The sequence below is a fragment of the Panulirus ornatus genome, chromosome 9, assembly GCF_036320965.1.
Source record: "Panulirus ornatus isolate Po-2019 chromosome 9, ASM3632096v1, whole genome shotgun sequence".
Taxonomy (NCBI): Eukaryota; Metazoa; Arthropoda; class Malacostraca; order Decapoda; family Palinuridae; genus Panulirus; species Panulirus ornatus.
This window is the reverse complement of record NC_092232.1, coordinates 30562043-31079011: the sequence shown is the minus strand read 5'-3', so window position 1 is coordinate 31079011 and position 516969 is coordinate 30562043. Positions and strand designations below refer to the sequence as shown.

The 516969-nt window shown below is 41.3% G+C and overlaps 2 protein-coding genes across 15 annotated transcripts in view; both read right to left on the bottom strand.

Annotated features, from left to right (window-relative positions):
* Positions 1-50833: 50833 nt before the first annotated feature.
* snama (something that sticks like glue) lies at positions 50834-352116 on the bottom strand. Of its 8 annotated transcripts, none has more exons than XM_071664963.1 (19): positions 351169-352116; positions 302253-302419; positions 270730-270820; positions 252193-252247; positions 182620-182667; positions 164593-164681; positions 162388-162496; positions 152930-153045; positions 138593-138732; positions 129807-129936; positions 128322-129166; positions 128117-128180; positions 125416-125544; positions 99154-99225; positions 90350-90451; positions 81661-81903; positions 70525-70605; positions 70120-70233; positions 50834-54389 (listed from the first exon to the last, which is right to left on the bottom strand). In XM_071664963.1, exons 2-19 carry the CDS (start codon positions 302416-302418, stop codon positions 51155-51157), a joined length of 5829 nt encoding a protein of 1942 aa, XP_071521064.1. In that variant the 5' UTR covers position 302419; positions 351169-352116; the 3' UTR covers positions 50834-51154. The 8 variants fall into 8 exon arrangements, with proteins under 8 accessions (XP_071521064.1, XP_071521060.1, XP_071521065.1 ...); XM_071664959.1 differs by having other exon boundaries at positions 99154-99228; positions 351831-351970; XM_071664964.1 differs by having other exon boundaries at positions 81661-81876; positions 99154-99228; positions 351831-351970.
* Positions 352117-367029: 14913 nt separating this feature from the next.
* The window catches only part of LOC139750309 (coiled-coil domain-containing protein 39-like), a 512953-nt gene continuing 363013 nt past the window's right edge, over positions 367030-516969 (bottom strand). For 4 of the 7 annotated variants that reach the window (XM_071664954.1, XM_071664953.1, XM_071664952.1 and 1 more), the window contains 17 exons: positions 511967-512186; positions 511488-511793; positions 502409-502630; positions 499922-500113; positions 499319-499534; positions 491532-491747; positions 483432-483599; positions 454453-454559; positions 440361-440508; positions 440012-440151; positions 429929-430001; positions 414442-414601; positions 412209-412315; positions 408322-408507; positions 391167-391342; positions 374652-374899; positions 367030-367458 (listed from right to left, as the gene is read on the bottom strand). In XM_071664954.1, the coding sequence (XP_071521055.1) occupies positions 367382-367458; positions 374652-374899; positions 391167-391342; positions 408322-408507; positions 412209-412315; positions 414442-414601; positions 429929-430001; positions 440012-440151; positions 440361-440508; positions 454453-454559; positions 483432-483599; positions 491532-491747; positions 499319-499534; positions 499922-500113; positions 502409-502630; positions 511488-511793; positions 511967-512173 (2949 nt within the window). In that variant the 5' untranslated portion in view covers positions 512174-512186 and the 3' untranslated portion in view covers positions 367030-367381. Of the gene's footprint in view, positions 367459-374651; positions 374900-391166; positions 391343-408321; positions 408508-412208; positions 412316-414441; positions 414602-429928; positions 430002-440011; positions 440152-440360; positions 440509-454452; positions 454560-483431; positions 483600-491531; positions 491748-499318; positions 499535-499921; positions 500114-502408; positions 502631-511487; positions 511794-511966; positions 512187-514223; positions 514452-516969 lie in introns of those variants that run through there. The other 3 variants (XM_071664955.1, XM_071664957.1, XM_071664956.1) reach the window with 3 other exon arrangements.

Here is a 516969-nt window from a genome sequence, read left to right as displayed (position 1 = left end):
ACCAGATAATACCTAGTGATGAGAGTAGGACATCAGCCAGGTAATATCTGGTGATAAGAGTGGGACATCAACCAGATAATACCTGGTGATAAGAGTAGGACCTCGGCCAGGTAATATCTGGTGATAAGAGTGGGACATCAGCCAGGTAATATCTGGTTATAAGAGTAGGACATCGGCCAGATAACACCTGGTGATAAGAGTGGGACATCAACCAGATAATACCTGGTGATAAGAGTGGGACATCAGCCAGGTAATATCTGGTTATAAGAGTGGGACATCAACCAGGTAATACCTGGTGATAAGAGTAGGACATCAGCCAGATAATACCTGGTGATAAGAGTGGGACATCAACCAGATAATACCTGGTGATAAGAGTGGGACATCAGCCAGGTAAGATCTGGTTATAAGAGTGGGACATCAACCAGGTAATATCTGGTTATAAGAGTAGGGACATCGCCAGGTAAACACCTGGTGATAAGAGTGGGACATCAACCAGATAATACCTGGTGATAAGAGTTGGACATCAGACCAGGTAACACCTGATGATAAGAGTAGGGACATCAACCAGGTAATACTTGGTGATAAGAGTGGGACATCAAGCCAGGATAATACTCTGGTGATAAGAGTGGGACATCAACCAGATAATACCTGGTGATAAGAGTGGGACATCAACCAGATAATACCTGGTGATAAGAGTGGGACATCAAGCCAGATAATACCTGGTGATAAGAGTGGGACATCAGCCAGGTAATACGTGGTGATAAGAGTAGGACATCAGATAATACCTGGTGGTAAGAGTAGGACATCAGCCAGATAATACCTGGTGATAAGAGTGGGACATCAACCAGATAATACCTGGTGATAAGAGTGGGACATCAGCCTGGTAATATCTGGTGATAAGAGTAGGACATCAACCAGGTAATTACTGGTGATAAGAGTGGGACATCAGCCTGGTAATATCTGGTGATAAGAGTAGGACATCAGCCAGGTAATATCTGGTGATAAGAGTGGGACATCAGCCAGGTAATATCTGGTGATAAGAGTGGGACATCAACCAGATAATACCTGGTGATAAGAGTGGGACATCAGCCAGGTAATATCTGGTGATAAGAGTGGGACATCAACCAGATAATACCTGGTGATAAGAGTGGGACATCAACCAGATAATACCTGGTGATAAGAGTGGGACATCAGCCAGGTAATATCTGGTGATAAGAGTAGGACATCAAACAGATAATGCCTGGTGATAAGAGTAGGACATCAACCGGATAATACCTGGTGATAAGAGTGGGACATCAGCCAGGTAATATCTGGTGATAAGAGTAGGACATCAGCCAGGTAATACCTGGTGATAAGAGTGGGACATCAACCAGATAATACCTGGAGATAAGAGTAGGACATCAGCCAGGTAATATCTGGTGATAAGAGTAGGACATCAACCAGATAATACCTGGTGATAAGAGTAGGACATCAGCCAGGTAATACCTGGTGATAAGAGTGGTACATCAACCAGATAATACCTGGTGATAAGAGTGGGACATCATCCAGGTAATACCTGGTGATAAGAGTGGGACATCAGCCAGATAATACCTGGTGATAAGAGTGGGACATCAGCCAGGTAATACCTGGTGATAAGAGTGGGACATCAGCCAGGTAATACCTGGTGATAAGAGTAGGACATCAACCAGATAATACCTGGTGATAAGAGTGGGACATCAGCCAGATAATACCTGGTGATAAGAGTGGGACATCAGCCAGGTAATACCTGGAGATGAGAGTAGGATATCAGCCAGGTAATACCTGGTGATAAGAGTAGGACATCAGCCAGATAATACCTGGTGATAAGAGTGGTACATCAACCAGGTAATACCTGGTGATAAGAGTGGGACATCATCCAGGTAATACCTGGTGATAAGAGTGGGACATCAGCCAGGTAATATCTGGTGATAAGAGTAGGACATCAACCAGGTAATACCTGGTGATAAGAGTGGGACATCAACCAGATAATACTTGGTGATAAGAGTAGGACATCCAGGTAATACCTGGTGATAAGAGTGGGACATCAGCCAGATAATGCCTGGTGATAGGAGTGGGACATCAACCACGTAATACCTGGTGATAAGAGTGGGATATCAACCAGATAATACCTGGTGATAAGAGTGGGACATCATCCAGGTAATACCTGGTGCTAAGAGTGGGACATCAGCCAGATAATACCTGGTGATAAGAGTGGGACATCAACCAGGTAATACCTGGTGATAAGAGTGGGACATCAACCAGATAATACCTGGTGATAAGAGTGGGACATCATCCAGGTAATACCTGGTGATAAGAGTGGGACATCAGCCAGATAATACCTGGTGATAAGAGTGGGACATCATCCAGGTAATACCTGGTGATAAGAGTGGGACATCAGCCAGGTAATATCTGGTGATAAGAGTAGGACATCAACCAGGTAATACCTGGTGATAAGAGTGGGACATCAGCCAGATAATACCTGGTGATAAGAGTGGGACATCAACCAGGTAATACCTGGTGATAAGAGTAGGACATCAACCAGGTAATACTTGGTGATAAGAGTGGGACATCAACCAGGTAATACCTGGTGATAAGAGTGGGACATCAACCAGGTAATACATGGTGATAAGAGTAGGACATCAACCAGGAAATACCTGGTGATAAGAGTGGGACATCAACCAGATAATACCTGGTGATAAGAGTAGGACATCAACCAGATAATACCTGGTGGTAAGAGTAGGACATCAACCAGGTAATACCTGGTGATAAGAGTGGGACATCAACCAGATAATGCCTGGTGATAAGAGTAGGACATCAACCAGGTAATACCTGATGATAAGAGTGGGACATCAGCCAGGTAATACCTGGTGATAAGAATGGGACATCAACCAGGTAATACCTGGTGATAAGAGTGGGACATCAATCAGGTAATACCTGGTGATAAGAGTGGGATATCAACCAGATAATACCTGGTGATAAGAGTGGGACATCATCCAGGTAATACCTGGTGCTAAGAGTGGGACATCAGCCAGATAATACCTGGTGATAAGAGTGGGACATCAACCAGGTAATACCTGGTGATAAGAGTGGGACATCAACCAGATAATACCTGGTGATAAGAGTGGGACATCATCCAGGTAATACCTGGTGATAAGAGTGGGACATCAGCCAGATAATACCTGGTGATAAGAGTGGGACATCATCCAGGTAATACCTGGTGATAAGAGTGGGACATCAGCCAGGTAATATCTGGTGATAAGAGTAGGACATCAACCAGGTAATACCTGGTGATAAGAGTGGGACATCAGCCAGATAATACCTGGTGATAAGAGTGGGACATCAACCAGGTAATACCTGATGATAAGAGTAGGACATCAACCAGGTAATACTTGGTGATAAGAGTGGGACATCAACCAGGTAATACCTGGTGATAAGAGTGGGACATCAACCAGGTAATACATGGTGATAAGAGTAGGACATCAACCAGGTAATACCTGGTGATAAGAGTGGGACATCAACCAGATAATACCTGTTGATAAGAGTAGGACATCAACCAGATAATACCTGGTGGTAAGAGTAGGACATCAACCAGGTAATACCTGGTGATAAGAGTGGGACATCAACCAGATAATGCCTGGTGATAAGAGTAGGACATCAGCCAGATAATACCTGGTGATAAGAGTGGGACATCATCCAGGTAATGCCTGGTGATAAGAGTGGGACATCAGCCAGGTGATATCTGGTGATAAGAGTAGGACATCAACCAGGTAATACCTGGTGATAAGAGTGGGACATCAGCCAGATTATACCTGGTGATAAGAGTGGGACATCAACCAGGTAATACCTGGTGATAAGAGTAGGACATCAACCAGGTAATACCTGGTGATAAGAGTAGGACATCAACCAGATAATACCTGGTGGTAAGAGTAGGACATCAACCAGGTAATACCTGGTGATAAGAGTGGGACATCAACCAGATAATGCCTGGTGATAAGAGTAGGACATCAACCAGGTAATACCTGATGATAAGAGTGGGACATCAGCCAGGTAATACCTGGTGATAAGAATGGGACATCAACCAGGTAATACCTGGTGATAAGAGTGGGACATCAATCAGGTAATACCTGGTGATAAGAGTGGGACATCAACCAGGTAATACCTGGTGATAAGAGTGGGACATCAGCCAGGTAATACCTGGTGATAAGAGTGGGACATCAACCAGGTAATACCTGGTGATAAGAGTGGGACATCAACCAGGTAATACCTGGTGATAAGAGTGGGACATCAACCAGGTAATACCTGGTGATAAGAGTGGGACATCAACCAGGTAATACCTGGTGATAAGAGTGGGACATCAACCAGGTAATACCTGGTGATAAGAGTGGGACATCAACCAGGTAATACCTGGTGATAAGAGTAGGACATCAACCAGGTAATACCTGGTGATAAGAGTGGGACATCAACCAGATAATACCTGGTGATAAGAGTAGGACATCAACCAGATAATACCTGGTGGTAAGAGTAGGACATCAACCAGGTAATACCTGGTGATAAGAGTGGGACATCAACCAGATAATGCCTGGTGATAAGAGTAGGACATCAACCAGGTAATACCTGGTGATAAGAGTGGGACATCAACCAGATAATACCTGGTGATAAGAGTGGGACATCAACCAGGTAATACCTGGTGATAAGAGTGGGACATCAACCAGGTAATACCTGGTGATAAGAGTGGGACATCAACCAGGTAATACCTGGTGATAAGAGTGGGACATCAACCAGGTAATACCTGGTGATAAGAGTAGGACATCAACCAGATAATACCTGGTGATAAGAGTGGGACATCAACCAGGTAATACCTGGTGATAAGAGTGGGACATCAACCAGATAATACCTGGTGATAAGAGTGGGACATCATCCAGGTAATACCTGGTGATAAGAGTGGGACATCAGCCAGATAATACCTGGTGATAAGAGTGGGACATCATCCAGGTAATACCTGGTGATAAGAGTGGGACATCAGCCAGGTAATATCTGGTGATAAGAGTAGGACATCAACCAGGTAATACCTGGTGATAAGAGTGGGACATCAGCCAGATAATACCTGGTGATAAGAGTGGGACATCAACCAGGTAATACCTGATGATAAGAGTAGGACATCAACCAGGTAATATTTGGTGATAAGAGTGGGACATCAACCAGGTAATACCTGGTGATAAGAGTGGGACATCAACCAGGTAATACATGGTGATAAGAGTAGGACATCAACCAGGTAATACCTGGTGATAATTATGAGTGGGACATCAACCAGATAATACCTGGTGATAAGAGTAGGACATCAACCAGATAATACCTGGTGGTAAGAGTAGGACATCAACCAGGTAATACCTGGTGATAAGAGTGGGACATCAACCAGATAATGCCTGGTGATAAGAGTAGGACATCAACCAGGTAATACCTGGTGATAAGAGTGGGACATCAGCCAGGTAATACCTGGTGATAAGAGTGGGACATCAACCAGGTAATACCTGGTGATAAGAGTGGGACATCAACCAGGTAATACCTGGTGATAAAAGTGGGACATCAACCAGGTAATACCTGGTGATAAGAGTAGGACATCAACCAGGTAATACCTGGTGATAAGAGTAGGACATCAACCAGGTAATACCTTGTGATAAGAGTAGGACATCAGCTAGGTAATACCTGGTGATAAGAGTAGGACATCAACCAGGTAATACCTGGTGATAAGAGTAGGACAATAACTAGGTAATACCTGGTGATAAGAGTGGGACATCAACCAGGTAATACCTGGTGATAAGAGTAGGACATCAGCCAGGTAATACCTGGTGATAAGAGTAGGACATCAACCAGGTAATACCTGGTGATAAGAGTGGGACATCAACCAGGTAATACCTGGTGATAAGAGTAGGACATCAACTAGGTAATACCTGGTGATAAGAGTAGGACATCAACCAGGTAATACCTGGTGATAAGAGTAGGACATCAGCCAGGTAATACCTGGTGATAAGAGTAGGACATCAACCAGATAATACCTGGTGATAAGAGTAGGACATCAGCCAGGTAATATCTGGTGATAAGAGTAGGACATCAACCAGGTAATACCTGGTGATAAGAGTAGGACATCAGCCAGGTAATACCTGGTGATAAGAGTAGGACATCAACCAGGTAATACCTGGTGATAAGAGTAGGACATCAGCCAGGTAATACCTGGTGATAAGAGTAGGACATCAACCAGGTAATACCTGGTGATAAGAGTAGGACATCAACCAGGTAATACCTGGTGATAAGAGTGGGACATCAGCCAGGTAATACCTGGTGATAAGAGTAGGACATCAACCAGGTAATACCTGGTGATAAGAGTAGGACATCAACCAGGTAATACCTGGTGATAAGAGTAGGACATCAACCAGGTAATACCTGGTGATAAGAGTAGGACATCAACCAGGTAATACCTGGTGATAAGAGTAGGACATCAACCAGGTAATACCTGGTGATAAGAGTAGGACATCAACCAGGTAATACCTGGTGATAAGAGTAGGACATCAACCAGGTAATACCTGGTGATAAGAGTAGGACATCAACCAGGTAATACCTGGTGATAAGAGTAGGACATCAACCAGGTAATACCTGGTGATAAGAGTAGGACATCAACCAGGTAATACCTGGTGATAAGAGTAGGACATCAACCAGGTAATACCTGGTGATAAGAGTAGGACATCAACCAGGTAATACCTGGTGATAAGAGTAGGACATCAACCAGGTAATACCTGGTGATAAGAGTAGGACATCAACCAGGTAATACCTGGTGACATCAGACCAGGTAATAACTGGTGATAAGAGTAGGACATCAAGCCAGGTAATACCTGGTGATAAGAGTAGGACATCAACCAGGTAATACCTGGTGATAAGAGTAGGACATCAACCAGGTAATACCTGGTGATAAGAGTGGACATCAGCCAGGTAATACCTGGTGATAAGAGTAGGACATCAGCAGGTAATACCTGGTGATAAGAGTAGGACATCAGCCAGGTAATACCTGGTGATAAGAGTAGGACATCAGCCAGGTAATACCTGGTGATAAGAGTAGGACATCAGCCAGGTAATACCTGGTGATAAGAGTGGGACATCAACCAGGTAATACCTGGTGATAAGAGTAGGACATCAACCAGGTAATACCTGGTGATAAGAGTAGGGACATCAACAGATAATACCTGGTGATAAGAGTAGGACATCAGCCAGGTAATACCTGGTGATAAGAGTTAGGGACATCAGCAGGTAATACTGGTGATAAGAGTAGGACATCAACCAGATAATACCTGGTGATAAGAGTAGGACATCAACCAGATAATCCTCGGTGATAAGAAGTAGGGACATCAGCCAGGTAATACCTGGTGATAAGAGTAGGACATCAGCCAGGTAATACCTGGTGATAAGAGTGGGACATCAACCAGATAATACCTGGTGATAAGAGTAGGACATCAACCAGGTAATACCTGGTGATAAGAGTGGGACATCAACCAGATAATACCTGGTGATAAGAGTGGGACATCAACCAGATAATGCCTGGTGATAAGAGTAGGACATCAGGCAGGTAATACCTGGTGATAAGAGTAGGACATATCTCAATAAAATCTTGGGGCCATCAGGAATCAGCGTGAACATAACACCGAGACTTGTTATACCTGGGTGTAAGTGTAGCCTCATACAGACCTCTCTGGCTATGTTAGAGGTGTAAGTGTAGCCTCATACAGACCACTCTGGCTGTGTTAGAGGTGTAGGTGTGGCCTCATACAGACCACTCTGGCTATGTTAGAGGTGTAGGTGTGGCCTCATACAGACCACTCTGGCTATGTTAGAGGTGTAGGTGTAGCCTCATGCAGACCACTCTGGCTGTGTTAGAGGTGTAGGTGTAGCCTCATGCAGACCACTATGGCTATGTTAGAGGTGTAGGTGTGGCCTCATACAGACCACTCTGGCTGTGTTAGAGGTGTAGGTGTAGCCTCATACAGACCACTCTGGCTATGTTAGAGGTGTAGGTGTGGCCTCATGCAGACCACTATGGCTATGTTAGAGGTGTAGGTGTGGCCTCATACAGACCACTCTGGCTATGTTAGAGGTGTAGGTGTAGCCTCATGCAGACCACTCTGGCTGTGTTAGAGGTGTAGGTGTAGCCTCATGCAGACCACTATGGCTATGTTAGAGGTGTAGGTGTGGCCTCATACAGACCACTCTGGCTATGTTAGAGGTGTAGGTGTGGCCTCATACAGACCACTCTGGCTATGTTAGAGGTGTAGGTGTGGCCTCATGCAGACCACTATGGCTATGTTAGAGGTGTAGGTGTGGCCTCATACAGACCACTCTGGCTATGTTAGAGGTGTAGGTGTAGCCTCATGCAGACCACTCTGGCTGTGTTAGAGGTGTAGGTGTAGCCTCATGCAGACCACTCTGGCTGTGTTAGAGGTGTAGGTGTGGCCTCATGCAGACCACTCTGGCTGTGTTAGAGGTGTAGGTGTGGCCTCATGCAGACCACTCTGGCTATGTTAGAGGTGTAGGTGTCGCCTCATACAGACCACTCTGGCTATGTTAGAGGTGTAGGTGTGGCCTCATACAGACCACTCTGGCTATGTTAGAGGTGTAGGTGTGGCCTCATACAGACCACTCTGGCTATGTTAGAGGTGTAGGTGTGGCCTCATACAGACCACTCTGGCTATGTTAGAGGTGTAGGTGTGGCCTCATACAGACCACTCTCGCTGTGTTAGAGGCGTGGGTGTGGCCTCATACAGACCACTCCGGCTATGTTAGAGGTGTAGGTGTCGCCTCATACCGGCCACTCTGGCTACGTTAGAGGTGTAGGTGTGGCCTCATGCAGACCACTCTGGCTAAGTTAGAGGTGTAGGTGTAGCCTCATGCAGACCACTCTGGCTATGTTAGAGGTGTAGGCGTGGCCTCATACAGACCACTCTGGCTATGTTAGAGGTGTAGGTGTGGCCTCATACAGACCACTCTGGCTATGTTAGAGGTGTAGGTGTGGCCTCATACAGACCACTCTCGCTGTGTTAGAGGCGTAGGGTGTGGCCTCATACAGACCACTCGGCTATGTTAGAGGTGTAGGTGTCGCCTCATACCGACCACTCTATCAAGACCCTACGACCCTCTGTGTATGTTATACGGTGTAAGGTGTAGGCCTCATACAGACCTCTCTGGCTATGTTAGAGGTGTAAGTGTGGCCTCAAACCGACCACTCTTGCTGTGTTAGAGGTATAGGTGTAGCTTCATGCAGACCACTCTGGCTATGTGAGAGGTGTAGGTGTGGCCTCATTCAGGCCACACTGGATATGTTAGAGGTGTAGGTATGGCTTCATACAGACCACTCTGGCTATTTTAGGGATGTAGGTGTTGTCTCATACAGACCACTCTGGCTATGTCAGAGGCGTAGGTGTGCCTCCATACAGACCACTCTGGCTATGTTAGAGGTGTAGGCGTGGTTTCACACAGACCACTCTGCCGACCTCTCTGGCTATGTTAGCGGTGTGGGTGTGGTTTCATATAGACCACTCTGGCTATCTTAGAGGTGTAGGTGTAGCCTCATACAGACCCCTCTGGCTATGTTAGCGGTGTGGGTGTGGTTTCATTTAGACCTCTGTATCCAAGTGATGTTATAGAGTCTTTCAGGTGTCCAAGGGATGCTACCGGGCCCTTCCGGTGTCCAAGGGATGCTACCGGGCCCTTCTAGTGTCCCACTGTCGTTACCGGACCCTTCTGGTGTCCCACGGATGTTACCGGATCCTTCTGGTGTCCCAGGGATGCTACCGGGCCCTTCTGGTGTCCCACTGATGTTACCGGACCCTTCTGGTGTCCCATGGATGCTACCGGGCCCTTCTGGTGTCCCACGGATGTTACCGGACCCTTCTGGTGTCCCATGGATGCTACCGGGCCCTTCTGGTGTCCCAGGGATGCTACCGGGCCCTTCTGGTGTCCCAGGGATGCTACCGGGCCCTTCTGGTGTCCCAGGGATGCTACCGGGCCCTTCTGGTGTCCCAGGGATGCTACCGGGCCCTTCTGGTGTCCCAGGGATGTTACCGGGCCCTTCTGGTGTCCCAGGGATGCTACCGGGCCCTTCTGGTGTCCCAGGGATGCTACCGGGCCCTTCTGGTCTCCCAGTGATGTTACCGGACCATTCTGGTGTCCCAGTGATGTTACCGGACCATTCTGGTGTCCCAGTGATGGTAATGGACCCTTTTGATGTCCTAGTGATCCTACCGGATCTTTGTGGTGGTGACCCAGCGACACTGCTAGACCCTTTTGTGTGTATATATATATATATATATATATATATATATATATATATATATATATATATATATATATATATATATATATATATATATATTAGATATACAGATAGATAGATATATAGATAGATAGATAGAGATATATGTACAGAGCATCAGATTGGGGAAGAGCAGTGTGGTTTCAGAAGTGGTAGAGGATATGTGGATCAGGTGTTTGCTTTGAAGAATGTATGTGAGAAATACTTAGAAAAGCAAATGGATTTGTATGTAGCATTTATGGATCTGGAGAAGGCATATGATAGAGTTGATAGAGATGCTTTGTGGCAGGTATAAGAATATATGGTGTGGGAGGCAAGTTGTTAGAAGCAGTGAAAAGTTTTTATCGAGGATGTAAGGCATGTGTACGTGTAGGAAGAGAGGAAAGTGATTGGTTCTCAGTGAATGTAGGTTTGCGGCAGGGGTGAGTGATGTCTCCATGGCTGTTTAATTTGTTTATGGATGGGGTTGTTAGGGAGGTGAATGCAAGAGTTTTGGAAACAGGGGCAAGTATGCAGTCTGTTGTGGATGAGATGGTTTGGGAAGTGAGTCAGTTGTTGTTTGCTGATGATACAGCGCTGGTGGCTGATTCGGGTGAGAAACTGCACAAGTTGGTGGCTGACTTTGGTAAGTGTGTGAAACAAGAAAGCTGAGAGTAAATGTGAATAAGAGCAAAGTTATTAAGTTTGATAGGGATGAGGGACATGTCAATTGGGAGGTAAGTTTGAATGGAGAAAAACTGGAGGGAGTGAAATGTTTTGAATATCTGGGAGTAGATTTGGCAACGGATGGAACCATGGAAACGGAAGTGAGTCACAGGATGGGGGAGGGAGCGTTGAAAATAGTGGTTCCAATAATGTTATATGGTTGTGAGGCATGGGCTATAGATAGGGTTGTGCGGAGGAGGGTAGATGTGTTGGAAATGAGATGTTTGAGGACAATATGTGGTTTGAGGTGGTTTGATCGAGTAAGTAATGAAAGGGTAAGAGAGATGTGTGGTAATAAAAAGAGTGTGGTTGAGAGAGCAGAAGAGGGTATATTGAAATGGTTTGGTCACATGGAGAGAATGAGTGAGGAAAAATTGACAAAGAGGATATTTGTATCAGAGGTGGAGGGAACGAGGAGAAGTGGGAGACCAAATTAGAGGTGGAAGGATGGAGTGAAAAAAAATTCTGAGCGATCGGGACCTGAACATACAGGAGGGTGAAAGGTGTGCAAGGAATAGAGTGAATTGGAACAATGTGGTATACCGGGGTCGACGTGCTGTCAGTGGATTGAAACAGGGCATGTGAAGCGTTTGGAAAAGTTTTGTGGGGCCTGGATGTGGAAAGGGAGCTGTGGTTTCGGTGCATTACACATGACAGCTAGAGACTGAGTGTGAACGAATGTGGCCTTTGTTGTCCTTTCCCAGCGCTACCTCGCGGGGGAGGGGAATGCTTTGTCATGTGTGGTGGGGTGGCGACGGGAACAAATAAAGGCAACAAGTACGAATTATGTGCATTTGTATATATTCATATGTCTGTGTATGTATATATATATATATATATATATATATATATATATATATATATATATATATATATATATATATATATGTATACGTTGAAATATATAGGTATGTATATGTGCGTGTGTGGACGTGTATGTATATACATGTGTATGTGGGTGGGTTGGGCCATTCTTCCTTCTGTTTCCTTGCGCTACCTCGCTAACGCGGGAGACAGCGACAAAGTATAATAGAAAAAATTATATATATATATATATATATATATATATATATATATATATATATATATATATATATATATATCCCTGGGGATAGGGGAGAAAGAATACTTCCCACGTATTCCCTGCGTGTCGTAGAAGGCGACTAAAAGGGAAGGGAGCGGGGGGCTGGAAATCCTCTCCTCTCAATTTTTTTTTTTTTTTTTTTTTTCCAAAAGAAGGAACAGAGAAGGGGGCCAGGTGAGGATATTCCCTCAATGGCCCAGTTCTCTGTTCTTAACGCTACCTCGCTAACGCGGGAAATGGCGAATAGTTTGAAAAAAAAAAAAAAATATATATATATATATATATATATATATATATATATATATATATATATATATATATATATATAATATTCCTACGAGTCCACGGGGAAATAAAATAAGTTCCCAAGTGCACTTTCTTGTAATGATTACATCATCAGGGGAGATACAAGAAAGAAATATGACAGTTGATATACAACGAAGAGACGTAGCTAGGACGCCATTTGGTAAACAAGTGAATGTCCGGATGTAGGTCGGGTGCGTTCAAGTTAGGCAAAAAGCGTATCACAAACCTGTTTTGTAGAAAAGAAAGGGAACAGTTTACAAATTTATCAACAATGAAGCTATCCAATTTGTATAGACCTTCACTATTATTGTTGTTCCAATTCTTTGTGTATTCAATAATAGAAGCTTCAATAATATTTTTCGTGGTATAGGAGTTAGAGTTGATAACTGAGATGGCATTACTCCAGTCAGTAGAATGATCATAATTTTTAACATGATTAAACAAGGCATTTGATTCTTGTCCTCTTCTTATACTATATTTATGTTGCTTAAGTCTAACAGAAAGATCCTTACCAGTTTATCCAACATAAAACTTAACACAAAATCTACATGGCACTTTATAGATGTGTCCTGCAGAACTTTCTGGCGAGTTCCTGATTCTGCAGGATTATGCTACTGGACCAATCTGGTGTCTTAGTGATGCTAATGGACCATTCTGTTGTCCTAGTTATGCTGGTGAGGGGATGGGGCAGGAATGCAATGGTGAGGGGGTGGTAGAGGGAGATGATGGTGAAATTATGAGGCAGGGAGATAAGGGTGAGGGTTGGAGTAGGGAGAGAGGGAGCACATCCAAACCTGCCTGAGTAAAAAGTTAGAGGTCAGAGTGAGGGAGGCACGTGTGGGCCTGAGGGCTATGACGGTAAACAACAGACCGGCAACCATGGACCACACCCAGGATACCTGGCTTGTCATCCCATCTCTCTCTCTCTCTCTCTCTCTCTCTCTCTCTCTCTCTCTCTCTCTCTCTCTCTCTCTCTCTCTCTCTCTCTCTCTCTCTCTCTCTCTCAACCACACTCATGTTAATTTACCCCGCAACAACTTAACAGAAGCTAAAGCTAAAACAACAAATGAGTTTGCTCATATCTTTCTTTGTACTGTAGTGAGGCAGAATGAGATCAGAAACATGGAAATGAAAACCATCAATATTCCAGAACGGAGGATCCCTACTGGGACAACCCAAGTTCCCAAGAAATTGGGATGAGATCAATGTTGCTTGGTTAGGTTAGGTTAGGTTCTTGGTGTATGTCTAGCTCAAGGTGGGGTGTTTGAGGCCTGACAGGAAGTCTATATAATACCATTATATAGGGGCAAGGGTCATGAATGTGAGGGAACGCATTATATAGATATGTTGCTCGAGTATACTTAGTAATTTGTATGGAAGGGTAGCGATTGAGAGGATGAAGTCATGTACAGAGTATTAGATTGGGGAGGAACAACATGACTTCAGGAATGCAGATCAGGTGTGGACTTTGAACACTCTGGTTGGGAAATACATAGAAAAGGGAAAAAAAGTCTCTATGTTAAGATAGGAGGGGATGCTTTGTAGAAGATGCTACGATTATATGGTGTGGGAGGAAAGCAGCCACAAGCAGTGAGTTTTTATGGAGACAGTTAGGCGTGTGTACGGGTATACGAAGGAAGGAAGACGAGTGGCTACAAGTGAAAGTAGATCTGAGATATAGGTGTGTGATGTCACCATGCCTGTTTGATATGTTTATGGATGAGGTGGTGAGGGAGGTAAATGTGAGGTCTTGGCGAGCGGGGCGGGTCTAAAGTAAGCGAGTGGTGGAGGGCCTGGGAGGTGAATCAATCGTTGCTTAGAGTTGAAACGGACTTTGTTGTAAACGGAGAAACTGCAGAAGCTGGTGTCTGAGTTTGGGAGAGAGTTTGAACAAATGAAATTGAGAAACATTGTGTATATAAGTAAGGTTATGAGGTAGGGTAGACACAGGTTGGTCTGAGTGCGCTTTTGAATAGTGAAAACACTGAGAACATAGAAAGTCTTAGATACCTTGAAGTGGACACGACAGCAAATGGAATTGTGGTAACTGAAATGAATCATAGGGTGGATGAGGGGGGGGGATATAGATCCTGGGTGCATTGAGGAGTGTTTGAAAAAGAGAAGTCTTTCTCCGTGAGGGCAATTATGGGTTTGTTCGACGGACAAGTAGTTGTAACGATGCTGTATAGGTGCCAGTCGTGAACCCTAAAGTAAAAAGGAACAGACGCGGGTGGACGTACTGGAAAAATGGTGTGATATGAGTATGAATGTCAGCTGAACGAAGTGTGGTGAGATATTTTGGAGTGAAGATAGACAAAGAGGATATATTTGTTATAAGAGGATGGAACATGGGGAGGGGTAACCTAAAAATTACATATAAGATGAACCAACCAAGTTAGAGAGTCCTGGAGCAATGTGATATACGGGGGACGACGTGCTCTCACTAGGCTGACACACAATGTATGAGGTAATCACAGGAAATTACGAAATGGTCTTTGAGGCTTGGTTGAAAACCTTGCTTTTATTCACATCTATTGTCACACCCACCCACCCACCCACACACACACACACACACACATTGTCACCGTCAACCTCTGTCTCACCGGCCCTCAGGTCACTTCTTCAGTGGTTATCTCTGACCATTACAGATGGATGTACGGCCCACTGCTGCAGGCTTGGTCCATCCCCGCCAGGGTGGGTGGCTCTCCATAGTATCGGGAGTGAGAGACCCACATTACTGAGAGCAGACCATCTTTACCTGGGCGTCAGACGAGGTTCTCCAAGCAGCAGCCCACACTACCCTACCAACATCGGTAAGCTCTAGACTCGATCATTACACATGTTGATCAGCGATCATTACAGATGTTGACCAGCGATCATTACACATGTTGATCAGCGATCATTACAGATGTTGACCAGCGATCATTACACATGTTGACCAGCGATCATTACACATGTTGACCAGCGATCATTACACATGTTGACCAGCGATCATTAGATGTGGTCGGGGAGTGAGGTACACACCTCAGTGTGTGGTCGGGGAGTGAGGTACACACCTCAGTGTGTGGTCGGGGAGTAAGATACACACCTCAGTGTGTGGTCGGGTGGTGAGTTACACTCCTCAGTGTGTGGTCGGGGAATGAGGTACACACCGGGTCGGATCATTACACATGTTGATCAGCGATCATTACAGATGTTGACCAGCGATCATTACACATGTTGACCAGCGATCATTACACATGTTGACCAGCGATCATTACACATGTTGACCAGCGATCATTAGATGTGGTCGGGGAGTGAGGTACACACCTCAGTGTGTGGTCGGGGAGTGAGGTACACACCTCAGTGTGTGGTCGGGGAGTAAGATACACACCTCAGTGTGTGGTCGGGTGGTGAGTTACACTCCTCAGTGTGTGGTCGGGGAATGAGGTACACACCTCAGTGTGTGGTCGGGGAGTGTGGTACACACCTCAGTGTGTGGTCGGGGAGTGTGGTACACACCTCAGTGTGTGGTCGGGGAGTGAGGTACACACCTCAGTGTGTGGTCGGGGAGTGAGGTACACACCCAAGTGTGTGGTCGGGGAGTGAGGTACACACCTCAGTGTGTGGTCGGGGAGTGAGGTACACACCTCAGTGTGTGGTCGGGGAGTGAGGTACACACCTCAGTGTGTGGTCGGGGAGTGAGGTACACACCTCAGTGTGTGGTCGGGGAGTGAGGTACACACCTCAGTGTGTGGTCGGGGAGTGAGGTACACACCTCAGTGTGTGGTCGGGGAGTGAGGTACACACCTCAGTGTGTGGTCGGGGAGTGAGGTACACACCTCAGTGTGTGGTCGGGGAGTGAGGTACACACCTCAGTGTGTGGTCGGGGAGTGAGGTACACACCTCAGTGTGTGGTCGGGGGAGTGAGGTACACACCTCAGTGTGTGGTCGGGGGAGTGAGGTACACACCTCAGTGTGTGGTCGGGGAGTGAGGTACACACCTCAGTGTGTGGTCGGGGAGTGAGGTACACACCTCAGTGTGTGGTCGGGGAGTGAGGTACACACCTCAGTGTGTGGTCGGGGAGTGAGGTACACACCTCAGTGTGTGGTCGGGAGGAGTGAGGTACACACCTCAGTGTGTGGTCGGGGAGTGAGGTACACACCTCAGTGTGTGGTCGGGGAGTGAGGTACACACCTCAGTGTGTGGTCGGGGAGGAGTGAGGTACACACCTCAGTGTGTGGTCGGGGAGTGAGGTACACACCTCAGTGTGTGGTCGGGGAGTGAGGTACACACCTCAGTGTGTGGTCGGGGAGTGAGGTACACACCTCAGTGTGTGGTCGGGGAGTGAGGTACACACCTCAGTGTGTGGTCGGGGAGTGAGGTACACACCTCAGTGTGTGGTCGGGGAGTGAGGTACACACCTCAGTGTGTGGTCGGGGAGTGAGGTACACACCTCAGTGTGTGGTCGGGGAGTGAGGTACACACCTCAGTGTGTGGTCGGGGAGTGAGGTACACACCTCAGTGTGTGGTCGGGGAGTGAGGTACACACCTCAGTGTGTGGTCGGGGAGTGAGGTACACACCTCAGTGTGTGGTCGGGGAGTGAGGTACACACCTCAGTGTGTGGTCGGGGAGTGAGGTACACACCTCAGTGTGTGGTCGGGGAGTGAGGTACACACCTCAGTGTGTGGTCGGGGAGTGTGGTACACACCTCAGTGTGTGGTCGGGGAGTGAGGTACACACCTCAGTGTGTGGTCGGGGAGTGAGGTACACACCTCAGTGTGTGGTCGGGGAGTGAGGTATACTCCTCAGTGTGTGGTCGGGGAGGAGTGAGGTACACAGCTCAGTGTGTGGTGTTGAGTGAGGTACACACCTCAGTGTGTGGTCGGGGAGGAGTGAGGTACACACCTCAGTGTGTGGTGGGAGTGAGGTACACACCTCAGTGTGTGGTCGGGGAGGAGTGAGGTACACACCTCAGTGTGTGGTCGGGGAGGAGTGAGGTACACACCTCAGTGTGTGGTGTGGAGTGAGGTACACACCTCAGTGTGTGGTGGAGTGAGGTACACAGCTCAGTGTGTGGTGTGGAGTGAGGTACACACCTCAGTGTGTGGTCGGGGAGGAGTGAGGTACACACCTCAGTGTGTGGTCGGGGAGTGAGGTACACACCTCAGTGTGTGGTGGAGTGAGGTACACACCTCAGTGTGTGGTGGAGTGAGGTACACACCTCAGTGTGTGGTGGAGTGAGGTACACAGCTCAGTGTGTGGTGTGGAGTGAGGTACACACCTCAGTGTGTGGTGGGAGTGAGGTACACACCTCAGTGTGTGGTGTGGAGTGAGGTACACACCTCAGTGTGTGGTCGGGGAGGTGAGGTACACACCTCATTGTGTGGCCGGGGAGTGAGGTACACACCTCAGTGTGTGGTGGAGTGAGGTACACACCTCAGTGTGTGGTGTGGAGTGAGGTACACACCTCAGTGTGTGGTCGGGGAGTGAGGTACACACCTCAGTGTGTGGTCGGGGAGTGAGGTACACACCTCAGTGTGTGGTCGGGGAGTGAGGTACACACCTCAGTGTGTGGTCGGGGAGTGAGGTACACACCTCAGTGTGTGGTCCGGGAGTGAGGTACACACCTCAGTGTGTGGTCGGGGAGTGTGGTACACACCTCAGTGTGTGGTCGGGGAGTGAGGTACACACCTCAGTGTGTGGTCGGGGAGTGAGGTACACACCTCAGTGTGTGGTCGGGGAGGGAGGTACACACCTCAGTGTGTGGTCGGGGAGGAGTGAGGTACACACCTCAGTGTGTGGTCGGGGAGTGAGGTACACACCTCAGTGTGTGGTCGGGGAGTGAGGTACACACCTCAGTGTGTGGTCGGGGAGTGAGGTACACACCTCAGTGTGTGGTCGGGGAGTGAGGTACACACCTCAGTATGTGGTCGGGGAGTGAGGTACACACCTCAGTGTGTGGTCGGGGAGGTGTGAGGTACACACCTCAGTGTGTGGTCGGGGAGTGAGGTACACAGTGTGTGGTGGGTGTGGGAGGAGTGAGGTACGAGGTCCCACGTGGATGATGAGGTGAAGCAGTGCCACTCACGTGTCATCGTGTGAAGATTCCACACTTGTACCAGGAAGTGGAGGGCCACACCCTGGCCCAGGTGAACCATCTCTCTCTCTCTCTCTCTCTCTCTCTCTCTCTCTCTCTCTCTCTCTCTCTCTCTCTCTCTCTCTCTCTCTCTCTCTCTCTCTCTCTCTCTCTCTCTTACACACACACACACACACACACACACACACGCAGCTGTTGCATCATCATGAACAACACATGTTCTCAGAAATGTGAGGGTTTTTACCATACGAGAAAACCATCGCGTGTGTGTGTGTGTGTGTGTGTGTGTGTGTGTGTGTGTGTCCCCGGGTTGACCTGCCTGGTGTGGCCACCTGTGTGTCAGGAACCTCACACTGACCTGCAACCCACGACCACTGACCTGACCTCACTGCCCCTCACCCCTACACACACACTACCATCGTACCTGACCAGCCACCTGCTCATGACGGGGCCGCCCCTCGGGGCAAAGGGGCAGCCCCGCCACCAACAGCTCCTGCTGCTGCTGGTCCTGCTGCTGCTCGTCTGCTGGATTCCTGTGTAGCAGAACGACAAGTGTGTGAGGCGCCCGCCTCACGACACGTGCACTAATTTGCATACACCAGTTACGTAACGACGTGGCAGGTCAGCCCCACAGAGGTCATCACACCCCCCCCCCTCCCGGCTGTGATCATGTCCCCACGCATCTCCTCCTCCCCCACCATCTCCTCCTCCCCCTCCAAACTGGTCAAATGGACGACCTTCGAGCACGAGGGTACGACCTTTGAGCATGAGGGTACGACCTTTGAGCACCAGGATACGACCTTTGAGCACGAGGCTACGACCTTCGAGCACGAGGGTACGACCTTTGAGCACGAGGCTACGACCTTTGAGCACGAGGGTACGACCTTGAGCACGAGGGTACGACTTTTGAGCACGAGGCTACGACCTCCGAGCACGAGGGTACGACCTTTGAGCACGAGGCTACGACCTTTGAGCACGAGGGTACGACCTTAGAGCACGAGGCTACGACCTTTGAGCACGAGGGTACGACCTTTGAGCACGAGGGTACGACTTTTGAGCACGAGGCTACGAACTCCGAGCACGAGGGTACGACCTTTGAGCACGAGGCTACGACCTTTGAGCACGAGGGTACGACCTTTAAGCACGAGGCTACGACCTTTGCGCACGAGGGTACGACCTTAGAGCACGAGGGTACGACTTTTGAGCACGAGGGTACGACCTTTCAGCACGAGGGTACGACTTTTGAGCACGAAGGTACGACCTTTGAGCACGAGGGTACGACCTTTGAGCACGAGGCTACGACCTTTGAGCACGAGGGTACGACCTTTGAGCACGAGGCTACGACCTTTGAGCACGAGGGTACGACCTTAGAGCACGAGGCTACGACCTTTGAGCACGAGGGTACGACCTTTGAGCACGAGGGTACGACTTTTGAGCACGAGGGTACGACCTTTGAGCACGAGGGTACGACTTTTGAGCACGAAGGTACGACCTTTGAGCACGAGGGTACGACCTTTGAGCACGAGGGTACGACCTTTGAGCACGAGGGTACGACCTTTGAGCACGAGGCTACGACCTTTGAGCACGAGGCTACGATCTTAGAGCACGAGGCTACGACCTTTGAGCACGAGGCTACGACCTTTGAGCACGAGGGTACGACTTTTGAGCACGAGGGTACGACATTTGAGCACGAGGGTACGACCTTCGAGCACGAGGGTACGACCTTTCAGCACGAGGGTACGACCTTTGAGCACGAGGGTACGACTTTTGAGCACGAGGGTACGACCTTTGAGCACGAGGGTACGACTTTTGAGCACGAGGGTACGACCTATGAGCACGAGGGTACGACCTTTGAGCACGAGGGTACGACCTTTGAGCACGAGGGTACGACCTTTGAGAACGAGGGTACGACCTTCGAGCACGAGGCTACGACCTCCGAGCACGAGGGTACGACCTTGAGCACGAGGGTACGACTTTTGAGCACGAGGCTACGACCTCCGAGCACGAGGGTACGACCTTTGAGCACGAGGCTACGACCTTTGAGCACGAGGGTACGACCTTAGAGCACGAGGGTACGACCTTTGAGCACGAGGGTACGACCTTTGAGCACGAGGGTACGACTTTTGAGCACGAGGCTACGAACTCCGAGCACGAGGGTACGACCTTTGAGCACGAGGCTACGACCTTTGAGCACGAGGGTACGACCTTTAAGCACGAGGCTACGACCTTTGAGCACGAGGGTACGACCTTAGAGCACGAGGGTACGACTTTTGAGCACGAGGGTACGACCTTTGAGCACGAGGGTACGACTTTTGAGCACGAAGGTACGACCTTTGAGCACGAGGGTACGACCTTTGAGCACGAGGCTACGACCTTTGAGCACGAGGGTACGACCTTTGAGCACGAGGCTACGTCCTTTGAGCACGAGGCTACGACCTTCGAGCACGAGGCTACGACCTTTGAGCACGAGGGTACGACCTTTGAGCACGAGGGTACGACTTTTGAGCACGAGGGTACGACATTTGAGCACGAGGGTACGACCTTCGAGCACGAGGGTACGACCTTTGAGCACGAGGGTACGACCTTTGAGCACGAGGGTACGACTTTTGAGCACGAGGGTACGACCTTTGAGCACGAGGGTACGACTTTTGAGCACGAGGTACGCTATGAGCCCGAGGGTACGGAGCACGAGGGTACGACTTTGCGGCACGAGGGTACGACCTTATGATAACGAGGGTACGACTATGACACGAGGGTACGACATATGAGCACGAGGGTACGACCTTTGAGCACGAGAGTACGACCTTAGAGCACGAGGGTACGACTATGCGACGAGGTACGACCTTTGAGCACGAGTACGACCCTTCGTGCACGAGGCTTACGACCTTCGAGGCACGAGGGATACGACCTTTGAGCACGAGGGTACGACCTTTGAGCACGAGCTAGACGAACCTTTGAGCACGAGGTTACGACCTTGAGCACGAGGTACGCCTTTGAAGCACGAGGTACGACTTTTGAGCCCGAGGGTAACGACCTTTGAGCACGAGGGTTAAAGACTTTTGAGCACGAGGGTACGACCTTTGAGCACGAGGGTACGACCTTCGAGCACGAGGAGTACGACCTTCGAGGCACGAGGGTACGACCTTTGAGCACGAGGGTACAACCTTTGAGCACGAGGGTACGACCTTTGAGCACGAGGCTACGACCTTTGAGCGCGAGGGTACGACCTTTGAGCACGAGGGTACGACCTTTGAGCACGAGGCTACGACCTTTGAGCACGAGGCTACGACCTTCGAGCACGAGGCTACGACCTTTGAGCACGAGGGTACGACGTTCGAGCACGAGGGTACGACCTTTGAGCACGAGGCTACGACCTTTGAGCACGAGGCTACGACCTTTGAGCACGAGGCTACGACCTTCGAGCACGAGGGTACGACCTTTGAGCACGAGGGTACGACCTTTGAGCACGAGGGTACGACCTTTGAGCACGAGGGTACGACCTTCGAGCACGAGGGTACGACCCTCGAGCTCGAGGGTACGACCTTTGAGCACGAGGGTACGACCTTTGAGCACGAGGGTACGACCTTCGAGCACGAGGGTACGACCACCGGGTATAGTATTCATCGTCCCCAAGGGTCGTGACGTCATACCGAAGGAGGATACCGTCGTGCACGAGAGAGGTACATCTTGCCGTACCTCACGTACCGTCGTGCACGAGAGGTACATCTTGCCGTACCTCACATACCGTTGTGCACGAGAGAGGTACATCTTGCCGTACCTCACGTACCGTCGTGCACGAGAGGTACACCTTGCCGTACCTCACGTACCGTCGTGCACGAGAGGTACATCTTGCCGTACCTCACGTACCGTCGTGCACGAGAGGTACATCTTGCCGTACCTCACGTACCGTCGTGCACGAGAGAGGTACATCTTGCCGTACCTCACGTACCGTCGTGCACGAGAGGTACATCTTGCCGTACCTCACATACCGTTGTGCACGAGAGGTACATCTTGCCGTACCTCACATACCGTCGTGCACGAGAGGTACATCTTGCCGTACCTCACATACCGTTGTGCACGAGAGAGGTACATCTTGCCGTACCTCACGTACCGTCGTGCACGAGAGGTACATCTTGCCGTACCTCACATACCGTTGTGCGCGAGAGGTACATCCTGGTGTACCTCATGTACCGTCGTGCACGAGAAAGGTACATCCTGGTGTACCTCATGTACCGTCGTGCACGAGAGAGGTACATCTTGCCCTATCTCACGTGTATCTCGAAAAGAAATTCTTCAAATCTTGAAAAAAATTCACTTTCAATATAGCATTTCATTTGTTTGTACCGACCAATATCTGGTATTTATGGAAATGTAAACATTTACATGAGTCCAGTCCTCAGGGTTTGCCACGGGACACAGAGAGGCTGGTGTGCGTCAGTCTGAGTGGGGAGAACTTGCAGGATGGTGAGTGTTTTAGTTACCTGGGTGTGAACGTGGCAGTGAATGGAACCATGGAAGCTGAAGTGAATCATGTGGTGGGTCAGGGGGCGAAAAAGTGTGGGTGTGGAATAAGAAGTCTCCGTCTGTGAAGGCAAAAATGGACATGTTTAGTGCTCAAGTCGTGCCAGCGCTGCTCTATGGGTGTCATTTGTGGGTACTATGCAGAAGAGAACACATCTTGCATTTGTTGCAAAGGAAGTGTTTGAGGACAACATGCAGTGTGAGGAAACTTGATAGTGTAAACGACTTGATGGTAAACTGAGTATAATTGAACGCTAACTAGAGAGTAGTGGACACACCGGTGGCACGGTGAAGATGAATGAGGAGAGACTGACTAACGGGATAAATGTGTGGAGGGAGCGAGCGGAGAGGGAACAACAGGGATTAAGGGTCAAGTGAGAGAGGCTTTCAGTCATTAGGGCCTCTGCATGTAGAAGGGTGCGTGGCACACATATATCCTCTTGGTCAATCTTTCCTCACTCATTCTCTCCATGTGACCAAACCATTTCAAAACACCCTCTTCTGCTCTCTCAACCACACTCTTTTTATTACCACACATCTCTCTCACTCTTTCATTACTTACTCGATCAAACCACCTCACACTACATATTGTCCTCAAACATCTCATTTCCAACACATCCACCCTCCTCCGCACAACCCTATCTATAGCCCATGCCTTGTATCCATACCCATTTTTGCCTTCCCAGACAACGTTCTCTCTTTCCACACATTCTTCATCGCTCTCAGAACCTTCATCCCCTCCCCACCCTATGACTCGGTTCCGCTCCCATGGTTCCATCCGCTGCCAAATCCACTCCCAGATATCTAAAACACTTCATTTCCTCCAGTTTTTCACCATTCAAACTTACATCCCAACTAACTTGTCCCTCAACCCTACTGAACCTAATAACCTTGCTCTTATTCACATTTACCCTCAACTTTCTCCATTCACACACTTTTCCAAACTCAGTCACCAACTTCTGCAGTTTCTTACTTGAATCAGCCACTAGTGCTGCATCGTCGGCGAATAACTGACTCACTTCCCAAGCCCTCTTATCCACAACTGACTGCATACTCACTCGCCCGTCTCTCCAAAACTCTTGCATTCACCTCCCTAACAACCCCATCCATAAATAGATTAAACAACCATGGAGACATCACGCTCCCCTGCCGCTAACCGACATTCACTGAGAACCAATCACTTTCCTCCCTTCCTACACGTACGCAAGCCTTACATCATCGATAAAAACTTTTCACTGCTTCTAACGACTTGCCTCCCACACCATATATTCTTAGTACCTTCCACGGAGCATCTCTATCAACTCTATCATATGCCTTCTCCAGATCCATAAATGCTACATACAAATCCATCTGTGGTTCTTAACTCCATACACTGCAGCAGCCCTCAGGGTCACACGTGGGCTTTGTTCTACTCTATACACCAGCAGCCCGCAGGGTCACACGTGGGCTTGGCTCAACTCCATACACAGCAGCAACTCTTAGGGCCACATACGGGTTTGTCATACTCCATACACTGTATTAGCCCTCAGGGGCACAAGAGGGCTTAGCACTATTCCATACACTGCAGCAGCCCTCAGGGCCACACGTGGGTTAGGCTTTACCCCATACATAGCTGCAGCCCTCAGGGCCACACGTGGACTTGACCTTTTCTTCCCCTGATATAAGAGGTCGTCGGTATGTGGCCTGCCAGCCCATGGGAGCTAGGCATGGGGTAGGTGGGCCTGGTATGGGCGTGTCAGGGAGGGTTGATCGCTGACTGGTTCATTAGACGTGTGACCCGCCCTGGTCATTAAGGTGGTAGGTTATATAACGACCAGCAGCAGGACGCTCCTCGACTAGGTTGGGTGTCGACCTGGTCGAGGGAACAAAGGGTTGAGTGGACGAGATGGCGAGCGTAACACTGGGCGGGCTTTGTGGTATGTGGGAGACAGCTTAGCAACACGCCACCCTTCCTCCTCCTCCGCCTCCCTCTACCACCACTCCAACTCCCCCGTCCAAGCGGGGGCGTTGACACTCCACAAAGGGTCACGTTCTTGCCACTAGATTTACGCTCAACCCACCTTACCTTACTGGGTATAACCTGGCGTTGGAGGAGGTGGGTGGAGGGAGATGATCTCGCGTCTCTTGACCTTATGTTAAATCTTGAGACTTGATAATATTAAAATGTCGATGATGCGTTGTATCAACGCCGAAGAGAACCTGATGAAGGTGCGGAAGGAAGGAACCGTTGCTGAGGACCTGTGGTGCTCTTGCACGTGAGAGGAAGCGTTGCTGAGGACCTGTGGTGCTGTTGCACGTGAGAGGAAGCGTTGCTGAGGACCTGTGGTGCTGCTGCATGTGAGAAGAAGCGTTGCTGAGGACCTGTGGTGCTGTTGCACGTGAGAGGAAGCGTTGCTGAGGACCTGTGGTGCTGTTGCACGTGAGAGGAAGCGTTGCTGAGGACCTGTGGTGCTGTTGCATGTGAGAAGAAGCGTTGCTGAGGACCTGTGATGCTGTTGCACGTGAGAGGAAGCGTTGCTGAGGACCTGTGGTGCTGCTGCATGTGAGAAGAAGCGTTGCTGAGGACCTGTGGTGCTGTTGCATGTGAGAGGAAGCGTTGCTGAGGACCTGTGGTGCTGTTGCACGTGAGAAGAAGCGTTGCTGAGGACCTGTGGTGCTGCTGCATGTTAGAAGAAGAGTTGCTGAGGACCTGTGGTGCTGCTGCATGTGAGAGGAAGCGTTGCTGAGGACCTGTGGTGCTGCTGCATGTGAGAAGAAGCGTTGCTGAGGAATTGTGGTGCTGCTGCATGTGAGAAGAAGCGTTGCTGAGGACCTGTGGTGCTGCTGCATGTGAGAGGAAGCGTTGCTGAGGACCTGTGGTGCTGTTGCATGTGAGAGGAAGCGTTGCTGAGGACCTGTCGTGCTGCTGCATGTGAGAAGAAGCGTTGCTGAGGACCTGTGGTGCTCTTGCATGTGAGAAGAAGCGTTGCTGAGGACCTGTGGTGCTGCTGCACGTGAGAGGAAGCGTTGCTGAGGACCTGTGGTGCTGTTGCATGTGAGAGGAAGGGTTGCTGAGGACCTGTGGTGCTGTTGCACGTGAGAGGAAGCGTTGCTGAGGACCTGTGGTGCTGTTGCATGTGAGAGGAAGCGTTGCTGAGGACCTGTGGTGCTGTTGCATGTGAGAGGAAGCGTTGCTGAGGACCTGTGGTGCTGTTGCACGTGAGAGGAAGCGTTGCTGAGGACCTGTGGTGCTCTTGCATGTGAGAGGAAGCGTTGCTGAGGACATGTGGTGCTGTTGCATGTGAGAGGAAGCGTTGCTGAGGACCTGTGGTGCTGTTGCATGTGAGAGGAAGCGTTGCTGAGGACCTGTGGTGCTGTTGCATGTGAGAGGAAGCGTTGCTGAGGACCTGTGGTGCTGTTGCACGTGAGAGGAAGCGTTGCTGAGAACCTGTGGTGCTCTTGCATGTGAGAGGAAGCGTTGCTGAGGACATGTGGTGCTGTTGCATGTGAGAGGAAGCGTTGCTGAGGACCTGTGGTGCTGTTGCATGTGAGAGGAAGCGTTGCTGAGGACCTGTGGTGCTCTTGCACGTGAGAGGAAGCGTTGCTGAGGACCTGCGGTGCTCTTGCATGTGAGAGGAAGCGTTGCTGAGGACCTGTGGTGCTCTTGCATGTGAGAGGAAGCGTTGCTGAGGACATGTGGTGCTCTTGCATGTGAGAGGAAGCGTTGCTGAGGACCTGTGGTGCTGTTGCATGTGAGAGGAAGCGTTGCTGAGGTCTTGTGTTGCTGCTGCAGGGGAGAGAAAGCGTTGATGAGGTCCTGTGGTGCTGCTGCAGGGGAGACAATGTGGTACTAAGATCCTGTGGTGCTGCTGCAGGGGAGACAATGTGGTACTAAGGTCCTGTGGTGCTGCTGCAGGGGAGAGAAAGCGTTGATGAGGTCCTGTGTTGCTGCTGCAGGGGAGAGAAAGCGTTGATGAGGTCCTGTGTTGCTGCTGCAGGGGAGAAAAACCGTTGATGAGGTCCTGTGTTGCTGCTGCAGGGGAGAGAAAGCGTTGATGAGGTCCTGTGGTACTGCTGCAGGGGAGAGAAAACGTTGATGAGATCCTGTGGTGCTGCTGCAGGGGAGAGAAAGCGTTGATGAGGTCCTGTGGTGCTGCTGCAGGGGAGAGAAAGCGTTGATGAGGTCCTGTGTTGCTGCTGCAGGGGAGAGAAAGCGTTGATGAGGTCCTGTGGTGCTGCTGCAGGGGAGAGAAAGCGTTGATGAGGTCCTGTGTTGCTGCTGCAGGTGAGAGAAAGCGTTGATGAGGTCCTGTGGTGCTGCTGCAGGGGAGAGAAAGCGTTGCTGAGGTCTTGTGTTGCTGCTGCAGGTGAGAGAATGCGTTGATGAGGTCCTGTGGTGCTACTGCAGGGGAGAGAAAGCGTTGATGAGGTCCTGTGGTGCTGCTGCATGGGAAATAAAGCGTTGATGAGGTCCTGTGTTGCTGCTGCAGGGGAGAGAAAGCGTTGATGAGGTCCTGTGTTGCTGCTGCAGGGGAGAGAAAGCGTTGATGAGGTCCTGTGTTGCTGCTGCAGGGGAGAGAAAGCGTTGATGAGGTCCTGTGGTGCTGCTGCAGGGGAGAGAAAGCGTTGATGAGGTCCTGTGTTGCTGCTGCAGGGGAGAGAAGAGTTGATGAGGTCCTGTGGTGCTGATGCAGGTGAGAGAAAGCGTTGATGAGGTCCTGTGTTGCTGCTGCAGGTGAGAGAATGCGTTGATGAGGTCCTGTGGTGCTACTGCAGGGGAGAGAAAGCGTTGATGAGGTCCTGTGGTGCTGCTGCATGGGAAATAAATCGTTGATGAGGTCCTGTGTTGCTGCTGCAGGGGAGAGAAAGCGTTGATGAGGTCCTGTGGTGCTGCTGTAAGGGAAACAAAGCGTTGATGAGGTCCTGTGGTGCTGCTGCAGGGAGATAAAGCGTTGATGAGGTCCTGTGTTGCTGCTGCAGGGGATGAGAGAAGCGTTGATGAGGTCCTGTGGTGCTGCTGCAGGGAGAGAAAGCGTTGATGAGGTCCTGTGTTGCTGCTAGCAGGTGAGAGAAAGCGTTGATGAGGTCCTGTGTTGCTGCTGCAGGGAGAGAAAGCGTTGATGAGGTCCTGTGGTGCTGACTGCAGGGGAGAGAAAGCGTTGATGAGGTCCTGTGTTGCTGCTGCAGGGAAGAAAGCGTTTGATGAGGTCCTGTGTTGCTGCTGCAGGGGAGAGAAAGCGTTGATGAGGTCCTGTGTTGCTGCTGTAGGGAATAAAGCGTTGATGAGGTCCTGTGTTGCTGCTGCAGGGGAGAGAAAGCGTTGATGAGGTCCTGTGGTGCTGCTGCAGGGGAGAGAAAGCGTTGATGAGGTCCTGTGTTGCTGCTGCAGGGGAGAGAATGTGTTGATGAGGTCCTGTGTTGCTGCTGCAGGGGAGAGAAAGCGTTGATGAGGTCCTGTGGTGCTGCTGTAGGGGAAATAAAGCGTTGATGAGGTCCTGTGTTGCTGCTGCAGGGGAGAGAAAGCGTTGATGAGATCCTGTGGTGCTGCTGCAGGGGAGAGAAAGCGTTGATGAGGTCCTGTGGTGCTGCTGCAGGGGAGAGAAAGCGTTGATGAGGTCCTGTGTTGCTGCTGCAGGGGAGAGAAAGCGTTGATGAGGTCCTGTGTTGCTGCTGCAGGGGAGAGAAAGCGTTGATGAGGTCCTGTGGTGCTGCTGCAGGGGAGAGAAAGCGTTGATGAGGTCCTGTGGTGCTGCTGCAGGGGAGAGAAAGCGTTGATGAGGTCCTGTGTTGCTGCTGCAGGGGAGAGAAAGCGTTGATGAGGTCCTGTGGTAGTGTTGCAGGTGAGAAGAGGAGTTACACAGCACTTGTGATGCTGTTGCAGGGGAGAGAAAGCGTTGCTGAGGTCCCGTGGTGCTGCTGCAGGTGAGGGAAAGAGTTACTGAGGACCTATAGTGCTTCTGCAGGTTTGAGGAGTTACTGAAGACCTGTGGTGCTGCTGCAGGTGAGAGGAGGAGTTACACAGTACTTGTGGTGCTGCTGTAGGTGAGAGGAAGCGTTGCTGAAGACCTGTCGTGCTACTGCAGGGGAGATGTGCTCCTAAGGACCCGCGATGCTGCTGCAGGTGAGAGGAAGCGTTTCTGGTGTCCCGTGGTGGTGCTGCAGACGAATGAAGCGTTGATATGAACCTGTGCTACCGCTGCAGGTGATAGGAGGAGTTACTGAGGTCCTGTGATGCTGCTACAGGGGAGAAATAGCGTTACCATGGTCCTGTGGTGCTGTTGCAGGGCAGAGGAAGCGTTACTGAGGTCCTGTGGTGCTGCTACAGGGGAGAAATAGCGTTGCTAAGGTCCTGTGGTGCTGTTGCAGGGCAGAGGAAGCGTTACTGAGGTCCTGTGGTGCTGCTACAGGGGAGAAATAGCGTTGCTAAGGTCCTGTGATGCTGTTGCAGGGGAGAGGAAGCGTTACTGAGGTCCTGTGGTGCTGCTACAGGGGAGAAATAGCGTTGCTAGGGTCCTGTGATGCTGTTGCAGGGGAGAGGAAGCATTACTGAGGTCCTGTGGTGCTGCTACAGGGGAGAAATAGCGTTGCTAAGGTCCTGTGATGCTGTTGCAGGGGAGAGGAAGCGTTACTGAGGTCCTGTGGTGCTGCTACAGGGGAGAAATAGCGTTGCTAGGGTCCTGTGATGCTGTTGCAGGGGAGAGGAAGCATTACTGAGGTCCTGTGGTGCTGCTGCAGGATAGGAGAAACATTGTGAGCTATGGTTCTGTTGCAAGCGAGAGGAACCGTTGCAGAGGACCAAAGGTGTTGCTGCAGGTGAGAGGAAACGTTGCTGCACAGCTGCTGCAGGGGAGAGGAGGTTTGCAGGAGTCCTGTGGTGCTGCTGCAGGTTAAAGAATGAGTTACTGAGGTTCTGTGGTGTTGCTGCAGGTTAGAGAATGAGTTACTGAGGTCCTGTGGTGCTGCTGCAAGAGAAAGTATTGCTGAGGTCCCATTGTGCTGCTGCTGGGGAGAAAATGTGTTGCTAAAGTCCTGTGGTGCTGCTACAGGATAGAGGAGGAGTTACTGAGGACCTGTGGTGTTGCTACATGTGAGAGGAGTTACTGAGGACCTGTAGTGCTGCTGTAGGTGAGAGGAAGCGTTGCTGAAGATCTGTGGTGCTGCTACAGGGGAGATGTGCTGCTAAGGACTAGTGGTGCTGCTGCAGGAGAGATCTAGTGTTGCTGAGGTCTTGTGGTGCAGATGCTGGGAAGAGAAGGAGTTCTTGAGGTTCTGTAACGCTGCTGCAGGGAAGAGGGAGTGTTGCTGACGATCTGTGGTGCTGCTAAAGGCGAGAAGAAGCGTTGCTGAGGACCTGTGGTGCTGTTGCATGTGAGAGGAAGCGTTGCTGGGGACCTGTGGTGCTGTTGCACGTGAGAGGAAGCGTTGCTGAGGACCTGTGGTGCTGTTGCACGTGAGAGGAAGCGTTGCTGAGAACCTGTGGTGCTGTTGCACGTGAGAGGAAGCGTTGCTGAGGACCTGTGGTGCTGTTGCATGTGAGAGGAAGCGTTGCTGAGGACATGTGGTGCTGTTGCATGTGAGAGGAAGCGTTGCTGAGGTCCTGTGGTGCTGTTGCATGTGAGAGGAAGCGTTGCTGAGGACCTGTGGTGCTGTTGCACGTGAGAGGAAGCGTTGCTGAGGACCTGTGGTGCTGTTGCATGTGAGAGGAAGCGTTGCTGAGGACCTGTGGTGCTGTTGCATGTGAGAGGAAGCGTTGCTGAGGACCTGTGGTGCTGCTGCAGGTCAGAGGAAGAGTTACTCTTGACCTGTGGTGCTGCTGCAGGGGAGAGAAAGCGTTGATGAGGTCCTGTGTTGCTGCTGCAGGGGAGAGAAAGCGTTGATGAGGTCCTGTGTTGCTGCTGCAGGGGAGAGAAAGCGTTGATGAGGTCCTGTGTTGCTGCTGCAGGGGAGAGAAAGCGTTGATGAGGTCCTGTGTTGCTGTTGCAGGGGAAAGAAAGCGTTGATGAGGTCCTGTGTTGCTGCTGCAGGGGAGAGAAAGCGTTGATGAGGTCCTGTGTTGCTGCTGCAGGGGAGAGAAAGCGTTGATGAGGTCCTGTGTTGCTGCTGCAGGGGAGAGAAAGCGTTGATGAGGTCCTGTGTTGCTGCTGCAGGGGAGAGAAAGCGTTGATGAGGTCCTGTGTTGCTGTTGCAGGGGAAAGAAAGCGTTGATGAGGTCCTGTGTTGCTGCTGCAGGGGAGAGAAAGCGTTGATGAGGTCCTGTGGTGCTGCTGCAGGGGAGAGAAAGCGTTGATGAGGTCCTGTCTTGCTGCTGCAGGGGAGAGAAAGCGTTGATGAGGTCCTGTGGTGCTGCTGCAATGTAGAGAAAGCGTTGATGAGGTCCTGTGGTGCTGCTGCAGGGGAGAGGAAGTGTTGCTGTCTTCTTGTTATGTTGATGCAAGTGAGGGGAAGCGGTGTTATGGACTTGTGGTGCTGCTGTGGGTGAAAGGAAGCGGTGATATGAACCTGTGGTGCTGCTGTGGGTGAAAGGAAGCGGTGATATGGACTTGTGGTGCTGCTGTGGGTGAGGGGAAGCGGTGATATGAACCTGTGGTGCTGCTGCACGTACTACTTCAACCGTTGCTGTACTGGAGTGTACTGGAGACACATGCTGTACTGGAGATACATGCTGTACTGGAGTGTACTGGAGACACATGCTGTACTGGAGTGTACTGGAGACACATGCTCTACTGGAGTGTACTGGAGACACATGCTGTACTGGAGTGTACTGGAGACACATGCTGTACTGGAGTGTACTGGAGACACATGCTCTACTGGAGTGTACTGGAGACACATGCTGTACTGGAGTGTACTGGAGACACATGCTCTACTGGAGTGTACTGGAGACACATGCTGTACTGGAGTGTACTGGAGACACATGCTGTACTGGAGACACATGCTGTACTGGAGTGTACTGGAGACACATGCTGTACTGGAGTGTACTGGAGACACATGCTGTACTGGAGTGTACTGGAGACACATGCTGTACTGGAGTGTACTGGAGACACATGCTGTACTGGAGTGTACTGGAGACACATGCTGTACTGGAGACACATGCTGTACTGGAGTGTACTGGAGACACATGCTGTACTGGAGTGTACTGGAGACACATGCTGTACTGGAGTGTACTGGAGACACATGCTGTACTAGAGTGTACTGGAGACACATGCTGTACTGGAGTGTATTGGGGACACATGCTGTACTGGAGTGTACTGGAGACACATGCTGTACCGGAGACACATGCTGTACTGGAGTGTACTGGGGACACATGCTGTACTGGAGTGTACTGGAGACACATGCTGTACTGGAGTGTACTGGAGACACATGCTGTACTGGAGTGTACTGGAGACACATGCTGTACTGGAGTGTACTGGAGACACATGCTGTACTGGAGTGTACTGGAGACACATGCTGTACTGGAGTGTACTGGAGACACATGCTGTACTGGAGTGTACTGGAGACACATGCTGTACCGGAGTGTACTGGAGACACATGCTGTACTGGAGTGTACTGGAGACACATGCTGTACTGGAGTGTACTGGAGACACATGCTGTACTGGAGTGTACTGGAGACACATGCTGTACCGGAGTGTACTGGAGACACATGCTGTACTGGAGTGTACTGGAGACACATGCTGTACTGGAGTGTACTGGAGACACATGCTGTACTGGAGTGTACTGGAGACACATGCTGTACTGCCTGTGTCTCCCGTCCACTGAGGCTGGAACCCATGGCAAGCATCAGTCAACGGATCAGCCACATAGCCAAGATGTGTCAATGCTCCTGTCTCCTTCTCGCCTCTTCCCACAACACTTCCACCTTGGTCTATATCAACACCGAAGAATCGGTCATCTTCCTCATTCTTCATCTTGTACTCCATCGCCCAAGAAGACCATCATGAGACCATTTCTCAGGCTGTATGATGTCGGGTTATATGGAATGAAACTCAAGGTATGAGTGAGGAAGATGAAGACCGACATGTAAGGGACTGTGTGGTCTGCACATGGCCTCCGGGAAGGGACCAGCTTCACGGTGGTTACCAGGGAGGTCTGCTCGCCAGGGGAATACGATTTCTCCACACAGTTCAAGGTTGATGACGTGGGCGATAGTGTGTTATGGTTGACTAGGTCAAAAGTTCCGGTGGTCAAGGAAGGTGAGAACCACACAAGTCATGCGTCTCGCTACGTTACGACATATATAACAAACAGGAAACAGACCAGCCCGGAGGTGGTCTTCATAATACCTTACTACTGATGGTATGTGGATGGTGGAGGAGGTCTTCATAATACCTTACTACTGATGGTATGTGGATGGTGGAGGAGGTCTTCATAATACCTTACTACTGATGGTATGTGGATGGTGGAGGTGGTCTTCATAATACCTTACTACCGATGGTATGTGGATGGTGGAGGTGGTCTTCATAATACCTTACTGAAGGTATGGGGATAGTGGAGGTGGTCTTCATAACACCTTACTACTGATGGTATGTGGATGGTGGGGGAGGTCTTCATAATACCTTACTACTGAAGGTATGTGGATGGTGGAGGAGGTCTTCATAATACCTTACTACTGAAGGTATGTGGATGGTGGAGGTGGTCTTCATAATACCTTACTACTGATGGTATGTGGATGGTGGAGGAGGTCTTCATAATACCTTACTACTGATGGTATGTGGATGGTGGAGGTGGTCTTCATAATACCTTACTACCGATGGTATGTGGATGGTGGAGGTGGTCTTCATAATACCTTACTGAAGGTATGGGGATAGTGGAGGTGGTCTTCATAATACCTTACTACTGATGGTATGTGGATGGTGGGGGAGGTCTTCATAATACCTTACTACTGAAGGTATGTGGATGGTGGAGGTGGTCTTCATAATACCTTACTACTGAAGGTATGTGGATGGTGGAGGTGGTCTTCATAATACCTTACTACTGATGGTATGTGGATGGTGGAGGTGGTCTTCATAATACCTTACTACTGAAGGTATGTGGATGGTGGAGGTGGTCTTCATAATACCTTACTACTGAAGGTATGTGGATGGTGGAGGTGGTCTTCATAATACCTTACTACTGAAGGTATGTGGATGGTGGAGGTGGTCTTCATAATACCTTACTACTGATGGTATGTGGATGGTGGAGGTGGTCTTCATAATACCTTACTACTGAAGGTATGTGGATGGTGGAGGTGGTCTTCATAATACCTTACTACTGAAGGTATGTGGATGGTGGAGGTGCTCTTCATAATACCTTACTACTGATGGTATGTGGATGGTGGAAGTGGTCTTCATAATACCTTACTACTGAAGGTATGTGGATGGTGGAGGTGGTCTTCATAATACCTTACTACTGATGGTATGTGGATGGTGGAGGTGGTCTTCATAATACCTTACTACTGAAGGTATGTGGATGGTGGAGGTGGTCTTCATAATACCTTACTACTGATGGTATGTGGATGGTGGAGGTGGTCTTCATAATACCTTACTACTGAAGGTATGTGGATGGTGGAGGTGGTCTTCATAAAACCTTACTACTGAAGGTATGTGGATGGTGGAGGTGGTCTTCATAATACCTTACTACTGATGGTATGTGGATGGTGGAGGAGGTCTTCATAATACCTTACTACTGATGGTATGTGGATGGTGGAGGTGGTCTTCATAATACCTTACTACTGAAGGTATGTGGATGGTGGAGGTGGTCTTCATCATACCTTACTACTGATGGTATGTGGATGGTGGAGGAGGTCTTCATAATACCTTACTACTGAAGGTATGTGGATGGTGGAGGTGGTCTTCATAATACCTTACTACCGATGGTATGTGGATGGTGGAGGTGGTCTTCATAATACCTTGCTGAAGGTATGGGGATAGTGGAGGTGGTCTTCATAATACCTTACTACTGATGGTATGTGGATGGTGGGGGAGGTCTTCATAATACCTTACTACTGAAGGTATGTGGATGGTGGAGGTGGTCTTCATAATACCTTACTACTGAAGGTATGTGGATGGTGGAGGAGGTCTTCATAATTCCTTACTACTGATGGTATGTGGATGGTGGAGGAGGTCTTCATAATACCTTACTACTGATGGTATGTGGATGGTGGAGGTGGTCTTCATAATACCTTACTACTGAAGGTATGTGGATGGTGGAGGTGGTCTTCATGATACCTTACTACTGAAGGTATGTGGATGGTGGAGGAGGTCTTCATAATACCTTACTACTGATGGTATGTGGATGGTGGAGGTGGTCTTCATAATACCTTGCTACTGAAGGTATGTGGATGGTGGAGGTGGTCTTCATAATACCTTACTACTGAAGGTATGTCGATGGTGGAGGAGGTCTTCATAATACCTTACTACTGATGGTATGTGGATGGTAGAGGTGGTCTTCATAATACCTTGCTACTGAAGGTATGTGGATGGTGGAGGAGGTCTTCATAATACCTTACTACTGAAGGTACGTGGATGGTGGAGGTGGTCTTCATAATACCTTGCTACTGAAGGTATGTGGATGGTTGAGGAGGTCTTCATAATACCTTACTACTGAAGGTATGTGGATGGTGGAGGTGGTCTTCATAATACCTTACTACTGAAGGTATGTGGATGGTGGAGGTGGTCTTCATAATACCTTACTACTGATGGTATGTGGATGGTGGAGGTGGTCTTCATAATACCTTACTACTGAAGGTATGTGGATGGTGGGGGAGGTCTTCATAATACCTTACTACTGAAGGTATGTGGATGGTGGAGGTGGTCTTCATAATACCTTACTGAAGGTATGGGGATAGTGGAGGTGGTCTTCATAATACCTTACTACTGATGGTATGTGGATGGTGGAGGTGGACTTCATAATACCTTACTACTGATGGAATGTGGATGGTGGAGGTGGTCTTCATAATACCTTACTACTGATGGTATGTGGATGGTGGAGGTGGTCTTCATAATACCTTACTACTGAAGGTATGTGGATGGTGGGGGAGGTCTTCATAATACCTTACTACTGAAGGTATGTGGATGGTGGAGGTGGTCTTCATAATACCTTACTGAAGGTATGGGGATAGTGGAGGTGGTCTTCATAAACCTTACTACTGATGGTATGTGGATGGTGGAGGAGGTCTTCATAATACCTTACTACTGATGGTATGTGGATGGTGGAGGTGGTCTTCATAATACCTTACTACTGATGGTATGTGGATGGTGGAGGTGGTCTTCATGATACCTTACTACTGAAGGTATGTGGATGTGTGGAGGTCTTCATAATACCTTACTACTGATGGTATGTGGATGGTGGAGGAGGTCTTCATAACGCCTTACTACTGATGGTATGTGGATGGTGGAGGTGGTCTTCATAATACCTTACTACTGAAGGTATGTGGATGGTGGAGGTGGTCTTCATAATACCTTACTACTGATGGTATGTGGATGGTGGAGGTGGTCTTCATAATACCTTACTACTGAAGGTATGTGGATGGTGGAGGAGGTCTTCATAATACCTTACTACTGAAGGTATGTGGATGGTGGAGGTGGTCTTCATAATACCTTACTACTGATGGTATGTGGATGGTGGAGGTGGTCTTCATAATACCTTACTACTGATGGTATGTGGATGGTGGAGGAGGTCTTCATAATACCTTACTACTGATGGTATGTGGATGGTGGAGGTGGTCTTCATAATACCTTACTACTGAAGGTATGTGGATGGTGGAGGTGGTCTTCATAATACCTTACTACTGTAGGTATGTGGATGGTGGAGGTCTTCATAATACCTTACTACTGATGGTATGTGGATGGTGGAGGTGGTCTTCATAATACCTTACTACTGATGGTATGTGGATGGTGGAGGTGGTCTTCATAATACCTTACTACTGAAGGTATGTGGATGGTGGAGGTGGTCTTCATAATACCTTACTACTGATGGTATGTGGATGGTGGAGGTGGTCTTCATAATACCTTACTACTGATGGTATGTGGATGGTGGAGGTGGTCTTCATAATACCTTACTACTGAAGGTATGTGGATGGTGGAGGTGGTCTTCATAATACCTTACTACTGAAGGTATGTGGATGGTGGAGGTGGTCTTCATAATACCTTACTACTGAAGGTATGTGGATGGTGGAGGTGGTCTTCATAATACCTTACTACTGAAGGTATGTGGATGGTGGAGGTGGTCTTCATAATACCTTACTACTGATGGTATGTGGATGGTGGAGGTGGTCTTCATAATACCTTACTACTGATGGTATGTGGATGGTGGAGGTGGTCTTCATAATACCTTACTACTGAAGGTATGTGGATGGTGGAGGTGGTCTTCATAATACCTTACTACTGAAGGTATGTGGATGGTGGAGGTGGTCTTCATAATACCTTACTACTGATGGTATGTGGATGGTGGAGGTGGTCTTCATAATACCTTACTACTGATGGTATGTGGATGGTGGAGGTGGTCTTCATAATACCTTACTACTGATGGTATGTGGATGGTGGAGGAGGTCTTCATAATACCTTACTACTGATGGTATGTGGATGGTGGAGGTGGTCTTCATAATACCTTACTACTGATGGTATGTGGATGGTGGAGGAGGTCTTCATAATACCTTACTACTGATGGTATGTGGATGGTGGAGGTGGTCTTCATAATACCTTACTACTGATGGTATGTGGATGGTGGAGGTGGTCTTCATAATACCTTACTACTGAAGGTATGTGGATGGTGGAGGTGGTCTTCATAATACCTTACTACTGAAGGTATGTGGATGGTGGAGGTGGTCTTCATAATACATTACTACTGAAGGTATGTGGATGGTGGAGGGTCTTCATAATACCTTACTACTGATGGTATGTGGATGGTGGAGGTGGTCTTCATAATACCTTACTACTGATGGTATGTGGATGGTGGAGGTGGTCTTCATAATACCTTACTACTGATGGTATGTGGATGGTGGAGGTGGTCTTCATAATACCTTACTACTGATGGTATGTGGATGGTGGAGGAGGTCTTCATAATACCTTACTACTGATGGTATGTGGATGGTGGAGGAGGTCTTCATAATACCTTACTACTGATGGTATGTGGATGGTGGAGGAGGTCTTCATAATACCTTACTACTGAAGGTATGTGGATGGTGGAGGTGGTCTTCATAATACCTTACTACTGAAGGTATGTGGATGGTGGAGGTGGTCTTCATAATACATTACTACTGAAAGTATGTGGATGGTGGAGGTCTTCATAATACCTTACTACTGATGGTATGTGGATGGTGGAGGTGGTCTTCATAATACCTTACTACTGATGGTATGTGGATGGTGGAGGTGGTCTTCATAATACCTTACTACTGATGGTATGTGGATGGTGGAGGTGGTCTTCATAATACCTTACTACTGAAGGTATGTGGATGGTGGAGGAGGTCTTCATAATACCTTACTACTGATGGTATGTGGATGGTGGAGGAGGTCTTCATAATACCTTACTACTGATGGTATGTGGATGGTGGAGGTGGTCTTCATAATACCTTACTACTGATGGTATGTGGATGGTGGAGGAGGTCTTCATAATACCTTACTACTGATGGTATGTGGATGGTGGAGGAGGTCTTCATAATACCTTACTACTGAAGGTATGTGGATGGTGGAGGAGGTCTTCATAATACCTTACTACTGAAGGTATGTGGATGGTGGAGAGTCTTCATAATACCTTACTACTGAAGGAATGTGGATGGTGGAGGAGGTCTTCATAATACCTTACTACTGATGGTATGTGGATGGTGGAGGAGGTCTTCATAATACCTTACTACTGATGGTATGTGGATGGTGGAGGAGGTCTTCATAATACCTTACTACTGATGGTATGTGGATGGTGGAGGAGGTCTTCATAATAACTTACTACTGATGGTATGTGGATGGTGGAGGAGGTCTTCATAATACCCTTACTACTGATGGTATGTGGATGGTGGAGGAGGTCTTCATAATACCTTACTACTGATGGTATGTGGATGGTGGAGGTGGTCTTCATAATACCTTACTACTGATGGTATGTGGATGGTGGAGGTGGTCTTCATAATACCTTACTACTGATGGTATGTGGATGGTGGAGGAAGTCTTCATAATACCCTACTACTGAAGGTATGTGGATGGTGGAGGAGGTCTTCATAATTCCTTACTACTGATGGTATGTGGATGGTGGAGGAGGTCTTCATAATACCTTACCACTGAAGGTATGTGGATGGTGGAGATCTTTATAATCCCTTTCTACTGATGGTATGTGGATCGTGGAGGAGGTCTTCATAATACCTTACTACTGATGGTATGTGGATGGTGGAGGAGGTCTTCATAATACCTTACTACTGATGGTATGTGGATGGTGGAGGTGGTCTTCATAATACCTTACTACTGATGGTATGTGGATGGTGGAGGAAGTCTTCATAATACCTTACTACTGATGGTATGTGGATGGTGGAGGAGGTCTTCATAATACCTTAGTACTGAAGGTATGTGGATGGTGGAGGAGGTCTTCATAATACATAACTATTGTCGTGAATAACAGTGCAACAAAATACTCGACCCTGCCATGAGCGACAGTACAACACAGATCACAACCTATCATGTGTGACAGCACAACATAAATCACAAATCTGTCATGAGTGACAGTACGGCATAGGTCACAACCCTGTCATGAATGACAGTACATCATAAGTCACAACTCTGTCATGATTGACAGCACAGCAGAGGTCACAACCCTGTCATGAGTGAGTGCAACACAGATCACAACCCTGTCATGAGTGAGTGCAACACAGAACACAACCCTGTCATCTGTGACATTAAAACAAACATCACAACCCTGTCATGAGTGACAGTACAACACAGGTCACAACCCTGTCATCTGTGACACTATAACAAAGGTCAAAACCCTCTCATGTGTGGCAGTGTAACACGGGTCAAAAACTTGTCAAAAGTGACAAAGAGATAACAACCCCTGTCATGAATGACAGTACAACATAAGTCACACTGCTGTCATGAGTGACAGTAGAACGCTAGTCAATACCCTGTCATGAGTGACAGTACATGTCATAGCTGTTATGAGTGACAGTACAACACAGGCCACAACCCTGTCATAAGTGACTACAACATACATAACAACTGTCATGATTGACAGGAGAACATAAGTCACAACTGTCATGAGTGACAGTACAACACAGGTCACAACCCTGTCATGAATCACAGTACAACATACATCACAACTGCCATGAGTCACAGTACAACACAGGTCACAACCCTGTCATGTGTGACAGTAAAACACAGGTCACAAACCTGTCATGAGTGACAGTACAGCACAGGTCACAAACCTGTCATCATGTGTGACACTACAGCAAAGGTCAAAAGCAAGTTGTGAGTAGCAATGCAACACGGGTCACAACCCTGTCATATGTGACACTACAACACAGGTCACATGCCTCTCATGTGTGACAGTACAATGTCTTGACCCAGTTATGAATGACAGTACAACATGTCATAACCATGTCGAGTGACAGCAAAACACAGGTTACTACCCTGTATGTGACAGTACAACACATTTCACAACCCTCTCATGTGTGACAGTGCAATGTCACAACCCAGTTATGCGTGACAGTACAACATAGGTCATAACCCTGTCATGAGTGACAGTAAAACAGGCCACAACCCTGTATGTGTGACAGTTCAACACAGGTCACAACCCTGTTATGTGTGACAGTTCAACACAGGTCACAACCCTGTTATGTGTGACAGTACAATATACGTCACACCCGTCATTATTGACACTACAAGTGACAACCTGTTATGAGTGACACAAGGTCACAGCCCTGTCAAGTGTGTCAGTACAACACAGGTCACATCCCTGTCGTGTGTGACTGTCATCACAGGTCTCAACCCTGTGCTCGACAGGCCAACAACTGCTGCCCCTTCATCATGGAGGCTTGCCCACCATACTTACATCCATCCACAAGACTTAGGAAAATTAAAATCTTATGTGGGAGTTCTGGATTACAAGTGTTGTCATTTTTGCTTCACGTGATACTAGTCCAGTATGTGACTTAAAAATGTCAATAACCCCACATAAACAATCTTTGGAAAGTGTAGTATTTCACTGTGTGAAATACATCTGGTGTCCAGGAAGCTGAAGTCTTTTAAATCACTCATGACGCTTCCCTTGGGGTCACCTACCCCGTGGAGGCTTTGTTCCATGACAGTTTCTGTAGTGTGTGTGTGTGTGTGTGTGTGTGTGTGGAGGCTCTGGGCACCTGCACCTCTTGTTTGTGAGGGAAACATTCATGGGTGTGGGTGGTCAGTAAGCATGGGACTATCTGTGATGCCCAAGGTTTACTTAGAAGACAGTTTCCTTATCTGTAACTCTGAGAAAGGCATTTCAGTTTAAGGCATGAGATTAAGCTAGAGGGACATAGGATGCATGCATAGTGAGAATGTATGTCGTCTTGTCATTATCCTTTGGAATTTGATCAAGATTTTTCGGTAGATGGTTGTATGTGTTGGTTGACGGCTTTAATGACATTGAAGGTTGTTAGGAATAAAGCCTGTCAATGCCACTGAGAGCTGATGGCGCTCCCTACCAGAACCCCCGACAAGGGGCTTGGGGAACTATTGAGATGCAAAGACTGCAAAAAATTATATTACGCAGTTTGTATACTGTTTGTATATTCTGTTGTCTGTCTACTTACTGTACTGATAGCCTTTAATTTCATCAAGATTTTTCACAGCCCACATTCTCACCCTCTGTGTGGATCTGAAGCCAAAACAAACCACATAAAACCAACAGCCACACTATGGCAGAGCATAATTGGTGGCCTCTACTTAGAAGGGACAGCTGAATCCTAAGCAGTTGCCCTGTCTTACTGGCCTCCCATGTGGTGCGGCTCATCTTCCAGTCCTATGTCATCCTTTCTCTCGACTGAAATTTACGGAGTAATTGTGAATTTTTTGCAAACTTTTAACCTTAGGCAGCAATCCTCCTTGTTTCTAGTTTGCACTGAATTCGGTAATCCATTTTATATAAAAGATTAGCTTCTAGTTTTATCACAGGGTTTATCAATTATATAATTCTTGAAATATCTTTGACTCCCTGTGCAAGCATACAGATCAATAATAACTGTGTCCGGTTATCCAGTACAGGTCCTTTTGACCCTTCCTTTAGTAAAGACATTTCATTTCATTCTTCCTTCAGTAAAGATATTTCAATCCATCTGATTACTACTTTGACTCAACATTTCATCTCACTCATCACTCAGATTTGCTTTTCCAGCTTTACAAGTCCCATTCCGGCTAGTCTTACCTCATGTTGAAGGGAATAACTAACCTCGCTACCTTTTCTGCATTCTATACCTATATCCTCTGATACTACAGCTCTTCATTTCCTGAAAGGCATGAAAAATTTTTCTACTAATTTTTCAAGCACCTATTTTTCATATCTTTATTCATACCTACATTACCTTCCCCCCTCCCCCTCCTAAATTACTCTGCTTTTAGTTATTTCAAGCTCCATCCCTGTTTACATGAGGTTAATCATATGCATACAAACTTACACATCACTTATCCATACCTTCTAATCTGTAGCACTTTATGGTTAATGTCTTTACACAGTCAAATTTTCTGGCAAAACTTAGGTCTCTATTCATCCATCCATCAAACACAATTCAAGCCTCTAATACACATAATTAACCCTTTCATTGCAAACCCCACCTTTACTTTACCAACTTACTTGCAGCATGCCCCAACTTCTGTCCTTATCATTTAAGACCTTCTTGGTATGTCAACAGAAAGTTGCTAGGGTCTTGATGCCTCATCCATATTAAAAGAAGACAGAAGACTAAAGGGTTTTATCATCATCTTCATATTGGAGGGAGGAGTATATATAAGAGCACTGCAGCAGCAGGGCAGTACACTACTGTAAAGTATACATGGAATTTTCCATTTAAAATTCTAAGCAAAATGCTTACTAATGTGTGCTTATATACAATGTGCAAACAAACAACATTACATTGATATAATTGAAACTAAAAAATTGTGGTAACATACTCATATGTCTGGCTGCAAAAGCCACCTTGCAGTGGCATTTTAACTAGGCACCTTTAATTTTCATTATCTATTTATTTTGCTTTGTCGCTGTTTCCTGCATTAGCGAGGTAGCGCAAGGAAACAGACGAAAGAATGGCCCAACCCACCCACGTACGCATGTATATACATACACATCCACACACGCAAATATACATACCTGTACATCTCAACGTATACATATATATACACACACAGACATATACATATATACACATGCACATAATTCATAGTGTCTGCCTTTATTCATTCCCATCACCACCTCGCCACACATGAAATAACAACCCCCTCCCCCCTCATGTGTGCGAGGTAGCGCTAGGAAAAGACAACAAAGGCCACATTTGTTCACACTCAGTCTCTAGCTGTCATATAATAATGCACTGAAACCACAGCTCCCTTTCCACATCCAGTTCCCACAGAACTTTCCATGGTTTACCCCAGACGCTTCACATGCCCTGGTTCAATCCACAGACAGCACGTCAACCCCGGTATACCACATCGTTCCAATTCACTCTATTCCTTGCACGCCTTTCACCCTCCTGAATGTTCAGGCCCCAATCACTCAAAACCTTTTTCACTCCATCTTTCCACCTCCAATTTGGTCTCCCAATTCTCGTTCCCTCCACCTCTGACACATATATCCTCTTTGTCAATCTTTCCTCACTCATTCTCTCCATGTGACCAAACCATTTCAAAACAACCTCCTCTGCTCTCTTAACCACACTCTTTTTATTACCACACATCTCTCTTACCCTTACGTTACTTACTCGATCAAACGACCTCACACCACATATTGTCCTCAAACATCTCATTTCCAGCACATCCACCCTCCTGCGCACAACTCTATCCATAGCCCACGCCTCGCAACCATACAACATTGTTGGAACCACTATTCCTTCAAACATACCCATTTTTGCTTTCTGAGATGATGTTCTCGACTTCCACACATTCTTCAAGGCTCCCAGAATTTTTGCCCCCTCCCCCACCCTATGATTCACTTCCGCTTCCATGGTTCCATCCGCTGCCAAATCCACTCCCAGATAACTAAAACACTTCACTTCCTCCAGTTTTTCTCCATTCAAACTTCCCTCCTTTTGTCTTGACCCTCAATCCTACTATACCTAATAACCTTGCTCTTATTCACATTTACTCTCAACTTTCTTCTTTCACACACTTTACCAAACTCAGTCACCAGCTTCTGCAGTTTCTCACATGAATCAGCCACCAGCGCTTTATCATCAGCGAACAACAACTGACTCACTTCCCAAGCTCTCTCATCCACAACAGACTGCATACTTGCCCCTCTTTCCAAAACTCTTGCATTCACCTCCCTAACAACCCCATCCATAAACAAATTAAACAACCATGGAGAAATCACACACCCCTGCTGCAAACCTACATTCACTAAGAACCAATCACTTTCCTCTCTTCCTACTCGAACACATGCCTTACATCCTCGATAAAAACTTTTCACTGCTTCTAACAACTTGCCTCCCACACCATATATTCTTAATACCTTCCACAGAGCATCTCTATCAACTCTATCATATGCCTTCTTCAGATCCATAAATGCTACATACAAATCCATTTGCTTTTCTAAGTATTTCTCACATACATTCCTCAAAGCAAACACCTGATCCACACATCCTCTACCACTTCAGAAACCACACTGCTCATCCCCAATCTGATGCTCTGTACATGCCTTCACCCTCTCAATCAATACCCGTCCCATATAATTTACCAGGAATACTCAACAAACTTATACCTCTGTAATTTGAGCACTCACCTTTGTCCCCTATGCCTTTGTACAATGACACTATGCAAGCATTCCGCCAATCCTCAGGCACCTCACCATGAATCATACATACATTAAATAACCTTACCAACCAGTCAACAATACAGTCACCCCCTTTTTTTTTTTTTTATAAATTCCACTGCAATACCATCCAAACCCGTTGCCTTGCCGGCTTTCATCTTCCGCAAAGCTTTTACTACCTCTTCTCTGTTTACCAAATCATTTTCTCTAACCCTCTCACTTTGCACACCACCTCGACCAAAACACCCTACATCTGCCACTCTATCATCAAACACATTCAACAAACCTTCAAAATACTCACTCCACCTCCTTTTCACATCACCACTACTTGTTATCACCTCCCCATTATCCCCCTTCACTGAAGTTCCCTTGTCTTACGCACTTTATTTACCTTCTTCCAAAACATCTTTTTATTCTCCCTAAAATTTAATGATACTCTCTCACCCCATCTCTCATTTGTCCTCTTTTTCACCTCTTGCACCTTTCTCTAGACCTCCTGCCTCTTTCTTTTATACATCTCCCACTCATTTGCATTATTTCCCTGCAAAAATCGTCCAAATGCCTCTCTCTTCTCTTTCACTAATAATCTTACTTCTTCATCCCACCACTCACTACCCTCTCTAATCTGCCCACCTCCCACGCTTCTCATGCCACAAGCATCTTTTGCGCAAGCCATCACTGCTTCCCTAAATACATCCCATTCCTCCCCCACTCCCCTTACCTCCTTTGTTCTCACCTTTTTCCATTCTGTACTCAGTCTCTCCTGGTACTTCCTCACATAAGTCTCCTTCCCAAGCTCACTTACTCTCACCACTCTCTTCACCCCAACATTCTCTCTCTTCTTTTCTGAAAACCTCTACAAATCTTCACCTTCGCCTCCACAAGATAATGATCATACATCCCTCCAGTTGCACCTCTCAGTACATTAACATCTAAAAGTCTCTCTTTTGTGTGCCTATCAATTAACACATAATCCAATAACTCTCTCTGGCCATCTCTCCTACTTACATACGTATACTTATGTATATCTCGCTTTTTAAACCAGGTATTCCCAATCACCAGTCCTTTTTCAGCACATAAATCTACAAGCTCTTCACCATTTCCATTTACAACACTGAACACCCTATGTATACCAATTATTCCCTTAACTGCAACATTACTAACCTTTGCATTCAAATCACCCATCACTATAACCTGGTCTCGTGCATCAAAACCACTAACACACTCATTCAGCTGCTCCCAAAACACTTGCCTTTCATGATCTTTCTTCTCATGCCCAGGTGCATATGCACCAATAATCACCCATCTCTCTCCATCAACTTTCAGTTTTACCCATATCACTCTAGAGTTTAATTTCTTACACTCTATCACATACTCCCACCACTCCTGTTTCAGGAGTAGTGCTACTCCTTCCCTTGCTCTTGTCCTCTCACTAACCCCTGACTTTACTCCCAAGACATTCCCAAACCACTCTTCCCCTTTACCCTTGAGCTTCGTTTCACTTAGAACCAAAACATCCAGGTTCCTTTCCTCAAACATACTACCTACCTCTCCTTTTTTCTCATCTTGGTTACATCCACACACATTTAGACACCCCAATCTAAGCCTTCGAGGAGGATGAGCACTCCCCGTGTGACTCCTTCTTCTGTTTCCCCTTTTAGAAAGTTTAAATGAGTTATATATTTTTGCAATCTGGAAAAAGAACTAAATTCATCAACACAGTAAAAATTAGAAAGATATTTCTTTTGGTACTTTATATTTTTTTTCACCTCCCCTGGGGCAGTTGTGGCTATTCCCCTAGCTACAGCAAAAGGGTTAACATGGATTTTCTTTGGTTTCCTCATCCACAGCGTCATCAAGCCTACAGAAGTTCGCCTACTGAATATCCCTACTCTTTTAAGGTTCACCTCTTCTCATACTTTCAACTGTTCACTGCTCTTAGATAATCACAACTAGTTTGTGCTTTATATGGCCTTTTGTTCTTAGGAGGTTTTAATTCACGTGCTTTATGATATTACATTACTAAATATCTTCTGCACATCTTCATTCTCTATAGTTCCAATTTTCTTAAACCCAATTACTTTTCCCGACTTAGTGAGGTGGCATCAGGAACATGGTCTGACATGCACAAATCCACTCTCTAGCTGTCATGTATAATGTACCGAAACTAAAGCCTGCCATCCAAAACCTAGCTCCACAGACTATACCAGGGTTTAACTTGACCATTTCATATGTCCTGGTTCAGCCCACTGACAGCATGTCGATCCCCACAGTCCCATATCAAACTATTTCATACTATTGCATGTATGCCTCTCACCATCCTAAATGTTCAAGTCCAAATGCCATCTTTCCTCCATCCTTCTCCCCACTTTCTGCTGGTAAATCCTCTTTGTTAGAGTGTTTGTTCATTCTATCCATTGTTTGAACTACTGCAGCAACACCCTTGTCATCTTTCAGTCATACTGCACTTAGTACGTTACTTCTCTCTTACACTAATTTTGTACATAACACACCTCACACCACACATTGTCATTAGGGTTTTCATTTCCAACACATCTACCATCTTCCTTTCTTTTGGATTCAAGGCTGCAGACATGCATCTATACAACACTGGACTAACATACCTGCAAGCATACTTATATTTACCCTTACAGATACTTACCTCTCCTTGGACATGCACTTTAATGAATCCAAGACTTTAGCCCTCTTTCCTACCCTATGACTCGCTTTATAAGCGCTGGTATGTACACTCCCAGGTGCCTAAAGCACTCCACCTCCTCCCTTTCAAACTTACACTCACACTATCCTGTCTCATCTCCCTTTTGTTCATAGTGTACTTTCGACTTTCTCTTTTCCCATACTCTCCCGAACTTTGTCTTCAGCTTCTGGAGTTTCTGTCTTGCATCTGCCACTAGAACCATGACATCTCGAAACAGCAGTTGATTCACTTTTCAGCCCACAACCTAAGCATTCTGTAGACTGACCCCTCATTCCAAGGCCCTTGAATTCATCTACCTCACCATCCCTGTCCATAAACAGATCAAATAACCACTGCTACATCGAACATCCTTGATGCAAACCCTCATTTATCAAGAGACTCTCACCCTCCTCCCTATTCATACATAAACGTCACTCTCCTGGTAAAACTTTATCTCTACATCCATTAACTTTTCACTTCTACAATATGTTCAGGGCACCATACACAAAGCCTCTGTCAGTTCTATCATATGCTTTCTCCAAATCCAAGTACACCATTTACAGTGCACTCTGTTATCACTCACAAACTCTTCAAAGCAAACACCTAATCCCCTTATCATCTACCAAGTCTCAAGCCACACTGCTACTTGCCAGTCAGATGTGTGTACATAATCAGCCTCATAATAAACACTCATACACCTTACCACTCACACGCAACAGACTTCTACTTCTCTAATTAGAGTATTCACTTTTGTCTCCCATGCTTTTCTATTAGGGCACTATACATGCATTCTGCTAGTCCTTAGGCATCTCTGTTTGTTCATCCTCTCCATCTGTTCAAACCATTTCAGCATCCCATCCACCTCGTCCAACCCTCAATGGGGTAGGGCATGTCAGTAACTCTCTCAAGCCACCTACAGGTCAACATGTTGACCTGAATTTTCTCTCTCTGTCCCCAGCTTGATACTTGAATCATGTCTGATAGGACCTACCATCTACTTACAAGAGTGTCTACCTTCATGAATTGATAGTGAGAGATATACATATTAGATACCTTTACAAGTGAACCAGTAACTCACTCGATAACTGTCTCTTAAGATGCCCATGTTGGAGCTACTGTCACCTTAGTGTAAAATACATGACACTGACATATTCTCTGGCCCTCTGACAGTTAAACTTCCTTGAGGGGAAATCTTCTACAGTTAACACCTGGACAGTCACAAATACCAGCACCAGGCCAACAAGATCAACTTCCACTGCCTAATGTTTGTCACCACAATCCCTTGCACCAACCAGTGCTCATACAGGTACAAGAATTGTCCTATACCTACTACTGTGAATTTCATAAATAATCCATGAACAAGTGCAAAGCTAAGCATGCAGGTAGCTTAGAATTCCTATAGTCATGTGTATGTCAACTATTGTATTACTGTAATACAACTAGGAATATATTAACAATGTTCAACAATCAATACATAATGTATGTTAACAGTATTACTGCAGTTGTAACTTTATATCAATGTTCATCATTATACATAATGTATATCAAAATACTATTGCAATTCAGCCAATATATAACTTTATATCACAAGTTTTTAAATGGGTGAAGGGCATTAATAAAGGTAATATGAATAAAGTTCATAGAATGGTACCACCAGATTGGAGAGGAAATAATGGACTTGAATTAGAAAAAAATAGAATCAGGGCAGATGTGGGTAAATATTGGTTTGGGAATAGGGTGATAGATTTATGGAACAAGTTGCCGAGTACAGGAGTGGAAGCTGGGTCTTTGAGGCAGAGGGGTTACGAGGTGTTCTGGGAGCCGCGCATTCCAGTTGTGGGGTCCTTTAGAAAGCCGGACATCGTGGCTTCCAAAGGTACAGAGGCCTGGGTAATAGATACACTGGTCTCTGGAATCCACTTTGCGCTTTCGGCTGCACACCAACACAAGTGCATCTACTACGGCACCCCGGAAGTCCTACAGGGCGTACGGGATCTTACCGGAAAGGGCACCATGCACATAACATCTGCCACAGTGAATTGGTGTGGTGCATGATGCCAAGAAAGCGCAAGTGCTCTCATTGGGCTAGGGCTGACACACCGGGACCTTGAGGTGTGCAGTGTCAAAACCTTAACCTGGACCCGTTCCCTTTACAGGATGTGGTTCAAGAGCAATCGGGCCTGCCTTGTCCATCTGGTGTCGGCCACCGGGCAGGTTAAAGGTCATCTCCCCTTCATTGGCTTAGGGTGTGCGGGATTAGGCTGTTCTCCCGTGGCTCCCGGGCATGTACCAGTTCCTGAAGTTGGGTTGTCGGGCGGGCGGTGGACGCCTTGGCGGGGTAGCCCATTGCTCCCGTCTGACAGGCCGCACTGGAAGGTTGAGCGGTGCTGGGAGGTCACTGTGTTTCGGTCGGTAAGGTATATCAAACCATCATCTTACTGCCACCTCTCAACTTACTTCTACCTATTGTCAGCAGTTTGATCTTCTATCTTCCTCTTATTGTGTCCATACAACCTTCATTCAACTAAACACTTCTTCCACTATCTGTACGTAGTTTTGGTCGCTTACCGACAACCACCCCTGTTGTGTAGAATTCACACAAAAGAGAAGCACAGAATTAGATAAGTAGTTAGATCTTCCTGCACGTCCCAATCACTAATTGGGAATCTATGAAGAAAATCTATAGCTCTAAACAAAGGTTGGATGTGTTTATGGGTCAGGCGGTTGGTTGTAGGGTGGACAGACTCAGAACCTGCCTACCACAGGCCAATAGGCCTCTTGCAGTGTTCTCACTTCTTAGTTCAACTAATCACCATTAAGTGATTAGTTGAACATACAGTAAAATTTGCTCTATATCATGTAGATAGACTTCACTTGTGCTTATCCAAAGCATAGAGGTATCCATCCCCACCTTGATCTTAAACTCTTTTATTAACTAATAACTATTATGAACCCAATTATGTATTTATTCAACAGTATATTTTCATCTGAATGGTTGCCTGAATTCATTAAACCATTCTTCATTTACTTATCTATTTATCTTAAGGAAGAATATGTTTATTTTAGGATTTGTAAAGGAAAACCTCAGAGAACTTTGATAATTATGAGAAAATTACCCAGAAAAAAAGGATACTGAAATATGATCATCACAAAATTTTTATTTACACTCCATATATACTGATTTACAAAATACCATTACACCACTGCATGTATTTACAAAATAATTCATGTACTTTTATATATTTATTTACAAGTATATATGATACATGTACTTACATGAAATTATTCACAACACTGAAATTTGAGACAAAATAAGGAGTATATGAACTTTAAATTTATTCTCAGATGCATGGGAAACCTATATCTTTCATTCCCAGTTTATGATAAATTACTGTAAAAAATGATTAAAGAATATTTTTTAAAGGTTCTCTTTGGCATCTAATATGAAAATAATGGTAGGGTTCATTCACTTGTCACTTTTCTTCTTCTTTTCTTTTTTCTTCTTTTTCTTTTTTTCCTTCTTTCTCTTCTTGTGCTTACTTTTAGATTCTCCATCACTAGAATCACTATCAGCTACTTTCTTCTTCTTTTTCTTTCTCTTCTTCTTCTTTATAATTTCTTCATCTTCACTACTACTGCTGCTGGATGAAGTACTACTGTTGCTTGAACTGGAACTGGAAGACCTCTTTCTTTTTTTCCGTTTTTTGCTTTTCTCCTTTAGTTTTACCTCTTCTATTATCTGTACTGTTTGAACTGGAGTAGGTACACGAATAGGAGAATACCTATGTTTCTTTTCCTCATCCAGTACCGGCTCAGTTTCAACTGCAGGAGCTACTCCTATTTCTGGAGGAGCCTCAGCAACAGGTTCTCCAACAAGGACACCTTCACTGGATGTATCTGTTGGAATTTCTCCCTCCTCTAGTTCTTCAGGATCTTTGACAACTGCTGGTGGAGCCATTGCAATACGGTCTAAAATTTCCTGGCTAATGGCAGAGTTATTTTCCACAGTATCAACTTCATCTTCTACAATGGTTGATTCAGTCTTCCCATGAGAATGAAGAGATTCATCATCAAAGGTACTAGTTACAGTGTCTGTTTGTACAACAGAAACATTCTCATCTACATTTTGTTTAGCTGAAGGAATATCTTCTCTTAAACTTATCAGCTCCGATTCACTTGCAGGGGACAATATCTGTTTCAATTCCTTTTGATCATTCATATTACTTACATCTTTTATGTTTTCTATAGGTTTAGTATCTTTGATGTGTTCCTTCAATTCCTCACAAAGGTTTGTGTGACTTTCAGGTATGGGTGAACTGCTCTTCTTTCTACTTGATGTATCATTTTGACTAACAATTATGGTTTTCTCCTCATTAACATGCAATTTATCTTCTCTCTCACTCCTTCTTCTGCTTTTTATTACATGTGTATCATTAGGACTAGGAGACCTTTTGCCTGTTCTTGTTGCATGTCTCTCTGATTTCATTTCACTTTCTGCAATGCGTTTTGATTTTAATATTGTCCTTCGTTCATCAGATCTTTCTGGACTTGATGGTGCAGACCTTCCCCCCCTTGGACGCCCTATCTGGGATTCAGTCTTTGAAGATATAGTTATCTGGATTGATGGGCCCCGCCTTTTTGCCTCTCGCAGCTCTGTGCGATCCCAATCTGGGGTTGGACTTCTTTCTTCAATTTCTTTTTGTTTTTGGGTGTCAAGAAAAACTTTTCGAGATGCTAACCCTCTTCCTGAAAATATAGCATTTTCTGCACGTTTGAGTATATCAACAGTAACCTTCCTTTCCTCCTCTGGTACCTTCTTTTCAGCTAAGCCTTTGGGTGTTACAGTTACTTCCTCATCCCTTTCCCATTTTGACAGCTGTGGAAGAGGCAGTGGTGCAGCAATTTCCTCATTCATTGCATCAGCTTCAGGAGTTCCATCATATTGTGGCACTGTATCAGAATTTGTCTCTGTAATAAGTGCTGTTACATTGTCAGCTATGGCTGCTGGTGGAGGTTCACCATCTGTGTCAGACAATTTTTTAGTCTCTTCTAAAGGCTGGTTTTCACCCTCCATATCTTTATTATTTTCATTTATATGACCTTTAACTTTCCTTTTCTTTTCTCTTTTCCTCTTTTTCTTCTTGTCTTCCCCCTCATCTCCAGATACCTCTGCCTGAGAGGCCTCAGTTGATGCCTGAGAAGCTCTTCGCTTCTCTTTCTTCTTTTTCTTTTTATCATGCTTTTTCTTTTCTGATCTACTAATACTTTCTGTATCTTTACTTCCACTGTCTTTTTCCTTATGACTTTCTGGTCTCTCATCCCTCTGTTTACTCTTTCTCTTTTCATCCTTTTCATCAACTGAATAATTTCTGCTCCTGTCATCCTTTTCTTGCGATCTCCCTTTGTGCTTGTCACTCTTGCCTTTATCACTTTCCTTTTCCCTCTCTGATCTTGTATCACTTCTGTCCCATCTTGAGTTACGGACTTGTCTATCTCCATCCCTGTCTCTTCTGCTTTCTCTATCTTTTTTATTGTCATCTTTACTCGCTCTTTCATCAAGTCTCTCTTTTCTATCTCCATCTCTTCTTTCATGATCTTTTTCTCCCTTTTGTGAATCTCGTTCTCTTCGTTCTGAGTCCCTCTCTTTTCTATCTACTTCCTTTTCCCTTCTATCTCCATCTCGATCTCTTCTGTCTAAATCTCGAGATCTTCTATCGTAGTCCCTGTCCCTCTCTCTCCTGTCACTAGTATCTCTATCCCTTTTATAGTTATCTTTTCTATCTCCATCTCTGTCTCTTCTATCAGCATCTCTGTCTCTTCTGTCTACATCCCTTTCTCTCCGGTCCCTTACAGGGGATTTTTTGTAGCTCCTACCAGGAGAATCATGAGATCTGCTTCTAAATTCTAAAGACTCATCTTGTGAAGGCACTTCTCTATGACGAGACTCAGACTTATACTTCCCATCACGTTCACGCTCATCGGCCCTCTTCGTTTCATGGCGTCCAAGTCTACCCTCACCTGTTTCCTTTCGGGAACTCTCAGTATTTCTTCTGGAATCACTTTCTTTTCTGTTGCCTTCATCTCTTCTACCTTCATCTTCTTTTCTTGAAGCAGAAAACTTCTTGTAATCATCATAACGGTCCATTTCTGGAAGCCTATGTGCATCTTCAGGGTCACTTCTACCATCGCCATGGCTTCTTCGTCCTTCAAAATGTCTACGTCGGTCGTCCTCCTCTTCAAATCTTTTCCTATTCTCAACATCAGAATATCTCCTCCAATCATCCTCATCAAAAACTCTGCGACCTGAGTCTTCATCATGCCTCCTAACATTCTCACTTCCATCCCTTTCTCTTCTGGTTCTATTATCATCAAAATCTCTGGTAGAATCTCTTAAATCTCCAAAGCGTCTTCTTTCCCCCTCTGGTAGTCTTCCACCTCTGTCATTTCTTCCAATTTCCATATCATAGCTATGTCTACTATCCTCTCTTTCCCATGGAACTATTCCAATCAACCCCCTTCGATCATCACGTGGAGGCTGAGGCCTGTCGTAAGGGTGTCTCAGCTCTTGACTGCGCTGATCAAAACGAAAATCTTCCCCCTGCCTAAAACCTCCACGATCCCTGCCGCGGCGACCTCTGTTACCACGTCCCCTTGAATCTTGATAGTCAACGTTGAAGTTCTCATGTCCTTGATGGTCATACCTTGAAATACAAGGAGATAATGAATAATAATGGCACATTCATATAAAAAGCGTTTTACTATATAACTGTGAACTTAAAGCTCCTAACACTGTATATTTATGCAATTAGCCAATTCTAAATCTAATGGAAAGGAGCAAAAAAACCTCTCTTCCAAATAACATATCAGTATCATGCTTAATAACATACAAAATATGTGTGCTCAAGACTACTGCACATTCATTTACTCATAAATCAAGGGGGGCAACTGCATTTCCTTATGATAAGCAAAACTACAGTTATATAGTAAATATATGAATCCTCCAATCACTGCATCTTATCTAGGAAGAGCAATCACAGGAAGTTTAACCAGCACTCAATACCTTCACCTAAATATCTGAAATCTGTTCCGGCTGAGAACTCTAAAGATGAATAACTAAATCAATCTGAAGAACCTCTAATATACCTTGGTAGAGTTAGTAATAATGTAGTATCTTTTGTATTCCCTTTCCACAGTGAAACAAATATGTATATGTATATTTCTTTTTTATACATATTTGCCATTTCCCATGTTAGTGAGGTAGCGTTAAGAACAGAGGACTGAGCCTTAGAGGAAATATCCTCACTTGGCCCCCTTCTCTGTTCCTTCTGTTGGAAAATCAAAAACAGGAAACAGCATTGCTACCCCCTGCTTCAGTGAGGAGGCACCAGGAAAACATACGAAAAAGGCCACATTCATTCACACTCACTCTATAGCTGTCATGTGTAATGCAATGAAACCAGAGCTCCCTATCTAGGCCCCACAGACCTTTCCATGGTTTACCTCAGATGCTTCACATGCCCTGGTTCAGTCTACTGATAGCACGTCAACCACCAGTATACCACAGTGTTACATATATATATATATATATATATATATATATATATATATATATATATATATATATATATATATATATATATTATTAGGTACAGTAGGGTTGAGGGTCAAGTCAATTGGGAGGTGAGTTTGAATGGAGAAAAACTGGAGGAAGTAAAGTGTTTTAGATATCTGGGAGTCGATCTGGCAGCGGATGGAACCATGGAAGCGGAAGTGGATCATAGGATGGGGGAGGGGGCGAAAATTCTGGGGGCCTTGACGAATGTGTGGAAGTCGAGAACATTATCTCGGAAAGCAAAAATGGGTATGTTTGAAGGAATAGTGGTTCCAACAATGTTGTATGGTTGCGAGGCGTGGGCTATGGATAGAGTTGTGCGCAGGAGGATGGATGTGCTGGAAATGAGATGTTTGAGGACAATGTGTGGTGTGAGGTGGTTTGATCGAGTGAGTAACGTAAGGGTAAGAGAGATGTGTGGAAATAAAAAGAGCGTGGTTGAGAGAGCAGAAGAGGGTGTTTTGAAGTGGTTTGGGCACATGGAGAGAATGAGTGAGGAAAGATTGACTAAGAGGATATATGTGTCGGAGGTGGAGGGAACGAGGAGAAGAGGGAGACCAAATTGGAGGTGGAAAGATGGAGTGAAAAAGATTTTGTGTGATCGGGGCCTGAACATGCAGGAGGGTGAAAGGAGGGCAAGGAATAGAGTGAATTGGAGCGATGTGGTATACCGGGGTTGACGTGCTGTCAGTGGATTGAATCAGGGCATGTGAAGCGTCTGGGGTAAACCATGGAAAGCTGTGTAGGTATGTATATTTGCGTGTGTGGACGTATGTATATACATGTGTGTGGGGGGGGGGGGCCATTTCTTTCGTCTGTTTCCGTGCGCTACCTCGCAAACGCGGGAGACAGCGGCAAAAAAAAAAAAAAAAAAAAAAAATATATATATATATATATATATATATATATATATATATATATATATATATATATATATATATATATATATATATATGTATGTATATGTGTGTGTGTGTGTGTGGAGTGAATTGAAACGATGTGGTGTACCGGGGTCGACGTGCTGTCATTGGATTGAACCAGGGCATGTGAAGCGTCTGGGGTAAACCACGGAAAGTTTTGTGGGGCCTGGATGTGGAAAGGGAGCTGTGGTTTCAGTGCATTATACATGACAGCTAGAGACTGCGTGTGAACAAATGAGGCCTTTGATGTCTTTTCCTAGTGCTACTTCGCGCACATGCAGGGGGAGGGGGTTGTCTTTTCATGTGTGGCAGGGTGGCGATGGGAATGAATAAGGGCAGACAGTATGAATTATGAACATGTGTGTATATGTATATGTCTGTGTGTGTATATATATATGTATACATTGAGATGTATAGGTATGTATATAAGCGTGTGGATGTGTATGTATATACATGTGTGTGTTAGTAGGTTGGGCCATTCTTTCGTCTGTTTCCTAGCTCTACCTCGCTAACGCAGGAGACAGCAACAAAGTATAATAAATATATAAAAAATATTCACCATCTCCCACATTAGCGAGGTAGCGTTAAGAACAGAGGACTGAGCCTTATAGAGAAAATCCTCACTTGGCCCCTTCTCTATTCCCCCTTTCGGAAAAGTAAAAACAGGGAATAGCATCGCTACTCCCTGCTTCACTGAGGAGATGCCAGGGAAACACACAAAAAAGGCCACATTCTTTCAAACTCACTCTATAGCTGTCATGTGTAATGCACTGAAACCACAGCTTCCTATCCAGGTCCCACAGACCTCTCCATGATTTACCCAAGATGTTTCACATGCCCTGGCTCAGTCCATTGACAGCACATCCACCACCGGTATACCACATCATTCCAGTTTCACTCTATTCCTTGCACACCTCTCACCCTCCTGTATGTTCAGGCCCTGATCACTGAAAATCTTTTTCACTCCATCCTTCCACCTCCAATTTGGTCTCCCATTTCTCCTTGTTCCCTACACCTCTAACACATTTATCCTTTTTGTCAATCTTTCCTCACTCATTCTCTCCATATGTCCACACCATTTCAACACACCCTCTTCTGCTCTCTGAACCACACTCTATTTCCACACATCTCTCTTACCCTTTCATTACTTACTCCATCAAACCACCTCATACCACATATTATCCTCAAACATTTCATTTCCAACACATCCACCCTCCTCTGTACAACTCTATCTATAGCCTCTGCCTTGCAACCATATAACACTGTTGGAACCACAATTCCTTCAAACATACCCATTTTTGCTCTCTGAGATAACGTCTCTGAGATAACGTTCTCTCCCACACATTCTTCACCACTCCTAGAAACTTTACCCCCTCCCCATCCTGTAACTCACTTCTGTTTTCATGGTTCCATCCGCTGTAAAGTCCACTCCCAGATATCTAAAACACTTCACTTCCTCCAATTTTTCTCCATTCAAACTTATCTCCTAATTAACTTGTCCCTCAACCATACTGACCCTAATAACCTTGCTCTTATTCACATTTACTCTCAACTTTCTCCTTTCACACACTTTTCCAAACTCAGTCACCAACTTCTGCAGTTTCTCACATGAATCAGCCACTAGAGTTGTATCATCGGTGAACAACAACTGACTCACTTCCCTGGCCCTCTCACCCTCAACAGACTGCATACTCACCCCTCTCCAAAACTCTTGCATTTACCTCCCTAACCACCCCATCCATAAACAATAAAACAACCATGGGGACATCACACCCCTGCCTTACATCCTTGGTAAAAACTTTTCACTGCTTCCAGCAACTTACCTCCCATACTATATACTCTTAAAACCTTCCATAATGCATCTCTATCAACCCTATCATATGCCTCCTCCAGATCTATAAATGCTACATACAAATCCACCTGTTTTTCTAAGTATTTGTCACATACATTCTTCAAAGCAAACACCTGATCCACACATCCTCTACCACTTCTGAGACCACACTTCTCTTCCCCAATCTGATGCTCTGTACATGCCTTTACCCTCTTAATCAATACCCTCATATATAATTTCCCAGGAATAGTCAACAAACTTATGCCTCTGTAATTTGAACACTCATCCTTATCCCCCTTTGCCTTTGTACAGTGGTACTATGCATGCATTCCGCCAATCCTCAGGCACTTCACCGTGATCCATACATACAGTGAATATCCTTAACAACCAATCAGCAACACAGTCACCCCATTTCTTAATAAATTCCACTGCAATACCATCCAAACTGGCCACTTTGCCAGCTTTCATCTTTCTGCAAAGCTTTCACTAACTCTTCTCTGTTTACCAAACCATTCTCCCTGACTCTTTCACTTTCAAACCACAATAAAACAAAAAACCTATATGGCCCATCCTCTCATACACACACACACACACATATATGTATGTATATATATATATATATATATATATATATATATATTTTTTTTTTTTTTTTTATACTTTGTCGCTGTCTCCCGCGTTTGCGAGGTAGCGCAAGGAAACAGACGAAAGAAATGCCCCCCCCCCCATACATATGTACATACACACGTCCACACACGCAAATATACATACCTACACAGCTTTCCATGGTTTACCCCGGACGCTTCACATGCCTTGATTCAATCCACTGACAGCACGTCAACCCCTGTATACCACATCGCTCCAATTCACTCTATTCCTTGCCCTCCTTTCACCCTCCTGCATGTTCAGGCCCCGATCACATATATATATATATATATATATATATATATATATATATATATATATATATATATATATATATATTTATATATATATTTTTTTGCTTTGTCGCTGTCTCCCGCGTTTGCGAGGCAGCGCAAGGAAACAGACGAAAGAAATGGCCCAACCCATCCCCATACACATGTATATACATACGTCCACACATGCAAATATACATACCTACACAGCTTTCCATGGTTTACCCCAGACGCTTCACATGCCTTGATTCAATCCACTGACAGCACGTCAACCCCGGTATACCACATCACTCCAATTCACTCTATTCCTTGCCCTCCTTTCACCCTCCTGCATGTTCAGGCCCTGATCACACAAAATCTTTTTCACTCCATCTTTCCACCTCCAATTTGGTCTCCCTCTTCTCCTCGTTCCCTCCACCTCCGACACATATATCCTCTTGGTCAATCTCTCCTCACTCATTCTCTCCATGTTACCAAACCATTTCAAAACACTCTCTTCTGCTCTCTCAACCACGCTCTTTTTATTTCCACACATCTCTCTTACCCTTACGTTACTTACTCGATCAAACCACTTCACACCACACATTGTCCTCAAACATCTCACTTCCAGCACATCCATCCTCCTGCGCACAACTCTATCCATAGTCCACGCCTCGCAACCATACAACATTGTTGGAACCACTATTCCTTCAAACATACCCATTTTTGCTTTCCGAGATAATGTTCTCGACTTCCACACATTCTTCAAGGCTCCCAGAATTTTCGCCCCCTCCCCCACCCTATGATCCACTTCCGCTTCCATGTTTCCATCCGCTGCCAGATCCACTCCCAGATATCTAAAACACTTCACTTCCTCCAGTTTTTCTCCATTCAAACTCACCTCCCAATTGACTTGACCCTCAACCCTACTGTACCTAATAACCTTGCTCTTATTCACATTTACTCTTAACTTTCTTCTTTCACACACTTTACCAAACTCAGTCACCAGCTTCTGCAGTTTCTCACATGAATCAGCCACCAGCGCTGTATCATCAGCGAACAACAACTGACTCACTTCCCAAGCTCTCTCATCCCCAACAGACTTCATACTTGCCCCTCTTTCCAAAACTCTTGCATTCACCTCCCTAACAACCCCATCCATAAACAAATTAAACAACCATAGAGACATCACACACCCCTGCCGCAAACCTACATTCACTGAGAACCAATCACTTTCCTCTCTTCCTACAAGTACACATGCCTTACATCCTCGATAAAAACTTTTCACTGCTTCTAACAACTTGCCTCCCACACCATATATTCTTAATACCTTCCACAGAGCATCTCTATCATATGCCTTCTCCAGATCCATAAATGCTACATACAAATCCATTTGCTTTTCTAAGTATTTCTCACATACATTCTTCAAAGCAAACACCTGATCCACACATCCTCTACCACTTCTGAAACCACACTATTTATTTATTTTGCTTCGTCGCTGTCTCCCGCGTTAGCGAGGTAGCTCAAGGAAACAGACGAAAGAATGGCCCAACCCACCCACATACACATGTATATACATACAAGTCCACACACACAAATATACATACCTATACATCTCAATGTACACATATATATACACACACAGACATATACATATATACACAAGTACATAATTCATACTGTCTGCCTTTATTTATTCCCATCGCCACCTCACCACACATGGAATAACAACTCCCTCCCCCCTCATGTGTGCGAGGTAGCGCTTGGAAAAGACAACAAAGCCCCCATTCGTTCACACTCAGTCTCTCGCTGTCATGTAATGATGCACCGAAACCACAGCTCCCTTTCCACATCCAGGCCCCACAGAACTTTCCATGGTTTACCTAAGATGCTTCACATGCCCTGGTTCAAACCATTGACAGCACCTCGACCCCGGTATACCACATCGTTCCAATTCACTCTATTCCTTGCACACCTTTCACCCTCCTGCATCTTCAGGCCCCGATCACTCAAAATCTTTTTCACTCCATCTTTCCACCTCCAATTTGGTCTCCCACTTCTCCTCGTTCCCTCCACCTCTGACACATATATCCTCTTGGTCAATCTTTCCTCACTCATTCTCTCCATATGCCCAAACCATTTCAAAACACCCTCTTCTGCTCTCTCATCCACACTCTTTATTTCCACACATCTCTCTTACCCTTACATTACTTACTCAATCAAACCACCTCACACCACATATTATCCTCAAACATCTCATTTCCAGCACATCCACCCTCCTGCGCACAACTCTATCCATAGCCCACGCCTCGCAGCCATACAACATTGTTGGAACCACTATTCCTTCAAACATACCCATTTTTGCTTTCCGAGATAATGTTCTCGACTTCCAAACATTCTTCCCAGGTTTCCCAGAATTTTTGCCCCCTTCCCCACCCTATGATTCACTTCCGCTTCCATGGTTCCATCTGCTGCCAGATCCACTCCCGGATATCTAAAACACTTTACTTCCTCCAGTTTTTCTCCATTCGAACTTACCTCCCAATTGACTTGACTCTCAACCTTACTGTACCTAATAACCTTGCTCTTATTCTCATTTACTCTTAACTTTCTTCTTTCACACACTTTACCAAACTCAGTCACCAGCTTCTGCAGTTTCTCACATGAATCAGCCACCAGCGCTGTATCATCAGCGTACAACAATTGACTCACTTCCCAAGCTCTCTCATCCACAACAGACTGCATACTTGCCCCTCTTTCCAAAACTCTTGCATTCACCTCCCTAACAACCCCATCCATAAACAAATTAAACAACAATGGAGACATCACACAATGCATCTCTATCAACCCTATCATATGCCTTCTCCAGATCTATAAATGCTACATACAAATCCACCTGTTTTTCTAAGTATTTCTCACATACATTCTTCAAAGCAAACACCTGATCCACACATCCTCTACCACTTCTGAAACCACACTGCTTTTCCCCAGTCTGATGCTCTGTACATGCCTTCACCCTCTCAATCAATATCCTCCCATATAATTTACCAGGAATACTCAACAAACTTATACCTCTGTAATTTGAGCACTCACTCTTATCACCTTTGGCTTTGTACAATGGCACTATGCAAGCATTCCGCCAATCCTCAGGCACCTCACCATGAATCATACATACATTAAATAACCTTACCAACCAATCAACAATACAGTCACCCCCTTTTTTAATAAATTCCACTGCAATACCATCCAAACCTGCTGCCTTGCCAGATTTCATCTTCCGCAAAGCTTTTACTACCTCTTCTCTGTTTACCAAATAATCTTCCCTAACCCTCTCACTTTGCACACCACCTCGACCAAAACACCCTATATCTGCCACTCTATCATCAAACACATTCAACAAACCTTCAAAATACTCACTCCATCTCCTTCTCACATCACCACTACTTGTCATCAGCTCCCCATTAGCCCCCTTCACTGAAGTTCCCATTTGCTCCCTTGTCTTACGCACTTTATTTACCTCCTTCCAAAACATCTTTTTATTCTCCCTAAAATTTAGTGATACTCTCTCACCCCAACTCTCATTTGCCCTCTTTTTCATCTCTCTCTCTCTCTCTCTCTCTCTCTCTCTCTCTCTCTCTCCATATATATATAAATATATATATATATATATATATATATATATATATATATATATATATATATATAGAGTGAATTGGAACAATGTGGTATACCGGGGTCGACGTGCTGTCAATGGATTGAACCAGGGCATGTGAAGCGTCTGGGGTAAACCATGCAAAGTGTGTGGGGCCTGGATGTGGAAAGGGAGCCGTGGTTTCGGTGCATTATTACACGACAGCTAGAGACTGATTGTGAACGAATGGGGCCTTTGGTGTTTTTCCTAGCGCTACCTCGCACACATGAGGGGGGAGGGGGTTGTTATTCCATGTGTGGCGAGGTGGCAATGGGAACAAATAAAGGCAGACAGTATGAATTATGTACATGTGTATATATGTATATGTCTGTTTGTGTATATATATGTGTACATTGAGATGTATAGGTATGTATATTGTGCATGGGTGGACATGTATGTATATACATGTGTATGTGGGCGGGTTGGGCCATTCTTTCGTCTGTTTCCTTGCGCTACCTCGCTAACGCGGGAGACAGCGACAAAGGAAAATAATAAATTTATTAAAAAAGGGGGTGACTGTATTGTTGACTGGTTGGTAAGGTTATTTAATGTATGTATGACTCATGGTGAGGTGCCTGAGGATTGGCAGAATGCGTGCATAGTGCCATTGTACAAAGGCAAAGGGGATAAGAGTGAATGCTCAAATTACAGAGGTATAAGTTTGTTGAGTATTCCTGGTAAATTATATGGGAGGGTATTGATTGAGAGGGTGAAGGCATGTACAGAGCATCAGATTGGGGAAGAGCAGTGTGGTTTCAGAAGTGGTAGAGGATGTGTGGATCAGGTGTTTGCTTTGAAGAATGTATGTGAAAAATACTTAGAAAAGCAAATGGATTTGTATGTAGCATTTATGGATCTGGAGAAGGCATATGATAGAGTTGATAGAGATGCTCTGTGGAAGGTATTAAGAATATATGGTGTGGGAGGAAAGTTGTTAGAAGCAGTGAAAAGTTTTTATCGAGGATGTAAGGCATGTGTACGTGTAGGAAGAGAGGAAAGTGATTGGTTCTCAGTGAATGTAGGTTTGCGGAAGGGGTGTGTGATGTCTCCATGGTTGTTTAATTTGTTTATGGATGGGGTTGTTAGGGAGGTAAATGCAAGAGTTTTGGAAAGAGGGGCAAGTATGAAGTCTGTTGGGGATGAGAGAGCTTGGGAAGTGAGTCAGTTGTTGTTCGCTGATGATACAGCGCTGGTGGCTGATTCATGTGAGAAACTGCAGAAGCTGGTGACTGAGTTTGGTAAAGTGTGTGGAAGAAGAAAGTTAAGAGTAAATGTGAATAAGAGCAAGGTTATTAGGTACAGTAGGGTTGAGGGTCAAGTCAATTGGGAGGTGAGTTTGAATGGAGAAAAACTTGAGGAAGTGAAGTGTTTTAGATATCTGGGAGTGGATCTGGCAGCGGATGGAACCATGGAAGCGGAAGTGGATCATAGGGTGGGGGAGGGGGCGAAAATTCTGGGGGCCTTGAAGAATGTGTGGAAGTCGAGAACATTATCTCGGAAAGCAAAAATGGGTATGTTTGAAGGAATAGTGGTTCCAACAATGTTGTATGGTTGCGAGGCGTGGGCTATGGATAGAGTTGTGCGCAGGAGGATGGATGTGCTGGAAATGAGATGTTTGAGGACAATGTGTGGTGTGAGGTGGTTTGATCGAGTGAGTAACGTAAGGGTAAGAGAGATGCGTGGAAATAAAAAGAGCGTGGTTGAGAGAGCAGAAGAGGGTGTTTTGAAGTGGTTTGGGCACATGGAGAGAATGAGTGAGGAAAGATTGACCAAGAGGATATATGTGTCGGAGGTGGAGGGAACGAGGAGAAGAGGGAGACCAAATTGGAGGCGGAAGGATGGAGTGAAAAAGATTTTGTGTGATCGGGGCCTGAACATGCAGGAGGGTGAGAGGAGGGCGAGGAATAGAGTGAATTGGAGCGATGTGGTATACCGGGGTTGACGTGCTGTCAGTGGATTGAATCAAGGCATGTGAAGCGTCTGGGGTAAACCATGGAAAGCTGTGTAGGTATGTATTTTTGCGTGTGTGGACGTATGTGTATACATGTGTATGGGGGGGGGGTTGGGCCATTTCTTTCGTCTGTTTCCTTGCGCTACCTCGCAAACGCGGGAGACAGCGACAAAGAAAAAAAAAAAAAAAAAAAATAATAATAATAAGGCATGTACAGAGCATCAGATTGGGGAAGAGCAGTGTGGTTTCAGAAGTGGTAGAGGATGTGTGGATCAGGTGTTTGCTTTGAAAAATGTATGTGAGAAATACTTAGAAAATCAAATGGATTTGTATGTAGCATTTGTATGTAGTGGGTGTGTTTGAGGGAATACTGGTTCCAACAATGTTGTATGGTTGCGAGGCGTGGGCTATGGATAGAGTTGTGCGCAGGAGGATGGATGTGCTGGAAATGAGATGTTTGAGGACGGTGTGTGGTGTGAGGTGGTTTGATCGAGTGAGTAACGTAAGGGTGAGAGAGATGTGTGGAAATGAAAAGAGCGTGGTTGAGAGAGCAGAAGAGGGTGTTTTGAAGTGGTTTGGGCACATGGAGAGAATGAGTGAGGAAAGATTGACCAAGAGGATATATGTGTCGGAGGTGGAGGGAACGAGGAGAAGAGGGAGACCAAATTGGAGGTGGAAAGATGGAGTGAAAAAGATTTTGTGTGATCGGGGCCTGAACATGCAGGAGGGTGAAAGGAGGGCAAGGGATAGAGTGAATTGGAGCGATGTGGTATACCGGGGTTGACGTGCTGTCAGTGGATTGAATCAAGGCATGTGAAGCGTCTGGGGTAAACCATGGAAAGCTGTGTAGGTATGTATATTTGCGTGTGTGGACGTATATATATACATGTGTATGGGGGGGGTTGGGCCATTTCTTTCGTCTGTTTCCTTGTGCTACCTCGCAAACGCGGGAGACAGCAACAAAGTATAAAAAAAAAAATAAATATTTATGGATTTGGAGAACGCATATGATAGAGTTGATAGAGATGCTGTGTGGAAGGTATTAAGAATATATGGTGTGGGAGGCAAGTTGTTAGAAGCAGTGAAAAGTTTTTATCGAGGATGTAAGGCATGTGTACGTGTAGGAAGAGAGGAAAGTGATTGGTTCTCAGTGAATGTAGGTTTGCGGCAGGGGTGTGTGATGTCTCCATGGTTGTTTAATTTGTTTATGGATGGGGTTGTTAGGGAGGTGAATGCAAGAGTTTTGGAAAGAGGGGCAAGTATGAAGTCTGTTGGGGATGAGAGAGCTTGGGAAGCGAGTCAGTTGTTGTTCGCTGATGATACAGCACTGGTGGCTGATTCATGTGAGAAACTGCAGAAGCTGGTGACTGAGTTTGGTAAAGTGTGTGAAAGAAGAAAGTTAAGAGTAAATGTGAATAAGAGCAAGGTTCTTAGGTACAGTAGGGTTGAGGGTCAAGTCAATTGGGAGGTGAGTTTGAATGGAGAAAAACTGGAGGAAGTGAAGTGTTTTAGATATCTGGGAGTAGATCTGGCAGCGGATGGAACCATGGAAGCGGAAGTGGATCATAGGGTGGGGGAGGGGGCGAAAATTCTGGGAGCCTTGAAGAATGTGTGGAAGTCGAGAACATTATCTCGGAAAGCAAAAATGGGTATGTTTGAAGGAATAGTGGTTCCAACAATGTTGTATGGTTGCGAGGCGTGGACTATGGATAGAGTTGTGCGCAGGAGGATGGATGTGCTGGAAATGAGATGTTTGAGGACAATGTGTGGTGTGAGGTGGTTTGATCGAGTAAGTAACGTAAGGGTAAGAGAGATGTGTGGAAATAAATAGAGCGTGGTTGAGAGAGCAGAAGAGGGTGTTTTGAAATGGTTTGGTCCCATGAAGAGAATGAGCGAGGAAAGATTGACCAAGAGGATATATGTGTCGGAGGTGGAGGGAACGAGGAGAAGAGGGAGACCAAATTGGAGGTGGAAAGATGGAGTGAAAAAGATTTTGTGTGATCGGGGCCTGAACATGCAGGAGGGTGAAAGGAGGGCAAGGAATAGAGTGAATTGGAGCGATGTGGTATACCGGGGTTGACGTGCTGTCAGTGGATTGAATCAAGGCATGTGAAGCGTCTGGGGTAAACCATGGAAAGCTGTGTAGGTATGTATATTTGCGTGTGTGTGGACGTGTGTATATACATGTGTATGGGGTGGGTTGGGCCATTTCTTTCGTCTGTTTCCTTGCGCTACCTCGCAAACACGGGAGACAGCGACAAAGCAAAAAAAATATATATATATCCCCTGGGGATAGGGGAGAAAGAATACTTCCCACGTATTCCCTGCGTGTCGTAGAAGGCGACTAAAAGGGAAGAGAGCGGGGGGCTGGAAATCCTCCCCTCATTTTTTTTTTTAATTTTCCAAAAGAAGGAACAGAGAAGGAGGCCAGGTGAGGATATTCCCTCAAAGGCCCAGTCCTCTGTTCTTAACGCTACCTCGCTAATGCGGGAAATGGTGAATGGTATGAAAGAAAAAGAAAGAATATATATATATATATATATATATATATATATATATATATATATATATATATATATATATATATACATATATATATATATATATATATATATATATATATATATATATATATATATATATATATATATATATATGGGGAGGTGATAACAAGTAGTGGTGATGTGAGAAGGAGATGGAGTGAGTATTTTGAAGGTTTGTTGAATGTGTTTGATGATAGAGTGGCAGATATAGGGTGTTTTGGTCGAGGTGGTGTGCAAAGTGAGAGGGTTAGGGAAAATGATTTGGTAAACAGAGAAGAGGTAGTAAAAGCTTTGCGGAAGATGAAAGCCGGCAAGGCAGCAGGTTTGGATGGTATTGCAGTGGAATTTATTAAAAAAGGGGGTGACTGTATTATTGACTGGTTGGTAAGGTTATTTAATGTATGTATGACTCATGGTGAGGTGCCTGAGGATTGGCGGAATGCATGCATAGTGCCATTGTACAAAGGCAAAGGGGATAAGAGTGAGTGCTCAAATTACAGAGGTATAAGTTTGTTGAGTATTCCTGGTAAATTATATGGGAGGGTATTGATTGAGAGGGTGAAGGCATGTACAGAGCATCAGATTGGGGAAGAGCAGTGTGGTTTCAGAAGTGGTAGAGGATGTGTGGATCAGGTGTTTGCTTTGAAGAATGTATGTGAGAAATACTTAGAAAAGCAAATGGATTTGTATGTAGCATTTATGGATCTGGAGAAGGCATATAATAGAGTTGATAGAGATGCTCTGTGGAAGGTATTAAGAATATATGGTGTGGGAGGCAAGTTGTTAGAAGCAGTGAAAAGTTTTTATCGAGGATGTAAGGCATGTGTACGGGTAGGAAGAGAGGAAGGTGACTGGTTCTCAGTGAATGTAGGTTTGCGGCAGGGGTGTGTGATGTCTCCATGGTTGTTTAATTTGTTTATGGATGGGGTTGTTAGGGAGGTGAATGCCAGAGTTTTGGAAAGAGGGGCATGTATGAAGTCTGTTGTGGATGAGAGAGCTTGGGAAGTGAGTCAGTTGTTGTTCGCTGATGATACAGCGCTGGTGGCTGATTCATGTGAGAAACTGCAGAAGCTGGTGACTGAGTTTGGTAAAGTGTTTGAAAGAAGAAAGTTAAGAGTAAATGTGAATAAGAGCAAGGTTATTAGGTACAGTAGGGTTGAGGGTCAAGTCAATTGGGAGGTAAGTTTGAATGGAGAAAAACTGGAGGAAGTAAAGTGTTTTAGATATCTAGGAGTGGATCTGGCAGCAGATGGAACCATGGAAGCGGAAGTGGATCATAGGGTGGGGGAGGGGGCGAAAATCCTGGGAGCCTTGAAGAATGTGTGGAAGTCGACAACATTATCTTGCAAAGCAAAAATGGGTATGTTTGAAGGAATAGTGGTTCCAACAATGTTGTATGGTTGCGAGGCGTGGGCTATGGATAGAGTTGTGCGCAGGAGGGTGGATGTGCTGGAAATGAGATGTTGAAGGACAATGTGTGGTGTGAGGTGGTTTGATCGAGTAAGTAACGTAAGGGTAAGAGAGATGTGAGGAAATAAAAAGAGCGTGGTTGAGAGAGCAGAAGAAGGTGTTTTGAAATGGTTTGGGCACATGGAGAGAATGAGTGAGGAAAGATTGACCAAGAGGATATGTGTGTCAGAGGTGGAGGGAACGAGGAGAACTGGGAGACCAAATTGGAGGTGGAAAGATGGAGTGAAAAAGATTTTGTGTGATCGGGGCCTGAACATGCAGGAGGGTGACAGGCGGGCAAGGAATAGAGTGAATTGGATCGATGTGGTATACAGGGGTTGACGTGCTGTCAGTGGATTGAATCAGGGCATGTGAAGCGTCTGGGGTAAACCATGGAAAGTTGTGTGGGGCCTGGATGTGGAAAGGGAGCTGTGGTTTCGGGCATTATTGCGTGACAGCTGGAGACTGAGTGTGAACGAATGGGGCCTTTGTTGTCTTTTCCTAGTGCTACCTCACACACATGAGGGGGGAGGGGGATGGTATTCCATGTGTGGCGAGGTGGCGATGTGAATGAATAGGGGCAGGCAGTGTGAATTGTGTGCATGGGTATATTTGTATGTGTCTGTGTGTGTATATATATGTGTACATTGAGATATATAGGTATGTATATTTGCGTGTGTAGGCGTGTGTGTGTGTACATTGTGTATGGGGGTGGGTTGTGCCATTTCTTTCGTCTGTTTCCTTGCGCTACCTCGCAAACGCGGGAGACAGCGACAAAGTATAATAAAAAATAAAATATATATAAATGCCCACATATGCACGTATACATGCATATACATACACATACACAGACATTACATGCATACACATGTACATATTAATACTTGCTTGCCTTCATCCATTCCTGTCGCTAACTCGCCCTACAGGAAAAAAGCATCGCTATCCCCTGCTTCAGCAAGATAGTGCTAGGAATGCAGACAAAAACGCCACATCTGTTTACACACAGTCTCTAGCTGTCATGTGTATTTATTTATTATACTTGATCGCTGTTTCCTGCATCAGTGAGGTAGCGCCAGGAAACAATAAACCCTAAATTCAATGGACTAATACTGGGGAAATGGGTGTCTGTTAATGCCGAAAGTCTGTTAAATGGAATGTTACCTATGAGCCAATTTTTAATACAATATACAATAAATAAAGTTACAATTCTGAAATAACAGAAACATTCTGAATACAATATGACCGCATGATAGCTTGAGGCAGACTGAGACCAAAACAAAGCGAGTTTACCCCATGCTACCAAAAACAAGTGCAATATTACATGTGAATGGTGCAACATTTGAGATTTTTAAAATTTTGTTTATCTTTTAGATTATTATTAGTCAGTGTACTGTATTATTACTTGTCCAGTCTGTTAAATCCGAAATCTGTTATATCAGGGTCCATTAAAGCAAGGGGTTACTGTATATAATAATCCAGTATCATACATGCTCAATTACTGTTGTTTCTGAACCTGATTACACATAAGTCCAACGTACCTCATATGTGGATCCCACTGAGTACCCACAAGGTAAGACTCATATTCTTCAGGGATAATGTGGTTAACTGGGTATCGATCATATTCCCTTGGGGCTCCATAATCCATCAGTGTCCTAGAATGTTTTAGGCAAAAACATCAGTAACCAAGATTAAAACAATATCTCTACACTTTTGGTTATAAAATGAATCAAAACGAAGCATATTCAGAAACACAGTACAGTGATCAAGATCTATTGCTAACAAGCCATTGTACTGAATAGTCTCTGGTACGTACTCTGAAACTGTTTGAACTAATAAGACAAAGGGTGGACAAGAGGCCTCCATGATCAGATCCAAGTTGACAGCTTTGATTATCACTCTACCATATGCCCTAACAAATTCATATACAAAATAACATAACTAACCGTAGTGGTGAGCGTGTATCTGGAAGCACTGGTCGCACCTGTAAAGGAGAGGATTTTATCCGTCGACTTGGGCTGGGTGTTCTGAAAGGAGAAAAAAGTCATCAAACTTCATACATAACCTTAAATAAACACTATTTTGATTTTCCAATATAATTAGTATCCATAGTAAAGACCATGTGAATTAAGGGAGAGAGAAGAAAATACCAAAACTATTGCAAAACTGATATATTTCCAGGCTTGCTCTCAGCTTTGTAAGTTCAAGGTTAATCTTACTTTCAATGAATCAAGCTGCCCACCACTCCTTGAAACACAATTCAAATTAATGAGAAATCAAATCAAGTTCCTGCGAAACGATAGTTAAGTAAGTTAACTTCTTTACTGAGTAATGTTACCAACTGTGTGGCATATTATGAAAAAAAATTAATACTACATGTCAACATTACCATTACAGGGGTCTGTCTGGGGTGTGTGTGTGTGTGTGTGTGTGTGTGTGTGTGTGTGTGTGTGTGTGTGTGTGTGTGTGTGTGTGTTATTCACAACTTAAAAACAATGTAAAACTAGTGCTATTCAAAGATTTCAAATAATTTTTACTTTCATAAAGCCACCATTTTTACTATATTAGTTTCATATCAATTAGTTAAATTTCTGCAACTTTGCAGTTTCTAAGAGAATATTGGATAAAGAAAATTGGAAAGCCTAGTTCGAATAATACTGACTTAAAAGAAATCAGCAGAACCTGTGTTATTTAATCTATTATCTAAATTTGACCTCTTCCCTTTTTTGGGGGGTGGGACAAGTGGTTATTTATTCTCAAGTCAAAGACTATTATACCTCTGTCCTTATCCCCTGTGGAAAACCTATAATGACTAAAAGAAATCATTTAAGTAAATGACAATGTAATGAGGTGGTATAGGCATAAGTAGCGTATGTTGTTGGGTCAAATAGCTACTAACTATGGACAAGTCTAAGAGCTGGCCATGATAATAAAGATGTTTCACCAGCATGGGTGAAATCAATGAAATTCAATATATGATAATAAAATATCATGAACCATAAAAAGGGCCACAGTTACTTAAAACCAAGGCACCTCAGACATTCAATCCTTGGTCTGAAACTTAGGTGTTTAAATACCTAAACAATTGCATCTAAGTTCAGTAACCACTAAACAAAGCTGTACTTAGAAACTGAACTTCTAAAATCCTATGCAATCACAGCTTCCTATCCACATCCAGGCCCCACAGGTAACTTTCCATGGTTTACTCCAGATGTTTCACATTCTTTACTTCAGACACCCCAATCTGAGCCTTCAAGGAGGATGAATACTCCCTGCTTGACTTCTGTTTCCCCTTTTAGAAAATGAAATACTAGGAGGATAAGGTTTCCAGCCCCCAACTCCTGCCCCCTTCAGTAGCCTTCAACATCATGCAGGGAATACGTGGGAAGCATTCTTTCTCCCCTGTCCTCAGGGACAAATATATTGATATGTATATGCTTGTATATGTGCGTGTTTATGTATTATCATTATGCATTTATAAATTTATCATACTCAACTGCCGTCTCCTGCGTTAGCGAGTTGGCGCAAGGAAACAGATGAAGAATAGCCCAACCCACCCACATACCCATGTACATACAGAAACACTCATGCACACACATATACATATATTTCAACGTATACATACATATACATACACAGACATATACATATTAACAAATGTACATATCCATACTTCCTGCCTTCATCCATTCCCATTGCCACCCTATCACACACGAAATAGCATCCCCCCTCCAGCGAGACAGTGACATGGAGACAAAAAAAGGCCACATTCATTCACACTCAGTCTCTAGCTGTCATGTGTAATGCACTGAAACCGTAGCTCCCTTTCCACATCCAGGCCCAACAGACCTTTCCATGGTTTACCCCAGATGCTTCACATGCCCTGATTCAATCCATTGACAGCACGTTGACCCAGGTATACCACATCGTTCCAATTCACTCTATTCCTTGCATGCCTTTCACCCTCCTGTATGTTCAGGCCCCAATCGCTCAAAATCTTTTTCACTGCATCCTTCCACCTCCAATTTGGTCTCTTACTTCTCCTTGTTCCCTCCACCTCTGATACATATATCCTCTTTGTTAGTCTTTTGTTACTCATTCTCTCCATGTGTCCAAACCACTTCAACACACCCTCTTCTGCTCTCTCAACCACACTCTTCTTAATACCACACATCTCTCTTACCCTTTCATTACTTACTCCATCAAACCACCTCACACCACATACTGTCCTCAAACATTTCATTTCCAACATCCACTCTCCTCCGCACAACCCTATATATAGCCCAAGCCTTGAAACCATATAACATTGTTGGAACCACTATTCCTTCAAACATACCCATTTTTGCCCTCTGAGATAACGTTCTTGTCTTCTACACATTCTTCAACGCTCCCAAAATCTTCGCTCCCTCCTCCACCCTGTGACTCACTTCCACTTCCATGGTTCCATACGCTGCTAAGTCTACTCCCTGATATCTAAAACACTTCACTTCCTCCAATTTTCTCTATTCAAACTTACCTCCCAATTAACTTGTCCCTCAACCCTACTTAATCTAATAAACTTGCTCTTGTTCACATTTACTCTCAACTTTCTTCTTTCACACACTTTACCAAACTCAGTCACCAACCTCTGCAGTTTCTCACCCGAATCAGCCACCAACGCTGTATCATCAACAAACAACATCTGACTCACTTCCCATCCCCTCTCATCCATAACAGAGTGCATAATTGCCCCTCTCTCCAAGACTCTTGCATTCACCTCCCTAACAACCCCATCCATAAACAAATTAAACAACCATGGAGACATCACGCACCCCTGCTGCAAACCGACATTTACTGGGAACCAATCACTTTCCTCTCTTCCTACTTGTACACATGCCTTATATCTTTGGTAAAAACTTTTCACTGCTTCTAGCAACTTACCTCTCATACTATATACTCTTAAAACCTTCCACAATGCATCTCTATCTACCCTATCATATGCCTTCTCCAGATCCATAAATGCTATCTACAAATCCATCTGTTTTTCTAAGTATTTCTTACATACATTCTTCAAAACATACACCTAATCCACACATCCTCTACCACTTCTGAAACCACACTGCAACTTCCTCAATCTGATGCTCTTACCATGCCTTTACCCTCTCAATCAATACCCTCCCATATAATTTCCCAGGAATACTCAACAAACTTATGCCTCTGTAATTTGAACAATCACCTTTATCCCCTGTGCCTTTGTACAATGGCACTATGCATGCAATCCGCCAATCCTCGGGCACTTCACAGTGAACCATACATACACTGAATATCCTTACCAACCAATCAACAACACAGTCACCCTCTTTTTTAATAAATTCCACTGCAATACTATCCAAACCTGCCGCCTTGCCGGCTTTCATCTTCCACAAAGCTTTCACTACCTCTTCTCTGTTCACCAAACCATTCTCCCTGACCCTCTCACTTTGCACTCCATCCCAATCAAAACACCCCATATCTGCCACTCTACCATCAAACACATTCAACAAACCTTCAAAATATTCACTCCATACCCTTCTCACTTCATCACTACTTGTTATTACCACACCATTTGCCCCCTTCACTGATGTTCCCATTTGTTCTCTTGTCTTATGCTCATTATTCATCTCCTTCTAAAACATCTTTTTATTCTCCCTAAAATTTAATGATACTCTCTCACCCCAACTCTCATTTGCCCTATTATTCACCTTCTGCACCTTTCTCTTGACCTCCTATATCCCATTCCTCTCCCACTCCCCTTACATCATTTGCTTTCACCTTTTGCCATTCTGCACTCAATCTCTCCTGGTATTTCCTCACACAAGTCTCCTTTCCAAGCTCACTTACCCTCACCAGTCTCTTCTCCCCAATGTTCTCTCTTCTTTTCTGAAAACCTCTACAAATCTTCACCTTCACCTCCACAAGAGAGTAATCACACATCCCTCCAGTTGCCCCTCTCAGCACATTAACATCCAAAAGTCTCTTTTACATGCCTATCAATTAACAAATAATCCAATAACACCTTTGGCCATCTCTCCAACTCACATATGTATACTTATGTATATCTCTCTTTTTAAACCAGGTATTCCCAATCACCATTCCTTTTTCAGCACACAAATCCACAAGCTCTTCACCATTTCCATTTACAACACTGAACACCTCATGTACACCAATTATACCCTCAACTACCACATTACTACAATCATTATTATTAATATCATACTTAACCACTGTTTGCCACATCAGCGAGATAGTGCAAGGAAACAGAAGAAGAAAGGCCCAACCACTCACATACACATACATATACATATCAATGTATACATTTTTATTATTTTATTTATTTTATTTTGCTTTGTCGCTGTCTGCCGTGTTAGCGAGGTAGCGCAAGGAAACAGACGAAAGAATGGCCCAACCCGCCCACATACACATGTATATACATACACGTCCACATACGCAAATATACATACCTATACATCTCAATGTACACATATATATACACACACAGACATATACATATATACACATGTACATAATTCATACTGTCTGCCTTTATTTGTTCCCATTGCCACCTCGCCACACATGGAATAACAACCCCCTCCCCCCTCATGTGTGCGAGGTAGCGCTAGGAAAAGACAACAAAGGCCCCATTCGTTCACACTCAGTCTCTAGCTGTCATGTAATAATGCACCAAAACCACAGCTCCCTTTCCACATCCAGGCCCCACAAAACTTTCCATGGTTTACCCAAGACGCTTCACATGCCCTGGTTCAATCCATTGACAGCACGTCGACCCCGGTAAACCACATCGTTCCAATTCACTCTATTCCTTGCACGCCTTTCATCCTCCTGCATGTTCAGGCCCCGATCACTCAAAATCTTTTTCACTCCATCTTTCCACCTCCAATTTGGTCTCCCACTTCTCCTCGTTCCCTCCACCTCTGACACATATATCCTCTTGGTCAATCTTTCCTCACTCATTCTCTCCATGTGACCAAACCATTTCAAAACACCCTCTTCTGCTCTCTCAACCACACTCTTTTTATTTCCTTACATCTCTCTTACCCTTACATTACTTACTTGATCAAACCACCTCACACTACATATTGTCCTCAAACATCTCATTTACAGCACATCCACCCTCCTGCGTACAACTCTATCCACAGCCCGGGCCTTGCAACCATACAACATTGTTGGAACCACTATTCCTTCAAACATACCCATTTTTGCTTTGCGAGATAATGTTCTCAACTTCCAAACATTCTTCAAGGCTCCCAGAATTTTCACCCCCTCCCCCACCCTATGATTCACTTCCGCTTCCATGGTTCCATCCGCTGCCAGATCCACTCCCAGATATCTAAAACACTTTACTTCCTCCAGTTTTTCTCCATTCAAACTTACCTCCCAATTGACTTGACCCTCAACCCTACTGTACCTAATAACCTTGCTCTTATTCACATTTATTCTTAACTTTCTTCTTTCACACACTTTACCAAACTCAGTCACCAGCTTCTGCAGTTTCTTACATGAATCAGCCACCAGCGCTGTACCATCAGCGAACAACAACTGACTCACTTCCCAAGCTCTCTCATCCACAACAGACTGCATACTAGCCCCTCTTTCCAAAACTCTTGCATTCACCTCCCTAACAACCCCGTCCATAAACAAATTAAACAACCATGGAGACATCACACATCCCTGCCGCAAACCCACATTCACTGAGAACCAATCACTTTCCTCTCTTCCTAAACGTACACATGCCTTACATCCTCGATAAAAGCTTTTCACTGCTTCTAACAACTTGCCTCCCACACCATATATTCTTAGTACCTTCCACAGAGCATCTCTATCAACTTTATCATATGCCTTCTCCAGATCCATAAATGCTACATACAAATCCATTTGCTTTTCTAAGTATTTCTCACATACATTCTACAAAGCAAACACCTGATCCACACATCCTCTACCACCTCTGAAACCACAATGCTCTTCCCCAATCTGATGCTCTGTACATGCCTTCACCCTCTCAATCAATACCTCCCATATAATTTACCAGGAATACTCAACAAACTTATACCTCTGTAATTTGAGCACTCACTCTTATCCCCTTTGCCTTTGTACAATGGCACTATGCAAGCATTCCGCCAATCCTCAGGCACCTCACCATGAATCATACATACATTAAATAACCTTACCAACCAGTCAACAATACAGTCACCCCCTTTTTCAATAAATTCCACTGCAATACCATCCAAACCTGCTGCCTTGCCGGCTTTCATCTTCCGTAAAGCTTTTACTACCTCTTCTCTGTTTACCAAATCATTTTCCCTAACCCTCTCACTTTGCACACCACCTTGACCAAAACGCCCTACATCTGCCACTCTATCATCAAACACATTCAACAAACCTTCAAAATACTCACTCCATCTCCTTCTCACATCACCACTACTTGTTATCACCTCCCCATTAGCCCCCTTCACTGAAGTTCCCATTTGCTCCCTTGTCTTACACACTTTATTTACCTCCTTCCAAAACATCTTTTTATTCTCCCTAAATTTAATGATACTCTCTCACCCCAACTCTCATTTGCCCTCTTTTTCACCTCTTGCACCTTTCTCTTGACCTCCTGCCTCTTTCTTTTATACCTCTCCCACTCATTTGCATTTTTTCCCTGAAAAAATCGTCCAAATGCCTCTTTCTTCTCTTTCACTAATAATCTTACTTCTTCATCCCACCACTCACTACCTTTTCTAATTAACCCACCTCCCACGCTTCTCATGCCACAAGCATCTTTTGCGCAAGCCATCACTGCTTCCCTAAATACATCCCATTCCTCCCCCGCTCCCCTTACCTCCTTTGTTCTCACCCTTTTCCATTCTGTACTCAGTCTCTCCTGGTACTTCCTCACACAAGTCTCCTTCCCAATGTATACATACATATACATACAAAGAAATACACATATATACACATGTATATATTAATACTTGCTGCTTTCATCCATTCCCTTCGCCACTCTGCCACACAGGACATACATATACATACATATACATATAAAGACACACATATATACAAAAGTATATATGTATGACTCATGGTGAGGTGCCTGAGGATTGGCGGAATGCGTGCATAGTGCCATTGTACAAAGGCAAAGGGGATAAGAGTGAGTGCTCAAATTACAGAGGTATAAGTTTGTTGAGTATTCCTGGTAAATTATATGGGAGGGTATTGACTGAGAGGGTGAAGGCATGTACAGAGCATCAGATTGGGGAAGAGCAGTGTGGTTTCAGAAGTGGTAGAGGATGTGTGGATCAGGTGTTTGCTTTGAAGAATGTATGTGAAAAATACTTAGAAAAGCAAATGGATTTGTATGTAGCATTTATGGATCTGGAGAAGGCATATGATAGAGTTGATAGAGATGCTCTGTGGAAGGTATTAAGAATATATGGTGTGGGAGGAAAGTTGTTAGAAGCAGTGAAAAGTTTTTATCGAGGATGTAAGGCATGTGTACGTGTAGGAAGAGAGGAAAGTGATTGGTTCTCAGTGAATGTAGGTTTGCGGCAGGGGTGTGTGATGTCTCCATGGTTGTTTAATTTGTTTATGGATGGGGTTGTTAGGGTGGTAAATGCAAGAGTTTTGGAAAGAGGGGCAAGTATGAAGTCTGTTGGGGATGAGAGAGCTTGGGAAGTGAGTCAGTTGTTGTTCGCTGATGATACAGCGCTGGTGGCTGATTCATGTGAGAAACTGCAGAAGCTGGTGACTGAGTTTGGAAAAGTGTGTGGAAGAAGAAAGTTAAGAGTAAATGTGAATAAGAGCAAGGTTATTAGGTACAGTAGGGTTGAGGGTCAAGTCAATTGGGAGGTGAGTTTGAATGGAGAAAAACTGGAGGAAGTGAAGTGTTTTAGATATCTGGGAGTGGATCTGGCAGCGGATGGAACCATGGAAGCGGAAGTGGATCATAGGGTGGGGGAGGGGGCGAAAATCCTGGGGGCCTTGAAGAATGTGTGGAAGTCGAGAACATTATCTCGGAAAGCAAAAATGGGTATGTTTGAAGGAATAGTGGTTCCAACAATGTTGTATGGTTGCGAGGCGTGGGCTATGGATAGAGTTGTGCGCAGGAGGATGGATGTGCTGAAAATGAGATGTTTGAGGACAATGTGTGGTGTGAGGTGGTTTGATCGAGTGAGTAACGTAAGGGTAAGAGAGATGTGTGGAAATAAAAAGAGCGTGGTTGAGAGAGCAGAAGAGGGTGTTTTGAAGTGGTTTGGGCACATGGAGAGGATGAGTGAGGAAAGATTGACCAAGAGGAAATATGTGTCGGAGGTGGAGGGAACAAGGAGAAGAGGGAGACCAAATTGGAGGTGGAAAGATGGAGTGAAAAACATTTTGTGTGATCAGGGCCTGAACATGCAGGAGGGTGAAAGGAGGGCAAGGAATAGAGTGAATTGGAGCGATGTGGTATACCGGGGTTGACGTGCTGTCAGTGGATTGAATCAAGGCATGTGAAGCGTCTGGGGTAAACCATGGAAAGCTGTGTAGGTATGTATATTTGCGTGTGTGGACGTATGTATATACATGTGTATGGGGGGGGGGTTGGGCCATTTCTTTCGTCTGTTTCCTTGCGCTACCTCGCAAACGCGGGAGACAGCGACAAAGTATAATAATAATAATAAAATATATAAATGTATATATCAATACTTGTTGCCTTCATCCATTCTCTTCGCCACTCTGCCACACAGGACATAGCCCCCCCAAGCAGGATAATGCCAGGAAAAAAAAAAATGCCACTCGCTCACACTCTATCTCTAGCTGCCTTGTGTAATGCACCAAAACCACAGCACCCTTTCCACATCCAGGCCCTGCAGACCTTTCCATGGTTTGCCCCAGACGCTTCACATGCCCTGGTTCAATCCACTGACAGCATTTCAACCCCAGTATACCACATCGTTCCAATTCACTCTATTCCTTGCATGCCTTTCACCTTTCTATATGTTAAGGCACTGATCGCTCAAAATCCTTTTCACTCCCATCCTTCCACCTTCAATTTGGTCTCCTGATTCTCCTTGTTCCCTCCACTCTAACACATATATCCTCTTGTCAATCTTTCTTCACTCATTCCCTCCATGTGTCCAAACCATTTCAACACACTCTCTTCTGCTCTCTTAACCACTCTCTTTTTATTACCAAACATCTCTCTTACCCTTTTAGTACTTACTCGATCAAACCACCTCACACAACATAATGTCCTCAAACATGTCATTTCCAACACATCCACCCTCCTCCGTACAACCCTATCTATAGCCCATGCCTCGCAACCATATAACATTGTTGGAACCACTATTCCTTCAAACATACCCATTTTCATTCTCTGAGATAAGGTTCTTGCTTTCCACACATTCTTCAACGCTCCCAAAACCTTTGCCCCCTCCCCCACCCTGTGACTTACTTCCACTTCCATGGTTCCATCCACTGCTAAGTCCACCCCCAGATATCCAAAATGCTTCACTTCCTCCAGTTTTTCTCCATTTAAACTTACCTCCCAATTATGTATACACATATGCATATATAAAGTGGATGGACTGTTATTCTGTTTCCTGGCACTACTTGCTGATGCAGGAAATGGTGATCAAGTATAGTAAATGAATATATAATATTCTTTACTTATCTAAAGTGCAATCTTTTTTAAGATTTCTAAAGTAATTACCATATCTGATTTAAATATTTTTTCTTTCATATTGGAAATTTAGGGTTAAGGAATATGGAGATGAGAAGTTATTTTGCATTGGAAAAGGGGCCAAATATCAGCCTCAAAATGGGGCAAAACACAATAATGCCTTCTTGATAATACAGCAGTTTCTAAAAAGTTTGATTTGATACACTGATTTCATAATAGTGCAGGCACCAAAATGGCTCCCAGTTTTATATGCTATCCCAACATAACATCAAGCCCAAATGGCTGCAAGTTGCAGGGTGCTGATGCTATGCATACCAAGATGCCCACTGCTTCAGTTCTCTATTGGCACTCAAAGAGTAAGTATGCATCATCTGCCGCTTGTATATTTCTACACTTCTGCCCACTTGAACCAATCATCAGTATGTCTAAGCCTTCCACAAGTATTCCTACAACAAATGAGGTCTTCAAGATTTTGAATGAACTTGAGTATGAGTCTAGCACTTCAGCAGTTACTCATCATTATGGCATTGATGAAAGCAGCATCCACATCACAAAGAAGAAAAGGGAAAGCCTTATCTCACCCATTTATTCCAGAGATGGCAATGCATCTCAAGATACTAAGATTTGTGAAAATAAAGTATGCCTTTCCAAAAATTTACCCCTTTATATATTGTTCTGCACATTTCTCCTCGATAAGTTTATGACTTATTCATGTACTAAACATAACTTAATGAAAAATATTGGAAATGAGGGTGGCACAGTAGAACAGTAGCAATTCAGGTAGATGCAGTGAGGCGAATAACAATTTTTCAGTTAAATAAATTTTTTTTCAGTAAACAAAATAGTAAACTATTTCATTTAGACTCTACAGGTATTTCTTCTATATATTTCTTTTTAAGAGGTTCTTACCTAAGGCTAGACCTAATAAGTATCTAAATATTCAGAATAGATTTACAACAAAATCTTACCTAGCCTATCCGAGATCCTGAAGAAATGTGGATGTGAAAAAAGCCAGATACCTCTCTAAAATTTTCAGTAGGTGTTATATAATAGTTTCATTGCTTGGATAACAATTTGAGAGTTTTTTTGGTTGATTATTTCCATTTTTCCTTGTTCATTTTCTTTACCCCAGTCACTAACCCCTTATTTACATGGAAATGGGTCACAATATTGCATGATGTGCTACTGCACAAACATTTTGGTACTTATCTTGAGCTATATTGTGACCCTATTGTATTAATTTGTGAAGAGAAAATGATGCACATTAATTATGGACAAGAAAAACAATCAGTGGAAAAGATTATAACAGAGATAATGTCAATTACTTTCTTGCTTCAAAAAACAAAAATCTAACCTAAAGAAATCAAAACAATACTTCGAGGAAATTCAAGGCTTAACTTACCTGCTCAAAGACAATGAATGGTTTGAAAGAGAGCGTTCTCTAGTGAACGAAGGTGAGCGCTGTGAACGTGATCCAAGGCCTCGGGGTGGTGAGCGACTCCACCGATGTCTTATTGGGGATCGAGATGACCTTACTCCTGAGCCAATTACCCGACTCCGAGAACGTGAGCGAGTACGAGAACGTGACCATGATCGACGAGGTGAACGGGACCGTAATCTAGAATGGTAACGATGAGGAGGAGACCTGACAAGATGGAAGTCATCAGTGTCATTCAATTAAACCTTCAGAAAAACTTAAGTATACTGAGGAAACTATTTCATGTGCTATGTAAAAATATTCATAAGCTCTATCACTTACTTCTCCCAATAAAATGACTTACAAAAACATACACTAGAGTGCATATGCCCTACTTAACAAGTGCGCACACACACACACACACATAGAAAATAGGCATTTGGACAGTACCTGCAGGGAAAGAGTGCAAATGATTGGGAGATGTATAAAAGAAAGCAGCAGGAGGTCAAGAGGAAGGTGTATGGGATGAAAAAGAAGGTAAAGGAGAACTGGGGTGAGAGAGTATCATGAAGCTTTAGAGAGAATAAAAAAGATGTTTTGAAAGGAGGTAAATAATGTGAAAAGACAAGAGAGAGGTAAATGCAAGAGTCCTGGAGAGAGTGGCAACTATGCAGTCTGTTGGGGATGACAGAGCCTGGAAAGTGAGTCAGTTGTTGTTTGCCAATGATACAGCACTGGTGGCTGATTCCAGTAGGAAACTGCAGTTGGTGACTGAGTATGGGTGAAAGGAAAGAGATAAGAATGAATGTGAATAATAAAAGCAAGGTTATTAGGTTCAGCAGGGGTGAAGGACAAGTTAGGAACTATGAAAGTGGAAGTGAGTCATAGGGTTGTAGAGAGGCAAACGTTCTGGGAGCAATGAAGGATGTGTAGAAAAAGAGAACATTATCTAAGAGGGCAAAACTGGCTATGTTTCAAGGAATAGTAGTCCTAACTCTTGCATACCATCCTGATCTTATACACCCTATATTTGCCACTCTGTCATCAAACACATTAAATAATCCTTCCATATAATCACCATCTCCACTCCATCACTACCTGTTATCACTTCCCCTTTTACTCCCCTCACCAATGTCCACAACTGTTCACTTGTCTTTCACACATTATTTACCTCCTTCCAAAACATCTTTCTATTCTTCCTCAAGTTTAATGATACTCTCTCACTCCAAATCTTATTTGTCCATTTTTCAACTCTTGCACCTTCCTCTTGACCTCCTGCTGCTTTATCTCATACATCTCCTAATCATTTGCATTCTTTCCTTGTAAGTACTGCACAAATGCCTCTCTTTTCTCTTTCACAGGCAAGTTTACTTCCATCTCACCAATCACTACCCTTTTTAATCTGCCAATCTTCCCACCTTTCACATACATCATGCATCTCTTGCTCATACGATCACTGCTTCCCTAAATACCTCATCCACTCCCCTCACTTTATTTGCTCTGACCTTTTGCCGTTCTACATTCAATCTCTCTTGGCATTTCTTCACACAAATTTCCTTTCCAAGCTCACTCATTCTCACCACTTTCTTCTTTCTGACACTGTCTCCTCTTTTTCAAACACCTCTACAAATCTTCACCTTCACCTCCTCAAGATAGTGATCAGGCATCTCACCAGCTGCCCATCTCAGCACATTTACATTCAAAAGTCTCTTTTACATGCCTATCAATTAATACATAGTCTAATAATGCACGATGACCATCTCTCCTATTCACTTTTGCATACTTATGTATATCTCACTTTTTAAACAAGATATTCCCAATCACCAGTCTTTTTTCAGCACATGAATCCACAAGCTCTTTACCATTTCCATTGATAACACTGAATACCCCATGCACATCAATTACACCACCAACTGCCACATTACTTACCTGCGCATTTAAATCACCCATCACTAATACCCAGTCTCATGCACCAAAACTGCTGACACACTCACAACTGCTAACAAACGACTTGCCTCTCATGATCTTTCTTCTTCAGTTTTACCCACATTAATCTAAAAAAAAATTCTAACCTAACTTAACTCAAGAGCAGTTTACCTCCTACACCATATATTCTAAATACCTTTCACAAAGTATCTCCAACAACTATATCATATGCTCTCTCCAGAACCATAAATGTCTCATACAAATCCATCTGTTTTTCTAAGTATTTCTCACACACATTCAACAAAGCAAACTCCTGATCCACAAATCCTCTACCACTTCTAAAACCACACTGCTCCTCCACAATCTGAATCTCTGTACATCCCTTCACCCTCTCAATGGATACCTTCCCATACAGCTTACCAGGTTAACTCAACAAACTTATCCCTCTTTAGTTCGAACACTCACCTTTATCCCCTATGTCTTTATACGCTGGCACTATACATGCATTCAGCCAATTATCAGGCACTTTGCCTTGATCCAAATATACATAAGTTATCCTTACCAACCAATCAACAGAACACCACTCCCTTTCTTAATAAACTCAACTGCAAAACCATCCACTCCAGATGCCTTGCCACATTTCATCTAACGAAATTCTTTCACCACTTCCTCTCTTCAACAAACCACTCTCCATGACCTTCTCACTTCGCATACAACCCCAACCAAAACACCCTACATCTTCCACTCTTATCGTCAAGCATGTTAAACAATCCTTCAAAATACTCCATCTCTTCCTCACTTTATCACTTCCCCTTTGCCGTCTTCACCAATGTTCTCATTTGCTCTTGTCTTTTACACATTATTTACCTTCTTTCAAAACATCTTTTTATTCTCCCTAAAGTTCAATGATACTCTCTCAACCCAACTCTCATTTACCCTCTTTTTCAAACCTTGAACCTTCCTCTTGACCTCCTGCCGCTTTCTTTTATACATCTCCCAATCATTTGCATTCCTTCCCTGCAGGTACTGCCCAAATACCTCTTTTCTGTGTGTGTGTGTGTGTGTGTAGTGGGGCATACTCTAGGTTCCATCTGCTGCTAAGTCCACTCCCAGATACCTAAAACATTTCACTTCCTCCAATTTTTCTCCATTCAAACTTACATTCCAATTAACTTGTCCCTCAACCCTACTGAACAGAACCTAATAAACCTTGCTCTTATTCACATTTACTTGCAACTTTCTCCTTTCACACACTTTTCCATACTCAATCACCAACCTGTGCTGTTTCTCACCCAAATCAGCCACCTGAACTGTATCATCGGCAAACAACTGACTCACTTCCCAGGCCCACTCATTCACAACAGACTGCATACTCGCCCCTCTCTCCAACCAAAGGGACATCACACACACCTGTCGCAAGCCGACATTCACTGAGAACCAATCACTCTCCAAAACCACAGCTCCCTTTCCACATCCAGGCCCCACACAACTTTCCATGGTTTACCCAAGACGCTTCACATGCCCTGGTTCAATCCATCGACAGCACATCAACCCCGGTATACCATATCGTTCCAATTCACTTTATTCCTTGCATGCCTTTCACCCTCCTGCATGTTCAGGCCCCGATCACTCAAAATCTTTTTCACTCCATCTTTCCACCTCCAATTTGGTCTCCCACTTCTCCTCATTCCCTCCACCTCTGACACATATATCCTCTCGGTCAATCTTTCCTCACTCATTCTCTCCATGTGCCCAAACCATTTCAAAACACCCTCTTCTGCTCTCTCAACCACACTCTTTATTTCCACACATCTCTCTTACCCTTACATTACTTACTCGATCAAACCACCTCACACCACATATTATCCTCAAACTTCTCATTTCCAGCACATCCACCCTCCTACGCACAACTCTATCCATAGCCCACGCCTCGCAACCATACAACATTGTTGGAACCACTATTCCTTCAAACATACCCACTTTTGCTTTCCGAGATAATGTTCTAGACTTCCAAACATTCTTCAAGGCTCCCAGAATTTTCGCCCCCTTCCCCACCCTATGATTCACTTCCGCTTCCATGGTTCCATCTGCTGCCAGATCCACTCTCAGATATCTAAAACACTTTACTTCCTCCAGTTTTTCTCCATTCAAACTTACTACCCAATTGACTTGACCCTCAACCCTACTGCACCTAATAACCTTGCTCTTATTCACATTTATTCTTAACTTTCTTCTTACTTTCTTCTTTCACACACTTTACCAAACTCAGTCACCAGCTTCTGCAGTTTCTCACATGAATCAGCCACCAGTGCTGTATCATCAGCAAACAACAACTGACTTTTCAAGCTCTCTCATCCACAACAGACTGCATACTTGCCCCTCTTTCCAAAACTCTCGCATTCACCTCCCTAACAACCCCATCCATAAACAAATTAAACAACCATGGAGACATCATACACCCCTGCCGCAAACCTACATTCACTGAGAACCAATCACTTTCCTCTCTTCCTACATGTACACATGGTAAAGTGTGTGGAAGAAGAAAGTTAAGAGTAAATGTGAATAAGAGCAAGGTTATTAGGTACAGTAGGGTTGAGGGTCAAGTCAATTGGGAGGTGAGTTTGAATGGAGAAAAACTGGAGGAAGTGAAGTGTTTTAGATATCTGGGAGTGGATCTGGCAGCGGATGGAACCATGGAAGCGGAAGTGGATCATAGGGTGGGGGAGGGGGCGAAAATTCTGGGGGCCTTGAAGAATGTGTGGAAGTCGAGAATATTATCTCGGAAAGCAAAAATGGGTATGTTTGAAGGAATAGTTGTTCCAACAATGTTGTATGGTTGCGAGGCGTGGGCTATGGATAGAGTTGTGCGCAGGAGGATGGATGTGCTGGAAATGAGATGTTTGAGGACAATGTGTGGTGTGAGGTGGTTTGATCGAGTGAGTAACGTAAGGGTAAGAGAGATGTGTGGAAATAAAAAGAGCGTGGTTGAGAGAGCAGAAGAGGGTGTTTTGAAGTGGTTTGGGCACATGGAGAGGATGAGTGAGGAAAGATTGACCAAGAGGATATATGTGTCAGAGGTGGAGGGAGCAAGGAGAAGAGGGAGACCAAATTGGAGGTGGAAAGATGGAGTGAAAAAGATTTTGTGTGATCGGGGCCTGAACATGCAGGAGGGTCAAAGGAGGGCAAGGAATAGAGTGAATTGGAGCGATGTGGTATACCGGGGTTGATGTGCTGTCAGTGGATTGAATCAAGGCATGTGAAGCGTCTGGGGTAAACCATGGAAAGCTGTGTAGGTATGTATATTTGCGTGTGTGGACGTATGTATATACATGTGTATGGGGGTGGGTTGGGCCATTTCTTTCGTCTGTTTCCTTGCGCTACCTCGCAAACGCGGGAGACAGCGACAAAGTATAAAAAAAAAAAAAAAAAAAAAATATATATATATATATATCCCTGGGGATAGGGGAGAAAGAATACTTCCCACGTATTCCCTGCGTGTCGTAGAAGGCGACTAAAAGGGAAGGGAGCGGGGGGCTGGAAATCCTCCCCTCTCTTTTTTTTTTATTTTTTTTTATCTTTTTTTTTTTTTTCCAAAAGAAGGAACAGAGAAGGGGGCCAGGTGAGGATATTCCCTCAAAGGCCCAGTCCTCTGTTCTTAGCGCTACCTCGCTAATGCAGGAAATGGCGAATAGTATGAAAAAAAAAAATATATATATATATATATATATATATATATATATATATATATATATATATATATATATATATATATTTCCCTGGGGATAGGGAAGAAAGAATACTTCCCACGTATTCCCTGCGTGTCGTAGAAGGCGACTAAAAGGGAAGGGAGCGGGGGTCTGGAAATCCTCCCTTTCAGTTTTTTTTTAATTTTCCAAAAGAAGGAACAGAGAAGGGGGCCAGGTGAGGATGTTCCCTTAAAGGTCCAGTCCTCTGTTCTTAACGCTACCTTGCTAACGCGGGAAATGGCGAATAGTATAAAAAGAAAAAAAAAAAAAAAAAAAAAATATATATATATATATATATATATATATATATATTTATTTTGGACAAGCCATCACTGCTTCCCTAAATACATCCCATTCCTCCCCCACTCCCCTTACCTCCTTTGTTCTCACCTTTTTCCATTCTGTACTCAGTCTCTCCTGGTACTTCCTCACACAAGTCTCCTTCCCAAGCTCACTTACTCTCACCACTCTCTTCATCCCAACATTCTCTCTTCTTTTCTGAAAACCCCTACAAATCTTCAACTTCGCCTCCACAAGATAATGATCAGACATCCCTCCAGTTGCAACCTCTTAGCACATTAACATCCAAAAGTCTCTCTTTCGCGTGCCTATCAATCAACACGTAATCCAATAACGTTCTCTGGCCATCTCTCCTACTTACATACATATACTTATGTATATCTCGCTTTTTAAACCAGGTATTCCCAATCACCAGTCCTTTTTCAGCACATTAATCTACAAGCTCTTCACCATTTCCATTTACAACACTGAACACCCTATGTGTACCAATTATTCCCTCAACTGCCACATTACTCACCTTTGCATTCAAATCACCCATCACTATATCCCAGTCTTGTGCATCAAAACCACTAACACACTCATTCAGCTGCTCCCAAAACACTTGCCTCTCATGATCTTTCTTCTCATGCCCAGGTGCATATGCACCAATAATCACCCATCTCTCTCCATCAACTTTCAGTTTTACCCATATCAATCTAGAATTTACTTTCTTACACTCTATCACATACTCCCACCAATCCTGTTTCAGGAGTAGTGCTACTCCTTCCCTTGCACTTGTCCTCTCACTAACCCCTGACTTTACTCCAAAGACATTCCCAAACCACTCTTCCCCTTTACCCTTGAGCTTCGTTTCACTCAGAGCCAAAACATCCAGGTTCCTTTCCTCAAACATACTACTTATCTCTCCTTTTTTCTCATCTTGGTTACATCCACACACATTTAGACACCCCAATATGAGCCTTCGAGGAGGATGAGCACTTCCCGCGTGACTCCTTCTTCTGTTTCCCCTTTTAGAAAGTTAAAATACAAAGAGGGGAGGGTTTCTAGCCCCCCACTCCCGTCCCCTGTAGTCGCCTTCTACGACACGTGAGGAATGCGTGGGAAGTATTCTTTCTCCCCTATCCCCAAGTATGAAAAAAAAAAAAATTTATTTTTTTATTTTGCTTTGTCACTGTCTCCCGCGTTAGCGAGGTAGCGCAAGGAAACAGACGAAAGAATGGCCCAATCCACCCACATACACATGTATGTACATACACGTCCACACACACAAATATACATACCTATACATCTCAAATATACATGTGTATACATGTATATACATAAATGTCCACACAAACACACACATATACATACCTATACATCTCAATGCATACATATATATACACACACAGACATATACATATATACACATGTACATAATTCATACTGTCTGCCCTCACTCATTCCCATCGCCACCCTGCCACACATGAAATGACAACCCCCTCCCCTACATACATATATATGTACGATTATAGCAGCATAGATGGGTAACTTACACAATACAGGTAAAATTGAAAGAACAGATATAATAAGGAATCCAGTGTGAAAGAATTATACAGTCTGAAGAAGTCTTTAGAGACAAAATTAAAACCATTTAAAATGCTATAGCCAAGTAGGAGATACAGAAGTTCACAAGCAGGTGAAGAGGGTACAGGGTAGTTTACGTGAGGGTACAGGAAACAAAAGTAAGAGATGAACAAATGCAGAGAGAGTTTAGAACAAGAGGCATTTCGGATGAGAGGAATTTCTGTTCCTGGACTGCTGGCATTCTGTCAACAAATATACACTCTCTCTTTGTTATATATAACACATGACAAAACTTCATCATACTGCTTAGTCTTCATGACTCTATATTTTCTTGCAGTATGTGCTATATGCTAGGCCTGCCTTTTGGTAGTAGTAGTAGTCAGTACAAACATTAGGTATGAGACTCTACGAACACTGTGCTAGAGTTGCCCTCTGCCAGTGGCCTTTTAAGAATGAGGCACTAAAGACTAAGATGCAGCACTGGAATTCACCAGTTATGAAAACTTCTTTGCAGCGCAGGGCCAACCCTTGGAGGGAGTTTCCAAAGGGAACAGGCATCAGAGATACAGATAAATAGATGGAGACATTCTGTGGCGGTGAGGTGTGAACAAATACTTTAAGCTTACTTACTTAACAAATCAACTAGTGTTTGAAAAGAGAAAAATATTGAAATACATATGTTTGTGAAGAGGTTCTGTGTTCACTTAGCATGCTATATTCAAGTTATAACACAGGTAGGTAAAGTGAGAGGCTGTATACACCTTTTCCAATCCTATATAAAAAAAAAGAGGAAAACAGTTAAAGATTGGATAATGAGGCAAATGAGAAATATTTTACTTATGTGACAGCTAAATCAACAAGAATACTTATACAAAAGCTTCAAGTAACCAAGTTGGGTCTTGACACTTGAAAATGTAAACAGTCAGGAATAAATGTTTATAAAGGATTCTGCATGAACTACCTCACCAGAAATAAAAGAAATGCAGTATACAAAACAGACACAAATTCATTACTTGACAAGTTACTGTTTCACTTAAGGAGGATCATGTATAAAAATTAAGTAAATAAATAAATATATAAAAACATACAATTTTGTGAAAACTACCAAGCCATTCTCTGAAAATCAATAATATTACCTGGAGCGTGGTGATCTGGATCTGCTCATGCGATATCTGCGTGCTCGTTCATCTTTTTCTCTCAAATGTTTGTTGAAAAGAGTAAGTGGATCATCTATCATTCTGCAATAGAATAAAAATATACATATAAAAAATAGAGAATTAAGGGAGAATGATTAATGAAATAATGTGTGATGTGGTTTGGAGTTTGAGAAAATTAGAGGCGGCTATGCATTTGCAAGAGCTATCTTACCCAAGCGAAATGTGGCACTGAAATTTGTCACATGGTTCCTGTACACATATAAGAAGTAACAAGTTTGTTGATAAATTTATTGTATCCAGATCCCTTGTATTCTTAAAAGAATACTAACTGTGTAAGACTAACAGTCCATATGGAGAAATCCGGCAACATATTAATGAAGGGATAACCATACACTGCATGTGAGAATAAAATGCATATTTATTTTGCTAAAACTATGAACTTAATAATTTCAGCATGCAATTATTTCTATTTCTTACCTTCTGTGCAAAAAAAAAAAAAAATCATATATTTTTGTTGTTGCTATTGTTGTTTTTCTGAAAAAGGTACACAAAAATATCAAAACCAGATATCTTTTTCTTATGAACTGAGAGTTAACCTTTCCTAACATGGGAACCCCAAGAATCCAAAATAAATTGTACATTCTTCATCCATGATTAGGTGCACAAAAATTATCAAATTTTTTTCTCTTTAAGAATTAAACATACTTAGCTTAAAAAAAAAATTTTCTACGTGTAAGTATGCCTTTCAATGCAGAAGTGATTTTTTTCCCTCTATCCCATCCCTGCAGCAAGCAAAAGCTTTGTCCAATCATCTTCTCTAGATATCCTAGTGGCCATTCAGTTTTAGGAAATGACTAAAAAACAGAATTTACTGACAACAGTGAATGGGGAGGTGAGGAGGGAGCATTTCTAGCACTTGTTCAGTTAAGAGGAAATGACTAAAACACACATTATCTCCTGAGATCACTGGGCAGGGAGGTGCAAAAGAAACAATTTCAGCAGCTGATCAAAAGACACAGAGCATGAAGACTGATGTAGAGAAACAGACCAAGATTATACAAAGTATATAAGAAATTAAATAAACTGTAGAAATAATAATATACATTGTTAGAGATGGACCAACCAAGAAAATCTATGGCTTAGCTGAAGGAAGGCTCACAAAAGTATGAAGCAGACAGAATGAGTGCTTGTTAGCCAAAGATAGATTTTTGGTTAACTCAGAGACATAGAAGCTGACAATACAACAGTGAAGCATCTGTTGAAACATTTCATTTCCAACACATCCACCCTCCTCTGTGCATCCCTATCTATATCCCATGCCTCACACTCATATAGTATTGTTGGAACTACTATTACTTCAGACATACCCATTATTGCTCTCCGAAATAACGTTCCTTCCCTCCACACGTTCTTCGTTGCTCCCAGAACCTTCGCCCCCTCCCCCACCCTGTGACTCACTTCCACTTCCATGGTTCCAATCACTGCTACATTCACTAAAAGATATCTAAAACACTTCACTTCCTCCAGTTTTTCTCTATTCAAACTTACATCCCAATTAACTTGTCTCTCAAACCTACTGAAGCTGATAACCTTGTTCCTATTCACATTTACTCTCAACATTGTCCTTTAAGATGCTTTTCCAAACTCAGTCACCAACTTCAGCAGTTTCTCATTCGAATCAGCCACCAGAGTTGTATCATCAGCGAACAACAACTGGCTAAATTCCCAGGCTCTGTCATCCCCATCATTGCTCCTCTCTCCAAAACTCTTGCATTTACCTCCCTAACCACTCCTTCCATAAGCAAATCAAGCAACCATGGTGACATCACACACCCCTGTCACAGACTGACATTCAATGGGAATCAACCTATCACTCTCCTCTCTTCCTACTCATACATATGCATTAAATCCTTGGTAAAAAATTTTCACTGCTTCTAGCAACTTACCTCCCACACCATACACTCTTAAGACCTTTCACAATACATCTCTATCAAGTCTGTCATATGCCTTCTCCAGATCCATAGATGCTACATACAAATCCATCTGTTTTTCTAAGTATTTCTCACACATTCTTCAAAGCAAACACCTGATCTACACATCCTCTACCACTTCTGAAAACATACTGCTCTTCCCCAATCTGATGCTCTGCACATGCCTTCACCCTCTCAATCACCACTCTCCCATATAATTTCCCAGGAATACTCAACAAACTTATGCCTCTGTAGTTTGAGCACTCACCTTTATCCCCTTTGCCTTTGTACAATGGCACTATGTATGCATTTCGCCAATCCTCTGGCACTTGAGCATAATCCATTCATACAATGAATATCCATACCAACCAATCAACAACACAGTCACCCACTTCCTTAAATTCTCCTGCAATACCATCCAGACCCACCGTCTTGCTGGATTTCATCTTCCACAAAGCTTTCACTACCTCTTCTCTCTTAGCCAAAACATTCTCCCTGACCCCCTCACTTCGCAAACCACCCCAACCGAAACTCCCTATATCTGCCACTCTATCATTAAAGACATTCCACAAACCTTCAAAATACTCACTCCATCTTCTCACTTCATCTTTACCTGTTATTACTTCCCCACTTGCCCCCCCTTCGACAATGATCCCATTTGTTCTCTTGTCTTACACAAGTTATTTACCTCCCTCCAAAACATCTTTTATTTCTCCCTAAAGTTTAATGATACTCTAACCCCAACTCTCATTTGCCCTCTTTTTCAATCATTGCACCTTTCTCTTGACCTCCAGCCACTTTTTTTCTATACATTTCCCAGTCATTTGAACTTCTTTCTTGCAAGTATTATCCAAACGCCTCTCTTTTCTTTCATTAACAACTTTACTTCTTCATCCCACCACTCATTACCCTTTCTAATCAGCCCACCTCCCACATTTCTCATGCCAAATGCATCCTATGCACATGCCATCACTGCTTCTCTAAATACATCCCATTCCTCACCCACTCTCCTCACGTAATTTACTCTCACCTTTTGTCATTCTACCCTCAATCTCTCCTGGTACTTCCTCACACGTCTCCTTTCCCAGCTCACTTACTCTCACCACTCTCTTCTCCCCAATGTTCTCTCTTCTTTTTTGAAAACCTCAACACATCTTCACCTTCACCTCCACAAGATAGTGATCAGACATCCCTCCAGCTGCCCCTCTTAAGCACATCAGCATCCAAAAGTCTCTTTTACATGCCTATTAATTAACACGTAATCCAATAATGCCCTGTGACCATCTCTTATGTACAACTCTTTTAAACCAGGTATTCCCAATCACCAGTCTTTTCTCAGCACACAAATCCACAAGCTCTTCATTATTTCCATTCACACCACTGAATACCCCATGTACACCAATTCTACCCCCAACTGCCACATTACTCACCTTTGCATTTAAATCACACATCACTAAAACCCGGTCTCGTGCATCAAAGCTGCTGACACGCTCACTCAGCTGCTTCCAAAACACTTGCCTCTCATGAACTTTCTTCTCATGACCAGGTATATAAGCATCAATAATCATTACCCATCTCTCTCCATCCATTTTCAGTTTTACCCAAATCAATCTAGAATTCACTTTCTCACACTCTATCACGTACTCCAGCAACTCCTTCCTTAGCTCTTCTCCTCTCACCAACCCCTGACTTTATTCCCAAGACTTTCCAAAACCACTCTTACTCTTTACCATTGAGCTTTGTTTCACTCAGAGCCAGAACATCCAGGTTTCTTTCCTCAAACATACTATCTCTCCTTTTTTTTTCATCTCGGTTACATCCACACAGAAACACCCCAGTCTGAGTCTTTGAAGAGGATGAGCACTCCCAGCTTGACTCTTTCCTCTGTTTCTTGTTTTAGAAATTGAGATACAAGGTATTGTGGAATGTAGCAAGCATACATACTTGGGAGAGAAAAGACAGCACCCTCCCCCTCTATGTTATATGTGTATATAACACTCCCCATAGGGTGGGGGAGGGGGTGAAAATCCTGGGAGCCTTGAAGAATGTGTGGAAGTCCAGAACATTGGCACCGAAAGCAAAAATGGCTATGTTTGAAGGAATAGTGGTTCCAACAATGTTGTATGGTTGCGAGGCGTGGGCTATGGATAAAGTTGTGCGCAGGAGGGTGGATGTGCTGGAAATGAGATGTTTGAGGACAATATGTGGTGTGAGGTGGTCTGATCGAGTAAGTAATGTAAGGGTAAGAGAGATGTGTGGAAATAAAAAGAGCGTGGTTGAGAGAGCAGAAGAGGGTGTGAAATGGTTTGGGCACATGGAGAGAATGAGTGAGGAAAGATTGACCAAGAGGATATATGTGTCGGAGGTGGAGGGAACGAGGAGAAGTGGGAGACCAAATTGGAGGTGGAAAGATGGAGTGAAAAAGATTTTGAGTGATCGGGGCCTGAACATTCAGAAGGGTGAAAGGCGGGCAAGGAATAGAGTGAATTGGATCGATGTGGTATACCGGGGTCGACAAGCTGTCAATGGACTGAACAAGGGCATGTGAAGCGTCTGGGGTAAACCATGGAAAGTTCTGTGGGGCCTGGATGTGGAAAGGGAGCTGTGGTTTCGGGCATTATTGCATGACAGCTAGAGACTGAGTGTGAACGAATGGGGCCTTTGTTGTCTTTTCCTAGCGCTACCTCGCACACATGAGGGGGGAGGGGGATGTTATTCCATGAGTGGCGAGGTGGCAATGGGAATGAATAAAGGCAGACAGTGTGAATTGTGTGCATGTGTATATATGTATGTGTCTGTGTGTGTATATATATGTGTACATTGAGATGTATGGGTATGTATATTTGTGTTTGTGGATGTGTATGTATATACATGTGTATGGGGGTGGGTTGGGCCATTTCTTTCATCTGTTTCCTTGCGCTACCTCGCAAATGTGGGAGACAGCGAAAAAAACTGGATTTTTTTTTAATTCTATTCATAGATGCGCACGACAAAAGGCATCTCTGCATACTGAATATATCAGACTGGGTCAAATTTTCCTCCTCAGAGGGTAATTCACCAAAAATTTGCCTCATTTTTATGCTGTACGTATTATCTGATGTTTATGTGGGTGCTTGACTCGTGGGAAAGATGATGTGCTCCATGGACTTGAAATGCAACTCTTCATCATGATAACACCTCCATTGACTTATCCCTTGTTTGGGTTACCATCTATGAACAGCCTATAGAGTACTGGACACCCACAGAATCTAACTCCTTTTTGGAAAGCATTATTTTTTCTTAATGTAGGAAGCTCCAGTCACAGACAAAAGTCCTGACCTTAAATGAGATATAATGAGGTTAATGAAAGGGAATATGAAGAGACACAGAAAAGTATATTGGGATTTTGGAGGAAGTGGGAAAACTTGTCTTTTAAAAAGTGCCAGGTCATGTTCATTGGGAAAACATGAGGAGGTGGATACTCCCAAAACTATGAGGTATTGGGAAAAAATCAGTTATCAAACCAGCCCACTCTTGAGTTGCCAACAACCAGCAGCTTGATGAGTACTGTGTAGTCTGGCAAGCAGTGGAGACACAAAAGCAGCAAGTTCTTGGTGTCAAAAATCAAAGTAATACTTACAGAAAAGGGAAAGTGAACCAACACTGCAATGTATTGCAACTGGGTTACGTTCTGTAGTTTGTCTAAGAGAGCTGATAAGTCAGACCACTTTCAACTTAACAATGTCAAGCTAGATCTACCCCAGGTGTGAGAGGAATACTCCACATAAGGACAAATCAATCCTTTGTATAACCTTAGCAGTTGTTCAGAAGAAATTTCAATATGTAAACCAGACTCCCAGTTCCTTAGAAACAGACTTTGCTGTTTCTGTTATGTGGGGTTTCCAAGACAGAATGGATGTTACAATAATATGAAGTACGTTCAACGAGTCAAGAGGTGGAATTACAGATCAGCCAAAAGAGATGGGAAAGCTGTGAGGAATTTTTAATAAAAGAAATGGGCAAAAGCTGCATCTTCGATGCATTAAAATCAACCAAATTTCGTCTACCCGACTGAGATATCCCATCCAAGCAAGAGTTCACTGAGGAAGATGTGTCGACATGAGATGATGATTGAGTGAGGAAAGGAACAGACTTGAGGGGTGTAGAGATATGCAGTGCTGAGTAATCAGTTTATTAGTAAATATGGTTATTTCGAGAAGAAAGGAAATCACAGAAAAAAAAGGAAAAAAGTGTAGTTGACAGGACAGTACCTTGAGGGACACCACTGCAGATGGAGAAAGGGGGAGCAGCTGATTTATCAACAACCACAGAGATTGATCAGCCTCACAGGAAGCTAGATATGAAGGAGCAAAGTGAGGGAGGGAAGCCAAAAGAAAGGTGATTTGAGATAAGACCCCACTGCCACACCCTGTCAAAAGCTTTGGACATATCAAGGACAACTACATAAGATTTCCCAAAATCTTTCAGAGATGATGAACAGACATTAGTGGATTTTGCCTTAAAGAAACCAAACTGGTGAAAAGAAAGAAGACTGTGTGATTCAAGATGTCTGAGGATATGGGAGTTGAGGAGGAATTCAAACACTTTGGAAATATCAGATATCAAAGCAAATGGACAATAGTTAAGAGAGGTTAGAATGGTCACCCTTCTTGAGGAGTGATGTACCAACACATGCTTCCAAGAAGGAAAAGTTCTGGTTCTTAAAACAGAAACAGAACAAACAATCAAACACACATACAAGTTTGGAGGCACACTTTATCAGTACATGGGGATGGATGCCATCGAGTCCAAAAGCCTTGTTTGTGTACAAAGAGAAAAGCACTTTTTGAACAGTACAAAAAGAAATTACTGGGAGGGCCACAATATTAGTAAGAGGAGCATCAGAGGCATAGGAATGTTAAAGCTATCCAAGGTGAAGTTAGAGAAGAAATGAGAACCAAAGAGAGTTGCTTTATCTATGGGAGAGACAACTATACTATGATAAATGCTGAGTGGGAGTCAAGAAGAATGAGAAGTTTTCCAAGCCCAATATCCCTAATCCCCTTGCTTGAATGGCCTTAGAAAAGGAACAGTTGAATCATAGAATGGAAAAAAGGGTGTCTTGGAGGAAAAGAGGATAAATTCTTCTATACCCACAACAATAACCTCTGCTATGTGTTCAGAGCAGACAGAAGCATCACCACATAAGAGACAGTAATTCACCCAAAGAAAGTCAGACAAGAATTTTCATTCGTTATTTCAGTCAGCTTTGATGAGGTGTCAATATTTACATTTAGAAGGGTCTGCTGGAGGTGAATATACCATAAAAACAGATACATTTATGAGAGTGTGGTCAGATGAACTACTTGGGGTAAAATTATGTAGCAACAGCATGAAGGATAAGAGATGAAAATAGATCCAGAATATTAGGAGAATGGTCACTGTGGTCAGGAATATGCGTGAGGTAGGTGATAATATGCTCTGGATCACTGAGATCAGAGAATGTGAGGGCTTCGATTCCCCAATCATCTGTTTGGGGAAGTTCAACCATTCCCCATGGTGAACACTGAAATCCCCTGAGTAGAAGATCTTGGCTTGTGGGTGAGAGGATGTCACAGACTTGCAACAAAAGTTTCAATAGCTGAATTTACAAAATTTGTAGTATTAGGAGAGCACCAGATGAAACAAAGGAAAACTGGTGGTGTAAAGACAGTCCCTGAACCAAATAACCAAATTTTGAGGACTCAAGGTCCTCGAGGCATGCCACAGGTGTGCTGATGTTGGAATAAGCAAAGACACTACCTTTGAATTGGAATCATGAGTGAAGATTATGGATGAATATGAAAATGGGGCTAGTGAGAACATCATCTGACAACTGGGTCTCAAACAGAAGTAAGTAAGTAATAGTGAAATAAGTAATAGGAAAATGGTGGTCAACAGAGGAGAGGTTACCATAAAAACCTAAATGTTGGTAAATTTTATATAAAAAAAAAAAAAAAAGGCAGATCTATTAGAAAGGGAAAGGTCGCAGAAAGAGCTAGTACTGCCTGAGCACCCCCTCTCATTAGCAGCATAGTCAGGTGGGAACCAGGAGATTCTCTGCACTCCATGATGCCAGAGACGAGGGGCCATAAGTTTGTTAAGCTATATGATGGCTAGAAAACTTATGTGAAGAAAATAAGTAAGATGTGATTAGGTGTAAAATAAGTAAGATGTGATTAGGTGTATGGTACTTGTAAGAAGATGGCAGGACTAGCCTACCCATCCTGTTTTGATGAGGCAGATAAGATCAACAATCCTAACACGGAGGGTGTAAGATGGTTCCAGGTACCACTTTAATGCTTCTGAGCCATGCCACTAGTAACACCCTGGGCAGCTGCTGTCAATAGCCTACTATGCTACTAGACTGACAAAAACAACCTAACATGCTTGCCTCCACTGCGGACAGTATCAGTGAAATGGTTAGATGAAGTGAGCAAGATCTAATAAACAATGAGGCTAAAAATGAGACCAAACATGAAGATGCAGCACTAGAGTGCAAAAGTAATTAAAGGAGAACCCTGCAGAGACATGCATTAAGAATGAGGTATACAAGACTGCTTGAGCTTCCTTTCTTATCAATATAGTGTGATAAAGCATATGGGGCATTGATTGGTGTCCTTAAAAGACATTATCAACAGTTTTATTTCACATAAGAACTAAGAAATTATATCTTCAGTACTTCAAAAATTCATATCAAAATGAAAGATATAATAAAAAAATACTCAATCCATCAAGCCTCCATGAAAATAAGAAATAAAGTACAACTGAACTAAGAAAGAAAATGGAACTCACTCATATTCCTTGTAGGGCAGAACATGACCTGTGTAGCCTCCTGCAGGATTACCAAATGTCGGTGGGGGTACTCTGCTGGAAGATCATTTTCATCAGATTACATGTTCAGTACCATTTCCAAATAATATGAAAAAAAATAACAAAAGGAAATCACTCCAACAATGATATGGAAGAAACGAAAATAATACTATTCCTCTATTTCAAAAAGGTATAACAACAGCAAATAAACAAGATCTTTATCAACTTGGAGCAAAAAAAGCTTCATAGAATAGGAGATACTATCATCATATGCATCAGGAGATACTATCATCATATGCATCAAAGTGTATGGTAAAACTGTGACTGGAAGTGCTATAAGGATTACTGAAATCCTTGCATAAGAAGAACAAGGATAATCTAAGTATGGAAAATGCTATGTGAATCAGATTTTTGCCTTTAAGGAGGAGTCTAGAAAGCTCTATAGGAAATGATTTCACAATCAGTATTCATATACTGACATATGCATCTGATATAGTTTATTGGTGAGGACTTTTGGAACTTCTAATTCTGTTATTTGTACTAAAGACATATAATGCTTTTCAAAGCATTTATAATGGAATCAGTGCTTGTGTGAAAGTATATGGCCAGATGAATAAAAGTGATATGAAACATGTGCAGGATGGCATCATTGTTGTGTAATGTCATACATGACATTTCAATCAGATGATGCAATTCCTAAGTACAGCTAGAATTCTAGGTGGAACAGATTTTGAACTACTGCAGTGCAAATAAAGCTATCCTGTCTGCTAAATCATGGGGAGAGTTAGGTCATTTGGAACATTAGCATAATAATGTCTGTTAGAGGAAGGTGCTGAAAATCCTTTTTTCTTTGGAGGAACAGCAAAAGCAACTGAATACCCTAATCACAGCCCTTTCATTACCGCTAATTATATATTTTTTCCATGCTTGATCGTCATTTCCAGCATTAGCAAGGTAGCACAAGGAAAAGACAGAGAAAAGCCGTATTCGCTCACATCCATTCCCTAGCTGTCATGTGCAATGCACCAAAAACACGGACCCCTATCCATAACCAGGCCTAACAGACCTTTCCATGGTTTCCCCCAGCCACTTCACAAGCTCTGGTTCAGTTGTCTTGACAGCACATCAACCCCTGTATACCACATCATTCCAATTCACTCCACCCTATGCACACCTTTTACCCTCTTGCATGGTCAGACTCTGATCACTCAAAATCTTTTCCACTCCATCTTTCCATCAACAATTTGGTCTCCCCCTTCTTATCCCCTCCACTTCTGATACATATATCATCTATCACCCTCTCCTCACTCATCTCTCTATAAGTCCAAATAATTTCAGTAAATGCTCTTCACCCTTCTCAATAACACTTTTTATTACCACACACACACACACACACAAATCTTTCTTACCCTTCAATACTAAAATCAAATCATCTCACACCATATACTGTCTTCGAACATTTTCTTTCCAATACTTCCATCCTCTGTACATCTTCATCTATGGACATGTCTTGCATCCATACAACTTTGTTGGGACTGATATACCTCAAAACATGCTCATTTATGCCTTCCCAGATAATGATCTCTCACTCCACATACTCAATGCTCTCAGAACCTTCATCCCCTCATTCACCCTATGACTCACTTCCACTTCCATAGTTCAAATTGCTGCCAGGTCCATTCCTGGGTATCTAAAACACTTCATTCCATAGAAATTTTCTCCATTCAAACTCACATCCAAACTAATCTATCCCCCCTACCCTGCTAAACCTAATAACCTTGCTTTTACTCACATTCACAGTCATTTTCCTTTCACATGCTCTCCCAGAATCAGTCACCAACTTCTACAGTTACTCACCCAAATCTGCCACCCATGCTGTATTATCAGCAAACAACCGACTCACTAGGCCCCCTTATCCCCTACAGACTGCATACCCACCCCTCTCTTGCCTCTTGTATTTAACCCTCTTTCCACCCCATCCATTAACAAATCAAAAAGCCGTAGTGACTTCACACATCCTGAACAAAAACCAACCTTCACCTGGAACCACTCACTTTCCTCTCTTCCTACACATACACATGCTTTACACCCTTGATAAAAACTTTCTACTGCTTCCAGCAACTTTCATTCTATACTGTACATTATTCAAACCTTCCATAAAGCATCTCCATCAACTCTACATCATATACTTTCTACATATCATAAATGACACATACCAATCCTTCTGTTTCAAGTATTTCTCACACACATCCTTTAAAGCAAACACCTGATCCACACATCCTCTATCACTTCTGAAACTACACTGTTCCTCCCCAACCCAATGCTTGGTACATACCTTCACACTGTCCATTACTACTCTCCCAAACAACTTAAAACATAAACTCAACAAACTCATAACTTTGTAATTTGAAAACTACAAATCTATTTTTTTCATACTTGATCACCATTTCCTGCACTAGCAAGGCAGTACCAGGAACAGATGAAGAAAGGCCAAATTCACTCACATCCATTCTCTAGCTACCATGTGTAATGCACCAAAACCACAACTCCCTATCCACAAAAAGGCCACACAGACCTTTCCATGGTTTATCCCAGACACTTCAAATGCACTGGTTCAGTCCACTGACAGCACATCAACCTATGAATAATGTTTATTTTATTTATTTATTTTGCTTTGTTGCTGTCTCCAGCGTTAGTGAGGTAGCGACCTATGAATAATACATAACTTAATTCGTTATATCCCGTGCACGCCTTTCACTCTCTTGTATGTTCAGGCCCCTATTGCTTAATATCTTTTTCACTCTATCCTTCTATCTCAAATTTAGTTTCCCCATTCTTCTTGTTGCAGCCACTTCTCTTTGTCACCCTTTCCTCACTTATTCTCTCCATATGTTCCAAACCATTTCAGCACACTTCTCAGCTCCCTCAACCACACTCTCTTTATAACCAAACCCCTCTCTTACCCTCTCGAACCCCTTCATCACTTACCAAATCAAACCACCTCACAACACATACCATCTTCAATCATTTCATTTTCAATACAACCCCCCTACTCCACACAGCATTATCTATAGCCCATGCCTTGCATCCATATGATATTGTCGATACTACCATCCCCTCAAACGTACACATTTTTACCCTCTAAGATAACTATCTCTCTTTACACAAATTCTTCAGCACTACCAGAATCTTCACTCCCTATCTTACCCTATTGGTCACTTCTGCTTCCCTACCATGTCCACTTCCTTCAACTTTTCTCCATTCCAACTCATCCTCCTAACTAACCTCTCCCTCAACTCTGCTAAACCTAATATCATTGCTTTTATTCACATTTACTATCACCTTTCTCCTTTCACACAACTTTCCACTCAGCTGCCAACTTCTTCACTTTCTCACCAGAATATGCTACCAGTGCTGTATCATCAGAAAACAAATGGCTCATTTCCCAGGTTCTCTCATTCCTTTCAATACATTTCTATCAACCCTATCATATGCCTACTCCAGATTGCAATACTTCCCCCCCTCTCCAAGACTCTCACATTTACCTCCCTCACCACCACTATCCATAAACAAATTAAAGAGCCACATTGATATCACACACCCCTGCTACACACCAACCTTCACTTGGACCCATTCACTCTCCTCTCTTCCTACTCGTGCACATGCCTTACAACCTTGATAAGAACTCCTCGCTGCTTCTAGCAGCTTTTCTCCCACACCATATATTCTCAAGACCTCTACAATACATTTCTATCAACCCCATCATATGCCTACTCCAGATCCATAAATGCTACATAAAAATCAACTGTTTTTCTAAGTATTTCTCACACATTCTTTAAAGCAAATACCTGATCCACACATCCTACCACTTATGAAACCACATTGCTCCTTGTCTGTCTGATGCTCTGTACATGCCTTCATCCTTTCAATCACTACCCTCCCACACAATTTAACAGGTATATTCAAATCAATCTTACACCTCTTTTGTTTGAACAATTACCTTTATCCCTCTTGTCTGTATACAATGGCACTATAAAGGCATTCCACCAATCCTCAGGCATCCCATCATGATTCAAACATACATTGAAAATCCCAACTTACCAATTAACAACACAGTCATCTTTCTTAACAAATTCAACTGCAATACCATCCACCCCAGCTGCCTTGCCACATCTTATCTTACATACAGCTTTCACCTCTTCTCTCTTCATCAATCCACTTTCCATGACTCTCACTTCACATACCACTCCGACCCAAACACCCTATCATCAAACCATTATCCACCATCCTTCACAATATTCACGCTATCTCTTCATTTCATCACTATTATTAACCACTTCCACTTTTGACCCTACACAAAATTTCTTATTCATTCTCTTGTATTTCACACATCATTTTCCTCCTTACAAAATACCTTTTTCTCTCTAAACTTTACTGATACTCATTCATGCCAACTCTCATTTGCCCTCTTTTTCAACTCCTGCACCTTTCTTTTAACCTCCTGCTACTTTCTCTTATACAATCCCCAATCATTTACAATCCTTCCCAGTATGTACGTCCCAAAAGACTTTTTTTCCTCTTTCAACAGCAATATTATTTCTTCATCCCACCACTAACTACTAATCTGCTTTACCTCCCACCTTTTGCATACCACATGCAATTATCCCATATGCCATCACTGCTTCCCTCAATACATCCCATTCCTCATTCATACCCCTTACTTCATTTACTCTCACTTTTTGCTACTTACACTCAATGTCTCGGGGTATTTCTTCATCCAAGTCTCTTTTCCAAGCTCTTACTTTCACCACTCTCTTCACACTGATATTATTTCCTCTTTTCTGAAAACCTCTACAAATCTTAACTCTTGCCTCCACAAGATAGTGATCAGACATCCCGCCAGCTGCCTTCTCAGCACATTTACATCGAAAAGTTTCTCTTTCAAACTTCTATTAATTAATATGTAATCCAATAATGCCCACTGACCATCTTTCCTACACACATAACTATACTTGTGTATGTCCCTCTTTTTAAACTAGGTATTCCCAATCACCGGTCTTTTTTCAGTACACAACTCAACAAGCTGTATGCTATTTCAATTCATAATACTGAATAAGCATTGCTCCCAATTATCCCTTCAATTACTACATTACTCATCTTTGCATTCACATGACCTATCACTAATATCTGGGCTCATGCATCAAAACTGCTAACACACTCACTCACCTGCTCCTAAAACATTTTGTCTAATGTTAGCCTTGCCTCCCATGATCTATCTTCACATAACCAAGTGCATAAGCACTAATAATCAATCATCCTTCGCCATCCACTTTTATTTACACCCACATGTCAAGAATTCACTTTCTTACACCTTTTCACATACTCCCACAACTCCTGCCTCCGGAGGATTCCTAAGCTCTTGTTCTCTCACCGACCTGACTGTATTCCTAAGACGTTTCCAAACCATTCTTCCCCTTCACCTTTGACCTTTGCAGCACAAGGAAACAGATGAAAGAATGGCCCTACCCACCCACATACACACGTATATACATAAACGCCCACATACGCACATATACAAGAGAAGGGTGCAAGAGGTGAAAAAGAGGGCAAATGAGAGCTGCGGTGAGAGAGTATCATTAAATTTTAGGGAGAATAAAAAGATGTTTTGGAAGGAGGTAAATAAAGTGCATGAGACAAGGAAACAAATTGGAACATCAGTGAAGGGGGCTAATGGGGAGGTGATAACAAGCAGTGGTGATGTGAGAAGGAGATGGAGTGAGTATTTTGAAGGTTTGTTGAATGAGTTTGATGATAGAGTGGCAGATATTGGATGTTTTGGTCGAGGTGGTGTACAGAGTGAGAGGGTTAGGGAGAATGATTTGGTAAACAGAGAAGAGGTAGTAAAAGCTTTGCAGAAGATGAAAGCCGGCAAGGCAGCGGGTTGGGATGGTATTGCAGTGGAATTTATTAAAAAAAGGGGGTGACTGTATTGTTGACTGGTTGGTAAGGATATTTAATGTATGTATGACTCATGGTAAGGTGCCTGAGGATTGGCGGAATGATTGCATAGTGCCATTGTACAATGGCTAAGGGGATAAAAAAGTGCTCAAATTACAGAGGTATAAGTTTGTTGAATATTCCTGAGAAATTATATGGGAGGGTATTGACTGAGAGGGTCAAGACATGTACAGAGCATCAGATTGGGGAAGAGCAGTGTGGTTTCAGAAGTGGAAGTGGTAGAGGATGTGTGGATCAGGTGTATGCTTTGAAGAATGTATATGAGAAATACTTAGAAAAGCAAATGGATATGTATGTAGCATTTGTGGATCTGGAGAAGGCATATGATAGAGTTGATAGAGATGCTCTGTGGAAGGTATTAAGAATATATGGTGTGGGAGGCAAGTTGTTAGAAGCAGTGAAAAGTTTTTATCGAGGACGTAAGGCATGTATACAAGTAGGAAGAGAGGAAAGTGATTGGTTCTCATTGAACGTTGTTTTGCGGCAGGGGTGTGTGATGTCTCCATGGTTGTTTAATTTGTTTATGGATGAGGTTGTTAGGGAGGTGAATGCAAGAGTTTTGGAAAGAGGGGCAAGTATGAAGTCTGTTGTGGATGAGAGAGCTTGGGAAGTGAGTCAGTTGTTGTTCGCTGATGATACAGCACTGGTGGCTGATTCGGGTGAGAAATGGCAGAAGCTGGTGACTGAGTTTGGTAAAGTGTGTGAAAGAAGAAAGTTAAGAGTAAATGTGAATAAGAGAAAGGTTATTAGGTACAGTAGGGTTTAGGGACAAGTCAAGTGGGAGGTAAGTTTCAATGGAGAGAAACTGGAGGAAGTGAAGTGTTTTAGATAGCTGGGAGTGGATTTGGCAGCAGATGGAACCATGGAAGCGGAAGTGAATCATAGGGTGGGGGAGGGGGCGAAAATTCTGGGAGCATTGAAGAATGTGTGGAAGTCGAGAACTTTATCTTGGAAAGCAAAAATGGGTATGTTTGAAGATATAGTGGTTCCACCAATGTTATATAGTTGCGAGGCATGGGCTATAGATAGAGTCGTGCGGAGGAGGGTGGATGTGCTGGAAATGAGATGTTTGAGGACAATATGTAGTGTGAGGTGGTTTGAACGAGTAAGTAATAATAGGGTAAGAGAGATGTGCGGTAATAAAAAGAGAATGGTTCAGAGAGCAGAAAAGGGTGTTTTGAAAAGGTTTGGTCATATGGAGAGAATGAGTGAGGAAAGATTGACAGAGAGGATATATGTGTCAGAGGTGGAAGGAATGAGGAGAAGTGGGAGACCAAATTGGAGATGGAAAGATGGAGTGAAAAAGATTTTGAGTGATCGGGGCCTGAACATGCAGGAGGGTGAAAGGCGAGCAAGGAATAGAGTGAATTGGAACGATGTGGTATACCAGGGTCGACGTGCTGTCAATGGATTGAACCAGGGCATGTGAAGTAACTGGGGTAAACCATGGAAAGTTTTGTGGGGCCTGGATGTGGAAAGGAGCTGTGGTTTCAGTGCATTATACATGACAGCTAGAGACTTAGTGTGAACGAATGTGGCTTTGTTGTCTTTTCCTAACAGTACCTTGCACACATGCGGGGGAGGGGGTTGTCATTTCATGGAAGGCGGGGTGGCGACGAGAATGAATAAGGGCCGACAGTATGAATTATGTACATGTGTATATGATATATGTATATGTCTGTGTATGTACATATATGTATACATTTAGATGTATAGGTATGTATATGAGCGTGTGTGGACATGTAGTATATACATGTGTACATGGGTGGATTGGGATATTCTTTCATCTGTTTCCTTGAGCTACCTCGCTTACACAGAAGACAGCAACAAAGTATAATAAATTTTTTTTCTTTTTTTTTGCTTTGTCGCTGTCTCCCGCGTTTGCGAGGTAGCGCAAGGAAACAGACGAAAGAAATGGCTCAACCCACCCCCATACACATGTATATACATACACGTCCACACATGTAAATATACATACCTACACACCTTTCCATGGTTTACCCCAGACACTTCACATGCCCTGATTCAATCCACTGACAGCACGTCAACCCTGGTATACCACATCAATCCAATTCACTCTATTCCTTGCCCTCCTTTCACCCTCCTGCATGTTCAGGCCCCGATCACACAAAATCTTTTTCACTCCATCTTTCCACCTCCAATGTGGTCTCCGACTTCTCCTCGTTCCCTCCACCTCCGACACATATATCCTCTTGGTCAATCTTTCCTCACTCATTCTCTCCATGTGCCCAAACCATTTCAAAACACCCTCTTCTGCTCTCTCAACCACGCTCTTTTTATTTCCACACATCTCTCTTACCCTTACGTTACTTACTCGATCAAACCACCTCACACCACACATTGTCCTCAAACATCTCATTTCCAGCACATCCACAATCCTGCGCACAACTCTATCCAAAGCCCATGCCTTGCAACCATACAATATTGTTGGAACCACTATTCCTTCAAACATAGCCATTATTGCTTTCCGAGATAATGTTCTCGACTTCCACACATTCTTCAAGGCTCCAGGATTTTCGCCCTCTCCCCCACCCTATGATTCACTTCCGCTTCCATGGTTCCATCCGCTGCCAGATCCACTCCCACATATCTAAAACACTTTACTTCCTCCAGTTTTTCTCCATTCAAACTTACCTCCCAATTGCCTTGACCCTCAACCCTACTGTACCTAATAACCTTACTCTTATTCACATTTACTCTTAACTTTCTTCTTTCACACACTTTACCAAACTCATTCACCAGCTTCTGCAGTTTCTCACATGAATCAGCCACCAGCGCTGTATCATCAGCGAACAACAACTGACTCACTTCCCAAGCTCTCTCATCCACAACAGACTTCATACTTGCCCCTCTTTCCAAAACTCTTGCATTCACCTCCCTAACAACCTCATCCATAAACAAATTAAACAACCAAGGAGACATCACACACCCCTGCCGCAAACCTACATTCACTGAGAACCAATCACTTTCCTCTCTTCCTACACGTACACATGCCTTACATCCTCGATAAAAACTTTTCACTGCTTCTAACAACTTGCCTCCCACACCATATATTCTTAATACCTTCAACAGAGCATCTCTATCAACTCTATCATATGCCTTCTCCAGATCCATAAATGCTACATACAAATCCATTTGCTTTTCTAAGTATTTCTCACATACATTCTTCAAGGCAAACACCTGATCCACACATCCTCTACCACTTCTGAAACCACACTGCTCATCCCCAATCTGATGCTCTGTACATGCCTTCACCCTCTCAATCAATACCCTCCCATATAATTTACCAGGAATACTCAACAAACTTATACCTCTGTAATTTGAGCACTCACTCTTATCCCCTTTGCCTTTGTACAATGGCACTATGCACGCATTCCGCCAATCCTCAGGCACCTCACCATGAGTCATACATACATTAAATAACCTTACCAACCAGTCAATAATACAGTCACCCCCTTTTTTAATATATTCCACTGCAATACCATCCAAACCTGCTGCCTTGCCGGCTTTCATCTTCCGCAAATCTTTTACTACCTCTTCTCTGTTTACCAAATCAATTTCCCTAACCCTCTCACTTTGCACACCACCTCGACCAAAACACCCTATATCTGCCACTCTATCATCAAACACATTCAACAAACCTTCAAAATACTCACTCCATCTCCTTCTCACATCACCACTACTTGTTATCACCTCCCCATTTGTGCCCTTCACTGAAGTTCCCATTTGCTCCCTTGTCTTACGCACTTTATTTGCCTCCTTCCAGAACATCTTTTTATTCTCCCTAAAATTTAATGATACTCTCTCACCCCAACTCTCATTTGCCCTCTTTTTCACCTCTTGCACCTTTCTCTTGACCTCCTGTCTCTTTCTTTCATACATCTCCCACTCAATTGCATTTTTTCCCTGCAAAAATCATCCAAATGCCTCTCTCTTCTCTTTCACTAATAATCTTACTTCTTCATCCCACCACTCACAACCCTTTCTAATCAACCCACCTCCCACTCTTTTCATGCCACAAGCATCTTTTGCGCAATCCATCACTGATTCCCTAAATACATCCCATTCCTCCCCCACTCCCCTTACTTCCCTTCCATATATATATATATATATATATATATATATATATATATATATATATATATATATATATATATTTTTTTTCTTTTTTGCTTTGTCGCTGTCTCCCGCGTTTGCAAGGTAGCGCAAGGAAACAGACGAAAGAAATGGCCCAACCCACCCCCATACACATGCCTTGATTCAATCCACTGACAGCAGGTCAACCCCAGTATACCACATCGCTCCAATTCACTCTATTCTTTGCCCTCCTTTCACCCTCCTGCATGTTCAGGCCCCGATCACACAAAATCTTTTTCACTCCATCTTTCCACCTCCAATTTGGTCTCCCTCTTCTCCTCGTTCCCTCCATCTCCGACACATATATCCTCTTGGTCAATCTTTCCTCACTCATTCTCTCCATGTGACCAAACCATTTCAAAACACACTCTTCTGCTCTCTCAACCACGCTCTTTTTATTTCCACACATCTCTCTTACCCTTACGTTACTTACTCGATCAAACCACCTCACACCACACATTGTCCTCAAACATCTCATTTCCAGCACATCCATCCTCCTGCGCACAACTCTATCCATAGTCCACACCTCGCAACCATACAACATTGTTGGAACCACTATTCCTTCAAACATACCCATTTTTGCTTTCCGAGATAATGTTCTCGACTTCCACACATTCTTCAAGGCTCCCAGGATTTTCGCCCCCTCCCCATCCTATGATCCACTTCCGCTTCCATGGTTCCATCCGCTTCCAGATCCACTCCCAGATATCTAATACACTTTACTTCCTCCAGTTTTTCTCCATTCAAACTTACCTCCTAATTGACTTGACCCTCAACCCTACTGTACCTAATAACCTTGCTCTTATTCACATTTACTCTTAACTTTCTTCTTTCACACACTTTACCAAACTCAGTCACCAGCTTCCGCAGTTTCTCACATGAATCAGCCACCAGCGCTGTATCATCAGCGAACAACAACTGACTCACTTCCCAAGCTCTCTCATCCCCAACAGACTTCATACTTGCCCCTCTTTCCAAAACTCTTGCATTCACCTCCCTAACAACCCCATCCATAAACAAATTAAACAACCATGGAGACATCACACACCCCTGCCGCAAACCTACATTCACTGAGAACCAATCACTTTCCTCTCTTCCTACACGTACACATGCCTTACATCCTCGATAAAAACTTTTCACTGCTTCTAACAACTTGCCTCCCACACCATATATTCTTAAAACCTTCCACAGAGCATCTCTATCAACTCTATCATATGCCTTCTCCAGATCCATAAATGCTACATACAAATCCATATATATATATATATATATATATATATATATATATATATATATATATATATATATATATATATATATATTTTTTTTTATACTTTGTCGCTGTCTCCCGCGTTTGCGAGGTAGCGCAAGGAAACAGACGAAAGAAATGGCCCAACCACCCCCCATACACATGTATATACATACGTCCACACACGCAAATATACATACCTACACAGCTTTCCATGGTTTACCCCAAACGCTTCACATGCCTTGATTCAATCCACTGACAGCACGTCAACCCCGGTATACCACATCGCTCCAATTCACTCTATTCCTTGCCCTCCTTTCACCCTCCTGCATGTTCAGGCCCCGATCACACAAAATCTTTTTCACTCCATCTTTCCACCTCCAATTTGGTCTCCCTCTTCTCCTCGTTCAATCCACCTCCGACACATATATCCTCTTGGTCAATCTTTCCTCACTCATTCTCTCCATGTGCCCAAACCACTTCAAAACACCCTCTTCTGCTCTCTCAACCACGCTCTTTTTATTTCCACACATCTCTCTTACCCTTACGTTACTCACTCGATCAAACCACCTCACACCACACATTGTCCTCAAACATCTCATTTCCAGCACATCCATCCTCCTGTGCACAACTCTATCCATAGCCCATGCCTCGCAACCATACAACATTGTTGGAACCACTATTCCTTCAAACATACCCATTTTTGCTTTCCGAGATAATGTTCTCGACTTCCACACATTCTTCAAGGCCCCCAGAATTTTCGCCCCCTCCCCCACCCTATGATCCACTTCCGCTTCCATGGTTCCATCCGCTGCCAGATCCACTCCCAGATATCTAAAACACTTCACTTCCTCCAGTTTTTCTCCATTCAAACTCACCTCCCAATTGACTTGACCCTCAACCCTACTGTACCTAATAACCTTGCTCTTATTCACATTTACTCTTAACTTTCTTCTTCCACACACTTTACCAAACTCAGTCACCAGCTTCTGCAGTTTCTCACATGAATCAGCCACCAGCGCTGTATCATCAGCGAACAACAACTGACTCACTTCCCAAGCTCTCTCATCCCCAACAGACTTCATACTTGCCCCTCTTTCCAAAACTCTTGCATTTACCTCCCTAACAACCCCATCCATAAACAAATTAAACAACCATGGAGACATCACACACCCCTGCCGCAAACCTACATTCACTGAGAACCAATCACTTTCCTCTCTTCCTACACGTACACATGCCTTACATCCTCGATAAAAACTTTTCACTGCTTCTAACAACTTTCCTCCCACACCATATATTCTTAATACCTTCCACAGAGCATCTCTATCAACTCTATCATATGCCTTCTCCAGATCCATAAATGCTACATACAAATCCATTTGCTTTTCTAAGTATTTCTCACATACATTCTTCAAAGCAAACACCTGATCCACACATCCTCTACCACTTCTGAAACCACACTGCTCTTCCCCAATCTGATGCTCTGTACATGCCTTCACCCTCTCAATCAATACCCTCCCATATAATTTACCAGGAATACTCAACAAACTTATACCTCTGTAATTTGAGCACTCACTCTTATCCCCTTTGCCTTTGTACAATGGCACTATGCACGCATTCCGCCAATCCTCAGGCACCTCACCATGAGTCATACATACATTAAATAACCTTACCAACCAGTCAACAATACAGTCACCCCCTTTTTTAATAAATTCCACTGCAATACCATCCAAACCTGCTGCCTTGCCGGCTTTCATCTTCCACAAAGCTTTTACTACCTCTTCTCTGTTTACCAAATCATTTTCCCTAACCCTCTCACTTTGCACACCACCTCGACCAAAACACCCTATATCTGCCACTCTATCATCAAACACATTCAACAAACCTTCAAAATACTCACTCCATCTCCTTCTCACATCACCACTACTTGTTATCACCTCCCCATTTGCGCCCTTCACTGAAGTTCCCATTTGCTCCCTTGTCTTACGCACTTTATTTACCTCCTTCCAGAACATCTTTTTATTCTCCCTAAAATTTAATGATACTCTCTCACCCCAACTCTCATTTGCCCTCTTTTTCACCTCTTGCACCTTTCTCTTGACCTCCTGTCTCTTTCTTTCATACATCTCCCACTCAATTGCATTTTTTCCCTGCAAAAATCATCCAAATGCCTCTCTCTTCTCTTTCACTAATAATCTTACTTCTTCATCCCACCACTCACAACCCTTTCTAATCAACCCACCTCCCACTCTTGTCATGCCACAAGCATCTTTTTCGCAATCCATCACTGATTCCCTAAATACATCCCATTCCTCCCCCACTCCCCTTACTTCCCTTCCATATATATATATATATATATATATATATATATATATATTATATATATATATATATATTTTTTTTCTTTTTTGCTTTGTCGCTGTCTCCCGCGTTTGCAAGGTAGCGCAAGGAAACAGACGAAAGAAATGGCCCAACCCACCCCCATACACATGCCTTGATTCAATCCACTGACAGCAGGTCAACCCCAGTATACCACATCGCTCCAATTCACTCTATTCTTTGCCCTCCTTTCACCCTCCTGCATGTTCAGGCCCCGATCACACAAAATCTTTTTCACTCCATCTTTCCACCTCCAATTTGGTCTCCCTCTTCTCCTCGTTCCCTCCATCTCCGACACATATATCCTCTTGGTCAATCTTTCCTCACTCATTCTCTCCATGTGACCAAACCATTTCAAAACACACTCTTCTGCTCTCTCAACCACGCTATTTTTATTTCCACACATCTCTCTTACCCTTACGTTACTTACTCGATCAAACCACCTCACACCACACATGTCCTCAAACATCTCATTTCCAGCACATCCATCCTCCTGCGCACAACTCTATCCATAGTCCACGCCTCGCAACCATACAACATTGTTGGAACCACTATTCCTTCAAACATACCCATTTTTGCTTTCCGAGATAATGTTCTCGACTTCCACACATTCTTCAAGGCTCCCAGGATTTTCGCCCCCTCCCCATCCTATGATCCACTTCCGCTTCCATGGTTCCATCCGCTTCCAGATCCACTCCCAGATATCTAATACACTTTACTTCCTCCAGTTTTTCTCCATTCAAACTTACCTCCTAATTGACTTGACCCTCAACCCTACTGTACCTAATAACCTTGCTCTTATTCACATTTACTCTTAACTTTCTTCTTTCACACACTTTACCAAACTCAGTCACCAGCTTCCGCAGTTTCTCACATGAATCAGCCACCAGCGCTGTATCATCAGCGAACAACAACTGACTCACTTCCCAAGCTCTCTCATCCCCAACAGACTTCATACTTGCCCCTCTTTCCAAAACTCTTGCATTCACCTCCCTAACAACCCCATCCATAAACAAATTAAACAACCATGGAGACATCACACACCCCTGCCGCAATCCTACATTCACTGAGAACCAATCACTTTCCTCTCTTCCTACACGTACACATGCCTTACATCCTCGATAAAAACTTTTCACTGCTTCTAACAACTTGCCTCCCACACCATATATTCTTAAAACCTTCCACAGAGCATCTCTATCAACTCTATCATATGCCTTCTCCTGATCCATAAATGCTACATACAAATCCATATATATATATATATATATATATATATATATATATATATATATATATATATATATATATATATATATATATTTTTTTTTATACTTTGTCGCTGTCTCCCGCGTTTGCGAGGTAGCGCAAGGAAACAGACGAAAGAAATGGCCCAACCACCCCCCATACACATGTATATACATACGTCCACACACGCAAATATACATACCTACACAGCTTTCCATGGTTTACCCCAAACGCTTCACATGCCTTGATTCAATCCACTGACAGCACGTCAACCCCGGTATACCACATCGCTCCAATTCACTTTATTCCTTGCCCTCCTTTCACCCTCCTGCATGTTCAGGCCCCGATCACACAAAATGTTTTTCACTCCATCTTTCCACCTCCAATTTGGTCTCCCTCTTCTCCTCGTTCAATCCACCTCCGACACATATATCCTCTTGGTCAATCTTTCCTCACTCATTCTCTCCATGTGCCCAAACCACTTCAAAACACCCTCTTCTGCTCTCTCAACCACGCTCTTTTTATTTCCACACATCTCTCTTACCCTTACGTTACTCACTCGATCAAACCACCTCACACCACACATTGTCCTCAAACATCTCATTTCCAGCACATCCATCCTCCTGTGCACAACTCTATCCATAGCCCACGCCTCGCAACCATACAACATTGTTGGAACCACTATTCCTTCAAACATACCCATTTTTGCTTTCCGAGATAATGTTCTCGACTTCCACACATTCTTCAAGGCCCCCAGAATTTTCGCCCCCTCCCCCACCCTATGATCCACTTCCGCTTCCATGGTTCCATCCGCTGCCAGATCCACTCCCAGATATCTAAAAACACTTCACTTCCTCCAGTTTTTCTCCATTCAAACTCACCTCCCAATTGACTTGACCCTCAACCCTACTGTACCTAATAACCTTGCTCTTATTCACATTTACTCTTAACTTTCTTCTTCCACACACTTTACCAAACTCAGTCACCAGCTTCTGCAGTTTCTCACATGAATCAGCCACCAGCGCTGTATCATCAGCGAACAACAACTGACTCACTTCCCAAGCTCTCTCATCCCCAACAGACTTCATACTTGCCCCTCTTTCCAAAACTCTTGCATTTACCTCCCTAACAACCCCATCCATAAACAAATTAAACAACCATGGAGACATCACACACCCCTGCCGCAAACCTACATTCACTGAGAACCAATCACTTTCCTCTCTTCCTACACGTACACATGCCTTACATCCTCGATAAAAACTTTTCACTGCTTCTAACAACTTTCCTCCCACACCATATATTCTTAATACCTTCCACAGAGCATCTCTATCAACTCTATCATATGCCTTCTCCAGATCCATAAATGCTACATACAAATCCATTTGCTTTTCTAAGTATTTCTCACATACATTCTTCAAAGCAAACACCTGATCCACACATCCTCTACCACTTCTGAAACCACACTGCTCTTCCCCAATCTGATGCTCTGTACATGCCTTCACCCTCTCAATCAATACCCTCCCATATAATTTACCAGGAATACTCAACAAACTTATACCTCTGTAATTTGAGCACTCACTCTTATCCCCTTTGCCTTTGTACAATGGCACTATGCACGCATTCCGCCAATCCTCAGGCACCTCACCATGAGTCATACATACATTAAATAACCTTACCAACCAGTCAACAATACAGTCACCCCCTTTTTTAATAAATTCCACTGCAATACCATCCAAACCTGCTGCCTTGCCGGCTTTCATCTTCCACAAAGCTTTTACTACCTCTTCTCTGTTTACCAAATCATTTTCCCTAACCCTCTCACTTTGCACACCACCTCGACCAAAACACCCTATATCTGCCACTCTATCATCAAACACATTCAACAAACCTTCAAAATACTCACTCCATCTCCTTCTCACATCACCACTACTTGTTATCACCTCCCCATTTGCGCCCTTCACTGAAGTTCCCATTTGCTCCCTTGTCTTACGCACTTTATTTACCTCCTTCCAGAACATCTTTTTATTCTCCCTAAAATTTAATGATAGTCTCTCACCCCAACTCTCATTTGCCCTTTTTTTCACCTCTTGCACCTTTCTCTTGACCTCCTGTCTCTTTCTTTTATACATCTCCCACTCAATTGCATTTTTTCCCTGCAAAAATCGTCCAAATGCCTCTCTCTTCTCTTTCACTAATACTCTTACTTCTTCATCCCACCACTCACTACCCTTTCTAATCAACCCACCTCCCACTCTTCTCATGCCACAAGCATCTTTTGCGCAATCCATCACTGATTCCCTAAATACATCCCATTCCTCCCCCACTCCCCTTACTTCCATTGTTCTCACCTTTTTCCATTCTGTACTCAGTCTCTCCTGGTACTTCCTCACACAGGTCTCCTTCTCAAGCTCACTTACTCTCGCCACCCTCTTCACCCCAACATTCACTCTTCTTTTCTGAAAACCCATACAAATCTTCACCTTAGCCTCCACAAGATAATGATCAGACATCCCTCCAGTTGCACCTCTCAGCACATTAACATCCTAAAGTCTCTCTTTCGCACGCCTGTCAATTAACACATAATCCAATAACGCTCTCTGGCCATCTCTCCTACTTACATAAGTATACTTATGTATATCTCGCTTTTTAAACCAGGTATTCCCAATCATCAGTCCTTTTTCAGCACATAAATCTACAAGCTCTTCACCATTTCCATTTACAACACTGAACACCCCATGTATACCAATTATTCCCTCAACTGCCACATTACTCACCTTTGCATTCAAATCACCCATCACTATAACCCGGTCTCGTGCATCAAAACCACTAACACACTCATTCAGCTGCTCCCAAAACACTTGCCTCTCTTGATCTTTCTTCTCATGCCCAGGTGCATATGCACCAATAATCACCCACCTCTCTCCATCAACTTTCAGTTTTACCCATATTAATCGAGAATTTACTTTCTTACACTCTATCACATACTCCCACAACTCCTGTTTCAGGAGTATTGCTACTCCTTCCCTTGCTCTTGTCCTCTCACTAACCCCTGACTTTACTCCCCAGACATTCCCAAACCACTCTTCCCCTTTACCCTTGAGCTTCGTTTCACTCAGAGCCATATATATATATATATATATATATATATATATACATATATATATATATATATATATATATATATATATATATATATATATATATTATATTTTTTTTTTATATTATACTTTGTCGCTGTCTCCCGCGTTTGCGAGGTAGCGCAAGGAAACAGACGAAAGAAATGGCCCAACCCCCCCCCCCATACACATGTATGTACATACGTCCACACACGCAAATATACATACCTACACAGCTTTCCATGGTTTACCCCAGACGCTTCACATGCCTTGATTCAATCCACTGACTGCACGTCAACCCCGGTATACCACATCGCTCCAAATCTCTATTCCTTGCCCTCCTTTCACCCTCCTGCATGTTCAGGCCCCGATCACACAAAATCTTTTTCACTCCATCTTTCCACCTCCAATTTGGTCTCCCTCTTCTCCTCATTCCCTCCACCTCCGACACATATATCCTCTTGGTCAATCTTTCCTCACTCATTCTCTCCATGTGCCCAAACCACTTCAAAACACCCTCTTCTGCTCTCTCAACCACGCTCTTTTTATTTCCACACATCTCTCTTACCCTTACGTTACTCACTCGATCAAACCACCTCACACCACACATTGTCCTCAAACATCTCATTTCCAGCACATCCATCCTCCTGCGCACAACTCTATCCATAGCCCACGCCTCGCAACCATACAACATTGTTGGAACCACTTTTCCTTCAAACATACCCATTTTTGCTTTCCGAGATAATGTTCTCGACTTCCACACATTCTTCAAGGCCCCCAGAATTTTCGCCCCCTCCCCCACCCTATGATCCACTTCCGCTTCCATGGTTCCATCCGCTGCCAGATCCACTCCCAGATATCTAAAACACTTCACTTCCTCCAGTTTTTCTCCATTCAAACTCACCTCCCAATTATACAAATGTACATATGTATTCATACATGCTGCCTTCATCTATTCCTGCCACCATCCTGCCACACATGGAATGACACCACATTCCCCCCGCGAGGTTGCGCCAAAAAACGACAACAAAGGCCACATTTGTTCACACTCAGTCTCTAGCTGCCATGTGTAATGCACTGAAACAACAGCTCCCTTTCCACATCCAGGCCCCACAAAACTTTCCATGGTTTACCCCAGATGATTCACATGCCCTGGTTCTATCCGTTGACAGCACATAGACCCCGGTATTCCACATCGTTCCAATTCACTCTATTCCTTGCACGCCTTTCACCCTCCTGTATGTTCAAGCCCCGATTGCTCAAAATCTTTTTCACTCCATCCTTCAACTTCCAATTTGGTCTCCCACTTCTCATTCCCTCCACCTCGGACACATATATCCTCTTTGTTGATCTTTCCTTACTCATTCTCTCCATGTGACCAAACCATTTCAATACACCCTCTTCTGCTCTCTCAATCACGCTCTTTATTACCACACATCTCTCTTACCCTTTCATTACTTACTCGATCAGACCACCTCACAACAGATATTGTCCTCAAACATCTCATTTCCAACACATCCACCCTCCCCTGCACAACTCCTCTTATTACTATATATATATATATATATATATATATATATATATATATTTCTTTTTCTTTTCTTTCAAACTATTTGCCATTTCCCGCATTAGCGAGGTAGCGTTAAGAACAGAGGACTGGACCTTTGAGGGAATACCCTCATCTGGCCCAATTCTCTGTTCCTTCTTTTGGAAAATTAAAAAAAAACGAGAGGGGAGGATTTCCAGCCCCCCCCGCTCCCTCCCCTTTTAGTCGCCTTCTACGACACGCAGGGTATACATGGGAAGTATTCTTTCTCCCCTATCCCCAGGGAATATATATATATATATATATATATATATATATATATATATATATATATATATATATATATATATATATATACACAGACATATACATATATACACATGTACATATTCATACATGCTGCCTTCATTGATTCCCGCCACCATCCCACCACACATGAGATGGCATCCCCCCTCCCCCGCATGCGTGCAAGGTAGCGCTAGGAAAAGACAACAAAGGCCACATTTGTTCACACTCAGACTCTAGCTGTCATGTGTAACGCAACAAAACCACAGCTCCCTTTCCACATCTAGGCCCCACAAAACTTTCAATGGTTTACCCAAGACACTTCACAAGCCCTGATTCAATCCACTGACAGCACATCGACCCTGGTATACCAAATCAATCCAATTCACTCTATTCCTTGCACGCCTTTCACCCTCATGTATGTTCAAGCCCCGATCACTCAAAATCTTTTTCACTCCATCCTTCCACCTCCAATTTGGTTTCCCACTTCTTCTTCTCTCCACCTCTGACACATATATTTTCTTTGTCAATCTTTCCTCACACATTCTCTCCATGTGACCAAACTATTTCAATACACCCTCTTCTGATCTCTCAACCACCCTCTTTTTATTACCACACATCTCTCTTACCCTCTCATTACTTACTCAATCAAACCACCTCACACCTGATATTGTCCTCAAACTTCTCATTTCCAACACATCCACCCTCCTCCACACAACCCTATTTTTATAGCCCATGCCTCGCAACCATATGACATTGTTGGAACCACTATTCCTTCAAACATACCCATTTTTGCTTTCCGAGATAATGCTCTCGCCTTCCACACATTCTTCAACGTTCCTAGAACCTTCACCCACTCCCCCACCATGTGACTCCCTTCTGTTTCCATGGTTCCATCCACTGCCAAATCCACTCTCAAGTATCAAAAAAACTTCACTTCCTCCAGCTTTTCTCCATTCAAACTTACCTTCCAATTTACTTGTCCCTCAACCCTACTAAACCTAATAACCTTGCTCCTATTCACATTTACTTTCAGCTTTCTTCTGTCACACACTTTACCAAACTGTCACCAACTTCTGTAGTTTCTCACTCAAATCAGCCACCAGCACTGTATCATCAACGAACAACAACTGACTCACTTTCCAAGCCCCTCTCTCCAAAACTCTTGCATTCACCTCCCTAACAACCCCATCCATAAACAAATTAAACAACCATGGAGACATCATGCACCCCTGCCACAAACCGACATTCACTGAGAACCAATCACTTTCCTCTCTTCCTACTCGTACACATGCCTTACATCCTTTTCAATGCTTCTAGCAACTTACCTCCCACACCATATACTCTTAATACCTTCCAAAAAGCATCTCTATCAACTCTATCATATGCCTTCTCCAGATCCATAAATGCTACATACAAATCCATCTGTTTTTCTAAGTATTTCTCACATACATTCTTCATAGCAAACACCTGATCCACACATCCTCTACCTTTTCTGAAACCACACTGCTCTTCCCCAATCTGATGCTCTGTACATGCCTTCACCCTCTCAATCAATACCCTCCCATATAATTTCCCAGGAATACTCAACAAATATACACTTCTGTAATTTGAACACTCACTTTATCCCCTTTGCCTTTGTACAATGGCACTATGCATGCATTCCGCCAATCCTCAGGCACTTCACTATGAACCATACATTCATTGAATATGCTCATCAACCAGTCAACAACACAGTCATCCCATTTTTCAATAAATTCCACAGCATTACCATCCAAATCCGCCATCTTGCCAGCTTTCATCTTCCACAAAGCTTTCACTACCTCTTCTCTGTTTACCGAATCATTCTCCCTGACCCTCTCACTTTGCACACCACCTTGACCAAAACACCCTACATCTGCCACTCCATCATCAAACACATTCAAGAAACCTTCAAAATACTCACTCACTTCACACTACTTGTTATTACCTCCCCATTTGCTCCTTTCACCGATGTTCTTATTTGTTCTCTTGTCTTATGCACTTTATTTACCTCCTTCCAAAACATCTTTTTAAACTCCCTAATATTTAATGATATTCTCTCACCCCATCTCTCATTTGCTCTTTTTCACCTCTTGCACCTTTCCCTTGACCTCTTGCCTCTTTCTTTTATACATCTCCCAGTCATTTGCACTATTTCCCTGCAAAAATCGTCCAAATGTCTCTCTCTTCTCTTTCACTAATACTCTTACTTATTCATCCCACCACTCACTACCCTTTCTAATCTGCCCACCTCCCACTTTTCTTATGCCACAGGCATCTTTAGTGCAAGCCATCACCGCTTCCCTGAATAGATCCCATTCCTCCCCCACTCCCCTTACGTCCTTTGCTCTCACCTTTTTCCATTCTGCACTCAATCTCTCCTGGCAGTTCCTCACACAAGTCTCCTTTCCAAGCTCACTTACTCTCACCACTCTCTTCACCCCAACATTCTCCCTTCTTTTCTGAAAACCTCTACATATCTTCACCTTCGCCTCCACAAAACAATGATCAGACATCTCTCCAGTTGCACCTCTCAGCACATTAACATCCAAAAGTCTCTCTTTCACGCACCTATCAATTAACACATAATCCAATAACGCTCTCTGGCCATCTCTCCTACTCACATATGTATACTTAAGTGTATCTCTTTTTAAACCACATATTCCCAATCACCAGTCCTTTTTCAGAACACAAATCTACAAGCTCTTCACCATTTCCATTTACAACACTGAAAACCCCATGTACAACAATTATACCTTCAACTGCAACATTACTCACCTTTCCATTCAAATCACCCATCACTATAACCCAGTCTTGTGTATAAAAGCTGCTAACACACTCACTCAGATGCTCCCAAAACACTTGCCTCTCATGATCTTTCTCATGACCTGGTGCATAGGGACCAATAATCACCCATCTCTCTCCATCCACTTTCAGTTTTACCCATATCCATCATGAGTTTACTTTCTTACACTCCCACAACTCATGCTTCAGGAGTAGTGCTACTCCTTCCTTTGCTCTTGTCCTCTCACCAACCCCTGACTTTACTCCCAAGACATTCCCAAACCACTCTTCCCCTTTACCCTTGAGTTTCATCTCACTCAGAGCCAAAACATCCAGGTTCCTTACCTCAAACATACCACCTATCTCTCCTTTTTTCTCATCTTGGTTACATTCAGACACATTTAGACACCCAAATCTGAGCCTTCGAGGAGGATGAGCACTCCCCGCATGACTCCTTCTGTTTCCCCTTTTAGAAAGTTAAAATACAAGGAGGGGGGGGGGGGGTTCTAGCCCCCTGCTCCTGTCCCCTTTAGTCACCTTCTATGACATGCGAGGAATGCGTGGGAAATATTCTCTAAGATATTATCCCTATCCCCAGGGATAATATCTTATTTATATCTATCAATATACTTGTTACCTGGGAGGGTGAATGGGTGTGTTTGAAGGTAAAGTAGTCCTAACGATGTATGGATGCAAGGCTTGGGCAATAGATGATGTTTGGAAGAGGATGTATGTGTTGGAAATTAAATATTTGAGAACAACATGTGCTGAGATTGGTTGATTAAGGTATCAAGAAAAGGTTAAGAGAAATGTGTGGTAATAAGAGGAGTGCATTTAAGATATTTGAAAACAGTGTGCTGAAAGAATCTGGATATATAGTAAGAATGAGTGAGGAGAGGTTGACAAAGAAGATACATGTGTCAGAAATGGAGGAGACAAGAAGGGGGAACTAAACTGGAGATGGAAGAATGTAGTAAAAAAGATTTTGAGCATTTGGGGATGAACATGCCCAGGATAGGGTGAACCGAACTGATGTGGTATACAGGGGACGACATGCTGTCAATGGACTAAACTAGAGCATATGAAGTACTTGGGGTAATCCATGGAAAGGTCTAAGGTACCAGGTTGTAGATAAGGGGCTGTGGTTTCAGTGCACTGGACATGACAGCTAAAGAATGGATGTGAATGAATGTGGCCTTCCTTTATCTGTCCCTAGTGCTACCTTACTAACAAAGGAAACATCACTGATCAATAACAATATCAATATTTTTCTTAATACTCATTTGCTACACACTCACATCCATTCTCCATCTGTCATGTACAATACGCTGAAACCAAAGCCCCCCACACATAACCATGCCTCTTGCATGTGGTGGTTCAGTCCACTGACAGCATATCAACCCCAGTGTAGAGCATTATTCCAGTTCACTCTATTCCATCCATATCTTTCACCCTTACACAGCTTCAGACCCCAACTACTCATAATATTTTTCACTTCATTCTTCCATCTCCAGTTTGGTTTGCTACTTCTCTTTTTCCCCTCCTCTTCTGACAAAAAATATATCCTCTTTGTCAACTTCTCTCACTCATTCTCTCCATATGTCCAAATAATTTCAGTATGGCCTCTTCCACTCTCTCAACTACACTCTTCTTAATATCACATCTCTCTCATACCTTTTTATTACTTACTTGATCATATCACCCACACTATGTATTGTCCTCAAACATTTAATTTTCAACACATACACTCTCCTCAGCAGCAAATGGAGCCATGGAAGTGAAAGTGAATCATAGGGAGGGTGAGGGATGAAGGTTCTTGGAGCATTGAGGAATGTTTGGGAAGGGTGGTCATTATCTGGATGGGTAGAAATGGTGTTTGAAGGTATAGGGATCCTAATAATGATGTATGGATGCAAAGCAGGGGCAATAGATGAAATGACATAAATATTCTTTCTTCATGACTGCTCACTGTTTCCCACATTAGCAAGGTAGCACACGGAACAGACAAAGAAAGACTACATCTGCTCATATCCATTCGCTAGTTGTCACTTGTAATGCACCAAAACCATGGCTTCCTATCCACAAACCTTTCCAGGGTTTATCCAGGACATTTCACATGCTTTATTTCAGTCCACTGAAAGCATGTTGAACCCATTATGCTACAATTTACCAATTCACTCGATTCTGTACATGCTTTTCATGCTATTATATGTTCAGGCCCCAACCTCTCAAAATATTTTTCATTCCATCTTTCCATCTCCAACTTAGTCTCCCCATTCTCCTTCTTCCCTCCATCTATGACACATATATCCTCTCTGTCAGCCTTTTTCCCATTCATTCTCTCCATACATCTAAACCATTTCAGCAAACTCTCTTCATCTCTCTCAACCATACTCTTATCATGACCATTCCCCTCTTTAATCCTTTCATTATTCACTTGATCAAACCACCTCACACAACATACTGTCCTCAAAAATTTCATTTCCCACACACCTACCCTCCTCCAAACACTTTTATATCTAGCCCATGCCTCACATCCGTATAATAATGTTGGAACTAATATACCTTCAAACATACCAATTTTTGCCCTCCCATATAATGATCTCTCTCTCCACACATTCTTCAGTGCTCCCAGAACCTTTGTACCCTCACCCACCCTTTGACTCACTTCTGATTCTATGGTTCCACTTGTTGCCATGTCCACTCCAATGTATCTAAAACACTTCACTTCCTCTAATTTTTCTCCACTTAAACTCACACCCTAATGAAACTGTCCCTCAACTCTGAACAACTTAATCATTTTCCTTTTATTCACATTTCCTCTTTTCACACACCCATCCAAACTCAGTCACCAACTTCTGCAGTTTTTCCTTGAATTTGCCACCAATGCTGTATCATTAGCAAACAAGAACTGAATGACTTCTCAGGCCCTCTCATCCCCTTGCCCCTCTCTCTTCAAGATTCACATTTGGCTCTCTCAACTCTTAATCCATCAACAAATTACACAACCACAGTGACAACACACACATTTGTATTTCTACATACTCATGTTATCCACCACCAACACTGCTTGTGTATGAAGGAAGTGTACATTCAGAAAACAAGTTTGACAAAAAGAAAATAATTTTTACATCCTTCTCTCTTATAGATGTCAGACATGTCACACCCCACCCTCTACCTCTCACTCAATCTATCAACTCATTTTTTTCTAAGTGAAGGACTTTCTGGACTGTGCCTGCCACTTAACTCAAACACTCACATTCTTTAATATTAAGTCCATAAGAAAACAACAGAAGGTGACCAAGGTGCAGAGACTAAACTAAGCATTTACAGAAAATATCATGAGCATGCTGGAAATTTCGATAAAATAAAAATAAAAATAAGTAAACACAAAAACACTCAGCAGTTAATGTTGTGCACAAAAAGACTGAGGCACAACTCACGAGAGATCTGGTGAACCCACGGGATGGGGCCCTGCTGATATCTGCTGCTCCTGTACAACCCCAGCGTGACTTGATGGAACCACAGAGGTACTGGGAAGTGAGGGCCCCATACTTGTTGGGTATGGTCCACTATTCAGGAAATCAATAGAAAGTCAATGCACCTTGCTCTAGTTATTTTCTTTAGTATTCAGACACATCATATTGAATATCTATGAAAAATTTACTCTTAGTAATGCTTAAGAATGGTGTCCACCATCTAAAGCTGGCTGTCAAACATAATAACAAGTCATGAGAGAATGACTGTCCCTAACCTTACAAATGCAGCTCATAACAGCAATCACTGAAGTAACATTCATAAGAAGGTAAATTAGGATAAGTTCACATCAATAATCATGAAGAGTGAAAGAAAATGAATAGGAAGAAGAAATAAAAAGATACATTTCAATAACACATCACTAAATTTAATGAACATCTATAACAGTAGTCACTGGAACTCACACAACTGCTATAACTGACTGGATTTTGCTTAAAGACACAGCATTCAAACAATGCACTTGCATCACTTTTATTTCCTGGAACTGAATGAAAGCAAGGTATATTTGCTGTATTCAATTTTTTTTCATACATACTCAATTTCCTGCACTAAAAGAAGCACCAGGAAAATACAAAGAAATGGCCTCATAAGTTCACACCCACTCTAGCTATCACATATAATGCATCAAAACCAGATCCCCTGTCCACAAGACCCCATAGACCTTTCCAACGCTTCCCTTGACCACTTGATATGCCATAGCTCAACCCAGTGACAGCATGTCATTCCCTGTAAACATCAATACCCTAATTCAATCCACCCCTAGCATGCCATGCACCCTACTGCATGTTCAAACCCCAAGCCTTCAAAGAATATTTCAACCCATCCTTCCATCTTCTCCTTGGTTCTCCCTTTTACTTCTTCCTTCCACTTGACAAGTATCAACTCTAATCAACCTTTTCTCACTCATTCTTTCCATACATGCAAACCATTTCAGCACCTCTTCAGCTGTCGCATACCTACCCATCATTCTATCATATTTTTCTTTTACTCTATCATTTCTTATTTGATCTACCATCCTCGCACCAAATACTTCCATCAAACATTTCATTTCCCAAATATTCGTCCAATCTTTTATATTTTTGTCTGAGGCCCATACCACGCACCCTACTGCATGTTCAAACCCCAAGCCTTCAAAGAATATTTCATCCCATCCTTCCATCTTCTCCTTAGTTCTCCCCTTTACTTCTTCCTTCCATTTGACATGTATCAACTCTAATCATCCTTTCCTCACTCATTCTTTCCATACATGCGAACCATTTCAACAACTCTTCAGCTGTCACATACCTACCCCTCATTCTATCAAATTTTTCTTTTACTCTATCATTTCTTATTTGATCAACCATCCTCGCACCAAATACACTCCTCAAACATTTCATTTCCAATGTATTAACCCAATCCTTTATATTTTTGTCTGAGGTCCATGTCCTGCATCCATACAGCACTAATGGAACTACAATACCTTCAAACACTCATCTTTGCCCTCACAGATAATGACCTCTCTTTCCATACATTTCTCAAAGTTCCCAAGGCTTGTTCCCTCACCCACCTTGTGCCTCACTTCAGCTCTCATGATTTCATTTGCTGCCTTACCTACCCCTAGGTATTTAAAACACTCCATTTTCTCCAAGTTCTCTCTATTCAAAGTCACACTTCAAATAAACTGTCTTTTTGTCATTGCTAAACCTAATAATCTTGCTTTTATTAACATTTACTCAACACTCCTTTTACACTTTCTCCCAAACTCAGATATCATCTACAGTTTCTCATCTGAATCTGCCACCTGCACCCTATCATCAACAAACAACAATTGATTGACTTCTCCCCGCTCCCAAGCCCCAATACACTGCATACCTGCTCTTTTTTCCTAGAACCTTGCATTCACCTCCCTGACCACCCACTCCATAAACAGATTAAACAGCCATGGTGACATCACACACCCATGATGCAACATATTCACCTTCACCTGGAGCCTCTCACCCTCCTCTCTACCTATTCGCATACATACCTTACTCTCTTGACAAAACTCCTCACTGCTTCTACTAACATTCCTTCCAAACCACATATTCGTAAAACCTTCCACAGAGAATCTCTATCAACACTTTCATGTGTTTTCTCCAGATCCATATATACTACATACAAATCCTTCCGTTTCTCTAAGCATTTCTCATACACATTCTTCCAAGCTAACAGCTTATCCACAAATCCTCTACCATTCCAAAAACCACATTGTTCTTCCCCAATCTGATACTCTGTGAATGCCACCACCCTCTCAATCACCATTCTTCCATACAACTTACCAGGTAAATGCCTTTATGCATTGGCACTGTACAGGAATAACAGCAATCCTCAGGCACCTCACCATGATCTACATACAAACTGAAAATCCTAACTAACCAGTTAATGACACAGCCACCTTCACTCAACAATTCAACGGCGTTACCATTCACTCCAGTCATCTTCACACATTTCAACTTATGCAACACTTTTATCACCTCTTTTCACCATACATTTGCTTTTTATATCAGAACTTGTACAACTCATATCTGTTCAATTTTGAAAAATGCTTTTGCTTTATAACTTGATGGTATCTTCTAATTCAAAACTAACCCTGGTGGGAAGGGATGATACTGAGTAGTAGCAACTGCCACAGGTGCTGTATGTGCAGGTGGACCTGAAACATAAAGAAAAGTATGTTTTACAAATAATGATACTGTCAATGTTAATCGGAACCAAAAATTCTTTATAAACTTAAGTTAAGTTCAATTATACGGGCAAAATTATTACAGTAATGGTAAATGTATTATGCAATTACCTGTAGAAGCATAGGTTGATGGTACAGAGTAGAAGGTGTCTTTGGGAGGAGACTGAATAAAGGCACCAGGCGGTGGTACACTTGGATCGAATGGTATGATGTTATCAAAAATATTTCCACTTATTTCTGTATCTTCTTTGTCAATACTCTTGCTTCTGCTTCTGCTTTTACTCCTACTTTTTACAATTTCAACCTTCCCTGAATTACCACCCCATGAGTCTTCCATATCTTCCACACCCTCAGCATTTATCCCAACATCATTAGGTACATCATGAATTACTTCTTTTTCAGCATCAGCTGATTTCACATCTTGACTTCTATGAGAATGCCTTCTATCCTTTCTTTTTCTACCTTCTTTTCCATCTCTCTCTTCCTCAGAGTCATGCCTATTTGTCTTGCGTTTACTTTTCTTCTTCTTACTCTTTTTATGTTTTCCTTCTAATTCTGTTCCAGCTTCAGCAATAGATTCAGTAACTTGTAACTGGACCTGTTCTTCCAACTCCTGTTGATATTCATCTTCCATAATTTCCTTCACTTGAGGTGCACTTTCTTCAACATTTTCACTTATTTCTTGAAGAGGAGTAACATTTTCATCAGTTTCCACCATATTCTCTTTATCAGAGTCTCCTCCTCCATTTTCTAAAGGTATGTCATCAGTGCTATTGGGTCCAGATGGGCTTGATGGATGGGCAGCTACTGTATCTGTAGTTTTGACATTAATTGGGCTGGAGGAGCCAGCAGGGCTCCGTGGAGGAGTAGGAGTGTTACTCATATGCAACATGTAAGGGGGAATGGAAGACAAAGGTTCTGCTGCACCCTTCTCCAACTTTTTATCAAGTATACGCCTGGAAAAGAAAAAGAGACTCTCCATATCAAAGCACCCACATTCAGGTAAATTATGAAAAATACTTATAAATCCAATAACTTTACATACACCAATTTTAAGTGTGCACATAAAATGGGCATACTAATTTCATTCGACAACAGACAGTCTGCCTCACTAAATCATAGATACGCTACTGTGGAAAAAGCATGGAGCTTTTGTCTTTCTACAACTGAAGGTTCTTTTATTTTACTTAGCTAACAAAACAGCACCACTTGTTCATCTAACATACATTCTCAAAGCCTACATCTTTTATGTACAGATGCTTTTATTCTAAATTCTTTTAGTCAGACTTCCTTTGTTTTATCTGAAGCTTTCTTGTTTCTATTATGACTTCATATACTTGGAAAGGTAAACCTCATTCTATTTTCATATTCTTTATCTTTTCAGTACAACCATGAGGATACTGCTTCACCTAAGAAAAAAATTCATCAGCAAATGTTCTAAGTACTGATGCCAGGCCCCCAACATCTGAAGATGTAAGCCTAAGTGGTAGCTGAAATGTCTTGAGGAGAATCTCCATAACTTACTGATCTGAAAGCTGGAAAAAGTACATATGACAGTAACAGATGGATCAATAATTATATAAACCTTCTACTTACCATCCATTTTCAAACTGGGAAGCTTTGATGCGAAGGTAGCGATTAGGTATAAGAGTGTCTGGACTATTTCCTTCTTTTCCACAAGATGGACACTTTGTGTCCTCACACTCCAAAAGATGATTGCGGATACCTGAAATCATTAATATGATCTGTAATTTTAAGGACACAAAATCTAATAACTATAGTATTTACTCACGTACTTAAACACTTCTGAACTGTTTCTGTTAATGAATGCTAAAATTCATATCAATGTATTTATCAATTTATTTATTATACTTAGTCACTGTCTCCCGTGTTACGAGGTAGTGCAAGGAAACATGAAAGAATGGCCCAACCCACCTAAATGCACATGTATATACATAAACGCCCACACACACACATACACATACCTATACATTCACCCACATGCACATGTAAATACATAAATGCCCACACGAGCACATATACATACCTATACATTTCAACATTACATTTTTTTTTTTTTTCAAACTATTCGCCATTTCCCACGTTAGCGAGGTAGCGTTAAGAACAGAGGACTGGGCCTTTGAGGGAATATCCTCACCTGGCCCCCTTCTCTGTTCCTTCTTTTGGAAAAAAAAAAAAAAAAAAAACATTACATACACAGACATATATACACATGTACATATCCAAACTTGTTGCCTTCATCCATTCACGTCGCCATCTCGCCACACATGAAATGGCATCCCCTCCCCCATGTGCGCACGCGGTAGCACTAGGAAAAGACATGGCCACATTCGTTCACACAGTCTCTAGCTGTTATGTGTAATGCACCAAAACCACAGCTCCCTTCCCACATTTCGTCCCCACAAAACTTTCCACGGTTTACCCTAGACGCTTCACATGCCCTGGTTCAATCCATTAACAGCGTGTCGACTCCAGTATACCACATCATTCCAATTCACTCTATTCCTTGTATGCCTTTCACCATTCTGTATGTTCAGGCCCCGATCACTCAAAATCTTTTTCACTTCATCCTTCCACTCCAATTTGGTCTCCCACTTCTCCTCGTTCCCTCCTCCTCTGACAAATTTATCCTCTTTGTCAATCTTTGTTCACTCATTCTCTCCATGTGACCAACCCATTCCAATACACCCTCTCCTGCTCTCTCAACCACGCTCTTTCTATCACCACACATCTCTCTTGCTCTTTCATTACTTACTCGATCAAACCACCTCACACCACATATTATCCTCAAACATTTCATTTCCAACACATCCACCCTCCTCTGCACAACTCTATCTATAGCCCTTGCCTTGCAACCATATAACATTGTTGGAACCACTATTCCTTCAAATACCCATATATATAAAATTTGCCACTACCACATTTGTGGTAAGGTTCTTGAATATGTATAATCTACAAACATTCAGACCACTTATATATCTATACTTCAAGTACTTACATCAACACAAAAAGCACACATTTTCACAGTAGTATGCATTTTGCTCAGCCTCTCATAAACATCATAACCACTACACTATGAAGGCAAGGCAACCTGTATTTGCAATATAGCACATTATACACAATCTGTAAGCACTAAATGTACTATAAATGTTCACAATATGGTATCATGAGCAATAAACTATAAACAAAAATATCTTTAAAAATAATAACCACAAACACCACACATATTCACTATGAAATGCCTAAAACAAACAAGTGCAACACACATTCGTAGTATGATGCCTTCTATATATTCTGCAAGTATCACATAATCACAGCACAGCATCTTTCATATACTCTACAAACAAAACATTTATCACTTGCTTGGAGTAATGTATCTTATATATAATACATAAACACATTCATTCAGAGAAGGTCACTGTTTTCTGCACAATTAACAAACACCACCATCGCTGAAAATAAATACAGCTGTACACTTAATACAAAACCTAGGAGCAACACAATAACCATGCATATTCACAAGAGAGAGTTCTGTGTACACTTTCTTGAAAACAACACTTTAATCAAATACATTAGAAACAATGTGCCTATGCAAAATTTTCTGTAAACACTAGAACCACCACATATACTCATACCGAGGAACCTTCTGTATAAATTAACATCAACCTCAGAATACACTTATAGACTGCCTAGAGCACACTAAATAAACTGGCCTCTGATCACCTGGCCCATCCAAACCACATATTCATCAAAAAGACTTACACAATCAACAGGGAAGGAGAATGGCCACACAGTACCTGGAAAAAAAAGCTACAAAACTTTAACATATGTGATTTCCAATTATGCAGTCTCACTCTAACAGCATCTCCTACCAGGCCAGTAAAAATCACATACCACACTGGCATAAAAAAAAAATAAACATATCCCCACAAATTTCCCACCTTATAAGAAACCAGCTCAGACAACACCAATCATCATCAACAGAAACAAGATAATTCCAACCTCTAAATATGAAATCCGGCAAGGAGGCAAGTTTGATGGTATTGCAGTTAAATGTATTAAGAAAGGGGGTGACTGTTTGTTGACTGGTTAGTAAGGATATTCCGTGTATGTATGGATCATGGTGAACTTCTTAAGGATTGACAGAATGCATGTACAGTGCAACTGTACAAGGGCAAAGGAGATAAAGGTGAGTGTTGAAACTATAGAGGTATAACTTAGTTGAGTATAACCTGGAAAATTGTATGACAAGGTACTGATTGAGAGGGGGAAGGCATGTACAGAATATCACACTGGGGAGGAGCAGTGTGGTTTCAAAAGTGGTAGAGGATGTGTGGATCAGACATTTACTTTGAAGAATGTGTGAGAAACACTTAGAAAAGCAAATGGATATGAATCTGGCATTTATGGCTCTGGAAAAGGCATATGATAAGGTGGCTAGATATGCTTTGTGGAAGGTCTTAAGAGTATATGATGTGGGAAGTAAGCTGCTAGAAGCAGAGAAGTTTTTATCAAGGGTGTAAGGCATGTGTATGAGTACAAAGATAGGAGAATGATTGGTTCTCAGTGAAGGTCAGTCAGTGGCAAGGGGTGTGATGTCCCCATGGTTGTGTAATTTGTTTATGGATGGGGTGGTCGGGGAGGTAAATGCAAGAGTTTTGGAGAGAGGGGTGGGTATGCAGTCTCTGTTGGGGATGAGAGGGCTTGGGAAGTGAGTCAGTTGTTGTTTGCTAATGATACAGCACTGGTGGCTGATTCAAGTGTGAAAATTCAGAAGTTGGTGATTGAGTTAAGGAAAGTGTGTGAAAGGAGAAAGTTGGTAGTAAATGTGAATAAGAGCAAGGTTATTAGGTTCAGCAGGATTGAGGGACAAGTTAATTGGAATGTAAGTTTAAATGAAGAAAAATTGGAGGAAGTGAAGTGTTGTAGATTTCTGGAGGTGGACTTAGCAGCAAATGAAACCACAGAATTGAAAGTGAATCATAGGGTGAGTGAGGGGGCAATGATTCTGGGAGCAACAAAGAATGTGTGGAAAGAGAAAATGCTATTTCAGACAGCAAAAACGGGTATGTCTGAAGGAATAGTAGTTCCAACAATGGTATATGGTTGTGAGGCATGGGCTACAGATAAGGTTGTATGAGGGACGGTGAATGTGTTGGAAATGAAGTGTTTCAGGACAACATATGGTGTGAGGTGGCTTGATCGAGTAAGTAATGAAAGGGTAAGAGAGATAAGTGGTAATAAAAAAAGTGAAGTTGAGAGAGCAGAAGAGGGTGTGTTGACTTGGTTTAAACATATGGAGAGAATGAGTGAGGAAAGGTTGACAAAGAGGATGTATGAGTCAAAGGAGGAGGGAGTAAGGAGAAGGAGGTGACCAAATTGGAGGTGGAAGGATGGAGCCAAAAAGATTTTGAGCAATTGGGGCCTGAACATACAAGGAAACAGACGAAAGAAATGGCCCAACCCACCCCCATACACAATGTATATATATATATATATATATATATATTATCTTGTGGAGGCTAAGGTGAAGATTAGTATGGGTTTTCAGAAAAGAGGAGTGAATGTTGGGGTGAAGAAGGTGGTGAGAGTAAGTGAGCTTGGGAAGGAGACCTGTGTGGGGAAGTACCAGGAGAGACTGTGTACAGAATGGAAAAAGGTGAGAACAATGGAAGTAAGGGGAGTGGGGGAGGAATATGATGTATTTAGGGAATCAGTGATGGATTGCGCAAAAGATGCTTGTGGCATGAGAAGAGTGGGAGGTGGGCTGTTTAGAAAGGGTAGTGAGTGGTGGGATGAAGAAGTAAGAGTATTAGTGAAAGAGAAGAGAGAGGCATTTGGACGATTTTTGCAGGGAAAAAATGCAATTGAGTGGGAGAAGTATAAAAGAAAGAGACAGGAGGTCAAGAGAAAGGTGCAAGAGGTGAAAAAAAGGGCAAATGAGAGTTGGGGTGAGAGACTATCAGTAAATTTTAGGGAGAATAAAAAGATGTTCTGGAAGGAGGTAAATAGGGTGCGTAAGACAAGGGAGCAAATGGGAACTTCAGTGAAGGGCGTAAATGGGGAGGTGATAACAAGTAGTGGTGATGTGAGAAGGAGATGGAATGAGTATTTTGAAGGTTTGTTGAATGTGTCTGATGACAGAGTGGCAGATATAGGGTGTTTTGGTCGAGGTGGTGTGCAAAGTGAGAGGGTTAGGGAAAATGATTTGGTAAACAGAGAAGAGGTAGTAAAAGCTTTGCGGAAGATGAAAGCCGGCAAGGCAGCAGGTTTGGATGGTATTGCAGTGGAATTTATTAAAAAAGGGGGTGACTGTATTGTTGACTGGTTGGTAAGGTTATTTAATGTATGTATGACTCATGGTGAGGTGCCTGAGGATTGGCGGAATGCGTGCATTGTGCCATTGTACAAAGGCAAAGGGGATAAGAGTGAGTGCTCAAATTACAGAGGTATAAGTTTGTTGAGTATTCCTGGTAAATTATATGGGAGGGTATTGATTGAGAGGGTGAAGGCATGTACAGAGCATCAGATTGGGGAAGAGCAGTGCGGTTTCAGAAGTGGTAGAGGATGTGTGGATCAGGTGTTTGCTTTGAAGAATGTATGTGAGAAATACTTAGAAAAGCAAATGGATTTGTATGTAGCATTTATGGATCTGGAGAAGGCATATGATAGAGTTGATAGAGATGCTCTGTGGAAGGTATTAAGAATATATGGTGTGGGAGGCAAGTTGTTAGAAGCAGTGAAAAGTTTTTATCGAGGATGTAAGGCATGTGTACGTGTAGGAAGAGAGGAAAGTGATTGGTTCTCAGTAAATGTAGGTTTGCGGCAGGGGTGTGTGATGTCTCCATGGTTGTTTAATTTGTTTATGGATGGGGTTGTTAGGGAGGTAAATGCAAGAGTCCTGGAAAGAGGGGCAAGTATGAAGTCTGTTGGGGATGAGAGAGCTTGGGAAGTGAGTCAGTTGTTGTTCGCTGATGATACAGCGCTGGTGGCTGATTCATGTGAGAAACTGCAGAAGCTGGTGACTGAGTTTGGTAAAGTGTGTGGAAGAAGAAAGTTAAGAGTAAATGTGAATAAGAGCAAGGTTATTAGGTACAGTAGGGTTGAGGGTCAAGTCAATTGGGAGGTGAGTTTGAATGGAGAAAAACTGGAGGAAGTGAAGTGTTTTAGATATCTGGGAGTGGATCTGTCAGCGGATGGAACCATGGAAGCGGAAGTGGATCATAGGGTGGGGGAGGGGGCGAAAATTTTGGGAGCCTTGAAAAATGTGTGGAAGTCGAGAACATTATCTCGGAAAGCAAAAATGGGTATGTTTGAAGGAATAGTGGTTCCAACAATGTTGTATGGTTGCGAGGCGTGGGCTATGGATAGAGTTGTGCGCAGGAGGATGGATGTGCTGGAAATGAGATGTTTGAGGACAATGTGTGGTGTGAGGTGGTTTGATCGAGTAAGTAACGTAAGGGTAAGAGAGATGTGTGGAAATAAAAAGAGCGTGGTTGAGAGAGCAGAAGAGGGTGTTTTGAAATGGTTTGGGCACATGGAGAGAATGAGTGAGGAAAGATTGACCAAGAGGATATATGTGTCGGAGGTGGAGGGAACGAGGAGAAGAGGGAGACCAAATTGGAGGTGGAAAGATGGAGTGAAAAAGATTTTGTGTGATCGGGGCCTGAACATGCAGGAGGGTGAAAGGAGGGCAAGGAATAGAGTGAATTGGAGCGATGTGGTATACAGGGGTTGACGTGCTGTCAGTGGAGTGAATCAAGGCATGTGAAGCGTCTGGGGTAAACCATGGAAAGCTGTGTAGGTATGTATATTTGCGTGTGTGGACGTGTGTATGTACATGTGTATGGGGGGGGGGGGTTGGGCCATTTCTTTCGTCTGTTTCCTTGCGCTACCTCGCAAACGCGGGAGACAGCGACAAAGTATAAAAAAGAAAAAAAAAAAAAAAAAAAAAAAAAAAACATTCATATCTGCTGCCTTCATCCATTTGCTCCCTTGTCTTACGCACCCTATTTACCTCCTTCCAGAACATCTTTTTATTCTCCCTAAAATTTACTGATAGTCTCTCACCCCAACTCTCATTTGCCCTTTTTTTCACCTCTTGCACCTTTCTCTTGACCTCCTGTCTCTTTCTTTTATACTTCTCCCACTCAATTGCATTTTTTCCCTGCAAAAATCGTCCAAATGCCTCTCTCTTCTCTTTCACTAATACTCTTACTTCTTCAACCCACCACTCACTACCCTTTCTAAACAGCCCACCTCCCACTCTTCTCATGCCACAAGCATCTTTTGCGCAATCCATCACTGATTCCCTAAATACATCATATTCCTCCCCCACTCCCCTTACTTCCATTGTTCTCACCTTTTTCCATTCTGTACACAGTCTCTCCTGGTACTTCCCCACACAGGTCTCCTTCCCAAGCTCACTTACTCTCACCACCTTCTTCACCCCAACATTCACTCCTCTTTTCTGAAAACCCATACTAATCTTCACCTTAGCCTCCACAAGATAATGATCAGACATCCCTCCAGTTGCACCTCTCAGCACATTAACATCCAAAAGTCTCTCTTTCGCACGCCTGTCAATTAACACGTAATCCAATAACGCTCTCTGGCCATCTCTCCTACTTACATAAGTATACTTCTTCATCCCACCACTCACTACCACTCACTAGTCCATATGTGGGTGAGGCAGGAAGAAAAGACAGCTACCTAGGTCAGAGGGGGGCAACTTGACAACCACTGAAGTGCAGGCTCACTATGCAGCCATCACTAACTCTCACAATACCCAGGCTGTTTTGGATCATTACATTTCTCTGGAGGATTATATATCACCAACATTACTATGCACTTCTTTCCTAGTTATCTGAATTATGTATTGTCTGAATGGGCCATCTATTACTCTTTTTTAAAATCTAAGGTTATCTCTTTTTAGAAGAGCCAAACCTCCTCTTCCTTTGTCTTCTCTTTCCCTCTTTATTATCATGTACACCTTTAGACAGAAAAGTGAGATCATATCTCTTTGGTAAGCTTCATTTCCATAACTCTAACAATATCAGGAGCATTTTCCCTTAAAAAATCTTAAATTCCAGCTCTTTATCCTTCATTACTAAGCCATCAGCATCTGTACACAATACTTTCAGCTACCACTACCACTGCCTAATATTCCTGGCCTCTCCACAGCATTTGTGGGTGTGGTCTGTCCTCTTGCCTCATCTGGCTTCTTCCATTTTTTGCCTTCTGACTGTATTCTTTGCTCTCTCTCTCTCTCTCTCTCTCTCTCTCTCTCTCTCTCTCTCTCTCTCTCTCTCTCTCTCTCTCTCTCTCTCTCCCCACTCCACAACAATAAAGTCTATCACACTTGATGAATACACTACTGAATATCACCTCGTGTATGTGTGTGTGTGAGTGTGTGCAAGAAAGTGTGATATAATGCTGGAGGAATAAATAAGACTGACTACAGTATTATAGAGTTAAAGTGAAATGAGCATGTAAAAATAATATATGGAAAATTTCAGAAAAAGTACAACCAGAGAGTAGATAAAAATGAAATAAACAGTGCACACTCAGAAACTTTATACTCTCAGTAAAAGAATGCCTTGAAACAGAATGAAAAGTATGGATGAGTGAGAGATGATGCAGATCAATGAATAAGGTAAGATTCAACAAGTCATGAAAGTATGGGGAAAAATCAAAAAAGAAGACGGTAAGTACTACTAGTAAGTAAGTAGGAAGCTGTCTTTCCTCTCTGCCTCATCCACACATGGGCCACTGACATTCTGTCCACAAACATACAATCTCTCCCTGTTATACATAACACTTGACATCACTTCACTCATGCAGCTCATTCCTCGTAACTCTAGATTTTCCTGCAATGATCACTATGCGCTAGTCCTGCCTTTTGGCAAAATGGTAGGAGCAGTAGAGAGAAGCAGTACACAGAAACATGTAGGCAGGAGCATTAGGTAGAAACATTAAGTAGAAGTAGTAGGTATGAGCATTAGGTAGAAACATTAAGAAGAAGTAGTAGGTAGGGGCCTCTACAAGTAGCCTGTTAAAGATGAGGCAATAAAAGCTAAGAAGCAGCATTGGAGTTGACTAATTATGGAGACTCTAATGCCTGGCCACCCCCTTGAAGGAGTTCCAGTTGGGGCAGGTATCAGAGATATAGAAAGATAAATGGATAAATAGAGGGTAAGTTTCAAAAGATCATGAATGAATGATTACAAAATTGCTGGTTACTGGGATACTGATGACCTAAACCTGAGTCCATGTTTACAAAAAACCACACAGAGTTCTGTAAAAACAATTACATAATCATAAGAAAAAACAAATACATATAAAATTAAAATTGCACTTACAATCATCACAAAAGGCAGCAGCACAGCAAGGAATGAGAACAGCATCTCTTAAGAGCTCCTTGCAAATTGAGCAGACAATATCTTCTGGAGGAGGAGGTCGCCCAGGAGGCGGTGTGGCCCTTTCTATTTCAGGTTTATCCCTGTTGCATGAAGTAAAAGACAAAAAAATAATAATATCCAATGAAGTGCTCTCATGATCTGTACTCATACACTAACAAGTCAGAAAAATCATATGAATGCCCCCATGATGTACATATGAGGTAACAAGCGTCGTTAAATGTAGTAAAACAAAAATGATGAAATAAGGAGCATGCATATGTTTTACTTATCTGTTGAGGTAAAGGCCTAGAAAATGTATCATGCACAACAATGCATCTGTTCAGAGTGTACATTTACGGCCACCAGAATGTTCTATAAATATTTCCAATATTCATGTATTCATTCATTACACCTGAATGCCATTTCCCGTGTTAGCAACACAGCACCAGGAAACAGACAAATAAAGAAAAATCTACTCATATATATACAAATATATACATACACACACATACACATATTTTTATACATACTTTTTTCTCCCATACAAATTTGCCATTTCCCTTGTTAGCAAGGTAGCAACAACAACAGAGGACTGAGCCTTACAAGGAAAATCCTCACTTAGCCTCCTTCTCAGTTCTTTCTTTTGGAAAAGAGAAAAACTGGAGGCCTGGTTTTCTAGCCCCCTGCTCCCATCCCTTTTAGTCACCTTCTATAACATGCAGGGAGTATATGGGAAGTATTCTTTCTCCCCTATCCCCAGGGATAATATGTAATGGAGTGTAAGAAAGTATAATTCTAGATTGATGTTGGTAAAACCAAAAGTGGTTGGAGAGACTTGGGTGATTATTGGAGCTTATGCACTCGGTCATGAGAAAAAAGGTCATGAGAGGCAAGTGTTTTGAGAGCAGCCGAGTGAGTGAGTAAGCAGCTCTGATGCCCGAGACCAGGTTTTAGTGATGGTTGATTTAAATGCGAAGGTGAGTAATGTAGCAGCTGAGGGTGTAATTGGTGTACATGGGGTATTCAGTGTTGTAAAAGGAAATGGTGAAGAGCTTGTGAATTTGTGTATTGAATGAAGACTGGTGACTGAGAATATCTGGTTTAAAAAGAGATATACATAGGTCTACAAGCTCTTCACCATTTCCATTTACAACACTGAACACCCCATGTACACCAATTATTCCCTCAACTGCCACATTACTCACCTTTGCATTCAAATCACCCATCACTATAACCCAGTCTTGTGCATCAAAACTGCTAACACACTCACTTAGCTGCTCCCAAAACACTTGCCTCTCATAATGTTTCTTCTCATGCACAGGTGCATAGGTCTCAATAATCACCCATCTGTCTCCATCCACTTTCAGTTTTACCCATATCAATCTAGAGTTTACTTTCTTACACTCTATCACATACTCCCACCACTCCTGTTTCAGTGGTACTACTCCTTCCTTTGCTCTTGTCCTCTCACCAACCTCTGACTTTACTCCCAAAACATTCTCAAATCACTCTTCCCCTTTACGCTTGAGATTCATTTCACTTAGAGATAAAACATCCAGATTCCTTTACTCAAACATACTACCTATCTCTCCTTTTTTCTCATCTTGGTTACATCCACACACATTTAGACACCCCAATCTGAGCCTTCAAGGAGGATGAGCACTCCCTGCATGATTCCTTCTTCTGGTTCCTATTTTAGAAAGTTAAAATACAAGGAGGGGAGGGTCTCTAGCCCTCCACTCCCGTTCCCTCAAAAAGGACTGGTGATTGGGAATACTTGGTTTAAAAAGAGAGATATACATAAGTATATGTATGCAAGTAACAGAGATGGCCAGAGAGTGTTACAGGATTACATGTCAATTGATAGGCACTTGCAAGAGAGACTTTTGGATGTTAATGTGTTGAAAGGTGCAACTGGAGGGATGTCTGATATTATCTTGTGGAGGCAAAGTTGAAGATTTGTAGAGGTTTTCAGAAAAGAGGAGAGAATGTTGGGGTGAAGAAAGTGGTGAGAGTAAATGAGCTTGGGAAGGAGACTTGTGTGAGGAAGTATCAGGAGAGACTGAGTGCAGAATGGAAAAAGGTGACAGCAAAGGACGTAAGGGGAGTGGGGGAGGAATGGGATGTATTTAGAGAAGCAGTGATGGCTTGTGCAAAAGATGCTTGTGGCATGAGAAGCGAGGGAGGTGGGCAGATTAGAAATGGTAGTGAGTGGTGGGATGGAGAAGTAAGATTATTAGTGAAAGAGAAGAGAGAGGCATTTGGACGATTTTTGCAGGAAAATAGTGCAAGTGATTGGGAAATGTATAAAAGAAAAAGGCAGGAGGTCAAGAGAAAGTTGCAAGGGGTGAAAAAGAGGGCAAATGAGAGTTGGTGTGAGAGAGTATCATTAAATCTTAAGGAGAATAAAAAGATGTTTTGGAAGGAGGTAAATAAAGTGCATAAGACAAGAAAACAAATGGGAACATTGATGAAGGGGCAAATGGGGAGGTAATAACAAGTAGTGGAGATGTGAGAAGGAGATGGAGTGAGTATTTTAAGGATTTGTTGCATGTGTTAGATGATAGAGTGGCAAATATAGGGTGTTTTGGTCGATATGGTGTGCAAAGTGAGAGGGTCAGGGAGAATGATTTAGTAAACAGAGAAGAGGTTGTGAAAGCTTTGCAGAAGATGAAAGCCAGCAAGGCAGCGGGTCTGGATGGTGTTGCAGTGGAATATATCAAAAAAGGGGGTGACTGCATTTGCTGCCTGGTTGGTGAGGATATTCAATGTGTGTATGGCTCATGGTGAAGTGAACAAGGATTGGCAGAATTCATGAATAGTGCCACTGTACAAAGGCAAAGGGTATAAAAGTGAGTGTTCAAATTACAGAGGTAAAAGTTTACTGAGTATTCTTGGGAAATTATATGGAAGGGTATTGATTGTATTGATTGAGAGGGTAAAGGAATGTACACAGCATCAGATTAGGGAAGAGCAGAGTGGTTTCAGAAGTGGTAGAGGATGTGTGGATCAGGTGTTTGCTTTGAAGAATGTATGTGAGAAATACTTAGAAAATGGATTTGTATGTAGCATTTATGGATCTGGAGAAGGCATATGATAGAGTTGATAGAGATGCTCTGTGGAAGGTATAAGAGTATATGGTGTGGGAGGCAAGTTGCTGGAAGCAATGAAAAGTTTTTATCGAGGATGTAAGGCATGTGTACGAGTAGGAAGAGAGGAAAGTGATTGGTTCTCAGTGAATGTCGGTTTGCGGCAGGGGTGTGTGACGTCTCCATGGTTGTTCAATCTGTTTATGGATGGGGTTGTTAGGGAGGTATATGCAAGAGTTTTGGAAAGAGGGGCAAGTATGCAGTCTGTTGTGGATCAGAGGGCTTGGGAAGTGAGTCAATTGTTGTTCGCTGATGATACAGCGCTGGTGGGTGATTCGGGTGAGAAACTGCAGAAGCTGGTGACTGAGTTTGGTAAAATGTGTGAAAAAAGAAAGCTGAGAGTAAATGTGAATAAGAGAAAAGTTATTAGGTACAGTAGGGTTGAGGGTCAAGTCAATTGGGAGGTAAGTTTAAATGGAGAAAAACTGGAGGAAGTGAAGTGTGTTAGATATCAGGGAGTGGACTTGGAAGTGGATAGAACCACAGAAGCGGAAGTGAGTCACTGGGTGGGGGAGGGGGTGAAAGTTCTGGGAGTGTTGAAAAATGTGTGGAAAGCGAAAACATTATCTCAGAAAGCAAAAATGGGTATGTTTGAATGAACAGTGGTTCCAACAATGTTATATGGTTGCAAGTTGTGGGCTATAGATAGGGTTGTGCAGAGGAGGGTGGATGTGTTGGAAATGAGATGTTTGAGGAAAATATGTGGTGTGAGGTGGTTTGATCGAGTAAGTAATGAAAGGGTAAGAGAAATGTGTGGCAATAAAAAGAGTGTGGTTGAGAGAGCAGAAGGGGGTGTTTTGAAATGGTTTAGTCACATGGAGAGAATGAGTGAGGAAAGATTGACAAAGAGGTTATATGTGTCAGAGGTGGAGGGAACGAGAAGTGGGAGACCAAATTGGAGGTGGAAGGATATAGTGAAAAAGATTTTGAGTGATCGGGGCCTGAACATGCAGGAGGGTGAGAGGCGTGCAAGGAATAGAGTGAATTGGAATGATGTGGTATACTGGGGTTGACCTCCTGTCAATGGATTGAACCAGGGCATGTGAAGCATCTGGGGTAAACCATGGAAAGTTTTGTGGGGCCTGGATCTGGAAAGGAAGCTGTGGTTTCTGTGCATTATACATGACAGCTAGAGACTGAGTGTGAACGAATGTAGCCTCTGTTTTTCTTTTCCTAGCGCTACCTCACATGCATGCAGGGTGAAAGGGTTGTCATTTCATGTGTGGCAGGGTGGCAATGGAAATGAATGAAGACAGCAAGTATGAATTATGTACACATGTATATATGTATATGTCTGTGTATGTATATATATGTGTACGTTGAAATGTATAGGCATGTGTGTGTGTGGACGTGTATGTATATACATGTGTCTGTGGATGGGTTCGGCCATTCTCTCGTCTGTTTCCTTGCGCTACCTCGCTAACGCGGGAGACAGTGACAAAGTATAATAAAAAAGATAAAATCAATTAATATATAGGTAAACGTATGTGGGTAGGAGAAATGGTGAAAGGGCATTAGTGGATTACATGTTAATTGACAGGCATATAAAAGGAAGACTTTTGGATGTTAATGTGCTGAGAGATGCAGCTGGAGGCATGTCTCATCACTATCTTGTGAAGGTGAAGGTGAAGATTTGCAGAGGTTTTCAAAAAGAAGAGAGAATGTTGGGGAAATGAGAGTGATGAGAATAAGTGAGCTTGGAAAGGAGACTTGTGTGAAGAAGTACCAGCAGAGATTGAGTGTAGAATAGCAAAAGGTGACAGTAAATGAAGGGATGGGCAATTCATGATCCATACATAAACAGAATATCCTTACCAACCAGTCAACAACACAGTCACCCCCTTTTTTAATAAATTCCACTGCAATAGCATCCAAACCTGCCACTGTCCCAGATTTCAACTTCCAAAAAGCATTCACTACCTTCTCTCTGCTTACCAAACCAGTCTCCCTGATCCTCTCACTTAGCAAACTATCCCAACCAAAACACCCTATATCTGCCACTCTATCATCAAACACATTCAACAAACCTTCAAAATACTCCATCTCCTTCTCACTTCATCACTACCTGTTATTACCTTCCCACGTGCCCCTTTCACCATGTTCCCATTTGTTCTCGTTTTACACGTTATTTACCTCCTTCCAAAACATCTTTTCTTTTTTTTTTTTTCTTTTTTGCTTTGTCGCTGTCTCCCGCATTAGCGAGGTAGCGCAAGGAAACAGATGAAAGAAATGGCCCAACCCACCCCCATACACATGTATATACATACGTCCACACACACAAATATACATACCTACACAGCTTTCCATGGTTTACCCCAGACGCTTCACATGCCCTGATTCAATCCACTGACAGCACGTCAACCTCGGTATACCACATCGATCCAATTCACTCTATTCCTTGCCCTCCTGCATGTTCAGGCCCCAATCACATAAAATCTTTTTCACTCCATCTTTCCACCTCCAATTTGGTCTCCCACTTCTCCTCGTTCCCTCCACCTCCGACACATATATCCTCTTGGTCAATCTTTCCTCACTCATTCTCTCCATGTGCCCAAACCACTTCAAAACACCCTCTTCTGCTCTCTCAACCACGCTCTTTTTATTTCCACACATCTCTCTTACCCTTACGTTACTCACTCGATCAAACCACCTCACACCACACATTGTCCTCAAACATCTCATTTCCAGCACATCCATCCTCCTGCGCACAACTCTATCCATAGCCCACGCCTCGCAACCATACAACATTGTTGGAACCGCTATTCCTTCAAACATACTCATTTTTGCTTTCCGAGATAATGTTCTCGACTTCCACACATTCTTCAAGGCTCCCTGGATTTTCGCCGCCTCCCCCACCCTATGATCCACTTCCGCTTCCATGGTTCCATCCGCTGCCAGATCCACTCCCAGATATCTAAAACACTTTACTTCCTCCAGTTTTTCTCCATTCAAGCTTACCTCCTAATTGACTTGACCCTCAACCCTACTGTACCTAATAACCTTGCTCTTATTCACATTTACTCTTAACTTTCTTCTTTCACACACTTTACCAAACTCATTCACCAGCTTCTGCAGTTTCTCACATGAATCAGCCACCAGCGCTGTATCATCAGCGAACAACAACTGACTAACTTCCCAAGCTCTCTCATCCCCAACAGACTTCATACTTGCCCCTCTCTCCAAAACTCTTGCATTCACCTCCCTAACAACCCCATCCATAAACAAATTAAACAACCATAGAGACATCACACACCCCTGCCGCAAACCTACATTCACTGAGAACCAATCACTTTCCTCTCTTCCTACACGTACACATGCCTTACATCCTCGATAAAAACTTTTCACTGCTTCTAACAACTTGCCTCCCACACCATATATTCTTAATACCTTCCACAGAGCATCTCTATCATATGCCTTCTCCAGATCCATAAATGCTACATACAAATCCATTTGCTTTTCTAAGTATTTCTCACATACATTCTTCAAAGCAAACACCTGATCCACACATCCTCTACCACTTCTGAAACCACACTGCTCTTCCCTAATCTGATGCTCTGTACATGCCTTCACCCTCTCAATCAATACCCTCCCATATAATTTACCAGGAATACTCAACAAACTTATACCTCTGTAATTTGAGCACTCGCTCTTATCTCCTTTGCCTTTGTACAATGGCACTATGCACGCATTCCACCAATCCTCAGGCACCTCACCATGAGTGATACATACATTAAATAACCTTACCAACCAGTCACTAATACAGTCACCCCCTTTTTTAATAAATTCTACTGCAATACCATCCAAACCTGCTGCCTTGCCGGCTTTCATCTTCCGCAAAGCTTTTACTACCTCTTTTCTTTTTATTTCTTTTATATATTTTATTTTATCATACTCTGTCGCTGTCTTCTGCATTAGCGAGTTAGCGCAAGGAAACAGACGAAAGAATGGCCCAACCCACCCACATACACATGCATATACATACATGTCCACGCACGCAAATATACATACCTATACATCTCAACTGATACATATATATATATATACACACACAGACATATACATATGTACATAATTCATACTGTCTGCCTTTATTCATTCCCATCTCCACCTCGCCACACATGAAATAACAGCCCCCTCCCCCCTCATGTGTGCAACGTAGCGCTAGAAAAGACAACAAAATCTCCATTCGTTCACACTCAGTCTCTAGCTGTCATGTAATAATGCAACGAAACCACAGCTCCCTTTCCACATCCAGGCCCCACAAAACTTTCCATGGTTTACCCCAGACGCTTCACATGCCCTGCCCCAATCCACTGACAGCACGTCGACTCTGATATACCACATTGTTCCAATTCACTCTATTCCTTGCCCTCCTTTCACCCTCCTGCATGTTCAGGCCTCGATCACACAAAATCTTTTTCACTCCATCTTTCCACCTCCAATTTGGTCTCCCACTTCTCCTCGTTCCCTCCACCTCTGACGCATATATCCTCTTGGTCAATCTTTCCTCACTCATTCTCTCCATGTGACCAAACCATTTCAAACACCCTCTTCTGCTCTCTCAACCACAGTCTTTTTACTACCACACATCTCTCTTACCCTACTGTTACTTACTTGATCAAACCACCTCACACCGCACATGGTCCTCAAACATCTCATTTCCGGCACATCCACCCTCCTCCACATAATTATATCCATAGCCCACACCTTGCAACCATACAACATTGATGGAACCACTATTCCTTCAAACACCTATTTTTGTTTTCCAAGATAATGTTCTCGACATTCTTCAACGCTCCCAGATTTTTCGATCACTCCCCCACCCTATGATTCACTTCTGCTTCAATGGGTCCATCCGCTGCCAAATCCACTCCCAGATATCTAAAACACTTCACTTCCTCCAGTTTTTCTCCATTCGAACTTACCTTCCAATTGACTTGACCCTCAATCCTACTGTACCTAATAACCTTGCTCTTATCAACATTCACTCTCAACTTTCTTCTTTCACACACTTTACCAAACTCAGTCATCAACTTCTGCAGTTTCTCACACGAATCAGCCACCAGCACTGTATCATCAGCGAACAACAACTGACTCACTTCCCAAGCTCTCTCATCCACAACAGACTGCATACTTGCCCCTCTTTCCAAAGCTCTTGCATTCACCTCCCTAACAACCCCATCCATAAACAAATTAAACAACCATGGAGACATCACACGCCCCTGCTGCAAACCTACATTCACTGAGAACCAATCACTTTCCTCTCTTCCAACACATACACATGCCTTACATCCTCGATAAAAACTTTTCACAGCATCTAACAACTTGCCTCCCACACCATATATTCTTAATATCTTCCACAGAGCATCTCTATCAACTCTATCATACACCTTCTCCAGATCCATAAATGCTACATACAAATCCATTTGCTTTTCTAAGTATTTCTCACATACATTCTTCAAAGCAAACACCTGATCCACACATCCTCTACCACTTCTGAAACCACACTGCTCTTCCCCAATATATATATAAATATATATGGGAGAATGAATACTTCCCACGTACTCCCTGCGTGTCATAGAAGGCGACTAAAAGGCAAGGGAGCGGGGGGCTGGAAATCCTCCCCTCTCTTTTTTTATTATATTTATTATTATACTTTGTCGCTGTCTCCCATGTTTGCGAGGTAGCGCAAGGAAACAGACGAAAGAAATGGCCCAACCCCCCCCATACACATGTATATACATACGTCCACACACGCAAATATACATACCTACACAGCTTTCCATGGTTTACCCCAGACGCTTCACATGCCTTGATTCAATCCACTGACAGCACGTCAACTCCGGTATACCACATCGCTCCAATTCACTCTATTCCTTGCCCTCCTTTCACCCTCCTGCATGTTCAGGCCCCGATCACACAAAATCTTTTTCACTCCATCTTTCCACCTCCAATTTGGTCTCCCTCTTCTCCTCGTTCCCTCCACCTCCGACACATATATCCTCTTGGTCAATCTTTCCTCACTCATTCTCTCCATGTGCCCAAACCACTTCAAAACACCCTCTTCTGCTCTCTCAACCACGCTCTTTTTATTTCCACACATCTCTCTTACCCTTACGGTACTCACTCGATCAAACCACCTCACACCACACATTGTCCTCAAACATCTCATTTCCAGCACATCCATCCTCCTGCGCACAACTCTATCCATAGCCCATGCCTCGCAACCATACAACATTGTTGGAACCACTATTCCTTCAAACATACCCATTTTTGCTTTCCGAGATAATGTTCTCGACTTCCACACATTCTTCAAGGCCCCCAGAATTTTCGCCCCCTCCCCCACCCTATGATCCACTTCTGCTTCCATGGTTCCATCCGCTGCCAGATCCACTCCCAGATATCTAAAACACTTCACTTCCTCCAGTTTTTCTCCATTCAAACTCACCTCCCAATTGACTTGACCCTCAACCCTACTGTACCTAATAACCTTGCTCTTATTCACATTTACTCTTAACTTTCTTCTTCCACACACTTTACCAAACTCAGTCACCAGCTTCTGCAGTTTCTCACATGAATCAGCCACCAGCGCTGTATCATCAGCGAACAACAACTAACTCACTTCCCAAGCTCTCTCATCCCCAACAGACTTCATACTTGCCCCTCTTTCCAAAACTCTTGCATTTACCTCCCTAACAACCCCATCCATAAACAAATTAAACAACCATGGAGACATCACACACCCCTGCCGCAAACCCACATTCATTGAGAACCAATCACTTTCCTCTCTTCCTACACGTACACATGCCTTACATCCTCGATAAAAACTTTTCACTGCTTCTAACAACTTTCCTTCCACACCATATATTCTTAATACCTTCCAAATTTTCCAAAAGAAGGAATAGAGAAGGGGCCCAAGTGAGGATATTCCCTCAGAGGCTTAGTTCTCTCATCTTAACGCTACCTCACTAACGCAGGAAATGGCAAGTAGTATGAACAAAAAAAAACATATAAACATATATATATATATATATTTTTTTTTTTTATACTTTGTCGCTGTCTCCCGCGTTTGCGAGGTAGCGCAAGGAAACAGACGAAAGAAATGGCCCAACCCCCCCCCCATACACATGTATATACATACGTCCACACACGCAAATATACATACCTACACAGCTTTCCATGGTTTACCCCAGACGCTTCACATGCCTTGATTCAATCCACTGACAGCACGTCAACCCCGGTATACCACATCGCTCCAATTCACTCTATTCCTTGCCCTCCTTTCACCCTCCTGCATGTTCAGGCCCCGATCACACAAAATCTTTTTCACTCCATCTTTCCACCTCCAATTTGGTCTCCCTCTTCTCCTCGTTCCCTCCACCTCCGACACATATATCCTCTTGGTCAATCTTTCCTCACTCATTCTCTCCATGTGCCCAAACCACTTCAAAACACCCTCTTCTGCTCTCTCAACCACGCTCTTTTTATTTCCACACATCTCTCTTACCCTTACGTTACTCACTCGATCAAACCACCTCACACCACACATTGTCCTCAAACATCTCATTTCCAGCACATCCATCCTCCTGCGCACAACTCTATCCATAGCCCACGCCTCGCAACCATACAACATTGTTGGAACCACTATTCCTTCAAACATACCCATTTTTGCTTTCCGAGATAATGTTCTCGACTTCCACACATTCTTCAAGGCCCCCAGAATTTTCGCCCCCTCCCCCACCCTATGATCCACTTCCGCTTCCATGGTTCCATCCGCTGCCAGATCCACTCCCAGATATCTAAAACACTTCACTTCCTCCAGTTTTTCTCCATTCAAACTCACCTCCCAATTGACTTGACCCTCAACCCTACTGTACCTAATAACCTTGCTCTTATTCACATTTACTCTTAACTTTCTTCTTCCACACACTTTACCAAACTCAGTCACCAGCTTCTGCAGTTTCTCACATGAATCAGCCACCAGCGCTGTATCATCAGCGAACAACAACTGACTCACTTCCCAAGCTCTCTCATCCCCAACAGACTTCATACTTGCCCCTCTTTCCAAAACTCTTGCATTTACCTCCCTAACAACCCCATCCATAAACAAATTAAACAACCATAGAGACATCACACATCCCTGCCGCAAACCTACATTCACTGAGAACCAATCACTTTCCTCTCTTCCTACACGTACACATGCCTTACATCCTCGATAAAAACTTTTCACTGCTTCTAACAACTTTCCTCCCACACCATATATTCTTAATACCTTCCAAATTTTCCAAAAGAAGGAACAGAGAAGGGGGCCCAAGTGAGGATATTCCCTCAGAGGCTTAGTTCTCTCATCTTAACGCTACCTCACTAACGCAGGAAATGGCAAGTAGTATGAACAAAAAAAAAACATATAAACATATATATATATATATATATTTTTTTTTTTTTATACTTTGTCGCTGTCTCCCGCGTTTGCGAGGTAGCGCAAGGAAACAGACGAAAGAAATGGCCCAACCCCCCCCCCATACACATGTATATACATACGTCCACACACGCAAATATACATACCTACACAGCTTTCCATGGTTTACCCCAGACGCTTCACATGCCTTGATTCAATCCACTGACAGCACGTCAACCCCGGTATACCACATCGCTCCAATTCACTCTATTCCTTGCCCTCCTTTCACCCTCCTGCATGTTCAGGCCCCGATCACACAAAATCTTTTTCACTCCATCTTTCCACCTCCAATTTGGTCTCCCTCTTCTCCTCGTTCCCTCCACCTCCGACACATATATCCTCTTGGTCAATCTTTCCTCACTCATTCTCTCCATGTGCCCAAACCACTTCAAAACACCCTCTTCTGCTCTCTCAACCACGCTCTTTTTATTTCCACACATCTCTCTTACCCTTACGTTACTCACTCGATCAAACCACCTCACACCACACATTGTCCTCAAACATCTCATTTCCAGCACATCCATCCTCCTGCGCACAACTCTATCCATAGCCCACGCCTCGCAACCATACAACATTGTTGGAACCACTATTCCTTCAAACATACCCATTTTTGCTTTCCGAGATAATGTTCTCGACTTCCACACATTCTTCAAGGCCCCCAGAATTTTCGCCCCCTCCCCCACCCTATGATCCACTTCTGCTTCCATGGTTCCATCCGCTGCCAGATCCACTCCCAGATATCTAAAACACTTCACTTCCTCCAGTTTTTCTCCATTCAAACTCACCTCCCAATTGACTTGACCCTCAACCCTACTGTACCTAATAACCTTGCTCTTATTCACATTTACTCTTAACTTTCTTCTTCCACACACTTTACCAAACTCAGTCACCAGCTTCTGCAGTTTCTCACATGAATCAGCCACCAGCGCTGTATCATCAGCGAACAACAACTGACTCACTTCCCAAGCTCTCTCATCCCCAACAGACTTCATACTTGCCCCTCTTTCCAAAACTCTTGCATTTACCTCCCTAACAACCCCATCCATAAACAAATTAAACAACCATAGAGACATCACACATCCCTGCCGCAAACCTACATTCACTGAGAACCAATCACTTTCCTCTCTTCCTACACGTACACATACCTTACATCCTCGATAAAAACTTTTCACTGCTTCTAACAACTTTCCTCCCACACCATATATTCTTAATACCTTCCACAGAGCATCTCTATCAACTCTATCATATGCCTTCTCCAGATCCATAAATGCTACATACAAATCCATTTGCTTTTCTAAGTATTTCTCACATACATTCTTCAAAGCAAACACCTGATCCACACATCCTCTACCACTTCTGAAACCACACTGCTCTTCCCCAATCTGATGCTCTGTACATGCCTTCACCCTCTCAATATATATATATATATATATATATATATATATATATATATATATATTTTTTTTTTTGCTTTGTCGCTGTCTCCCGCGTTTGCGAGGTAGCGCAAGGAAACAGACGAAAGAAATGGCCCAACCCACCCCCATACACATGTATATACATACGTCCACACACGCAAATATACATACCTACACAGCTTTCCATGGTTCACCCCAGACGCTTCACATGCCCTGATTCAATCCACTGACAGCACGTCGGCCCCGGTATACCACATCGTTCCAATTCACTCTATTCCTTGCACGCCTTTCACCCTCCTGCATGTTCATGCCCCGATCACCCAAAATCTTTTTCACTCCATCTTTCCACCTCCAATTTGGTCTCCCACTTCTCCTCGTTCCCTCCACCTCCTGCACACAACTCTATCCATAGCCCATGCCTCGCAACCATACAACATTGTTGGAACCACTATTCCTTCAAACATACCCATTTCTGCTTTCCGAGATAATGTTCTCGACTTCCACACATTCTTCAAGGCTCCCAGAATTTTCGCCCCCTACCCCACCCTATGACTCACTTCCACTTCTATAGTTCTATCCGCTGCCAAATCCACCCCCAGATATCTAAAACACTTCACTTCCTCCAGTTTTTCTCCATTCAAACTTATCTCCCAACTGACTTGACTCTCAACCCTACTGTACCTAATAACATTGCTCTTATTCACATTTACAATCAACTTTCTTCTTTCACACACTTTACCAAACTCATATATATATATAAATATTGCATTTATTTATCTATTTTGCTTTGCCGCTGTCTCCCGCGTCAGCGAGGTAGCGCAAGGAAACAGACAAAAGAATGGCCTAACCCACCCACATACACATGTATATACATACACATTCACACACGCAAATATACATACCTATACATCTCAACGTATACATACATATACACACACAGACATATACATATATACACATGTACATAATTCATACTGTCTGCCTTTATTCATTCCCACTGCCACCTTGCCACACATGAAATAACAACCCCCTCCCACCTCATGTGTGCGAGGTAGCGTTAGGAAAAGACAACAAAGGCCCCATTCATTCACACTCAGTCTCTAGCTGTCATATATATGTGTGTTTGTGTGTGGATGGGCCATTCTCTGTTTGTTTCCTGGTGCTACCTCGCTGACGGGGGAAACAGGAATCAAGTATAATAATAAAAAAATAATATACATACACACACACACACACACACACACATAGAATAATGCATCTGAGATTTACTACTTACATGTCAAGCAAGCGAACAAATTTTCCAGATGAATTTATCATGACGCCAGGTACATTTGGGTCATTTACTTCAACCAAAAACTTGGATGGGATGCCAGTGCTCTTCCGCAAGTCTTGCTGAAATGGATAACAGAGACAAAGAGTTACCAAGGACACTTTCTATTCATATTTTCTATGTCCTTATATATAAAACAATAAAAACACATTTGTAACAAAGTTAACAGAAAACTGGGCTACCCTAGAAACATGAAAAAACCAGAAACATTCCTTTTCTTAAACATGCTCAAGATATCCCTCTTGAGCTAGGTAATAATATCAAAAACAGATGACAAAGCATTAGAAGGAAAAGCTTGGAGAGAAAAACCCTCACTTGGATCCTTGCTCTGTTCTTCCTTTTGGAAATTAATAAAGGAAGGAAAGATATTCAGCCATCCTCTCCCATCCCTCTTAGTTGCCTTCTACAACATGCAGGGAATAAATGGGCAGTTTCTCCCCTGTCCCAAGGCATAAATAATATATTCTTTTAAAATGAAAAATATGGTAGCAAAAGCACGAAAAATTAAACAATTAATATTTTCTCTACCCTTATTTGCCATGGTCATGTGGTGAAGTTTATGAATGAGGTTGGGATATATCCCTGAGGCAAGAGAGAAAGAATTCTACCTCTGTATTCGTGTGTCATAGAAGGCGACTAAATGGGGCAGGAGCAGGGAGCTGGAAACCCTCCCCTTCTTGTATTTCAACTTCTAAAAGAGGAAACAGAAGATGTCAAGTAGGGAATGCTCATCCTCCTAGAAGACTCAGATTGGGGTGTTTAAATCTGTGAGGATGTAGCCAAGATCAGAGGAGAGATAGAGAGATTGTTTGTGGAAAGAAATCTGGATGTTATGGCTCTGAGTGAAATGAAGCTCAAGGGTAAAGGGGAAGAATGGTCTGGAAATGTCTTTGGAGTAAAGTCAGGAGCTGGAGAGGAAAAGAACTAAGAAAGGAGTAGCACTACTCCTGAAACAGGAGTTGTGAGAGTGTCACAGAGTGTAAAAAAGTAAATTCTAGATTGATGTGGGTAAAACTTTAAAGTGGATGGCAAAAGACAGGTTATTACTGGTGCTTATGCACCTGGCCATGAGAGGTAATATCACGAGGCAAGTATTTTTGGAGCAGTTGAGTGTGTCAGCAGTTTTGGTACACAAGACTGAGTACTAGTGACGGTTGATTTAAATGCAAAGGTATGTAATGTGCCAGTTGAGGGTATAAGTAGTGCAAAAGGGGTATTCAGTGTTATGAACAGAAATGGTTAAGAGCTTGTTGTGTGATGAAAAAGACTGGAGACTGGGAATACCTGGTTTAAAAAGAGATATACACAAGTATACACATGCAAGTAGGCGATGATCATTGGGTACTATTAATTAGATTACATATCAAATAATTGGCATGTAAAAGAGAGACTTTTGTATGTAAACATGCTGAGACAGGCAGCTGGTGGGATGTCTGATCACTATCTTGTGGAAGAGAAGGTGAAGATTTGTATGGGTTTTTGAAAAAGGAGACAATGTTGGGGAGGAGAGAGGTGAGACTAAGTGATCTTGGAAAGGAGACTTGTGTGAATAAATACCAGGAGAGATTGTGAGTAAAATGTCAAAAGGTGAGAGCAAATGAAGTGAAGGGAGTGGATAAGGAATGGAAAGTTCTCAGGGAAACTGATGGCATGTGCAAGAGACGCATGTGGCATGCGAAAGGTGGGTACATCAAAAAGGGTAATGAGTGGTGGGATGAAGAAGTAATATTGCTGGTGAAAGAGAAAAGAGAGGCATTTGGATGGTACTTACAAAGAAGGAGATACATAAGAGAAAGTGGCAGGAGGTCAAGACGAAGGTGCAAAGGTTCAAAACGAGGGCAAAAGAGAGTCGAGGTGAGAGAATATCATTAAACATTATGGAGAATAAAAAGATGTTTCGGAAGGAGGTAAATAAGGTGGAAGTGACAAGAGACCAAATGAGGACATCAGTGAAGGGAGCAAAAGGGGAAGTGATAACAGGTAGTGATGGAGTAAGGAGGAGATGGAGTGAGTATTCTAAAGGATTGTTAAAAGTGTTTGACGATGGAGTAGCAGATGTTGGGTGTTTAGGTCTGGTTGGTATGCGAAGTAAGAGAGTCAGGAAGAGTGGTTTGGTGAAAAGAGAAGGGGTGGTGAAAGCCTTGCGAAAGATGAAATCTGGCAAGGGGGTGGGATTGGATGGCATTGCAGATGAATTTATTAAGAAAGTTGGTGACTGTATTGTTGAATGATTGGTACGGATATTCAATGTACGTATGGATCATGGTCAAGTGCCTGAGGATTGGAGGAATGCATGTATAGTGACACTGTATAAAGGCAAAGGGGATAAAGGTGTACTCAAACTACAGAGGCATAAGTTTGTTGAGTATACCAGGAAAAATATGTGGGAGGATATTGATTGAAAGGGTAAAGGCATGTACTGATCATCAGAATGGGTGGGAGGAAAGTGGTTTCAGAAGTGGTACAGGATGTGTGGATCAGGTGTCTGCTTTGAAGAATGTGTGAGAAATACAAAAACAAATGGATTTGTATCTCACATTTATGGATCAAGAGAAGGAATATGATACTTTGTGAAAGGTATTAAGAATATATGGTTTGGGAGGTAAGCTGCTACAAGCAGTAAGAAGTTTTTATCAAGGGTATGAGGTGTGTAAGCTAGTTGGAAGAGTGAGTGATTGGTTCCCAGTGAACATCAGTCTGTGACAGGAGTATGTGATGTCACCATGGTTGTTTAATATTTTTATGGAGGGAGGGAGGTAAATGCAAGAGTTTTGGAAAGAGGGACAAGTATACAGTCTGTTGGGGATAAGAGGGCATGGGAAGTGAGTCAGTTGTTGTTCTCCAACGATACAGCACTGATGGTTGATTTGAAAGAGAAATTGTTGAAGTTGGTGGCTGAGTTTGGAAGTGTGTGAAAGGAGAAAGTTGAGAGAAAATGTGAATACAAGCAAGGTTATTAGGTTCAGCAGGACAAGTAAGATGGGATGTAAGTTTGAATGGAGAAAAATTGGAGGAAGTGATGGGTTTTAGATATCTGGGAGTAGACTTAGCAATGAAAGGAACCATGGAAGCGGAAGCAAGTCATAGGGTGGGGGAGGGGCAAAGGTTTTGAGAGTAATGAAGAATGTATAGAAAGAGAGAACGTTATCTTGGAGAGCAAAAATGGGTATGTTTGAAGGAACAGTAGTTCCAACAATATTATATGCTATGAGTAGGGTTGTGTGGGGGAGGGTGACTGTGTTGGAAGTGAAATGTTTGAGGACAATATGTGGTATGAGGTGGTTTGATCGAGTAGGTAATGAAAGGGTAAGAGAGATGAGTGTTAATAGAAAGAGCGTGGTAAAGAGAGCTGGTGTGTTGAAATGTTTTGGACATACAGAGAGAAGGAGTGGGGAAAGTTGACAAAGAAGATATATGTGTCAGAAGTGGAGGGAACAAGAAGCTGGACACCAAATTGGAGGTGGAAGGATGGAGTGTAAAAGATTTTGAGAGATCAGGGCCTGAACATGCAAAAGGGTGAAAGGCATAGACAGAATAGAGTGAATTGGAACAATGTGGTATGCTGGGGTCTATGTGATGTCAACTGACTGAACCAGGGTATGTGAAACATCTAAGGTAAACCAGGAAAGATCTGCAGGGCCTGAATGTGGACAGGAAGCTGCAGTTTTGGTGCATTACATATGAGAGCTAAAGAATGGATGTGAATGGTTGTGGCCTGTCTTCATATGCTTCCTGGCAATACCTTGTTGATGCAAGGGGTAGGATGCTGTTTCCTGTCGGGAGGAGTGGCACCAGGAATGGATGAAGGCAAGCAAGTATGAATATGTACAAGTGCATATATGTATATGTCTGTACATATGTATGTATTATTTTTATTATTATTTTGCTTAGTCGCTGTCTCCCACGTTAGCGAGGTAGCGCAAGGAAACAGACGAAAGAATGGCCCAACCCACCCACATACACATGTATATACATACACATCCACACACACAAATATACATACCTATACATCTCAATGTATACATATACATACACGCACAGACATATACATATATACACATGTACATAATTCATACTGCCTGCCTTTATTCATTCCCATCGCCACCTAGCCACACATGGAATAACAACCCCCTCCCCCCTCATGTGTGTGAGGTAGCGCTAGGAAAGACAAAGGCCCCATATGTATATGTATGTATATGTGTTTATCTTCACACATATATGTATTCATGTGTTCATGTATGGGCGTATATGTACATACATGCGTGTACGAGTGGAAGGGCTGTTCTTCATCTGTTTCCTGGCACTACCTTGGTGATGTAGGAAATGGGGATCAAGTATAATAAATATACAAATAAATATGTATATGTACATGTGCATGTGGGTATATATGTGTATGTGAATGGATGTCTTTCTTCATATGCTTCCTGGCACTATCTTGCTGACATGGGAAACAGACATCAAGTAAAATAATAATAAGGATTACTGAAAGCTAAACAGGAAAGAAAGGTAAAGGCATACCATATTCATATAAAGGTATGCATAAACATGAAAAGTGAAAAAGTAATCTTCATCTACCTTTGTTTTGCTGTAATAGTGTTAAAATTCACAAATGCTACACTTGGCATGCAATATCAAAGAGATGAGTGGAAATCTTATCTCCAATGATGTAAGTCATAGCTCATCACGCACCAACAAATGATATATGTCAAGTTTAAGGCCTAAACAGTAAATAGTCTAGCAATGATTCTTATTACCTAAAAGTCCTAAAGTGAAATAAAGTTCCCATTTCCCTAATCTCACCTGATTCACAGGGTCTTTGATGTGACTGCAAATCCAGACATTGAAAAATACCACTAATATCTTATTGTCAAAAATTTCAAATAATGTTTACAAACTCACCTCAATGTCATTTATTCTATGACTATTAGGTGGTTTGTTATGTTATGAGTATCAGTAAGCAGGAAATCCTACATAAAATGCTTGTTCACATAAAATAATAAAGAGGGTAAATGAGATGTGCAGTCAATGAGAATTAACAGATAACTGGTTAATGCAAAGTGTGCAAAGGAGATTTCTCTCCATCAATGACTTGTATATCTCTTAATTATCCTCTTCTCAATCATCTTCATATGTCCCACAAATTTCAGCACACCCACCTAATCTTTCTCATACATACTCCTCTTACTACCACACCTCTCTCATATCAAAATATATATCATTCGAATAAACCTCCTCGCACCACATACTGTCCTTATACACTTCACTTCCAACTCATCCACCATATCCCATACTTTCTTACCTTGGGTCCTTGATTGGCATCCATACAATATCATCACTTCTCAACCCCATCACCCATCCTAAGACTCACTTCGGCTCCCATGGTTCCACTCACTGCCATATACACTCCCAGTTATCTAAAACACTCCCTTGCTCTGATATCTTGCCCTTCAAACTCACACTCCAAATCGCCTGTCTCTCTTTACTGCTAAACCTAAAAACCTTGCTTTAATTCACATTTGCTCTTAACTTTCCCCTTTCTCTTTCCCCTTCCCCACGTTCTTCCAAACTCAGACACCAGCTTCTTGATGTTTCTCATTTAAACCTGCCACCACCATCATGTCATCGGCAAACAATGACTCACCTCCTAGCCCCCACCTATCCCACCCTACGCTTAACAAAGTGTATGCCTGCTCCTCTCTCTAAGACCATTGCATTCACCTCCCTCACCACCCTATCATTCATAAACAAATTAAACAGCCATGGTGACACAGTGATGCAGACTCTCCCTCACCTGGAGCCACTCACCATCTTCTCTCCCTACTTTCCCTACTTACACACACACACACCTTACTTTCTTGATAAAAAACTCACTGCTTCCAGCAGCTTTCCTCTCACACCTCACATTCAAAATATCTCTTACAAAGCATCTGTATCAAACCCTATCATATGCTTTCTCCAGACCCATAGGTTGCACATGGAAGTCCTGTGTCTCTAAGTATTTCTTGCACACATTCTTCAAAGCAAACACCTGATCCATAAATCCTCTACCATTCTTGAAGCTACATATGTCCTCTACCATTCTTGAAGCCACATTTGTTCCTCTCCAATCTGAAATCTGTGCATACCGCCATCCTTTCAATAACCACTCCCATACAACTTACCAGTTACACTCACCAAACTTATATTTCCAAAATTTGAACATTCACTTTTTCCACCTTGCCTTTATACAATGACAAAGAACAGGTATTCCAACAATCCTTAAGCATCTCACCATGAGCCATACATACACTGAAAATCCTAACTAACCAATCAAAAACACAAAATCACCCCCTTTTTCAGAAATGCAACTGAAATCCCATTCACTTTAGCTGTTTTTGCCACACATCTTATGCAATACTGTCAGCAACCCTTCTCTTTTCACCAATCAATTTCCATGACTCTCTCATTTTGCATATTTCCACATCCAAATCATCCAATATTTGCCGCCCTGTCATCAACTATACTCAACAACCCTTCAAAATACTCACTCCATCTCCTGTTCACCTCATTTCTGCTCTTTACCATTTCCTCAGCTGCCCCTTTACCATTGTTCCCATTTGTTATTATGCCTTTCTCACACTATCAATCTCTTTCAAAAATGCTTTTCTCACACTATCAATCTCTTTTAAAAACATTTTCATACTCTCCCTAATGTTTGCCAATTCCTGCTTATCCCTACTCTCACTTACTCTCTTCAAGCCTTGTGCCTTCCTCCTGATCTTTGCTGCTTTCTCTTGTACATTTTCAAATTACCTGTTTTTCTTCCCTGCATATACCACCCACACATCTCTCTTTCCTCTTTCACTAGCAACTTCACTTTCTCATCCCATCACTCACTACCCTTTCTTACCTGTCTAAGTCACACCTTCCATATACCACACACTTCTCTTGCATATGTCAGCAATGCTCCTCCCAATCCTCACCTACTCCTCTAGCTTCATTTCCTCTCATCTTTTGCCATTCTACACTCAATCTCTCCAGGTATCTCTTCTCACAAGCCTCTTTTCCAGGATCACTCACTTTCACAACCATTTCCCACCCATATCATTCCCTCTTTTCCTAAAGTTTCTACAAACCTTCTCCCTCACTTCTACAAAGTAATGATCAGATATCCTACCAGGTGTCCCTCTCAACACATTCACGCCCAAAAGTCTTTCCTCTGCATGCTAATCAATTAGCATATTGTCCAATAATGCTCCCTTACTATCTTTCTTACTCATCCAAGTTTCCTTATCTTTTTTTATACATATTCACCATTTCCCGCATGAGCCAGGTAGTGCCAAGAACTGGAGACTGAGCCTTAAGCATGAAAATCCTCACTTGGCCCCCTTCACTGTTCCTTCTTTTGGAAAAGTAAAAACTGGAGGGGAGGATTTCCAGCCCCCCCACCCCCCCAAGTCACCTTCTACGACATGCAGGGAATACATAGTTAGTATTCTTTCTCCCCTATCCTCAGGGATAATATTCTAATGTATATCCCTCCTTTTTAAAATCAGGCATCTACAATCACCAGTCCTTCTTCAGAAAACAACTACACAAGCTGTTCGCCATTCTTATTCACAACAACCAGTATGCCATACCCTCTAATGCACCCTTAGTTGCCACATCTTCCATTAATGCATTCAAATCATCATAATGCTTACTCCTATGCATCAAAACTGCTGACACAGTTACTTAAATCCTCCCAAACATTCACCTCACTTCTTCAGTTCTCTGTACACAAAGACCAATAATCATCCACCTTTTATATTCCACTTTCATTTCTACCTATATCAATCTGGGTCTCACTTCCTTACATTCTTTCACACATTCCCAAAACACCTCCTTCAGCAGCAGAACTACCCTTCCCTTAGCTTTCATCATTTTCTGCATCATTAAGGCTGCACCAGGAATAGATGAAGCAATGGCTTCATTCACTCCCATCCACTCTCTAATTGTCACATAAACTGCATTGAAACCAGAGCCTCACAGACCTTTCCATGGTTCCATAAATTGCTCCATCTGCCCTAGGTCAGCCCAATGTCTTGCATTATCTTCTTATCTAACACGTATGCTTGGGTTATTTGGTTTCAGTAATACTTTCAATGTGCCATTCCAATGAACAATGTACATAAAGTATCTTACAGAAACCGAATCTCTTAAACATATGAGGGAGATAAGTATGTCTAGGTCCTCTGTAAGTAATTCAATCCTGCTCGCTTTTCACTTCCCTTATGACCTAAGCTTCATCTGCAAACATATTCAGGTAGGGGTCCAAACTTTTGGGCAAATTATTCACACAGATCAAGAAGAGTAATGGTACCAAAACAGATCCCTGAGGCACTCCACTGGTGGCCTCCACCCAACTGGAGTAGGTTCCTCTGTCATGTATCCTCTATTCCCTTCCATTAACATTATCTTCAACCTTCAAAAGAGTCTTCCCTTTGCTCCTGCCTAGCATTCCAGCTTCCTAATCAGCATCCCATGCAGTAAAGTGTCAAATATTTTCAGGCAGTCAAGAAACAAACAAAATACCCCATCTGTTTTTTTACATCTAGGACAAACTTGCCTTTCTTCTTTCTTTTTTCATCTAAGATAGACCCCCACTTTCTCAGAAATCTAAGAGATTCATTACACATACCCCTCTTTCCCTAAAACTGAGTTACCTGTCACTTTTGTAATTTCTCTTCTACAGAAAGTCAACCATTTGCTTTCTAATTAACTTTTAAAATACCTTACAGACCACACTCACCAAGGAGTCTGGTCTGCAGAGCAGTGCCTATTTCTTTCTTGTAGATGGGCATGACATCTGCCATTTTCCATCCCTATAGCACTTTGCCTTTCTCCAGCAACATCTTGATTAGTATTTCAAGTGATCTATCTAGTGCATCTGAACACATCTTTAGCACATATGGTAAAATTTCAGCAGAACATTAGCCTTGTATGCATCAAGACCTTTAAGTATTCTATAGATGTCATTTCTAGCTATCTCAATGTTTTTTATGAAGCCTTCTCCCCATCTTATGTCTTCCACCGAGAAAACACATTTGAACTAGTAATTCAGTTCCTCAAACACACTTACATCAGCCTCAAGTCTATTTCCCCATGAATCCCTTAACCTGATTAGCTGCTCTTTAACTGACAATCTACTCCTCATGAATTTATGGAAATATTTTCACTTTCCTTGTCTACAAAATTCTTTTCAGAATTTCTCTGTTCCTCCTTACTTAAATGAAACCGTAAATGCTGACAGCATTACACAAAAAACAAAAACTGTATGATGGTTGAGAAAGTTCTAGAGATTAAGTCCCAAAAGAAAAAATTCAATCCTTGTACAGTAAAAACAGATCATAAAACAGTATCCTAACAGGATTTGCGGTACTTACATTGTTCAGTGGACACATGTTAACCCAGTGGCCACTCTGATGACATTTGTAGCATTTGTAATCCAAAGGCACTGACCCCATCATTCTACTAACTCGAAGTTTAACATATCTGTGAAAAAAGAAATCATCTTAACATTACAAATTTAGTTGGCATTCTTCAAAAAAATTAATTCAAGTTCAAGTCCACATCCTTAAGGTATAAGCTGTACTAATTCAAACAAGCTACTGTACACTGTGATGAATCTAAAACACATTTACAGATCATGAACTACTTTAATTCTTTACTTACAGCATGTCATATCTAAGATCATTACAAATTTACTATCACTTAGGTACTTTCAAGTGGTGCTGAATTGTAATGATGTTTAGCAATACATTCATTCTCTCCTGAAGGGCCATCATCACCTCATATGGTAGAAAACTGACCCCAATGAAAAATATAGGTTTGGAAATTTGAAAAACCTTTTCCCTCCAAAGTGACTTCTCATGAGCATGAGTGATTCTCTGGGTTACTTTCTAGCAAACTCAGGGTAAAGATCTTTTATCCTTCTGTCATTCTTGTGGAGAAACGCTAGCTTTCTCCACCTATCACTATCCTCCCAACTGGGTAGCAACTGTTCACTCACTTCAGGCCCACCTTCAGCCAATCAAAGACCATTACAAAGATAATGTCACCAACCTACTCACTCTAGAGTGTCAAGCAACTTAATACTAACAGATCATAGGCATCAGTCCACAAGCAGTCAAAGTAAAAGAGCTAAAATGTTTTTGAAAAGGAAAGGGAAGGGCTAGGAAAGGCAAGGAACCCACAAAATTTTTTTTGTGAAACTGTCCGAGAGAAAAAGTTTTTCATATTTCATACTGTATATTTCTTTCTGCTGCAGTCTTTCCTGTAAGCATGAGAGCATACCATCATGAAGGAGAGACTCTAGAAAACTTTCAAATAAGAAAACTAAATCCAAAGACAGAAATAAACAACTTTAGAGGAGATTCAAGGACACACTAACCTATTCCAACTGAAGATGGAAGCCCCAAGACCCAAACTGGGTAGATCCACAGTGTCTTAGCCCAGGTACTGTCTGACAGAGATAGTAGACAAATGTCAGGCTCCTTTTATTGATTTCTCCAATGAAGGGTTTCCTAGGAAGGTCATAGTAGAGACTAACTTCCTCATTATGTGCTGTAGCACAGAGCCTCAGATGAGGAAAAAAATCTTTCTCAAAGAAGAGATATTTCATGCCAAAAGGGGTTTAAAGGTTCCAAAATGCACAAAACAATGTTCCTCCAATAATCTCTAGTAATATCCTAATGCCTCCAAGCAATCAAACTGAGAATAAGGCATGATACTCTCTTGACAATCTCTTTCTAGAGATGATGACAAAAGAGCTATTTCTAAATTCAAGTTTCATTCTTGGCCAAAAATCCAAGATTTGGGTTTATCTTAACCCATACATGACTGATTTCAAACAGATGATTCTCAAGTCTGGATATTAAGTATAACTCACTTCAGTATATACCTGAATATAAAAATTAATAAGTAATAAATAATCCATCCCCTCCTATTCTAGGCTGCAGGGTGGGTCTTGGAATTATTTCTTGTAAAAAACTTGGATTTCTAATCTAAGCTGCACCCCAAAGTTGAGCCATCACTTTGAAAACATGTAGAAGGGAGTAAGGGAGCAATGATGTACCACATTGTTTGTTTATATTAAAGCCAGATCCATGGACTGACAAACTCTAAAAAAATGCCTCAGCATTATCATTTCTTTGTAATTAAAAGCTTTTTTCTTGTAAAAAGCTTCATGTTCCTTCAATCTCCATATCAAATTTTGTTATATGGTGAAACCTATACCAATTCTTTTTCATCCATCCTTACACCGAATAGATCACCAGTGCAAATAATTACCATTCACTTCCATGGTTTCATATGAAACACCCTTGCACTTAAACATTCATTCCCTAAATACACTCAACTTTCTTGGCTTTCCTCTCCACCTTATGTTCTCAATTTTACCATCTCTTCTCATTATACCCTTAAATATACCATTATTCACATTCATTATCTCTCTTCTATGTATCTGCTTAAGGTAGGGTTTTAGTGAAAGGCCTTTCTTAACAGTCGATTGCACAGTTATCAACACCTCTTTCCAAATCACATAACCAAAAATATGAAAAATTAATCTAAGGATACAATAATATACTTACTTTGATGGATGATAAGCCATTGTTGATTGTGCGACCATAGCGTTGATTTTGTCATCTTCACTGCCATCCATCTGGGTTAAATCTGTCACCTAAAAAACATTACAAATTCAAACAATATCTATTTACTGAAATTTTTCAGATATGGAAAATTATTACTTATACAACTACAAATCATTATAAAACAAATCATATACTTCAGACAGCTGCAAATTTTCTCCTAATGCCTCAGTCACAGCATACTATCAAATACAACTAGATTCATTTTCAAACTTCTGTATAAAACCAAAACCTGCACCTTGGATTCACAAAACATGAAATGGTTTACCTTTGTTTGCTTAATATATTTCATTCTAATTTCCATTCATACTGGGCAGAATCAGTGCAAAGAGTTACAACTTGATAAAAAAATCAGGAAACCAAATAACATGCAACCATCAAAAAAAAAGAAAAAAAAATCCATCAGACAACCTAGATATCCTTGAATATGGTGTATGAAAAAGTAAATCAGAACTGGGATTAAAGATATGATGATAAATATGTGTAAACTGAATTTCCACTTTTCTGCCCTAAAGGTTAATTTGCACAATAAGCCAATTCTTCCGTGACAATGATCTCCACTTTTTATTTCATCCCAAAATCACCTGAATAACTAAAAGTCACTTCTATAGCAGTGAATCTTTCTGAATCTTGCTACCTCTTGCATAGGTTTCTTCAACAGTCTAGTCCTCAACTTTCTCATCATAAATCTTTAACCAGTATCACTGTCAACCATTATGCAGCTCATGTCCATAATATCATGCAGTAGATTACATATATCAACTGTGCAAGAAGGTGCTAATCTCTTCCTTTAACTTTAATTGTAAGTTTGGCCCAGAACCAACTTACACACAGTCATGATTAATGGTCTCATTGTCTCACTGCTAGTCTTAATAACATCTTCCCACAAGCACAATATACAGTTCCTGTTTTCTTTATTACTTCTAAACAACACTTTCTTTCTTACTAATCCTTTATCTTATTGTGAACTCCTAAAATTCAAAGTGATAATGATTGTAAGGGGATCTATGGGGAAGGAGGTGAAATAGTAGCTGAATGATTTTCTTCTCATCTTCACATTCTTTCTTTACCAGCTTTACTGTACATCTCCTCCTACCATATGATGAACTATTATGATATCTAAACATGCAACAACCACAAGAACAGAGACAAATGAAATACCCTCAAAAAACCTTACACTTACTGCACAAACACCCAGCAAACAATAGCACAACTCACACAACCTCACTCTGCTACTCCATAAAACTCTAACCACAAATCAAACATTTCATAAGTTGATGCCAAAGGCATTAAAAGCAAACACACAAATAAGCATACACCTCATTCGATTCTCACTAGGGCTGGACATGGGTCCTTGGTGTTCTTTAGCTTCCAGAGGTCAATTGTTGACCTGATCCCCTCCCTCTAACTCCACACAAAACTGTCAACTTACAGTGAATTCAATTATGAGAGAGATATATATCAGATAACTTTACCACAAAACAAGTGAACCAGTGACTCGGTGAGCGTTTCTCAAGGGCCTGTGGATTTAGTGTTCAGGCTGCTATCACCTAATGTAATCAATGTGACACTAACACTACCCATCCAACCAGTAAACTAGTGAAACACTGACTCAGTAAGAATCATCTTCAGTGTTTTAGACTTTCAGGGATACGGTTGCCCTTTGTAAACACCATGAAACTAACATACCAGCATCAGCACGGTCCTCATAATGTCACCCCTATCATCGGAACATCCTCCTGACCCAAACTCCACTGACAGATGTCCATCACCACAATCGCATTGTACTAACCAGTGCTTGTACAGAAACACAAGGGCAGTCCTATAACTACTACTGTGAATGTCATACACAATCCATGAACAAGTGTACAGCCATGCGACCTATAGCCCAGTTTTCTCTTAGTTATGTTAACTACTATAATACTGAAATTCAACCATGAAACTATTCATCACTTAATCTTCATTAACAACATAATGGATGTAATTCACAGTATTATTGCAATTCAACCACTGTGGAACTTTTTGTCACTTAACATACAACTAATCACAATTATTGATAAGCAACAGAATTTGCTCTGTCAGTTAACCTTCCTGTACAAAGTAGATGTACCACACTAATGTGCTTATCCAAATTACATAAGTATCCAGCCCCCTTTTGATCCTAAGCTCTTTTGTGAATGCTTAAGCAATTACTTTTTATGGCCCCTATCATTCTGCAACATATCAATACTGTGCCTAGGTTCAATAAACCATTCTTTATCTACTTATTTATCTAATCCAAGAGCACAACATACATATGGAGCACGTCAAAATAGAAAAAAATTTCAGAAAAGCATCTGACACCGCATCCAAACACAACCTCACACACAACATCCTAAACACCACGCTTCACAACTATGACAAGAAACTGCTGGCAAACTTCATAGCTAGCTACCAAGCCAGAGTCACTCACAAATTCTTCGCCAAAAAACCCTAATGCTCCACAACGGATATCCCTAAGAAACAGTTCTTTCTTAATCTCATTAATATCTTCTTACATATATCTTTCACCACCTCCTACATAGCACAATATGACAGTTCTTTCAAATTCAGGTGACCTCAAAATCACATCATAGCAGCTTAACACTAATCATACAACAAAACCCTACAACACAATATCATGCAACTAGAATACTGGCTCAACCAAAATTGAATGGTCTGCATCAATACAAAAGTCCAATGTCATTCCTCTAACCCCTCATACTGTACACATAAATCTAACTTGCATCCTTCTTTCAACCTAACTGGCCAATCACTTCCACATGTTTTACTGCAACATATCTGACTGTAACTATTTCAAAATTTACAGTTATTACAAACTTTGATCATGTTATGATCAGGGATACTACTTTCAGAGACTCAATGTATGTAATTAGAGCTACGTCATTTACAAAATTCAAATTCAGCGTTATAAATCATAATCATGATTATAATTTGTATCAAGTTGAATGTCTCACTTAAGTTTGAAGTTCATCAGTTTCTTCTCTTTCATTAGCTAAGGAATTACTCTCTTGTTTGAACATATAATTACATCCATATTCTGATCCACCATTTTCCCATTGTGCAAATTTAGTCACCTGAACTATACACTGTTGTTTCTAGTTCGTCAATATTCCTCAGCATTGCTTCAGTTTTCATTAGTATCTCAATAAACCCTGACATTTTATCTCAGCAGTGTGTAAGTCACGACATTTAGTTTTTTCGGTAGTGGTTGTAGTAGCAGTAGTAGTACTGCTGTAATAGTAGTATACTTGTAATAGTAGTAGTAGGTATATAGTAATTTTTTTTTTTTTTTTTTTTTTTGTCGCTGTCTCCCGCGTTTGCAAGGTAGCGCAAGGAAACAGACGAAAGAAATGGCCCAACCCCCCCCCATACACATGTATATACATACGTCCACACACGCAAATATACATACCTACACAGCTTTCCATGGTTTACCCCAGACGCTTCACATGCCTTGATTCAATCCACTGACAGCACGTCAGCCCCGGTATACCACATCGCTCCAATTCACTCTATTCCTTGCCCTCCTTTCACCCTCCTGCATGTTCAGGCCCCGATCACACAAAATCTTTTTCACTCCATCCTTCCACCTCCAACTTGGTCTCCCTCTTCTCCTTGTTCCCTCCACCTCCGACACATATATCCTCTTGGTCAATCTTTCCTCACTCATCCTCTCCATGTGCCCAAACCACTTCAAAACACCCTCTTCTGCTCTCTCAACCACGCTCTTTTTATTTCCACACATCTCTCTTACCCTTACGTTACTCACTCGATCAAACCACCTCACACCACACATTGTCCTCAAACATCTCATTTCCAGCACATCCATCCTCCTGCGCACAACTCTATCCATAGCCCACGCCTCGCAACCATACAACATTGTTGGAACCACTATTCCTTCAAACATACCCATTTTTGCTTTCCAAGATAATGTTCTCGACTTCCACACATTCTTCAAGGCCCCCAGAATTTTCACCCCCTCCCCCACCCTATGATCCACTTCCGCTTCCATGGTTCCATCCGCTGCCAGATCCACTCCCAGATATCTAAAACACTTCACTTCCTCCAGTTTTTCTCCATTCAAACTCACCTCCCAATTGACTTGACCCTCAACCCTACTGTACCTAATAACCTTGCTCTTATTCACATTTACTCTTAACTTTCTTCTTCCACACACTTTACCAAACTCAGTCACCAGCTTCTGCAGTTTCACACATGAATCAGCCACCAGCGCTGTGTCATCAGCGAACAACAACTGACTCACTTCCCAAGCTCTCTCATCCCCAACAGACTTCATACTTGCCCCTCTTTCCAAAACTCTTGCATTTACCTCCCTAACAACCCCATCCATAAACAAATTAAACAACCATGGAGACATCACACACCCCTGCCGCAAACCTACATTCACTGAGAACCAATCACTTTCCTCTCTTCCTACACGTACACATGCCTTACATCCTCGATAAAAACTTTTCACTGCTTCTAACAACTTTCCTCCCACACCATATATTCTTAATACCTTCCACAGAGCATCTCTATCAACTCTATCATATGCCTTCTCCAGATCCATAAATGCTACATACAAATCCATTTGCTTTTCTAGGTATTTCTCACATACATTCTTCAAAGCAAACACCTGATCCACACATCCTCTACCACTTCTGAAACCAAACTGCTCTTCCCCAATCTGATGCTCTGTACATGCCTTCACCCTCTCAATCAATACCCTCCCATATAATTTACCAGGAATACTCAACAAACTTATACCTCTGTAATTTGAGCACTCACTCTTATCCCCTTTGCCTTTGTACAATGGCACTATGCACGCATTCCGCCAATCCTCAGGCACCTCACCATGAGTCATACATACATTAAATAAACCTTACCAACCAGTCAACAATACAGTCACCCCCTTTTTTAATAAATTCCACTGCAATACCATCCAAACCTGCTGCCTTGCCGGCTTTCATCTTCCGTAAAGCTTTCACTATAATAAAAAGTATTATTATACTTAATTGCAATCTCCCGTGTTAGTGAGGTAGCACAAGGAAACAGACAAAAGAAAGGCCCAACCCAGCCACATAAACATTAATATACATAAACATCCGCACACGCACATATACCTATACATTTCAATGTATACATACATATACATACACAGACATGTACATAAATACATATATGTACATATTCATACTTGCTGCCTTCATCCACTGCCATTGCCACCCGGCCACACATGAAATAGCTGTCGTGTGTAATGCACCGAAACCACACCTCCCTTTCCACATCCAGGCCCCACAAAACTTTCCATGGTTTACACCAGATGCTTCACAAGCCCTGGTTCAATCCACTGACAGCACGTCGACCCCAGTATACCACATTGTTCCAATTCACTCTATTCCTTGCACTCCTTTCACCCTCCTGCATGTTCAGGCCCCAACCGCCCAAAATCTTTTTCACTCCATCTTTCCACCTCCAATTTGGTCTCCTGCTTCTCCTCATTCCCTCCACCTCTGACACATATATCCTCTTTGTCAATCTCTCCTCACTCATTCTCTCCATGTGACCAAACCATTTGAAATCACACCCTCTTCTGCTCTCTCAACCACACTCTTTCTACCACCACACATTTCTCTTACTTTTTCATCACTTACTTAATCAAACCACCTCACACCTAATACTGTCCTCAAGCATTTCATTTCCAACACATCCACCCTCCGCACAACCCTATGTATAGCCCATGCATCGCAACCATATAACGTTGTTGGAACCACTATTCCTTCAAACATACCCATTATTGCTCTCGTAGACTACATTCTCGCCTTCTACACATTCTTCAATGCTCCAAGAACCTTTGCCCCTCCCCCACCCTATGACTCACTTCCGCTTCCATGGTTCCATCTGCTGCTAAATCCACTCCCACATATCTAAAACACTTCACTTCCTCCAGTTTTTCTCCATCTAAACTCATCTCCCAATTAATAAAAATTATAATATTAATAGTAGTATTAGTAGCAATAGCCAAGAAAAGTCTAATATGCAAGTCTACTTAACACATAACACGTCAAGTCCCATCAACCGAGTGATTCAATAATCCCACCAAAAAATGGAATATGCATAGGTATCTTCTTTTGTCTGTTTCCCCTTTTAGAAAACCCCCCACTCCTGTCCCCTTTACTCGCCTTCTACGACACGTGAGGAATGCGTGGGAAGTATTCTTTCTCTCCTATCCCCAGGGATAAAATATTGTGGAAGGTATTAAGAATATATGGTGTGGGAGGCAAGTTGTTAGAAGCAGTGAAAAGTTTTTATCGAGGATGTAAGGCATGCGTACGTGTAGGAAGAGAGGAAAGTGATTGGTTCTCAGTGAATGTAGGTTTGCAGCACGGGTGTGTGATGTCTCCATGGTTGTTTAATTTGTTTATGGATGGGGTTGTTAGGGAGGTGAATGCAAGAGTTTTGGAAAGAGGGGCAAGTATGAAGTCTGTTGTGGATGAGAGAGCTTGGGAAGTGAGTCAGTTGTTCGCTGATGATACAGCACTGGTGGCTGATTCATGTGAGAAACTACAGAAGCTTGTGACTGAGTTTGGTAAAGTGTGTGAAAGAAGAAAGTTGAGAGTAAATGTGAATAAGACCAGGGTTATTAGGTACAGTAGGGTTGAGGGTCAAGTCAATTGGGAGGTGAGTTGTATAGGTATGTATATTTGCATGTGTGGACGTGTATGTATATACATGTGTATGTGGGTGGGTTGGGCCATTCTTTCATCTGTTTCCTTGCACTACCTCGCTAATGCAGGGGACAGCGACAAAGCAAAATAAATAAATAATCTTCTTTTGTCTCAACCACATGCTTACCCAATGGAGAGAGCACATGCTGATCACCATTCAGCCAATCAGTACCTTAGGCCACCAGTTTTGGTCTCTCCTGTTAGCTAAGTTTAGCCCTGAGGGATGAATTTATTTGAACTCTTTTCCCCTTTTTATAAGTGCACAGGAGACATACAATGTCTGAAAAATGGCATGGATGTGTTGGGAATATGGGCAAGCATTATTGAAAAGAAACATTTTCTCCTTATCAAGGTAAGATGCAGTTGGTCACAGTGCTTCATGTCTACAGGAGTATGATGGGTTAATTTCTAATATTTCTAGGTACTTTTCTCTGTGCAAAAGATCCATAATATATGGAAAATGGCATGCAGGTGTTGACTGGTTAATTTCTAATTTTTTCTAGGTACTTTCCTGTGTGCAAAAGATCCATAATGTATGGAAAATGGCATGCAAGTGTTAAATGTGGGTAACGTGGGCAAGTTAGAGCTAAAACTGATGCGAAAAATCGATATCATACAGCATACAGACAGTGATCAATACGTATCAGTCTTTTCTCTTATCTTTACTATGCACTCAACCAATGAAAAAAAATTATTGGGTACAGCTTTGAGGCAATCAGCAACTTGAGCTGTCAGGTATAGGCACTCTATGGAATGCCATATTCATCCTAGCGAGTTGTGTTTATTTCCTGTCTTTACCCCTACTTCTGATTGCCCAAAATGTCGGGAAAATGGTATACAGGCCTCAGTGTTGGTAAACTGGGCAAGCATTTAGGAAAAGAGACAGACTGGAGGTTCAGATTCAAGTTATAAGGAGAGATGAAGCCAGTACTACTGTGATGTGTTTTTAGAAACATGATGGGTTTATATCAACTATTTCTGCCAACTTTACTGTGTGCAAGAGATCCATGATGTCTGACAATTGGCATGCTAGTGTTAGTGAAAGTAAATATTAAAGGAAAAGCAGCAGTTCAGATATAAAGAAAAAGAAAATCATGTTGTTAGGCATATAGCTGCTGGTTAAGGTACACATCAATCTCTTCTTTTGTTCAAGCTGTGTTCTCAGCCAATGAGAAAATGATACAGTATAATCTTAAGCCAATCAGCAATTTGAATTGCCAATCTTGAACATTCTCCTCACAGCCATGTATACAGTAACTTGGTGACTTATTATTTGTCCATTCTGCCTTCCTTTACATGTGCAAAATACCCAGATTGTCTTGAAATGACTTGGAAGTGATAGTGATGATAGCACTGAATCAAAAAAGGCATCACTTTGGATATCAAAAAAAAGTCAATAAGGCACACTGAGGCAGGTGAGCGTCGGGTTATTATTTTCAATTAGAAAAATCCAGAAGAATAAGTAGAAGACCAGGGCTTCTCTTAACTCCACCTCTAAAACACTATATCATGCTGGCCCTTGAATGGGTTTGTGGATGGAGGACATGATGCATCAACATATGCCCCTATGCTACTTAGTCTGTTCAAGCTGTTCTACGAGTATTGTTCCATAACTTATTGTAAGTCTTTATGTTTTCACGTCATTAAACATTAGTGTAATTACTCATAAATTGTTTTAAAATATATTGTGCATATACAATCATCCTTTCTACAATCACCAGTATCACAATGGATCCTCACAGTCAGAGTTCTTTGACCAGGATCCCATCCCCAGTACTCATAGTCAGAGTTCTTTGACCAGGATCCCATCCCCAGTACTCATGGTCAGAGTTCTTTGACCAGGATCCCATCCCCAGTACTCACAGTCATAGTAGCCGTAGAAGTAGAAGCAGTAGCAGTAAAAAAAGAAGTAGTTGTAGAATACCTACAGTGGTGGTGGTGGTGGTAGTACTATTAGTAGTAAAGGTCAAGTATCCCTAATCCAAAACTCCAAAATGCTCCAAAATCCAAATCTTTTTGAGTGGTGACATGACATTACAAGTTGAAAATTCCTCACCTGACCTCACTTGCCCATGTTGGGCTCTAGTGCTCTGTTGGTGCCAGTTTGTTACAAACCATCATTACCGCCATACCTACATCCATTACTCACTGTTTTTTGCTTATTCTCTACACAGTGGTACAAAAAAATTGTTAAAAATGTTAAAAAGGCCTGCAGATACCCCTATGGGTAACAGTGAAATAGCTGAAAAGGTTCTGAATGAAGGGGATCGTGATAACAGAGACAATGAAGAGACTTTGTTAACACTGCAGGAAAAGTGCCTACAGGCGATATGGTGAAAATGCGCGATGGATTTACTGAAGGACTAGAGCAGAGTGCATTCGTAACAGAACAAGAAATCATGTCAGTTTGTAAAATCAAAGAAAGACTTCAAAGACAAAACCACTATTAATGAGGCAGATGACTCAAGAGGAAAAATTTAAAAAAGCCATCCTGAAGAATGCCTCCTCATCCCTAGAGGACCCACTTCCCCAGCTTCTGATGTTCCTTCTCACAATGATGTTAATAGTGATGTACCCTCCCCTTCAAATTTCTCAGACCATATGTAGTTCTGCTACTTGTTGCTGCATTTATCTTCTTTTATAAGCAGAGATCGGTTTTTTTTTTCTTCTTTTTTTAGGCAAGTGCAAAACATTATGTGGAATCTGATTTTCGTTCCACCAAAAATGCCATGTTTGAGTGTAACATGAACAGCACCATTACACTGAAATTTTTCTATTTATTTTCATTACATTTACAGCTACCTGTACTTATCATGCACCAAATGCATATTTGTTTTTATGTCTCAAATAAAACCTAAGAAAATAGAATTCAGTGTACTGTAACCTTTTAATTAGAACACAGCATTGTGGGTTGGGAACTGAAATCTGCAGTTGTTTGTTACAAGTTGCTATTGTTTAACAGCTGATACAAATATTCTGCTGATGCTACTGTACTGTTTAGCTACCCTAAACACATTATCATTTCATTGTATTAATGGTATTTCATATTTTTCTACTGTTAAGTACTTATGTGTGAATAAGTGTATGAAAATTTCTTTTCAGTAGCACATAAATTCAGTTAGGAATTTGTGACACCTTAGCTTTCTGATGGTTCAGAGTTATGCAAACTTTGTTTCATAAGCAATATTATCAAAAAATATTGTACATTACCTTCAGGCTATGTGTATAAGGTGTATATGAAACATAAATGGATTTTGTGTTTAAGATTTGGGTCCCATCCCCAAGATATCTCAATCTTATTATGAATAAACAAATATCCCAAAATCCAAAAAAAAAATCAAAATCTGAAACCCTTCTAGTCCCAGGCATTTCAGATGCGGTTCACTCAACCTGTTCTAGTAGTAGTAGTAGTAGTATAAGTAGTAGTAGTAGTAGTAGTAAAATTAGTACTAGTAGCTGCAGTAGTGGAAGCAGCGAAGTAGAGGCAGTAGTAGAGTAACTAATAATAAAAAAGTAGTATCATAATATTAGTAGGATGACAGTACCAGTCGTAGTGGTAATTGGAAGAGAACAGTAGTAGTAGTAACAGGATGGTACTAATAGCAGTATTAGTATTCATAGCGGTGTTGATAGTGGAAGAGGTAGTAATAGTAGCGGTAGTGGTATTAATCTAGTAGTAGTAGTAGAAGCAGTAGTAGTAGTAGAAATAGTGGTGACAGTAGTACAGTAATAGTAGTAGTAGTAGTGATAGCAGTAGTAGTAGTTGTTGTAAAAGTAGTAGTAGCAGTATTAGTTGAAGCAGTATCAGTTCTAGGAGCAGATGCAGAAGTTGAAGTACTAGTAGTAGCAGTAGTAGTAGAAGAGCAGTATAACACTTATTAGTAGTGAAGCAGCAGCAGCAGTAGATCAAACAGTAGTAAGTGAGACAGTAGCAGCAATAGAAGTAACATCACTGTGGTAGTCATTGTACAGGTGATGACTGACTCTGCATATCCAAAGTTACAAGAGTAAGAAGTCACCTTGAGGAAAGGAAAGAAAGAAAAACAGAAAGATTGTCTCAAAGACCTTTTCACTCCCAAATAGCCCAAATGTTCTTTTCTTGCTACAGCATGGGGTGCACCCTTAAAGTTGCAGGAGTCCCTTGAATGGGGTTATGGGATTCCATAATAGTAGTAAAAAATAATAATAATAATAATAATAATAATAATAATAATAATAATAATAATAATAATAATAAGAAGAAGAAGAAGAAGAAGAAGAAGAAGAAGAAGAAGAATATCTAAATTTCTAAAAGATCGAACAGAAATAGGAGCTCCAGGCTATGTGGGTACAAATGAAAGTGGGTTGCAAGATGGGTGATTATTAATCAATAAATAAATAAAGAACAATTTATTAAATATAGGCTGAAAATACACAGCTGAAGTATTGCAGATATTACAGAACTGAGAGGTCATAACAGTAACTAGTTAACATATCACAAAAGAGCTTAAGGTCAAGATGGAGCTAACCACCAAGAAGAGGACGATCATGTGAGGCAAGTGTTTTGAGAGCAGCTGTGGGAGGATGCTAGCACTTTTGACGCTAAAGCTTGGGTACTAGTGATGGGTGACTTAAATGCAATAGTGAGTAATGTGGCAATTGAGGGTATAACTGGGGAAAATGGGGTTAAAAGCGAGGTGAATAGTTATGGTGAACAGGCGCGAAAGAGAGACTTTTGGATGTTAATGTGCTGAGAGGTGCAACTGGAGGGATGTCTGATCATTATCTTGTGGAGGCTAAGGTGAGATTTGTGAAGATTTGTATGGGTTTTCAGAAAAGAAGAGTGAATGTTGGGGTGAAGAGGATGGTGAGAGTAAGTGAGCTTGGGAAGGAGACTTGTGTGAGGAAGTACTAGGAGAGACTGAGTACAGAATGGAAAAAGGTGAGAACAGTGGAAGTAAGGGGAGTGGGGGAGGAATGGGATGTATTTAGGGAATCAGTGATGGATTGCGCAAAAGATGCTTGTGGCATGAGAAGAGTGGGAGGTGGGTTGATTAGAAAGGGTAGTGAGTGGTGGGATGAAGAAGTAAGAGTATTAGTGAAAGAGAAGAGAGAGGCATTTGGACGATTTTTGCAGGGAAAAAATGAAATTGAGTGGGAGATGTATAAAAGAAAGAGACAGGAGGTCAAGAGAAAGGTGCAAGAGGTGAAAAAAAGGGCAAATGAGAGTTGGGGTGAGAGAGTATCATTAAATTTTAGGGAGAATAAAAAGATGTTCTGGAAGGAGGTAAATAAAGTGCGTAAGACAAGGGAGCAAATGGGAACTTCAGTGAAGGGCGCAAATGGGGAGGTGATAACAAGTAGTGGTGATGTGAGAGGGAGATGGAGTGAGTATTTTGAAGGTTTGTTGAATGTGTTTGATGATAGAGTGGCAGATATAGGGTGTTTTGGTCGAGGTGGTGTGCAAAGTGAGAGGGTTAGGGAAAATGATTTGGTAAACAGAGAAGAGGTAGTAAAAGCTTTGCGGAAGATGAAAGCCGGCAAGGCAGCAGGTTTGGATGGTATTGCAGTGGAATTTATTAAAAAAGGGGGTGACTGTATTGTTGACTGGTTGGTAAGGTTATTTAATGTATGTATGACTCATGGTGAGGTGCCTGAGGATTGGCGGAATGCGTGCATAGTGCCACTGTACAAAGGCAAAGGGGATAAGAGTGAGTGCTCAAATTACAGAGGTATAAGTTTGTTGAGTATTCCTGGTAAATTATATGGGAGGATATTGATTGAGAGGGTGAAGGCATGTACAGAGCATCAGATTGGGGAAGAGCAGTGTGGTTTCAGAAGTGGTAGAGGATGTGTGGATCAGGTGTTTGCTTTGAAGAATGTATGTGAGAAATACTTAGAAAAGCAAATGGATTTGTATGTAGCATTTATGGATCAGGAGAATGCATATGATAGAGTTGATAGAGATGCTCTGTGGAAGGTATTAAGATTATATGGTGTGGGAGGCAAGTTGTTAGAAGCAGTGAAAAGTTTTTATCGAGGATGTAAGGCATGTGTACGTGTTGGAAGAGAGGAAAGTGATTGGTTCTCAGTGAATGTAGGTTTGTGGCAGGGGTGTGTGATGTCTCCATGGTTGTTTAATTTGTTTATGGATGGGGTTGTTAGGGAGGTGAATGCAAGAGTTTTGGAAAGAGGGGCAAGTATGAAGTCTGTTGGGGATGAGAGAGCTTGGGAAGTGAGTCAGTTGTTGTTCGCTGATGATACAGCGCTGGTGGCTGATTCATGCGAGAAACTGCAGAAGCTGGTGACTGAGTCTGGTAAAGTGTGTGAAAGAAGAAAGTTAAGAGTAAATGTGAATAAGAGCAAGGTTATTAGGTACAGTAGGGTTGAGGGTCAAGTCAATTGGGAGGTGAGTTTGAATGGAGAAAAACTGGAGGAAGTGAAGTGTTTTAGATATCTGGGAGTGGATCTGGCAGCGGATGGAACCATGGAAGCGGAAGTGGATCATAGGGTGGGGGAGGGGCGAAAATTCTGGGAGCCTTGAAGAATGTGTGGAAGTCGAGAACATTATCTCGGAAAGCAAAAATGGGTATGTTTGAAGGAATAGTGGTTCCAACAATGTTGTATGGTTGCGAGGCGTGGGCTATGGATAGAGTTGTGCGCAGGAGGATAGATGTGCTGGAAATGAGATGTTTGAGGACAATGTGTGGTGTGAGGTGGTTTGATCAAGTAAGTAACGTAAGGGTAAGAGAGATGTGTGGAAATAAAAAGAGCGTGGTTGAGAGAGCAGAAGAGGGTGTTTTGAAATGGTTCGGGCACATGGAGAGAATGAGTGAGGAAAGATTGACCAAGAGGATATATGTGTCAGAGGTGGAGGGAATGAGGAGAAGAGGGAGACCAAATTGGAGGTGGAAAGATGGAGTGAAAAAGATTTTGTGTGATCGGGGCCTGAACATGCAGGAGGGTGTAAGGAGGGCAAGGAATAGAGTGAATTGGAGCGATGTGGTATACCGGGGTTGACATGCTGTCAGTGGATTGAATCAAGGCATGTGAAGCGTCTGGGGTAAACCATGGAAAGCTGTGTATGTGTATTTGCGTGTGTGGACGTATGTATATACATGTGTATGGGGGTGGGTTGGGCCATTTCTTTCGTCTGTTTCCTTGCGCTACCTCACAAACGCGGGAGACAGCGAAAAAAAAAAAAAAAAAAGTGAGACACACACAAGTATATATGGGCAAGCAGGAAAAAGGGTAAGAAAGCATTAATGGATTATACGGTAATAGACAGGTATGCAAAAGAGATATTCTTGGATGTGAATATGTTGCGAGAACCAGACGGTGGAATGTCTCACCATTACTAGGAGGAGGCAAGGGTGAAGATTTGTAAATGTATTTGGAAGAGGTAATTCACAAAATTGGGATGAGGGTGGTGATAGTAAGTTAGCTTGGAAAACAGAAGTGTGTGAAGTAATACCAAGAGAGATTGGGTGCAGAGTGGCAAAAAGTGAGAGTAAGCAAAGCAAGGGAAACAGTGGTGGCATGTGCAAGTGATGTAACATGCAGAAGGTGAGACAGGGTAATAAGTGGTGGGGTGACAAAGTTGCTAGTGAAAGAAAACTGGGGTGTATAGATGGTACTAACCTGGATGGAGTGCACAAGATTGCAAGTTGTGCAAGAAAGAGCAGCAGACTATCAGAAGACAGTGCAGAGGAAGAAAAATTGGGGCAAGTGAGAGTTGCGGTGAGTGGATATCATTTAACTTCAGTGAGAAAAAGATTCTTTGGAAGATTAATAGTGAGAAAAGCAAAAGATCGGATAAGAACACTGGTGAAACAGGCAAATGGGGAAGCAGTAACATGTAGTGATGAGGTAAGAAGGAGACTAAATGAGCATTTTGAAGGAATGTTGAATATGTCTGATGATAGGGTGGCAGATTTCGCATGTTTGGGTCAGGGAGGTATGCAACGTGAAAGTTCATGGAAAGTAGTGTGAAGAGATATGGTGCAAGCCTTGAATAAAATGAAGTGTGGCAAGGCAGCTGGTGTGGATGGTGCTACAGCTGAATTTCTTAAGAAAGGGGATAACTTGTTGATTGGTTGTTTAGGGTTTTCAATGTATGTATCAATCCTGGTGAGGTGCCTGAGGACTTGCGGAATGCAAGTATAGAGCCAGCGTATAAAGGCAAGGGGGACAAAGTTAAGCATTCAAGACCAAAGAGGTATAACATTGATGAGTGCACCCAGTAAGTGTTATGGGAGAATAGTGACTGAAAAGATGAAGGCATGTACCAGACTGGAGAGGAAGCAAGTGGTTTCAGGAGTGGTAGAGGATGAGTGGATCAGGTATTTGCTTTGAAGGTGTGTGAGAAATACTTCCAGAAACAGGATATGCGCATCATTTATGAATCTGGAAAAAGCACATGATAGGGTTGATAAAGATGCCTTGTGTTAGGTCTTATGAATATATGGTGTGGGAGGAGACCTACTAGAGGCAGAGATGTTTTTATCGTGATCGTAAAGCAAGTGTACAAGTAGGATGAAAGGAAAGTGAGTGGTTCTGGATAAAGGTTGGCCTATGGTAGGGGTGTGTGTGTGTGTGTGTGTGTGTGTGTGTGTGTGTGTGTGTGTGTGTGTGTGTGTGTGTGTGTGTGATTTACCATGGAATCTAATTTGTCTATGCATTGGGTGGTGAGGTAGGTAAATGCAAGGGTCTTGGAGAGAGGGGCAAGTATGTAGTCTGTAGGAGGTGAGAGAACCAGGGAAATGTCAGCTGTTTGCTGATTACATAGCACTCACTGATGGTAGATTAGATTCAAGTGAGAAACTGTAGACATTGATGAGAGTTTTGAGTGTGTGTATGATAAAAGAAAGTTGAGAGTAAAGGTAAATATATGCAAAGATATTACATTTAGCAGGGCAGAGGGACAGGTTAGTTGGGGTATGATTTGAATGGAGAAAATTTGGTGAAAGTGAAGCTTTTTAGATACCTGAGAGTGGACATTGTAGTGAATAGAAATATGGAAGTGGAAGTGAGTCAGACGGTGGGTGAGGGGAAAAGGCTCAGGGAGCATTAAGGAATATGAAAAATAAGTCATTTTCCAGAAAGGCAAAAATGGCTATGTTTGAAGTTACAGTAGTCCCAACAATGTTGTATGGATGCGAGGCATAGGCCATAGATGAGAAGGACTGATGTGCTGGAAATGAAACACTTGACAATATGTGGTGTGAAGTGTTTTGATGAAGCAAGTAAGAAAAGGTTAACAGAGGCATTGTAATAAAAGTGTGGTTAAGAGTGCTAAACAGGGCATGCTGAAATCATTTGTACATATGGAAAGAAAGAGCGAGGAAAGGTCAGAAGTTGAGCGATCAAGGAATATGGGGAGACCAAACTGGAGATAGCACGATAAAGTGAAAAATATTTTTGGTGACCTGGGCCTGAACATGCAGGAGGGTGAAAGGAATGCACTGAACAGAGTAAATTGGAATGATATTGTAAACAAGGGGCAACATTTTGTCAATGGATTGAACAACGGCATGTCAAATGGCCAAAGGACACCATAGAAAATTGGAGGGGCCTGGTTATGGATAGGGGGCTGTGAATTTGGTGCACTGCATAAGACAGTTAGACAATGAATGAGTGAATGCAGTCCTTTTCATCTGTTCCTGACACTACCTCGCATAAAACAGGAAACTGGACAAGTATGAAAAAATAAAAAATAGTATAAATAACAATAGCGATAAGAACAGGAAACATATGAAGACTAAAGTTTGTAAAAACCAAAGAACCAGAATTGGGAAAACTAGTTTTCATCTAAACAGCTTAAATCTATCATTTTCACATGGCAGAAAATGCTGTACTACTATTGTATGATGCCCTGCCATGATAACCAAAAAAGATATGTTCTCTTTGTAGTATGTTAGTATAAGTGTGGGAGAAACCATTATAACAATACAGTAAACCCTTAATCTCATGGACTAATGGGGGAAAAAAAATGCAATGAATTGCAAGCCATTTTCCATTACATCCAAAATTTTATCAAGGACCATTAATAAATGACTTATCAAGAAGTGTAATAGGAACCTACCTTATTCCTTCAAGCCTGGAAGTGTTCAGGGAGCAGCAAAGACTAATTTGAGTAAGAAAGAAATATCTATGAGATCATCTGGAGTCACCTGAATCAGAAATGGGGCTAGCAAGGGGAACAAGTTACTCTCCCAACATTAATGATGCTCAATCATTTTCAACTTTTCACTATGCTGAGGTGTATCCTGGATCTCACAGTACATGCAACACTGATAGCACTCTTATCTACTATGATTCAAAACAAAAGGAGAGGCCTATGTACCATAAAAATCACTGGAATTGCATGAGACCACAGGCAACAAATTTCTTTGTGTGTTGACCAATTGGTTACTTTTCTCAGACTGGTAAGCAGTGATCAAACTATGTTTTGTTTCATCTAGAAATTTCAAGTTATCTTTGTAAGTGGAAAGGCACAGAAGATAATATTCCACAATCATTGTAAATAAATGTAAAACTGTTTATGTGTGATAACATTATTAAAATAACAAGGTGAAGCGCTACATTCTCCTAATGTGTCCCAAACTGAGGTCTGGAGCAAATGAACTATTCCTTTACATCCCAAACTCAGTCCAATGGATCCTTAGTTTACAGGTGTAAATTTGCAATGTAACAAACTTTTATGGAAATGTCTGTTGATCCCAATCTTAGTCCAATGGGATCTAAAGGTTCTATTAGAAGCCAAATTCCATTACACTGAAGTCCATTAGAATAAGGGTTTACTGTATACCATAGAGAAAAGAAAAGTAATTCAATGTGTTTGAAAAATCTTTATAGCTGTAAGGAAAACACCCACAAAAACATTCAAAATGAAAATTAAGAAAAATAGTAATTAATAACCAAAAATCATTCATCATAAGCCTCAAGCATACCTGTTGATATAAAACTCTAAACAAAGCTTAATAAAAAAAAGAAGTAAGCACCAGTTGCTCAAGCTGCCATAAATGAATGAAGTCTAAAAATAAAAACAAACTTCTTATGTGGACATAATGACCTCTTTAAATTTAAAGGTTACTTTGCTTATTACAATCTGTAATGCATTATATATGACTAACATTTCAATGTCTCAATTTACAAAGCAAGCACATCCAATATCAAAAGCAAAGTACAGTAACTAAAAACAAAAAATCAAAGTACTCACCTCTTTAATTTTTCTGTCAATTTCGGCAGCTTCAGCAGCATCTTCTGTCTGTTGGTAGAAGACAACCTGTAGATACTTGCTTCCCCCCACCCAAATGAATTACCTGCAGAGCAGTGTAACAAACATTTCTTGTGCTTTTCTTGCACTTCTTTTAACAATGAAACTTTTTTCCTCATAGTCAGACAAAGGTATATTTCTGCTGACCTATCAATACCTTATTTCTAATATAATATTCTAGATCTTTTTGTTTGAAACCAACAGTGTTTTTCTCTTAGTTGTAAAACTAATAGCAATTAAATATAATAATTGAAATTATTACTTTTAAAACAAATTCAAAAGATATCAGTCTGCTTCGAGACTGGTTGGCTTTGGCCATTCTGGAAGTAATCCCATATAAGTTAAAGTGATACCCTTTCTCTCTCAAACAATATCTACCACAGCCACACTCAAACAGCAGTGTCACTTTGTGGTCTGCCTCTCATTCTTAAAACTTTACTCTGCACCCTTCAAACATTAATATTTTCCTCATGTCTACATCTTAAAATCCTTCCCATTACAACTATCAAACAGAATTTTTGGGTCTCCCACCTTCATCTTTCCCTCATTTGTAAATATGCTAAGGTAACCCCATTTCAAACTTATTTTCATCAAAATGTTTTAATTCTACTTTGTGATAGACAATCTTACATGCAAAATTTTTCAGCTGAAGGTGACTCTTCATCGCTTGAAAGGTTTAAAAACTAAAATATCTTAGGTGGTTTCTTCACTTATACCTCATCATGAATGTGAAAAAGGACATGGAACACAAAATCAATCACAACAGTTAACAGCTGTGCACTAAATGCTAGACCCTTGCTACAGGTAAAACTTAATGTAATGAATATGCATGACTCATACAGTTCAAGTTCCTTTGAAAAACTTTTTCAATCATATAATGAAATCCTGTATAACTATAGTTCTTAAAGAAAAATGTTAAGGAAAATAAAATATCTAAAACACAACGTCGGGATAATAAATTGGATGTTCAATACCATATTTGATATTTTCGAAAATGAAAGCAAGGTGAGGCATTCAGAGACTTTACAAACATTTCATTTACTATCTCTTACGTCACATTTATGAACAGAGTTTGACAATTTGTAATTAGATTAATTTGTAATCCACTGCCATCGACAAAATAAATATATATACATACATATATATTTATATATATATATTATATATATTAAGAATATATGGTGTGGGAGGCAAGTTGTTAGAAGCAGTGAAAAGTTTTTATCGAGGATGTAAGGCATGTGTACGTGTAGGAAGAGAGGAAAGTGATTGGTTCTCAGTGAATGTAGGTTTGCGGCAGGGGTGTGTGATGTCTCCATGGTTGTTTAATTTGTTTATGGATGGGGTTGTTAGGGAGGTAAATGCAAGAGTCTTGGAAAGAGGGGCAAGTATGAAGTCTGTTGGGGATGAGAGAGCTTGGGAAGTGAGTCAGTTGTTGTTCGCTGATGATACAGCGCTGGTGGCGGATTCATGTGAGAAACTGCAGAAGCTGGTGACGGAGTTTGGTAAAGTGTGTGGAAGAAGAAAGTTAAGAGTAAATGTGAATAAGAGCAAGGTTATTAGGTACAGTAGGGCTGAGGGTCAAGTCAATTGGGAGGTGAGTTTGAATGGTGAAAAACTGGAGGAAGTGAAGTGTTTTAGATATCTGGGAGTGGATCTGTCAGCGGATGGAACCATGGAAGCGGAAGTGGATCATAGGGTGGGGGAGGGGGCGAAAATTTTGGGAGCCTTGAAAAATGTGTGGAAGTCGAGAACATTATCCCGGAAAGCAAAAATGGGTATGTTTGAAGGAATAGTAGTTCCAACAATGTTGTATGGTTGCGAGGCGTGGGCTATGGATAGAGTTGTGCGCAGGAGGATGGATGTGCTGGAAATGAGATGTTTGAGGACAATGTGTGGTGTGAGGTGGTTTGATCGAGTAAGTAACGTAAGGGTAAGAGAGATGTGTGGAAATAAAAAGAGCGTGGTTGAGAGAGTAGAAGAGAGTGTTTTAAAATGGTTTGGGCACATGGAGAGAATGAGTGAGGAAAGATTGACCAAGAGGATATATGTGTCGGAGGTGGAGGGAACGAGGAGAAGAGGGAGACCAAATTGGAGGTGGAAAGATGGAGTGAAAAAGATTTTGTGTGATCGGGGCCTGAACATGCAGGAGGGTGAAAGGAGGGCAAGGAATAGAGTGAATTGGAGCGATGTGGTATACAGGGGTTGACGTGCTGTCAGTGGATTGAATCAAGGCATGTGAAGCGTCCGGGGTAAACCATGGAAAGCTGTGTAGGTATGTATATTTGTGTGTGTGGACGTGTGTATGTACATGTGTATGGGGGGGGTTGGGCCATTTCTTTCGTCTGTTTCCTTGCGCTACCTCGCAATACGCGGGAGACAGCGACAAAGTATAAAAAAAAAAAAAAAAAAAAAAAAAAAAAAAAAAATATATATATATATACAGTAGGGGTGAGGGTCAAGTCAATTGGGAGGTGAGTTTGAATGGAGAAAAACTGGAGGAAGTGAAGTGTTTTAGATATCTGGGAGTGGATCTGTCAGCGGATGGAACCATGGAAGCGGAAGTGGATCATAGGGTGGGGGAGGGGGCGAAAATTTTGGGAGCCTTGAAAAATGTGTGGAAGTCGAGAACACTATCTCGGAAAGCAAAAATGGGTATGTTTGAGGGAATAGTGGTTCCAACAATGTTGTATGGTTGCGAGGCGTGGGCTATGGATAGAGATGTGCGCAGGAGGATGGATGTGCTGGAAATGAGATGTTTGAGGACAATGTGTGGTGTGAGGTGGTTTGATCGAGTAAGTAACGTAAGGGTAAGAGAGATGTGTGGAAATAAAAAGAGCGTGGTTGAGAGAGCAGAAGAGGGTGTTTTGAAATGGTTTGGGCACATGGAGAGAATGAGTGAGGAGAGATTGACCAAGAGGATATATGTGTCGGAGGTGGAGGGAACGAGGAGAAGAGGGAGACCAAATTGGAGGTGGAAAGATGGAGTGAAAAAGATTTTGTGTGATCGGGGCCTGAACATGCAGGAGGGTGAAAGGAGGGCAAGAAATAGAGTGAATTGGAGTCATGTGGTATACAGGGGTTGACGTGCTGTCAGTGGATTGAAGCAAGGCATGTGAAGCGTCTGAAGTAAACCATGGAAAGCTGTGTAGGTATGTATATTTGCGTGTGTGGACGTGTGTATGTACATGTGTATGGGGGGGGGGGGCATTTCTTTCGTCTGTTTCCTTGCGCTACCTCGCAAACGCGGGAGACAGCGACAAAGTATAAAAAAAAAAAAAAAAAAAAAAAAATATATATATATATATATATATACATATATATATATATATATATGGCTCATGGTGAAGTGTCTGAGGATTGGCAGAATACATGCATAGTGCCATTGTACAAAGTCAAAGGGGAGAAAGGTGAGTGCTCAAATTACAGAGGTATAAGTTTGTTGAGTATTCCTGGGTAATTATATGGGAGGGTATTGATTGAGAGGGTGAAGGCATGTACAGAGCATCAGATTGGGCAAGAGCAGTGTGGTTTCAGAAGTGGTAGAGGATGTGTGCATCAGGTGTTTGCTTTGAAGAATGTATGTGAGAAATACTTAGAAAAGCAAATGGATTTGTATGTAGCATTTATGGATCTGGAGAAGGCATATGATAGAGTTGATAGAGATGCTCTGTGGAAGGTATTAAGAATATATGGTGTGGGAGGCAAGTTGTTACAAGCAGTGAAAAGTTTTTATCGAGGATGTAAGGCATGTGTACGTGTAGGAAGAGAGGAAAGTGATTGGTTCTCAGTGAATGTAGGTTTGCGGCAGGGGTGTGTGATGTCTCCATGGTTGTTTAATTTGTTTATGGATGGGGTTGTTAGGGAGGTGAATGCAAGAGTTTTGGAAAGAGGGGCAAGTATGAAGTCTGTTGTGGATAAGAGAGCTTGGGAAGTGAGTCAGTTGTTGTTCGCTGATGACACAGCGCTGGTGGCTGATTCATGTGAGAAACTGCAGAAGCTGGTGACTGAGTCTGGTAAAGTGTGTGAAAGAAGAAAGTTAAGAGTAAATGTGAATAAGAGCAAGGTTATTAGGTACAGTAGGGTTGATGGTCAAGTCAATTGGGAGGTAAGTTTGAATGGAGAAAAACTGGAGGAAGTAAAGTGTTTTAGATATCTGGGAGTGGATCTGGCAGCGGATGGAACCATGGAAGCGGAAGTGAATCATAGGGTGGGGGAGGGGGCGAAAATCCTGGGAGCCTTGAAGAATGTGTGGAAGTCGAGAACATTATCTCGGAAAGCAAAAATGGGTATGTTTGAAGGAATAGTGGTTCCAACAATGTTGTATGGTTGCGAGGCGTGGGCTATGGATAGAGTTGTGCGCAGGAGGGTGGATGTGCTGGAAATGAGATGTTTGAGGACAATGTGTGGTGTGAGGTGGTTTGATTGAGTAAGTAATGTAAGGGTAAGAAAGATGTGTGGAAATAAAAAGAGCGTGGTTGAGAGAGCAGAAGAGGGTGTTTTGAAATGGTTTGGGCACATGGAGAGAATGAGTGAGGAAAGATTGACCAAGAGGATATATGTGTCGGAGGTGGAGGGAACGAGGAGAAGTGGGAGACCAAATTGGAGGTGGAAAGATGGAGTGAAAAAGATTTTGTGTGATCGGGGCCTGAACATGCAGGAGGGTGAAAGGAGGGCAAGGAATAGAGTGAATTGGATCGATGTGGTATACCGGGGTTGACGTGCTGTCAGTGGATTGAATCAGGGCATGTGAAGCGTCTGGGGTAAACCATGGAAAGCTGTGTAGGTATGTATATTTGCGTGTGTGGACGTTTGTATATACATGTGTATGGGGGTGGGTTGGGCCATTTCTTTCGTCTGTTTCCTTGCGCTACCTCGTAGACGCGGGAGACAGCAACAAAGCAAAAAAAAAAAAAAATATATATGTATATATATATATATATATATATATATATATATATATATATATATATATATATATATATATATATATATGGGAATGAATAAAGGCAGCCAGTATGAATTATGCACATGTGTATATATGTATATGTCTGTGTGTATATATATAAATATACATTGAGATGTATAGGTATGTATATATGCGTGTGTGGACGTTGGGCCATTCTTTCGTCTGTTTCCAAAACACTTGCAGAACAATTTTGCAGGATTGATTTGACTATCACCAAAAAAAAAATCACCATTTGCATGAATTTTAACCATATACTTTTTCATGAATAGAAAAAGGGTTACCTAGGCAAAAAAGAATTTAGAAAACAGAAAATACATAATGACATAATGTCGAAAGGCATCTACTAATTTTCAAACTCCCTGGCATCATCACAAAATATATAAATAAAACTTGACCAACTTCGACACCCAGGGAATACGTGGGAAGTATTCTTAATCCCCTATCCCCAGGGATAATATATATATATATATATATATATATATATATATATATATATATATATATATATATATATATATATATATATGGGTACATTACTTTCTTCTTTGTTTTGTCCAAGTATCATATCTTCTTTGTTATATCGCATTTGATGCAATATTTTACATACTACATAAGGAGTCATAATACAGCCACAATATCAGGTAATTGGATTCAACAAAAGGCTCAACCATAATACATTTAAAACAGTGGTAAGTAATGTAGTTCTTATATACAATGCATCACTTTCATCAGTGTACAATAAAACAAAATTCATACATTATCTATCATCAACATTAAACAATACACAGTTGTGTAAAAGTGTATCATAATATAACCCAGCTGGTTAGACTTGCTTCACTTACCCTACACATTAACATCACTGTTATTGAGCCTCCTATCAAAAAATGGAGACAAGGTAAAAATAATGTGAATATAAAAACAATGTAACATATCTTAATACAGTCTGAGATAACTCTAATAATTCATATCATAGAAAAGATATGAATGCATCTTAGTCAAATACCATAGCAAACTGGATTATATAAACTATATCCCAAATAGACACAACTAAGAATATGTGACCTAAAAATCATGTATCTATATATTTCTTCATGCTACCAGTTATTTCAGAATGAAAACAATAATTACTGGTTGAATTCTACAGAAAATATATGCAACAATGCATCATAAAGCTAAGGGAATAAAAATCCCTAATCTTATACTAGAATACTTTATTACCAATACTATGAGAATTATTACCAGTCCTTCTCTACTATTATATATAATAACAATATTTTCCTATTATCATTTTTCAGTGATACAGCAAAAAAATCTGTACAAAGACATGTGCATGTGTAAAATTTGTGCAAGCTAAAATGTAAATGAGATGACTGTTGACATAGGAAATGTACAAACACATATCCTAAGCATTCCACATATGATTGTGATTATGAATGTTAAAAAAAATTGCACTTGCAAGTGCATTCCAAAAATGTGTGATCAAAACATCTCACAGGTCTGAGGAGAACATATTCTGGAAATGCTCAACAAACAATCGTTTGTTACAAATATCATCCTTATGATTGTTACAGTCACATTGATCCAAAGGCAAGACAGCAATCAGTCTGCTGACATAACTTCAGTGCATCCTTAAGCTCTGCTAAAACTCAGCTATCAGAGTCATGAAACTCTCATTATTGTCAGATACAATATTCTGGAAAACTGTTTCAATTCACAGGGCTGATGCCAAACTGGTATGTATTCTTCTAATACTTCAGTGCTACACAACAATACACCAATCCCTATGTTTAATTTGTAATGTATATATTTAACGGATTATGATAAATCACATATCAAAATATATCAGGACTCGAAGTAAATAAACTCTCTATGCATTGCATTTGAAATTTTATTCCACAGCTACTAAAACAACATATTTATGTATGTAATGGTCTTCAAGTTTAGTACTAAATGATATATGTTTCATACAATGTCTTATTCAAAATACATTAGTTACTGATTACACCAGTCACTTCAAGAGAATCATTTGCAGGACTCAATTACTCTGGCCAGCACATCAGCAAGCAGGTGATGATAGCAAACTCCATATTGAAAGAAATATGATGAATCATGGAAAATAAGAGGTGCTTCACAATATACACATTTAGAATTATGGAAATAAAGTAAAAGGGTTATGAAGAGCACAAGGTAAAAAAAAATACGAAAAAAGTGAAATAGCAATCTTTGTAAGATTCAGTTAGAACAAATATAGCATTTTCCACTCCTCCACTACTGATAACACCATGTTTTTCATTTTCTGTGTTACACAAACATTGTTCAACACCTTACTTGGCAGTCTCTTTCTCTAAGCAATATTCAGCTGAGTAGTAAGCTAGGTGTGATTGGCATCTATGAATCATCATATCTAAAATATCCAATCAGAGATTAGAACAGATATGATGCACGCTGACTTGCTAGCTGATGCATCCATTCTTTTCGTGGCTCACCATCTGACAGCAGATCAGTTGTATGTGCTTCTTTTCTGACATAGGTATATACAAAGTATATCCACAACCAAAATCAATCTGCCAACAGTATAGGTAGTAACTCATAAAATCACAATTCAAGTGAATGTGAAAGAATTAGTAGAATCACCACCTCTCAGCTAATCATGGCGAATGTTGTCACAATGATATTGTTCATAAAGGGATTTTCAGTCAGGTGATCCATAATACTTGCATCGACCAATTACCAGCATCAAATTCAACATGGTAGATCATTCAAATTATTAGTTCAGGTGTTTATAATAATATTCTTAATAAACTCATTTTCTGTTTTGAAAACATTGATGTTCTGGCAGTATAGAAAACAAATTTGGAGGGTAATGGGGTAAGGATTAAAGTCCAGGATTAATGGAAGGGCAAGAGTAAAGGCAGAAGGGGGACTTCTGATGCAAAGTAAGTTGTGACAATGTCCCAGAGATTGCAAGGAAATGAACTTGAGGCTGATGCAAGTATGAGTGAATGTGGAATGAGTAAGGCAGCTGACTGCTAGTGCTTCTATAACAGAAGTGAAGCAGAGAGGAATGAATTTTGGGAGAAACTAAGTGAGTGCATTGGCAGATCAGATGCAAGATACTAAATCATACTACTAGGGAATTTGTTATGTAGGGATGGGTGATATGGCAAGTACTGATATAACTGGGAACATGGGAGCTGCAGCATAAATGAAAATGGGGAAAAGTTTTGTGTAATAAGAATGAAAATTGTATATAGATGGTTTAAGAAGAGTTGAATACTTAAGTACATATGGTTGAATGGGATTCGGGGTCAACAACCATTAATGGATTACCATATGCATAACCTGAAAGGTGTGCAATGGAGATGTTTTCAAATGAAAACATGCTGTGAGAGTTGGCAAGAAGAATGACTGATCATTTCTTGGTGAAGTGAGAATGGTTTAAGAATTAATTAACATTTGTATGAAATGCTGGTAAAAGTAAGAAAGCCTGGAAAAATAGTGTAAGTGCAGTGAAACCTGTGGAGAATGAGAAGCAAATTAATTCAAGGGAATAGAAGATGAGTGGAAAGTACTAGCTTAAATGTGCAGGCAAATATGTGTGGCAAGCAGAAAGTGGGATGCTGACATGTGAATGGTGGAACGAGGAACTTACTTTTCCAATGAAACAGATAAGAGACATATAGATGGTGTCTACAGGGAAAATTGAGTATTTGGGAGAGTACAAGAAATAGCAGTGGGAAGTCAAGACAAAGGAAAATGAGCTGAAAAAAAACAGTGTAGCACTAAACCTAACAAATAAATGTTTAGGAAGGATGAGACTAAAGTCAAGAGAACAACAGGACAAATCAAGGAAGCAATGAGGGCAGCAAACCAGTGCTAACAAACAAAGATGTGAGAAGGAAATGGAGCAAGTATTATGAAGAACTGCTGTGTTAGAGAATATGGAGATGGCTAAGGTATACTTGGGATGAGGCAGGATGAGAAATGAAAAGATCATGGCACATGGGGTGGCAAAGATAGAGTAAGTAATGAAAGCCTTGCACAAGATGAAATGTGGTAAAGTGTGGGGAGTGGATGGGACTGCAGCCGAGTTTCTCAAGAATGGGGATTACTTTTGTTTACTGCCCAGTCAATGTGTTTTACAGATGTATGGCCTAAAATGAAGTGCCTGAAAACCAGTACAGCGCATATAAAATACCCTTCTATAAAGGTAAGATTGTAAAATTGAATTTTCAGCTCACTGAGGTACGTCTGTTCAGCATATCTGAAGATGTCTTTGGAACAGTGGTGACTGGGAGGGTGATGGTGTGTATAGAGTAGCTGTTTGGGTATGGGCAATGTGACTCCAGAAGAGGTAAGAAGGATTAGTACCAGGTGTCTGCCATCAAGAATGTGCGTGAGAAAGACTTGCAAGTGATATATGATTCAAGGGGAAGTGCATGCCAGGTTTATCAGAAGTGCCTTATGGATACTGTAAATAAGTAATGGAAAAGAGGGAAATTTTAATCCACAGAATATGGTGTATGGTTGACAACAGTGAGTAGGGTAAGTCTACATCAAAGAAATTCCATCATGGTGTGGAAAAACATATTTTCTTTATGAAATATATCACCATTCAAAGATAACTGAAACTAAACAGGGAGTTTTATAATTAGCTTGTGCTGGCTTGTCCATGTTAAACGAATGGGAGAAGAGGACATAAATAACATGTTTAAAAGATCCCAAAATGAGAGGAGGAAATGGAGCTAGCATTTCTTTCTTTCTATTTAGACTGTCATTCCCAATGAATTCTTATTTTATATAAAAGCAAAGCAACTGTGTTATGTAATATAATTGTATCTAAAAACATTACACCTTTCGCAGGAACTTTCAATGTGAGGGAGACTAGTTTGCTAGTGTGATGAAGGATTTGTTTTTCTTTGTACCAAACACTCTACTCTTGCTTCATTCATACTCTCATTTCATGCACATGCATAGCTAAGGTAGTGAATAACATCTCTCTCTCTCTCTCTCTTTCTGGAGACAGTTCACCATTTCCCTCATGGTAAAAAAGATCCAGAAAAAATAAAAATAATCATTATTTGTTTACAGCCACTCTCTTGCTGTCATGTATAATGCAGCAAAACCAGATTCCCCTATCCAAAGCCATTCCGCACAGACCTTTCTGTGGTTCCCCTAACCACTTCATATGCCTTCACTCAGCCCACTGATGGGAAGTCATCCCCTGTTTAGCATAACATTCATATTCACTCTGTTCAATGCATGTCTTCTATCTTCCTGAACAAGATGAACACATTAAAAAAGAATGAACATTTCACACAATAATCTAAAGGAAAGATAAGGAATGGCTCGCAATTGTGGGGAGGATATCAGATGTACATTTTCTTTGGAAATATTCCACCTCTTTACCTACCAATTGTCACTAAAGCCCTCCATTACTCCCAAGATTACATGCAGGAAAAATTAGGCAAAGTTTTGTAATTTTTCCCCAAAATCATGAGGTCAGTGAGAACACCTCCTATGCATACATATATCCTTCTTGAATAAACCCACTAAAATCACTCACTATTCTTTTACATATTTCTTCACATTTCTCTTGTCATTCACCTTAACTTTCCTCACAAACTAATGCATATCATGAACATTCCTTGTCATAACTTAGAGCATCCAATAACATATATTTTCAGCAGGATCATGATGTGCCATACACATAACCTGCAGATTGTGGATGCTGAGGGGAGCAGACTTTTTTCCCATATCTTCCTACCACTGAAAAAGACTTCTATAGGGTATTAATTGCATGATAAATTAGTTGGATATTTAAAAAGGGACAAGTTAAAATAAAAATTGATGTTAGCTGCCATTTCATTAAGGGCGTAACAAATACCAGCTGCCACTTAAGGGTCAACCTGATGATGGTGGAGGTACACACAAGCAAAGAACAGTTCTCCAGTATACTGGAGAGGGGGAGGGTGTGAATCCGTTGTTGTTTGTGGATGACACATCCCTAGTGGCAGACTCTAAAGAGAAAGTTATGGTGAATAAAAAACAGTAATGAGGTGTACTAAATGGGATATTAAGTCAAGACAAGAACTTGTTTGTTTCAAAACAGTCAGCACATAACTAATATAATAAGATAAATTGTGTTTTCATGTTTTTTGATGCAATTCTCTTCAGAAGGCTCTTACCTATTGCTTAAATAAAAAAAAACTCATCTGTCTACTCAGAAAAATGTAAAAGAAAGTAGATAAAGGAACCTAATTCTTTCCGACATGTGAAATATCTCTTACCAGTCTTCGTTGCAAAACATTAAACTTACGACTCAGTAAAACAATTGTATTTTCCATTTATATATTTTTCCTGCGAAGTTTTCTTCACAAGGTTCTTAACCAATATATATATCATCAATAATCTACAAATTCTGGAAAAAATTGAGTAAACTGCAACAGGAGATGGGGTGTGACAAAACCTAAAGAAATTAACCAAAATATCAGTGTACACAAAAACACAAAGAAATTCAAAGAGCAACAAACCATTGGGTCCTTTAATGGCTGTTTGCAATAGTAGATAATGTCAAAAACTAACAGATTTGTGTGGTAAAAGTAGAATGGCATACAAATATTCCAAAAAGAAAAAACTGCCAACATTTCATATCACAAAGGTGCAAATAATGTTAATCTTGGACTTGAAAGCTAAATATTCATCAAGTCCATTCTTAAACTTGTATATGGTATTGCTTTTAACAACTATTTGGTAAATCAATCCATGTGAACAGTCCTGCTGAAAAAAAAAATACTTGTCCTCATTCAAAGTAAAAGCCTAGAAGTTTATATCCATCACTAACAAGTATATTAAGACAAATCATGTCTTATGTAGCTGCTTAGATGGTGACTATCACAGCCTTTGATAATTCTGATTACCTTCATTTGATCATATCTTAACATTCTCTTTTCTAAGTTACATAGATTTCAGTCATGTAATGAATTCTCACAAAAGTAATTCATTTCTCAGTCTGGGAATCATGTTGGTTGCAAGACACTGTGCTCTCTCCACTGTTTTTGTCTTTTTCAAGTAAGGTGACCATAAATGAACACAATATTAAAAATGGAAACACACCAATGAACTGTAACAAGTGAGGACAATTTCCCTAAACTTAAAATTGAAAGCCCTAACTAAGAACTCAAAAATTCAGTTCACTCTTTTTATTGCATACTTGGCTTTAAGCCACCACAGATTATCATACCAAGTCCTTTTTCCTGTTGCTCTACATTAGGTAGGTGCCTCTGCAAACACCACGTTATAGTTGCCCTCTGCCAGCAGATTTTGAAGGGTGAGGCACTAAAGTTCACTAGTTAAGGAGGTTCTATTGCCATGGCCAACCCTTTGAGGGAGTTCCACGTAGGAACCAGCATCAGAGATACAGATAGACAGTTCAAGAGAATTCATATTATAGCCTTACTCATTTTAACAACTACTATGCAAAACTTTGCACTCATCATTAAAATTCATGTGCTACCTATAAGCCAAGATAGCTCAGCAAAATTCATACTATAGCCTGCCTTCTCACCTTTAAAACTACTATGCAAAACTTCACACTCATTGTCATCAAAATTCTTTTGCCACCTATGAACCAAGTTCATTAATTTGTCCATGTCAATTTGTAACTGTAGATGTTTATTTCCCAACTTAAAATCACCTGCAATTTCTTATATCTTACACAATTACCAATATCTTACACAATTACCAATATCACTGGTTTAAATGAGAAGGATAACAAGTCCTAAGACTGATCCCAGTGAAACACCACTTGTCACTTGACCAATTCTTTTGCCACCTATGAACCAAGTTCATTAATTTGTCCATGTCAATTTGTAACTGTAGATGTTTATTTCCCAACTTAAAATCACCTGCAATTTTTTATATCTTACACAATTACCAATATCTTACACAATTACCAATATCACTGGTTTAAATGAGAAGGATAACAAGTCCTAAGACTGATCCCAGTGAAACACCACTTGTCACTTGACCAATATCCCTACCATCAAACTAACTCTTTTTAGTAACCTTCGAATCAAAACTTTACCCAAACTTTTTTTTAATCTAAGTAGATGAAAACAACTACCTTACTTTAATCATAAACAATGATTACATTATAAAAGAAATCAAGCAAATTTTAGAAACAAGTGATTTCACTGAAAACCACACCAGGATTCAGTTCCCAAATGGTGATTTTTCGATGCTTTACAACTTGGACCAGAATCATGGCTTGCACAGTTTATCCAATATGTACAGACAGACAACTTGCTACAAATTTCTAAGCAGGGGGATTTCCTATTTCATGTGTGGTAGGGTGGCGACAGAAATGGATGAAGGCAGCAAGTAAGAACATGTAAATGTGAAAATATGTATGTGTTTGTATATGTATGCATACGTTGAAATGTATAGGAATGTATAGATATGTATTTCTCACATACATTCTTCAAAGCAAACATCAGATACACTCATCCTCTACCACTTCTGAAATCACACTGCTCTTCCCAAACCTGATGCTCCGTACATGCCTTTACCCTCTCAATCAACACCCTCTTATATATGCTTGATTTCTTTTATAATGTAATCAATGTATATAATTAAAATAAAGCAGATGTTGTACAACATCTCAGATTTTTAAAGAGTTTGGGTAAACTTTTGAATCAAAGGTTACTAAAAAGAGTGTTTGATGGTAGGAATACAGATTAGTGTTCAAATTACAGAGGTATAAGTTTGTTGAGTATTCCAGGAAAATCATATGGGAGGGTATTGATTGAGAGGGTAAAGGCATGCATGGAGCATCAGACTGGAGAAGAGCAGTGTGGTTTCAGAAGTGGTACAGGAGGTGTGGATCAGGTGTTTGCTTTGAAGAATGTATGTGAGAAATACTTACAAAAAGATAGATTTGTACGTAGCATTTATAGATCTGGAGAAGACATGATAGAGTTGATATAGATGCTTCGTGGGAGGTATTAAGAGTATATGGTGTGGAAGGTAAGTTGCTAGAAGCAGTGAAAAGTTTTTATCAAGGATGTAAGGAATGTGTATGAGTAGGGAGAGAGGAAAGTGACTGATTCCCTGTGAATGTCAGTTTGTGGCAGGGGTGCGAGGTGTCTCCATGGTTGTTTAACTTGCTCATGGATGGGGTTGTTAGGGCGGTGAATGCAAGAATTTTGGAGAGAGGTAGAAGTATGCAGTCTGTTCTGGATGAGAGGGTTTGGGAAGTGAGTCAGTTGTTGTTCGCTGATGATACAGCGCTGTTGGCTGATTCCGGTGAAAAACTGCAGAGGTTGTTGACTGAGTTTGGTAAAGTATGTGAAAAAAGAAAGCTGAGAGTAAATGTGAATAAGACCAAAGTAATTGGGTTCAGTAGGGTTGAGAGACAAGTTAACTGGGAGGTAAGTTTGAATGCAGACAAACTGGAGGAAGGGAAATGTTTTAGATACCAGGGAGTGGATCTGACAGCGGATGGAACCATGGAAGCAGAAGCGAGTCACAGGGTAGGGGAGGGGTTGAAGGTTCTGGGAGCACTGAAAAATAAGTGGAAGGTGAGAACGATATATTGGAGAAAAATGGGTATGTTTGAAGGAATAGTGGTTCCAACAATGTTTTATGGTTGCGAGGTGTGGGCTATAGATAGAGTTGTGCGCAGGAGGGTGGATGTGCTGGAAATGACATGTCTGAGGACAATATGTGATGTGAGGTGGTTTGATCAAGTAAGTACTGAAAGGGTAAGAGAGATGTGTGGCAATAAAAAGAGTGTGGTTGAGAGAGCAGAAGAGGGTTTTGAAATGATTTGGTCACATGGAGAGAATGAATGAGGAAAGATTGACAAAGAGGATATGTGTGTCAGAGGTGGAGGGAACGAGAAGTGGGAGACCAAATTGGAGTTGGAAAGATGGAGTGAAAAAGATTTTGTGTAATTGGGGCCTGAACATGCAGGAAGGAGAAAGGCGGGCAAGAAATAGAGTGAATTGGAATGATGTGGTATACCAGGGTCGAAGTGCTGTCATTGGATTGAACCAGGGCATGTGAAGCGTCTGGGGTAAACCATGGAAGGTTCTGTGGGGCCTGGATGTGGAAGGGGAGCTGGGATTTCGGGCATTGTTGCACGACAGCTAGAGACTGAGTGTGAACGAATGGGGCCTTTGTTGTCTTTCCCAGCGCTACCTCGCACACATGAGGGGGGGAGGGGGATGTTATTCTATGTGTGGCGAGGTGGCGATGGGAATGAATAAAGGCAGAGTGTGAATTGTGTGCATGTGTATATATGTTTGTGTCTGTGTGTATATATGTGTGTACATTGAGATGTATGGGTATGTATATTTGCGTGTGTAGACGTGTACGTATATACATGTGTATGGGGGTGGGTTGGGCCATTTCTTTCGTCTGTTCCCTTGCGCTACCTAGCAAATGCAGAAGACAGCGACAAAGCAAAATAATAAATAATAATAATAATATATGTTGTGGAAAGGAAGCTGTGGTTTCAGTGCATTACACATGACAGCTAGAGACTTGAGTGTGTGTGTGTGTGTGCAGGGGGGTTGCTATTTCATGTGCAGCAGGGTGGCATCAGGAGTGGAAGAAGGCAGTAAGTATGAATATGTACGTGTATATATGTATATGTCTATGTATTTATATGTATGTATACGTTGAAATGTATAGGTATGTGAATGTGCGTGTGTAGACATGTATGTTTATACATGTGTATGTGGGTGGGTTGGGGCCATTCTTTTGTCTGTTTCCTTGCGTTAACTCGCTAATGTGGCAGACAGCGATTAAGTATAATAAATAATAAATAAATATATATATTGTTAACTTTTACTCATCTCAAACTTTCCTTACTAGTGACTTATTGCAGCGCAGTTAAGGCCTTAACCATCTAAATTTTCACTTTTTTTCCTTGGATAAAACTTATCTGTGCATGCCATTTCATTTACTTTCAGCACATTAATTCCTAATAATATATCTTCAACTTTTACATCATTACGTTGCAAAATGTTTTCCCCCTTTAGCACTGGAACTGGATTTAGGACATGAATTGTCTTCAATCATATGGAGATGAAATGAATAAGATCACTCTCATAGCTTCAGTATCTCGAAGAAACATACTATTTTCAGTTATCAATGGACAAATTGACAAGCTATCTTGTTTTCTAACATAATCAGAAAACTCCTTAAGGTTTCTTTTGCTGTTTTCAGCAATAAATACACATAGTACAGGTTGTAACTCTCTAATCTGGAGCTCCGTAGTCCGGTAACTCACATGGTTCATCACATTTTGAATCTGCTGCCGTTAGTTTGTGGAACTGCCACCAGAGCGGTGCTGTTGGCAGTGATAAGATGCCAAAATCTGTTTACGTTGCAGCTGAGCTAAGTAACAGTCCTGTTCATTTCTTACATTTAGTGTTTTGCTGAAAATGAAAGCCATAAAAGTTCAGTTTTGGAAAACTTTGAAAGGAGCCAGGAGTACATAATTAGACTGCTCTTGTAAAGTGGTTTAAGCTCAGATGTAATGAACGTGTAAGCATTTCTGGGGAGATGCTTATTGAGAAGGCCAAAGCTTTTCACAGAGAACTAGATTATGATTATGAATATTCACAAGGATGGTTACACAAGTTTAAGTGGGACATGGAATTTTAGCACTTAAATGTGTACGGAGAAAAGCATAGTGCTAGCATGGAAGCTTTTTGTGTAAGGTTGTATTAACAGAATCGATAAAGTCCAATTCCATATCAAACAACCAACAGTAATTAATATAGGGCGAGAAAATGTGTATGAGCAAGCTGCCTGGCAAGGACTGACGCAGAGCAGACTGGCAGCCTTGATGATAATAAAACAACAGTAACGAATCGACCAAAGCCAACTGCCAATCTATAGTCATTTGTTACATTAACTACACATCAAAACGCTGCGACAAAGTTTGTAGATGAATTTGCACAATTAGTGGAAGCAGAAAACTTAGCCCTGTATTGGCATCATGTACCACGAAATACCTTTGCCAAAGATAGAGGAGTCTCCATCTAGGGATACTTCATATGTAAACCGGTGCAACAAAAATACCTTGTTTGAAAGATTTAATGGTTGTATTATCTCTTATCTTAATCTTTGTTCTACCTTTGATAACACAACAAAATGTATGTGAAATGAGCTGGCAAGTCTAGGGGTCAGGAATATGTTAACATATGGGGTTCCCTTAGGGGCAATTTCTGTTTTCCTGTGGTCCGGCAATGGCCAGAACCCAAGGTTGCCGGATGAAAGAGGTTCAACTTGTACTGATATTGGCATATGTCTCTATTTCTCTACCCAAATTCCTATAATTCATTCTATCATACTGGTAACTTGTCTCTCTGAGTCTCATATGTGCTCCTTCCTAGACAAATAGAAACTTCTATATCTAATCATATCATCATTCTGACTTCATTTTGGAAAAAGACTTTCTACTAAACACAATAACATATGTTCCCCTACTGCTTTAAATGTTTTACAGAGGCTTTTATGAAATACATTCCATTAGCTTTCATTGACAATATTGTCCCAGATTTGCAGTTCAAGAGCACTGCAAAAATCTTTTAAATCTACAAATCTAAACTCTGGTACTCTTTTGCAACTTTCATGTTAACCAAGATCATTATTGTCAACAGGTACAACACATTTCATTTCAGGATTTGGGTGAGCTTTAGTTTTTCAAAAAGCAAAAACCCACTGACTTCTTTATTCTCCTTATCACTGTTAAACAGAGAGCAACTGCATATGGCAAGGAAATCTCCATTCTTAATACCTTAAACAGATTCACATATAAAGTGAAATGTCTTATTTCAGCAATGCTGGGACCAAGGAACTACCAAACTAGTGATTTTCCCAAGTATAGATACTAAACTAACATTTTGCAAAGCATAAAATCTGGAAATGCAAGCTTATTCTATTAACAATTTGCATTCATCAAATTCAGAGCACTCACTATTAAACTATGGGGGTCCTTGTTAAACATACTGGACAAATTCCTGAAAAGTGTTACTTCAAATGAAATCACTTATAAAGAGCTAACTTTATGACAGATTAAAGTTAAAATATTTTTTTCATACGTGCACCATTTTCCACATAAGCGAGTTAGCATCAAGAACAGATGATGGAGCCTTAGAGGGAAAATTCCTTGCTCTGTTCTTTCTTTTGGAAAGAAAAATATGAAGGGGGAATTTCCAGCCATCCACTCCCACCCCTCTTAGTCGCCTCTCCTAAATATTTCTGGACACATTTCTTCACATGTCGAATGGCAAAATAAAATGCTTTACTGATGTCGAAAGGGTATCATTCACTATCATATCACTTACTGTATTATTGTCATCCACTACACATCACATACTACATAAACACTGCACTTACTACTTTTAACTCATTCTTGCTGGATAAAATTACACTTGTACAGTAAACCCTCGATTTAACAGATTACTAAGGGGGGAAGGGGTGTCCATTAATGCTGAAAGTCTGTTGAATCGAATGTAACCTAGTTGAAGTGTAGTTGAAGAACAAAAAATTTTCAGTGAAAGAAAAGAGGCATATGGGTAGTACTTACAAGGAAGGAGTGCATATGCTTGGAGATGTATAAAAGAAAGCTGCAAGAGATCAAGAGGAAGGTGCAGAAGTTGAAAAAGAGACCAAATGCGAGTTGGGGTGAGAAAGTATCATTAAACTTTAGGGAGAATATAAAGATATTTTTGAAGGAGGTAAATAAATTTTAAAATTATCATTATCATTGTACTGCATTATCTTTTGTCTGGTCCATTAAATACAAAATCCCTTATACTGGTGTACATCACTTCAAAGGTTTGCTGTACCTAATTCTAACACAACAAGTGGGAATGAGCACAGGGGAACTGAGACACAATATTTGTTTACTTCAAATCCAGATACAATGACAGACTAAAGCTATGCTAACGCTTCAACATTTGCAATCCAACTAATTTAAAAAGTTGAACATTTCAATGAATACTGCAACAGGAGGTACCTATTATTAATCTCTTGACCTAATAAAAGGGAAAGCATGTGATGAGTGCAAATTTCAACAAAGATACAGTACTGAATGATAGTGAGAGAATACAAATTACAAGTGAAAATCTGGAAACAATGTTCATTGGGGTAATATAAGTACAATGAATCAAAATAAATTGTCTTTGTGTATCAATGTTATTCCAACAATTTTCTAAGTTGCTATCATAATACTTTTAATGAATTCATTAGAGAAAAATAAATTACTGAAAAGTACACAAGTATCCAAAATGATAGAGTGTTTAACAAGTCTGGAGGGAAACATATGGAACATCGAGACGGGGTCTCCCAAAACAATGCATACCAACAAAAACCACACAATGAGTATCATAATGAAGCAGGAGACATTTGGAACACAAGCATTTACAAATTAGGCCTCAGTAAAATGTGGGTTTTGTGCAAATACAAGAGGTAATGCCACCACATAAGAGTTGTCAACACCAGACTGCACTCTTTAAGTATCATGCTCACACTGAAAGATTGTTATTTCTCCCTGGATAAGTTGCGGACATTAGCATGAGAAAGACATCTCATTATGGAGGAGATGCATCCTTGAGGAATTTCTGTTAAGCAACATAATCGTGAAAAGGGGTCATCATAATATGGTGCCTAGGAAGATATATTTCTGACAATGTCAATTCTTACACTAGTAAGAGCTTTATAGTGGCTTCCTTGGTAACAATAACGGCAGACGTTATTATGATGTTTTATATATAAAACAAAGACATTGTGATTATATATACCTTACAAAACTAAATCTGATTAACATTCACAAGTTTGTCAGAGCCTGCTGTGTTCTTGATCACCCCTTCTGAGCTCCAGCAGTACACCTACACCTTCATCACCTACTCCCTCTCGTCTCCAGCAGTTTATTTCTTGCGCATGAAACTGTCTCAACTATGGATGTGGTGAATTGGCTGGTTCTTTTAATCCTTTTGATCTCATCATTTCATTTAATGGCAAACTATGTTTATCCAAGCAACTGACCCACATGTGCCTTATGCTCTCCTCTCCCAACCCTATGCATCACTTGCACCTTTAAGTTTATATCAATCACATTCCCTGGAACCTTGGATGCTTTACCTACACTCTCACTTGCAAGCCATTTTGTCAGCGAGATGGGTTCAAAATTTTCTCTAAATACACAAAGGAGATAGTTAAAAGAGAGAGCAACCAAGACCAAACTGATCCAAATTAAAGCAGCCTGTACACAGAAGGCTTAGAAAATGTAAGCAAATATGGCGGTGGGTATATTTGTTGGATCTTCATTGATTTTTTATTTGTATTTTCTAATAACCATAATAAATGTTTATTACATGGATATCTTTTCTGAGGTCAATTAAAGGAAAATCCATTACAACTGGTTCCGTCAAAGAAGCGCTATCTGTAATCATTTCTATATCATTCTATTTTTTCTTTTATGATGTTCTTTCATCTCACATGAAAGAAACTTTTTTCATTACCCTTTCTTCAGAGATCAGAATGTATGGCGTTGGTGTTGCATTGTTGGGTTGGAGATCACGATACAAATTCATAAAAATACATAAAGGCAATAAACAATTGACACACACAGCCTTAATGTTATTAGATGACAGGGTCTTCTTCATCAGTGTCACTGGTGTATTTCATTAAATTTAATACAATCCTCTTGAATTTCAGAGCTTTTCAGTGGTATTTGGAAATTGAGGATACTGGGATTTTTCGGAATCATAAAATTTTCCAAATTAAAGAAAATTGTTTGATTCTCCCAACCAAACACACTGGATTAAAGTTGATCTACTGTTCCAATCATAAACTTTTCTTCCAAAGTAATTGTCTCTGAAGCTGAAAATTTTATATGTATACTCAAGCATTCATCCTAAAAACTTTTAGTCCCCAGGGACTAAAAAAAACTGATGTAATCAATATTTGTTTCAAAAGTATTTATAGAGGAGGATGGGTCTGTTCCATCCAAACTGCCAATTTGTGTTCATATGAGCAAAGACAACAGTATCTGATATTTAAAAAAAAAATCATTCCAGAAAACACATAGCTACTATGCTCTCATGATCTCACCAGGTAGTCTGTAGAACAATTAAATCATCTTAAGTGTCGTAATATAGCAAAAGTTAATATAACAACCTAGATATAGCACATGCACCTAACTTACTCCCACTTTTCCATATAAGCTGTCATGATAAAACGCAAGCCCAGCTGGCCATTTGCTGTGGGGTGCTAATGCTGCATATGCCTTGCTGTCCGACTCTTTTGGCATTGAGAGTATGAGTACACATGATTTGCCACTTGTATATTTCTACACTTCTGCCTGCTTGAACCAGTCATCATTATGCCAGACTCTAGAAAGATTCTTACTATATGTGAGCCTGTTCACGATATAAGGATCTCTTTCAACAGAGCCCTCTAGTAATAAACTTTTGTGAAATGGACGTAAAAAAATAATAAATACAGATATTTCAAATTTTCTCCTTTAAGGTATGAATGCTATTCTCATTAAACCCATGACAATGAACAATGGCTGAAGTGCTAGACCTCAAATTCATATAGTATCTTGAAAGGCTCACTTGTAGCAAGAGTACATGCTGGAAGCTTGGGCATTGTGGTGACTGGTTCAAGTGGTCAGAAGTGTAAGAATACACAAGAGGCAAACAATGCTACCTTATTCTTTGGATACAAACAAAGTCAGGGGTTAGTGAGAGGACAAGAGCAAGGGAAGGAGTAGCACTACTCCTGAAACAGGAGTGGTGGGAGTATGTGATAAAGTGTAAGAAAGTAAATTCTAGATTGATATGGGTAAAACTGAAAGCTGATGGAGAGAGATGAGTGATTATTGGTGCATAAGCACCTGGGCATGAGAAGAAAGATCATGAGAGGAAAGTGTTTTGGGAGCAGCTGAATGAGTGTGTTAGTGGTTTTGATGCACAAGACCGGGTTATAGTGATGGGTGATTTGAATGCAAAGGTGAGTAATGTGGCAGTCGAGGGAATAATTGGTAGACATGGGGTGTTCAGTGTTGTAAATGGAAATGGTGAAGAGCTTGTAGATTTATGTGCTGAAAAAGGACTGGTGATTGGGAATACCTGGTTTAAAAAGCGAGATATACATAAGTATACATATGTAAGTAGGAGAGATGGCCAGAGCATTATTGAATTACGTGTTAATTGATAGGCGCGCAAAAGAGAGACTTTTGGATGTTAATGTGCTGAGAGGTGCAACTGGAGGGATGTCTGATCATTATCTTGTGGAGGCGAAGGTGAAGATTTGTAGGGGTTTTCAGAAAAGAAGTGAGAATGTTGGGGTGAAGAGAGTGGTGAGAGTAAGTGAGCTTGGGAAGGAGACTTGTGTGAGGAAGTACCAGGAGAGACTGAGTACACAATGGAAAAAGGTGAGAACAAAGGACATAAAGGGAGAGGCGGAGGAATGGGATGTATTTAGGGAAGCAGTGATGGCTTGTGCAAAAGATGCTTGTGGCATGAGAACCGTGGGAGGTGGGCTGATTAGAAAGGGTAGTGAGTGGTGGGATGACGAAGTAAGAGTATTAGTGAAAGAGAAGAGAGAGGCATTTGGACGATTTTTGCAGGGAAATAATGCAAATGAGTGGGAGATGTATAAAAGAAAGAGGCAGGAGGTCAAGAGAAAGGTGCAAGAGGTAAAAAAGAGGGAAAATGAGAGTTGGGGTGAGAGAGTATCATTAAATTTTAGGGAGAATAAAAAGATGTTTTGGAAGGAGGTAAATAAAGTGCGTAAGACAAGGGAGCAAATGGGAACGTCAGTGAAGGGGGCTAATGGGGAGGTGATAACAAGTAGTGGTGATGTGAGAAGGAGATGGAGTGAGTATTTTGAAGGTTTGTTGAATGTGTTGATGTAGAGTGGCAGATATAGGGTGTTTTGGTCGAGATGGTGTGCAAAGTGAGAGGGTTAGGGAAAATTATTTGGTAAACAGAGAAGAGGTAGTAAAAGCTTTGCGGAAGATGAAAGCCGGCAAGGCAGCAAGTTTGGATGGTGTTGCAGTGGAATTTATCAAAAAAGGGGGTGACTGTATTGTTGACTGGTTGGTGCGGTTATTTAATGTATGTATGATTCATGGTGAGGTGCCTGAGGATTAACGGAATGCTTGCATAGTGCCATTGTACATAGGCAGAGAGGATAAGAGTGAGTGCTCAAATTACAGAGGTACAAGAGTGTTGAGTATTCCTGGGAATTTATATGGGAGGGTATTGATTGAGAGGGTGAAGGCATGTACAGAGCATCAGACTGGGCAAGAGCAGTGTGGTTTCAGAAGTGGTAGAGGATGTGTGCATCAGGTGTTTGCTTTGAAGAATGTATGAGAGAAATACTTAGAAAAGCAAATGAATTTGTATGTAGCATTTATGGATCTGGAGAAGGCATATGATAGAGCTGATAGAGATGCTCTGTGGAAGGTATTAAGAATATATGGTGTGCGAGGCAAGTTGTTACAAGCAGTGAAAAGTTTTTATCGAGGATGTAAGGCATGTGTACGTGTAGGAAGAGAGGAAAGTGATTGGTTCTCAGTGCATGTAGGTTTGCGGCAGGGGTGTGTGATGTCTCCATGGTTGTTTAATTTGTTTATGGATGGGGTTGTTAGGGAGGTGAATGCAAGAGTTTTGGAAAGAGGGGTAAGTATGCAGTCTGTTGTGGATGAGAGAGCTTGGGAAGTGAGTCAGTCGTTGTTCGCTGGTGATACAGCACTGGTGGCTGATTCATGTGAGAAACTGCAGAAGCTGGTGACTGAGTTTGGTAAAGTGTGTGAAAGAAGAAAGTTAAGAGTAAATGTGAATAAGAGCAAGGTTATTAGGTACAGTAGGGTTGAGGGTCAAGTCAATTGGGAGGTAAGTTTGAATGGAGAAAAACTGGAGGAAGTAAAGTGTTTTAGATATCTGGGAGTAGATCTGGCAGCGGATGGAACCATGGAAACGGAAGTGAATCATAGGGTGGGGGAGGAGGCGAAAATTCTGGGAGCCTTGAAGAATGTTTGGAAGTCGAGAACATTATTTCGGAAAGCAAAAACGGGTATGTTTGAAGGAATAGTGGTTCCAACAATGTTGTATGGTTGCAAGGCGTGGGCTATGGATAGAGTTGTGCGCAGGAGGGTGGATGTGCTGGAAATGAGATGTGTGAGGACAATATGTGGTGTGAGGTGGTTTGATCGAGTAAGTAACGTAAGGGTAAGAGAGATGTGTGGAAATAAAAAGAGTGTGGTTTAAAGAGCAGAAGAGGGTGTTTTGAAATGGTTTGGTCACATGGAGAGAATGAGTGAGGAAAGATTGACAAAGAGGATATATGTGTCAAAGGTGGAGGGAACAACGAGAAATTCGAGACCAATTTGGAGGTGGAAGGATGGAGTGAAAAAGATTTTGAGTGATTGGGGCCTGAACATGCAGGAGGGTGAAAGGCGGGCAAGGAATAGAGTGAATTGGAACGATGTGGTATACTGAGGTCGACGTGCTGTCAATGGATTGAACCAGGGCATGTGAAGCGTCTGGGGTAAACCATGGAAAGTTCTGTGGGGCCTGGATGTGGAAAGGGAGCTGTGGTTTCGGTGCATTATTACATGACAGCTAGAGATGAGTGTGAACGAATGGGGCCTTTGTTGTCTTTTCCTAGCGCTACCTCGCACACATGAGGGGGGAGGGGGTTGTTATTCCATGTGTGGTAGGGTGGTGATGGGAACAAATAAAGGCAGACAGTATGAATTATGTACATGTGTATATATGTATATGTCTGTGTGTGTATATATATATGTGTACAATGAGATGTATAGGTATGTATATTTGCGTGTGTGGACGTGTATGTATATACATGTGTATGTGGGTGGGTTGGGCCATTCTTTCGTCTGTTTCCTTGTGCTACCTCGCTAACGCGGGAGACAGCGACAAAGCAAAATAGAAAAAAAACAAAGAACTGAAGTGGTGAGCAGCATGGCATGTGCACCATTAGCACCTTAAAGCATGTGGCCAGTGAAGCTCACACTATATTGCGACGGCTCGAGTTGAAATGAAAAAAATGGAAGTAATTATAATCATAAAGAACTACACTATATTGTGACAATACCATTATACAGTGCCTGTGAATGAAGTAGGCATGAGTGGGCAATTATACTGACGCAAAAAACTTTAACCCCATCTAAAATAGTGTTTGTCCACCAGTGAAGTTGGTACCCTCTAGCAAGCAGTGGTAACTATGTGACATGCCAGCATACCATGTGAGCCCACCTGAACAACAGTTTATCTGTTGTATAAGGCAGGAATACCATGTTGTACTCCCCACTTTTGCCCAGGATTTTCACTTTTTTTTTCTTTTTGTACCTCTACCAATGACTATGGTCAGAAATACTCACCTGACAAGTTACAAAATAGCTTCTATACTTGTACTTTACAAGTGAAATGAGCCACTTGAGGAAATCTCTAATATTACCAGTGCAAGCATGAGATCAATACAACAATGGGTAAAGAAATCTAGTGATAATGGTTGCACCTTTACACTAACCCATGTGAAATGCCATGGGAAGGCCAGAAAAATCGCTCCACATACACTGAATGTTATTAAATGTGAAGTTAATGCATATTCACATTTGAATGATAAAAAACTAAAAGGAAAACCCTGAACTGCTTAGTGATGTGTTGGTAAGGACAGTGCAATGCTGCTTATGTGAGGGCCTTAGGTACCAGAGTTACAAGCTGCATGCCAAACCACTCACATCCCATATGCACCAGAAGAAGCGACTTGATTTCTGCAAGAAATACGTAGTGTGGGATACAGCCAAGTTCAGAAGTGTCTTGTGGAATGATGAGTCCACCTTTTCTGTGACAGGGAACCATGGCAGACAAGTTTACACTTGACCAAGCAGTGATCCAGTTGACCCAAAGTAAATTGCAAACACTGTAAAGTTCCTTGCTTCACTTGAGGTATGGGAATGTTTCAGTTATTACAAAGTTGGGGACCCTGTAGCGCTGCCAAAGAATGACAGTTATTACAATGATGGGGACCTTGTAGTGTTGCCAAAGAATGAAACTATCATCAGACATAGTTACCTCAAACTACTGTGTGACCATCTTCCAGATTTTTTCCAAAAGCACAAGGCTGAAGTTTTCATGCAGGATGGGGCACCCTGGTACACTGGTCATTGACTGACTTATGGACTGTGTGGTGGACTTCTTTTAGTGATTGGCCTCAGAATTCATGGGATCTGAATTCAACAGAAAACTTGTAGGCACTTGAAGTGAAGTCATGTAACAGGAACAATACATTACTACCAAAGCCGAAGGCATCCATTAGTGAAATTTGGTTACAGGTGTACCTTAAATGGCTTTAGACTAAACCTTGCTGAATCAGTTTCTGATCATTTCAAGTTATGTACAAAGGGAAAGCAATAGTGTAATAACTGGTGGTGAAATAAATTTTCATGGTTTTATTTCATGTTTATCCCAGATAGTTTTGCTGCATACCCCTTGTGCCCACTTCATTGGCAGGCAAATTGGAGGTGGAAGGATGAAGTAAAAAGATTTTGAGCGACTGAAGCCTGAACATACAGGAAGGTGAAAGGAGTGCAAGGAACAGAGTGAACTGGAACAATGTGGTATACCGGGATCGATGTGCTGTCAATGGATTGAACCAGGGAATGTGAATGTCTGGAAAGGTCTGTGGAGCCTGGATGTGGAAAGGGAGCTGTGGTTTCAGTGCATTATGCATATTAGCAAGAGATTGAGTGTGAACAAATGTGGCGTGTTTTTGTCTGTTTTCCTGGCACTACCTCACTGAAGCAGGGGGTAGCGATGCTGTTTCCTGTGAGACAGGGTGGCACCAGAAATGGATGAAGGCAAGCAAGTATGAATATGTACATGTGTATATATGTCTGTGTATGTATATGTTGATATGTATATGTATGTATAAGTGCATGTATGGGCATTTATGTATATATATTTGTATACGAGTAGATGGGCCATTCTTCTGTTTTCTGGCACTACCTCGCTGACGAAGGAAACAGTGATCAAGTATAATTATATCTATCATACACAACCGCTATTTCCCGTGTAAGCAAGGCAGCACAAGGAAACAGACAAAGAATGGCCAAACCACTCATACACACACACACACACACACACATATATATATATATTTTTTTTTTTTTGCTTTGTCGCTGTCTCCCGCGTTTGCGAGGTAGCGCAAGGAAACAGACGAAAGAAATGGCCCAACCCACCCCCATACACATGTATATACATACGTCCACACACGCAAATATACATACCTACACAGCTTTCCATGGTTCACCCCAGACGCTTCACATGCCTTGATTCAATCCACTGACAGCACGTCAACCCCGGTATACCACATCGCTCCAATTCACTCTATTCCTTGCCCTCCTTTAACCCTCCTGCATGTTCAGGCCCCGATCACACAAAATCTTTTTCACTCCATCTTTCCACCTCCAATTTGGTCTCCCTCTTCTCCTCGTTCCCTCCACCTCCGACACATATATTCTCTTGGTCAATCTTTCCTCACTCATTCTCTCCATGTGCCCGAACCATTTCAAAACACCCTCTTCTGCTCTCTCAACCACGCTCTTTTTATTTCCACACATCTCTCTTACCCTTACGTTACTTACTCGATCAAACCACCTCACACCACATATTGTCCTCAAACATCTCATTTCCAGCACATCCATCCTCCTGCGCACAACTCTATCCATAGCCCACGTCTCGCAACCATACAACAGGGTGGTGTGAGTAAGTGAGCTTGGGAAGGAGACTTGTGTGAGGAAGTACCAGGAGACTCTGAGTACAGAATGGAAAAAGGTGAGAACAATGGAAGTAAGGGGAGTGGGGGAGGAATGGGATGTATTTAGGGAATCAGTGATGGATTGCGCAAAAGATGCTTGTGGCATGAGAAGAGTGGGAGGTGGGTTGATTATAAAGGGTAGTGAGTGGTGGGATGAAGAAGTAAGAGTATTAGTGAAAGAGAAGAGAGAGGCATTTGGACGATTTTTGCAGGGAAAAAATGAAATTGAGTGGGAGATGTATAAAAGAAAGAGGCAGGAGGTCAAGAGAAAGGTGCAAGAGGTTAAAAAAGAGGGAAAATGAGAGTTGGGGTGAGAGAGTATCATTAAATTTTAGGGAGAATAAAAGATGTTTTGGAAGGAGGTAAATAAAGTGCGTAAGACAAGGGAGCAAATGGGAACGTCAGTGAAGGGGGCTAATGGGGAGGTGATAACAAGTAGTGGTGATGTGAGAAGGAGATGGAGTGAGTATTTTGAAGGTTTGTTGAATGTGTTGATGTAGAGTGGCAGATATAGGGTGTTTTGGTCGAGAGTGGTGTGCAAAGTGAGAGGGTTAGGGAAAATTATTTGGTAAACAGAGAAGAGGTAGTAAAAGCTTTGCGGAAGATGAAAGCCGGCAAGGCAGCAGTTTGGATGGTGTTGCAGTGGAATTTATCAAAAAAGGGGGTGACTGTATTGTTGACTGGTTGGTGCGGTTATTTAATGTATGTATGATTCATGGTGAGGTGCCTGAGGATTAACGGAATGCTTGCATAGTGCCATTGTACATAGGCAGAGAGGATAAGAGTGAGTGCTCAAATTACAGAGGTACAAGAGTGTTGAGTATTCCTGGGAATTTATATGGGAGGGTATTGATTGAGAGGGTGAAGGCATGTACAGAGCATCAGACTGGGCAAGAGCAGTGTGGTTTCAGAAGTGGTAGAGGATGTGTGCATCAGGTGTTTGCTTTGAAGAATGTATGAGAGAAATACTTAGAAAAGCAAATGAATTTGTATGTAGCATTTATGGATCTGGAGAAGGCATATGATAGAGCTGATAGAGATGCTCTGTGGAAGGTATTAAGAATATATGGTGTGCGAGGCAAGTTGTTACAAGCAGTGAAAAGTTTTTATCGAGGATGTAAGGCATGTGTACGTGTAGGAAGAGAGGAAAGTGATTGGTTCTCAGTGCATGTAGGTTTGCGGCAGGGGTGTGTGATGTCTCCATGGTTGTTTAATTTGTTTATGGATGGGGTTGTTAGGGAGGTGAATGCAAGAGTTTTGGAAAGAGGGGTAAGTATGCAGTCTGTTGTGGATGAGAGAGCTTGGGAAGTGAGTCAGTCGTTGTTCGCTGGTGATACAGCACTGGTGGCTGATTCATGTGAGAAACTGCAGAAGCTGGTGACTGAGTTTGGTAAAGTGTGTGAAAGAAGAAAGTTAAGAGTAAATGTGAATAAGAGCAAGGTTATTAGGTACAGTAGGGTTGAGGGTCAAGTCAATTGGGAGGTAAGTTTGAATGGAGAAAAACTGGAGGAAGTAAAGTGTTTTAGATATCTGGGAGTAGATCTGGCAGCGGATGGAACCATGGAAACGGAAGTGAATCATAGGGTGGGGGAGGAGGCGAAAATTCTGGGAGCCTTGAAGAATGTTTGGAAGTCGAGAACATTATTTCGGAAAGCAAAAACGGGTATGTTTGAAGGAATAGTGGTTCCAACAATGTTGTATGGTTGCAAGGCGTGGGCTATGGATAGAGTTGTGCGCAGGAGGGTGGATGTGCTGGAAATGAGATGTGTGAGGACAATATGTGGTGTGAGGTGGTTTGATCGAGTAAGTAACGTAAGGGTAAGAGAGATGTGTGGAAATAAAAAGAGTGTGGTTTAAAGAGCAGAAGAGGGTGTTTTGAAATGGTTTGGTCACATGGAGAGAATGAGTGAGGAAAGATTGACAAAGAGGATATATGTGTCAAAGGTGGAGGGAACAACGAGAAATTCGAGACCAATTTGGAGGTGGAAGGATGGAGTGAAAAAGATTTTGAGTGATTGGGGCCTGAACATGCAGGAGGGTGAAAGGCGGGCAAGGAATAGAGTGAATTGGAACGATGTGGTATACTGAGGTCGACGTGCTGTCAATGGATTGAACCAGGGCATGTGAAGCGTCTGGGGTAAACCATGGAAAGTTCTGTGGGGCCTGGATGTGGAAAGGGAGCTGTGGTTTCGGTGCATTATTACATGACAGCTAGAGACGAGTGTGAACGAATGGGGCCTTTGTTGTCTTTTCCTAGCGCTACCTCGCACACATGAGGGGGGAGGGGGTTGTTATTCCATGTGTGGTAGGGTGGTGATGGGAACAAATAAAGGCAGACAGTATGAATTATGTACATGTCTGTTGGGGATGAGAGAGCTTGGGAAGTGAGTCAGTTGTTGTTCGCTGATGATACAGCGCTGGTGGCTGATTCATGTGAGAAACTGCAGAAGCTGGTGACTGAGTTTGGTAAAGTGTGTGGAAGAAGAAAGTTAAGAGTAAATGTGAATAAGAGCAAGGTTATTAGGTACAGTAGGGGTGAGGGTCAAGTCAATTGGGAGGTGAGTTTGAATGGAGAAAAACTGGAGGAAGTGAAGTGTTTTAGATATCTGGGAGTGGATCTGTCAGCGGATGGAACCATGGAAGCGGAAGTGGATCATAGGGTGGGGGAGGGGGCGAAAATATTGGGAGCCTTGAAAATGTGTGGAAGTCGAGAACATTATCTCGGAAAGCAAAAGTGGGTATGTTTGAAGGAATAGTGGTTCCAACAATGTTGTATGGTTGCGAGGCGTGGGCTGTGGATAGAGATGTGCGCAGGAGGATGGATGTGCTGGAAATGAGATGTTTGAGGACAATGTGTGGTGTGAGGTGGTTTGAGCGAGTGAGTAACGTAAGGGTAAGAGAGATGTGTGGAAATAAAAAGAGCGTGGTTGAGAGAGCAGAAGAGGGTGTTTTGAAATGGTTTGGGCACATGGAGAGAATGAGTGAGGAAAGATTGACCAAGAGGATATATGTGTCGGAGGTGGAAGGAACGAGGAGAAGAGGGAGACCAAATTGGAGGTGGAAAGATGGAGTGAAAAAGATTTTGTGTGATCGGGGCCTGAACATGCAGGAGGGTGAAAGGAGGGCAAGGAATAGAGTGAATTGGAGCGATGTGGTATACAGGGGTTGACGTGCTGTCAGTGGATTGAATCAAGGCATGTGAAGCGTCTGGGGTAAACCATGGAAAGCTGTGTAGGTATGTATATTTGCGTGTGTGGACGTATGTACATGTGTATGGGGGGGGGGGTTGGGCCATTTCTTTCGTCTGTTTCCTTGCGCTACCTCGCAAACGCGGGAGACAGCGACAAAGTATAAAAAAAAAAAAAAAAAAAAAAAAAAAAAAAAAAAAAAAAATGTATATGTCTGTGTGTGTATATATATATGTGTACAATGAGATGTATAGGTATGTATATTTGCGTGTGTGGACGTGTATGTATATACATGTGTATGTGGGTGGGTTGGGCCATTCTTTCGTCTGTTTCCTTGTGCTACCTCGCTAACGCGGGAGACAGCGACAAAGCAAAATAGAAAAAAAACAAAGAACTGAAGTGGTGAGCAGCATGGCATGTGCACCATTAGCACCTTAAAGCATGTGGCCAGTGAAGCTCACACTATATTGCGACGGCTCGAGTTGAAATGAAAAAAATGGAAGTAATTATAATCATAAAGAACTACACTATATTGTGACAATACCATTATACAGTGCCTGTGAATGAAGTAGGCATGAGTGGGCAATTATACTGACGCAAAAAACTTTAACCCCATCTAAAATAGTGTTTGTCCACCAGTGAAGTTGGTACCCTCTAGCAAGCAGTGGTAACTATGTGACATGCCAGCATACCATGTGAGCCCACCTGAACAACAGTTTATCTGTTGTATAAGGCAGGAATACCATGTTGTACTCCCCACTTTTGCCCAGGATTTTCACTTTTTTTTTCTTTTTGTACCTCTACCAATGACTATGGTCAGAAATACTCACCTGACAAGTTACAAAATAGCTTCTATACTTGTACTTTACAAGTGAAATGAGCCACTTGAGGAAATCTCTAATATTACCAGTGCAAGCATGAGATCAATACAACAATGGGTAAAGAAATCTAGTGATAATGGTTGCACCTTTACACTAACCCATGTGAAATGCCATGGGAAGGCCAGAAAAATCGCTCCACATACACTGAATGTTATTAAATGTGAAGTTAATGCATATTCACATTTGAATGATAAAAAACTAAAAGGAAAACCCTGAACTGCTTAGTGATGTGTTGGTAAGGACAGTGCAATGCTGCTTATGTGAGGGCCTTAGGTACCAGAGTTACAAGCTGCATGCCAAACCACTCACATCCCATATGCACCAGAAGAAGCGACTTGATTTCTGCAAGAAATACGTAGTGTGGGATACAGCCAAGTTCAGAAGTGTCTTGTGGAATGATGAGTCCACCTTTTCTGTGACAGGGAACCATGGCAGACAAGTTTACACTTGACCAAGCAGTGATCCAGTTGACCCAAAGTAAATTGCAAACACTGTAAAGTTCCTTGCTTCACTTGAGGTATGGGAATGTTTCAGTTATTACAAAGTTGGGGACCCTGTAGCGCTGCCAAAGAATGACAGTTATTACAATGATGGGGACCTTGTAGTGTTGCCAAAGAACGAAACTATCATCAGACATAGTTACCTCAAACTACTGTGTGACCATCTTCCAGATTTTTTCCAAAAGCACAAGGCTGAAGTTTTCATGCAGGATGGGGCACCCTGGTACACTGGTCATTGACTGACTTATGGACTGTGTGGTGGACTTCTTTTAGTGATTGGCCTCAGAATTCATGGGATCTGAATTCAACAGAAAACTTGTAGGCACTTGAAGTGAAGTCATGTAACAGGAACAATACATTACTACCAAAGCCGAAGGCATCCATTAGTGAAATTTGGTTACAGGTGTACCTTAAATGGCTTTAGACTAAACCTTGCTGAATCAGTTTCTGATCATTTCAAGTTATGTACAAAGGGAAAGCAATAGTGTAATAACTGGTGGTGAAATAAATTTTCATGGTTTTATTTCATGTTTATCCCAGATAGTTTTGCTGCATACCCCTTGTGCCCACTTCATTGGCAGGCAAATTGGAGGTGGAAGGATGAAGTAAAAAGATTTTGAGCGACTGAAGCCTGAACATACAGGAAGGTGAAAGGAGTGCAAGGAACAGAGTGAACTGGAACAATGTGGTATACCGGGATCGATGTGCTGTCAATGGATTGAACCAGGGAATGTGAATGTCTGGAAAGGTCTGTGGAGCCTGGATGTGGAAAGGGAGCTGTGGTTTCAGTGCATTATGCATATTAGCAAGAGATTGAGTGTGAACAAATGTGGCGTGTTTTTGTCTGTTTTCCTGGCACTACCTCACTGAAGCAGGGGGTAGCGATGCTGTTTCCTGTGAGACAGGGTGGCACCAGAAATGGATGAAGGCAAGCAAGTATGAATATGTACATGTGTATATATGTCTGTGTATGTATATGTTGATATGTATATGTATGTATATGTGCATGTATGGGCATTTATGTATATATATTTGTATACGAGTAGATGGGCCATTCTTCTGTTTTCTGGCACTACCTCGCTGACGAAGGAAACAGTGATCAAGTATAATTATATCTATCATACACAACCGCTATTTCCCGTGTAAGCAAGGCAGCACAAGGAAACAGACAAAGAATGGCCAAACCACTCATACACACACACACACACACACACATATATATATATATTTTTTTTTTTTTGCTTTGTCGCTGTCTCCCGCGTTTGCGAGGTAGCGCAAGGAAACAGACGAAAGAAATGGCCCAACCCACCCCCATACACATGTATATACATACGTCCACACACGCAAATATACATACCTACACAGCTTTCCATGGTTCACCCCAGACGCTTCACATGCCTTGATTCAATCCACTGACAGCACGTCAACCCCGGTATACCACATCGCTCCAATTCACTCTATTCCTTGCCCTCCTTTAACCCTCCTGCATGTTCAGGCCCCGATCACACAAAATCTTTTTCACTCCATCTTTCCACCTCCAATTTGGTCTCCCTCTTCTCCTCGTTCCCTCCACCTCCGACACATATATTCTCTTGGTCAATCTTTCCTCACTCATTCTCTCCATGTGCCCGAACCATTTCAAAACACCCTCTTCTGCTCTCTCAACCACGCTCTTTTTATTTCCACACATCTCTCTTACCCTTACGTTACTTACTCGATCAAACCACCTCACACCACATATTGTCCTCAAACATCTCATTTCCAGCACATCCATCCTCCTGCGCACAACTCTATCCATAGCCCACGTCTCGCAACCATACAACAGGGTGGTGTGAGTAAGTGAGCTTGGGAAGGAGACTTGTGTGAGGAAGTACCAGGAGACTCTGAGTACAGAATGGAAAAAGGTGAGAACAATGGAAGTAAGGGGAGTGGGGGAGGAATGGGATGTATTTAGGGAATCAGTGATGGATTGCGCAAAAGATGCTTGTGGCATGAGAAGAGTGGGAGGTGGGTTGATTATAAAGGGTAGTGAGTGGTGGGATGAAGAAGTAAGAGTATTAGTGAAAGAGAAGAGAGAGGCATTTGGACGATTTTTGCAGGGAAAAAATGAAATTGAGTGGGAGATGTATAAAAGAAAGAGACAGGAGGTCAAGAGAAAGGTGCAAGGGGTGAAAAAAAGGGCAAATGAGAGTTGGGGTAAGAGAGTATCATTAAATTTTAGGGAGAATAAAAAGATGTTCTGGAAGGAGGTAAATAAAATGCGTAAGACAAGGGAGCAAATGGGAACTTCAGTGAAGGGCGCAAATGGGGAGGTGATAACAAGTAGTGGTGATGTGAGAAGGAGATGGAGTGAGTATTTTGAAGGTTTGTTGAATGTGTTTGATGATAGAGTGGCAGATATAGGGTGTTTTGGTCGAGGTGGTCTGCAAAGTGAGAGGGTTAGGGAAGATGATTTGGTAAACAGAGAAGAGGTAGTAAAAGCTTTGCGGAAGATGAAAGCCGGCAAGGCAGCAGGTTTGGATGGTATTGCAGTGGAATGTATATATATATATATATATATATATATATATATATATAGTAAATGTGAATATGAGCAAGGTTATTAGGTACACTAGGGTTGAGGGTCAAGTCAATTGGGAGGTAAGTTTGAATGGAGAAAAACTGGAGGAAGTAAAGTGTTTTAGATATCTGGGAGTGGATCTGGCAGCAGATGGAACCATGGAAGCGGAAGTGGATCATAGGGTGGGGGAGGGGGTGAAAATCCTGGGAGCCTTGAAGAATGTGTGGAAGTCAAGAACATTATCTCGGAAAGCAAAAATGGGTATGTTTGAAGGAATAGTGGTTCCAACAACGTTGTATGGTTGCGAGGCGTGGGCTATGGATAGAGTTGTGCGCAGGAGGATGGATGTGCTGGAAATGAGATGTTTGAGGACAATGTGTGGTGTGAGATGGTTTGATCGAGTAAGTAACGTAAGGGTAAGAGAGATGTGTGGAAATAAAAAGAGCGTGGTTGAGAGAGCAGAAGAGGGTGTTTTGAAATGGTTTGGGCACATGGAGAGAATGAGTGAGGAAAGATTGACCAAGAGGATATATGTGTCGGAGGTGGAGGGAACGAGGAGAAGTGGGAGACCAAATTGGAGGTGGAAAGATGGAGTGAAAAAGATTTTGTGTGATCGGGGCCTGAACATGCAGGAGGGTGAAAGGAGAGCAAGGAATAGAGTGAATTGGATCGATGTGGTATACCGGGGTTGACGTGCTGTCAGTGGATTGAATCAGGGCATGTGAAGCGTCTGGGGTAAACCATGGAAAGCTGTGTAGGTATGTATATTTGCATGTGTGGACGTATGTATATACATGTGTATGGGGGTGGGTTGGGCCATTTCTTTCGTCTGTTTCCTTGCGCTACCTCGCAAACGCGGGAGACAGCGACAAAAAAAAAATATATATATATATATATATATATTCTTTCTTTCCTTTTTCAAACTATTCGCCATTTCCCGCATTAGCGAGGTAGCGTTAAGAACAGAGGACTGGGCCTTTGAGGGAATACCCTCACCTGGCCCAATTCTCTGTTCCTTCTTTTGGAAAATCAAAAAAAAAAAAAAAAACGAGAGGGAAGGATTTCCAGCCCCCTGCTCCCTCCCCTTTTAATCGCCTTCTACGACACGCAGGGAATACGTGGGAAGTATTCTTTCTCCCCTATCCCCATATATATATATATATATATATATATATATATATATATATATATATTATATATATATATATATATATATATATATTATCCCTGGGGATAGGGGATTAAGAATACTTCCCACGTATTCCCTGCGTGTCGTAGAAGGCGACTAAAAGGGGAGGGAGCGGGGGGCTGGAAATCCTCCCCTCTCGGTTTTTTTTTCAATTTTCCAAAAGAAGGAACAGAGAATTGGGCCAGGTGAGGGTATTCCCTCAGAGGCCCAGTCCTCGGTTCTTAACGCTACCTCGCTAATGCGGGAAATGGCGAATAGTTTGAAAGAAAGAAAAGATATATATATATATATATATATATATATACTTACTTACTCGATCGAACCACCTCACACCACACAATGTCCTCAAACATCTCATTTCCAGCACATCCATCCTCCTGCGCACAACTCTATCCATAGCCCACGCCTCGCAACCATACAACATTGTTGGAACCACTATTCCTTTGAACATACCCATTTTTGCTTTCTGAGATAATGTTCTCGACTTCCACACATTCTTCAAGGCTCCCAGGATTTTCGCCCCCTCCCCCACCCTATGATCCACTTCCGCTTCCATGGTTCCATCCGCTGCCAGATCCACTCCCAGATATCTAAAACACTTTACTTCCTCCAGTATTTCTCCATTCAAACTTATATATTTTCTAAAATGGGAAAGAGAAGGAGTCACGCGGGGAGTGCTCGTCCTCCTCGGGGGTTCAGATTGGGGTGTCTGAATGTGTGTGGATGTAACCAAGATGTGAAAAAAGGAGAGATAGGTAGTATGTTTGAGGAAAGGAACCTGCATGTTTTGGCTCTGAGTGAAACGAAGCTCAAGGGTAAAGGGGAAGAGTGGTTTGGGAATGTCTTGGGAGTAAAGTCAGGGGTTAGTGAGAGGACAAGAGCAAGGAAGGAGTAGCACTACTCCTGAAACAGGAGTGGTGGGAGTATGTGATAGAATGTAAGAGAGTAAATTCTAGATTAATATGGGTAAAGCTGAAAGTGGATGGAGAGAGATGGGTGATTATTGATGCATATGCACCTGGGCATGAGAAAAAAGATCATGAGAGGAAAGTGTTTTGGGAGCAGCTGAATTAGTGTGTTAGTGGTTTTGATGCACAAGACCGGGTTATAGTGATGGGTGATTTGAATGCAAAGGTGAGTAATGTGGCGGTTGAGGGAATAATTGGTAGACATGGGGTGTTCAGTGTTGTAAATGGAAATGGTGAAGAGCTTGTAGATTTATGTGCTGAAAAAGGACTGGTGATTGGGAATACCTGGTTTAAAAAGCGAGATATACATAAGTATACGTATGTAAGTAGGAGAGGTGGCCAGAGAGCATTATTGGATTACGTGTTAATTGACAGGTGCACAAAAGAGAGACTTTTGGATGTTAATGTGCTGAGAGGTGCAACTGGAGGGATGTCTGATCATTATCTTGTGGAGGCGAAGGTGAAGATTTGTAGGGGTTTTCAGAAAAGAAGAGAGAATGTTGGGGTGAAGAGGATGGTGAGAGAAATGAGCTTGGGAAGGAGACTTGTGTGAGGAAGTACCAGGAGAGACTGAGTACACAATGGAAAAAGGTGAGAACAAAGGAGGTAAGGGGAGTGGCGGAGGAATGGGATGTATTTAGGGAAGCAGTGATGGCTTGCACAAAAGATCCTTGTGGCATGAAAAGTGTGGGAGGTGGACAGATTAGAAAGGGTAGTGAGTGGTGGGATGAAGAAGTAAGATTATTAGTGAGAGAGAAGAGAGAGGCATTTGGACGATTTTTGCAGGGAAAAAATGCAAATGAGTGGGAGATGTATAAAAGAAAGAGGCAGAAGGTCAAGAGAAAGGTCCAAAAGGTGAAAAAGAGGGCAAATGAGAGTTGGGGTGAGAGAGTATCATTAAATTTTAGGGAGAATAAAAAGATGTTTTGGAAGGAGGTAAATAAAGTGCGTAAGACAAGGGAGCAAATGGGAACTTCAGTGAAGGGGGCTAATGGGGAGGTGATAACAAGTAGTGGTGATGTTAGAAGGAGATGGAGTGAGTATTTTGAAGGTTTGTTGAATGTGTTTGATATTAGAGTGGGAGATATAGGGTGTTTTGGTCGAGGTGGTGTGCAAAGTGAGAGGGTTAGGGAGAATGATTTGGTAAACAGAGAAGAGGTAGTAAAAGCTTTGCGAAAGATGAAAGCCGGCAAGGCAGCAGGTTTGGATGGTATTGCAGTGGAATTTATTAAAAAAAAGGGGTGACTGAATAGTTGACTGGTTGGTAAGGTTATTTAATGTATGTATGTTTCATGGTGAGGTGCCTGAGGATTGGCGGAATGCTTGCACAGTGCCATTGTACAAAGGCAAAGGGGATAAGAGTGAGTGCTCAAATTACAGAGATAAGTTTGTTGAGTATTCCTGGGAAATTATATGGAAGGGTATTGATTGAGAGGGTGAAGGCATGTACAGAACATCAGATTGGGGAAGAGCAGTGTGGTTTCAGAAGTGGTAGAGGATGTGTGGATCAGGTGTTTGTTTTGAAGAATGTATGTGAGAAATACTTAGAAAAGCAAATGGATTTGTATGTAGCATTTATGGATCTGGAGAAGGCATATGATAGAGTTGATAGAGATGCTCTGTGGAGGGTACTAAGAGTATATGGTGTGGGAGGCAAGTTGTTAGAAGCAGTGAAAAGTATTTATCGAGGATATAAGGCATGTGTATGTGTAGGAAGAGAGGAAAGTGATTGGTTCTCAGTGAATGTAGGTTTGCGGCAGGGGTGTGTGATGTCTCCATGGTTGTTTAATTTCTTTATGGATGGGGTTGTTAGGGAGGTGAATGCAAGAGTTTTGGAAAGAGAGGCAAGTATGCAGTCTGTTGTGGATGAGAGAGCGTGGGAAGTGAGTCAGTTGTTGTTCGCTGATGATACAGCGCTGGTAGCTGATTCATGTGAGAAACTGCAGAAGCTGGTGACTGAGTTTGGTAAAGTGTGTGAAAGAAGAAAGTTAAGAGTAAATGTGAATAAGAGCAAGGTTATTAGGTACATTAAGGTTGAGAGTCAAGTCAATTGGGTGGTAAGTTTGAATGGAGAAAAACTGGAGGAAGGAAACTGTTTTAGATATCTGGGAGTGGATCTGGCAGCAGATGGAACCATGGAAGCGGAAGTGAATCATAGGGTGGGGGAGGCAGCGAAAGTCCTGGGAGCATTGAAGAATGTTTGGATGTCGAGAACATTATCTCGGAAAGCAAAAATGGGTATGTTTGAAGGAATAGTGGTTCCAACAATGTTGTATGGTTGCGAGGCGTGGGCTATGGATAGAGTTGTGCGCAGGAGGGTGGATGTGCTGGAAATGAGATGTTTGAGGACAATGTGTGGTGTGAGGTGGTTCGATCGAGTAAGTAATGTAAGGGTAAGAGAGATGTGTGGAAATAAAAAGAGCATGGTTGAGAGAGCAGAAGAGGGTGTTTTGAAATGGTTTGGGCACATGGAGAGAATGAGTGAGGAAAGATTGACCAAGAGGATATATGTGTCAGAGGTGGAGGGAACGAGGAGAAGTGGGAGACCAAACTGGAGGTTGAAAGATGGAGTGAAAAAGATTTTGAGTGATCGGGGCCTGAACATGCAGGAGGGTGTCGCTGTCTCCCGCGTTAGCAAGGTAGGGCAAGGAAACAGACGAAAGAAATGGCCCAACCCACACACATACACATGTATATACATACACGTCCACACACACAAATATACATACCTATACATCTCAATGTACACATATATATACACACACATACATATGATAGAGGCATATGATAGAGTTGATAGAGATGCTCTGTGGAAGGTATTAAGAATATATGGTGTGGGAGGCAAGTTGTTAGAAGCAGTGAAAAGTTTTTATCGAGGATGTAAGGCATGTGTACGTGTAGGAAGAGAGGAAAGTGATTGGTTCTCAGTGAATGTAGGTTTGCGGCAGGGGTGTGTGATGTCTCCATGGTTGTTTAATTTGTTTATGGATGGGGTTGTTAGGGAGGTAAATGCAAGAGTCCTGGAAAGAGGGGCAAGTATGAAGTCTGTTGGGGATGAGAGAGCTTGGGAAGTGAGTCAGTTGTTGTTCGCTGATGATACAGCGCTGGTGGCTGATTCATGTGAGAAACTGCAGAAGCTGGTGACTGAGTTTGGTAAAGTGTGTGGAAGAAGAAAGTTAAGAGTAAATGTGAATAAGAGCAAGGTTATTAGGTACAGTAGGGGTGAGGGTCAAGTCAATTGGGAGGTGAGTTTGAATGGAGAAAAACTGGAGGAAGTGAAGTGTTTTAGATATCTGGGAGTGGATCTGTCAGCGGATGGAACCATGGAAGCGGAAGTGGATCATAGGGTGGGGGAGGGGGCGAAAATTTTGGGAGCCTTGAAAAATGTGTGGAAGTCGAGAACATTATCTCGGAAAGCAAAAATGGGTATGTTTGAAGGAATAGTGGTTCCAACAATGTTGTATGGTTGCGAGGCGTGGGCTATGGATAGAGATGTGCGCAGGAGGATGGATGTGCTGGAAATGAGATGTTTGAGGACAATGTGTGGTGTGAGGTGGTTTGAGCGAGTGAGTAACGTAAGGGTAAGAGAGATGTGTGGAAATAAAAAGAGCGTGGTTGAGAGAGCAGAAGAGGGTGTTTTGAAATGGTTTGGGCACATGGAGAGAATGAGTGAGGAAAGATTGACCAAGAGGATATATGTGTCGGAGGTGGAGGGAACGAGGAGAAGAGGGAGACCAAATTGGAGGTGGAAAGATGGAGTGAAAAAGATTTTGTGTGATCGGGGCCTGAACATGCAGGAGGGTGAAAGGAGGGCAAGGAATAGAGTGAATTGGAGCGATGTGGTATACAGGGGTTGACGTGCTGTCAGTGGATTGAATCAAGGCATGTGAAGCGTCTGGGGTAAACCATGGAAAGCTGTGTAGGTATGTATATTTGCGTGTGTGGACGTATGTACATGTGTATGGGGGGGGGGTTGGGCCATTTCTTTCGTCTGTTTCCTTGCGCTACCTCGCAAACGCGGGAGACAGCGACAAAGTATAAAAAAAAAAAAAAAAAAAAAAACATACATATACATATATACACATGTACATAGTTCATACTGTCTGCCTTTATTCACTCCCATCGCTATCTCGCCACACATGGAATAACAACCCCCCTCCCCCCTCATGTGTGCGAGGTAGTGCTAAGAAAAGACAACAAAGGCCCCATTTGTTTACACGCAGTCTCTAGCTGTCATATAATAATGCACTGAAACCACAACTCCCTTTCCACATCCTGGCCCCACAGAACTTTCCATGGTTTACGCCAGATGCTTCACATGCCCTGGTTCAATCCACTGACAGCACATCGACCCCGGTGTACCACATCGTTCCAATTCACTCTATTCTTTTACTATACTTTGTTGCCGTCTCCCATGTTAGCGAGGTTGCGCAAGGAAACAGACAAAAGAATGGCCCAACCCACCCACATACACATGTATATACATACAAGCCCACACACATACATATACATACCTATACATTTCAACATATATATCCATACACACAAATACATATATACACATGTACATATTCATACTTGCTGCCCTAAGCCATTCCCGTCGCCATTCAGGCACACATGAAATGGCACCCCCCTTCCCCCACATGTGCACAAGGTAGCGCTAGGAAAAGACAACAAAGGCCACATTTCTTCATACTCAGTCTCTAGCTGTCACGTGTAATGCACCAAAAGCACAGCTCCCTTTCCACATCCAGGCCCCGCAAAACTTTCCATGGTTTACCCCAGATGTTTCCCATGCCCTGGTTCAATCCATTGACAGCACGTCAACCTGGTATACCACATCGTTCCAATTCACTCTATTCCTTGCACGCCTTTCACCCTCCTGCATCTTCAGGCCCCGATCATTGAAAATCTTTTTCACTCCCATCTTTCCACCTCCAATTTGGTCTCCTACTTCTCATTCCCTCCACCTCTGACACATATATCCTCTTGGTCAATCTTTCCTCACTCATTCTCTCCATGTGCCCAAACCATTTCAAAACACCCACTTCTGCTCTCTCAACCATGCTCTTTTTATTTCCACACATCTCTCTTACCCTTTCATTACTTACTCGATCAAACCACCTCACACCGCATACTGTCCTAAAACATTTCATTTCCAATACATCCCCAATCCTCTATACCACCCTATCTTTTGCCCATGCCTCACATCCATATAATATTGCTGAAACTACTATTCCTTTAAACATACCCATTTTTGCCTCCAACATAATGTTCTCACTTTCCACACATTCTTCACTCCCAGAACCTTCACCCCCTCTCCATCCTATGACTCGCTTCCACTTCCATGGTTCCATCCACTGCTAAGTCCACTCCCAGACATCTAAAACACTTCACTTCCTCCAATTTTTCTCCATTCAAACTTATATCCTAATTCACTTGTCCTTCAACCCTAAAAAGAGTGAGTTTGAGAGAGCAGAAGTGGGTGGGTTGAAATGGCTTGTGCATATGGATAGAATGAGTCAGGAAAGATTGACAAAGTGACAAAGAGGATATATGTGTCAGAGGTGGAGGAAACAAGGAAAAGCAGGAGACCAAATTGGAGGTGGAAGGATGGAGTGAAAAAGATTTTGAGCGATCAGGGCTTGAACATACAGGAGAGTAAAAGGCGTCCAAGTTATAGAGTGAATTGGAATGATGTGCTTTGCAGGGGTCTACTTGTTCATGGACTGAACCAGGGCATGTGAAATGTTTGGGGTAAACCATGGAGCTGAGGTTTCTGTGCATTACACGACAACAACAACTAGAGACTGAGTGTCGACGAACATGGCCTTTTTTTGTCTGTTTTCTTGGCACTACCTTGCTGAAGCAGGGGGTAGCGATGCTGTTTCCTGTGGGGCGGGGTAGCAGCAGAAATGGATGAAGGCAAGCAAGTATGAATATGCGCATGTGTACATATGTATATGTCTGTGTATGTATACGTATGTATATGTTGATATGTATATGTGCAGGTATGCACATTTATGTATATATATGTGTATATGAGTGGCCATTCTTCTGATTCCTGGCACTACCTCACTGACGAAGGAAACAGTTATCAAGTATCATTGTACCTATTATACTCAACCGCTGTTTCCCAAGTCAGCAAGGTAGCACAAGGAAACAGATAAAGAACAGCCCAACCACTCATATACACATATACATATACATAAACGCCCATACATGCACATATACATACATACATATATCAATGTATACATACTACAAATACATATATACACATGTATACATTCATACTTGATGCCTTCATCCATTCATACTTTATCGCTGTTGCCTGCATCAGTGAGGAAGTGCCAAGAAAGAGATGAAGAAAGACCCAGCCACTCACACATAAATATGTACATACATATACATAAACATACATATCAATTGGTTAGCTTCTGGGCTGACCTGAAGGTAGGTGAGGGGTTCTGGGAGATGATTGGCCTTAGAGGATTTTCCCTCACCTACCTGCAGGTTAGCCAAGAAGCTACACCAAATGATCCTACCATGCATCCATACATCTTTCTCACAACAATCAATTGAAGTGTATTGACATCCTTAGGAATAAAGAACAAAATGGCATCACAGCTTCCCTAGATGTGGAGTCTCTTTTCATGAAAGTAACAGTGCGAGGACAACAGATAATCCTGGATTATGTTTACCAATACCATATCTTACCTCCCTTGAAGATACCTAAAAATATATTAAGAGAAAGGTTACATGCCTGCACCATAGAAGCACCTTTCAGATGTCTGCAGGGCAAGATTTATAGACAGGTCCATGGAACAGCCATGGGATGCCCCCTGGGGGTTCTCTTTGCACAGGCATTTATGTCATATGTTGAAACTACAGTACTGTGCTTTGAGAGAATGACACCAGATTTACTGCAGATATATAGACAACATTTTCATCTGCATCAACAACTTAAACTCACTGGAAAACCTCATAACCGACTTCAGGCTCAAGGTTTACTGTAGAGCTGAATAATAAAGTTAAGATTTCTTTCTTGGATGCAATGCTGAGTGCCACAACAGGATCTTTCATCACTGATGTTTACAGAAAGCCCGCCAACCAAGGTAAATGTATGAATGGAATAAGTGAATGCACTCAAAAACAGACAACCTCAATGTGAAAGCATTAAAGTTTACTACAGGAACACATTTATGAGAACATATCAAAAGGATGAGATGGTCATGCTAGATATTGTGGTCAGAAACTGCAAAGCTACTAATGAAGAAAATGATATCAGTCTGATCATATACTACAACAATCCAAAAACATGCTCGCTTGTTATAAACAATATGGTAGGTTGCTCTGGAAGTCTGAATCGTACCAATGTGGTACATGAGTATCAGTGCTATCATAATACTGAAGACTGTCAACCCCATCACATAAACTACATTGGACATACAACCTGCCACCTCTCACTCCACATACCAGAGGGTGGAATCAAGCATCATGAACTAAAGCATGGAACGAGACTAAGGGAGATTATAGTGACTAATGATCCAGGATTATAATGAAGTGCTCCAGGGGACCACAAATAGAGGAAGCCATTCACATATGAGAGAAAGCACCTGTCATTGGCATCCAAACAAACAAGACCACCGCCATACAGCTTTTGATAGCCTGCCAATAGGACATAGACATGTGGGAGACGTCACTGACCCACCACAATCTACTGTGTCCGCCACTGCTGGACAGCAAGAACGCGGTCCTGGATTACAAAGGTCAGGGAGTATCAGACAAGCCCAACTTGACCTCAGTTCCACTTCAGGATAATGATCAACTTGCTTGTCCCTACTTAGTGCACTTAGTGATGGACTTTTTATATTACCATCTTGTGTAATATGGTTCTGTGTTTTTCTTGTGTAATATGGTTCTGTGTTTTTCCTTAGCTGTACATTTTTCTATACTTCTGTTTCCATATGTTGTATTTAGAATGAAACTCATACCACCCTTCTTGAATTTGTTAATTTGTTTTGCATTTAGTGTTTCCCCTTACTTTCATATGCTATGCACATTGTTTTTTGAGTGTTTTTATATTTTGTGTAAATTTTACATATCATATCCAAGTTCTGTGATGCTGTTTTTCTCTTTATGTAGATTCCTGTGATGCCTCTGTGAAGGCAAAAGCTTGAATAAAATAGATGGACAACTATGGACAATTGGTGTTTGAGCACCCACCTAATGGAAGAACAATACAGAGAAAATTAGAGAACATAAGAAAGATGATCAATATCTGTAAATATGCCGTCGTATTCAATTCTATGTGCACATTTATAAATGTATACTCCATAACTGATCGCCATTTCCCACATTAGTGAGGTGACACTAAAAACATGCAAAGTCAAGCCACATCCACTCACATTCATCCTCTTGCCGTTACCTGAATTGCAACAAAAACCACAGCTCCCTATCCACAACCAGTACTCACACACCTTTCCATGGTTTACCCTAGAGGCTTCACATGTACACTACATTGTTCCAATTCAATTAATCCCGTGCACACCTTTCACTCTCCTGTATGTTCAGGCACCGACTGCTGAAAGCCATTTTTCACTCAATACCTCCATCTAATTCGGTCTCCCCGTTCTCCTTGTTCCCTCTACATCTGACACATATAACCTCTTTGTCAACCTTGGCTCAATCATTCTCTATATATGTCTAAACCATTTCAGCAGACCCCCTTCAGCTCTTTCAACCATACTTTTTTCATTACCACACGTCTCTTACCCTTTCATTACTTAATAAAACCACCATTTTTCACTCAATCCCTCCATCTCCAATTCAGTCTTCACATTCTCCTTGTTCCCTCCACATCTGATAAACATACAACCTCTTTGTCAACCTTTGCTCAATCATTCTCTATATATGTCCAAACCATTTCAGTAGACCCCTCTTAAGCTCTCTAAACAATACTTTTTTTAAATACCACACTTCTCTTTTACCCTTTCATTATTTAATCAAACCACCATATCACAAACTGTTCTCAAACATTACATTTCAAACACATCCACCCTCCACGGCACAGCCTTTATCTGGAGCATTTGCCTCACAACCCATGTACTACTGTTTGGATTACTATACCTTCAAACATATCCATTTTTGCCCTCCTATAAAACAATCTCTCTTTTCACACAACACTCATAGCTCCCAGATTCTTCACCTCCTCACCCATCCTAAAACTTACTTTGGCTTCCATGGTTCCATTCACTGCCATGTTCACTCCCAAATACAAAAAACACTTCACTTCCTCCAATTTTTCTTCAAATTCACTCCCAACTAACCTGCCCCTGAACCTAATAACTTGCTTATATTCACATTTACTCTCAACTTCCTCCTTTCACAAACTCCATCTAACTCAGTCACGAACTTCTGCAGTTTCTTATTTGAAACTGCCACCAGTGCTGTACCCCAGAAAACAATGACCAACTAACTTCCCAGGCCCTCTCATCCCCAACAGACTGCATACTCACCCTCTCTCCAAGACTCTTGCATTTACCTCCTTCACCATCCCATCCATAAACAAATCAAACAACCATGGTGACATGACACACTCCTGCCACAAGCCAACTTTCACTTAAAGCCATTCATTCTCCTCTCCTCCTATACATACACATGCTTCACACCCTAAATAAAAACTTTTCACTGCTTCTAGCAGCTTTCCTCCCACATTGTACATTTTTCAGACCTTTCACAAGGGATCTCAATCATGTGCTTTCTCCAGATCTATAAATGCCACATACAAACCCATCTGTTTTGCTAAATACTTCTCATAAACATTTTTGAAAGCAAACATCTGACCTAAACATCTTTTACCAGTTTTGAAACCACAGTGTTCCTCCCATGTGATGCTCTGTGCATGCCTTACCTTCTCAATCAATACCCTCCTATACAAATTGCCAGATGCACTTATCTTTATCCCCTTCCCTTTGTACAATGGCACTAAATATGCATTCTGCCAATCCTCAGGCACCTCACCATGATCCATACATACAATGGAAATTATTACCAACCAATCAACAACACAGTCATCCCCTTTTTTAAGAGAGCTTGGGAAGTGAGTCAGTTGTTGTTCGCTGATGATACAGCGCTGGTGGCTGATTCATGTGAGAAACTGCAGAAGCTGGTGACTGAGTTTGGTAAAGTGTGTGAAAGAAGAAAGTTAAGAGTAAATGTGAATAAGAGCAAGGTTATTAGGTACAGTAGGGTTGAGGGTCAAGTCAATTGGGAGGTGAGTTTGAATGGAGAAAAACTGGAGGAAGTGAAGTGTTTTAGATATCTGGGAGTGGATCTGGCAGCGGATGGAACCATGGAAGCGGAAGTGGATCATAGGGTGGGGGAGGGGGGTGAAAATTCTGGGAGCCTTGAAGAATGTGTGGAAGTCGAGAACATTATCTCGGAAAGCAAAAATGGGTATGTTTGAAGGAATAGTGGTTCCAACAATGTTGCATGGTTGCAAGGCGTGGGCTATGGATAGAGTTGTGCGCAGGAGGATGGATGTGCTGGAAATGAGATGTTTGAGGACAATGTGTGGTGTGAGGTGGTTTGATCAAGTAAGTAACGTAAGGGTAAGAGAGATGTGTGGAAATAAAAAGAGCGTGGTTGAGAGAGCAGAAGAGGGTATTTTGAAATGGTTTGGGCACATGGAGAGAATGAGTGAGGAAAGATTGACCAAGAGGATATATGTGTCGGAGGTGGAGGGAACGAGGAGAAGAGGGAGACCAAATTGGAGGTGGAAAGATGGAGTGAAAAAGATTTTGTGTGATCGGGGCCTGAACATGCAGGAGGGTGAAAGGAGGGCAAGGAATAGAGTAAATTGGAGCGATGTGGTATACTGGGGTTGACGTGCTGTCAGTGGATTGAATCAAGGCATGTGAAGCGTCTGGGGTAAACCATGGAAAGCTGTGTAGGTATGTATATTTGCGTGTGTGGACGTATGTATATACATGTGTATGGGGGTGGGTTGGACCATTTCTTTCGTCTGTTTCCTTGCGCTACCTCGCAAACGCAGGGAGACAGCGACAAAGCACAAAAAAAAAAAAAGAATGAAATACCATCCACTGCAGCCACCCTACCAAATTTCATCATACCTAAGGCTTTCACCACCTCTTCTTTCTTCACAAAAACACTCTCCATGCCTCTCTCACCTTCATATGCTACCCTGACCCAAATACCCTTCATCTACCACCCTGTCATCAAACACATTCAACAGTCCCATCAAAATACATTCTCCATCTCCTCCTCACTTCATCATTACCTGTTCCCACTTCCCCTTTTGCCTCCTTCACTAACATTCTTAATTGTTCTCTTGTTTTTCAGTCACTTCCTTCCAAAACATCTTATTCTCCCTAAGTTTGCTGATATTCATTAACCCTAACTCTCAACTGTCCTCTTTTCAACCCCAGCATCTTCTTGACTTCCAACCACTTTCTCTTATACATCCCCCAATCATCTGAACTCCCTCCCTATAAGTAATGCCCAAACACCTCTCTTTTCTCTTTCAATAGCGATGTTATTTCTTCATCCCACCACTAACTACCCTTTTTAATCTGCCCAACTCCTACCTTTTGCATGCATATCCATCTCATGCACATGCCAGTACTACTTCCCTAAACACCTTCCATTCCTCATCCATTTCCCTTGCTTCATTTACTGTCATATCTTGATTTTCTACACTTAATCCCTCAAAGTATTTCTTCACCTTCATTTACTTTCATCTCTTGCTTTTCTACACTCAATCCCTCAAGGTATTTCTTCACACAAGCCTCTTTTCCAAGCTCACTTACTCTCACCACTCTCTTCTCGAGACATTGTTTCCTCTTTTCCAAAATCTACAAATCTTCACATTCGCCTCCACAAAACAGTACTTATTTATCCCAACAGCAGTCCTCTCAGCACATCTAAATCCAAAAGTCTCTCTTTTAAATGCCTATTAATCAATATGTAATGTAACCCAATAATGCCTGCTGACAACCTTTCCTAATCAAAAATGTGTACATGTGTATGCTCCTCTTTTCAAATCAAGTACTCTCATTCACCAGTTTTTTTCAATGCACACCTCCATAAGCTGTTCACCATTTCCATACATTATATCAAATACCCCATGACCTCCAATCTAATCCTTAACTGCCATATTACTCATATTCCCATTCACATCACTCATCACTAACATCCAGTCTCTTGCATCAAAACTGCTAATACACTCAGCTGCTCCCAAAACACTTGCTTCTCAAGATCGTTCTTCTTATGACCAGGTGCATAAGTACTAATAATCGCTAATTTTTGCCATCCACTTTCATTTTCAAATACATCGTCTTGAACTCACTTCCTTACACCCATATATACTTACAGCCTCCCTTGGCGTCCCTTCTAACCTTCCAATCTCCTGCTGCAGTCAGGAAGATGACCACATCCATTGTTCAGGACCACAGATCATAAAATGTTGTGGTGTATGTGCATCTACATACAGTGTGTGTAGGGCAATTATGTAATAAGTGCTCAGTGACTTCTTTATGGTAGAAGCACTGAGGGCATCGTGGAACTTGGGATATGTTGAAATGGTGTTTGTAATGTTGTGGTAATGATAAATGTCCAAAGTACAAGCATGAAAGTGCAACTCAAATCTGTCTGGGGAGTGTGGTTTCTGATGGGTATACGTCTGGTGGGTTAGAGTTTAAAACTGAGTTGGGAGGTTTGTTGTTTAGTACTAGTCAAGTTATTTCAGTATGTATGTTTTATCAGTAATGCATTTGTTGGGGTTGGTGGTACCTGTGAGTAAACTGTATTAAAGTACAAGGCAGAGGGTCAGCTTTTAATTTCTACTCGGGGGTTGGTGGTCAATTACAGTTTGATTTTAGAGTGTGTGTGTGTGTGTGTGTGTGTGTGTGTGTGTGTGTGTGTGTGTGTGTGTGTGTGTGTGTGTGTGCGTGTGTGTGTGTGTGTGTGTGAAAAAAGAGAGGGAGGGAGGGGTCTAGTAATGTTGTGTTGCACTGGGAGACTGGTATGTTCAGGTGGGTCTGTATTGGGAGTATCTTTGTTTCCCAAAGTGTTGAGTGATTGTAGTTCTTAGTCAGCCTATGTTTGCTCTGAGTGCACTATTTGTATGGTTTGCAATTCTATCATACTTGTTTTAGAGAGGGTAAAAGACCAGACAAGTGACATACAGTTTAAAATGGATATGAATTGTTTGAACAAGATACTGAGAGATTCTTTTGCCTGTCTAAATCCGATGACAGTTAGTGTTCTCAGGGCATTTAGTTTGTGTGTTGCCTTTGAGTTTATATTTGGTGAGGGAAGTGAATGTCGTGGGTGTTTGTGTACTGCATATGATGCATAGAATGGTTGGCATTTTATTCAGTGGGAAGAACTGTCCACTCATTTCAAGGAGACTGAAGTATTTGAGCTGGATTTGTGTGTGTCTGGAATTAAAAGTGAGATTCAAGACTTCTGTGGGGATGCAAACTTTCTGTTCTTAGTGAGCCATTTTTCCATGTACTACTGCATATTTGATGTTGCTACTGTGTTATTAGAGTGTTGAGATGGACTGTGAGGTAATCTCCATATAAAAGGACCTTCATGATAATATTTGCCTGAGGCAATGATAAGTTGTGTGAGGAGACTAAAGAGAATTAAAGAAAGATCTGCAACTTGAACAGTTATAATGTTTTAGGGGTGAGGCCACTGTGCATGATTCAGCATGGTGGCCTGATATGAAATTGGCCAATCACTTTTGTCATCACTGAGGAGGTTGATGTCAAGTATTTCTGGCGTATGGATGTACCAGGGTCCTGTATAATACACTGTTGGTGTCTACTGCCACTAGAACTGTGTAGGGTTGTGGTTGGTTACGACCTCAGTGTGTAGTGTGATGGTGAGTCTGGGTACAAAGCCATGCTTTATGCATGAGTGGGAAGTTTTGTTTGACTCTGACGCGATACAATTTTTCTAAGTTTAGATACTGAGGATAGAAGTGATATAAAGCAGTAATAAGAGGGTGAGTTGAGTAGTTTGAAAGGTTTTATATGCTTATATAAGTGAGATTGAACTGTGGGTGGGTTACTGTTTCTGGATGGACTATGCGTAGGAGTTTTTAAGACTTTCCTTCCCAGGAGCCCCTTCCTTCTACTAGGCCCCAAAGCACTCTGGAAGGTAGCTGCATCGAATGGACAGGACCACAGGTCATAAAATGTGATGATGTGTAAAAGTCTATGTCACGAGAATGAGGAGAGAGGAGAAAGAATACTACCCTCGTATTCCCTTCACATCACAAAAGGTGACAAAAAGATGTGGAAGCAGGCTGCTGCACACCCATCCCTGTTACATTACAGTTTTCAAAAGGAGGAAGAGCCATGTAAGGTGAGCTCAACTTCATCAAAGGCTCAAGTTGGGGTGTCTGATTATACAAGAATGTAGCCTGGATGCGAAGGAGGGAGAGGCTGGTTGTATACTTCAGAAGAACCTGGATGTTTAGGTTCTGAGGGGACGGTGGAAGAATGGTTTAGGAATGTATTTGGTGTGAAGTCTGGGGTTAATGGAATGGCAAGAGCAAAGGAAGGAATGTCTCTCCTGCTGAGGGAGTTGTAGAAAGTGTGGAAGAGTGTAAGGGAGTAAGCCCCTCATTAATTTGGGTGAAAATGAAAGTTGATAACAAGGGGTAGGTGACTGGTAAAGCATATACAAGTGAAAATGAGAAGAATGAGGATGAGAAAAGTGTGTTTTGGGAGAAGATGAGCGAGAGCATCAGTAATTCTGATGAGAAGAATCGAGTAATAGTAACAAGTAATTTGAATACAAGAGTGGGTAATGTGGCAGTTGTGGGTATAGGTGGGGGCATGGGGTGCCCAATGTGAATGAAAATGGTGAATAACTTGTGGAGTTTGTATTGAAAAACGACTGGTGTTTAGGATCATCACGAATAAAAATGGAGACATACATATGCATACAAGGGCAAGGGGAGGCTACCCCACTGAATGCTGATGTGCTGTATACAGCTTGGGATGCCACTGGTAGTTGACTGAGAGTGTACTGTACATGGTCTGGGGCATTTAACCATCTAGGCACATAATGAATTTCCAACTGCATTCCCAAAAAGTCTCAATTCTCCAGCAAAACATGAAAGTTTTAATTGGCCCTCTTTTACTACAATCATATCATGGAAAAATTGCTGTTTCCTTATCTAGCATTATTTCTTAAAGACATGAGTGAGCAAAGGGGTGCTGGAAAAGAAGAAAAATTAATAAGTATTCAAGAATGATAACTGTGACTTCAATAAAACAAATTTCTCACACCTTACAATCATAATGATGAGAAATTCTATGGAGGCATGAAAAACGTAAATAGCTGCACTTAAAGGGAAGCTAGACAGCAAAGTATTGGTAACTCATAGGCACTATTCAAGAAAATTCTACACTCATAAAAACAAACAAACTGTGATGGCCAATAAATGTAAGGACTAAAAGGATGCCAAGTAGCTCAGTGTTACTAACAAACATTTGTCAAAAACACTGCATTATAATGCATTAAACATCCTGACAATATCATGTTCATTAATTACCTATTAACAGTGAACACATCTTGACAATATCATGTCCATAAATTACCTAATAACTGTGAACAAAAAATGGGGAAAAATGGAATAAATGAATGGCAGCCATCACCTGACCGAGTCTGTTTATTTGTGAAGTTTCAGCCAGTCACCACATCATGAGGCAGCACATAACAGGACACTGGTGCCTTATCTGGGTTGACAGAGGGTCAGTGAACCAAACAGGATGAACAAACTATTTTTGACAGTTGCAGATTTTAGTCATACTTGGTGGTGATAGGTACATTTGTGTATCATAAATTCATAGTAGTAGTAGTAAACAGCATAGTAGTGGGTCAGTAAGTGCTGAACTTACTGACTGGCAACTGAAACAATGTTTTCACATCCTTTGCCCACATTTTCTCAAAATGCCATGGAGGATAATCCATCACTTGTGCTGCCCAGCCAACAGAAAATGCATAGGTAATGTATATATATTTATATAATTCATATGTACACATGGATATAAATGATGCAACACATGTTATTGGGATAATAAAGGATTGCATAATTATGTGTGTGTATCATGCTATATTGGAGGACGAATTATACAACTGGCAGCATTACAGCCAGGTGTATATATCAACTAAGTAACATGCTGCTATATAAATATATATACACTAAACTTTTGATAATCTATCAATTTCAGGACCTATATTATGCTGGATAATCAGTTTATCCATTATAATGTGGTTTTTATAATCCTCCTGAATACAAAAATTACTGTAATTAAAGCCAGAACAATTAACTACAGACATGAAAAATGTAGAACAGCATTAAACATGAGTAACGTGGTCCCTTGATTTATGGGAAATGCACTCCTAGATGACGGTGTAAAAATCAAACTTGTGTTCATCAAATCTATTGTTACACAGTACGCAGGGTTATGTTCCATACTGCTAGATAATTTGAGTACTTTCAAGTCCTCATTGGAAGAAAATGATTATGTTATGGTAGTGCATAGACTTAAGACATCATCCCAGCCTGCCTGTTGTGCTAGCACTAGAGATTACACCACCATACTATACATATCTTTCTTCTCTCATTCTCATTCTGCACATTAACAAGACAACTAAAACAGCTGTTTTGCAAGCTTAATGCTAGTGGGAGTAGAGTGTCTGAAAAGTGACTGAATGGCCAATGGCTGTCTTATCAGCTTTGCAGCATTTAGTGTTAATCCAAGTCATGTGATTGACTGTTGAGTCAACATACAAGTCTCCAATATCCAACGACATGCTATTTTTTCTCAAATCAACATCAAATATGTGTTTAGTTAGCTAAAACACATGTCCATGTACACTCATTCAGCCATATAAGAATTCCTTCCCTTGTTACTCAACATGTCATTCATTCATTTGGCATAAATGACATACATATTTCTTATACTGTCATGGACTCACTCTTTTCTATCAACACGGACACAAGAGCAAGGAGGTGTTGGTAAATATAAAAATACAAGTTATGCTGGGCATATCTTTTGAGTCCCACAGATAGAATATTGCTGCCAAATATCAATTATGCAAAAAAGGTTAGGGATATCCATCAGTTTATTACAATTCTTTTTCTATTATGCAGCACGAAATGTTTGTACAGATAAGTGTGCAGCATTCACCAGTCACCAATCAAGCATGTTGGATTTCATTTGTGAGCTTCAGATGAATTAATTGCTTTCTGAATATGGTATATCACTCCTACCATCAGAGAAACTTCATGTTGTTTATTAGAAATTTTTCATTCATACGGTAATTTCACTGTATTGTATAAACTGAAGGCATTTAGTACTTCTATTTTACATCCCAGAGTTTAAATTTCTTCCTTCACAACATAAACTTCAGAGACTTCATAATATTTCATGATCTAGGATACAACAAAGGTTGTGCAATAAACATACTTAGATTGCTTCAGCTGAACCCACTCTTACCTAAATGGGTATTCTAGGCTTGCACAGTTTCTTTCTATTTTCCAAGGATTTTCTTTGGAAACTCAGCATGGAACTTCAATATCTTTTCATCATTCTTCCTTCTATCATATATAATGGATGAACTTATTTTGTATTACATGACAATGGTGTAACATTCCTTCAAGTCTCATAAACCTCAATTTTCTGCTCAAATTTGAGCATGACACACTTCCAGTTGAAAATTGCTTGAACCACTGAATCTGTCAGATATTTTGAGGGGTATTTGTATATAAATTTTCTAAAAAAAAAAAGGGGGGGATAAATCATAGAGAAACTAAAACTCAACTCTAGTGTCCAGGCAGCATGCCATTTAAGGATCTGTACACAAAAAGATCCCAGTCTCAGCATCAGAGAACTATTCATTCAACATGAAATCTGGATTGCCGCTGCCACTAGTTTACATTGCACTGAGAACAGAACCATAAAGGAGACTTTGAAGAGTGTCTTTGTATCGAGAATGTTGCTGTAACAAGCACCAGATAAACAGGAGCTTAACGTATGTACAAATATCACTTCATTTTACATTAACTACAGGACCTTCTCTAAAAATGAATTCTCATGTTACCTAAAACCTCTTTCAAGAAGCTGTGCTTTTTCCAGTAGTAGGCAAATGTGGACTCTTCAGGCAGCAATATGTAGTTAAACTGACAAGACCATACTCCCAGTAGTACAGCCTTGTCAAAGGCAACTTTTCAATCACAAAGTAACCTAATGTAGGTGTAGCCCAATAAAACACACACACACACTTTTCATATCTGATCACCATTTCCCGCATTAGAAAGGTAAAACCAAGAACAGATGAAGATTGCTTATATCCATCCTCTAACTGTCATGTGTAATGCACTGACACCAAAGCTCTCTATCCACATACAGGTCCCACAGAACTTTCCATGGTTTATCCCAGATGCTTCAAATGCCCTGATTCAGTCCACAGATAGATAGAGTTGTGCGCAGGAGGATGGATGTGCTGGAAATGAGATGTTTGAGGACAATGTGTGGTGTGAGGTGGTTTGATCGAGTGAGTAACGTAAGGGTAAGAGAGATGTGTGGAAATAAAAAGAGCGTGGTTGAGAGAGCAGAAAAGGGTGTTTTGAAGTGGTTTGGGCACATGGAGAGGATGAGTGAGGAAAGATTGACCAAGAGGATATATGTGTCGGAGGTGGAGGGAACAAGGAGAAGAGGGAGACCAAATTGGAGGTGGGGAGATGGAGTGAAAAAGATTTTGTGTGATCAGGGCCTGAACATGCAGGAGGGTGAAAGGAGGGCAAGGAATAGAGTGAATTGGAGCGATGTGGTATACCGGGGTTGACGTGCTGTCAGTGGATTGAATCAAGGCATGTGAAGCGTCTGGGGTAAACCATGGAAAGCTGTGTAGGTATGTATATTTGCGTGTGTGGACGTATGTATATGCATGTGTATGGGGGGGGGTTGGGCCATTTCTTTCGTCTGTTTCCTTGCGCTACCTTGCAAACGCGGGAGACAGCGACAAAGTATAATAAAAAAAAAAAAAAAATAATATATATATATATTTTTTTTTTTATACCTCGTCACTGTCTCCCGCGTTTATATATATATATATATATATATATATATATATATATATATATATATATATTTGTCCCTCCCCTGGGGATAGGGGAGAAAGAATACTTCCCACGTATTCCCTGCGTGTCGTAGAAGGCGACTAAAAGGGAAGGGAGCGGGGGGCTGGAAATCCTCCCCTCTCGTTTTTTTTTTCCAAAAGAAGGAACAGAGAAGAGGTCCAGGTGAGGATATTCCCTCAAAGGCCCAGTCCTCTGTTCTTAACGCTACCTCGCTATTGCGGGAAATAGCGAATAGTATGAACATGAACAAAATATATATACATATATATATATCGAGGATGTAAGGCATGTGTACGTGTAGGAAGAGAGGAAAGTGATTGGTTCTCAGTGAATGTAGGTTTGCGGCAGGGGTGTGTGATGTCTCCATGGTTGTTTAATTTGTTTATGGATGGGGTTGTTAGGGAGTGATCGGGGCCTGAACATGCAGGAGGGTGAAAGGAGGGCAAGGAATAGAGTGAATTGGAGCGATGTGGTATACCGGGGTTGACGTGCTGTCAGTGGATTGAATCAAGGCATGTGAAGCGTCTGGGGTAAGCCATGGAAAGCTGTGTAGGTATGTATATTTGCGTGTGTGGACGTATGTATATACATGTGTATGGGGGGGGGTTGGGCCATTTCTTTCGTCTGTTTCCTTGCGCTACCTCGCAAACGCGGGAGACAGCGACAAAGTATAATAAATAAATAAATATATATATATATATATATATATATATAGAAGAAGAAGAGAAGGCATATGATAGAGTTGATAGAGATGCTCTGTGGAAGGTATTAAGAATATATGGTGTGGGAGGCAAGTTGTTAGAAGCAGTGAAAAGTTTTTATCGAGGATGTAAGGCATGTGTACGTGTAGGAAGAGAGGAAAGTGATTGGTTCTCAGTGAAGGTTGGGAAATGCAAGAGTTTTGGAAAGAGGGGCAAGTATGAAGTCTGTTGGGGATGAGAGAGCTTGGGAAGTGAGTCAGTTGTTGTTCGCTGATGATACAGCGCTGGTGGCTGATTCATGTGAGAAACTGCAGAAGCTGGTGACTGAGTTTGGTAAAGTGTGTGGAAGAAGAAAGTTAAGAGTAAATGTGAATAAGAGCAAGGTTATTAGGTACAGTAGGGTTGAGGGTCAAGTCAATTGGGAGGTGAGTTTGAATGGAGAAAAACTGGAGGAAGTGAAGTGTTTTAGATATCTGGGAGTGGATCTGGCAGCGGATGGAACCATGGAAGTGGAAGTGGATCATAGGGTGGGGGAGGGGGCGAAAATTCTGGGAGCCTTGAAGAATGTGTGGAAGTCGAGAACATTATCTCGGAAAGCAAAAATGGGTATGTTTGAGGGAATAGTGGTTCCAACAATGCTGTATGGTTGCGAGGCGTGGGCTATGGATAGAGTTGTGCGCAGGAGGATGGATGTGCTGGAAATGAGATGTTTGAGGACAATGTGTGGTGTGAGGTGGTTTGATCGAGTGAGTAACGTAAGGGTAAGAGAGATGTGTGGAAATAAAAAGAGCGTGGTTGAGAGAGCAGAAGAGGGTGTTTTGAAGTGGTTTGGGCACATGGAGAGGATGAGTGAGGAAAGATTGACCAAGAGGATATATGTGTCGGAGGTGGAGGGAACGAGGAGAAGAGGGAGACCAAATTGGAGGTGGAAAGATGGAGTGAAAAAGATTTTGTGTGATCGGGGCCTGAACATGCAGGAGGGTGAAAGGAGGGCAAGGAATAGAGTGAATTGGAGCGATGTGGTATACCGGGGTTGACGTGCTGTCAGTGGATTGAATCAAGGCATGTGAAGCGTCTGGGGTAAGCCATGGAAAGCTGTGTAGGTATGTATATTTGCGTGTGTGGACGTATGTATATACATGTGTATGGGGGGGGGGTTGGGCCATTTCTTTCGTCTGTTTCCTTGCGCTACCTCGCAAACGCGGGAGACAGCGACAAAGTATAATAAATAAATAAATAAATAAATATATATATATATATATATATATATATATATATATATATATATATATATATATATAGGAGAAGAGGGAGACCAAATTGGAGGTGGAAAGATGGAGTGAAAAAGATTTTGTGTGATCGGGGCCTGAACATGCAGGAGGGTGAAAGGAGGGCAAGGAATAGAGTGAATTGAAGCGATGTGGTATACCGGGGTTGACGTGCTGTCAGTGGATTGAATCAAGGCATGTGAAGCGTCTGGGGTAAACCATGGAAAGCTGTGTAGGTATGTATATTTGCATGTGTGGACGTATGTATATACATGTGTATGGGGGTGCGTTGAGCCATTTCTTTCGTCTGTTTCCTTGCGCTACCTCGCAAGGGAATGAATAAAGGCAGACAGTGTGAACTGTGTGCATGGGTATATATGTATGTGTCTGTGTGTGTATATATATGTGTACATTGAGAGGAAAGTGATTGGTTCTCAGTGAATGTAGGTTTGCGGCAGGGGTGTGTGATGTCTCCATGGTTGTTTAATTTGTTTATGGATGGGGTTGTTAGGGAGGTGAATGCAAGAGTTTTGGAAAGAGGGGCAAGGATGAAGTCTGTTGGGGATGAGAGAGCTTGGGAAGTGAGTCAGTTGTTGTTCGCTGATGATACAGCGCTGGTGGCTGATTCATGTGAGAAACTGCAGAAGCTGGTGACTGAGTTTGGTAAAGTGTGTGAAAGAAGAAAGTTAAGAGTAAATGTGAATAAGAGCAAGGTTATTAGGTACAGTAGGGTTGAGGGTCAAGTCAATTGGGAGGTGAGTTTGAATGGAGAAAAACTGGAGGAAGTGAAGTGTTTTAGATATCTGGGAGTGGATCTGGCAGCGGATGGAAACATGGGAGTGGAAGTGGATCATAGGGTGGGGGAGGGGGCGAAAATTCTGGGAGCCTTGAAGAATGTGTGGAAGTCGAGAACATTATCTCGGAAAGCAAAAATGGGTATATTTGAAGGAATAGTGGTTCCAACAATGTTGTATGGTTGCGAGGCGTGGACTATGGATAGAGTTGGACGCAGGAGGATGGATGTGCTGGAAATGAGATGTTTGAGGACAATGTGTGGTGTGAGGTGGTTTGATCGAGTAAGTAACGTAAGGGTAAGAGAGATGTGTGGAAATAAAAAGAGCGTGGTTGAGAGAGCAGAAGAGGGTGTTTTGAAATGGTTTGGTCACATGGAGAGAATGAGTGAGGAAAGATTGACCAAGAGGATATATGTGTCAGAGGTGGAGGGAACGAGGAGAAGAGGGAGACCAAATTGGAGGTGGAAAGATGGAGTGAAAAAGATTTTGTGTGATCGGGGCCTGAACATGCAGGAGGGTGAAAGGAGGGCAAGGAATAGAGTGAATTGGAGCGATGTGGTATACCGGGGTTGACGTGCTGTCAGTGGATTGAATCAAGGCATGTGAAGCGTCTGGGGTAAACCATGGAAAGCTGTGTAGGTATGTATATTTGCGTGTGTGGACGTATGTATATACATGTGTATGGGGGTGGGTTGGGCCATTTCTTTCGTCTGTTTCCTTGCGCTACCTCGCAAACGCGGGAGACAGCGACAAAGCAAAAAAAAAAAAAAAAAATATTTGCGTGTGTGGACGTGCATGTATATACATGTTTATAGGGGTGGGTTGGGCCATTTCTTTCGTCTGTTTCCTTGCACTACCTCGCAAACGCGGGAGATAGCGACAAAGCAAAATAAAAAATAAAAAAAATAACCACTCCAAGGGTAAACTTTGGTTCATCCTTTGATGATGTAGTTTAATGAGATACAATTTAAACCAAACATGGCCTGATGACATTCTAATCCCTGACTGAGTTGTGGTTGAGTCACATATCTATAGTTTGGGTGTGTGCATCGCCTAGAGCCATTGGCTATCTTTGTCTCCACTGATTTCAATAATTCTTTATACCTTACCCTTTACACATTTCAATGATAAAAACAATGGCACCTGTGCATAAAATTAGTGGTTACAAGCAAAAAAGAATAATTGAAATGCTCTGGCAATTATCTTTACCTAGAGAACTAAAATTTTAGATACAAAAAACTGGAATCAAGGCAAGGGTAAACACACATGGCACTTGGTGTGAATATGACAAGCATGTGTCAAACTTTGTGCCACATAAAAGAAAATAATCAGTAAGAGTTACCTTACTTGTTGCAGCAATTATGTCACAAAAAAGGTGCAAGTATGGATCAAGATTCAAGAATCTGCAATCTTTTTGTAAATTTCAATATTTTTGGATTTTGGAAACATGGGCTTATAGACTGTGGTTTAAATACATAACCTTACCAGAGCATTTAATAAACATATACCAAAATCATTGTACAGAACTCACATAATCCCTCTGTTAAATTTCAAGGTGTAATACAAGAATGTAAACTAAAGTAGCCAACTTGGCATCATGAAGAGTTAAGGGTGAGGAAACAGCTAAGGTAGCATGCAGGTCTTATATATTATTCAGAGTGGGCCTTGGTGCACATAGGAAGTCATTATGGATATGATTTGGCTCAACACCTTAGTCAAAAGACAAGCTTGGTTCAGGGGGTTGGATATGTACTTTTTATATGTTTACCAAACTCTGAAGCCCAGTTCAACAGTTCTTGCACAGTTAACTGTCTGGAGGCTGAAGAAGTTCTTGCACAGTTAATTGCTCTGAGGTTGAGGTAAGTAAGAGCAAGTCTTGCATTTCACCCACTACAGGAGTTTGTAACAATGTGCAAGGAGGGTTAACCAAGATAAGCTCTGGCTTGGTAGTATCAGGCATAGGTAACAGGGAAGTCTGTCACACTTTGAAGCCAATATCCATTTTTTTTCAGTCATAAGCTTTAAGGAAATTCGGTCTGTCCTAGATACACATATCCTGGATCAAGATCACACTCTTATTTCTTGCCTATCTATCAAAGTATTTTTCTCCAAGAACTGTATATATTCTTCCCTGATGGCAATCATCCTATTTATAGTGGTTTGTGCTTCTTCAGTCATTATCACTATCCTCATGTTTGTCTTTCACAGGCTGCATAACAAAGCTGATAATCTCTTCACCCATCACCTAGTAAACTACAAGTGTTTCACCTTTGCCATTCATCCATTTCATGTCATGTCATCTCCATACAAGTTTTGATTACCTCACTTTTCACATCCTTAGCATAAAATAATTCTGCTGCTTCTGTATTCTCACTTTAAACTTTGATGCCTTCAAAGGAGTCATCAATCTCAGAGTCACTATACACTCTCAAAGTCTCTACTTTGAGAGTGTATAGGGCCGGCTCTGTCATTGGCTGCCACATATGTGCAAAATAAATGTAATTCTTTATGCAGAGCCCTTTCATGAATGTGTAGAGCCCATAAGCAGATGGTACATTAATGAACACATGGAAAATCATTTCCTTCCTGTAAATGTACTTCAAGATGTCAATTTTTCATTGATCAACGGGCTGTATCAATGACATAAAGTTGGAAAGCAAAAATAGAGCAAAAATATTTCTAGATAAAAAAAGTCAGCAAGAAAGCTAGCAGAACAATAATCCAAGAGGAGGAGAATCTTTGAACCAGGCAGAATTACAACTTTAGAACAGCATTGTCTCACCTCCACTACAAAATATTTTCAAACCTGTGTTCAGTTGCCTGGTAATCTAGGCCAATCTATTACCTGTGTAAATCATGGGAAGAACTGTACTCCTTTTGGGGCAAGATGAGCACTCCTACCGATCACAAATAAACTATAAATGTATGCCAGCTAAGTTTGCACACACAAGTACAATCTTTCTTTTTACTTCTCTCATATCTAACACAATATTCACTGGGTGCAACAACCATGTTTCTTGAAAAGCAACACCAAAAGTCTAGTCTCATATGTGTTGCTAATCTGATCTGGAATTAGATTTTCTCCTTCCATGAACTTAGAAAACTTTGTCATCATACTTCAGAGCAGCCTCCAAAGCTTCTCATCTTATGTTTTGAAGTAGCAAAAGCCATAGGGCAATTCAAATTCATGCAACCATCCACCTAAAGTCACATGACTCTAGTTTTCAATTTCTTATGGACCTCTTGGGCCTTCTCACACAGAAGTACTCAGAATTAGGTACAACTTCATTGCCAACTGCTCAATCCACACAAGCAAAACTCTAGCAAGGTCATTCTCTCCAGCTTCATGTATTATAATCAGCAATGCACTTATTAAATTCATTCTTAGAGCAAAATCTTTATAACTTTTCACAAAGCCTCTTAATAAAAAATAAATCTGCGATATCAACACCATTAGGCTCATTTACGTAATGCATCCATAACTATTTTCTCTAATTCCACGAATATTTCCAATATCAGTAAGAAGGAAACTACAATATGCTTCCTCTTTACAAAAATACTCTCAGCAGCATCACTTGTACCATTTTTGGATAACATTTTAAAAGCAGAATTTAAGTAAATTTGACAAAAATACCTGAGGATGGCATCGACCCTTACAATCATCAGTACTGATAGCAACAACAATGGCACATTCTTTGCCAGCGCCTTCTTTGGCTGACTTTAAAAACAAATGATGTTTTTGGGTGGTAATTCTGAATAAGCTGATCCACAGATTTTGGGAATCTTAAGATCTTAGAAGCATGGAATTTTGAATCTTAGCCTGTATCCAGTTTCCATCATGTTATCGCGCTATGAAAAATTTCCACAGAAATGTATTTTTCCAATCTAGTGACCATATAACAATCTGTGTAACTACATGTCCCAAACATAAACAATTCCTCACCTCCATATGGTGTGCACATAAGTATTCATATGAAGCTTTTATGCACTGTTCTTTGATACTGCACAAACAAGAATTTGCAAAATTTCTTACTTTTCCAAAAGAAGGAACAGAGAAGGGGAATAAGTGAAGGGATTTCCAATCTAAGGTTTGGTCATCTGTTATAGAACATTGACTCGCTAATGCAGGAAATGGCAAGTATGTTTGAAAAATAAATATATATAATTTGTCAACTGTCAAAGTGTGAATGATTTATACAACTGTACAGATGAATGATAATGTCACCATATTTCATCTAACCACATATGCCAACCAAGCATATTAATAACAAATGAACCTCAGGAAACCATCACTATTTCATTTTTGCTTACCAAGACATTTTACTCATAGCTTATTTTTTTTCCCTTAACTTTAAGTTGTATCAAGTGACCTAAAACAATTCAACGTCTTTTAACTTCAAATCTTAGATTCTTACTGGTTTCTCACATTACCACATCGAGGAGCAGTGGCAGGGTTTGTTTTCATTTTGTTGATTACTTCTGTAATCTCATAAGATTTCAATGAGAAAATACGCACAAATGCATTGTGTTTAAACTTGTATGTCATAGCTTCTACCACAGAGCAAAAGTCGATATGAAAAAGAGCTACCTCACATGATGATACTTACCAATGAATAACAAACTACAATTCAACAGCTGCTATTCAGAACTTTACACTTCTATCTAACTTTACAATCATATTATTGCTCTTTCACAAGAGTCTATGGGCACTGGTTACTATCTCACATATGCCTATGCTATCACAGCAATAACGCAATATTCCTATTCTGGGATCCAATGTAGAAAAAAAAATGAATCTGTGGTTACAGAATCTTCTATGCTAGAAAACGCTACAAAAGAAGTGATCTCTTAACAATGAGAAAATTTTATCTAAAAAATATTTGTACCTGAACTAGGTATTCTCTTCACCCAATTCAACATTACGGTACATGAAGCTGCACAATCAACAGATGACGCAGTGCACCAGATTTCACTACTCTAGAACAGAATGTGCAGGTTTAAATCTACAATAACAACAGCAATGAAGTACTTACTGCAACTTCTTTCATACAATGAACATGAGTGGGACCGAATCAAGAGGGGCATTAACAGGTTGGATCAAGACTGGAGAGAAATTCTGAGTACTGTGCTTTCCTCCAAAACAAGTCTACCACGCAAATCAGTTATAACGTTTTTTAAAGAGTTCAACAACCCCATTCATCATTGAAACTTATAGGATGGGCTTTTACATTTCTTAGATATCCAATGATAAATTAACGGGATCCAAAAATCAATCTATTGTGTGAAAACTAATTTTTCATAACAAAATATCTGTAATTACCCGATGCATTTTGTTCATCTAGGTAATAAAATTTTTTTAAATATTTATCACAATATTAAGGGATTATCAATGCCCCTAACCATAAAAATAAACCTATCTTTGTAAATCCCAACTAGAGACTGCTCAAAACTGAAAATCAAATAAAGAAAAATTAGGAGTTACAAAATACACTCCATATCAAACAAGCTCCATAAAATAATGGTATCTAAACAGCAAATATCAACAACAAAGGTAACTCTAAAAAGGTTAAATATTCTTTTCTTCCTGACACACCATTCAGTTCACCAGCAATTTACAATGTTAATAATTCATCAGTTACCAGAGGTTGAACAAAGACAAAGGTAGTGCAGTGCTACACCTTGTATTATTGTACACGCAATGCTCCACCAGACAGATAAAAGAAATCCAAAATTCTAATCCTCGATTTTGTGAATCAAGAGTATTTATCATCAGCAAAAGCTTCCTAATTCTATTACTGGTTTTCCTTAAGTACACATATGATTAATTACAAAATAACTTAATCATAATGTGAACGTTTCTTGTTAACAAAACCCACTTAAAAGCATCTCGAAAATTAGCCATTACTAAATAAGATAACAGAAGGAGGAAATTTCTCTCAACTTACTTGATCTATATGATTAAAAACAAGAATATGCTAAAAATAAGAAGAAAAATAGTTCCATATATTCCACTTCCTTGTCATCTGTTATTCCATTAAGCAAAACTGGAGGCCTACTTGCATACACAGAGTATTAAAAAACTGTAGTGTAGTACACAAACAGAGTATAACATACTGGGGAAAATCAAGCATCTTACTGCATCACTTCCATTTACAACAATTAACATCCCGAGAAAATACATCATAAATGAATTCTAATAACAGCAATACATATACAGCAATACATATAAATATGTATTTGATATTTTTCTCTTTTCCTGCATGCTTTTGTGTTGCTTCCTATGGGGCGGGGTGGTGTCCGGAATGGATGACGGCAAGCAAGTATGAATATGTACATATTTTATATATGTGTGGTAATAAAAAGAGTGTGGTTGAGAAAGCAGAAGAGGGTGTTTTGAAATGGTTTGGTCACATGGAGAGAATGAGTGAGGAAAGATTGACAAAGAGGATATATGTGTCAGAGGTGGAGGGAACGAGGAGAAGTGGGAGACCAAATTGGAGGTGGAAAGATGGAGTGAAAAAGATTTTGAGTGATCGGGGCCTGAACATGCAGGAGGGTGAAAGGCGTGCAAGGAATAGAGTGAATTGGAACGATGTGGTATACTTGGGTCGACGTGCTTTCAATGGATTGAACCAGGCATGTGAAGCGTTTGGGTTAACCATGGAAAGTTTTGTGGGGCCTGGATTTGGAAAGGGAGCTGCGGTTTTGGTGCATTATACATGACAGCTAGAGACTGAGTGTGAATGAATGTGGCCTTTGTTTTCTTTTTTTCTGGCGCTACCTCGCATATGTGCAGGGGAGGGAGTTGTCATTTCATGTAGCGCTAGGAAAAGACAACAAAGGCACCATTCATTCACACTCAGTCTCTAGCTGTCATGTAATAATGCACCAAAACCACAGCTCCCTTTCCACATCCAGGCCCCACAGAACTTTCCATGGTTTACCCCAGACGCTTCACATGCCCTGGTTCAATCCATTGACAGCACGTCAACCCTGGTATACCACATCGTTCCAATTCACTCTATTCCTTGCACGCCTTTCACCCTCCTGTATGTTCAAGCCCTAATCGCTCAAAATCTTTTTCACTCCATCCTTCCACCTCCAATTTGGTCTCCTGCTTCTCCTTATTTCCTCCACCTCTGATGCATATATATCATCCCTAGGGCTAGGGATAATAAGAACACAGCCTACATATTCCCTGAATGTCGCAGGTGACAAAAAGGGGTGGGAACGGGGGTCTGGAAATCCTCCCTTCCAAATCTACTTTTCCAAAATAAGGAACAGAGAAGGCAGGCAAATGAAGATATTTTCCCTCATCTTGTTCCTTGCACTACCTTGCTATTGTGGGAGATGGCGAATACATATAAAAAAAAAAATGTTTGAGGACAATATGTGGTGTGAGGTTGTTTGATCAAGTAAGTAATGAAAAGGCAAGAGAGATGTGTGGTAACAAAAAGTGTGTGGCTGAGAGAGCAGAAGAGGGTGTGTTGAAATGGTTTGGACATACGGAACGAATAAATGAGGAAAAGTTGACAAAGAGGATAAATGTGTCAGAGGAGGAGGGAACAAGAAGCTGGAGACCAAACTGGGGGTGGAAGAATGGAGTGAAAAAGATTTTGAGCGATCAGGGCCTGAACATGCAAGAGGGTGAGTCGTGCAAGGAACAGAGTACAATGGAATGATGTTGTATAAGGGGTCGATGTGCTGTCAATGGACTGAACCAGGGCATGTGAAACAGATGGGGAAAACCAGGGAAAGGTCTGTGGGGCCTGGACGTGGAGAGGAAGCTGTGGTTTCGGTGCATTACATGACAGATAAAGATTGACTGAGAGAGAACGAATGTGGCCTTTTATTTGTGTGCGTATGTGTGTGTGTTTTCCTGGTGCTACCTCGCTAATGCAGGGGGTGGTGATACTGTTTCCTGTGGGACGGGATGGCTCCAGGAATGGATGAAGAAAAGCAAGTATGAATATGTACATGTGTACATATGTTTATGTCCGTGTATGTATATGTGTATATCAAAGTTCACCTTGAAGAACGTAGATTGGAGGGGAAGGTGAATGGAAACAGTCCTGGACCTCAAATTTTATTCCATTTTGACAACAGTCTTCATCAATGAACTGGCAGAATTATAAGGACAACATGCTTATATAAACTCTATAAACTCAGGCCGACCTGAGATATGTCATGTCAAACTGTGCTCTCGCTCATTGGCTCCTCCCTCTTCTGGAACTCCAGTCTGTATTGGCTACCTCTGCTGCTGTCCTAGACCAGTTGAAACCCTACTTTTCCATTACTTGATTCTTTCATGAAAATGTGCATGGCCTCTAAAGATTTCCTCAAGGCGTTGCTGACTCGACAATGAACAACACTAGCATTCTCCCAGTTTAGAAGATGATTGCCTTAATCAATATGTTGTACCAGAGCATTTGATAATCTATGTAGTCTAATATCTGTCTAAGTTCTAGAAGATTCTCCAAGTACTTTTTCTGGCATTCATTACATGGGATGGTATATACCACACTCAGTTCACTAATCCTCTTACCTGTCCTATCTCTGAAGACCTCACTTATCTTTACACCTGGGGAACAGACTACCTACTTCTGGCTGATTACCAGGAATCTTTTTTTTGTCTTATGACCCCCACCTGCTCTGGAGTGAGGGATTATTAGGTATTTACCTTCTGACCTACTGTTTGATCTTACTACCTCTTTATTAATATCTCTTCTCTCCATTATCTGTATAACTTTCATTTTTAGTTCCAAAATTAAACATTTACGATACCCTAACTATTGAAAAACATCTTGTAATATACTCAAATTCATCTTGTGTATACTCTGAACTGCAAATTTTTATAGCTCGAGAAAAATCCAATTATCATACCTGATTTTACTACCACTGTGGGAAGAAAGTGAGTGTATGAAATTATTTTTGTCTTTCAGTTTTCTATACACTGAAAAACTTGGTCATGATCTCTTCTCCTAATCATCATATGTTGTCCTTATACTTCTATCAGTTCCCTGATGAAGACTGTAATTGAAACATTGGAATAAAATTCGAGTTCCAGGGCAGTGTTTCCATTCACCTTCCCTCCCATCTGGACGTGTATATGTTGATATGTATATGTATGTATATGCACAGTTATGTGTATATGTGTGGATAGGTCTTTCTTTGTTTCCTAGCACTACCTCGCTGACACAGGAAACGGCGGTAAAGTATAATAAATGAAATATAATAAATAGCGTTCAAATAGCATACTAATTCACATCAATCTTACTTCTGAATCAATACAAGTCATGTTCAATCAATAATCAGCATTCAACTAATCATCAATCTGTTTATCAAAAATATCCAACAATGTAATGGTTAAGCTTATCAAAAAAATTAGAGTGATGCATTAAGATACTAAGTCTTGTATAACCCAGCCTTAATACAAAGACTTTTCCTTAAATCAATTACCTTATTCTTTAACTTGAAATGGGTAAAGCTCCTTTGTTCCTGCAGCTATTACAAAACTGTGGTAAATTGTAAATCTGGCAATTATGGACACATCAAAATAAAATGTCATCATTTGCAATATGACCTGATGCCTTTGAGAAAAGGCTATATAAAACAATCTCAAAGGTATAGAAGTGCAATGTATCTCAGAACTACATGTTAAAAAATGTTCTACTGTACTTGCTATGCATCAGCAGTAGTAAAGATATCAAGTGGCAAATATGACTCCTTAAGTTCTTTTCTTAAACTTTATCTCAAGCAAAAACTCAGACAATGGGTTTTCCAGTTTTAACCCAACAACAATTATGGCAATGTTCGACCAAATAGCACACACCTCAGGTTAAAGTTTTATTGACTAGATCATACAAAACATACATGTATATGTATATATATATGCTAAATGAAACATAACACAGTGTACTAGTCATTAACTGTTCCAGACAAATAGAAATCTTACTAATAAATCTTCACTACTGTTAAAGGTTTAATAAATTCAACTTCTTTGGTAGCTATGCTATGGTGAAAATACCACATCAATTTTTGCAATGAAGATATCCTCCATAACTCTGCACAATGGAGCTTTGTCAAAACTATTAGCCTTCCACTGTGGAAAATTATAGTGGTACAGTGCTACAAAGTTTTACATGAAAAACAAATGGCAGAAGATACCCCACCCTTAGTCAGTCAAAACTACAAAAGTAAATTGTATTTGAAATAATTCATGAGGACAGCTTCATACCATCCCAAACATGTGCAATAGCAACTGCAAAAATAGCACAAGCCACATCACTGTGGTAAAGGTAAGGCCAGGTGAACCTCTGAAGGCCCATTGCCTGAGGCCCTCCTTATAAGAATCATCCACCTTAAAAACTACATAAACAGGTGTTACCCGGCAGGAGGTAAAGAAAGTTGCACAGACGATCCAATATTACATACGTTCATCAGGTTTGATGGGTTCGATAAGAGCAGGGCTGTTGATTCCTTGTTCTCCCTGTAACAATGAAAAACATGGACTTGTAAATAAAGATTATAAACCATACTAGAAAATGAGAGAAAAATACATAAAAATGAGAAAATATTTACTAGGCATGTGTACTCATCATATGAATTCCAATCCATAAAAAAAAATACACAGCACTTGCTCGATCTTAATCAATATCAACATACTCCCCTATACCTGCTCTCCTTAATGCTCTCCCCAGTTTCAGAACCTGACCAACATGCCCTAAACCTACTGACTGAGATATTTCAATGCCCTCCATCCAGCATGGATCAACACTAAAACCCAAGATACCTGAGAAGAATAACTCATAAACCAACCGCATCCTTTAAACCTCTTCACCAGTCAAACCCAACACTCCAGCAAGCCAACTTTGTTGAACACTTTTTTGCACGCTAGTAATGTAAAACAAGGATCACCAAGAAAACACTAAAGTACATAAACTCTCATCTGATACTTCCTCATTCTGACTGCTCCACATCTAATCCACACATCCTACAGAGCATGTGCACACATGTACAGATGCACGCACTCACACACACACACACACACACAGATCAATGATGTGGACAGCGAACACTTCTTCAAGAGATGATAAACAGAGCACCCAGAAAACATACCATAATACAATTAGGCAAGGACATTGTTAAACAGAAAAAAGTAAAAGATGTAAGAAGTAATTTCAAAGGATGAAAGAGGTGAATGAATGGAACAGAATGAATGAGTACATGGCTAATACAAACAGCACCTAAGAAGCACAAAGAACTGAGAGTAAAGGTTCAGCGGAGGGCAACAAGATAGTACTAGATTTTGGGGAATTGAGTTACAGGGAAAGGCTCATGGCTTAATTTGCACACCTTGAAAGAAAGAAAGAAGAGTAGGTGAGAGATGACCTGATCACAGCATTTAAGCTATCTATACATCTATCTCACTATCTGTATCTCTTGATGCCTGTTCCAACTGGAACTCCCTCAAAGGGGTGGTCATGGCAACAGTCTCCATAACAAAAGAACTCCACAGCCACTTCCTAGCCTTTAGTGCCTCACACTTAACAGGCCACAGGCAATTCTAGCGCAGTGTTTGCAGAGGCTCCTACCTAGTTTCTTTTCCCATAGGTGTGTTGAACACTGGAATAAGTTATCATCAGATGTAGTGAATGATAAGTCTAAGTATAAATACCTAAAAAATTTGTTTCAACAAATATTTTATAAATTCAGGTATACTTGAGAAAAATGCCTGAAATATACTGTATAAATTACAATGATAACAGGGACAACAGAAAGCTAATGTGCACCGGCGGGGAGTCGGTGATGGTTTAAAAAACTGCTGAGTACAATTACATCTTCCACAAGGCTTTCACCACCTCTTCTTTAACCAAACCATATATATCTATGTTGGAGGCTCAAGACTGAAGTCCACATCAAGGTCAGGCCTTAATTAAAATATTGGAAGAATTATGAAAATTAAGAGGAGACAACAGAAAGCATTCATGAAATTTTGAGGAAGTGAAAAAGCAGCCTTTTAAAATGTGCCAGGTCATAGTTATTGGAAAAGACATGAGAACATAGAAAGTTCCAAAGCTTTGAGGTGTAGGGAATGAAACAGTTATCAAAATGGCTCACCCTTTACCTGACATTGGCAACATAGTAATCATGCTAACACAGGAGACAGTGACAAAGTATAATAAATATATAAAAAAAAGATTTACCTCTCCCATCTGCACTACAGGGAGTATATCCTCAAGAGATTTCAGCAGCTCCCAGCAATTTCGTTTCTTTACCATATCAGTATGGGCTGTGAACACTTTCTAATTTTGCAATCTCACCTGCCTTGTAGGGTGATGTTAGTACACAACAGCATTCAATATGTGAAAGAATTAGCACAATGAATATCATTGTATTTTCTTTTCATTCTGAAAGTCGCACAATCCTGCTACCCATCCCTCAGTAGGAGGCAACCGTTGTTCTGTTGTGTTCACTGAAGGTGAGGTCATTAGACATTATTACTATAAGGTCTTTCATACTGTTCAAATGGTTCATGACAGCATCTGTGTCTGTCAAGTATTTTGTACTGTTTCTGATTTCTTTATTTCCCCAAAGGAGGACTTCATTTATGTTTCTCTGTAGCCTTTCAGCATCCTCCACTGATGTGATTTTTCATATCTACTCTTGTATAATCTGCAAAGGATGATAAGAAACTGTGCTTGCATCAATGTCACTTCCTTGGACACTGAGCTTTGTACCATGGAGACACTGGAGATGGCATGGTTTACAACTATGTGCTGTGATTGCTTGGTTGAAAAAATTCTACTCATCTCCTAATTTTTCCATTCATTTCCACCTTTTGCATTTACATGCTAGAACACCATGGTTACATTTTGTCAAATGCTTTTGTAATTTTGTAGAATGCTTTTGCAAAATCTGGGTTCATCATGTCAAGATAATGCTTTTCCAATATTTTACCAATCCTATCATAGTGGTCAAGCCCTACGAGAGGCATGTCAGCCTGATATTTTGTCAGGAAAGGCATGAAAGTTTTCAAAAAAGCCATAAAAACTTTAACTTGGCTAGGATCAACAGGTACCAAGAAGCAGCAACTGTTTTGTGATGATATATGGGGATTTTTGTTTACTCAGTGTTGACTGCCTCTACATGTTTACAACTGGGAAGTTTTCTATCCAACAGTGATCACAAACACAAGTGGGCCTTCTGAGAACTTGGTACATATAGTATAATCTTCTCTCCTGGCTGGTACACTGTGGAAAAGGTATTAGAGTGTTTTCAATAGTTTTCAATTTCCAAATTGGTAAAACCACTTATAACCAATCTGCAGCTATACCTGGACAAGCTCCACATGGTGAATACAACCATAACTGGGCAGGTTGACTCTTCCCACCATCCAAATCCAAAAGCATGCTTTCCTGGTATGAGGGTTCGGCTTGCATAAAAAACAGCAATAATTAGCAAACAAGAAAAAAATCTTGCCCAGTCAATTACCCATATAATAGAGAGGGAAGGTACAGCCCAGCCGATCTCTTAAATGAGTTCCTATATTTTGGAGCTGTGTGCACTCAACCCCGTAAATAACTGATTCTCTCAAGAACTAATGATGATGAAATTGATTCATTGAAAGCTGATCATGATTTAATCATAACAGGAAAGAGATCATGACTGTGATGCAGAAGAAATAAGAATGGATTACTGCATATAAAACTGTGAATACGGTGCAACCCAACTCTGCTTACTCAAGGTGGTACTGCAAATGAACAGTCATCTCTGGCAAGGCTGTAAAATTAGTACAGTCTCATCAATAAACATACTCAAAAGGAGTCTACATTTCCCTGCTACTGGCATTGGCACATCCCTGGGCTGCAAGAGCCTTTAGAAAGAGGTAAAAGGTAACACAAGGACTCATTCGCAGAAATTGGTCCTTGAGTAATTACAAATAAAATAAATTGTGAATAATACTTATCGATCTATCTATATATCTGATGCATGTTCCCTTCTGCGACTCCTTGAAGGGGGTGGCCACAGCAATAGTCTCTAAAATTGGTGAACTTCAGTGCTGTTTCTTAGCCTTTAATGCCACACCGTTAACAAGCCACTGGCAGAGGGCCAGTCTAGTACAGTGTTTGCAGTCTTCTACCTAATGTTCCAACTGACTACTTATACCTAATGTTCATACCTAATACTTCTACCAAACAGTCCTACCTAAATGTTCCTACATACTACTTCTATTTATTGCTCCTACCATTTTGCCAAAAGGCAGTACTCAGTACTCACCATACGAAATATGGACTTATGAAGAATGAGCTGTATGAGTTCAGTGTTGTAAAGAGAGAGATTTTATGTTTAAAGAAAATCCTTAAATGAGAATAAAACAATGAATATGTGATAAATATATACTTATTTTTTATTTATTTTGCTTTGTTGCTGTCTCCCGCATTAGCAAGTAGGGCAAGGAAACAGACGAAAGAATGGCCCAACCCACCCACATACACGTCCACACACGCAAATATACATACCTATACATCTCAATGTACACATATATATACACACACAGACATATACATATATACACATGTACACAATTCACACTTTCTGCCTTTATTTATTCCCATCACCACCTCGCCATACATGGAATAACAACCCCCTCCCCCCTCATATGTGCGAGGTAGCACTGGGAAAAGACAACAAAGGCCACGTTCACACTCAGTCTCTAGCTGTCATGTAATAATGCAACGAAACCACAGCTCCCTTTCCACATCCAAGCCCTACAGAACTTTCCATGGTTTACCCCAGACGCTTCACATGCCCTGGTTCAATCCACTGACAGCACGTCGACCCCGGTATACCACATCGTTCAAATTCACTTTATTCCTTGCACGCCTTTCACCCTCCTGCAGGTTCAGGCCCTGATCACTCAAAATCTTTTTCACTCTATCTTTTCACCTCCAATTTGGTCTCCCACTTCTCCTCGTTCCCTCCACCTCTGACACATATATCCTCTTGGCCAATCTTCCCTCACTCATTCTCTCCATGTGACCAAACCATTTCAAAACACCCTCTTCTGCTCTCTCAACCACACTCTTTTTATTTCCACACATCTCTCTCACCCTTATATTACTTACTCAATCAAACCACCTCACACCGCATATTGTCCTCAAACATCTCCTTTCCAGCACATCCACCCTCCTACGCACAACTCTATCCATTGCCCACTCCTTGCAGCGATACAACATTGTTGGAACCACTATTCCTTCAAACATAGCCATTTTTGCTTTCCGAGATAATGTTCTCGACTTCCAAACATTCTTCAAGGCTCCCGGAATTTTCACCCCCTCCCCCACCCTATGATTCACTTCCACTTCCATGGTTCCATCCGCTGCCAGATCCACTCCCAGATATCTAAAACACTTTACTTCCTCCAGTTTTTCTCCATTCAAACTTACCTCTCAATTGACTTGACCCTCAACCCTACTGTACCTAACAACCTTGCTCTTATTCACATTTACTCTTAGCTTTCTTCTTTCACACACTTTACCAAACTCAGTCACTAGCTTCTGCAGTTTCTCACATGAATCAGCCACCAGTGTTGTATCATCAGAGAACAACAATTGACTCACTTCCCAAGCTCTCTCATCCACAACAGACTGCATACTTGCCCCTCTTTCCAAAACTCTTGCATATACCTCCCTAACAACCCCATCCATAAACAAATTAAACAACCATAGAGACATCACACACCCCTGCCGCAAACCTACATTCACTGAGAACCAATCACTTTCCTCTCTTCCTACACGTACACATGCCTTACATCCTCGATAAAAACTTTTCACTACTTCTAACAACGTGCCTCCCACACCATATATTCTTAATACCTTCCACAGAGCATCTCTATCAACTCTTAACATATGCCTTCTCCAGATCCATAAATGCTACATACAAATCCATTTGCTTTTCTAAGTATTTCTCACATACTTTCTTCAAAGCAAACACCTGATCCATACATCCTCTACCACTCCTGAAACCACACTGCTCTTCCCCTATCTGATGCTCTGTACATTCCTTCATCCTCTCAATCAATACCCTCCCATATAATTTACCAGGAATACTCAACAAACTTATACCTCTATAATTTGAGCACTCACTCTTATCCCCTTTGCCTTTGTACAATGGCACTATGCACGCATTCCGCCAATCCTCAGGCACCTCACAATGAGTCATACATACATTAAATAACCTTACCAACCAGTCAACAATACAGTCACCCCCTTTTTTAATAAATTCCACTGCAATACCATCCAAACCTGCTGCCTTGCTGGCTTTCATCTTCCGCAACACTTTTACTACCTCTTCTCTGTTCACCAAATCATTTTCCCTAACCCTCTCACTTTGCACACCACCTCGACCAAAACACCCTATATCTGCCACTCTATCATAAAACACATTCAACAAACCTTCAAAATACTCACTCCATCTCCTTTTCACATCACCAATACTTGTTATCACCTCCCCATTAGTCCCCTTCACTGAAGTTCCCATTTGCTCCCTTGTCTTACGCACTTTATTTACCCCCTTCCAAAACATCTTTTAATTTTCCCTAAAATCTAATGATACTCTCTCACACCAACTCTCATTTGCCCTCTTTTTCACCTCTTGCACCTTTCTCTTGACCTCCTGCCTCTTTCTTTTATACATCTCCCACTCATTTGCATTTTTTCCCTGCAAAAATCGTCCAAATGCCTCTCTCTTCTCTTTGCTAACAATCTTACTTCTTCACCCACTCACTCACTACACTTTCTAATCAACACACCTCCCACGCTTCTCATGCCACAAGCATCTTTTGCGCAACCCATCACTGATTCCCTAAATATATCCCATTCCTCCCCCACTCCCCTCACATCCTTTGTTCTCACCTTTTTCCATTTGGTACTCAGTCTCTCCTGGTACTTCCTAACACAAGTCTCCTTCCCAAGCTTTCTTACTCTCACCACTCTCTTCACCCCAAAATTCTCTCTTCTTTTCTGAAAACCCCTACAAATCTTCACCTTCGCCTCCACAAGATAATGATCAGACATCCCTCCAGTTGCACCTCTCAACACATTAACATCCAGAAGTCTCTCTTTCGTGCGCCTATCAATTAACACGTAATCCAATAACGCTCTCTGGCCATCTCTCCTACTTACATATATATTTTTTTTTTTTTTTTTTTGCTTTGTCGCTGTCTCCTGCGTTTGCGAGGTAGCGCAAGGAAACAGACGAAAGAAATGACCCAACCCACCCCAATACATATGTATATACATACGTCCACACACGCAAATATACATACCTAAACAGCTTTCCATGGTTTACCCCAGACGCTTCACATGACCTGATTCAATCCACTGACAGCACGTAAACCCCGGTATACCACATCGATCCAATTCACTCTATTCCTTGCCCTCCTTTCACCCTCCTGCATGTTCAGGCCCCAATCACAATAAATCTGTTTCACTCCATCTTTCCACCTCCAATTTGGTCTCCCACTTCTCCTCGTTCCCTCCACCTCCGACACATATATCCTCTTGGTCAATCTTTCCTCACTCATTCTCTCCATGTGCCCAAACCATTTCAAAACACACTCTTCTGCTCTGTCAACCACGCTCTTTTTATTTCCACACATCTCTCTTACCCTTACGTTACTTACTCGATCAAACCACCTCACACCACACATTGTCCTCAAACATCTCATTTCCAGCACATCCATCCTCCTGCTCACAACTCTATCCATAGCCCACGCCTCGCAACCATACAACATTGTTGGAACCACTATTCCTTCAAACATACCCATTTTTGCTTTCCGAGATAATGTTCTCGACTTCCACACATTCTTCAAGGCTCCCAGGATTTTCGCCCCCTCCCCCACCCTATGATCCACTTCCGCTTCCATGGTTCCATCCACTGCCAGATCCACTCCCACACATCTAAAACACTTTACTTCCTCCAGTTTTTCTCCATTCAAACTTACCTCCCAACTGACTTGACCCTCAACCCTACTGTACCTAATTACCTTGCTCTTATTCACATTTACTCTTAACTTTCTTCTTTCACACACTTTACCAAACTCAGTCACCAGCTTCTGCAGTTTCTCACATGAATCAGCCACCAGCGCTATATCATAAGCGAACAACAACTTACTCACTTCCCAAGCTCTCTCATCCCCAACAGACTTCATACTTGCCCCTTTCCAAAACTCTTGCATTCAACTCCCTAACAACCCCATCCATAAACAAATTAAACAACCATGGAGACATCACACACCCTGCTGCAAACCTACATTCACAGAGAACCAATCACTTTCCTCTCTTCCTACACGTACACATGCCTTACATCCTTGATAAAAACTTTTCACTGCTTCTAACAACTTGCCTCCCACACCATATATTCGTAATACCTTCCACAGAGTATCGCTATCAACTCTATCATATACCTTCTCCAGATCCATAAATGCTACATACAAATCCATTTGCTTTTCTAAGTATTTATCACATACATTCTTCAAAGCAAACACCTGATGCACACATCCTCTACCACTTCTGAAACCACACTGCTCTTCCCCAATCTGATGCTCGGTACATGCCTTCACCCTCTCAATCAATACCCTCCCATATAATTTACCAGGAATACTCAACAAACTTATACCTCTGTAATTTGAGCACTCACTCTTATCCCCTATGTCTTTGTACAATGGCACTATGCACGCATTCCTCCAATCCTCACGCACCTCACCATGAGTCATACATACATCAAATAACCTTACCAACCAGTCAATAATACAGTCACCCCCTTTTTTAATAAATTCCACTGCAATACCATCCAAACCTGCTGCCTTGCCGGCTTTCATCTTCCGCAAAGCTTTTACTACCTCTTCTCTGCTTACCAAATCATTTTCCCTAACCCTCTCACTCTGCACATCACCTCGACCAAATCACCCTATATCTGCCACTCTATCATCAAACACATTCAACAAACCTTAAAAATACTCACTCCATCTCCTTCTCACATCACCACTACTTGTTATCACCTCCCTATTTGCGCCCTTCACTGAAGTTCCCATTTGCTCCCTTGTCTTACGCACTTTATTTACCTCCTTCCAGAACATCTTTTTATTCTCCCAAAAATTTAAAGATACTCTCTCACACCAACTCTCATTTGCCCTCTTTTTCAACTCTTGCACCTTTCTCTTGACCTCCTGTCTCTTTCTTTTATACATCTCCCACTCAATTGCATTTTTTCCCTGCAAAAATCGTCCAAATGCCTCTCTCTTCTCTTTCACTAATACTCTTACTTCTTCATCCCACCACTCACTACCCTTTCTAATCAACCCACCTCCCACTCTTCTCATGCCACAAGCATCTTTTGTGCAATCCATCACTGATTCCCTAAATACATCACATTCCTCCCCCACTCCCCTTACTTCAATTGTTCTCACCTTTTCCCATTCTGTACTCAGTCTCTCCTGGTACTTCCTCACACAAGTCTCCTTCCCAAGCTCACTTACTCTCACCACCCTCTTCACCCCAACATTCATATATATTATTATTATTATTATTATTATTATTATTATTATTTTTTTTTTTTTTTCCTTGTCGCTGTCTCCCGCGTTTGCGAGGTAGCGCAAGGAAACAGACGAAAGAAATGGCCCAACCCACCCCCATACACATGTATATACATACGTCCACACACGCAAATATACATACCTACACAGCTTTCCATGGTTTACCCCAGACGCTTCACATGCCTTGATTCAATCCACTGACAGCACGTCAACCCCGGTATACCACATCGCTCCAATTCACTCTATTCCTTGCCCTCCTTTCACCCTTCTGCATGTTCAGGCCCCGATCACACAAAATCTTTTTCACTCCATCTTTCCACCTCCAATTTGGTCTCCCTCTTCTCCTCGTTCCCTCCACCTCCGACACATATATCCTCTTGATCAATCTTTCCTCACTCATTCTCTCCATGTGCCCAAACCATTTCAAAACACCCTCTTCTGCTCTCTCAACCACGCTCTTTTTATTTCCACACATCTCTCTTACCCTTACGTTACTTACTCGATCAAACCACCTCACACCACACATTGTCCTCAAACATCTCATTTCCAGCACATCCATCCTCCTGCTCACAACTCTATCCATAGCCCACGCCTTGCAACCATACAACATTGTTGGAACCGCTATTCCTTCAAACATACCCATTTTTGCTTTCCGAGATAATGTTCTCGACTTCCACACATTCTATAAGGCTCCCAGAATTTTCGCCCCCTCCCCCACCCTATGATCCACTTCCGCTTCCATGGTTCCATCCGCTGCCAGATCCACTCCCAGATATCTAAAACACTTCACTTCCTCCAGTTTTTCTCCATTCAAACTCACCTCCCAACTGACTTGACCCTCAACCCTACTGTACCTAATAACCTTGCTCTTATTCACATTTACTCTTAACTTTCTTCTTTCACACACTTTACCAAACTCAGTCACCAGCTTCTGCAGTTTCTCACATGAATCAGCCACCAGCGCTGTATCATCAGCGAACAACAACTGACTCACTTCCCAAGCTCTCTCATCCCGAACAGACTTCATACTTGCCCCTCTTTCCAAAACTCTTGCATTCACCTCCCTAACAACCCCATCCATAAACAAATTAAACAACCATGGAGACATCACACACCCCTGCCACAAACCTACATTCACTGAGAACCAATCACTTTCCTCTCTTCCTACACGTACACATGCCTTACATCCTCGATAAAAACTTTTCACTGCTTCTAACAACTTGCCTCCCACACCATATATTCTTAATACCTTCCACAGAGCATCTCTATCAACTCTATCATATGCCTTCTCCATATCCATAAATGCTACATACAAATCCATTTGCTTTTCTAAGTATTTCTCACATACATTCTTCAAAGCAAACACCTGATCCACACATCCTCTACCACTTCTGAAACCACACTGCTCTTCCCCAATCTGATGCTCTGTACATGCCTTCACCCTCTCAATCAATATCCTCCCATATAATTTACCAGGAATACTCAACAAACTTATACCTCTGTAATTTGAGCACTCACTCTTATCCCCTTTGCCTTTGTACAATGGCACTACGCACGCATCCCGCCAATCCTCAGGCACCTCACCATGAGTCATACATACATTAAATAACCTTACCAACCAGTCAACAATACAGTCACCCCCTTTTTTAATAAATTCCACTGCAATACCATCCAAACCTGCTGCCTTGCCGGCTTTCATCTTCCGCAAAGCTTTTACTACCTCTTCTCTGTTTACCAAATCATTTTCCCTAACCCTCTCACTTTGCGCACCACCTCGACCAAAACACCCTATACCTCTCACTCTATCATCAAACACATTCAACAAACCTTCAAAATACTCACTCCATCTCCTTCTCACATCACCACTACTTGTTATCACCTCCCCATTTGCGCCCTTCACTGAAGTTCCCATTTGCTCCCTTGTCTTACGCACTTTATTTACCTCCTTCCAGAACATCTTTTTATTCTCCCGAAAATTTAATGATACTCTCTCACCCCAACTCTCATTTGCCCTTTTTTTCACCTCTTGCACCTTTCTCTTGACCTCCTGTCTCTTTCTTTTATACATCTCCCACTCAATGGCATTTTTTCCCTGCAAAAATCGTCCAAATGCCTCTCTCTTCTCTTTCACTAATACTCTTACTTCTTCATCCCACCACTCACTACCCTTTCTAATCAACCCACCTCCCACTCTTCTCATGCCACAAGCATCTTTTGCGCAATCCATCACTGATTCCCTAAATACATCCCATTCCTCCCCCACTCCCCTTACTTCCATTGTTCTCGCCTTTTTCCATTCTATACTCAGTCTCTCCTGGTACTTCCTCACACAAGTCTCCTTCCCAAGCTCACTTACTCTCACCACTCTCTTCACCCCAACATTCACTCTTCTTTTCTGAAAACCCATACAAATCTTCACCTTAGCCTCCACAAGATAATGATCAGACATCCCTCCAGTTGCACCTCTCAGCACATTAACATCCAAAAGTCTCTCTTTCGCGCGCCTGTCAATTAACACGTAATCCAATAACGCTCTCTGGCCATCTCTCCTACTTACATAAGTATACTTATGTATATCTCGCTTTTTAAACCAGGTATTCCCAATCATCAGTCCTTTTTCAGCACATAAATCTACAAGCTCTTCACCATTTCCATTTACAACACTGAACACCCCATGTATACCAATTATTCCCTCAACTGCCACATTACTCACCTTTGCATTCAAATCACCCATCACTATAACCCGGTCTCGTGCATCAAAACCACTAACACACTTATTCAGCTGCTCCCAAAACACTTGCCTCTCATGATCTTTCTTCTCATGCCCAGGTGCATATGCACCAATAATCACCCATCTCTCTCAATCAACTTTCAGTTTTACCCATATTAATCGAGAATTTACTTTCTTACATTCTATCACATACTCCCACAACTCCTGTTTCAGGAGTACTGCTACTCCTTCCCTTGCTCTTGTCCTATTATTTTGCTTTGTCACTGTCTCCCGCGTTAGCGAGGTAGCGCAAAGAAACATACCAAAGAATGGCCCAACCCACCCACATACATATGTATATACATACACGTCCACACACGCAAATATACACACCTATACATCTCAATGTACACATGTATATACACACACAGACATAAACATATATACACATGTACATAACTCATACTGTCTGCCTTTACTTATTCCCATCACCACCTTGCCACACATGGAATAACACCCCCCTACCCCCTCATGTGTGCGAGGTAGTGCTAGGAAAAGACAACAAAGGCCCCATTCGTTCACACTCAGTCTATAGCTGTCATGCAATAATGCCCGAAACCACAGCTCCCTTTCCACATCCAGGCCCCACACAACTTTCCATGGTTTACCCGACACTTCACATGCCCTGGTTCAATCCATTGACAGCACGTCGACCCCGGTATACCACATCGATCCAATTCACACTATTCCTTGCCCGCCTTTCACCCTCCTGCATGTTCAGGCCCCGATCACTCAAAATCTTTTTCACTCCATCTTTCCACCTCCATTTTGGTCTCCCACTTCTCCTCGTTCCCTCCACCTCTGACACATATACCCTCTTGGTCAATCTTTCCTCACTCATTCTCTCCATGTGCCCAAACCATTTCAAAACACCCTCTTCTGCTCTCTCAACCATGCTCTTTTTATTTCCACACATCTCTCTTACCCTTACATTACTTAATCAAACCACCTCACACCACATATTGTCCTCTAACATCTCATTTCCAGCACATCCACCCTCCTCCACACAACTCTATCCATAGCCCATGCCTCGCAACCATACAACATTGTTGGAACCACTATTCCTTCAAACATACCCATTTTTGCTTTCCAAGATAATGTTCTCAACTTCCAAACATTCTTCAAGGCTCCTAGGATTTTCGCCCCCTCCCCCACCCTATGATTCACTTCCGCTTCCATGGTTCCATCAGCTGCCAGATCCACTGCCAGATATCTAAAACACTTTACTTCCTCCAGTTTTTCTCCATTCAAACTTACCTCCCAATATATATAAATATATATATATATATATATATATATATATATATATATATATATATATATATATATATATATATATAGACTGGTTGGTAAGGTTATTTAATGTATGTATGACTCATGGTGAGGTGCCTGAGGATTGGCAGAATGCGTGCGTAGTGCCATTGTACAAAGGCAAAGGGGATAAGAGTGAGTGCTCATATTACAGAGGTATAAGTTTGTTGAGTATTCCTGGTAAATTATATGGGAGGGTATTGATTGAGAGGGTGAAGGCATGTACAGAGCATCAGATTGGGCAAGAGCAGTGTGGTTTCAGAAGTGGTAGAGGATGTGTGCATCAGGTGTTTGCTTTGAAGAATGTATGTGAGAAATACTTAGAAAAGCAAATGGATTTGTATGTAGCATTTATGGATCTGGAGAAGGCATATGATAGAGTTGATAGAGATGCTCTGTGGAAGGTATTAAGAATATATGGTGTGGGAGGCAAGTTGTTAGAAGCAGTGAAAAGTTTTTATCGAGGATGTAAGGCATGTGTACGTGTAGGAAGAGAGGAAAGTGATTGGTTCTCAGTGAATGTAGGTTTGCGGCAGGGGTGTGTGATGTCTCCATGGTTGTTTAATTTGTTTATGGATGGGGTTGTTAGGGAGGTGAATGCATGAGTTTTGGAAAGAGGGGCAAGTATGAAGTCTGTTGAGGATGAGAGAGCTTGGGAAGTGAGTCAGTTGTTGTTCGCTGATGATACAGCACCGGTGGCTGATTCATGTGAGAAACTGCAGAAGCTGGTGACTGAGTTTGGTAAAGTGTGTGAAAGAAGAAAGTTAAGAGTAAATGTGAATAAGAGCAAGGTTATTAGGTACAGTAGGGTGGAGGGTCAATTCAATTGGGAGGTGAGTTTGAATGGAGAAAAACTGGAGGAAGTGAAATGTTTTAGATATCTGGGAGTGGATCTGGCAGCGGATGGAACCATGGAAGCGGAAGTGGATCATAGGGTGGGGGAGGGGGCGAAAATTCTGGGAGCCTTGAAGAATGTGTGGAAGTCGAGAACATTATCTCGGAAAGCAAAAATGGGTATGTTTGAAGGAATAGTGGTTCCAACAATGTTGTATGGTTGCGAGGCGTGGATTATGGAGAGAGTTGTGCGCAGGAGGATGGATGTGCTGGAAATGAGATGTTTGAGGACAATGTGTGGTGTGAGGTGGTTTGATCGAGTAAGTAACGTAAGGGTAAGAGAGATGTGTGGAAATAAAAAGAGCGTGGTTGAGAAAGCAGAAGAGGGTGTTTTGAAATGGTTTGGGCACATGGAGAGAATGAGTGAGGAAAGATTGACCAAGAGGATATATGTGTCGGAGGTGGAGGGAACGAGGAGAAGTGGGAGACCAAATTGGAGGTGGAAAGATGGAGTGAAAAAGATTTTGTGTGATTGGGGCCTGAACATGCAGGAGGGTGAAAGGAGGGCAAGGAATAGAGTGAATTGGATCGATGTGGTATATCGGGGTTGACGTGCTGTCAGTGGATTGAATCAGGGCATGTGAAGCGTCTGGGGTAAACCATGGAAAGCTGTGTAGGTATGTATATTTGCGTGTGTGGACGTGTGTATATACATGTGTATGGGGGTGGGTTGGGCCATTTCTTTCGTCTGTTTCCTTGCGCTACCTCGCAAACGCGGGAGACAGCGACAAAGCAAAAAAAAAAAAAAAAAAATTATATATATATATATATATATATATATATATATATATATATATATATATATGATTGAGAGGGTGAAGGCATGTACAGAGCATCAGATTGGGGAAGAGCAGTGTGGTTTCAGAAGTGGTAGAGGATGTGTGGATCAGGTGTTTGCTTTGAAGAATGTATGTGAGAAATACTTAGAAAAGCAAATGGATTTGTATGTAGCATTTATGGATCTGGAGAAGGCATATGATAGAGTTGATAGAGATGCTCTGTGGAAGGTATTAAGAATATATGGTGTGGGAGGAAAGTTGTTAGAAGCAGTGAAAAGTTTTTATCGAGGATGTAAGGCATGTGTACGTGTAGGAAGAGAGGAAAGTGATTGGTTCTCAGTGAATGTAGGTTTGCGGCAGGGGTGTGTGATGTCTCCATGGTTGTTTAATTTGTTTATGGATGGGGTTGTTAGGGAGGTGAATGCAAGAGTTTTGGAAAGAGGGGCAAGTATGAAGTCTGTTGGGGATGAGAGAGCTTGGGAAGTGAGTCAGTTGTTGTTCGCTGATGATACAGCGCTGGTGGCTGATTCATGTGAGAAACTGCAGAAGCTGGTGACTGAGTTTGGTAAAGTGTGTGGAAGAAGAAAGTTAAGAGTAAATGTGAATAAGAGCAAGGTTATTAGGTACAGTAGGGTTGAGGGTCAAGTCAATTGGGAGGTGAGTTTGAATGGAGAAAAACTGGAGGAAGTGAAGTGTTTTAGATATCTGGGAGTGGATCTGGCAGCGGATGGAACCATGGAAGCGGAAGTGGATCATAGGGTGGGGGAGGGGGCGAAAATTCTGGGGGCCTTGAAGAATGTGTGGAAGTCGAGAACATTATCTCGGAAAGCAAAAATGGGTATGTTTGAAGGAATAGTGGTTCCAACAATGTTGTATGGTTGCGAGGCGTGGGCTATGGATAGAGTTGTGCGCAGGAGGATGGATGTGCTGGAAATGAGATGTTTGAGGACAATGTGTGGTGTGAGGTGGTTTGATCGAGTGAGTAACGTAAGGGTAAGAGAGATGTGTGGAAATAAAAAGAGCGTGGTTGAGAGAGCAGAAGAGGGTGTTTTGAAGTGGTTTGGGCACATGGAGAGGATGAGTGAGGAAAGATTGACCAAGAGGATATATGTGTCGGAGGTGGAGGGAGCAAGGAGAAGAGGGAGACCAAATTGGAGGTGGAAAGATGGAGTGAAAAAGATTTTGTGTGATCGGGGCCTGAACATGCAGGAGGGTGAAAGGAGGGCAAGGAAAAGAGTGAATTGGAGCGATGTGGTATACCGGGGTTGACGTGCTGTCAGTGGATTGAATCAAGGCATGTGAAGCGTCTGGGGTAAACCATGGAAAGCTGTGTAGGTATGTATATTTGCGTGTGTGGACGTATGTATATACATGTGTATGGGGGGGGTTGGGCCATTTCTTTCGTTTGTTTCCTTGCGCTACCTCGCTAATGCGGGAAATGGCGAATAGTATGAAAGAAAGAAAGAAGATATATATATATATATATATATATATATATATATATATATATATATATATATATATATATATATATATATATGAAATTTTTATAAATAATTTGTGTGTAAAAACCTTATGATGTGTAGAGAAACATTTTACATAATCTTTATCTATCTATTATGTTACAGTAACGAAGTCTCCAAATGAGTTAGCATGTCATTATCATTATAAAGTGAAAACAAACTATGTAAAACTAAGGATGCTGGTGGTTGTGCAATGAGATGAAGACAATCTGTCACTCAACAGCAATAACTCAGGCAGTGCATCACTGGCTGGTGTGCAAACTTTAAATATCTGCACAGCAAACAAATATGGTAAGTCAGCCTGATTCTTTTTCAGAACTTTTCCTAATATTTCCTATCAAATGTTAATTTGAGGTTCCTAGATTACCTACTCTGAAGGAATGTAGTGAAATATATGCAACCTATAAGGCTGAATCAGCCTGGTGACCTCAAAACAGCCCCCAAGGCCATCATATGGTAACAAAAACCATGCCACATTTGAAGTATAGAAGCTAGCCCAAAAATTTGAGGCTTTAAGTGCTATATGAAGCTGTAGCATTTATGAACCTTTAAAGGTGACTATTGTTGGTCTTCAAAACCAACCTCTAGTGCCATTGGATCATGCCTTTCATCATGAGATTAAAATTTGAGCCTGCCAGGATGAATGCAGTGAACTGATCTATATGATTATACAAACAACATTCAAGGTTAGTGGTTGGTAGCCTAAAACCTGGCTCAAACTCTATAATTTCATATAAGCAAAATCTGGGAATCTGTAGGTGATACAGTTCAGTCTAAAAGAGGTATACACAAATGTGCAGACACAGAAATTATCAAAGTATATATGAACGTGTATTTGTAACATATGGGGGAGGGAGTTTTATGCTTGTGAGGCTTCACGTCTTGAACATTGTAAACTATCTTGAAATCCCTTAATGTAAGCAGTCGCCAATACCCATCTTCTCCATTACATTACATTTGTCCACCACTATTCTACTACAAAAGTTGTTTTTTTCTTAATTTCACAAGATGCCCTCTGACTGCTCTAACCCTAGATTTCCCAAGGACATATTCATTGTCCACATCATCAATCTTGTTTAAAACCTTAAAAGATTGTGATCATGTCATCCCCCACTCTCCTTTCTTCCAAGATCAGCCGATATAGTCTTTAGCCTTTTTCTGTAACCCAATTTGCTTAATTTTGGTACCATCTTTGTTGCCCTCCTTTGAACCTTCTCTCTTAGCTCTTTGTGCTTATTTATGTGAGGTGACCAAACTTGTGAAGCATATTCTAGTTTTGGCCTTTTGTAATATGATCAGCTTTCTAAATAATTTCTAAATATACTCAAAAGCTATTCTCACATTTACTGGTAGGCAGTTTGTTTGAAATTCCCTTGATATCAATCTCTGGTGATAGGTTAAGGATGATGCTGACTTCCATGCCCTTCTCACTCAAAGACTCTTGAAGCTTATTTCCCACCATATAATAATCACACTGAGGCCTTCACTGTGTCCTATTCTCATTACTTTAAATTGCTTGGGTTAAATTTCATTGGGCTATGTATGCATGTGTGTATATGCATGAGTGCAGGCATACATGAGTGCATGTGTATGTTAAAAGAACCACAATGGTACCTGTGGAGATTAAATTCAAATAAACCCACAAGAAACACAAAGACAGATGTCAAGCTTTCATCTATGTCTCATCTTCAGGGCATCTTCAGTTGCCCTAAGATGTTTAGAGAAATAGACGAAAGCTTGGCAGCTCTGTCTTTCTGTTCCCAATGGGTTTATTTGGACATATATATGTGTGTTTGTGTATGTAAGCAAAAGCACAGGAAAGTGAGGGGGATGTAAGAGAGGGCATGCTGATATGTATTGTTAATGTAGGCTGTCAGGGTAGTCAATAGGGTAGGAAGGTTCACAAGGATGGGCATGCAGGTATGGATTCATGAGTTTTCTTTTTCTCTCACATCCCTTGCAATACTGAACAAATACATGTTATGGGCTTGAATCCATTAAGCACTGTACAAGTAAGCAGCACCTTACTTATTATGCACACAAACGTCAGTTAAAGTTTCCATCACTACACAAAAACAACACACCAGTTCCACTTACCATGGCTTCTTCATCTGGGATGGATCAATGGGTACTCTTGCAACAATTAGAGATGAGTTCTTGGGAATAAGAGTCTTGTCATCAGTGTACACTGAAAATAAAAATATATGAAATTTTCAAAATTAAAAATATCTGTACAAGGAATATCTGAAATAACAATATATCATATAATATATGGGTAATTGGAGCATGAATTTTCACAATCAATATAGACACTTTTAACATATGGTAACTTTGGCTGAACATTAATAAAAAATGTTAAGTGTCAATATCAATAGAAAAAATTCATCCTCCAATAACATATGAAGTTACACATATTGTTTCTATACAGATAATACTGCAATAAGTACTACAAAGTCAGATGCCTAAAGCCATGTAACATTTTCAATAAAAGCTCTATTATCTACAACAGTCTTTTGAGGGCACATGTATTCACATATTTTCCTTTCATTAGTCTATTGGTACTGCAACTCAAATGATTTAACCATTTTCAAATCTGTAATGACTAAAGACCCATGTCACCAACCTTCCTACACACATCCCCAAAATTCTTAAGCTCCTGAGACATTTCTTTTTCTTGAACATTCAAATGCATACATTTGTTCCTAAATCCTGTTTCATTATCAGATCCACCTAACTTCTTTAAAAGTCACACAACCTTTGTCCATACTCACTTTTTTATGGCATTCTGTAACCCCAAATCACTAAACATAAGCTTGTTATACATCTTTATATATTTCATGGTATGAGGCACTTCATCAATTTTAAAGATTCATCTTCCTGTAAAGCAGAAAAAAGAATGCTGGGGAAAGCACTTAGAGAACGATAAGAGAGGAAATATGTCTATGGAATTTGGCATAAACTTTTAACTAATAACCCAAATCACTTCTTCATGCTGGAGGGAACAGATGGGTTTTTACCTGCTCCATCTTTCAATAATCTCACAAAATTATGCAGATTCAAACATCATTTATTCATTTGTTATACTCAACCGCTGTCTCCTGCGTTAGCGAGATAGTGCAAGGAAACAGACGAAAGAATGGCTCAACCCACCCACATACACGTGTATATACATAAACGCCCACACGCACATATACATACATATACATTTCAACATATACATACACAGACTTGTATATATATACACATGTGCATATCGATACTTGCTGCCTTCATCCATTCTCATCGCTACCCCGCCACACACGAAATAGTATCCCCCCCTCCAGCATGGCAGACCAAGGAAAAAAAAAAAAAAAAAAGCCACATTCATTCACACTCAATCTCTAGATGTCATGTGTAATGCACCAAAACCACAGCTCCCTTTTACACATCAAGGCACCACAGACATTTCCATGGTTTACCCCAGATGCTTCACATGCCTTGGTTCAATCCATTGACAGCATTTCCACCCAAGTATACCATATCGTTCCAATTCACTCTGTTCCTTGCGCACCTTTCAACCCCCTGTATGTTCAGGCTCCAATCGCTCAAAATCTTTTTCACTCCATCCCTCCATCTCTAAATTGGTCTCTCGCTTCTCCTTCTTCTCTCTACCTCTGACACATATATCCTCTTTGTCAATCTTTCCTCACTCATTCTTTCCATGTGTCCAAGCCATTTCAACATACCTTCTGCTCTCTCAACCATACTCTTTATATTACCACACACCTCTTATCCTTTCATTACTTACACCATCATACCACCTCACACCACATACTGTCCTCAAACATTTCATTTCCAACACATCCACCCTCCTCCACACAACCTTATCTATAGCCCATGCCTTGCAACTATATAACAGTGTTGGAACAACTATTCTTTCAAACATACCCAATTTTGCTCTCCGAGATGACATTCTCACCTTCCACAGATTCTTCAACGCTCCCACAACCTTCACTCCCTCCTAAACCCTGTGACTCACTTCCGCTTCCATGGTTCCATCCGCTGCCAAATCCACTCCCACATATCTAAAACACTTTACTTCCTCCAGTTTTTCTCCATTCAAACTTACCTCCCAGTTAATTTGTCCCTCAACCCTACTGAACCTAATAACCTTGCTTTTATTCACATTTACTCTCAGCTTTCTTCTTTCACACACTTTACCAAACACAGTCACCAGTTTCTACAGTTTCTCAGACGAATCAGCCACCAGTGTTGTACCATCAGAGAACAACAATTGACTCACTTCCCAAGCTCTCTCATCCACAAAGACTGCATACTTGCCCCTCTTTCCCAAACTCTTCCATTCACCTCCCTAACAACCCCATCCATAAACAGATTAAACTACCATGGAGACATCACAGATACCTGCCATAAACAAACATTCACCGAGAACCAATCACTTTCCTCTCTTCCTGCTCGTACACATGCCTTACATCCTCGATAAAAACTGCTTCTAACAACTATTCGTAATACCTTCCACAGAGCATCTCTATCAACTCTATCATATGAATTCTCCACATCCATATATGCTCCATACAAATCTATTTGCTTTTCTAAGTATTTCTCACATACATTCTTCAAAGCAAACACCTCATCCACACATCCTCTACCACTTCTGAAACAACACTGCTCTTCCCCAATCTGATGCTCTGTACATGCCTTCACCCTCTCAATCAATACCCTCCCATATAATTTACCAGGAATACTCAACAAACTTATACCTCTGTGATTTGAGCACTCACTTTTATCCCCTTTGCCTTTGTACAATGGCACCATGCAAGCATTCCCCCAATCCTCAGGCACCTCACCATGAGCCATACATACATTAAATAACCTTACCAACCAGTCAACAATACAGTCCCCCCTTTTTTTATAAATTCAACTGCAATACCATCCAAACCTGCTGCCTTGCCGGCCTTCATCTTCCGCAAAGCTTTTACTACCTCTTCTCTGTTTACCAAATCATTCTCCCTAACCCTCTCACTTTGCACACCACCTCAACCAAAACACCCTGTATCTGCCACTCTATCATTGAACATATTCAACAAACCTTCAAAATACTCACTGAATCTCCTTCTCACATCACCACTACTTGTTATCCCCTCCCCATTAACCCCCTTCACTGATGTTCCCATTTGTTCCCTTGTCTTTCGCACTTTACCTCCTTCCAAAACATCTTTTTATTCTCCCTAAAATCTTATGATACTCTCTCACCCCAACTTTCATATGCCCTCTTTTTCACCTCTTGCACCCTTCTCTTGACCTCCTGCCTCTTTCTTTTATACTGCCTCTTTCTTTTATACATCTCCCACTCATTTGCATTATTTCCCTGCAAAAATCGCCAAATGCCTCTCTCTTCTCTTTCACTAATAAACTTACTTCTTCATCCCACCACTCACTACCCTTCCTAATCTGCCCACCTCCCACACTTCTCATGCCACAAGCATCTTTTGGGCAAGCCATCACTGCTTCCCTAAATACTTCCCATTCCTCCCCCATTCTCCTTACGTCCTTTGTTCTCACCTTTTTCCATTCTGTACTCAGTCTCTCCTGGAACTTCCTCACACAAGTCTCCTTCCCAAGCTCACTTACTCACACCACTCTCTTCACCCCAACATTCTCTCTTCTTTTCTGAAAACCTTTACAAATCTTCACCTTCGCCTCCACAAGATAATGATCAGACATACCTCCAGTTGCACCTCTCAGAACATTAACATCCAAAAGTCTCTCTCTTGCACGCCTATCAATTAACACGTAATCCAATAATGCTCTCTGGCCATCTACCCTACTTACATACGTATACTTATGTATATCTCTCTAATTATACCAGGTATTCCCAATCACCAGTCCTTTGTCATGCTTTTTTTTATTTCATACATATTCGCCATATTATTTATTTATATATATATATATATATATATATATATATATATATATATATATATATATATATATACATATATATATATATATATATATATATATATATATATATATATATATATATATATATATATATATATATATTTTATCCCTGGGGATAGGGGATTAAGAATACATCCCACGTATTCCCTGCGTGTCGTAGAAGGCGACTAAAAGGGGAGGGAGCGGGGGGCTGGAAATCCTCCCCTCTCTTTTTTTTTTTTTTTTTTAATTTTCCAAAAGAAGGAACAGAGGGGGATAGGTGAGGATATTCCAAAAAAGGCCCAGTCCTCTGTTCTTAACGCTACCTCGCTATCGCGGGAAATGGCGAATAGTATGAAAAAAAAAAATATATATATATATATATATATATATATATATATATATATATATATATATATATATATATATATATATGCATGTGAGAAATACTTAGAAAAGCAAATGGATTTGTATGTAGCATTTATGGATCTGGAGAAGGCATATGATAGAGTTGATAGAGATGCTCTGTGGAAGGTATTAAGAATATATGGTGTGGGAGGAAATTTGTTAGAAGCAGTGAAAAGTTTTTATCGAAGATGTAAGGCATGTGTACGTGTAGGAAGAGAGGAAAGTGATTGGTTCTCAGTGAATGTAGGTTTGCGGCAGGGGTGTGTGATGTCTCCATGGTTGTTTAATTTGTTTATGGATGGGGTTGTTAGGGAGGTAAATGCAAGAGTTTTGGAAAGAGGGGCAAGTATGAAGTCTGTTGGGGATGAGAGAGCTTGGGAAGTGAGTTAGTTGTTGTTCGCTGATGATACAGCGCTGGTGGCTGATTCATGTGAGAAACTGCAGAAGCTGGTGACTGAGTTTGGTAAAGTGTGTGAAAGAAAAAAGTTAAGAGTAAATGTGAATAAGAGCAAGGTTATTAGGTACAGTAGGGTTGAGGGTCAAGTCAATTGGGAGGTGAGTTTGAATGGAGAAAAACTGGAGGAAGTGAAGTGTTTTAGATATCTGGGAGTGGATCTGGCAGCGGATGGAACCATGGAAGCGGAAGTGGATCATCGGGTGGGGGAGGGGGCGAAAATTCTGGGAGCCTTGAAGAATGTGTGGAAGTCGAGAACATTATCTCGGAAAGCAAAAATGGGTATGTTTGAAGGAATAGTGGTTCCTACAATGTTGTATGGTTGCGAGGCGTGGGCTATGGATAGAGTTGTGCGCAGGAGGATGGATGTGCTGGAAATGAGATGTTTGAGGACAATGTGTGGTGTGAGGTGGTTTGATCGAGTAAGTAACGTAAGGGTAAGAGAGATGTGTGGAAATAAAAAGAGCGTGGTTGAGAAAGCAGAAGAGGGTGTTTTGAAATGGTTTGGGCACATGGAGAGAATGAGTGAGGAAAGATTGACCAAGAGGATATATGTGTCGGAGGTGGAGGGAACGAGGAGAAGAGGGAGACCAAATTGGAGGTGGAAAGATGGAGTGAAAAAGATTTTGTGTGATCGGGGCCTGAACATGCAGGAGGGTGAAAGGAGGGCAAGGAATAGAGTGAGTTGGAGCGATGTGGTATACCGGGGTTGACGTGCTGTCAGTGGATTGAAGCAGGGCATGTGAAGCGTCTGGGGTAAACCATGGAAAGCTGTGTAGGTATGTATATTTGTGTGTGTGGACATGTGTATATACATGTGTATGGGGGTGGGTTGGGCCATTTCTTTCGCTTGTTTCCTTGTGCTACCTCGCAAACGCAGGAGACAGCGACAAAGCAAAAAAAAAATATATATATATGTATATATATATATATATATATATATATATATATATATATATATATATATATATATGATAGAGGCATATGATAGAGTTGATAGAGATGCTCTGTGGAAGGTATTAAGAATATATGGTGTGGGAGGCAAGTTGTTAGAAGCAGTGAAAAGTTTTTATCAAGGATGTAAGGCATGTGTACGTGTAGGAAGAGAGGAAAGTGAGTGGTTCTCAGTGAATGTAGGTTTGCGGCAGGGGTGTGTGATGTCTCCATGGTTGTTTAATTTGTTTATGGATGGGGTTGTTAGGGAGGTGAATGCAAGAGTTTTGGAAAGAGGGGCAAGTATGCAGTTTGTTGTGGATGAGAGAGCTTGGGAAGTGAGTCAGTTGTTCGCTGATGATACATTGCTGGTGGCTGATTCATGTGAGAAACTGCAGAAGCTGGTGACTGAGTTTGGTAAAGTGTGTGAAAGAAGAAAGTTAAGAGTAAATGTGAATAAGAGCAAGGTTATTAGGTACAGTAGGGTTGAGGGTCAAGTCAATTGGGAGGTAAGTTTGAATGGAGAAAAACTGGAGGAAGTAAAGTGTTTTAGATATCTGAGAGTGGATCTGGCAGCGGATGGAACCATGGAAGCAGAAGTGGATCATAGGGTGGGGGAGGGGGTGAAAATTCTGGGAGCCTTGAAGAATGTGTGGAAGTCGAGAACATTATCTCAGAGCAAAAATGGGTATGTTTGAAGGAATAGTGGTTCCAACAATGTTGTATGGTTGCGAGGCGTGGGCTATGGATAGAGTTGTGCGCGGGAGGATGGATGTGCTGGAAATGAGATGTTTGAGGACAATGTGTGGTGTGAGGTGGTTTGATCGAGTAAGTAACGTAAGGGTAAGAGAGATGTGTGGAAATCAAAAGAGCGTGGTTGAGAGAGCAGAAGAGGGTGTTTTGAAATGGTTTGGGCACATGGAGAGAATGAGTGAGGAAAGATTGACCAAGAGGATATATGTGTCAGAGGTGGAGGGAACAAGGAGAAGTGGGAGACCAAATTGGAGGTGGAAAGATGGAGTGAAAAAGATTTTGTGTGATCGGGGCCTGAACATGCAGGAGGGTGAAAGGAGGGCAAGGAATAAAGTGAATTGGATCAATGTGGTATACCGGGGTTGACGTGCTGTCAGTAGATTGAATCAGGGAATGTGAAGCATCTGGGGTAAACCATGGAAAGCTGTGTAGGTATGTATATTTGCGTGTGTGGACGTATGTATATACATGTGTAGGGGGGTGGGTTGGGCCATTTCTTTTGTCTGTTTCCTTGCGCTACCTCGCAAACGCGGGAGACAGCGACAAAGAAAAATATATATATATATATATATATATATATATATATATATATCTTTATTCTATTTATTTTCCTTTGTCGCTGTCTCGCACGTTAGCGAGGTAATGCAAGGAAACAGACAAATGAATGGCCCAACCCACTTACATACACATCCACACACGCAAATATACATACCTATACATCTCAACGTATACATATATATACACACACAGACATATACATATATACACATGTACATAATTCATACTATCTTCCTTAATTCATTCCAATCGCCACCTCGCCACATATGAAATAACAACCCCTCTGCCCCCTTATGTGTGCAAGGTAGCGCTAGAAAAGACAACAAAGGCCACCACATTCGTTCACACTGTCTCTAGCTGTCAGGTAATAATGCACCGAAACCACAGCTCCCTTTCCATATCCAGGCCCCACAGAACTTTCCATGGTTTACCCAAGACGCTTCACATGCCCTGCCCCAATCCATTGACAGCACGTCAACCCCGGTATACCACATCGTTCCAATTCACACTATTCTTTGCATGCCTTTCACCCTCCTGCATCTTCAGGCCCCGATCACTCAAAAACTTTTTCACTCCATCTTTCCGCCTCCAATTTGGTCTCCCACTTCTCGTTCCCTCCACCTCCGACACATATATCCTCTTGGTCAATCTTTCCTCACTCATTCTCTCCATGTGACCAAACCATTTCAAAACACCCTCTTCTGCTCTCTCAACCACACTCTTTCTATTACCACACATCTCTCTTACGCTATTATTACTTACTCGATCAAACCACCTCACACCACATATTGTCCTCAAACATCTCATTTCCAGCACATCCACCCTCCTCCGCACAACTCTATCCATAGCTCACCCCTCGAATCCATACAACATTGTTGGAACCCCTATTCCTTCAAACATACCCATTTTTGCTTTCCGAGATGATGTTTTCGACTTCCACACATTCTTCAAGGCTCCCAGAACTTTCGCCCCCTCCCCCACCCTATGATTCACTTCCGCTTCCATGGTTCCATCCACTGCCTAATCCACTCCCAGATATCTAAAGCACTTCACTTCCTCCAGTTTTTCTCCATTCAAACTTACCTCACAATTTACTTGACCCTAAACCCTACTGTACCTAACAACCTTACTCTTATTCATATTTACTCTCAGCTTTCTTCTTTCACACACTTTACCAAACTCAGTCACCAGCTTCTGCAGTTTATCACATGAATCAGCCACCAGCAATGTATCATCAGCGAACAACAACTGACTCACTTCCCAAGCTCTCTCATCCACAACAGACTGCATACTTGCCCCTCTTTCCAAAACTCTTGCATTCACCTCCCTAACAACCCCATCCATAAACAAACTAAACAACCATGGAGACATCACACACCCCTGCCACAAACCTACATTCACTAAGAACCAATCACTTTCCTCTCTTCCTACACATACACGTGCCTTACATCCTCGATAAAAACTTTTCACTGCTTCTAACAACTTGCCTCCCACACCATACATTCGTAATACCTTCCACAGAGCATCTCTATCAACTCTATCATATGCCTTCTCCAGATCCATAAAAGCTACATACAAATACATTTGCTTTTCTAAGTATTTATCAGATACAGTCGTCACAGCAAACACCTGATACACACATCCTCTACCACTTCTGAAACCACACTGCTCTTCCCCAAACTGATGCTCTGTACATGCCTTCACCCTCTCAATCAATAACCTCCATTATAATTTACCAGGAATACTCAGCAAACTTATACCTCTGTAATTTGAGCACTCACTCTTATCCCCTTTGCCTTTGTACAATGGCACTATTCAAGCATTCCGACAATCCTCAGGCACCTCACCATGAATTATATTTATCATTCTATTACTTTGCTTTGTCTCTGTCTCACGCGTTAGCGAGGCAGCGCAACGAATCAGACGAAAGAATGGCCCAACCCGCCCACATACACATGTATATACATACACGTCAGCAAACAGCACATATACATACCTATACATCTCAATGTATATATATATATATATATATATATATATATATATATATATATATATATATATATATATATGCGGCAGGGGTGTGTGATGTCTCCATGGTTGTTTAATTTGTTTATGGATGGGGTTGTTAGGGAGGTAAATGCAAGAGTCCTGGAAAGAGGGGCAAGTATGAAGTCTGTTGGGGATGAGAGAGCTTGGGAAGTGAGTCAGTTGTTGTTCGCTGATGATACAGCGCTGGTGGCTGATTCATGTGAGAAACTGCAGAAGCTGGTGACTGAGTTTGGTAAAGTGTGTGGAAGAAGAAAGTTAAGAGTAAATGTGAATAAGAGCAAGGTTATTAGGTACAGTAGGGTTGAGGGTCAAGTCAATTGGGAGGTGAGTTTGAATGGAGAAAAACTGGAGGAAGTGAAGTGTTTTAGATATCTGGGAGTGGATCTGTCAGCGGATGGAACCATGGAAGTGGAAGTGGATCATAGGGTGGGGGAGGGGGCGAAAATTTTGGGAGCCTTGAAAAATGTGTGGAAGTCGAGAACATTATCTCGGAAAGCAAAAATGGGTATGTTTGAAGGAATAGTGGTTCCAACAATGTTGTATGGCTGCGAGGCGTGGGCTATGGATAGAGTTGTGCGCAGGAGGATGGATGTGCTGGAAATGAGATGTTTGAGGACAATGTGTGGTGTGAGGTGGTTTGATCGAGTAAGTAACGTAAGGGTAAGAGAGATGTGTGGAAATAAAAAGAGCGTGGTTGAGAGAGCAGAAGAGGGTGTTTTGAAATGGTTTGGGCACATGGAGAGAATGAGTGAGGAAAGATTGACCAAGAGGATATATGTGTCGGAGGTGGAGGGAACGAGAAGAGGGAGACCAAATTGGAGGTGGAAAGATGGAGTGAAAAAGATTTTGTGTGATCGGGGCCTGAACATGCAGGAGGGTGAAAGGAGGGCAAGGAATAGAGTGAATTGGAGCGATGTGGTATACAGGGGTTGACGTGCTGTCAGTGGATTGAATCAAGGCATGTGAAGCGTCTGGGGTAAACCATGGAAAGCTGTGTAGGTATGTATATTTTGCGTGTGTGGACGTGTGTATGTACATGTGTATGGGGGGGGTTGGGCCATTTCTTTCGTCTGTTTCCTTGCGCTACCTCGCAAACGCGGGAGACAGCGACAAAGTATAAAAAAAAAAAAAAAAAAATATATATATATATATATATATATATATCCCTGGGGATAGGGGAGAAAGAATACTTCCCACGTATTCCCTGCGTGTCGTAGAAGGTGACTAAAAGGGAAGGGAGCGGGTGGCTGGAAATCCTCCCCTCTCTCTTTTTTTTTTTTTTTATTTTCCAAAAGAAGGAACAGAGAAGGGGGCCAGGTGAAGATATTCCCTCAAAACCCAGTCCTCTGTTCTTAACGCTACCTCGCTATCACGGGAAATGGCGAATAGTATAAAAAAAAAAAAAAAAAATATATATATATATATACACACACACAAACATATACATATATACACATGTACATAATTCATACTGTCTGCCTTTATCTATTGCCATCGCCACCTCACCACACATGGAATAACAACCCCCTCCCCCCTCATGTGTGCGAGGTAGCACTAGGAAAAGACAACAAAGGCACCATTCGTTCACACTCAGTCTCCAGCTGTCATGTAATAATGCACCGAAACCACAGCTCCCTTTCCACATCCAGGCCCCACAGACCTTTATATGGTTTACCCCAGACGATTCACATGCCCTGGTTCAATCCACTGAAGGCACGTCAACCCCGGTATACCACATCATTCCAATTCACTCTATTCCTTGCCCTCCTTTCACCCTCTTGCATGTTCAGGCCCTGATCACTAAAAATCTTTTTCACTCCATCTTTCCACCTCCAATTTGGTCTCCCACTTCTCCTCGTTCCCTCCACCTCTGACACATATATCCTCTTGGTCAATCTTTCCACAAACATACTACATGTTTGGGAATGTCTTGGGAGTAAAGTCAGGGGTTAGTGAGAGGTCAAGGGCAAGGGAAGGAGTAGCACTACTCCTGAAACAGGAGTGGTGGGAGTATGTGATAGAGTGTAAGAAAGTAAACTCTAGATTGATATGGGTAAAACTGAAAGTTGATGGAGAGAGATGGGTGATTATTGGTGCATATGCACCTGGGCATGAGAAGAAAGATCATGAGAGGCAAGTGGTTTGGGAGCAGCTGAATGAGTGTGTTAGTGGTTTTGATGCATGAGACCAGGTTATAGTGATGGGTGATTTAAATGCAAAGGTGAGTAATGTGGCAGTTGAGGGAATAATTGGTATACATGGGGTGTTCAGTGTTGTAAATGGAAGTGGTGAAGAGCTTGTACAGATTTATGTGCTGAAAAAGGACTGGTGATTGGGAATATCTGGTTTAAAAAGAGAGATATACATAAGTATACATATGTAAGTAGGAGAGATGGCCAGAGAGCATTATTGGATTACGTATTATTTGATAGGCGCGCGAAAGAGAGACTTTTGGATGTTAATGTGTTGAGAGGTGCAACTGGAGGGATGTCTGATCATTTTCTTGTGGAGGCGAAGGTGAAGATTTGTAGAGGTTTTCAGAAAAGAAGAGAGAATGTTGGGGTGAAGAGAGTGGTGAGAGTAAGTGAGCTTGGGAAGGAGACTTGTTTGAGGAAGTACCAGGAGAGACTGAATACAGAATGGAAAAAGGTGAGAGCAAAGGACGTAAGGGGAGTGAGGGAGGAATGGGATGTATTTAGGGAAGCAGTGATGGCTTGCGCAAAAGATGCTTGTGGCATGAGAAGTGTGGGAGGTGGGTTGAATAGAAAGGGTAGCGAGTGGTGGGATGAAGAAGATTATTAGTGCAAGAAAAGAGAGAGGCATTTGGACAATTTTTGCAGGGAAAAAATGCAAATGAGTGGGAGATGTATAAAAGAAACAGGCAGGAGATCAAGAGAAAGGTGCAAGAGGTGAAAAAGAGGGCAAATGAGAGTCGGGGTGAGAGAACATCATTATATTTTAGGGAGAATAAAAAGATGTTTTGGAAGGAGGTAAATAAAATGCGTAAGACAAGGGAACAAGTGGGAACTTCAGTGAAGGGGGATAATGGGGAGGTGATAACAAGTAGTGGTGATGTGAGAAGGAGATGGAGTGAGTATTTTGAAGGTTTGTTGAATGTCTTAGATGATAGAGTGACAGATATAGGATGTTTTGGTCGAGGTGGTGTGCAAAGTGAGAGAGGGTTAGGGAAAATGATTTGGTAAACAGAGAAGACGTAGTAAAAGCTTTGCGGAAGATGAAAGCCGGCAAGGCAGCAGGTTTGGATGGTATTGCAGTGGAATTTATTAAAAAAAGGGGGTGACTATTGTTGACTGTTTGGTAAGGTTATTTAATGTATATATGATTCATGGTGAGGTGCCTGAGGATTGGCGGAATGCTAGCATAGTGCCACTGTGCAAAGGCAAAGGGGATAAGAGTGAGTGCTCAAATTACAGAGGTATAAGTTTGTTGAGTATTCCTGGTAAATTATATGGGAGGGTATTGATTGAGAGGGTGAAGGCATGTACAGAGCATCAGATTGGGGAAGGGCAGTGTGGTTTCCGAAGTGGTAGAGGATGTGTGAATCAGGTGTTTGCTTTGAAGAATGTATGTGAGAAATACTTAGAAAAGCAAATGGATTTGTATGAAGCATTTATGGATCTGGAGAAGGCATATGATAGAGTTGATAGAGATACTCTGTGGAATGTATTACGAATATATGGTGTGGGAGGCAAGTTGTTAGAAGCAGTGAAAAGTTTTTATCAAGGATTTAAGGCATGTGTACGTGTAGGAAGAGAGGAAAGTGATTGGTTCTCAGTGAATGTAGGTTTGCGGCAGGGGTGTGTGATGTCTCCATGGTTGTTTAATTTGTTTATGGATGGGGTTGTTAGGGAGGTGAATGCAAGAGTTTTGGAAAGAGGGGCAAGTATGCAGTCTGTTGTGGATGAGAGAGCTTGGGAAGTGAGTCAGTTGTTGTTCGCTGATGATACATTGCTGGTGGCTGATCCATGTGAGAAACTGCAGAAGCTGGTGACTGAGTTTGGTAAAGTGTGTGAAAGAAGAAAGTTAAGAGTAAATGTGAATAAGAGCAAGTTTATTAGGTACAGTAGGGTTGAGGGTCAAGTCAATTGGGAGGTAAGTTTAAATAGAGAAAAACTGGAGGAAATAAAGTGTTTTAGATATCTGGGCTATGGATAGAGTTGTGCGCAGGAGGATGGATGTGCTGGAAATGAGATGTTTGAGGACAATGTGTGGTGTGAGGTGGTTTGATCGAGTGAGTAACGTAAGGGTAAGAGAGATGTGTGGAAATAAAAAGAGCGTGGTTGAGAGAGCAGAAGAGGGTGTTTTGAAGTGGTTTGGGCACATGGAGAGAATGAGTGAGGAAAGATTGACCAAGAGGATATATGTGTCGGAGGTGGAGGGAACGAGGAGAAGAGGGAGACCAAATTGGAGGTGGAAAGATGGAGTGAAAAAGATTTTGTGTGATCGGGGCCTGAACATGCAGGAGGGTGAAAGGAGGGCAAGGAATAGAGTGAATTGGAGCGATGTGGTATACCGGGGTTGACGTGCTGTCAGTGGATTGAATCAATGCATGTGAAGCGTCTGGGGTAAACCATGGAAAGCTGTGTAGGTATGTATATTTGCGTGTGTGGATGTATGTATATACATGTGTATGGGGGGGGGGGCATTTCTTTCGTCTGTTTCCTTGCGCTACCTCACAAACGCAGGAGACAGCGACAAAGTATAATAAAATATAAATAAATATAGATATCTGGGAGTGGATCTAGCAGTGGATGGAACCATGGAAGCGGAAATGAATCATAGGGTGGGGGAGAGGGCAAAAATTCTGAGAGCCTTGAAGAATGTGTGGAAGTCAAGAACATTATCTCGGAAAGCAAAAGTGGGTATGTTTGAAGGAATAGTGGTTCCAACAATGTTTTATGGTTGCTAGGCGTGGGCTATGGATAGAGTTGTGCGCAGGAGGGTGGATGTGCTGGAAATGAGATGTTTGAGGACAATATGTGGTGTGAGGTGGTTTGATAGAGTAAGTAATAATAGCGTAAGTGTGGTAAAAGAAAGAGTGTGGTTGAGAGAGCAGAAGAGGGTGTTTTGAAATGGTTTGGTCACATGGAGAGAATGAGTGAGGAAAGATTGATCAAGAGGATATATGTGTCAGAGGTGGAGGGAACGAGGAGAAGTAGGAGACCAAATTGGAGGTGGAAAGATGGAGTGAAAAAGATTTTGAGTGACAGGCCTGAACATGCAGGAGGGTGAAAGGCATGCAAGGAATAGAGTGAATTGGAACGATGTGGTATACTGGGGTCGACGTGCTTTCAGTGGATTGAACCAGGGCATGTGAAGCATCCGAGGTAAACCATGGAAAGTTCTGTGGGGCCTGGATGTGGAAAGGGAGCTGTGGTTTCGGTGCATTATTACATGGCAGCAAGAGAATGAGTGTGAACGAATGGGGCCTTTGCTGTCTTTTCCTAGCGCTACCTCGCACACATGAGGGGGGGTGGAGGGGGTTGTTAGTTCATGTGTGGAGAGGTGGCGATGGGATGAATAAAGGCAGACAGTATGAATTATGTACATGTGTACATATGTATATGTCTGTGTGTGTATATACATGTATACGTTGAGATGTATAGGTATATATATTTGCGTGTGTGGACGTGTATGTATATACATGTGTATGTGGGTGGGTTGGGCCATTCTTTGGGCTGTTTCCTTGCGCTACCTCGCTAACGCGGGAGACAGCGACAAAGCAAAATAAATATATATATATATATATATATCCCTGGGGATAGGGGAGAAAGAATACTTCCCACGCATTCCTCACTGTTGTAGAAGGCGACTAATTGGGATGGGAGCATGGAGCTAGAAACCCTCCCCTCCTTGTATTTCAACTTTCTAAAAGGGAAAACAGAAGGAGTCATGCGGGGAGTGCTCATTCTCCTCGAAGAATTAGATTGGGGTGTCTAAATGTGTGTGGATGTAACCAAAATGACAAAATAGGAGAGAGAGGTAGTATGTTTGAAGAAAGGAACCTGGATGTTTTGGCTCTGAGTGAAACGAAGCTCAAGGGTAAAGGGGATGAGTGGTTTGGGAGTGTTTTGGGAGTAAAGTCAGGGGTTGGTGAGAGGACAAGAGCAAGGGAAGGAGTAGCATTACTCCTGAAACAGAAGTGGTGGGAGTATATGATAGTGTAAGAAAGTAAACCCTACTAGACTGATATGGGTAAAACTGAAAGTGGATGGAGAGAGATGGGAGATTATTAGTGCATATGCACTTGGACATGAGAAGAAAGATCATGAGAGGCAAGTGTTTTGGGAGCAGCTGAGTGAGTGGGTTAGTAGCTTTGATGCACAAGAACGGGTTATAGTGATGGGTGATTTGAATGCACAGGTGAGTAATGTGGCAGTTGAGGGAATAATTGGTGTACATGGGGTGTTCAGTGTTGTAAATGGAAATGGTGAAGAGCTTGTTGATTTGTGTGCTTAAAAAATATCAGGTGATTGGGAATACCTCTTAAAAAAAGATGTATACATAAGTATACTTATGTAAGTAGGAGAGATGGCCAGAGAGCATTATTGGATTATGTGTTAATTGATAGGTTCGTGAAAGAGAGACTTTTGGATGTTAATCTGCTGAGAGGTGCAACTGGAGGGATGTCTGATCATTATCTTTTGGAGGCGAAGGTGAAGATTTGTAGATGTTTTCAGAAAAGAATAGAGAAGGCTGGGGTGAAGAGAGTGGTTGGAGTAAGTGAGCTTGGGAAGGAGATTTGTGTGAGGAAGTACCAGGAGAGACTGAGTGCAGAATGGAAAAATGTGAGAGCAAAGGAAGTAAGGGGAGTGGGAGAGGAATGGGATGTATTTAAAGAAGCAGTGATGGCTTGTGTGCAAAAGATGCTTGTGGCACGAGAAGCGTGGGAGGTGGGAAGATTAGAAAGGGTAGTGAGTGGTGGGATGAAGAAGTAAGATTATTAGTGAAAGAGAAGAGAGAGGCTTTTGGACGAGTTTTGCAAGGAAATAGTGCAAATGTCTGGGATTGTATAAAAGAAAGAGGCACGAGGTTAAGAGAAAGGTGCAAGAGGTAAAAAAAAGAGGGTAAATGAGAGTTGGGGTGAGAGAGTATCGTTAAATTTTAGGGAGAGTAAAAATATGTTTTGGAAGGAAGTAAACAAAATGTGTAAGACAGGAGAATAAATGGGAACAACGGTGAAGGGGGGTAATGGAGAGGTAGTAGCAAGTAAAGGTGACGTGAGAAGGAGATGGAGTGAGTATTTTGAAGGTTTGTTGAATGTGTTAGATGATAGAGTGGCAGATATAGGGTGTTTTGGTCAAGGTGGTTTACGAAGTGTGAGGGGAAGGGAGAATAATTTGGTAAACAGAGAAAAGGTAGTAAAAGCTTTGCGGAAGATGAAAGCCAGCAAGGCAGCAGGTTTGAATGGTATTGTAGTGGAATTTATTAAAAAAGGGGGTGACTGTGTTGTTGACTGGTTGGTAAGAATATTTAATGAAGGAGATGGAGTGAGTATTTTGAAGGTTTGTTGAATGTGTTAGATGATAGAGTGTGGCAGATATAGGGTGTTTTGGTCGAGGTGGTTTGCGAAGTGTGAGGGTAAGGGAGAATGATTTGGTAAACAGAGAAGAGGTAGTAAAAGCTTGAGGATTGGTGCAATGCACACATAGTGTCATTGTACAAAGGCAAAGGGGATAAAGGTGAGTGCTTAAATTACAGAGGTATAAGTTTGTTGAGTATTCTGGAGATATTATATGGGAGGGTATTGACTGAGAGGGTGAAAGCATGTATAGAGCATTAGACTGGGGAAGAGCAGTGTAGTTTCAGAAGTGGCAGAGGATGTGTGGATCAGGTGCTTGCTTTGAAGAATGTATGTGAGAAATACTAAGAAAAACAAATGGATTTGTATGTAGCATTTATGGATCTGGAGGAGGCATATGATATTTGATAGAGATGCTCTGTAGAAGGTATTAAGAATATATGGTGTGGGAGGTAAGTTACTAGAAGCTGTGAAAAGTTTTTATCAAGGATGTAAGGCATGTGTAGGAGTAGGAAGAGAGGAAAGAGATTGGTTTTCAGTGAATGTCGGTTTGCAGCAGGGGTGCATGATGTCTCCATAGTTGTTTAATTTTGTTTATGGATGGGGTTGTTAGGGAGGTGAATGCAAGAGTTTTGAAGAGAGGGGTAAATATGCCGTCTGTTGTGGATGAGAGGGCTTGGGAAGTGAGTCAGTTGTTCGCTGATGATAGAGTGCTGGTGGCTGATTCTGGTGAGAGACTGCAGAAGCTGGTGACTGAGTTTGGTAGTGTGTGAAAGAAGAAAGCAGAGAGTAAATGTGAAAAAGAGCAAGGTTATTAGCATTAGGTACAGTAGGGTTGAGGGACAAGTCAATTGGGAGGTAAGTTTGAATGGAGAAAACCTGGAGGAAGTGAAGTGTTTTAGATATCTGGGAGTGGATTTGGCAGCGGATGGAACCATGGAAGCAGAAGTGAGTCACAGGGTTGGGGAGGGGGTGAAAGTTCTGGGAGCATTGAAAAATGCGTAGAATGTGAGAACATTATCTCAGAAAGCAAAAATGGGTATGTTTGAAGGAATGGTGGTTCCAACAATGTTATATGTTTGCGAGGCGTAGGCTATAGATAGAGTTGTGCAGAAGAGGGTGGATGTGTTGGAAATGAGATCTTTAAGGAAAATATGTGGTGTGAGGTGGTTTGATCGAGTAAGTAATGAAAGGGTAAGAGAGATGCGTGGTAATAAAAAGAATGTGGTTGAGAGAGCAGAAGAGGGTGTTTTGAAGTGGTTTGGTCACATGGAGAGAATGAGTGAGGAAAGATTGACAAAGAGGAAATATGTGTTAGAGATGGAGGGAACGAGAAGTGGGAGACCAAATTGGAGGTGGAAAGACGGATTGAAAAAGATTTTGAGTGATCGGGTGCCTGAACATGCAAGCGGGTGAAAGGCATGCAAGGAATAAAGTGAATTGGAACGATGTGGTATACTAGGGTTGACGTGCTGTCAGTGGATTGAACCAGGGCATGTGAAGCGTCTGGGGTAAACCATAGAAAGTTTTGTGGGGCCTGGATGTGGAAAGAGAGCTGTGGGTTTGGTGCATTATACATGACAGCTAGAGACTGAGTGTGAACAAATGTGGCCTTTGTTGTCTTTTCCTAGCGCTACCTCGAGCGCATGTAGCGGAAGGGGTTGTCATTTCATGTGTGGTGAGGTGGCAACAGGAATGAATAAAAGCAGCAAGTATGAATCATGTACATGTGTATATATGTATATGTCAGTGTATGCATCTATATGTATACATTGAAATGTATAGGTATAAGTGGGTGTGGACGTGTATGCATGTGTATGTGGGTGGGTTGGGCCATTCTTTCGTCTGTTTCCTTGCGCTACCTCACTAACACAAGAGACAGCGACAAAGTATAATAAATATATGTGTGTGTGTGTGTGTGTGTGTGTGTGTGTGTGTGGCGATGCGAATGAATGAAGGCAGCAAATATGAATGTGTACATGCGTATATGTATAAATATGTATACGTTGAAATGTATATGTATGTGCATGTGTGTGGGCGTTTATGTATATACATGTGTATGTGGGTGGGTTGGGCCATTCTTTCGTCTGCTTCCTTGCGCTTCCTCGCTAACGCAGGAGACAGCATAATATATATATATATATATATATATATATATATTTTTTTTTTTTTTTTTTTTTTTTTTATACTTTGTCGCTGTCTCCCGCGTTTGCGAGGTAGCGCAAGGAAACAGACGAAAGAAATGGCCCAACCCCCCCCCCCCCCATACACATGTACATACACACGTCCACACACGCAAATATACATACCTACACAGCTTTCCATGGTTTACCCCAGACGCTTCACATGCCTTGATTCAATCCACTGACAGCACGTCAACCCCTGTATACCACATGACTCCAATTCACTCTATTCCTTGCCCTCCTTTCACCCTCCTGCATGTTCAGGCCCCGATCACACAAAATCTTTTTCACTCCATCTTTCCACCTCCAATTTGGTCTCCCTCTTCTCCTCGTTCCCTCCACCTCCGACACATATATCCTCTTGGTCAATCTCTCCTCACTCATTCTCTCCATGTGCCCAAACCATTTCAAAACACCCTCTTCTGCTCTCTCAACCACGCTCTTTTTATTTCCACACATCTCTCTTACCCTTACGTTACTTACTCAATCAAACCACCTCACACCACACATTGTCCTCAAACATCTCATTTCCAGCACATCCATCCTCCTGCGCACATCTCTATCCATAGCCCACGCCTCGCAACCATACAACATTGTTGGAACCACTATTCCCTCAAACATACCCATTTTTGCTTTCCGAGATAATGTTCTCGACTTCCACACATTTTTCAAGGCTCCCAAAATTTTCGCCCCCTCCCCCACCCTATGATCCACTTCCGCTTCCATGGTTCCATCCGCTGACAGATCCACTCCCAGATATCTAAAACACTTCACTTCCTCCAGTTTTTCCCCATTCAAACTCACCTCCCAATTGACTTGACCCTCACCCCTACTGTACCTAATAACCTTGCTCTTATTCACATTTACTCTCAACTTTCTTCTTCCACACACTTTACCAAACTCAGTCACCAGCTTCTGCAGTTTCTCACATGAATCAGCCACCAGCGCTGTATCATCAGCGAACAACAACTGACTCACTTCCCAAGCTCTCTCATCCCCAACAGACTTCATACTTGCCCCTCTTTCCAGGACTCTTGCATTTACCTCCCTTACAACCCCATCCATAAACAAATTAAACAACCATGGAGACATCACACACCCCTGCCGCAAACCTACATTCACTGAGAACCAATCACTTTCCTCTCTTCCTACACGTACACATGCCTTACATCCTCGATAAAAACTTTTCACTGCTTCTAACAACTTGCCTCCAACACCATATATTCTTAATACCTTCCACAGAGCATCTCTATCAACTCTATCATATGCCTTCTCCAGATCCATAAATGCTACATACAAATCCATTTGCTTTTCTAAGTATTTCTCACATACATTCTTCAAAGCAAACACCTGATCCACACATCCTCTACCACTTCTGAAACCGCACTGCTCTTCCCCAATCTGATGCTCTGTACATGCCTTCACCCTCTCAATCAATACCCTCCCATATAATTTACCAGGAATACTCAACAAACTTATACCTCTGTAATTTGAGCACTCACTCTTATCCCCTTTGCCTTTGTACAATGGCACTATGCACGCATTCCGCCAATCCTCAGGCACCTCACCATGAGTCATACATACATTAAATAACCTTACCAACCAGTCAACAATACAGTCACCCCCTTTTTTAATAAATTCCACTGCAATACCATCCAAACCTGCTGCCTTGCCGGCTTTCATCTTCCGCAAAGCTTTTACTACCTCTTCTCTGTTTACCAAATCATTTTCCCTAACCCTCTCACTTTGCACACCACCTCGACCAAAACACCCTATATCTGCCACTCTGTCATCAGACACATTCAACAAACCTTCAAAATACTCATTCCATCTCCTTCTCACATCACCGCTACTTGTTATCACCTCCCCATTTACGCCCTTCACTGAAGTTCCTATTTGCTCCCTTGTCTTACGCACCCTATTTACCTCCTTCCAGAACATCTTTTTATTCTCCCTAAAATTTACTGATAGTCTCTCACCCCAACTCTCATTTGCCCTTTTTTTCACCTCTTGCACCTTTCTCTTGACCTCCTGTCTCTTTCTTTTATACTTCTCCCACTCAATTGCATTTTTTCCCTGCAAAAATCGTCCAAATGCCTCTCTCTTCTCTTTCACTAATACTCTTACTTCTTCATCCCACCACTCACTACCCTTTCTAAACAGCCCACCTCCCACTCTTCTCATGCCACAAGCATCTTTTGCGCAATCCATCACTGATTCCCTAAATACATCCCATTCCTCCCCCACTCCCCTTACTTCCATTGTTCTCACCTTTTTCCATTCTGTACACAGTCTCTCCTGGTACTTCCCCACACAGGTCTCCTTCCCAAGCTCACTTACTCTCACCACCTTCTTCACCCCAACATTCACTCCTCTTTTCTGAAAACCCATACTAATCTTCACCTTAGCCTCCACAAGATAATGATCAGACATCCCTCCAGTTGAACCTCTCAGCACATTAACATCCAAAAGTCTCTCTTTCGCACGCCTGTCAATTAACACGTAATCCAATAACGCTCTCTGGCCATCTCTCCTACTTACATAAGTATACTTATGTATATCTCGCTTTTTAAACCAGGTATTCCCAATCATCAGTCCTTTTTCAGCACATAAATCTACAAGCTCTTCACCATTTCCATTTACAACACTGAACACCCCATGCATACCAATTATTCCCTCAACTGCCACATTACTCACCTTTGCATTCAAATCACCCATCACTATAACCCGGTCTCGTGCATCAAAACCGCTAACACACCCATTTAGCTGCTCCCAAAACACTTGCCTCTCATGATCTTTCTTCTCATGCCCATATATATATATATATATATATATATATATATATATATATATATATATATATATATATATATATGAGAGAGCTTGGGAAGTGAGTCAGTTGTTGTTCGCTGATGATACAGTGCTGGTGGCTGATTCATGTGAGAAACTGCAGAAGCTGGTGACTGAGTTTGGTAAAGTGTGTGAAAGAAGAAAGTTAAGAGTAAATGTGAATAAGAGCAAGGTTATTAGGTACAGTAGGGTTGAGGGTCAATTCAATTGGGAGGTGAGTTTGAATGGAGAAAAACTGGAGGAAGTGAAGTGTTTCAGATATCTGGGAGTGGATCTGGCAGCGGATGGAACCATGGAAGCGGAAGTGGATCATAGGGTGGGGGAGGGGGCGAAAATTCTGGGAGCCTTGAAGAATGTGTGGAAGTCGAGAACATTATCTCGGAAAGCAAAAATGGGTATGTTTGAAGGAATAGTGGTTCCAACAATGTTGTATGGTTGCGAGGCGTGGACTACGGATAGAGTTGTGCGCAGGAGGATGGATGTGCTGGAAATGAGATGTTTGAGGACAATGTGTGGTGTGAGGTGGTTTGATCGAGTAAGTAACGTAAGGGTAAGAGAGATGTGTGGAAATAAAAAGAGCGTGGTTGGGAGAGCAGAAGAGGGTGTTTTGAAATGGTTTGGTCACATGGAGAGAATGAGTGAGGAAAGATTGACCAAGAGGATATATGTGTCGGAGGTGGAGGGAACGAGGAGAAGAGGGAGACCAAATTGGAGGTGGAAAGATGGAGTGAAAAAGATTTTGTGTGATCGGGGCCTGAACATGCAGGAGGGATAGGGGAAAAAGTATACTTCCCACATATTCCCTACGTGTAGTAGAAGGCAACATAATCGCAGTTTCCTGCACCAGGAAACAGACAAACAATGGCCCATCCACTCATATACACATATATATACATAAAAGCCTACATATGCACATATACATACACAGACATTACATAGATACACATGTACATATTCATACTTGCTTGCATTTATCCATTCCTGTCACCACCCTGCCCAACAGGAAAACAGCATCACCATCCCCTGCTTCAGCGAGGTAGCACCAGGAAAATGGACAAAAACGGCCATAGTCTCTAGCTGTCATGTGTGATGCAACAAAACCACAGCTCCCTATCCACATCCAAGCCCCACACACCTATACATGGTTTACCCCACATATTTCACACGTTCAGTCCACTCACAGAATGTCAACTCAAATATTCCACATTATTCCAATTCACTCTATTCCTTGCATGCCTTTCACCCGCCTGCATGTTATGGCCCCAATTGCTCAAAATCTTTTTCACTCCATCCTTCCACCTCCAAATTTGGTCTCCTGCTTCTCCTTATTCCCTCCACCTCTGCCATATATCCTCTTTGTCAACCTTTCCTCACTCACTCTCTCCATATGTCCAAACCATTTCAACACACCCTCTTCTGCTCTCTCAGCCACACTCTTTTTATTTCCACTAATCTCTCTCATGCTTTCATTACTTACTCGATCAAACCATCTCACACCACATATTGTCTTCAAAAATTTCATTTCCTACACATCACCCCCTCCATACAACCTGATCTATAGTCCATGCCTCACAACCATGTGATACTGATGGTACTATTATTCCTTCAAACATAAACATTCTTGCTCTCTCAGATAATGTTCTCTCCTTCCACACATTCTTCATTGCTACCAGAAGCTTCAACCCCTCCCCCACCTTGTGACTAACTACCACTTCCATGGTTCCACTCACTATTAAGTCCAATCCTGGATATATCTAAAACACTTCAATTCCTCCAACCTTTCTCCATTTAAACTTACGTCCCAATTAACTTGTCCCTCAACCCTACTAAACTTAATCTTGCTCTTATTCACATTTACTTTCAACTTTCTCCTTTCACACACTTTTCCAAACTCAAGTCACCAACATTTGCAGTTCCTCATCCGAATCAGCCACCAGAACTGTATCAGAGCCAAACAACAACTGACTCATTTCCCAAGCCCTCTCATCCCCAACTGACAGCATACTTGCCCCTTTCTCCAAAACTCTTCAATCTACCTCTCTGACCACCCCATCCATAAACAAATTAAATAACCATGGGGACCTCACACTCCCCTGCCGCAGACCAACATTCACTGGGAACCAATCATTTTCCTCTCTTCCCGCTCGTACACATGCCCAACATCCTTGGTAATAACTTTTCACTGCTTCTAGCAACTTACTTCCCACACCATATACTCTTAAAACCTTCCGCTTTCTATACTCTTAAAACCTTCCACAAAGCGTCTCTATCCACCCTATCATATGCCTTCTCCAGATCCATAAATGATACATACAAATCCATCAGTTTTTATAAGTATTTCTCACATAAATTCTACAAAGCATTCACCTGATCTACACATCCTCTACCACTTCTGAAACCATACTGCTCTTCCCCAATCTGATGTCCTGTACATACCTTCACCCTGTCAATCAATACCCTCCCGTATAATTTCCCAGGAATAATCCATACCCTCTCATATAATTTCCCAGGAATACTCAACAGAATTATGCCTCTATAGTTTGAACACTCATGTTTATTCCCTTTGCCTTTGTACAATGGCACTATGCATGCACTCCACCAATCCTCAGGCACTTCACCATGGTCCATACATACACTGAATATCCTTACTAACCAATTCAACAACACAGTCACCCCCTTTTTAATCAATTGCACTGCAATACCATCTTCTGCAAAGCTTTCACTACCTCTTCTCTCTTAACCAAACAATTCTCCCTGACCCTCTCACTTTACACACCACCCCGACCAAAACTCCCTATATCTGTTACTATATTATTAAAACTTCAAAATACTCTCTTCATATCTTTTTCACTACATCACTACCTGTTATTACTTCTCCACTTTCCCCCTTCACTGATGTTCCCATTTGTTCTCGTCTTACACATTGTTTGCCTCCTTCCAAATCAACTATTTATTCTCCCTAAAATTAAATGATACTCTCTCACCCCAACTTCATCTGCCATCTTTTTCAACCTTTGCATCTTTCTCTTGACCTCCTGCCCCTTTCATTTATACACCTCCGATTCATTTGCACTTCTGCCCTGCAAGTATCATCCAAATGCATCTCTTTTCTCTTTCTCTAATAACTTTACTTCTTTATCCCACCACTCACTACCCTTTCTAAACTGCCCATCTCCCACCCTTCTCATGCAACACGTATCTTTTGCGCAAGCCATCACTGCTTCCCTAAATATATCACATTCCTCACCCACTCCCCTCATGTCATTTGCTCTCACCTTTTGCCATTCTACACTCAATCACTCCAGGCACTTCCTCACAAAAGTCTCCTTTCCAAGGTCAATTACTCTCACCACTCTCGTCCCCAACATTCATTTTTTTTTTTTTTTGAAAACCTCTACAAATTTTCACCTTCACCTCCATGAGCACTCCCCTCATAACTCCTTCTTCTGTTTCCCTTTACAGAAAGTTAGAAATCAAGGAGGGAGGGTTTCTAGTCCCCCGCTACCTTCCCCTTTAATCGACAAAAGGGAACAGTAGCAGAGGGCTAGAAACCCTCCCCTCCTTGTATTTCAACTTTCTAAAAGGGGAAACAAAAGGAGTCATGTGGGGAATGCTCATCCCCTTCGAAGGCTCAGATTGGGGTGTCTAAATGTGTGTGGATGTAACCAAGATGAGAAAAAGGGAGAGACAGGTAGTATGTTTGAGGAATGGAACCTGGATGTTTTGGCTCTGAGTGAAACAAAGCACCAGGGTAAAGGGGAAGAGTGGTTTGGGAATGTCTTGGGAGTAAAGTCAGGGGTTGGTGACAGGAAAAGAGCAAAGGAAGGAGTAGATTATTCCTGAAGCAGGAGTTGTGGGAGTATGTGATAGAGTGTAAGAAAGTAAACTGAGTAAAACTGAAAGTGGATGAAGAGAGATGGGTGATTACTGGGGCCTATGCACCTGGTTATGAGAAGAAAGATCATGAGAGGCATGTGTTTTGGGAGCAGCTGAGTGAGTGTGTTAGCAGCTTTGATGCACAAGATCAGATTATAGTGATGGGTGATTTGAATGCGAAGGTGAGTAATGTGGCAGTTGAGGGTATAATTGGTGTACATGGGGTGTTCAGTGTTGTAAATGGAAAGGGTGAAGAGCTTGTAGATTTGTGTGCCAAAAAAGGACTGGTGATTGGGAATACCTGGTTTAAAAAGTATACATATGTAAGAAGGAGAGATGGCAAGAGAGCGTTATTGGATTACGTGTTAATTGATAGGCACATGAAAGAGAGAACTCTGGATGTTAACGTGCTGAGAGGATCAACGGGAGGGATGTCTAATCCTTATCTTGTGGAGGTGAAGGTGAAGATATGTAAAGGTTTTCAGAAAAGAAGAGAGAATGTTGGGGTGAAGAGAGTGGTGAGAGTAAGTGAGCCTGGAAAGGAGACTTGAGTGAGGAAGTACCTGGAGAGATTCGGTGCACAATGGAGAAAGGCGAGAGCAAAGGGCGTAAGAAGAGTGGGGGAGGAATGGGATGTATTTAGGGAAACAGTGATGTCTTGTGTAAAAGATGCTTGTGGCATGAGAAGGTGGGAGGTGGGCAGGTTAGAAAGGGTAGTGAGTGGTAGGATGAAGTAAGATTGTTAGTGAAAGAGAGGAACGAGGCATTTGGACGATGAAAGCCGGCAAGGCAGTGGGTTTGGATGGTATTGCAGTGGAATTGATTAAAAAAGGGGGTGACTGTATTGTTGACTGGTTGGTAAGGTTACTTAATGTATGTATGATTCATGATGAGGTGCCTGAGGATTGGTGGAATGCTTGCATAGTGCCAGTGTACAAAGGCAAAGGGGACAAAGGTGAGTGCTCAAATTACAGAGGTATAAGTTTGCTGAGTATTCCTGGGAAATTATATGGGAGGGTATTGAGAGGGTGAAAGCATGTACAGAGCATCAGATTGGGGAAGAGCAGTGTGGTTTCAGAAGTGGTAGAGGATGTGTGGATCAGGTGTTTGCTTTGAAGAATGTATGTGAGAAATACTTACAAAAGCAAATGGATTTGTATGTAGTATTTATGGATCTGGAGAAGGCATATGATAGAGTTGACAGAGATGCTCTGTGGAAGGTATTAAGAATATATGGTGGGGGCGGCACATTGTTAGAAGCAGTGAAAAATTTTTATCGAGGATGTAAGGCAAGTGTATGTGTTGGAAGAGAGGAAAGTGATTGGTTCTCAGTGAATGTAGGTTTGCGACAGGGGTGTGTGATGTCTCCATGGTTGTTTAATTTGTTTATGGATGGGGTTGTTAGGGAGGTGAATGCAAGAGTTTTTGAAAGAGGGGCAAGTATGCAGTCTGTTGTGGATGAGAGAGCTTGGGAAGTGAGTCAGTTGTTGTTCGCTGATGATACAGCGCTGGTGGCTGATTCATGTGAGAAACTGCAGAAGCTGGTGACTGAGTTTGGTAAAGTGTGTGAAAGAAGAAAGTTGAGTGTAAATAAGTGCAAGGATATTAGGTACAGTAGGGTTGAGGGTCAAGTCAATTGGGAGGTAAGTTTGAATGGAGAAAAACTGGAGGAAGTGAAGTGTTTTAGATATCTGGGAATGGATCTGGCAGCGGATGGAACCATGGAGGCGGAAGTGAATCATAGGGTGGGGAGGGGGAGAAAACTCTGGGAGCCTTGAAGAATGTGTGGAAGTCGAGAACATTATCTCGGAAAGCAAAAATGGGTAGGTTTGAAGGAATAGTGGTTCCAACAATGTTGTATGGTTGTGAGGCATGGGCTATAGATAGAGTTGTGCAAAGGAGGGTGGATGTGTTGGAAATAAGATCTTTGAGGATAATATGTGGTGTGAGGTGGTTTGATCAAGTAAGTAATAACAGGGTAAGAGAGATGTGTGGTAATAAAATGAGTGTGGTTGAGAGAGCAGAAGCGGGTGTTTTGAAATGTTTGGTCACATGGAGAGAATCAGTGAGGAAAGATTGACAAAGAGGATATATGTGTCAGAGGTGGACGGAACAACGAGAAGTGGGAGATCAAATTGGAGGTGGAAAGATGGAGTGAAAAAGATTTTGAGTGATCGGGGCCTGAAGATGCAGGAGGGTGAAAGGTGTGCAAGGAATAGAGTGAATTGGAACGATGTGGTATACCGGGGTCGACGTGCTGTCAATGGATTGAACCAGGACATGTGAAGCGTCTGGGGTAAACCATGAAAAGTTCTGTGGGACCTGGATGTGGAAAGGGAGCTGTGGTTTTGGTGCATTATTACATGACAGATAGAGACTGAGTGTGAACGAATGTGGCCTTTGTTGTCTTTTCCTAGTGCTACCTAGCACACATGAGGGGGAGGGGGTTGTTATTTCATGTGTGGCGAGGTGGTGATGGGAATGAATAAAGGCAGACAGTATGAATTATGTACATGTGTATACATGTATATGTCTGTGTGTGTATATATATGTATACGTTGAGATGTATAGGTATGTATATTTGCGTGTGTGGACATGTATGTATATAAATGTGGATGTGGGTGGGTTGGGCCATTCTTTCGTCTGTTTCCTTGTGCTACCTCACTAACACAGGAGACAGCGACAAAGCAAAATAAATAAATATTTTTTTTTTCCGCTGTCTCCCGCGTTTGCGAGGTAGCGCAAGGAAACAGACGAAAGAAATGGCCCAACCCACCCCCATACACATGTATATACATACGTCCACACACGCAAATATACATACCTACACAGCTTTCCATGGTTTACCCCAGACGCTTCACATGCCCTGATTCAATCCACTGACAGCACGTCAACCCCGGTATACCACATCGATCCAATTCACTCTATTCCTTGCCCTCCTTTCACCCTCCTGCATGTTCAGGCCTCGATCACACAAAATCTTTTTCACTCCATCTTTCCACCTCCAATTTGGTCTCCCACTTCTCCTCGTTCCCTCCACCTCCGACACATATATCCTCTTGGTCAATCTTTCCTCACTCATTCTCTCCATGTGCCCAAACCATTTCAAAACACCCTCTTCTGCTCTCTCAACCACGCTCTTTTTATTTCCACACATCTCTCTTACCCTTACGTTGCTTACTCGATCAAACCACCTCACACCACACACTGTCCTCAAACATCTCATTTCCAGCACATCCATCCTCCTGCGCACAACTCTATCCATAGCCGACGCCTCGCAACCATACAACATTGTTGGAACCACTATTCCTTCAAACATAACCATTTTTGCTTTCCGAGATAATGTTCTCGAATTCCACACACTCTTCAAGGCTCCCAGGGTTTTCGCCCCCTCCCCCACCCTATGATTCACTTCCGCTTCCATGGTTCCATCCGCTGCCAGATCCACTCCCAGATATCTAAAACACTTTACTTCCTCCAGTTTTTCTCCACTTTACTTCCTCCAGTTTTTCTCCATTCAAACTTACCTCCCAATTGACTTGACCCTCAACCCTACTGTACCTAATTACCTTGCTCTTATTCACATTTACTCTTAACTTTCTTCTTTCACACACTCTACCAAACTTAGTCACCAGCTTCTGCAGTTTCTCACATGAATCAGCCACCAGCGCTGTATCATCAGCGAACAACAACTGACTCACTTCCCAAGCTCTCTTATCCCCAACAGACTTCATACTTGCCCCTCTTTCCAAAACTCTTGCATTCACCTCCCTAACAACCCCATCCATAAACAAATTAAACAACCATGGCGACATCACACACCCCTGTCGCAAACCTACATTCACTGAGAACCAATCACTTTCCTCTCTTCCTACACGTGGAAGGTATTAAGGTATTAAGAATATATGGTGTGGGAGGCAAGTTGTTAGAAGCAGTGAAAAGTATTTACTGAGGATGTAAGGCATGTGTACATGTAGGAAGAAATAAATATAAAGAGATAAATAAATATCAAAAAGCCACAGTCACATCACACAGCCCTGGCTTACACTCACATGTATACCTAAACTTTCATTCAACTCTCCATCCACTCATACATATGCATTTGCTCCTCTATAGATGGCTTTCACACAATTCAATAGCTGGTCTTTTACCCCATATATCCTAACATAGTCCCATAAAGCATTCCACACAACTCTGTCATAAGCTTCCTCCAGATCCACAAAAGCTGCATACAATTTCTTGCCTTTCACTAAATACTTTTCCACGGTCATCTTTACGACAAAAACCTGATCCACTCATCCCTGCCTTTCCTGAAACCCCCCTGTTCCTCACTTATTCTGCATTCAGTAACTTCCAACATTCTATCAATCAACATTTTTTCAATATACTTATTCTCCAATTATTGGTAAATAAACCTTTAGCACTTTTTCCTTTCAATAAAGGAACAATAATAGCTTTCACCCACTCCTCAGGTACAACATTCTGTTCTCATGCTAAAGTGCATATCGCATGCATCCACTCTATTAGACTAATAACCTTGCTTTTATTCATAATAACTCTCAACTTTCTCCTTTAACAAACACTTTCATAGGCAGTCACCAACTTCTGCAGTTTCTCTCTCAAATTGCCATAAGTGCTGTATCATCGGCAAACAACACACTCACTTCCCAAGGCCTGTCATCCCCTACAGACTGCGTACTCGCCCCTATCTCCAAGACTCTAGCATTCACTTCCCCTTCCCATCCATTAACAAAGTGAATGCCCATGGTGACATCAGACATCCCTGTCACAGACCAACCTTCACTTGGAACCATTCACTCTCCTCTCTTCCTACTCATATTCATGCCTTACACCCTTGACAAAAACTTCTCACTGCTTCTAGCAGCTTTCCTCCAACACAGTATTTTCTTAAGACCTCCACAAAGCATCTCTATCAACACTACCATATGGCTTCTCAAGATTCATAAATGCCTCAAACAAATCCATCACTTTTTCTACATATTTCTCATTTTTTAAAGCAAACATCTGATCCACATATCCTCTACCTCTTCTGAAACCACACTGCTCCTCCCCAATATGATGCTTTGTACATGCCTTCACCTTCTCAAGCAACACCCTCCTATACAAATTACCAGGTATATTCAACAAACATATATCTAAGTAGTTTGAACACTCATCTTTATCCCCCGTCTTTATACAGTGGCACTATACACGCATTCCATCACTTGTCAGGAACCTCACCATGATCCATACATACAATGAATATCCTTACCAACCAATCCATAATACAACCACCCTTTTTCACAATAAATTCAACAGCAATACCATCTACTCGCCACATTGCTGCATCTCATCTTACACAAGGTTTTCTCCACCTCTCTCTTCACCAAATCACTCTCCATGACTCTCTCATTTTGCATACCACCATGAACAAAACACCCTATATCTGCTGACCCATCATCAAACATATCTAACAATCCTTCAAAATACTCACTCATCTCACTTCATCACTACCCATTATCAATTCCTCTTTTGCCCCCTTTACTGAAGGTTCCAATTGTTCTCTTGTCTTTCACACATTACTCATCTACTTCCATTATCAATTCCTCTTTTGCCCACTTTACTGAAGGTTCCAACTGTTCTCTTGTCTTTCACACATTACTCATCTACTTCCAAAACTTCTTATTCTACCTAAAGCTTACAAATACTCCCTCACCCCAACTCTAATTTGCCCTCTTTTCAACTCCTGCCACCTTCTCTTATCCCCAATCATTTGCACTCCTTTCCTGTAAATACCACCCAAATGACTCTCTCTTCTTTTTCACTAGCAACTTTACATCATCCCAGCATGCACTACCCTTTCTAATCTGCCTCCCTCCCACCTTTCACATGACATCACTGCTTCCCTATATATCTTCCATTCCTCACCACTCTCCTTGCTTCATTTACTCTCATTTCCTCCCCACAGCAGTGGAGAGAAAATCATAACTTTGCTAAATTGTTAATGTATATCAGCATTTCAAAATCATCAATACAAACTTGTAGGCAAACAACATGATCAACTCACCTTCCTTCGTTTCGGCATTAGTGATCTGCAAATCATAAGGTTGTCCACGTCCAAGTCTCTTCTGCTGAATTATTGCTTCTTTCAGGTCCTCAAGGCTGATATGCACACCATCCACTGGCAGTGTGTCATACTCCACCGCAGACTTAAACTTATAATGTACCGACATCCTGCAAGGGAAAAAAGTTGGCAATTGTATTTATCATACTATAAACTGACCATAAATTTCAGACAATGTGGGATATTTGATTATTAAAAAAAAATCTTAAATTTCCCACAACAGATGCAACATATTTACAATGTGGGGAAACCTGATTAAAAAAAAATTCTTAAATTTCCCACAAGATAAAACATATTTAGCAGAACTCTGATTACAGCAAAAAAGGCTACAAACTGCTGGAATCACATTTTCACTTAAACGCAGAGGGGTAAATATAATTAGGAAGCCTGTCATAACTATTAATGCAGAGGATAGTACTTACTAGGAACAGCTGATTAATACCATTATGAAAAGTCTTTTTGTTTTCCAAGTTTACTATCATATCTCTCGTCTCATTTTCTATCTCTACGACCAACTACCTTTTCTTCTCTGAAACTACCAATTACATGAGTCTATTTTTTCAGCAATGCTTTGCCTTTTATTTCTGTTTTTACAAATCTGCCCATTTGGTAAGATTCTTTTTAATACTTTACAAGTTTTCCTTTACTTTTATATTAACTAGATTGCAAGGCATATAGTATTTCAATTAATCACCAGTATTTTTGCAATGTACAACTTTCATAAATTCTGTTTGATACAACAAAAGGCCAAGAAGCAGCACTGGAGTCAAAAAAGTTATTCTTAGCAGTAAAAGCGACAAGCAACTGAAGGTGGTAGTGCTCAATGTAAATGGGATAACTGGTGAGAGTAAAATGAGGGAGCTTGTGGAGAAGTTTAAAAGTTGCAGCTTGGATGTGCTGTGGATTAGGGAAACCTACATCCTTAAGCAGTGTGTGTGGAAATGGAAATGATGAATGTAAGTTATAGAAGGGTGTGGAAGGAAGAGTGGTAAGGATGGGAATGAGTGAAAATTATCAGGGAAGAGGGAAAAAAGTATGTGCAATTCTGCTGTCACCGAGAAAGTGGGAGGGTGTTACAGAACATGACTGAAATCGATCAAGAATATCTGTGTGGGTGAAGGGAGAGACTGGGATGGTAAAGTACACATGGGTATGTGTACATGCTCCTGTGAATATGAAGACTGTACAAGGTTAGGATGAAATAAAGCTTTTCTGGAGAAATTTGAATATGAATGTATACACAGTTTTGAATGCAAAAATAGGATGTCATAAAATTGGTGAGATAGTTGGTAAAAAGGAAATACCTGGAGAAAATGAGAATGGAAGTTATCTTGGGGATATTTGTTGCAAGAGGGAGTTACTCCTTGCAAACACCTTTTTTAGCATAAGATGATCCACAAATATACATGGATGAGGAATGATGGAAGAGATGAGCAAAAGGCTTTGACCGACTTTGTGGCAGTGGATGAAAGACTGAGACAGGCCATGCTAGATGCTAGAGTTGTGAGATGATTCTTTGGAGACTCTTACCATTTCACAGTTCTTGCACGGATGAAGAAGTAAAAGTATGGTTGAGGAAGAATGGAAAGGTAAAACTGGCAGCAACCAGGAAGATGAACTGGAAAAACTGCAGGGAGAAGTATGAAAGGAAGGTAACTGAAAGCTTTGATGAAGGTGCAGTAAGTGTATGGTGCAGTCATGTGTGAAGGGGTTTAAAATGTTTAGAGAAATACTACTAAAAGACTGTAGAATTAGTAGTTGGATACATGGTTGTGAGACAGGAATAAAAAGGGTAATGCATGGTGGACGGAAGAGATCAGAAATACTGTAAAAGAGAAGAAAAAAGCATATGGTAGATTGCTTGATGGGATTATAGCAGAAGTTCAGCAAAGGAGGAGGGAAGAATATAAAACATGTAAGCATAATGTTAAGAAGCTGATAGAGGAAAGCAAAGAAAGAATATGTGAAGATTTTGGAAGAAAGTTCAGGGAAATATTTCGGATAATAAGAAACTATACTGGACGATGATAAAAGTAAAGAGGTGGATGTGAGAATGTAAATGTTAATGCGAGAAGTAAGGAAGGGGAGTTGCTGAGTCAAAAGGAAGAAGTGAAAGGAAGATGGAAAGAGTGTTTTGAAGAACTGATGAATGTGGAAGAAGGGGAGGCAGCAGATGATACATGAATGGGAATGGAGGATGGAAGGAAGAGAATATTCCTTGCAAACACCTTTTTTTGCAAAAGATGATCCACAAATATACATGGATGAGGAATGATGAAAGAGAAGAGCAAAAGGCTTTGATTGACTTTGTGGCAGTGGATGAAAGACCGAGAAAGGTCGTGCAAAAAAAAAAAGGGGGTACAAAGAGCAATAATAGGACTGAGGTAGGAAAGGCTTCTGGAGGAGATAGGATTATGGCTGAAAAGCTTAAATGTGGAGGAGAAAGTGTGACATAGTGGATGCATCTGATATGTAATTTAGCATGAAATCAGAAGGGTGTGCCTGAGAATTGGGTGAAAGCTATTATTGTTCCTTTATTCAAAAGGTGCAAAGGATGTTTGTAGCAATAATAGAGGAATAAGTCTGTTAAGTATACCAGGAAAAGTGTATGCAAGAATATTGATTGATTCAGTGATGGAAGCGACTGGATGGAAGCGACTAAATGCAGAGCAATAGGGTTTTTAGGAAAGGTGGATGTGTGGATCAGATTTTTGTGGTAAAGACGACCATGGAAAAGTAATTAATGAAGGGTAAGAAGTTGTATGCAGCTTTTATGGATCTAGAGAAAAGATATGACATTCAAGTGGAATGCCTTGTGGGATATGTTAAGGATATATGGGGTAGGGGGAAAATTTTTGGATGGTATGGAACACAAATTGTAAGAGCGGATGGAGAGCTGAGCAAAAGTTTTGGTATACATGAAGGTGTGAGGCAGGGCTGCATGATACTACCATGGCTTTATAATACATATATGGATGGAATGATAAGAGAGAAAAGCAAAACTTGGGAAAAGGGGTGCGGAGATGGAGGGTGGTGGTGAGATACAGTGGCTGGTGTCTGTGTCGTTTGCCGGGAGTGAAGAGGAGTTCTAGATGGCTGTGTGTTTTCTGATGTGTGTATGCATAGGCAATTAAAGGAAATGCAAGTAAAAGTACAGTTTTGGTGTTTGAAAGGAAAGAGAGTGAAAGAAGAAAGTGTACTAAATTGTGCTTTGTGTATGAATGAAGACTGGAAGAAATGAGAATCTAAATATTTAGGAGCTGCCTTGGGTAAGTTTGGTGATATGGGAGAGATAAGGGAGAAAGCAGTACAAGGTAAGTCATTGGGTCCCTTAATAGAATAATGAAGAGTAGAGGTGTAAGTATGGAAGTGGAAAGAGGATCAAGGAACAACATTGTCTTTCCAACCTTGACCTATGCACCCAACACACAGACATGGATTAGTCACAGATGTCAGGAATCCAAGCTATGGAAATGAGCTATTTGAGAAAAGCATGTGGTGTGACTAGTTGGAATGAAGAAAGAAATGAAGGGGAGTATGAGAAATGTGCTATGGCAGGGAATGCAAAGGGAATTAATTGTGTTGTGCTGTAGTGGGTGAAATGCAATACTTTGAAGTGGTTTGGGCATGTGGAAAAAAAATGTGAGCCTGGGTGTTCACAATGAGTGCATGATAGTGCAATTAAGGGGTTTGGTGTGAGAGGAAGACCACCTGTGACATGGGCAAATTGGGTGGAAGAATACTGGAGGGAGAGAAATGGTGGAAGAATGATTGTAATGGTGTATGCAATGGGAGGCATGTAAGTACTGGGATAAGGAGACCATTCCTGAGGTCATCCCTTGTGGGAGCTCCGAGGAAAAAAGCATCAGAGATATAGAACTGCTTTACTGTCATTAGCTTTACATTCTTTGTGCTTCTTTTCTTTTTTCAATGTTGAATGCTCCGGTCTGACAAAAGTTCACATCAAAGCTGGGCCTTAATTGAAGTGTTGGGAGGTTAATGAATGGGGAAAAGAAGACAAGGGAAAATATTTACAAATTCTGGAGGAAGTGAAAAAACTGTCTTTCAAAGTGTGCTAGGTCATAATTACCAGGAATGACATCAAAGGGTGGAAAGCTCCAAAGCTACAAGGTGTAAGGAAAGAAATAATTATCAAACCAACCCACCCTCAAGTTGCCTACAACCTCACAGTAATCATATGATGAAGCAGCTTGCCAAGTATTGCATGGTTTACAGTCTAGACAGTGGGTGAGGGGTATGCAAGCAGCCAGCTCTAAGTAGCAAAAGCCAAAGTAATACCTAGGGAAGAGGGAAAGTAAACCAAAACTGCAGTGTAGGGCACGTGAGTCAAGTTTTGAAGTTAGCCAGGGAGAGATGATAAGTCAGGCTGCTTTCAACAAAGCTCCATCAAGTAAGGCTGCAGAGCTAGAACCACCCCAGATGTGAGAACAGTACTCCATTCAAGGGTGGATCAATCCTCTGTAAGAACAGAGCAACCGTTCCAATGAAAAAAATTTTCAACATCTAAACAGGAATCCCATTTCTTAGAGTCACACTTAGCTATTTCCATAATGTGGGCTTTCCAAAAAAGCGTGGATATACAGTAATACAAAGTATATACACTTACTGAAAAATTATTTGGCACCCTTGACTCTGATACACCTCACAACGATCCCTGGTGTGGCTGGTACGTGTGTGTGTGTGTGTGTGTGTGTGTGTGTGTGTGTGTGTGTGTGTGTGTGTGGGTGAAATATGTTTTTTGTATGGTACTTAGCATTCCATAAACGGGAATACATAATGTCAGTCTGAAAGCCTCTAAATGGCATAGCATTACCATCTGTAATATAATAATACCAACAATCTTCACTGAAGTGCACATGCTAACCAATGACTCCACATGACATCTAAGGATTTCTTACATTATGAAATGCAACAACATAAGCCCACATGCACAAAGAACACAGATATTTGCGTACAGTAACAGTGATATAACATTATGCACAGTACTGGCACAATTATGAAGCTGGAAATGAGACGAATTGAGGAATGATTTTTCTTTAGTATGCTAAACATAAGAATAGCAGGTTCAAAGGGGAAGGGAGGGAGGGAGGGTGGGTGATTGGTACTGAAATCACCCACCTAGCACAGATTATCACAAGAGGTTTGTCATCTGAATACAATGTATCAGATATGATGGAAACAAAACTGGTTCAACCTGCACTAAGTTGTGCTTCAAAATGCACTGTATGAATTGTAATGTTTACATCAAAGCACAGCTATGTTACATGAGATAAAAAGCTTGGAGAATACACCCACAGCGATCATCACACCAAACGGTGTGGACCACAGCAATGGCAAAACTGCTACGCAGGTTAGCATGTCCAAGCATACACATTGGTCTAGACTTAAGCAGGTTAGCATGTCCAAGCATACACATTGGTCCAGACTATGTGCATCTAAGCAAATTAAGTTAAACTGCGTCCGAGCAGCATGGAGTTCCTACAGTAACTAGCGAGAGAATTAAAAGTAAAATATTTTCTGGTAAAATGTGTTCGACTTACCTAACAAACAATGAAACTGCTTGGCACATGACCAGTTAACCCTTACAATATATCTAATACTCTGTGATTGCAAGTCTATCGGTAGCAAGAATTGACACTATGGTGGTGTTATTGTGAGAAATGTTGTAGTGCTTAGTTTCTACCATGAAGCATAATGTGGTTCATGAAGCACAATCTGCATGCAGAACCACCATAACAATGGTATACCAGGGATACCAACCATGAACTGTACCTCAGGAGTTTTTTCACTCATGGTGTGTTATTTTGTATCAAATCTTAAGCGCAGAATTATTTTTCATTAGGTGTAAATTGTGTCAAGAGGTAAAATTACAGAACTGTCAAAGTAGAGATGAGTGTTTTAACGAGTTTTTGATAGAGAGATGGATAGAAAGTGGATCTGGAGCCTCAAACATGTATATAAAAAATAGTAGGGTTAGTGATAATTTGCTACAGACCATTGCGAATGGAGAATGTAAGGGCTTCCATCCCCCTACAATTAGTATGGAAGTAAAGCAACCACTCACTCTGGTGAACACTGAAACCTCCTAGGTACAGGATCTCAGCCTGAGGGTAAAAGGATGTCACAGCCTCATGGCATGAGACAGTCGAAGATAAAAATGAGTACAATCAGGAGAGCAGTAAGTGAAACAATAGAAATGGGGGTTGTTTGGAGACACATCCAGCAAGAAAACATCAAGGTCCTCAAATAATGCAACAGGTTTGCTGATGTTTGAATAAGTATAAGAATTCAACCATAAAAATTCAATGAAATCCCTCAGGCAGAGGATCTTAGTTTGTGGGAGAAAGAATGTCACAACCTCATGACAAGAGTTTAGATAGTAGAAGATATAAAATGTGTACAATTAAGATAGCAGTAGGTCATACAAAAGAATAGGTGGTACTTGGGAGCAAAAGAGCAAGACAACATCAAAGTTTGGGGAATCAAGGTTTTCAGGGTGTGCAACAGGTGTTGATTTTGGAATAAACACAGACACTACCTTTGAACCAGAATCACAAGTGGAAACTAAAGTTGGATGTCACAGAGCACCTAGTGGAAACATTATTAAACAATTTGGTCTTCGAGAAACGTAAGATATCAGGGAAGGTACTAAACAGTTGGTGTGGAACAGGAGAAACCATGAATATTGTTACAGTAAATGGATAAAGAGGCAGGTCTTTCATGGAGGGATAGATCATGGAAGGGGCCAGTACTACTTCTGTCTGAGCCCTACCTTTCAGTGGTAGTAGAGTCAGGCAGGAACCCAAAGATTCGTGGCACCCCTCATTGCATAAACTAAAGGACTGGTTTGTTGGACTTTCATCATTCCATCTAAAAGTAGTATGTTGCTTTATGCCAGCACATTTCTTGCCCTATTCAATCTTAATTGCTTATAAGAGAACTGGGGAACAGCATTTTTCTTGTGATCTTAAATGCAAAAAACACAAGAAAATGAAACATGATAATTGTTATGTTACACTTAAGCAACATAAATATAGTATAAAACAGGACAAGAATTAAATGCTTTGTTTAATCATGTTAAAAATTATGACCATTGTACTGACTGGAGTAATAACTAATTCAGCTGTTAACTGTAATTTCTTTACCACGAGAAATATCACTGAATTTCTTTCATTGAATACACAAAAAAATTATAACATTAATAGGAGTGAAGACCTATATACAGTGGACAGCTTTACTGCAGGAAAAATTTGTAAACCATTCCCTTTCTTGTCCACATAATAAAAATCTTATGAAAGGCATGTTGCCAGCCCCAAATAAACAAACCCGAACACCACTATCCAATAAGGTTTGTTTACCAAAGGCATCTTAGTTATGTCTCCTCCTTGTATATCAAATGACTGTTCTGCGTCTTCTCTCATTGTTGTATCTCCCCTGACGATGTGATTATTACTCAAAAGTGCACTTGATAACTTATGTTTCATTTGCCTATTTTTTTTTGCATATACAATATCACGCGCAACACTATGACCTCTTGCAAAATAGTTTTAAGTAAATGATGCATTGGTAGATCCTTCACATACAAGTGAACAGAGTACTTCTGATATTTGTAAGGATGCAGTGCTCTAATGTGAAGCATATTAGAACCAATAGCATGATTTTTTTCAGTAGTGTACTCATTTAGTATCTGAGGCAAAGTTATACAGTAATAACGAAACTGAAAGGATCCTCTCAGTTAAAAAATATTTCATATATGTGATGCTTGTGGTCAATGGAATTGAAAATATATGGCTATTTACATCTACAATGATACAGCATTTCATGAGTAGCAAGAGTTGTAGTCAAATGCACATAACAAATCTTTGTACACAGATAAACTTTTAAAATGATTGTGTAATACTGTAAATGAAAATACACACACATTATATACCCATATGTGAAATGTCTGGGGTAAACCATGGAAAGGTCTGTGGGGCCTGGATGTGGAAAGGGAGCTGTGGTTTTGGTGCATTATATATGACAGATAGAGACTGAGTGTGAACGAATCTGGCCTTTTTTTTTTATCTGGTTTCCTGACACTATCTCACTGAAGTAGGGGGTAGCAATGCTGTTTCATGTGGGGAGGGTTGGTGACAGAAGTGGATGATGGTAAGCAAGTATGAATATGCACATGTGTATACAGGTGTATGTCTGTACATGTGTATATATACACATGCAGGTGTTGATATGCATACGCATAAGCATGTATATGTGTGTATGGGCACATAAATAGTAGTGATGGGCACATAAGTAGTGGTGATGTGAGAAGGACATGGAGTGAGCATTTTGAAGGTTTGTTGAATGTGTTTGATGATAAGAGTGGCATATATAGGGTGTTTTGGTCGAGGTGGTGTGCGAAGTGATAGCGTAAGGGAGAATGATTCGGTAAACAGAGAAGAGGTATTGAAAGCTTTGCAGAAGAAAGCCGGCAAGGTGGCGGGTTTGGATGGTACTGCAGTAGAATTTATTAAAAAAGAGGGTGACTGTGTTGATGACTGGTTGGTGAGGATATTCAATGTATGTATGGCTCAAGGTGAAGTGCCTGAGGACTGGCGGAATGCATGCATAGTGCCATTATACAAAGGCAAAGGGGATAAAAGTGCGTGCTCAAATTACAGAGGTATAAGTTTGTTGAGTATTCCTGAGAAATTATATGGGAGGGTATTGATTGAGAGGGTGAAGGCATGTACAGAGCATCAGATTGGGTAAGAGAAGTGTGGTTTCAGAAGTGGTAGAGGATAAGTGGATCAGGTGTTTGCTTTGAAGAATGTATGTGAGAAATACTTAGAAAGACAAATGGATTTTTATGTAGCATTGATGGATCTGGAGAAGGCATATGATAGAGTTGATAGAGATGCTCTGTGGAAGGTATTACGAGTATATGGTTTGGGAGGCAAGTTGCTAGAAGCAAAGAAGTTTTTATCGAGGATGTAAGGCATGTGTAGGAAGAGAGGAAAGTGATTGGTTCTCAATGAATGTTGGTTTACGGCAGGGGTGCGTGATGTCTCCATGGTTGTTTAATTTGTTTATGGATGGGGTTGTTAGGGAGGTGAATGAAAGAGTTTTGGAGAGAGGGGCAAGTATGCAGTCTGTTGTGGATGAGAGGGCTTGGGAAGTGAGTCAGTTGTTGTTCGCCGATGATTAAGTGCTGGTGGCTGATTCGGGTGAGAAACTGCAGAAGCTGGTGACTGAGTTTGGTAAAGTCTGTGTGACAGAAGAAAGCTGAGAGTAAATGTGAATAAGAGCAAAGTTATTTGGTACAGATGGGTGGAGGGACAAGTCAGTTGGGAAGTAAGTTCGACTGGAGAAAAACTGGAGGAAGTAAAGTGTTTTAGATATCTGGGAGTGGATTTGGCAGCGGATGGAACCATGGAAGCGGAAATGAGTCACAAGGTGGGGGAGGAAGCAAACATTCTGGGAGCATTGAAAAATGTGTGGACGGCAAGAAAATTATCTCAAATAGCAAAAATAGGTATGTTTGAAGGAATAGTGGTTCCAACAGAGTTATATGGTTGTGAGGCATGGGCTATAGATAGAGTTGTGTGGAGGAGGGTGAATGTGTTGGAAATGAGATGTGTGAGGACAATATGTGGTGTGAGGTGCTTTGATTGAGTAAGTACTGAAATTGTAGGAGAGATGTGTGGTAATAAAAAGAGTGTGGTTGAGAGAGCAGAAGAGGGAGTTTTGAAATGGTTTGGTCACATGGAGAGAATGAGTGAGGAAAGATTGACAAAGAGGATATATGTGTCAGAGGTGGAGGGAACGAGAAGTGGGAGACCAAATTGGAGGTGGAAGGATGGAGTGAAAAAGATTTTGAGTGATTGGGGCCTGAACATGCAGGAGGGTGAAAGGCACGCAAGGAATAGTGAACTGGAATGATGTGGTATACCGGGATTGACGTGCTGTCAATGGATTGAACCACAGCATGTGAAGCGTCTGGGGTAAACCATGGAAAGTTTTGTGGGGCCTGGATGTGGAAAGGGAGCTGTGGTTTCGGTACATTATACATGACAGCTAGAGACTGAGCGTGAACTAATGTGGCCTCTGTTATCTTTACCTAGCACTACCTCGCACGCATGCAGATGGAGGGGGTTGTCATTTCATGTGTGGCAGGGAGAATAAAGAGATGTTTTGGAAGGAGGTAAGTAAAGTGCCTAAGACAAGAGAACAAATGGGAACATTGGTGAAGGGGGTTAATGGGGAGGTGATAACAAGTAGTGGTGATGTGAGGAGATGGAGTGAGTATTTTGAAGGTTTACTGAATGTGTTATATAATAGTGGCAGATATAGCGTGTTTTGGTCGAGGTGGTGTGCAAAGTGAGAGGGTAAGGGAGAATGATTTGGTAAACAGAGAAGAGGTAGTAAAAGCTTTGCGGAAGATGAAAGCTGACAAGGCAGCGGGTTTGAATGGTATTGCAGTGGAATTTATCAAAAAAGGGGTTGACTGTGTTGCTGACTGGTTGGTAAGGATATTTAATGTGTGTATGACTCATGGTGAGGTGCCGGAGGATTGGCGGAATGCATGCATAGTGCCACTGTACAAAGGCAAAGGGGATAAAGGTGATTGCTCAAATAACAAGTGGCATAAGTTTGTTGAGTATACCTGGGAAATTATGTGGGAGGGTATTGATTGAGAGGGTGAAGGCATGTACAGAGCATCAGATAGGGGGAAGAGCAGTGTGGTTTCTGAAGTGGTAGAGGGTGTGTGGATTAGGTGTTTGCTTTGAAGAATGTTTGTGAAAAATACTTAGAAAAGCAAATGGATTTGTGTGTAGCATTTATGGAGCTGGAGAAGGCATATGATAGAGTTGATAGAAATGCTCTGGTGTGGGAGGCAAGTTGCTAGAAGCAGTGAAAAGAGTTTATCAAGGATGTAAGGCATGTGTGCGAGTAGGAAGAGAGGAAAGCGATTGGTTCTCATAGAATGTCAGTTTGCATCAGGGGTGTGTGATGTCTCCATGGTTGTTTAATTTGTTCATGGATGGGGTTGTTAGGGAGAGAATGCATGAGTTTTGGAGAAAGGGGCAAGTATGCAGTCTGTTGTAGATGAGATATCTTGGGAAGTGTGTCAGTTGTTGTTCGCTGATGATACAGTGCTGATGGCTGATTCAGGTGAAAAAGAAGAAAGCTGAGAGTAAATGTAAATTAGAGAAAGGTTATTAGGTACAGTAGAGTTGAGGGACAAGTCAATTGGGAGGTAAGTTTGAATGGAGAAAAACTGAAGGAAGTGAAGTGTTTTAGATATCTGGGAGTGGATTTGGCAGCAGATGGAACCATGGAAGCAGAAGTGAGTCACAGGGTGGGGGAGGGGGCGAAGGTTCTGGGAGCATTGAAAAATTTGTGGAAGGCAAGAACATTATCTCGGAAAGCAAAAATGGGTATGTTTGAAGGAATAGGGGTTCCAACAATGTTATATGGTTGCGAGGCATGGGCTATAGATAGAGTTGTGTGGAGGAGGGTGGATAAGTTGGAAATGAGATGGTTGAGGAAAATATGTGGTGTGAGGTGGTTTGATTGAGTAATTAATGAAAGGGTAAGAGAGATGTGTGGTAATAAAAAATGTGGTTGAGAAAGCAGCAGAGGGTGTTTTAAAATGGTTTGGTCACATAGAGAGAATGAGTGAGGAAAGATTGACAAAGAGGATATATGTGTCTGAGGTGGGGGGAACAAGGAGAAAAAGGAGACCAAACGGGAGGTGGAAAGATGGGGTGAAAAAGATTTTAAGTGATCGGGGCCAGAACATGCAGGAGGGTGAAGGGAAAGGCATGCAAGGAATAGAGTGAATTGGAACGATGTGGTGTACCGAGGTCGACGTGCTGTCAATGGACTGAACCAGGGTATTCAAAGTGTCTGGGGTAAACCATAGAATGTTTTGTGGTGCCTGGAAATAGAAAGGGAGCTGTGGTTTCGGTGCATTATACATGATGGATAGAGACTGAGTGTGAATGTATGTGGCCTTTGTTGTCTTTTCCTAGCACTACCTTACGTGTGTGCGGGGGTGTCATTTCATGTGGCGACGGGAATGAATGAGGGCAGCAAGTGTGAAATATGTACATGTGTATATATGTATATGTCTGTGTATATATATGTATATATATCTATTTATTTTGCTGTCGCTGTCTCCCGCGTTAGTGAGGTAGCGCAAGGAAACAGACGAAAGAAATGGTCCAACCCACCCACATACACATGTATATACATACACGTCCTCACTCGCAAATATACATACCTATACATCTCAATGTATACATATATATACACACACATACATATACATATATACACATGTACATAATTTATACTGTCTGCCTTTATTCATTCCCATTGCCACCCTGCCACACATGAAATAACAACCGCCTCCCCCCGCATGCATGCGAGGAAGCGCTAGGAAAAGACAACAAAGGCCACATTCGTTCACATTCAGTCTCTAGCTATCATGTAATAATGCACCAAAACCACAGCTCCCTTTCCACATCCAGGCCCCACAGAACTTTCCATGGTTTACCCAAGACGCTTCACATGCCCTGGTTCAATCCATTGACAGCACCTCGACCCCGGTATACCACATGCTTCCAATTCACTCTATTCTTTGCACGCCTTTCACCCTCCTGCATGTTCAGGCCTCGATCACTCAAAATCTTCATTTGCTCTCCCACTTCTCCATGTTCCCTCCACCTCTAACACATATATCCTCTTGATCAATCTTTCCTCACTCATTCTCTATGTGTGACCAAACCATTTCAAAACACCCTCTTCTGCTCTCTCAACCACACTCTTTTTATAACCACACATCTCTCTTACCCTTACATTACTTACTTGATCAAACCATCTCACGCCACATATTGTCCTCAACTCTATCCATAGCCCACGCCTCACAACCATATAATATTGTTGGAACCACTATTCCTTCGAACATACCCATTTTTGCTTTAAGAGATAATGTTCTCGACTTCCACACATTCTTCAAGGCTCCCATAACTTTCGCCCCCTCCCCCACCCTATGATTCACTTCCGCTTCCATGGTTCCATCCGCTGCCAAATCCATTCCCAGATATCTAAAACACTTGACTTCCTCCAGTTTTTCTCCATTCAAACTTACCTCCCAATTGACTTGTCCCTCAACCCTACTGTACCTAATAACCTTGCTCTTATTCACATTTACTCTCAGCTTTCTTCTTTCACACACTTTACCAAACTCCGTCACCAGCTTCAGCAGTTTCTCACACAAATCAGCCACCAGCGCTGTATCATCAGTGAACAACAACTGACCCACTTCCCAAGCTCTCTTATCCACAACTGACTGCATACTTGCCCCTCTTTCCAAAACTCTTGCATTCACCTCCCTAACAATCTCATCCATAAACAAATTAACAACCATGGAGACCATCACACACCCCTGCCACAAACGTACATTCACTGAGAACCAATCACTTTCCTCTCTTCTTACACATACACATGCCTTACATCCTCGATAAAAACTTTTCACTGCTTCTAACAACTTGCCTCCCGCACCATACATTCTTAATACCTTCCACAAAGCATCGCTATCAACTCTGTCATATGCCTTCTCCAGATCCATAAATGCTACATACAAATCCATTTCCTTTCCTCAAACATACTACCTATCTCTCCTTTTTTCACATCTTGGTTACATCCACACACATTTAGGCACCCCAATCTGAGCCTTCGAGGAGGATGAGCACTCCCCGCGTGACTCCTTCTTCTGTTTCCCAACTTTCTAAAATGGGAAACAGAAGAAGGAGTCACGCGGGGAGTGCTCATCCTCCTTGAAGGCTCAGATTGGGGTGCCTAAATGTGTGTGGATGTAACCAAGATGTGAAAAAAGGAGAGATAGGTAGTATGTTTGAGGAAAGGAACCTGGATGTTTTGGTTCTGAGTGAAACGAAGCTCAAGGGTAAAGGGGAAGAGTGGTTTGGGAATGTCTTAGGAGTAAAGTCAGGGGTTAGTGAGAAGACAAGAGCAAGGGAAGGAGTAGCAATACTCCTGAAACAGGAGTTGTGGGAGTATGTGATAGAATGTAAGAAAGTAAATTCTCGATTAATATGGGTAAAACTGAAAGTTGATGGAGAGAGATGGGTGATTATTGGTGCATATGCACCTGGGCATGAGAGGAAAGATCATGAGAGGCAAGTGTTTTGGGAGCAGCTGAATGAGTGTGTTAGTGGTTTTGATGCACGAGACCTGGTTATAGTGATGGGTGATTTGAATGCAAAGGTGAGTAATGCAGCAGTTGAGGGAATAATTGGTATACATGGGGTGTTCAGTGTTGTAAATGGAAATGGTGAAGAGCTTGTAGATTTATGTGCTGAAAAAGGACTGATGATTGGGAATACCTGGTTTAAAAAGCGAGATATACATAAGTATACTTATGTAAGTAGGAGAGATGGCCAGAGAGCGTTATTGGATTACGTGTTAATTGACAGGCACGCGAAAGAGAGACTTTTGGATGTTAATGTGCTGAGAGGTGCAACTGGAGGGATGTCTGATCATTATCTTGTGGAGGCTAAGGTGAAGATTTGTATGGGTACTTCCTCACACAAGTCTCCTTCCCAAGCTCACTTACTCTCACCACCCTCTTCACCCCAACATTCACTCTTCTTTTCTGAGAGGGTGAAGGCATGTACAGAGCATCAGATTGGGGAAGAGCAGTGTGGTTTCAGAGGTGGTAGAGGATGTGTGGATCAGGTGTTTGCTTTGAAGAATGTATGTGAGAAATACTTAGAAAAGTAAATGGATTTGTATGTAGCATTTATGGATATGGAGAAGGCATATGATAGAGTTGATAGAGATGCTCTGTGGAAGGTATTAAGAATATATGGTGTGGGAGGCAAGTTGTTAGAAGCAGTGAAAAGTTTTTATCGAGGATGTAAGGCATGTGTACGTGTAGGAAGAGAGGAAAGTGATTGGTTCTCAGTGAATGTAGGTTTGCGACAGGGGTGTGTGATGTCTCCATGGTTGTTTAATTTGTTTATGGATGGGGTTGTTAGGGAGGTGAATGCAAGAGTTTTGGAAAGAGGGGCAAGTATGAAGTCTGTTGGGGATGAGAGAGCTTGGGAAGTGAGTCAGTTGTTGTTCGCTGATGATACAGCGCTGGTGGCTGATTCATGTGAGAAACTGCAGAAGCTGGTGACTGAGTTTGGTAAAGTGTGTGAAAGAAGAAAGTTAAGAGTAAATGTGAATAAGAGCAAGGTTATTAGGTACAGTAGGGTTGAGGGTCAAGTCAATTGGGAGGTGAGTTTGAATGGAGAAAAACTGGAGGAAGTGAAGTGTTTTAGATATCTGGGAGTGGATCTGGCAGTGGATGGAACCATGGAAGCGGAAGTGGATCATAGGGTGGGGGAAGGGGCGAAAATTCTGGGAGCCTTGAAGAATGTGTGGAAGTCGAGAACATTATCTCAGAAAGCAAAAATGGGTATGTTTGAAGGAATAGTGGTTCCAACAATGTTGTATGGTTGCGAGACGTGGGCTATGGATAGAGTTGTGCGCAGGAGGGTGGATGTGCTGGAAATGAGATGTTTGAGGACAATGTGTGGTGTGAGGTGGTTTGATCAAGTAAGTAACGTAAGGGTAAGAGAGATGTGTGGAAATAAAAAGAGCGTGGTTGAGAGAGCAGAAGAGGGTGTTTTGAAATGGTTCGGGCACATGGAGAGAATGAGTGAGGAAAGATTGACCAAGAGAATATATGTGTCGGAGGTGGAGGGAACGAGGAGAAGAGGGAGACCAAATTGGAGGTGGAAAGATGGAGTGAAAAAGATTTTGTGTGATCGGGGCCTGAACATGCAGGAGGGTGAAAGGAGGGCAAGGAATAGAGTAAATTGGAGCGATGTGGTATACCGGGGTTGACGTGCTGTCAGTGGATTGAATCAAGGCATGTGAAGCGTCTGGGGTAAACCATGGAAAGCTGTGTAGGTATGTATATTTGCGTGTGTGGACATATGTATATACATGAGTATGGGGGTGGGTTGGGCCATTTCTTTCATCTGTTTCCTTGCGCTACCTCACAAACGCGGGAGACAGCAGCAAAAAAAAAAAAATAAAAAATAAACATTTGCTTTTCTAAGCATTTCTCAAATACATTCTTCAAAGCAAACACCTGATCCACACATCCTCTACCACTTCTGAAACCACACTGCTCTTCCCCTATCTGATGCTCTGTACATGCCTTCACCCTCTCAATCAATACCCTCCCATATAATTTAACAGGAATACTCAACAAAATTATATCTCAGTAGTTTGAGTACTCACTTTTATCCCCTTTGCCTTTGTACAATGGAACTATGCAAGCATTCCGCCAATCCTCACGCACCTCACCATGAGACATACATACATTAAACAACCTTACCAACCAGTCAGCAATACAGGCACCCCCTTTTTTAATAAATTCTACTATAATACCATCCAAACCCAGTGCCTTGCCAGCTTTCATCTTTCACCAAAGCTTTTACTACCTCTTCTCTGTTTACCAAATCATTTTCCCTAACCCTCTCACTTTGCACACCACCTCGACCAAAACACCCTATATATGCCACTCCATCATCAAACACATTCAACAAGCCTTCAAAATACTCACTCCATCTCCTTCTCACATCACCACTACTTGTTATCACCTCCTCACTAGCCCCCTTCACCGAAGTTCCCATTTGTTCCCTTGTCTTACACACTTTATTCACCTCCTTCCAAAACATCTTTCTATTCTCCCTAAAATTTAATGATACTCTCTCACACCTACTCTCATTTGCCCTCTTTTTCACCTCTTGCACCTTTCTCTTGACCTCCTGCCTCTTTCTTTTAAACATATATAGCAAATGGATTTGTATGTAGCATTTATGGATCTGGAGAAGGCATATGATAGAGTTGATAGAGATGCTCTGTGGAAGGTATTAAGAATATATGGTGTGGGAGGCAAGTTGTTAGAAGCAGTGAAAAGTTTATATCGAGGATGTAAGGCATGTGTACGTGTAGGAAGAGAGGAAAGTGATTGGTTCTCAGTGAATGTAGGTTTGCGGCAGGGGTGTGTGATGTCTCCATGGTTGTTTAATTTGTTTATGGATGGGGTTGTTAGGGAGGTGAATGCAAGAGTTTTGGAAAGAGGGGCAAGTATGAAGTCTATTGGGGATGAGAGAGCTTGGGAAAGGAGTCAGTTGTTGTTCGCTGATGATACAGCGCTGGTGGCTGATTCATATGAGAAACTGCAGAAGCTGGTGACTGAGTTTGGTAAAGTGTGTGAAAGAAGAAAGTTAAGAGTAAATGTGAATAAGAGCAAGGTTATTAGGTACAGTAGGGTTGAGAGTCAAGTCAATTGGGAGGTAAGTTTGAATGGAGAAAAACTGGAGGAAGTAAAGTGTTTTAGATATCTGGGAGTGGATCTGGCAGCAGATGGAACCATGGAAGCGGAAGTGAATCATAGGGTGGGGAAGGGGCGAAAATCCTGGGAGCCTTGAAGAATGTGTGGAAGTCGAGAACATTATCTCGGAAAGCAAAAATGGGTATGTTTGAAGGAATAGTGGTTCCAACAATGTTGTGTGGTTGCGAGGCGTGGGCTATGGATAGAGTTGTGTGCAGGAGGATGGATGTGCTGGAAATGAGAAGTTTGAGGACAAAGTGTGGTGTGAGGTGGTTTGATCGAGTAAGTAACGTAAGGGTAAGAGAGATGTGTGGAAATAAAAAGAGCGTGGTTGAGAGAGCAGAAGAGGGTGTTTTGAAATGGTTTGGGCACATGGAGAGAATGAGTGAGGAAAGATTGACCAAGAGGATATATGTGTCGGAGGTGGAGGGAACGAGGAGAAGTGGGAGACCAAATTGGAGGTGGAAGGATGGAGTGAAAAAGATTTTGTGTGATCGGGGCCTGAACATGCAGGAGGGTGAAAGGCACGCAAGGAATAGTGAACTGGAATGATGTGGTATACCGGGATTGACGTGCTGTCAATGGATTGAACCACAGCATGTGAAGCGTCTGGGGTAAACCATGGAAAGTTTTGTGGGGCCTGGATGTGGAAAGGGAGCTGTGGTTTCGGTACATTATACATGACAGCTAGAGACTGAGCGTGAACTAATGTGGCCTCTGTTATCTTTACCTAGCACTACCTCGCACGCATGCAGATGGAGGGGGTTGTCATTTCATGTGTGGCAGGGAGAATAAAGAGATGTTTTGGAAGGAGGTAAGTAAAGTGCCTAAGACAAGAGAACAAATGGGAACATTGGTGAAGGGGGTTAATGGGGAGGTGATAACAAGTAGTGGTGATGTGAGGAGATGGAGTGAGTATTTTGAAGGTTTACTGAATGTGTTATATAATAGTGGCAGATATAGCGTGTTTTGGTCGAGGTGGTGTGCAAAGTGAGAGGGTAAGGGAGAATGATTTGGTAAACAGAGAAGAGGTAGTAAAAGCTTTGCGGAAGATGAAAGCTGACAAGGCAGCGGGTTTGAATGGTATTGCAGTGGCATTTATCAAAAAAGGGGTTGACTGTGTTGCTGACTGGTTGGTAAGGATATTTAATGTGTGTATGACTCATGGTGAGGTACCGGAGGATTGGCGGAATGCATGCATAGTGCCACTGTACAAAGGCAAAGGGGATAAAGGTGATTGCTCAAATAACAAGTGGCATAAGTTTGTTGAGTATACCTGGGAAATTATGTGGGAGGGTATTGATTGAGAGGGTGAAGGCATGTACAGAGCATCAGATAGGGGGAAGAGCAGTGTGGTTTCAGAAGTGGTAGAGGATGTATGGATCAGGTGTTTGCTTTGAAGAATGTTTGTGAAAAATACTTAGAAAAGCAAATGGATTTGTATGTAGCATTTATGGAGCTGGAGAAGGCATATGATAGAGTTGATAGAAATGCTCTGGTGTGGGAGGCAAGTTGCTAGAAGCAGTGAAAAGAGTTTATCAAGGATGTAAGGCATGTGTGCGAGTAGGAAGAGAGGAAAGTGATTGGTTCTCAATGAATGTTGGTTTACGGCAGGGGTGCGTGATGTCTCCATGGTTGTTTAATTTGTTTATGGATGGGGTTGTTAGGGAGGTGAATGCAAGAGTTTTGGAAAGAGGGGCAAGTATGCAGTCTGTTGTAGATGAGATATCTTGGGAAGTGTGTCAGTTGTTGTTCGCTGATGATACAGTGCTGATGGCTGATTCAGGTGAAAAAGAAGAAAGCTGAGAGTAAATGTAAATTAGAGAAAGGTTATTAGGTACAGTAGAGTTGAGGGACAAGTCAATTGGGAGGTAAGTTTGAATGGAGAAAAACTGAAGGAAGTGAAGTGTTTTAGATATCTGGGAGTGGATTTGGCAGCAGATGGAACCATGGAAGCAGAAGTGAGTCACAGGGTGGGGGAGGGGGCGAAGGTTCTGGGAGCATTGAAAAATGTGTGGAAGGCAAGAAAATTATCTCAAATAGCAAAAATAGGTATGTTTGAAGGAATAGGGGTTCCAACAATGTTATATGGTTGCGAGGCATGGGCTATAGATAGAGTTGTGTGGAGGAGGGTGGATAAGTTGGAAATGAGATGGTTGAGGAAAATATGTGGTGTGAGGTGGTTTGATTGAGTAATTAATGAAAGGGTAAGAGAGATGTGTGGTAATAAAAAATGTGGTTGAGAAAGCAGCAGAGGGTGTTTTAAAATGGTTTGGTCACATAGAGAGAATGAGTGAGGAAAGATTGACAAAGAGGATATATGTGTCTGAGGTGGGGGAACAAGGAGAAAAAGGAGACCAAACGGGAGGTGGAAAGATGGAGTGAAAAAGATTTTGTGTGATCGGGGCCAGAACATGCAGGAGGGTGAAGGGAAAGGCATGCAAGGAATAGAGTGAATTGGAACGATGTGGTGTACCGAGGTCGACGTGCTGTCAATGGACTGAACCAGGGTATTCAAAGTGTCTGGGGTAAACCATAGAATGTTTTGTGGTGCTGGAAATAGAAAGGGAGCTGTGGTTTCGGTGCATTATACATGATGGATAGAGACTGAGTGTGAATGTATGTGGCCTTTGTTGTCTTTTCCTAGCACTACCTTACGTGTGTGCGGGGGTGTCATTTCATGTGGCGACGGGAATGAATGAGGGCAGCAAGTGTGAAATATGTACATGTGTATATATGTATATGTCTGTGTATATATATGTATATATATCTATTTATTTTGCTGTCGCTGTCTCCCGCGTTAGTGAGGTAGCGCAAGGAAACAGACGAAAGAAATGGTCCAACCCCACCCACATACACATGTATATACATACACGTCCTCACTCGCAAATATACATACCTATACATCTCAATGTATACATATATATACACACACATACATATACATATATACACATGTACATAATTTATACTGTCTGCCTTTATTCATTCCATTGCCACCCTGCCACACATGAAATAACAACCGCCTCCCCCCGCATGCATGCGAGGAAGCGCTAGAAAAGACAACAAAGGCCACATTCGTTCACATTCAGTCTCTAGCTATCATGTATAATGCACCAAAACCACAGCTCCCTTTCCACATCCAGGCCCCACAGAACTTTCCATGGTTTACCCAAGACGCTTCACATGCCCTGGTTCAATCCATTGACAGCACCTCGACCCCGGTATACCACATGCTTCCAATTCACTCTATTCTTTGCACGCCTTTCACACTCATGCTGTTCAGCCTCGATCACTCAAAATCTTCATTTGCTCTCCCACTTCTCCATGTTCCCTCCACCTCTAACACATATATCCTCTTGATCAATCTTTCCTCACTCATTCTCTATGTGTGACCAAACCATTTCAAAACACCCTCTTCTGCTCTCTCAACCACACTCTTTTTATAACCACACATCTCTCTTACCCTTACATTACTTACTTGATCAAACCATCTCACGCACATATTGTCCTCAACTCTATCCATAGCCCACGCCTCACAACCATATAATATTGTTGGAACCAATATTCCTTCGAACATACCCATTTTTGCTTTAAGAGATAATGTTCTCGACTTCCACACATTCTTCAAGGCTCCCATAACTTTCGCCCCCTCCCCCACCCTATGATTCACTTCCGCTTCCATGGTTCCATCCGCTGCCAAATCCATTCCCAGATATCTAAAACACTTGACTTCCTCCAGTTTTTCTCCATTCAAACTTACCTCCCAATTGACTTGTCCCTCAACCCTACTGTACCTAATAACCTTGCTCTTATTCACATTTACTCTCAGCTTTCTTCTTTCACACACTTTACCAAACTCCTTCACCAGCTTCAGCAGTTTCTCACACAAATCAGCCACCAGCGCTGTATCATCAGTGAACAACAACTGACCCACTTCCAAGCTCTCTTATCCACAACTGACTGCATACTTGCCCCTCTTTCCAAAACTCTTGCATTCACCTCCCTAACAATCTCATCCATAAACAAATTAACAACCATGGAGACCATCACACACCCCTGCCACAAACGTACATTCACTGAGAACCAATCACTTTCCTCTCTTCTTACACATACACATGCCTTACATCCTCGATAAAAACTTTTCACTGCTTCTAACAACTTGCCTCCCGCACCATACATTCTTAATACCTTCCACAAAGCATCGCTATCAACTCTGTCATATGCCTTCTCCAGATCCATAAATGCTACATACAAATCCATTTCCTTTCCTCAAACATACTACCTATCTCTCCTTTTTTCACATCTTGGTTACATCCACACACATTTAGGCACCCCAATCTGAGCCTTCGAGGAGGATGAGCACTCCCCGCGTGACTCCTTCTTCTGTTTCCCAACTTTCTAAAATGGGAAACAGAAGAAGGAGTCACGCGGGGAGTGCTCATCCTCCTTGAAGGCTCAGATTGGGGTGCCTAAATGTGTGTGGATGTAACCAAGATGTGAAAAAAGGAGAGATAGGTAGTATGTTTGAGGAAAGGAACCTGGATGTTTTGGTTCTGAGTGAAACGAAGCTCAAGGGTAAAGGGGAAGAGTGGTTTGGGAATGTCTTAGGAGTAAAGTCAGGGGTTAGTGAGAAGACAAGAGCAAGGGAAGGAGTAGCAATACTCCTGAAACAGGAGTTGTGGGAGTATGTGATAGAATGTAAGAAAGTAAATTCTCGATTAATATGGGGTAAAAATGAAAGTTGAGATCCGAGAGAGATGGTGATTATTGGTGCATATGCACCTGGGCATGAGAGGAAAGATCATGAGAGGCAAGTGTTTTGGGAGCAGCTGAATGAGTGTGTTAGTGGTTTTGATGCACGAGGACCTGGTTATAGTGATGGGTGATTTGAATGCAAAGGTGAGTAATGCAGCAGTTGAGGGAATAATTGGTATACATGGGGTGTTCAGTGTTGTAAATGGAAATGGTGAAGAGCTTGTAGATTTATGTGCTGAAAAAGGACTGATGATTGGGAATACCTGGTTTAAAAAGCGAGATATACATAAGTATACTTATGTAAGTAGGAGAGATGGCCAGAGGAGCGTTATTGGATTACGTGTTAATTGACAGGCACGCGAAAGAGAGACTTTTGGATGTTAATGTGCTGAGAGGTGCAACTGGAGGGATGTCTGATCATTATCTTGTGGAGGCTAAGGTGAAGATTTGTATGGGTACTTCCTCACACAAGTCTCCTTCCCAAGCTCACTTACTCTCACCACCCTCTTCACCCCAACATTCACTCTTCTTTTCTGAGAGGTGAAGGCATGTACAGAGCATCAGATTGGGGAAGAGCAGTGTGGTTTCAGAAGTGGTAGAGGATGTATGGATCAGGTGTTTGCTTTGAAGAATGTATGTGAGAAATACTTAGAAAAGCAAATGGATTTGTATGTAGCATTTATGGATATGGAGAAGGCATATGATAGAGTTGATAGAGATGCTCTGTGGAAGGTATTAAGAATATATGGTGTGGGAGGCAAGTTGTTAGAAGCAGTGAAAAGTTTTTATCGAGGATGTAAGGCATGTGTACGTGTAGGAAGAGAGGAAGTGATTGGTTCTCAGTGAATGTAGGTTTGCGACAGGGGTGTGTGATGTCTCCATGGTTGTTTAATTTGTTTATGGATGGGGTTGTTAGGGAGGTGAATGAAAGAGTTTTGGAGAGAGGGGCAAGTATGAAGTCTGTTGGGGATGAGAGAGCTTGGGAAGTGAGTCAGTTGTTGTTCGCTGATGATACAGCGCTGGTGGCTGATTCATATGAGAAACTGCAGAAGCTGGTGACTGAGTTTGGTAAAGTCTGTGTGACAGAAGAAAGCTGAGAGTAAATGTGAATAAGAGCAAGGTTATTAGGTACAGTAGGGTTGAGGGTCAAGTCAATTGGGAGGTAAGTTTGAATGGAGAAAAACTGGAGGAAGTAAAGTGTTTTAGATATCTGGGAGTGGATTTGGCAGCGGATGGAACCATGGAAGCGGAATGAGTCACAAGGTGGGGGAGGAAGCAAACATTCTGGGAGCATTGAAAAATGTGTGGAAGGCAAGAAAATTATCTCAAATAGCAAAAATAGGTATGTTTGAAGGAATAGTGGTTCCAACAATGTTATATGGTTGCGAGGCATGGGCTATAGATAGAGTTGTGTGGAGGAGGGTGAATGTGTTGAAATGAGATGTGTGAGGACAATATGTGGTGTGAGGTGCTTTGATTGAGTAAGTACTGAAATTGTAGGAGAGATGTGTGGTAATAAAAAGAGTGTGGTTGAGAGAGCAGAAGAGGGAGTTTTGAAATGGTTTGGTCACATGGAGAGAATGAGTGAGGAAAGATTGACAAAGAGGAATATATGTGTCAGAGGTGGAGGGAACGAGAAGTGGGAGACCAAATTGGAGGTGGAAGGATGGAGTGAAAAAGATTTTGTGTGATCGGGGCCTGAACATGCAGGAGGGTGAAAGGCACGCAAGGAATAGTGAACTGGAATGATGTGGTATACCGGGATTGACGTGCTGTCAATGGATTGAACCACAGCATGTGAAGCGTCTGGGGTAAACCATGGAAAGTTTTGTGGGGCCTGGATGTGGAAAGGGAGCTGTGGTTTCGGTACATTATACATGACAGCTAGAGACTGAGCGTGAACTAATGTGGCCTCTGTTATCTTTACCTAGCACTACCTCGCACGCATGCAGATGGAGGGGGTTGTCATTTCATGTGTGGCAGGGAGAATAAAGAGATGTTTTGGAAGGAGGTAAGTAAAGTGCCTAAGACAAGAGAACAAATGGGAACATTGGTGAAGGGGGTTAATGGGGAGGTGATAACAAGTAGTGGTGATGTGAGGAGATGGAGTGAGTATTTTGAAGGTTTACTGAATGTGTTATATAATAGTGGCAGATATAGCGTGTTTTGGTCGAGGTGGTGTGCAAAGTGAGAGGGTAAGGGAGAATGATTTGGTAAACAGAGAAGAGGTAGTAAAAGCTTTGCGGAAGATGAAAGCTGACAAGGCAGCGGGTTTGAATGGTATTGCAGTGGCATTTATCAAAAAAGGGGTTGACTGTGTTGCTGACTGGTTGGTAAGGATATTTAATGTGTGTATGACTCATGGTGAGGTACCGGAGGATTGGCGGAATGCATGCATAGTGCCACTGTACAAAGGCAAAGGGGATAAAGGTGATTGCTCAAATAACAAGTGGCATAAGTTTGTTGAGTATACTGGGAAATTATGTGGGAGGGTATTGATTGAGAGGGTGAAGGCATGTACAGAGCATCAGATAGGGGGAAGAGCAGTGTGGTTTCTGAAGTGGTAGAGGGTGTGTGGATTAGGTGTTTGCTTTGAAGAATGTTTGTGAAAAATACTTAGAAAAGCAAATGGATTTGTATGTAGCATTTATGGAGCTGGAGAAGGCATATGATAGAGTTGATAGAAATGCTCTGGTGTGGGAGGCAAGTTGCTAGAAGCAGTGAAAAGAGTTTATCAAGGATGTAAGGCATGTGTGCGAGTAGGAAGAGAGGAAAGTGATTGGTTCTCAGTGAATGTAGGTTTGCGACAGGGGTGTGTGATGTCTCCATGGTTGTTTAATTTGTTCATGGATGGGGTTGTTAGGGAGGTGAATGCAAGAGTTTTGGAAAGAGGGGCAAGTATGCAGTCTGTTGTAGATGAGATATCTTGGGAAGTGTGTCAGTTGTTGTTCGCTGATGATACAGTGCTGATGGCTGATTCAGGTGAAAAAGAAGAAAGCTGAGAGTAAATGTAAATTAGAGAAAGGTTATTAGGTACAGTAGAGTTGAGGGACAAGTCAATTGGGAGGTAAGTTTGAATGGAGAAAAACTGGAGGAAGTGAAGTGTTTTAGATATCTGGGAGTGGATTTGGCAGCAGATGGAACCATGGAAGCAGAAGTGAGTCACAGGGTGGGGGAGGGGGCGAAGGTTCTGGGAGCATTGAAAAATGTGTGGAAGGCAAGAAAATTATCTCAAATAGCAAAAATAGGTATGTTTGAAGGAATAGGGGTTCCAACAATGTTATATGGTTGCGAGGCATGGGCTATAGATAGAGTTGTGTGGAGGAGGGTGGATAAGTTGGAAATGAGATGGTTGAGGAAAATATGTGGTGTGAGGTGCTTTGATTGAGTAAGTACTGAAATTGTAGGAGAGATGTGTGGTAATAAAAAATGTGGTTGAGAAAGCAGCAGAGGGTGTTTTAAAATGGTTTGGTCACATAGAGAGAATGAGTGAGGAAAGATTGACAAGAGGATATATGTGTCTGAGGTGGGGGAACAAGGAGAAAAAGGAGACCAAACGGGAGGTGGAAAGATGGAGTGAAAAAGATTTTGTGTGATCGGGGCCAGAACATGCAGGAGGGTGAAGGGAAAGGCATGCAAGGAATAGAGTGAATTGGAACGATGTGGTGTACCGAGGTCGACGTGCTGTCAATGGACTGAACCAGGGTATTCAAAGTGTCTGGGGTAAACCATAGAATGTTTTGTGGTGCTGGAAATAGAAAGGGAGCTGTGGTTTCGGTGCATTATACATGATGGATAGAGACTGAGTGTGAATGTATGTGGCCTTTGTTGTCTTTTCCTAGCACTACCTTACGTGTGTGCGGGGGTGTCATTTCATGTGGCGACGGGAATGAATGAGGGCAGCAAGTGTGAAATATGTACATGTGTATATATGTATATGTCTGTGTATATATATGTATATATATCTATTTATTTTGCTGTCGCTGTCTCCCGCGTTAGTGAGGTAGCGCAAGGAAACAGACGAAAGAAATGGTCCAACCCCACCCACATACACATGTATATACATACACGTCCTCACTCGCAAATATACATACCTATACATCTCAATGTATACATATATATACACACACATACATATACATATATACACATGTACATAATTTATACTGTCTGCCTTTATTCATTCCATTGCCACCCTGCCACACATGAAATAACAACCGCCTCCCCCCGCATGCATGCGAGGAAGCGCTAGAAAAGACAACAAAGGCCACATTCGTTCACATTCAGTCTCTAGCTATCATGTATAATGCACCAAAACCACAGCTCCCTTTCCACATCCAGGCCCCACAGAACTTTCCATGGTTTACCCAAGACGCTTCACATGCCCTGGTTCAATCCATTGACAGCACCTCGACCCCGGTATACCACATGCTTCCAATTCACTCTATTCTTTGCACGCCTTTCACCTCCTGCATGTTCAGGCCTCGATCACTCAAAATCTTCATTTGCTCTCCCACTTCTCCATGTTCCCTCCACCTCTAACACATATATCCTCTTGATCAATCTTTCCTCACTCATTCTCTATGTGTGACCAAACCATTTCAAAACACCCTCTTCTGCTCTCTCAACCACACTCTTTTTATAACCACACATCTCTCTTACCCTTACATTACTTACTTGATCAAACCATCTCACGCCACATATTGTCCTCAACTCTATCCATAGCCCACGCCTCACAACCATATAATATTGTTGGAACCTCTATTCCTTCGAACATACCATTTTTGCTTTAAGAGATAATGTTCTCGACTTCCACACATTCTTCAAGGCTCCCATAACTTTCGCCCCCTCCCCCACCCTATGATTCACTTCCGCTTCCATGGTTCCATCCGCTGCCAAATCCATTCCCAGATATCTAAAACACTTGACTTCCTCCAGTTTTTCTCCATTCAAACTTACCTCCCAATTGACTTGTCCCTCAACCCTACTGTACCTAATAACCTTGCTCTTATTCACATTTACTCTCAGCTTTCTTCTTTCACACACTTTACCAAACCTCCGTCACCAGCTTCAGCAGTTTCTCACACAAATCAGCCACCAGCGCTGTATCATCAGTGAACAACAACTGACCCACTTCCAAGCTCTCTTATCCACAACTGACTGCATACTTGCCCCTCTTTCCAAAACTCTTGCATTCACCTCCCTAACAATCTCATCCATAAACAAATTAACAACCATGGAGACCATCACACACCCCTGCCACAAACGTACATTCACTGAGAACCAATCACTTTCCTCTCTTCTTACACATACACATGCCTTACATCCTCGATAAAAACTTTTCACTGCTTCTAACAACTTGCCTCCCGCACCATACATTCTTAATACCTTCCACAAAGCATCGCTATCAACTCTGTCATATGCCTTCTCCAGATCCATAAATGCTACATACAAATCCATTTCCTTTCCTCAAACATACTACCTATCTCTCCTTTTTTCACATCTTGGTTACATCCACACACATTTAGGCACCCCAATCTGAGCCTTCGAGGAGGATGAGCACTCCCCGCGTGACTCCTTCTTCTGTTTCCCAACTTTCTAAAATGGGAAACAGAAGAAGGAGTCACGCGGGGAGTGCTCATCCTCCTTGAAGGCTCAGATTGGGGTGCCTAAATGTGTGTGGATGTTGGATGTAACCAAGATGTGAAAAAAGGAGAGATAGGTAGTATGTTTGAGGAAAGGAACCTGGATGTTTTGGTTCTGAGTGAAACGAAGCTCAAGGGTAAAGGGGAAGAGTGGTTTGGGAATGTCTTAGGAGTAAAGTCAGGGGTTAGTGAGAAGACAAGAGCAAGGGAAGGAGTAGCAATACTCCTGAAACAGGAGTTGTGGGAGTATGTGATAGAATGTAAGAAAGTAATGCTCGATTATTCACTGGGAAAACTGGAAAGTTGATGGAGAGAGTTGGGTGATATGGTGCATATGCACCTGGGCATGAGAGGAAAGATCATGAGAGGCAAGTGTTTTGGGAGCAGCTGAATGAGTGTGTTAGTGGTTTTGATGCACGAGGACCTGGTTATAGTGATGGGTGATTTGAATGCAAAGGTGAGTAATGCAGCAGTTGAGGGAATAATTGGTATACATGGGTTTTTTTCTTTTTAGGGGGTTCAGTGTTGTAAATGGAAATGGTGAAGAGCTTGTAGATTTATGTGCTGAAAAAGGACTGATGATTGGGAATACCTGGTTTAAAAAGCGAGATATACATAAGTATACTTATGTAAGTAGGAGAGATGGCCATGAGAGCGTTATTGGATTACGTGTTAATTGACAGGCACGCGAAAGAGAGACTTTTGGATGTTAATGTGCTGAGAGGTGCAACTGGAGGGATGTCTGATCATTATCTTGTGGAGGCTAAGGTGAAGATTTGTATGGGTACTTCCTCACACAAGTCTCCTTCCCAAGCTCACTTACTCTCACCACCCTCTTCACCCCAACATTCACTCTTCTTTTCTGAGAGGTGAAGGCATGTACAGAGCATCAGATTGGGGAAGAGCAGTGTGGTTTCAGAAGTGGTAGAGGATGTATGGATCAGGTGTTTGCTTTGAAGAATGTATGTGAGAAATACTTAGAAAAGCAAATGGATTTGTATGTAGCATTTATGGATATGGAGAAGGCATATGATAGAGTTGATAGAGATGCTCTGTGGAAGGTATTAAGAATATATGGTGTGGGAGGCAAGTTGTTAGAAGCAGTGAAAAGTTTTTATCGAGGATGTAAGGCATGTGTAGTGTAGGAAGAGAGGAAAGTGATGGTTCTCAGTGAATGTAGGTTTGCGACAGGGGTGTGTGATGTCTCCATGGTTGTTTAATTTGTTTATGGATGGGGTTGTTAGGAGGTGAATGCAAGAGTTTTGGAAAGAGGGGCAAGTATGAAGTCTGTTGGGGATGAGAGAGCTTGGGAAGTGAGTCAGTTGTTGTTCGCTGATGATACAGCGCTGGTGGCTGATTCATGTGAGAAACTGCAGAAGTGGTGACTGAGTTTGGTAAAGTGTGTGAAAGAAGAAAGTTAACAGTAAATGTGAATAAGAGCAAGGTTATTAGGTACAGTAGGGTTGAGGGTCAAGTCAATTGGGAGGTGAGTTTGAATGGAGAAAAACTGGAGGAAGTGAAGTGTTTTAGTATCTGGGAGTGGATTTGGCAGCGGATGGAACCATGGAAGCGGAAGTGGATCATAGGGTGGGGAAGGGGCGAAAATTCTGGGAGCCTTGAAGAATGTGTGGAAGTCGAGAACATTATCTCGGAAAGCAAAAATGGGTATGTTTGAAGGAATAGTGGTTCCAACAATGTTGTGTGGTTGCGAGGCGTGGGTATGGATAGAGTTGTGTGCAGGAGGATGGATGTGCTGGAAATGAGAAGTTTGAGGACAAAGTGTGGTGTGAGGTGGTTTGATCGAGTAAGTAACGTAAGGGTAAGAGAGATGTGTGGTAATAAAAAATGTGGTTGAGAAAGCAGCAGAGGGTGTTTTAAAATGGTTTGGTCACATAGAGAGAATGAGTGAGGAAAGATTGACAAAGAGGATATATGTGTCTGAGGTGGGGGAACAAGGAGAAAAAGGAGACCAAACGGGGAGTGGAAAGATGGGGTGAAAAAGATTTTAAGTGATCGGGGCCAGAACATGCAGGAGGGTGAAGGGAAAGGCATGCAAGGAATAGAGTGAATTGGAACGATGTGGTGTACCGAGGTCGACGTGCTGTCAATGGACTGAACCAGGGTATTCAAAGTGTCTGGGGTAAACCATAGAATGTTTTGTGGTGCTGGAAATAGAAAGGGAGCTGTGGTTTCGGTGCATTATACATGATGGATAGAGACTGAGTGTGAATGTATGTGGCCTTTGTTGTCTTTTCCTAGCACTACCTTACGTGTGTGCGGGGGTGTCATTTCATGTGGCGACGGGAATGAATGAGGGCAGCAAGTGTGAAATATGTACATGTGTATATATGTATATGTCTGTGTATATATATGTATATATATCTATTTATTTTGCTGTCGCTGTCTCCCGCGTTAGTGAGGTAGCGCAAGGAAACAGACGAAAGAAATGGTCCAACCCCACCCACATACACATGTATATACATACACGTCCTCACTCGCAAATATACATACCTATACATCTCAATGTATACATATATATACACACACATACATATACATATATACACATGTACATAATTTATACTGTCTGCCTTTATTCATTCCATTGCCACCCTGCCACACATGAAATAACAACCGCCTCCCCCCGCATGCATGCGAGGAATAAGCACTAGGAAAAGACAACAAAGGCCACATTCGTTCACATTCAGTCTCTAGCTATCATGTAATATGCACAAAAACCACAGCTCCCTTTCCACATCCAGGCCCCACAGAACTTTCCATGGTTTACCCAAGACGCTTCACATGCCCTGGTTCAATCCATTGACAGCACCTCGACCCCGGTATACCACATGCTTCCAATTCACTCTATTCTTTGCACGCCTTTCACCTCCTGCATGTTCAGGCCTCGATCACTCAAAATCTTCATTTGCTCTCCCACTTCTCCATGTTCCCTCCACCTCTAACACATATATCCTCTTGATCAATCTTTCCTCACTCATTCTCTATGTGTGACCAAACCATTTCAAAACACCCTCTTCTGCTCTCTCAACCACACTCTTTTTATAACCACACATCTCTCTTACCCTTACATTACTTACTTGATCAAACCATCTCACGCCACATATTGTCCTCAACTCTATCCATAGCCCACGCCTCACAACCATATAATATTGTTGGAACCAATATTCCTTCGAACATACCATTTTTGCTTTAAGAGATAATGTTCTCGACTTCCACACATTCTTCAAGGCTCCCATAACTTTCGCCCCCTCCCCCACCCTATGATTCACTTCCGCTTCCATGGTTCATCCGCTGCCAAATCCATTCCCAGATATCTAAAACACTTGACTTCCTCCAGTTTTTCTCCATTCAAACTTACCTCCCAATTGACTTGTCCCTCAACCCTACTGTACCTAATAACCTTGCTCTTATTCACATTTACTCTCAGCTTTCTTCTTTCACACACTTTACCAAACTCCGTCCCAGCTTCAGCAGTTTCTACACAAATCAGCCACCAGCGCTGTATCATCAGTGAACAACAACTGACCCACTTCCAAGCTCTCTTATCCACAACTGACTGCATACTTGCCCCTCTTTCCAAAACTCTTGCATTCACCTCCCTAACAATCTCATCCATAAACAAATTAACAACCATGGAGACCATCACACACCCCTGCCACAAACGTACATTCACTGAGAACCAATCACTTTCCTCTCTTCTTACACATACACATGCCTTACATCCTCGATAAAAACTTTTCACTGCTTCTAACAACTTGCCTCCCGCACCATACATTCTTAATACCTTCCACAAAGCATCGCTATCAACTCTGTCATATGCCTTCTCCAGATCCATAAATGCTACATACAAATCCATTTCCTTTCCTCAAACATACTACCTATCTCTCCTTTTTTCACATCTTGGTTACATCCACACACATTTAGGCACCCCAATCTGAGCCTTCGAGGAGGATGAGCACTCCCCGCGTGACTCCTTCTTTGTTTCCCAACTTTCTAAAATGGGAAACAGAAGAAGGAGTCACGCGGGGAGTGCTCATCCTCCTTGAAGGCTCAGATTGGGGTGCCTAAATGTGTGTGGATGTAACCAAGATGTGAAAAAAGGAGAGATAGGTAGTATGTTTGAGGAAAGGAACCTGGATGTTTTGGTTCTGAGTGAAGGCATGTACAGAGCATCAGATTGGGTAAGAGAAGTGTGGTTTCAGAAGTGGTAGAGGATAAGTGGATCAGGTGTTTGCTTTGAAGAATGTATGTGAGAAATACTTAGAAAGACAAATGGATTTTTATGTAGCATTGATGGATCTGGAGAAGGCATATGATAGAGTTGATAGAGATGCTCTGTGGAAGGTATTACGAGTATATGGTTTGGGAGGCAAGTTGCTAGAAGCAAAGAAGTTTTTATCGAGGATGTAAGGCATGTGTAGGAAGAGAGGAAAGTGATTGGTTCTCAATGAATGTTGGTTTACGGCAGGGGTGCGTGATGTCTCCATGGTTGTTTAATTTGTTTATGGATGGGGTTGTTAGGGAGGTGAATGAAAGAGTTTTGGAGAGAGGGGCAAGTATGCAGTCTGTTGTGGATGAGAGGGCTTGGGAAGTGAGTCAGTTGTTGTTCGCCGATGATTAAGTGCTGGTGGCTGATTCGGGTGAGAAACTGCAGAAGCTGGTGACTGAGTTTGGTAAAGTCTGTGTGACAGAAGAAAGCTGAGAGTAAATGTGAATAAGAGCAAAGTTATTTGGTACAGATGGGTGGAGGGACAAGTCAGTTGGGAAGTAAGTTCGACTGGAGAAAAACTGGAGGAAGTAAAGTGTTTTAGATATCTGGGAGTGGATTTGGCAGCGGATGGAACCATGGAAGCGGAAATGAGTCACAAGGTGGGGGAGGAAGCAAACATTCTGGGAGCATTGAAAAATGTGTGGAAGGCAAGAAAATTATCTCAAATAGCAAAAATAGGTATGTTTGAAGGAATAGTGGTTCCAACAGAGTTATATGGTTGTGAGGCATGGGCTATAGATAGAGTTGTGTGGAGGAGGGTGAATGTGTTGGAAATGAGATGTGTGAGGACAATATGTGGTGTGAGGTGCTTTGATTGAGTAAGTACTGAAATTGTAGGAGAGATGTGTGGTAATAAAAAGAGTGTGGTTGAGAGAGCAGAAGAGGGAGTTTTGAAATGGTTTGGTCACATGGAGAGAATGAGTGAGGAAAGATTGACAAAGAGGATATATGTGTCAGAGGTGGAGGGAACGAGAAGTGGGAGACCAAATTGGAGGTGGAAGGATGGAGTGAAAAAGATTTTGAGTGATTGGGGCCTGAACATGCAGGAGGGTGAAAGGCACGCAAGGAATAGTGAACTGGAATGATGTGGTATACCGGGATTGACGTGCTGTCAATGGATTGAACCACAGCATGTGAAGCGTCTGGGGTAAACCATGGAAAGTTTTGTGGGGCCTGGATGTGGAAAGGGAGCTGTGGTTTCGGTACATTATACATGACAGCTAGAGACTGAGCGTGAACTAATGTGGCCTCTGTTATCTTTACCTAGCACTACCTCGCACGCATGCAGATGGAGGGGGTTGTCATTTCATGTGTGGCAGGGAGAATAAAGAGATGTTTTGGAAGGAGGTAAGTAAAGTGCCTAAGACAAGAGAACAAATGGGAACATTGGTGAAGGGGGTTAATGGGGAGGTGATAACAAGTAGTGGTGATGTGAGGAGATGGAGTGAGTATTTTGAAGGTTTACTGAATGTGTTATATAATAGTGGCAGATATAGCGTGTTTTGGTCGAGGTGGTGTGCAAAGTGAGAGGGTAAGGGAGAATGATTTGGTAAACAGAGAAGAGGTAGTAAAAGCTTTGCGGAAGATGAAAGCTGACAAGGCAGCGGGTTTGAATGGTATTGCAGTGGCATTTATCAAAAAAGGGGTTGACTGTGTTGCTGACTGGTTGGTAAGGATATTTAATGTGTGTATGACTCATGGTGAGGTACCGGAGGATTGGCGGAATGCATGCATAGTGCCACTGTACAAAGGCAAAGGGGATAAAGGTGATTGCTCAAATAACAAGTGGCATAAGTTTGTTGAGTATACCTGGGAAATTATGTGGGAGGGTATTGATTGAGAGGGTGAAGGCATGTACAGAGCATCAGATAGGGGGAAGAGCAGTGTGGTTTCTGAAGTGGTAGAGGGTGTGTGGATTAGGTGTTTGCTTTGAAGAATGTTTGTGAAAAATACTTAGAAAAGCAAATGGATTTGTGTGTAGCATTTATGGAGCTGGAGAAGGCATATGATAGAGTTGATAGAAATGCTCTGGTGTGGGAGGCAAGTTGCTAGAAGCAGTGAAAAGAGTTTATCAAGGATGTAAGGCATGTGTGCGAGTAGGAAGAGAGGAAAGCGATTGGTTCTCATAGAATGTCGGTTTGCATCAGGGGTGTGTGATGTCTCCATGGTTGTTTAATTTGTTCATGGATGGGGTTGTTAGGGAGAGAATGCATGAGTTTTGGAGAAAGGGGCAAGTATGCAGTCTGTTGTAGATGAGATATCTTGGGAAGTGTGTCAGTTGTTGTTCGCTGATGATACAGTGCTGATGGCTGATTCAGGTGAAAAAGAAGAAAGCTGAGAGTAAATGTAAATTAGAGAAAGGTTATTAGGTACAGTAGAGTTGAGGGACAAGTCAATTGGGAGGTAAGTTTGAATGGAGAAAAACTGAAGGAAGTGAAGTGTTTTAGATATCTGGGAGTGGATTTGGCAGCAGATGGAACCATGGAAGCAGAAGTGAGTCACAGGGTGGGGGAGGGGGCGAAGGTTCTGGGAGCATTGAAAAATTTGTGGAAGGCAAGAACATTATCTCGGAAAGCAAAAATGGGTATGTTTGAAGGAATAGGGGTTCCAACAATGTTATATGGTTGCGAGGCATGGGCTATAGATAGAGTTGTGTGGAGGAGGGTGGATAAGTTGGAAATGAGATGGTTGAGGAAAATATGTGGTGTGAGGTGGTTTGATTGAGTAATTAATGAAAGGGTAAGAGAGATGTGTGGTAATAAAAAATGTGGTTGAGAAAGCAGCAGAGGGTGTTTTAAAATGGTTTGGTCACATAGAGAGAATGAGTGAGGAAAGATTGACAAAGAGGATATATGTGTCTGAGGTGGGGGGAACAAGGAGAAAAAGGAGACCAAACGGGAGGTGGAAAGATGGGGTGAAAAAGATTTTAAGTGATCGGGGCCAGAACATGCAGGAGGGTGAAGGGAAAGGCATGCAAGGAATAGAGTGAATTGGAACGATGTGGTGTACCGAGGTCGACGTGCTGTCAATGGACTGAACCAGGGTATTCAAAGTGTCTGGGGTAAACCATAGAATGTTTTGTGGTGCCTGGAAATAGAAAGGGAGCTGTGGTTTCGGTGCATTATACATGATGGATAGAGACTGAGTGTGAATGTATGTGGCCTTTGTTGTCTTTTCCTAGCACTACCTTACGTGTGTGCGGGGGTGTCATTTCATGTGGCGACGGGAATGAATGAGGGCAGCAAGTGTGAAATATGTACATGTGTATATATGTATATGTCTGTGTATATATATGTATATATATCTATTTATTTTGCTGTCGCTGTCTCCCGCGTTAGTGAGGTAGCGCAAGGAAACAGACGAAAGAAATGGTCCAACCCACCCACATACACATGTATATACATACACGTCCTCACTCGCAAATATACATACCTATACATCTCAATGTATACATATATATACACACACATACATATACATATATACACATGTACATAATTTATACTGTCTGCCTTTATTCATTCCCATTGCCACCCTGCCACACATGAAATAACAACCGCCTCCCCCCGCATGCATGCGAGGAAGCACTAGGAAAAGACAACAAAGGCCACATTCGTTCACATTCAGTCTCTAGCTATCATGTAATAATGCACCAAAACCACAGCTCCCTTTCCACATCCAGGCCCCACAGAACTTTCCATGGTTTACCCAAGACGCTTCACATGCCCTGGTTCAATCCATTGACAGCACCTCGACCCCGGTATACCACATGCTTCCAATTCACTCTATTCTTTGCACGCCTTTCACCCTCCTGCATGTTCAGGCCTCGATCACTCAAAATCTTCATTTGCTCTCCCACTTCTCCATGTTCCCTCCACCTCTAACACATATATCCTCTTGATCAATCTTTCCTCACTCATTCTCTATGTGTGACCAAACCATTTCAAAACACCCTCTTCTGCTCTCTCAACCACACTCTTTTTATAACCACACATCTCTCTTACCCTTACATTACTTACTTGATCAAACCATCTCACGCCACATATTGTCCTCAACTCTATCCATAGCCCACGCCTCACAACCATATAATATTGTTGGAACCACTATTCCTTCGAACATACCCATTTTTGCTTTAAGAGATAATGTTCTCGACTTCCACACATTCTTCAAGGCTCCCATAACTTTCGCCCCCTCCCCCACCCTATGATTCACTTCCGCTTCCATGGTTCCATCCGCTGCCAAATCCATTCCCAGATATCTAAAACACTTCACTTCCTCCAGTTTTTCTCCATTCAAACTTACCTCCCAATTGACTTGTCCCTCAACCCTACTGTACCTAATAACCTTGCTCTTATTCACATTTACTCTCAGCTTTCTTCTTTCACACACTTTACCAAACTCCGTCACCAGCTTCAGCAGTTTCTCACACAAATCAGCCACCAGCGCTGTATCATCAGTGAACAACAACTGACCCACTTCCCAAGCTCTCTTATCCACAACTGACTGCATACTTGCCCCTCTTTCCAAAACTCTTGCATTCACCTCCCTAACAATCTCATCCATAAACAAATTAACAACCATGGAGACCATCACACACCCCTGCCACAAACGTACATTCACTGAGAACCAATCACTTTCCTCTCTTCTTACACATACACATGCCTTACATCCTCGATAAAAACTTTTCACTGCTTCTAACAACTTGCCTCCCGCACCATACATTCTTAATACCTTCCACAAAGCATCGCTATCAACTCTGTCATATGCCTTCTCCAGATCCATAAATGCTACATACAAATCCATTTCCTTTCCTCAAACATACTACCTATCTCTCCTTTTTTCACATCTTGGTTACATCCACACACATTTAGGCACCCCAATCTGAGCCTTCGAGGAGGATGAGCACTCCCCGCGTGACTCCTTCTTCTGTTTCCCAACTTTCTAAAATGGGAAACAGAAGAAGGAGTCACGCGGGGAGTGCTCATCCTCCTTGAAGGCTCAGATTGGGGTGCCTAAATGTGTGTGGATGTAACCAAGATGTGAAAAAAGGAGAGATAGGTAGTATGTTTGAGGAAAGGAACCTGGATGTTTTGGTTCTGAGTGAAACGAAGCTCAAGGGTAAAGGGGAAGAGTGGTTTGGGAATGTCTTAGGAGTAAAGTCAGGGGTTAGTGAGAAGACAAGAGCAAGGGAAGGAGTAGCAATACTCCTGAAACAGGAGTTGTGGGAGTATGTGATAGAATGTAAGAAAGTAAATTCTCGATTAATATGGGTAAAACTGAAAGTTGATGGAGAGAGATGGGTGATTATTGGTGCATATGCACCTGGGCATGAGAGGAAAGATCATGAGAGGCAAGTGTTTTGGGAGCAGCTGAATGAGTGTGTTAGTGGTTTTGATGCACGAGACCTGGTTATAGTGATGGGTGATTTGAATGCAAAGGTGAGTAATGCAGCAGTTGAGGGAATAATTGGTATACATGGGGTGTTCAGTGTTGTAAATGGAAATGGTGAAGAGCTTGTAGATTTATGTGCTGAAAAAGGACTGATGATTGGGAATACCTGGTTTAAAAAGCGAGATATACATAAGTATACTTATGTAAGTAGGAGAGATGGCCAGAGAGCGTTATTGGATTACGTGTTAATTGACAGGCACGCGAAAGAGAGACTTTTGGATGTTAATGTGCTGAGAGGTGCAACTGGAGGGATGTCTGATCATTATCTTGTGGAGGCTAAGGTGAAGATTTGTATGGGTACTTCCTCACACAAGTCTCCTTCCCAAGCTCACTTACTCTCACCACCCTCTTCACCCCAACATTCACTCTTCTTTTCTGAGAGGGTGAAGGCATGTACAGAGCATCAGATTGGGGAAGAGCAGTGTGGTTTCAGAAGTGGTAGAGGATGTATGGATCAGGTGTTTGCTTTGAAGAATGTATGTGAGAAATACTTAGAAAAGCAAATGGATTTGTATGTAGCATTTATGGATATGGAGAAGGCATATGATAGAGTTGATAGAGATGCTCTGTGGAAGGTATTAAGAATATATGGTGTGGGAGGCAAGTTGTTAGAAGCAGTGAAAAGTTTTTATCGAGGATGTAAGGCATGTGTACGTGTAGGAAGAGAGGAAAGTGATTGGTTCTCAGTGAATGTAGGTTTGCGACAGGGGTGTGTGATGTCTCCATGGTTGTTTAATTTGTTTATGGATGGGGTTGTTAGGGAGGTGAATGCAAGAGTTTTGGAAAGAGGGGCAAGTATGAAGTCTGTTGGGGATGAGAGAGCTTGGGAAGTGAGTCAGTTGTTGTTCGCTGATGATACAGCGCTGGTGGCTGATTCATGTGAGAAACTGCAGAAGCTGGTGACTGAGTTTGGTAAAGTGTGTGAAAGAAGAAAGTTAACAGTAAATGTGAATAAGAGCAAGGTTATTAGGTACAGTAGGGTTGAGGGTCAAGTCAATTGGGAGGTGAGTTTGAATGGAGAAAAACTGGAGGAAGTGAAGTGTTTTAGATATCTGGGAGTGGATCTGGCAACGGATGGAACCATGGAAGCGGAAGTGGATCATAGGGTGGGGGAAGGGGCGAAAATTCTGGGAGCCTTGAAGAATGTGTGGAAGTCGAGAACATTATCTCAGAAAGCAAAAATGGGTATGTTTGAAGGAATAGTGGTTCCAACAATGTTGTATGGTTGCGAGACGTGGGCTATGGATAGAGTTGTGCGCAGGAGGGTGGATGTGCTGGAAATGAGATGTTTGAGGACAATGTGTGGTGTGAGGTGGTTTGATCGAGTAAGTAACGTAAGGGTAAGAGAGATGTGTGGAAATAAAAAGAGCGTGGTTGAGAGAGCAGAAGAGGGTGTTTTGAAATGGTTCGGGCACATGGAGAGAATGAGTGAGGAAAGATTGACCAAGAGAATATATGTGTCGGAGGTGGAGGGAACGAGGAGAAGAGGGAGACCAAATTGGAGGTGGAAAGATGGAGTGAAAAAGATTTTGTGTGATCGGGGCCTGAACATGCAGGAGGGTGAAAGGAGGGCAAGGAATAGAGTAAATTGGAGCGATGTGGTATACCGGGGTTGACGTGCTGTCAGTGGATTGAATCAAGGCATGTGAAGCGTCTGGGGTAAACCATGGAAAGCTGTGTAGGTATGTATATTTGCGTGTGTGGACATATGTATATACATGAGTATGGGGGTGGGTTGGGCCATTTCTTTCATCTGTTTCCTTGCGCTACCTCACAAACGCGGGAGACAGCAGCAAAAAAAAAAAAATAAAAAATAAACATTTGCTTTTCTAAGCATTTCTCAAATACATTCTTCAAAGCAAACACCTGATCCACACATCCTCTACCACTTCTGAAACCACACTGCTCTTCCCCTATCTGATGCTCTGTACATGCCTTCACCCTCTCAATCAATACCCTCCCATATAATTTAACAGGAATACTCAACAAAATTATATCTCAGTAGTTTGAGTACTCACTTTTATCCCCTTTGCCTTTGTACAATGGAACTATGCAAGCATTCCGCCAATCCTCACGCACCTCACCATGAGACATACATACATTAAACAACCTTACCAACCAGTCAGCAATACAGGCACCCCCTTTTTTAATAAATTCTACTATAATACCATCCAAACCCAGTGCCTTGCCAGCTTTCATCTTTCACCAAAGCTTTTACTACCTCTTCTCTGTTTACCAAATCATTTTCCCTAACCCTCTCACTTTGCACACCACCTCGACCAAAACACCCTATATATGCCACTCCATCATCAAACACATTCAACAAGCCTTCAAAATACTCACTCCATCTCCTTCTCACATCACCACTACTTGTTATCACCTCCTCACTAGCCCCCTTCACCGAAGTTCCCATTTGTTCCCTTGTCTTACACACTTTATTCACCTCCTTCCAAAACATCTTTCTATTCTCCCTAAAATTTAATGATACTCTCTCACACCTACTCTCATTTGCCCTCTTTTTCACCTCTTGCACCTTTCTCTTGACCTCCTGCCTCTTTCTTTTATACATATATAGCAAATGGATTTGTATGTAGCATTTATGGATCTGGAGAAGGCATATGATAGAGTTGATAGAGGTGCTCTGTGGAAGGTATTAAGAATATATGGTGTGGGAGGCAAGTTGTTAGAAGCAGTGAAAAGTTTATATCGAGGATGTAAGGCATGTGTACGTGTAGGAAGAGAGGAAAGTGATTGGTTCTCAGTGAATGTAGGTTTGCGGCAGGGGTGTGTGATGTCTCCATGGTTGTTTAATTTGTTTATGGATGGGGTTGTTAGGGAGGTGAATGCAAGAGTTTTGGAAAGAGGGGCAAGTATGAAGTCTATTGGGGATGAGAGAGCTTGGGAAGTGAGTCAGTTGTTGTTCGCTGATGATACAGCGCTGGTGGCTGATTCATATGAGAAACTGCAGAAGCTGGTGACTGAGTTTGGTAAAGTGTGTGAAAGAAGAAAGTTAAGAGTAAATGTGAACAAGAGCAAGGTTATTAGGTACAGTAGGGTTGAGAGTCAAGTCAATTGGGAGGTAAGTTTGAATGGAGAAAAACTGGAGGAAGTAAAGTGTTTTAGATATCTGGGAGTGGATCTGGCAGCAGATGGAACCATGGAAGCGGAAGTGAATCATAGGGTGGGGAAGGGGCGAAAATCCTGGGAGCCTTGAAGAATGTGTGGAAGTCGAGAACATTATCTCGGAAAGCAAAAATGGGTATGTTTGAAGGAATAGTGGTTCCAACAATGTTGTGTGGTTGCGAGGCGTGGGCTATGGATAGAGTTGTGTGCAGGAGGATGGATGTGCTGGAAATGAGAAGTTTGAGGACAAAGTGTGGTGTGAGGTGGTTTGATCGAGTAAGTAACGTAAGGGTAAGAGAGATGTGTGGAAATAAAAAGAGCGTGGTTGAGAGAGCAGAAGAGGGTGTTTTGAAATGGTTTGGGCACATGGAGAGAATGAGTGAGGAAAGATTGACCAAGAGGATATATGTGTCGGAGGTGGAGGGAACGAGGAGAAGTGGGAGACCAAATTGGAGGTGGAAAGATGGAGTGAAAAAGATTTTGTGTGATCGGGGCCTGAACATGCAAGAGGGTGAAAGGAGGGCAAGGAATAGAGTGAATTGAATCAATGTGGTATACCGGGGTTGACGTGCTGTCAGTGGATTGAATCAGGGCATGTGGAGCGTCTGGGGTAAACCATGGAAAGCTGTGTAGGTATGTATATTTGCATGTGTGGACATATGTATATACATGTGTATGGGGGTGATTTGGGCCATTTCTTTCGTCTGTTTCCTTGCGCTACCTCGCAAACGCGGGAGACAGCGGCAAAAAAAAAAATTATATATATATATATCCCTGGGGATAGGGGAGAAAGAATACTTCCCACGTATTCCCTGCGTGTCGTAGTAGGCGACTAAAAGGGATGGGAATGGGGGGCTGGAAATCCTCCCCTCTTGCTTTTTTTTTTTTTTTTCCCAAAGAAGGAACAGAGAAGGAGGCCAGATGTGGATATTCCCTCAAAGGCCCATTCCTCTGTTCTTAACGCTACCTCGCTAATGCGGGAAATGGTGAATAGTATGAAAGAAAAGAAAGAAAATATATATATACAGATATACATATATATATATATATACGTTTTGTCCTTGGGGATAGGGGAGAAAGAATACTTCCCACATATTCCCTGCGTGTCGTAGAAGGCGACTACAAGGGAAGGGAGTGGGGGCTGGAAATCCTCCCCTCTTGTTTTCTTTTTTTTTAATTCCCAAAAGAAGGAACAGAGAAGGGAGCCAGGTGAGGATATTCCCTCAAAGGCCCAGTCCTCTGTTCTTGACACTATCTCGCAATAGCATGAAAAAAAAATATGTATACGTTGAAATGTATTGGTATGTATATGTGCGTGTGTGGACGTGTATGTATATATGTGTATGTGGGTGGGTTGGGCCATTCTTTCATATGTGTCCTTGCGCTACCTTGCTAACGTGGGAGACGTCGACAAAGTATAATAAATAATGAATATTTATTTATCTATTTATCATACAGTGTATAATAAATAATAGCAAGTGACTCATTGAAATGGGCAGTCAGAGATCAACTATATTTTTTGCCTCTCATTATTCTCTGGTAACTTTAAATGGGCTGACCATTTTATCAAATTTTATTCTGTCCTGTGCTGAAATGTCTCTGAATTTTACGCCTATTTGCTGAAAAACATTCCCCTTTTTATCAAAGAACTTGATTTGCAATATGGGTTATGTCTTCAATTGTAAATACAGAAGCAAAAAAAAGTCATTTAATATTTCTGACATGGTATCACTGCCTGAAACTATCACTATTTTCTGTAATCAATGGACATACTGAGTAATGACTCTCTTCTTCAGCTAAGAGATTCTTTTGCTGTTTTCAGCAATGTACACTTCATACTGATGTTTACTTTGTCATATTAATCCCTAACTTTCTTCACACAAATATACATATCTTATTCTACTCTATCATTTGGTTTATTGTATTCTCTAAGTTTCTTATATGTCACTTTTTCAAACAACGGGCATTTTTTCATTTCAACACTTCACCAACACGGCCTTGATTTTGAAATAAATCAACTAAGCATTGGTATGTATGTTCCCTTTCCTTCTTTGAATGCTTTCATGAAGCTTTTCCAAGCTATATTCACATCATTGACCATAACAACCCAGGTTTATATGTCAAGAGCAATGCAAAGATCATTAAAATATGCAAGTTTAAACCTGGGTATTCTTTCACACCTGTCATGATGACCAACATTACATGCACAGTTAAAAGCAATCTCTAAAGTAATTTGTCGGTGATCACGTGTACCAAACTTTTCTCTTCAATATCATTAATGAGATCCTCATTTGTAGTTAGAACTAATTTGAATATATTCACATTCAGAGTAGGTTCACAACTATTAAGGCACAATCAAGCATACTTATTTGAGTGACTGACAACGATGCCAGCAGGCATTACTGGAATGCATACTAAATGACATGTGCGCAAAGGAGAGACTTTTGGATGTGACTGTGTTGAGGGAGGTAACAGGTGGGATGTCTAATCATTACCCAGTAGAAGATAGAGTGAAAGGCTGTAGAAGTTTTTGGACGAAGAAGCATAAGTTTGCAAAAGAAACTTGAAGAAATTCCAGGAAAGACTTTATATAGAAAGGCAAAAGAGAGTAAATGAAGCTAAGGGACCTGGATGATGAATGGGAGGTAATTAAGAAACTGGCACTGGCACCTATATGCCCACCACAGTGTTATTCTAAGTTAGGTTAGGTTAGGCTTGTACTTAAACCCAACCAAATGTAACATAAACCAACCAATCCTAAAAAAATTATGAGCAGTGGGGTTGAAGGACAAATAATCTTGTGATCCAAAATTAATGCTTATATTAGCTGTTTTTTCAATGATCTACAATTTGCCAAATTCCAAGAAAATGTAGCAGAAAGCAGATCTCCTTAAACAATGTAATCCACTTTAATACTGTGAGACCTAGGTGGCTAACAAATAAAGCCTCACGGATTTTGGTGAATTTAGATCAAGTACAGTGGAGGCTACGAATCTGGATTTCGGTGGGAAGTATGCAATCACTCTAAACAACGAATTTCAAGGGGATTACACGTGCATCAGTAAAATAAACCATTAGTGTCAAGTGAGATGCATTGAATTAATGAATCTTCTTAAATTTTGGTGGTATATTTGCGTGTGTGGACGTATGTATATACATGTGTATGGGGGGGGGGGGCCATTTCTTTCGTCTGTTTCCTTGCGCTACCTCGCAAACGCGGGAGACAGCGACAAAGTATAATAAAAAAAAATAATACATGGTGAAGTCTTTAGGTCTTCAACCCCACTGCTCAGGGTGCTGGACTGGGTCATTGGTCAACCAAGCTGGTGAAAGCCACAGCTCTCAGGTCCACATAACTCCCACAGCCTGATAAACTATAAAAGTACTTGTCCACTGCTATCTCAAACACTTTTCTATGCATCATATATTGTTCCTGGTAGTGGCTGGGAAGTACTGATGAGTCTTGAACTCTGATTTTTTAAGGTGCTCTCTCTTTTCGTGCAAAATGCACCATTGGATTTCAGACAGTATTTCAGTGTTCCATGTGCCATGCCAGTAAGTTGATTTAAGGCAATTTCATTGAAGAAACTATCAAAAAATCACGATGTGGGTTTGTAAGGCACCATCCTAAACAAAAAATCTAAGATGATAGTTATAAGAACTATGATATACACCTATATCACTGCAGAAAACTCTGACTAATGAATTCTTTTGGATATCAGCGGCTTTCATGGCACACACTTAAGCATTACCACTACACAACTGTAAGAATGGAAATGCATCGCTGAAGTTCATGAAATAAGATTAAAATTCATTCAGAAAAGCAATAAACTGCTAATATAAACAAATTTCATTAGTCTCCTCGGAATCCTACTTTATAACAGTGAATTTTAATGATCTTTACTGCTCATATTTTGTGAATTTGATCTTCAAGGATAATATATAAGTTAGGAGAACACTGTCTTAGGAGACATGGCAGCATCAGGCTGCAATCTTAACAGTATGCTCCTAATACAAGTTTGTTATCACTCACTGGGTCAGCAATGGCTTCGATCACTTGCTTCTTAACAATCATCGACTAAAAATCACCAAAATCCATATGGATTGCAGTAAGGTAAATGAAAGACACACGTACTACAAAAAAAGGACCCAGTTCACGACTAAGGAAGCTTATACTTCAGTTTAGTTTCTGTAGGTTATTTTTTTTATTATACTGTCGCTGTTTCCCGTGTTAGCAAGGTAGCACAAGGAAACAGACAAAAGAATGGCCCAACCCACCCACACACACGTCCACACACGCACATATAAATGCCTGTACATCTCAACGTATACATATATATACACACACAGACATATACATATATACACATGTACATAATTCACACTGCCACACATGAAATGACAATCCCCTCCACCTGCATGTGCGCGAGGTAGCGCTAGGAAAATACAAGGCCACATTCGTTCACACTCAGTCTCTAGCTGTCATGTATAATGCACTGAAACCACAGCTCCCTTTCCACATCCAGGCCCCACCCAGCTTTCCATGGTACCCAAGATGCTTCACATGCCCTGGTTCAATCTATTGACAGCACGTCGAGCCCGGTATACCACATCGTTCCAATTCACTCTATTTCTTGCACGCCTTTCACCCTCCTGCATGTTCAGGCCCCAATCACTCAACATCTTTTTCACTCCATCTTTCCACCTACAATTTAGTCTCCCACTTCTCCTCGTCCCCTCCACCTCTGACACATATATCCTCTTGGTCAATCTTTCCTCATTCATTCTCTCCATATGACCAAACATTTCAAAACACCCTCTTCTGCTCTCTCAACCACACTCTTTTTATTACCACACATCTCTCTTACCCTTTCATTACTTACTCGATCAAACCACCTCACATCACATACTGTCCTCAAACATCTCATTTCCAGCACATCCACCCTCCTCTGCGCAACTCTATCCACAGCCCACACCTTGAAACAATACAACATTGTTGGAAACACTACTTCAAACACACCCATTTTCGCTTTCCAAGATATCGTTCTCGACTTCCATACATTTTTCAACGTTCCCAAAACTTTCGCCCCCTCCCCCACCCTATGATTCACTTCCGCTTCCATGGTTCCATCCGCTGCCAGATCCACTCCCAGATATCTAAAACACTTTACTTCCTCCAGTTTTTCTCCATTCAAACTTACCTCCCAATTGACTTGTTCCTCAGCCCTACTGTACCTAATAACCTTGCTCTTATTCACATTCACTCTCAGCTTTCTTCTCTCACACACTTTACCAAACTCAGTCACCAGTTTCAGCAGTTTCTCACCCGAATCAGCCACCTGGTGCTGTATCATCAGCGAACAACTGACTCACTTCCCAAGCTCTCTCATCCACAACAGACTGCATACTTGCCCCTCTTTCCTAAACTCTTGCATTCATCTCCCTAAAAACCCCATCCATAAACAGATTAAACAACCATGGAGACATCACCCACCCCTGCTGCAAACCAACATTCACTGAGAACCAATCACTTTCCTCTCTTCCTACTCGTACACATGCCTTACATCCTCAATAAAAACTTTTCACTGCTTCTAACAACTTGCCTCCCACACCATATATTCTTAATACCTTCCACAGAGCATCTCTATCAACTCTATCATATGCCTTCTCCAGATCCATAAATGCTACATACAAATCCATTTACTTTTCTAAGTATTTATCACATATATTCTTCAAAGCAAACACCTGATCCACACATCCTCTTACCAATTCTGAAACCACACTGCTCTTCCCCAATCTGATGCTCTGTACATGCCTTCACCCTCTCAATCAACACCCTTCCAAATAATTTCCCAGGAATACTCAACAAACATATGCCTCTGTAATTTGATGACTCACTTTTATCCCCTTTGCCTTTGTACAATGGCACTATGCATGTATTCTGGCAATCCTCAGGCACCTCACCATGAGTCATACATACATTAAATAACCTTACCAACCAGTCAACAACATGGTCACCCCGTTTTCTAATAAATTCCACTGAAATACCATCCAAACCCGCTGCCTCGACGGCTTTCATCTTCCACCAAAGCTTTTACTACCTCTTCTCTATTTACCAAATCATTCTCCCTAACTCTCTCACTTTGCACACCACCTCGACCAAAACACACTATATCTGCCACTCTATCATCAAACACATTCAATCTTCAAAATACTCACTCCATCTCCTTCTCACATCACCACTACTTGTTATCACCTCCCCATTTGCCCCCTTCACTGATGTTCCCATTTATTTCCTTGTTTTACGCACTTTACCTCCTTCCAAAACATCTTTTTATTTTCCCTAAAATTTAATGATACTCTCTCATTTACCTTCTTTTTCACCTCTTGCATCTTTCTCTTGACCTCCTGCCTCTTTTTTTTTTTATATATCCCCCACTCATTTGCATTATTTCCCTGCAAAAATCATCCACATGCCTCTCACTTCTCTTTCACTAACACTTTTACTTCATCCCACCACTCACTACCCTTTCTAATCTGCCCACCTCCCACGCTTCTCATGCCACAAGCATCTTTTGTGCAAGCCATCACTGCTTCCCTATATGAATTTGATGCATGATCTTCATCCCAATAAAGCAAAACTACACATAACAGCCTTTCAAAAAAATATATATATGTAGAGAGGATGGAAATTGGGTATGTGATTTTAGAAGTAGATACTGTAACTCAAATAACCTTATGCTTTGGTAAAGTATGTAGGGCATTGAATCTGAGGTAAATTTGGATATATAAATGCTCAAAATCAAAATTAGACAGTTTGTGATGCATCTGTAACACTTTTACTGACAAGATGCAAGTAATACACAGAGGCCAATGGCATCCTGCAGATGTCTGACTAAATACATCCACCTGCCACTAGCTCATATTCTGTAGAGCTTTATTCAGTACATACATCAATACATAGTGATAATGATTATGTAATACATCAGGAAAACTTATCTGTGGAATACAGAAACACCTGATGCACTAATATTTCTGCATTTCAAGGAATGTTGCCATGACTTGCAACACCTAAATCGGACAATCTAAGCTTTGCAAATATGTTAGGAGACTTCAGATTTTGATGCGACTTTTGAGCTCGAATAAATTTTTTTTTTTTTATAAAAATGTCTAAGACATGAGATCAAACTCTTATTTCTCTTGAAACATCTGACTTACTATCTACATTTCCAATCAATAACAAGGTACATAAGTGAAGCACTATACATTTTTCATAAGAATGTGCAATAATATCAAGAGCTTCAAAATTATAATCTTTAAAAAGTACACATTCCTTGATTTCCACATTTCACATTGCTACGGTATTCTTATTCTATACTACGTTTTCCCTATCCCTTACGACCCAAATGAGTTAACTAACGTCAAAAAATAGCACTAAAGGGTAGTAAAGAAAACCCCCCTCTCACATCATTGCATACAGTAGCAACAAAAGATTCCATACGAGAAAACATAGATATCAACCCAAAAACAATGGTATCTCTATTCTAGGACTTTCACCCTATCTCTCTTTGAAAACAAAAGGACATATAAGAACAACAGACCAACTATGAAACAAGTGTCATAAGCCTCAACTTAACCACGGAGATAAAATCATTTTGTAAGAACATACAGTATTACTAACACATCTTTAAATGCTACACAAATGGTCAAGTGGCACAGAGTTCTTTTCCACAGAGCACAAACCTCACCTGCTAACTATGCCTCATACAAAAAACAGCCTTGTTCTACATGCCTTGAATCCTCTTGAGAATATGTACATAGTTGATTAATGACATTAACTGCATGATTTCTCATGATATGCAAGGTGCTAACACTAGGCGTCTAATGGTTAACAAGACCCCGTGTTCTGTGGTAGTTATTCTTATCAAATTTTCTCAAGAAATCATTCTTACTGATATACAAGAAATAATTCTTATCAATATTTGGTACTTCAACATTTATGGTGCATTTAATTGTCTCTGGCGACCATCTAGTAAGATCATTGAGGCAAACTTAAATCATCTGACCTACTTAAACACGACTCGGTCCATGTATTTACTATACACATTACATACATGTGGTACACTTCATGGTCTAGCCTAACCTAACCGCTTGGAATCATCAAATTACCTGTCAATAATAAGTAGTTTATGGAGAGGTACAGGCCTTCCTGAAGTCTACGAATGTCATCAAGTTCACCTGCCCCACACTATGATGTTATTACGTTTACTTGTCCTGTATTAACGTCCATTAGTCCTATATTAACATCAATACTTATCTTGCTTCCAATAAATATGTGATGGTTGGCTGGACGTACACAACATGAACATCCATACTGGTCCCGTTGAAGTTGTTCATTTCCCGTGTTCACAAGTGTTAAAAGAACATTTTCATACTTAGAATCATTGGTCTTGCCTCATGTAAGAGTAAGGTAGACGTACATGATATAGTTAGTGTGTCATGTTTACTGCGTCGTTCTGGTTACTGCTCCAGTCATGGGGAAGTTTGCCTTTTACGACCATATACATCATCTACCTACCTAATATTGACTTCTTCTATACAGACTAGCACCAGAATTCGACATTCTAGGCCTACCTCTGAAAACATGTAATTATTCAACTCTTAAGTGCAATAAATTCCATGAAAATTCATGTCATAGTTTGGTAGGTCACACAACACGACACAAACTTCCTACTTCGATAATGGATTATCAACTTTCACCGTAAAGATGGCTAATAATACACTATACACCCAACTTATACTTATAAACTTGAACCAATACTATGACTGACCTTCCGGATCTTCAATTGTGAGCAGGTTCACCACATGATATAGCTTAGAATATGAAGAATTCTATTGTCATGTACACAATCCACACAAGATGGCGGCGGCCGTGCGAGTGTTGGCTTGCGTCAACAATAGCCGCCGGCCATACCCTCCTCCCAAGCCTTCACACACACATTCTCTCAATAGCCAATTAACCTCTCAAAATTTTGCCATTTCATAAAAACCATATGAAAATACACGTATAATGAGCCAAGTTGCAACCCGGAGCTTCGTTATTCCCACGAGATAATTAATTTCACCAGATTGAGCAATGGCCACTTGCGGGGGGTGGGGGGTGATGGCAACACTGTCCCCCCTCCTGACCAATACACCTTCACTTCTCCAATATTAATGATGACCTATACAACAACGGCGGCAAATAGAAGTAAATGATGCAATAAAAACATGTCATTATCACTTTTTTATATATTTACAATTCCTTTTATTATCTTTACTCCATTTCAAGTCACGTCACAGACATCTATCTATCTAGGATCTGATTTCAATGGTTCACTGTTCACTCTCACGTCGGTTCATTAATTATTCTGCCTGTATTGTCTGATCCTTCATAGCAGTGTGTTGCATTTACGCTCTTATGATATATAAAGACGCAGGTAACGCAAAAAAAAAATCTTTATTGTGGTTATTTTGCGCAAATGTGATCGCCATATATTTTTCGTGATTTTCCAACCCACGTTAGCTTAGGATAGGTCTGGGAAATATTGAAGGGATGGGTATGAGAGATATTGAAGGGATGGGTCTGGAAAATACTGAAGGGCTGAGTTTGGGAAATATTGAAGAGCTGGGTATGGATAATATTGATATGGCTGGGTCTGGGAAATATTGAAGGGCTGAGTCTGGGAAATATTGAAGGGCTGTCTGGGAAATATTGAAGAGCTGGGTCTGGGAAATATTGAAAGGCTGGGTCTGAGAAATATTGAAGGGCTGGGTCTGGGAAATACTGAAAAGCTGGGTCTGGGAAATATTGAAAGGCTGGGTCTGAGAAATATTGAAGAGCTGGGTCTGGGAAATACTGAAAAGCTGGGTCTGGGAAATATTGAAAGGCTGGGTCTGGGAAATATTGAAAGCCTGGGTCTGGGAAATATTGAAGGGCTGGGTCTGGGAAACACTGAAAAGCTGGGTCTGGGAAATATTGAAAGCCTGGGTCTGAGAAATATTGAAGGGCTGGGTCTGGGAAATACTGAAAAGCTGGGTCTGGGAAATATTGAAAGGCTGGGTCTGAGAAATATTGAAGAGCTGGATCTGGGAAATACTGAAAAGCTGGGTCTGGGAAATATTGAAAGGCTGAGACTGGGAAATATTGAAGGGCTGAGTCTGAGAAATATTGAATGGCTGGGTCTGGGAAATATTGAAGAGCTGGGTCTAAGAAATATTGAAGGGCTGGGTCTGGGAAATATCGGAGGGCTGGGTCTGGGAAATATTGAAAGGCTGGGTCTGGGAAATATTGAAAGGCTGGGTCTGGGAAATATTGAAAGGCTCGGTCTGGGAAATATTGAAAGCCTGGGTTTAGGAAACATTGAAGGGCTGAGTCTGGGAAATATTGAAAGGCTGGGTCTGGGAAATATTGAAAGGCTGGGTCTGGGAAATATTGAAAGGCTGGGTCTGGGAAATATTGAAAGGCTGGGTCTGGGAAATATTGAAAGGCTGGGTCTGGGAAATATTGAAAGGCTGGGTCTGGGAAATATTGAAAGGCTGGGTCTGGGAAATACTGAAAGCCTGGGTCTGGGAAATATTAAAGGGCTGGGTTTGGGAAATAATGAAAGGCTGGGTCTGGGAAATATTGAAAGCCTGGGGTCTGGGAAATAATGAAAGGCTGGGTCTGGGAAATATTGAAAGGCTGGGTCTGGGAAATATTGAAAGGCTGGGTCTGGGAAATATTGAAAGCCTGGGTCTGGGAAATACTGAAGGGCTGGGTCTGGGAATATTAAAGGGCTGGGTCTGGGAAATATTGAAAGGCTGGGTCTGGGAAATATTGAAAGGCTGGATCTGGGAAATATTGAAGGGCTAGGTCTGGGAAATATTGAAGGGCTGGGTCTGGGAAATATTGAAGGCCTGGGTTTGGGAAATATTGAAGGGCTGAGTCTGGGAAATATTGAAAGGCTGGGTTTGGGAAATATTGAATGGCTGGGTCTGGGAAATATTGAAAGCCTGGGTCTGGGAAATAGTGAAGGGCTGGGTCTGGGAAATATTGAAGGGCTGGGTCTGGGAAATATTGAAGGGCTGGGTCTGGGAATACTGAAGGGCTGGGTCTGGGAAATATTGAAGGGCTGGGTCTGGGAAATATTGAAAGGCTGGGTCTGGGAAATATTGAAAGCCTGCGTCTGGGAAATATTGAATGGCTGGGTCTGGGAAATATTGAAAGGCTGGGTCTGGGAAATATTGAAGGGCTGGGTCTAGGAAATATTGAAAGCCTGGGTCTGGGAAATATTGAAGGGCTGAGACTGGGAAATATTGAAGGGCTGAGTCTGGGAAATATTGAAGGGATGGGTCTGGGAAATATTGAAGGGCTGGGTCTGGGAAATATTGAAGGGCTGGGTATGGTAAATATTGAAGGGCTGGGTCTGGGAATACTGAAGGGCTGGGTCTGGGAAATATTGAAGGGCTGGGTCTGAGAAATATTGAAAGGCTGGGTCTGGGAAATACTGAAAGCCTGGGTCTGGGAAATATTGAATGGCTGGGTCTGGGAAATATTGAAAGGCTGGGTCTGGGAAATATTGAAAGGCTGGGTCTGGGAAATAATGAAAGGCTGGGTCTGGGAAATGCTGAAAGGCTGGGTCTGGGAAATACTGAAAGGCTGGGTCTGGGAAATTTTGAAGGGCTGGGTCTGGGAAATAATGAAAGGCTGGTTCTGGGGAAATATTGAAAGGCTGGGTCTGGGAAATATTGAAAGGCTGGGTCTGGGAAATATTGAAAGGCTGGGTCTGGGAAATATTGAAAGGCTGGGTCTGGGAAATACTGCAGGGGAAGCGATACTTTAGTTATACAGTCCAATAGTAACGTTCAGCCAGGCTGCTGCAGAAGTTTTCACTCGATGATTTTTCATAACAATGGCACGTTTCTTTCACGTTATACCGTAAATCTAATATTATTTTCAAGAAACATTGAATAAAAGACATGTGTTCCCCCTGTGTTGATAAAGAATATCCCACAATAACAAATCATAAAGTTGCGAAATATGTGGGATACGGGAGAGCCAAGTGTGATCACTAGGGAAGGAAGAACATGAAATATAAATGAGTTTCGTGTGTTTTCAGTTTTTAACGGGTAAAAATAACTTGTGCAGTATTCCTTCATATAAAAGATAATCATATATTTCTACTCTTATTCTAAACATGTAAATCACTCGAAAGGAAAGATGAATATACTTACGCGAAGGAACTGACAAGTTACAGTTTCCAATATATGAACGGTTCCCATAATGTGTGCTGCAGGACTCACAAGGTCATGCCATCAAAACCTTAAAAATATCCCGTTCTATTTCCTGTATTACAGAATACTTTGCTAAACTAGTTGTGTCTCTATATCAGGTTCTATTTCCTGAATTACAGAATACTTTGCTAAAACATTATCTATGTCTCCATTGCATTTCATTATCTAACAAATATAAGCCCCTGGCGATGGGTCAATTTCATTGAACATACAGAAGATGCTGACAATATCTTTTTCTTTTGGTTCACCGTGGAAAGTTTCATGGCTTTGTGTGTACAGTTTATGTTGGCTTTGTGTGGACAGTTTCTGTTGGCTTTGTGTGGACAGTTTACGTTGGCTTTGTGTGGACCTTTACATAAAACTGTTCAGAAATTACATCAATAACTAGTCAGACTCAGTTGTCCTTTGTGTTACCTTTACATATTCATCTTGTATGATGAGTCATTTAACTAGATACAGACCTTTGGATAAATCTGCATAGTTTTTTTTTAATATTATCTTTTGTGAAATCGGTACTGAACCTGTAAATTTACATCTCGAGTGACGGATTGGAAGAATGCTCTCTGCCCATCATTTTCAGACAAATTCACTAGCCAAATCATTCATGGCCACTGAATCCATTTACTGCCTGAACACACGCATTACCTTAAAATGCTAAAACCTCAACTAAGACATGGCGGTGCAAATGGAGTTCTGATGCACCGTTATTGAGAACATTCAGCAGATACTGTAGTCATGAGGTACATTAAGTACTGAACAGGCGAAGCAACTTGTGTACCTCGCTGATCTGTGCTATGCAACGTCATGTTGAAAATACTATGGTCTTTATACTAGTGGCCACCACTGAAACCTGAGATCAGATAGACAGATAGAATGGCCAGTTGACTGTGTAGTTGCTTTCCAAAGTCGAGATACTGAGCGTATGAATGACTTCCACAGTCTTTGGGATAGCCTTTACCTTTTTATTCTGTTTTCTGCTCATTGAAAAGCCTCTCTGGCTGACCCTCTCCTCTCACAGAATCAAACACCCAGTACTGCTGCTGGAAGTAGCTCTGAATATCATGTTACTACCACTTTTCTAAACCCTCATTTCTACTATATCTTTGGCAATATTAGGGAATCAGTGACATATGCAGAAGCATTTACCACCCAAATCCAGAACTGGTCAAACTTTTGTTCACTTTGATGTTCCACCGGAGACGTCTTCCAGATAGTGGCTGCTTGATATGTGCAAGATGGCAGGTGTTTGTGCCCCTGTAATGTGGTAGACACTTGTCCAGTGGAGAATGCCAGGGGAGAGAAGAGTCAAATAAATTCCTGTAACCATCCTAAAAGAAATGATGTAAGTGAAATTTCTCCATCATATCTCGAAGACCACAAGAGTACTCATCACTGCACTGTCTTCGTCATTGATGATAGTGTCAGAAAGAGTTGCTTAATTCTTTAGAATTTTTCCTGCTGTGGCAGTTCTCGCAGTCCGACGTCTTGGACACCGGTTTCATACCCCGTGCATCACTTTTTTCCCCTTCAGTTGTTTGATGATAACTTGTCACTTAAGGGAATATCGAAACATTTGCACCAACTCATAGTATATGACCCTGCTGCGGTAGCTTACAATCATGTTGAATGTTTCATCTGGGCGTTTAGTCTTAGCTGATATACTATGGAGTTTCAAGAAATTAAACAAAGAGGCCTTTCCCCTATCTGTCTCTAGTAAGAAAGAGAAATATCATGAGCCACTCCGTATGAAGGAAGAGCCAATATTGCTCTGAGAAAGTTTATATATTATCCATCATTAGAAAAGAAAAACAAAGTGGCTTGGAAACAGGCGGGTTACAGCTGAGATTTACTTCAACGTTTATACTTCACAAAAGTCTTCCTCAGAAAGTGAATGATAAACGTAGATGCAGAACTATATATGCTTAGCAGTGAGAAGGGCATTAGATAACTTACATGAAGAATTTCCGGTATCTAAGGCAGACTATATGATATTTGTCTGTGTGTTCGATTTGGTCCATTTATAACGTTCAATAAGAATGAATACAGGCAACACAGAGGGCTTGTCATGGGTTTTCCTCTGTGATATGATGACCCTATCATTTATGAAAATGGTAGAAAAATATAGTTCCAGTAGGACCATGTGCAGAGGTAACACGTACTATCAATATGATGATGACGTGAGAGCCGTCATTCCAAGGCAAATTAACATAAAGGAAAAATCAGATACCTGAGCAAGGTATGCGGTGGTATCCACCTCACCAAAGAGGAGGAGGAGGAGGAGGGAAGGTTACCTCTCTTGGAGACGGTCATATGGAGAAGTGACCACAATCCAAAGTTCTCTTAAGTAAAGCTAACGCCGAATAATGATAATTTCATTCGTCACTTGTCTGTCCACAATTAAAAGACGAAATCAGGATTAATGACGAGTTATTCCTTGAGAACTCTAAGACTGCAACCAGGTGTACAGAGAAATGTTATTGATGCTTTTCAACTGGGTTGCCCCAGAAGACAAGAATAAAGCAAGAAGAACAACGGGGAGCTTCTATAAACAATAAGAAATTCTTTGTAATTTCCTAATCAGAACAAATCACTGACATTGATGGACTCCTTCAACAAACAGGTATAGTTATTGCCACATCATCAAAAAGAATACTGACGATGTAATGTAAGAGTCATGTGGGCGGGAGAACAACAAAGAAAGGGTTAAATATAAGACTCCATGAAGCGGAAGTCAACGCGTCTAGTACATAGAGACGACGTGGGTTAACGATTAGTAGAACAGAAGGCCGACTTGAGAACTCACAGCACGATCAATGCTCCTGTGGTGCATGTGGATCAGTATGAGCACCAACCCAAGTGAGAAGGAACATGATTATTACACGAAGCCATGACGAGAGCTTGAGACGTCGCTTCCATTATCTCATATATTCTTCCAGCATTTTACGAGCTGGTTTCATCCAGTGGTTAGGATTAGCGGCAAAAATTATAACGAATAAGTAGATGGAAAGGGCAGAGCCTCAGAGCTGGACAGGTCGATCAGTGAACGTTACGTTAAGTTCATCCGGTGGTCCCACGCCATCATGTTTGTATGTATAGTACAGTTCAGCATCCTTCGTCTTAAACCAGACTATCTTTGGTCTTATACGCTTCGAGAAAAACCTAACTTTTATTAAGTTGAAACGTTCAAGTAAATCTCAACCCTAACCTTTTTGATTGCATTCCACCCTGTTTCCTATACTATGTTAAAAATCTTCCTTAAGTCTTTTAAGAGTTGCTGTTTGATGTGTTACACGTAAGTGCTTAGCATACTCTCATGGGGCTTGGAAGATATCCTTAATTCTCCTCATTCTTAGGCCAGGGAAAGACTCTACCATCGTACTTTGAAGGAAGTAGATTTGGCTCTGTCTTGTACATCTTGAAGTTCCTGTGAGGCGCTTGCAAAATGCTTAACTGTTAAGATTGTCGATGGGTTTTGATTCCTCTTAGCAAAGGACTATATACATTTTACAAGATCAACTAAAAGGTCAGCAGTTCCACGTTTTGATGAAAGGCATTCTCATTCCAACACGGAGACTATATTTTTGGGAATGATTCTTTTTTTATAACATGAGCCCCTCATAAAAAGAACCTTATAAATAAAGTGACAAGATCCCTAAACATATTGAAGGTAGTACCTCACTACTTACTTATCCAGTAGAGCAGAGATTAACACCGTACTTTGGTGTTATGATTCAGTATAGAGACCGAAGCTAGACTATGGTTGCCCAATACATTCGTCGGCCACTGACACTTTGAAAATGGTTGAAGTTGTCCATCGTCTTGATTATTAAATGTGCCCATAAGCATTCAGATTTTTTATGGTTAAAGTGTGCGGGCAGATTCTGACGAGCTCCCTAAGAATTAAAGATGCAAGGAGCTTGGCTTAAAGATCTTTAGGTTTATAAATACACCATCTAATCCAACAAATAAGTGACTGAAATATTTGAGCAACATCCTAAGTTCTCTAAGCATTTTGATATAAGAATAAAACAAAACACCACTATTTAAAGGGTTTTCAACATGAACGCAATTCAACAAGTGGGTTGGTCGGCTAGGTTCCGTGCCTGGAAAATTCCCGAGATTAAGCTCTGCAGTAAATGCACGAAAACCATCAAAGCAACATAGCCTCTCTGATAGTAAACAAGAAGTGAATTCCTTGAGCATAATTCTATTCATGGAAACAAAGATACTTCCCGAGGGCTCATTGTGTGATGAAGGTTTGGGCTTTCTCGTAATTAATTAGGAAAATCTCATAAGGCAGAAATAACGAGAAACTTCCACATATACTGCAGAACTGTAATGCATTCAGGCAGCACTGAAAATGGAGCCCAAGCCCTTGATCTGGTCTACAGAGTTTCACTTAGTTTCCGTCTCACAGCTGCGAAAACAAAAGCCATGTGCCACGGTCGTGTTGTACACCTTTCCATGGTTCTTATCAGGAATGCCCTTGGACTGGTTCAATGATACAGAAGACCTGGGTGTGTAACTCGCACACGTTGTCACATCCCTGAAGTCTGCTATCTTTGAGACATGCTTTCGGCGTCTCGCGCCCCTCCTCTCCACCATGTGCAGGGGTTCCCTTGGTGCCACCATTCCTGTACTTCGCACCATGTAAAAGTTCTTGGTCCGCTCCTGTGTTGACTACGCTGCTCATGCTCTCGTCAGCATTAGTTAGACTGCTGTCAACCGTCTAGGGTCCCCTCAGTGGACATGATGTACTTCCTTATAATACCGAACTTGGTCTTTCCTTTTAACAGGATCGTGTCCAAATTTACTTGAAAACAGCAGTTTTCATTCTACTGGATCCGCGAGGCAACTACGTCCAGGCCAACTTGACTCGTGCTCTGCGAGGCCGACCTCTTTTTAGAAGACAGTGGCGAGGGTTACTCCTCCGAGCCATTCCAGAACGCGACCTATTGCCTGATATTGTTGTCACCCTTGCTGTTGGATCGTTTCCCTCTCCATGGCTAGACTTTCAACCTGAAGTGACTGCCCTCGGTGGCCCGTACCGGAAACATGAACCCTTTGGTTCTCCGCACACACCACCTCTCCAGGATCACCCAATGCCTCCGGGTAAGGTCGTCGTGCTCTACACTAATGGTTCTGATGACCCTAGTATGGGCAGGGCTGGTGTCTACATCTTCCGTCCTGATGCCACTGAGCCAATCAAACTCTCTTATCAGTGTTTCTGATGGGACATCCTCCACTCAGGCCGAGCTGATAGGCCTCCTTGCTGAGGAAAATGCCGGTGGTTTCTGTCCCCTGTTTGTCTGCTGCGACTCCAGGTTAGCTCTAGATGGGATTGTATTTGGCTTGGGAGAGACTAAGGACCTCATCCTCCGAATACGAGGGCTAACATCAACACTTCAGGATGCAGGCTGTCCTGTGACATTCTTATGGATACCTAGTCATGTCGGTATCTCAGGGAATAGGCAGTAGATGGCGCTGCCAGGACCGGCTGTAACAAGGCCACACCTGACTACATTGTTCCTCGAATACTTGTACAACTTAGGACCCAAATTCGCCACAAGCAGAGAAGCAGCCATCCCCAGAACTCCTGGTCCACCTGGTACGATACCCAATGTAAACTCCCTGACCTTTCTCGTGTGTGTATGGGATAAGGTCACGGAAAAGGGATGTGTTTGCCGCCCGTATCATCATCGGGTGCGACTTTGCATGGAAGACTGGAGTCTCTGCCTCCACCGAGCAACGCGCTTATGCATTATGCAAAAGACCCGACAGCCACACCCTTGTCCACTACCTCCAAGATGTCACCACCCAGACAACGTTTCCGTGACGCGTGCTGGACAGCCACTCCACGACCCCCTGACGGAGACACGATGAAGCTCCCCATACTGGCCAGATATTATGTAAACAATATCAATGATGTTTTGAAGGAATGTCCTTCCTTAGGCTTTAGTAAGCCCTAATGTTATATGTACTGTGACATTTGACACTTGACAGATGCTTCCGGTAATATGGTACATGTGTACTTGTTGAATTCCTAGAAATTAACTTTATAATCTACGCGAATTCTCTAAGCGCACTGTCGACCATATCACTTTGTACTCTAGTGCATCCCATAGTTAACAAAGTCCAAGACTGGACTGAAACTGCTCAAAGAGCACGAGTGAAGAATGAGTTGGTGTTCTGGATACAATGGTAACAACTGTAATCAGAGTTGCCAACTCAAAATTTCAGATGGCGCTAGATTCACCCCAGAAAAGTGCTACAAAAAGAGCTAACCTTGCTAAAATGATAGCTTACAGCAAGTTGTAACATGTAACATTCACAATGCTTAACAATAGGATGACAGAGCTCATAATGAGCTGATGCTTTGTTTTCACGTACTGTTCAGGATTTAGTAAAAACCTAAATAAAATAAATTTGTGGGATAAAATTTAACTGTAAAAGAGAGTAAAGCTCAAAGGTTATGACCATAATGTTGGCTACTTCCTACATAGATCATCCCAAACAATATGTTCTTTATATAAGCCATACAGGATTAACATTCTACCCTACATTCTCATTTTTTTTTTTCAGTATCTCCATAAGGCAACTAAGGAGTCAAGAATGGTGTTTGGAAATGCTCCTCTCCCTTACAGTCACTTTCGGAAAGTATTTCAAGGCTAGAAAGTGCAAAGCAAAGATTCTTCTTGAAAGCTCAATTCTTGGTGCTTCCTTGCTGAAATGGGACAAAGTAAACTAGTATTAAAATAAGGAATCCACATCATAACAAAGTTTTGTACTGCTGAAAGGATTTTTTGTTTCAAGAGGCTCTTGTGTATCCCATTATTACTAATCATGTCAAATGCTTAAAGATTTTTAATGTATATGCTATTTTGTCAAACTTAAGTTCTTGAAGACCAAGTCTCTACTCATGGTTCTAGATGCTATGTTTAACTATGGATGAAGCATCTCGTTTCATTCTTCATCGGTTATCCACGCATGTAACCTTTGGAACTGACAATTCTTCATACACAAAAGAGATTTCCCATAATTCTATAACTGCTTCCAGATGAAGCTTCCTCAATCTCCTATCCTGCTTAAAGGGTCATGGTGGTACCATCATGGCTTTGGAATTGTGTACAGACTGTCTGCTGCACAAGATGGGGGGGGGGGGGGCTCATTTGGGTAAATTCCTCTAACTGTCATGTATAATGTACCGAAACCACAGCTCCCTTTCCACATCCAGTCCCAATAAAATTTTCCATGGTTTACCCCAGACACTTCACATGCCCCGGTTCAATCCAATGACAGCACGTCGACCCCAGTATACCACACGGTTCCAATTCACTCTATTCCTTGCATGCCTTTCACCCTCCTGCATGTTCATGCCTTGATCACTCAAAACCTTTTTCACTCCATCTTTCCACCTCCAATTTGGTCTCCCACTTCTCCTCGTTCCCTCCACCTCTGACACATATATCCTCTTGGTCAATCTTTCCTCACTCATTCTCTCCATGTGACCAAACCATTTCAAAACACCCTCTTCTGCTCTCTCAACCACACTCTTTCTATTACCACACATCTCTCTTATCCTTTCATTACTTACTCGATCAAACCACCTCACACCACATACTGTCCTCAAACATCTCATTTCCAACACATCCACCCTCCTCTGCACATCCCTATCTATGGCCCATGCCTTGCAACCATATAACACTGTTGGAACCACTATTCCTTCAAACATACCCATTTTTGCTTTCCGAGATCATGTTCTTGCCTTCCACACATTTTTCAACACTCCCAGAGCTTTCACCCCCTCCCCACCCTGTACCTCATTATTGCTTCCATGGTCCCATCCGCTGGCAAATACACTCCCAGATATCTAAAACACTTCACTTTCTCCAGTTTTTCTCCATTAAAACTTACATCCCAAATGACTTGTCCCTCAATCCTACTGTACCTAATAACCTTGCTCTTATTCACATTTACTCTCAGCTTTCTTCTTTCACACTACCAAACTCAGTCAACACCTTCTGCAGTTTCTCATCCAAATCAGCCACCAGCACTGTATCATCAGCGAACAACAACTGAGTCACTTCCCAAGCCCTCTCATCCGCAACAGACTACATACTTACCCCTCTCTCCAAAACTCTTGCATTCACCTCCCTAGCAACCCCGTCCATAAACAAATTAAACAACCATGGAGACATCACGAACCCCTGCCGTAAACCAACATTCACTGAGAACCAATCACTTTCCTCTCTTCCTACTTGTACACAACCTTACATCTTCAGTAAAAACTTTTCACTGCTTCTAGCAACTTGCCTCCCACACCATATACTCTTAATATCTTCCAGAGAGCATCTCTATTAACTCTATCATAAGCCTTCTCCAGATCCATAAATGCTACATACAAATCATTTGTTTTCTAAGTACTTCTCACATACATTCTTCAAAGCAACCACCTGATCCACACATCCTCTATCACTTCTGAAACCACAGTGCTCTTCCCCAGTCTGATGCTCTGTACATGTCTTCACCCTCTCAATCAACACTCTCTCATATAATTTCCCAGGAATACTCAACAAATTTATACCTATTTAATTTGAACACTCACCTTAATCCCCTTTGCCTTTGTAGAATGGCACTATGCAAGCATTCTGCCAATCCTCAGGCACTTCACCATCAGCCATACATACAATGAATATCCTCACCAACCAGTCAACAACACAGTTATCCCCCCCTTTTTTTTAATAAATTCTACTGCAATACTATCCAAACCTGCTGTCTTGCCGGCTTTCATCTTCCGCAAAGCTTTCACTACCTCTTCTTTGTTTACCAAACCATTCTCCCTGGCCCTCTCACTTCGCACACCACCTTAACCAAAACACCCTATATCTGCCACTCTATCATGTAACACACTCAAGACCTTCAAAATACTCATTCCATCTCCTTCTCACATCACCACTACTTGTTTTTACCTTCCCATTAGCCCCCTTCACTGATGTTCCCATTTGTTCTCATCTTATGAACTTTACTTACCTCCCTCCATAACATCTTTTTTTTTTCCCTAAAATTTAATGATACTCTCTCACCCTAACTCTCATTTGCCCTCTTTTTTCACCTCTTGCACCTTTCTCTTGACCTCCTGCCTCTTTCTTTTATACATCTCCCAGTTGTTTGCACTATTTCCCTGCAAGAATCACCCAAATGCCTCTCTCTTCTCTTTCACTAATAATCTTACTTCTTCATCTCACCACTCACAACCCTTTCTAATCTGCCCACCTCCCACGCTTCTCATGCCACAAGCATCTTTTGCACAAGCCATCACTGCTTCCCTAAATACTTCCCATTCCTCCCCCACTCCCCTTACGCCCTTTGCACTCACCTTTTTCCATTCTGCACTCAGTCTCTCCTGTTACTTCCTCACACAATTCTCCTTCCCAAGCTCACTTACTCTCTTCACCCCAACATTCTCTCTTTTTTTTCTGAAAACCTCTACAAATCTTCACCTTCGCCTCCACAAGATAATGATCAGACATCCCTCCAGTTGCATCTCTTGGCACATTGACATCCAAAAGTCTCTCTTTCGCACAGATATCAATTACATGTAATCCAATAACGCTCTCTGGCCATCTCTCCTACTTACATACGTATACTTAGGTATATCTCTCTTTTTGAGCCAGGTATTCCCAATCACCAGTCCTCTTTCAGCACACAAATCTACAAGCTCTTCACCATTTCCATTTACACCAATTATTCCCTCATCTGCCACATTACTCACCTTTGCATTAAAATCACCCGTCACTATAACCCGGTATCGTGCATCAAAACTGCAAACACACTCACTCAGCTGCTCCCAAAACACTTGCCACTCATGATCTTTCTTCTCATGCCCAGGTGCATTGGCACCAATAATCACCCATCTCTCTCCATCTACTTTCAGTTTTACCCATATCAATCTAGATTTTACTTTCTTACACTCCCACAACTCCTGCTTCAGAAGTAGTGCTACTCCTTCATTTGCTTTTGTCCTCTCACCAACACCTGACTTTACTCCCAAAACATTCTCAAACCACTCTTCCCCTTTACCTTTGAGCTTCATTTCACTCAGAGCCAAAACATCCAGGTTCCTTTCCTCAAACATACTAGCTATCTCTCCTTTTTTCTGATCTTAGTTACATCCACACACATTTAGACACCCCAATCTGAGCCTTCGAGGAGGATGAGCACTCCTTGCGTGACTCCTTCTTCTGTTTCCTCTTTTAGAAAGTTGTAATACAAGGAAGGGAGGGTTTCTAGCCCCCCACTCCCATCCCCTTTAGTCACCTTCTACAACATGCGGGGAATGCGTGAGAAGTATTCTTTCTCCCCTATCCCCAGTGATAGGGCTCTGAAAATACACGGCTTTATTTTTCAGCTTGACAACTTTTACAATGTTCCTCAGTTGATTTCTATACGCTAAACGTATAAAGCTTATGGAATAATAAGAGGTTCTTTATTCAATACCATTTCTAAAACGTATTGAAAAATAATTTTCTTAATTATATAACCCCAGGAACCTTTCATGAGGATCCTGCAGCTTCAAGGCTGTGAAAGATAAAAATATCATCCCAGAATATGTGAAGACAACATGAAGAACATGTTCATAATCTCTCTCTACTTCTCCACTGCAGGACTTGTTTAACCCACTGACTGTTCATGTGTCATAAACCATAAGGCACACCATCATGTGAGTGCAACTGTGCCGCATATGGTTTTAGAAATTTAAAAGACCTAGGCATGGCAAGCAGTAGCAACTTTTCAAATCATCTGCCCACATGGTCAGTAACCATCACAATACTAAGGTGGAGTGTACAATGTTTTTGAGCCACCCAGGCAGCAATCAAAATGTTTGTAATGAATGTTCAAATTACAGAAGTAGAAATTTGTTTAAAGTACCTGAAAGTTGTATGGGCGAGTGGTGATTGACAAGGTGGTGGCATGCTGAGTTTCAGATTGGGGAGGAACAATATAACTTTAGATTGGGGAGGAACAATATAACTTTAAGAGAGGTAAAAGAGGTATTTTCTTTGAGGAGTGTGTGAGAAAATATTAAGAGAAATAAAATGGTTTGTATGTGGCATTTATGGATCTGAAGAAAGTGTATGATAAGACTGACAGAGATGCTTTCTGGGAGGAATTATGAATATATGGTGTTGGAGGAAAGCAGCTTTAAGTGGTGAATTTTTATTGACAGATTAGGGAATGTATACCAGTGGGAGGAATGGAGACTAAGTGGTTCCTGGAAAAGGTGAGTCTGTGTGATATCAACATGATTGTTTATTTTCATGGATGGGGAGGAGAATCTAAGTTTTGGAAAGAGAGACAGGTCTGTGGTTTGCTGAGGTTAGGGGAGCTTCGGAGGCGAGTCATTTAACATTTGATAATTACACAGCACTATCAGCAGATTCAAAGAAAATAACAAATGTGTGAAAGGTTTCTGGAAAGACTATTGAAAGAAATTGGATTCAGAGTTTTAAGTGTAACTAATTACTTTCTGCCCTACAAGGAAATTCTTTATAAATCTGTGTTTATAGAGAAAGATGTGATAAGACAAAATGTAGATCAAGTAAATGAATGTACACTGAATTGCCAGAAGTGGAGAAATGCAATGTTGATATAAAAGTATATGAGTACATCTAGTTGTTTTTTGAAGACAGGAACTCAATGGCATAAAGGAAGAACTTGATTCATACTTTTTAATTTATCTTTACTCTTCATTATTATCATCATTATGAAGCCTTAGGACCATCATTTCTGGGGCTCCTGCAGCTTTGAGGCTGTGCTCTATGTGCGAACAGAGTAATGTGGGCTCCTTTGGGGTGAAAAGTTTCTCAACAACACTGTACTCTTTACACTCTTTTAATTATGGTATAGCACTTCTTATGTGCATTTTTACTAATTGCAGGCAGAGTCTGTTAATACCACTGTTCAGCATTCAAGTCAACTAAAAAAATACACTATGGAGACATTTCAAAATATCAAAAACTTAACTTTCTACCTGGTCATTACCTGATTCACAATTAATACCAAAAGTCTAAAAATGGACAGTGGGCCTTTTCAAGAGCTTTTTCCCTTGATACTGATTTCTCTTCACCTCTTTGGTTGGAAAAGCTGAAAAGAGAAAATTCCAATAAATAAGTGTTCCATAATCATTCTGAAACTTAGTGAGCATCTAAGATCTGTTTATCATCAATTTCTCATATCTAATAGTAACTATTGTTTCATTACTAATGGAAGTCTGTAATCCAGTTCAACAAATAAAGTCCTACGAACAGTCTGATGAAAACATATTTACTCCTATCTTTTATTCATATGTTCACTCTTTCCTGCATTAGCTTACTGGTATGAGGAAAAATGAAACAGTGGCCTCATTTACTCACATCATCTCTCTTGCTCTCATGTATAACTCACCAAAACCAGTACCTACAATACATTGCTAAGTTCCATAGATTTCTCCTAACTACTTCATATACCCTCGTTCAATAAAAGTCAGTCAACCCACAAATACGACATCGTTTCAATTTATGCCATCCCATGTATGCCTCTCACCCTCCTAAATGTTCAGGTGACCATACCTCAAAGCCTCTTTCACTACATTCTTCCACCTCCTTTTCAATTTCTCTCCTTGCCCCTTCAATCCTGACACAAAGATCATTTTATTTAATCTTTTCACTCAAGATATCTTCTCAATATGTACAGACCTTTTCAGCAAAATGTGGTCAATCTTCTTAATCAAAGTGAACCTACTACCACACCTCACTCTTACAGTCACTCCTCACACGATCAACCCACCTCACAGAATGTATTGTTCTCTGGCATTTTATATCCAACACCACCATCTTGCATTCCCATATATTCAATCTAAAACTTATATTAGTACAACCTCTTCTCCTACATGCTCCTCAATGCGCTCTGAACCTTATCCCCCATGTCCAACTCTATGACTCATTTCAGTTCCCAGTTTTTCTTTAACTGCCATGTTCACCCCCATGTACCTATAGCATTCCATTTCTTCCAAGTTTTCTTCAATTACACTCAAATTCAAACCATCCTCACTCACTCCCTGCAACACCTCATCACCTTACTTTTACTAACTTTTACTTCTAACTATATCTCTGATGTCTGTTCCAACTGGAACTCCCTTAAAGGAGTGGCCATGCCAGGCTAAGAAGTGGTACTTTTACTTTCACCTTCCTACTTTCAAACACTCCCAGACTCAGACACCAAGTTCCTGAAGTTTTATAACTATTCACCAAGATATTCTCTGCAATTTTGAAATAGTGTCGAAGAAAATGAACCATCAATATTTTGAGAGAGTTGTCTAAAGTAAAGGACCACAAGCAAAACTATGTAGATAATGAATGTAAGTAACTGTTTTACAGCAAAAAGAGAATTATATCTCTTTTTGTTGAGGAAACTTTAAGTCTGCTATAACAATAAAGAGAATCATATCTCTTTTTATTGAGGAAACTTTGTATTTAATAAGAATGGGACATAAGCCATAATTTAGATTAGGAAAGTGGGCAAACCTATAATATCGTATCTCTTAGTTTCACATAGTATCTACTGTGCTACCACATTAATGAAATGTTTGCCTGTAATTAAGAAATAATAGCTTGAACTACCATATCCTTCCATATTCTACGCATCTAGAAAAATAGCAGCATTCAGGTTTGTGCTTTAAATATGCACATTCCTATGATTTTTTTTTTCAACATGTTTAACAACTTTCTATCCCTCTATCTACATCCCAGATGTCTGTTCCCAACTGGAACTCCCTCAAGAGGGTGGCATGGGAATAGAGGCTTCATAACTAGTGAACTCCAATGCTGCTTCTTAGCCTTTAGTGCCTCTCCCTTAACAGACCATTGGCAGAGGGCAACTCTAGTGCAATATTTGCAGAGGCTCCTAACTAATGTTCTTACTGACTATTTCTACCTAATGCTCTGGCTTAATGTTCCTACCTACTACTTCTATCAGTGTTTCTACCTTATGCTCCTACCTTAGTGTTCCTACCCACTACTTCTATCTACTGCTCTGACCATTTTGTCAAAAGGCAGGGCTAGCACGGAATGCTCACTGCAGGAAAATCTAGATATATGAAGAATAAGTTGTGTGAACTGATTGTTATTGTATTATGTTTGACAAGGATTGCATGTTTGTAGACAGAAACCCAATAGTTCATGGGTGGGAGAGGCAGAAAGAAAAGATAGCTAACTGGGTCAGAACAGTGTAACTTGACAACCAGTGAAGTACTGACTCCCTATGCAGCCGTCACTAACCCTACTGAACATCCAGGTGGCCAGCTGGGTAGTACTGGTAGTATACCTCCCTGGTCATTGGGTAAATTCCAGTTTCATTTTAATCAGATTCCCCAACAAGGGGGAGGGGGGACCTATGGTAATTTTGCAGCATCAACACAAATTTCACTGTTTTTGTTGATATGTGTATTATCATTCTTTTAATTATATTTAGTCACTGTCTCCCACATTAGCGAGGAAGTTGCTGCAAGGAAACAGAAGAATGGCCCAACCCACCCACATACACATGCATATACATAAATGCCCACACACCCATATATACCTAAACTTTTCAATGTATACATACATATACATACACAGGCATACACATGCACATATTCATACTTGCTGCCTTCATCCATTCCCATCACCACCCCGCCACACATGAAACAGCTGTCATGTGTAATCTACTGAAACCACAGCTCCCTTTCCACATCCAGGCCATATAAAACTTTCTATAGTTTACCCCAGATGCTTCACATGCCCTGGTTCAATCCACTGAGAGCATGTTGATCCCGGTATACCACATTGTTCCAATTCACTCTATTCCTTGCATGCTTCTTACTCTCCTGTATGTTCAGGCCCTGATCGCTAAAAATCTTTTTCACTCCATCCTTCCACTTCCAATTTAGTCTCCCATTTCTTGTTCCCTCTGCCTCTGACACATATATCCTCTCTGTCAATCTTTCCTCACTCATTTTCTCCATGTGACCAAACCATTTCAATACACCCTCTTCTACTCTTTCAACCACACTCTTCTTATTACCAGACATCTCTCTTACCCTTTCATTACTTACTCAATCAAACCACCTCACACCATGTACTGTCCTCAAACATTTCATTTCCAACACATCCACCATCCTCCGACAACCTTATCTAAAGCCCATGCCTCACAGCCATATATATATATATATATATATATATATATATATATATATATATATATATATATATATATATATATACATATATATATATTTTTTTTTTTGCTTTGTCGCTGTCTCCCGCATTTGTGAGGTAGCGCAAGGAAACAGACGAAAGAAATGGCCCAACCCACCCCCATACACATGTATATACATACGTCCACACACGCAAATATACATACCTCCACAGCTTTCCATGGTTTACCCCAGACGCTTCACATGCCTTGATTCAATCCACTGACAGCACGTCAACCCCGGTATACCACATCGCTCCAATTCACTCTATTCCTTGCCCTCCTTTCACCCTCCTGCATGTTCAGGCCCCGATCACACAAAATCTTTTTCACTCCATCTTTCCACCTCCAATTTGGTCTCCCTCTTCTCCTCGTTCCCTCCATCTCCGACATATATATCCTCTTGGTCAATCTTTCCTCACTCATTCTCTCCATGTGCCCAAACCATTTCAAAACACCCTCTTCTGCTCTCTCAACCACGCTCTTTTTATTTCCACACATCTCTCTTACCCTTACGTTACTTACTCGATCAAACCACCTCACACCACACACTGTCCTCAAACATCTCATTTCCAGCACATCCATCCTCCTGTGCACAACTCTATCCATAGCCCACGCCTCGCAACCATACAACATTGTTGGAACCACTATTCCTTCAAACATACCCATTTTTGCTTTCCGAGATAATGCTCTCACCTTCCACACATTTTTCAACACTTCGAGAACCTTCACCCCCTCCCTCACCATGTGACTCACTTCAGCTTCCACGGTTCCATCTGCAGCCAAATCCACTCCCAGATATCTAAAAACCTTCACTTCCTCCAGTTTTTCTCCATTCAAACTTACCTCCCAAATGACTTGTCCCTCAGCCCTACTGTACCTAATAACCTTGCTCTTATTCACATTTACTCTCAGCTTTCTTCTCTCACACACTTTACCAGTCACCAGCCTCTACAGTTTCTCACACAAATCAGCAACCAGTGCTGTTTCATCAGCGAACAACAACTGACTCACTTCCCAAGACCTCTCTACCACAACAAACTGCATACTTGTCCCTCATCAAAACTCTTTCATTCACCTCCCTAACAACCCCATCCATAAACAAATTAAACAGCCATGGAGACATCATGCACCCCTGCCACAAACCAACATTCACTGAGAACCGATCACTTTCCTCTCATCCTACTTGTACACATGCCTTACATCCTCGATAAAAACTTTTCACTACTTCCAGCAACTTGCCTCCAACACCATATACTCTTAATACCTTCCACAGAGCATCGCTATCAACTCCATCATATGCCTTCTCCAGATCCATAAATGCTACATACAAATCTATTTGTTTTTCTAAGTATTTCTCACATACATTCTTCAAAGCAAATACCTGATCCACACATCCTCTGAAACCACACTGCTCTTCCCCAGTCTGATGCCTTCACCCCTCTCATTCAATACCCTCCGATATAATTTCTCAGGAATACTCAACAAACTTATACCTCTGTAATTTGAACACTCACCTTTATCCCCTCTGATTTGTACCATCCAAACCCACCACCTTGCCGGCTTTCATCTTCTACAAGGCTTTCACTACCTCTTCTCTGTTTACAAAATCATTCTCCCTGACCCTTTCACTTCGCACACCAATTCGACCAAAACACCCTATATCTGCCACTCTATCATCTAACACATTCAACAAAGCTTCAAAATACTCACTCCATCTCCTTTTCACATCACCATTACTTGTTATTACCTCCCCATTAGCCCCCTTCACTGATGTTCCCATTTGTTCTCCTGTCTTACGTACTTTATTCACCTCCTTCCAAAACATCATTTTATTCTCCCTAAAAATTCATGATACTCTCTCACCCCAACTCTCATTTGCTCTCTTTTTCACCTCTTGCATCTTTCTCTTGACCTCTTGCCTCTTTCTCCTATACATCTCCCAGTCATTTGTGCTATTTCCCTGCAAAAACTGTCCAAGTGCCTCTCTCTCCTCATACACTTATATTCTTACTTCTTCATCCCACCATTCACTACCCTTTCTAATCTGCCCACCTCCCACGCTTCTCATGCCACAATCATCCTTTGCGCAAGCCATCACTGCTTCCCTGAATACATCCCATTCCTCCCCCACTCCCCTTACGTCCTTTGCTCTCATCTTTTTCCATTCTGCACTGAGTCTCTCCTGGTACTTCCTCACACAAGTCTCCTTCCCAAGCTCACTTGCTCTCATCACTCTCTTCACCCCAACATTCTCTCTTCTTTTCTGAAAACCTCTACAAATCTTCACCTTTGCCTCCACAAGATAATGATCAGACATCCCTCCAGTTGCACCTCTCAGCACATTAACATCCAAAAGTCTCTCTTTCATGTGCCTATCAATTAACACGTAATCCTCTCGTAATGCGTAATGCTCTCTGGCCATCTCTCCTACTTACATACGTATACTTATGTATATCTCTCTTTTTAAACCAGGTATTCCCAATCACTAGTCCTTTTTCAGCACACAAATCTACAAGCTCTTCATTTCCATTTACAACACTGAACACCCCATGTACACCAATTATTCCCTTAACTGCTACATTACTCACCTTTGCATTCAAATCACCCATCAAAACTGCTAACACACTAACTCAGCTGCTCCCAAAACACTTGCCTCTCATGATCTTTCTTTTCATGCCCAGGTGCATATGCACCAATAATCACCAACCTCTTTCCATCCACTTTCACATACACATACAGAGACATTTACATATATACACATGTACATATTCATATTTGCTAGCCTTCATATATATAAAATAATCACATAATGAATAACAAAAAGAATAAAAGATACTGATCCACAAAAATCCAGCAGACAGCAGCAGTAGCCACACAGAACTTCTGGCTGCACACATAACTCCTAAGAAACTATGTGCAACGAACAGCTAATAGTAGGTAGGTAGAGGAAGTAAGCCCAACAGCAGTGGCTGATTGGTCACGGCAGGCCTGTGCAATAAGCAGGCTGCTATATATACCATTGGGTTGTTCATAAAGGATGCTTGAGGGCTGATGTCTCCTCACTAAATCATCAGAGTTAGAAGAGTCTATCCTTTCCCTGGGAATATACCATTCCACTATCCCATGCTTATAGAACAGACCACAGAGGAGAGAAAAAGAGAGCAAAAATTTTGGTTTAAAAAATTTACTTTCATGTATGGCATCTAAAAGCTTAAGCATCAGTACTGGTGTGTTGATCATGGACTATTTAACTTTTCTTAACTAGTTGGTAGGCAGCCAATGACTAGGGAGGTATATTACCTGTATTACCCGCCTTGGTATCAGGAGGGTTAGTGACAGCTGCTTAGTGTGCCAGCACTTTAGTTGTTGCCAAGTTGCACCCCTTTGACCCAGGAAGTTGTCTTTTCTTTCTTCCTCACTAACATGTGGACTACTGGCATTCTGTTCACAAACATACAATCTCTCCTTGTCATATGTAACACTTAACAACACTTAACTCATGCAGCACATTCTTTGTAACTCTAGATTTTCCTGCAGAGAGTACTATGTGCTAGCCCTGCCTTTTGGCAAAATGATAGGAGCAGTAGACAGAACTAGAAGGTAGGAATATTTAGGCAGGAGTATTAGGTACTAGGTAGAAACATTAGATAGAAGTGGTCATTAGGAACATTAGGTAACAGTATTCTAGACTTGCCCTCTGCCAGTGACTTGTTAAGGGTGAAGCACTAAAGGCTAAGAAGTGGCACTGAAGTTTATCAGGTATGTAGACTTTGTAGCCATGGCCACCTCTTAGAGGGAGTTCCAACTGGAGCAGGTGTCAGAGATATAGTTAGATAGATAAACGATACTGCAGCTTTTAAATGCTTGGTACTACATTTTCCTTTATCTGCATTCATTGGTTTCTATTAATGTTTCCCAGATCTTGGGTACCAACAGATGCTGATGGTGTCAACACTATTGACACTAAATAGTTTAATATGTTCTTATTGATCTGTTTTAAGTGTCCATACAAACACATTTAGTTAAAGTAATTCTAAACTATTTCAAATTTCAATATTTCTAACCTGGATTCAAAACTGTCATCTTAGGCTTGGTAGTGTGTCTGATGGCTGCTGTGTGGACACCACTGCTACTTCTTCTACTTCTTATACTGGCATGATGAGGGGATCCACTTCGTCCTGAGTCCTCAGAATGGATTGAGGTCAAGGAGGAATGATGACTGTGAGATTTCCAAGATGCATCTCCCGGAGACACACTTCTTGGTCGACTGGCACTGCTGCTTCGAGAAGACTGTAGGGTGCCAATACTTGACCTGAAAATAAATTATGAATATCTGATGAATCTTTTACTTAAAAATAAACACAAGTTGGAGGATCATTCTAGAAATGGACTGAGGTTGTAGGAACCAATGGTTTCCTTGGTATCCATGTGACTTGCCTATTACTCTGGACTTTTACCTGAACATGTTTTCAGATTATGTCAAAGTTATTACAGAAGAGAACTATGGTGATTGCATCTGCCTACAAGGGAACCTGAATAACTACAAAGGTGGTCCAACAAAGGGCTGATGAAAGTTAATCTAAGTAAGTGCAAAGTAACGGGGATGGGCTACAATGAAAGAAGGACTCAGTGCTATCATCATCTTACAGGAAATAAGCTATAGGTGTCCACAAATGAAAGAGTCCTAAAAGTCATCATGCTGAATCTGTAACCAGAGATCCACATCGTAAAGTTTAAGGAGGCAGACTGTCTACTGTCAAATATAAAGAATCACATTTAAGTACATGGATATGCTTAGTAAAATATTCACAACACAGATCGAAACTGGAATAAGCTTCTCAAGTCTGGTCAAAGCATCTAAAACACAAAATAATTTCAATGAGCTAGTCCAGAGAAGGGCAATTTGAATTAAGAGAGCTCAGCTACAATGAAAGGCTGATGGCTACATGGCTGCCCATCATGCAGGAGAGAAGAGGGAAGGATGGCTAACATACAGTCCTCAAGTTTCTAATTCAGCTGGATGTTGTACAGTGAAAGTACTTCAAAAGATCCAATGATAGAGTAATGAGAGGCTATAGCAAGAAGCTAGGAATGAAGTTTGTTAGAAAAGATGAGAAATAATGTTTTCAAGAAAGGGTGGTGAATGCCTGAAATTATTCAAATAAAGAAATGATGGCAGTATAAAAATGCTTTTAAAGCTACGTGTTGGTAAAGAAAGTTCAAAAGAAAGGTGTTGAGTGTAGAACTCTTTCCCCTTGCTGTTCAAACACTATACACATGTTTGCGTGACTCCACTCACAAGATTTTTCTGATTTGTTATTCTTGGGAAAATAAGCCTGGCTGTAAACAGTTTCAGTAAGTGAACCGGATTGTGCTGATATTTTGTACAAAGGTTTTTACTATTTCTTTGCTACAACCGAGAACTGACAGCACATTCAGTTTTGGCCTAAAGCTAAGTAATGTCAAAACTGAATCACTCTGGTGCCCTAATGATGTATAAACTATAGCATCTAAAAAATAAAAACACAATCATATTCTAAAGGATCTCACAACCAGGCCTTAATTGAAATGCAGAGAGAATTATGAAATGGAAAAAGAAAAGACAAAGGAAATATTTCTGAATTTTGGAGGAAGTGAAAATCCTGTCTTTTGAAATGTGTCAGGCTATAGTTATTGGGTACGACATGAGGAGTTAGAGAGCTCCAAAGGGAAAGAAGCAGGTATCAAAATGGCCTACCCTTGAGTTGCCTACGGCCACATAGTTGTGTGGTCTAGCCAGTGGTGTGGGTACAAAAGCAGCCAGCTTTCGGGAGCAAAAACTAAATTAATAGCTGTAGAATAGGGAAAGTGAACTAAAACTGCCACATAGGGCAAGATGGTCAAGTTTGGAAGTTAGCCTAGGTGAGTATTTAAGTCGGACTGCTTTTGACTCAACTCTGTCAAGTAAGGATGCAGAGCTAGAACAACCCCAAATGTGAGAGTAGTACTACATACAAAGACGAAGCAGTTCCTTGTATAAACAGAGCCTCTGTTAAGAAGAGAAGTAGTTTTAACATCTAACCAGGACACCCTGTTCTTAGAGGCAGACGTTATTCCCGTGATGTGGAGTGGATGTTACTGTAATACTAAGTATGTTCATTGAATCAGGACATGAAATTACAGAACCATCAAAGGAGTTTAGAGGAGTTTTTGATACAGAGATAGTTAGAAATTGGGTCTTGGAGGTATTTTGTGTACCCCACTGAGATATCCTATCCAAGTCTGAGCTTATTGAGGAAGCTGTATCAAGAAGAGATGCAGATCAAGGGAGGGAAGAGGGAGCAGAATTGAAGAATGTGGATGAATGCAGTGTTGAGTCGTCAGCATATTACTGCATTGGATTACATGATGGGGAGAGGAAATCATTGAAAAAAAAAAGGAGAAAAAGTGTAGGGAGTGGACAGAACCTTGAGGAACACTGCTGATGATGGAGAAAAGGGGGGAGACTGATCCATCAACAACCACAGAGATAGATTGGCCAGAAAGGAAGCTAGATATGAAGGAGCAAAGTGAGGGAGGGAAACCATAAGAGGGGAGCTTTGAGATGAGACCCATATGCCACAACCTGTCAAAAGCTTTAGATATGTCAAGGGTAACTACACATGAATCCCCAAAATCTTTCAAGGATGATGACCAGACATTAGCAAAATAGGAAAGAATATTGCTAGTGGATCTCACTTACTGGTGATCAGAGAGAAGACTGATTTCCAAGGTATCTAAGGATATGGGAGTTGGGCAGGGATTCAAAGACTTTGGAAATGGTAGATTTCAAAGCAATAGGACAATAGTTAGAGGGGACAGAATGGTCACGCTTCTCAGGAACGGGATGTATCGATGCATGCTTTCAAGGAGAAGGAAAAGTTTTGGTTTTCAAAACAGATATGGAACATACAAGCAAGCACAAGTGCAAGTTAAGAGGCACACTACTTCCAGAGAAAGAAGTACTTTTCAGACAGTCCAAAAAGAGATTACGGGAAGAGGCATAAGATTAGTAAGAGGAGCATCAGGAGGTGAAGGAATGTTAGAGTCATCCAAGGTGGAATTAGAGGAGAAACAGGAACCAAAGAGAGTTGCTTTTTCTATGGAAGAGACAGCTATAGTACCATCAAAACGGAAAAGTGAAGGAAAGATAGAGCGACAGAAGTTATTAAAGATGCCCTTAGCTGAAGGCCAGAAAGACCTATCAGTGGTTGACAAAAAGAGGTTAACACATTTTCTTTGAATAAATGAAGGCTTTGCCTCATGGATAACATGCTTGCAATGATTACAAGCAGTGATAAATGCCAATACACCTGATCCCTTGCCTCAATGGCCTCAGAACATGAATGGTTGAATCAGTAGAGGTTGTCTTGGAGGAAAAGAGGATAAATGCTTCCATTCCCACTAAGAATAAACACTGCTATGTGTTTGGGAGAAACAGAGGCATCACTACATATGACAGTAATTTACCCAAGGGAAGTCAGAAAAGAAGTTACATAAGTTATTCCAGTCAGCATTGTTGAGGTGCCAGTACTTGTGCTTAGAAGGGGTTGCTGAAGGGGAGGTGCCGCTACAACATTCAACATTCACAGCAGGATGGACAAGATGTGAAACAAAAATCCAGAATATCAGGAGAGTGGTCACAGTGGTCAGGAATATGGGTAGGATGGGAGATAATTTGCTCTAAATCATTGAGAAAAGAGATTGTTAGAGCTTCAATCCCTCCATCATGTGTATGGGAGAAATTGTAGAAATGCCCAAGGTAGAGGATTTTGGCTAGTGGGGGAGAGGATGTCACAGTCTCATGGCAGGAGTTTAGATAATTGAAGGATATAAAATTTGTAGAATTAAGAGAGCAATAGGTGAAAAAAGAGGAAAAGTGTGGTAGTAGGGAGACAGACCTAAACCACATAACATCAAAGTTTGAGGACTCAAGGTCCTTGATACGTGCAACAGGTGTGTTGATGTTAGAATATGCGCAAACGCCACGTTTAAAGTGGAATAGTGAGTGGGGGTTAAAGTTGAATATGAAAAAAGGGGACTAGTTAGTACATCATTAGACAATTGTGAGAGAAGTAAAATATTAGGAGAGGTTCTAAACAGATGGTGTTCAACTATGGAGAGGTTACTAGAGAGGCCATGAATGTTGGTATAGTGAATAAAAAAAGAGGAAGGTCTAACACAGAGGGAAAGGTCATGAAAGGGATTGGTGCTACTATTACCAGAGCCCTCCCTCTCATTGGCAGTAGAGATTCTTAGCACCCCATGATGCCAAGGACTAGGGGCCATAGATCTGACGGACTCTGTCAGTGATATTTATAAATGTTTGAGTGGACAGGAACTGGCAAGAACACTTATGTGAAAAAAATAATAAGAAGCAAGATTTGAGTAGGTGCATGGTCCTTGTAAGAAGATGGGAGGACTAGCCCGGTAGTCCCATTTTGATGAGACAAAAAGTAACACCAGCAATCTTGATATGGAGAGTGTAAGATGGTTCTGGGCACCATTCAACACTCCTCAGTCAGGACAGTAGTACCACCCTGGGCAGCTGTTGTCAGCAACCTACTTTTAGCACGAAAAAGAAATCAAAAACTTAAAACTCTTTAAACACAATAACATAATCTGGCTTAATCTAAAATATATCTATAGGCTTTAAGTTATTTGAATAAAATCATATATTTTGGCTTCCTTTACTATAATTCATACTTGACTCTGACTCTTATGATTTTGGAATTCCATTAGCACATGTTCCATGGCAATATCACAATTTCAGGTGATATACTAGTGCAGTTCTCCTCTTCATCAAGTGACCATGAGTTAACATAATACTGGACATTACAGGTTGAGTATCCCTTATCTGAAATGCCTGGGACCAAAAGTCTTTTGTATTTAAATTTTTTTGATCTTGGAATATTTTCCTGATGCTCCCTTGCTGAAGCAGGGGGAGGTAATGCTGTTTCCTGTAGGGCAGGGTAGCGGCAGAAATGAAGGCAATGAAGTATGAACATGTGCATGTGTATATATGTACATGTCTGTGTATGTGTATGTTATTCTTTTGAGCTTCCAAGTCCATTCTAGCTTCTATTTACATCTAACATATATAGAATTGCCAGCTATCCAAGGTATAGCTGCTTTAACCCCATCATCTGCTATTTCAGGACTGCTGATACCAACATGTCTAGGATGCAAACAAAATGCTACACTCTTAAGCTTTGAAAGAATTCTTAATATCCAATCTTGGACTTTATGAACTATGGGATCCATTGGAGTGTAGGGTAGCCTGACTTGGAGTGCACTCTGGGAATCAGGGTATACTGTAAATTTCTTTTTAGGAGCCTATTCAAACAATCTATGTAAAGTCTGAACACCATACAATTCCACAGCAAATATGGAAGATTCTCTCAGTAGTTGCACTATACTAGTTTACTTCTTCAATATCTATGGTAAAGCATACACCATCACTTTTTAAGCCATCAGTAAATGTTTTTGTGTTTGTATTACTTGTGTCATGCTAAAGGAATTTACTTTATATTTCAGATGCAATGTTGCTTTTGTATGCATGATCTCAGAAACCTTCAAGGGAGGGATCTAAACAAAACTTATTTCTTGAACTGTGTTAAGTACTTTCAGTAATGGCAGAAGAAGGAGTCACGCAGGGAGTGCTCATCCTCCTTGAAGGCTCAGATTGGGGTGTCTAAATGTGTGTGGATGCAACCAAGATGAGAAAAAAGGAAAGATAGGTAGTACGTTAGAGGAAAGGAACCTGGATGTTTCGGCTCTGAGTGAAACGAAGCTCAAGGGTAAAGGGGAAGAGTGGTTTGGGAATGTCTTGGGAGTAAAGTCAGGGGTTAGTGATAGGACAAGAACAAGGTAAGGAGTAGCACTACTCCTGAAACAGGAGTGGTGGGAGTATGTGATACAGTGTAAGAAAGTAAACTCAAGATTGATATGGGTAAAACTGAAAGTTGATGGAGAGAGATGGGTGATTATTGGTGCATATGCACCTGGGCATGAGAAAAAAGATCATGAGAGGCAAGTATTTTGGGAGCAGCTGAATGAGTGTGTTAGTGGTTTTGATGCACAAGACTGGGTAATAGTGATGGGTGACTTGAATGCAAAGGTGAGTAATGTGGCAATTGAGGGAATAATTGGTATACATGGGGTGTTCAGTGTTGTAAATGGAAATGGTGAAGAGCTTGTAGATTTATGCGCTGAAAAAGGACTGGTGATCGGGAATACCCAGTTAAAAAGAGAGATATACATAAGTATACGTATGTAAGTAGGAGAGATGGCCAGAGAGTGTTATTGGATTACATGTTAAATGATAGGCGTGCGAAAAAGAGACTTTCGGATGTTAATGTGCTGAGAGGTGCAACTGGAGGGATGTCTGATCATTATCTTGTGGAGGCGAAGGTGAAGATTTGTAGGGGTTTTCAGAAAAGAAGATGAGTGTTGGGCTGAAGAGAGTGGTGAGAGTAAGTGAGCTTGGGAGGAGACTTGTGTGAGGAAGTCCTAGGAGAGACTAAATACAGAATGGAAAAAGGTGAGAACAAAGGACGTAAGGGGAGTGGGGGAGGAATGGGATGTATTTAGGGAAGCAGTGATGGCTTGCGCAAAGGATGCTTGTGGCATGAGAAGCGTGGGAGGGGGGCAGATTAGAAAGGGTAGTGAGTGGTGGGATGAAGAAGTAAGATTATTAGAGAAAGAAAAGAGAGAGGCATTTGGATGATTTTTGAAGGGAAATAATGCAAATGAGTGGGAGATGTATGAAAGAAAGAGGCAGGAGTTCATGAGAAAGGTGCAAGAGGTGAAAAAGAGGGCAAATGAGAGTTGGGGTGAGAGAGTATCATTAAATTTTAGGGAGAATAAAAAGATGTTTTGGAAGGAGGTAAATAAAGTGCGTAAGACAAGGGAACAAATGGGAACTTCAGTGAAGGGGGCTAATGGGGAGGTGATAACAAGTAGTGGTGATGTGAGAAGGAGATGGAGTGAGTATTTTGAAGGTTTGTTGAATGTGTTTGATGATAGAGTGGCAGATATAGGGTGTTTTGGTCAAGGTGGTGTGCAAAGTGAGAGGGTTACGGAAAATGATTTGGTAAACAGAGAAGAGGTAGTAAAAGCTTTGCGGAAGATGAAAGCTGGCAAGGCAACAGGTTTGGATGGTATTGCAGTGGAATTTATTAAAAAAGGGGGTGACTGTATTGTTGACTGGTTGGTAAGGTTATTTAATGTATGTATGATTCATGAATGCAAGAGTTTTGGAAAGAGGGGCAAGGATGAAGTCTGTTGGGGATGAGAGAGCTTGGGAAGTGAGTCAGTTGTTGTTCTCTGATGATACAGCGCTGGTGGCTGATTCATGTGAGAAACTGCAGAAGCTGGTGACTGAGTTTGGTAAAGTGTGTGAAAGAAGAAAGTTAAGAGTAAATGTGAATAAGAGCAAGGTTATTAGGTACAGTAGGGTTGAGGGTCAAGTCAATTGGGAGGTGAGTTTGAATGGAGAAAAACTGGAGGAAGTGAAGTGTTTTAGATATCTGGGAGTGGATCTGGCAGCAGATGGAAACATGGAAGAGGAAGTGGATCATAGGGTGGGGGAGGGGGCGAAAATTCTGGGAGCCTTGAAGAATGTGTGGAAGTCGAGAACATTATCTCGGAAAGCAAAAATGGGTATGTTTGAAGGAATAGTGGTTCCAACAATGTTGTATGGTTGCGAGGCGTGGACTATGGATAGAGTTGTGCGCAGGAGGATGGATGTGCTGGAAATGAGATGTTTGAGGACAATGTGTGGTGTGAGGTGGTTTGATCGAGTGAGTAACGTAAGGGTAAGAGAGATGTGTGGAAATAAAAAGAGCGTGGTTGAGAGAGCAGAAGAGGGTGTTTTGAAATGGTTTGGTCACATGGAGAGAATGAGTGAGGAAAGATTGACCAAGAGGATATATGTGTCGGAGGTGGAGGGAACGAGGAGAAGAGGGAGACCAAATTGGAGGTGGAAAGATGGAGTGAAAAAGATTTTGTGTGATCGGGGCCTGAACATGCAGGAGGGTGAAAGGAGGGCAAGGAATAGAGTGAATTGGAGCGATGTGGTATACTGGGGTTGACGTGCTGTCAGTGGATTGAATCAAGGCATGTGAAGCGTCTGGGGTAAACCATGGAAAGTTGTGTAGGTATGTATATTTGCGTGTGTGGACGTATGTATATACATGTGTATGGGGGTGGGTTGGGCCAATTCTTTCGTCTGTTTCCTTGCGCTACCTCGCAAACGCGGGAGACAGCGGCAAAAAAAAAAAGAAAAAAAAAATGATTCATGGTGAGGTGCCTGAGGACTGGTGGAATGCTTGCATAGTGCCATTGTACAAAGGCAAAGGGGATAAGAGTGAGTGCTCAAATTACAGAGGTATAAGTTTGCTGAGTATTCCTGGTAAATTATATGGGAGGGTATTGATTGAGAGGGTGAAGGTATGCACAGAGCATCAGATTGGGGAAGAGCAGTGTGGTTTCAGAAGTGGTAGAGGATGTATGGATCAGGTGTTTGCTTTGAAGAATGTATGTGAGAAATACTTAGAAAAGCAAATGGATTTGTTTGTAGCATTTATGGATCTGGAGAAGGCATATGATAGAGTTGATAGAGATGCTCTGTGGAAGGTATTAAGAATATATAGTGTGGGAGGCAAGTTGTTAGAAGCAGTGAAAAGTTTTTATCGAGGATGTAAGGCATGTGTACGTGTAGGAACAGAGGAAAGTGATTGGTTCTCAGTGAATGTAGGTTTGTGGCAGGGGTGTGTGATGTCTCCATGGTTGTTTAATTTGTTTATGGATGGGGTTGTTAGGGAGGTGAATGCAAGAGTTTTGGAAAGAGGGGCAAGTATGCAGTCTGTTGTGGGTGAGAGAGCTTGGGAAGTGTCAGTTGTCGTTCGCTGATGATACAGCGCTGGTGGCTGATTCATGTGAGAAACTGCAGAAGCTAGTGACTGAGTTTGGTAAAGTGTGTGAAAGAAGAATGTTGAGAGTAAATGTGAATAAGAGTAAGGTTATTAGGTACAGTAGGGTTGAGGGTCAAGTAAATTGGGAGGTAAGTTTGAATGGAGAAAAGCTGGAGGAAGTGAAGTGTTTTAGATATCTGGGAGTGGATTTGGCAGTGGATGGAACCATGGAAGCAGAAGTGAATCATAGGGTGGGGGAGGGGGCGAAAATTCTGGGAGCCTTGAAGAATGTGTGGAAGTCGAGAACATTATCTCCGAAAGCATAAATGGGTATGTTTGAAGGAATAGTGGTTCCAACAATGTTGTATGGTTGCAAGGCGTGGGCTATGGATAGAGTTGTGCGCAGGAGGGTGGATGTGCTGGAAATGAGATGTTTGATGACAATATGTGGTGTGAGGTGGTTTGATCGAGTAAGTAATAATAGGGTAAGAGAGATGTGTGGTAATAATAAGAGTGTGGTTGAGAGAGCAGAAGATGGTGTTTTGAAATGGTTTGGTCACATGGAGAGAATGAGTGAGGAAAGATTGACCAAGAGGATATATGTGTCAGAGGTGGAGGGAACGAGGAGAAGTGGGAGACCAAATTGGAGGTGGAAAGATGGAGTGAAAAAGATTTTGAGTGATCGGGGCCTGAACATGCATGAGGCATGTAAGGAATAGAGTGAATTGGAACGATGTGCTATACCGGGGTCGACGTGCTGTCAATGCATTGAACCAGGGTATGTGAAGCGACAGGGGTAAATCATGGAAAGTTCTGTGAGGCCTGGATGTGGAAAGGGAGCTGTGGTTTCAGTGCATTATTACATGACAGCTAGAGACTGAGTGTGAACAAATGGGGCCTTTGTTGGTTTTTTCCTAGCACTACCTCGCACACATGAGGGGGGGAGGGTGTTGTTATTCCATGTGTGGCGGGGTGGCGATGGGAATGAATAAAGGCAGACAATATGAATTATGTACATGGGTATATATGTATATGCCTGTGTGTGTATATATATGTATACATTGAGATGTATAGGTATGTATATGTGCTGTGTGTGGATGTGTATGTATACACATGTGTATGTGGGTGGGTTGGGACATTCTTTCGTCTGTTTCCTTGCACTACCTTCCTAACGCGGGAGACAGCAACAAAGCAAAATAAATAAAATATAAAAGGTTACGAGAATTTTCAATGTTGCAAAATATTCCATCTACACCACAGGTCCTTCCACTCCCTCCCTCAACTTGCATGCATCTTTTCCATCCTCATCCCAAACACCCCGTCCAAGGATATGAGTTTCCCTTACCCTCAGCACATCTAAACTATAACCTTTAAATTTCTCCAAGGAAAATAAGTTTAATATACACAAACGCCTGGAGCATCATTACAAAATGCGATGAACTTACATCCTTTGCAGTTACTGAAAAACCGAACATTATTGCAATCTCAGAAATGAGGGTAGACTCTGAGAATAAACACTTAATCACTGAATTAGCAATACCCAGATACAAAATTGTTTATGAAAGATTGCTTATACCGGGTAGATGGTGGAGTTTTGATATACATTGATAACAATCTAAGTGCTATCAAGAGAGGCAAAGTAGACACTCACACTTACGACTCTCTTTATATTGACATTATTGATAAGTCCATATGTAAACTACATCTTGGCGTTATTTACAGACCTCCTAAGCAAAATAGAAGACAACGATAAGATGCTATACAATGAAATCAAAACTACAGTAAACAGTAATGAGGTTATACTAGTAGGAGACTTCAACAGTCCAAACATAAACTGGAACACGTTAATGACCGAGAGGGAATGAGATTAACGAAACTGATTGAAGACACTTTTCTGAAACAAGTAATTAAAAAATCAACTAGAGGTATAAACATTCTTGACTAGTCCTCACCAGTGACATAAACTTAATCAACTCTGGTGAAGTAGGCAAGAATTTGTCAAACAATGATCACAGTTGGATTACATTAGAGATAGATTTTGATTACACATTACAGTTGAAAAAATTTTGAAAACTAATCAGACACAAAATTCGCAGTAACAGTTGGAAAAAGCTTCTCCACATTCACACAGTAGACGTAGCGTGAAATAATTACAAAAACACACTACTTGAGACAAAAATAAACATATTCCATGACTTATGAAGAGAACATCCAATATTTCACAACCATCATAGATGAACAAGAGAATAAAAGGACTAATTTGCCAAAAGGAGAAAACATATAAGAAACTCAAATCAATGGGAACTGATGAAAATTGCCAGGTTAAAAATGCGAGGAAAAAATGAATTCCCTTGAAAGTTACGAATAATCCAAGGGAATTCTTCAAATATATAAGACAAAGGAAGACAGTAAAAGAAGGAACTGGACTGTTATGAAATGAATGACACACTAACTACTGATGACAAGGAAATGGTTACCATATTTAATTATCACCTTAACTGTATTTACAATTGAAGAAAAATCTTGAATACCACAACTAATGACAATGCTTCAAGAATCTAATGATGAAGAGTTGAAGGTTAGAGAAATAAAAAGCTCTGAAGTACTTAAATAACTTGACCAGTTAAATCCTAACAAATACAGTAGCCCAGATAACTTGGATCCAAGATTTTTAAAAGAGGTCAGAAGATGGCTGATATACTCCATAACAAAAATATTCAACAGATTTCTATTGGATGGTCAGGTGCCAACTGACTGGAAACTAGCAGATGCTACTCCCATGATTAAAAAAAGCAGACAAAAAGGGTTCCTTAAACTACGGCCCAATTAGCCTTACATCAGTGTTAGGTAAAATGATGGAAAAAAATGGTACAAGATAACATCGTCACGTTTCTAGATCACATAATCATACTGGAAAACCAAAACTGCTTCTACAATAAAAGATCCTGCCCGATGAATTTACTGGAGTATTTCAATTTATTTATCAGAACTGGGATGAAAAATTACCGTCTGATGTAATATATTTAGATTTCCAAAAGGTTTTTGATAAAGTACCTCATAAGAGACTTTTACGTAAACTCAAAGCACATGGAATCAGGGAAGAGCCCTGTACATGGATCAGAGACTGGCTTACCAGAAGAAAGCAGCATGCAGTATTAAAAAGCAAAGCCTCAGATTGGTTATATGTAACGAGTGGTGTGTCACAATGGTCGGTCATAGGCCCAATTCTTTTCATAATAAACATTAATGACCTAGAACTCTGTCTTATATCGCAGATCTCCAAATTTGCTGATGATACTAAACTAGGATGTAGAGCTGTAAACAGGTGGGACTGCAAAATGATTCAAAGAGATCTTAACTTACTAGCAGAGAGGTCAGACAAATGGCAAATGAAGTTTAATGCAGACAAGTGTAAAGTTATGTATTTTGGAAACAAGAATATACGTTAAGACTACAAACAATTCAGAAACTCAGACTAAAGTAAATGAAGAAAAGTACCTTGGAGATGTCATCAGCAACAATTAGAAGTAAAAAATGCAACCAAATGTTAGATTTCATAGCCAGGAACATAGAACGCAAGACACCAGAAACAATTCTCACACATAATTCTCTAGTAAGACCACACCTTGAATATGCAGTCCAGTTTTGGTCCCCAAACTATCAAAAAGATGAGAAAAAATTAGAGCAAGGACAAAAATGTGTGACAAAACTGATCCCATCCCTTAGAAATCTGGCATACAAAGAGAGGCTAAAGCATTGGATCTCTTCTCCCTTAAAACATGTAGACTTCATCCAAGTGTTCAAAATTCTGAACAAGTTTGATAAAGTAAATCATGAACATCTTTTCAATATACAAGAAAATGTGGTTACCAGGACAAATGGAATAAAACCCAAATCTAAAAGATGTAGAACAGACATGGGAAAAAGCTTCTTTTCCTACAGGTGTGTTGAGTACTGGAATATGTTACCATCAGATGTAGTGAATGCAAAGACTATAAATACCTTCAAAAGTCATTTAGACAAATATTTTATCAATTCAGGTATACCTTTAAGAAAACTGCCACAAATAAATGGTATAAATGACAAAAGTGACAGAGACAGTAAAAGGCTAATGTCCAATTTTTCTCCATTCAAACTTACACCCTAATTAAACTGTCTCTCAACCCTACTGAACCTAATAACCTTGCTCTTATTCACATTTACTCTCAACTTTCTCCTTTCACAAACTTTTCCAAACTCAGTCACCAACTTCTGCAGTTTCTCACTTGAATCAGCCACCATAGCTGTATCACTGGCGAACAACAACTGACTCAGTTCCCAGGCCCTCTCATCCCCAAAAGACTGCATCCTTGCCCCTCTCCCCAAAACTCTTCCATTTACCTCCCTAACCACCCCATCCATAAACAAATTAAACAAGCATGGGGACATCACACACCCCTGCTGCAGACAAACATTCACTGAGAACCAATCCCTCTCCTCTCTCTCTACTCGCACACATGCCTCACATCCTTGGTAAAAACTTTTCACTGCCTCTAGCACCCTACCTCCCACACCACATACTCTTAAGACCTTCCACAAAGCATCTCTATCAACTCTATCATATGCCTTCTCCAGATCCATATATGCCACATGCAGATCCATCTGTTTTTCTAAGTATTTCTCACATACATTCTTCAAAGTAAACCCCTCATCAACACATCCTCAACCACTTCTGAAACCACACTGCTCCTCCCCAATCTGATGCTCTGTACATGCCTTCATCCTCTCAGACAATACCTTCCCAAATAACTTACCAGGAATACTCAACAAACTTATGCCTCTGTAGTTTGAACACTCACCTTTATCCCCTTTGCCTTTGTACAATGGCACTATGCATGCAATCCGTCAATCCTCAGGCACTTCACCATGATCCATACATACAGTGAATATCCTAACCAACCAATCAACAACACAGTCGCCCCCTTTTTCAATAAATTCCTCTGCAATACCATCCAAACCTGCCGCCTTGCTGGATTTTGTCTTCTGCAAAGCTTTCACTGCCTCTTCTCTCTTAACCAAACCATTCTCCCTGAACCTCTCACTTCGCACACCACCCTGACCAAAACACTCTTTACCTGCCACTCTATCATCGAACACATTCAACAAACTTTTAACATTCTCACTCCAACTCCTTCTCACTTTGTCATTATCTGTTATTACTTTCCCACTTGCCTCCTTCACTGATGTTCCCATTTGTTCTCTTGTCTTATGCATGTTATTGACCTCCTTCCAAAACATTTTTTACTTTCCCTAAAGTTTAAAGATACTCTCTCACCCCAACTCTCATATGCCCTCTTTTGCACCTCTTGCACCTTTCTCTTGACTGCCTGCTGCTTTCCTTTCAAGTACAGTCCAAATGCTTCTCTTTTCTCTTTTACTAGCAATTCTATTTCATCCCATCACTCACTTCCCTTTCTAATCTGACCACCTCCCACCTTTCTCATGCCACAAGCATCTTTTATGCAAGCCATCACTGCTTCCCTAAATGTATTCCACTCCTCACCCACTCCTCTAACATCATTTGCTATCATCTTTTGCCATTCTACACTCAATCTCACTCCCCTAACATCATCTGCTCTCATCTTTTGCCCTTCTACACTCAATCTCTCTTGGTATTTCCTCACACAAGACTCCTTTCCAAGCTCACTCACTCTCACCACTCTCTTCATCCCAACATTTTCTTCTCCTTTAGGAAAACCTCTACAAATCTTCATCTTTGCCTCCATAAGATGGTGATCAGACATCCCTCTAGTTGCCCCTCTCAGCACATTAACACCCAAAAGTCTCTCTTTGACACGCCTATCAATTAACACATAATCCCATAATGCCCTTTGACCATCTCTCCTACTCACATACATATACTTATGTATATCCCTCTTTTTAAACCAGGTATTCCCAATCACCAGTCCTCTTTCAGCACACAAATCCACAGGCTCTTCACCATTTCCATTTACAACACTGAATACCCCAAGTACACCAACTATACCCTCAACTGCCAATTACTCACCTTTGCATTTAAATCACCCATCACTAAAACCCAATCTCATGCATCAAAGCTGCTAACACATTCACTAAGTTGCTCCCAAAACACTTGCCTCTCATGATCTTTCTTCTCATGACCAGGTGTATAGGCACCAATAATCACCCATCTCTCTCCATCCACTTTCAGTTTTACCGATATCAATCTAGAATATACTTTCTTACACTCTATATACATATATAAAACAGATATTGTGATAATGAATGATACCATGGCATGTCTATACATGTGGAGCAAACATTCAGAAATGATATTTCAGCTGAAATGAGCCTCCCTCTTCCCCGGCAGTAGAGAAATGCATGTGCAGTGGAACCAAATCACATTACTGGGCTGGTTCCCACATAGTCCGAAGTAATTCATATGTACAATTTGAATGTTTCTTCATGTATGCTATTTATTGTTGGGAAGCATTTTCCATTATGACGAGGCATTTGGTCATAAATTTTGACATTTGTTGAAACAAATCTTTTTACATGAAGCTTTGTATGACTGGGACCCCTCTGTAGCTAAAAATATTTTGCAGCCACAAAACAGAATACCAATGTTGTTGCCACTGTTGCCTATAAACAGTCAGTTTCTAAGCTTTAACTTTAATTTCCATTGACATTGTTTTGAAACTAGGACCATGGCACTGGTACCAGCCTCACTCCACCCCATCACCATCCCTGCTCTGTCATAACCCTCAATTCATCACCATCCTGACTCCACAACAACATACACTTCAATCCATTAATACCCTTGATCCATCACCACCTTCACTTCATCACCATCATCACTCCCTCCACCACCCATGCTCCTTCAGAACTCTCACTCTATCACCATGTTGCAACCGTATCACACTCCTAGACCAAGAGTACTCTCTCTTTCCTTTCAGTGGGGGGTGTTGGGTTAGTATAAATCAGAGGAGGGACTGGAACTTAACCCCCATATTACCATGTTGTAATTGATTCTAACAGCATGGATTTCAGTTGAATGGGAATCCCAAATTATGCTATCCGTGTTCAGGTTGGAATGGGGTGTATATGTTTCTACACTATAGATTTAGTTTCCATCATATTATGAATTGAAAAAAAAAATAGTAACATCTGTTTTAAGTTCTACATCAAAATACATACAAATGGATGAATACTGAGATTATGGAGTATATGAATTAATGATTCACTATGTTGTCATCTTTACATTATCAAATGAAAGATGCTTTACTGAATATCACAAAATATGAGAGTAAATGACAGAATTACCACCGAACAACTATACCTCAGTAAAGTTGTGTGAAAATTCTAGAAAGAACTGACTTGGGTAAATAAACAACTAGTTACCTTTATCCCTGGGAACAGAACTAACATATGAAAGAGCTGAAATAATGAAATAATAAGGGGAAGACCTAAATTGGGATATAAAAAAGAGGAGTCAGTATGTTAGTGAAAGGAGTGTAAGTACACACAGTATCTCTCTGAGATGATCAAGTGGATTTGGTGGTCTGGACAATGCTTTTTATGGACTATCCTGCATGAACAGGGAGTATTTTCAACAATACATATATATAATCATACTGTCCTAGTTACCTGGAGCCAAATGATTCTCTCTTGGTTAACTTCATTACATCTGGAGGTGGGATGTTGACTTGCTGGCAGTATATAATGACTGCTTCACTTGCTTCTGAATGAGATGATACTGCATCACCAAGAAGGGAATTTATGGAACGTAGACGCTCTTGGGCTAACCGAAGCTCTATATCGTACTGAAATAAATCAATAAAATATTGTAAAAGAAGTGCAATGGGAATTAACTATAAAAAAAAGTAATGCAGGCATGCAATAGCTAATCTTTCTATAAAAAAATTACCAGAAATAAAACATCTATTTTTTTCATCCCCTGGGACACAAAGTGGAGAGGGTAGCATTCTATGTTTCTGATGATGCCACTGCCACACAGCTACAACTGGATGCTCTAGCAAATCTGAAATACCTTTGGGAATAAACAGTGATGTTCAAATATCACAACCTGATTATGCTTCACCCACCTTTGGAGCCTTTCTTTATTACATAAGACAAAATGGTACCACCAAACTACAATGCCTTTTAAACCATCAGTCAGGGTGATTTCATCAGCTCCAATCTTAAGTATACATGGGACTAAGGTGTGCCAAAAATCATAAAACATTTGATGGCTCAACTTCAGACATAACTGTTACAGTTGTGTCAGAAATGTATAAAAAATTGACCAGGGAGATGCCAGGAGAAAGGACATGTTATGTGCTTACAGATAAACTCTGATATGGTATGGGTATACAGTAATATACCCATCAGCAATGATCATGGATGCAATGCCCCACATGATACTTCTGCAACCTGCTCCACAAGGGATATTAAGGTGGCATCCCTATAGTTGGAATCCACTCTATCAAACCATTACCATAACAGTTCTTCTCTGGACAGCATTAGACCAATCCAAAGACAAGCAATGAATCACCGTTCATGTGAAGACACTAATGAAGCAGACAAGCTGAAAGCACACAACAAAGGCCTCTGGGAAAGATGAAAAGATCCCTATAAAGAAATAGGAAAGATATCTAATTTCATCTGTAATTTCTCCAAGACCAATTTTTAAAAGAAATGAGCCCTGGTGTTGCCCAGGATCTCCTTCCAGAGGCTTCTGCATCCTAAGACTGTGCTACTTCCAGTAGCTGGGAAATGTGAACTCCTTTGGATTGAGAAGTTCTTTGATTAGACTACACTCATAATGATACAGCCTTACCTGAAGTAACTTTTCACATACAACAAACAACAAATATACATACAAAGAATATGAAACCAAGCCATGGCTATCATTATGTTAGGAGAAAGTAACAAGAACCTTCCTGTGAGAGGAATTATGGACTGACCTAATCTTTCACTAGAAAATTAATTTAAGAGAAATATCAAGGAAGTCGTGATGTAAACTTCATACTGTTTAATATCATAACTGCCTTAAGTATGAGGATAGAGGTATGTTTCAAATTTCAATAAGCAGCATAAGTTTGGTCACCAAGCTTAAGAAGGTAACAGACAAGGTGCCATGGCAGATAAGAAATTCTAACTGTAAATAAAGGAACTATGTCACTGGGAAGGGTCGCGAGACACATGCTTGCTCAAGACTAAAGGACAAGGGGAAATGAGGTTATGTCTTTTACCACTTTGGGGGCCCTGGTGGGGGTTTAGCTATCATCTGTGCGACAAACCTGGGTAACAGCATCTAAAGTAGTGAGGACCAGCATGCAAACACTTTCAATTTCAATTCATGAAGTAATCTTCAGCTGTTCATCTTATTTTATATCTTTCATACTATTCACCATTTCCTGCATTAGCGAGGTAGCGTTAAGAACAGAGGGCTGGGCCTTTGAGGGAATATCCTCATCTGGCCCCCTTCTCTGTTCCTTCTTTTGGAAAATTAAAAAAAAAAAATCATAAATGATTGTTCTAAAATAATGTATACACTCATACAGGTCTGTTTGGCCATTCTCAACTCAAGGGTGGGCCATTCTGAGAACTGCTTCTTTTTGTACAACTTATAGCTATGGCACTCTCTACCCTCTCATGTCTTTTCTAATAACAATGACCTGGCATACTTACTAGAGGAAGTGAAAAATTCCTTTTAAAAAAGACAAGTTTTTTGCTTCTTCCAAAATCCATAAATAATTTCCCTTGTCTCTCCTTTCTTCCTTTCACTAACCTCTATATTTTTTGATCAAGATCCAGTCTTGATGTGGAGCCTCCAACTCAATAAAAGTGTACAATCCGAAACCTATAATATTTGTGACCTAAGCCATGTTGGATTTTGAAATTTTCCAGTTTTGGGTAATTTGGCCTGGTATGTATAGATAATAGTTATAAAGTATGAAATATGTACCTTGGTGCATACGTAAAAGCTGTTATATACTACCAAAGTATTGGCATTTTCTGCTTATAAAGCAAGGACTGTAGGATAAATCTCTTTAGCTGTTAGTATAATGTATACTAAATATGCCAGTTGATTTGCAGCAGGGTATATAATATTAATACAACACTGATATAATATCAACATTGTGCACACAATTTTGGATGAATCTTGAACCAAACAACATTGATAAAACATCATATGAATGCTGTACACATAAAGTTGTATCATCATTGTACACATAATGCAGTATCAATGTTACAAACCTAATGCTGATTCAGCTTGCAAACCCAATATGTTTTCAACGTCAGTTCAACATTGATTCCTGATCTTTTTAACACTGATTCAATACATTTTTGCCTGCTGAGATGATACAGAATGTTTTTACAACTTATGATAGTTACTGGTTATTCCATTTTATTTTTTCCTCTAATTCTTAACCCCAAAATAGCCAATTTCTGGTGCATTCCAGATATAAGGTAACTAGATCTGGGATTTCCCCTTTTAGAAAGTTAAAATACAAGGAGGGGAGGGTTTCTGACCCCCCGCTCCCGTCCCCTTTAGTTGCCTTCTACGACACGTGAGGAATGCGTGGGAAGTATTCTTTCTCCCCTTAGGTGCAGTAGGGTTGAGGGTCAAGTCAATTGGGAGGTAAGTTTGAATGGAGAAAAACTGGAGGAAGTAAAGTGTTTTAGATATCTGGGAGTGGATCTGGCAGCGGATGGAACCATGGAAGCGGAAGTGGATCATAGGGTGGGGGAGGGGGCGAAAATCCTGGGAGCATTGAAGAATGTTTGGAAGTCGAGAACATTATCTCAGAAAGCAAAAATGGGTATGTTTGAAGGAATAGTGGTTCCAACAATGTTGTATGGTTGCGAGGTGTTGGCTATGGATAGAGTTGTGCACAGGAGGGTGGATGTGCTGGAAATGAGATGTTTGAGGACAATATGTGGTGTGAGGTGGTTTGATCGAGTAAGTAATGTAAGGGTAAGAGATGTGTGGAAATAAAAAGAGTGTGGTTGAGAGAGCAGAAGAGGGTGTTTTGAAATGGTTTGGTCACATGGAGAGAATGAGTGAGGAAAGATTGACAAAGAGGATATATGTGTCAGAGGTGGAGGGAACGAGGAGAAGTGGGAGACCAAATTTGAGGTGGAAAGATGGAGTGAAAAAGATTTTGAGTGATCGGGGCCTGAACATGCAGGAGGGTGAAAGGCATGCAAGGAATAGAGTGAATTGGAACGATGTGGTATACCGGGGTTGACGTGCTGTCAATGGCATGTGAAGCGTCTGGGGTAAACCATGGAAAGTTGTGGGGGCCTGGATGTGGAAAGGGAGCTGTGGTTTCGGTGCATTATTACATGACAGCTAGAGACTGAGTGTGAACGAATGGGGCCTTTGGTGTCTTTTCCTAGCGCTACCTCGCACACATGAGGGGGGAAGAGGTTGTTATTCCATGTGTGGCGGGGTGGCGATGGGAACAAATAAAGGCAGACAGTATGAATTATGTACATGTGTATATATGTATATGTCTGTGTGTGTATATATATGTGTACATTGAGATGTATAGGCATGTATATTTGCGTGTGTGGACGTGTATGTATGTACAGGTGTATGTGGGCGGGTTGGGCCATTCTTTCATCTGTTTCCTTGCGCTACCTCGCTAACATAGGAGACAGCGACAAAGCAAAATAAATAAATATATAAAGATCTGGGACTGTCAGTCTTTAATGATACCATAAACAAAGTGAGATATATTAAAGGGAGGGGAAGACAGGACAATTGCTCTCCCATGAGCTATACATCATAACGTTAACCAACTCAATAAGGATGATTTATATGCTTTATAATTATTCTAACCCCTTCTGTCCCTCTTAAAGGAATATCAGCCTGATTTTCTTGTAAAAACTGTTTGACACACTTATTTGTTTAATCTGGTTTATATTCACAGTGATTAACACCTACAAATATAGATACACATGTGCTCCCAATAAATGCTACTGTAAGCACAATTAACTGTTTTTCAATGATTTACACTAGATACCAGCGAAGCAACCATGTCCATTTCACTACCTTCCTAAATCAAGAACAAATGATGACAAAATTTTTCTCCCTTTCTATAATATTTGATTATTATTATCATAAGCTACTTTATGTCATTTTGTACCATAATTTTATATCTATTCATAAATGGTCTCTGAAATCTCATTATAAGCTTACTTCTATATAACAGCTACATTTAAATTTAGGAGAATTTTACCAATACTGATTACTCCAATCAAACAACCCTAGGGTCCCTTTTATGAAGCTTCTACAGCTCCAAGACTGCACTACAGTAGGGAAATGATGGACTTCTCTGGAGTAAGAAATTCACTGGTAATGACACAATCTTGTTATAGGTGACTTTTCAATCTTGGTATAACCTCTTCTCTTCTCAACAGATGATGAAGTATTGTTAAAGAAATGTTAGTATACTTGTCTGTCACTGTGAAGAGGATGATTCAATTTTCCAAGATTTAATTTGAAGGCCAGACTGTAGGAAATTTGTACATCAGATTGATTAATTCCAACCAGATCATTCAGGGCCAAAAAGTTGATCTACTTTTACGAGGAGTTTTGGAAGGAGTTCTGAATGCACAAAATATTTCAGAAAGTCAAATATTTCAGAGACTCATTTTACTAGAGTATACATTGTTTTTGTATGATTTATGGATGGTTTAAAATAATTAGGGTGGTGGATGTCCTAATCAGTAACTGCTGCTCAGTCGGTGCTGGTCACAGTTATTTCATGAGACATTGCTTTGATTTATGCATAAAAGTAATTGCATCCATATATATTTACTTCTAAAACACTCCTGGGGTGTTATGTTACTTATCTCCCTATTGCCTGTAAAACAGGTAATCCTGTCCACATACCTTTACTTCTAAGCCCTGGTTCTCTGTAGCTACTGCTTCTGCTACCATTGCCCCTAAATGTAACATATGTATAGCATAAGGAAAGAGTCCTATACTTGTGAGGCCCCTTCTCTTCAACTTTTTTTACCCATGACAACATTTTGCCAACAACACTCACTACAGCAAAATCTACAGTTAAGACAAAGAGTCGTGTGAGGTAGAAGTTATCGGATGATATATATAAGAAGGCGAGAGTGCGTGTTTGTGGAATAAACAGTAGCAACTTAAGTACATGTGAAGCAAAAAGAAAAGACCAAAGGAGAAAACCTGACGCTACTGTAATGGTGGCTAACTTGCCCCCATGACTAAACTTCCCAATATCCAAGCAATAATACCTCCCTGGTCTGTGGTTGCTCGCCACTTACATCCATGTGTGTTACATTGTACTCACCTATGTGTACTGTATGGAGAGGGAGTTCTACACTCTCAGGGCCCAATCTCTTGAACTCTCTATATTATCAGACAAGTTTTCAAACTCCTGTATGCTATACAAATTCACCATCTCATAACTCAGTTCATTCTTTTCATCCCCAACTCTTAAGCTATAAATGTACCACTTTACATCCTTTCCAACAAGTTTCTCCTTCAATTTCATATCATGAACTTTGGTTGTTCTCTCCCAGTGTCTTTCGCAAAACTTCTGACTATCAGCATCATTAAAGTGGCTTAAAAGCCTAAAGGATGTGATCAGGTCATGCTTCACTCTTCTTGTAACTCAGGTTTCTTAATACAAGTACGATCTTTAAGGCTCTCCTCTGGACTTTGTTAGTTTTTTGTGCTTCTTTAAGTGCATATATGATTACTATTTGTGTGTTATGAGGAGAGAGTTTTACACTTATGCTGCCCTGCCTCTTAACCTTGTATATATGTACCATGTCATTCCTCATATGTGTACCCTCTTTCACATCCTGGCCTAAGCCAGGTGTGTGTGTGTGTGTGTGTGTGTGTGTGTGTGTGTGTGTGTGTGTGTGTGTGTGTCTATAATTACCTACACATACTGATGGAATGTTGTTTTATACTCAAAGGACACCACCTCTTCAACACTCCCTACTATCATACAACCTCTTAAATTCATATATGCTGTTTACATTAACCATGTCCTCAATGAATCTGTTCCATTCATCAATACTTCTTATACTATGAAAGTATTTCTTTCATCCTTGTTTGGAACCTACTTCCTTGATTTCATATTATGTTCTCTGATTGCTCTATCCCTACATCTCTCAAAAAACTGTGAAGTATCCACCTTATCAATCTCTTTTAGATATATAAAAGTTATAAGGTCACCCTTCAAACTTCTCTCTTCCAAGGTGGGTGAATTCAAGGCCTCCAGCCAGCTCTTTTAAATTGAATTTCATCAACCACATTTCATGACAGTCTGTTTAGGTACCCTTGTAAGCTGATGCAATCCTCTTTGTATTTCACTTCACTCATGACTTTTGCATCATATGCAAACATAATCAGGGAGGATTCCATACCTTCAAGCAAGTCATTAACATAGGTCAAGAAGAGCAATGGCCACAAAAACAAGCCCCGTGGCACTCTGCTGGTCACCTCAACCCGTTTGGAAAAGGGTCCTCTGACAAGCATCCTTTGTTCCCTCCCACTGACATAATCTTCAATCTAACAAAGGAGTTTTTCCCTTATTCTTGCTTTGTGATTCAGCTTCAATGTCAGCTTCCTATATGGCAAAATGTCAAATGCTTTCTGGCAGTCTAGATACAGACAGTCCATCCAGCTTTTCCTTTTGTCTAGGACAGCACTGGCTTTTTCTTAAAATCTTGAGTTACACATGGCCTCCTTTCCCTAAAATAATGCTGTCCCTCACTAAGGAAGTTTCTCCACAGAAAGTCAACTTGCCTTATAATAATCTTCACTGGAACATTATACACCACACTCATCAGAGACCAGTCTGTAACTCAAAGCCTGTTCCTAGCCTCTTTTCTTATATGTAGTATGAGGTTTGCCTTTTTCCATTCCCATGGCACTATGCCTCTGTCCAGCAATACCTTGATCAGTAATTCAAATGGTTTACCTTGCATATCTGCAAACATCTTTAGCAAATATGATAGAATTTCATCACCTATTAAATTTTTCTTTTAGATATCCCAACAATTTCCAAATCCTCCTCCCCATTCCATCTCACTGATGCTGGGGCTTTGGTGCCTTCCATTTTGAAAACACTTTTGAACTTGCTAATCAGTTCTTCATATATCCTTACATCATCCTCGAAAACTTTTCCCTCTGAATCCCTTAACCTTATTGGCCACTCCTTAACTGACACCTGACTCCTGATGAATTTATGGAAAAGTTTTGGATTTTCCTCCTGCCTTGTCCATAATATTCTTTTCAGTTTCCTTGTACCTCATTTCTTATTCTGCTATACTTGTTGCGTGCTCTCTCATACCTTGCATAAGCTGGCTGACTAAGTGCCATTTACATCTTTGCCACTGCCCATCTCAAAGCTCCTATGCTTTCAGACATCTTTCATTAAACTATTTCTTCCTACTTCTTATTGCTTCCTCTGAATATAGGCTTGTGGTAACATGCCTCTAGTCCTTGATTATAAATTTCGCAGAACCTCTTCACACAAAGCCCTGATTCCATTTCCTAATCTACATTACCAGAGAAATTATTCAGGCTTATGAAGAGTATGCGATTATGTCTCCTCTTTATTTCTTGTCTCACCTCTGCTCTTTTAATGTCCTCTTTTACCACATATTCAAACTTAAGCATTACATGATCACTTCTTCCAACTGGTGTATTGAACATGATGTTATCAATACCTTGTTGGTATGAATGAGGATAAAATCTAGTAATGATGATTTATGTCTCTCTCATCCTAGTATGCTCCACAATATACTGGTAAGGAAATTTTCCAGTATACACTCTAAAAACTTCTTTCCATGATTTCCTATCGCCATGAGAAATCCCCTTTCATTACTACTTTACCATCTCTATGAAGTTAGCATTTCACTACTTCATGTATCATCCCTATTGTTCCTTCATTGTTATCATTATATACTGGTCCAGTTCTTTAGAGGATTATATAATAATAACACCACTATGCTCTTCTTCCCTGTGTATTTGTGCGTGTCATAACCTATTTGTACTGTATGGGGAGGTAGTTTTACACTAGTGGGTCCTTGTCTCTTCCACACTTTCAACAACAACCTCTGGAATCTATGTATGCTGTCTGTTCCATTCATTTACCAGTCTTCACCAGTCTTACATTATAAAAGTATTACTTTACATCCTCATTGACAAATTTCTTTTTTTCATGTTGCATCCTCTGGTTGCTCTATCCCTACATCTCTTAAAGTACTGTCTGCTGTCCACTTCACTTATCATTTTTAGATATTAAAAGGTTGTGATCAGGTTACCAATAAATTCAAAGCCTCCAGCCTATAAGTTAGCTCTCTTAACTTTAATACCATCTTTGTTGCCCTCCTAGGGCCTTCTTTATGAGTTCTTTGTGCATCATTAGGTGCAGCAGCCAACCCTTTGAAGCATATTCTAGTTTTGGCCTATGAAGCTTGCTAAACATTTCCTTATCCATATACCTGAAAGCTAATCTGATATTTGTCAGAAGACAGTTTGTCTCCTTAGCTGTTCTAATATGGGATACTGGGAATAGGTTAGGAACAATGTCTACTTCCAAGTCTCTCTCACACAGAATCTTGAAGCCTATTTTTTACTGAATAACAATAATATTGAGGCCATCTTTTGCTTCAACCCATCCTCATTACTTTTACATTTACTTGGGTGGAATTTCATCAACCATATTTCCAACCAACTTTGGAGTCTGCTTAGGTGCCCCTGTAAGCTGATGCATACCCCCTCGCTTTTCACTTCTCTTGTGACCTTTGCATCATCTGTGAACATATTCAGGTAGGATTTCATACCTTCAGGCAAGTTTATAAGATAAATCAAGAAGAGTAATGGTCCAAGATCCTAACCATGCAGCATTCCACTGGCCACCTTAACCTTTTAGGAAAGGCTCCTTTGACATGCGTCATTTACTGCATCCCAACGAGATAATCTTAAATCCATCATAGAAGTTTCCCCCTTATTCCTGCTTGGTGATCCAACTTCACAGCAAGCCTCCTATGTGGTACAGAGTCAAATACCTTCCAGGGGTCCAGATACCAATCCACACTGCCTTCCTTTTTGTCCAAGAATGAGCTTATTGTCTTGTAAAACTCTAAGAGGTTTGTTACACATGACCCCTTCTCCCCGAAACAATGCTTTCTCTCGCTTATAGAATTTCTCCTCAACAGATAGTCACTGACTTGCTTTAATAATCTTTTTCAGAACCTCACACACCATAAATGTTGAGATCGATATGTAGTTCAATGCCTGTTTCTAGTCTGCTTTCTTATGAACAGATATGATGAAAGAGAAAGTGTGAAAGAGTGGATAATCTAGCACTGAAGCAGAAGAGTGTGCCTGAGGATTGGGTGAAAGCTACTGTCATTCCTTTATCCAAAGGAGAAGGTGCTAAGGATGTATGTAGTTACTACAGGGGAATAAGTCTGTTAAGTATACCAGGAAAAGTGTATTCAAGAGTGTTGATTGATGGAGTGATGGAAGCGACTGAATGCAGAAGCAAGGGGGTTTTAGGGAAGGTAGGAAATGTGTGGATCAGATTTCTGCATTGAGAATGACTATGGAAAAGTATCTGAATCTGGAGAAAGTGTATGACAATCAAGTAGAATGCTTTATGGAATGTGCTAAGGATATATGGGGCAAGAGAACAACTGTTCGATGTATGAATGCCTTCTATAGAGAAGCCAATGCATGTGTGAGAGCGGCTGGAGAGATACAGAAGTTTCGGTACATATGTAGGCATTAGACAGGATTGTGATGTCCCAATGGCTTTTTAACAATACATATGGATGAAGTGGTAAGAGAGATGAAAGCAAAATTAAGAAAAAGGGGTGCAGAGATAGAGTGTGATGGTAAGGTAAAGTTGCTAGTGACAAGCCTGTTTGCTGATGATACTGTATGGCTTGCTGAGGGTAGAGTTGCTGGAAGAGGTGACAGAATTTAAGTATATGGGAGCTCTCTTGGTAAGTCTGGTGATATAGAAGAAATAAGGGAAGGAGCAGTACAAGGTAAAATAGTCACTGGGTCCTTTAATAGAAGCATGAAAGGTAAAGGTGTAAGTATGGAAGTGAAGAAAGGACCAAGGATTAGCATAGTCCTACCAACAGTGACCTACACAGACAAAACATGGATATAGGATGAGTTACAGAGGCTGTGCAAATGAGTTATTTGAAATGAGCATGTGGTATGGCTAAACAGAATAAAGAAAGTAATGAAGGGGTATATGAGAGATCTGGTATGACAAGGAATGCAAAGGAAACGAATGGCAGAGTGGTAAAGTAGGTGGAATGTAATACTTTGAATTGGTTTGGGTATGTGGAAAGAATGCATGATGGGGAGTATATGACAATAGGACTAAAGGGGTTGGTGTAAAGGTAAGATCACCTGTGACATGGGAAATCGAATGAAAAAGAATTGGAGGGAGAGAAATGAGGGAAGAATCCATGGAATGGAATATGCAGGGAGACATGTAAGGATAGGGATTGGAGATTTTTGCAGTGGCCATCCCCTTGATGGGAGTTCCCAGAGGGAATAGGCATCTGAGATATATATAGATAGTTTGGCCTTTTCCATGCCCTTGGCACTATGCCTCTCTCTTGTGATATCTTAAACAATAATTCAAGTGGTCTATCAAGGGTATCTCCACACCTTTCACACCTATGAAATTTCATCAGGGTCAACTCCTTTTTGTATTCCGTCAATATCTTTTCTGGAAATCTCGACAATCTCCAAATCCTCCTCCCCATTCCATCTCACTGGTGTTGGGGCTGTGAAAACACTACTGACCTTACTATTCACATATTACACACTCTCTACAATATCTCCCTCATAATCTGTAAGGCTGATTAACTGCTCTTTAACTAACAACTAATTCCTGATGAATCTATGGAATAGTTTTGGATTTCTAGCTTCCTTCCATGATATTCTTTTCAAAGTTTCTTTGTTCTTCTTTTCTCATCTTGCAGTACTCATTCCATGCTCTGTGATACCTTGCAAAGATTAGATGGCTAGAGTGCCATCTGTATCTCTGAAACTGCACACCTTGAAGCTCCTATGTTTTATGACATCTTTTTATTAAATGATTCCTATTTTTTTCTTTACATTCCCTCTGTATTTGAAGCTTGAGATACTTTTGCCTCTACTCCTTCACTGTAAATTTCACAGAACCTGGTTCCTGGGTAATGAAGTCCTTTTCCCAATCTATAGTACCATTGAAATTATTGAGATTTGTGTAGTTTCCACAATCACATCTCCTTATTTTCTGTCTCAACTCTTCTCTTTTAATGTCCTCTTTTACCACATATTCAAACTTAAGCATTACATGATCACTTCTTCCAACTGGTGTATTGAACATGATGTTATCAATACCTTGTTGGTATGAATGAGGATAAAATCTAGTAATGATGATTTATGTCTCTCTCATCCTAGTATGCTCCACAATATACTGGTAAGGAAAATTTTCCAGTATACACTCTAAAAACTTCTTTCCATGATTTCCTATCGCCATGAGAAATCCCCTTTCATTACTACTTTACCATCTCTATGAAGTTAGCATTTCACTACTTCATGTATCATCCCTATTGTTCCTTCATTGTTATCATTATATACTGGTCCAGTTCTTTAGAGGATTATATAATAATAACACCACTATGCTCTTCTTCCCTGTGTATTTGTGCGTGTCATAACCTATTTGTACTGTATGGGGAGGTAGTTTTACACTAGTGGGTCCTTGTCTCTTCCACACTTTCAACAACAACCTCTGGAATCTATGTATGCTGTCTGTTCCATTCATTTACCAGTCTTCACCAGTCTTACATTATAAAAGTATTACTTTACATCCTCATTGACAAATTTCTTTTTTTCATGTTGCATCCTCTGGTTGCTCTATCCCTACATCTCTTAAAGTACTGTCTGCTGTCCACTTCACTTATCATTTTTAGATATTAAAAGGTTGTGATCAGGTTACCAATAAATTCAAAGCCTCCAGCCTATAAGTTAGCTCTCTTAACTTTAATACCATCTTTGTTGCCCTCCTAGGGCCTTCTTTATGAGTTCTTTGTGCATCATTAGGTGCAGCAGCCAACCCTTTGAAGCATATTCTAGTTTTGGCCTATGAAGCTTGCTAAACATTTCCTTATCCATATACCTGAAAGCTAATCTGATATTTGTCAGAAGACAGTTTGTCTCCTTAGCTGTTCTAATATGGGATACTGGGAATAGGTTAGGAACAATGTCTACTTCCAAGTCTCTCTCACACAGAATCTTGAAGCCTATTTTTTACTGAATAACAATAATATTGAGGCCATCTTTTGCTTCAACCCATCCTCATTACTTTTACATTTACTTGGGTGGAATTTCATCAACCATATTTCCAACCAACTTTGGAGTCTGCTTAGGTGCCCCTGTAAGCTGATGCATACCCCCTCGCTTTTCACTTCTCTTGTGACCTTTGCATCATCTGTGAACATATTCAGGTAGGATTTCATACCTTCAGGCAAGTTTATAAGATAAATCAAGAAGAGTAATGGTCCAAGATCCTAACCATGCAGCATTCCACTGGCCACCTTAACCTTTTAGGAAAGGCTCCTTTGACATGCGTCATTTACTGCATCCCAACGAGATAATCTTAAATCCATCATAGAAGTTTCCCCCTTATTCCTGCTTGGTGATCCAACTTCACAGCAAGCCTCCTATGTGGTACAGAGTCAAATACCTTCCAGGGGTCCAGATACCAATCCACACTGCCTTCCTTTTTGTCCAAGAATGAGCTTATTGTCTTGTAAAACTCTAAGAGGTTTGTTACACATGACCCCTTCTCCCCGAAACAATGCTTTCTCTCGCTTATAGAATTTCTCCTCAACAGATAGTCACTGACTTGCTTTAATAATCTTTTTCAGAACCTCACACACCATAAATGTTGAGATCGATATGTAGTTCAATGCCTGTTTCTAGTCTGCTTTCTTATGAACAGATATGATGAAAGAGAAAGTGTGAAAGAGTGGATAATCTAGCACTGAAGCAGAAGAGTGTGCCTGAGGATTGGGTGAAAGCTACTGTCATTCCTTTATCCAAAGGAGAAGGTGCTAAGGATGTATGTAGTTACTACAGGGGAATAAGTCTGTTAAGTATACCAGGAAAAGTGTATTCAAGAGTGTTGATTGATGGAGTGATGGAAGCGACTGAATGCAGAAGCAAGGGGGTTTTAGGGAAGGTAGGAAATGTGTGGATCAGATTTCTGCATTGAGAATGACTATGGAAAAGTATCTGAATCTGGAGAAAGTGTATGACAATCAAGTAGGAATGCTTTATGGAATGTGCTAAGGATATATGGGGCAAGAGAACAACTGTTCGATGTATGAATGCCTTCTATAGAGAAGCCAATGCATGTGTGAGAGCGGCTGGAGAGATACAGAAGTTTCGGTACATATGTAGGCATTAGACAGGATTGTGATGTCCCAATGGCTTTTTAACAATACATATGGATGAAGTGGTAAGAGAGATGAAAGCAAAATTAAGAAAAAGGGGTGCAGAGATAGAGTGTGATGGTAAGGTAAAGTTGCTAGTGACAAGCCTGTTTGCTGATGATACTGTATGGCTTGCTGAGGGTAGAGTTGCTGGAAGAGGTGACAGAATTTAAGTATATGGGAGCTCTCTTGGTAAGTCTGGTGATATAGAAGAAATAAGGGAAGGAGCAGTACAAGGTAAATAGTCACTGGGTCCTTTAATAGAAGCATGAAAGGTAAAGGTGTAAGTATGGAAGTGAAGAAAGGACCAAGGATTAGCATAGTCCCTACCAACAGTGACCTACACAGACAAAACATGGATATAGGATGAGTTACAGAGGCTGTGCAAATGAGTTATTTGAAATGAGCATGTGGTATGGCTAAACAGAATAAAGAAAGTAATGAAGGGGTATATGAGAGATCTGGTATGACAAGGAATGCAAAGGAAACGAATGGCAGAGTGGTAAAGTAGGTGGAATGTAATACTTTGAATTGGTTTGGGTATGTGGAAAGAATGCATGATGGGGAGTATATGACAATAGGACTAAAGGGGTTGGTGTAAAGGTAAGATCACCTGTGACATGGGAAATCGAATGAAAAAGAATTGGAGGGAGAGAAATGAGGGAAGAATCCATGGAATGGAATATGCAGGGAGACATGTAAGGATAGGGATTGGAGATTTTTGCAGTGGCCATCCCCTTGATGGGAGTTCCCAGAGGGAATAGGCATCTGAGATATATATAGATAGTTTGGCCTTTTCCATGCCCTTGGCACTATGCCTCTCTCTTGTGATATCTTAAACAATAATTCAAGTGGTCTATCAAGGGTATCTCCACACCTTTCACACCTATGAAATTTCATCAGGGTCAACTCCTTTTTGTATTCCGTCAATATCTTTTCTGGAAATCTCGACAATCTCCAAATCCTCCTCCCCATTCCATCTCACTGGTGTTGGGGCTGTGAAAACACTACTGACCTTACTATTCACATATTACACACTCTCTACAATATCTCCCTCATAATCTGTAAGGCTGATTAACTGCTCTTTAACTAACAACTAATTCCTGATGAATCTATGGAATAGTTTTGGATTTCTAGCTTCCTTCCATGATATTCTTTTCAAAGTTTCTTTGTTCTTCTTTTCTCATCTTGCAGTACTCATTCCATGCTCTGTGATACCTTGCAAAGATTAGATGGCTAGAGTGCCATCTGTATCTCTGAAACTGCACACCTTGAAGCTCCTATGTTTTATGACATCTTTTTATTAAATGATTCCTATTTTTTTCTTTACATTCCCTCTGTATTTGAAGCTTGAGATACTTTTGCCTCTACTCCTTCACTGTAAATTTCACAGAACCTGGTTCCTGGGTAATGAAGTCCTTTTCCCAATCTATAGTACCATTGAAATTATTGAGATTTGTGTAGTTTCCACAATCACATCTCCTTATTTTCTGTCTCAACTCTTCTCTTTTAATGTCCTCTTTTACCACAAATTCAGACTTGAGCATTACATGATGACTTCTGGCAAATGGTGCAGCGTATATAATGTTCTCAATATCCATACTAGCATGAGTGAATATATGGTGTAGTTATGATAATGCATTAGTCCCTCTCATCCTAGTGTGCTATGTGATATACTGTGTAAACTCTAAAAACTGGTGTCACCACCATTTCATATCACAATGGGTTTTTAAAATTGGAATTCTCCATCACCAGTACATTACCATCTCTAAAAAGTGAATGTTTCACTACTTTATGTACCATCCTAATTGTTCCTTCATTATCATCATTGTATATTTATTCTGGTTCATTAAATTTTTTTTGAGGATTAAATACTAAATATGCTCTTCTTCCCTAAACCTACTATTCTTGAAAATTCAGGCTCTCTATTACTTTTTCTTTCCTTTCTTGCTACCATATACCCCTACAGGCAGAACACATGGGAGCTTATCTCTTTAGTTAGTTTAGTTTTCATGACTCGAATAATATCAGGTGCTCTTTCTCCTATATAATCATGGATATCCTGTTCTTTACCACTAATCATTAATCCATCTGCATTTGAATACACTATTTTCAGGCTGACATTACCATCTCCCAATACTCCTGCCCTGTCTACATTTCTAGCAGGACTGCTTCATCCTCTTACCATGTGTGGCATCTTCAGTTTTTTGTCTTCTGACTGTACTTTTTTCTTTTCTCCCTCTCTTCATTGGGCCTATCACAATAAATGAATATCCCACTGAATTCCACTGTGCCTTTAAGATTCTCAGCTGTTCTAGGTACTTCCTGTTAGATGACCCCAAGTCAAATGTAATCATACTGGTTGCCCCTTACATCTTGGTTATATTTCCAATTCTTCTCCTTTTCTTTGTCAGGAAGTCGCTTCTGGCAGTCCCATAGCCTCTTACACTCTTTTAATATGCATTTTCTCATTCCCTTCCCTTTCTTCCTAATCTGGTGCATGATCTTCCTGGCCAAAATAATCAATGATTTAAACTTATCAATGTCCTGCTCTACTAATCTTACTAATTTTGGTGTCACCCACTTCTCAGCTAGATTCCTCAGTGAGGCAGTATCAACTTCTGTGTATCTAACTGTCTTTATAATCTCTCTTTTGGCTAGCAAGCACTGGTCCTGTATTCTCTGCACTTTTCTAAACCTTCCATCAACTAACCCATACACTTATCTAATTGCTTCATCTCTGACAAAGCATATTACTTTTTCAATCTCTTTGCTCAATTTATTGTGTACCTCTGTCTGTTCCTGGGTCTATGTTCCTCTCTTTCACTTTTAACACTGTTGATCTGCTTCCAAATTTGCCCCTAATCTTCCCTGTTCCCTGCTTTCATCAGTCTATATGTGTTTTGTCTTTTTTTTACACCTCATCAGCTTTCAATATTATTCCATTAGATTCAAAGTGTACATCTGTCCTTTCCTCTATCCGAAAGTCTGGTAATGCTCCTGAAATGTCTTGTCCACTACTGTCATCAAATTTTCCCTCTGACTGAAAAGTCTCTAATACATCAGACTTTGCCTTCTTATTACTGTCTTCATCTTCTTTCATCTGATTTGTGTGTGTGTGTGTGTGTGTGTGTGTGTGTGTGTGTGTGTGTGTGTGTGTGTGTGCATGTGTAAACTAATCACAAAAATAGAACAAAAGATATGTATAAAGTTTGCTTAAACATCTAAATATAGATTTGTTTCATACATAATAATGATGATAATCAAATTATGAGAAAACCTGATTTGAAGATTTTCCTCGCATCCTTCTATGAAGATTTGAGACAGCAAGGTTAGCATGGTGAGCCTTGGTATGCTGGTTTTCTATTTCTCGCTGAACAGCTGACATGTGAATACTCTTTTCTCGGAGAAGTTCTTCTACAGCATGGACCTGTAATTCTACTTCATGAAGTCTACCTTGGGTATCCTTTGGGAAGCAGAGAGAAAAAAAAAAGGAGTTTCCCAGAAATTATACTGCAACTCATTATCTACATCTATATTCATTACAATCAACCACGGTCTCCTGCATCAGCAAGGTAATGCAAGGAAACAGACAAGTAATGGCCCAACCCACCAACATACACATGTTTATATATACAATGCCCACACATGCACATATACATACATACACATTTCAACATATACATATACAGACATATACATATATACACACATACATATACATACTTCCTGCCTTCATCCATTCCTGTCATCACCCCAACACACATGAAATTGAATCCCCCTCCTCCAGAGACAGCACCAGAAACAGACAAAAAAATGCCACATTAGTTCATACTCAGTCTCTAGCTGTCCTGTGTAATGCACTTAAACCACAGCTCCCTTTCCACATCCAGGCCCCACAGACCTTTCCATGGTTTACCCCAGATGCTTCACATGCCCTGGTTCAATCCACTGACAGCATGTCTACCCTGATATAGAACATTATTCCAATTCACTCTATTCCTTGCACACCTTTCACCCTCCTGTATGTTCAGGCCCAGATTAATCAAAATCTTTTTCACCCCATCCTTCCACCTCCAATTTGGTCTCCCGCTTCTCCTTCTTCCTTCCACCTGTGACACATATATCCTTCTTGTCAATCTTTCCTCACTCATTCTCATCATGTGTCCAAACAACATCAACACACCCTCTTCTCCTCTCTCAACCACACTCTTTTTATTACCACACGTCTCTCTTATCCTTTCATTACTTACTCCATCAAACCCCCTCACACCACATATTGTCCTCAAACATTTCATTTCCAACACCTCCACCCTCCTCTGCACAAACCTATCTATAGCCCATGCCCTGCAACCATATAACATTGTTGGAACCACTATTCCTTCAAACATACCCATTTTTGCTCTCAGAGATAACGTTCTCGCCTCCCACACATTCTTTAACGCTCCCAGAACCTTTGCTCCCTCTCCCACCCTGTGACTCACTTCCACTTCCATGGTTCCATCTGCTGCTAAGACCACTCCCAAATATCTAAAACACTTCACTTCCTCCAGTTTTTCTCCACTCAAACTTACCTCCCAATTAACTTATCCCTTAATCTTACTGAACCTAATAACCTTGCTCTTATTCACATTTACTCTTAACTTTCTTCTTTCACACACTTTACCAAACTCAGTCACGAACTTCTGCAGTTTCTCACCCAAATCAGCCACCAGTACTGTATCATCACCGAACAACAACTGACTCACTTCCCAAGCCCTCTCATCCAAAACATACTGCATACTTGCCCCTCCCTCCATAACTCTCGCATTCACCTCCCTAACCATCCCATCCATAAACAAAATAAACAGCCATGGAGACATCACGCACCCTTGCCACAAACCAACATTCACTGGGAACCAATCATTTTCCTCTCTTCCTACTCGTACACATGCCTTACATCCTTGGTAAAAACTCTTCGCTGCTTCTACCAACTTACCTCCCACACCATATACTCTTAAAACCTTCCACAAAGCATCTTTATCAAACCTATCATATGCTTTCTCTAGATCCATAAATGCTACATACAAATCCATTTGTTTTTTCTAAGTATTTCTCACATACATTCTTCAAAGCAAACACCTGATCCACACATCCTCTAACACTTCTGAAACCACACTGATCTTCCCCAATCTGATGCTCTGTACATATCTTTACCCTTTCAATCAATACCCTCTCATATAATTTCCCAGGAATACTCAATAAACTTATACCTCTGCAATTTGAACAATCAACTTTATCCACTTTGCCTTTGTACAATGGCACTATGCATGCATTCTGCCAATCCTCAGGCACTTCACCATGATCCATACATACACTGAATATCCTTACCAACCAATCAACAACACAGTCATCCCCCTTTTTAATAAATTCCACTGCAATACTATCCAAACCCGCCACTTTGCCGGCTTTCATCTTCTGCAAAGCTTTCGCTACTTCTTCTCTGTTTACCAAACCATTCTCCCTGACCCTCTCACTTCGCACACCAACCCGATCAAAACATGCTATATCTGCCACTCCATCATGAAACACATTCAACAAACCTTCAAAATACTCCATCTCCTTCTTACTTCATCACTACTTGTTATTACCTCCCCATCAGCCCCCATTACCAATGGTCCCATTTGTTCTCTTGTCCTACGCACTTTATTTACCTCCTTCCAAAACATCTTTTTATTCTCCCTTCAATTTAATGATACTCTCTCACCCCAACTCGCATTTGCCCTCTTTTCATCCCTTGCAACTTTTTCTTGACCTCCTGTCACTTTCTTTTATAAATCTCCCAGTCATTTGCATTACTCCCTTACAAAAATTGTCCAAATGCCTCTCTCTTCTCTTTCATTAAAAATCTTACTTCTTCATCCCACCACCCACTACCCTTTCTAATCAACCCACCTCCCACCTTTCTCATGCCACATGCATCTTTTGCACAAGCCATCACTGTTTTCCTAAATACATCCCATTCCTCCTCCACTTCCCATACGTCATTTGCTCTCACCTTTTGCCATTCTGCACCGAATCTCTCTTGGTACTCTCTCACATAAGTCTCCTTTCCAAGCTCACTTCAATTCATATATACTGGAATTCATAATGTACATAAATTTTCTGCCAAAAGAATGAATACAAATGAATTCTAACGATCAACCTGTATCTTACATGCCTTTTATTGCTATACACCACAGCGGTTCATGCAGCATCTTTTTCAGTTGCCAGACTCCTGACGCATCTTTGTGGATTCTTTCATGCTGATACATCTATTGCATACATACCTCCTCATTCTGGTTTGTATTCCCTTGCACCTATTTCCCTTAACTTAATCATAACCACTCCTTCAGTCATTCCTTTCAAATCCTTTGTACCTCTCGGCACTAGCTAAGGATTCTGTTTTTATAAACCACAAACTTCATACTGGTGTATTTTACTTTCAATTCACTATCCTTACTCCTCATTTCATCTATTCATTCATAAGTTCACTTCAATTGCTTAGATTCAACATGCAATGATCCTCAAGCAATCCCTCCACCAAACTCCACTACAAGTGATGATTCATTATTTTTTCTTTTATTACCACCCTCCCTAGAATTCCCAAAACCTAACTAATGGTACTTTTTAAAACTCTCATGATGCTTCAGCTTCCACTCTACCCTCATTCTACAGCATACCACTCAAGTATTCTGGTTCTTCAACCTCTTAATCTACCCATGTAACAATATCTACTATGGCTACTTCCTGTTGTCAGACACAACTATATCACATTATCTACTTCCTATAGTCAGATACAACTATATCACATTAACCTGCAATAAGATTTTAATATTCTTGTTCTAATACACTCTCCCTTGTTCCTTTAAACTATTTGTAGCTCTTTTGCTGATTCCTTTACTATATAAATGTTGCTAGCCCATCAAACACCATCATGGATTTTATCAAGCACTACATGACATTGCAATGCATACTGTACTTTCTTTACCCTAACATTAAGTCTAAATAACTAATCATTGCCACCTCTGACACAAGCTGTACTTTGTTTATATAATCTCTTCATTTAAAAAATTTTGTTGTAAATAACAATTAACAATTATATAAAACAAATCTTCATCCACAATAACTAAATTCTTAGAATAATACCTGTAATTCTCTCTGAGCTTGTTCTAGCATGGTATGCCATAAAAAAATTTCTTCCTCCAAAGCAGCAAGATTTTCCTCCAGACCAACCCTTTCTTTCTGTTCATCACCTGTTTCCATAAAAATTGGAGAAAATAACAAATAGTGATAAAAAATAATTCTTTATATCTCATCATTTTATAATACTTTGCAATGCTCATTCATTATACATCACCTTAGAGGGATGCACATTAGCACAGTCCAAGGGAATTTTGGCCTAATTCTGGCAGAAACTAAGTTGCTAAATCCAGTCAGTAATCACAATAGATGACTTTCAACATCTCCAATGTAATATGGTATTTACATATTTGTACAGCACAGGGAAAGAGTTTTACATTCATGGGCCCCACCACAAGAACAGCTTAGACTTCAAAGATACATCCACAAGATGCCTATAATTTTACAATAAAATCAAAATTTGAGAAAAAATCAAACAAAATAATGTGCAAATAAATGACAATCTTGAATATTTCTATTTGCCATCGATCATATGATAAAATAAGGACCCCTATGCTTTAGAATTTGGATTTTTTCTTTTTTTGAGATATGGAGGTACAGTATTTTGTTTGTATATACATTCTCAATTAAACACAGTAATGTCATAAACGAAGAAAACAAAAACTGACTTCCCTGCAGGGAAGGGATATGTTGAAGACCAACCAGATCACTGCTGAGTTCAAAATCAACCCTTAAAAAGTGTACAGCACTGATGAAGCCAATGAGAAACTTTAAGGGATAATCAAAAAATAATTTCAGGAGAATCTAAATGTGAATCTCAAATGTGATATACCTTAATAGAGACAACTTGAATATGGTATTTATGATAAATTATGTTTTAAGTCAAATTTCATGCTCATTTGTTTTGTCTGATGAATTATACATTCTTTCAAGTACATAAATAATGAAAATTCTTACAAGTCTTTTACACATGTTTCCTCTTTATTTTCAAGGGGCTCTACCTAGACCTCCCTCCCCCTTATCTACATGTTTTGCTTAATGTGCTGTACATTTTTTTTGGTATGTAAATAATAAAAATCCTTAAAAGGGTCTTTTACATATGCTTTGTTTTTTACAGAGGTCTGGCTACCTTGTTCAAATTAAGCTGAAATAGCTCTTGTTTAGATGAGGGTTTAATATACATTATCATTGTTTAAGCTAATACAAGCAGAAACAGCTTCACATAATACAGTTACATAAAAAGATTTTAGTAACTGCCTTGAGTGTGTGTGAATGGAATTCTGTGATCTCACTTGATAAATTAATGTGAAAAAAGAAAAAGCAAGAAGTTAACTACCTTGACTGCCAGATCTACAGTGGAGTTACTTTTCTGAAATATGTGCTGCAAGTCAAATCTTTGTACATTGAGCCTTTGAAAAACATTACACAAATATGGTTAAGTTCCTTAGCAAAAATATTCTGTTACTAAGCATGGACTAAACATGAAAAAAAATAAGGTTAAGGACAATATAACATATTCTTCTTGTTTATTTTTGATACCTAATGAAAATTTACTAGAAAATGTGATCAGACTCTGAAAGTGGTGGCAGAATGGGATAGGGTTACTGAGGGGAGGAGGGAGAATGCTAAACTTCTCTTTGTCATCCCCTGAATTATCTAGTCCAAATTTTTCAAATGGCGGTGGGGGAAAAATTTTCTTAAGACTATTGAAAACGTTATGCATGGTTAGCTGTGTTGCATGCATCTATCTCTCTGTAAATCTTCCTGTAGCCATGTGAAAGATCTGTAAGCCCTTTAGAGAACACAATGCATGTTCATGGTTGGGATCCCTATTGCTGAAGAGGGCTAAAGCCTTTTCTAAGTAGTCGAATGCTTCTGCTAACCCCTTAGTAGTACAGTGGTGTGTGGTATGGAATGTCTTGTCCTCTCCTCTTTGAGAATTTTTGCATTTAACTACAATATGTTTCTCACTGGTCAACTGTGAGTTTCTCATTGACCGAGTCCTCAGAATATGATCTCAACAACTCAAACATTTCTAAAGCCAACACTGTCAGCAAGTATCACAAGTGTCTGTATCTACTCAGGTCATATATGCCTTCTGTAAGCAATAACCAGCTGAATATGCAACGTTTATCACACACAGGTAGGGTCATCAGGTTTTTTATTTCAAAGTATGACATATATACTAAAGTAGGTGATTTGCACAAAATCAAAATAAGAATCAACAATATGAACTTACTATGGTGGAGAATATCATGCAGCTGTGAGCGATACTGTTGACCCTCTATGCTGATTAGCGCCACCATTTGTTGCAGTGCATCTACTTCTTCTTCAGCCCTTCGCACTTCTAAGTCTAGCAAGTCCCCTGTCTCTTGCAAGCCTGCACGCTCATTTGCCACCTATAGAATATATCACTAATAATCTTGAATACTGCAAACACAGTGTTAAACAACAGTTACACGATTTTGTCTATCATTTTCCAGGCAACTGAAATATCTTCAATAAACCCATAAATACACCATATACACTGTAAGTTCTTAAATCTTTACCCACTGAAAGATAAAGACTGGCCAAAAAAGATTGGTAAAGATTTTAGTTTGGTATTCATACTGCAATTTAAGACAATGTGAAACCATTCTCAACACTCCTTGATGTGCCACAGAATATCTTTATCTGGGATTCATATGCAGCTTCAGCTAGGTGACAAATTCATACGGAGAAATAAAATGAAACTGAAAGATGAATGCCCATATAACATCAAGCAAGTACAGGTGACTCAGTGATGAGCCACCTGAGTGAAAAGGCTGAAATAAAGGTAAAAGAAGCAGAACAAGAGAAGCCCATGAAGACTTGCAAATCAAAATGATTAGTAAAAATTAAAATGAACTAATGGATGATGTTCTAGGGGAAGAAGATGAAGAAAACAATAAAAAGAAAAAAATGATAATGAGAATTTCAAAAGAATAAAGTTACTGAACAGGCCCTAAAGCTATAGAATGGACAACAGTAATCTTTAGAATTATCCAGAAATTCATTGTGGCCAAGCACCATAAAAGTAGTGATAAAGGATCAAGAAAAATACAGATCAGCAATGACACCTCAACTGGATGAAGGCCACATTGAATCATGGAAGTAGAAAGCAATGATGGAAGAAATAACAACAAAAGAATCAACTGAAGCAAGGGACAATGAAGTTTAGGTCTTAGATTGGAAAACATGGTTGTGATGGGAGGCAAAAACTTGAAATTGTTATTCTTAGATGGAGTATACTAGTTTAGTAATCATAAGGTCAGCAAACAAACTTGTATACCATGACAAATTTAACCGGAAGTTTGTCAGAAAAGACAGACCAAGAGAGGAGTTAAACAGCAGACATGGGCATTGCTAAAAAATGTATTACATTTTGTAAGTATTCTTTTTAGTACTCTACAAGTGATTGACAGCAAAATATTGGTATTTCCCATGAAGCTGCTATACTTCAAGTTGCCAGCACTGTATGGTTACTATATTACTTGATATGTTTTCTTTCTCCCACTCAAAACAATGAGTATAAGTATGAAAACATAAAGAAATGAATTAACCATACTGTACAGGCAATTTGAGGTACAGCAGCTTCATAAGAAATAATTATGTTTTGCTGTCCACCACCTTTAAAGTATTTTACAAAATAATTAGAAAACCTAATATGATGTAAAATGACTGGTCATAACTCATAGGTTCTTAAGAACTGAGCAATACAAATTGTTATGAAACCACAGGAAAACATTAAGCAAACGCACATGTAAATTGTTGTAAGAATAAAGAGTAAGCAAAACACAAGAGCTAGATGGCAAGATGGAGGGTTTAGCCATTATGGGAAATATATTGCCACATATGATCCCATGAGTGCTGGACTCATTTCAATGCATACAGGGTGATCCATGCTGGATTTGAGATAAATTGAATAGATTCATCAAATTCTTACCAATCAAACCAGTTTATGCATGTAAAATAATGAGACTGGCAAAATCAAACAGCCTGTCACCAAGCAAACTTAATCACGTCTGAGGTGTGGGGGTTGAGAAGAACACTGTTACCAGTGTAATGTACTTATATCATCATCACTGTTTCACTCTACTATGAGTTAAATCAACCACGATTTACTTATCATAACCATAGTACAGAACTAAATTCACTATGATCTGGTACGGTTTTCACTTTGATAGTTTGCCTTTCATGCACCAACCAACCACAAAATGCTTAAATCAGTCTCTGTGGTATGCAGTTCAATAGATGCAAGTTTTTCATACTCAATTTTCTGTCTTCCTAATGGATATCTTTCACTTCCAAAATTCAGCAGTGACTGCCAGGGGTTAATAGGGTGTACTGACCTTACGGTGAAATTAAATTTTACATGAATGTGAATAGTATTTAAAAGGTCAATAATTTCATGAATACTGTATACATATAAAGTAAGATCAAGTTGAGGAAACTATATACTTTGCTAACTGTCTGTGATACAGTATATTCATGGACATTATTGGGTGTATCATTTGTTACATCAGAAAATACTATAAGGTCTGTGTGAAAATGGTAATCTGGTAAACTGTACATCATCTTGAGACTTCAGCATTATTTAAGAACTATAATTATGAGACGATACACAAAACATTTTTCATACTGTATAAAACTGTTCATATGAACTTTGTAAATTATTTGACTAAATTGCTTGAATAGTTGTTTATTTCTTTTATGAAAAATGGCTCCATTAATGGATGGAAGACCTCAACGACCTCACTAAGGCCAAGCTCTGAATTCTAAAGACAGATAAAAACAAGAAAAAAATAATTAAGAGACTTTGAGGAAAAAGAAAGCTTACATCGTAAAAAGGTACTGGTCATCATTGTTTTTTTTTTACTTTGTCGCTGTCTCCCGCGTTTGCGAGGTAGCGCAAGGAAACAGACGAAAGAAATGGCCCAACCCCCCCCATACACATGTATATACATACGTCCACACACGCAAATATACATACCTACACAGCTTTCCATGGTTTACCCCAGACGCTTCACATGCCTTGATTCAATCCACTGACAGCACGTCAACCCCGGTATACCACATCGCTCCAATCCACTCTATTCCTTGCCCTCCTTTCACCCTCCTGCATGTTCAGGCCCCGATCACACAAAATCTTTTTCACTCCATCTTTCCACCTCCAATTTGGTCTCCCTCTTCTCCTTGCTCCCTCCACCTCCGACACATATATCCTCTTGGTCAATCTTTCCTCACTCATCCTCTCCATGTGCCCAAACCACTTCAAAACACCCTCTTCTGCTCTCTCAACCACGCTCTTTTTATTTCCACACATCTCTCTTACCCTTACGTTACTCACTCGATCAAACCACCTCACACCACACATTGTCCTCAAACATCTCATTTCCAGCACATCCATCCTCCTGCGCACAACTCTATCCATAGCCCACGCCTCGCAACCATACAACATTGTTGGAACCACTATTCCTTCAAACATACCCATTTTTGCTTTCCGAGATAATGTTCTCGACTTCCACACATTCTTCAAGGCCCCCAGAATTTTCGCCCCCTCCCCCACCCTATGATCCACTTCCGCTTCCATGGTTCCATCCGCTGCCAGATCCACTCCCAGATATCTAAAACACTTCACTTCCTCCAGTTTTTCTCCATTCAAACTCACCTCCCAATTGACTTGACCCTCAACCCTACTGTACCTAATAACCTTGCTCTTATTCACATTTACTCTTAACTTTCTTCTTCCACACTTACCAAACTCAGTCACCAGCTTCTGCAGTTTCTCACATGAATCAGCCACCAGCGCTGTATCATCAGCGAACAACAACTGACTCACTTCCCAAGCTCTCTCATCCCCAACAGACTTCATACTTGCCCCTCTTTCCAAAACTCTTGCATTTACCTCCCTAACAACCCCATCCATAAACAAATTAAACAACCATGGAGACATCACACACCCCTGCCGCAAACCTACATTCACTGAGAACCAATCACTTTCCTCTCTTCCTACACGTACACATGCCTTACATCCTCGATAAAAACTTTTCACTGCTTCTAACAACTTTCCTCCCACACCATATATTCTTAATACCTTCCACAGAGCATCTCTATCAACTCTATCATATGCCTTCTCCAGATCCATAAATGCTACATACAAATCCATTTGCTTTTCTAAGTATTTCTCACATACATTCTTCAAAGCAAACACCTGATCCACACATCCTCTACCACTTCTGAAACCACACTGCTCTTCCCCAATCTGATGCTCTGTACATGCCTTCACCCTCTCAATCAATACCCTCCCATATCATTGTTAGGAAGAAATAAAAAGGTTAAGAATTCCACAGCTTAGCAAATGAGGAAAAAACAGGTATTACATGTTTATTTTTCATTCGCCACAGGCTAGAGTAATAAGGAGATGCAGTGGTTTGCTAAGTAGTGGGTGGTCTACCTAACAGCAGTGGCTTACAAGCACCCAGCTCTTTGGAACAAAACCTATCTATCTATCAATCTATATCTCTGATGCTCGTTCCCTCTGGGAACTCCCAGCAACAGCAAAAGAGTTTCCACTTATCCCTGTTCTCAGATGCCTCCCTCGCATACACCATTCCAAGCATTCTTCCACCATTTCACTTCCTCCAGTATTCCTCCACCTTATTTACCCATGCCACAGGTGGTCTTCTCACACCAACCCCTTTAATTGTACTTTCATACACTCTCCTTGTAAACTTCCAGTCTTGCATTCTTTCCACATGCCTAAAGTGGTAAACCACCATTCTACCACTCCACAATTCATTCCCTTTACATTCCCTGCCATACCTCATTTCTCATACATTCCTTCAAATTTGTGCCTCATTCCATGTCCAAGTGTTGGCTGCACAGGTCAGGGTTGGGAGGGCTATGCTGTTCCTTAGTCCTCTCTTAACTTCCATACTTACACCTCTACCCTTCATAATTCTATTAAAGAACCCAATGACTATTCTACCCTGTACTCCTTTCTCCCTTATCTCTCCTTCCATATCACCAAACTTATCCAAAACAGCTCCTAGATACCTAAATTCTCTCATTTTTTTCTTCTTTCACTCAATATAGTTTTACAAAATCTATACTTTCACTTTCTTTCATTTCAAACACCATTACTTATTTTCACTTGCATCTACCCTCAATCACCTATGCTTATACACATCATAAAACACACAATCTTCTACAACTTCTCTTCATCTTCAGCAAACATAGTATCATCTGCATCTGCAAACAAGCTTGCTACTAGCCACCATATCTCATCGCCACACTCCATCACAGCACCCCTTTCCCCTAGTTTTATTTTCATTCCTTTTATCACTTCAACTTTATATATATATATATATATATATATATATATAGAAGACAACTAAACAGGATGGAAGCGGGGGCTAGAAACCCTCCCCTCCTTGTATTCTAACTTTCTTAAAGGGGAAACAGAAGGAGTCACGCGGGAGTGCTCATCCTCCTCGAAGGCTCAGATTGGGGTATCTAAATGTGTGTGAATGTAACCAACGTGAGAAAAAGGGAAAGATAGGTAGAATGTTTGAGGAAGGGAACCAGGATATTTTAGCTCTGAGTGAAATGAAGCTCAAGGGTAAAGGGGAAGAGTGGTTTGGGAATGTTTTGAGAGTAAAGTAAGGGTTTGGTGAGAGGACAAGAGCAAAGGAAAGAGTAGCACAACTCCTGAAACAGGAGTGGTGGGAGTATGTGATAGAGTGTAAGAGAGTAAACTCTGGATTGATATGGGTAAAACTGAAAGTGGATGGAGAGAGATGGGTGATTATTAGTGCCTATGCACCTGGGCATGAGAAGAAAGATCATGAGAGGCAAGTGTTTTGGGAGCAGCTGAGTAAGTGTGTTAGCAGTTTTGATGCACGAAACCAGGTTACAGTGAAGGGTGATTTGAATGCAAAGGTGAGAAATGTGGCAGTTGAGGGAATAATTGGTGTATATGGGGTTTTCAGTGTTGTAAATGGAAATGGTGAAGAGCTTGTAAATTTATGTGCTGAAAAAGGACTGGTGATTGGGAATACCTGGTTTAAAAAGAGAGATATACATAAGTATACATATGTAAGTATGAGAGATGGCCAGAGAGCGTTATTGGATTACGAGTTAATTGATAGGCGTGTGAAAGACAGACTTTTGGATGTTAATGTGCTGGAAGGGGCAACTGGAGGGATGTCTGATCATTATCTTGTGGAGGCGAAGGTGAACATTTGTAGAGGCTTTCAGAAAAGAAGGGAGAGAATGTTGGGGTCACGAGAGTGGTGAGAGTAAATGAGCTTGGGAAGGAGAACTGTGTAAGGAAGTACCAAGAGAGACTGAGTGCAGAATGAAAAAAAGTGAGAGCAAAGGATGTAAGGGGAGTGGAGGAGGAATGGGATGTATTTTGGGAAGCAGTGATGGTCTGTGCAAAAGATGCTTGTGGTATGAGAAGTGTGGGAGGTGGGCAGATTAGAAAGGGTAGTAAGTGGTGGGATGAAGAAGTAAGATTATCAGTGAAAGAGAAGAGAGGCATATGGACAATTTTTTGCAGGGAAATAGTGCAAATGACTGGGAGATGTATATAAGAAAAAGGCAGGGGGTCAAGAAAAAGGTTCAAGAGGTGAAAAAGAGGGCAAATGAGAGTTGGGGTAAAAGAGTATCATTAAATTTAAGGGAGAACAAAAAGATGTCTTGGAAGGAGGTAAATAAAGTGCGCTACGACAAGGGAACAAATAAGAACATCGGTGAAGGAGGCTGATGGTGATGTAGTGGTGATGTGAGGAGATGGAGTGAGTATTTTGAAGGTCTGTTGAATGTGTTAAAATGATAGAGTGGCAGACATAGGGTGTTTTGGTCGAGGTGGTGTGCGAAGTGAGAGGGTTAGGGAGAATGATTTGGTAAACAGAGAAGAGGTAGTGAAAGCTTTGCGGAAGATGAAAGCCAGCAAGGTGGCGGGTTTGGATGGTATTGCAATGGAATTTAATAAAACAGGGTGACTGTGTTGTTGACTGGTTGGTGAGGATATTCAATGTATGTATGACTCATGGTGAAGTGCCAGAGGATTGGTGGAATGCATGCATAGTGCCACTGTACAAAGGCAAAGGGGATAAGAGTGAGTGCTCAAATTACAGAGGTATAAGTTTGTTGAGTATTCCTGGGAAATTATATGGGAGGGTATTGATTGAGGGGGTGAAGGCATGCACAGAGCATCAGATTGGGGAAGAGCAGTGTGGATTCATAAGTGGTAGAAGATGTGTGGTTGAGGTGTTTGCTTTGAAGAATATACGTGAGAAATACTTAGAAAAGCAAATGGATTTGTATGTAGCATTTATGGATTTGGAGAAGGCATATAAGAGAGTTGATAGAGATGCTCTGTGGAAGGTATTAAGAGTACATGATGTGGGAGGCAAGTTGTTAGAAACAGTGAAAAGTTTTTATCGAGGATGTAAGGCATGTGTACGTGTAGGAAGAGAGGAAAGTGATTGGTTCTCAGTGAACGTAGGTTTGCGGCAGGGATGTGTGATGTCTCCATGGTTGTGTAATTTGTTTACGGATGGGGTTGTTAGGGAGGTGAATGCAAGAGTTTTGGAAAGAGGGGCAAGTATGCAGTCTGTTGTGGATGAGAGAGCTTGGGAAGTGAGTCAGTTGTTGTTCGCTGATGATACAGCGCTGGTGGCCGATTCATGTGAGAAACTGCAGAAGCTGGTGACTGAGTTTGGTAAAGTGTGTGAAAGAAGAATGTTGAGAGTAAATGTGAATAGGAGTAAGGTTATTAGGTACAGTAGGGTTGAGGTTCAAGTCAATTGGGAGGTAAGTTGGAATGAAGAAAAACTGGAGGAAGTGAAGTGTTTTAGATATCTGGGAGTGGATTTGGCAGCAGATGGAACCATGGAAGCGGAAGTGAATCATAGGATGGGGGAGGGGGTGAAAATTCTGGGAGCGTTGAAGAATGTGTGGAAGTCGAGAACATTATCTCGGAAAGCAAAAATGGGTATGTTTGAAGGAATAGTGGTTCCAACAATATTGTATGGTTGCGAGGCGTGGGCTATGGATAGAGTAGTGCGCAGGAGGGTGGATGTGCTGGAAATGAGATGATTGAGGACAATATGTGGTGTGAGGTGGTTTGATCGAGTAAGTAATAATAGGGTAAGAGAGATGTGTGGTAATAAAAAGAGTGTGGTTGAGAGAGCAGAAGAGGGTGTTTTGAAATGGTTTGGTCACATAAAGAGAATGAGTGAGGAAAGATTGACCAAGAGGATATATGTGTCAGAGGTGGAGAGAACGATGAGAAGTGGGAGACCAAATTGGAGGTGGAAAGATGGAGTGAAAAAGATTTTGAGTGATCAGGGCCTGAACATGCAGGAGGGTGAAAGGCGTGCAAGGAAAAGAGTGAATTGGAACGATGTGGTATACCGGGGTCGACGTGCTGTTAATGGATTGAACCAGGGCATGTGAAGCGTCTGGGGTAAAGCATGGAAAGTTCTATGGGGCCTGGATGTGGAAAGGGAGCTGTGGTTTCGGTGCATTATTACATGACAGCTAGAGACTGAGTGTGAACGAATGGGGCCTTTGTTGTCTTTTCCTAGCACTACCTCACACACATGAGGGGGGAGGGGGGTTGTTATTCCATGTGTGGTGAGGTGGTGATGGGAATGAATAAAGGCAGACAGTATGAATTATGTACATGTGTATATATGTATATGTGTGTGTGTATATATATGTATACATTGAGATGTGTAGGTATGTATGTATGCGTGTGTGGACGTGTATGTATATACATGTGTATGTGGGTGGGTTGGGCCATTCTTTCGTCTGTTTCCTTGCGCTAACTCGCTATAGCGGGAGACAGCAAGAAAGCAAAATAAAAAAATAATAATAATAAAATATATATTTGGTTACAAGAATGTTCTTCCGCCCACCAGTGATGCTACTACTTTTGTGAATTAAGAACTATTGCAACACAAACCTCGCCAGGTGGTAGAGTGACCCGCAGTATATCGAAACAGACTTCCCCAGAACTTTTTTAAAGGGAAAGTAAATGTTTATAGTTGTGTTACTGGAGTGATAGTTTTCATACATGGTGCTCAGACAAGAAAATAGTGAAATTGGAAAAGAATGTAGCTTAGACATTGAAGCTTATTCTTTCATTGAAATGTGAACAAATGGAGCATTTTTTTCAAAGTGATAGAGATGGAAAGCAAAAAGGTGTTTTTCATGAATGTACTGGAAAAGTTGAGGTCCAGATAAACTTTTGGTCTGTCAAAGCTTTATTATGGTGGATGACCAACTACCTACCCTCATGTATCCAAGATATGGTTGTACTTAGTGTAATGAAGACAATTGAGAAACATCATAAGCCAATATTCCAGTTTCATGATAAGAGAAGTGGACCAGGCAGTATGATACAGTGGTTAAATTGATGAAAACTACTATTGACGTTTGTGTAAATAAATTATACATTTCCCTTTTCCATAGCCAGAGGTTGAACCATTATGTGACATTCATTTTTCATTTCATTTCAAGCTAGAAGTTTCAGTTTTCTAAATCATTTCTTACATTTTTCATATGTATATATATATATATATATATATATATGTGTGTATATATATATATATATATATATATATATATATATATATATATATATATATATATATATATATATGTTATCCCTGGGGATAGGGGTGAAAGAATACTTCCCACACATTCCTCACGTGTCGTAGAAGGCGACCAGAGGGGACGGGAGCGGGGGGCCAGAAATCCTCCCCTCCTTGTATTTTAACTTTCTAAAAAATGGGAAACAGAAGGAGTCAAGCGGGGAGTGCTCATCCTCCTCGTAGACTCAGATTGGGGTGTCTAAATGTGTGTGGATGTAACCAAGATGTGAAAAAAGGAGAGATAGGTAGTATGTTTGAGGAAAGGAACCTGGATGTTTTGGCTCTGAGTGAAACGAAGCTCAAGGGTGAAGGGGAAGAGTGGTTTGGGAATGTCTTGGGAGTAAAGTCAGGGGTTAGTGAGAGGACAAGAGCAAGGGAAGGAGTAGCAGTACTCCTGAAACAGGAGTTGTGGGAGTACGTGATAGAATGTAAGAAAGTAAATTCCCGATTAATATGGGTAAAACTGAAAGTTGATGGAGAGAGATGGGTGATTATTGGTGCATATGCACCTGGGCATGAGAAGAAAGATCATGAGAGGCAAGTGTTTTGGGAGCAGCTGAATGAGTGTGTTAGTGGTTTTGATGCACGAGACCGGGTTATAGTGATGGGTGATTTGAATACAAAGGTGAGTAATGTGGCAGTTGAGGGAATAATTGGTGTACATGGGGTGTTCAGTGTTGTAAATGGAAATGGTGAAGAGCTTGTAGATTTATGTGCTGAAAAAGGACTGATGATTAGGAATACCTGGTTTAAAAAGTGAGATATACATAAGTATAAGTATGTAAGTAGGAGAGATGGCCAGAGAGCATTATTGGATTACGTGTTAATTGACAGGCGCGCGAAAGAGAGACTTTTGGATGTTAATGTGCTGAGAGGTGCAACTGGAGGGATGTCTGATCATTATCTTGTGGAGGCTAAGGTGAAGATTTGTATGGGTTTTCAGAAAAGATGAGTGAATGTTGGGGTGAGGAGGGTGGTGAGAGTAAGTGAGCTTGGGAAGGAGACTTGTGTGAGGAAGTACCAGGAGAGACTGAGTACAGAATGGAAAAAGGTGAGAACAATGGAAGTAAGGGGAGTGGGGGAGGAATGGGATGTATTTAGGGAATCAGTGATGGAGTGCGCAAAAGATGCTCGTGGCATGAGAAGCGTGGGAGGTGGGTTGATTAGAAAGGGTAGTGAGTGGTGGGATGAAGAAGTAAGAGTATTAGTGAAAGAGAAGAGAGAGGCATTTGGACGATTTTTGCAGGGAAAAAATGCAATTGAGTGGGAGATGTATAAAAGAAAGAGACAGGAGGTCAAGAGAAAGGTGCAAGAGGTGAAAAAGAGGGCAAATGAGAGTTGGGGTGAGAGAGTACCATTAAATTTTCGGGAGAATAAAAAGATGTTCTGGAAGGAGGTAAATAAAGTGCGTAAGACAAGGGAGCAAATGGGAACTTCAGTGAAGGGGGCTAATGGGGAGGTGATAACAAGTAGTGGTGATGTGAGAAGGAGATGGAGTGAGTATTTTGAAGGTTTGTTGAATGTGTTTGATGATGGAGTGGCAGATATAGGGTGTTTTGGTCGAGGTGGTGTGCAAAGTGAGAAGGTTAGGGAAAATGATTTGGTAATCAGTGAAGAGGTAGTAAAAGCTTTGCGGAAGATGAAAGCCGGCAAGGCAGCAGGTTTGGATGGTATTGCAGTGGAATTTATTAAAAAAGGGGGTGACTGTATTGTTGACTGGTTGGTAAGGTTATTTACTGTATGTATGACTCATGGTGAGGTGCCTGAGGATTGGCGGAATGCGTGCATAGTGCCATTATACAAAGGCAAAGGGGATAAGAGTGAGTGCTCAAATTATAGAGGTATAAGTTTGTTGAGTATTCCTGGTAAATTATATGGGAGGGTATTGACTGAGAGGGTGAATGCATGTACAGAGCATCAGATTGGGGAAGAGCAGTGTGGTTTCAGAAGTGGTAGAGGATGTGTGGATCAGGTGTTTGCTTTGAAGAATGTATGTGAGAAATACTTAGAAAAGCAAATGGATTTGTATGTAGCATTTATGGATCTGGAGAAGGCATATGATAGAGTTGATAGAGATGCTCTGTGGAAGGTATTAAGAATATATGGTGTGGGTGGCAAGTTGTTAGAAGCAGTGAAAAGTTTTTATCGAGGATGTAAGGCATGTGTACGTGTAGGAAGAGAGGAAAGTGATTGGTTCTCAGTGAATGTAGGTTTGCGGCAGGGGTGTGTGATGTCTCCATGGTTGTGTAATTTGTTTATGGATGGGGTTGTTAGGGAGATGAATGCAAGAGTTTTGGAAAGAGGGGCAAGTATGAAGTCTGTTGTGGATGAGAGAGCTTGGGAAGTGAGTCAAGTTGTTGTTCACTGATGATACAGCGCTGGTGGCTGATTCATGCGAGAAACTGCAGAAGCTGGTGACTGAGTTTGGTAAAGTGTGTGAAAGAAAGTTAAGAGTAAATGTGAATAAGAGCAAGGTTATTAGGTACAGTAGGGTTGAGGGTGAAGTCAATTGGGAGGTGAGTTTGAATGGAGAAAAACTGGAGGAAGTGAAGTGTTTTAGATATCTGGGAGTGGATCTGGCAGCGGATGGAAGCATGGAAGTGGAAGTGAATCATAGGGTGGGGGAGGGGGCGAAAATCCTGGGAGCCTTGAAGAATGTGTGGAAGTCGAGAACATTATCTCGGAAAGCAAAAATGGGTATGTTTGAAGGAATAGTGGTTCCAACAATGTTGTATGGTTGCGAGGCGTGGGCTATGGATAGAGCTGTGCGCAGGAGGATGGATGTGCTGGAAATGAGATGTTTGAGGACAATGTGTGGTGTGAGGTGGTTTGATCGAGTAAGTAACGTAAGGGTAAGAGAGATGTGTGGAAATAAAAAGAGCGTGGTTGAGAGAGCAGAAGAGGGTGTTTTGAAATGGTTTGGGCATATGGAGAGAATGAGTGAGGAAAGATTGACCAAGAGGATATATGTGTCGGAGGTGGAGGGAACGAGGAGAAGAGGGAGACCAAATTGGAGGTGGAAAGATGGAGTGAAAAAGATTTTGTGTGATCGGGGCCTGAACATTTAGGAGGGTGAAAGGAGGGCAAGGAATAGAGTGAATTGGAGCGATGTGGTATACCGGGGTTGACGTGCTGTCAGTGGATTGAATCGGGGCATGTGAAGCGTCTGGGGTAAACCATGGAAAGCTGTGTAGGTATGTATATTTGCGTGTGTGGACGTATGTATATACATGTGTATGGGGGTGGGTTGGGCCATTTCTTTCGTCTGTTTCCTTGCGCGACAAAAAAAAAAAAAATGTCTAATTCATATATATCTAAAAGCCACAGTGCCATCACACAGCCCTATTTTACGCCTACATGTACCCCAAAACCTTTTCTCAACTCTCCATCCACTCTTGCACATGCATTTACTCCTCTATAGAAGGCTTTCACACCATCTAACTCTTGCCCCCCTATACCATATATCCTTACCAAATCCTATAAAGCATTCCACTTGACTGTATCATACACTTTCTTCCAGATCCATAAAAGCTGCATACAACTTCTTACCTTTCACTAAATACTTTTCCATGGTCATCTTTACTACAAAAATTTGATCCACACATCCCGTACCTTTCCTAAAACCCCCTTGCTCTTCACTTTTTCTGCATTCAGTCACTTCCATCACTGTGTCAATCAATATTCTTGTATACACTTTACCTGGTATACTTAACAGACTTATTCCCCTATAAGTGCTACATAAATCCTAAGCACCTTTTCCTTTGAATATATGAATGATAATAGCTTTCACCCAATCCTCAGGCACAACCTTCTGTTTCCATGCTAAATTACATGTAAGACACATCCACTCTATCACACTCCATACTTCAGCATTTCAGCTGTAATCCCATCCATTTCTGATACCTTTCCTACCTTCAGCCTCATTACTGTCCCTCTTACCTCCCTTTTTGCTGTAGGCCCTCGCACTTGTATCCTATTCCATCCATCCTCCACACCCAAGCATGTAACAACTCCTGCCTCCCCTTCTACCACATTCATCAGTTCCTCAAAATATGTACCCTTGCCATCTTCTCTTCACTTCTCCCTTTTGATTCAGCAACTCTTCACCCTCACTTCTCACATTAACATTTTCACTCTTACATCCACCTCTTTCCTTTTTCACCTCCTACCACTAGAATTTCTTATCATCTCGAAACTTTTCACTTAACTTCCTTCCGAAATCTTCATCTACTCTTTCTTTGCTTCCCTCTATCAGCTTCTTAACATTCTACTTACACATTTTGTATTTCTACCTCCTCCTCTGCTGAACTTTCACTGCTACATTCCTACAAATCTGTACATGAGAAATAAGTAGCTTTAGTTTGAAAATCTTTTCTCTCTAAGGGGGCATTCCCTGAGCAATGAGATATTCCTTAGATAGTTACGGATATTCTTGCATTCCATGTAACTAGTAGGTTTCACTGGCCTTCCCCAACTGTTCAATCCACTAACTTGTGGTAGTGGCAACTTCTTTGTTTCAAGTGCACCTTCATCCAGAATCCGTCACAGTCATAATGTCAATGGCCTACTTGCTCTAGGGTACTGATCCACCAAGGAGCTTAGAATTCACAGATTCCAACAGTAAAAGGTGTTCATCATCCATTAAAAGAATGGTTTTCAGGAAAAAAAGAGAAAGGGTAAGGCAGGGCACCACCTCATTGAGAATTTTTTTTTCCAACTTAAAGACCTACATTTCACTCCCCTGTCAAGTAAGAAGACAACACCCAAATAACTCTTCACTTCACCTGTCTTGTGTCCCTAAAATAAGGTCACAGGGGAGCAAGACAACCTCAAATGGCAATTAAGAAACACCATAAAAGGTAAAAAACCACAACAAAAGGTGTCCTTGAAAAAATCTTCAGTATAAAATTGCATTCAGAGCACTGGCACTCCTAAAGGGTACATAACTTTGACCCTGGGGTTGCCCATGTCTCCCAGTGCACCATGGCACAATATTGGTTGAGGTATGCTGACTCAGCCTTCCCACCATAACAACTTAGGTAGTACCATAACTTTGGGAGTGAGTCCACAAGTAGCTCCTTAAGGCCTTGTTTCCATGAACTATACACTCACCTCTTCCATGGACTAAGTTGTGTGAGCTACTTATTCAGTGAAATGTCAATCGAGGTCAATAGAACAGACCCAGTTGATATCTATAACTGACTGACACTTCCCTGGGGTTTGAATCAGTCATCATCAACTGTGATACTGTTCTATTTCCTACTTTTATAAAGGACTTATACTTAAAGCCTCTAGAAGAATCAGAAAAATAACCCACACAATGAAAAACCAATCAAGGGTGGAGTAGAAATGCCTATAACACCGAATACCAAGACAAATATCACTTGACACAAGTATGTACGTCCCATAAATTTAACAGTAGTATATCTACAGTGCTCAAGATTCTTGTGAAATTTCAAAATGATACTGATCTACAGTTGGGGTTAAAAAAAAAAAAGGTACAAAAGAGAAGGTTGGTATAAAATGTCCAGCCTACATCTGATCCAAGAGAATTCTGAAGTGCCTGGTGGATTACTCACTCCCCTGGAGCAAGTGGGTCAGTGGCAATGTCACTTAGTGAATGCAGGTCTGAAATGAACAAGCTGCCACTACCAGAGGTTAGTGGACAGCAATGGGTAGGGAAAGCTAGTGCTAACCCACCAACTGTAAATCCCAATCCCATAATTATCCAAGAGATAGCTCATTACTCACAGGACAAACTGGCAGAGGAAACAAAAAAGCCAACCGTGTGGAATATGGAAAGTGGGTAAAGTTTCAAATCATATTAGAAGAGTTTATTATTTGGACAGCTACAGACTCAACTATGTTGAGTAAGCACTATAAATGATAAAAGAAAAGTACGAAGAATTGCTCGCAAGGAGTTGAGGAAGTATTAAAATATCAAACAAGAACGGAGATGCAAGTAGGGAGTTGTGAGCAAGTTGGCTGTAAACATACTGCAGATCAAAATATGTGCATTACAGAGTACTAACCTACCTTAAGGAAAACCAGAGTTGTAGACACCTCTTCTCCTTCTTGGGTATCAATACTGCACTTGATTTTAGAATGCCTATAATATAAACACAAATGCATCATTCATTTTTCTCTGGTAAAGCTAACATTACCATCTTACAATTTCAAAGTTATTTCAAGTTAAAACAAAAAATAATCACTGTGAAATTATACGCTTCTCAGATCATGTCCCAAAAAATACTAACACCCTTGTAATAAAAAATTAAGCTAATATCTCCAGACTAACTTTTCCATTCGTTAATTGCTAGTGGTTAAGAAAAGAAAAAGTTTTCAGGGGAAGCCATTACATGCTCTGAGGAATGTGAGAAGAGAAGAAGAAAAGAAAGGAGAAAAGAAAATATAGCAGATTATATTTACATTAATGCTATTGAAGAAAAGAGCCCCTCATTTGTTGCTGGAGGTGATGGTATTCACTGAATGGTATCCATCAGTCTATAGAAAATCTGTTTATGAAGTCAAACCCATGTGACTGAGATCTGAAATAAAGCCAGTATGCCATCTCTTGAAACTTCACCTGCTAGTGCCAATCTACAAAACTTAAAGGCTATTTACCCTTTCAAACAACTGAATTCAAACAACAACAGACCCACTGATCCTAATGAGGATATTTTAATTGTGGAAAAGAATAGAAGCTTAGGATTAAAGTGTTAGAAGCACTGAGAGATATTGACTTTTCAAAGAAAACCCTGTTAACTCATTGTATAGCTCAAGAGGAACAAGTTATGTCACTCATGAATTTAAAGCAAAATATTCAAGTCTCAAGTCTGTGCTTAAACATATCTAGAGTACTGCTTTCAACTACTCTAACTGGTAAATCATTCAATATGTTAACGATACTGGAAGAAAAATACTTCACCTCACTCAAGGTAAAGTCTTTGCCCTATCTTTGCCTTAGAGTTCATATTCATTACCATCGGTGATATCAGACATATTCATCTTTAAATGATTTCAAAAATTGTATGAGATCAGTATCATAACCTTCGCTTTCCAAGATGAATAAACAAAATTCATTTCATTGGCTCTTGTGGACTTTGTCAAGCTGGGAATCATCTAGGTAGTTCACTTCAGTATTCTCTCCATTCTGTCTATGCCCTTTCTCAAGTGAGATGACCAAAACTGAACACAATATGCAAGATAAGAATGCAGCAGGGAGTTGTAAAGAGAAAAATTTCCCAAGACTTAAATTCAAAAGGCCTATTGATGAAAACACGAATTTTGTTCAATTTTTTACTGTTTCTGTACACTGTTTACTTGGCTTTAGATCACCAGAGATTATTACACCTTTGTCCTTTTCCTTATCTACATTCTGAAACTCAACAGAATTCATATTGTAGCCTCCCTTTTCATTTTTACTGGCAATATGTAAAGCTTTGCACTTAGGAATTTTTGAATTTATTTTCCACCCATAAACCTGTCAATCACTTTGTCTATGTCAGTTTGAAGTAGCAAATGTTCTTTTTTCTGTCTCCTATTTAGATATCTTACAATGCAACCCATCCTATGCCAGATCCCTGTTGAACATCATTTGGTATGTCTAACCATTCGGAGGGTTGACTATTGATAACTACTCTGTTTATGGCCTCTAAGCCAATTTTCCAGTCACTGAAGTACAACTCCATCTCTACCCCATGACTCAACTTTTGTTAGTAAACTCTGATGTGGAACTTTATTGAATGCTTTTTGAAAATCTAAATAGATGACATCAACTGCTTTACTTTCATCACGCATGTTGATTAGTTTATAAAAGAAATCAAGCAGATATGTCAGGCAAGAGCAAATTTGTGGGAGACTATACTAAGAATTTTTTATTCCTTGGTGGTCCTCTATCTATATCTCTGATGCCTGTTCAAAGGGGTGGCCACAGCAATAGAGTCACCATAACAAGTGAACTTCAGAGCCACTTCTTAGCCTTCATTGCCTCACCCTTAACAGGCCACTGGCAGAGGGCAACTCTAGTGCAGCAATTACTGAGCCTCCTGTCAAATGATTCTATGGACTACTTCTATCTAATGCTCCTATCAACTACTTCTACCTAGTATTTCTACTTAATGCTCCTGCCTAAATGTTCCTGCCTACTACTTCTATCTACTGCTCCCACCATTTTGTCAAAAAGCAGGGCTGTGCTCAGAGCAGGGAAAACTAGAGTTATGAAGAATGAGCTGTGTGACTTAAGTGTTACATATGAAAAGGAGAGATTTTATGTTTGTGGACAGAATGCCAGCAGTCCACGTGTTTGTGAGGCAGAAAGAAGAGACAGCTACCTGAGTCAGAAGAGTGCAACCTGACAACCACCAGTAGGAGAGATGGTCGAAAGGCATTACTGGATTACTTATCAACTGATAGGCATGTTAAAGAAAGACTTTTGGATGTTAATGTGCTAAAAGGGGCAGCTGGAGGAATGTCTGATCACTAACTTTTGGAGGGGAAGGTGAAGATATGTAAAGGTTTTCAAAAAAGAAGAATGTTGGGGAGAATAGAGTGGTGATAGTATGTGAGCTTGGAAAGGACACTGGTGCAAGGAAGCACCAAGAGAGATTGAAAGAAGAATGGCAAAAGGTGAGAGCAAATGATGTGAGGGGAGTGGGTGATGAATGTAATGTATTTAGGGAAGTGGTGATGGCATGTGCAAAAGATGCATGTGACAAGAAAAAGGTAGGAGGTGGGCAAATTAGAAAGGGTAGTGAGTGGTGGGATGGAGAGATAAAGTTGATTAGTGAAAAACAAAAGAGAGACATTTGGACACTTACAAGGAAGGAGTGCAAATGACAGGGAGATGTATAAAAGAAAGTAACAGGAGGTCAAGAGGAAGGTGCAAGGGTTAACAAAGAGGGCCACCTCGTCTCACAGGAAACAGCATCGCTACCCTCTGCTTCGGCGAGGTAGTGCCAGGGAGACAGACAAAAAGAGGCCACATTCGTTCACACTCAGTCTCTAGCTGTCATGTGTAATGCACCTAAAACACAGCTTCCAATCCACATCCAGGCCCCACAGACCTTTCCATGGTTTACCCTAGATGTTTCACATGCCCTGGTTCAGTCCACTGACAGCACAGAGATCCTGGTATACCATATCATTCCAATTCACTCTATTCTTTGCAAGCCTCTCACCCTCCTGTAAGTTCAGGCCCCAATCACTCAAAATCTTTTTCACTCAATCCTTCCACCTCCAATTTGGTCTCTTGCTTCTCATTCACTCTACCTCTGAGACACATATCCTCTTTGTCAATTTTTCCCTTCTCATTCTCTACATATGGCCAAACCTTTTCAAAACACCCTCTTCTGCTCTCTCAACCACACTCTTTATCAACACACCTCTCCCTTACCCTTTCATTGTTTACTAAAGCAGACCACCTCACACCAAATATTGTCCTAAAACATTTCATTTCCAACATACTTCCTCCTCCATACAACCCGATCTATAGCCCATATCTCGCAACCATATATCATTATTGGAGCAACTATTCCTTCAAACATACCCATTTTTGCTCTTATACACATTCTTCCCTTTGGTGCTAAGTCCACTCCCAGATATCTAAAACACTTCACTTCCAATTTTTCTCCAATCAAAGTCACATCCTAATTAGTTGTCCCTCAACCCTACTGAACCTAATAACCTTGCTATTATTCACATTTCCTCCCAACTTTCTCCTTTTGTACACTTTTCCAAACTCAGTCCCACCTTCCACAGTTTCTCCCTTGAATCAGCCACCAGAGCTGTATCATCGGTGAACAAAAACTGACGCACTTCCCAAGCCCTCTCATCCCCAACAGACTGCATACTCACCTTTCTCTCCAACACTTTTGCATTTACTCCCTAACCACCACATCCAAACACAGATTAAACAACAAGAGGAAATCACACACCCCTGCTACAGATCGACCTTCACTGGGAACCAATCACTCTCCTCTCTTCCTACTCATACACATGCCTTACATCCTTAGTAAAAACTTTTCACTACTTCTAGCAGCTTACCTCCCATACCATACACTCTTAAGACCTTTCACAAAGCATCTCTATCAACTCTATCATATGCCTTCTCCAGAATCATAAATGCTACATACATATCAGTTTTTCTAAGCATTTCTCACCCACATTCTCCAAAGCAAACACCTGATCAAAATATCCTCTACCACTCCTGAGATCACACTGCTCCTCCCCTGTCTGACTCTATACATGCCTTCAACCTCTCAATCAATACCCTCCCATACAATTTCCCAGGAATACTCAACAAACTTAAACCTCTATAGTTTGAACACACCTTTATCCCCTTTGCCTTTGTACAATGGCACTATGCATAAATTTCGCCAATCTTCAGGCACTTCGCCATGATCCTTGCATTCATCAAATATCCTTACCTACCAATCAACATCACAGTCAGCCCCTTTCTTAATAAATTCAGCTGCAATATCATCCAAACCTGCTGCCTTGACAGATTTCATCTGCAAAGCTTTCACTAAGCACCCTACATCAGCCACTATATCATCAAACATATTCCATGAACTTTTGAAATACTCACTCCATTGCCTTCTCACTCCATCACTACCTGTTACTACCTGTCTACTAGCTCCCTTCGCCTCTCTCTCTCTCCCCTGTTTGTATTTCAACTTTCTAAAAGGGGAAACAGAAGAAGGAGTAATGTAGGGAGTGCTCATCCTCCTCGAAGGCTCAGATTGGGGTGTCTAAATGTGTGTGATGTAACCAAGATGAGAAAAATGAAGAGATAGGTAGTATGTTTGAGGAAAGGAACCTGGATGCTTTGGCTCTGAGTGAAACGAAGCTCAAGGGTAAAGGGGAAGAGTGGTCTGGGAATGTTGTGGGAGTAAAGTCAGGGGTTAGTGAGAGGACAAGAGCAAGGGAAGGAGTAGCACTGCTCCTGAAACAGGAGTGGTGGGAGTATGTGATAGAGCGTAAGAAAGTAAACTCTAGATTGATATGGGTAAAACTGAAAGTGGATGGAGAGAGATGGGTGATTATTGGTGCATATGCACCTGGGCATGAGAAGAAAGATCATGAGAGGCAAGTGTTTTGGGAGCAGCTGAGTGAGTGTGTCAGTAGTTTTGATGCACGAGACCAGGTTATAGTGATGGGTGATTTGAATGCAAAGGTGAGTAACGTGGCAGTTGAGGGAATAATTGGTGTACATGGGGTGTTCAGTGTTGTAAATGGAAATGGTGAAGAGCTTGTAGATTTATGTGCTGAAAAAGGACTGCTGATTGGGAATACCTGGTTTAAAAAGAGAGATATACATAAGTATACGTATGTAAGTAGAAGAGATGGCCAGAGAGCATTATTGGATTACGTGTTAATTGACAGGTGCGCGAAAGAGAGACTTTTGGATGTTAATGTGCTGAGAGGTGCAACTGGATGGATGTCTGATCATTATCTTGTGGAGGCAAAGGTGAAGATTTGTAGAGGTTTTCAGAAAAGAAGAGAGAATGCTGGGGTGAAGAGAGTGATGAGAGTAAGTGAGCTTGGGAAGGAGGCTTGTGTGAGGAAGTACCAGGAGAGACTGAGTACAGAATGGAAAAAGGTGAGAACAAAGGACTTAAGGGGAGTGGGGGAGGAATGGGATGTATTTAGCATGGGAGGTGGGCAGATTAGAAAGGGTACTGAGTGGTGGGATGAAGGAGTAAGATTATTAGTGAAAGAGAAGAGAGTGGCATTTGGACGATTTTTGCAGGGAAATAATGCAAATGAGAAGGGAGATGTATAAAAGAAAGAGGCAGGAGGTCAAGAGAAAGGTGCAAGAGGTGAAAAAGAGGGCAAATGAGAGTTGGGGTGAGAGAGCATCATTAAATTTTAGATAGAATAAAAAGATGTTTTGGAAAGAGGTAAATAAAGTTCGTAAGACAAGGAAACATCAGTGATGGGGGCTAATGGGGAGGTGATAACAAGTAGTGGCGATGTGAGGAGATGGAGTGAGTATTTTGAAGGTTTGTTGAATATGTTTGATGACAGAGTGGCAGATATAGGTTGTTTTGGTTGAGGTGGTGTGCAAAGTGAGAGGGTTAGGGAGAATGATTTGGTAAACAGAGAAGAGGTAGTGAAGATTTTGCGGAAGATGAAAGCTGGCAAGGCAGTGGGTTTGGATGGTACTGCAGTGGAATTCATTAAGAAAAGGGGGTGACTGTATCATTGACTGGTTGGTAAGGTTATTTAATGTATGTAGGACTCATGGTGAGGTGCCTGAGGACTGGCGGAATTCTTGCATAGTGCCATTGTACAAAGGCAAAGGGTTTAAAAGTGTGCTCAAATTACAGAGGTATAAGTTTGTTGAGCATTCCTGGGAAATTAAATGGGAGGGTATTGATTGAGAGGGTGAAGGCATGTACAGAGCATCAGATTATGGGAAGAGCAGTGTGGTTTCAGAAGTTGTAGAGGATGTGTGAATCAGGTGTTTGCTTAGAAGAATGTAAGAGAAATACTTAGAAAAGCAAATGGATTTGTATGTAACATTTATGGATCTGGAGAAGGCATATGACAGAGTTAATAGAGATGCTCTGTGGAAGGTATCAAGATTATATGGTGTGGGAGGCAAGTTGTTAGAAGCAACGAAATGTTTTTATTGAGGATGTAAGGCATGTGTATGTGCAGGAAGAGAGGAAAGTGATTGGTTCTCAGTGAATGTTGATTTGCGGCAGGGGTGTGTGATGTCTCCATGGTTATTTAATTTGTTTATGCATGGGGATGTTAGGGAGGTGAATCCAAGAGTTTTGGAAAGAGGGGCAAGTATGCTGTCTGTTGTGGATGAGAAAGCTTGGGAAGTGAGTCAGTTGTTGTTCGCTAATGATACATAGCTAGTGGCTGATTCGGGTGAGAAACTGCAGAAGCTGGTGACTGAGTTTGGTAAAGTGTGTGAAAGAAGAAAGCTGAGAGTAAATGTGAATAAGAGCAAGGTTATTAGGTAGAGAAGGGTTGAGGGACAAGTCAATTGGAAGGTAAGTTTGAATGGAGAAAAACTGGAGGTGAAGTGTTTTAGATATCTGGGAGTGGATGTGGCAGCGGATGGAACCATGGAAGTGGAAGTGAGTCATAGGGTGGGGAAGGGGGCGAAAGTTCTGGGAGCGTTGAAGAATGTGTGGAATGTGTTATCTTGGAAAGCAAAAATGGGTATGTTTGAAGGAATAGTGGCAGTTGAGGGAATAATTGGTATACATGGGGTGTTCAGTGTTGTAAATGGAAATGGTGAAGAGCTTGTAGATTTATGTGATGAAAAAGGACTGGTGATTGGGAATACCTGGTTTAAAAAGTGAGATATACATAAGTATACAAATGTAAGTAGGAGAGATGGCCAGAGAGCGTTATTGGATTACATGTTAATTGACAGGCGCGCGAAAGAGAGACTTTTGGATGTTAATGTGCTGAGAGGTGCAACTGGAGGGATGTCTGATCATTATCTTGTGGAGGCTAAGGTGAAGATTTGTATGGGTTTTCAGAAAAGAAGAGTGAATGTTGGGGTGAAGAGGGTGGTGAGAGTGAGTGAGCTTGGGAAGGAGACTTGTGTGAGGAAGTACCAGGAGAGACTGAGTACAGAATGGAAAAAGGTGAGAACAATGGAAGTAAGGGGAGTGGGGGAGGATGGGATGTATTTAGGGAATCAGTGATGGAGTGCGCAAAAGATGCTTGTGGCATGAGAAGAGTGGGAGGTGGGTTGATTAGAAAGGGTAGTGAGTGGTGGGATGAAGAAGTAAGATTATTAGTGAAAGAGAAGAGAGAGGCATTTGGACAATTTTTGCAGGGAAAAAATGCAATTGAGTGGGAGATGTATAAAAGAAAGAGACAGGAGGTCAAGAGAAAGGTGCAAGAGGTGAAAAGAGGGCAAATGAGAGTTGGGGTGAGAGAGTATCATTAAATTTTCGGGAGAATAAAAAGATGTTCTGGAAGGAGGTAAATAAAGTGCGTAAGACAAGGGAGCAAATGGGAACTTCAGCGAACGGCGCAAATTGGGAAGTGATAACAAGTAGTGGTGATGTGAGAAGATGGAGTGAGTATTTTGAAGGTTTGTTGAATGTGTTTGATGATAGAGTGGCAGATATAGGGTGTTTTGGTCGAGGTGGTGTGCAAAGTGAGAGGGTTAGGGAAAATGATTTGGTAAACAGAGAAGAGGTAGCAAAAGCTTTGCGGAAGATGAAAGCCGGCAAGGCAGCAGGGTTGGATGGTATTGCAGTGGAATTTATTAAAAAAGGGGGTGACTGTATTACTGACTGGTTGGTAAGGTTATTTAATGTATGTATGACTCACGGTGAGGTGCCTGAGGATTGGCGGAATGCGTGCATAGTGCCATTGTACAAAGGCAAAGGGGATAAGAGTGAGTGCTCAAATTACAGAGGTATAAGTTTGTTGAGTATTCCTGGTAAATTATATGGGAGGGTATTGATTGAGAGGGTGAAGGCATGTACAGAGCATCAGATTGGGGAAGAGCAGTGTGGTTTCAGAAGTGGTAGAGGATGTGTGGATCAGGTGTTTGCTTTGAAGAATGTATGTGAGAAATACTTAGAAAAGCAAATGGATTTGTATGTAGCATTTATGGATTTGGAGAAGGCATATGATAGAGTTGATAGAGATGCTCTGTGGAAGGTATTAAGAATATATGGTGTGGGAGGCACGTTGTTAGAAGCAGTGAAAAGTTTTTATCGAGGATGTAAGGCATGTGTACGTGTAGGAAGAGAGGAAAGTGATTGGTTCTCAGTGAATGTAGGTTTGCGGCAGGGGTGCGTGATGTCTCCATGGTTGTTTAATTTGTTTATGGACGGGGTTGTTAGGGAGGTGAATGCAAGAGTTTTGGAAAGAGGGGCAAGTATGAAGTCTGTTGGGGATGAGAGAGCTTGGGAAGTGAGTCAGTTGTTGTTCGCTGATGATACAGCGCCGGTGGCTGATTCATGTGAGAAACTGCAGAAGCTGGTGACTGAGTTTGGTAAAGTGTGTGAAAGAAGAAAGTTAAGAGTAAATGTGAATAAGAGCAAGGTTATTAGGTACAGTAGGGTTGAGGGTCACGTCAACTGGGAGGTAAGTTTGAATGGAGAAAAACTGGAGGAAGTAAAGTGCTTTAGATATCTGGGAGTGGATCTGGCAGCGGATGGAAGCATGGAAGCGGAAGTGGATCATAGGGTGGGGGAGGGGGCGAAAATCCTGGGAGCCTTGAAGAATGTCGAGAACATTATCTCGGAAAGCAAAAATGGGTATGTTGGAAGGAATAGTAGTTCCAACAATGTTGTATGGTTGCGAGGCTTGGGCTATGGATAGAGTTGTGCGCAGGAGGGTGGATGTGCTGGGAATGAGATGTTTGAGGACAATGTGTGGTGTGAGGTGGTTTGATCAAGTAAGTAATGTAAGGGTAAGAGAGATGTGTGGAAATAAAAAGAGTGTGATTGAGAGAGCAGAAGAGGGTGTTTTGAAATGGTTTGGGCACATGGAGAGAATGAGTGAGGAAAGATTGACCAAGAGGATATATGTGTCGGAGGTGGAGGGAACGAGGAGAAGTGGGAGACCAAATTGGAGGTGGAAAGATGGAGTGAAAAAGATTTTGTGTGATCGGGGCCTGAACATGCAGGAGGGTGAAAGGAGGGCAAGGAATAGAGTGAATTGGATCGATGTGGTATACCGGGGTTGACGTGCTGTCAGTGGATTGAACCAGGGCATGTGAAGCGTTTGGGGTAAACCATGGAAAGCTGTGTAGGTATGTATATTTGCGTGTGTGGACGTATGTATATACATGTGTATGGGGGTGGGTTGGGCCATTTCTTTCGTCTGTTTCCTTGCGCTACCTCGCAAAAACGGGAGACAGCGGCAAGAAAAAAAAAAACATACATATATGTGTGTGTGTGTGTATGTGGGTGGGTTGGGCCATTCCTCATCTGTTTCCTTACGCTACCTCACTAACGCCAGAGACGGCGGTTAAGTATAATTAATAAACAATACCATTAAATTTAATGGGTGTAGGACAGCTAAAGAAAAAATTGAATATGAGAAGGAGGAAAGCAAGGAGAATGAGATGAAGTTGTGTAAAATTGGATCATCAGTATCAGAACTATTCATATTAATACATACTTGTCTTTGAGTTGGAGAACTCTTGCAGTTACTTCATGTAATTGTAATGAAAGCCTGTGCATCTCATTGTTTAGGGCCCTTAGATTCATATCTGCATCTTCTATGCGACTTTTCACACAGATTATCTGATCTGACACAAACTGGAAGAAAGCATACCACGACATGAAAAAACCACAATGCTGATGGCACACCTTAAATTTTTTCCATAATATTTCCACTCATTTATCTGCTTCTACAGTGGTGAAAGATATCAAAAATAAAAGTTGTAAATAATGAGAACATTAGCTTCTTATTCATCACATAATGCAATTCAAAATATGATAAACTTCACCTGATATACTGTACTAACCTTTTCCATATCTGACTTGTCTTGGGAAATTTGTGAAGTCGTACTCATAACGGCCTGTAAATGTTCCATTTGCTGTTTCAGATGAAGTTGTGTTAAGCTGACATCAACCATCAACTCCTCACAACTGTTTGCCACTCTTGCACATTCTCTGGAAATCAACAAATAATGAAGATATCATAAACTTTTATTTTCAAATCTATGATGTACCAATGACCCTTTACATTCTAATAACTTGATAAATGCTGGTGGATGCAACTCTACTTATTTAGACAGGACAACACATTTGGTATTATTTTCATCTACATGTGAATCATACACATCCAAACAGTGAAAAGATGAAGGTGGTTATACACAAACAAAAACACAAAGTATGGAAAGCTACAGAAAACCTTACACTATACAAACATAAATGAATTGTGCATATCACGACAATCTCTTCTGAAAAATTATATATTTCTAATCATTTCTAGTGCCAATGCCACACCTAATAATATAGTCATTAAACAGAGTGCATAGAAGATGCCATACAAACATTAATGTTACCATTCTTTTCATAACTCAAAATATAACCTCATATAACCCTTTCTATTCATCATATATTGTTCTCTTAATACTTTTATAAATCTCCAGAACCCCTTCTCCAGGGTTCCTGCAACTTCAACAAAACACTACAATCAGTCGCAGGGAAAGAATGAACTCCTTTGGAGTGAGAAGTTCTTCAGTTAGATAAAATTTCAATGATGCAAACTTAGCACATGTGACTTTTCACTCGAAGCATGACCACAAACAAGTCAAGTCCAGTGATGCCCTATCATGTTAATATAACACCAGGACCCCTTGCTTTGAAGAGGCTCATGCAGCTTCAAGGCTGCATGACTTCCAGTAGCTGGGAAATGATACAGTCCTTTTGGAGTGAGAATACCCTTTACGGGACTTAACTCCCTTTCATTAACAATGAGGCAGCCTAACCAAAGGTGACTTTCTACTTGTGGTGTAACACCATGAAGGTACAGCACAGAAACACTATTAATGCCCTATCCATACATTTATTTTTTTTCATAAAGATTCTTCATTTCCCTTGTTAACGAGGAACTTAAGAACAAATGACTGAGCCTTAAAGGGAAAAATCCTCACTTGGCCCCTTTCTTTAATACTTCTGGAAAAGCAAAATGGGATTTGAGGATTTCCTGACCCCACACCCACCCCTTTTAGTTACCCTCTCAGACACATAGAATGTATTCTCTCTCTCCTATCCCCAGAGATACACACACACACACATATTTTTTCTATATATAATTGCCATTTCCCACATTAGTGAGGTAGCATTAAGAACAGAGGACTGAGCCTGAGGGAATATCCTCACTTGGCTACCTACTCTGTTCCTTCTTTTGGAACATACACACGAATATTTATATATACATCCCTGGGGATGGGGGGAAAAGAATACTTCCCACACATTCCTGCATGTCGTAAAAGGCAACTAAAGGGGACGGGAGCGGGACGCTAGAAACTCTCCCCTCCTTGTATTTCAACTTTCTAAAAGGGGAAACAGAAGGAGTCATGTGGGGAGTGCTCCTCCTCCTTCAAGGCTCAGATTAAGGTGTCTGAAAGTGTGTCTAAATGTAACCAAGATGAGAAAAAAGGAGAGATAGGTAGTATGTTTGAAGAAAGGAACCAGGATGTTTTGGCTGTGAGTGAAATGAAGCTCAAGGGTACAAGAGAAGAGTGGTTTGGGAATGTCTTGGGAGTAAAGTCAGGGGTAGGTGAGAGGACAAGAGCAAAGGAGGGAGTAGCACTACTCTTGAAGCAGGAGTTGTGGGAGTATGAGATAGAGTATAAAAAAGTAAACTCTATATTGATATAGGTAAAATTGAAAGTGAATGGAGAGAAATGGGTGATTATTGGAGCCTATGCACCTGATCATGAGAGGCAAGTGTTTTGGGAGCAGCTGAGTGAGTGTGCTAGCAGCTTTGATGCATGAGACCAAGTTATAGTAATGGGTGAGGTGATTTAAATGCAAAGATACCTAATTACATTAGTCTAATATGTATAATGACTTCATTTTAATGAACATTGACCAGTCTTTGTCAGACACTCTATGCCAATCATACAACTCTGGTTCTATGGAATCAGCCTAGATGTTTAAAAAAAGACTATTCAAAGTGAAGCCCAGAGAGATACTGGGCCGTCTTAATTGATTCACTCTAAAGAGACCATTCCATACAATTAACATCTGAGAGGGCAACTACCCTGCTGCCCATCATTCATCTGGGAACCAATACTTTTGCTACTTCCAGAACAAGCTTAATCTTGATAAAAGTTTACTGTAAAAACTAACTTGCAAAAATTTGTAGGAATGCTATCAGGCAGAGATTGATCAACGAACATATGCTTCAGATGCAAAATGTAAAGAAATATTGGCTTCAAGGAATTCCACATACATTTTAAAGCAAAAGCTTGTCCAAAAATGCTTGACAATGAAAAAGCTCTCGAGTGTGGCCAGTACAGACATTGACTCTGAAAAATACTCCGAATAATTTTAGTGAAACGAACAAACTAACTGTGTTTTGAAACTATTTATTTGCAAAGGAAGTACATGCATAACTAGGACATAGCATACAAATAAATGTCACCAACAGTCAAAGAAGCATTGCAAAATCCCAGAAAAAACGCCGCCATTGCGGTTTATCTTGTGCAAAGCTTCAATCCTTTTAAAATAGCAAGGTAGGAGAAATAAAAAGACGTCATTGGTAAGGAGGGTAAAAAAGTCCATTAGACTTAAGCCAATAAAATTCCATGGTTATAGGACACTAATGGTGGTAATCCACAAGCAGTGACCGGTAACACATCATCCATTATTATTTGAAAGGTTCTCCTTTGCATGTTGTTTTTCATCACTGCCACTCCAAGGCCCTTTTTGTCCGAAGTGTCTTGTAATTCAAGTCCTCATGGAAAATCATACCCTCTGGTTAAAAGATACACAGATGTGTAAACTTATGTACAGATAAACCAGTCAATGATGTATTGTCAGTCAAATTATTATCCAAAACACCTGGATTATCTATGATGCTAACCTGTTGGTAGGAGATATTTAACTATGTTTGGTTCATGGATAATGTTCACTCAATCCACCCACCCCCCCCCTGTGTCAAATGCATCATAGTGCCACCCCGTTAAACCAAAGGATATAATAGAGTTCAACTTACACAGTTTTTTTATTCAAATTATCCTAATGATGTTCAATATTGGCAATTTCTTATTTTTATTTTTTGTTACACTTAATATAAGTTGTGGCAGTCAACGTACAGACCACCAGCTGGTAAGCGAACAATACTGTTATTCCCAAGCCTCTATATGCATACTTGCCTTCTGTCCAAATCTTGGTTGCTTAACACATCCATATAAAACAAACTTACAAAAACGATTGACTGTGATACCAATCATTCTCTCTACCTATGACACATGCCTTACAATAGTAAAACTTTATTTATCTACAACAAATATAGCTCTTAAAACCTTCACAAAGATATTATCAACTATCAAGCCCCTAGAACATAAAAGCTATTCAATCATGGATTTTGCTATGTAGTTCTCATAACAATCAAAGCAAACATTGGTCCAATAATTACCACTTCTGAACGCACATGCTCTTCCCCATTGATGTTACAATACCTCTGATATACCCTGGCATATTTAGGGAATATCGCAAATAGTTCTGAATTCAACAATCATCATTCTGTTTGTACATGGACTTGCATGATAGTCATTCTTATGGTATTCCAAACACCAGTCCTTTTGTAGCACACATCCACAAGTTGTACTGATTTTATTCATGAACACGAAGTAAGCTCAATAATACATACACCACATTACTTATCTTCAGTAGGATTGAGGGACAAGTAAATTAGGAGGTAAGTTTGAATGGAGAAAAATTGGGGGAAGTGAAGTGTTTTTGATATCTGGGAGTTGATTTGGCAGCAGATGGAACCATGGAAGTGGAAGTGAGTCACAGGGTGGGGGAAGGGGTGAAGGTTCTGGGAAAGTTGAAGAAAATGTGTAGAAGGCAAGAAAATTATCTCGGAGAGCAAAAATGGGTATGTTTGAAGGAATAGTGGTTCCAACAATGTTATATGATTCGAGGCATGGGCTATAGACAGGGTTGTGCGGTGGAGGGTGGATGTGTTGGAAATGAGATGTTTGAGGACAATATGTGGTGTGAGGTGGTTTGATCCAGTAAGTAATGAAAGGGCAAGAGAGATGTGTGGTAATAAAAAGAGTGTGGTTGGGAGAACAGAGGAGGGTGTATTGAAATGGTTTGGTCACATAGAGAGAATGAGTGAGGAAAGATTGACAAAGAGGATTTATGTGTCAGAGGTAGAGGGAACTAGGAGAGGTGGGAGACCAAATTGGAGGTGGAGGGATGGAGTGAAAAAGACCTTCCTGATTAGGAATGGATTGAGGGAGGCAAGAGTTGTTGCTCCAGTCGCATGGACCAAGACAAAATCAGCATTCCTACTTTTTATGGAGATTCCGTCATCATACAGGAGGGTGAAAGGCGTGCAAGGAATAGAGTGAATTGGAACAATGTGGTGTACTTGGGTCGATGTGCTATCAATGGACTGAACCAGGGCATGTGAAGTGTCTAGGGCAAACCATGGAAAGTTTTGTGGTGCCTGGATGTGGAAAGGGAGCTGTGGTTTTGGTGCATTAGACATGACAGCTAGAGACTTGTGTGAGAAAGTACCAGGAGATATTGGGTGCAGAATGGCAAAAGGTGAGAGCAAATAACGTACGGGGAGTGGGGGAGAAATGGAATGTATTTAGGGAAGCAGCGATGGCTTGCACAAAAGAAGCTTGTGGCATGAGAAAAGTGGGAGGTGGGCAGATTAGAAAGGGTAGTGAATGGTGGAATGAAGAAGTAAGATTATTAGAGAAAGAGAAGAGAGAGGCGTTTGGATAATTTTTGCAAGCAAGTAGTGCAAATGACTGGGAGATGTATAAAAGAAAGAGGCAGGAGGTCAATAGAAGATCGAAGAGGTGAAAAAGTGGGCAAATGAGAGATGGGTTGAGAAAGTGTCATTAAATTTTAGGGATAATATAAAGATGTTTTGTAAGGAGGTAAATAAAGCGCGTAAGACAAGAGAACAAATGGGAACATCGGTGAAGGGGTCAAATGGGGAGGTAATAACAAGTAGTGATGAAGTGAGAAGGAGATGGAGTGAGTATTTTGAAGGTTTGCTGAATGTGTTAGATGACAGACTGGCAAATATGGGGTGTTTTAGTCAAGGTGGTGTGCAAAGTGAGAGGGTAAGGGAGAATGGTCTGCACAAGATAAAAGCCGGCAAGGTTTGGATGGTATTGCAGTGGAATTTATTAAAAAAGGGGGTAACTGTGTTGTTGATTCGTTGGTAAGGTTATTCAATGCATGTATGGTTCATGGTGAAGTGCCTGAAGATTGGCAGAATGCATGCATAGTGCTATCATACAAAGGCATAGGGGAGATAAGTGTGGGTGTTCAAATTACAGAAGTATAAGTTTGTTGAGTATTCCTGGTAAATTATATGGGAGGGTATTGACTGAGAGGATACAGGTATGTACAGAGCATCAGATTGGGGAAGAGCAGTGTGGTTTCAGAAGTGGCCAATTGGGAGGTACGTTTGAATGGAGAAAAACTGGAGGAAGTGAAGTGTTTTAGATATCTGGGAGTGAATTTAGCAGCGGATGGCACCATGGAAGTGGAAGTGAATCATAGGGTGGGGGAGGGGGCGAAAGTTCTGGGAGTGTTGAAAAATGAGTGGAAGGCGAGAACATTATCTCGGAAAGCAAAAATGGGTATGTTTGAAGGAATAGTGGTTCCAACAATGTTATATGGTTGCGAGGCGTGGGCTATAGATAGAGTGGTGCGGAGGAGGGTGGATGTACTGGAAATGAGATGTTTGAGGACAATATGTGGTGTGAGGTGGTTTGATTGAGTAAGTAATGAAAGGGTAAGAGAGATGTGTGGAAAATAAAGAGTGTGGTTGAGAGAGCAGAAGAGGGTGTTTTGAAATGGCTTGGTCACATGGAGAACATGAGTGAGGAAAGATTGACAAAGAGGATATATGTGTCAGAGGTGGAGGGAATGAGAAGTGGGAGACCAAATTAGAAGTGGAAAGATGGAGTGAAAAAGATTTTGAGAGATCAGGGCCTGAACATGCAGGGGGGTGAAAGGTGTTCAAGGAATAGAGTGAATTGGAACAATGTGATATACCGTGGTTGATGTGCTGTCAATGGATTAAACCAAGGCATGTGAAGCGTCTGGGGTAAACCATGGACAGTTCTGTGGGGCCTGGATGTGGAAAGGAAGCTGTGGTTTCGGTGCACTATACATGACAGCTAAAGACTGATTGTGAACGAATGTGGCCTCTGTTGTATTTTCCTAGTGCTACCTCGCGTACATGCGGGGGAGGTGGGGGTTGTTATTTCATGCGTGGCGGGGTGGCGACGGGAATGAATAAGGGCAGACAGCATGAATTATGTACGTGTATATATGTATATATCTGTGTATGTATATATATGTATACGTTGAGATGTATAGGTATGCATATGTGCATGTGTGGACGCGTATGTATGTACATGTGTATGTGGGTGGGTTGGGCCATTCTTTTGTCTGTTTCCTTGCGCTACCTCCCTAACGTAGGAGACAGCAACAAAGTATAATACATAAACATAAATACATCTCACTTACTCTTTTATTACTTCTTACTTTATAGGGTGTTTTGGTCGAGGTGGTGTGCAAAGTGAGAGGGTTAGGGAAAATGATTTGGTAAACAGAGAAGAGGTAGTAAAAGCTTTGCGGAAGATGAAAGCCGGCAAGGCAGCAGGATTGGATGGTATTGCAGTGGAATTTATTAAAAAAGGGGGTGACTGTATTGTTGACTGGTTGGTAAGGTTATTTAATGTATGTATGACTCATGGTGAGGTGCCTGAGGATTGGCGGAATGCGTGCATAGTGCCATTGTACAAAGGCAAAGGGGATAAGAGTGAGTGCTCAAATTACAGAGGTATAAGTTTGTTGAGTATTCCTGGTAAATTATATGGGAGGGTATTGATTGAGAGGGTGAAGGCATGTACAGAGCATCAGATTGGGGAAGAGCAGTGCGGTTTCAGAAGTGGTAGAGGATGTGTGGATCAGGTGTTTGCTTTGAAGAATGTATGTGAGAAATACTTAGAAAAGCAAATGGATTTGTATGTAGCATTTATGGATCTGGAGAAGGCATATGATAGAGTTGATAGAGATGCTCTGTGGAAGGTATTAAGAATATATGGTGTGGGAGGCAAGTTGTTAGAAGCAGTGAAAAGTTTTTAACGAGGATGTAAGGCATGTGTACGTGTAGGAAGAGAGGAAAGTGATTGGTTCTCAGTGAATGTAGGTTTGCGGCAGGGGTGTGTGATGTCTCCATGGTTGTTTAATTTGTTTATGGATGGGGTTGTTAGGGAGGTAAATGCAAGAGTCCTGGAAAGAGGGGCAAGTATGAAGTCTGTGGGGGATGAGAGAGCTTGGGAAGTGAGTCAGTTGTTGTTCGCTGATGATACAGCGCTGGTGGCTGATTCATGTGAGAAACTGCAGAAGCTGGTGACTGAGTTTGGTAAAGTGTGTGGAAGAAGAAAGTTAAGAGTAAATGTGAATAAGAGCAAGGTTATTAGGTACAGTAGGGTTGAGGGTCAAGTCAATTGGGAGGTGAGTTTGAATGGAGAAAAACTGGAGGAAGTGAAGTGTTTTAGATATCTGGGAGTGGATCTGTCAGCGGATGGAACCATGGAAGCGGAAGTGGATCATAGGGTGGGGGAGGGGGCGAAAATTTTGGGAGCCTTGAAAAATGTGTGGAAGTCGAGAACATTATCTCGGAAAGCAAAAATGGGTATGTTTGAAGGAATAGTGGTTCCAACAATGCTGTATGGTTGCGAGGCGTGGGCTATGGATAGAGTTGTGCGCAGGAGGATGGATGTGCTGGAAATGAGATATTTGAGGACAATGTGTGGTGTGAGGTGGTTTGATCGAGTAAGTAACGTAAGGGTAAGAGAGATGTGTGGAAATAAAAAGAGCGTGGTTGAGAGAGCAGAAGAGGGTGTTTTGAAATGGTTTGGGCACATGGAGAGAATGAGTGAGGAAAGATTGACCAAGAGGATATATGTGTCGGAGGTGGAGGGAACGAGGAGAAGAGGGAGACCAAATTGGAGGTGGAAAGATGGAGTGAAAAAGATTTTGTGTGATCGGGGCCTGAACATGCAGGAGGGTGAAAGGAGGGCAAGGAATAGAGTGAATTGGAGCGATGTGGTATACAGGGGTTGACGTGCTGTCAGTGGATTGAATCAAGGCATGTGAAGCGTCTGGGGTAAACCATGGAAAGCTGTGTAGGTATGTATATTTGCGTGTGTGGACGTGTGTATGTACATGTGTATGGGGGGGGGGGTTGGGCCATTTCTTTCGTCTGTTTCCTTGCGCTACCTCGCAAACGCGGGAGACAGCGACAAAGTATAAAAAAAAAAAAAAAAAAAAAAAAAAAAAAAAAACTTTATCAAACTGCCTCACACCACATACTGTCCTCAAACATCTCATTTCCAACACATCCACCCTCTTCCACACCACTCTATCTATGCCCACGCCTCTCAACCATATAACATTGTTGGAACCACTCTTCCTTCAAACATATCCATTTTTGCTTTCCGAGATAATATTCTCGCCTTCCACACATTCTTCAATGCTCCCAGAACCTTCACCCCTTTCCCCCACCCTGTGACTCATTACCGCTTCCATGGTTCTATCTGCTGCCAAATCCACTCCCAGATATCGAAAACACTTCCTCCAGTTTTTCTCCATTCAGACTTACCTCCCAATTTACTTGTCCCTCAACCCTACTGTACCTAATAACCTTGATCTTATTCACATTTACTCAGCTTCTTCTTTCAGACACTCTACCAATCTCAGTCACCAACTTCTGCAGTTTCTCATCCGAATCAGCCACCAGCACTGTATCATCAGTGAACAACAACTGACTCACTTCACAAGCCTCCTACCCCCAGCAGACTGCATACTTGCCCCTCTCTCCAGAACTCTTGCATTCACATCCCTAACAACCCCATCCATAAACAAATTAACCAACCATGGAGACATCACATACCCCTGCTGCAAACCAACATTCACTGGGAACCAATCACTTTCCTCTCTTCCTACTTGTACACATGTCTTACATCCTCGATAAAAGCTTTTCACTGCTTCTAGCAACTTAACTTCCACACCATATATTCTTAATGCCTTTCACAGAGCATCTGTATCAACCGTATCATATGCCTTTTCCAGATGCATAAATGCTACACAGAAATCCATTTGCTTTTCTAAGTATTTCTCACATACATTCTTCAAAGCAAACAACTGATCCACATATCTTACACCACTTCTGAAACCACACTGCTCTTCCCCAGTGTGATGCTCTGTACATGCATTGACCCTCTCGATCAATACCCTCCCATATAATTTCCAAGGAATACTCAACAAACTCATACCTCTGTAATTTGAACACTCACCTTTATCCCCTTTGCCTTTGTACAATGGCACTGTACATGCATTCCACCAATCCTCAGGCACTTCATCATGAACCATACACATATCTAATATCCTCACCAACCAGTCAACAGCACAGTCACCCCTTTTCTTAATAAATTCCACAGCAATACCTTCGAAACCTGCCGCCTTGCCGGCTTTCATCTTGTGCAAAGCTTTCACTACCTCTTCTCTGCTTACCAAACTAGCAAGGTAGCGCTAGGAAAAGACAACAAAAGCCCCATTCGTTCACACTTGGTGTCTAGCTGTCATGTGTAGTGCACCGAAACCACAGCTCCCTTTCCACATCTAAGCCCAACTAAACTTTCCATGGTTTACCTCAGACACTTTACATGCTGTGGTTCAATCCACTGACAGCACGTCGACCCTGGTACACCACATCATTCCAATTCACTCTATTCCTTGCACGCTTCTCACCTTCCTGCATGTTCAGGCCCCAATCACTCAAAATCTTTTTCACTCCATCCTTCCACCTCCAATTTGGTCTCCCCCTTCTCCTCGTTCCCTCTGTCCCTGACACACATATCCTCTTTGTAAATCTTTCCTCACTCATTCTCTCCATGTGACCAAACCAATTCAATACACCCTCTTCTGCTCTCTCAACTACTTTCTTTTAATTACCACACATCTCTCTTACCCTTTCATTACTTACTCGATCAAACCACCTCACACCATATATTGTCCTCAAACATCTCATTTCCAACACATCCACCCTCCTCCGCACATCCTATCTATAGCCCATGCCTCACAACCATATAACATTGTTGGAGCCACTATTCCTTCAAACATACCCATTTTTGCTCTCTGAGATAATGTTTCACCTTCAACACATTCTTCAACGCTCCTAGAACGTTCGCCCCTCCCCCACCCTGTGACTCACTTTCGCTTCCATGGTTCCACCCGCTGTTAAATCCACTCCTAGATATCTAAAACACTTCACTTCCTCCAGTTTTTCTCTATTCAAATTTACCTCCTAATTGACTTGTCCCTCAACCCTATTGTGCCTAATAACCTTACTCTTATTCACATTTACCCTCAGTTTTCTTCTTTCCCACACTTTACCAAACTCAGTCACCAGCTTCTGCAGTTTCTCACACGAATCAGCCACCACCGCTGTATCATTCGCGAACAATAACTGATTCACTTCCCAAGCCCTCTCATACTGCATACTTGCCCTTCTCTCCAAAACTCTTGGATTCACCTCCCTAACCACCCCATCCATAAACAAATCAAACAACCACGGAAACATTACACACCCCTGCCACAAACCGACATTCACTGGGAACCAATCACTTTCCTCTCTTCCTACTCGTACACATGCCTTACAACCTTAGTAAAAACTTTTCTTTATTCTACCAACTTACCCCCCCACACCATATACTCTTAAAACCTTCCACAAAGCATATCTATCAACCCTATCATATGCCTTCTCCAGATACATAAATGCTATGTACAAATCCATGTGTTTTTCTATGTATTTCTCATATACATTCTTCAAAGCAAACACTTGGTCCAAATATCTTCTACCACTTCTGAAACCACACTGCTCTTCCCCAATCTGATGCTCTGTACATACCTTTACCCTCTCAATCAATACCCTCCCATATAATTTCCCAGGAATACTCAGCAAACTTATGTCTCTGTAATTCTAACATTCACCTCTATCCTCTTCGCCTTTGTACAATGGCACTATGCATGCATATATCCCCATTCTTAAACTAGGTATTCCCAAACACCAGTCCTTTTTTAGCACACATATCCACAAGTTGTTCATCATTTTCATTCATAACACTGAATGTCCCATATGCTCCAATTATACCATCCATCACCACATTACTTATCTTCGCATTTAAATCACCCATCAAATACCCGGCCTCGTACATCAAAATTGCTGACTCACTTATTCAACTGCTCCTAAAACACCTGTCTCTCATTATCTTCTCATGGCCAGGTCCATAATCACTAATTATCACCCATATCTCACCATCCACTTTCAGTTTTACCCTTATCAATCTAGAAGTTACTTCTATCACACACTTCCTCAACTCCTGCTTCAGGGATAATGCTACTCCTTACTTAGCACTTGTCCCCTCACCTACCCCTTACTTTACTCCTGAGACATTTCTAAACTGTTCTTTCTCTTTACCCTTGAGCTTTGTTTCACTCTGGTCCAGAACATCCAGGTTTCTTTCCTCAAACATACTACCTATCCCTCCCTTCTTCTCAACTTGGTTACAATCTTTCATACACAATTTTATAATTTCAAAAAACAAAATCTGAAACAGTTAAATTAAGATTATCCAAGGCATCCACCAGATGTTCTAAGAGGTTATCAACTGGAACTTTCATACATAAGGGTGGCACATCAGAACTTGCAAATCTGAAATCAAAGTCGACTTGGAGATTATTAAGCTTAACCAAATCTACATTATTCACAGTATTAGATTTTATATTACCAACTTGTGGGCTTAATAAAGAAACTAACCATTTTGAAAACATACATGACTGAAAAAAAATGAACTCACAATGGGTCTTACTTTGATTTACGTGTTTTGATAAGTCTGTACATGTATGGCAATGAATAGCACAGTGATGAAAAACTTTTGATGAGAGAGTCATTACCTTTCATCAACTCCTGTTGTTTATCAAAATGATAATCAACAATATCTAGGGGATTTCTACCAAGTCTAAAGTATGTTGTATTATCACAAAAAGATCATTCTTTTTTGACAAATCATCTTCGTCCATAATCACAATTGTTGATAACACTGGTGAATCGTTTTGGCCAATTTGGAGCAGCTGAACTTTGACAAACTAGCATGCACAACACTTTTACATATGCCACTTCATCATTAGATAATTCACTGTATTTTTTTCCAATTTACAAAATGATCCTGCAATATCTAACAACTGTGAGGTCATCTGTATAAGAAAGGCCCTTCATGTTGAGGTTTGCTTAAGGTAATAAGAAGTTGTATACGAAGAGATTAAAGAGAACTGAAGAATGGACTACTCCTTGGGGAAATCCACTGCAGCAGAGTTTAATTATTTTTGAGGTGAAACCACTGAAAATGATTCTGGTATGGCAGCCAGCTATGAAAAAGGCCAATCACTTTGTAATTGTTGCAGATGGTAGTGTCAGGTATCGTTTGTTTGAAGATATGTAATGCCACTAGTACTGTGGGAAGAGAGCTATGGTTGGTTGGATCCATTTAGGATATGATGTGTAAGGCAAAGTGCAGCACGGTGAAAGAGTGTTTGGGTCTGAAGCCATGCTATGTGGGTGAGACTGGGATGTTTTGTGTGAATCTGTTGTGGATCAGCTTTTCACAGGGTGAGTATTGAGTGTACAAATGAAACAGGGTGGTAGGAGAAGGGGAAACTGGGTGAGCTGGAGGATTTTAGGATTGATATCATGTCTGCAAGTTTCTAAATGTTAGGAATGTAGTGGAGTGGTTGAAAATATTTGTAAGTGCTTAGACTGCAAATGGGCCAAAGAGTTTATGAAGACATCTGTAAGTGCTTGGATTGCAAATGAGCAAATGGTGTTTGGGCCTGCAGTAGAGTTCTTTAAAGTTTTAACTGTATTGACTGTATCAGTGTATGTGAAGGGTGGATTACGTACGTAGCTGGTTCTGTACGGATCTTGTACTTCCCACATTAGTGTCATGGACAGACGAAGAAAAGTCCTCATTCCCTCACGTCCATTCTCTAACTGTCATGCGCAATGCACCGAAAGCAAAGTCCCCCAACCACAACAAGGCCCCAATACCTTTCTTAGATTTCCCTTCTGTTTCATATACCCTGGTTCAATCCACTGACACCACATCACCCTCTATATATAACACAGTTTCAATTCACTTTATCCCATGCATGCCAATCACCCTTCAGCATATTCTGGACCTGAGTACTCAAAACATTTTTCACTCCTTTCTTCCAATTTGGTCTCTCTTCTTTTTTCCATTTCTGATACACATATTCTCTTTGTCAAACCATTTCAGCACACACTCTTCAGCTCTCTCTCAACCTCACTTCTCTTACAACCACATCTTTCTCCTGAAAAAATAAAAAAATAAGTCCTTTAATTACCTTTGTTTTGCCCTGGAGGAGTGTTGAATTTCGTGTTCTTGTGAATGCAAACTTAGTGCATAATTGAAAAAATGGTGTGGAATCTTGTCCCTGGTGATAAATGTCAAAAATGATCACGGACCGACAAATGATGAATGTTGCAGGTTAAGAGTTAATAACAAGGCACCAATCTTCTTCAATTAAATGTATAACTAACAACATGTTAGCATGAAGGGGATAAAAATACAATAGCCCCGATATTTTGATTATATTCAGGTACATAAGTGCCTTCTACTAGGAGGGGTAGATGATTTCAAATCACACTTCTACTTGTCACTTACAATTCTTTTCATAAAAAGTTGGGTGCAGAAGCCTCACGCCCCCCCTGTTCCATTGCTTATAATACAGTGCCTAAATGTTTACCTTTCTGCACTCTTGCTGCTCATTTTGACTGTGATCACATCTGCTTGTAGTTTCTGAGTTTCCTTTTCAAGACGAGACACATTTAACTGCTCATTAGATCGTGCATTCTGGAAGAAAATTTCATGCTTATAAAATCATACATAAATCTTAGAGCTTTACCAAAAGAGATGGAAAATCTCTAGTCCAAATGCCTTAGGACGGAGCACTATCCAGGTTTTGGATTATGAACAGAGAGCATTTTGGTGGGGTTTTCCAACATTTAAATGTTATTTACATGTCATGTATGTAAATATATAATATATACAACACTGAAAAAACATTCATTAACTCTTTCTTTCATATGTGATTGCTGTTTCCCATGTTAGTGAGGTAACACCAAGAAACAGACAAAGAAAGACACATCCACTCATTTTTTTTCATACTATTCGCCATTTCCCACATTAGCGAGGTAGCATTAAGAACAAAGGACTGAGCCTTTGAGGGAAATCCTCACTTGGCCCCTTTCTCTGTTCCTTCTCTTGGAAAATTAAAGACGAGAGGGGAGGATTTCCAGCCCCCAACTCCCTCCCCTTTTAGTTGCCCTCTACGACACGCAGGGAATATGTGGGAAGTATTCTTTTCCCTTATCCCCAGGGATAACATCCACTCATATACACCTTTATATACTTATCCACACATACATATACATATCTATATATATGTACATATCCACATACATACACATGTACATATTTATACTTGTTGACCTTCATCCATTCCTGACACCAAATCACCCTACAGGAAACAGCACAAATGCATGATGAAAAAGAAAAAAGATAGCATAAACATTCTCTTCTCATCTCCCCCACCCAAATGCCACCCACTGCATCAGCAAGGTGGTGCCAGGAAACAGACAAAGAAAGGGAACATCCGCTCACACTCATTCCCTAGCTGTCATGTGTATGACTATCCTGATTGTTCAGGCCCCGACAACTCAAAATCTTTTACACTCCATCCTTCCATCTCCAATCTAATCTCTTGATTCCCTCTATTTCTGATACATATGTCCTCTTTGTCACTCTTCTGCTATCTCAACCACACTCTATTTCCTCACATCTCTCTTACTCTTTCATTACTTACTCAATCAAATCACCTCACCCCACATACTGTCTGCAAACATTTCATTTCCAACACATACACCCTCCTCTACACAACCTTATCTATTCCTTTAACCATACCGATTTTAGCCTCCCGAGATAATATTCTCTCTTTCCACACATTCTTCATTGTTCTCAGGCCTTTGCCCCCTCCCACACCTTATGACTCACCTCTGCTTCCATGGTTCCATTTGCTGCCAATTCCGCTTCCAGATATCTAAAACACGTCACTTCCTCCAATTTTTCTTTGTTCAAACTCACATCCCAACCAACTTGTCCCTCAACTCTTCCAAACTCAGTCACCAACTTCTGCAGTTTCTCACTTGGATCAGCTACCAGTGCTGTATCAATGGCAAACAACAAGTGACTCCCATCCCAGACCCTCTAATTTCTAACAGACTGCATACTTGCCCCTCTCTCCAAAAATCTTGCATTTACTTCCCTTACCACCCCATTCATAAACAAATTAAACAACCATTATGACTTTACACCCCTGCCACAGACTGACCTTCACTGAGAACCATTCACTCTCCTCTCTTTCATACACACACCTTACACCCTTCATAAAAACATCTTACTGTTTCTAGCAGCTTAACTCCCACACCATATATTCTTAAGATCTTCCATTAAGCATTTCTATCAACCCAATAATGCCTTCTCCAGATCCATAAATGCCTCATACATTCAGTCTGTTTTTCTAAGTATTTCTCACACACATATTTCAAAGCAAACACCTGATCCACACATCCTCTACCACTTCTGAAACCACACTGCTCTTCCCCAGTCTGATGCTCTGTACATGCTTTCACCCTCTCAATCAATACCCTTACATACAATTTACAACGTTTGCTCAACAAACTTATATTTCTGTTGTTTCATTATATTTAGCCAAAAGAATTTCCTATTCTCAACTTCTAACAAGCATAATATGCATGAAGTGCTGGGGGTTGATAACACACTGGCTTCCACTTACCAGGAAAGAACAAGGGCAAAAACAACAAAATACTGGAAAAGCATGGAATACTACTCTCAAATTTAAACTGGAAATTCATGTGTCATCTTGGTGGGAATCTAAAAAAACTTGGCATTCAGAATTTGGATGTTTCTGGACTATGGATGTTTGGACTGAAGATCTACAGACTTAAGAAAACTAGTCTTAGCTACTTCTCAAACAAAAGCTTAAGTTCCTCACAAATATGATCCAAAAGAAAACAGAACGTGCCACTAAGAGAAAATATATGGTTGTACACCAAAACATAAACTATTATTCACTACAATTTAAGACAGGTATACAGTGTATTGAGAATTCTTGTGACTCATGGATAACAATAAGAATTGGTTTTCAGGGATTTTGTAAATATATATCATCTAAAAAAAAAATAGGCAAATTTTTAAAATCTTCAGGTAATCATGAAGTACCAACACACATCTAAATCTCTCCAATCTCAATCTATTGTATGAGATATCCAGTGTGAAAATAAAACCTAAATGCAAGTATGAGGCTTACACTTTTTTTTCATTTATGTTGGAGGCTCCACCCAAGGACAAAAGTCCACATCATGGCAGGACCTTAAATGAAACATAGAGAGGTTAATGAAAAGGATAAAGAAGAGACAAGGGAAGGTTTTATGAATATTGGAGGAAGTAAAGAAAGAAACTTGTCTTTTGAAATATGCCAGGTCATAGTTTTGGGAAAACATGAGAGGGTACAAAGTTCCAAAACTTCAAGGTGCATGGAAAGAAACATTTGTGAAAATAGCCCATCTTTGAGTTACCAAAGGTCACACAGTAATCAGGTGACACAGCAGCTCGCCGAGTATTACATGGTCTAGCTGGTGGTGGAAGCACACAAACAGCCAGTTCTTGGGACCAAAAACCAAAGTAATACCTGCAGAGAAGGGAAAGTGAAACAACATTGTGGCATAGGGCAAGCGGGACAAGTCAGACTGCTTTCAATTCAACTCTCTCAATACTAGAAATACCCCAGATATAAGAGTAGTAGTCCATATCAGGATAGATCAACCCTTTGTATAAACAGGGCAACTGTTCAGAAGAAAAGGGACTTCAACATCTAAACAGGATTCCTGATTTCTTGAAGGAAGACTGCTATTTCTGTAATGCGGGGATTCCAAGATACTTTAGATGTAATAAAACCTTTTTTTTTTTTTTTTTTTTTTTTTTCATACTATTCGCCATTTCCCGCGATAGCGAGGTAGCGTTAAGAACAGAGGACTGGGCCTTTTTTGGAATATCCTCACCTGGCCCCCTCTGTTCCTTCTTTTGGAAAAAAAAAAAAAAAAAAAAAAAAAAAAAAAGAGAGAGAGGGGAGGATTTCCAGCCCCCCGCTCCCTCCCCTTTTAGTCGCCTTCTACGACACGCAGGGAATACGTGGGATGTATTCTTAATCCCCTATCCCCAGGGATACATAGATTATATAATACTGTACTGTCAAAATAAAGCTTGCATGGATGACCGAGGTCCACCTGCCAACTACCAAGTTAAGCATTGTCACTATATACATTCAGAATTAAAAGACTTAATGGACAATATTATAAAGGTAAATCTGTTCCTTCACTGATATAAAGCCTTTGAGGTAGGGAATCTTCAACTATGTTATGTTTGCTGTAAACAGTAATAAAAGAAAAATAAGTGCTAGTATCAAACTATTTTTCAAAAACTATTGCAGTACTTATCACCTTTATACAGGAAGGTCAGTTTACAAAAAATATCATGGAAGAAGCACTAAAGGACTACTGAAGCCTTCACAAGTTACCATTAGCAGTGATTTCACCATCATCATCACATCCACTGTCGTCATCATTTGAATCTCCTGAATCCGTTGAAGTCATCATCATAGATTGTATCCTTTCGACATCTTTTTTCAGATTCTTGCTCTCTGGACTGAGCTGAAGGGCCATCTGGTAGTCAGCTAAACCCTCAGAGAAAAGTCCAAGATGAACAAATGCTGTGCCCCGTCGAATGTGACAAAGGAGGCGTGATTTACTATTATCTTCACTGGCTGGAGTTAATAACCTACAATCACTAAATAGGATATAAGCATCTTTCTTCTCTTCTGAACTAACAATAGAGTTCCATAAAAATGACTGCAGTGGATTTTAGTGACATCTTACCTAACAGAGCCTATTCTGGTTAATGCTTTCAGTTCCATGTTTTGCCATTTTCATATTCATGCAAACCCAAGGAATTAAGAAAAAAATTAACATGGTTTCAAAAGACATATAGAAAAAAAGAACACAGAACTTTACTGCCAGTTGCAATTCCTTTAAGTTTCCCTTAGCAGTATAAAAGTTTGTGAGTCAGAGTAAGAGCCTATTTGTACCACTTGACTGTCACCACATGGCCCAAATAGAATAACTTAGTAATCAAAATCATCACAATCCTCTAAATCATTACTTTCCATCAAAATTGCATCATTTCATCATGTTTGTGGCTGCTTTTGACACACAGAGAACACTCTTATGTACTCCAATAAGAGTTCTTCCACCATAGGGACTGCTGGGTAACTGACAGCTGTGAAGTTTTTCCGCTACTGGTAATTAACCATGGGTTATCTGCAGAAGTAAAAGCCCATATTTTTGTTTGAAACCAGGAAACGTAGCTAAGACGTCAATGACATCTTAGCTACATCTATTCCTTGTATATCTCCCCTGGCTATGTGATCATTACATAAAAGTGTACTTGGGAACTTATGTTTAATTTTCCTGTGGTTTTTGCATATACTAGATCAAATGTACCACTGTAACCTCTTGTAATATATTCTTTTCTTTCATACTATTCGCCATTTCTCGCATTAGCAAGATAGCGTTAAGAACAGAGGACTGGGCCTTTGAGGGAATATACTCACCTGGCCCCCTTCTCTGTTCCTCCTTTTGGAAAAAAAAAAAAAAAAAAAAAAAAAAAAAAAAAAGGCGAATAGTATGAAAAAAAAAGAACGTTTAAGGCTGATTCATGTGAGAAACTGCAGAAGCTGGTGACTGAGTTTGGTAAAGTGTGCGATAGAAGAAAGTTAAGAGCAAATGTGAATAAGAGCAAGGTTATTAGGTACAGTAGAGTTGAGGGTCAAGTCAATTGGGAGGTAAGTTTGAATGGAGAAAAACTGGAGGAAGTAAAGTGTTTTAGATATCTGGGAGTGGATCTGGCAGTGGATGGAACCATGGAAGTGGAAGTGAATCATAGGGTGGGGGAGGGGGCAAAAATTCTGGGAGCCTTGAAGAATGTTTGGAAGTCGAGAACATTATCTCGGAAAGAAAATGGGTATGTTTGAAGGAATAGTGGTTCCAACAATGTTGTATGGCTGCAAGGCCTGGGCTATGGATAGAGTTGTGCGTAGGAGGGTGGATGTGATGGAAATGAGATGTTTGAGGACAATATGTGGTGTAAGGTGGTTTGATCGAGTAAGTAATGTAAGGGTAAGAGAGATGTGTGGAAATAAAAAGAGTGTGGTTGAGAAAGCAGAAGAGGGTGTTTTGAAATGGTTTGGTCACATGGAGAGAATGAGTGAGGAAAGACTGACCAAGAGGATATATGTGTCAGAGGTGGAGGGAACAACGAGAAGTGGGAGACCAAATTGGAGGTGGAAAGATGGAGTGAAAAAGATTTTGAGTGATTGGGGCCTGAACATGCAGGAGGGTGAAAGGCGTGCAAGGAATAGAGTGAATTGGAACGATGTGGTATACCGGGCTCGACGTGCTGTCAATGAATTGAACCAGGGCATGTGAAGCGTCTGGGGTAAACCATGAAAAGTTTTGTGGGGCTTGGATGTTGAAAGGGATCTGTGGTTTCAGTGCATTATTACATGACAGCTAGAGACTGAGTGTGAACGAATGAGGCCTTTGTTGTCTTTTCCTAGCACTACCTCACACACATGAGGGGGGAGGGGGTTGTTATTCCATGTGTGGCCAGGTGGTGATGGGAATAAATAAAGGCAGAAAGTATGAATTATGTACATGTGTATATATGTATATGTCTGTGTGTGTATATATATGTGTACAATGAGATGTATAGGTATGTATATTTGCGTGTGTAGACGTGTATGTATATTCATGTGTATGTGGGTGGGTTGGGCCATTCTTTCGTCTGTTTCCTTGTGCTACCTTGCTAATGCGGGAGACAGCGACAAAGCAAAATAAATAAATAATAAAATAAATATATATGCGTGACTCCTTCTTCTGCTTCACCTTTTAGAAAGTTAAAATACAAGGAGGGGAGGGTCTCTAGCCCCCTACTCCCGTCCCTTTTAGTCGCCTTCTACGACATGTGAGGAATGTGTGGGAAGTATTCTTTCTCCCCTATCACCAGGGATATATATATATATATATATATTTTTTTTTTGCTTTGTCGCTGTCTCCCGCGTTTGTGAGGTAGTGCAAGGAAACAGACGAAAGAAATGGCCCAACCCACCCCCATACACATGTATATACATACGTCCACACACGCAAATATACATACCCACACAGCTTTCCATGGTTTACCCCAGATGCTTCACATGCCCTGATTCAATCCACTGACAGCACGTCAACCCCGGTATACCACATCGCTCCAATTCACTCTATTCCTTGCCCTCCTTTCACCCTCCTGCATGTTCAGGCCCCGATCACACAAAATCTTTTTCACTCCATCTTTCCACCTCCAATTTGGTCTCCCACTTCTCCTCGTTCCCTCCACCTCCGACACATATATCCTCTTGGTCAATCTTTCCTCACTCATTCTCTCCATGTGCCCAAACCATTTCAAAACACCCTCTTCTGCTCTCTCAACCACGCTCTTTTTATTTCCACACATCTCTCTTACCCTTACGTTACTCACTCGATCAAACCACCTCACACCACACAATGTCCTCAAACATCTCATTTCCAGCACATCCATCCTCCTGCGCACAACTCTATCCATAGCCCAAGCCTCGCAACCATACAACATTGTTGGAACCACTATTCCTTCAAACATACCCATTTTTGCTTTCCGAGATAATGTTCTCGACTTCCACACATTCTTCAAGGCCCCCAGAATTTTCGCCCCCTCCCTCACCCTATGATCCACTTCCGCTTCCATGTTTCCATCCGCTGCCAGATCCACTCCCAGATATCTAAAACACTTTACTTCCTCCAGTTTTTCTCCATTCAAACTCACCTCCCAATGGACTTGACCCTCAACCCTACTGTACCTAATAACCTTGCTCTTATTCACATTTACTCTTAACTTTCTTCTTCCACACACTTTACCAAACTCAGTCACCAGCTTCTGCAGTTTCTCACATGAATCAGCCACCAGCGCTGTATCATCAGCGAACAACAACTGACTCACTTCCCAAGCTCTCTCATCCCCAACAGACTTCATACTTGCCCCTCTTTCCAAAACTCTTGCATTTACCTCCCTAACAACCCCATCCATAAACAAATTAAACAACCATGGAGACATCACACACCCCTGCCGCAAACCGACATTCACTGAGAACCAATCACTTTCCTCTCTTCCTACACGTACACATGCCTTACATCCTTGATAAAAACTTTTCACTGCTTCTAACAACTTTCCTCCTACACCATATATTCTTTATACCTTCCACAGAGCATCTCTATCAACTCTATCATATGCCTTCTCCAGATCCATAAATGCTACATACAAATCCATTTGCTTTTCTAAGTATTTCTCACATACATTCTTCAAAGCAAACACCTGATCCACACATCCTCTACCACTTCTGAAACCACACTGCTCTTCCCCAATCTGATGCTCTGTACATGCCTTCACCCTCTCAATCAATACCCTCCCATATAATTTACCAGGAATACTCAACAAACTTATACCTCTGTAATATATATATATATATATATATATATATATATATATATATATATATATATATATATATATATATATATATTTTTATTTTGCTTTGTCGCTGCCTCCCGCATTTGCGAGGTAGCGCAACGAAACAGACGAAGGAAATGGCACAACCCACTCCCATACACAATGTACACACACACACGCAAATATACATACCAATACATCTCAATGTACACATATATATACATACACAGACATACATATATACCCATGCACACAATTCACACTGCCTGCCCCTATTCATTCCCATCGCCACCTCGCCACACATGGAATACCATCCCCCTCCCCCTCATGTGTGCGAGGTAGCACTAGGAAAAGACAACAAAGGCCCCATTCGTTCACACTCAGTCTCAGCTGTCACGCAATAATGCCCGAAACCACAGCTCCCTTTCCACATCCAGGCCCCACACACTTTCCATGGTTTACCCCAGACGCTTCACATGCCCTGATTCAATCCACTGACAGCACGTCAACCCCGGTATACCACATCGATCCAATTCACTCTATTCCTTGCCCGCCTTTTACCCTCCTGCATGTTCAGGCCCCGATCACACAAAATCTTTTTCACTCCATCTTTCCACCTCCAATGTGGTCTCCCACTTCTCCTCGTTCCCTCCACCTCCGACACATATATCCTCTTGGTCAATCTTTCCTCACTCATTCTCTCCATGTGCCCAAACCATTTCAAAACACCCTCTTCTGCTGTCTCAACCACGCTCTTTTTATTTCCACACATCTCTCTTACCCTTACATTACTTACTCGATCAAACCACCTCACACCACACATTGTCCTCAAACGTCTCATTTCCAGCACATCCACCCTCCTGCGCACAACTCTATCCATAGCCCACGCCTCGCAACCATACAACATTGTTGGAACCACTATTCCTTCAAACATACCCATTTTTGCTTTCCAAGATAATGTTCTCGACTTCCATACATTCTTCAAGGCTCCCAGGATTTTCGACCCCTCCCTCACCCTATGATTCACTTCCGCTTCCATGGTTCCATCCGCTGCCAGATCCACTCCCAGATATCTAAAACACTTTACTTCCTCCAGTTTTTCTCCATTCAAACTTACCTCCCAACTGACTTGACACTCAACCCTACTGTACCTAATAACCTTGCTCTTATTCACATTTACTCTTAACTTTCTTCTTTCACACACTTTACCAAACTCAGTCACCAGCTTCTGCAGTTTCTCACATGAATCAGCCACCAGCGCTGTATTATCAGTGAACAACAACTGACTCACTTCCCAAGCTCTCTCATCCACAACAGACTTCATTCTTGCCCCTCTTTCCAAAACTCTTGCATTCACCTCCCTAACAACCCCATCCATGAACAAATTAAACAACCATGGAGACATCACACACCCCTGCCGCAAACCTAAATTCACTGAGAACCAATCACTTTCCTCTCTTCCTACACGTACACATGCCTTACATCCTCGATAAAAACTTTTTACTGCTTCTAACAACTTGCCTCCCACACCATATATTCTTAATACCTTCCACAGAGCATCTCTATCAACTCTATCATATGCCTTCTCCAGATCCATAAATGCTACATACAAATCCATTTGCTTTTCTAAGTATTTCTCACATACATTCTTCAAAGCAAACACCTGATCCACACATCCTCTACCACTTCTGAAACCACACTGCTCTTCCCCAATCTGATGCTCTGTACATGCCTTCACCCTCTCAATCAATACCCTCCCATATAATTTACCAGGAATACTCAACAAACTTATACCTCTGTAATTTGAGCACTCACTCTTATCCCCTTTGCCTTTGTACAATGGCACTATGCACGCATTCCGCCAATCCTCAGGCACCTCACCATGAATCATACATACATTAAATAACCTTACCAACCAGTCAACAATACAGTCACCCCCTTTTTTAATAAATTCCACTGCAATACCATCCAAACCTGCTGCCTTGCTGGCTTTCATCTTCCGCAAAGCTTTTACTACCTCTTCCCTGTTTACCAAATCATTTTCCCCAACCCTCTCACTTTGCACACCACCTCGACCAAGACACCCAATATCTGCCACTCTATCATCAAACACATTCAACAAACCTTCAAAATACTCACTCCATCTCCTTCTCACATCACCACTACTTGTTATCACCTCCCCATTAGCGCCCTTCACTGAAGTTCCCATTTGCTCCCTTGTCTTACGCACTTTATTTACCTCCTTACAGAACATCTTTTTATTCTCCCTAAAATTTGATTAAAATTTTTAAAGGGAAAGTAAATGTTTATAGTTGTGTTACTGGAGTGATAGTTTTCATACATGGTGCTCTGACAAGAAAATAGTGAAATTGGAAAAGAATGTAGCTTAGACATTGAAGCTTATTCTTTCATTGAAATGTGAACAAAAGGAGCATTTTTCAAAGTGATAGAGATAGAAAGCAAAAAGGTGTTTTTCATGAATGTACTGGAAAAGCTGAGGTCTAGATAAACTTTTGGTCTGTCAAGGCTTTCTTATGGCGGATGACCAACTACCTACCCTCATGTATCCAAGATATGGTTGTACTTTGTGTAATGAAGACAATTGAGAAACATCATAAGCCAATATTCCAGTTTCATGATAAGAGAAGTGGTCCAGGCAGTATGATACAGTGGTTAAATTGATGAAAACTACTATTGATGTTTGTGTAAATAAATTATACATTTCCCTTTTCCATAGCCAGAGGTTGAACCATAATGTGACATTCATTTTTTTAATTTCATTTCAAGATAGAAGTTTCAGTTTCCTGATTATTTCTTACATTTTTCATATGTATATATATATATATATATATATATATATATATATATATATATATATATATATATATATATATATGATAGAGTTGATAGAGATGCTCTGTGGAAGGTATTAAGAATATATGGTGTGGGAGGCAAGTTGTTAGAAGCAGTGAAAAGTTTTTATCGAGGATGTAAGGCATGTGTACGTGTAGGAAGAGAGGAAAGTGATTGGTTCTCAGTGAATGTAGGTTTGCGGCAGGGGTGTGTGATGTCTCCATGGTTGTTTAATTTGTTTATGGATGGGGTTGTTAGGGAGGTAAATGCAAGAGTCCTGGAAAGAGGGGCAAGTATGAAGTCTGTTGGGGATGAGAGAGCTTGGGAAGTGAGTCAGTTGTTGTTCGCTGATGATACAGCGCTGGTGGCTGATTCATGTGAGAAACTGCAGAAGCTGGTGACTGAGTTTGGTAAAGTGTGTGGAAGAAGAAAGTTAAGAGTAAATGTGAATAAGAGCAAGGTTATTAGGTACAGTAGGGTTGAGGGTCAAGTCAATTGGGAGGTGAGTTTGAATGGAGAAAAACTGGAGGAAGTGAAGTGTTTTAGATATCTGGGAGTGGATCTGTCAGCGGATGGAACCATGGAAGCGGAAGTGGATCATAGGGTGGGGGAGGGGGCGAAAATTTTGGGAGCCTTGAAAAATGTGTGGAAGTCGAGAACATTATCTCGGAAAGCAAAAATGGGTATGTTTGAAGGAATAGTGGTTCCAACAATGTTGTATGGTTGCGAGGCGTGGGCTATGGATAGAGTTGTGCGCAGGAGGATGGATGTGCTGGAAATGAGATGTTTGAGGACAATGTGTGGTGTGAGGTGGTTTGATCGAGTAAGTAACGTAAGGGTAAGAGAGATGTGTGGAAATAAAAAGAGCGTGGTTGAGAGAGCAGAAGAGGGTGTTTTGAAATGGTTTGGGCACATGGAGAGAATGAGTGAGGAAAGATTGACCAAGAGGATATATGTGTCGGAGGTGGAGGGAACGAGGAGAAGAGGGAGACCAAATTGGAGGTGGAAAGATGGAGTGAAAAAGATTTTGTGTGATCGGGGCCTGAACATGCAGGAGGGTGAAAGGAGGGCAAGGAATAGAGTGAATTGGAGCGATGTGGTATACAGGGGTTGACGTGCTGTCAGTGGAGTGAATCAAGGCATGTGAAGCGTCTGGGGTAAACCATGGTAAGCTGTGTAGGTATGTATATTTGCGTGTGTGGACGTGTGTATGTACATGTGTATGGGGGGGGGGGGGTTGGGGCCATTTCTTTCGTCTGTTTCCTTGCGCTACCTCGCAAACGCGGGAGACAGTGACAAAGTATAAAAAAAAAAAAAAAAAAAAAATATATATATATATATATACACATATATATGTGTGTGTGTATATGTGTGTATGTGAGTATATGTGTGTATATGTGTGTGTATGTATATATATATATATATATCATCCCTGGGGATAAGGGTGAAAGAATACTTCCCACGCATTCCTCACATGTCGTAGAAGGCGACTAGAGGGGACGGGAGCTGGGGGCCAGAAATCCTCCCCTCCTTGTATTTTCAACTTTCTAAAATATGGGAAACAGATGGAGTCATGCGGGGAGTGCTCATACTCCTCGTAGACTCAGGTTGGGGTGTCTAAATGTGTGTGGATGTGACCAAGATGTGAAAAAAGGAGAGATAGGTAGTATGTTTGAGGAAAGGAACCTGGATGTTTTGGCTCTGAGTGAAACGAAGCTCAAGGGTAAAGGGGAAGAGTGGTTTGGGAATGTCTTGGGAGTAAAGTCAAGGGTTAGTGAGAGGACAAGAGCAAGGGAAGTAGTAGCAGTACTCCTGAAACAGGAGTTGTGGGAGTATGTGATAGAATGTAAGAAAGTAAATTCTCCATTAATATGGGCAAAACTGAAAGTTGATGGAGAGAGATGGGTGATTATTGGTGCATATGCACCTGGGCATGAGAAGAAAGATCATGAGAGGCAAGTGTTTTGGGAACAGCTGAATGAGTGTGTTAGTGGTTTTGATGCACGCGACCGGGTTATAGTGATGGGTGATTTGAATGCAAAGGTGAGTAATGTGGCAGTTGAGGGAATAATTGGTATACATGGGGTGTTCAGTGTTGTAAATGGAAATGGTGAAGAGCTTGTAGATTTATGTGCTGAAAAAAGACTGGTGATTGGGAATACCTGGTTTAAAAAGCGAGATATACATAAGTATACGTATGTAAGTAGGAGAGATGGCCAGAGAGCGTTACTGGATTGCGTGTTAATTGACAGGCGTGCGAAAGAGAGACTTTTGGATGTAAATGTGCTGAGAGGTACAACTGGAGGGATGTCTGATCATTATCTTGTGGAGGCTAAGGTGAAGATTTGTATGGGTTTTCAGAAAAGAAGAGTGAATGTTGGGGTGAAGAGGGTGGTGAGACTAAGTGAGCTTGGGAAGGAGACTTGTGTGAGGAAGTACCAGGAGAGACTGAGTACAGAATGGAAAAAGGTGAGAACAATGGAAGTAAGGGGAGTGGGGGAGGAATGGGATGTATTTAGGGAATCAGTGATGGATTGCGCAAAAGATGCTCGTGGCATGAGAAGCGTGGGAGGTGGGTTGATTAGAAAGGGTAGTGAGTGGTGGGATGAAGAAGTATGATTATTAGTGAAAGAGAAAAGAGAGGCATTTGGACGATTTTTGCAGGGAAAAAATGCAATTGAGTGGGAGATGTATAAAAGAAAGAGACAGGAGGTCAAGAGAAAGGTGCAAGAGGTGAAAAAGAGGGCAAATGAGAGTTGGGGTGAGAGAGTATCATTAAATTTTAGGGAGAATAAAAAGATGTTCTGGAAGGAGGTAAATAAAGTGCGTAAGACAAGGGAGCAAATGGGAACTTCAGTGAAGGGCGCAAATGGGGAGGTGATAACAAGTAGTGGTGATGTGAGAAGGAGATGGAGTGAGTATTTTGAAGGTTTGTTGAATGTGTTTGATGATAGAGCAGATATAGGGTGTCTTGGTCAAGGTGGTGTGCAAAGTGAGAGGGTTAGGGAAAATGATTTGGTAAACAGAGAAGAGGTAGTGAAAGCTTTGCGGAAGATGAAAGCCGGCAAGGCAGCAGGTTTGGATGGTATTGCAGTGGAATTTATTAAAAAAGGGGGTGACTGTATTGTTGACTGGTTGGTAAGGTTATTTAATGTATGTATGACTCATGGTGAGGTGCCTGAGGATTGGCGGAATGCGTGCATAGTGCCATTGTACAAAGGCAAAGGGGATAAGAGTGAGTGCTCAAATTACAGAGGTATAAGTTTGTTGAGTATTCCTGGTAAATTATATGGGAGGGTATTGATTGAGAGGGTGAAGGCATGTACAGAGCATCAGATTGGGGAAGAGCAGTGTGGTTTCAGAAGTGGTAGAGGATGTGTGGATCAGGAGTTTGCTTTGAAGAATGTATGTGAGAAATACTTAGAAAAGCAAATGGATTTGTATGTAGCATTTATGGATCTGGAGAAGGCATATGATAGAGTTGATAGAGATGCTCTGTGGAAGGTATTAAGAATATATGGTGTGGGAGGAAGTTGTTAGAAGCAGTGAAAAGTTTTTATCGAGGATGTAAGGCATGTGTACGTGTAGGAAGAGAGGAAAGTGATTGGTTCTCAGTGAATGTAGGTTTGCGGCAGGGGTGTGTGATGTCTCCATGGTTGTTTAATTTGTTTATGGATGGGGTTGTTAGGGAGGTAAATGCAAGAGTTTTGGAAAGAGGGGCAAGTATGAAGTCTGTTGGGGATGAGAGAGCTTGGGAAGTGAGTCAGTTGTTGTTCGCTGATGATACAGCGCTGGTGGCTGATTCATGTGAGAAACTGCAGAAGCTGGTGACTGAGTTTGGTAAAGTGTGTGGAAGAAGAAAGTTAAGAGTGAATGTGAATAAGAGCAAGGTTATTAGGTACAGTAGGGTTGAGGGTCAAGTCAATTGGGAGGTGAGTTTGAATGGAGAAAAACTGGAGGAAGTGAAGTGTTTTAGATATCTGGGAGTGGATCTGGCAGCGGATGGAACCATGGAAGCGGAAGTGGATCATAGGGTGGGGGAGGGGGCGAAAATTCTGGGGGCCTTGAAGAATGTGTGGAAGTCGAGAACATTATCTCGGAAAGCAAAAATGGGTATGTTTGAAGGAATAGTGGTTCCAACAATGTTGTATGGTTGCGAGGCGTGGGCTATGGATAGAGTTGTGCGCAGGAGGATGGATGTGCTGGAAATGAGATGTTTGAGGACAATGTGTGGTGTGAGGTGGTTTGATCGAGTGAGTAACGTAAGGGTAAGAGAGATGTGTGGAAATAAAAAGAGCGTGGTTGAGAGAGCAGAAGAGGGTGTTTTGAAGTGGTTTGGGCACATGGAGAGGATGAGTGAGGAAAGATTGACCAAGAGGATATATGTGTCGGAGGTGGAGGGAACGAGGAGAAGAGGGAGACCAAATTGGAGGTGGAAAGATGGAGTGAAAAAGATTTTGTGTGATCGGGGCCTGAACATTCAGGAGGGTGAAAGGAGGGCAAGGAATAGAGTGAATTGGAGCGATGTGGTATACGGGGTTGACGTGCTGTCAGGGGGATTGAATCAAGGCATGTGAAGCGTCTGGGGTAAACCATGGAAAGCTGTGTGGGTATGTATATTTGCGTGTGTGGACGTATGTATATACATGTGTAGGGGGAGGGGTTGGGCCATTTCTTTCGTCTGTTTCCTTGCGCTACCTCGCAAACGCGGGAGACAGCGACAAAGTATAAAAAAAAAAAAATATATTATATATATATATATATATATATATATATATATAATATATATTATTATATATATTTTATATATATACATTGAAATGTATAGGTATGTATATGTGCATGTGTGGACATGTATGTATATACATGTGCATGTGTGGACATGTATGTATATCATGTGCATGTGTGGACTGTATGTATATACATGTGTATGGGGGTGGGTTGGGCCATTCTTTTGTCTGTTTCCTTGTGCTACCTTGCTAACGTGGGAGATAGCGACAAAGTTTAATAATATCTATTCCTGAAATATAAACTTGTTCATAGAGATAGGGTTATACTATGCAAAAAGCCAATATTCACTACAAAAAAAAAAAAGGCTGTCAAACAAGGGAACAAGGGGAATGGGGAGACCAAACTGGATATAGAAAGATGGAGTGAAAAAGATGTTGAGCAACGGGGTATGAACATATAACAGGGTGAAAGACATTCATGGGACACATTTGAAACTGGATTGATGTGGTATGCTGGTGTCAACATGTTGTCAATGGACTGAACCAGAGCATGTGAAACATCTGGGGTAAACCAAGGAAAGTTCTGTGGGGCCTGGCTGTGGTTTAGGTGCATTAGGCATGACAGCTAGAGAAGGGAGTGAGCAGATGTGGTCTTTTTCGTCTGCTTCTGGCACTACCTCAATAATCCAGGAAATGGCAATCAAGTATGAAAAAAAATTCTCATACTCTTTTTCAGGTACATGCAGCAACAAGACACTTACCCTGAGGAATATAAGTTGTTTGAAAGCAATTTTATTGTAGTAGAGACCTCTTGAACGCGGCAGATTTAAAAGTTCCAGTTGCTTCTGTTGATCTGCATCCACATCATTATTAATTTTCCATCATGAGTAAGTTCATGGATCTGCCGACGAAGCTGCTGAATGTTCAGTTCCTGAAATAAGATTAAATAATAAGTAATATTGATAGTAAGATTAAAGATGATCGGAACATTCTTGTTATCAAAGTGTTTATGGAGTAAACAGAAGGTAATGCTAAGATTTAATTACTGTATAATGATGATGACTGAGAAGATGGTGATATACTACTAGCAGTTATGACAGTCCCTTCAGAAAGTAATTCTGGAAAATTAAAGTTTGACTCACTGACTGTGGTGGCCCTATATATCATATATAACCCCAATGAAAATTCACTAAAAAAAAAATTCTTGATTTTCCATGCTAAGAAAAAGATTTATTTTCTCTAAAACACACACCATATAAGACAATATGGCAGATCTAAACTTATTGATATGATGAAGCTCTTAGGTACAAATATTCCTTCAGGTAGGAGAGTCAAAGCCTATTTTACCAGCTGTATGATGCATCCCTAACCCTATGACTCAATATGTAAACATTTCCTTATTACACCAATACTATAGCTTTTTTACACTTATATGTATATTTCACTTTCTATATACAACAATGCTATTTCTCTTACTACAAATGATAAATGTTTTGGTATTTACCATATATGTAATATATTTACCCTACTTGCTTTCCTTATTACACCTTCAAACATGGGTGTATACACAGAAGCACATCACAATTAGTATACAAGCAGTGTGTTTCCTGCACTTTCCTGTGTCCTTGAGTGTTATTGTCATGATAATGACACCTTGGGCCAAGGATGCCTGGAGATATTGGGTGTGCTTCCTTTACAAACCATAATATTAATTTGTTTCAGTCACTATCATATCCATCAAATCACTGTCAAAATACTCTAAGAAACATTCTAGCTATTCTTGGAGACAGAACAAGCACCTATTATACCTGACTTCCTTCTTATTTTCATTTTTATTTTGCTTTGTTTCTGTCTCCCGTGTTTTGCGAGGGTAGTGCAAGGAAACAGACAAAGAATGGCCCAACCCACCCACATACACATGCATTATCAAACATGTCCACACACGCAAATATACATACCTATTTCATTCAATAAAATTTCATATATATACACACACAGACATATACATATATCACATGTACATAATTCATACTTTCTGCCTTTATTTATTCCCATTGCCACCTTGCCACACATGTAATAACAACCCCCCCTCATGTGGCGACGGTAGCGCTAGGAAAAGACAACAAAGGCCCCATTCGTTCACACTCAGTCTCTAGCTGTCATGTAATAATGCACCGAAACCACAGCACCCTTTCCACATCCAGGCCCCACAGAACTTTCCATGGTTTACCCAGACGCTTCACATGCCCTGGTTCAATCCACTGACAGCACGTCAACCCCGGTATACCACATTCGATCCAATTCACTCTATTCCTTGCCCGCCTTTTACCCTCCTGCATGTTCAGGCCCCGATCACACAAAATCTTTTTCACTCCATCTTTCCACCTCCAATGTGGTCTCCCACTTCTCCTCGTTCCCTCCACCTCCGACACATATATCCTCTTGGTCAATCTTTCCTCACTCATTCTCTCCATGTGCCCAAACCATTTCAAAACACCCTCTTCTGCTGTCTCAACCACGCTCTTTTTATTTCCACACATCTCTCTTACCCTTACATTACTTACTCGATCAAACCACCTCACACCACACATTGTCCTCAAACGTCTCATTTCCAGCACATCCACCCTCCTGCGCACAACTCTATCCATAGCCCACGCCTCGCAACCATACAACATTGTTGGAACCACTATTCCTTCAAACATACCCATTTTTGCTTTCCAAGATAATGTTCTCGACTTCCATACATTCTTCAAGGCTCCCAGGATTTTCGACCCCTCCCTCACCCTATGATTCACTTCCGCTTCCATGGTTCCATCCGCTGCCAGATCCACTCCCAGATATCTAAAACACTTTACTTCCTCCAGTTTTTCTCCATTCAAACTTACCTCCCAACTGACTTGACACTCAACCCTACTGTACCTAATAACCTTGCTCTTATTCACATTTACTCTTAACTTTCTTCTTTCACACACTTTACCAAACTCAGTCACCAGCTTCTGCAGTTTCTCACATGAATCAGCCACCAGCGCTGTATTATCAGTGAACAACAACTGACTCACTTCCCAAGCTCTCTCATCCACAACAGACTTCATTCTTGCCCCTCTTTCCAAAACTCTTGCATTCACCTCCCTAACAACCCCATCCATGAACAAATTAAACAACCATGGAGACATCACACACCCCTGCCGCAAACCTAAATTCACTGAGAACCAATCACTTTCCTCTCTTCCTACACGTACACATGCCTTACATCCTCGATAAAAACTTTTTACTGCTTCTAACAACTTGCCTCCCACACCATATATTCTTAATACCTTCCACAGAGCATCTCTATCAACTCTATCATATGCCTTCTCCAGATCCATAAATGCTACATACAAATCCATTTGCTTTTCTAAGTATTTCTCACATACATTCTTCAAAGCAAACACCTGATCCACACATCCTCTACCACTTCTGAAACCACACTGCTCTTCCCCAATCTGATGCTCTGTACATGCCTTCACCCTCTCAATCAATACCCTCCCATATAATTTACCAGGAATACTCAACAAACTTATACCTCTGTAATTTGAGCACTCACTCTTATCCCCTTTGCCTTTGTACAATGGCACTATGCACGCATTCCGCCAATCCTCAGGCACCTCACCATGAATCATACATACATTAAATAACCTTACCAACCAGTCAACAATACAGTCACCCCCTTTTTTAATAAATTCCACTGCAATACCATCCAAACCTGCTGCCTTGCTGGCTTTCATCTTCCGCAAAGCTTTTACTACCTCTTCCCTGTTTACCAAATCATTTTCCCCAACCCTCTCACTTTGCACACCACCTCGACCAAGACACCCAATATCTGCCACTCTATCATCAAACACATTCAACAAACCTTCAAAATACTCACTCCATCTCCTTCTCACATCACCACTACTTGTTATCACCTCCCCATTAGCGCCCTTCACTGAAGTTCCCATTTGCTCCCTTGTCTTACGCACTTTATTTACCTCCTTACAGAACATCTTTTTATTCTCCCTAAAATTTGATTAAAATTTTTAAAGGGAAAGTAAATGTTTATAGTTGTGTTACTGGAGTGATAGTTTTCATACATGGTGCTCTGACAAGAAAATAGTGAAACTGGAAAAGAATGTAGCTTAGACATTGAAGCTTATTCTTTCATTGAAATGTGAACAAAAGGAGCATTTTTCAAAGTGATAGAGATAGAAAGCAAAAAGGTGTTTTTCATGAATGTACTGGAAAAGCTGAGGTCTAGATAAACTTTTGGTCTGTCAAGGCTTTCTTATGGCGGATGACCAACTACCTACCCTCATGTATCCAAGATATGGTTGTACTTTGTGTAATGAAGACAATTGAGAAACATCATAAGCCAATATTCCAGTTTCATGATAAGAGAAGTGGTCCAGGCAGTATGATACAGTGGTTAAATTGATGAAAACTACTATTGATGTTTGTGTAAATAAATTATACATTTCCCTTTTCCATAGCCAGAGGTTGAACCATAATGTGACATTCATTTTTTTAATTTCATTTCAAGATAGAAGTTTCAGTTTCCTGATTATTTCTTACATTTTTCATATGTATATATATATATATATATATATATATATATATATATATATATATATATATATATATATATATGATAGAGTTGATAGAGATGCTCTGTGGAAGGTATTAAGAATATATGGTGTGGGAGGCAAGTTGTTAGAAGCAGTGAAAAGTTTTTATCGAGGATGTAAGGCATGTGTACGTGTAGGAAGAGAGGAAAGTGATTGGTTCTCAGTGAATGTAGGTTTGCGGCAGGGGTGTGTGATGTCTCCATGGTTGTTTAATTTGTTTATGGATGGGGTTGTTAGGGAGGTAAATGCAAGAGTCCTGGAAAGAGGGGCAAGTATGAAGTCTGTTGGGGATGAGAGAGCTTGGGAAGTGAGTCAGTTGTTGTTCGCTGATGATACAGCGCTGGTGGCTGATTCATGTGAGAAACTGCAGAAGCTGGTGACTGAGTTTGGTAAAGTGTGTGGAAGAAGAAAGTTAAGAGTAAATGTGAATAAGAGCAAGGTTATTAGGTACAGTAGGGTTGAGGGTCAAGTCAATTGGGAGGTGAGTTTGAATGGAGAAAAACTGGAGGAAGTGAAGTGTTTTAGATATCTGGGAGTGGATCTGTCAGCGGATGGAACCATGGAAGCGGAAGTGGATCATAGGGTGGGGGAGGGGGCGAAAATTTTGGGAGCCTTGAAAAATGTGTGGAAGTCGAGAACATTATCTCGGAAAGCAAAAATGGGTATGTTTGAAGGAATAGTGGTTCCAACAATGTTGTATGGTTGCGAGGCGTGGGCTATGGATAGAGTTGTGCGCAGGAGGATGGATGTGCTGGAAATGAGATGTTTGAGGACAATGTGTGGTGTGAGGTGGTTTGATCGAGTAAGTAACGTAAGGGTAAGAGAGATGTGTGGAAATAAAAAGAGCGTGGTTGAGAGAGCAGAAGAGGGTGTTTTGAAATGGTTTGGGCACATGGAGAGAATGAGTGAGGAAAGATTGACCAAGAGGATATATGTGTCGGAGGTGGAGGGAACGAGGAGAAGAGGGAGACCAAATTGGAGGTGGAAAGATGGAGTGAAAAAGATTTTGTGTGATCGGGGCCTGAACATGCAGGAGGGTGAAAGGAGGGCAAGGAATAGAGTGAATTGGAGCGATGTGGTATACAGGGGTTGACGTGCTGTCAGTGGAGTGAATCAAGGCATGTGAAGCGTCTGGGGTAAACCATGGTAAGCTGTGTAGGTATGTATATTTGCGTGTGTGGACGTGTGTATGTACATGTGTATGGGGGGGGGGGGTTGGGGCCATTTCTTTCGTCTGTTTCCTTGCGCTACCTCGCAAACGCGGGAGACAGCGACAAAGTATAAAAAAAAAAAAAAAAATATATATATATATATACACATATATATGTGTGTGTGTATATGTGTGTATGTGAGTATATGTGTGTATATGTGTGTGTATGTATATATATATATATATATCATCCCTGGGGATAAGGGTGAAAGAATACTTCCCACGCATTCCTCACATGTCGTAGAAGGCGACTAGAGGGGACGGGAGCTGGGGGCCAGAAATCCTCCCCTCCTTGTATTTTCAACTTTCTAAAATATGGGAAACAGATGGAGTCATGCGGGGAGTGCTCATACTCCTCGTAGACTCAGGTTGGGGTGTCTAAATGTGTGTGGATGTGACCAAGATGTGAAAAAAGGAGAGATAGGTAGTATGTTTGAGGAAAGGAACCTGGATGTTTTGGCTCTGAGTGAAACGAAGCTCAAGGGTAAAGGGGAAGAGTGGTTTGGGAATGTCTTGGGAGTAAAGTCAAGGGTTAGTGAGAGGACAAGAGCAAGGGAAGTAGTAGCAGTACTCCTGAAACAGGAGTTGTGGGAGTATGTGATAGAATGTAAGAAAGTAAATTCTCCATTAATATGGGCAAAACTGAAAGTTGATGGAGAGAGATGGGTGATTATTGGTGCATATGCACCTGGGCATGAGAAGAAAGATCATGAGAGGCAAGTGTTTTGGGAACAGCTGAATGAGTGTGTTAGTGGTTTTGATGCACGCGACCGGGTTATAGTGATGGGTGATTTGAATGCAAAGGTGAGTAATGTGGCAGTTGAGGGAATAATTGGTATACATGGGGTGTTCAGTGTTGTAAATGGAAATGGTGAAGAGCTTGTAGACTTATGTGCTGAAAAAAGACTGGTGATTGGGAATACCTGGTTTAAAAAGCGAGATATACATAAGTATACGTATGTAAGTAGGAGAGATGGCCAGAGAGCGTTACTGGATTGCATGTTAATTGACAGGCGTGTGAAAGAGAGACTTTTGGATGTAAATGTGCTGAGAGGTACAACTGGAGGGATGTCTGATCATTATCTTGTGGAGGCTAAGGTGAAGATTTGTATGGGTTTTCAGAAAAGAAGAGTGAATGTTGGGGTGAAGAGGGTGGTGAGAGTAAGTGAGCTTGGGAAGGAGACTTGTGTGAGGAAGTACCAGGAGAGACTGAGTACAGAATGGAAAAAGGTGAGAACAATGGAAGTAAGGGGAGTGGGGGAGGAATGGGATGTATTTAGGGAATCAGTGATGGATTGCGCAAAAGATGCTCGTGGCATGAGAAGCGTGGGAGGTGGGTTGATTAGAAAGGGTAGTGAGTGGTGGGATGAAGAAGTATGATTATTAGTGAAAGAGAAAAGAGAGGCATTTGGACGATTTTTGCAGGGAAAAAATGCAATTGAGTGGGAGATGTATAAAAGAAAGAGACAGGAGGTCAAGAGAAAGGTGCAAGAGGTGAAAAAGAGGGCAAATGAGAGTTGGGGTGAGAGAGTATCATTAAATTTTAGGGAGAATAAAAAGATGTTCTGGAAGGAGGTAAATAAAGTGCGTAAGACAAGGGAGCAAATGGGAACTTCAGTGAAGGGCGCAAATGGGGAGGTGATAACAAGTAGTGGTGATGTGAGAAGGAGATGGAGTGAGTATTTTGAAGGTTTGTTGAATGTGTTTGATGATAGAGCAGATATAGGGTGTCTTGGTCAAGGTGGTGTGCAAAGTGAGAGGGTTAGGGAAAATGATTTGGTAAACAGAGAAGAGGTAGTGAAAGCTTTGCGGAAGATGAAAGCCGGCAAGGCAGCAGGTTTGGATGGTATTGCAGTGGAATTTATTAAAAAAGGGGGTGACTGTATTGTTGACTGGTTGGTAAGGTTATTTAATGTATGTATGACTCATGGTGAGGTGCCTGAGGATTGGCGGAATGCGTGCATAGTGCCATTGTACAAAGGCAAAGGGGATAAGAGTGAGTGCTCAAATTACAGAGGTATAAGTTTGTTGAGTATTCCTGGTAAATTATATGGGAGGGTATTGATTGAGAGGGTGAAGGCATGTACAGAGCATCAGATTGGGGAAGAGCAGTGTGGTTTCAGAAGTGGTAGAGGATGTGTGGATCAGGTGTTTGCTTTGAAGAATGTATGTGAGAAATACTTAGAAAAGCAAATGGATTTGTATGTAGCATTTATGGATCTGGAGAAGGCATATGATAGAGTTGATAGAGATGCTCTGTGGAAGGTATTAAGAATATATGGTGTGGGAGGAAAGTTGTTAGAAGCAGTGAAAAGTTTTTATCGAGGATGTAAGGCATGTGTACGTGTAGGAAGAGAGGAAAGTGATTGGTTCTCAGTGAATGTAGGTTTGCGGCAGGGGTGTGTGATGTCTCCATGGTTGTTTAATTTGTTTATGGATGGGGTTGTTAGGGAGGTAAATGCAAGAGTTTTGGAAAGAGGGGCAAGTATGAAGTCTGTTGGGGATGAGAGAGCTTGGGAAGTGAGTCAGTTGTTGTTCGCTGATGATACAGCGCTGGTGGCTGATTCATGTGAGAAACTGCAGAAGCTGGTGACTGAGTTTGGTAAAGTGTGTGGAAGAAGAAAGTTAAGAGTGAATGTGAATAAGAGCAAGGTTATTAGGTACAGTAGGGTTGAGGGTCAAGTCAATTGGGAGGTGAGTTTGAATGGAGAAAAACTGGAGGAAGTGAAGTGTTTTAGATATCTGGGAGTGGATCTGGCAGCGGATGGAACCATGGAAGCGGAAGTGGATCATAGGGTGGGGGAGGGGGCGAAAATTCTGGGGGCCTTGAAGAATGTGTGGAAGTCGAGAACATTATCTCGGAAAGCAAAAATGGGTATGTTTGAAGGAATAGTGGTTCCAACAATGTTGTATGGTTGCGAGGCGTGGGCTATGGATAGAGTTGTGCGCAGGAGGATGGATGTGCTGGAAATGAGATGTTTGAGGACAATGTGTGGTGTGAGGTGGTTTGATCGAGTGAGTAACGTAAGGGTAAGAGAGATGTGTGGAAATAAAAAGAGCGTGGTTGAGAGAGCAGAAGAGGGTGTTTTGAAGTGGTTTGGGCACATGGAGAGGATGAGTGAGGAAAGATTGACCAAGAGGATATATGTGTCGGAGGTGGAGGGAACGAGGAGAAGAGGGAGACCAAATTGGAGGTGGAAAGATGGAGTGAAAAAGATTTTGTGTGATCGGGGCCTGAACATTCAGGAGGGTGAAAGGAGGGCAAGGAATAGAGTGAATTGGAGCGATGTGGTATACCGGGGTTGACGTGCTGTCAGTGGATTGAATCAGGGCATGTGAAGCGTCTGGGGTAAACCATGGAAAGCTGTGTAGGTATGTATATTTGCGTGTGTGGACGTATGTATATACATGTGTATGGGGGGGGTTGGGCCATTTCTTTCGTCTGTTTCCTTGCACTACCTCGCAAACGCGGGAGACAGCGACAAAGTATAATAAATAAATAAATACATAAATATATATATATATATATATATATATATATCCCTGGGTATAGGGGATAAAGAATACTTCCCACACATTCCTCACGTGTCGTAGAAGGTGACTAAAGGGGACGGAAGTAGGGGGCTAGAGACCCTCCCCTCCTTGTATTTTAACTTTCTAAAAGGTGAAACAGAAGAAGGAGTCACGCGGGGAGTGCTCATCCTCCTAGAAGGCTCAGATTGGGGTGTCTAAATGTGTGTGGATGTAACCAAGATGAGAAAAAAGGAGAGATAGGTAGTATGTTTGAGGAAAGGAACCTGGATGTTTTGGCTCTGAGTGAAACGAAGCTCAAGGGTAAAGGGGAAGAGTGGCTTGGGAATGTCTTGGGAGTAAAGTCAGGGGTTAGTGAGAGGACAAAAGCAAGGGAAGGAGCAGCACTACTGAAACAGGAGTGGTGGAAGTATGTGATAGAGTGTAAGAAAGTAAACTCTAGATTGATATGGGTAAAACTGAAAGTTGATGGAGAGGGATGGGTGATTATTGGTGCATATGCACCTGGGCATGAGAAGAAAGATCATGAGAGGCAAGTGTTTTGGGAGTAGCTGAATGAATGTGTTAGTGGTTTTGATGCACGAGACCGGGTGATAGTGATGGGTGATTTGAATGCAAAGGTGAGTAATGTGGCAGTTGAGGGAATAATTGGTGTACATGGGGTGCTCAGTGTTGTAAATGGAAATGGTGAAGAGCTTGTAGATTTATGTGCTGAAAAAGGACTGGTGATTGGGAATACCTGGTTTAAAAAGAGAGATATACATAAGTATACGTATGTAAGTAGGAGAGATGGCCAGAGAGCATTATTGGATTACATGTTAATTGATAGGCGCGTGAAAGAGAGACTTTTGGATGTTAATGTGCTGAGAGGTGCAACTGGAGGGATGTCTGATCATCACCTTGTGGAGGCGAAGGTGAAGATTTTGTAGAGGTTTTCAGAAAAGAAGAGAGAATGTCGGGGTGAAGAGAGTGGTGAGAGTAAGTGAGCTTGGAAAGGAGACTTGTGTGAGGAAGTACCAGGAGAGACTGATACAGAATGGAAAAAGGTGAGAACAAAGGAGGTAAGGGGAGTGGGGTTGGAATGGGATGTATTCAGGGAAGCAGTGATAGCTTGCGCAAAAGATGCTTGTGGCATGAGAAGTGTAGGAGGTGGGTAGACTAGAAAGGGTAGTGAGTGGTGAGATGAAGAAGTAAGATTATTAGTGAAAGAGAAGAGAGAGGCATTTGGATGATTTTTGCAGGGAAAAAATGCAAATGAGTGGGAGATGTATAAAAGAAAGAGGCAGGAGGTCAAGAGAAAGGTGCAAGAGGTGAAAAAGAGGGGAAATGAGAGTTGGGGAGAGAGAGTATCATTAAATTTTAGGGAGAACAAAAAGATGTTTTGGAAGGATGTAAATAAAGTGCAAAAGACAAGGGAACAAATGGGAACTTCAATGGGGAGGTGATAACAAGTAGTGGTGATGTGGGAAAGATATGGAGTGAGTATTTTGAAGGTTTGTTGGATGTGTTTGATGACAGAGTGGCAGATATAGGGTGTTTTGGTCGAGGTGGTGTGCAAAGTGAGAGGGTTACGGAAAATGATTTGGTAAACAGAGAAGAGGTAGTAAAAGCTTTGTGGAAGATGAAAGTTGGCAAGACAGTGGGTTTGGACGGTATTGCAGTGGAATTTATTAAAAAAGGGGGTGACTGTATTGTTGACTGTTTGGTAAGGTTATTCAATGTATGTATGATTCATGGTGAGGTGCCTGAGGATTGGTGGAATGCTTGCATAGTGCCATTGTACAAAGGCAAAGGGGATAAGAGTGAGTGCTCAAATTACAAAGGTATAAGTTTGTTGAGTATTCCTGGTAAATTATATGGGAGGGTATTGATTGAGAGGGTGAAAGCATGTACAGAGCATCAGATTGGGGAAGAACAGCGTGGTATCAGAAGTGGTAGAGGATGTGTGGATCAGGTGTTTGCTTTGAAGAACGTATGTGAGAAATACTTAGAAAAGCAAATGGATTTGTATGTAGCATTTATGGATCTGGAGAAGGCATATGATAGAGTTGATAGAGATGCTCTGTGGAAGGTATTAAGAATATATGGTGTGGGAGGCAAGTTGTTAGAAGCAGTGAAAAGTTTTTATCGAGGATGTAAGGCATGTGTACGTGTAGGAAGAGAGGAAAGTGATTGGTTCTCAGTGAATGTAGGTTTGCGGCAGGGGTGTGTGAAGTCTCCATGGTTGTTTAATTTGTTTATGGATGGGGTTGTTAGGGAGGTGAATGCAAGAGTTTTGGAAAGAGGGGCAAGTATGCAATCTCTTGTGGATGAGAGAGCTTGGGAAGTGAGTCAGTTGTTGTTTGCTGATGATACAGCGCTGGTGGCTGATTCATGTGAGAAACTGCAGAAGCTGGTGACTGAGTTTGGTAAAGTGTGTGGAAGAAGAAAGTTAAGAGTAAATGTGAATAAGAGCAAGGTTATTAGGTACAGTAGGGTTGAGGGTCAAGTCAATTGGGAGGTGAGTTTGAATGGAGAAAAACTGGAGGAAGTGAAGTGTTTTAGATATCTGGGAGTGGATCTGGCAGCGGATGGAACCATGGAAGCGGAAGTGGATCATAGGGTGGGGGAGAGGGCGAAAATTCTGGGGGCCTTGAAGAATGTGAGGAAGTCAAGAACATTATCTCGGAAAGCAAAAATGGGTATGTTTGAAGGAATAGTGTTCCAACAATGTTGTATGGTTGCGAGGCGTGGGCTATGGATAGAGTTGTGCGCAGGAGGATGGATGTGCTGGAAATGAGATGTTTGAGGACAATTGTGGTGTGAGGTGGTTTGATCGAGTGAGTAACGTAAGGGTAAGAGAGATGTGTGGAAATAAAAAGAGCGTGGTTGAGAGAGCAGAAGAGGGTGTTTTGAAGTGGTCTGGGCACATGGAGAGGATGAGTGAGGAAAGATTGACCAAGAGGATATATGTGTCAGAGGTGGAGGGAGCAAGGAGAAGAGGGAGACCAAATTGGAGGTGGAAAGATGGAGTGAAAAAGATTTTGTGTGATCGGGGCCTGAACATGCAGGAGGGTGAAAGGAGGGCAAGGAATAGAGTGAATTGGAGCGATGTGGTATACCGGGGTTGACGTGCTGTCAGTGGATTGAATCAAGGCATGTGAAGCGTCTGGGGTAAACCATGGAAAGCTGTGTAGGTATGTATATTTGCGTGTGTGGACGTATGTATATACATGTGTATGGGGAGGGTTGGGCCATTTCTTTCGTCTGTTTCCTTGCGCTACCTCGCAAACGCGGGAGACAGCGACAAAGTATAAAAAAAAAAAAAATATATATATATATATATATATATATATATATATATATATATATATATATATATATATATATATACATTGAAATGTATAGGTATGTATATGTGCATGTGTGGACATGTATGTATACATGTGCATGTGTGGACATGTATGTATATACATGTGCATGTGTGGACATGTATGTATATACATGTGTATGTGGGTGGGTTGGGCCATTCTTTTGTCTGTTTCCTTGTGCTACCTTGCTAACGTGGGAGATAGCGACAAAGTTTAATAATATCTATTCCTGAAATATAAACTTGTTCATAGAGATAGGGTATACTATGCAAAAAGCCAATATCTCACTACAAAAAAAAAAAAGGCTGTCAAAACAAGGGAACAAGGGGAATGGGGAGACCAAACTGGATATAGAAAGATGGAGTGAAAAAGATGTTGAGCAACCGGGGTATGAACATATAACAGGGTGAAAGACATTCATGGGACACAGTGAAACTGGATTGATGTGGTATGCTGGTGTCAACATGTTGTCAATGGACTGAACCAGAGCATGTGAAACATCTGGGGTAAACCAAGGAAAGTTCTGTGGGGCCTGGCTGTGGTTTAGGTGCATTAGGCATGACAGCTAGAGAAAGGGAGTGAGCAGATGTGGTCTTTTTCGTCTGCTTCTGGCACTACCTCAATAATCCAGGAAATGGCAATCAAGTATGAAAAAAAATTCTCATACTCTTCTCAGGTACATGCAGCAACAAGACACTTACCCTGAGGAATATAAGTTGCTTTGAAAGCAATTTTATTGTAGTAGAGACCTCTTGAACGCGCAGATTTAAAAGTTCCAGTTGCTTCTGTTGATCTGCATCCACATCATTATTATTTCCATCATGAGTAAGTTCATGGATCTGCCGACGAAGCTGCTGAATGTTCAGTTCCTGAAATAAGATTAAATAATAAGTAATATTGATAGTAAAGATTAAAGATGATCGGAACATTCTTGTTATCAAAGTGTTTATGGAGTAAACAGAAGGTAATGCCTAAGATTTAATTACTGTATAATGATGATGACTGAGAAGATGGTGATATACTACTAGCAGTTATGACAGTCCCTTCAGAAAGTAATTCTGGAAAATTAAAGTTTGACTCACTGACTGTGGTGGCCCTATATATCATATATAACCCCAATGAAAATTCACTAAAAAAAAAAATTCTTGATTTTCCATGCTAAGAAAAAGATTTATTTTCTCTAAAACACACACCATATAAGACAATATGGCAGATCTAAACTTATTGATATGATGAAGCTCTTAGACAAATATTCCTTCAGGTAGGAGAGTCAAAGCCTATTTTACCAGCTGTATGATGCATCCCTAACCGTATGACTCAATATGTAAACATTTCCTTATTACACCAATACTATAGCTTCTTTACACTTATATGTATATGCACTTTCTATATACAACAATGCTATTTCTCTTACTACAAATGATAAATGTTTTGGTATTTACCATATATGTACATATATTTACCCTACTTGCTTTCCATATACACCTTCAAACATGGGTGTATACACAGAAGCACATCACAATTAGTATACAAGCAGTGTGTTTCCTGCACTTTCCTGTGTCCTTGAGTGTTATTGTCATGATAATGACACCTTGGCCAAGGATGCCTGGAGATATTGGCTGTGCTTCCTTTACAAAACCATAATATTAATTTGTTTCAGTCACTATCATATCCATCAAATCACTGTCAAAATACTCTAAGAAACATTCTAGCTATTCTTGGAGACAGAACAAGCACCTATTATACCTGACTTCCTTCTTATTTTCATTTTTATTTTGCTTTGTTTCTGTCTCCCGTGTTAGCGAGGTAGTGCAAGGAAACAGACAAAAGAATGGCCCAACCCACCCACATACACATGCATATACAAACATGTCCACACACGCAAATATACATACCTATACATCTCAATATATACATATATATACACACACAGACATATACATATATACACATGTACATAATTCATACTTTCTGCCTTTATTTATTCCCATTGCCACCTTGCCACACATGTAATAACAACCCCCCCCTCATGTGAGCGAGGTAGCGCTAGGAAAAGACAACAAAGGCCCCATTCGTTCACACTCAGTCTCTAGCTGTCATGTAATAATGCACCGAAACCACAGCACCCTTTCCACATCCAGGCCCCACAGAACTTTCCATGGTTTACCCCAGACGCTTCACATGCCCTGGTTCAATCCACTGACAGCACGTCAACCCCGGTATACCACATCGTTCCAATTCACTCTATTCCTTGCACACCTTTCACCCTCCTGCATGTTCAGGCCCTGATCGCTCAAAATCTTTTTCACGCCATCTTTCCACCTCCAATTTGGTCTCCCACTTCTCCTCGTTCCCTCCACCTCTGACACATATATCCTCTTGGTCAATCTTTCCTCACTCATTCTCTCCATGTGACCAAACCATTTCAAAACACCCTCTTCTGCTCTCTCAACCAAACTCTTTTTATTTCCACACGTCTCTCTTACCCTATTATTACTTACTCGATCAAACTACCTCACACCACATATTGTCCTCAAACATCTCATTTCCAGTACATCCACCCTCCTGCGCACAACTCTATCCATAGCCCACGCCTCACAACCATACATCATTGTTGGAACCACTATTCCTTCAAACATACCCATTTTTACTTTCCAAGATAACGTTCTCGACTTCCAAACATTCTTCAAGGCTCCCAGAATTTTCATTCCCTCCCCCACCCGATGATTCACTTCCGCTTCCATGGTTCCATCCGCTGCCAGATCCACTCCCAGATATCTAAAACACTTTACTTCCTCCATTCAAACTTACCTCCCAATTGACTTGTCCCTCAACCCTACTATACCTAATAACCTTGCTCTTATTCACATTCACTCTCAACTTTCTTCTTTCACACACTTTACCAAACTCAGTCACCAGCTTCTGCAATTTCTCACATGAATCAGTCACCAGCACTGTATCATCAGTGAACAACAACTGACTCACTTCCCAAGCTCTCTCATCCACAACAGACTGCATACTTGCCCCTCTTTCCAAAACTCTTGCATTCACCTCCCTAATAACCCCATCCATAAACAAATTAAACAACCATGGAGACATCATGCACCCCTTCCACAAACCTACATTCACTGAGAACCAATCACTTACCTCTCTTCCTACATGTACACATGCCTTACATCCTCGATAAAAACTTTTCACTGTTTCTAACAACTTGCCTCCCACACCATATATTCTTAATACCTTCCACAGAGTATCTACCAACTCTATCATATGCATTCTCCAGATCCATAAATGCTACATACAAATCCATTTGCTTTTCTAAGTATTTCTCACATACATTCTTCAAAGGAAACATCTGATTCACACATTCTCTACCACTTCTGAAACCACACTGCTCTTCCCCAATCTGATGCTCTGTACACACCTTCACCCTCTCAATCAATGCCCTCCCATATAATTTCCCAGGAATACTCAACAAACTTATACCTCTGTAATTTGAGCACTCACTTTTATCCCCTTTGCCTTTGTACAATGGCACTGTGAAATTATTCCGCCAATCCTCAAGCACCTCACCATGAGTCATACATATATTAAATAACCTTACTAACCAGTCAACAATACAGTCACCACTTTTTTAATAAATTCCACTGCAATACCATCCAAATCCGCTGCCTTGCTGGCTTTCATCTTCTGCAAAGCTTTTACTACCTCTTCTCTGTTTACCAAATCATTTTCCCTAACCCTCTCACTTTGCACACCACCTCGACCAAAACACCCTATATCTGCCACTCTATTAAACACACTCAACAACCCTTCAAAATACTCACTCCATCTCTTCTCATATCACCACTACTTGTTATCACCTCCCCATTAGCCCCCTTCACTGAAGTTCCCATTGATTTCCTTGTCTTACGCACTTTATTTACCTCCTTCCAAAACATCTTTTTATTCTCCCTAAAATTCAATGATACACTCTCACCCCAACTCTCATTTGCCCTCTTTTTCACCTCTTGCACCTTTCTCTTGACCTCCTGCCTCTTTCTTTTATACATCTCCCACTCATTTGCATTATTTCCCTGCAAAAATCGTCCAAATGCCTCTCTCTTCTCTTTCACTAACAATCTTACTTCTTCATCCCACCACTCACTTCCCTTTCTAATCAACCCACCTCCCACGCTTCTCATGCCACAAGCATCTTTTGCTGAAGCCATCACTGCTTCTCTAAATACATCACATTCCTCCCCCACTCCCCTTACCTCCTTTGTTCTCACCTTTTTCCTTTCTGTACTCATTCCCTCCTGGTACTTCCTAACACAAGTCTCCTTCCCAAGCTCACTTACTCTCACTACTCTCTTCACCCCAACATTCTCTCTTCTTTTCTGAAAACCTCTACAAATCTTCATCTTCGCCTCCACAAGATAATGATCAGATATCCCTCCAGTTGCACCTCTCAGTACATTAACATCCAAGAGTCTCTCTTTCATGCGCCTATCAATTAACATGTAATCCAATAATGCTCTCTGGCCATCTCTCCTACTTACATACGTATACTTATGTATATCTCTCTTTTTAAACCAGGTATTCCCAATCGCCAGTCCTTTTTCAGCACATAAATCTACAAGCTCTTCACCATTTCCATTTACAACACTGAACATCCCATGTACACCAATTATTCCCTCAACTGCCACATTACCCACCTTTGCATTCAAATAACCCATCACTACAACCCAGTCTCGAGCATCAAAAATACTAACACACTCACTCAGCTGCTCCCAAAACACTTGCCTCTCATGATCTTTTTCTCATGCCCAGATGCATATGCACCAATAATCACCCATCTCCCTCCATCCATTTTCAGTTTTACTCATATCAATTTAGAGTTTACTTCATTACACTGTATCACATACTCCTACCACTCCTGTTTCAGGAGCAGTGCTGCTCCTTCCCTTGCTGTTGTCCTCTCACTAACCCCTGACTTTACTCCCAAGACATTCCCAAACCACTCGTCCCCTTCATATATATAAAGGAAAAGTTTTAGAGTGATGTTGGCAATATCCATTCATACCCATGTGGATGATAGTGGATGCACTGCTGTATCACACTGCCACTTCCTTCTGCTACCACTTACCCTCCTCACACTGGGACTGGGATCATGTTCATCCTTACTCCTAGCATTATCATGCTCTTGTCCCTCCTTCCTTTATTCATCTATATCTTTGTGAAAGTTACATTTACTTGATTAACAATCACTCTCCTTTTAAATGTCTGAGTCAAGCATATTTAACAAGTTCAGGCATAAATTGGGGTTTTCTTTTGCAGCTTAAGATGAAACTACTGAACTGTATGCTTTGGAACTATGATGGTCTCTGGTGAGTGAAGCATAAAAATATGGACTAATATGAGGAAATATCCTCTGAGATGCCATTAAGTGAATTTTGACCAGTTAACAAACCCCATAGCAGACTTTCTCCCCTACCATGTAAACTATTTAACAATAAATAAACACATTTATGTCATCTTTGACAAAATCACTCTCCAAGAACACTATCCAAAGCTCTGCAATCTGGGTCTTACAAGTTTGTTTCCTTGGCTATACCCTTTTAGGTCTCACTGTCTGCATAGAATTTGAGTACTGCATTATTATATCCCTCAATATCAAAGAATGTTGTCTGGCCCATCTCATACTCTTGAACATGAATAAATATCACTCCATAGTCTACCAATATTTCAAATTTTGTACAGTGGTTATCATTGTTTTCTTATCTTTATTATCTACAGCTCCATTATTCTGTTCAGTAGGTTATACTCTTTTAGGTGTACTTGTAGGATCGATGTCAACTCTACCCATATTGCTTTCCTCAGTCAAGCTAAACATGACATTTTTAGAATCTTAAAATTGATGTTGCATATTTTCTCACATTCTGGCAATGTTCTTAAAAGTACAATTCAACAATAATGAGAGGAAAACTCAATATTCCATCAAGCATAGCCAGCAGAGTGTAAATAAAGAAAGGTGTGGCCTTATCTACTGATTTTTTTATTACATATATTTTACTACATATCCCTGGGGATATGGGAGAAAGAATACTTCTCATGTAGTCCCTGCATGTCGTAGAAGGCGGCTAAAAGGGGAGGAAGTGGGGGGCTGGAAATTCTACCCTCTCATTTTTTTCAATTTTCAAAAAAAGAGGAACAGAGAAGGGGGCCAGGTGAGGATATTCCCTCAAAGGCCCAGTCCTCTGTTCTTAATGCTACCTCGCTAACGCGGGAAATGGAGAATAGTTTGAAAAAAAAAAAATTTATTACATATATGGGTGAGTGACAAATCACTTTGTTAAATGGGGAATATCAGTGCAAAGAGTTTTGACTGTACAAGAATGAAGTCTGCAAAAATATACAAAGAAAGATAATACAGTTATCAAGGGGAAACACACTAAGTTAGAATAATTCTGAGAGGTGCAATTATTGAAGAATATGAGCTGTTCTATGGCTGACATATCTGAATGAAAATGAATATGAGGGGAACTTCTGATTCATCATAAATATAATCACAGCAGGATTCAAGAATAAAAACCAGCAGGAAGTAAAAAAAACTCAGTCCATAATATCATCAGGCGTAGGCTCAGTTAAAGAACAGGTCATCAGGCTGAAGGATTACGAGCAAAAGAGTTAATGAAGATAAAAAGAAAATATGCAAGGAAACGTACATGACATGATCAAGAGTGCATACACAGTAGAGAATGCTATAATCCCAGAATCACTGATATGGGATGAGGAAAGTGTGTTAAAAAGGATCAAAATGATTAAAAAACAAAAGTAGGTTAATTCGACAGTGTGCTCAAAGTGATGCAAAGTTTTAGAGAAAGAAAAGGGTGGACATTATAGAAGCAAAGAATTTGTAAAGGAAATAGCATATAGAAACACAAATATGTGTAAAACTTTACATCTGAAGCATAGCATTAGTAAAACTTGGGTACCATAGATCCAGGTTTGATGGGGTGTCACAAAATTATAATTAAATACATTACCAGGAAATTTATCCTACTTGGTGATTACCTTGACTCTCAACAGAGGCAAGGCCTAGGTATCATTGCCCATATAAGCCCTATGGGCAAGGTGAACAAACAGCCAACTAACAGGGAACTTCAGAAAATCATGTCAGAGTGGCATATGATTTGAGTCCAAATGTAATCAAGAGTTCCTCTACTCCATTCTCATAAACTGTTTGGTTTTCATCAAAAAAGAATCTGCAGTGTTAAGACAAACATTTCTGTATACTAAAAAGTTTACTACAAACAACAAGATTGAAAGCAACAGCTAGGGTATCTGTCGTAATCAACATAAAAAATTGCAATGCTCATGAATTCTTCTGTGCCTGCAGCTGTGATGATCTAGAATGATGCAGCATATCTCAAGATAACAAGAGCTAAATGTAACCACACCAGAAGCATAAGAAAGTGCTACACATGGACTAGAGAAGCCAAGGAAATCTCACCAAGTATCCTGACTCATCACCTAACCTTGATCAGTAATTCAGTAGTATCTTACAGTTTTTCATTACCTTGATAAATCTGAAAATCAACTACCTTAAGAGCTGTTGGGATGGGAAATCTGAAAAAGCTTATACATCAAAATTTCCCGACCAACTAGTTGACCAAACAAAATTGGCCACATTCATTCTTTCATATCTAATGATTGTTACATGGGCTTAATCATTTAATATCAAAAAGGATGTAAAATGTGGATCCTGCAGATCACGTGTGATCAAAGCCTTTTTGTACATGTCTGAAACTGCAAGCAAGAATTATGTCAAAGCATGAGAAAACAGGCATCATAATAATCTTCACATTGCAATAGGTACAAGAAATCAAAGTGACTGATCAGTTCCGCCCATTCATAGTCATAGGTATTTCAAACAAAAGGTGTGATATATGAAATGATGAACTAGGTAACTCTATTCATCAGACTGAAATACATCTTTTATTTTCTTGCTGCTATCATTTCTTATTAGTCAATGATTTGAACACACATGGGAAACCAGGAAGCCTGATAAATCATGAGTAGAAAAACAAAAAGGGTTTTCAAAACACTGAAGCCTTATGTATAATGTATTGTACCCCCCTGATGAATGTCCCCTCAAGGTCTTAACCCCTAATGTCAACCTCCAAACCCTTTTGCAATGTAACATGAACATTTTCTAAGAAATATGTGTATTAAAAGTTTGGTCCAAATCCATTTACCCTATTTTCAAACACTGTGTACATAATAACTATGTAGCACTTTGCTATATAAGAGAGCATGATCAATGGTCCTAGCCTCAAGTTCTAATCATGTGTAAAGCTTTGTATGCAGTACCTTTACAATATTTGGTCCATTTCTAGTAACCTAGTTATAAGACTGTAAATAAAAATTTTGTAGCATTTCAATGCACAAGACCATGTGACCTTGACCCAACCTAGAAAACTAAAAATAGGTGCATAGTCTACTATTGCAGAATCTGCAGTACCAGTTTGGTCGATGTTCGAGCACTAAGTCAGGAGGAGTGTACACAAAATCATGATGTGTGGATGGAACAAAACTTACAGAAACACTGATGACGGAAAAGCAATGCACCCTCCTACTTTGAAGAAATTAACATAAACATGGTCATGTGTTCACTTCTCAAATAAAAAAAAAATGTATGCCTAATGTAAAACACAGCTGTTCCCTTAGAGATTTAACAAATATAAAATTAATCATGTTCTCAAGCTGATACCATATACTCAATTGTTAAGAACTCCAAATAGATAACAGTAAAATACCTGATCATAAAGAACTTCTTTCTGTTGTATTGCTCTTCCATCTAGTTCCTTTATAAATGATAAGTTCCGAGCCTTTGAAGATAGTAAGGCCATGATCTCTCCTTTGACCACGGCCTCCTGCTGCTGCCACATGGTTAATGCTTTTTTATGATGCAGTTCAGCCTCCATCACTCTTTCTTTCTGTCTTGTTAAACCCCTCACCATGCCCTCGGTTTCCTGGCAACACAAGATGCAAATGAGATCAAAGATTTCAAGAATATTACATGAAATTCATGAAATCCTAACTAATCAATCTACTTACACTATTTTTGTAATTAAAACAAGAAACAGAAACTTAATGTAAATGCAGCTACCCATCCTAACTTCAACTAAAAATAATTGATAAATCAGCAGCAAAAGATGAAAACATTTTTTATCAATAAATATCTCATCATTTAGCCTCCTTATAAAAGTGAACTCTTTATATGCATTTGCGTATTTGTTAATAAATTCCTGTAACTTTCAACAAATCCATCATCCTCATTTACACTACTCTCTTCACATTTTAATTTCACCATACTGAAACCTTACTTTGTTTTAACTTTAACCCATCAGACAGTTCTTAACCCTTACAGTGCTCTGTGGTTCATGAGAAATTGCTCATGACTGGTCTGTGCTTCATATGAGGTTTAACCCTTAAATGGCCACTATCATCTAAAATGATACTGACTCAGCATGCAAAAAAATTTAAAAATTCTTTTAACATACAGGATGTTTTTATATCAGTAGTCATTGAAGAAAATACCCCCCAAAGTTAGTACACTTTCCTCTATACTGGTGTGGTAGTGTGTTGAGTTGACAGGGGGAGGGACTTGGCTGGCAGCATGAATGCTCCTTCCTTTATATAATCATACCATAACTATGATTTTTATCTAAGTGTGATTTAATACTTTAATACAGAGGAGGGACTTGGCTGGCAGCATGAATGCTCCTTCCTTTATATAATTATACCATAACTATGATTTTTATCTAAGTGTGATTTCATTCCCCATACATCTAAACATATTAGACACTTTATGGTTTTTATCTATGAGGAATTCAACATATCCAATATGTATTATGTACATACTTATACATACATATCATACATGGCTCTATATTTTACACAAAATCTGTATGTATCTATACATTTACAAACACAAAACATTATTAACATGAATAAAAGAAAAAACTTTTCATAAAAAATATAACCACAATAATAAGAGATAGTGTTTCTTTTATGACTAACCTGACCAAAATATTGAGCTCATAAATATCGCTTCCCACCAGAATGATGCAGTTCCACTCTTTTTGATGAATTATGAGTGACTGATCCACTATTTTTTTCTGCTGTGTTAATAGATTATCACTAACACTTATGGACAAGAGATGAAGCTACATTGTTGTTAAGTTATTACTGAACTTATGGACAAGAGATGAAGCTACACATCAAGTGGAATTCAAACAGGGGCAGGAAAAGTCAGAACGTCAACTGAAGTTGGCCACTGTTTAAAGGTTAATGGTCCCCACCCTCATATGAATTCCCAGCTGATGTATGATTCCATCCCTTATCCACAGATGTCTTTTAAAGGTCCCCACCCTCATATGAATTCCCAGCTGATGTATGCTTCCATCCCTTATCCACAGATGTCTACAGCAACCTAACTGCACAATTGGAAAATATTTCATGCTATGAACAGAGATGCCAACTTAGTGATTTTGGCACTAGATCTAGCACCTTAGCATGTTTTTCAGCACCTTTTTTTGTTCTCAGTGCAAACTTAGAGTTATTTCAATATACAAGGAAATTCATACTAATCAAAATATATTAATGTGATTCAGGAAGTTTAATAAAAATCTATCAAAATAACAAGGAAAACAATATGAATATTGAACAAAATTCATTTTCAGTGAAATGAACATGGAAAAATTTCGGAACAGGTTCAGTTCGGGTGTATTCCATGGGCTCCCCTTCCTAAAGTCCCTCATTCAGTTCAGGTTCAGTTGGACTCTCTGGGGTGACAGAACTATCTGTAGGCCATGAAGGACAGTAATATTGCTGGTTGTAAGTGTGCAGGCCATTACATTTAATGAACACGACAGGGTAAGAAATATACTCAACATTTTACAGCAGTGCTTGAAAGATCCCAAATATGAAAAGTGGTTAAGGAAAGTAGTGGGATATGAATAGAAAATGTCTTTGCAAATAATGCCATTGTCCATTGTCTGCCAAACTTAGTGACACTGAAAGTAACAGCAAAACATCTAAACACAAGAAAGCTGAAGAGGCATTAGGTACTCAAAGACAAACAACAAATTCATTAGAAAAAGTGATTATACAAGGGAGACTGAAGAAAATTTATCATTATTCATTGCAGAACACTGTTCATTACGCGCTGATCATTTCAGTGAGCTGTAAAAAGAGCGATTTGCAGACAGAAAAAGATGCAAGAATTTCAAGTTAAAAAGGTCTAAGTGTAGTGCAGTTTCGTGCAATGCGATTGCTCTCCATTTTAACAATGACTTGAAAAATTATATAAACAATCAGAAGTTTAGCCTCTTAATTGATGAGAATAATATCATTACAGGAATGAAACTATTGGGTACTGCTATCCAATTCTATTTTAAAAGTATAAAGATTGTAGTGACTTTCTTGAACCTTGCTGAGCTGACTAACTGTAATGCTAATGGGATGTGTGACGCCATCAAGAAGTCCTTAAAAAATAATGGGTTGGAATTACAAAACCTCGTTGCAATTGGCACCGACAATGCTTCTGTGATGACAGATGTTAACAGTGGAGTGTATGCTAAACTCAAGTTAGAAGTTCCTCATTTGATCCTGATCAAGTGTGTGTGTGTCATTTTCTACACTTAGCTGTGTCTCATGCTGCAGCAGAGTGTCTCCCTAGGAACCAATGATCAAAGAGACCTATAATTGATTCTCCCACTACCATTCACCAAGCAAGGTACAAGGAGATATTTTCTTTGATGGTCAAGCTCCACTGAAATTAACACAGCTAAGTCAGACTTAATGGCTATCAAATGAATCAGCAAATGCCAGATTACTGCAGCAGTGAGTTGGACTTAAGACTCACTTTGAAATGGCAAGAAGTGGTGAAAGGTGTTACACAGCTCAGATCCTTTATGACATGATTTGTGACAAGAAAAATTATGCCTTCCTGATACTCCTGAAGCATATTCTTGGAGAAGTTCAGCATGTAAATGAGAAATCTGAAGTGGAGGTACAGGATCCAACCAAACTGCTTAGTGGCTACATTCAACTTACTGATTCCATAAGTTCTAAGGTCCTCATTCTAGGCAGAAAATTAACGGAAGGAGATTCAAAAGAGACTACTTAGACCTCCATCCAAATTTGGGATACGAGTTAGAAAAGGAGATGGCACAATGTAAGTTTCCTGACGAAAAGGATGTTTGAGGAAGATGAATACAGTTTGTAGTGGAGTTAATGAAACAGCTTCATCAACGTTTGCCTGACAATGTCCAAGTGTTAGAGTCAATGTCATCACTGAATGCAAGTGAATGTTTGCAGTCCATAAAGCCTGGAATACTGGAATTAGCAAAGATGTTTACTGATAACGAAGAAATTCTCACACACATTGAGTTCCAGTGGAGGTAGCTTCATGTACTGTGGAAACAGAACACTGGCACCCTAGCACTCTGGGTTGAAATAAACTTGTACAGGGATGCAACAGGAGAAAATCCCTTCAGTGACCTTTATGAGATGGCTTTGACTGTGTTGACATTGTCTCACCCCAGCGCTGATGTATAGCGTATCTTTAGTCATATGAACATTATGAAGTCAAAGCTTTGAAACAGATTGAGTATCAAAAGCTTCAATGATATACCAGCTTAAATGATAAACCAGAGGAAATGGAAACTGCTGTTATGATTATAAACTGCTTAAGGAAGTACTAAAAAACATCGGGTCGCTGAAATCATATGAGTCACTGCAACTGCAACCAGGACCTCACAAATGCCACCACAACCTCAGGACACTGAGGACGAAGAGATGGTGGATTGGGAATTATCAAATCTGGAATAACAGAGTGTTTAAGTGCTAAGGCAGTCAATCATACCAGTTATTAATAATATGGCATGTCAAAGAGCAGAAATAATTACAAGAGCATTTTATCGTTGTCATTTTAGGAATTTTAGTGGTTTTTTAGTACTTTTCAGGAGTGAATCTAGCACCATCTGAAACTTTAAGTTGGCAACTCTGGCTATGAATTATCATCACCCATCAACAATTAAAGAAACTGAAATGACTTCATCATGTACAGTACATTATGTTTTGTTTGTGTAAATCTTATCTGCCTGAAACTCCAATGCCACTTCTCAATCTTCAGTGCCAAACCCTTAACAGGCCACTGGCAGATGGCAACTCTAGTGCAATGTTCTCAGAGACTCCTACCTATATGTTCCTGCTGACTACTTCTACCTTATGTACCTACCTAATGTTCTAGCCTAATGTTCCAAACTACTACTACCTAATACTCCCATCTTATGTGCCAAACTACTACTGCCTAATGCTCCCATCTTATGTTCCAAACTACTATTACCTAATGCTCCCATCTTATGTTCTTAACTACTACTTCTACCTAATGTTCCTACCTAATGCTCCTCTTAATGTTACTACCTACCACTTCTATCTAATGCTCCTACTATTTTGTCAAAAGGCAGGACTGCCACAAAATAGAATTATGAATAATGAGCTCCGTGAATTCAGTGTTGAGTGTGTTATGTGTGACAAGGAAAGATCATATATTTGTGAACATAATGCCAGCAGTCCACATATACATGAGGCAGGATGAAAAGACAGCTACCTGGGTCAGAGGAGCAGAACTTGACAACTATTGAGATACTGACTCACTACAAAGCCATCACTAACTTAGCAAGGAAACAAATGAAAGAATGGCCCAACCCACCTACATACACATGTATATACATAAACCCCCTTACACGCACATATAAATACCTATACATTTCAACATATACATACATATACATACACAGATATATACATATATACACATGTACATATTCATACTTGCTGCCTTTATCCATTTCCATTGCCACCCCGCCACACATGAAATAGCAACTCCCCACCACCACCACGAGGTAGTGCTAGGAGAAGACAAAAAGGGCCACATTCGTTCACATTCACATTTCCACATCCAGGCCCCACAAAACTTTCCATGGTTTACCCCAGATGCTTTACATGTTCTGTTTCAATCCACTGACAGCATGTTGACCCTGGTATACCACATCATTCCAATTCACTCTCTTCCTTGCATACCTTTCACCCTCCTGTAACATCAGGCCCCGATTGCCCCAAATCTTTTTCATTCCATCTTTCCACATCCAAATAGGTCTCCCACTTCTTCTCGTTCCCTCCACCTCTGGAACATATATCCTCTGTCAATCTTTCCTCACTCTTTCTCTCCATGAGACCAAACTATTTCAATGCACCCTCTTCTGCTCTCTCAACCACACTCTTTCTATTACCACACATCTCTCTTACCCTTTCATTACTTACTCAATCAAACCACCTCACACCACATATAGTCCTCAAACATTTCATTTCTAATACATCCATCCTCCTCCGCACAACCCTATCTATATCCCATGCCTCACAACCATATGACATTGTTGAAGCCACTATTCCTTCAAACATATCCATTTTTCCTCTCCAAGATAACGTTCTCGCCTTCCACACACACTTCAACACTCCCAGAACCTTCACACCCTCCCTCACTCTGTGACTTACTTCCGCTTCCACTGTTCCATACGCTGCTAAATCCATTCCCAGATATCTAAACCACGTCACTTCCTCCAGTATTTCTCCATTCAAATTTACCTCCCAATTAACTTGTCCCTCTACCCTACTAAACCTAATAAACTTGTTCTTATTTATATTTACTCTCAACTTTCTTCTTTCACACCCTTTACCAAACTCAGTCACCAACCTCTGCAGTTTCTCACCCGAATCAACCACCACCACTGTATCATCAGCAAACAACAACTGACGCACTTCCCAAACCCTTTCATCCAGAACAGACAGCATACTTGCCCCTCTCTCCAAAACTCTTGCATTCACCTCCCTAACCACCCAATCCATCAACAAATTAAACAACCATGGAGACATCATGCACCCTTCCCACAAACCAACATTCAGAGGGAACCAATCACTTTCCTCTCTTCCTACTCGTACAAATGCCTTACATCCTTGGTAAAAACTTTTCACTGCTTCTAGCAACTTATCTCCCACACCATATACTCTTAATACCTTCCACAAAGCATCTCTTATCAACCCTACCATATGCCTTCTCCAGATCCATAAATGCCGCAAACAAATCCATCTGTTTTTCAAAGTATTTCTCACATATATTCTTCAAAGCAGACACCTGATCCACACATCCTCTACCACTTCTGAAACCACACTGCTCTTCCCCAATCTGATGCTCTGTATATGCCTTTACCCACCAATACTTTACAAACTTATACCTCTGCAATTTGACCACTCACCTTTATCTCCTTTGCCTTTGTACACAGGCACTATGCATGCATTCCGTCAACCCTCAGGCACTTCACCATGAACCATACATACACTGAATATCCTTACCAACCAATCAACAACACAGTCAACCCCTTTTCTAATAAAGTCCACTGCAATACCAGCCTTGCTGCCTTTCATCTTCCACAAAGCTTTCACTACCTCTTCTCTGTTTACCAAACCATTCTCCCTGACCCTCTCACTTCACACACCACCTTGACCAAAACACCCATATCTGCCACTCTATCATCAAACACATTCAACAAACCTTCAAAATACTCACTCCATCTCCTCACTTCACCACTACTTGTTATTACCTCCCCATTAGCCCCCTTCACCGATGTTCCCATTTATTCTCATCTTGCGCACTTTATTTACCTCTTTCCAAAACATCTTTTTATTCTCCCTAAAATTTAATGATACTCTCTCACCCCAACTCTCATTTGCCCTTTTTTTCACCTCTTGAACCTTTCTCTTGACCTCCTGCCATTTTCTTTAATACATCTCCCAGTCATTTGCCCTACTTCCCTGCAAAAATTCTCTTTCACTAACAATCTTACTTCTTCATCCCATCACTCACTACCCTTTCTGTACTACGTACCCAGGTAGGTAGTACAGGTAATATACCTTCCTGGTCAGTGGCTGCCAAGCAATTACTATCTATATATCTACATATCTGTGTAAATGATATTCATATACATACACAACATGTACAATATATTAAAAATACATATACTATCTTATTTATGTATTTTATATCTCATCCCAAGAGACCTATTATGTTTTATTGTCTATTCATGATTACCCTAGGACCAAAATATATGAAAGAGGTCTGGTGTTAACCAGGCCCTTTCTAAAAGCTGTACTTCTTTCAGTGGTGAGGATACAAACTCCTTTGGAATAATGAGTTCTTTGATGAGACTGTACTCCCAATAATACAGCATTGTCAATGGAAGGGTATAACCTCTTGCGGAAGTAGCAACACAAATATCTTACAAATGGCTATTTGTCTGGTTCTCCCATAGAGGGGTATCTCCAACTGATTTACACAGCAACTTTCTGATGATTCCTTACAACAGTGTTACAGCTCTTTCTCTCTGTAGTATCTTTTCTTATACTTTAAAGCACATATTTCACAGGTCTTTAGATATGACTCAGTAACAGAGAAGTTCTATTAAAAAAAAGCGTTTCTTACTTTTACCATGGCTTCCAGAGAATGTAATGAATCTTCAGCAGATATCACAAGTTCAGTGTTGATGGCTAGTTTTTCCTCTGACTTCTTGCAGTTCTGCTCTATACTAGCAAGGAATGCCTCTTTCTCCTCTAAAAGTGCTCGCTGCTCAGACAAGTGAAGATTTAGGTTCTCAATTTCTTTATTAACTTGACTGAGAGCATTTTGTTGGGCCCATATCTGCCAAAGAGGGGCACAGTACAGTATACTGAATAATAATATGAGATCTAAAGGAAGTTGTGATTTAAGTCTTCTAAACTCAGCATAAACCAGGATCACTGTCTATTATTTCTGACTGTTACATAAAACTAAAACCACTTGGATTAAAATATAAATGTCTAAAACGTTACATCAAGCTGAATAAAACTGTTTCAAATAAGTTAACATTTTACATGAAAGTTTTTACTATATTAAATACATTAACAGGAAAGAACACTTTAAAGTCATAAGGCATTTATCTACCTTATAAAGCTAAATTACGTTATGCAATTCAATGTGCTCAAATCACTCAATTTTTGTTAAATTTGCCTTTAAACAAATATACACAGAAAATTCATAATTCAATACCTGTGACTCAATTTGTTCTCTTGTCGAAAATACACTTTGATATTGTCCTTTAACCCATGCCCCTTCTTCCTCTACAATTCTAGTGCTTTCCACAACCTCTTGGCATGAATTCTGCACTTGCTTCAGGATCTGGTTCTCCTGGTCTACCTCTCCCTTTAGAAGTCCAATCTTCTGCTGTACTGCTAATGAGTCCTGTAATGAGATGCTTCACAGCTGTAAGGTTATATAAGATAGTCTGTAACATTTGTAATTTCAAGACTTGGGCTCACTTTCAAAAAATTAGACACAGCAACAATTCCAGCAAAATTTGTAGTTCTACTTAAATGCCTTCCACTCAGAAACTAAAATGTCCTCCACTTACAAAATCAAAATCCCATGAGGACTGTGGATATGATAGTTATTACGGGTACAAGTTTCCCTCTATTACAGAAATCTGCTTCTAAATGCCAAATTCAACCCTCCTTAAAAGTATGGAAAAACTGCTGAACATCTTCAACCTTTCTCTTTTCCATTTATGTGAGTAAATCACATATACTATCATCACCTAAAATGCAAGAATTCAATCATGATCCATAAATAAAAGAGTAACCCTACTAACTAGAATTTGCATCATGATACAAAATTCAACCTGAGCATATTTTTCTAAAATATTACAGAGATAAATCCTTTTCAGTCTAAATATATTGTATAATAATTAATAGGACCTTCCCATCCTATGGACATGCAAGAATTTCTCTTCTCTGGATTGCTTTTCCAGAGATTTGTTAACCTTGATTCACACAATCTGCACTCATGATCAGGATGAATTTCTTTCTAATATGATGGCAAACTACAGCTGCTGATACTGTCCCTTAGTCACACATAAGTGTACACTCACACTCAAGCATTCATTATGAAAATGCTTTTTTTTAATGCTACTCCAAAACTATTAAAGAAATCAATGAAATCTGCATTAAAATATTCATGGAATTAGGCCCTTCATCACTTGCATTTATTTGTGTGTGCAATAAGTTATAATGATCATATCTAAAAATCTGACAAATCTTGGCAAAATGAGAAAGATTAAAAAAGTAGGCTCTTAATCATGAAATTCCATTTTTCTAGTAAAGGCAGAGACTATCAGCAACGAAGAAAGCACTTGCTCCCATGAAGATTAAAACACTATTTTACCCTCTAATTAGGATGTCATCAACAGGATTTCACCCTCTCCAAACCATCATAATATCTACGAGACTGGTTTAATAATTGAGAGCTATGCACATACCAAGAAATCTAAATACCACCAGACATGAAGACTTCACTCTTTTCATATGATCATATGATTGAAAAGCTGAAAAGAGTAGAGTAAATCTTTTTTAATAACAAAATTGCACTACCAGAGAATAACTTTCAAAACTTATATGCACCCAAAGGGTTAATGAAGATGCCTCCCTGATGACAAAGACCTCTTTTACTCATGTATTACAGATGATTCACCCATTGGAATGTTCCTTAAGAAAACCAAGGAAAAAGCCACTTTTTTGACATCTGGAACTCATACAGTCAGCTTTTGACTGTGAAAGGAGTAATGATATTTTGATTCACCATGAAATGTTCTTTGCTAACAAATGCTTAACAGAGCTTGAATGAATAAGTAAACATTCTCTTTTGTAATTCATTGTTTGCCTAATAAAATCTATAAGTGTGATAACTGGATCTAAAAGATGTTTTAGAAGAAAACTTTTCCAGGACTGTACAATAAAAGGTTTAATCCACAACTTTAGCATCTTATTTTTGGAAAGAAAAAAAGCTTTTTGTCACTTGAATAGAATTAAACTAAATAAATTCATTAGTCTTTATGTAAACTTTAAATTTCTGTTTGTTTTCACCAGTCTTTCTGCAAACTAAATTTCTGTTAGTGTTTAAGCACTCTTAACATTCTTTCAAAACATTATCTTAGCCTGTTGACTTACACTGTTATAGCTGAACCCCTGGCATAGATGTTTTGCTCTCCCACTGAAAATATCTCTGCAGGTCCCCAAGACCATCAGTCATGACAATCACTTCACTGAATCCCTCTTTTCTTGCAAGCTTATTTGCCTGTTTAAGCAGCCTTTTGACTCCATTCCAAATATTAACCTAAACGGCCTTCCCCTTGGTATCATGTCTGTATTTCTCCATTCTCCTGACTTCTTTGAATTCTCTACTTGCATCTTTTACATCCAATGCCCCAAGAGACCCATTCCCTTCTTTGGCTTCCCTTTTGAGCCAGTTAGACAGTCAATACACGGTGGTGTATATGTGATCCTGTGCTATCTTCAACCAAGGGTCAGGTAAATTATCATCAACTTACGAGCTTCCTAGCTCATTCAAAAACATATCAATGGCTTTAACAGAGCAACTTGATATTGTACAAATACATATGTCATGGGATTTGATGAAAGAATTGGGAATCATAAGATACAGATGAAATATAAAAACAATCCAAAAGGTAAATACATACTTTACCTCAATGCAATTAGTTTGTTCATTAGCCTTTTGGTAGACATGAGTGAGAGTAACTTCCCACTGGGATATGAGGTGATCCCGTTGAGCAGCTGCCTGAAGAAATGCTGTTCCAAGTTGATCTAAGACTGTCTGTGCTGCTGCTGATTCTGCTTGAGCACTAGATAACTCTGCCTCAGCAGCTGCTACTTCACTACTCATACACTCAAGAGCAACACTAAGTTCCTGTAACAATTAATCATATTTGTTGTCATTTATCAAGTGAAATATGCTTTACTGATTTCTTTTACAAAGGCCATGGAAGACAAGAATTAAAATCTACCCATAAATAAACACAATAAAACAAATAACATCTATGAATGAGTTTTGATCTATAATCATAAAAGTTTTGTCCTGACTCAGTCACAGATAGTGTACACCTTTAGGATCCACAAGAAGCAGTACCCATGATAAAGTCCTTGTCAACCTGGAATTTGAAACTCTTTTAACTTTATCTAAAGAAACCTTACCATCAATACTCTCCCTCTCTCCTTCCTTCAGTCAATCTGTGCTATGAATGTGTTATAGTTTGAATGATTGCCTAAAGTAACATGACTACTACTGAATCAGACAAGCTCATGCTGGTGCTCCAGACCAGACAGCCCCCACTCTTAAACAGAGTTCTGATGTTAATCAACATATAATTAACATCCATAACAAATTTCCTAATGTGGTTAGGTTAAGGAAAGAAGTGTGTGTAACTGTGCTATCACAGAGTATAGGAGGGTGTTATAGAACATGTATGGAATGGATGAAAGAAAAGACCGGAATTATGAAGTATGCATGAGTAGTGTATATGCACCTGTGAACATGAAAAATGTGTGAGGTAAGGATGAAATGAAACATTTCTGGAGAAATTTGAGTGAAAGTGAAAATGGGTTTGAGAAGGAGAGAAGTGTGGTTGTTTGTAACACTTGTCAACAAAATTTTAACTTTTTTATGTCCCACAAACTAAAGTAGATGGACATTATAGTGCATCTTATGCTGAATTCGAATCTGTTTTCAAAATTTTTCTATCAAGCATGGCTTTTAAGTGACAGAGCAATCAAATTTTGCAATAGGTGTGAATTACTCATTCATAAATAAGGCTGGTATTACACTTAAAAACTTACCTCTAAAATGTAGAAGTGGACAATTTTTGGCCATATTAGGCCTCAGGAACATCCCTCCTTAGTGTCCAACAGTAATCTGCGAACATAGAGGGGCTCCACTTTCCTTGATACCGCCTTTCCATGTCCAAAATCTCCTGGTGAAATTTTTCACCATGCTCATCACTGACTGCCCCAAGATTTTCCAGAAAAAAGTCTAAGCGCGAGTCCAAAAAGTTAATTTTTAGACTCATATTGCACCCCAGAGCTTTATGTCTCTGGAGATAGGGGAGAAAGAATACTTCCCACGTATTCCCTGCGTGTCATAGAAGGCGACTAAAAGGGAAGGGAGCGGAGGGCTGGAAATCCTCCCCTCTCGTTTTTTTTTTTTTTAATTTTCCAAAAGAAGGAACAGAGAAGGGGGCCAGGTGAGGGTATTCCCTCAAAGGCTCAGTCCTCTGTTCTTAACGCTACCTTGCTATCGCAGGAAATGGCGAATAGTATAAAAAAAAAAAATTGCACCCCTGAGCTTTATATGATGTAAACAGATCTTTTACAACACCACAGTAGTTTTTTGATCAGTGATTCCCCCAAAAATCTTTGCAAATTCTCTTAAATGAGAGCCATGCAGTTTTTTCAACTCATTTAGCTACAAAAATACCGTTCTTGATTTTTGCATCACTGATTCTGGGGAATTTATTCCTCAAATATATGAATCCAAAGCCAGTTTTATCCATAAGTTTAACGAAGTTCTTCATCAACCCAAGCGTACGGGCAAAGGAGGCAGATAAATTTTCTCAGGATCAACAAGAGGAGGATTGATGACATTCTTCTTCAATGGAGTCAGTGACATCAATTTTGGCCACACTTTCTTTACATAATGATTTTTCTTGTCCTGGCTGTCCTATCACATAGGAAACAAGAGAACTTCATGTAACTACGTTGCATTCCAAGTAAAAGTGCCACAACCTTTCTGTCACCACATACATTCAACTTGAAATTCCCATGCATAATTTATTCCAAAAGAAGCTTCATGTTATCATATGATTCCTTCATGTTAGCTGTGAGAGCCAGAAGAATGGAGGGGAACTTATTTCTGTTGTGGAGTAGAAACACTTTCAAGCTCATTTTTTGATGAGTCAATAAACAAGTGCCACTCATTTGTGTTATATTCATGGCCAAGTGCCTCCATAACAGAGCAAACATCATTGCAAAACACCAGACCATCTTCAAGGGAGATTTTTTTTTGAAAGAGACATGTCAATCATGATTAAAACGAACTTTAGTTTCATTCTGGAGAAGATTCCAGCCCTTTAACCTGGAACCCAAAAGTTCGGATTACTTCTTAGAGAAATCTAAATCACGGATGTGGTCATCAAGATCTTGACTCAGCAAATGTGGTTCACTTGAAGAACAGCTTGCTTCAAATGTAGGATCCATATTGTCCTCTACTTGTCTACTTTCTGATCTCCAGACTCATCATCACTCAGTGTCATGTTTCTAGGAGGCTCTGGTACAGGTAATTCCTGACTGAGAGGTACTGACCTCATAGCAGATTGGTAAATAGAATATTTGACAGTATGCTTGGATTTTGATGTTATACCATTTATATTTGTCAGGCAGAAGTAGCACTCCAAAGTGTGATCTTTGGATTCCCTCCAAACTATAGTATTGGCACATGTGACACAACAAATATGGGGGGGCCTAATCTTTATCTTGGTTACCCACTTTAGAACCAAAGCAATTTTTAATAAGGGGTGTGAAAGAACATTTTTGTGATATGAATATCAATTCACTGCAGATGTAGTATTATAATGGAGGATGGGGCATCAGCACAAAACTTGAGTACACAAAACCACAATCTGTCAACAGAGTAGAAAAGACACTGTTTACACATTGAGATCTAGCCTGCAGCTGACAAAGAACTGCTACTCAGGAGTAGGCATGCTTTGCATGCCCCAACATTTCCAGTTGTGTTTCTGCAGGCCCCTAGTGACTCATTTACCAAGGATTGTGCTTTCAAAAGGAAGCTATTGCATTTCACATACACTGAAAATAGCTGTGTTTGTTAAACTTTTTATTTCAAATGCTTTGTAGAGAACTGGTACATACATAGTGTATGCAATGATATGCGAGTATGCTGGAATAAAAAAATTACTTGTGATAGAGAAATTTTGAAAACATATTTGAATTCAACATGCAAAAATACATAAGAAACAGATATTCTTTTTCATGGGACAAAATCTTTGCTGACCAGTGTAGTGGGTGATATGAATGTAAAGGTGGGATTTGATGGAACTGTTGAGATAGTTGGTGAATGGGGAGTGCCTGGAGTGAATGAGAATGGAAGTTATCTTTTGGATGTCTGTGCTGAGAGGGATTTATTCCTTACAAACATCTTTTTTCAGCAGAAGATGATCCACAGATATATGGAGATACGAAATAATGAAAGAAAAGAAAAGCAAATGAGTGACTATGTGGCAGAGAATGAAAGGCTGAGAAAGGTTGTGCGGAATGCTTTTGTTGTGAAAGGATTCTTCAGAGATTATGAAAATTTTGCAGTTCTTGTGGAGGTGAAGATCAGGGAGAGGTGGAGGTATTGTGCATGGAAGAACAGAGAGGTAAAAGTGCTTGAAAGTGAAAAGAATAAGGAAGAATACAGGGAAGAGGATGAAAGAAAGGTGATAGAAAGTTTGGATGAAAGTAAAATAAATGTTGGGATGCAGCCATGTGTGAATGAAGTGTTTAAAATGTTTCCAGAAAGACTATTAAAGGTTGTAGAATAAGCAGTTGTATACAAGGTTGTGAAATATAAGAATAAAAGTGGTTATGAATGGAGGATGATTGAGATTAGACATGCTGTGAAAGGGAAGAAAAAGGCATGTGGTAGACTGCTTGAAAGGAGTGTACCAGAGTAAGTTTAGCAAAGAAGGAGAGGAGAATATCAGAAGCGTAAGAAGACGGTTAAGAAGTTGATACAGGAAAGAAAAGAAAGAGCAGATAACGGTTATGGAAGAAAGTTGAGAGAAAACTTTAGGGAAAATGAGAAACTGTACTAGATGGAGGTGAAAAAGGAACAAGGTAGATGGCACAGTGGAAGTGTAAAGGTGAGAAGTAAGAAAGAGGAGTTGTTTATTCAAAAGAAAGAAGTGAAAGGAAGATGGAATGTGGGAGAAGATGAGGCAGCAGTTGTTAAATGCATAAGTATGGAGAATGGAAGGAAAAAGATAAAAGTGAAGGAGTCTACAGTAAGAAGGGAGGTAAAAAGGGCAATAATAAGGTCGAGGGTAGGAAAGGCACCTGGAATGGATGGGGCTATAGTTGAAATGTATGGAGAAGAAAGTGTAAGAGAGTGGATGCATTTGCTCCATAATTTAGCATGAAAGTTGAAGGTTGTGCCTGAGGTTTGGGTGAAAGCTATCACTGTGTGTTATTCAAAGGAAAGGGTACTAAGAATGTATGTAGAGTTATTATTGGGGACCATGTAAAGTGTATGCAAGACTGATTGAAAGAGTGATGAAAATGATTCAATGAAGAATAACTGAGGAGCAAGGGGGTTTCAGAAGAGGTAAGGGCTATATGGATAAGATTATTGCATAGAATGACAGTGGAAAAGTATCTAGCAAAACATACAAAGCTGTATACAGCTTTTATGGATCTGGAGAAAGTGTACAACAGAGTCAAGAGGAATGCTTTGTGCAATGTGTTAAGGATATGTGGGTTAGAGGGACAACAGGTGAATGGTGTAAAAGCCTTCTGTACAGAAGCAAAAGCATGTGTAAGACTGGATAGAGAGCTGAGCAAAAGTTTCAGTATACATGTGTGTGTGAGGCAGGGATATGTGAGGTCTCAATAATCATTAGAAAACCTTTAGGGGAGTGTCAGTGATACAACTCAAAGCAGGGTCATGGCCAAAACTACAGGGTAAAATGACGTTTTGAGTAAATAAACATTTCTCTCTTCCCTTTTTTTTTTGATCTTCAGAGAACTTTTTCTAAGAACTTGTTGATGTCCTTGACTTGAAAACAATAATAGTTTCTGCCAGGGTCTCATGAATTGGAAAGTTCCCTTTACATTTTGATGGCTACCTCAGCATAATGGGCTTCTATTTCACCAAAGACACCAAAATGCAAATAGTTGGTAGAGGCCATGAAAGTCATCGCATGTCAAAATCAGAAAGCTGTGGATTCTATGATTCCTCATACCCCAGAATAGCCTGATGTTTGGATGTAGGATTTTGTTCCTCAATGATTATAAAGGACCTAATGAAAAAGACTCTGTAGCTGCTTTCCCTCCAAAAAATCAAGATTGATCCCACAGTAAAAGATTGCTTATAAGAAGAGAGTCCCTGAAAAGGTCTTTTTATTGATGCAGACAATACTCATGGGTCTTTTAGCTACAAAGCAATCTTATGTTGCTAATCTATGTTCCTTTAAGGTTATACATGGAGCATTTTCAAAGAAATCCTAATCACAGACTGAAGCTGTTGACCAATTCTGTCTCTCTACTATAGTTATTTACTAAGGAAACCTTTTCCAAGGTATCTAGATCATGGGAACCATATTGGGTTACACAAACAAGAGCTCCAGATGCCTTTTCAGCTGGTATTATATGTTTTACAAACCTCACCAATCTTGGTTTAGGAGCCTATGTTCAAGCTCTGAACTTAATAACTTAAAAAGATAAGTTTTCAGATCTTGCAAAGCCTGAGATCTGAGAAACACTTACGATTGCCTTCATAATCTTTTATCAATTTAAGACCCTATCTGACGGAATGACACCTCTTCCAATATTTCCTTGAAGATTTAGGTGCTTCTGTGTTTTAAAGTCCCTCTTTTACTTTTGTTATGAATTATCGAGGTCAGTGACTAGAATGGTGCCCTACAGCCCAGATTTCTTAATAAAAGGAGTTTCTCTCTGCCTTATAGCACCTTAATGTTTCATGAAACTCCACTCTTGATAGCCCTTACTGCTAGGAGAAGAACGGCAAGTCAAAATGCAGTGTTTACACATAAAAAATGCTCCTGATGGCAAGTAAACTTTGGATGAAACAAGTTGATCATCAAGATTCTGAGGGAACATCACTTGTATCCAGGAATCTGAAAACCTTGCTCAGTACGGAATCTTTCTGCCTGGGACCATGAGAAGATTAGTTTTTGTGAACCCTTTTTGCCTGTAGGTCAGAAGCCATGTGTTATGGCAGGTAGCCTACAATGTTGGCCTTTCTGAAAATTTTCTCTCAGGAAGTTCATGAGGGAGACTTGGTTCTCACCGTAACATGTCGATCAAACTTAATTTAAGTGTAAAATGTTATAACAAACTCACTATCTTAATCGAATTCTTAATCTGGTTTCGATGAATACAAAATACTGTCTGCCATATTTCCTTGATCAATAAGAGAACTTGACTGTAGACTCTAAAGTAAAGGAGGGATGAAAAGGAATTCAACAAATGGTCTAGTGAAAGTCATGGATCTTTGATAAAAAAGAACAAACCTTAAAACCTCATGACCAAAAGGAATAAACCTCAACATCTCATGATCAAAAGGAATAAACCTTAATACCTCATGATCAAAAGGACAAACCTTAACACCACATGACTAAAAGGAATAAACCTTAATACCTCATGATCAAAAGGAATAAACCTTAACACCTCATGACCAAAAGGAATAAACCTTTAATAAGACCTCATGATCAAAAGAAACAAACCTTAACACCTAAGTAATAGTGATCATTATGATTATTTACATTATTTGTCTTAGTAAACATGGACATAGCATTTCTATCATGGTGTGGTGAAAGGCACATAGCAAAAGGGAGGTAGAAGCAAGCATATATCGCACAGGGGATATAATGCATCAGCAAAGTTGGATGACATGTGGACCCAAGAGTGCCTTGTTCCATCAGTATCACATAAAACTGGGCATCATAGGATGTGTACATAATGAGTAACAGTGTCCATCCAAATACAAGAATGATACTGTTGAAAATATGCTAACACTGATAGTACAACATGGTCAAATCATATTAGGTATAAGGCATACTTGGTGCAGAATGCACGAGCACTGATAATAACATATATGAAATTTTAGGCACGTCTAACAAAAGGTGCTCAAATTACAGGATACAGAGTAATAAAGATGGTTTCAGTTTCATTAAACCAGTTCCATGATGCAGGATATAGCTCAGGAAATTGCAAACTTTAGGTACAGTTAGAGAATCATTGCAGTGATCTTAAAGTTCTTGATAACTTAGGCCCTGACACCTGAAATGAGTGTTGCATGGCATTACTTTAGTTGATCAATATGTGGTTTTAATCAGTGACAGAGAATGCTCCCAGTCTGACCTCACTCAATATAAGCCCTTATATTACTGAACACGTAACATTTAATGTAGGGTTGTAAAGCTCAACATTTCTGCACATCTCTCATGGGCACCTTACTATCATGAGATAAGATACTTCTGGGCCTAAGGAACTAAGTGCATCACAAACTACATGACATGACAGGAAGCTAAGAACTAACATATGAGGTTTACTCAATACATGTATATGGTGTGTGCAAAGGGGAGAAATCTTTAGCTAATAACCCAAACAACTGCTAGTTTATAAGCAATATTTATCTGTTTATTTGTTGTCATCCCCTATAGAATGCATAGCAAGTTCTGACAACAAACTGGCAGTAAGACTTATTAATTCCCAATATAACTTCACAGACTAACACACTTTCCCTATTCTACCGGCACTGTTCCAGATTCTGTTCAGAGGAGCTGGCTGCTTGTTTGCTTTGACCATTTGTTGTAACTACTACAGTCCTCATTAAGCCATTGCATTAAATGTATACTTTATGGCCATTAGCAAATTGAGGTTAGGCCACTGTGATGTCTGTTTCTTCCCCTATGCTACTAAGCTTTGGAACTCTTTATTTTCTTGCATCTTTCACAACAACTGTGACCTGTGACAAGTGTATCTTTTACCCAAGAATGTCTCAGAGTATTCTTTTCTTGTTTTCTCTATTCCTTTTGCTTTTGTGTTCACTGACATTAACTTAATGACCAATTCTATCCATTAATGCGACACATACAACATACAGAGTGAAGGAAGAGCTCAATATGATTATCATCTAACAGGAAATAAGCCTCAACATTCTGTGTGTAAAAAGGAACTGGGAGTTGACATCATTCTTAACCTGTCACCCGGGTCTCACTTTAGGAAAATATTTGAGGAGACAAATTATCTGCTGGCTAACATAAGAATAGCATTCAGATACATGGATAAGGAAATATTTAGAGAGCTTTTCATATCCTACATAAGACCAAAACTAGAATACTTTATGCTACTCAGGTTTGGTTACTCAACCTAATGATGCACAAAGAGCTAACAGAGGTCTAGAGGATGGCAAAAGTAAATGGTACCAGAATTAAGAAAGCTGAGCTACAGGGAAAGGCTTGAGAGAAGTGACCCAATCACAGAGTTTAAGTTCTAAAACAGACTGATAATTCAGATGGTAAACAGTTCTTTGAGAGATGTAGGAACAGAGCAATGAGAGATTATAACAAGAACTTAATCTACTTCTATCTAATAAGCCATGACTTGCATGAAAAATGCTGTGGTCCCAGAATGCCTTCTTAATTCACTCTGATTGGTATAGACCTCTCCTTGTTGTATCATTTGCACATCACCTGTTCTCTAAATTTTGCAAGAGAAATCTGCTTATAAATAATGTAGTCACATAAGGAAAGAAATCTGTTTGCTCTACAGGAAGGTGTTCTTTAAAATGTGAAAACAATTAATATCAACATGCACTTCCGAGCAGTAAGGTGTTATGATAGTATTCATTTTGACAGCGTATGACAAACCAATATGCAAATATGCCAACAAAATATGGGAGAGTAAGGTATAAACTGTTAACAGAATATGGAAAGAGTACAGAATAAATCAAAGACCTTCATCAATACCTTTATTTTGGATGCATCTTCGGCAGAATATTGAAGCAACAGTAAGTTATCATTATCAGCTTCTGCTAAATGGTCTAGTAATTCCTTTAGCAAACTTGAGTCACCTGTCAAATTCTTCTGTAAATCTTCAAGTTCCCTCTGTCGTTGGGTTACATGGGTTTCCAGCAGTTCAGAATTTTCATGGATGTTAGCTAGGTCACTGTGTTTTTTCCTACACTGCCGCACAATGCCTTCTGCTTCATTACTTGCTCCTTTCTCTTGTTTACTTTCTGACTCGATATCTTGACGATGAACCAAAACTAAACTCTGGAATGACATGTAGTTTCTAAATAAAAGTTAAAAGCATAAAGGGACACATGATTCAGCACTATAAAAATACAGCCTAGGTACAGCCAATGATTATAGTAATGTATTGAACAGTTGATCACAATGAGGTATATTTTTCCACTGCATAAAAGTGAAGAAAGGTGGTCTATTACCTGTATATTTTCCATCATCTGTGTCATATCTGAGACATACTCAGCATTTCGTTTCTGTGCTTCACTTTCTAATTTCCAAACATCTTCTACTCGTGAAACATTTTGTCGTAATTGCTCTACATCTTCAGCTAGATCTTGATTGGTATTATTCAAGAGCAGTAACCCCAGGCCAGGATTGGCAAGAGCTTTTTCAAGGGCTGCTTCCATTTTCCCCTATTTTCTGAAAAATATCATAGTTACTTTAAGAACATGAAGTGTAATATATGAATATATAATCTACAGATTCAACGTAAATAAAATAGCAGTACCAGCATTCATAATAATGAGAAATATTAATATCTATTTTGTTTTACAAAACAAAAATTCAAGTTTCCTATATTATATTTTGTCACTGTCTCCTGCATTATAGAAGTAGGGCAAGGAAACAGACAAAAGAATGGCCCAACCCAACCACATACATGCCCACACATGCACATATACATACCTATACATTTCAATTATATGGGAGGGTACTGACTGAGAGGGTAAAGGCACGTACAGAGCATCAGTTGGGGAAGAGCAGTGTGGTTTCAGAAGTGGCAGAGGATGTGTGGATCAGGTGTTTGCTTTGAAGAATGTATGTGAGAAATACTTAGAAAAGCAAATGGATTTGTATGTAGTATTTATGGATCAGGAGAAGGCATATGATAAAGTTGATAGAGATGCTCTGTGGAAGGTATTAAGAATAAATGGTGTGGGAGGCAAGTTGTTAGAAGCAGTGAAAAGTTTTTATCGAGGATGTAAGGCATGTGTATGAGTAGGAAGAGAGTGATTGGTTCTTAGTGAATGTCGGTTTGCGGCAGGGGTGTGTGATGTCTCCATGGTTGTTTAATTTGTTTATGGATGGGGTTGTTAGGGGGGGTGAATGCAAGAGTTTTGGAGAGAGGGGCAAGTATGAAGTCTGTTGTGGATGAGAGAGCTTGGGAAGTGAGTCAGTTGTTCACTGATGATACAGCGCTGGTGGCTGATTCGGGTGAGAAACTGCAGAAGCTGGTGACAGTTTGGTAAAATGTGTGAAAGAAGAAAGCTGGGAGTAAATGTGAATAAGAGCAAGGGTATTAGGCACAGTAGGGTTGAGGGACAAGTCAATTGGGAGGTAAGTTTGAATGGAGAAAAACTGGAGGAAGTGGAGTGTTTTCGATATCTGGGAGTGGATTTGGCAGTGGATGGAACCATGGAAGATGAAGTGAGTCATAGGGTGGGGAAGGGGGCAGAAGTTCTGGGAGCATTGAAAAATATGTGGAAGGTGAGAACATTATCTTGGTAAGCAAAAATGGGTATGTTTGAAGTAATAGTGATTCCGGCAATGTTATATGGTTGCAAGACGTAGGCTATAGATGTAGTTGTGCAGAGGAGGGTGGATGTGCTGGAAATGAGATGTTTGAGGACAATATATGGTGTGAGGTGGTTTGACTGAGTAAGTAATGAAAGGGTAAGAGAGATGTGTGGTAATAAAATGAGTGTGGTTGAGAGAGCAGAGGAGGGTGTTTTGAAATGGTTTGGCCACATGGAGAGAATGAGTGATGAAAGATTGACAAAGAGGATATATGTGTCAGAGGTGGAGGGAACGAGGAGAAGTGGGAGACCAAATTGGAGGTGGAAAGATGGAGTGAAAAAGATTTTGAGTGATCGGGGCCTGAACATGCAGGAGGGTGAAAGGCGTGCAAGGAATAGAGTGAATTGGAACGATATGGTATATCGAGGTTGACGTGCTGTCAATGGATTAAAACAGGGCATATGAAGCGTCTGGGGTAAACCATGGAAAGTTTTGTGGGGCCTGGATGTGGAAAGGGAGCTGTGGTTTTGGTGTATTATACATGACAGCTAGAGACTGAGTGTGAATGAATGTGGCCTTTGTTGTTTTTTCCTTGTGCTACCTCGCACATATGCAAGGCGAGGGGGATGCCATTTTATGTGTGGCGGGGTGGTGACAGGAATGAATAAGGGCAGACTATGAATTATGTACATGTGTATATATGTATATGTCTGTGTGTATATATATGTATACGGTGAGATGTATAGGTATGTATATGTGCATGTGTGGACATGTATGTATATACATGTGTATGTGGGTGGGTTGGGCCATTCTTTTGTCTGTTTCCTTGGCTACCTTGCTAACGCGGGATAGCGACAAAGTATGATAAAAAAAAAAATTTCAATGTATACACACATATTCATACACAGACATATACATATATACACATGTACATATTCATACTTGCTGCCTTCATCCATTCCCGTTGCTGCCCCGCCACACATGAAATAGCACTCCCCTCTCCCTGTGCGTGCGCGAGGTAGCGCTAGGAGAGGACAACAAAGGCCGCGTTCATTCACACTGAGTCTCTAGCTGTCATGTGTAATGCACTGAAAACAGCACGTTGACCCCAGTATACCAAATCATTCTAATTCACTCTATTCCTTGCACGCCTTTCACCCTCCTGTATGTTTAGGCCCTGATTGCTCAAAATCTTTTTCACTCCATCCTTCCACCTCCAATCTGACCTCCCATTTCTCCTCATTCCCTCCACCTATGACACATATCAAGTATTTTCTTCCTGGGGTGCTTCTCTGGATGACAGCTAAAAAGAACCTATTGGATCATAAAAGTACAATGAATAATGATTGACATTCACTCATATATTGCATTTCATTCATCATGTGTCTGACTATGTTTAGGAGTCAGGTAATTGGTGAATAAAAGTGCATCTTACAGAATATAGATAAAATTTCATATGAAAATAAAAATAGAGGATGTGTGGATCAGGTGTGTGCTTTGAAGAATGTGTGTGAGAAATACTAAGAAAAAGAGATGGATTTGTATGTAACATTTATGGATCTGGAGAGGGCATTCGATAGAATTGATAGATATGCTTTGTTGAAGGTCTTAAGAGTATATGGTGTGGTAGGTAAGATGCTAGAAGCAGTAAAAAGTTTTACTAGGGATGTAAGGCATGGGTACGAGTAAGAAGAGGGGGGAGTGATTGGTTTCCAGTGAATGCCAGTCATCTGTGGCAGGGATGTATGATGTCCCTATGGTTGTTTAATATGTTAATGGATGGGGTGGTTAGGGAGGTAAATGGGAGAGCTTTGGAGAGAGGGGCAAGTATGCAGTCGGTCTGGATAGGAGGGCATGGAAACTGAGTTAGTTGTTAATTCGCTGATGATACAGCTCTGGTGGCTGATTCAAGTGAGAAACTGCAGAAGTTGGTGATTGAGTATGGAAAAGTGTGAGAAAGGAGGAAGTTGAGAGTGAATAAGAGCAAGGTTATTAGGTTAAGTAGGACTGAGGGACACGTTAATTGGGACGTAAGTTTGAATGGAGAAAAATTGGAAGTGAAGTGTTTTAGATACCTGGGAGTGGACATGGCAGCGAATAGAACCATGGAAGTGGAAGCGAGTCATAGGGTGGGGGAGGGGGGGTGAAGGTCCTGGGAGCGAAGAAGAATATGTGGAAGGAGAGAACGTTATCTTGGAGCAAAAATGGGTATGACTGAAGGGATAGCGGTTCCAACAAAGTTGTATGGTTGGGAGACATGGACTAATGATAGTGTTGTATGGAGGAGGGTGGATGTGTTGGAAATGAAATGTTTGAGGGCAATATGTGGTGCAAGGTGGTTTGATCAAGTAAGTAATGAAAGGATAAGAGAGATGTGTGGAAATAAAAAGAGTGTGGTTGAGAGAGCAGAAGAGGGTGTGTTGAAATGGTTTGGACATATGGGTGGTTGGACATATGGGTGGTTGAGAGAGCAGAAGAGCATGTGTTGAAATGGTTTAGACATATAGAGAGAATGAGTGAGGAAAGATTGACAAAGAGGATATATGTGTCAGAGGTGGAGGGAAAAAGAAAAAGCAGTAGATCAAACTGGTGATGAAATGATGAAGTGAAAAAGATTCTGAGTGATCAGAGCCTGAACATGCAGGAAGGTGAGAGATGTGCAAGGAATTGTCAACTGGAACAATGTGGTATACTGGGATCGACATGCTGTCAACGGACTGAATCAGGGCATGTGAAATGTATGGGGTAAACCATGGAAAGGTCTGTGGGGCCTGGATGTGGATAGGGACCTGTGGTTTCGGTGCACTACACATGACAGCTAGAGACTGAGTGTGAATGAATGTGGCCTTTTTTTTTTCTGTTTTCATGGCACTGCCTCGATGAAGCAGAGGGTTGCAATGCTGTTCCTGTGGGGCAGGGTGGCACTAGGAATGGATGAAGGCAAGTAAGTATGAATATGTACATGTATATATGTATATGTCAGTGTATGTGTATGTATATGTATGTACATGTGTATATGTTGATATATGTATATGTAAATAAGTGCAAGAATGAGAAGAGGGTGGTGAAAGTGAGCGAGCTTGGAAAACAGATGTGTGAAGAAAAACCAGGAGAGACTGGGAGTAGAATGGTAAAAGTTTAGAGCAAACAAAGCTACATGAGGAAAGAGAAGTTACTAGGGAAACTGATAGCATGAGCTAAAAAAGTGTAGCATGCAAAAAGTGGGAGGTGGGCAGATGAGAAATGGTAGTGAGTGGAGGGATGATGAAATAAAGTCGTTTGTGAAAGAGAAAAGAGAGGTATATGGGAAGTGGTTACAGGGAAAGAGTGTGGATGATTGGTAAATGAGAGAGAGAAAGTGACAGGAGGTCAAGAGGAAGGGGAAGCAGGGGCTGAAAAAGAGGCCGTATGAAAGTTGGAGTAAGTGAGTATTGGCAATCCTCAGGTAGAATACGATGTTTTGGAAGAAGGTTAACAGTGAGAAAAACAAGAAAATTAATGGGAGCATCTGTGAAGGGGGCAAATGGGGAACTGGTAACAGGCTGTAATGAGGTGAAAAGGAGATGCTGTGAGTATTTGAAGTATTGAATATGTTTGATGGTAAGATGGTAAACACAGGGTAACTGGTTTTTGAAGTTATGTGAAGTGAGAGACAGGCACGGCAAGTAATTTGGTGAAGAGGAAAGAG

Coding starts and splice junctions, on each gene's coding strand:
- snama (XM_071664959.1), bottom strand. CDS start 302,418: ATGTCGGTACATTATAAGTTTAAGTCTGCGGTGGAGTATGACACACTG. Junction 270,821..302,252: donor TAATGCCGAAACGAAGGAAG/GTGAGTTGATCA, acceptor TTTTATTTTCAG/TGTACACTGATGACAAGACT. Junction 81,904..90,349: donor TCCAGATCACCACGCTCCAG/GTAATATTATTG, acceptor CCATCTTGTCAG/GTCTCCTCCTCATCGTTACC.